The sequence below is a fragment of the Schistocerca serialis genome, chromosome 5 (genome assembly GCF_023864345.2).
Source record: "Schistocerca serialis cubense isolate TAMUIC-IGC-003099 chromosome 5, iqSchSeri2.2, whole genome shotgun sequence".
In the NCBI taxonomy this organism is placed as follows: Eukaryota; Metazoa; Arthropoda; class Insecta; order Orthoptera; family Acrididae; genus Schistocerca; species Schistocerca serialis.
The window spans coordinates 414,685,647-415,262,362 of NC_064642.1; the positions used below are offsets into that span (position 1 = coordinate 414,685,647).

General features: G+C 40.2%; 3 protein-coding genes and 1 long non-coding RNA gene across 9 annotated transcripts; 2 read left to right on the forward strand and 2 right to left on the reverse strand.

Moving 5' to 3' along the window:
- The first annotated feature begins 769 nt into the window (after positions 1–769).
- On the forward strand, positions 770–49,778 carry LOC126481153 (protein twisted gastrulation-like). Of its 2 annotated transcripts, none has more exons than XM_050104724.1 (5): positions 770–1,069; positions 21,992–22,222; positions 30,622–30,828; positions 45,608–45,791; positions 45,921–49,778. In XM_050104724.1, the coding sequence occupies exons 2-5, from the start codon at positions 22,009–22,011 to the stop codon at positions 46,027–46,029; spliced, it is 714 nt and encodes a 237-aa protein (XP_049960681.1). In that variant the 5' UTR covers positions 770–1,069; positions 21,992–22,008; the 3' UTR covers positions 46,030–49,778. The 2 variants fall into 2 exon arrangements, with proteins under 2 accessions (XP_049960681.1, XP_049960680.1); XM_050104723.1 differs by lacking the exon at positions 770–1,069 and adding an exon at positions 1,931–2,082.
- A 72,663-nt stretch (positions 49,779–122,441) lies between these two features.
- Positions 122,442–370,505, reverse strand: LOC126481152 (uncharacterized). 5 transcript variants are annotated; one of them, XM_050104719.1, is made up of 12 exons: positions 370,301–370,505; positions 361,104–361,146; positions 340,661–340,850; positions 340,504–340,588; positions 285,358–285,576; positions 284,012–284,342; positions 261,074–261,190; positions 217,002–217,182; positions 171,318–171,453; positions 138,132–138,210; positions 129,915–130,067; positions 122,596–122,714 (listed from the first exon to the last, which is right to left on the reverse strand). In XM_050104719.1, exons 3-11 carry the CDS (start codon positions 340,786–340,788, stop codon positions 129,916–129,918), a joined length of 1,428 nt encoding a protein of 475 aa, XP_049960676.1. In that variant the 5' UTR covers positions 340,789–340,850; positions 361,104–361,146; positions 370,301–370,505; the 3' UTR covers positions 122,596–122,714; position 129,915. The 5 variants fall into 5 exon arrangements, with proteins under 5 accessions (XP_049960677.1, XP_049960678.1, XP_049960676.1 ...); XM_050104718.1 differs by lacking the exon at positions 361,104–361,146 and having other exon boundaries at positions 370,301–370,504; XM_050104720.1 differs by lacking the exons at positions 129,915–130,067; positions 138,132–138,210; positions 361,104–361,146 and having other exon boundaries at positions 122,442–122,714; positions 370,301–370,503.
- On the reverse strand, positions 289,677–303,648 carry LOC126481155 (uncharacterized). The gene is made up of 2 exons (XR_007587519.1): positions 303,581–303,648; positions 289,677–290,036 (listed from the first exon to the last, which is right to left on the reverse strand). It is a non-coding gene; the product is annotated as an uncharacterized LOC126481155 (long non-coding RNA).
- Positions 370,506–433,679: 63,174 nt separating the features above from the next.
- On the forward strand, positions 433,680–566,348 carry LOC126481212 (gamma-soluble NSF attachment protein-like). Its single transcript, XM_050104813.1, has 10 exons — positions 433,680–433,911; positions 436,086–436,153; positions 436,242–436,326; positions 437,302–437,319; positions 453,732–453,939; positions 463,186–463,256; positions 483,740–483,917; positions 497,518–497,757; positions 527,331–527,455; positions 564,682–566,348. Exons 1-9 carry the CDS (start codon positions 433,853–433,855, stop codon positions 527,409–527,411), a joined length of 1,008 nt encoding a protein of 335 aa, XP_049960770.1. The 5' UTR covers positions 433,680–433,852; the 3' UTR covers positions 527,412–527,455; positions 564,682–566,348.
- Positions 566,349–576,716: the final 10,368 nt, after the last annotated feature.

Below are 576,716 nucleotides of genomic sequence, written 5' to 3' on the forward strand. Positions count from 1 at the left end.
TGGTTTGGTGATCATGTATGCAGCTGTTTGCTAAATATTGCTCAATATTTTTGTGAATAAAAACTGTAGTTGCAAGATATATTCACTTGGGATTGTCAGAATACCCCATTTTTAAATAGCTCACTGCAGTGTGCTCTTTTGTGACTCTTGCTCATTATTCTGATAGCTCGTTTCTGCAATCTGAACACATATTTCATATGTTGGGCATTTGCACTCCAGAATGTTATGCCGTAACTTATTATAGAATGTGTGTGTGCAAAGTATATCATTCTGTGGCATGAACTATTGCACACAGTGACTAATATTCGTAAGGCATAACATGCTGTGCTAATTTTTTTCCCAAGCATCCTAATATGTTCATGGTAAATATTATAGCAGAAAATAACTCCATTAGTGTAGTATTGCGTGGTACCATTGTATTAGAAAAGGTTTGATATTCAGAAATTGTAGCAACGGGCAGTTTGATGTTACTAGTGAGCAATCAGTAGCCGTCTTGTATTCCATATTGTTAAAAGATATTCGTTAGCATATCGTTGAGGTACGAATGCTGCTAAAAAATCGATTCAATAACGAACCGTATGGCTCACAGTTCGCCTGTCGTTTCATTTGCCACTGTAGTAATACCGGGATTCTGCTCTGTGGATTTTGTAAACTTAGTTACTTTTTTTTTTTTTTTTTTTTTTGTAAGTCGATAATCAGTCGGGAGTATTAGTGCGGGAGTGATTCGTCTTGTCTCCAGGAATGCATGACGACATATGAACCGAGCGAGAGCCTGTGGGTTCCATAGTGGGGAAGCGTAACTTATATGCGTACCGCGCAAATTCACGTCATTGTGATCAGGAATCGAAACGTGCACATTAATGGAAATTCCAAAACAGTCGAGTGGAGGGGATGTGTTGACAGCTGTTTACCAAATGCCTGTAAGCTTTGGTGCTCGCCCTTACCCGCTGTGTGTGTCACGTTAAAGTATCGGTAAACATTCTCGTCTATACGTCCCCATGAACGACGTCCAAGCTTCTTGGAATAGCAGTTAGGTCCACTCCTCGGTTCTGCTCACAATCTTTCTTGGGTAAGCATCCGTTCAACAATTTAATTATTCGATATTGCTTTCTTGCCACAAGAAAGTAAATTTCTGTGACTTAGAAATATTACTCATCTTCTACTGACTCGAATGATTCACGTTTATAAATTGTATATAGTGTCGCATTCAATACAATGGAATTTCCTTTCGCGTTCCTTTTTTTCCCCTGGAGTCTGTTACGTATTCGCGTTCAGCGAATGCATTTGACCAGTTGTTATCGCACTGGTCTTTAAGAAATTAACTGCCCCAATGGTACAGAAATGAACCGATAATTTGGAATTCATCTTTATCGAACCGTGAAACAAAGAAATGCCGTTTACGATGCTTGAAAACGTAGAAAGATTCATGTGAACCGCAAAAAGGCATAGGACTGCAAAAGGAGAATTATTTAATAGTATTCCTTGAGCTAAGCTTGAGAAAAGGAGATGGAACTGAAAGAACCTACAAGCGACAGTGGTTCGCCTGTGGAAAAAAACTAGTTTTATTGAGGATAAGAAGCATTTCCATTCCACACGGGTGCTGATTAAGAGATATTCGTTGTTCGCAGAATGACTAGATGCATAGCAATGTGCGAATATCGTCTCCAAAGCGAGTACTCGTCAACACCACGACGAACTTCAGACAAATTCGAAATGCACGAGTGTGCGCTCGCTTCGCCTTAATTGTAGATACGGTCAGTGAGGACAGACCATTCTTAATATTTCTAATTGGAAAAAAGCGTCTTACAGAACAACTTCAAGTCCATGCAAGAATATTTCAGATATTTTCCACTTTCCAGTAATTACAGTAATGAACGTGTTTTTTCTTCATGTTGGCAAATGGCAAGTAAAACATTCGAATAATGGACGCCTATTGTCAAACTAGAATGTTGGATGCACTGCAGTACTTGTTGTTTGTTTAATGGTGGCATGTTGAGTGTTTTCAAGTAAAATGAGTGTGTAAACGTTTAGCTGATTTCGACTAACATAAAAAGACTCGGAAGGGGTAGTGCAGAAGTTAAGGCAAGTAAAACGTGTATTAGATACGTCTGTGAAGCCATTTCACTGCAGTACTATACGATTTCTATGATGTAAATGGGCATTCTTAAAAGTAACACACAGCAGCGTATATTACTTTGTAATATTAGGTTTTCCTATTGCTCGTATTTATGAGCAGCTTATAATATCATAAAATTATGATTTAGTTTTTTTCAAAATGTGGTGGGAAATTAAATTTAGGTCTGTGAAAAGTTTGAGGTTGGTATACATTACAAGCAGGGTTCAAGTACATAGCTCGCATCTCTTTAAAATCGTATGTAATAATTTCATTGTTTTCTCGTAAATGTGGCGTACCTGTGATTGGCATATCTTTATTGTACTTTATCGTGTGTTGTGTATCCAATGGGTTCCTTGTTGCTACAGTTGTTTCACATATTTTGGTCCCCATCGCCCCTCAACCAGATTCTACACTTTTTATGTGCATGGTACGATCACGTAATTTTGCTTTTATTTAGTTGCTTGCATACTAAGTTTTTCACCTGCGAGCGCAATCGCTGGGTGCAAGGACTTCAAATGACATTTTGATTTTAGTGTCCAACAAATGCTTTCTTGTATTATGACCTGACCGCCTTGAGTTTAGTCGCCTATTTCATGAGTATACCATAGGTGATTGTGTCGTTAAGATTAAGTTTCTGATGTTTGTTGTTGTTTTCAAACACCAGAAATTAGAATTGTGTGATTTCTGCAGTTTTCCATTTTTTTTTGTTGTAGAGTCCCAGCCGATGTTAAGACAGTTTTATGGTTGTTTTGGTTTCTAAACTTGAAGGGAATACTGTAATGGCTATCTTTGAACTGTGCATGTAACATAACAAAAACAGATAAAAATGATTACTAACAAATAGAAATGGATTCATGCATTAATCACATGACATCTGTTAAACTTGACTCTTATTAAGTCTTACTTACAAGAGTATGGCAATAAATTAAACACATCTAAGTCTATACACTGCAAACCACCATTATGTGTATGGCACCTGGTACATGCCATTGTACTAGTTTGTAGGGTTTCTTCCTGTTCCACTCACAAACAGAGCATGGGAAGAAAGATTGTTTGAATGCTTCTGTGTGTGTGTGTGTGTGTGTGTGTGTGTGTGTGTGTGTGTGTGTGTGTGCAGTAATTATTCTAATCTTATCCTCATAATCCCTTTGTGAGCAAGAAATAGGGGGTTGTAGTACATACCTGTAGTAGTCATTTAAAGCCGATGCCTGAAACTTTCTTAATAGATTTTCTTGGGATATTTTACATAGCCTATATCTTCAAGAGTCTTGAAGCGGAAAGGTCGGGGAAGAAGGCCAGTGTTCACTCTGTCTGCTTGCTGGGGGGTCTCATCCGAGATGTGGAGGGGGCACTGCCGGCGGTGATAGAGAGCACTGGGTGCACCTGACTGCAAATTGTTGCTCATGTTGGCACCAATGACTCCTGCTGTCTGGGTTCAGAGGTCATCCTCAGTTCGTACAGGCGGTTGGCGGAATTGAAGGTGGAAGGCGGGGTTGAATCTGAGCTAACTATTTGTAGTATCATTCCCAGAACCGATCACTGTCCTCTGGTTTGGAGCCGAGGAGAAGGCTTAAACCAGAGGCTCAGACGATTCTGCGGAGATGTGGGGTGCAAATTTCTCGACCTCCGCTATCGGGTGGAGAAATGTAGGGTCCCCCTGAATATGGCAGGCGTGCACTACACGCTGGAAACGGCTAAAAGGTTAGCGGAGTACATGTGGAGTGCACGTGTGGGTTTTTTAGGTTAGAGAATTCCCTCCCTAGGCCCGACAAGACGCCTCCTGAGATGCGGCAAGGTAGGAGTAGGCAAAATGCAACAGGGAATAACAATATTAATGTACTAATAGTAAACTGCAGGAGCATCTATAGAAAGGTCCAGAACTGCTCTCATTAATAAACGGTCATTATGTCCATATAGTACAAGGGACAGAAAGTTGGCTGAAACCATACGTAAACAGTAATGAAATCCTAAACTCAGATCGGAATGTATACCGCAGAGACAGGCTGGACAGTGAAGGGGGAGGCGTGTTTATAGCGATAAGAAGTGCAATAGTATCGAAGGAAATTGACGGAGATCCTAAATGTGAAATAATTTGGGTCAAAGTCACGGTTAAAGCAGGCTCAGACATGGTAATTGGATGTTTCTATAGGCCCCCTGGCTCAGCAGCTGTTGTGGCTGAGCAACTGAAGGATAATTTGGAAAATATTTCGAGTAGATTTCCCCACCATGTTATAGTTCTGGGTGGAGATTTTAATTTGCCGGATATACACTGGGAGACTCAAATGTTTATAACGGGTGGCAGGGACAAAGAATCCAGTGAAACTTTTTTAAGTGCATTATCTGAAAACTACCTTGAGCAGTTAAATAGAGAACTGACTTGTGGCGATAACATATTAGACCTTCTGGTGACAAACAGTCCCGAACTATTTGAAACAGTTAATGCAGAACAGGGAATCAGTGATCATAAAGCAGTTACTGCATCGATGATTTCAGCTGTGAAAAGAAATATTAAAAAAGGTAAGAAGATTTCTCAGTTTAGCAAAAGTGACAAAAAGCAGATTACAGAGTACCTGACGGCTCAACGCAAAAGTTTTGTCCCAAGTACAGATAGTGTTGAGGATCAGTGGACAAAGGTCAAAACCATCGTACAATATGCGTTATGAGTACGTACCAAGCAAGATGATAAGAGATGGAAAAGAGCCACCATGGTACAACAACAGAGTTAGATAACTGCTGCGCAAGCAAAGGGAACTTCACAGCAAACATAAACATAGCCAAAGCCTTGCAGACAAACAAAAATTACGCAAAGCGAAATGTAGTTTGAGGTGGGCTATGCGAGAGGCGTTCAATGAATTCGAAAGTAAAGTTCTATGTACTGACTTGGCAGAAAATCCTAAGAAATTTTGGTATTATGTCAAAGCGGTAGGTGGATCAAAACAAAATGTCCAGACACTCTGTGACCAAAATGGACTGAAACAGAGGATGACAGACTAAAGGCCGAAATACTAAATGTCTGTTTCCAAAGCTGTTTAACAGAGGAAGACTGCACTGTAGTTCCTTCTCTAGATTGTCGCACAGATGACAAAATGGTAGATATCGAAATAGATGACAGAGGGATAGAGAAAGAATTAAAATCGCTCAAAAGAGGAAAGCCCGCTGGACCTGATGGGATACCAGTCCGATTTACACAGAGTACACGAAGGAACTTGCCCCCCTTCTTGCAGCGGTGTACCATAGGTCTCTAGAAGAGCGTAGCGTTCCAAAGGATTGGAAAAGGGCACAGGTCATCCCCGTTTTCAAGAAGGGACGTCGAACAGATGTGCAGAACTATAGACCTATATCTCTAACGTCGACCAGTTGTAGAATTTTGGAACACGTATTATGTTAGAGTATAATGACTTTTCTGGAGACTAGAAATCTACTCTGTAGGAATCAGCATGGGTTTCGAAAAAGACGATCATGTGAAACCCAGCTCGCACTATTCGTCCACGAGACTGAGTGGGCCATAGACAAGGGTTCCCAGGTAGATGCCGTGTTTCTTGACTTCCGCAAGGCGTTCGATGCAGTTCCCCACAGTCGTTTAAAGAACAAAGTAATAGCATATGGACTATCAGACCAATTATGTGATTGGATTGAAGAGTTCCTAGATAATAGAACGCAGCATGTCATTCCCAATGGAGAGAAGTCTTCCGAAGTAAGAGTGATTTCAGGTGTGCCGCAGGGGAGTGTCGTAGGACCGTTGCTATTCACAATATACATAAATGACCTTGTGGATGACATCGGAAGTTCACTGAGACTTTTTGCGGATGATGCTGTGGTATATCAAGAGGTTGTAACAATTTGACATTGTACTGAAATGCAGGAGGATCTGCAGCGAATTGACGCATGGTGCAGGGAATGGCAATTGAATCTCAACGTAGACAAGTGTAATGTGCTGCGAATGCATAGAAAAATAAATCCCTTTTCATTTAGCTACAAAATAGCAGGTAAGCAACTGGAAGCAGTTAATTCCATAAGTTATCTGGAAGTACGCATTAGGAGTGATTTAAAATGGAATGATCATATAAAGTTGATTGTTGGTAAAGCAGATGCCAGACTGAGATTCATTGGAAGAATCCTAAGGAAATGCAATCTGAAAACAAAGGAAGTAGGTTACAGTACGCTTGTTCGCCCACTGCTTGAATACTGCTCAGCAGTGTGGGGTCTGTACCAGACAGGGTTGATAGAAGAGATGGAGAAGATCCAATGGAAAGCAGCACGCATCGTTACAGGATCATTTAGTAATTGTGAGAGTGTTATGGGGATGATAGATAAACTCCAGTGGAGGACTCTGCAGGAGAGACGCTTAGTAGCTCAGTGCGGGCTTTTGTTGAAGTTTCGAGAACATACCTTCACCGAAGAGTCAAGCAGTATATTGCTCCCTCCTACGTATATCTTGCGAAGAGACTATGAGGATAAAATCAGAGAGATTAGAGCCCACACAGAAGCATACCGACAATCCTTCTTTCCACGAACAATACGAGACTGGAATAGAAGGGAGAACCGATGTAGGTACTCAAGGTACCCTCCGCCACATACCGTCAGGTGGCTTGCGGAGTATGGATGTAGATGTAGATGTAGATATCTTTCCGTTCAGTTCCTTCAGTATCTCTGTGACACTTTCCCACCAATTAAACAAACCTGTGACCATACATGCTGCCTTTCTCTATATACATTCAATATCCCCTGATAGTCCCATCTTTTACTGGTCCCACACACTTGAGCAGTATTCTAGAACTGGTTGCATGAGTAATTAGTAAGCAATCTCTTGTTGACTAATCACACTTCCCCAGTATTCTGCCAATAAACCATAGGCTACCACCTACTTTACCCACAACTGAACCTGTGTGATCATTCCGTTTCATATCCCTACAAAGTGCTACACCCAGGTATTTGTATGACTGGCCAATTCTGACATTGACTCATTGATATTACAGTTTTCATTTTGTGAAGTGCAAGACTTTACATTTATGAACATTTAGAGGAAATCATATCACGATCTGACTGAATATTTATGCAGCTTCTTTCAGTTAGTACTTCATTATGGATAACTGCATCATTTGAAGAAACCCTGACTTTACTATTAACATTGTCTTCAAGGTCAGTAATATAGAACATGAATAGCAAGAGTCCCAACACATTTCCCTGGGTACAACCGGAGTTAACTTCTACATCTGACAATGACTCTCCATCCAAGATAACATGTTGTGTCCTCCCCACCATTAGTCCAGTCACAAATTTCACTTGCTACGCCATATGATCTCGTATTTTAGATAGTAAACTTAGGTGCGGTACCGAGTCAAATGCTTTTCAGAAATTAAAAAATAGTGCATCTACTTGGTTACCTTGATCCAAAGTATGTCATGTGAGAAAAGTGCAAGTTCGGTTTCACACGATCGTGTTTTCGAAAACCGTGCTGGTTGGCATTGAGGAGGTCATTTTGTTCGAGGTACCTCATGTTCAAGCTTGGAATGTATTCTAAGGTTCTACAACAAATCTATGTCAAGGATATTTGACGGTATTGTTTTCTGGATCACTTCTGCTCCCCTTCTTGTAGGCAGGTGTTAACCGTGCCCTTTTCCAAGAACTGGACACGGTTTTGTGTCTGAGAGGTCTAGGATAGGTTATAGTTAGGAGAGGGGCTAACTCAGTGATCCCATTTGGCCCTGGAGCTTTGTTCAATTTAAATGATCCCAGCTGTTTCTCAATACCACTGATACAGTACTTATTTCATTCATTTTTCCAATTGTACAAGGATTAAATTGGGGCAATTCTCCTGTGTTTTCCTTCAGAAATCAAGTTAAACATTTCAGAGTTGGCTTTGCTTCCCTCAATGTCAGTTCCTGTCTCATTCGCTAGGGACTGGACACTAACTTTGATGCCACTAACAGCCTTTACATATGACATGAATTTCTTTGGGTTCTGTGAAATATCATGTGACAATATTCTGTGTAGTCATTGAAGGCATCACGCATTGTTCTCTTGACAGCCAAACACATTTCATTCAGCATCTCTCTACCTATAGCCCTACTCTTTATTTTGCACCTACTGTGCAGTAATCTCTGTTTCTTTAGAAGTTTCTTTTTAGTGTGTGTATATCATGTAGGTTCCCTCCCATTATGAACTGTTCTACTGGGTTCATATCTATCCAGTGTGTGGTCAACTATTCTTTTAAACTTGAGGCAGAATTTCCTCTGCATGCTCCTGACTTGTGCTGAAAGTTTCAAGTTTCTCATTGAGGTATGACACTAGTGATATTTTTATATACTTTAGTGAACCTATATATCTTTCTGCCTGTTTGTTATTCTTTGTACTTTGGTAATCATTGTTACCCCAACCATGTCATAGTCACTGATACCATTTTTGATGTGGATATCCTCAAAGAGGTCAGGTCTATTTGTTGCCATTAGATCCAATATATTTCCATCATGAGTGTGGTTCCTAACTATCTGCTCTAGGTATTTTTCAGAGAATATATTTAGTAAAGTTTCACAGGCTGTCTTATCACACCCACCACTTACAGACCTGTAATTTCGTCATTGATTGTTGGATAATTAAAGCCTCCAGCAACACAATCACTTAAGTGAGTAGCAGCCTCTGATGTGTAGTGCATATGTGACTTATTTAGAGGGACCCTACAATTCTCAAGCATATGGCGCAAGTCCAGGAAGTTGCAGCCTAGCTTTTCACAGAACCTTTGAGGTATCTTGTTCAGTCCTTCCACTCGACTCAGAAACAGATGGTCACTATCAGTTCAGGGGAAAATAAAGCAAATTATGAGTTTCGTTGAAACTCCATGCACAGGGCTGGTCTTCTCAACCTTCTCCACCATTCACTGGAATGGCCCAAGAATGATATCAGAGCTCAGGCGACAGGCGTAGTTTGTTTCAATGTGTGCCACACTCTCTGGTTGATTGCACCCTGTTCTCGAATGGCTGCTGGAATAGCCTCTTCAACATGCTGAATGAGGCCCCAGGCATACACACTAAGAGCAGCCATTGTCCTTTCCTGTCCTTTGTTGCCATTTCTCTAAAGGGTACCACCATTCACTGTACATTTGGAGCTTAATAGGCCCCTATCCCTTTGCATTTGCCTTCTTCTTACACTGGAAAAAAACATGTTTCCTCAAAACAGGTGAAGTGAGTCAAACTGGCTCAGTTTCAGTTTTAGTGAAAAACAGCACCTGAAACTTGTTGGTTAGGGAATCAGTACAACAGCCTGAGTCCTCCCTGTCTTCCCTAGTCCCCATCCACACTGTAAAAGATGCCTAGATCTACCATTGACACGCCACTCGCAGTCAACTAGATGGGTAATAACAGATCCTCTATTTTCTGTAGAGGAGGTAGGACCCACAGGAGAGGATAATACATGAGGTATCTTTGGTACATGTATCGCAGGTACACGACTCTTGGGAGCTGTCCCAACACACTGATTAGCAGCTGCCAATTGTTTAGCAACAGTCAGGGCAATTTCCAACTGTTTGCAAACATTAACCAACTCATCCTGTGTTTGAGAACAGCATTCACAGTGGGTCTGCATTTTGGCTGGTGCAGTGTATTACAAGGCAGTGGACAAATAACTTCAAATTAAGTCCGCTGATTATCTTTTAATCTGTTGAGCTAAAAGATGCTAATTCCCTATAATAATTGAAGCAAATACACAAAATGAGGTTTCTATTAAGGCTGTACAAAAACCTGTGGTAAAATTTACCAGTTTCCTAAAATCTTTTGATGTTAATTATAGTTGTTAGCTAACTCAAAAGAGAGTTAATTTACGATAAATTCAGATAATATTTAGGGTTACTCCTCTTCAAGGGAAAACTAGATGTAACAGAATATGTTAGTTAGAAAATCTGCTACATTAACTAAATCATGAACACCGATTTGCTACAAATTGTTCATGGATTATGCAAACAACAACAACAGTAGCTACTGAAAATTCTCAAGAATTCACGTTTATTTGCGTTGATCTACAGTGAAATTCAGGGGTGATACATTCTTTGGCAGAACTGCGAAACACAAATACTGATTTGCTACAAAATAAATTATGTATCCAAAACATTCATACTGGTAACCTGCAAAAATATAGTTTCGTAAAATTTTAAAAGAGCACAATTTGGTTTGGCATAGTCCATATCGATTCAGGCAGGCTAGGAAAAAGTCTTACCTTCATAGTCTCGGATGTTATTGAATTTAGCATATGTTAAAATAAAGTAAGGAACTCACATTTTTTTGTTATCTCCAAAAAAAATTCTGCTCCGAGATACAGCCCTCCAAAGATGACACTGGACATACCATTTTGAACATGTGAATTTTAGAAAAAATTTTAAAATGCTGTATCTCTGGACCAGTTCTAGATTTTTTTTTTTATTTTAAAGGTAATTGCTTTGTGATTACAAAGTAATCCTCGATTTGGGCTTATCTGTTAAAGTTCTTTTATTATAGCGTTCTGAATGTTTTTTATAATTTATGGAATTTTTTTTTTCTTTTTCAAAAATGCCAATCTCTCTCTCTCTCTCTCTCTCTCTCTCTCTCTCTCTTTTCCCCCCCCCCCCCCCCCCCCCCTGTTGGTTAGTACCACATAGTTCTGCATTTTGTGAAAAGGAGAGTTTCCACTTTTAGGTTGAACAGGTGATATAAACATTTGAAATTTTTGCCGTACATAAAACCTTTTTTTATTACCACATTATTACATAGCAAGCCCATAAAAATCAAAACCTAGCCTTATTTAACATACTTTTAGTTTTGAAAGATGAGTAAGAGACTCATTTTTCAAGCATTTTAAATGGTTCCAAAATGTATGTGAAAGGTCCAGAGACATCAAGGTTTCAATTTATACAACTTCTGTGCACTCTGTTTTGTAATGAAATTAGCCAGTCAGTGAACTAAAACTGTGTTCCACTGCTTCAGTACCTTCCTTTGATGTAGAGTGATGCCTTCGTGTTGAACCAATAGGAAGTAACACTAATGGCATTGTTGCTGTCCTTCAGCTGGAAACCTTTATCCAGCAGCTGCTCCATGCGGTAGTATAAAGTTCACTACAAGTTTGTTTAACTCATTACTGGTATCTATAATCTCTGCAATCCACCCGTCAGTCATACACACACGGCACAAATACCCCCTTCTCAGGTTGTGAATCTGAATATTATCCTGCTGTTTCTGAGGTATTGGCTGAACAAACGAAATTTCTTCTTTCTTGCTCTTTAAAGAGCTTGCAATGTGAGTTTGCCCATCACTTTGAGTCCAAAAATGTGTTTTCTGAATTCCTTTCACAGGAGTAGTTTGTTTGGGGCATTCTTCTTTTTCTGTTCATGGAATTCTTCGATTTCCTCCTTGGACAAAAGAATGAGGGCTGTGGATGTGTAAGATTTCACGACTCTCGTAAAATCTGCAGCATTCTGAATCACAGCTGTATTTGGTCTGGAAAGATTGTTTCATAGTGTGGTGCTTCAGCAGGCCTCCTACACCAACACAAGGCCCCTTCCTGTGAACAGCAGCACTGTATACCCAGTCAGTTGGCACAAGTGACTTACTCAATTCAAACAGCTGGTAACAGTTTTTAAAATGACTAGGAGCAACATCAGAAATAATGATGATCTTCTCTGCTCCTCTTTGCAGTTGAAGAATTTTGCGCATTGCTAGCAAAGCATGAGCTGAGACATGTCCTGTGTCATCAATGCAGCACTTGTGGTCTTGTTTTGAAATATGTCACTCCTATAAAAATTGAAACCTGGTCATTACTCCAATGATATCCTCGTAATTCTTGTGGGAGAAGTACAGACCAGTTCTCAGCATAATCACAGTGAAGCACTAAATATAGTTCTTCAGATCGTACACCCCCTTTCACTTCTGCAATGTGTTGTTGCAATTTCTTTCGATGCTGGTGTGTTATTGCTTTCACGGACCATTTACCAAGTTCATCAATGAAGCTGTCAAAGGCAACAGTTTTCTTAATTAGTTTATTTTTCTCCCATCTTGAATATGTAATTTCTGCAGAGTTGTCTGCTATGTCTTCCAGGCCGAGTGTCAGTAAGGACACTCCTCCCTTTCCAGGGCAGTCACAACATTCTAGAAACAAACAAGTCTCTCGTCTAACGGCACAGACTACTAATGACTTCACACGCCCAACCAAGGTGTCATATGTCACTTGCTCCAGTAAGTGCTTCAAAGTTACCACACAAAGTTCAAAATTAGTGCAGTACGCACAGACATATCTACGTGGGTGTGGAACTACCTATTTAGGTTATAGTACATAAAATTTTGATCTTCCAATGTGTGAAGTTGTATAGTTGCTCTTATAAATTGCAAAAGTTTCTTTAATACTTGGAGTCATGTACCTCTTCACTTTCACAACTTTTTGGCCTTCAACTGTTACAGTTCTAGTGTCTTTTTTGTTGGCACTCTGGCGAAAAAAGTACCATTTATCTTCGAAATAAAATGACTGCACTATTTGAACTTGGAGCTGCTTCTACAGGATGGCCATAATAGGGATCTGGTCTTTTTTGGACTCCTTTTACAGACCTCACATTTCTTGATTTGTCTACCATGTACTTTGATACTGACGGAAATTGGTTCAAAATTTTCTTTGAAAAGTCTCTGGAATTATAATTAAAACTTGCACCTTTTCACTGTAGGATATGCAATATTCAAAATTGATATCCGTGAAAAATTGCTGGCTAGAGGTGCAAGAGTTCTTTGGTTCATTTTCTGCTGAAGATTGAATTTCTACTTTGAAGAGTGTGGACAGTTTTGCTGTAGTCTATTCATACATAGCTTTAGTAATTTTTCTGCACTTTCTTAACACACAGAGCTTACGACTCAACTTCGCTGATCATGGTTTCTTAACAGGACTAACACCTACCTCTGTAGTTGGCTGATTCAGGATAGCCAATTCTACCTCTATTGATGCAAAATCTGCCTCATCTGCACCGTGGGAGGCTTGTTCAGATACTATCGTTATTCTGTCAAAACATTTAGAACACCAAAAGTCGTCAGTGGAAACCTCTTCACTTTGAAACAGAGTCTTCAAATGAGAACACGTATTCCCAACCTGAAAATATAATTCTTTTTTGGATATGCAAATAGTCAGCACACTTCACTCTCCTGTGGTCCCAGCCAGAAGACATGTCAAACAGTCCTTTTCACAAAACACACTGCAAATGTGTCAACTGGCAAATTCGTCACGAAAACACAGAACTCACTGGATGGTCTCAGATTTCTTAGAAGCCTCTTCAGTAAACAAATTTTCACTGAACAACTACAGTACAGAAACCTGCAATGAACAACCACGATAAAGAAACTGACAAGAAACTACAACAGAGTGTAAGAAAGACCTGCAACAATGAAAGTGAAAGAAATAACTGCAACAAAGAAAGTGATAAGAAAGAACTACAACAAAGACGGTAGAAATAAACATTGTAACAAAGAAATTAGTAAGAAACAACTTCAGTAAAGACATAATTACCCTTGGGAAAAAAAAGAAAGAAAGAAAATAAATATGTCCAACTTAAAAGTGGAAACTTGCCTCTTCAGGGAATGTAGAACTATATGGTACTAATCAACAGAAAAAAAATCGAAATTTTATGGATTGACATTTTTGAAAAAAAATTTTCCATAATATAAGAAGTTCAAATCCAAATGGGGGATTGCTTTGTAATCATAAAGCAATCATCTTTAAAAAAAAAAAAAAAACACCAACAAAATATCTAGAACTGTTCCAGAGATACAGAATTTTAAAAAATTTTCCAAAATTCGCATCTTAAATATGGTGTTTGCAGCATCTTTGGAGGCCTGTATCACATGGCAGGAATTTTTTGGAGAAAACAAAAAAATATATATTTATTACTTACTCCTGGATTTTAATATATGCTAAATTCAATAGCATCTGATACTGTGAAGGTAACCCCGCTGCCTGAAGTGATACAGATTATGCCGTTTAAGCCTACAATTGACGACAGTAGTAAGTTTATCGCAGCACTCGCAAATGTTTGAAATGTTACAATATATCACAATACAAGTGGGTACTGATACAATCAATGAAAGATTACGCAGAAGCAACACGAATAGTAAAATATGTGAATTTAAAATTGGCATACGATCTTGTGCATGCAGTGTCACACAGTAGGAAATTCCTAAGTCGGCATTTATGTATAAATAAACATGCTTCTTGCACAGATTTTTCTCTTAGCTGATTCTGTGCACACATGATAATCACCACAGGAGGTCTCTCATTAAAATAATGTAATATTACCTCTAGGCTGGTTAATGTCTTCTCTTTTTCCTTCAAAGATGAAGCTAAACATTGGTGTGATTAGATCTACTAGAGCTACCAAATTGTGTGAATGTTGATTGTTCCAAATCCCTTAGACATTTTCTATGGCAATGAGATCAGGCAATTTAAAAGGGCAGTTGAGATGCAGCAAGTTGCATAAGTGTTAATCAGACCAGGAAGGTATGCATGGAGCCCTGCGAATCTTGGAGATGGTAGTGTCCACAGTGTATTCGTCGTAAAGGTGTAGAACAAAGGGAAACACTTGGTCACTAAGAATGTTGAAATAAACATTTTGCTTCATGTCCACAGTAACCTGAATGAGTGGGTCTAAGCCATGGGATGTAAAATAGCTCCAAAACATCACAGAACCACCTCAGACCTAAACTGCACCCTCCAGATACTGCAGGTTAAATGCCTTATTGGGCTAATAGGGTATTTGACACCTTGCATCTTTTAGAAAGGGATAACAAAATAACTTTGAACCACACTACTTGCCGCCAGTAAGGTACTGTCTTGTTCGTGTGGTGTTTGGCCTATTGAAACAGTTTTATGTAGTCTGTAATAAGGTACCAGACTCTAAATTTTCATTGTGGTTCCTTTCACATTGTTTACCAGCAGACTTGTGGAGATGTACTTGCGTTCACTGACAGCAGCAATCCCTATTGAATTTGAAACTGTCATTGCAAGATGTGATATTCATTTCTGGTCATTGTAAGTTAGGACCTTTGACAACCACTAATCTTAGGCCATGTTGCATTCCTGCAAGTGGTACACCTTTCTTTGTAGACACATTAGTCACTCAGCATATTGACATAACAAGGATCTGGGCTACCACTTCACTGTGATGATTTACGTTACTTTCTGGGGAAGGCGTTACCTGACTTTCCTGATACCAGTTGTACACCACATACAGTGCTCCAAAACAATTGGTGCGTTCTTTCAAGCAGTATGATGAATACTTCATCTGGTGAGCTTGCTTACGTCTAGAATGAGGAGGTTTCATTATTATTATGAATGCAATATTTTAACCATCTTAGGTAGCATCATTTAATATAAGAATGGATTAGATTAGCGAAATTGCTATTCCAGTTTGTGGGATTTGAGGCTATATAGTTTTATAGATGCAAAGCAGTTACCTGATGTGTGTTCTGTTGAACTGATCAGATGATTGCAGTTAAGTTCAGAAAAACAGACAAAGTGAACGTCATTACACTTCTGTGTTAAAGAAAAGAAAGAAGGTTTAAGGGCAAGAATTCAGCTTTAGTTTGTTTTCGTGATCAATATCATTATCATAGCCACTGCTGGATAAAGCCACCAGAGTTCTCCCTGTATCAAGAGCTGTAGCAATTCATTTACTGCAAGTTTCCTAAAATTGAGTTGTGAACCTTGCTTAAACTGTCATGAAGCTGCAAACGTTTCCTGCAACTCCATTGTCCTACCGTGACAGGATATCTGGTCACAAATCATAGTCTATCAAATCTGTAGAGTAGAAATATCTCTAGAGACAGCATTGTGTTCTGCACATGTTGTCAGCATTAAGCTGTGATTGTTGTGTGATCTCATGGTACTGTTGTTTATGCTTTTTGCAGGGTTCAAAAATTATGTATGTTACATGTATTTGTTGCATTTTTAACTTTTGTTTTGTTGTAATAACAATGGTGAATTAGTTGTCACAGGTGCAAAGAGAAATACGTGAAAGGAAAAAGTTTGTTGTATGAGCACTTTGGCATGCTGTGCCATTTTGGTTGCATTTTGAACAAATGTGTTGTTATATTGTGTGCAAAATGTGTAGCATTGTTGAGCAAAGTCTTTGGCCATGTACTAAAGTCTATTCTAATAGCAAATTCCATCTTGGTGAACACACAGGTATAAGGCAGTCAAAATCCACAGCTTGAAAAATCTCCATTTCTTTTGATAATGGTGAACCTCATAGCAGACTATGTAGGAGTATTCTTTCTCCCTTCTGACACATTTTTGATAGTTCCCATCTGCATGACAATTAATGGTTTTAGTTTGAAACTAGAATATAGGCCTACATACACAGGTATCCTCAGATCTAGGTTGTATATTCTGCTTTGCAGATAAGTCAGTGGGAAGTAAACAGATTGAATGTGTATCATAACAATGGGGAACAGAAGGAAGAACACACACACACAGTCTTTTTTTTTAGTGCAAATTTATCTGCTTTGTTGTATTTTACCATCTTTGTATTGAATTAACCATTGATTGACAAGCATAAAATGTTAGTACATTACATGACAGCTAACTTTTTTGTGTGTGTCATACAGTTCAACTGACATGCTGGTCGGTACAACAGATTGCACTGAAGGGCTAAAAAGGGCCACTACATTAAAAGTTCATGCAAACTTTCCCCCGTTCCCCTCCCCCCCCCCCTCTCTCTCCTCCTCCCCTTCCCATCTCTATTCTCATCTCCACTCCCTCCCACTCATCCCTTCCCCCTCTCCCCCTTCCGCTCCCTCCTTCCCCCTCCCCATCCCTCCCTCCTCCCCCTCCTCCCCCTCCCTCCTTCCCTCCCCCGCCCTCCAACCCTCTCCCTCCCTCTCCTTCCCTCCCTCCTCCCCCTCCCTCCTACCCCTCCCTCCTTCCCTCCCTCCTCCCCCTCCCTCCTCCCCCTCCCTCCTTCCCTCCCCCGCCCTCCAACCCTCCCCCTTCCTCTCCTTCCCTCCCTCCTCCCCCTCCCTCCTTCCCTCCCCCGCCCTCCAACCCTCCCCCTCCCTCCCCTTCCCTCTACATGCCACCGCACCTCCCCCCCTCTCTCTCCCCTCCCCCCCCCCTCTCTCTCTCTCTCTCTCTCTCTCTCTCTCTCTCTCTCTCTCTCTCTCTCTCTCTCTCTCTCTAATATTTTTGATCCATTTACAAAGTTGTTTGAATGTTTCCACATGTTACCATTTTTGTAAAGGGCTAAGAGCTTGTGCATAAAATGTGACAATGTGACTTGTTAAGATTGCTACCAATAGGTAGAATTATGTGCTAATCTGAAAAAAAATTGAAAACAGTAGTGAAGAAGCACTTTATATAATTGCCAATGTGCAGCAAATTTAGTGTATCGGGAGATCTTTTGAAAGTCACTGTCTTATGATCAAGTCGTTTTGCAGCGCCATCACAGAAAACATACTAGAGCAAACTCAGCAGTATGATAAAGTGCTGTATAAGACTCTAAAGTAGCTGTGACTGTCCCAGGAACCAAAAATATGAACATCCGAGCTGTAACTCTTCTCACAAAGAAGCAAGATATTTGTTGATTTTTCTCTTCAGAGCTGTCTCTAGACAGCAAATGCAATATGTTGTGGCATCTACAAGATGCCTCTACAAAATCCACGGCACACATGGTGAAATCTCTCTGTAATAGCGATGTAATAACATTCAAAATTTACAGGTGGCACTATGGACAAACCTATGCCTTCCTGGCATGACATGACCAGAGTGACAGTATATGTTGTAACACATCTGTTCTCTGTAGCTGAATGCTCACTCCAGACGTATCTGTTTACTCTGTGATCAAATCCACTCACCCTCCAGTGATACAGTTGAGAATAACTGTGCGAAATGTGACTGGAGTAGAATCAGTGGCGGGTCATTCCACGTCAGTTCATCCAGAAATTTTAGGAAATGACACCCATCATCATGAAAATCCTTGAAATTTTGGGTAGTGGAAGTTTACCTAGATATATTCACATTTACAAAATGTAAATGTTGCAGGTCAATTACTTTTTCACTTACGATAAAAAGAAGATGTATAGATTCAGGAATTCAGGCTTTCATAGATAATCTCCTTTATAATTTAAAAATGCAATAGTTCCTATAGTTTTTGCAGTGGAAGCTTGAATTGTTTTAGTTAAAAAGGAAGGTTTATATTTTCTTAATCGTGCTTCTTGAAGTGAATATCCATCATCTACATCTCAGAAAATATTCTAAATAATTACTTTTAAACAAAATCCATGCATGGACATTATTTTTTAAGGTATTGCCCCATCATACCTACCTTTGAAGAACTTAAAATATTATTATAAATATTCCATTATGCCACACACAAAAAGAATCAGTTTGTAGAAATAATGGGAAGTGTGAAAAACAACGTTATTGTAAAAGAAATATTGAATCTGCTAATTCATGAGTACCATGTCGCCGCTGAATTGCTGAACAGAAGTTGGCTACACTGGATTTCCCTGGGAACAAATCATATCTGAGAACACTGTTTTATTGCCACTACATGTGTCGTATAATCCAGTTCCTTTGTTTTGAGTCATGTGTTCACTGAGGATGTAGTTCTGAGCTCTTATACTGAGTTGTACCCAGAGTCAATTATTGGTTAAAAATTCAATTGTTGCAGTTTGTAACTGTTCATTCCAAAACAAAAGTAAGTCCCCTAATGTTACAATAATAATGTGAAATACTTTTGTAATGAAATAATGAGATAGAATGATTTTTCATAATTTACACCAGTCATCTTTTGAATTATTTATGACAAATATTGGTTTTATGACTGAAGCAGTATGGAAAGTACAAGTAGGCAGTTTTTTCTTGGTCACTCTCTGCAAGATACAAGTGATAATGCCCTGGCTTGTGTGAATGAACTGACCAGTGAAGAACAAGAACTTTTATTATGGTGAAACAGCAGTCATTCATACTGTGTGTTTCATGTGTGCCTGTTAAACACAAAGACTGGTATCTGCGCAGATTCTCTCTGCATAAAAAAATTTGCTGTGATCCCTTCAAAGGCCAGAAACGATCTGTTTCATCTGAATTGTGTGAAATTAGTATAGAAAAGGCAGAGACCTTCAAAATGAGAGGCTTATATTAATGAAATACAAGCAAGTGACGACTCATCGCCACACTATATAAATGACAGTAATGCGAAGGTGCAGACTCCTGAAAAATGTGTGCTCAATACTGGCTTCACTGGCTTAGGAGTATCTCGTGCAAAGTTGCTTTCAGTTGCTCGACATAGTTGGTATGCAGCAGCCAGATGAAAATTGGAAACAGCAGCTGGGACTCTGAAAACTAAAATGTCACCTGTGTATCAAGTTGAGCAGGCTGCTGATAGAAGCACTATCCCTGACAGTGATTTAACAGAACTGGAAGAAAAGGCAAAACATCATGATGAACTCATGGACAAAATCAAACAGAAAATGGAATATGCAAATAATCGTGAAAAAAATTCAGTTATTTACTCTTGTGCTGCCAACTTGGTCTCAACAGAAAGTCAGTTCCAAATCTTATGTTTATGAATATTTGGTAAGACAAGCAAGAGCTCTTTTAATGGAGAAAGGTATTTTATTGATGGCTGAGCAGAAAAGAGGAAAGACATTGCCACATGATACAGTGCAAAAAGTAAAGAGTTTTTATTTGGATGATGAAAACACAAGAATAATACCTGGGAAAAAAGACAAAGTGAGCACCAGCAAAAATACGTATGAACAAAAGCGTCTTGTTTTGAGTAATTTAATTGAACTGTATTCTCTGTATATATAAAGTATCCTGGAGACTAAGGTAGAGTCTCAAAATTTGCTTCTCTTCAACTAAAACAGTGCATATCTGGAGGATCATCAGGAACACATACCGTATGTGTGTGCATTTACCACCAAAATGTTAAAATTGCTTCTAAATTCCATTTCTATTAAAGAAGCATACCAAGTTCTAATTAAAATAATAACTTGATATAAATAAGCGAGCCTGTATGCTTTGTCTGTGTGAAAAATGCCCCACCAGTTCATTGCTTCAAACCCACTTAGAAAATAAAAATAGAAGACTATCTTCCTGATGAGATGGTTCAGTACAATCAATGAGTATCAACAGATAGAATGACTAAGTGTTCAAATCACTTCTCTATCAGATTTCTGTGACACACTAATTAAGAAAATTGAAAAACTTACTCCACACTCTTTTATTTCTCAATCAAAATTTGGCTATTTGAAAATGAATAAGGAAACACTTGATGAAGGGTCAGTGTTAATTTTAATGTATTTCAGTGAAAATCTCAATTTTGTTGTTCAAGATGAAGTACAGGGGTACCATTGGAACAATGGTAGCTGCTCTCTTCACACTGTCCATATATATTACAAAAAGGACAAACAGTTGCATACAAGAAGTATTTGTATTGTTTCTGATGACCTAGAACATGATGTTGCCTTGGTGTACCAGACTCAGAAAAGTATTGGTGGCACTGTTAAAAGACTTTTCACAAAAACAAGTTTGCAAAGAGCTTATAAAGATCAAATACTTACAGCTTCACAGGTATTTGAATTCTGTGGCAAGAACCTGCAAGGCATTTCAGTTCTGTTTGTTTCAAAAGGTGAAATGGTACAAGTCAGACATTATCTGTCTCAGCACTTCACAAATGTAAAAACAATTCCTGGAACACGATCTATGCATCACATTGTACGAATATCACCAACCAAGATTGGAGCAAAAAGGTTGAGTTGTGATACGGATTTAAGTATGGCACATGATTTCTCAGACGCACTTCCATCATTAATGCCGTAGTGCACTGTGCAGCCCAACTGCTATGTTGCATGTGCATGTGACTCTTCTTGATATTTGGGAATTGTTGAGAAGGTGAATTGTGAAGGAGGAGATGTTACAGTAAGGTTCATGCATCCTCATGGACAATACCTGTCCTTCTGTTGGCCTGATAATGATGTTTCTTTCTCTCATATTCTGTGTAAAGTTAATATCACCAGAGCAACAGGCTGTACTTATACTCTGAGCAAAGTGTCCTCAAAGATGGTGAAAGAAAAGTGGTTCTCATACAAAAAAAATATTATCTAAGCATGAAAGTGTCTCGTCACATGTGTAATTCCAAGTCAACTCGAATGCAGACTGCAGCACCAGCATTTTGTGCATTGTTGAAAATATTGGCTTTTGACAAAATGCTTAAATATTATAAACAAAATGCTAATTTTGTTTCATGTATTGCAATTTTTATTCAGTTTGGATATTGTTATGTATACTCATGTTGTTAATGTCTCTTGGGTAGTAATTGTATTTCTCTCTAAGCATTTTGCCAAAAGCCAATATCGTCAACACTGCACAAAATGCTGGTGCTGCAATATGCATTAAAGTTGATTCGGAAGTACACATGTGACGAGACACTTTCATGCTTAGATAATATTTTTTTGTATGAGAACCACTTTTCTTTCACAAACTTTGAGGACACTCTGCTCATTTGTATATATCAGAGAATAGTTTAAGAAATTTTGTCTTGGAGTGGAAAGGGATAGTATAGCCTGATGTCTCGGTTAGGTTCAAAGGTACGGGTGTGGTTATGAGTGGCCAAACCATAAAATTTAATGTCGGAAGAAGTTGGTTGTAGTTACTGAACACTTGAAGCGGTGATTCAGAAGTAGTCACTGTGAATAGGTTACGTATGTCATGAATGTTACAATGTTTATGACCATGCTGATCAAAGCTGATGGGCTGCATTTGAAGCCTCTAGTTTTAACAAGATGTAAGTGTTCAGCATGGTTTTACAATATTCAAAATTAATTATGCATTTATTAATATTGAGAGAATTGCTGTTGTAACATGCGTTCCATTATCTTTCAGAACTGACCTGATACATCATGTTGCGTTTTGTGTTATTTGTGGTAGTTGCCACTTCAATGTTGGGGGTGTCATCATTGATAGTTGATGGTTGCAATGAAGCTGTATGTGCAAGTGTGGTGAGCAAATGTATGCTTACTCAGTCTTGCAAGTGTGATCTAAAGAATTGCTCATGCTGCAAGGAGTGCTTCAGTTGTCTTGGTGAACGGTTTGACGATTGCTGTTCTTGTGTTGGTAAGTAGTTACTAATTGTCATACTCATCTGTTTTATGTTTTTAAATAGAATATTTATGTTTATTTAAACGAGTTTTGACTAACAATATATTTTCAGTATAACATACCTGTGTTACATAACTGTGATTTCTTCTCGAAAAGTCTTTTATTTAACCATGCTGTTAAACATACGATATTATTCATATTGTTATTTGATAATGAGTATGAGTTTTTCAGTCAATAAGCAGATATAAATTTGGTCATAAGCCGTGAAATGTTGAATATTGACGCTGCAGTTGAAATGTCGTGACCAGATAGAAATATTGAAGTAGATTACAATGAACGTGTACTCCATACAGTGATAGGTCTCTGATAGTTGGCTGCATTATTGGCAATTTTCAACTGAAAAGTGTAAATACATTTGCTGGTATTATCTGACTGTTATACTCTGCCTAGAATTGTGGTAACACTGAGACATTGCCATAGAAACAGAAATAATACTATTTCACATGACTGGTTGAGATAGATAGCCTTCTTTTGCAAGTTCGTACTTGGCTACCACAGGCGCCAGCCTTTACAGCATCTTTTCCCTTCCATGCTGCATGTTTGTCCTCTTGTTATTCTTTTTTCTCGTACCTTGAGGAACATTTGCATTTCCAGTTGCTTGGCATCAGAAGAGTCCCTTCACTGTTTTTTTGTTCAGTTTTTTTCTTTCTTCATTCCCCTTCTCCTATCCTTCCTCCGCTTCGGCGTTTGAGGTTCTTCTTTCTCTTTCCTCCCGGTGGGCTCCTGAAGGCTGGCCCATGTGTCTGATGCATAACAGGTGTATGGGTAATGCGCAGTTTCCAGCCCTGGGTCAACAGATAGGGTTCGCACAGGCCAGGCCCAGGGAGGGGTGAAAAACTGGTTCAAATGGCTCTAAGCACTGTTGGACTTAACATCTGAGGTCATAAGTCCCCTAGACATAGAACTACGTGAATGTAACTAACCTAAGGACATTGCACACATCCTTGCCCGAGGCAGGATTCAAACCTGTGACCGTAGCAGCCACATGGTTCCGGACTGAAGCGACTAGAACTGTTCAGCCACAGCGGCTGTCCTGAGAGGGATGATTGTGTGAGCTATTACCTTCGCATATTGTGAATTGGTTCTTCTGCTAGGTGTTCAGGAGGTGTGACCTGAGGTGTGAAGTCATTCACCATCGGTGATGCTGGCAGTCATGGGGGATTTTCTCGCAATGAGCCAATCATCATCTTCTCAGTCTATATCTACTAAACATAATGACACTAACGATTCAAAGACACTACCAGCTACACCTCGGTTCCTCATGGTTTTGCATGCTGAAGACAGTCAGTACTTTTGCTATGGTTAATCCATTTATTATTCAGAAAGTCATTGATGCAATTGCTGGCTGTGTGAAATCCTGCTCTCCTTTATGCACTGGAACTTTTCACTTGGAGAGTTCTTGGAGACTACTTGTAATTCTCAAGCGCAACAATGGCTTGCCAATTCGCTCCCCCCACGGCTATCCTGTTCGTGTTGAGGCCCATTGAATGCTGAATTCTTCATGTGGTGTTATTTACAATAGGCTGTTGATGGTCTGATCGAGGCAGAAATCCAAACTTACCTCTCTGATCATTGCAGGCCGTTGGGTAATGAAAAAGGTAAATGCACCCTTAGTGTCCACGCGCACTCTATTTCTCACATTTGATAGAGTAGTGCTTTCATCGAAGATCAAAGCAGGCTGTGTAGTTATCACAGTCTGACCATATATTCCAAACCCGGTGTGCTGCTACCAGTGTCATCATTACAACCACAGTCAAACCTCCTGCCTTCTCTCCGCTCCATCAGTTGCAATGAGAACATGCAGTTTCCTCCCGACATTGTCCAATGTATCTCGACGGATGGGCCTTAGAGGAGATCCAGGTGAAGGAAAAAGTGCCTTACCCCATCGCTCGCAAGTTGTTGACTAGTCAGAAACCCTGTGTTTTACCATGCGCCACTTACAGTACCATTTTTGCTACTTCTCACTCCATGAAGAACATGGCCACGCGGGTATGTGACCTCAAATTCAGCACTGCAGTTGTAAAATCACCCAGTGTCAAATGGTAGCATCCCCATCTCCTTCTCCTCCAGCTGTGCAACAAGCCACCAAATTTTCACCTCACACAGTGAAATCACCTGCTTCACAACCAGCAGGCCGGAAAGGCCAGAAGGAATACTCCTGCGAAGGCTTTTTATGTGCCTCCAATCAACAATCACCTGAATCGTCATCTGACAACCGCAAAGGCTTGAAGAAATCAAACAAAGGCAAATGGTCTTCTCCTTCACCAACTCGGAGACCCTCGTCAACAGTGTCGCCGCATGATACCCTTGCTCGACCAACCTCCATGTCGCTAGTGTACAGCGCCAACTGTTTTTCTACCCTGGACTCGGCAGACCGACTGTGGGAGAATGTCGAGGCCTCTGTAGATCTCGTGTAGTAGGATCCTTCAGCCTCTGCACCCTTTAGCAGAGGTCTTCAAAGCCTGGCACCCTGCAGCCACCAAGGTGACACCCCTTCATTTTTTCCTCCACCCCTTTCCTCATCATGATTCTCCTCAAATGGAATGTTCACAGCCTTAGATCCAATGAGGAGGAATTATAGCTGCTCTTGGAATCACAGCAGCCACTTCTTCTTTTCCTCCAGGAAAGAAAATAGCATCCTCACCACCACTTTGGCCTCTCGCTGTTCTTCCCGGTCCGCTTTGACCTTCCCTCTGGGAATGGCACTTCATCTCATAGGGGAGTCATGCTAGTCATCCGGGATGTCATTCGTTGTCAAACCATCTCCCTGAACACCCATCTGCGAGCTGTTACAGTCCTCATTTTCCTTCCTTGCTTCACCTTTTCTCTTTGTACCGTTTGCATCCCTCCATCATTCGGTGTCATCAGGGCAGAATTCCACCAGCTTATTGGGCAACTGCCTCACCCCTTTCTGCTACTTGGTTACTTTAATGCACATCATCCTCTGCGGGGCTCTCCCAGAACCTGTGAGGGCGGTGCCCTCTTGGCTGACATTTTCAACCAGCTCAGACTCATCTGCCTTAACACTGGAGCACCCATGTTCTTTTCAGCTTCCTCATACACCTGTTCCCATTTGGACCCCTCATTCTGCACTACCCAGCTTGTCCAGCGTCTCAAGTGCTCGGTTCTCTCTCACATGTACTCGAGCGACCATTTCCTGTGTGCTATCCATTTTCTGATCCTACCCACCTTTTTGCAAACCCAAATGGCAGCTTTCTAAGGCCGACTGGAGGCTTTACTCCTCCCTGCTAACCTTCGACAAACAACTTTTCTCGAGGTGTGATGACCAGGGAGAATACCTTATCAACCTTATCCTTACTGCCGCAGAACGTTCCATTCCTCACACTTCATCTTTACTGCACTGTGTCCCAGTCCTTTATTGGACTGAGGCATGCCATGACACAATTCGTGCACGGAGACGTGCCCTCCACATTTTCAACCATCATCCTACGATGGCAAAATGTATTCATTTTAAACAGTTGTGTGCGGAGTGTTGATGCGTTCTTCCAGATAGCAAACAAAAACATTTTCTCCCGTTGTGTGGGCCAACATGCGATAGTGCCCTGGCACCAATTTTGAACCTGACCATAGCAGATGATGTCATAGTGGACCCTATTACTATTTCCAACACCTTGGGCTGCTATTTTTTGGAGATATCAAGCCCCAACAACTATCTCCATCGGAAGCGAGTGGAGGTGGCTCACGCGATACCCTTCTGTTCTCAGAATCGTGAGTGCTACAAAGCCACTTTTACAATGAGGGAGCTAGATCATGCTCGCACTTCATCTCGAACCTCCACCTCAGGGCCGGACAGTGTTCACATTCTGATATTGCAGCACCTTTTTCTTGTGGGCAAGCGTTTTCTCCTTCATATGTATAATTGCACCTGGACAGAGAGCATGTTGACCAGATGCTGGCTTGAAGCCACTGCCATACCCATGCCTAAGCCCAGTAAGGACAAACACCTTCCTTCTAACTTCTAGCTATTGCCCCATTTCTCTCACCAGCTGTGTTTGCAAGGTGGTGGAATGTGAGATTCATGCCTGGCTGGTAAGGTGGCTCAAGTCCCGCCTTGTACTGATCGCTGCACATTGTGGATTTCAAGCGTGCCGTTCCGCAGTTGACCATCTTGTCACTTTGTCAACAGATGTTATGAATGGTTTTCTGTAGAAATACCAGACTGTGGCTGTGTTTTTGATTTGGAGAAAGCCTACGATACCTGCTGGAGGACTGATATCCTCTGTGCTCTCTAAACATGGTTCCCCATTTCCTTCAAGAATTTAAGACAGAGTTTTCAAGGTCAGTGTGGGTTCTTTGATGTCGGACACCTTTATCCAGGAAAACAGGGTGCCTCAGAGCTCCTATCCATGTGTCGTCATCTTTGCCATCACCAGTAATCCTATTATAGCCTGTCTCCTGCCAGGCATCTCCATCTTTCTTTTTGTTGATTATTTTGCCATCTATTGCAGTTCTCCATGGACTTGTCTCATTGAGCGCCATCTTCAGCAATGCCTCGATTGTCGTTGCTCATGGAGCATCAATAATTGATTTTCCACTAACAAAACAGTTTGTATGAATTCCTGGCAGCGCAGTTGGTTTCTTCCACCGTCTTTACATCTCGGGCCTGTTGCTCTCCCGTTCGTTGAAACTACGAAATTCCTGGGTCTCCTGCTCAGTAGATTACTTTCTTGGTCCTCCCATGTGTCTTACCTGGCAGCCCTCTGTATGCGGTCCCTCAATGTCCTAGGTGCCCTCAAAGGTACTTCCTGGGGTGCAGATCCGAACCACCCTCCTCCGTTTGTGCTGGTCTTTTGTCTGTTCGAAACTAGACTATGGGTGTTTCACTTGTGCATCTGCATGACCATCACTCTTGACACCGTCTCAATACTATCCACCATCATGGCATCCATTTGGCCACTGGTGCCTTTTACGCTAGCCCGGTTTAGAGTCTGTATGCAGAAACTGCCACTACCACTGCGACTGTCTCCTCAGCAGATATGCGTGCTGTTCGTCTGCTATGCATGGCCACCTATCCTATACCTCTTTCTTTGATGACTCCTTTGACTGCCAGTATGGGGTGCGTCCCTCTTCACTGTTATCTCCTGGAGTTCGCTTTCAGCTATTGTTCCAGTAGCTTAACTTAACGCTGCCTGCCACTTTCCCGATGGGTGTGAACCCTTCGTCACCTTGTCTTCATGTGGCGGCCTGCGTTTACCTTGGACTTAATTCACTTCCTAAGGACACAACTCCAGGCTCACTCTATCGCTGGAAGTTTCTCATCCTTCACACACAGGTTTGTCGGGTGTGCCTTCATCATTGGCACTGACAATTTTCAATATCTGCTTCCAGAACACAGTATTTACAGTGGAGCTCTTCGCCCTGTATCAGGCTACACAGAACATCTGGTGACACAGGCTTTTTAATTGTCATTTGCTCTGACACTCTTTGCCCTTCAGAGCCTCTGTGTGCTGTACACCGTCCATCCCCTAGTGTAACGGGTCCAGGAAAGCTTTCACTTTCTCACTCTTGATGGAGCCACCATGATGATTGTGTGGGTCCCTGGTCATGTCGTTCTGATAGGCAGCAAGGCCGCTGACACTGCTGCCAAGGCTGCAGTTCTTGTACCTCAACCTGCTAGTTTTTCCATTCCCTCCAGTGACCTCTGTGTTGTCGTCTGTCAGCAGGTCATATACACTGGTCTTACCTTCATGGGAATGAGCTCTGTGGAATTAAACCTCTCCCAGCAGCTTGGCCGGCCTCTTCTCAGTCCTCCTGCCACAAAGAGATCATTTTAGCTAGGTTTCGTATTGGGCACTGTTGTTTTAGCCATTGCCATTTGTTAAGCAGTGATCTCCCACCACTTTGTGCTGATTGTCAACAACCTTTGACGGTTTGCCATTTCCTGACAGAATGTCCTTTTTTTAACCACTCCCATTCTAAATTATGTTTGCTCTCTGAGTTATCAGCTGTTTTAGCGAACAACACTTAGATTGTAGACTGTGTTTTACTTTTTATCTCTCTCGTCTCTGTGGCCTTTCTCCAAGAGCAAGTTACTATTTTTAGCTGTCTTTCCTTCCATCACTTTTAACTCCTTTTTCGTATTTGTGTTATAAGGTTCTGGCATGGGCTTGTATGTCTGTGAGGGATCTATCGCTGTACAGAGGGAAACATTAAATTTAGGAGTTCAGAGAAGGGGATAGTGTTAGTTGGCAAACTGCATACATTAGACAAACCATGATGTGCATGTTTTTGCTTGTGTTAAATATTATTTTCCTGAATACCCAAGGAGACAGAAGCAGGATGTTAACAATTGTTGTTGACACCCACCCATATTAGGAGTGGATAACTGGCAAGTTCTAACACCCAACCTACCAAGAGATTACTCCTTTGCATGAATGTATCAAAGATGTAATACAGAAACAAAATAACACCATCACACAATAAAATGTTAATTGTTATGAAGCAGAGGACAATGCTATATTAATATATTTTTGACTTTTCAGTTTACAAATTACTTACTATTACTTTGTTCTGCATTTTGCATGAAGGTGTCAGTTTTTTAAGATTAGTAATTCAGATCAGTATGGTACATTGGTACATGTTCAGTTGGATAGTCTAAGAGTCATTAGTGGTTAAAACAAAGTAGTTTATCAATCCAAAAATTGCTGGTAAATAGCTGTAACATGTGAGACTCACATAAGAAGAACTGAGCAAGATGATGCAGTGATTAAGAGATTGGATTAGCATTTGAGAGGACAGCAGTTGAAATTACAGCCCAGATATCCTTTTTTTTAGGTTTTTGTGATTTTGTTAGAATGGTTAAAGCAGATGCGGGGATTGTTCTTTTGAGAATGATGTGGCCAATTTCCAATCTAATGCTTCCCCAGTCAGTTTCTGCTCCATCATCATTGACAGGTTATAAAACGCTACTCTTTCTTTCTTCAAATAAAAACAAAGCAAAACAGAAAAGATGTATGTATTACATGAATTGCAGGTAATGTTTTTTGAAAAGAAAATGTAATCACAGATTTTCTGCTAGACGACTGAAAATAATGCTGTCATTTACTACCGCAGTGTATGTAAATTACTGTAATAGAAAAAAATTTCCAAGTGGCTGTGTCTTCAGATATTTTAAACTTGAAAAATATTGTGTATAACTTTATTGTTGGTCATTATGCGGTGGTTTGAGTCAACTTTGATTCTCTCTCTCATGTGATTGCCATTGTAGTTTATGTAACTGTAATCAATGTGATGTCTCAGCAGTTATTATTTTGAGCATTTTTGGTAAAACTTTACAAAGAGCCATCCACACTCTTATCTGAGCTGTACGTTGGTAATACCTGTTGCGAGCAATCATAGGTAGCTGAGATGATGGAACAGCTGTTTTGTATAGTCAATGACAATGATGTTTTATTTTCAGTTGCAGGATAAACAAGTGTTGTATTTTAACATAACATCCTTTAGCAACTACATATCGTAATGTGATGAAATTGAATTTTTGCAGACAAATGTAGCAACACACACAATAAATGATTATGATTATTATATTCTTGCAGATGTGGTCCATCTATGCAGGTAAATAAAATACTTTTTTTATGTCATAAGCAGTTCGTTTACTTTTATTTATGACATGTGATGTATTACAACCCACTGATGATCTTGAAATGAAGGGAAGCAAAATGGGTAGGGCATGAAAGCAGACTTTTATTTAGTTATATAGGTGGACCACATCTCCGTGGTGGTGGTGGTGGTGGTGGTGGTGATAAGAAGAATCACATAAAAATGATGATAATACCGCATTTTAATGAAAACGAGTGATAACGCTACTGCTTGTTCATTGTTGCTGCAGATTTCATAAAATATGTGGAATGTAATAAAAGGTGACAGTGAACCAACTTAGTCTATTTGCATGTGTGATGAGACATTTGTTGATCCAGTATCTATGCACATACACACAAACACATGCAGCCTTTGTGAGAAGTAGCAACAGTAAGGAAAATAGAGATTGCTATTCACTGTAAAGACAGCATATTGAGTGGCAGGTGGGCACAATGAAAGACTTTTACTCATTAGTGTTCGACCGAAGCCTTCTTCAGAAAAAGACACACACATTCATTCACACAACCAAGCACGTCTCACAAACAGATGACCACCATCTCCAACAAAGGCCGGAGAAGGGGAAGGAATAGCACAGTTTCCATTTATGAGAAGTAGAAGTGTTTAGATCATGACAATAGTATTCCATCCGGAATTTACAATGTTTAAATCATATTATATAAGAAATGGCCATCGTAATTAATGCCTTCAATATAAACTAAACTAATATTGTGTTTGTTAATACTTTCGTTTTTCAGATATGTGTACAAAGTCTAATTCCACTGGTAGTCCACTTACCAAAATAAGCCATGTTGAAGAGTTTACTGATCCCATACCATCGCTGTTTGAATCCTTGACCATGGATCCTGACACAGAGGGAAGATGGACATCATATACTTATCCACAGGAACTTGATATTTCTCTGTTTAGCCCAAAAATAGACAACGAGATAATAATGGCAAACAGTGAGTCAATAAGCATAATTATTTAATTCTTGTTCATATAGAAATGAATAAAATATCTCAGTATTTAGTTGTTGCTATTTTTTAGTCATTATATAGTTCTTTTATCCATTTTGGTGACCATATGCAGGGTGTTTAATAATTGTTAAAAAGATAAATAACACACAGAAATGTTTGATACAGCACTAGATGCAATATATCTTAAAGTTTTATAAATAAATATTCATTGTGACTTCCTTCAATAAAATGGCATATGTCACATCTGTAATCAGTTTCCTGCCAAATCCTATGATGTATGGTGACAACTGCCTGTGTGCCCATATCCTGTTCTACGTGAGGCGTTAGATAATGTTCAAGCATTCCCAGGTTTGATGTACTAGTTACATTTGACGTGGCAAAAAATAGGAAGAATTATCAGTTTGTTACAGCTTACAGCACAAAAACATTTACCTTAGGCAACTCCCATATAAGTTGATTATGTGACATGGTTTTTGCTCATCCCATATCCAAACATTATGCTGATTCACTGTACTGCAGGTGGCTTCATCACTGAGTACAATTTTATCAAGAAAATCATCTTCATTCTGCATTTTGTCAAACATTTCTACGCGAAACTCACCTTATTTTCCTTTGTCACTTTCTCTTAAAACTTGCAACATTTGCAATTTGTGGGAATTGAATGATAGGTGTTCCAGTAACACTTTCCACTCTGTAAAACTAATCATATTCAAATCTAAGCTGGCATGTCTCATTGATTTACGTGGACTATGAATGTAAGGCAGCCAAACTTGTTCAATCACTGTGTCAGACTGCTGTCCAATCCTGATCTGGCATCCTATGTGATACACATCCCGTTTTGGTGAAATGTTCATACCAATCAATATCAGTTTGTCTTTGAGTTCGTGGCTTGTGATTTTAAGTCCTGAATTGCCTCTGAACTGTGGTTGCAGATTTGGATTCATGAGACCATAAACAACATTGTGGTCATTCTGCATGATTTTATGACTGCATGATAACTGTTGGAATAGCTCATTTGCACGTGTCACCTAGGGGAATGTTGGGAACTAACAGTGTTACATGGGAATAAAAATGAAGATATACTCCATTCAGTGCTGTATCAAACATTTATGGAAGTTATTTATCCATTTCACAATTTAGTGTAACTGGTTTATAAATACTGTTCAAGACAATTGATGATTTTTTATTTTGTATGAATTTTGTGTATACTATACATTTGCTATTTTTGGTAGCAAAGTAACTTTCCCACATTGTAGAAGCCATGATAAAATCTTTACTTCATGACTGGGCACTGAGCTCATCACATTTAAAGAAGAGAAGTTAGGCCTACCACTAATCTTTCTAGATTTCTACCCTATGTCATTCAGAGCCAGCAACAATACTGTTACGCTGGCCCTACGTTAAAAAAAAATTCTGGGATTTTGGTGCCTCCCCATCTGTACATTCTTGAGTGACTGAGCCATCACCATGGCTTGCATGTTACAGAGACTATGAAAAACTCTGCTATTGAAGGAACAAGAATTCATAAAGGTAAACTACATCCACAGGCTCTGTTGGGTCTATCAGTAATGGTGTCTTTCTTCATCAGTGGCGATGTTGGATGCGGTATGGAGGGGGCATGGGATCAACACACCACTTTTGTGGCCACTGTTGGCTTTTGTGACCTGGAGTCGCTACTACTTGGTCAAGTAGTTTCTCAGTTGCCGTCACAAGGCTGAGTAAACCCCATTCCAGTCCTCCCACTGAGGAAATATCCTTGGCGGTACTGGGAATTGGACATGGGCCCTCCACACGGCAGTCGGTTGCAGTGATCAATCAGTTGCAGAGACTGAAAGTGAGAAATCGGAGAAATACTTTTAATTATGTAACTATTTTTGAATAGTGGACTCATTTTATTAAACAACTGAACTCATTGTACAAACATAATTTATGGTTAAACTATTCAGGATAAGATGATAGATATGTAAGTTTAAGAAAGATTAATAGGACAATAAGGCCAGCTTCCAGGTAAATCTGGGTTTTATGACTAAAATAAAAGAAGTGGGCTAAGAGTTGCACTTCATTGCCAGCCTTGCTTTCCGATTTAGACTTCATTGTGGATTATGATGCAATATTGTACATCGGGTACTTCGTAACATGAGGGTGACTGTGGCTCCAATTAGGCAGTGTAAAAGCCATCACCTACATGGACAGGAACCGGAATAAAAGCAGTGCATCATTTCAAATGTGCTTATATTCGGGAGGCACATGGCTTTCATGCCAACAGTAGGTCAGCTGCACATCGGGCATCCATCAATGTTTTCCGGAGAGGGTTGTCAGGACCTGACAAAGTGGCTGAAAGGATTTGACAGTCTCCAGATGCAAGAAGTGAGACAACATGGTGTATTTGGCAATTTGTAATGCTACATGGACAGCCCAGCAGTGCTTTGAGAACATCGAAGAGAAGAGCTCAAGGGACAAATCCCAGGTTGAACTGGTGAAAACGATCTATGGCAAATCGACTTAGCAGACGAACACTGTGAAGTGAGGGTGCTGAGAAAATGCAACAGAAAAGACTGTGATAGAAACATATGGCAGATTCCCAAATGGGGTTTCTATGGTGATTGTGGAAGATCTCGCCTCTCTCTTATGCCAGGTAGTAACAGAAGATATACAATCATTTATGGCAGCTAGAAATGTCTGACTGAGTATGTAAGAGGTAGCAAACAGGAATGTCAACTCCATACTTCAGAAGGCGATACAGAATGTTGAAGAAGAAGTGTAATATTTGGCAGCAGTCACAGCCTCCATTTCAATACACCATGAAGAATGGACACAGCCAACTCCAATTTATGCCACAGCTGTCAGACAAGAATCCCAGCATCCGACAAATGGAGGTACACCCAGCTTATTCAATTAGTATAACGCCCCGCAGAACAACATACATTTGGAGGATGGAGAACAATACACTAGTCTGTTTCCACTATGGGAAACCTGGACATGTACATTACTGTAGAGAAAGAATACTATTATGCTGCAAGCTATCAACCATTACAGCAGATGTATTCATGCCAGTCAACCACAGACAAATGTAACGAACCTGTGGGACAAAGCCCATCACCATACCCTGGACTAGTTCGCTCCCCAACATGCCATAGCTGTTCCCCATCACTGTACAGACGTACTGGCCACTTGCTTAGCTCCCAAATTTAGGAAACTAATCTATGTGACCATCTATGGAGGTGAAGCTGCCAAAAGTGGAAATCCCTAATGGACAACAGTTAACGAGATGTCAAGAAATATCCTGTACAACATCATCATCATCATCATCATCATCATCATCATCATCAGTGACGAGCCTGTACGGGCAAAAGCCTATTCTTGAGTATATTTTTCTACAATGTCGAATCTTACCCTCCAAGACTATGTTCTGTGATATGGAAGAGATTGTGATAAAGCTAGCAAATGGGAAATAAGTCCAGCCAACAGGAACACATATAGCAAGCATAACTATGAATTATGGAACCCATGGTCGTCTCAACAGAATGTAGTCACGATGGTATCTTAGATGGAACTTCTTGTAGACATAACAAGCAGTCATAGTGTTGAAGATCAGAGCACAAAACTGATGAAGCTTTTCCAACAAGCACACACAACAGATTGCTCTGGGCAGTTGTTTGTCTTTGAAAATGTTATCCAGCCATCATCAGTGAGATGAATTTGTTGTCAGTGTAAATGCTCAGTTATACAGTAAAGCATTTGTCAGTTGCAAAAAGCTATTCAGCCTCACAAGAGAAATCTACATACCAGCAACACTCATAGCATTGTGGAAGGGCAAGGAGAAATTTAGATCACTAAATGTTATGAGCAGCCACAACTCATTCATAAAGGTATATGCAGGAATAACCAAACAACTCCAGGTTGAGCAGTTCACTGCCATTGATGAAGAATTGTGCTCAGTACTGCTATACCCAATGCTATCAAGAAAGGTACTATACTACTGTCAACAAGATCTGATGTCAATGAGGAACAATGTCAATGAGGAACAATGTTGGTGAGGGTTAGCTGCTCATCAACAGCGACAGAAAATCGTGTAACAGAAATAGATTCCTCATAAACAGGCAGGTGGGGCATAGACTGAGTTACTGCAAACACTTAAGTGATAGTGTTACTGTTAATGTGGTATGTAAAGAGACATTAAAATCTAATAATTGTGCATGATTCTGACTCTGTAGTAGGGAGGGAATAGAAGTAAGAGTTACAGGATAATATGGGCTCAGTTGTAGTAATGAAAGAGGAGAGAGATCACTCGAATTCTGCAATAAATTTCAGTTGTTAATAAAGAATACTCTTTCAAAAGTCACAAGAGGAGGTGGTATACTTGGAAATGGGCCTGGGAAGATATTGGAAGATTTCATATTCACTCTAATCACACCTAATTAATGATGAATAGTGGACTGAAGTTAAAGAGAATCGCCCAGATGAATCACTTTGAAAAGAAGTGGGCAGGCCTACTGAAGTACTGAGGAATGGCAGTGTGTGTTTAAAGTTGTCAGTACTGTGATAGCAAAAACTACAGTAAGTGCTTCAGGTGAAGGCGAATAGGCATCTCTAAAAAGGGCAATTACAGAAACTAGACAGACAGACACAGATACAAAGATGGTAACTGTGAAGAAGCCATGAGTAACAGAAGAAATACTTTGATTGGTGAAAGAAGGAAGTACAAAAATCCTCAGAAAATGACAGGACTACACCAGTATGTCATTTAGGAATGGAATAAATAACAAGTGCAGGGAACCTAAATCAAAGTGGTTGCAGGAAAAAATGTGGAAAAAATTGTTGTCAGAAAGAGATTTTTCAGCATATATATAAAAATCGAAAAAACATTTGGTAAAATTAAAAACAGGGGCAACAATATCAGGGTGCAAGAGGAAAGAGCAGCTTGGTGGAAACGGAACATTGAAGACCCTCTACAAAGAGAAGTAATTAACTGGTGATATGATAGAAGAAATGGGAGTTGATACGGGAAATACAGGGAATCCAGTATTAGTCAGAGTTTAACAGAACCTTGGAAGACTTGGGATCAAATAATGTGGAAGGGATGGATAATATTCCTCAGGAAATTCTAAATCGGGGAAGTGACAACCAAATGACTGCTCAATTTGGTATGTAGAATCTGAGACTTTTGATGCACCATCAGACTTTTGGGAAAGATTGTCCATGCAGTCCTGAAGGTAGCAAGATTAGATTAGATTAGATTTACTTTCATTCCAATTGATCCTTAGTGAGGAGGTCCTCCAGGATGTAGAACATGTCAGAAAAACAATAATACAGGACAAATATTTACAACTGAAACAAATAAGCTAATGTGCCTTCCACAGGTCCAAAGTGGAATGATCGTCCCCCCCTTTTTTCTTTAGAACACTGTAAGAAAGAATCATTTTACAAACACTAATGCACTGAATTTAAAACAAAAAGTTTTTTTTTTATTTATGAGGTAATAAACATGTACTAGAACTACTACAATATTTATTTACAGTGAACACATTATTGCACTGAAATGGTGCAGAAGTTAGATTGTACTTGAGCGAGTGCGCGCCCGCCCACACACACACACACACACACACACACACACACACACACACACACACACGATTTCATGAATTGAGCTAAACGTAGTATGCCAGCTTCTTTATTTTCATAACCCCTATGTCTGACACAATTCACATTGCAAATAGAGATTTGTTAAGACGCCTCAGTAGTTCTGTGCTGTGCTCCTCTCAGTTGAATTTATTATCAAGCTGTAATCCCAAGAATTTAACACTGTCCACTTCTTCTATCTGCTTGTCATCGTATGTTAGATGTATACTCAAGGGACACCCCTTACAAGTTCTGAACTGAATCTAACGTGTTTTTTCAAAGTTTAGTGACAAAGAATTGGCTAGGAACCAGTGATTAATGTCCACAAATATTTTACTAGCCGATCTTTCTAAGACTATACTTGATTTGCTATTTATTGCAAACAAAATGAACTTGGCATCTGATAATGTTACTGATGAAAGGTCATTATATACACAAGAAAAAGTAATGGCCCTAAAATGGAACTTTGTGGGACCCCACATGTAATTAGTTCGCAGCTGGGTGATGCCTGATAGCTTAATACATGTCTCTTTCCTAATAACACCCTTTGTTTCCTGCCAGAGATATAAGATTTGAAACATTTTGCAGCATTTCCTGTTACACCATGATATTCTAATTTACTTAAAAGGATATTGTGATTTACACAGTCAAATGCCTTTGACAGATCACAAAATATACCAGTTACCTGCAATTTTTTGTTTAATGAATTAAGCACATTTTCACTGTAAGTGTAGATAGCCTTCTCAATATCAGAACCATTTAGAAATCCGAACTGCGACTTTGAAAGTATGTTATTTGAGATAAGGTGGTTATAAAGCCGATTGTACATTACTTTTTCTAAAATTTTTGAAAATGCTGGCAAAAGTGAAATTGGATGCTACTTCTTTATCTCCCTTCTTAAACAGTGGCTTTACTTCAGCATATTTCAACCATTCAGGAAATATTCCACTGACAAATGGCTGGTTACACAGATTGGTGAATATGTTACTTAACTCAGAATCACATTCTTTAATTAGCTTTGTTGATATTTCATCATACTCCCTAGACGTTTTTGATTTTAAAGATTGTATGATTGACATTATTTCTTCTGGGGTAGTGAGGGTCAAACTCATATTATGGAAGTTGAAATGTCTGGTCTGAGGTATTTCATAGCAGCATCTACAGAACCTGACAGCACCATCTTTTCCATAACAGTTATAAAATGTTTGTTGAAAATTTTTGCAACGCTATACACATCTGCCACCAATGTATCATTTACTCTTAATGCTATTTGTCCCTCTTCATGTCTGGTTCTACTGGTCTCCTCATTCACTATATCCCACATTGTCTTTATTTTCTTATCTGATATGACTATCTTTTCCTTGTAATATATTTGCTTTGATGTTCATATTACAGTCTTTGATATTTTGCAGTATTTCTTGTAATGTGATATAGCATCAACATTAGAACTGTTTCGGATTGACAATACAGTTTTCTTTTTGTTTTACAAGTTACCCCTATTCCTTGAGTAATATACTTTGCTCTAACCTTGGTTAGTTTTGGAGGAAAACAGTGTCCAAATAAGAGTAGCACTTAATTAGCAAAAGTGTTATATTTTCCATTCATGCCATGAGCACCATAGACATCAGCCCAGTGAATGTCTCTGAGGAGTGTCCAAAAATAATCAATTTTTGGCGTATTGATTACCCTCTTGAGCTCAGATTTAACAGATTTTATATCCTGTTCAGTATTAACATTTAACAGCAGGAACTGCATGTCATGGTCTGAGAGGCCATTGACTATTGGTTTTGTAATATAATTTTGTTCATTGGACTTTACTATAAAGATATTATCAATGGCTGTTTGGGAGCAATTGGCTACCCTAGTGGGGAACTTTACAGTGGGAATTAAGTTGAATGATAGTGTTACTAACTCAAATAAGTTCTTAGGAAGAGTCTTTAAGGAAATCTACATTGAAATCACCAGCAACCAATATTTCTTTGTTTTTGGTTGTTAAATGGGCCAGTACAGCTTCAAGGTGGTGTATGAACAGATTAAAGTTACCTGCAGATGCTTGATATACACTTAATATTATGAAGGACTTTTTGTGAAATTCTACTTCTGTTGCACATGCTTTCATATGCTGTTCTAGGCAAAATTTATGAATGTCTATGTTCTTAAATTTATGACAGTTCCTGATGAATGTAGCAACTCCTCCTTCTCAATTTCTGCTCTACAAAAGTGAGATGCTAACCTAAACCTTGTAACACTTGAAAGTTCCATACCAGTGGCCATATGATGTTCAGAGAGGCAGATTATATTAGCTGGGTTTGAGGACTCAATTCATTTATGCAAATAATTAATTCATTAATTTTATTTCTCAGTCCTCGAATATTTTGATGCATTTTGATGCAATAAAGATAGCTGACATTTCACATTGACTGAGTTAAAATTTGGCAGAGTTGAAATATCTGTTGATTGTTGAAAATTCTTAACCAAGAGCTGTTTATGCTGATGTAATAAGCTAGAATTATGTTTTTTGGTTTCTTTCTCAAACTGAAGGTTTGCCTCGGTCCTAACCTCTCTTAAAATTTGGTTGCTTTCTGTCCTCCCAACACTAAAAAAGGGTCTTTTCTGAGCCCTATAACCACTGGTATTTTATCACTCATGACAGTACCTCCCCCTTTAACTTTCCTGCTATTTTCCCAGACAGCTTATCCTTCCCTTTCCTGTTGAAATGAAGGCCATGCCTAGTATAATCCCACCTATTGAGAGAATCAACAGGAACCACGCCAATGTGTGACCCTGCACCCGACATAAGCAGCTGTTCCAACTCCAAATTAACTCTCTTGACAGAAGAGTTCAAATGAGGTCGGTCGTGGTGCCCAAGGACAGATACAAACTCAACACTAGTATGCTTCGATGCTGATGCAGTCATTGCCAAGTCACACTCTATACCGTACCCAGGATCTCTGTCAGTACTATTACTTGGCCCACCCACTATATCCATGGTGTCTTCCTTAGTGAAATCTTTGCAAAGTGACCCTAAATCCTCTGTCACCTGCTCCAGACCAGCACTAGGTTTAAAAAACTTGGTGACCTGATATTCTGATCCTAGTTCATCCTGCAAAAGTTAGGCAACACCTCTTCCATGGGAACTACCTAACAACAACACTTTCTCTCTTTACCGATTTCCCTACATTCATACTTTTCAATTTGCTGCTGAAAGTTTGTTGTGCCTTGTCTACACCTGCAACTGATTGAGGCTCACCAGCTTCTAACTGAAGCAACAGGTCAAATCTATTTTCCACATTCACCACAAAGCTGTCAGACAAAGTTCTAGGCCTGTTCGTCCTGTATCCTGTTGCCACTTCCCACCTCTCTATACCCTTCTCCCTCTGTAACCTGTCAAGATCTCCCCTGGCCTTGTCTAACTCAGCCTGAAGGGTGGCAATTTTCCCCTCCTGTTCTAGTATCTTCCTATCTCTACTACATATCCTACAAAACCACTGATGAGTCTCATTTACTTCCCCTATTCCCACGCCACGACAGTCACCCACATGGAAAAAAACTACAGCACCCGTCACACACACAAGATGGAGAACTATTGTTAAATCAGCTTAACAGCCGAGTTGCAGAAAAGAATTATATACAGAAGAATTAAAAAGAAACTTGGGGTTGTATTGTAGGATGTTGAAAATTAGTGGACTGAAAACAAATAAGGTGCTTATCCTCATGAGTGCTGAGAAAAGGAACTCGGGGAGAACCCTGACAAGAAAGGTAGGATGTTAGGTCATCAGGGCAAAGTTGTGTGATTCTGGAGGAAACCGTAGAGGGTAGAAACTGCAGGGTAAAATAGAGATTGGTATACACCCAACAGATAATTGAGGACATAGGGCACAAGTGCTACTCCGAGATGAAGAGAATGGCACAGGAGAATAAACTGTGAAGGGCTGCATCAAACTAGTCAAGAAAACTGATAGAAGGGACACCACTTGGGCTGTCTACACTCAAGCTATTGGTTACCCCAAAGTTACCAATGTTTTGGTTGTTCCCCATCCACCTGCCTGTGGCTATCTGTCTCTTTGCTGGATGCAGCAGAGTTCTGTGGCACTCTCACCCCTTGCTCTGCTTCCCACCACAGGTGGCTTGTCACTTTCTATAGAGAGGTGCCTGAAATAATTGTTTAGTTGTCAAAACTGATTGCCAATTTTAATTTTTTTTAACAGTACTATTGTCTGTTTTCCAAACTGCTCAAATTCAGCAGGTATGTAGCAGTGCTGAAAGAAAATCTCCAGACTGGAAAAGGACTGGTGCTACATGCAAGCTACAAAAAGAGAAAAATTTAACAACAAAACATAAAAAATTTGGGGCACCCCAGTGGTTAAGTTTTTGAAAATAGTAGCACTGAAAGTCATCTTTTAGTTTTTGAGACCTTGCGAGATGAATTTTATTGTGATGGGTCTGTTTCATCCCAGTGTCATGTAGGTGTCTCACTTCTTGACGATGTCGATGATGCAGCACCCTCAGTGACAGTGGCTACTGCATACTTCCTCACTACAGATTCTGCACATTTCAATGTATGTTTAATCTGTGCACTGGAAAGGCACTTTAAGATGAGTTTGGAGGCGGATAATAAATTAAGATAGTTGAAAGCGGATCAGGAGTAACTGTTCGTAATTTTTCAAAAATGCAGTCAATGTACAATCAACAGCTGTATTAATTCATTTAGACAATTGGCCATGGATACATTAAACAATACCTATTGAACAAGGTGTTGAAGCCAACCATGCGTAGTTCTCACAGAGTTCTTTTGTGTGTTACATGCTTCGTCCTATTGCCACATGTTACATCACAGTGTTGTGTAGCAAGCAAGTAAACACTATTCTTGCTGTGAACATTCCAAAATCTATTTTTGAAAGTGCACACAATTGGAACAGTACCCTGAACTAACCATCAAATCAAGACACACAAACTGTGTAGAATTTCTAAAAAAGTTTGTACTGAGAGGTCAATGTGCGCACACGCTTTCAGCCCAGTATAGGTGCCATCAAACATAGCTACTCTACATCTGGTGCCACATTGTGTGCCATTCTGCCAGCTTTGCCACAAAAGCTGTCTGCTGCCTGTTGGCTGTTCAATTTACACTCTCGGATTGTCTTCCACACACATTTTTTCGGTTGGTATTGTTCTAGTAATTTCCATATTTGGTCATCCTACAAATGGCACCACACATCTAGGCTTATGCAACACAACATTCCACAACAGTTCACCATTGAAAATAAATTGTGTGTGTGTGTGTGTGTGTGTGTGTGTGTGTGAATCATAATCATTTGCAGTAATGTCTACATCATCAGACATAAAAAAGAAATGTCCACGCATTTTCGTCAAATGTCTGTACCGAACATTAAAAGATAACTGTGCCTTATTTTTGATGTCAGTATTTAAAGTGAACTAATCTATGTAAAAGGATGACATGTACTTTTCTGTTATTGAAGACTAACTGTTTCACTTGCTAAAAAGTTCTTTATTTCACTCCACATTTAGTTTTGGCTTTCATAGTGAAGCTATTTTCATGTGAAATTCGGAACTAACGTTTTAAATAGAACCAAATATGGTACATAATGATATAATGAACAGGGTATTTTGACAGCCTGGAGGTGGGTGGGGGGATGCCTAACTGAGTTCGATAGTTTTCAAGATTTCATATGGTATGTAGGAAACTATTTTCTGGAAAAGAAAGAATCTATTGTGTTGAAAAAATCAATTTACTCTGTTCCGAATTAGAATTACTAACAAATTTTGGACTTTTTTACAGAAACTGTTAGCATACACATAGTATTTACGTATGATTTTTGTAGGCAGGCAATACTTATTGCAACACTGTCCCGTCTCAGACTTAAAACATCACGTACCAACTAATTTAAATTACTCATGTGTAATGCCTGACAAAAAAAGTAAAGCACCCAGAGGACATGGTTGGATGTCAGTGTAACTTTGAAAATGGACATACCATTGGCACGATGGAATGACACAGAATGTTGCACGGAATCCATTACTTGTTCTCAAATGGCAGGCAGAGACATGAAGGGGTTACGAAGTGCTGGTTCCCAGTATAGCAATACTTCATCGTGTTGGTCAGGTGTCAACCCGAACCTTGATGACAAGTATGCATGCCGTCATGTTTCCATGCAGTCCAATATCAGGCCATTTTCACATCCTAACACCCCACAAATCTGGATATTGCCAGATTCAAACAGCCAGCCAAATTTTAGTCAGGTATTGATAAAGCTGTCTTACATGAGCACATGGCATCTTCACAGTGATCACTCAATAACTAATGCCGCTCACATCACTTATACAGGTGTGGTAACAACATTATACATTCAAAACACTAGAGTGCACTTGAGTGGCCATTCAATGATTCAACCTGTCACAGAAATATACAATTTTTAATCATTTACAAAGGTATGTAAGGATCACCATATTGGGTACCAGCACATCATAACCCCTTCACATCTTGCCTGCCATCTGAGAACAAGTAATGGCTTCCCTGCAACATTATGGGTCATCCCAAATCATTGGTCAGAGACTACCAGTAGTCGGACTACATAATTACTGTCCAATGCATAGGCTGCTAACATCACAATACAGATGGCAGCATTTGGAATGTTGCTGTGGCCAAGAACCATGGACTGCTGACGAATAGCATCTCATTGTGTTCAATGATTAATAAAGATTTCGCACTACTCCAGATGACCATCAACAGTGATTATGGCTTCAGCTTGTGGAAAGGTCCCATTCTTCAAATTTTTTGGAGAGGAACAGCAGTGTTACTTCTGGCATTGTGATGATGGAAGCCATCAGGTTTGACTTTTGGTCACACCTCTTAGTGATTGAGGGAACTCGTGACAGCACAGCCACAGACATCATGCGTCCTCATGTGTTGCCTCTTGTGCAACATTATCATGGCATCATTTTCCAACAAGACAATGCTCATCCAAGTATGACGTGTGTCTACAAATTGTATGTATGATGCTGAGGCCCTCCTGTGGCCATCAAGATATCTAGATCTGTCCCTGACAGGACGTATTTGGGACCAACTCTGAAGTCAGATCCGTCCCAGTGATAGTATCCAGGATATGGAAGACCAGTTGCAACTCTTGTGGTCCAGCTTGCCTCAGGAGAGGGTATAACAGCTTTGACACTCTTACCAAGTGAATTGGTGCATGCAGCCATGTCAGAGAGGGTGCACACCATACTGACAAGTCTTTATAAATTTGAATCAATTTTGTAATCACTGAAATTTCACACACCCTCTCAACCTGTGCAGTTTTGTTTTATGCCCCCCTCCCACTCTTTGTATAAAGAACATGAAAGTGAGAAAACCACTGTTATACTTGAAATACTGTATACTTACTGTGTCAAGATTTTGGCGGAATGTTATGGGCCAATGTTTATTTCAGTACCACAATGTTGTTTCGGAATAGTAGTTCCCCGAGTCTCAGTAGCAATGTTACTTCTCCTTGTTTCAACCTGTCCACAGCAGGTCACCACTCCCTATTCTCATGATTGCAGAACTTACATAGCTGCTAAACTTGGTTCTGTTAATGTGTACTGACATGTCTACCTATGTACACATTAACTCTTCTCTTTTCCTGGTTGAAACAAGTGAGGTGTCACAGTGGCTAACACACTGGACTCACATTCAGGACGACGACTGTTCAAATCTGTGTCCGGTCATCCTCATTTTGACTTTCTGTGATTTCTTCCCTAAATTGCTCCAGGTGATTGTCAAGATTGTTCCTTTGAAAGAGCTCTGCCAATTTCCTTCCCATTCTTTGAAACAGTCAAAGCTCGTACTCCGTCTCTAGTGTCCTTGAAGTCAGCGGGATGTTAATCCCTAATCTTTCTTTTGTAATTGAAGGATTATAAGACACTTTTGCAGCAAGAAAAATACTTCCTTATATTAATTACAACTATGGTTCACTCAAAATACTTTTATTCTTCAAGTCAGGTGATAACAGAATTTCTTAGTCAGAGTTTCTCGCCTGCTGGTTTGTGAGTGTGTTCCATATCCACCAGCCCAAGTTTCCTTTCAAATTGGCAAAGGATTTTCAAATCATGGTTTTGCACCAGTCTTGTGTATTAAAGCTGTTGTCAGGCTCCTTGCCAAAAAGCAGTTGCTATACCAAATACACAAGTCATTCATATTGGCTAGACAGCTTCTTGGGAATGAGTGGCCAGCTACTGTCCATAAATTGCAGCACCCTGCTGCACTGGCAATAGCAGTTGCTTTTCAGAATCCATGTATAATGGTGATGTCTCTTTTACAGAATTGTATTTATGTATTGTTAAGCATGTTGTAGAAGTTTTGTAAACTGCTACATCCATCCATTCATTTAGGATGTGTTATTTCATACACAAGTTTATATTTCTTCTAGGAATTTCATCTTTTCACCTTTTTTAAGTTGCTTGCAAGAGCTGAGAGATATTCCCAGAGGAATGACCTTCATCAATAAAATGTATTGCAATGGTGAAAACTATATTTTTGGACCCTTAATGTAATCAGTTTTTGGAAGTTGATGCCTCACCTCCCACCTCTCCCACCCCATCCTTGGCCAATTTTGTATTTAGATTTCTAATCAAACAAGAGTGGTGGCCATAACCAAAAAGTTCTCTCTAACTCTGGCCCTAATTAAAATTTCTAAATTACTGCAAAGCGGTAGTCAACACACATTATTTTATAAAACAGGACACTTTTAGCAAACATTCCTAATGTGAAAGCTGTAATTTCATCATGGAATTTCACAAGGTGGTGTGTTTTTCCTATCAGTTATTGAAGACTGTCACTGTAATCCAACATTTATCTCATCTTCATTTCTGGCAGTCACTATCATATGCTTTGTCTCTGATATATCTTTTTTGATCAATGTGGTGAACCGATGTCTTAAACTCTGTTATAATTTGGTAGAAAAATTTTGTCTTTATCTGTACACAGATGTAAATAAATGATTTTACTATTCTCATTATTTATAGCACTGTAGTATTAGCAACAATCATTTCATTTGACTTAATGACTGCAGGCACTAATGGAAAAATATTTCTCAGTAATGCCACCCATAAAGTTGGTAAATGGATTAAGTGTGGAATTTTCATGTTGCAGCTAATGGGAAGAGTTCACTGGCTGTAGTGAACTGCACTGTAACTTACATGGCACATTGCTCACCTTGGAACAAATGCAAGGAATCTTGCCGCTCTATGGGTGCCAGCAGTTACAGGTGGTTTCATGATGGTTGTTGTGAATGTGTTGGGCACACTTGCATCAACTATGGAATCAATGAAAGCAGGTATAGTCTCTGAGTAGACTTATTAAATGTCTTTTGCCTATTTTTTCCTTATGCTCCTTACATGTTAGATTAAGGTGTCTTATGTTGAAGTTGCTTGTTTGAAGAATTGTATAACATGCTTCATTTTAGGTGTACAGAGTGTCGTCTGTCACAGGACGATGAGGAAGAAGATGATGTGCTGCAGAATGATTATGGTGATGGCAGTGTAACAGATGCAGAACAAGAACTGAAACTTTAGAATTACTGACCTTTCCCATTGAATCTTTCATACATTAATACTAAAACTGTTATGACATCTTCAGAAAATATCTGAAGGAAAAATAATGTGATATGTATCAGCTATTGATATTTGTGTATCTATATGTGCTATAGCTTTTCTTTTTTAATATTTACTTTTTGACACTATTGATAATGTAAATTCCTACAAAGTAAATTGAACATTGTTATATTTACTCCTCAGAAAGTCGGATCCTCATTACGAAAATGAAATGCTCATGGCTCTATGAAAAGTGTTATGGCAAGTAATTAGAACATTTTATCAGATAAAATACTAAGTTTTAAGAGCATTTTGCAATAGATACATCTAGCTCGGAGTGTAAATGACATTCAGATGATGTTCCTCAAAAAAGCTGACTCGGCTCTGTTATTCAAAGAAAATTGAGAAACCAGTGAAGAGTATTATAAAATACTTAAATAAACAATAGAATATGAAATAAGTAATACAGTATTAGAGAAGTGAGAAATCCTCTGGCAAGTGCATTCTACACAGGGAACTCGAATCATATACTCTCCTGTTGCCTGTAATAAAAAAAACATGACTACTGCACTAACACAAAATTGGCCCAAAATGCTAATCCCTTAACCCATATTTCAAAATGCGGGAAATGAACAGAACTGGCAGAAGGCACTGTTGACTGGCATGTCACATGGCGTGCTTCTGTTTGCTACTGCACAATTCCTCACCATCAGCCTTCGCTGAGTCACACTAATCTAGCACATAGGAATTGTTTTTATAAAGAAGAGCATTAGTTGCAGAGGATCATGCTATGGATTTTACTGCAGTCATTTACTGACAGTTCCTTCTGCAAGACTAATATTTTTCCTTTTTTCCCATTATTCTAAATTACTGATAGAATTTATATTTAGAGTATCACATTTATTCTGTATTTTAATGAAAGTGATCAATTCTTTGTAGTATAATGTTATTGCGTAGATAAAAGAAGCTACTCACAAAGTGGTTGCACGAGAACACACATATAAGAAAAGGTTTTACATATCCAAGCTTTTGGAGCCAATGGCTCCTCCTTCCAGCAGAAGGTGTGAAGGGGAAGGAAGAGGACTGAACAATCAGTCTTTCTTTCTTATCTCCTTGAATTGGGGTTCTGAGTGACTTTTCCAAACTCTAACCCTTTTCCTAAACCCCTCAAGTCCTTTCCTTCATCCCTCTTCCGTCCCCTTGAACCCTTCTGCCAGAAGAAAGAGCCACTGGCTCAGAAAGCTTGCATACGTAAAATCTTTTTTTGTGTGTGTGTTCTCATGCCACCACTTGGTGAGTAGATTTTTTTATCTATCGAATTAAAATTATATTTTGTATTTTGACATAAATGACCTGATAATGTATGAATAACAACACGGTATGTTAATGTAGAATAAGGTTCACTTCTACAAAGGGATTGTCTTTTTCCTTAACTGTTGCATTATTTTAAAAATTTTGGCTAATTTTCCTGTCTTAGTCTCACATTTTTTCTTCTCTCCTCTTTCTCATTTAATTCTTATTCATTCATTCTCTTTTAACTCCATTAATTTGTTGATCTTCCCATTTGCTCTCTGTCACTCCAAGCTGAGCTCTTTGTCCAGTCACTGTGTTCTTTCTATTGTACTTTCGGCCATCAGGTAGTGTCTTTTTCAATTTTGCTTGTAATTACTGTCTACTTATTGTCTGTGGGCTGCATTGTGCAAGTTGTTCCTTCAATCCGATTTTGTTTGTACCTTCCCAGATTGATCCAGGTGTCTTTTTTTATAATTGATGTACCACAACACAGATCTGCTGTCCTCATTACTCATATCACATGCCCAGTATCACAAAGTAATACACTATGCTACTATGTAAGTAGAGTTATGAGTGCACATTTTGTCCACTTTTCACTTACAAAAAGATCTGGCAAAGATTAGTAATAAATGTTTAACAATAATGGAAATTCCTGAATGGAACAGTACATAAAATAAAGGTAAGGTAACGATTCCCCTATAGTGGACTGATGTGTGGAGAGTAGAAACATATAACAGAAAACAGTATTCCTACTAGGTTTTGAGCTCTTTTTCTTGTAAAAGAGCACACACCCACACACACACCCAAATATTCACTGCCACAGTGAGTCTCACTGCAGCTGCAGGAATGTCCGTGTGTAGTGAGTGAGTGAGAGAGAGAGAGAGAGAGAGAGAGAGAATATGTGCGCACTTTTTACCGGGAAAAGAGGAAGAGCTCAAAACTTCATGTGAATACTGTTTTATGTTGCCAGTTTCTATGCTACACACAATGAATGTTTAGTACTTATCAGTCAATGCTGCTATCTCCACATTTCTTAATTTGTTCTTCATACCCTGCTCTTCAGTTGACATAAGTTGGAGACATTAGGTAAAAAGCTTTCTTCAACAACCACCAATCTTTCCGGTCAAACAATATTTAAGTACAGTAACAATGACGTCAGTGCCACAAACCTCATTTCTTTAATTTATCATTTGTGAAAAAAATAAAATTTACATTTTGTCAACATACACAATTGTGTACATCTGTGGATTGGAAACTTTGTGTGTTTAAAATAAGGTATTTATCATTTTTACATGTTACCTTTAAAGTTGTAATGTAGTTACCAAAAAATATTAAATTCAAAACCAATTTCTCATTTTGACCTCCATACACAAACTAGATGGAAGTGTCATTTGTTACACTCATACCTCAGCCAGGAGCTTACTTTCTCACTGCTAATAAACCTCTGTGAAAGAAAGCAAGAAAGAAAGGAGAAGTTGTGCAGGTTGTACTCACTGTAAATGCTTAATGTATGAGGTAAATCTTCACAATTGTCAGCTCTAGTATAGTGATAAAACCGAATTTGCTTAAAATTGTATATTTACTTAAAATTGTTATCACTGATTGTTTTATTGTAAATGCAAGGTTTTGTTGTGTTTTTAATTTTCAATATATTGATAGGTGAATGATGAAATTGCCTGTGGAGAGTTCTGGGTTTGTACTTTGATGGTCATCACACCATGTCATACTGTATCTATACTTGTTGGATGGTTTCATGACAGTCATGCTTTCTTCAAATTTTTCATTAATGTCTGTTATTGATAATTTCATACGGAAGCTTTTGATTTGAGGGACGAGGAGAGGAATTTCTGCTAAAGGTGCTTGCATTTATTAATGCCTTTTTGGGGCATAGATCTAAAGAAGACCAAACACATGTAATGTGTCTGCGTGTTTCCAAACATTTGTTGAAGGTATTGAAACAATAGCATAATATGTTCATAAAGTGAGATTCCTTTTTTTAATGAGCCATTGAGGATATAGTCTACTAAGGTGTTTGTTCTGAAGATTTCTGCACACTTTTGAAATGTTACCTACAAAATATTCATCAATATTGATATTTCTCTTTAATGATGGTATATATCCTCTGTGGTTGTAAGTAATGCATTGAACTAACATGTTTATATTAGTTTTTCTCGGTAGTTTGTCTAACACAGTATATATAATGGCTCTGAAGAAAGGGTAATAATTAGTACTTACAAATGAAAATACCATTCCAGCAACATGGTGTCATTAAAAGAGAACAAGCCAGAAAAATGGAATTATAATACTCATTCAGTTGGTCGAACTGTTTTCTTTTATTTTTGGCAATGCCAGCCGTTTGGTGATAGACTGATTGTATATACAACATTCTGGAGAATCTTAAATGTATACTGTTGAGAAATTATATTTTTCACTTTTTACTAACAGTGTTTTTATTTGCATGTGTTTCTTTGTGTGTATATGTGTGTGTCTGGGGGGGTGCCTGCTCATACCACAATTCAGAACAAAAGCAAAAGTAATTTATAACATTTGGAACTTCATCCACACATCCTTGAAGAGGTGAGATTATCCGTATACTCATCTTACAACCCATATGCAACAATGTATGTAATGCATGACTACTATGCAATTCATTTCAAGGGGTCTGTCTTTTCATGTCATAAAACTTCAAAATATTATCATAGGGAATGCTCTCAATCTACTCAAGTGTAATATTTTTGTGCAGTTTCTGTCCACAAGATTCTAAGTTGGGTATAACCCCGACATGGCCAGCTGCATTGGCCGAGCAGTTCTAGGCACTTCAGTCCGGAACCACGCATCTGCTACGGTCGCAGGTTCAAATCGTGCATCAGGCATGGATGTGTGTGATTTCCTTAGGTTAGTTAGGTTTAAGTAGTTCTAAGTTCTTGGGGGACTTATGACCTCCGATGTTAAGTCCCATAGTGCTCAGAGCCATTTGAAGCACAACATACTATGTATATTAATATGGTGAATTTGCATTTACATGTGTACTCTTTAAATAACTGTGGGATATGATTATGTCTTTAACAATTCCTTCTACCATAATTAATGTAAGTTACCTTCCATAGAGTTGGCCCATCTGTGGACAGCACATCTGCAATGATGAGCAATCTCTTGCTCAGTGTACTGAATGTCTTGCTAAGGCTTTCAGGCACAGGCTTTACATTTCAAACGTAATTGACAAATAGATTTCCTGTGCCATATCCACACCCATGATTCAGCTGCAAAGGGGCATCCTGCTAATTACCCAATATCCACCAGAGGAAAATGACTTAGTGGAGCTCGGACTACTTGTTGTCATGTCTGGAAATGAGGATTATCCTACCACAATCCTTTCCACCCTTCCCAAAGTGATATTTCAGTGCCCACCAAAAGTAAGAAATATCGTGGTTCATTGTTATGCCACAGCTACTCCCAGCACCTTGCCACATGGGCTCTATACCCTTGTGCTAAATAGAGGTGCGAGACCTGTCCTATGCATTCACATGGCCCATCTTATTCCATCACCATACAGTCATATCTTGTTCTGTCACAGACAGGACCACGATTTTATCAAACACCAGCTTCACTAATTTTGCAAATATTCAGTTATGTTTTATCATAAAGATAAGAAAACTTCCGTCTTTTGCAGCTGAAATTTATTTTTGATTACCAGACATTGTTTGCCCATTCATGTTAGGTACTTTCAGCAGTCTGTAATACTTATAAAATGATTGTATTATTCAAAATCTTAGTGTCTCAATTAGTGAGATATGTTGTCAGACTCAGAGAAAAAAAATTTGTAACAAAAGTATATTTATAAGATATAAGAATATTGCAAGCATTAATGCAAAATAGGCAATCAAAATTAAGAGGTACTGAAATTTCATTGCCAGCTGTATCGGAAGTTAATTTCAAGCGATTTCAAGTAAGTTTTCGAAAGGATTGAAATAGCTACTTTCAAATGAATAATAATGTAAGCTATTAGCTCAAAGGGTTTTCCCCCCTTGCTCACAATGTCGAAATTTCAATTAGTCATAACTTTTAATTATTTGAGCTAGTTCAACTAATTGTATCATTGGCATTGGGAAGATAAATATGACAAAGTGAACTACAAATTTGTCTGGAACTTAGTCTAAATAACAGTCTGGAGTATTCACAACTTACTACATGTACAACTGCATTGAAAGTAGAAGGAAAAAAAATGTATTCCTGGGAGTAGAAAATGTAACATCTGGAAAAACTTCCAACTTGCTGTGTTTCAATGGCACAGCCTACCATAACTCATCAGCCAGATGGGAGCACTTTGGGGCAAAACCTGACTGATGTATATGCGAGATTTCTTTTGGTATAACAGGCAGTCCATGGTCAACTGGATCCAAATGCTGTGCCACTTGTTCAAGGTAGAATCATCCATGTCCTGAAATCTACAAAAGAGATCTAAAAATCGTCCAATAGAATGCATAATCAGTGAGTTCTAATACAGAAATGGTGCTCCATTCAGTGATTATCATTCATCTAGTGATTTCCACAATCACAGACCTGATTCAAAAATGCCTGTGCAATATCCTTTCTTCCAGGAGTGCTAGTTCTGCTAGGTTCACAGAAAAGTTTCTGTGAAGTTTGGAAGGTAGGAGACGAGATACTGGTAGAACTGAAGGACAGGTGATGGGTCATGCTTGGGTAGCTCAGTTGGTAGAGCACTTGCCCACAAAAGGCAAAGGGCCTGAGTTTGAGTCTCGGTCTGCACACAGTTTTAATCTCCCCAGAAGTTTCATATCAGCACACATTCCACCGCAGAGTGAAAATCTCATTCTGAAAACATGATTCAAGCTTAATTCTTTGTTAGATTCTCCAGAAATAACATAATCCTAGAATACCAGAGTGAAGGGGAAAGAGGACACTGCTCTGTTGACCTAATGAACTATATTATAACAATATGTTAAAGAACTACCAGTAATGTCACTTTGCTCCACACCGCAAATGATACAAGACAATAAATTTTTGCACAAACTCAGCCATCTTGCTCAACTTCTAGTGATCTTAATTCTCATACTGGAGAATGGGGCTGCAAAACAACAGACTAAAATAATGTGGTTATTCCTTCACTAATAGAAGGTCAAGACCTCATTTAGCAATGTGAGCTTTAACCCACTGTTGTACCTTCACCTTCTCTAATAAATTCAGCTTTTGATAACTATGTGTCTATTCTTGTCTCTTATTCTGATACGTGACTCGGCAGTCATGAAAGGCTTCATGGGGTCACATCATTATCTCATTGTTATCACATTGACAACAAATTCTCCTCCTCTGCTCTGGGTAGCTGGACCAGGCAAACGGAACTGTGACAAAACCGAGTGGGAAGGTTATTCAACCGATGTAAAAGAGGAAATGAATTTCCCTCCTCCCCTTGTTGGATGTATGGTACATGATTGGTTCATGGACATGTTACAAAGAGCAGCTTCTTCAATCATTCCAAGGAAAACTGTTCACAGAACTTGCAAGAAGCAAGCTACAATATGGTGGAATCTGGGATGTTCTTATAGTATGGCTTTAAGAAGATTATTGTTGCAAGAGTTTAGATGGCAGCCTCCAGAAGAAATGTCCCTAAAATACAAATGCTTTGGTGTTGAGATAAAGCGTTCTTGTAACAGTCCATGACTAACACTTGAGACTCACTGTGTGTCTTAATGGCACACAACGCTAACATGGTGGACATATGGATAGTAAAGAGGTTATAAACAAAAATTATGCTCATGGAAGATAGTCACAGACTGGATAGATTATTTTGTGAACACAGCTGCCCCATCATCTGTCAAGTATTAAGTAATTTCATTTGCTCTCATGTTGAAGAATCACTTTCTATGCTATCTTCAGTACACTAAAGGAACTTCTGTTGATAGTCATGCAAACCTTCAACCTGCCTCTGGCACTGACATTCATTACCCTGTTGAACTACTGATGGTTGGACTGTGTTCATGTGGTGTATCGTCCTGACCAAGTCTTCTTCAGTATCTTGACTTCGAGAGGTAATATAGAAATCCCTTTGTGATGTTAAAATCCAGATCCATTATGGTATCTATGGGCTGCTTCACACCTGTTGGTCACACATTCAGTTGAGCTATGACATTTCTTGCATACACAGGATATCAAGAGGCTCTAGAGAATCGAAACTCCAGAGTACCCAGTCATTCAAAAATTAACTGACGTCCAACAAATAACAAGCACATAGCTTGCACCAATTTCAGTGACTCCAACCACATCCCTGAACTTTAAACTAAGGGCATATAGTGTGCAGAAAGAGGTATAGGAAGAAACACAACAGTAGAGAGGCTCCCAGTACTGTAATTTGCAATCTGCTGTTGCCATAAAATCGTGGTTTATGGACTGGACGTGAGGTTGATGATACCTAATGACCACCATAAGGATGTGCTTGAATCTGTGAAACTTCCCTCACATCCACAGTATAGGCAGAGGCTCCCTCCAACTTGTGAATGTGGAATTCAATGTCAGAAAGTGATTTACATCTCAAGTTATTTTCAGGCAGATGATATTGCAGTCGCAGTAATTTTATGCTTGAGAATAACCAAACTGGTTCACTAATGTCCCAATATCACCACTTCTTTACACTCATCATAAGATGCAAAAACTTAACAGGATCCACATGAGCCTTTTAAGAGATTGTAACCTGAACATATAATTGCTTATTTCACAGAGAACTGATGCACAATACCATACACAATCTGTCCGGCAGTATTATCTTACGTTTATAGTGCTTAATCTGCCATTAAGATGCCACCCTATGACCAAGAAATAAAGTTGTAATATCACTTCATAGCAAATTACTCTATTTATACTGTTATTTACCCTTTCTCCTAAAGAATGTAAAATTGTCTTTATTGCCTGTTGTGATGTATTATAAGCTTCTATATGATTTGTATGTGCGTGAACAGATTTGTTTTAATAATTACGTGTGTTGTGTATTTAGCCTGGTGCTGGCTAGATTAGTTGTTTACTGGTCATGAAAGATCTGGCAGTTTGGCAACCTAAGGAAGGTACATTATTCGTCTATTATGATAAAGTTTTTGCAGTCAGATGAGGTTGAGATCTTAGTGGACACAATCACATGTGGAGATTTATTTATTTACTTCCCAAGACTCTTGCCTTGTGCAGTTTACGAGGGATAGAGGACAAGCCGCGTACACAGAAATATAAAAATCTGACAGCAAAATGTGGTAAAGTTCAAAAATAATAAATACACTACAAGTTAGTAACACTGTAACATTCAAAGTAATAAGAGTAATTAACACCAACAGTAAGTTTAATAAAGGTTAAAGTAGAGTTATTACAAAATGGTTTTTCATTGAATGAATAAAAAGAGGGTGTAAACAAAACGATCTTAACTTTATTTTGAAAAGTCGGGCCGTTTTTACAAACTGGTAGGGGTAATTTATTATAGAGCACACTGCTCAACTAGATTCCTGGTCATTCTGTGGCTTTTAGGATGTTTACACTGGAATGTGTTATAACTGTATACAGACTTATGCGAGTTCTTGTTAACAAAGGTGTCTAGTATATAAATGCAGGGAACAGGCAATATTTTTAATTCTCTATATATTGGTTTAGTGGATGTTTGAGGAGACAGCTGTTTCATTATCTTTATGAGCCTCCTTTACATCACAAAAATTTTGCTATGTGCTGACCCCTATGATTGACTGTCATAAGTGTTACTTGAGTGTAATAATACAAAATCCAACTGTCTATAGTGTTGTGGTATCACAGGACTGACTAAGGTTTCAAAAATCATAGCACAGACTGTTCAATCTTTTGAACTTCATCACTTACTAGTATGGGATTCTTAAAAGTAAGGTGATTTTTGGCGACACCGAATAGTGTGTATGCCACTTTGCTGTTTTTTAATTTTATCCATTGCCCTTAGTGTTGTTTCCATGGCTTTATTACTACTTTCATAAAACAGAAAAAACCGCTTTGTCACAATTTGTGATTTTTATTTCAAAGCACAATACTTTTCAATCCATGGGAGGGGCCTCATTTTCAGGTGCTTGCTCAGTTATCATTTTTCTACTTGACATTAATAGCGGTACAATTAACAGTACATAGGTTATTAAAAGTTGGCACATTGTGACTACGATTTTTACAAAACTGAGACAACAGTGAAAAATTACTTACTGTTTCCAGTAGTGCTTATGTGTTTTTTAAGCACAGTATGATTGGACGTTTTAATGTCGATATTTTTGCGAATGAGTCAGGTGAGGTACTAGGAGTAAGTAGCCACAGTTATAATGTTACACAATGAGTGTGGGTAAAGGTGTAACCGAACATCAGCATATGCTAGGAAGCAGTAGAGCTTGTGTTTTTGTGGTCAGGGTAGTGCAGGCTAAGAGAAGTTTCTGGAAGGACCAGAGATCAGGATGGCGCACGATCACATGGGAGGTGCATCATGTGAGCCTTTCTAGGCAGCAACACCAGAGATTCCATACTCAGTCTCCTTCAGACATGGGACTTGCATTACTCTGACTATGGGATGGGACGGGACAGTTTCTTGTGGCACTTAGCTGCACAGGGTACATGCTGAGTCGCACAATATGTAGTCAGAGTGTTGTACCTCTTGGGATTTGAGAATAGTTTCCTGTCCCACATAGCTGTTAAGTCTCGTTGTTTTTTTTTTTTAAATCAGAGTTCCTTATCCTTTTCCAAACAAGTTCCCTTATCTGCAGATATTTCCAACATGTACTCTAGCGTTTCAAGACTGTGAGTTGGATGAGCCATTTCAAAGTGGAAATAGTGCCAGGTCCCATGCTGATTTCCTTGTAGGACACTACAGATGCCATTTATTTTGGTGCCACATATGGGATTGGCTAAAAATAGGTACCTTATTCTGTGGGGTTGACATAAATTAGGCACCGCTTTTGCCAGTTTTGGCTATCAGAAAGCCACCGCCTTACTGTCTCTCTACACAATATTGGACTGGGACAGGAAACGGATTTCATAAATTGGTGTAGGACATTGTTAACTTCTGACAGTACTCAGCCTAAAGTTAGGAAAGGACTGATGGCTTTGAGAATTAAAACTGAGACGAAGTGTGGTAAGCATTCTGAGGCAAGGACTCTGATGGGCTGAGAAGGTCTGTTATAGTGTGGGTCTGATTATGTGGGACATGGGTTAACAGCAAGGTGTGACAGCGCACTGACCCAGGGAGGAAGTGGAGCGAGATCTTCTGATGGGCCAGGAACATCTGCCACAGCGCAGGTTCAACTTAGTGGGAGGCAAGTTGACAGTGCGGCACAGGAACATGATATTCCAGAAAGGTGGTGACATCAGTTAGTTGACAGACCAGAGAAGTTTGCTAGCTGCGAGGAAGCAGATATCATAATTAAAGGTGCCAAGCTGGACTGGCAATGCGGGTCTCATGGCTGAAAGGTGACGAGAGCTGAGATAGAGTGGTGCAAGAGGCAGTGCAGACTGCAGAAATACTTAAATAAGATGAGAAAACTTGTTGGTACAGGGTACAGCATGCTGAAAAACAAGTAATTAGATGCAAACGATAGTACTGTTGCCTAATTGCCACCAATCTGCCAGGACATTAATTTAAGTAATGTGTTAAAGTTGTTGCCACAATCTTTTGACGGCAACAAAATGCAATTAAATGAGGTTTTTGGATAACTATGATAGTGCATTCAAGTTAGTGGCCCCAGAACAGCATGATGTTTTGCTCATCTTTGTTAGGGCACAAACGGTAGGAGCTACCATTAGTACATTGTTAGTCAGGGATTTGACAACCACCTTGTCTGCTGAAAGTGGTATTTTACTGAAAAATCAAGCTTGTAAATGGACATTGGACTATTAGTCTTTTAAAATTGATGCCTTACAGCATCATTTTAGAGAAGCAATTAGGCGCGTAATGACATTAGTTGGGATAGGTGGAAGAATTGCTCTGATTCTGAAATTGGGCAGAGCAGCATTCGTACAGGGCCTTTGTGACATCCGAATTAAAATTATAGTAAGGGCTAGAGGAGAGACAGTAACAGTCTCTGAAGCCATGAGTTGCCTCAGTGGAGGAGATTGCTACTGCATCGGCAAAAGAAAAGCCAATAGCAATAAATGTGGTTAGGAAGCTGCAGTCAGACAGACAGACTGACCTTAAAGCCCAGTATACTAGAATTGTAATACTCGAGGGCACATGGTAAAAGCTTGTTGTGCACGTAGACTGATACGGATGTGTGAGACAAAACTGGAAACAAAAATTGAGGAGGAAAAAGAAATGCCGGACTGGATGGCAAAATTGGAATGAGCAAAGGCAGAAAGGCTAGCAGAAACAAAACAGGGATTTAAAGAGCACCGCCGAGAAACAGAATGGTTAAAGCCAGTAAAGTGCTCCCACTGTAAGTTTTGGGCCACAGCAAACCATGTGCAGAGTCAAGCAATGCAATACATTTTAAGTGTAACCATAGGGCCACTATGCAAGACAATGTCATGAATATGTGTGGCTGGTGAAAAGAAAGAATAAAGAGTCCAGAAAACTAAAAAGAGGTGTAATGAGACTATTGCGTAGCATCTTCTGAGGCAAAATATTTACTGTTGACTATATGATTAGGAATGATATTATAAATGAGTAGAGTTGAATATAAAAGTTTATGGAATGCGTGATCTAGGTGAAAGTATTAGGATCAGAGAGATCATAAATACTATTGCCAAGACAGAAGGTTCTATAGATACTGAATTGCAGGTCACAAGGGATCTGTTAGTGAGTCATGAAGTTCATATTATTGAGGCAGAGGTATATCTGCACTCGAGGTTTTGTTAGGAAGGGATTTCGTAATAGGATGGAATGCTGTGATTGATTACAGTGCAAAAGGCATATAGATTTGTGGGAAGCGAACTGAGTTGCGAATGTTACAGGGAAGTCAGCTCCCAGAGAGAAAATTTTATGGTAAAGATGTTAGAGTGGTAGAAGCCGTGGGAAACAGTTATGTTAGGTGCAAGTGTGATAGGAGCTGCAGGACAGCTATGTGTTGGTTCGCTAGTGGTACAAGCCGCAAATCAGCGATGTGCTTGTGCTGGAGTTGCAAGACTGGGACAAATATTACTGAAGACAGAAGGGCATGTTTGATCACAGTAGGAGCCACAGAAAAGCAGGGTGTTAAAGTGGAAATGGTAGGAGTTGCGAGAAAGCAATATGGCTCTTCAGTTGTGGTTGGATTCGCGAAACTGAGAAAAGTTGTGTCAAACACGGCAGGTGCTGGTTTGTTGATGATAGGAGCTGCAAGACAGCAAGGTATAGGTTTGGTTGTGGTCAGAACCGAAGACAGATAAGTTTTATCAAATGTGTTCAGAGCCAGTTCGATGGCAGCAGAAGCGGTGGACAGAGAATCCATGTGAGAAGAGAGAAAAAAGGGCAAACATTGTAAATGGGTCCCAGAGAGGAACAAGTTTTGAGAGTGAGTGTAGACATACAGAGGTGATCATTCCTATGTAAGAAGTAAGGCCAGGAGTTTTTGTACCAGAAGCACTGGTGATGGTAAGAGATGCCACATGTATAATGAGTGTGGTAAATGTGACACAGGAAAATACATCGATGAAGTGTCTGGTACTGGTGGTTAGGAAGTGGCACCTGATGTGGTGTTTAAAGTATGGCAAGTGAGAAGAGTAAAGATAGAAATGAAGCCAAGGACCAGTAAGTTAAAAGAAAACTCCAGGTTGAACATCTGAGTAGCAAAGAAAGAACTGCCATTATGTACATATGTTTTGCATACAATGATTCACTTCCCAGGCAATCACTTCATGCATACTGATGTAATAAGACATGAAATAAAGTTAATACCAGAAGCAGAAGTTTGGGTACTATGTACAAAAACGTATTGAATAACAAGAGGTCTTGTAAGAGGAAATTAATAAAATATAAACAATATTATAGTTCGGAATACGAGTGCATTGAATTTTCACGTAATTATGATTCCAAAGAAATAGACGCTAGTGAGAAACAAAAATGGTGAGCTCCTGTGGACTGTAGATGCGTAAATAAGTAATTAAGTAATTATAGTAAACATGCACAACCTCCATATGACATGCTGAAAAAAGGAGTGGCATACAACTGACAGTTGGAACAGGAAGAGGCATTTCAACATTTGAAGGAAAAACTGTTAAGCCCTCCAGTATTGTAGCATCCAAATTTTAGCCAAGAATTGATTGTTACAACTGACACTAGTCAGATTTCAATTGGTGCAGTTCTAAGCCAAGGAAAACTGAAGAGTGACTTACAGTACCTGTTGCTCACGTATCTAGAACATGAAAGAAAGAGCAACAATCAAATAGCACTACAGAGAGGGAAATGTTAGCAATGTGTTGGACAATTAAACATTTTTCACCATATTGCTATGCATCACCTCGGTACTGAGAGTTCCAGAACCTGCACAGAAAACTGGAATAGAGCTCAACATAAACATCATTTTCACCCTTTTTATTGCTCATGAAAACCATGCATTGCATGTTGTACCATCGTACAGCGAGACCTTCAGAGGTGGTGGTCCAGGCTGCTGTGCACACGGATACCTCTAATACCTCTGGCATGCCTGCATTCGTTGTGGCACACTATCCACAAGTTCATCGAGGCACTGTTAAGTCCAGATTGTTCTACTCCTCAACAGTGATTCAGTGTAGATCCCTCAGAGCGGTTGGTGGGTCACATCGTCCATAAACAGTCCTTTTCAATATATCCCAGGCTCGATAGGGCTCATGTCTGGAGAACATGGTGGCCACTCTAGTTGAGCGATGTCATTATCCTGATAGAAGTCATTCAAAAGATGTGCACGATGGAGGCGCGAATTGTCGTCCACGAAGACGAATGCCTCACCAATATGCTGCCGATATGGTTGCACTATCAGTCAGAGGATGGCATTCACATATTGTACAGCTGTTACGGCACCTTCCATGACCACCAGCGGCATACGTCTGCCCCACATAATGCCACCCCAAAACAGCAGAAAACCTCTACCTTGTTACACCTGCTGGACAGTGTGTCTAAGGCGTTCAGCCTGACCAGGTTTCCTCCAAACACTTCTGACGATTGTCTGGTTGAAGGTATATGTGACATGCATTGGTGAAGAGAACCTGATGCCAATCTTGAGTGGTCCATTCGGCATGTTGTTGGGCCCATCTGTACTGCACTGCATGGTCTTGTGGTTGCAAAGATGGACCTCATAATGAATGTCAGGAGTGAAGTTGCGCATCATGCAGCCTATTGCACACAGTTTGAGTCGTAACACGACGTCCTGTGGCTACATGAAAAGCATTATTCAACATGGTGGCATTGCTGTCAGGGTTCGTCCGAGCCATAACCCATAGGTAGCGGTCATCCACTGTAGTAGTAGCCCTTGGGCGGCCTGAGCGAGGAATGTCATCGACAGTTCCTGTCTCTCTGTATCTCCTCCATGTCCGAACAACATTGCTTTGGTTCACTCCGAGATGCTTGGACACTTCCCATGCTGAGAGGCCTTCCTGGCACAAACTAAAAATGCGGACGCAATCGAACTGCAGTATTGACAGTCCAGGCATGGTTGAACTACAGACACCACAAGCTGTTTACCTCCTTCCTAGAGGAATGACTGGAACTGATCAGCTGTCTGACCCCCTCTGTCTAATAGGCACTGCACATGCGTGGTTGTTTACATCTTTGGGTGGGCTTAGTGACATCTCTGAACAGTCAGAGAGACTGTGTCTGTGATACAATACCCACAGTCAACATCTATCTTCCAGAGTTCTGGGAACCGGGGTAATGGTTCAAATGGCTCTGAGCACTATGGGACTCAACTGCTGTGGTCGTAAGTCCCCTAGAACTTAGAACTACGTAAACCTAACTAACCTAAGGACATCACACACATCCATGCCCGAGGCAGGATTCGAACCTGCGACCGTAGCGGTCGTGCGGTTCCAGACTGTAGCGCCTTTAACCGCTCGGCCACTCCGGCCGGCTGAACCGGGGTAATGCAAAACTTTTGTCGATGTGTGTGTATATGAATCACAAACCACCGACATGGGTAAGCAAAATTTTGGATTCATCGAGATTGTTGAAATTTAGACTGAAATCAGAATAATGTGATTATCAGATTCTCCTTTAAAGTGGTAGGTGAAATTAGGTCACAGATGCCATATCAAAAAATTTGGAAGTATGAGGATAGCTACTAATGAAACTGAAAACAATAAAAGAGACTGGATAAAAGTAACCAAGACAGCTGGCAGAGTGGAAGTTCAAAATCAGTCCCAGAGGTCGCAAGCAGCAATGCCAATAGGCCTTCTGAAGGAGGAGGAGAGATAAGTGAGACCAGTAATCTGTGCCATGTGGAAAAGGGGGATACACAGGACATAACAGCGAACACAGCTGTGCACCAGGAACCAACTGCTAGTTTGATTCCCAAAAAAATGAAAGCAATCCTGTAGTTCCATGATTCACCAATTAGTGGTTGTCAAGGAATAGGGAAAGCTTATGATAAAATAAGCAAATGCTGTGCATGGGAAGGAAAGAAACGTGATATAGAAGGAAATAACAACAATCCCTGAGTGTGTCTTTGAAAGATGCCCCTTAATCAAATAGATAAGGTCAATAAGTACATTCTTACATTTCAGGATGTGCTGACAAAATTTATAGATGAAGAAACCATCTAGAAATGGGTTGCTGAAAGAGTAGCAAGAGGTTAGTGGAAAAGATTATTCAAAAGTTTGGTATACCATCTGTACTACTGATAATATTATGAAAAGCATAGTTGCTACTCACCATAAAGTGGAGGTGCTGAGTCGCAGATAGGTACAACAAAAAAAACTGTCGGAAAGTGAACTTTGGCAACAAGGCCTTCATTGAACACACTTTGACAAAGCAAGGTGAGATATTTTTACTTCCTCTCTTGTTTTGCCATCTGCCCCCTTAAAATTCATTTTTTCATTTTTGAACTGATTACCATTAACATATGTGAGTATAATCTGCATTTTCATGAAAGAGAAAGATTGGCTCTCAATTTTAAAGAATAGAACACCAGATCTAATTTTGTGCTTATCTTTATGTATGTAATTGATTTTCTAATTTATTACAACTATTCCTAGTTAGTATCTTTTGTTATAGGATAAAACCAGTAATTGTTTCATTACTTAAAGTCTATTGTTGACGTATAAACAAATATAAATTCTGTATTAATTATAAAGATTTGGGAGACGAAACAATAGTATTCTTTAAGTATCTATTTGGCTCTATTCGAAAACATGTTAGCAAAGCCATCTCTTAATTAATCCCAAAGTTATTAACAGTTTTGTCAAAAGTGTTGTTTGTGTAACTATGTATGTTAATTTCATCATTTAAACAAATAATTCAGTCAAAAACCTTATAGTAGAAGAATCTGTTAAAAGAACCGAACTTTTTGATGTATTCAGTTAATGTAATGAGTTAAGTTTTAATTGTAATTTTTGTAAATTAAACATCGAACAATGTGAAGTTTCAGTACCTATTATTGTGAGGATATATAAGACCCCAGTTTTTGGTCCCGAGACAGTCAGTCCACAGCCGAGTTTCGGATGAAGTACCTGTATTGGTTAGATCAACAACACTGCATCCATAAAATAAATGTAAAACAATTAGGTCATGTGTTAAAACAATAACAGTGTCTGCTCCATACATACCTTTCTATTCTCCAAGAACTGTGAACTTTGTGGTTAGGGTTTTATTGCTCGTAGATGTTCAATAGTAAACTATTGTAACAGTATGTGGAGGGTTGCCTGCAAACTATTAATGAGGCTTTATTGAATGTTAGACAATAGTGTACTGGCCATATAACTGTGTATTATCAGGGGGTTTATGAACAGTGAAGGTAAACTACTGTTAAACACAACTGTGCACCTATTGGCTACATTATTTATAGTAGTTAGTGTTGTACTTCCAGACCCCATTTTTCATCCAGTATCACAATGCCGTACGTCGACACCGAGGACAATCAGCGAAGAAATTATAGTGGGCGAACTGTCACATTTGATGCCACAATGTGAGGACTATTGTATGTGGGCACAATAAATTAGGACTCACGAACTGTGACAGTGAAGTGTGAACTCGAGTGGTTTGCAGTACAGTTTTAAATGGAGGAGATGATACAGCCAATCAGCACTGGGGTTTCATGGCCACAGTAGTACATCAGCCAATAGCGAGTGGGTTCTATGGAAGCAGCCACTGAGTACAGGAGCAGCCAAGCAGCTCACAGGTGGACACAGCTGACAGAGATAAAGAAGAGGCCTCGCCGACAGAATTACAACTTGCATGTGATAGCAAGTTGAGATGACAACCGCAACAGTAGCAGCTGGAAATGAGTGATTAAAAATATAAGGTAATTTCATAGCAAAATTGTTTTGTATTAAGTGATAAATAAGAGTGGCCTTAATGAACTAGACAGTGTGATGGGAGACAAGGAACAACAGGGGCCTGGTTTGGCAGACGACAATGATTATAAATCAAACATGAATGTAACTTTGAATGTAGGGAATGAAAGTCCTATTGTAGATGGAATGATACAAGCGTCGTCTACATTGTGTGGTGATGTGAGTGAAATGGTCGAAAACAGTACTGAAGTGGGTGAGATCATTAAGGTTAAGTAGGAGGAACCTGGTAGCAAAAGTCAGCAAGAGCAACAGGTTATGGCAGATGGAAATTTGGAAGCGAAGTTAAGGCAAATTATAAGTAGTTTGAGTAATATGAGTATGAAAGAAGACATTAGTAGGGTAGAACATAGTACGAAAATAGACATTAGTAGTATGAAAGTAGACAGTAGTAGTGTTAACTCTCGAGCCGGCATGCCTGTGTGTAAAGTGCGCCAACCAAAAATAAAATGATTTTGTGCAGTTCCATTTTTGTTTCACAACTGTGTTAATGAGTCAGGATTGGCCGGGAGGGGAGAGCAGTAGGCACCCATTGAGGTGAAAAATCAAACACAGTTTTGACGGTATGAAGTTTTAATGCAGTAAAAAGGAAAGGCAGGCCTGGAGAAGCCCCTTTGACTAAATGGGCAGCCACCCAAGAGAGCAGGTGAGGAGGGCGTCTGGTCAGTTTGGAAGCTGCCAGCAGAAGAGAGCGAACGGCGTGTCCACTCCTGGCGGCTGGCTGCAGTTCCAGCCCCACTTGACCACCTCTAAGCCTCCCTGTTGGTCGGTCAGATCGTAAGACGCGTAGTTCAGTAGCATTACCTCATCAGCAACATGCGAGTTTAGCTGCTGATGGTTCAACACGTGAGTTTCAGGGTGGGTTCTATCCGGTTTTGGGCAATGTGACTGAGATGCTGCAACTTACCGCCAGGCAGAAGGCACTGACGAACATAGAGTCAAAAAATAAAAATCAATCTTTATACTAATAAATCCATTCAGTATTGGCCCCCACTGTACACCCTTGTCCCTCCGCAAGAGTGAAGCATGGGGGGATGGCAAATTGACATTTACTAAAGGGCCCCTGCAAAGGATGGCCTTACATAATTTTAATAGTATATCTTGATTATTTGTGTTTTTGTGTTAGATTTGTACTAAAAAATGACAATAATTAGGTGATGAATGCTTGTCTGATAAAATTTGGATGGCGGTGGTGGTGTGGGGGACTGTGAGTAGCGCGCTGGTTGCGGCGATCAGCTGTTGGCAGTGGCAGCGGCAGAGGTTGATGACCACGGCAGCCAGCAGTGCGCTATGACACACTGCAACTTCCGTCAGAGCGTATAAGTGGGGGGTTCCGGAAGGGTTGATGCACAGATCAAGAGGGGGGAGGGTGGAAGGAGTTAACACTGGTGGAGCGCGTCACACACATATTTTGTTGCATACGTCTAAAGGAGGGCCATGCCTTTTCTTTTGGGTAGATTTTACTTGTTTGCTATTACTTTCTACTCACTACTATCTGTTACTGACTATTGCCGTATGGTGGCAGCAAGAAACTCTCCTGCTCCCATTTCACAACTTAACATGATATTCCCCGGGAGAATATTGTTCAGGGACAGCAGAAGGGGGTGACAAAGTCGCACAAAAAGTCCTTTTTTAAACTCTACTCATAGTGGTAAACCAATAAAGATAATTTCTAAAGGAGTAATACAGAACTAGGACAAGGATGCAAACACCTCCTCAGTGGGGCTAATGAGAACACAGGGAGAACTATTAAACAGTAAACTGCTACCGTTAAGTAGTACACAGTAGGACTGGGTTGCTCAAAAGTATTCATAACATGCGATAGTGGCTGTTACTTGAAACTTGTACAAAAAAAAGACTGATAAATCACATGAAATTTAGAATTGAATACAGCAATCGAGGCGAAGAATAGGGAGAAGTGGTAGTGTTCGGGGATGTGACTGGCTTATCTCAAGGCGACAGCTGTGCCGGTTCGCGTGTTTGCACCATGCTCTGCTTATATTAAATGTTTCCTGGTAGCATAACATGCAATTTAAACGACTCCAAAACTTTGTATCAACTGGAAACTCGCTGTATGGTAAAGTGAATGAATGATGGCTAACGGTTTTGCTCTGACTTGGGGTGACAGCATAAAACAGACCGTATAGCATCACCTACAACAACACACACAGGAACTCTTGCCCGTATGCAAATCAACTTAAAGGGATAAAACAAATCAATTCTCTTCCATCATCAATAAAACTTCGCTGCCTTCTGGGGGTTAACAGCTGGAAGTCGTCATATCCTCTCTTATACACTTACGGGGGTAGAACAGATCAATTGTGATTCACAGCTTCATGCATTGAGTTAAGCAATCAAGGAACTACCTCTTATGAAAAACAGAAGGCATGGAGAGAAAAAGAATAAATAGTTGGGAAAGATTCCAAAGAATTGCAGGGGTAGACGTTAGTAGCAACAGGGTGGTGAGGGAATGAGGAGGGTATGGTCATCTAGATCAGGAAGGGTGCAACAATGAGGGGTTGCATTAATAAATGCCTGCAATCAATGTGTAGGTGGAATTCGCTGTATGTAGGGGTTTCATAAGTGACTCACTGAATCAGAAGCTTTAGTACTAGATGTTGGGATTTAGGAAGAAAAGGGATTTTACCAATGGGAAAAATAATGTCACGTTTAACGAGGAGTCTGTTCTGGGTATATTCGTGTACAGCCGTCTGCGATCGCAATGTCACGGTAGCCTGACATATTGGCCATTTATGCCAAGCGGCCCACTCACGGCGAACCGGGTGCGTGGTCAAGGTAAAGAATAAGGAATTGGGTATAATTGTGAATGAGCTCAGGTGACAGGTTTCAGAGTAAAACTTTATTCAGCAGTGATAACAGAGAAATTCTGACTGTAGTAGTCGTATTGGATTACAAAAGGCATCCTTCCCCTTCCCTCTGGGGGGAGGCAATGACGCACAGATGAAAGAGGTAGGTAGATGATCGGTTTACGAAACCGAAAACTGAAAGAATAAACCGATCAGCTTGGCGCTAACCGCAACGTGTGAGGTACACGGCCCTGGAGGATTGTAGAACAAAATATCAGAAAGGAGCCCTCAGACAAATTGGCAGATTAGTTGTTCTATCTGTAGAATGTGGCAATCTGTTCCGTCACTTTATCTGAGGTGCCCCCAGGAAAAGAAAATAACACAGGAGCTACATATCAGCATTGACAAAATATTATGAGATGAATGACAAGGGCCCAAGAATGGGTGTATAGCATAAAGGCAAGACACTAATTGAGCCTCTGATTACAATGACCTGAGAGTACAATGGTACAGGAAGAACACTGATAGACTATAGTAGTTGCATTGAGAGACAAGAGCCACTGATGCATAGACGAAAGGGACAGGTAGGTGATCGATTTAAGAAATTGAAAACTGAAAGAATAAGTCGATCAGCTGGGCACTCTGCGGGTGCTAACTGAAACGTGCAAGGTACACGACCATGGAGGAGGGAGGTAGAAAGTAATTGTTGAGGTGGGAATGAGCAACTCAAATCAACAGTCGGAACCCAGTGGAATGCATGGGCAAGGAAGACATAGGGCTAATACATATTGGGGAGGTAATAACTACAAAATTCCTAAAATCCCCGAAGTAACAGGGTGAACTATGAAAAATAAGGGCACGAGCTACCGCAATAAAGTATAATAAACTATTATAGTGTAGTAGTACAATCTTCAACAACATAGCACATTACCACTCTTGGGCAATGACGTCACGTCATGCCGCTAATCATCCACAAACAAATGCTTATTTCAGTGGGAGCTTCCGTCTTGGAACATCATGAGTGTGTTTGTTTTAATAAACAAACGGGTCTCTCTCACTTCCTAAATGCATGGCAGGGCACTGTACCCAAAAGGTAGCAGTGTCGATTGTCATGCTAGCTCGTAACAACTTTACTTCGTCAATCAATTACTTTGTAAGAAGTACGGTGAATAATAACGAAACCTAAATTCGTCTGGATGAACTCTTAAATGTGCAACATGCACATGGGGTGCTAACTACTGTTCTTCATTTGCTTGGGTAAAACTTAATCACATCTCTCCTACCACAAAATCTATCTCGCTTACCGCTCTACAGCGAGAGGTTAGCGTACTTCTTTTCAACTTTAGGGGCGTGTACAACTCATATCTATTGGGTATTTTATGTAACTGGGGTGCTTCACTCACTTCTAAACATACCAGTCTGGCTCTGGGTACGGACATGGTGCGTAATAGGATTCCAGAATCGCTAACTCACAAAGTCAAATAACCCGACTGTAGGGCTAGTCTTACAAAATGGGAGGATTGGTGTAGTGCAATATATCTAAAATCCAGGGCTGTGGTGAGCCTTTGCATACTGGGGTTAGCAATATAAAATACAAGTACATAAGGTACAACACAAATGGCATAAATTATAAAAACACATGCATGAAATAACATATGGAAAATAGCAAGGGTGTTGCTGTACAGCAAAATGATGATGAAGTGTTGAAAACTAACATAAAACCATAAGGGGAGAAAAAAAAAGAAAAATACAAGTTATTGGTACCAATTACTAACTGGAATCAACTGACAATGCATAGTGGGTCGGACACCGCTCAACACAGCTAAGCATACAAAAGGCATATAATACAGAGTGGTGAAACAATTTATCGGACTCTGTACTGGGAAAACAGGTTGCACTATGAAGCTGGCTGGAGGCAGTAACAGACAGAGGCGACAGAAGCAGGTTTCAAATTAATGCTGAGGTCACAGTGCAGTGTGTGCAGGTGGCGTGCTGAGATAGCGAGACATCTGCGAGGCACGTGTGACGCTGAGCTGGTCAGGAGCGGCGCATCTTGAGTGAGTGACGCCTTCGGCATTGTAACGAACCAGTGGTAGACATAGACCATAAAAATTAGGAAAATTAAAGCGAATTTAGTGTTTGTAGCGAACAGTATTGACACGAATAGTATTGACCAATGAAATGGTAAAGAAGGGTTGAATAGGTTGTGATGAGCATGTAATGGTGAAGCCATTTATGAATTTGATAAAAGAGTAGATAGTCGGTTATGAAGGTACGCGAGACTAGATAGAGGGTGAGAAGGTGGTACTATTCTTCGGGGGAGGTTCAGAACCACAAAGCGCCACCAAACTAAATGTCAATGTGCTGGAAGACACCTCTGTAATGGCGCACTTTGTTATTGTGGTGTGTTTCCACTTCACGATCCATCAGCTGGAGATCGCTTGCTTCTAAACTTCCCTTGGAGGTATAGCCTGATTAGCGGACATGAGACTGAGAAACTCGCAGTCATTTGTAATCTTAGGCAGCTTGAAAGAAAACAGGGAAATAAATGCTACTAAAACGACAGTAGACTCAGCACATCTGCAAAGCAGTGGGACATTAATTCCTTATGGCAGATGGAAATCTGAAATATCGCAATCTTTTGAACAGTAAAAGACAAATAGAATAGACAACACAAGGAGGAGCTCCACATTCTAGGTTTGATAACAAAACAAAATGTTCAGTGATGTAGGCTTGTAATAAGTAGCGTTGGAGAATGACTTAGGAGCGTAAACTTGATCATTCTTTCGAAAGGCAAAACAAAATCATTATCAGTAAAGGAGATCTAAAAGAGAAATACAATAAAATACAAAAATTCTGCAACAAAGCTGCATATGGCAAGTAGCTTAATATTATCAAATGACAAATATTTATACAATGGTTGAGAGAGGGTACCTTTAAACCCTTAATACACTTCGTACATGATTAGCGGACATGTTAGGGGCTTAGGAATGCAAATAAATTTACGAGGTGAAGTTACTCGGGCGGCAAGGCAGAAGGATGGAAGAAATTACGTTTAAAGTAGGTATTGCGTAAACAATGTGGTGCCTTTCTATGTTTAAGTGCTGTGCATTGTTAGCGAAGATAGTTCTAGTAAGCATATAGTAATTTAATGGCGGAAGACAGGCATGCAGAGAGAGGGGCAGGAGGGAGAGGTAAATTACTATACGCTTACTAGAACTATCTTGTAGTATGGGAGCATAAAATATAAATTGTAGGGGTAAAATGTTCACTTGCAAAGAAGAAGGAAAAAAAATAAATAAAGTGGTTGCCTGAATCTTGTTATTTTCTCCTTTGGTTGAACAATCTAGGACTCTCTTAGGCACAAAATAGCGTCTCCTTTTATAATCCCTGGACCTCAGAGCATAAGGATGTTTTGACCTGGGGCGAGGTGGGGGCGGGGGAACTTTCCGTTTTCTCCGCTTCACAGGAGGAGCAGGATCTGCTGAAGGTCCGGTGCTTGTCTCAGAAGGCAGTGGGAGGGGCGTAGTTCCTGAATAGGGTTTTAACCTGTCAAAATGGCCCTTGCAGTCAGGTAGTTATAGTTCTGCATTAACAGGGGAAGTAAGCCAAATAATTGAATATGGTCTGTCATACAGGGGGTAAGTTTCTTCACTCTTCCTTTCTTTACATTAGATTTTTTAGTAAAACCAAATCACCAGGTTTGTAGGGGGGAGGATGGCATTTTTATTGCTTCTTTCTATCTGCCTCATGGTTACCTTGCGGTTGTTCCCTTGTACCTTCTTCCAAATGGCCTTAAGGCGGTGGTATAGTCCCTTAACGGCTGTGTGATCGATCTCCCGGAGGTAATTTATTGATCTCAAAGGGAGAGTCCATAGGATGGCCAAACACTATCTTGTAAGGGGTATGTTAAGTGGCTTCTTGGAAACGGCTGTTGTACACACTTGCCACATACGGAATGTATCTTTGCCAGTCGCTGTGAGTTGAGTTAACGTAATAGGAAAGCATTCGTTTCACGATGTGATGAACACGTTCAATGCGGCCATTTGCCTGGGGGTGAAAAGAGGTGGTTCTCCATTTTTTTTAATTCTCAGCAATTTGCAAACTTGGATAAATAAGGCGGACATAAAGTTGGTTCCTTGGTTGGTTATAATGGCTTCAGGGCTTCCGAAAGGAAGGACAAGATGATCTACAAAAGCTTGTGCTATGGTTTCAGCTGACATGTCAGCGATGGGTACCGAAATAAGGTATTGGGAAAACTGATGAACAATAGATAGAATATATTTACTTCCATGTGTACTTACTGGGAGTGGCCCAACCACATCTAAAATGACAAACTGAAAAGGTTTTGATGGCTTGAGGAGAGATTGTAAGAGAATTTTGGTTCGTGGGGGTGGTGCTCTTCGGACACATGGTAGGCAATTCTTTATATACTTGGCAATATCTCGCCATCTGTTGTCCCACCAATACTTCGTGGAAATGCTGGCGTTTGTGGCTCTTTGTCCACTATGGCAAGCTTGGATGCTGTTGTGGCACTGGGTAATAATTCTTGATTGCAAGTCTTTTGGTATTACTACACGTTTACCCAGGGGGGTTCTTATGATATAGAATTCCATCCTCTGTAACAAAATCCGGATGGGAGCAATACTGACGCATTTTGCATGATTTTCCTGGGAGTCATTTAATTCATCAATTAGTACATCGCCTGTTTGAGCTACTCTCACCTTTCTGCTAAGTGTGTCAGCATTCTGGTGCAATCTTCCAGCTTTGTGTTGCACTTGGGAATCATACTCACTCAATTTCAGGGCCCAGCATGTGAGACGATTGCTAGGGTCTTTTAAATAATTGCCACTGAAGTGCTGCATGACCTGTTGTTATTGTAAATTTTCTTCCGTAAAGGTAGCATCTAAAGTAATTCTTTCTCTGTTGTATTGTAGTTGATTTCCCCCTGGTTCAGTTGACGGGATGCGTAACCAGTTGGTCTTTGTTCATCATCAATAATTTGACTCAGAACAGCTCCTACGGCAAAGTCGGATGCATCACATGAGAGAATGAATGGTTTTTCAAAATCAGGATAGATCAACGAGGGAGAACTGGTTAGATAATCTCTGAGATACTGCACAGCAACTTCGCACTCGGTGGTCCATCGATAGGGTACATTTTTTTTTCATCAGGTGGGTAAGGGGTTTAGCTACTGTGGAATAGTCCTTTACAAAACGCCTATAATAATTGCTGAATTCCAGAAAGCTTTGCAATTCTTTTACATTCTTAGAGGAAGGAAAGGTTCTAACTGCTTCAGTTAGACGGGTGTCCAGTTTTACTCCATCAGCACTAATAATGTGCCCAAGATACTGCACTTGACTCTCGTCAAGGGAACATCTTACTATTTTTAAGCTTAAATTATCACTTCTTAGTCTAGACAAAACATTTCTTAACTGGGTAACCTGCTCATCTATGGTCCTGGAAAAAACAATGATATCATCTAGACAGACTAGGCACATTGTGGGTTTCAATCTTCTAAGTAATAGGTCGACAAATCTTTGGAAAGTGGCTGGCATGTTGCACAAACCCGATTGGCATTCTCAGAAATTCATATAGACTGAAGGGAACTACAAATGCTGTTTTTGGCCTGTCCTGTGGTGCAATCGGTATTTGGTGGTACCCACTCTTCATGTCAAGGGTAGTGAAGTATTTACAATTCCCTAACCTGTCTAGTGTCTCGTCAGTATGGAGGAGAGGGTAAATATCAGGAGTGGTTACCTTATTTAATGCTCTCATATCAATGCAAAGATGGTAGGTCTTCTCTCCATTGATTGATTTCTTGGGGACCACAACGATTGGGGATGACCAGGAACTGGTGGAGGGTTGTATTATCCCTGCTTCTAGCTGCTGTTGAATAGTTTCTTCCACATCGGGCTGGAGGTGGTACGGAATTCTATACGGTTTCTGTGCAATGTGCCTTGCGTCTCCGGTGGGAATTTTATGGTAAACCAGGTCAGTAGCTGGCAGATAATGCCTTTCCTCGAATAACCGGGAGTGTTCTTCCAAGACGGACTACAATTTATTTTGGTCAGCCACAGGCAGATGAGCTAACTTATCCTTAAATTTGTCTTTGAGCACGGGAGCGATATGACATATGTTATGTCTCGGGAGCCAGTGTTTTTGGTTAGATTTTGGCTTCTCCTGTACAGTGTAGTCTTCTTCAATCTCATGGCCACTAACTATAATAGTGCCACTAGGAATCTCTACCTCCTTCATCCCAAAATTGTCCAAACAGACGGGAATGTAAAATTTCTTCCCCTACACTTCTGCTGTTGTTAATCCGCTTTTAACACGGACTTGTAATCTGTCGAGGACATCATTTTGAAGGAGAGGATCCACAAATACGGCTGTTCTCGGCAGTCTGTGGGATTTGATCCCAAGCCAGAGAATGCGTCCTGTGCCACCGCTGATTCTAACAGAGGTAGTTGTACGTAACTCCCACGTTTGTGTGGAAGGAACCTGTGGAAGCCAAATTCCTTGCGACAAAATGACGTAAGATTGTCTTTATTGCCTGTTGTGATGTATTATAAGCTTCTATATGATTTGTATGTACATGAACCAATTTGTTTTAATAATTACATGTGTTGTGTATTTAGCCTGGAGCTGGCTAGATTAGTGTATCCTTAATTTGTTTACTGGTCATGAAAGATCTGGCAGTTTGGCAACCTAAGGAAGGTACATTATTCCTCTATTATGATAAAGTTTTTGCAGTCAGATGAGGTTGAGATCTTAGAGGACACAATCACATGTGGAGATTTATTTATTTACTTCCCAAGACTCTTGCCTTGTGCAGTTTACAAGGGATAGAGGACAAGCCGTGTACACAGAATGACGTGAGTGCTGCCAAAACGGCAGGTTTCCTCACAGAGACGGACGGTTTGCGTTCTGTAATCGACTACACTCTGGTAGTGGTGAAGGAAATCACTCCACAGGATGACATCAAAATCTGGCATTCATTTCCAAATTATGTCCATGTCAAAAGGGCAGTAGTTGGCTCCGATTTTCAACTTAACTTGACGATACCCAGTGGGTATGATTATCTCATCACTCAGACCATTAATGTGATGAACACTAGTCTATCCCCATGCCCTATGAATAACGTGCTCATTTGTACTCCCATGTCAATAAGTACTCTTACCTTCTTAGCTCTAATTTTACCCTGGAGGAGGATACTCGCCACCTCATTTACGACACCGTGATGGATTGGATGCATAAATGTTACAGGGGGTGCAGTCTGGCGGTGTGACTTGCCCCTCGACCGTTTCCCGGCTGCCTTTGGGGTCAGGGTGGATTGTTGGTAAATTGTTCCCTCTGCTGGTTATACGAGGGACCCACCGTTCGCTCTCTTCCGCTGGCAGCTTCCAAACTGATCAGACGCCCTCCTCACCTGCTCTCTTGGGCGGTTGCCCATTCAGTCTCGGTGGCTTCTCCAGGCCTGCCCTTTTTTACGGCATTAAAACTTCATACAGTTTAAACTATGTTTTATTCTTCACATCAACGGGTGCCTACTGCTTTCCCCTCCTGGCCAATCCTGATTCAGAACAGCTCCTATGGCAAGGTCGGATGCTTCACATGAGAGAATAAATGGTTTTTCAAAATCGAGATAGGTCAACAAGGGGGAACTGGTTAGAACATCTCTGAGATGCTGCACAGCAACTTCACTCTCAGTGGTCCATAGAGAGGGTACATTTTTTTTCAACAGGTGGGTAAGAGGTTTAGCTATTGTGGCATAGTCCTTTACAAAACACCTATAATAATTGTTGAGTCCCAGAAAGCTTTGCAATTCTTGTACATTCTTAGGAGAAAGGAAAGGTTCTAACTGCTTCAATTAGACGGGGATCGGGTTTTACTCCATCAAAGTTCACGAGAACAGTGTTCCGTCCTCTCCGATGACAGCTGATCAGGCACCATCAGATGCGAACTGCGTCTAGCCCGCAGGTAAACCGCCAGTAAGTGGCAATCTCTGTTCAAAACTTGAGTCCTCTTTGACACTGTTTTTCCATTGTATTTTCTGAAGGAATACCAACTACTGAATTAGTATTACTTAACTGTATGAGGTGTCTCAGGATACTGCAATATACCCAAGGATAGATGGGAGTTTTAAGCAACCGGCTGGGCCCAATGAGTCCAGCATTACAGAGTCATAAGGACGGCGAATTTGGTCACACAGTAAAGTTTTTTTTTTATGTGAGAGATGTCGAGATTTAAGAAGAAGTAGGTAGCAGCTATCTTGGAATCGCAGAATTGTCTTATACACAGTTAAGTAGGTGATACCATCATGTCATCGATGCGCCATGCACTATACCTTCATAAAGGAAAAGTCCTTCAGAAATTATGCTCAGTTTAGTCATTTCTAATTAAATTCCTTACACTTTTGGTTTTCCTGTCTTTGGGGTCTGTCATCTTTCCCTCTTCTATTCCAACACTCCCTATTTCATTTCTTACTTCTTGTCAGAGTACCAAGCTAATCTTCACTCTGTCCACATGCATATGTCTCTATTGCTGAGCCCCTTTTCAATTAGCGTGTCAACACTTGTGGTTGTCGACTGAAGCGTATTATGTAGGAGGATCCGGGTAACAAGCTAGCATTTCCGCACTATTGAAGGTATTGAATTTATTTGAATATGTTTTACGTATAATGCCTAACTACGTAATTGTTGTGACGTATCTGTCACTTATGAACCAATTTACTGTGGCATAATGTAATTTTAAACAGAACCCACTGTAACAACGCATCTAGCGTGATGTCACGCGTAATCCCGCTTCTGACACCAGTTGTTAATGAGTCAGGATTGGCCAGGAGGGGAAAGCAGTAGACACCCGTTGAGGTGAAAAATCAAACATAGTTTTGACAGTATGAAGTTTTAATGCCATAAAAAGGAAAGGCGGGCCTGGAGAAGCTGCCGAGACTGAATGGACAGCCGCCCAAGAGAGCAGTGCGGAGGGCATCTGGTTGGTTTGGAAGCTGCCAGCAGAAGAGAGCGAACAGCGTTCATTTCCACTCCCGGCAGCTGGCCACAGTTCCACCCCCCTTTGACCACCTCCAAGCCTCCCTATTGGTCGGTCAGATCGTAATACGTGTAGTTTGGTAGCATTACCTCATCAGCAACATGTGAGTTTAGCTGCTGATGGTTCAACACGTGAGTTTCAGGGTGGTTCTATCCGGTTTTGGGCAACGTGACTGAGACGCTGCAACTTATTGCCAGGCAGAAGGCACTGACGAACATCAAGTGAAAAAATAAAAATTAAACTTTATACTAATGAATCAGTTCAGTATCGGCTCCCACTGTACACCTGCAAACCTATACCTATTTCTTCAGTATTGCTTCAGGTAACACAGTGATAAATTGTGTTGTCATACGTCCAAGTGAGCAGCAGTAAAATGAAATACAAAGGGATCTAGGCGAGAAAAAATTTACAATCAGTTCAAAAAAATGACCCCAGTTATGAACTAGCAACATAATCCCACATTGAGACAGTTCTCTATGAGATAATTAGTGATCGAATAACCAGCTGACAGAGATCTGATGCAACTGCACTGCTTAATGCTTCGAATGCGTCATTACTGCCCCTTTAACATCTGTCCTTGGGAACAAAGTTCTAATGAAAATTAATTTCATTATTGTTCAATAAAACAGTAGTTTAGCTCATATTATGTAAGTTTATTTTCTCCTTATTTAAATAAACTAAGATTAAACTGTGATTTTTATCATACTTGACTTACCTTGGTAACATAAGGAAACCTATTCTTTTCATGTGTACAAAATTCGCCTTGCGCTGGCCTAAGTTATGAAAAACGGTGCGCCCGCTCGAGGGTTAAAATTGACGTGACTACCCTAAAAGATGAAGTGAAGAAAGAAATTAAAAAAGAAAATCAAGGTAGTTAGCTCTAGTCTTTCAGAATTAAATAAGAAGGTTGAGGTAGTAGAGAAAGATTGTGATGAAAAGATAAAGATGATAAATTAACATGAATGAGTAGTAGATGTGTAGAAGAGAGAAAGAAGCTTCGCGAAGACTATAGTAGGAAGGTGGAGGCTTCCGAAAACCGGTGTAAGGATTAAGTCAAAGCTGCCAGGAAATTTTGTGCTGAAAACAGGGTTAAACTTGAGAAACAAATCGATCAGATTAAAAATGCTCAAACAGTGCATTGGTGTACTGCCAGTCCTTAGTGTCCAACAGGCACAATATTTCGGCGATCAGACACATCACCATCGTCAGGTGCACTGACGAACTGAGCTCCTAAGAAAGGGCAGCCGTCTTAAATCTCCCTCCCCTCGTGAGACGTTCTCTCTGTGGTCCGCGTGTCGGCAGTTGGTGAGACGTTGGCGTCAGTGTCTGTGGTGGCGTTGGTGTAATTGCCTCGTCCGCCCTAATTGCCCATTCGTTTCCTTTGCTGAGCATCTTTTTAATTAGACTCAATGCTGGTTCCCATGCCCTGCTGACATTGTAGTCGCAGTCTCGGTTGATCAATCCATCCCTGGTATGAATTTAGATAGCCTCTCTAACGACACTGTCCCAGTATTTAGATGTCTCTGCCAGGACCCTGGTATGTTGGTAGTCCATTTCGTGATTTTCGGACAAACAGTGCTCTGCGACGGCCGACTTGTTGAGGTACCCAAGTCGAGTGTATCTCTGATGTTCTCGGCAATGATCTTCGATGGTATGCACTGTCTGTCCAATATAAGTCTTCCCACATTGACACGGAATCTGGTATATGCCCGGCTTCCGCAAATCGAGATTGTCTTTGACACTTCCCAGTAATGCTCGCATTTTATTTGGTGGACAAAAGACAGTTCCTACTCAGTGTTTCCTCAATATTCGTCCTATTTCCCCCGTTAGTGTGCCAGTATATGGTATATATGCTATCTTTTTCTCCATGACTACTTCCGTGCTCCCACACACAGATTCACACCAGTAGCAGACATTGTCAGTACAGTTGAACAGGTTGCTGTGCAACTACCACTTGAAGCAGCTGAAGAAGCACACTGGGAAACCTGCTGTGCTCTGACGAGGACTAAACTGATCAAGTTGAATATTACCAGCAGGGAGAGGGCAGCCATTCGAGACCTGAGACAGAGCCCTGAGATTGTTGTCTTACCGGCTGACAAAGGCAATGCTACAGTTGTTCTTTCCCATAAGGACTACATTGAGAAGATGCAGAGCCTACTAAATGACAAATCTTACTGGAAGAACAACGCTGACCCCACAAAGGTGGTGGAGAACAAGACTAGAGCCTGTCTCTGCAGCAGGGATATTTTTTGAGAATGCACTCCACTAGTAATAACTGTAATAACAGCAAGTGTACAAGGTATACATGTTTAAGTGTTTACTGAACAGTGGTAGTGATTTGAATGGCATTTCACAGGCATTTTTTGAATCCATTAGGAACGCAGAGGGTATAGTGATAATGCATATTTCTGGAATAAAAATTATTGGTGCTACTGCTAAGACATCAAAGATGGTGAAACAAGAGGTACTATTAACTGAGGAATTGGCAGGACAGCTGTTGGAGTGCAGTTTATTGGTAATTCAAAATCTCAGTATTGATGTAATATTTGGGAATAATTTCTAGTGCAATTAGCAAGTAGGGGGTTCAGCATTCTGTGTTGGATTCATTATGTGGCGATAATGCTTACCCCAGCTGTCTGTTTCATTTTTCCTGATGTAGTCAAACTCTTCTATCCTATCCTATTTGTAGTTTAGAAGTGAATCAGAAACATTCTTCTTTGATTTTGTATAGTAGGGTACTTTTGTATAAGAGGAAGGAAGGAAGTAAATTGGTACAATGGTTAAAGAATTTCTGTCAAATGAAGAGGTAAGGTAAACAGAAAATAAAAGGTGTCAGCACATGTGGAGGAGAAGGTGCAGCTTATCTGAAAACATTACCATCTGAAGTAATCAGCTCATTCATGCAGCAGCTGAGGCAATATGCAGTAAAAACCATCTTAAATATGAGGTCTTAATATTAATTGTGATATAATAGATGTGTTTGTTGTTCCGTGCAGTCAGTATATTGAGGTAACTATCTACCTCTAGAAGTGTGTCATGGTACAGCATTTTCTAACATTAAGGAATTACAACTTTAAACATTGTTGCCTGGAGTAATGTGTGTGGGAAGAAAAAGCAAGATTTGTATGTATATCGCCCTTCAGGCTAGAATCTTAAACAATTTGATGGGAGACAGTGAAATAATAGTTTTTCTGACTGATAATTTTGTATGATCAGTAATGAGAGTTAAGTTTACCTTAGCATTAGGATCTGTTACTGTGGATTTTTTTTTCAGTAGAATGAATTGTGCATTAGATAAGCAGAGCAGGGGTTATATATTAGATAATGAAACAATAATAAAATAATGAATAATGTTAGGGTCTTGATGGTTAGGGAGCCTGTCTCTGCAGTAGGGATATTCTTTGAGAATGCACTCCACTAGTTAACTAAATGAGAAAGGTAAGTAAAATAATGGAGCTGACACACATGCTTGAGTAATGAAAAAGATAACTGTACACAAACAAATGTGGTGTAACTGTATTTATTATCTAATTATGAACTAGGCAACATTGGGTACTGCGTATATTGTGCAATTCATGACACTGCAGCTGGGAATGAGAGCTTAACACAAAGAGCAATATTTTAGTGAGGTTCAAGTAATATAATGCTGCATTATTGGATCTATAGGTTATCTGAAAACTTGTATTTGTGTTCAGAGGAATTATGAGCTTTAAGTGGTAATACTGGGATGAAGAAAAGTAATTTTTCTAATTAATTGATAACCGTGATGCTAAACTGATGTGAATATTCTGACAGGCCAACTATTTGGTAACATTTAGTGATTTTTGAGATTTAATTTTCTGATTGAATGAGAATAGTGCTCAGAGATGAGTGGAGAAGTGGGGCAATGATTTTGTACAACTTGCATCCCCTTGATTCTGATTTGAGTAGTAATTAAGTTATGTGATGGTGACTCTATTCTTTTGTTTTTTCCATAATGTAATGATTATGCTGCTGCACATCTTGAGTTTTTGCTATTTTGAAAATGGGAAAGAAACAAAAGTCTTTCCAGTTTAACCAGTTTCAGACAGAGTTATGATTTAAAGTAATGCTTTGTAATGTGTACTTGATTTTAAAAAATTTTTCTAGTCCACACCTGTCACACTATAGTCAATTTTAGTGCTAGTTAATGTAATGTTATGAGAACTGTGTAATGTATCTACTTATGAAGTAATGACTTATCATTTTAGTATGAAACATTATGTCTTAAACTAAGTTATAAGTAAAAGTAAGTGTACTAAAATAGAGTTTTTTTTAGGTACTGTGGTGGAGGAGAACCACCTCCAAGGGAACTGATAGTAGTGCGTTTCCTTGCAAGCTGCCACTTGGACCTGTTGAAGGCATGGACAACTTGGTGAGAAAGTGTGTTAAAACTCATTAAAAGAGTGTAGGTGCTTGTGAAGAATAGTAAGCATTCAACAAGTGAAATTTTCTGTCTAAACTTCTGTCTGTCTAAAGTGAACTGCAATGCACAGTGTAATTTAATTTTTTGCAACCCACGAGGATTTAATTTTTTTAAGCAAGACAGGACTTGTACAAAGGGATACGTATCTTTGAATGTAATCTTCGTTTATGCAAAAAGGACATCACTTATGATGAAGATGTCTAATTTTTATAAAAAGTATAACTTGTGGATATTTTGTGCAAATGTACAATACACTGTATGTAAATATTTTGTATGGGGATTTTTGTATCGCCAGTTCATGTAAGTATAAATTTGAAAAAGCATATGTACTGTAGTTTTGATTTCTTATGTAATATTTTTTGTGTGTAGATTTTTAACCCACTGTCTGGGGTCATTTGTGGTCAATGAAGCAAGCTGGGATATTTTTACTACCCCTCTTGTTTTGCCATTTGCCTCCTTAAAATTAATTTTTGATTTAATTACCATTAACATATGCGAGTATAATCTGCATTTTCATGAAAGAGAAAGATTGGCCCTCAGTTTTAAAGAATAGAACACCAGATCTAATTTTGTGCTTAGCTGTATGTATGTAATTGATTTTCTAATTTATTTAGACTATTCCTAGTTAGTATCTTTTGTTATAGGGTGAAATCAGTAATTGTTTCATTACTTAAAGTCTATTGTTGACGTATAAACAAATATAAATTCTGTATTAATTATAAAGATTTGGGGGACGAAACAATAGCATTCTTTAAGTATCTATTTGGCTCTATTCGAAAACATGTTAGCAAAGCCAGCTCTTAATTAATCCCAAAGTTATTAACAGTTTTGTCAAAAGTGTTGTTTGTGTAACTATGTATGTTAATTTCATCATTTAAACAAATAATTCAGCCAAAAACCTTGTAGTAGAAGAAACTGTTAAAAGGACAGAACTTTTCAATGTATTCAGTTAATGTAATGAGTTAAGTTTTAATTGTAATTTTTGTAAATTAAACATCAAACTGTGAAGTTTTAGTACCTATTATTGTGAGGATATATAAGATCCCAGTTTTTGGTCCCGAGACAGTCAGTCCACGGCCGAGTTTCAGACAAGGAACCTGTATTGGTTAGATCAACAACAATGCATCCATAAAATAAACGTAACACAATTAGGCCAAATGTTAAAACAATGACAGTGTCTGCTCCATATGTACCTTTCTATTCTTAAAGAACTGTGAACTTTGTGGTTAGGTTTTTAGTGCTCGTAGATGTTCAATAGTAAACTATTGTAGCAGTATGTGGAGGTTTGCTTGCAAACTATTAATGAGGGTTATGGAAATTTAAAACAATAGTGTGCTGGCCACATATAACTGTGTATTATTCGGGGGTTGTGTACAGTGAAAGTAAACTACTGTTAAACGCAACTGTGCACCTTTTCGACACATTATTTAAAGTAGTTAGTGTTGTACTTCCAGACCCCATTTTTCATCCAGCATCACAACGCAGTACGTTGACATGGAGGACAAGAAATGAAGAGATAAAGAAGGGTACTGCCACAACACACACTCATGACCACAGTCTCTGGCACCTGGAGCCAAACTACTGATTGATATGGGTAGTAACTTTAGCAGTGAAACAATGAGAAGAGTAGGCAAATTGCTGCATATAGAGAAAATCCGAACCAGGTACTACCATCTGCAGAGTAATGGAGTGTTAGAAAGAACACATAGAACTTTAACTGAAATACTGAAACATTATACAGATCGAGTGCAGGCTGACCAGAATACTTGGATCCTGAATGCAGTTTTTGTATCCAATACAAGACTGCATAGTGCACACTGACTACACACCACATGAGTGTTCTTCGGGAGTGTGTGTAATGTACTGGGAATTTTACAAGTGAATGCAGCTTAAGTAATTTTCAATTATGATTATTGAGTTAAAAGAGCAAATGAGAACTATGCACCAATGTGCACAAGCTTTTAATGTTAAACCTGAATTGTGGAGTAAACAACATTATGATAAAACCCAACATCCAAAAAAAAGTTCCGACCAGAAGATGAAGTTTCGTTACTTGACGAAAGTGCACACGGGGGAAGATTGATTAAATTAGACTATCAATGGTGAGGCCCATATATTGTAAACCAAATTAAAGGATAAAATGTGATCGTGCATTTAAGAGGGAGTAAGTATCTGACGGTAAACACCAGCCACCTGGAAGAGTTGTTTTAATTGCAAAGAATGTTACAAGACATATGGTAGTGGGAATTACCATGCTAGCATTCAGGTAATTTTGTCCAAACAGTGGCACATCATCTGGATCTACAACTTACAAAGTTCCAGTCATCCTCAGTATTATACTGCTACAATATGGGGAAAGTCAGTCTTTATAGTGTCATGCAGAGAACTGTAAGTTATTTTAATTTAGGAGAATTAAATAATAAATTTGAAAACATCAGAGTACTAACTACCAGAGATGTAGAATTCTGCCAGGAAAGAGTCATTCTACTTAATATGAAAGCTTTAGATTGTCAGAGTGCAAAACAGGCATTACAATGGTACGTAGGTAAAATAGGGAAATCTCGAAGTTTAATTGGACAATTAGCTCACCATGCCAGAAGAATAAGAAAAAATGGAGAACTGAATTTTGTTGGGGAAATCGTAAGATGTTATTTGGAAATCTAGATGATGATGATGATGATGATGGATCTTTATTTTAAGACAAAAATTGATGTGTTAGAAGGAGAACAAAAACATCTGTAAAGGTTAACTAGGGAGCAAGTTATAATAGTAAAAGCTACATTAACTAGTGTGAGACACAAGCAAATCATTGCACAATGAATGAAAAGGCTTAGTAAGCATATAATTCAGTTCAAGAATAGCGCTGATAGAAGGTGACAGAGATATCTGGACTTGATAAAAGATGACTTTAAAGATAAGAGATTCCCAATAGTACTTACAGGGGCAATGTTTATCAGTTGCATAAAGTAATCGATGTTGATGTCATTGCTGATAGTGTTAGTTACGTATTAAATATTCCTCCTTCAGAATGTAGTGTATTTGCTGTGTATAGAAATTGGTGACTTCGTGTTGAAGTAAATGCAAGGAAACAATTATTTACATATATAGACTCATATGAGGAAATAGTGTTAAGATTATGCTTAAGGACAGTATATAAGCTGAGTAATGAGCAGTTGTTATGTAAAAAGGTAGATCAAAGTCACAGTGTAAGCAAGCAGATGTTTGTTCTTTCATCGACATATGATCACGAGATGTGTGGGGCAAGGATGTTAAGAGTGGTTAAGTGTAGCACCAAAAGAGGGTCTTACAGTGTTATGCAGTGAAAATTAACTCCCTGATGTATTTGTTCTTGGGACAGGCAAACTGAAAATTCTTTGTAAATGTAGAGAATGAGATGCCTAACTACTGGTACAATCAGAACATATTATTAAGACAAATGTAATAAATAATGATGTACACTTAGAAAGAAAGAGAGGAAAAAAATATGTACCATGAAGGAATTATCAGAATGGGATGGGAATCGATAGATGTGATGTAGATGTACAGACAAACTAATGTATACAATTTCAGAAAAAATTTATGATTCATTCAAGAGAAAGAGATTCACAAATCCACCTCTAGCCCTTATGCAAACAGTTATTCAGCTTGGCATTGATTGACGGAGTTGTTGGATGTTCTCCTGAGGGGTATAGTGCCAGATTCCGTGCAGTTGGCAATTAGATCATCAAAATCCCAAGCTGGTTGGAGAGCACTGCCCATAATGCTCCAAATGTTCTCAGTTGGGGAGAGATCCAGTGACCCTGCTGGCCAAAGCAGGGTTCGGCTAGCATGAAGACAAACATAGAAACTCTCGCCTAGACATTCTCTCACTGAAATGTAAGCCCAGGATGGCATGCCATGCAGGGCAACAAAATGGGGTGTAGAATATCATCAATGTACCGCTATGCTGCAAGGTTGCCACGGATTACAACCAAAGGGGTCATGCTATGAAAAGAACCGTCATTCCTGGTTTTTGGGCTGTATGGCAGATGACAGTGAGATTAGTAATCCACTGCTGCCTGGGACAGCTCCAGACATGTCTTTGCTGGTCATTGGGGCTCAGTACAAAGTGGGACTCATCACTGAAGACAATTATACTCCAGTCAATGAAATTCTGGGCCAATGGCGGCCTGGAGATGCCCCAGACATCCAGGAATGATGATCTGTGGTGCTATTTCTTTTCATATCAGGACCCCTTTGGTTGTCATCTGCAATGCTCATTCAACACAACAGTATGTCAATGATTTTAAATGAAACAACAAGTTTACTGTTCCCAATCACCGTTTTATTTATTTCCACAATGCGTTTCAAAGGTTTAAACCTCCATCATTGGGTGGATTTACATTATTTAGTATGACATTTGTGTGTGTGTTGTGTTACGATTTTTGGAGGAACTAGTGGCACTGCGTAGTGGACAAACAAGACACATTTTTGGAGGAATTTGTGGCACTGCCTAGTGGAGAAACAAGACAATATTTCAGAAAATATTGTCTTGTTTCTCCACTAGGCAGTGCCACAAGTTCCTCCAAAAATCGTAACACAACACACACACAAATGTCATACTAAATAATGTAAATCCACCCGATGATGGAGGTTTAAACCGTTGAAACGTGTCGTGGAAATAAATAAAATGGTGACTGGTAACAGTAAACATGTTGTTTCATTTCATGTCAATAACAGTCACGGTAAAGTCTAACCTAAAATGTTCTCATTTAAAATATGTCGATGATATTCTATGCCCTGTTTTGGTGCTCTTCATGGCAAATCATCCTGGGCTTACATTTCACCAAGATAATGCCTGTCTACACATGGGTTGTCTTCTTGCTTGCCAAACACTAAATTGTCACCAAGGTCACAGGATCTCTACTCAATTAAGAATATTTGGAGCATTTTGGACAGGGCCCTGCAACCAGCTCGGGATTTTGAGGATCTAGCATGCCAGTTGGATAGAAATTGGCACATATCTCTTAGGAGAACATCCAACAACTTTATCATTCAATGCTAAGCCGAATAACTGCTTGCATAACAGCCAGAGGCGGACCCACACATTATAGACTTTCTCAATTTGCGAAACTCTTTCTCTTGAATAAGCCATCCCGTTTTTTTTTTTTTTTTTTTTTTTTTTTAAAAAATATGAAATCATTTATTTGTCTGTACATGTTGATCACATCTACTGATTTACAACCCCACCCCACCCACACCCCCACCCCCCACTCCCAACCCAAATTGCACAGGAGGTGGTTACTCCCTCTGTAATTCATTATTTACAAAATGTTCTCCTTGCACTTTGAATATGTGATCTTTTGAGGGGAAAGGCAATATTAAAATAATGGTAAATGGTGTTTCTGGAGCAAGCTGACCACTATTGCGGCTTCTTCTACAGCTACATCTACATCCATACTCCGCAAGCCACCTGAAGGGTGTGTGGCGGAGGGTACCTTGAGTACCTCTATCGGTTCTCCCTTCTATTCCAGTCTCGTATTGTTCGTGGAAAGAAGGATTCTCGGTATGCTTCTGTGTGGGCTCTAATCTCTCTGATTTTATCCTCATGGTCTCTTTGCAAGATATACGTAGGAGGGAGCAATATACTGCTTGACTCTTCGGTGAAGGTATGTTCTCGAAACTTCAACAAAAGCCCGCACTGAGCTACTAAGCGTCTCTCCTGCAGAGTCCTCCACTGGAGTTTATCTATCATCCCCATAACACTCTCACAATTACTAAATGATCCTGTAACGATGCGTGCTGCTTTCTGTTGGATCTTCTCCATCTCTTCTATCAACCCTGTCTGGTACAGACCCCACACTGCTGAGCAGTATTAAAGCAGTGGGCGAACAAGCATACTGTAACCTACTTCCTTTGTTTTCAGATTGCATTCCCTTAGGATTCTTCCAATGAATCTCAGTCTGGCATCTGCTTTACCAATGATCAACTTTATATGATCATTCCATTTTAAATCACTCCTAATGCGTACTCCCAGATAATTTATGGAATTAACTGCTTCCAGTTGTTGACCTGCTATATTGTTGCTAAATGATAAGGGATCTATCTTTCTGTGTATTCGCAGCACATTACACTTGTCTACATTGAGATTCAATTGCCATTCCCTGCACCATGTGTCAATTCGCTGCAGATCCTCCTGCATTTCAGTACAATTTTCCATTGTTACAACCTCTCGATACACCACAGCATCATCTGCAAAAAGCCTCAGTGAACTTCTGATGTCATCCACAAGGTCATTTATGTATATTGTGAATAGCAACGGTCCTATGACACTCCCCTGCGGCACACCTGAAATCACTCTTACTTCAGAAGACTTCTCTCCATTGAGAATGACATGCTGCGTTCTGTTATCTAGGAACTCTTCAATCCAATCACACAATTGGTCTGATAGTCCATATGCTCTTACTTTGTTCATTAAACGACTCTGGGGAACTGTATCGAACGCCTTGCGGAAGTCAAGAAGCACGGCATCTACCTGGGAACTCGTGTCTATGGCCCTCTGAGTCTCGTGGACAAAAATAGCGCGAGCTGGGATTCACACAACCGTCTTTTTCAAAACCCGTGCTGATTCCTGCAGAGTATGCAGCAGAGAGAGGCATGGCAATAATGGTGCATGCAGTAGCCCTCTTTGGCCCTCTGCGTACACACTCCAAATTGCCTTTATATGGTGGTACTCCAGAGCGACACACTGGAGTGTGCTTTGGTGTACGTCTGATATCCGTACAGGATTTTCAGATTGACATTGCCACAGCTGAAAATATATTGAGATTAAGAAAGCCACTGAATTGAAACAACATACCATTATGATGAATTGCCTTCCACTAGATGAATGTTTAGCAGCCACACTTCATTTTGGACATCATGTCCTCCCAAAAGTTAAAAACTCATGCAGTTGCTTGTGCCACATTATATATTTATTTAAACACAGAAAATGTACAAATAGGCAAGTATGGGATAAACATGGTGTGAGGACAGATATTGTTGTGGACAAATGCCTCTAGTACAGAAATCCTAGACATTTTAATAATTATTTTTGGACACAAGTGAATATATATAGAGATTAACAAAGCTGCTGATATTGAAACAATACGCTATTATGAGGAAATGCATTCCAATAGATGAATGTTCAGCAGCCACACTTCATTATTGGCAACTGGGCAGTCACTAAAAGTCCTAGAGTTGTGTACTTCAGGTTCTGAAGTATCAATTTGTTATATAATACCACAACCAAATTGAGGAAATTTACACCATACTAATTGTAAAAATTATATATCTGCAAGTAAATAATGCATATTTATTTTAAAAAAATGTTTTATTAAGTAGTGGACACAATTTTCACAAACTGACAATTTATACTTTAGAAGGCCTAAATGTTTAAGAGTGTATGCAGATTGCAAATAATTCCTTGAAGCTACAAAAGTGCATTAATCATTAAATGAAACAATTTATTCTTGGTTATTTTGTGGTTGTAATTTTTCATTCATGTTAACTGGTTGTGGAGAGCTCTGTAGTGCCCCGTGAGTTGTAGAACTGGATGTCATACCAGATTTGCAGAACTGGATGTCATACCAGATTTGCAGTTTATACTGCATGCTGGCAAGCAAAAAAATTTCTGAGTTTTCAGAAAGAACTGTGTTAGGAATGGTCTACTTTGACAACCCTTTATTCAAAATAAACTGTATTAACCTTTCAGTGTATACAGCCTGAGTGCTGCCCATCTCCTCCAACTTCCTGCATATGCTAATGCCAACAGGTTCATATTTGGCTGTTTCAGATGTAGACTTCAAAGCAGCCTGACAAATTTGCATAAATTCCATTGTTACTTTCTACTCTCTTAATTTCCTGTTTATTGTTTTAGATAAGTGAAACATTTTTGTAGTGCGTGTTGCAGATGCCTGAGATGTATGTTTTCTTGGTTTCATAGTTTAAAACAACTTCTCAACATTATCAGATGTGAGAGTCGAGTCAAGAATGCGTGCCCAACATTTGTTACATCATACATTTACATGTCTAATTTTGGACAAGAGCACACCTGCAGCTGAGAAGTGCTCGTTGAGAGCCCACTCCTCATATTTGATACATCTCACATCAACACACAGTATTGGTATGTGTATGTTCTTGGAGTGTACATTCCAAAAAGCATCAGAAAAGTTGCCCATGTAAACAGAGCTAATGACAACACAGGACACAGTGGTGCATCCAATGTTTTTGTTTCTCAATGGTATGGATGGAGCAAGTGACGTGGTGATGGCGCATATTTTTGTAATTATGGTCATATAAATTTAGTACAGTATCTGCAGATCACAATGTGCATGTTAATGTATGTCTTGGTGAATTCAATTTATTTAACTAAAAAATTACTGTAGGTTCCCAGTTGTCTTTTTTGTCAAAGTGTTGATGATTCTGTATCACTTGCTGAATTGTGCTGTAGAAACAAGTCACACTTATTGTTTTTTACCATTGTCACTGTGCCCTTTTGTGCCTACCAGTGCAATTCTGCTGGTCCTGTCACAAACACACTCATTTAAAATGATGTGTAAATCTGCTTTCTTCATCATGATAAGCCATTTTCCTTTTTCAAACAAAGATACAGTTTATACATTTGAGCCAAATTTAACAGGGAGGACAGACACTTTTGAAACAAATCTAACAAACCAAACAATGGTGAAGTGAGAAAACATATGTAATAACCATATACTGGAGGTGTTGAGTTGTACACAGGATGAAGAAAAAATGCCACACTTGGCAGTTGGCATGTGATTCCTCATCCCAATTCAAGACAAAAGTGTATCTAGCAAACCCTAGTCAGTAAGTTTAGTAGAAATGCAATTTGAAAAACACTGTGTAAAGGGTGGCTAAGATCAGGTAGCATGAACTCTGCTCTGTGCTGAAGCTGTCTCACTAGCTGAGTGAGATGAGGCAGTGCTTTGCGGAACTGATACACAAACTCGCCGACGTTCGAGTTGCGTCCAGTTAAAGCATTAAATTGTATCCAATTTACAGCTCAATAATGTTATTTGTGTATTTCTTTCTGTTACTGTTACCTTTATTTAAACATGAATGCATAATACGAACCTCTTACAGATATAAATGACCACTTCGTTTTGTCCATGACACAAATAAAGCCAATAGAAAATAATAGAGAATACAGTAATATCAATCATATGCAATGAAGTACAAAAACATGATAGGCAGGCTACACTAGATTGCATATAATGCTATGCACAAAATTCCATTCTGTATGTCTGATGACAAGGCTTATTTTCACAGAGCCAGTACATATACCTACGAGAAAAATTCACTTTAGAGAAATGACCATATAGCAGTTGTGAACACTTCACCACTTGCTGGATTGTACTTTGCTGGGCCCTACATAACACACCAGCATCCACCATTACCAAAGTGGCATGCATGTGAGCTGTTAGGTCATGTACATTCATGAATGGAGTACTATAAACTTGTTCCTTTAAGTGTACTCACAAGTAAAAGTCTAATGGATTAAGGTCTGGGGGACGTGGAGGCCAGACATTGGGTCTCCCTGTCCAATGCATTTCCCTGTAATGCTTCATTTAAACAGTTAAGCTAACATGTTGTAATGACTTAAAGTGTGAGTGTGGATCTGGGTTAGATTGGCTTATTCCCCGAAACCACATTCCACTTCTTTACGAGATGACTTATTTGGAATTTGCAGCCACTCTTTACTGAATAGCTGCCTGCTAGAAACCCTCTCGACTTCTTCTCCATCGAATAACACTAGGTACAGGAATTTTTAGACTCTTTCTACTTATGAAATATGTAGACATACAAATTTTACTTTCTGTCAACTAATGATGTATTTGACCTCCATACATAATAAAAAACTCTTACATGAATATGTAACTTCCTGCAAGTCTCTCGTACAGTCAGACATTAGAAACAAATTGATTATAGTTAAAATAAAGTTGGCTTGGATAACATAGCCTTTCTTAACATTAATCTTAAATGAGTCTTGCCTCTAACAAGGTTGTGTCAAGAGTCTACAAGAGTACTTTTTCAACTGTTCTTGTTTTAATAACAGTAGTCAATGACACAATAAGCACAGAGCTGCATATAAACTCCATAGTTCTTCATTACACATTCACTAAAACATCTAAGGACTGCTCGACAGGTACTTGGTGCCGTCCGACTGCCGGGTCTACTTTCTTCCCGCGACTGATTTTAAACCTGCACACACAAACATGTGACACGCAGTAGGTAGGATTCTACCATCCCACACTCAAATCCAGAATATTGTGTGTTTGAGACGGTAGAAGGCCGAGTGGTTCTAGACCTACACAGAAATTCTCAAATCACTACATATCCCCCCTCCCCGTCCTCATATCAAATAGGTGATATTTTATACATAATCATTATGCAAATAATATCTCTCATAACAGCATTTCATATCTTATCAGTAAACATTTCTTACGTATGTTTATACACATATCTTTTCTTTCAATAACAATTCTCTGTCACCTCTTGAACAGTCTCTCACTTATTGTTTCCCTGCTCTTTTCTTATTTTACTTTTTTATTAAGACATGAGCATTTACTTGTGGTTTTAGTCAGCTTTACTAATATTTAGGAATTTTGAGGACTCTCTTTCTTTTCTTTATTTCCTATTTATTTCAATCGTAAACTTCAGATGTTTGACACATGAGTAAGGTATTTTCTATTCTTATGTTTTGTACATACCTTTTTCCTAGTATGTACTATTTTCATTATTAGTAGCATGGAGGAACTCTGGACAAAATGAAAGTGTTCTTTTGACTCTCATTTAGTTCTACGAAACATAATAATGTTAGTTGTTCATAGAATTCACACTCCCAGAATAATCCCTATTAAATGTGTGACTTTTGTCATGATACTGTCCCCTTCTCCTAGGATCAGCACCTATTCTAGCTTGTGGGTTGACCTTATGAGAGCAGTTCCTCTTTCCATTCTGGTAGGTACACCCCTTACAAAACATCCCTATTTTTTAGGCCACAGATCGTCCTATCTCCATGTAGGCCCCTTTATACTTAGTGAATGCTGGGTATGCCCCCTTATCCTTTCTGAGTAGGCCTCACAGTTCATTACCCTAGTATGCATTTCTATCTATACCATAATTAAATATCTTCTGGTAAAGATATAAATCTACTTTAAACTTCACATTCATTCTTTAATATATCGTTTACTCCGTAGAGTCCTCCTCTACTTATCAACTTCTATATTTTCAATAAATACTATGTCTAAATATACTATTTACGCCCCACTATCCTTCAAATCATCAGAGTATTCATTACGCTGACATTTCTTAATGATCAATATGACTAATTCTACTCCTACTTTTGTTTTCTTTCTTTGCTCATGCCTCTCTCTTATTTATCATTTACTCATTACTACTTTATAGTTGTTATGTATGTGCACCTCTTATTATGTATATTCGAAGTAGAACTGTCATAGCTTCCTATATATGTCCGCATACTTCCATATGTACAAACATTTTCCCTACAACACCTGGCTATTCTCACATTGTGACAGGCTTCCTCTTACGTGATTTAATGTTTGTGTAGAAGTGTATACTTGTGTATATGTGGATGTGTGTTGGGGTAGTCTGATTCTTCGGCCTTCTTATCTAAAGATAAGATATAGGTTTTTAGTAACCACAGAAATAAGGAAGGACTTCAGTGATAGAAGTTTGTGAATATGGAAAGAGGGAAAAAATAGACAGGTCCTCAAATGAGAAGTAAGAAAGGAAAAAATATATATAGATGCTAGGATCAAAGAAGAGAAAGAAGATAGACCCAAAGACAGGAAACCCTTCCCACCCCCCTTCCAGAGGATCCCTACCTCTCAGGTACTTGAGTGAGACGCCAGAGGAGGTTTGGTGTTAAATTGTGTCTTTCAGAACAGACATGTCGCACCTTCACCCATTGAGGTCCCCGAAGAAAATCCTAGCAACCCTATCGAAATGGCAAATGATGAAAAATCAGGCACACTTGTTTGTGAGGGTTGTTTGAAAGGTGTTATGTGTGTTTTGTGTTAATCATGATTTATCTGTTCTTGTAAATCATGCTTTTAGCTACAATACCCACCCCTTTCAAAATTTGTATAAACCCTCCCATCTATATCACGTCTCATGAAAAGTATAAAATACACCATACGAAATACAAAATCTATACACTGTGGTATAACAGTTGTTCAGCTAGTCACATCTTATTATATTTTCCACAAATATAATATGTCTTCAGTTTATTTTGTCTAGATATCACTTTTTTCTGTGATTCTCTTAAGTTGGTCTCTATTTCATAGTCATATCTAGTTTTCTAAGCAATAAGATTACAGAATAGTTTTGGGTTTCAAAGGAATTCATTGCAGGAAACAATTTGGAAAAAACACTAAAAACAACTCTGGATCCAACGGTCGTTACTCCGCCCATTAACTTAGAATGTTAAGGTCCCTGGGGGATATACAATTTTACATCCTTTACATTGTATTTACCCTTCTCTAATCCAGATATAGGATCTACTAAAATTAATGTCATAGGAGGGATCACAGTTTGTACCCAGTAGGGTCCCTCATATTTTCGGAAAAACTTAAGAGTCTCTTTCTTCAGAGTTGAGCTGTGGAGATGGTTACTTTCTCTCTCTCTCTCTCTCTCTCTCTCTCTCTCTCTCCCCCCCCCCCCCCCCCCCCCCCCCCGTCTTAAATGCCATTCGAAATACGCTCCTGGAAATGGAAAAAAGAACACATTGACACCGGTGTGTCAGACCCACCATACTTGCTCCGGACACTGCGAGAGGGCTGTACAAGCAATGATCACACGCACGGCACAGCGGACACACCAGGAACCGCGGTGTTGGCCGTCGAATGGCGCTAGCTGCGCAGCATTTGTGCACCGCCGCCGTCAGTGTCAGCCAGTTTGCCGTGGCATACGGAGCTCCATCGCAGTCTTTAACTCTGGTAGCATGCCGCGACAGCGTGGACATGAACCGTATGTGCAGTTGACGGACTTTGAGCGAGGGCGTATAGTGGGCATGCGGGAGGCCGGGTGGACGTACCGCCGAATTGCTCAACACGTGGGGCGTGAGGTCTCCACAGTACATCGATGTTGTCGCCAGTGGTCGGCGGAAGGTGCACGTGCCCGTCGACCTGGGACCGGACCGCAGCGACGCACGGATGCACGCCAAGACCGTAGGATCCTACGCAGTGCCGTAGGGGACCGCACCGCCACTTCCCAGCAAATTAGGGACACTGTTGCTCCTGGGGTATCGGCGAGGACCATTCGCAACCGTCTCCATGAAGCTGGGCTACGGTCCCGCACACCGTTAGGCCGTCTTCCGCTCACGCCCCAACATCGTGCAGCCCGCCTCCAGTGGTGTCGCGACAGGCGTGAATGGAGGGACGAATGGACACGTGTCGTCTTCAGCGATGAGAGTCGCTTCTGCCTTGGTGCCAATGATGGTCGTATGCGTGTTTGGCGCCGTGCAGGTGAGCGCCACAATCAGGACTGCATACGACCGAGGCACACAGGGTCAACACCCGGCATCATGTTGTGGGGAGCGATCTCCTACACTGGCCGTACACCACTGGTGATCGTCGAGGGGACACTGAATAGTGCACGGTACATCCAAACCGTCATCGAACCCATCGTTCTACCATTCCTAGACCGGCAAGGGAACTTGCTGTTCCAACAGGACAATGCATGTCCGCATGTATCCCGTGCCACCCAACGTGCTCTAGAAGGTGTAAGTCAACTACCCTGGCCAGCAAGATCTCCGGATCTGTCCCCCATTGAGCATGTTTGGGACTGGATGAAGCGTCGTCTCACGCGGTCTGCACGTCCAGCACGAACGCTGGTCCAACTGAGGCGCCAGGTGGAAATGGCATGGCAAGCCGTTCCACAGGACTACATCCAGCATCTCTACGATCGTCTCCATGGGAGAATAGCAGCCTGCATTGCTGCAAAAGGTGGATATACACTGTACTAGTGCCGACATTGTGCATGCTCTGTTGCCTGTGTCTATGTGCCTGTGGTTCTGTCAGTGTGATCATGTGATGTATCTGACCCCAGGAATGTGTCAATAAAGTTTGCCCTTCCTGGGACAATGAATTCACGGTGTTCTTATTTCAATTTCCAGGAGTGTATTTCCTCATAGTACCCCCTGTATCCCCTGTATTATTAACTTTTCTTGAACACTTGCAAACCAGTACTCCTTGCCTCTAACAAGGTTGCGTCAAGAGTCTACAAGAGTACATTTTCAACTGTTCTTGTTTCAATAACAATAGTCAATGACACAATGAGCACAGAGCTGCATATAAACTTCATAGTTCTTCCTTATACACTCCCTAAAACATCAAAGGATTGCCAGACAGGTACTTGTCGGTGCCGTCCGATGACCGCATCTACTTTCTTCCCGCGACTGATTTTAAGCCTACACACACAAACATGTGACACGCAGTAGGTAGGAGTCTACCATCCCACACGCATATCCAGAATATCGTGTGTTCGAGATGGTAGAAGGCTGAGCGATTCTAGAATTTACACAGAAATTCTTGAATCACTACAATGCATGTTTCTTCCCAAGGGTAGTGGTGCACCTTCATGCAAAAACCATAGCTGTCACTGAACACCACATGGAACTTTTTTTAATTTATCAGCCAAAGTATGCAAAGAAACATACAATACAGGTGCATATTCAACTTGTCTGGGGATAGATAAGGGCCCAAAATCACTCCTCCCATGATTCCAGCCCACAGGCTTATGTCAAAGGGTGCCTTAAAGCCATGTTCACAGGTGGCATTTGGGTTGTGTTCCAACCAATAATGGCTGTTGCGGAGGTTTAAAATACCTTCACGATGAAGCTAGATTCATCAGTCCCTATCATGTTTGTTTATAAAATGTTCATTATCTTCCACTGCACTCATCAAATGCGGTCTTCTGGCCATTGATGTTAAGTTAATGTGTAAGGATTTCTGGAGCTACCTTGCATTACACAGGTACTCTTCAACGTGACTGGTAAATGGTTTCAAGAATCGTCTCCTATGTTTGTGGAGTGTGTCTAGTGCTTGGGTTAACTCTGTCCATTACATGTGGACGAAGATTACCTGTTCCCCAGTGACATTGCTCCAGGCAATGAAAAACATTCTTATTAGGATAGTGCCTTTGAGGGTACCATGCACCATACGGAGGAGGAGGAGCAGCAGCAGCAGAAGCAGCTTGGTTATTGGATGCACCCAGTAACAAAAGCACATTGACATATTCATCAATTGTGTATTCCATTGGGAAGCTGCCCTACATGAACTTGACAGCACCAGCTATGGTTGTGCACTGCATGATTAGTAGACACATGCCTGAAGATTAATGGATCCCACCACCATGTGACAGGCTACTGTCATGTCGCAAAATGATTTCCTGCTTCTAAACGACAAAAACTATGGAAGGGATGTCTGAAAAATAAAAAAAGGAATCTGACGAGGGTTCAAACCGTACCTCATTGTGGATGTGGGTTTGATTTCCCAGCAGTCTACTCAGTGAGCTGCAATGGCTGGTATGGTAGTCCAGAGTGATAAATGTTCCTCTGTACATTCTGATGCAATGCCAGATGTGACAGAGTTGCCAGCTCCTCATTTTCATGCACGGGTTTTCAGAAAGCACCCCTTTTCAGAAAGCACCCAATCTGATTTTGCTAGATATACTTCTGTCTTGAATCCGAATGAGGAAGCGCTGCCAATCTCCAAGTGCTTCATTTTTTCTGCACCCCGTATAGGCGCATAAACAACAAATAAACATTGTAACTCAGCTTATGTTGTTTTTAATTACTATGCGAGTGCACACACACACACACACACACACACACACACACACACACACACACACACACACCAACAAACTTATATTTAGGGATTAAACATACAAACTGGCAGTCATATTTGATTTAAAGGATGATGATTTTGTAATGTTAGTTATCCATTAGCATCGAGTTTATGATAAGAATTAGAGCACTAGTTGAAAGTCTGACCATTTGACATATTCAAAGATGTGTGGAATATATAATAATTACTTTTGCAGGTTGCCAGCAGTGCAGCATTTAGCAGAGAGCTTGTGTAACTGTTACACATTGTTTGGAACACTAAAATGCTTTCATTATATTGTAACAATTTGTGAAGCATCTAAATTTTCGATTAAAATATTGTAAAATTATTATGAACTATTCATTGGCTGCATTAGGTTAAGTTAGATGTGAGTGTCTGCTGCAGGTCTGAAGTATGCATTATAAATTCTCTGGTGCTGCATTTTTAACAGAGCTGAAGCACAGATTGGAAATCTTTATAAGCTTGTGTGTAAGGTCTGCCGTAATTTCAAACTGTTGAGAGCGAGAGAGAGAAAGGGAGAGAGAGAGAGAGAGAGAGAGAGCTGCAAATTGAAGGTTGCTCCTGTAGCTCACATTCCATATAGGACCATATTGCTGGGCTCAACAGAGATTCCATGGTTAGATGTGGCTTGCAAAGCATGTCAATACACAGCGCCTGAAGTAGTCACCAATAGGATGCATGGTAGGAAGATAAAAGGCAGTTGTGGCTGTGAGCATAAAGGGAAACTGAAAATTGCTCATCACCTCCAAAACTGGCAACAGGTTTCCTCTCCTTGCTCCGTGCCTCCATCAAGCCACAGGTAGTCAGTCTGGTTATCTTCCCCAGGCACATTCTCTATACTTCGTATCATGAAATACCTGTTGTGTATTTAGCAAATATTCCTGTTTTCATTTAAAAATCTCCTCTGGATGCATCCTCCTATATCCTAATCACTCAACATCCTGTACATTTGGCTAATAAAGATCCCACGTGCCTAGAGACAGCGTGGGTAGTATTTCATGGAGTGGAAATGTTGTGAGAATATTTTCACATTTCTTTCATTTGAGTCTAGTTGTCTGATCCCATTCCTGTTGTCGTCATCTAACATGCCTCTAAATTATACCTGTGTGTAATGGGTGCACAGAATGTCAGTCAAAGTTACACCTCTGCTCCAACAGTTTCTTTGACTAGGTGATCAACAACTTTCAATAGTGGTGATTCTACAATATTCTCTCTCCCAAGAAAAGTTTATGATTTCCTATTATAAAATTGATTCCATCACTTCAGTCATTGTGTTGGCAATAGGTCTTCCTTGTCAGAATTTTAAGAGCAGGGACTGAATCAGTGACCACGTTACAGCTATAACTTGTGGTGTCATGACGTCTTTGAATACAAATGTAATGCTTCTAGTATGACCACACATTCCACAGTCATGATGCTTGCCTTTGTTGGTAAAGCAGAATGGAGATCCTACAGATCAATGGTTTTGGAACTATCAGGAGAAAAAGTAGAGAACTTTGTTAGAGTTAAACTTTGAAATTTTTCCCTGAGTGTAAAATGTACGAAATTTCATACTTACCTAAATGAGCACGCAATTGTCCAGGAAAAGGTAAGCATAACAAGTGTTATGTTAGTAAATATGTTTCCACTTTATTTTGAAACATGTGAGCTTTTTACATTCTGATGCTTGTTAAGTCTTGAATGTCTTGATTCTACCATAAGTGTTCTTTGTGCACCATACAAGATGCTGTGGTGGCTAATGGAAATTCCACCTTTCACAAATAGTGAGCCTTCTGGGGCAATCAGTTACTGCGTGATGTTTCAAGGAAGGCCTTGATGCAGTGAGAACTGAAATTACACATTTTCACGAGCTGTCTTTAAATGACGACTCTTAGAAATTCACTACAATCCCCTATGTATCATTCACATCAGGATCATAAGGACAAGATTATAATAATTACAGCATACAGAGAGGCATTCAAACAATCTATCTTCTCATGCTCCACATGTGAATGTAACGGGAAGAAACCCTAATAACTGGTACAATGGGACATATCCCCTACCACACAATTCATGGTGGTTTGCAGAATATAGATGTAGAAGTAGATGTAGAATTTACTCTTTTATTTATCCGTACAGTGTGTTTTGTGACTCTTATCAGGAATGTTGAGAAAGGTAGTGTTTGATAGTGGCAAGGCCCACAGTTCTGGGCATAGATGATTTTGGTGTATAGGGAGGTGGCATCAACAGTGATGAGAAGGGGTCCAAGTGGTAATGAGGTGAGGATGGTAAAGGGTTGGTGAAGGAAGTGGTCTGTACCTTTGGTATGTGAGACTACACTATGAGCAATTGGTTGGAGGTGTTGGTCAACAAGAGCAGAGATTCTTTCAGTGGGAGTACCCACAGTAATTAGCTACAATTGGTTGTTCAGGGTAGTTCAGTTTATGGAATTTGGAAAGCATGCAGAAGCTCAGTGTGTGAAGGGAAGCTGGGGTGTGGACTGAGATGAATTCAAGAGACACATTCTAGGATGAACCTAAGGATTAGAGTACAGATTAGAGGGTATGCTAGACTTTTGGAAGGGGATCACTATTGCAGGGCTGGTGGGTGAAGGAAACAGACATTTTGCAGATGCCTTCTGGCAGGTAATAACTTTGTTCATCATAACAGTGGTAGAGTTTTGTCTGTAGGGAGGATGATTAGTCATTGTCTATCTTCAGCTTGCAGATGGTTATTCTTTCTTCCATTGAGAGGTTAGTGTTGCTGGGCAGAAAGAGTGAGGCTGAAATGGAGATAAGAAATTCCTCATAAGTAATCAGGGGGTGGTTGGGGGAAAGGGGAGGATCAACACAGAATGATGATATGAAGTAGAAGAGGCAAGGTTCAATATTGGGTTTAGGTTGGCCTTTGTTGAAGAGACTGGTAAAAAAAGGTGTTTTCATTATAGGTATCAGAAGGAGAAGAGTGAACCATTGACAAGTTAGGCATGATTGAACTTGGATGTGGGGCTGGAGGGCCTTTGAATAGGACTGAAATTTCTTTAGGCCTGTATTACTGTGTAAAAAAAAACTTTGTCAAATATCGTTTTATAAAAGAGTTTTGGGTGATGTGGCAGATGGAAAAGGCCAGCAAGGCAAAATTTGAGTGCTGTATTCCTGGCAGGAAATTAGTGTGTTTCAGTGTGTCTGGCTCATCCTTTTTATTCATTAAAGCTCAAATAAAATGACCTTGTGACTAACAGTTGGCTGGGGGTGGTGTTGTCCTTGGCCTTGGTATACAGAATGCAACATTCTCATGCAATTGATTATTGTGCACAGATTGTAAATGGAACAACATATGTACTTCCAGATTATTGTCATTGCTGTCTTCATCCAAGGTGAGGAAGGCATTAATGATGGTGGCATTAAGAACAGTAGTTATTGTCACCATGATGTGTAAATCAACAGCATAATCATACATTTAATGATTAATGCAGCCATAAGGCCAGTATTTCTCTTCAGACAGCAAATATTGCATTAAAAAATTTCCCAATCAACCAGAAAAATAGTTAGTTGAGAACAACTTAATTCTTGGTACAAGTTATACTACCACTAGATGGGCTTCATTTATATAGTGAATCACTTTGAAAGCCATCACCAAAATAGCTCTCACAATTCATGAAATAATAATTTACACTTTTTTTGTATTATATCTTTTTCAATCCTTTTAATCTTATTTTGAATTACTTATTCATTCTCAGACAGTTTCATTATTACTTACTTTATGTGCTTTACAAAGATAATACCATAAAATAGTTAATTTCATAATGGAAAGAACTGAGGAAGGTAGAGGAGACTAAGTGTTAATTACAGTAAGCGCTTTCAAATGGTTTCAGGTGACAGTGGTTATGAAGAGATGAGGATCTTACAGGATACACACTAGCATGGAGAACTGCATCAAATAAGTCTTCAGACTGAAGACTTGCAACAGTTTGTTTCATAACACTGTGCCTCCCCAAGGCTGATGTTGTTTTACAACATCCCTTAACAGTTTCTGTTCTTCTGCCAGCATACATTTTTCATTGTTTAATTCCTAATATTCATTAATTTAATGGTAATGACAAGATGTAACTCAGACCCTGTGGTCATAATTTTAGCCAGTTAGTATACAACATAAGGAGGTAACTGTGGCGAATCCCGAGCTACAGATAATGCCCCAAGTTCCAAAGGCAACTGTAGGTAAGAGGCATTGTCCATTAAAGTTATGGATGATGATCAAGGTGACCGGTAGGGAGCTCTCAAAGAGTGAAGGGCACGGCACGTTTATAATAATCAAAAGCAACTATATTAGTATGAAATCCACAGTGTCTGTTGTCGCATGGTTGATTTGTGACTGTCCTGATGATATTTGACTCCTAGGGGTAGAAAGGAATGCCACATAAAGTATAGCCCTGTAACACATGTATAAATTTCACTGAAACGTGGTACATATATTCTGTACTAGGAAAAAACTACTTTTGTGGAAAGGTATCTGTAACACTCTTAGAGGTAGGGTGCAGGTGACATGTAAAAATAATACAAAAGCGAATATTAGTGTCAAAACCATAGTTTCCAGAGTCAGGAAGACCAGTGATAATCCTGATATTTAACCCCTTGGGAGAAAGGAGGAGTGACACATAGAGCAATAATCTTGAACATCTGGAGCAAATTAAACTAATTTTGGGAAGAGGGTGATATGAAGCACAACACTATAATGCCTGGAGAAATTTCAATCAAACTTTATACATATGTGGCTTACTGTCTATGAACAAGTTCTGTGGGCGTAAGATATCCCCAAGCAATGGAAAGGGTGTTGTGTGGGTGACATCTATACTAATAATGAAACTGTGAAACTGACTGTTGGCCTGTTCAAATACATTAATCTCCAAAACTACTAGATAAATTTTCATGGGGGTTTTCACAGGTAATTTAGCGTAGCTTGGGGCAACATGTAGGCTTTATTTCATCAAAATTAGATCATGGAAAAAAAGATATTGTGGTGTCACCGCTAGACACCACACTTGCTAGGTGGTAGCCTTTAAATTGGCCGCGGTCCATTAGTATACGTCGGACCCACGTATCGCCACTATCAGTGATTGCAGACCGAGCGCCGCCACACGGCAGGTCTAGAGAGACTTCCTAGCACTCACCCCAGTTGTACAACCGACTTTGCTAGCGATGATTCACTGAAAAAATACGCTCTCATTTGCCAAGACGATAGTTAGCATAGCCTTCAGCTACATCATTTGCTACGACCTAGCAAGGCACCATGTTCAGTTACTATTGATATTGTGAATCATGTACAGTCAAGAGCGACGTTCACCAGTTATGGATTAAAGTTAAGTATTCCACCAGCTACGTCCGTTTTTCTGAATTCTAATTTCCTTGTCCTGTTCTAGACCTCACGCCAGCCTGCGTGAGCTAAAACGCGTGCCTTTCGGCTTCCCCTAGTAAACCGGTGTTGGCTCTCCTGCCAACCCACAACAGATATCATAAGTTGAAGTTTTATAAATATGAAAGTGTGTGTGCCTGTTACCTTTTAATGACTAAACTACTGGACTGATTTTGATGAAATGTGGTATACAGATAGCTTGAACACTGATGAAGAACATGGGCTACATTAGAAAGTGCGTAGTATGAGATTCTTTATTGACTTGAATAATCTTACATAAGTTAGGGAAAAATACTTACTCTTGGAAAGCTAATTATTCTTTGACTTTTGAATTCTATCACATTTATGAGAACACTGTTATTGATTGATATGTTCTGTATAATACGATTCATCATAATGAGTACAATACTTATACAATCCTCAGTATTAAGCCATTCTTCCATACTTATATTATAACACATGGGAAAGTAACTGTGTTATGTTTTCATGACTAAAATACCAAACCAATTCTGATGAAACTTGACTGAAGTTTTTGGTATTGAGAAAGTGGGAGGCCTGTTCTATATTTAACGTGAACAAATTTTTATAGCCAAGATTGCATTAATTCATATTTATTTTGGACAACCAGTTTTGACAATCAAAACTGTCCTCTTCTAATCTTTGAAAACTTTGTTATAAATCATTTTCTATGTTCCATTATGACTTTATCATTCATGCCATGTTGTCATTGTGGTTAAGAATATACAGCACATTATACATAAAATTGTAAAAAATAAAACCATATAAGATAAAGGTGCTTTTTGTCTGTACATGGTTTTATTTTTGACAATCCTATTTATAATCTGCTGTACACTCTCCCCTATGATGATGACATGGTACGAGTGATAAACTCATAATGGAAACAATTTACAACCAAAAATTTTTTGTAGATCAGAAGATGACGGTTTCAACTCTCAAAATTGGTTGTTAATAATATATATAAATTAATGTGATCTTGGCTATAAAGAGCCTTTGATAAAATTTGGTATGGAGATAGCTTGAACCCTGAGGAAGAACAGCTACTTTAGAAATTAAAAAAGAAGACGTTGACACCTAAAAATGTGAAGTAGGGGATGAAATACCTTCTTTATGCATAGATGCGTGCTGCTGCCCACACTCATCTGTACGCACCTCTCGGCACCAGTGCTGTGTGCGTGCCACTTCGTGTGTTGGACTATACTGCTAGCTCATGTTAAACAGTGGTGTTGTTGCAGCAGCTTTATTACAGTATTCTAGCATCTTAAATGTTGGTGAGTGGGCACTGAAGCAAACATGCTATTCAACCAAAGGCTGGTGTCTGCCAACTGAAGGCCGGAGTGAAACTTTTTAAGCTAGAGTTCTTGAAAATATTTGATGGAATATTAAGTGAAATGCAAAACTGTTTCATATATAACATACCATTTTATCTCATTTTAAACTCCTGTTAGCAGCATCTTAAATCAGAACCATGCAGCTTATTTTGGGGGGGAAAAAATGCGTCTATTTTGATGTCAGATATAGCAGAAATAAAAATATAGTTGAGCTAGTTAACACAATGGTGGTTTTGCAAATTCCATAATTCCATTAGAAAGAGATGATGAAGAACACTAACACGGTGTCCCATTTGGCTATTCTGAAGCTTTTTTTAATTAATGTATCCCCCACACCCAGGGTATGGGTTACAAGATGCTTATCCAAACATCGAAATAGCTTTGATGATATTTATGACAATTCCAGTGACTGCAGCTTCTTGTCAACACAGTTTCAATAAATTAAAGATGAAAAAAGAAACTAAAAATTGCTTAATGTCGAGTATATGTGAAGCACGTGTCAAATTCTGCTATCTTGTTGACAGACTGCGACACCGCTAGTAAATTTTACTTCAATGACATAACCAATGCATTTGCTTCACTCAAAGCAAGTAAATGTAAAGTAAAATTATAATAAAAACGCAATTCTTGGAAAGGAATATGTTCTCAACACTTCTTTGTGGGCTTTTTTTTTTTTTTTTAATTTCCAAACAATGATGTATGAGGAGTGAATCAAATTTATTATACATCATACTAAAATCAGGGCACAGTAACTTACATTATAATACACAGATTTTGCTTTACTTTCAATTTTTTTAGAATGTGTATAAAATTTGTAATTTATTTACAACTATGCTGCATTTAATTAGTTGTCTGAAATATTTTTCACATATTATTATTGTTTCTGCTGTTGCGGTCTTCAGTCCGAAGATTGGTTTGATGCAGCTTCCATGCTGAATTCCATAACTACCGCAACTTACATCTATTGAACCTGTTTACCGTATTCCAGCTGTGGTCTCACTCTACAGTTTTTACCTCCCCCCCCCCCCTCCCCTTCCTCCAATACTTACTTCCATTACTGATAATTCCTTGATGCCTCAAGATGTGTCCTACCACCTGATCCCTTCCTTTAGTCTTTTCTTGTTATTCCACCATTCTTCTATAGCAGAACATTTCAAAACTTCTTTCTTCTTCCTATACGAACTTCCTTTCATGCATATTTCACTTCCATACAAGTTATACTCCAGAGAACTACTTCTGGAAAGACTTGCTAACACATAGGTTTATATTAAATGTTAACAAATTCCACTTTTTTCAGAAAAGTTTTCATGTCATTGTCGGGCTTCACTTTATTCCTTCTATACTTCAGCTAGCTTCATGTAATATGGTGCCCTGCTCGTGACGTAATAACATACTATTTTTCTTTCCCATCGAAATACCAAAAGTTAAAGATATAATTTAACCACTGAGTCAATGAACTGCACTGCATGTCAGCGAAAATGTATGCCCAGGATAATGAGAGCAACGTAACACTATCATATGTATTTTGTTCTATATAAGAATGTGTGCTTGTCTTTTCTCTCTCTTCTTCTTTAGTCGTGCGCCTTTCCGACAGCATCTTAAATGAATGTGAGAAGTGATTCATTTATCTGTCAAGAAAGCTGAGGTGAACATTTAAGTGGAAGAAAGTTATTTTCTTTTAAATCTGATTTTATTACAAGAAGATTGATTTTTCTTCATAATTGAGTTTTTCTGAAGTTGTGAAAATTATTGCAGTTCAAAATAAATAAGTTAATGATATTTAAAGGCAAGGGCATAGATAATATCCCAAATGTCAACTTTTGAGAAGTCATAGAACTTTTATGAAACTGATCTTACACAAATATTCGAATTTTTGCCTTTCTCTACTTCCAAGTATTCAGAAAGTTAATTTCACCAATTCACTGAAGTAATTTAAATTCATTGTGGTGCCCCCTCTTGAAAAGAAGTCTTAAATGGTCAAGCCGAATTATTACATACCTGATTGAAAATTTTTGGCAATTGGGTGTTAGGTACAACATCTACTGATGATGTCTGTTTAAATAATAACCTCCTGAAAAAGGGCGGGGGGGGGGGGGGGGGTGTTGCACTTTCATCAGTTAAATTCAATATCTCGTGTGTTATTCAGGGATTTCTGCCTGTCTGATCCTCTGCTTGCTGCCTTCATTATTTCATCTCCAACACTACCCATTTATCTTCTGCCGTATTCAATTCCCTGTTTCAGTGCAACATTGTCTAATGCTCCGTTTGAAACACTCAGCAACCTCTGATTCTTTAAATTTATCCATGTCCCATGTTCTTAATTTCCTACTTTTTCACAATCCCTTCAGTTTCAATCTGCATGCCATAAGCAATATATTATGATAAGAATCGACATCTTGCCCTGGAAATGTCTTGTAGTTTAAAACTGGTTTTGAAACCACGTCTTAACATTATATGCTTATATAATCAGTCTAAATCTTCTAGTCTCCCTGGCTCTTTTCCATGCAATCAACCTTCTTACATTATTGCTAAACCAAGTACTGGCAACGATTAAATTGCATTCTGTACAAAATTCCATCAGGCGGCTTCATCTTTCATTCATTTCCCTCAGCCTGTGTTTTCCCACTATTTTTGCATCTCTTCCTTTTCCTATCAAATTCCACAACTACCTGAATAATTTCCTTTATCTCGCCACACATTCTGTTAATCTCTTCATCATCTGCAGAGCTAGTAGACATAGAAACTACTACTTCTGTTGTGGTTGTTAGCTTTGTGTCTATTTCAGCTATGGTAATGCATTCATAATGCTGTTTGTAGTAGCTTATCCACATTTCTGTTTTCCTATTCATTGTCAGACTTACTCCTGCATTTCTCCTATTTGATTTTATGTTGATAACATTGAACTGACCAGGCCAAAAAAGTCATGTGCTGCAATTCACTAATTTCCATTGCATCTAACTTCATGTTCTCCACTTTCCTTTTTAAATTCTCTAACCTACATACCTGATTAAGAGGTCTAACATATGATGCCCCAAACTGTATACCGCCAGTTTTGTTTTTCCTGATGATGACATCCTCCTGAGTAGCCCTGTCCAGAGGTGTGAATGGGGGATTACTTTACCTCTAGAATCTGTAGTTTCTTCTTGCTTTCAGTGGTTCATAATACCAACAGTGAGTCCATGTTTACTAATTTTACAAAGCTATACCAATCAATGATGCAGACTGTTGCCTCTCTTCAGGAACCACAGGTTACAGATACTCCTTAATTGTGGTTGCACCTATTGTTTCATATAAGTAATGTGTTTCATATAAGTAATGTGTTTTAATAACACTTAATTTTCATTAAAACCTTCTTTCCAAATTACAAAATTCTAATATTTATGTAAAAGAAATTGCAGGAAGGTAGTTTTCTGGGGAGGGAGCAAAACACAGCCTTAGCAGTTCTGCCCGGAATGCAGAGTCACTTCAGTACAGTTCTGACACTTACCAAAACAGGCACACACGTGAGGCCAGCTGACATCACTGCACATACAATTGCGTATTGACTTATCATAACAAAACTACTGATATGCAAGTGCAGCCTCAGAGGCTACTCAGGAGGATGTCATCATCAGGAAAAACAAAACTGGCGGTCTACAGTTTGGGGCATCATATGTTAAACCTCTTTATCAGGTATGTAGGTTAGAGAATTTAAAAAGCCTCTCAATGGAGAGAAGTCTTCCGAAGTAAGAGTGATTTCAGGTGTGTCGCAGAGGAGTGTCATAGGACCGTTGCTATTCACAATATACATAAATGACCTGGTGGATGACATCGGAAGTTCACTGAGGCTTTTTGCAGATGATGCTGTGGTGTATCAAGAGGTTGTAACAATGGAAAATTGTACTGAAATGCAGGAGGATCTGCAGCGAATTGACGCATGGTGCAGGGAATGGCAATTGAATCTCAATGTATACAAGTGTAATGTGCTGCGAATACACAGAAAGATAGATCCTTTATCATTTAGCTACAAAATAGCAGGTCAGCAACTGGAAGCAGTTAATTCCATAAATTATCTGGGAGTATGCATTAGGAGTGATTTAAAATGGAATGATCATATAATGTTGATTGTCGGTAAAGCAGATGCCAGACTGAGATTCATTGGAAGAATCCTAAGGAAATGCAATCCGAAAACAAAGGAAGTAGGGTACAGTACGCTTGTTCGCCCACTGCTTGAATACTGCTCAGCAGTGTGGGATCCGTACCAGATAGGGTTGATACAAGACAGAGAGAAGATCCAACGGAGAGCAGCGCGCATCGTTACAGGATCATTTAGTAATCACGAAAGCGTTACGGAGATGATAGATAAACTCCAGTGGAAGACTCTGCAGGAGAGACGCTCAGTAGCTCGGTACGGGCTTTTGTCAAAGTTTCGAGAACATACCTTCACCAAAGAGTCAAGCAGTATATTGCTCCCTCCTACGTATATCTTGCGAAGAGACCATGAGGATAAAATCAGAGAGATTAGAGCCCACACAGAGGCATACCGAGAATCCTTCTTTCCACGAACAATAAGAGACTGGAATAGAAGGGAGAACCGATAGAGGTACTGAAGGTACCCTCCGCCACACACCGTCAGGTGGCTTGCAGAGTATGGATGTAGATGTAGATGTAGAACAGCTAGTAACAAAATAATCAAAAAACACTGATGTCAATGTCAAATCCATGGCTTTTAGTGTCACCTTGTTGATTGATGACAGTTCCAAGACTTTTCATTTCTGGGAGAGTAAGTAGGCATGAAAGCAGAGGGACATATTAAAAAATCAAGAAAAGAATTGACATTAGTGTTAAATTTACAATTTTTGGGGCCACTTGAATACTTAGTATTTGCGGAGTGTCATATCCAAAGAATGATAAATGGTGAAGTATTTTAGACATTTAGAGACATCTGTGAGAAGGTGTTTGGAATTAAACCAGTACTTTCCCTATCCAGTACAAGACTGTAATAAATCAGCTATTCATAAAAACGTGCTCTTCAAATGTTACAATTTAAAGCAGTTAATAGTGGTGGATACTGTTAGAGCTAGAAACAGTACTTTTATGGAATGTGATTGCTTGACTGTTGAGAATGGTTGTACGAGTGGGTAATTGCTGTTGGGAGTTTGATACTCTCAGCTTGTGGCATATGGGTCTCCAGGTAGGTAGTACTAGTGAAATGACTGCAGGTTCTTGAAGCTTTGCCCCTTCTGCCACATATGTGACATTATAATGCCCACAGTTAGTGAACTGCAGAAGTCCTCCCAGTTTTGCTCCTTTTTCAGAATCCTTCAAATATCTACTTGTAATTTCTCCAAGTTGTTGTAATTTATTATGGTGTGCATAATTTGCATTTCCTCAGGCTTCCTTCCTTTTAATTATGGCTCCCTGGCAAGCACATCCCATCAAACAAGACTATCTTTATTACAATCACAAATTGACTTTATATGATGTCTGTTGGAGGATTGCCTCTGTGCCTCTTCTGCTAAACCAGGGAAAGTAAAACAATTAGTAAGTGATTGGAACTTAAAAGATCTATTTCCATTTCTCAGCTGATTACTAATGCCATCAATGGTGGTGAGAATCTGAGGTTTATTGCTATTTCAGTAATTTAAATAAGGAGCTATTCTTGTTGGAAAATAATCATTCAGTGGTACTAGATGCTTATCTTCCACAGGATAATAGATAGACATTCAGCTTCAGCTCCCCCCCCCCCCCCCCCCCCCCTCCTGTTCTCCTTACTGATCTGATACAAGAGGTGATCAACTAGCTTCTCGTATCAAAATTTTTTTGCATTTGATAGAGGCACATTATGTTCCTTGTGGATAATCAGAATGATCAGGTCAGATTATGAGGTCTGAGGTGTAACAGAAACAGTTTATTTCACAATTACAGCAACAATACCATATTCTTTGTTTCTATCACTTTATGGTATGTAATACTTTAAAATGGAAGTCTTTAGCAAGTGTGTGCCAAATTTCAGGAACAGCAGACTAAAAATTGGTGTATTTTTGCATAGTGTATAAGAGTAACCTTGTTGGATTTACATGATCTTAACAGCCATTAGCTGACAGAAAAAACAAAGTCTGACAGTACTGTCATGCAAGTATACTCTATCATAGATAGCACAATATGTTGAAAAGTCTCCTGGTATGAAGGTATGGATGTAATTGATTAACATGTCTTTCATTTGTTCACTCTTAGTTACTCACTGGAACTGTGGAGGATGAGGATTCAATGTGAGTGACGTTGCCGAGTATCTACTGGCCTATCACAAAAACTCTGCATCTCCTGATGTTTAGTGATGGGTGATATAGAAGAATGTACTTTATATGCCTGTTTTTCCAGAGGCCTCAATTGATACGTTAGTGGTGCAAACTGGAACATCAATTTGTCTGCATAATTAGCAGTACAAACATATCCCATCCGACATTTGGAGAGAAGCACTGTTACTGAATATATTGGTCAGGTATTGTACTGAAGGTAAGTGCAGTGGAGGAAATACCGTATGTCTCAGTATACTGATTGGCAGCATTACCATTGGATTTGATTCTTGGTTGTCTTAGGAATTATTTCCTTTTATACATGAGGCAAAAATTTGTAACACTGGGGAGATGTAAGACTGTACTGGACACTGTTCCCCCTGTATGTTGACAAAGTAAGGCTACTGTCGTGCTTTGAATTCACATGTGGATACTGGCAAGAGTCTGCTGTGCACATCACCTTCCATTGCCCTCTAGTAGTAACTTCTTACCAGCAGTATCAAAAGGCCACATTCAATTTCAGATATTAATTCTTCCTGTGACAGATATCTCAACATTTCAACGTACCTTCTTTTTTTATTAGGGACGTGGTGAAGCAAGTTTCTATGTTATTTAGAATTATTTCTTTACTTATATTCAGTCCTACTGCTATTGTACTGATTGTTGTTACATCTTTAATTCTGTTCCTCCCTGATCCTGTTATGTTCAGTACGTTGTTTTCTATGTTACTACCACACAACTTAATTCTTTTGTCGTGTGCCTAGTGATATTTTTATCTATAGCCTCAACAAAAACTACAGAGAGAGCACTACCACTGTATTAGTTTAGGCGCTGATGACCCAGTTGTTTAGCGCACTCCACCATAAATCATCATTGTATTAGTTGACTGGGCGCTTATCTGAAGGTGGAGTTTTGCTTTCACTGGCCACATTGTGTGCGAATACAGGCTGTCTGTCATTGGGCTGCATAGGAGTAACTGTCAGCTGTGTATTGCTTGTAAACTGACTGTATGATAAATGTGGTACTTTATCAGTCTTCTTGAGAATCTGTTGATCTTTGTCCTGTAATAGACTTCTCTCGGCTGGTGTCTGAAAGACTTCACAGATGGGTTCATCTGTATTGTTTTTGTCTGCATTCAAGGAGTGTAGTGCACTATAAACAGCATTGGAGCATAGTTTTTCCTCTTATTACAGTACTTTATTCACCCATATTGCATAAAAGTACACAATGACTACTAGTTTCAGTGAAATTAAATTGCCATCTTGAGATTATTTATATTGAAAAATTTCTTAAAGGACCAATCAATTTCATCAACTGTTGGACACAACTTATAGAAACAATATTCCATAGTACCATCTCTCTTCATACAATAAGAGAGTAGCCGTGTGAACAGTGCATAATAGTCACAAATAAAATACATAAGACGCATATAAAATTCTTTCATGTTGTGTCCTTGTTGATATCTCATAGGATATCTGAGTTTCTTATTAGATGTCAACAAGGACACAACATGAAAGGATTTTATACACGTCTTATGTATTTTATTTGTCACTATTGTGCACTGTTCACACAGCTATTCTCTTATTGTATGATGAGAGATGGTACTATCGAATATCATCTCTATAAGTTGTCCCATTAATGTTGACAACACATAAAATGGAGTGGCCCTCTAAATATTTTTTTCCGACAAATGGTTTGAAGATGGTAATTTATTTTTGGAACAACAACTATGTTTCAATTCTGAGGTCACCTCCGATGTAGCTGACATCAGGTAATCATTGTAAAATAGCATTGCACTCACCACACAGTGCTGCAGATGTATGGTTATAAGAATTCAGTGATTCTCCATCTTTCCTGCTCTGACTCTTCACTTCCAAAATAAATAAATAAAAATTATCAGACTATTTGATGTCTACAAGTCTCTCAACAATAAAGTGAGGAGTATTGAGCAGGAAATATCATCACACTAATAGACAGTGCATATAGTTTATGAACATTCTATTACTTTGACTACCAATAAAACCAGAATGTTCTCTGCTGAGTAATCCACTTCACACATTAATTCTTATCACATGTGTTTAATAAGGACACACAGGTAAGTTCTCTCTAGTGGCTGAGTGACAGCAGAGAGTGGCTATAGCACCACTGTAATAAAACATCCAGCTAAAAAGCAGAACAAATACTTGCATGCTGTATCACACTGTCTAACATAACTGGAAAAGCTAATCTGCAAAAACTAGAATCAAGAGGAAATTTAAAAAAAAGCTGAACTTTCAAATATTGTTATGGAACTTCTGGTTGAGATTGCAATGGTTTCACAACTACACATTTCGTTTAATATACAGCAACATAAAATAACAGGGTGCCACAAATAAAGTGTTGAGGTACACATTGAAAATCAACTTTATTCTTCTTCAAATTTAGGCTGCATGTATTCCATTTGCCATGACGTATATAGATTACAATTAATGGACAAGTAGACAATTTGAAAGATAGTAAGATATAATACCATATATTAGATCCACATGATCAAAAGGAATTTTGTGCTTATTTCTAGATGTCTTCACACACACATATATATATTAATTACAAAAATGAAAAATTTAACAATTATAGTTTTTGCGTCAAGAATATACTATATCATTTCAACACTTTTTACTCTTATATAATGTTACAGACGTCTCTCACTCAATTTTTGGACATTGAATCACATTTGTAAGCAATGTACATTTAAGTGTATCCACAAAAAATGTTCTAGTTGTTGGAGAGCATTACAATCAAGCATACGCACTACTAGTATACTAGTACACTCTCCCTCCCCTCCCCCTCCAAACACACACTTCATTAAATTAGTTAGAAAAATCTATTTTGATTTTGTTGACAACATTTTAAATATGGAGAAGCTAACCACTGAAATACCATGCAGTCAATGCACTAGCTGATTACACTGGGGAACCAGTTTATTACATATGATCATACTGAAGTGTCTTTCTCTGCAAAATATTTTTGGACATGGAACTTTACTCCTTTTATAGATGATACACTTGTCTTGTTTAACATTACAGCATTAGCATTTACGGAGGGAAAAAGATATCACACACATGAGCCTCAGAAGACATTTTTAAATTCTTATAGAAAATTTGAATGAGTGAAAAAGTCTTTTTAATGAAACAAAAAGAGAAAAGACGTGGCCATTTATCAGCAGTGAATGTGACAACACTACCAGCAATGAAGTGAAACACATGGTCAATTTATTATTTTTTCACACTCATGATTAATGTTTGTTGTAGAGAAATGAACTTACGAAAATAAGTAATAGAAGAGACTAATAACGCAGTCATGCGCATCTATAGAATTTCTTATGTTACAAACAATTAGGAAATTGATCATGTGATCCCAAAGTATCTTCTTTTTACACATAGGCCACACCCTAGCAATATTTATTTCAATAAACTACTGCAAAGCTTGAGGGCCATACTCCTTCACAGCAAAGAACAACATTTTAATAAACATAGAAAAATACTCCACACAAAGGAAGCACAATAACAGAAAAAAATATTAAGATAGTGTACCACTAATAGATTATACATTAGAATTTTTCAAGAAGATTAACACATTTGATATTAATGCATTCTTCCAAAAGACAACAAATAGAACAACAATTGAAACTGACTGTATTCTATCAAACAATACAGGAACTGTGCAAGATGTGATGGTTTTAAATAACACTTTAATTACCAAGTGAGATTGCACAGCAGACTAACTTTTGGGAGGATGATGGTTTCAGTCCCTGTCCAGATATAGGTTTCCAATGATTTCCCTAATTTGCTTAAGGAAAATGCTGGGATGGTTCCTTTGAATGGGCATGGCTGATTTACTTCCTGCAGAATTAAATTATGAGGTTCATTCAAATGAAACCTGGTCTGTGCGTCTACCTTTGCCTTACATGTATGGTGGTGCCATCTATTGGTAGAGAGACTGACGCATGCACACCATTTGATGTTGCATAGCACCAGTGTGGTTTCACACTGAAGAGAAGCTGGTCACACAAGTTATTGTCCACTACTGAACATGTAGGCGAGTAAGCAGGAACAACAAGAACTGATTACATTTTTGGCAGTGGAGGGAGTCGGAGGCCGTGAAATGTATTGATGGATGAAAGCTGTGTACGGTGAATACAGTCTGAGTCATTCTTCAAGTGTTGTGGAATGACACAAACGATGCCTTGAGGGACGTGAGTCACTGGCAGACGATGCTCCTCCTGGACAGGCTTATCGTGTCATCACACCGCAAATCGTTGCAGAAGTGAATGCTCGAGTCCTGGACAACCACAGTATCACTGTGGACAAGATCCATCGATTACTGGGTATTAGCATGGGCACCGCCCACATCATAATGCATCAACACTCGAACTTCTGAAAAATCTGTGCACAGTGGGATCCCCACCAACTGACCGCTGAACAGCGCAATACTCGAATGGCGCTGTCCTTGAGTCGTCCGCAATGTTATCATGAGGAGGAATAAGACTTTCTGTCATGTATTGTCTCAGGTGATGAAACACAGTGTCACCACTTTGAATTGGTAAGCGAGCATCAGAACAAGCAGTGGAAACATGCGCCTTCATCACCTCCAAAGAAATCAAAGGCTGTGCACACCAGTTCTGGTAAGGTCATGATGTCCTCCATTTTTGACCACAAGGGCCCACAGCTTGTCAAGTTCCTGGAACAAGGAACCACCATCTATGTCCAGCATTATCAAGGCACTTTACAGAACCTTAGGCGAGCCACCAAGTTGAAACACCGAGGTATGTTGTCCAATGGCATTATCCTCCTGTGTGACAATGGTCGCACACGGACAATGTGGTGAAGACGACATTGCAGCAGTTTCGGTGGGAAACGCTGGAACATCCGTTTTACAGTCCCGACCTTTCACTCTCATGTGTTTGGACCTCTAAAACAAGTTATTCGCAGACAACGATTTGCAATGGACAACGATGTGTGTGATGGGGTCCAGACCTGGATCCGATAGCAGCCTACTAGCTTCTTCAAGGATGGAATCGACAAGCTAATGTTGCAATGGGATAAATGTGCCAACAGTTTTGGCAACTATTTTTGAGTAAGTGTACTGTGTATAACTACAGTTTTGAGTTAATAAAATCGTTACTGTGTCTTTACACTAGTGACTGGGTTTCATTCGAATGCCCTTATAGATGCAGAGGGAGGAGGAAAGAAAATCATCAGACAGAGCAAAACATAGATTTTTGAGAATTTATTTACAAATTTGGGGGTATACCACATTAAATTAATCAACTAGTTCGCTGTTTTAGAAAATAATGAATATAAGTCACAGATAAAAGGGATATTTGTTTAGAAAATGTACTTATGCAGACATCCAAAGATGTTGCAGACATGAAGAAAATGAAAGATAAAATTATCTCACATAAAATAGGGCAGCTATTGAAAAGAATGTGTCGGCTTTGGGCAAACAATAACAGAAATGTGATAGAATATTCTAAAATAAGCAAACTATTCATAAAAGGCTTATAGAGTATAACGTACCCTATTTTTCATTTCATGTCATACTATGAAATAATAACTGAAAATTAGGTGTGAAGAAATCAAACTGAAAAAGTATGTTGGGTAGACACCACATTTCATTAGTAAAGATGGTAGATGACACAGTAGCTAACAACAGAGAGAATTATACAAGCACTTTAATTTCTTAATCCACACAAATGTTTAATAAGAAACACAAACAGATTAGTAATGATATTACAGAAGTGATGTCAGGTGAGATGTACAAAGCAATTTGAGATATGAAGATAGCAAAGACATCTGCAGATGGTGGAGTTTCAATAGAAATAGTTAAAGCTCAAGCAAAAGCACTAAAGATCAGAATGAAAGCGGATGAAGAGAATTCCCTGAAGCTGAAACATCTACTGCACAAGAAAGCAGATAGACAAGACACAAAAATACCACAGACCTAGTCAAAACCCTATAGTGCCAAGGTATTCACTATAGTTATCATCTCTGCAGGAAAAAAAGGCATTACAATGTAATCAGGGAAAGGTGAGCAATTGATATATCATAATGGATTATTTGCAAAATTGTGGAGCAACGAGTATCAATTACCACTTGTGTGGGATTCATACAATTTGAAGAACTTTTTGACTGAGTTTTAACAAAATCTTTGCTAACTGCCCTTAAAAACAAGCCACTGATTATGTCTATTTGGTACACTGAAGAATATTCAGTGCCCGACAAAAAAGAAAGACAAGCACCCAGAAGACATGGTCGGATGTGAACTTAACTTTGTACACGAGCACACCATCGGGTGGGTATGTAAATGATTAGAGCTGCAGTTCTGTGACAGGTAGAATGGCTACCAGAGTGCATTCATTTTATTTGTGTTTAGTGTAGCTGCCAGGCCTGGTAAGGTGTTATAAGGGATGTGAACAGCATCAGATGCTGAATGGTCCCTGTGGAGGACATGGAAATGCCACACACTTATATGAGACAGTGTTATCAGCACTTGATAAATTCTGGAATTGGCCTCATTGCAGGTCTCCATTTGGCTGGTTAATCAAATTGTGCGCTATCTAGATTTGTGGAGAGCATTCAGATGTGACAGTTGTCTGATGTTGGACTGCATGGTAAGGTGAAGGTAGCCATTTCGGCAGTGGTGGTTTGTCCTGTGGTGCAACGGAGCAGTGACCCCCCGTAGAAATATTTAGGTCGGAGAAAATTTTATAGTTCATAAAGATTTTGAGTTTAAAATCATCGATTCTCTTGCCTCTATAACAGATAATTATTCAGTAATATACATACAATCTTCCCTGACAACATCCACAGTCATGTTTGAAACTGGTGATCAGCTCTTATGTGCTCAGTTCAATGCGTGCCTTGAATCCGGTTCTGCATCTCAGAAGACAGCATACCAGCTGGTGAGTTCACTGGTGAGGATCAAAGAAGGGAGTGAGGGCAGCAGACACCTCATATACTGAGCACTAGAGCAAGGTTCTGGTCTGTATCTGCCAGGAGCCTACACTTCCCCTCCTGCTTTAGAATCTCATCAAAGTGTGGTTCCTTTTCCTTCCTAGTTGTTCTGTCAATATGAAACATAAATTGCAGATGCAGAAGGTAATTCATGTATACACTATTCTGCCACTTATAATATCTGTTGGTCATTGATTCCTGTGAGCAATTATACTTCTCAAACTGAAATAACAACAGGAGTGTAGTCAGCAATGGCTGGCAGGAGTTTTCTCTTGATTGTTGCAGTTAAGTTATCAATACTGCGTCTAGTTTTATTGTATGTCAAGCAGGAAGATACAATAAGTAGTTGTAAGTCTGAAGAAGTGAGTTCTGAGATGTCCAATGTCTACAATAAAAAGTCAATATACATGATATTTCAGTGGAGAGGTTTGAATCAAGGACTTAAGGAGAAGTCGGAAATCAAGTTAAAGTAAAGAAATTGTACTGTTTTCCGTGTTTGTTGTTTGCAAAAGAAAATACTGGGTGCAGTACAATTTGGATGCTAAGAGGCTCTGACGATCTTGGACATTTATCACAGATCATATAAAATGAGAGCAGTGAAGACCATATATGACTGCATAGCTAGATCGCAGTATTTTTGGGAAATGGGATACTAGAAAACAACTAGATAATGCTTATAGGCAGTCAGTTGAATGACACAATGATCAGATTCATAAATATCATTACGTAATCTCTAAAACTATGTACTGTATTAAAGATTGTGCTGTTTCTGAGTTTGCACTTCATGGACATTACGAATGCAGTGATTCATCAAATCCAGGAATTTTCAGAGGTTGTCTAGGATTCACTGCTGGATTTGACACAGCGCTTAGTGATCGTCTTTTGAAGGCTAGTTTACAATGGCACATGTAAACATATTAAAGATGATTTGTTTTCCTGTATGCTGGAGATTTATCATGACCAAGCAAGAAAGAAAACTGCTGTCCCTGTTTTTTAAATTAGTTATCACAGATAAGACAATAATATTTCAACAATATCACAGTTTGTCATAGTAATCAGATATGTTTTCACTGAGGGTAAACCTGCAGAAATGGTTTACATTTCCCTTACTCCTTGCGAATATGATTGAAAAATGTTAGCAGAATCGCTCAAAGAAACTTTACTGGATTTTTGGACAAAACAAAATTATTTCTCAGAGCTGCAATGGCGCAGCTGTTATGAGGGGGTCATCATTCAGGTGTACAGAATCTTCTGAATAACATTTTAGACATGCCTATTTTGCTCACTGTTTTGCCCAGAAGTTGAATCTGGTTTTAACCTGGGCAATGAGTCACAATACGGATGTTACAATTTTCTCTCTCTCTCTCTCTCTCTCTCTCTCTCTCTCTCTCTCTCTCTCTCCTTTTTTTTTTTTGGCCTTAATTAGATTCTTAGTTTTTTCCATAGTCCTCCACACCACATTACTGGTGCTTACTGACATAGTGAATAGAAAATTCACTCATGTTTCCAACATGAGATGGAATTTTAAACCAAGAACTGTGCAAACTGTGTACAAAAATAGAGTGTAGAAGGCCTGGAGCAAACGGAGCTTATGTCTCAACAAACCACAACAATTATTCAAGCAACAGGGCTCCATCTAAAATTAAGGCACCCAGCAATTCAATTTTGGCTGTCTGTATTTGATCATATTGTGCCACAAATTTCTATATTGTACGGTCAGTTATAAAAATGAGTAGATGATCTGCTGACTGTACAAGGGGTAGAAGATTTCAAAAATATGTCTGAGATAGCATCACTGACAATATTTCCACCACATGCACAGAGCTGCTGCATCCTGTGACAGAGACAGGGAAATGGATTCAAAAAACTGTTGTTGCAACAGAAGTGTGAGATAAAATTATCACTCAGATTGCTGAATGCTTCAGCTTTATAGTACAGACCTATCTCCTTGCTACAAATTTATTTAGTGCCAAAAAAGCTTATTTTGTATCCAAGTCAATTTCCACAAATATTGCTGCAGAGGTCGCACAAAATATGTCCCTTTCCTTCAGAGCAATTTGCTGAGAACATAACTTCAGACACTATATATGAGGAATGAGTTTAAAACTCTCACAAATGCTGTTCCACTTCTGTCATTCATATTTGAAAATAATTTTTGAAGCCTTTTACTCAAACAGTGAAACTTCTGAGAATCGTGATATCGAGAGCGAGCCACGACAAAACTATTCCACCTTGTACGCAAAAGGTATCAACAAATGAAATATGCATATTTAAAGAAGAATACAATAATTCCTTTTCCAAAGAAGGCAAGCCCTCGCAGATGTAAATATTACTTATCCACCAGTTTAATAAGTTGTCATTGCAAAATACTAACAAATTATTTACAGAAGAATAGAGAAACTGGCAGACACCAACTTCATAAAAGAACAGTTTCAGTTCCAGAGAAATGTAGGAATACACGAGGCAATAATGACTGCCATTATAAGAGTCAAAGGGAATGAAAGGGAAGCAGTAGCCAAGGAGGGAATGTAACAGAGTTGTAGCATTTCCCTGATGTTATTTGATCTGTGCATTAAGCAAGCAGGAGAGGAAACCAAGGAGTTACTTGGAAAGGAGTTTAAAATTCAGGAAGAAGAAGCAAAAAAATTATGGTTTGATGATGGGATTCTAAGTCTGTCAGAGGTAGCAATTGGCTTGCTAGAGCAACTGAAAAGAATGAAAGTTCTTGAAAAGAGGTTGTAAGTAAAACGATGATAATGGAATGTAGTCAAGGTAAGTCAGGCCATATTGACAGAATTGGATAAGGAAATAAGACACTAAAGGTAGCAGATAAGTTTTGCTATTTAGGCAGCAAAATAGCTGATGATAGGCAAAGTATAGAGGATATAAAATGCAAACTGGCAATAACAAGAAAATCATTTCTGAGAAAGAGGAATTTATTAATATCTCATATACACTTAAGCGTTAGGAAGTCTTTTCTGAAGGAATTTGTTTGGAACATTACCTTATACAGAAGTGAAATGTGGATGATAAGCTGATTAGAGAAGAGGAGGATAGAAGCTTTTGAAAGGTGGTGCTAAAGAATAATGCTCAAGATTAGATGAATGTACTGAATAAATAATGAGGAGGTACTGCATCAAGTTGGGAGGAAAAAAGAAATATATGGCACAATGTGACTAAAAGAAGGGAATGGTTGGTAGGACACATTGTGAGACATCAAGGAACAGTTAATTTGGTAAAGGAGGGAGATGTCAGGAGTACAAATTGCAAAGGGAAACCAAGGCTTGAATAGAGTAAGCAGGGACATGTACAAGATAGAATAGCATGAAGAACTCCATCAGACCAGTCCTTGGACTGAAGAACACGACGACAATAACAATAACAACAACACAATGTTTGTCTCTAAAGTAGGCAAACTTCCTCAATGAATGGTAGACTTTAATAGAACAGAAAAGGTTACACAACAAGCCCGAAAATAAACGATAATAAAACAAAAAAAATGATGTATAACCAACTCTTCAAAAATGAAATTAATTCAACTGAACAATTGAACCACAGGATTACCTGATGAGTTCTTGTATTATGAGCAGTTGAAGACAACAACTCAATGGATAACAAAAGAAATAAACAGAAGAATATAAATGGCATGGTGTGATGTTGGTAGACTAAACACAGTTTTCAAAACTAAGCTTCAGAGGAAGTGTGTTATACATTCTGTTAATGGCTGCCTTGCACTTTTACAATTTTAGTATTTATGGCATTATCATGCACAAGTAGTTTGGTGCCATGTCGAGGCACAATATGCGTTATAAATAACAGTAAACAAATGCATTTTTATTCCATCATCTTTTGGGTAAGCATCCGGGATGTTACTGATTCTTGTTCTGGTATTTCATCTGACAACATAACACAATACTGTGGAGCAAATGTCACCCATGGTGGCCGTGCGGTTCTGGCGCTGCAGTCCGGAACCACGGGACTGCTACGGTCGCAGGTTCGAATCCTGCCTCAGGCATGGGTGTGTGTGATGTCCTTAGGTTAGTTAGGTTTAAGTAGTTCAAAGTTCTAGGGGACTTATGACCTAAGATGTTGAGTCCCATAGTGCTCAGAGCCATTTGAACCATTTTGTGGAGCGAATGCACATGTATGACGTTTTTAAAAAATATTACAAGTGACTCACCTTGACAATGCCTGTAAGGTTGTCCACTGAAATATCAGAAAAAGAATTAATCATAAACCAGACACACACCCGAAAGATAATGGAATATTCAATCTGCTGGGAAGAATTCAAGAAACACAAATACATTTTTGGTTCAACAGGCATGAGAACTAGCATGTGTAGGGTAACTATGCTACTTATATCAGTGGTCACAGCTGTCATATTCTTTGTTGCAAAGTAGGACACAACATACATCTATGCCATATAACAGCACCAATTATTTGTGCTTGATAATGATGTAAGAACCTGAATTGCATTAAAATTACTGACTTTAATGTTTACATCCTAAGACAAAAGTCATGTTGGGTATAACACATTATACTGCAGTAGACATATTCATAATACGTAAACATTGCAAGGGTGGACTGAAATCGATAGTCAATAATAAAATAACTTTTACAGCTGTGTATTGTATAATGTATTGCTTACCATTCCTAAAAGCTGTCCCACACCAGCTATACAAAATACCTAAATGACAATAGCAAAAATAAAAAATTTGACAGCCATGAGTGGAACATGATATCCTTTTAAGAATTTGTACAGTCTGTGGACCCATTCTACAAGAATTTGTGTGTGTAAAGAAAAATTTACAAAAAGAAAAACTGACAAACAGTGTGTATTACCAGACAGGTACTTTTAATGCGAGAACCATACCGAAAATGAGGGCCAATCATCGAGCAATAGATATATGTATGTTGGAAATTACTAAAACAATAAAGGATCAAAGCCAACTATCCAGACACACTGTGATCACATGGCATCAAAATGGAGAATGACAGAACAGGCCAAAATACTAAACGTCTTATTCCGAAACTGTCTCACTGAGAAAGATCACACTGTAGTTTCTCATTTAGATCATCAGACAAATGTCAAAATGATAGGTATCAAAATGAATTTTCTATCACAAGATAGAAAACCAAATGAAACTGCTCAACAGGAGGAGGCCACTGCACCTGATGGGATACCAGTAACATTCTACTAGCTAAACTAAAGATGAGACCATCATAAAGCAGTGGGTTTCAAATGGCTGCTGCTGCTGATGATGATGTTGATCTGAATTATGAGATTCACTAGCTTTGATTACAGCATTATTTATGTGACCTATCTTTTGTATTAGTTTATTCAACACCAACAATATTAGAGAAGGAAAGTTCCTACTCACCATATAGCGGAGATGCTGAGTTGTGATAGGCACAACAAAAAGATTCACACAATTATAGCTTTCGGCCACAAAGGCCTTTGTCATGGCCGAAAGCTATAATTGTGTGAATCTTTTTGTTGTGCCTATCGCGACTCAGCATCTCCGCTATATGGTGAGTAGCAACTCCCCTTCTCTAATATGGTTACATTCCATCCTGGATTTTCCATTGTTTGATTTATTCAACACCAGTTTGATTGGCATTAATATCATATGATAATTGCAGGAATGACCAAGCCACCATTCAGATTTATTAGTTTCAATAAAAGGCTGCTGATTTGCTTTGTATACCTTGGCTTTAGGAGGATGTGTGAGGAGAGAACCCTTGCCTCTCAGTAAAAATTATGTAAATAATACTAGTCACCATTTTTCACGTAAAAGGATATGGAGGTACACAATCATAAAGAAAGTATGATGATGAAATTAGAGTATTTTTAGAATGTATAAATTACATAAACATGTTTTTCTTCAATGTTACACTTAGGAATTGTACATGAAACATGATAAAAATCTGGTACTTAACAGGTAATAACGAGTACCCTACAATACACAGCTTGCAAAGACTTTCAGATAACAAACATAGATACCTAAGTGTTTTACACTGGAAAATTAGCATTGGATGATATTGACAATTTATCAAATGGTAATCTGCTTTGTTTGTAGAGACAAAAAATTATGTCCAATTACTGCTGGTTGTAGTAAAAAGCCAGTGCAAAGATTGCTGAGGACCAAATCATCACTGACAGAGAGCTGCTCATGCAGGATACCTTATCCCACAAACCACTTTACTACACACATACATATGTACAACATTATATTTAAAATCTGCTAGTAATTATTTGAAAGGGAAACAGTTTTAAATTTTTGGGGCAGCATTAAAGAACTTAGTGTTTTCTTCTAGACTCAGAAGTTGCTCACTAAAATGGTATAAGACTATATAATAAAGGAAAAACATTTTGAAACAATCTTTCAAATAAAGCCAGTTCAAACACTCTCTCAAATATAATAGAAAAATATAGCAATAAGGAAGATCTCTTTTATTATGGGTGACATCTGCAATGGTATAGCACCACAGTTTATAAAGAAGAAATATGAACATTCATAAACTATATTAAACAATCTCATAATTTGTACCTTTAAAATCACATGCACACAACATTTATAGTTAAAAGTTTTTTTAAGTTCAATTATCAGTATGACTTGGACCATCTGGTAACTCAGCTGATTCTGGCACCCTCATGAAAGCCATATCACCACCACTCCACATTGAGTATAAATGTGCACGAACTTCCTGCAAAAAAAAATAATTTTCCATAGTAAAAGCTTCACAAACTTGCTTGTAGAATTTTGGTGGTACGTTTTCTTTCTTCTCTCTCTCTCTCTCTCTCTCTCTCTCTCTCTCTCTCTCTCTCTCTCTCTCTCTCTCCACATAATTGTCTGAAAATAACAAAGGGTTAAAATGGCACTCACTTAATTTGGAGAGACATTATACAATAATGAATTCAATTAAACATTTCTGGAACTTTAATAAAATTCTTGGATTATTTGAATTTTTTGCTTTGAGAGAAATGCAGAGAGCCATGAATACTTATATACATTATAAAAAAATAAGTGTATCAAAACAAAAAAGCTACCTGACGTTTCTGGCCAGTATTTATCTTAAGGAGAATTGTCAGTGCTGCCAACACACATATAACATATCTGCTTCTATATACCAAGTACCTTTCCAAACTAATTGTTCCTTCCTCCGCAAGGAGAGAGGGATATGTTAGGGGAAGGTTAAAAATGAATGAGAGGGGCCCATCCATCATGAGGACAACACTAAAGGCTACCTCCTTCAAGTCTGATTTACCAAATGGATTTACAGTATCTGATGTGAAGCTACATTCTGTGTTCTGGGCTCTGGAACGAATGAGCTCCAGATCTCAAGCCATATCTGATCAAGACAACAGATAGAGAAGCCCAGGCCATCAAAGACACTCATCTCTGCCTAGTAAAGCTGGGGAGAAGCTGGCAGTTAGCTGCTGGGTCCAGGGCACTTTGAGAAGTACTGGTAACAAATCAAGAGCTATGGTCTGCTTTACACACATTGAACTTCAGTATCCCACTCCCCAATGTGTTGCCATCTTACTGTCAAAATAGAGTTGGGCTCAGTGGAAAGAAATCTGGATGTAAGCAATGGACAATAAGGAATGATTGGTGACACCCCCCCCCCCCCCCTCCTTCCCCAACTGTTGGATACCTCCTTTCATAAGGAATGCCTCACACAAGTTTGCAAGCAGGTCACAGGCTGCTGATTCCTGAATTTCTGTTCTGGAGTGAGGGTCATCACTACCAGATAATGTGCACTCCATTACAATAGGTGATGAGCCAAATGTGCAACCTGTTTCATAAATTATTAGGAAGAGCATCTCGTTATTGGGAATTATAGGAAGACGTATCAAATGGAACTTCCTCAGATGTAAATATAATTGTTTAATCCAACACTGATTGCAATATGGTTGTAAATATGTACTAATACCACAAAATGTCATCTAACAAAAAGGGCTGCTGTTTATTGTGTATGTGAAATAAAACTTGAAAAGCTGTAAAATACAAATTCAATTAGTCATATTTACTCACTCACCCATTACTACTCTTATTCACCATTTTAACAATAAACATAATCTGTGTCCTAAAAATGAGCTTAACACCTGAATAAAGAAACACAAAGAAGGCTAAAACTTGAAGAAATGTGACAGGCTGATTATTTACCAAGTAACTGAATTAAACTTATCTCAGTTCTCTTGTCCAAATATAAATTTATAATGTGATGTACTGAGACTGTAGCCCACACGCATCACAAATGAGGCGTTCTACTGATAAGAATGTTAACTGCAGAAAAATAATGACAGAAATAAAGAAAAGTTACACTATTGAAAGTTAATATTCTCTGCATCAGGAATAATGTTAGAATTAGAACATGTCTGTTGCATTGAAAATGTTGACATATTGTGTGTGAGTCAAAACATTAGTTAACAATCAAAATTAGTTTTACATCCCACATGGGTCTGTTAGTGGAGCCATTATGAGTAGAAGTATAAGAAAATATACAGGTTCTGGAAATTTGTTAAAGATTCATTTACATTTGCAAAGATATTTGTAAACTTGTACTGAACTGAGCTTGGTGAAGGAAGGAAGGAAAGAAAGAGAGTTAGGTTACAATTTCCCATCTATTTTGATGTTGTTAGAGATAGAGTAGAGGCTTGAACTATAGAAAGAAATCTGCCACACCTTTTCAAAGGAACAATTTAGGGAAATCATAGAACCCCTAAAACTGGATGTCTGCACAGGAATTTGGACCACCATCTTTCCACATTCAAACCCAGTGTCTTACCACTGTGAAATTTCATCCTGATGCAGAATTTTGCTTTATAAGATAGAGAGAAGAGAATATTGTTCTTGTCAGTTTATACAGATCTCCAAGTGCAGATGGAAATAAGTGTTGGGAAAAATTTTAATCTAGGATGGCAGATTTGAAAATCTGAAATTAATGTCAACATCTGTGGTGATTTTTTTTTTTTTTAACTTTTCAGATCTTTAAGTTAGTATTTCACAAACTACTGACCAATTTGTATGAATATCTGTTGAGATAATATTATTATTACCTTCTCAAGAGTATGTACAAACTAAGTATCATGGGAGAGGGATGCTCTGCTGAACATGATAAAATACCTTCTCTCAATCTGTTTTGAACAACATTCTCATTTAGATGCAAACACGCTACTAAATATTGAGCAATGTATTGTATGGGTTAGAGGTCTGAGAGAGGACTATATTAATGTGATCATAAATTATCTAAGAGATGTAAGTTGGAGCTTTGGGTATGAAATTGAGTTTCTGATCATAAATTATCTAAGAGATGTAAGTTGGAGCTTTGGGTATGAAATTGAGTTTCATACCCAAAGCCCCAACTTACATCTCTTAGATAATTTATGATCACATTAATATAGTCCTCTCTCAGACCTCTAACCCATACAATACATTGCTCAATAACAATCTGAGGAACTTCTTTTTGATCATTTATTGTAAAAATTCATTGATTTATATCACTATTGTTAACCACTTGAGAAGATCTGCCCAAATATTCGGGTAAATTTAATTCTGATGACCTGGCTCATATTAAGAAAGAGATCCTCATATTGTATGGGTTAGAGGTCTGAGAGAGGACTATATTAATGTGATCATAAATTATCTAAGAGATGTAAGTTGGAGCTTTGGGTATGAAATTGAGTTTCTGATCATAAATTATCTAAGAGATGTAAGTTGGAGCTTTGGGTATGAAATTGAGTTTCATACCCAAAGCCCCAACTTACATCTCTTAGATAATTTATGATCACATTAATATAGTCCTCTCTCAGACCTCTAACCCATACAATACATTGCTCAATAACAATCTGAGGAACTTCTTTTTGATCATTTATTGTAAAAATTCATTGATTTATATCACTATTGTTAACCACTTGAGAAGATCTGCCCAAATATTCGGGTAAATTTAATTCTGATGACCTGGCTCATATTAAGAAAGAGATCCTCATATTGCTTAGAATTTATAAAAGCTCTTGTTGCGGTGGGACCAAGTAGAAAACACCACATGTATAGCCTATTGCTCCCTGAAGTGCAAGAAACACTACAAAGACAGACTTACTCTAGCTAAAGAGAGTATCACATGAACACATATACTCCCATCAAGTGCCAGGTAACATGGGATAACCATAAGACAAGAGTGTACTCCTATCAACATACAAGAATGTTCAAACCAAATGATTGAAATCACTCATGTCTGAACTCAGAAAGCAACAGAGATGCAAAATCAATACAACAGATCTTCTGCGTGCAGAGATCCCTTGGAAGTATGAATTTCACTAGGATATTATCACACCCACAGATGTTTCTAAATCCTCCTACTCCAAAAGTAGGAATGTCTATTTTTTGAGTCATGGGTCTCCTGACTAGTTTGATGTGGATTGCCATGAATTCCTCTCCTGTGTCAACCTTTTCATCTCAGAGTGGCAATTGTAGCCTATGTCCTCTGTCCTCCATGTCCTGATTTCCAATCTCTGTCTTGCTCTACAGTTTTTATCCTCTACATCTCCCTTTAGTATCACTGAAGTTATTTCCTGATATTGTAACAGATGTCCTATCATCCTGTCCCTTGCTCTTGTCAGTTTTTCCTATATGTTCCTTTCCTCACCGATTCTGCAAAATATTATGTGGTATTTAATCACACAATTAAAAGAAAGGAAAAAAAATGTACCTGACTTGTTGACAAATAAGCTCATGCCTTCACAAAATTACTGACCTGTTCCTATAATCCCAGTCTTCTCTAAAAAGTTAGGAGTCTTCAATACACAATCAATTGTGCAAACATTTTAAAAATTTAATACTCTCTGCACAAGTCAGTTTGGTTATCAACAGATGACTTACTGCTTTCAAAATTCGAATTTATTGGATAAGTAAATTATCTGTAGCTGTAATTCACTCCTATTTAAACAACAGCACTCTGCTGTGAAGGAAGTAATGACTGCAGGGTGCAGTCAAGGGGCTATTTTTCTTCAGAGTGGGTATTAATGATTTGTTCAGTTATATTGGGCCTCTGTCATTTATCTGGTAATGCTATAGTGTTGCACTATGCTTTGCAGGGAACCCTGGGCTGGGCAAAGAATTAGTTTGCACCTAATAAACCACTCTGCAACCCTGACAAAATGCAGAACCTTCCACTATGATCCTCTGAAGTCATAGAAGTCAAATAAGTAAAATATTTTAGAAATACAGCATGAGTGTCCTATCTACATAGAAATTGGTAGGTTTAGTCATGGATGAGTATCTAAGGATGGTTTACATTATTATTATTTTTTTTTTAGTTTCACATTTCTTTCAGTCTGTTGTTATGGTGACACTCCAGCCATATCACAGACGCTGGAAAGTTGTTGCTGACCCCTCTTTGTCAACATAAAAATACCTTCAATTACAAACCTCAATATTTGTGCTGTACTACTTTATGTTAAGTGCAAGAGAAGATATCCATCACAACACCAGAGGCAAAATAAATAGATCTAGACTTCTGGAGTTACAGCTGACAACTAGAGCACCCATTCTATGAACTGAAGGAATTCCATGATATGAGCAATAAATTGACATAAGTTATTAACAGAGACAGGGAAAAATCATTTCATTTTATGACCGACTTTGGTGTTACTTTTTTGTCAAATCAGCTTTTCTGCACTACACAGATAACTGTTATCCTTGAAGCACATCCTTTGCTCTCATAATCCTCCTGGTCTCAATCTCTGCTAACACACTGTACCCAAACCTGCATACCTTCTGACTCCCTATGAGGTGCCAGCTACTCCCCTCCCCCCCCCCCCCTCCCCCCAACCACCCTCTCTTTCCTGCTTGCAAGCTTTTTCATGCAATTCAATGCTTCTACTATTTGGTGAGTGGTCTCTGTTGCTTCTAAAGTGTTTGCAGTCTGCTAGAACTTTCTTATCCCATATATATATATATATATAAAGATGATGTGACTTACCGAACGAAAGCGCTGGCAGGTCGATAGACACACAAACAAACATAAACATACACACAAAATTCTAGCTTTCGCAACAAACGGTTGCTTCGTCAGAAAAGAGGGAAGGAGAGGGAAAGACGAAAGGAAGTGAGTTTTAAGGGAGAGGGTAAGGAGTCATTCCAATCCAGGGAGTGGAAAGACTTACCTTGGGGGAAAAAAGGATGGGTATACACTCGCACACACACACACACACACACACATATCCATCCACACATATGCTGTATGTGTGTGGATGGATATGTGTGTGTGTGCGAGTGTATACCCATCCTTTTTTCCCCCAAGGTAAGTCTTTCCGCTCCCGCGATTGGAATGACTCCTTACCCTCTCCCTTAAAACCCACTTCCTTTCGTCTTTCCCTCTCCTTCCCTCTTTCCTGACGAAGCAACCGTTTGTTGCGAAAGCTAGAATTTTGTGTGTATGTTTATGTTTGTTTGTGTGTCTATCGACCTGCCAGCGCTTCTGTTCGGTAAGTCACATCATCTTTGTTTTTAGATATATTTTTCCCACGTGGAATGGTCCTTCCTCTCTCTCTCTCTCTCTCTCTCTCTCTCTCTCTCTCTCTATATATATATATATATATATATATATATATATATATAATGGAAGGAAACATTCCACGTGGGAAAAATTATATATAAAACAAAGATGAGGTGACTTACCGAACAAAAGCGCTGGCAGGTCGATAGACACACAAACAAACACAAACACACACACAAAATTCAAGCTTTCGCAACAAACTGTTGCCTCATCAGGAAAGAGGAAAGGAGAGGGGAAGACGAAAGGAAGTGGGTTTTAAGGGAGAGGGTAAGGAGTCATTCCAATCCCGGGAGCGGAAAGACTTACCTTAGGGGGAAAAAAGGACAGGTATACACTCGCACACACGCACATATCCATCCACACATACAGACACAAGCAGACATATTTAAAGACCTCTTTAAATATGTCTGCTTGTGTCTGTATGTGTGGATGGATATGTGCGTGTGTGCGAGTGTATACCTGTCCTTTTTTCCCCCTAAGGTAAGTCTTTCCGCTCCCGGGATTGGAATGACTCCTTACCCTCTCCCTTAAAACCCACTTCCTTTCGTCTTCCCCTCTCCTTTCCTCTTTCCTGATGAGGCAACAGTTTGTTGCGAAAGCTTGAATTTTGTGTGTGTGTTTGTGTTTGTTTGTGTGTCTATCGACCTGCCAGCGCTTTTGTTCGGTAAGTCACCTCATCTTTGTTTTTTATATATATATATATATATATATATATATATATATATATATATATATATATATATATATATATATATAAAAAACAAAGATGAGGTGACTTACCGAACAAAAGCGCTGGCAGGTCGATAGACACACAAACAAACACAAACACACACACAAAATTCAAGCTTTCGCAACAAACTGTTGCCTCAACAGTTTGTTGCGAAAGCTTGAATTTTGTGTGTGTGTTTGTGTTTGTTTGTGTGTCTATCGACCTGCCAGCGCTTTTGTTCGGTAAGTCACCTCATCTTTGTTTTTTATATATAATTTTTCCCACGTGGAATGTTTCCTTCCATTATATATATATATATATATATATATATTGGTAAGCGAAAACACACTATTTAGCACATGTTATACTGTGTTACAAATATCTATTTATATTTTCACTGTTACGTTTGGAAATTTTCTGTTGCCTCTGACATCAGTTGTAAACTCATCTATAGAATTTGGCATAAAATTAGACTCTCTTACTCTCAGTGAGATAAATATATTAAACTGAAAATGGTTCACAATTGCTAGACTGAGATTTCTGATTATTTAAAAAGTTAATTTCTTTATTGTATTTTTTTTAAAGCTATTTCAAGGCCATAAATTTAGTGACATGTAATGGAAAATGTACACAATTACCTTATTTTTCCACCAATATTGGCAATGAAAGGTAGTACAATGGTTTTATGATGAATTTTTCATGACTGATCAAGTATCTCAGTATGTGAAGTTGCAAAATGTTGTCCAATTTCTCGTTTATAAGTTGGCCACTGAGAGGTACTGAGGTCACAACTGTTGAAATAACAACAGTAAAAAGATTACCATGCGCATTTACAGATCCCCAGATTGTATTTATAATTATGGTTTTTTTAAATAACTTATCATAAGCTGCTCAAAAAAAATTTTCCACTACCCTCGTGAGTTGCATAGCTTTTATTTTAGTGTAGTACACATCTTTGCCAGACTCTTTTGACCACAGGAAATCATTATGTACAGCAACTAGTATAACAGAAGTAAAAATGAACCTGCATTCTGAGTGCAGTTCATTAAAGCTTGCTACGTTCCCAATCAGCAACTCTGCACTGCAGCTCATGTACTCTGTTAAGCCTGTCAATGCTCCTCAAAAGGTGATTTAAAGTGTAAATGGTGTGTTACTTTACAGCAAGAGGGCTTGTCTGTGTAGGAAGTTGCTCACTTGATTGGTATGCACCTCAACAACACAATTCAGTCTTTCAACCAAATACTGAAAACTTGCCTCATAGTTGTTCACTTGCATTCACAACAGCAGCTGAAGACTGCTATCATAAAATACCACTTGTAACTATGCAACTATCTTCAATCAATCAATTTGGCCACTTGATGTGCATTTAAAAAAGTACAAACCTACCAGCACAACAGTGCATAAAGAATGTGGGGTAGAGAAAACGTGGAGTGGAACCTGGATCATTGGTGCCACATTTTGCTCACTTATATATGCAAGATTTGTTTGATGTCTAGTGATTGTCATAGATGAGTACTGAGGTAGCCAGGTGCCAACACACATCCCTGGCTTGCAGTAACACGGGTTCAGCAGAGAGGTGGAACAGTCATGTTTCGGGCTGTTATCTTGAATGGGTGTCATTCTTATAACTGTACGGGGATGTATAATATCAGAATATGATGCTCCAACCTATTATCCAGCCCTACAGTTGACTTTTTTGAGCTGGATCCTTCTTTGAAGATGATACTGCATGAAATTAATGTGCCCATCTCACGAACACCTTCCTCCATGCAGCAGGACTCAACTAAATGGAATTTCCTATATCTGCTGCCATGAATCCAATTAAGCACATCTGATGTCAGCTAAAGTTTGAATTGCATCATTCCAAGAACTCTTCTCACACACTGAAAGATGTCATGAGAGCAATCATCGAAGAGTGGGACAGGCTTGGGCAACAATGTCTGGACCGCATCATGTGCAGTATGCCAGGGGGATCCAAGCATTTGACAGTGCATGTGATGTGGCAACACTGTATTAAATGTTACCCAACAGCAACTTTTGATTTCACGAATGAGTGAAGATGTCCATTTTTGAACAAACTGCCTTAATTTGGTTAATGCTATGTTTTAGTTTCATAGCACATTTATTTCTTTTTAGTTTCATAAGATTTATTCTTTCATTCCTTGTTCTACTTGAATCTAATCGTACAGATGTCCATGGATATGCAGGTAATCAAAACTTTTTTTGAGCAGCTTATTTCATTTAAGAACCCTGGCAGAACAGCAGTACTTAATGGCAACTTCAACCTTTTAAGTGACAGGTGAAAAATTGTCTTAAATATCATTATATTTTATACACTCCAGCTATTATCCTATCTTTAACTAATAAAAGCCACTTTAATAAACCTAGTCTGTTTAAACAAATATGTATAAATTTCAGAAAACTTCAATATCAGCTATGATAATTATTTTTCATGCTTCCTGGTATCTGCTTCTAGCATTTCACCTAAGGGAGAGAATACACAAGCAAAGCAGCCAAGAGCAAAGATGGTTACCTTCTAATCAAGAGTACTTTCAGGACATTCTAATCAAAGGGATGTACTACAAAGGACAAAGTAGCTCATTTGGAATTTGTGATGGCAGAATGGATGATAATTGAAGCCATGTTCTCTTCACTATGAACAGGAATCTTATATCTACTGAAAGACTCAGTTTGTTTGTGAGGTTTGTCCTAGATCATTCTGCAATACGTAAAGAAAAGTTTCATATACTATTAATCACTCAGAAAAACTCCACTTATGACATCTGTTGAGATAAAGTTTGCAGTGTCATTCTTAATTCAACCTCTGAAAATTGCCTGAAATAGTTTGTTTGGAAAAAGTATAGCACATGTCTGCATAATTCAAGTTCCAAAAACATCAGACATAATAGGAGAAATGAGTTAAGGTTAGAGCCTATGTGAACATGTTTAGATATTGCTTTTCGAGTATCTACACTGAAATGATTAACAAATATGTAACTGTTGTTTCAAGTTTGTAGCTGACCTGTGTCTATCATCTGGACTTTGATTAGGCTAAAATAACCATTTACCATCTCAGTCAACCTTTAGTCCTATTTAATATTATAAATCTCCTCACCCTATCTTCATTCTATGCACTGTGAGCATATACACTTCTCTGTTGACATCCATCTTACATATTACACTTCTGATATTCACACACACACATGCTATAGTTTACCGAGAAATTCATGTTGCACCCAAAAATCAGACAGTATGTTTGCATTCAAGCTGTGAAAGTAGTTGTGTACATTCACAATGAGATATAACTGCATGATAAATTTCAAGAAAACATCATGGCAGTAAATTCTAAGTTTCAATTTCAGAACAATTACTACAATACTTACTAAATCTGTGTTCTTCAATGTTCACAAAAACATTAGCAGTATATTAATGTCTGATTTTGTAGTTATACAGTGATCAGGAACTGCCATTAATCTTAGCTCCTGCAGTAGCAACTAAGAGATGTGGCCTTTACTGAATAATCTTTACGAATCAAACTACACTAACATTTGCAAATGTTCAACACCAAGCATACATGTGACTGAAATGAACTCCATATCACAGATTTGGTATATGACAACCCACAAAAGATTAGGACTACAGAACTGAACATTATGTCTGATTTTCAAGAATTTAGTACAGTAAGAAGTCCTCCTGTGCTACAATCAGGGCCTTTAACTATTATGGCAATAAGTTAAAGAGTGTGGACATTGTCTGGAGCCACTTTCATCCACTCAGTTTTAATGTGAGTGCAAAAACATTATGAGCAGTTACTGGAGGACCACAAGAAATACCTTGCTAACCATTCATATTGCTGACCTGGTCAATGGGTGACAAGCCAGGCAAATGTGCAGACCAATATGACAATGTTACCCACCATTCTTCGAATGTGGCTCATATCCTCATTGTCCGATGTGATCACACTTTGTCCAGCTGAAATATGGCACGTGGAGTATCTCACGCAGGGCTTAATAACTCGAGTTCTACAACCTCTGTGATATGGTGGTTAGCATCCATATTGCACTGAGTTAGTTAGTTAGTCAGTCAGTCAGTTACTTACATACTCCAGAGATTATTTGAATGATTCTTTTATTGAAGTGGTGTGGAATGACTGAATTTGCAGTAATTGACTGGTTTTAACACCAATAAGCATATTTTTTAGTCCTACTTATGCAAGTACACTTACAAACAAGGGGCCCTTCTCAGGCTACCAGCTTTTAAAAATAGAAATTTGTACATGGAATAGATGGAGTCATCCAGCAGAAATGATTTCATATTGGATTTAAAACTTGCTTTGCTACCTGTCAAACATTTTATGTAATTGGGAAAATAATTAAAAATTTTTGTGCTGCATGCTGAACTTCTTTCCGAGCCACTGACAACTTTAATAATACATAATAAACATTTTTATCTCTAGTGTTGTAGGTATGGACATCACTGTTCTTCTCAGGATGTAATGGATTGTTTAGGATGAATTTTGTTAGCAAATAAATGTATTGTGATGGTGCCAGTTAAAATGCCCAACTCATTTAAGGGGTACTGATGTGAAGTACGTAGGTGAACACCACATATTATTCTTACTACTCTCTTTTGTGCAATCAGAATTGTGAATTACCCCAGAAAATTACTCCATAAAACATTACTGAATGGTAATATGTCACAAGGTTGATTTGTTTGTTTCTAAGACCAGAAATTATATGAAGAGCAGAAATAACTGAACTTTTGTACAAGAAGCTCAGAAATACTCTTCTTTCCATCAATATATACATGCAAAAATTTTGAGCATTCTGCCCCATTTATTGACTCCTGTTCATGTGCTATATCAACTGTTGGTATGATTCTAATTGTTGTACAGAACTGAATCTCAATATTTAGGGAGAGTGCATTTTCTGAGAACCACTTAATAATGCTTCGAAAAACATCATTAAAAATGTCTTTCATTGCTTTCTCTCAAATAGGATTTATTATAACACTAGTATTGTTTGCAAAAAGTACAATTTCTTGTTGTTGAATGTTAAATGGACAGTCATTCACATGCATGTAAGGAATAGGAGTGGACCTGAAATTGAACCCTATGGGACTCCCTTTGTGATTTCTTCCTAGTCACTAAACTTTTCTACCTTTCAACATTGTTTGAATTATTTGGCACAAATTTTTCATTCTGTTTGTTAAGTATGATTAAAACCATTTGTATATACAGCCCTCGATTCCATAAAACCTGAGTTCTTCTAAGAGTGTAAAATGGTCTAAATAATCACACACTTTGGAAAGATCACAAAAAATTGCAACTGGCAAAATTTTATTATTTATAGCTTTTAATATTCGCTGAGTGAATGTACAAATAGCATTCACCATTGAGCAACCCTTCTGGAATCCAAACTGTGATGTGCTAAGTAAACTGTTCCTACTTGAAATTGAGGGTACTGGTAGTAATTACTTTTTTGAATATTTTGGAAAGAGATGTCAGTAAGGAAATTGGGTGATAGTTACCTAAGTCTTTCTTGTCTCCCTTCTTATGAAGAGGTTTAACAGTTGTATAACGTAATACATGTGGAAAAATTCCCTGTGGCAGTGATGCATTATACATATCACTAAGAACATTACTTATTAAGTTAGAGCAATTTTCAAAATTCTGTTTGAAATTCTGTCAACACCATACTAGCATCTATTTTTTTTTTAGAATTTTTAAAATTCTATTAACTTCAAAAGTTTTTTGGACTGACATTTTTAATATATTCTCTTGCTTCCTCAACTGAATCATTTAATTCTGTTTTTGATGGCACATGTCGAAAGTGATTGTTACAATTATTCACAGCTTGTGAACTGTCAGCCACAACATTGTCGCTCAGTTTAATTGTCATGCTATCTTGTACACTGATTGGCTGTCATGTTTCCCATTTTACAATATCCCACATAGTTTTAATCTTATTATCAGCTTTATTAATTTCTGTCAGGATGTATATGTTGTTGTTGTTGTGGTCTTCAGTCCTGAGACTGGTTTGATGCAGCTCTCCATGCTACTCTATCCTGTGCAAGCTTCTTCATATCCCAGTACCTACTGCAACCTACATCCTTCTCAATCTGCTTAGTGTATTCATCTCTTGGTCTCCCTCTATGATTTTTACCCTCTACGCTGCACTCCAATACTAAATTGGTGATCCCTTGATGCCTCAGAACATGTCCTCCCAACCAATCCCTTCTTCTAGTCAAGTTGTGCCACAAGTTCCTCTTCTCCCCAATTCTATTCAATACCTCCTCATTAGTTACGTGATCTACCCATCTAATCTTCAGCATTCTTCTGTAGCACCACATTTCGAAAGCTTCTATTCTCTTCTTGTCCAAACTATTTATTGTCCATGTTTCACTTCCATACATGGCTACACTCCATACAAATACTTTCAGAAATGACTTCCTGACACTTAAATATATACTCGATGTAAACAAATTTCTCTTCTTCAGAAATGCTTTCCTTGCCATTGCCAGTCTACATTTTATATCCTCTCTACTTCGACCATCACCAGTTATTTTGCTCCCCAAATAGCAAATCTCGTTTACTACTTTAAGTGTCTCATTTCCTAATCTAATTCCCTCAGCATCACCCGACTTAATTCGACTACATTCCATTATCCTCATTTTGCTTTAGTTGATGTCCATCTTATATCCTCCTTTCAAGACACTGTCCATTCCATTCAACTGCTCTTCCAAGTCCTTTGCTGTCTCTGACAGAATTACAATGTCATCGGCGAATCTCAAAGTTTTTATTTCTTCTCCATGGATTTTAATACCTACTCCGAATTTTTCTTTTGTTTCCTTTACTGCTTGCTCAATATAGAGATTGAATAACATCGGGGAGAGGCTACAACCCTGTCTTACTCCCTTCCCAACCACTGCTTCCTTTTCATGTCCCTCGACTCTTATAACTCCCATCTGGTTTCTGTACAAATTGTAAATAGCCTTTCACTCCCTGTATTTTACCCCTGCCTCCTTTAGAATTTGAAAGAGAGTATTCCAGTCAACATTGTCAAAAGCTTTCTCTAAGTCTACAAATGCTAGAAACATAGGTTTGCCTTTCCTTAATCTTTCTTCTAAGATAAGTCGTAAGGTCAGTATTGCCTCACGTGTTCCAGTATTTCTAAGGAATCCACACTGATCTTTCCCAAGGTCAGCTTCTACTAGTTTTTCCATTCGTCTGTAAAGAATTCGCGTTAGTTTTTTGCAGCCGTGACTTATTAAACTGATAGTTCGGTAATTTTCACATCTGTCAACACCTGCTTTCTTTGGGATTGGGATTATTATATTCTTCTTGAAGTCTGAGGGTATTTCACCTGCCTCATACATCTTGCTCACCAGATGGTAGAGTTTTGTCAGGACTGGCTCTCCCAAGGCCGTCAGTAGTTCCAATGGAATGTTGTCTACTCCGGGGGCCTTGTTTCGACTCAGGTCTTTCAGTGCTCTGTCAAACTCTTCATGCAGTATTGTATCTTCTATTTTATGTTCATCTACATCCTCTTCTATTTCCATAATATTGTCCTCAAGTACATCGCCCTTGTATAGGCCCTCTATATACTCCTTCCACCTTTCTGCTTTCCCTTCTTTGCTTAGAACTGGGTTTCCATCTGAGCTCTTGATGTTCATGCAAGTGGTTCTCTTATCTCCAAAGGTCTCTTTAATTTTCCTGTAGGCAGTATCTATCTTACCCCTAGTGAGATAAGCCTCTACATCCTTACATTTGTCCTCTAGCCATCCCTGCTTAGCCATTTTGCACTTCCTGTCAATCTCATTTTTGAGACATTTGTATTCCTTTTTGCCTGCTTCATTTACTGCATTTTTATATTTTCTCCTTTCATCAATTAAATTCAATATTTCTTCTGTTACCCAAGGATTTCTACTAGCCCTCGTCTTTTTACCTACTTGATCCTCTGCTGCCTTCACTACTTCATCCCTCAAAGCTACCCATTCTTCTTCTACCGTATTTCTTTCCCCCATTCCTGTCAATTGTTCCCTTATGCTCTCCCTGAAACTCTGTACAACCTCTGGTTCTTTCAGTTTATCCAGGTCCCATCTCCTTAAATTCCCACCTTCTTCCCACCTACCACCGGTAGCTGAGTGGTCAGCATGGCAGGCTGTCAATCCTAAGGGCCCAGGTTTGATTCCCAGCTGGGTCAGAGATTTTCTCCGCTCAGGGATTGGGTGTTGTGTTGTCCTAATCATCATAATTTCATTCCCATCAACACGCACGTTGCTGAAGTGGCGCCAAATCGAAAGACTTGCACCCGGCGAATGGTCTACCTGACGGGAGGCCCTAGTCACTTACATTTACATTTTTATTTAGTGTCAAACACAAGGAAGATACATATTTTTCAATTAGAAGGTATAAACAAGAAATTTGAATTGTATCTTAAACATATTTATGTAGCACTCTGAATCTTGTTTAAAGGAAATCAAATGGAAGCAATGAGAAAGGCTGGGCAGATACTGGGATTAAACGTATTTTAAGTGCTAAAGTACCTTATCCCAGGAACATAAAATTCAATTTAATTCAGAAGGCTTCAATAACTACAAAAAAAAAAAATTATTAGCCACTGGGTGTAGTGATCACTTCCAAACAGTGTCAGCACATATAAAACTAATAATAAACAACCACAATGAATTGCAATAGGTTTACTCTGTTACACAGCATTAGAGATGTGCAATATGAGAACCAAGAGATTCTTGACTGCAAAATGTTCTGGATGTTCTTATCTCTTTCACTGCTGAGTTCCCATAACAAAATGCACATATATGTGTGGTTGGATGCACCACACGGCAGTGCCTACCGTGCTGAACGCTGCAGCGCCTTTTGCACTGAGTCACTGTCATCGCAGACTCTCCTGCATTTATTCTCACCAATAAGTTTGAAAATAAATTGTACTTTGAATAGTCTTTATTGCCGAAGTTCCTAAAACTAGACAACATTACAAGGAAGCACATTTCAGAAAGTCTTTTGTGTGATTTATTTCAAAACAAGGCAAACACATAGTCCCTGTTTACAACAATAAAGTGATTACTTTCATTTTTGTTCATGCTACATATAAAACATCTTCTTACAGGTTGGTGTTGTTTTACTGACAATTCAAAATTCAATGATGCTTCGAAAGTGCCTTTGTTGAAACCGTAATGGGTTTTTCTCGTCTGATCAGCAACCTCTTGAACTTTCCTTCCTTGGTGGTATGTCTTTATCTCATGAATGAGGCCCAGATGAAATTTGGTGACATAAATATTCTTTCTGGTATGAACTTTAACATGCATACACAGAAGGATTGTAAAAAGAATTTTTGTATAACATCAGTATTTTGTGAAAACATTCTGTTCAGCTAACTAGCATTTTATATCTGTCCACTGCACCCATAGAGTCATTGTTATCCAATGCACATTTTGGTTTAAATTTTTTGGTATTACTTGGTGGTCCACTTTCACAGCTGTGTGGCCTGTCATCAACATATGGAAAATCCAGGATGGACTGCAACAATATTGTGTAAAGGAAAGTTGCTACTCACCATATAGCAGAGATGCTGAGTCGCAGATAGCCACAACAAAAATATTTGAGACAGTCTTTTTGTTGTGCCTATCTGCGACTCAGCATCTCTGCTATATGGTGAGTAGCAACTTTCCTTTTCACCATACTGTCATCAATATACATACCTCTCTTTTGTCACACCACTTAAAAGCCCTCATAGTGTCTGTTAAGCTAAATTCTATCTCAGATATTTGCCGTTTGGCTTCAAATTTTGGCATAATTTCCTGTTCATGGGAAATGTATAGGTAGCTACTGCATTAGTTGTTCTTAATGCAAGTAGTGGAGGAGAGACGGACTTGTATATCAATTGTCCACATACACAACGTGTTTTATAGCATCATGTACTAATAAAACGTTGAAGTGTATATATTTGATGATAGTATTTCTGGCATGCTCAGCTCCTGTCATATATATACATTGTTAGCAATGGAGGCACAACGACTGTGCATGGATATATATGTGGCCAGCAGTTAAAGGATGAAGAACCAATGTCAAGTATTCAAATACTGCATTTGAGAATAAGGTTCCAATTTCTTGATTTTGATACACACATTTCTGTTTGTTTCATTGATATCCCTTGCCACTAAAATCAGCCAGCCTCATTCACTTGTTATTTCAGATGAAAATACTGAACACAAAATTGTTCAGTCATTGATGTAATTCTTAGAATTCACTTCTCAAAAATTTTATAACCTCCACTGCAAGACATAACAGCATATGGTTATTGATTTAAAAAAGGAAGAAATGTATTTGTTGTAAATTACAAGTCTGATGTCATTACTAACTATAATAGAGATGTCTAGGTGTCTCTCTGGTGGTGACTTACTGTCTAATGTAGTCTCTTCCTTCCAGTACACATAATTTTAAATTTATGTGTGATAGTACAGTGTTGTCAAGAGTTAGGATACATCACATTGCCAACAATAAAAGAAAACATAATTGTAAAATTGCCACAACAGTATATGTATTCTGTCTTTTCTTATGACATAAAAACAAGCATTTCTACGCTCTGCTGTGAACACTTGTGGCAGAATGTCTAGAAGGGTAAAGTGTAAGGAATGAGCAGACAAAGGAAGCAATAAAAGGAAAGAAGAATGTGTGGCATGAATGGAAAAGAGGTAAAAGGTATAAAGTAAAAGGAAATATCACAACAGCAAAAAGAAGTGTATGAAAGTGGTAACAGAAGAAACGTGGATAAAGCTGGGAGGAACTCACATGCGAGTTGGGAAAGGATGTTACTGAGGCTATCAGAATGCTGTATGGAAGTACAAGGAGTCAGAGGAACAAAAGCACTTACACAAAGCTGGCAAAAGGGGGAAAAGGAGAGCTAATAATGCAACCAGAGGAGATAAGGAAAAGATGGAAAGATTACTTTGGCAAATTACTGAAAGTGAAAAAGAAGCACAGTGCAGGGACCTGGGCCTAGAAGAAGAGAAAGACATTACAATCTTAAAAGTAGAACTAGCACTGAGAAGAAGACAGGAAAGGCACCTGGGATAGATGACATACGTGTGGAAGTGATGAAGATGGCTGGATCTACTGGGCTACAATGGTTATGTAGATAGTTAAGATGCATATGGAGTCAGAGATGTGTGCCTGGAGAATGTGGAAAGGGAACAATAATTCCAGCATTCAAGAAGGGAGACAGAAAACTATGTGATGATTATCGAGGTGTCACACTCATATCACAAATAGCAAAAATAATGGAGAAGATGTTGAAAAGAAGACTGAGGGAAAAAGTGGAATATTAGTTAGAAGAGGAGCAGTATGTCTTTTGACATGGTGGATGAATGGTGGACTCAATCTTTAGTATGGGATAGTTGAAGGAAAGGCATTGGGAGTATCAGACCTGGTGATGACATATCTTGACTTAGTGGAAGCATATCATAATGAGCCCAGAGAAAGGGCTTGGGGAAACTTTCTAGAGAAAGGGAGTTGGAAAACAAACAATTGACATCTTTCAAGTGATGTATGACAAAAGCTTCAGCTGTGTTCAGATCCAGGTTGAAGGAACTGGTGGCTTTAGGAAAGTTATAGGGTCGAGACAGAAGAGTAGTGTTACCACTATTTTGGAAGAGATAAAAGTTACTCATAAAGGAAGGGATAGGAAGTTACTGCTATTTTCCAGTAATATTCTGGTGTGGGAAACCAACACTAAGGAGGTACAAAAACAAATAAACATCTTAAATGAAAAAAACAAGAGATATAGAATAAAATGCAGTGTGGGGAAAAGCAAAACTATAGTGGTAATCGGAGGGCAGGGGGGAGGGACAGAGAAGACAGTGGACAAATTAACATTAAAGGACAGTATACTGGAAGTGTGGGTAACTTCAAATATTCAGGAAGGGTGATAATGCAAGTGCAAAATGCAAGAATGATGGCAGAAGTTAGCAAAAGGAACAACAGAGCAATGTATTTTTCCAGTGTGTGTGTGTGAGGGGGAGGGGAGGGGGGGCTTAGTCTGGGGAAGGGAGGAATCAATGAAGTGTAAGGATATGCATTGGAGACCTGGACAATAAGAAGAAGAGATGAGAGCAGATTCAAAGCCAGTAAAATGAAATTCCTAAGTAATAGGTTAGGGAAAATGAGGGGAGACAGAGTGAGAAATGAAGATGTTAGAAACATAGAAAAACTGAATGAGAGAACTGAGAAGAACAGGTCAAAATGGTTTGGACAAGCACAGTGAATGGAAGATGGAAGAACACCAGGTTTGAAGGCAAGAAGGAGACCTACAGCAAAATGGATTGATTCAATAAAGATGAGTTTAAGAAGAAGGAATCTGGAACAAAAGGAGAATAGTGGAAAGACAGAAAAAACTGGAAAAGTACCATAAATTTCCCAAACTGGCCTGAATCTAGATAAATGGGAAATGAAGACAACAATGATACAATGATTTTTAGCTTCAGGCCAAGCATCATTGAAAAGCAGTGAGTTTGGTGATACAAAATCATATTATTGTTAATCATTAATGCAAAAAGTTAGCTATGCCTGATAATAATAACCATAATAAAACTTTGTTAACAACATAAACTGCAGGTATGACTTACAAATATTGGAATGAGAAGACAATAGCAAGCTTATGGCCCATGATCTTTGCATCACTGAACTTACTGCTTCCAACTAATTTACAGACCAAGAATTACATAAAACAAACTCCGTTAGTATAGGAACAGTAGGATGTGTACTATGTTGCCAAAATAAAGAGGAAATTATTTAAACTGCATTACTATTTAACATAAGTTTCTAGTAGTGAGGCTCAGAGAAGAAGAAAGAAAAAAATATCAGTTCAATTGGTTTAATAACAAAAAGTTCGAAAATGTCATTCATAAAATAGTGAATACACAAAGGTAAAGTTGATTTTCTGAGAATTAATGTTATCTCTAACATCAAAATGTCAGTTTTAGACAGGGTATCTACATGAAATAAAATATTTTGCTACAACTAACAAGTAGAATTCCTATCAAAAAAATTAAAGAAACACTGCAGTTGCATTGATTGTTTAGAACAGACAAAAATATCAAAGTCTCTTTGAATTACATATGCACTTTCAAACAAATAAAAAAATGAACACTCATTTCTAAAAGAATTTCAGCTTTCTTTCTAGCATAACAATGGTTATTTAGCACACACTCAAACATTTATTTCCTTTTAACTCATTACTAACATGTCTCAAGTTCCAGTGTCTCATCACTTGCTCATCAGAAGCATTGTGAAAATTTCTTCACCGGGCAACCACAAAATGAACATATGAGTCGCTCAGATGCAAAACTGTCCATGTCCACTTTTTAAAAAAATTGAGTTGGCAACTTTCGATTGTAGAGCATGATGTTTTACACATGCTTGAAATGCTATTTATGCTCAAAGCTCTCCATGTCCTATGGAAAACAGCTCACGAAAAGTGTGGTTAGATTCAAAACTGTCCATGTCCATCAGTAAGTTGGGTGCAAAACTTGCCTTATCCCTTTTGACAAATCGCACTGAAGGCTGGGATCATATGACTGTAATGCAAGATGGCTACCATAAGCATGTAAACATTGTACTTGTGTGGTATCTTACAGCTGTTTATTCTGGAAGTTATACACATTCTCAGAATGCTATAAAAGTCCAAGGGGAGCCTAATTATAATTCTGAAACCAACCTACCAGTGTCCGTATGCAAATGTGGGAAACACTTAGGACACACAACAGAATGCCTAGCAGGAGACGATGAAGACATTGTTCCAAATATGATGTAATAAGTGGATTGCAGTTTGTCAGTTGTTACACCATGTACCTTCAGAAATATTAAAAGAAATTAAAACTGAATACACAGTTTTACGTTCACCCCATATCGTCTCCTCATGTACAACTAGTCAGGTTCAAAACTGTCCATGTCCATTTCAGTTGCATGCAAAAGTGGCAATCTGCAAAGTAAGATGCAAAACTGTCCAAGTCCATTTTTATTTTGCTTATATCTTACATGCATTGAGTTCCTGATTTTTTTTCAATAGCCCAAATGGTTTTGTACTAATCCATACTTATGTATACAAGATACAGTGTACGGCAGTGTGTATTTACCCAGGGAAAACAGTTTTTTCCACTTTTTCTCAATACCGGTTGTGGAAGACATGGACAGTTTTGCATCTAGGTGACTCATATAAAGAAACAGGTATTTTGTACCTGAGGACAGTGCACAATTTGGCTGTCATTGGCTGCATACTGATAATTCTCACTCGTTTTCTTTCATGAGTTCCTGTTTCAGCCGAGTTCTTAATTTCAGCATCAACAGTAGTTTAAAAGTAAAAACTATAAAGGAGCTAACAAATGTCTTAACATTACTAAAAAGCTCCAATTCTTTCGACAACAAAATCATGCAATGACTCGACAGAACTCCTTACACCAGCGAATGAGGTATATTTTCTGAAAGAGTCAAAGACACAATAGTAACACCAAACTCTTTAAATTTATTTAGGAAATTGCTTACAACAGATTACTGATTCACATTAGTTAACAAAAACTGGTTTTCATAAAGGATATCTTGTGTGGTAAGTACGAGTGGAGCTGCAGTTTTCTTATCCTCTAAGTCTAACTGGAAATGCTTGGCACGGCTTATCTAACAAGTCTATGCATTTGGTCCTTTTATACAGTGGCCATTCAGTTTCCATTTTCAAGCAAAACACCTTTTGTGAGTTGCAGTGTTGATATTTATTACCCAACCTGTATTTCATATTTTATATAAAAGGTATATCCAATGCACTTTCTGAAATAACTCTTAATAATTACACTTCTGACTCTGCTGGTGACTTTCGGACTTTCAGGGGCATTAGCAAATATATTCAAAAGTCATGTTCAACGCACTATTTTTACAAAAATAGTTCAAAGTACATACTATACTAGATCAGATACACAGATGAAAGCCTACACTTAATGGATGAGCAAGCAAAAACAATAAGCAGCATATATAAAGATTCAAATATTTAAAGACTGGAACAACAGTGACTAATGAACTAGCAAATGGAGTTTCAAATGATAGAGCACAGCAGTCGGTCATCTTTTTCTCACAAATTTTATTCGACAAATCTAGATTTTTGCTAGTGCCTAGCCATTAGCAATGCTAAAAAAATACAAGTAGAACATAGTCAGGTGATAGTATAAAAAGTTACAACTCGTGGCATAACCTATATGGCCTATACATTAGATCACACACCACTATTTCATAGTATCAACGTGTGTTCTGGTACATCAGTCCCTGTTGCTCAGGCTTCTGTCACAGTTTTTTCGAGACTACTGCATAATGAAGGTAGTTATTGTGAAGAACACATCGACTGGCTGTATTGTGCCATCTATATCAACTACATAATATATAACATTCAAATGAAAGCAGTTATCATGTCTAGTAAAAAATTTCAAAAATACATAGAAATAACACAAAATAAAATACAAGAAAAATTATTTCTGTTGCTGCCCAACCTATTTCCACATTTAACAGTAAACACACAAAACATAAAAAAATTACAGATTCACTCCTTGTGAGTCAATTGTTTTGTTATTCTTTAAAACACACATGTAACATCAGATTGGTACAAATTAAAAAAAAAAAAAAAAAAAGAGATTTACAAAACGCAAGGAGGCACATGCTACATGCTGCAACTATTAGAACTGATTTGATTTAAATGTTTTTATTTTTTGTACTATTTTTCACTTTATTTAATCATTCTGACGGGTATGTAGTTCATCTTATCTACTGAACAGTTCAAAAATGGCGCCAAATGTCAGCAAGATGGATGTTGGTATGGCTTTCCGTTCTGTTACAGAAGTAGAGCGTACTAGTCACTGTGCCGCTTCAAACAGATTTTAATTATAAATGTACATGCATCCAAACTAACGTACATGGAGAAAGTTCTGTAGACTCAATGTTATAACCATTGTACTTGTGCAGTATTATGCTACATATTGGCAAGATGGCAAGAGCTACTTCGTTCTCCCTGCGTCAAACCCTTCACTGTTCCCCAGCAAGAAGTTTTCAGACATTCCCAAAACTGCACATTTTTCATAATGACCTGATCATTTATCAGGTTGCAGTTTACATTTTTGTGATGACAAAATATCTCCAGCTCTTGTAGGAGGTCGAGGAACCTGCCCTTCTCACACTTATGTGACAACCACACATTAGATGTCAAAGTCAGCAACTTACGTTTTGTTGTAAGTAAATGATCAGCCATACTCAATTTCTCCTTGGTATCTTTTTTTCCCAATGCAACATGTTCCCCAAACCTAATTTCCAGCCTCCTTCCTGTTTGGCCAATCTAACAGGCCCCACAGTCCAGGCAATCGATTTTATAAATTCCAGAAGCATGAAATAGTTCTTTGTATCTACAGTATGCTGCAAAATACATCCTAAGTTATTTTCGGTTCAAAAAGACACTGTCACATTGTACTTTCTAAAGACAGTTGCTATCCTTGTACTCATTTTTCTGTAGTACGGTAAACTAATAAACTCAGTATTTTCTTTGAGTACATATTCTTGTAAAGCGTCATCTTTTTTTGTATTTATTAATTATGTTCTTATATATACTATCTACAAAGTCACGTTGATAGTTATTCACTATTGTAAAGTGCCTTATTGTTGCCATTTCATCAACAAGTTTGTCTTTAAACAACAGAATTTTGAACAACCAATTGATAGCAAAATTGAAAAACGTCTTTTTATGTTGAACTGAGTGGTTTGAAGTAAAATCCACAATACCCCCAGTACAAGTTTCTTTGTGATGGATACCAAATGTGTGCCTGCCATTTTCATTCTGAATTGATAGATCTAGAAAACTAATAGATCTATTTGTTTCAATCTCACATGTAAATTTAACCATTTGATGCAAGTTATTAACTGTGGCTACTATAGTGTTGATGGCATCATTGTTACCCTTTATTAACAGCAGTGTGTCATCTATGCACCTTAAATAGTATACAATTTTGTCTGCCAATGAGGCACCTTCAGTAAAGAATCTGTTTTCTAGATAATTGATGAATATGTCAGCAATCATTCCAGATATTGAGCTCCACTTACTTTCAATGTCTTGTTGGGAATAAGTCTCTCTATTAAATTTAAAGTAGTTAATTTTCAAAATTATGGTAAGTAGCCCAATGAATTCATCTATTAGCCTCATCAAAAGCTTGTTTTGTTCCATTAAATTACGCTGAATTACCTGCACAGTTTTGTCAATACCTATGTTCATGTATAAGTTGACGATATCAAGAGAAACCAACTTAATTTCATCAATTGTTGGTGTACTGATAAGTTGAAAACTATTTTTAATGGAAAATTGGTTATAGAATTTATAATGAGTTTTAAGAAACTGCAGGAATTTTCCAGCTATTTTACAGAGAGGACTACTACTACCACCATCCACCACCGGGCATATTTGATAGCCATCTTCGTGTCCCTTTACTTGTGCCCCAACCTTTCGCCTCTATACCTCCCTTGGTGATATTATTTCACTGCAGGTTTTTAAATGATCATGCAATTTCTTCTGTGCTTTGAGCATTACATCCTCATTCATTTTCTTAATATTATTATCTTCAAAGAAATTTAGAGTTTGGCATTACAGACATCTTTTGCAACGATCATCATTGTTCCCCCTTTGTCCACGCTAGTTCATATGGTGTCGCTTTCAGAAAGCTTAGAATTAATACTTTCAATGACTCTCTTCTCCTTTATATAACTGGGGACAGGTTTATTTACCTTTTTCATAATAATATTATTAATTGCTAAGCAAATCTTATTCTGAACAAGTTTTGGCAGTCTCAGTGAATCAACAGCGTACTTAGTATGGACCATCATGTCTTTCATAGCCATGCGATCCACTTTCCCATTTAGAGTATACTTCATACCCTTACTAAGCATTTCCATTTCACTCCGATCAAACACAATGACACAATGATAGTCAAATTCAATACTCTTGGGAAGATGTCGAACTTGATTTTTTTTTTTTTTTAAGCATTGGTAATGGCTAGGCACTAGCTGAAATCTAGATTTGTTGAAGAAAACCTGCAAGAAAAGGATGACTGATTGCTATACTCTATCACTTGAAAGTCATATCACAGTTGCTGAGTGCACCCACATTCCTGATGGAAGGTAAACTGATAGCAAACGGAGGACTCCTACTATACTGTTCAGGAACTTACACTATTAATTACTTTTATGCACAACATAATCTAGAACTATGTTCAAATCACACAATTTAAAATAAATTGGAATATAAAAATAAAAACTTTCTAAATATATTATGTATGTTGATGTGTCTTAATAGTTCAGCAAATTGAGGCACTGAAAATGAGTATAACACCAAACCACTCATTCGAATAAAGAATGTGATACTACGGTAAGACAGCCATGTTAGGCTTCCCATTCAATTATTTGGGATGTCATATTATCAATAATGATAATAAGGACTTGGAATCAAAATGGCATATTTCATAGTTAATGTTGTATCATTCATGACATATTATAAAACCAAACACAATAAGATACTAAAGTTCCCCAAAACTATACCATTCTTAGTAATCTCATACAGTAGCAAACCATCCACATACACTGAAGCTGTATGACACATTGCCTTGTCCTGCTGGTAGGTGCCATTGTACCAACAAGAAACAGATTACATGTAGGGGTGAACACGGTCCCCAAGGATACATGCATACTTGTATTGATCCTTTGTGCCCTCCAGAATGATGAGATCACCCAGGGAATGTCACAAAAACATTCCTCAGACAATAATACTGTAACAGAGTGTTTTCTTTCAGACGTTTTATCTGTTCACACCGAAGGCCAAATGTTCGATGGAGCACAAAACATGATTCATCTGAAAAGGTCACCTGCTGCTACTCAGTGGAAGTCCAATTGTGGTACTGGTGTGAAAATTGTAGCCTTCATTGCTGATAAACAGCAGTCAGCATGGGTACATGAACCAGGCACCTGATGCGGAGGCCATATACAGAAACATCTGATCAATGGCCATTGACAAGACAGAGCTGGTAGCCCCTTGGTTCATCTGGACTGTCAGTTGCTCAACAGCTGCATGTCTATACACCTGACGCATCTCTACAGTCCTCGTTCACCCCTGTCACCTATGGCCCATGGTGCATCACAGTTACCTTGGTGCTGATTTTGGATGGTGCCTTTTTATCATGCACAATATACTTTAACCATGGCAGCATGTGAACAGTTTTCAAACTTAGCTATTTCTGAAACGCTTCCATTTGGTCCAAAAGCCAATGATCATGCCATTTTGGACGTCAGATAAATCACTCCATTTCCACACTATGGCAATGACTGCACTGTTTTCTGTCCCCCCCAACTGTGATAGATCTTATTTTGTTCAGGCATAAAGTATGTGACACCTTAATAAGTATTGGTACACTGTGCAGGGTAAAGGTAAATATAAACATGCCCCCCATGCCAAAGAGAGATATGTACTAAAAGAAAGATGAAAATATATCTGTATTCTAATGCTTCCATAAGTCGATAACAAATTTTTCATTCTTTGGCTGTCTGTCTCTTCCCGTCCGTGATTCTGACTGGACTTATTGTGCGTATGTCAGACAATAATATATACATTTGTGTAAAAGTTTTTACAATATATCTTCTTGAAAGGGAGGCAGTTTTATTCATTTCTAAATTGCTTAATCCTCAAAATGATACCTGGACACACAATAGCCTGCAAACTTTGGAAAACATGATGACATCATTTAAGATTGTATTAAGCTGCATTCTTTATCATGGAGCTGGATGGTGCATCATTTTCTTCAAGAAAGAAGAAGTAAATATCACTCTGTTCAAAGGAGAGTTACTATATCAATCAATTTAGAATGTTATAGTGGTAATCATAGCAAGAGACTACGGAGGTGTGAACTTATTTAGACACATGAATTATTGTTGGTGAAAGTATTCACCAGCCACACACCTCAAAATAATCCACATTAATTACATCTCTTTATGGCACCAGCGCTTAAGCACCAGTAGACTGGCTACTGTAAAAAGGATGGTGCCATATACAGATAATTGAAGTAATTAAAATATATAAAATATGTTGTAAAAATTTTCCAATGTATTAATTATCATTAGTTTTCTTTGTTACATGAAACAAATAATATTGTGAAGAGAAAGAGATGGAGTATCATGGAAGAAGGATGTGCACGGAAAAGAATAAAATTTATATGGAAACTAGCAGAAAAAAATTTGAAACCCATCAAGAAAATTGGAAAACTCTAACTTATAGCTTGCGTGTCTGCACTTGGTAGTGCTTCACTCATATCTAACAGTAGTAGTACCTCTCCCCTCCCATTCTGAAAATTGTCACAGGATAATTAAGAAAATTTTCTAAGAGTGATTTAAAAATGGATAATTTTCAAATCAGTAAACCACAAGGACAGAAATGGGTACAGCAGACAAAACCATTGTTGACAATTCAGTTATTAATGTACAAGCAAAAAATGTCGCCACAACTAACACGATGACAAGAGCATGTCGGTGAGTCAGACAACAACAATGAGTATTATTTAACATGACGTCACGTACTGTAGCACAACATAAATTCGCGAATATTGCTGGTAAGCATTTTTCACATGAGGCTAGAGAAAGGCGCAGTAGTGCAGATTCTAGTAGATCTAAAATTTCCACATCAGGCGAAATGGAGCCAAATGGAATCAGATGCAACTCTGTAGACGTTCAAAATGATACCACACCACTGATACAACGTATGCAAGGGATGAGAAAAACTCTTAATGAGCAAACACAAAACTTTAATGTTCTAACACAAAAATTTAATAGGAGGATGTATGGGACAGGTCTTGCACCTATCACCACCTACTCCAGTCTGGTCACTAACATCACCTATCCCATCAAAGGCAGGGCTACCTGTGAAAGCAGTCAAGTGATTTACAAGCCAAGCTGCAACCACTGTGCTGCATTCTATGTAGGCATAATAACCAACAAGCTGTCTGTCCCCATGAACGGCCACTGACAAACTGTGGCCAAAAAACAAGTGGATCACCCTGTTGCTGAACACGATGCCAAACATGATATCCCTCAATGCAATGACTGTTTCACAGCCTGTGGCATATGGATCCTTCCCACCAACACCAGCTTTTCTGAATTGCACAGGTGGGAACTTTCCCTGCAATACATCCTACACTCCTGTAACGCTCCTGGCCTCAACCTTTGTTAGTCACTGTCCTCACCCATCCAGCCCCTTCCATGTTCCCATTCCAGCACTACACAGCCGTCATTTCACCATCACACTCAGTCTTTTAATGTCTTTTTATTTCCCTTCTTTCCGCTACTTACCCGTTCCCTCCTGACCTCCGTCTAAACTGCAGCACTTCACTGTCCGCCACTCCCACTATACTATCCTCCCCCCCTCCCATCCCCAGCCTCCTCCTTACCCCCACCCAGTCGCCACTCCCATCATACACTGGTACTACTGCTTGCAATCTTGTTTCAGTTCTCTGAGATGACTCAGCATCTCTGCTATATGGTGAGTAGCAACTTTCCTTCTCTGGTATTGTGACAAACACTAAATTCACTTAACGTAGGTTTATTCAGCACTTGCACATACAAGAGCACTGAGCAAACTGCCTCCAGCCAGAACACATGCAGTATATATATATATATATATATATATATATATATATATATATATATATATATAGACACACACACACACACACACACACACACACACACACACACTCACTCTCCTGGAAATGGAAAAAAGAACACATTCACACCGGTGTGTCAGACCCACCATACTTGCTCCGGACACTGCGAGAGGGCTGTACAAGCAATGATCACACGCACGGCACAGCGGACACACCAGGAACCGCGGTGTTGGCCGTCGAATGGCGCTAGCTGCGCAGCATTTGTGCACCGCCGCCGTCAGTGTCAGCCAGTTTGCCGTGGCATACGGAGCTCCATCGAAGTCTTTAACACTGGTAGCATGCCGCGACAGCGTGGACGTGAACCGTATGTGCAGTTGACGGACTTTGAGCGAGGGCGTATAGTGGGCATGCGGGAGGCCGGGTGGACGTACCGCCGAATTGCTCAACACGTGGGGCGTGAGGTCTCCACAGTACATCGATGTTGTCGCCAGTGGTCGGCGGAAGGTGCACGTGCCCGTCGACCTGGGACCGGACCGCAGCGACGCACGGATGCACGCCAAGACCGTAGGATCCTACGCAGTGCCGTAGGGGACCGCACCGCCACTTCCCAGCAAATTAGGGACACTGTTGCTCCTGGGGTATCGGCAAGGACCATTCGCAACCGTCTCCATGAAGCTGGGCTACGGTCCCGCACACCGTTAGGCCGTCTTCCGCTCACGCCCCAACATCGTGCAGCCCGCCTCCAGTGGTGTCGCGACAGGCGTGAATGGAGGGACGAATGGAGACGTGTCGTCTTCAGCGATGAGAGTCGCTTCTGCCTTGGTGCCAATGATGGTCGTATGCATGTTTGGCGCTGTGCAGGTGAGCGCCACAATCAGGACTGCATACGACCGAGGCACACAGGGCCAACACCCGGCATCATGGTGTGGGGAGCGATGTGATGTATCTGACCCCAGGAATGTGTCAATAAAGTTTCCCCTTCCGGGGACAATGAATTCACGGTGTTCTTATTTCAATTTCCAGGAGTGTATATATATATATATATATATATATATATATATATATATATATATATATATATATATATATATATATAATAGAGGGAAACATTCCACGTGGGAAAAATATATCTAAAAAGAAAGATGATGAAACTTACCAAACAAAAGCGCTGGCAGGTCGATAGACACACAAACAAACACAAACATACACACAAAATTCTAGCTTTCGCAACCAATGGTTGCCTCGTCAGGAAAGAGGGAAGGAGAAGGAAAGACAAAAGGATATGGGTTTTAAGGGAGAGGGTAAGGAGTCATTCCAATCCCGGGAGCGGAAAGACTTACCTTAGGGGGAAAAAAGGACAGGTATACACTCGCACACACACACATATCCATCCACACATACACAGACACAAGCAGACATTTGTAAAGGCAAAGAGTTTGGGCATTTTTTGGGCAGAGATGTCAGTCGGGGCGGATGTACAGAGGCAAAGATGAAGTTGAAAGACAGGTGAGGTATGAGCGGCGGCAAATTGAAATTAGAAATTAGCGGAGATTGAGGCCTGGCGGATAGCGAGAAGAAAGGATATGCTGAAGGGCAAGTTCCCATCTCCGGAGTTCTGACAGGTTGGTGTTAGTGGGAAGTATCCAGATAACCCGGACGGTGTAACACTGTGCCAAGATGTGCTGGCCGTGCACCAAGGCATGTTTAGCCACAGGGTGATCCTCATTACCAACAAACACTGTCTGCCTGTGTCCATTCATGCGAATGGACAGTTTGTTGCTGGTCATTCCCACATAGAACGCTTCACAGTGTAGGCAGGTCAGTTGGTAAATCACGTGGGTGCTTTCACACGTGGCTCTGCCTTTGATCGTGTACACCTTCCGGGTTACAGGACTGGAATAGGTGGTGGTGGGAGGGTGCATGGGACAGGTTTTACACCGGGGGCGGTTACAGGGGTAGGAGCCAGAGGGTAGGGAAGGTGGTTTGGGGATTTCATAGGGATGAACTAAGAGGTTGCGAAGGTTAGGTGGACGGCGGAAAGACACTCTTGGTGGAGTGGGGAGGATTTCATGAAGGATGGATCTCATTTCAGGGCAGGATTTGAGGAAGTCGTATCCCTGCTGGAGAGCCACATTCAGAATCTGATCCAGTCCCGGAAAGTATCCTGTCACAAGTGGGGCACTTTTGGGGTTCTTCTGTGGAAGGTTCCGGGTTTGAGGAGATGAGGATGTGGCTCTGGTTATTTGCTTCTGTACCAGGTCGGGAGGGTAGTTACGGGATGCAAAAGCTGTTTTCAGGTTGTTGGTGTAATGGTTCAAGGATTCCGGACTGGAGCAGATTCGTTTGCCACGAAGACCTAGGCTGTAGGGAAGGGACCGTTTGATGTGGAATGGGTGGCAGCTGTCATAATGGAGGTACTGTTGCTTGTTGGTGGGTTTAATGTGGACGGACGTGTGAAGCTGGCCATTGGACAGGTGGAGGTCAACGTCAAGGAAAGTGGCATGGGATTTGGAGTAGGACCAGGTGAATCTGATGGAACCAAAGGAGTTGAGGTTGGAGAGGAAATTCTGGAGTTCTTCTTCACTGTGAGTCCAGATCACGAAAATGTCATCAATAAATCTGTACCAAACTTTGGGTTGGCAGGCCTGGGTAACCAGGAAGGCTTCCTCTAAGCGACCCATGAATAGGTTGGCATACGAGGGGGCCATCCTGGTACCCATGGCTGTTCCCTTTAATTGTTGGTATGTCTGGCCTTCAAAAGTGAAGAAGTTGTGGGTCAGGATGAAGCTGGCTAAGGTAATGAGGAAAGAGGTTTTAGGTAGGGCGGCAGGTGATCGGCGTGAAAGGAAGTGCTCCATCGCAGCGAGGCCCTGGACATGTGGAATATTTGTGTATAAGGAAGTGGCATCAATGGTTACAAGGATGGTTTCCGGGGGTAACAGACTGGGTAGGGATTCCAGGCGTTTGAGAAAGTGGTTGGTGTCTTTGATGAAGGATGGGAGACTGCATGTAATGGGCTGAAGTGTTGATCTACGTAGGCAGAGATGCGTTCGGTGGGGGTGATCTACGTAGGCAGAGTTCTTCATCAAAGACACCAACCACTTTCTCAAACGCCTGGAATCCCTACCCAGTCTGTTACCCCCGGAAACCATCCTTGTAACCATTGATGCCACTTCCTTATACACAAATATTCCGCATGTCCAGGGCCTCACTGCGATGGAGCACTTCCTTTCACGCCGATCACCTGCCGCGCTACCTAAAACCTCTTTCCTCATTACCTTAGCCAGCTTCATCCTGACCCACAACTTCTTCACTTTTGAAGGCCAGACATACCAACAATTAAAGGGAACAGCCATGGGTACCAGGATGGCCCCCTCGTATGCCAACCTATTCATGGGTCGCTTAGAGGAAGCCTTCCTGGTTACCCAGGCCTGCCAACCCGAAGTTTGGTACAGATTTATTGACGACATTTTCGTGATCTGGACTCACAGTGAAGAAGAACTCCAGAATTTCCTCTCCAACCTCAACTCCTTTGGTTCCATCAGATTCACCTGGTCCTACTCCAAATCCCATGCCACTTTCCTTGACGTTGACCTCCACCTGTCCAATGGCCAGCTTCACACGTCCGTCCACATTAAACCCACCAACAAGCAACAGTACCTCCATTATGACAGCTGCCACCCATTCCACATCAAACGGTCCCTTCCCTACAGCCTAGGTCTTCGTGGCAAACGAATCTGCTCCAGTCCGGAATCCTTGAACCATTACACCAACAACCTGAAAACAGCTTTTGCATCCCGTAACTACCCTCCCGACCTGGTACAGAAGCAAATAACCAGAGCCACATCCTCATCTCCTCAAACCCGGAACCTTCCACAGAAGAACCCCAAAAGTGCCCCACTTGTGACAGGATACTTTCCGGGACTGGATCAGATTCTGAATGTGGCTCTCCAGCAGGGATACGACTTCCTCAAATCCTGCCCTGAAATGAGATCCATCCTTCATGAAATCCTCCCCACTCCACCAAGAGTGTCTTTCCGCCGTCCACCTAACCTTCGCAACCTCTTAGTTCATCCCTATGAAATCCCCAAACCACCTTCCCTACCCTCTGGCTCCTACCCCTGTAACCGCCCCCGGTGTAAAACCTGTCCCATGCACCCTCCCACCACCACCTATTCCAGTCCTGTAACCCGGAAGGTGTACACGATCAAAGGCAGAGCCACGTGTGAAAGCACCCACGTGATTTACCAACTGACCTGCCTACACTGTGAAGCGTTCTATGTGGGAATGACCAGCAACAAACTGTCCATTCGCATGAATGGACACAGGCAGACAGTGTTTGTTGGTAATGAGGATCACCCTGTGGCTAAACATGCCTTGGTGCACGGCCAGCACATCTTGGCACAGTGTTACACCGTCCGGGTTATCTGGATACTTCCCACTAACACCAACCTGTCAGAACTCCGGAGATGGGAACTTGCCCTTCAGCATATCCTTTCTTCTCGCTATCCGCCAGGCCTCAATCTCCGCTAATTTCTAATTTCAATTTGCCGCCGCTCATACCTCACCTGTCTTTCAACTTCATCTTTGCCTCTGTACATCCGCCCCGACTGACATCTCTGCCCAAAAAATGCCCAAACTCTTTGCCTTTACAAATGTCTGCTTGTGTCTGTGTATGTGTGGATGGATATGTGTGTGTGTGCGAGTGTATACCTGTCCTTTTTTCCCCCTAAGGTAAGTCTTTCCGCTCCCGGGATTGGAATGACTCCTTACCCTCTCCCTTAAAACCCATATCCTTTTGTCTTTCCTTCTCCTTCCCTCTTTCCTGACGAGGCAACCATTGGTTGCGAAAGCTAGAATTTTGTGTGTATGTTTGTGTTTGTTTGTGTGTCTATCGACCTGCCAGCGCTTTTGTTTGGTAAGTTTCATCATCTTTCTTTTTAGATATATATATATATATATACACACACACACACACACACACACACACAGAGAATATTCCAGTACAATGTTTCTTGACATTTGTGGCTACTTCTAGAATGTACTCGAATCAAATATAGAAATTAAAATTGTACAGTCCAGGTGAGTTTTGAACTCATGACCCTTCATGCAACAGTTCAGTATCATAACCACTATACCAAGGTGCTACTCGTCTTCTTCTGCGACAGTATAAATTACGTACGCTGAAGTATAATCATTACAGGTACTTTTGAGCAAATGACACTAATAATCTTGTATGACACAATGATGTTAGAATTTTATCAATAATACTGCAAACACCAAGTAAATAGTTTGTCGCAAAACACAAAGAAGCGTTCCCAGAGATCTCGATTATTGTGTGATGTGTAAATGATGGAATCCAGCAGGAGAGGATAAATGCTTATTTTCTTCCCTTATCACAACTCTCTCTAGATTTGCAGACCAGGACAGAGAGAGGTGTTCTCTATGCCTATCATTAGCAACCTGGAATTACAACTACTAGAGTTAAATGAGGTTTGGTAGTAGTTCATGTATATCATCAGACTGCATATATGTATATTGTTTTTCCCATCCTGACATGTAACATGGTTTGCAAATAACTCATGTAAACAAAGATTACGTCATGAGTTTAAAGGTTAAAGGGAGTACTAGCTCATCATAAAAGTTGTAAACATAAATGACTTATTAATGATGAGAATTCATATGAAATAACTTGTCACTGAAATGCTGCCTCAGGAATTTTGTAGGCAAAAACAACTCCTTAAATGTTATTCACTTGTATTTAAATACCGTTATGCAAACATTGAAAATGATGTGAGAAATTCATGAATAAACTTGCATGTAAGTAAATTGTATTAGACTTTGTGTGCTGGCTATTATTGAAATGGCATTTATGTGCAGTTATAAGGAGCAAACTTATATCATGTTTTAATTTCTTTACATAAGTCATGTAAAATTTTATGTACTTGTACAAAGACATGTACGGAAAACTGTATATGAAAAAGGTGTTTAACATATGTGAAATAAAAATGGACTTCAACAAAAACTGTTCACATTTCCTATGTTTAAAGTGTGTTGAATGAGGAATATACAATCAAGTGAAGCAGTGATCAAACTTGTGTGTGCCTACAATGATGAAAACTTGCTAAGTGCCCTTTATAGTGACATTGGACACCAAACTTTACTGCCAATGAGCAATTAAAGCAAGTAACTCATGGACTTACCTGGAAAATGGTGAGTTCTCAACATGATGCCAATGATATGGGTGGCCTTTTGGACACTGAAATATGTGATGGACAATGTGGTCCATATAACCATGGCCAGAACTATATGGCTTCTCCATTGTGGCATCAAACTTTTTAACCAAATACACATCAACATGCACTCGTCCTACGGAGTTACCCTCCAGACACTATGATGACATGCAATTCATCATTGTCAACAAAGTTACAGACATGAGGCTGAACTGTTTTCCATTGTTGCACTGATGGTACCGCAAGGCATATGCACAATGAACACTGCTTAACATGTGGAGATGTGGTCATGCACTATGGTTGGTGGTTACATCTCAATAATGGAGCAAAAGATTCTAATTGAAACATGCCCTTTGTCAAGTCATGATCTCTTAGAAACTGTAAAAGTTTAATAAATTTCTTATAAATAATTGTAATACAAATAAAGCTGACATGCAGGGGCTAAATAAGATATAAACTTGGCCACAAATAAAGGGATTTGATCTCCAGCCAGGCCAAAAAGTAGTTAAATTTGATTATTTATGTTATGTATGTTTGTACAATGCACCACTACTGTATACTGTCATTCACTACTCCTGGATAACGCTAGTTTACAGCAGGGTGGGGCAGTTGTGATAGATCTTATTTTGGTTTAGCCATAAAGTATATGACATTTAATAAGTATCAGAACACTGTGCGTAGCAATGATTCAATTTAAACATGCCCGTACCAAAAAGAGAGATGTACAAAAAGAAAGATGTATTCTAATGTTTCCTTAAGCTGATATCAAATTTTTCACTCTTCAACTATCTGTCTTTTACCTTTTGTGATTCTGGGTGGATAAATTGCATGTACATCAGACAATGATATATCTTTTGGAAATGAAGGCAGTCTGGCAGTTTCATTCATTTCTAAATTGCTTAATCCTGGAAATGATACCTGGATACACCATAACCTGCAGACTTATGACTGGATTATACTGCATTTTTTACCATGGAGCTGGGCGGTGCATCCTTTTCATCAATAAAGAAGAGATAAATATCAGTCTGTTCAAAAGGAGAGTTAATATATCAATCAATTTAGGCCTTTACATTGGTACTCATAGTGAGAGACTGTGGAGGTGCAAACTTAGACAAGTGAATTGGTGCTGTTGAAAGTATTCACCAGCTACACACCTCAAAATAATCCACATTATTTGCACCTTCTTACAGTGCCAGTGTTTAAACACCAGTATAACAGTTTTTTCTTTTTTGTGTTGATTCATTGTGGTCTCCAGAATGATATCTGCCAGGGAATGTCCAGAAAACATTCCTCAGACAATTATGCTGTTCCAGGGTGTTTTCTTTCAGACGTTTCATGATGTACACAACAACGTTCATATGTCTGACGGACCATAAAACATGATTCATCTGAAAAGCTCACCTGTTGCCACTCAGTGGATGTCTAGTTGTGGTACTGGTGTAAAAATTCTAGCCTTCATTGCCAATAAACAGCATTCAGTATGGGTGCATGAACTAAGTGCCCACTGTGGAGGCCCATATGCAGAAACGTTTGATCAATGGTTGTTGACAATATAGTGATGGTTCATATGGCCAGTCAGTTGCTCAACAGCTGCACATCTATACACTAGACCCATCTCTGCAGCCCTCATTCACTCATGTCATCTATGGTCCGTGGTGCATCACAGTCGCCTTGGTGCTATCCTAAGCCAGTGCCATTTTGTAATGCACAATATACTTTAACCACAGCAGCACACGGACAGTTTACGAAAGGCTTGTACTCTTGGCCGGACAGCCACTGACATTTTGGATGTCAGATAAATCACTTTGTTTCCACATTATGACAATGACTGAACTATTTTCTGCGTCCCCCAAGGTGCTTTAAATACCCACCACTGCTTGTGCTGCCACCTTGCCATCTGTGAGTGGTTATTGCATTGTGACGTTGAACATAGGTGGTGGTCACATTAATGTGACTGGGCCATGTAAAATAACTGAAATAAGAGTCATAGGTAGACATAATAAAATATGAAAAATTTTGTGAAGAGGAAACATACTTAACTTATGAAGTGATGATGACAATGATGAAGAATAAGGAGGAGGAGGAGGAACTACCCTGAAAGTTGGCAACACCAAACAGCACTCATACAGTATGTTTAAGTTAATTGAAATAGGCATTTGTTCATCTGTACAAAAAAAAGGTGTAGTCTGATGGCTCAATAGTCACCAATCACCTCTTCTCTGGCAATAACTTGTTAATGACGAAATGCCAAGTCACACCATGGATAGGAGCCCACATTAAAGTGTAGGTCACCTTTCACTGGATGAGTATGTCAGTTCAGTGGTTGGAGGAATGCAATGGTATACTATCTACATTAGGACCTGGCCTAACAAAGCACTGTGGAGTTCAAACCAATCTCTGGGATGTAACACAGTAACTTACTCATATATGGAAACTGCAACATGAATAATGATACTAAACTGAGCTTTAAAGCTTACATTAAGTACATAACAACATATAAATTATTAAAATTTACAGTGAAACACTGAAAGATTTGAAGGGCAGTTGTGTTTTAACCAGAAATTAGTGATTGTAGGTGGAAATAAACTCAAATTAAATTAAGTGATGCTCAGTCTGAGCAGTGAGTGACAAAGAGAGTTTGCTGACTACTGGGGAGATTCTGTGCAAGTTTGAAGATTTCAATAGTGCCTAATCACATGCTCTTTCAACAGCTTATTTCACCAGAAGATGCATATTTTGCCTATAAAAGTGACAAATTGTCTCAAGCATACAACAAAAATAACTTAAAAGAAGAAATCTTTTTCCCGATTTACTGTTAAAGAGAAACATCTCATGCAAAAGTCTATGACAAGCAGACATCTGAATACAATAAATGAAAAGGAAAATAAAATAAGGGGGGCTTTGCACCACCGGCATCAAGATAAAAGTGACATTACATCAGTTCACTGAACTACAGGTGGTTTGAATATTGCCAAGTTTAATGGAGAAAACTAGCCCACACAATCACAGATTGTACTGCTGCATCAAGCCCCCACAACTGTGATATCATCACTGCAGAACAACGACGTTCAATGGGCAGTCAATCCCATTGTGGGGGCAGATCGTAGTCCAAGCTAAGTATAAAGATGTTGCTTCGCAACAAATCCTGCAGGTAGTATACTCTTGGATAACAATGAATGTTTTTAGCTTACATGCTTTTGCACTTTTTGGTTTCCCAATTCATGCCCAAGAGAATTTAATTTCAACCATGATTACATTCAAAGAATAAATATAAGCAATAGTTTGAATCAACATTATGTTGCACAACAGTATTGCAAGCCAAAGTATTCTTAAACAATCAGCAGTACCTAATCTTTGTACAGCATTTCCAGTGGCTTTCACCATGAGTGATCAGGTTAAAGCAGAAATGCATATATTGCAAAATAAGGGAGCAATATTCCTAGTATTGTCGAGCAGTGGACAATGCCCATGGCAGTAGTTAAGATGCCAAATGGATCTTTTAGAATTTGTTCCAATTTTAAGTCTAACATTAATGCTCAGGCTAATGTACTGTAGATATGTATCCAATTACTAGGCCACAGGAATAGGAAAAATTGGCTGAGGGCCATTATTTTTCCAAGACACATTCTGTTGACAATTATTTTCAATCATCTGTAGATGATTAGACAAAGCAGTCTTTTCATTTGGCATGTATCATGATAACATATTGCTATTTGAGGTCATAAGCACCCTCACAGTATTTCAAAGACTGCTGGAGCAACTCATCCAAAGACTCTCCCATTGCATGAATTATTTAGATGACTTCCTAATTACCAGGGCAACGTGAAAGCAGCACCTGCAAAATCTACAGACATTGTTTAACACAGCCACAAGTGGTGCACCAGAACCACCTGTTGTGGCTGTCAATGGCCAAGCCAGTCAAAGTGTTCAGTGCTTCAAATGTATGGGTTGCACTATCGCAACTACAAATGTATTTTTTTTTTGAGTCAAATACAAAGTACCTAGGCTATCTATACAGTAATGAAGGGCTCATGCCCACACAGAATAATGTGGATGTATGCAGTAACTTATCAGTTCACAAGAACCAAAGAGAACTACAGTCATTCCTGAACAATGTTAATTATTATGTGAAATTCAGTCACATTTCCTACCTACTTAATCATTTGTCTTGCCACTTAAACAGAGCCTTACATTGATGCCTTGTTTAGCAACACTCAACTCATGCATCACTTAATACTAGTGGCTAATGCCTCAGATTGCAGCACTGGTACTGAACTGTCCCATACATAGACCGATGGCCCATCTCATTTGTGTCAAGAATATTAAATAGGGCACAATGAAAATACACATATATACAGAACGAGGCATTTGCTACCACATATGGATTCAATAAGTTACACATATATCTCTATGGACTAAGTTTCACCTCATCACTGATTTACAAGCCTCTGATTTCACTATTCGGTCCTCACCCAAAACTTTCTGATAATGCTGCACTGCAGCCGCACTGGTGGGCAGTAATACAGGCCCACAATGCAGCACTCAAATGCAGATGCACTTTCCCCATATGATGTGTGGCCCAGATGCAGAGTCTGAAAATCACAAAGCACTATATTTTGCCTTAGAAGCCAATCAGTAATGCACCCTCAATGAATTCCCAATTACTGTACATGAAGTAGCTACAGAAACAGCCCATAATATACTACTCTAGAGGGTGTTCACTTTTCTAAACTGTTGTGACTGGACCATCTGCCTAACTGTGCCCACCTGGTATGACATACATATTTTTTGTTACAACAGCTGCTTAATGCAACAGATGGTGACTTATTATTAGGCATGGATGAATTTGAATGCCAGGTTGTAATTTCACTGACATTCTGGCATTGCATAATGAAGTTCCTCCACAATGAATATTGGGGAATGCCCAGAATGAAGGCAATAGCAAGGCATTACGTGTACTGGCCTAGTGTTGATGCTGTCATAGACCATATGTTTCAGACCTGCCAGATCTGCGCTCATAACCAATTATCCCCAGTGCAGCATTCCAACCCTTGGCCCCAATCTGACCAGCCCTGGCAAAGAGGCAATACTGATTTCACTGGGTCATTTCAAGGAGCAATGTGGTTCCTAGTTGTTGACGCCCTCTCTGACCTTTCCATATGTGGCATGGATGACGACCACACCACACCACCACCACCACCACCACCACCACCACCACCATCACCAACTACAACAACAACTATTATTGGTGGCCTCTGCATAATTAATTGCAATACATGGGGAACCTTCCACTCTGATTTCTGATCTCAATTCACAGCACCCACATTTCAGGATTTTTTTAAACACAATGGTATTGAGTACCTTTCCATCCAGCAATTAATTCTGAATCTCAAGGCATGGTCAGGACCTTCAAAACACAGACATACAAGATAATGATGACAGCCATCTCCAGGGAAGCACTCACCAGCTTCATCACAACATACTGGTTCACCCCTGCAAATGGATGTAGTCCAGCCAAAAGTTTATACGGATGCAGACCCCATACCCTGTTTGATCTGCTGCATGCAACTGAATGAGCTTATGGCCTATGCAATGCACACAACACTATTACATGAACTTTTGGCCAGAATCCCTGGTCTACCCCAGGCATCATTGTCAGCAGTAGAGGACAACAAAGGTTTGAATTTGTAGCCTGTCAGGAGAACAAAGTAAAACAACAAAATCAGCTTCCACTACACCAAGACACTGTGCTCACCCCCCTTACCCCATAGCTGACTGGCCGAGACTCCTACAACCACGCTTGAGACAAGTGTGGCCAATGGCCTGCCTCTGCTACAACCTCTGCTCTAATTTTAGGTGTCAACAGGTAAGTTGACAATGAACAATGATGCGAGCAGATGGAGATGGAAAAATTTCCACACCCTTAGCCACTTCCAGCTCTCAGCAATGCCAGTGACCACCTCTCTGGGCAACAAGTGGGTGTTCAGCATATGCAGACTGCAGCACTCACGGAGGCCAGACTACACCTCCATCAGGACTGCAACTACTACTACCCCCCACCCCCATCCCACCCCACCCCACCCCTCCTGCAGGCAGGACTCAGATGTACTGCTGTCAGTTCAATTGAACGGCAACCCCTGAGCTAGGACTAACATCTGACCCACTGATCATGATCAAAAAGTATTATGGTGGCTTTGGTGGGGATTCCCTATGGGATGATTCAAATGTTGCTGCAGTGTAAATGTGACAAAGAGTGACTTCAATAGGAGTATAGAAGCACTAACATGTAGACAACGGATTAGTGTGACAGTTGTGTCTTTCCGACATGTGTGCAGTAAATGTGGTAATATGGACTATCACGATATTATTACGAATGGGTCCAAACAGGACCAACATGCAGTTATTCTTTTTCTTGGCCGCAGGAGGACAAACAACAGTAGACATCTGTAAGAGAATGAAGAATATGTCTGGGGCAGCATGTCTCTCAAAAACCACTATTGTGGACTGGTGTGCCAAAGTTTCGTGCTCGTTGCAATTCAACACAAGACATCAGTTGATCTGGGAGGCAGTTACGGAGTTCTTCACACAGCAGGACATGATGTTTGACAAAACAGTTATTTTCAATCTGGTGTGTCAGTGGGACGATTGCTTCAATGCTCATGGTAATTTTGCCCAATTGGTGTTCTGCTTCTGGACTGTATGGCATACAAATGTAAACTTTTTGATCACCCCTCAGAGCTACTCATGCTTAGTAGCTCAGTCACGGTTCGCTCCTGTGGAAGGCACCATCATATTATTACATAGATGTTATATCTGACAATAAAAAAAAGTGTAAGGGCAAACAAAGCACTTAAGAGCTGTAATAGGACATGAAGTGTATCAAGCTACAGTACAGTGTGTGTGTGTGTGTGTGTGTGTGTGTGTGTGTGTGTGTGTGTGTGTGTGTGTGGTGTAGTGCCACAAGCAACTGAATGTCCCATGCAAGATCATCTTTGACTCAGCCTATGATCTATATTAACTGTTTGTTTTCCTTGCTATATTATTCTGTTGTTTTGTTCGCTCTGTTACTTGAATGTCATTTTGTGTTATGGGTTATTTTAAAGCTAATAAGGTGCATTTTGATAACCTGCAACAGCTGGGGACCCCAACGTGATATGCAAGTCACAGGCATTAAATTCAACACATGCTTGCACTCCTGTACTTTACAGCATCACACAAAGTACAGCTGCATCAACCTCATTGTGCTGCTTCTGCACTCCATGCCAGCCATGCCATTCATCTGTAGCCCACTGATTCTTACAATGGTAGACCAAGTTCCTATGACAATTGCAGATGCACCTGGCTTGTGCAATGGTAAACCACATCACAGTAAAACCATCACTGTTCTGGCAGCAAAATTTCTATGCTATGCTATGCTATGTGTAGTTGGAAAGCCAGTTTGTCCTTGTACAAGGCACCATCAACCATACAAAACATAGTTATGTTGTGGCAGCACTCAGTGAAGAAATGGTACTGGAAATGCAGGATATTATATTGTTACCACCGAATGTGGACCGATATCCAGCAATTAAGAACACCCTAATCACATAACATTCACAGTCTGAGGTGAAAAGCCTGGAAAACTTCATGCTGAAGAGTTGGGTGACTGCATGCCATTGCAACTGATGAGTTGACAACATACGTTTGCAAGCAATAAAGTGACCAACAACATTATGTGAAGCATTTGGCTATCACACCTACTGCCTTACACACAAAAGATTTTAAGTGTGTGTGCTGGTGATCTAGATGCACTAGTGCAAACTGCCAACATCTTTGTGTGCTGCAGCAGTTAGCCCACAACCACAGACAGAAAGCAGCTTTGCTGCACTACAAATTTAGATCACCAAACTTACCAGACAGCTCAATGCACTGTGAATTCAGAATAACAGGTGCTATCACTCAACAGGGAAAACCAGTTGTTCATCCTTGGCTATGAAAGTATGTTGATACCACCACTGATTTGGGGCTGAGGCAAGGAAGTGTAGCTCATCTTGTAAGCAGGGAAGCAGTAGGAGCTCAGTGATGATGGCCACTGACACTCCGAATGGCAGCCATCAACTGTTTATCACAGACCAACATACAAAATTACAGTTTTCAGTAGACACAGGTGCAGATGTATCAGTCTATCTGATCGTCCATCTGCCACCTTGTAGGCTTGATGATTACTGCCTCATTGCAGCCAATGTCTCTACAATAGTTACATATGGATGAGGCACATTAGTGTTAATTAGGCCTACAACACAGGCTTGAGGGGTAGTTTGTCATGCTAGACGTAACACATCCTACATTGGGAGCAGATTTTCTATCAATTATGGACTTGTGCTCAACTTCCGTCAAGAATGCCTGATGGACACTAGCATCAACTTAGCTAGATGAGGACTAGTACGTCACGTGGATGATGCTGGTATCTGGGTGATAATAAGATTCTCTGATTATCAAACTTTCGAAATCGTTCCCCCGAGATCATGTACCAAGCTTCCATAGTGCACTATATTTTGACCTCACCTGGACCCCCTCTTCACACTCGACCACATCATTTAACATAACAGAAACTGAATGTGGTTAAAAAGGAATTTTCATCGATGCTCACATAGGGGATCTGGTGTTCATCAAGTAGTAGTTGGGCATGTGGTACCAAAACAGAAAAATGTGTGGCGTACTTGTGGAGACTATTGACAGCTAAACGCAAGAACGATATCAGACTGGTACCCTATACCAAACATCAAGGGCTTCACATCCAATGTCTATGGCAAGAGCATATTCTCTACTGAGGACCACATTTGAACTTTTCATCAGATACCCATGGCACCAGACAACGTTCCCAAGACAGCCGTATGCACATCTTTCAGATTGTGAGAATTCACCCGCATGCCTTTCGGGCTACGTAATGATGCTCAGACAATCTAAAGATGTATTGATGAGGTTGCAGTTGACTTGGATTATTGCTATGTATATATACATGGCATTTTGGTCATGTTGCACTCAGAAACTGAGCATCTGCCATACATACGACAACTCTTTATCTGTCTACGTGAGCGCAGCCTCATTATTAATCTGTCCAAATGCATCTTTGGGGCAGCAGATGTTCAACTTCTTGGCTATAGCATTAATCCTCAAGGAATCTGACCATCAAAAGAGAAGGAAGATGCAACTTTGGTTTTCCATTATCTGTGACTATCAAGGAACTACAATGCTACCTCAGTGTCACGAACTTTTATCATTGTTTTATCCGTAGCCACGCCTCCTAGCTGTGCCACTGAACAAATTCATACAAGGCAAACTGAGACCAAAGGATAAATGAGAGTGGAATCCAGAAGCTGAAATGTCATTTTCGGATTTGAAGACTGCCATGACTGAAGCAGCACTCTTGGCGCACCCAGTACCACACACGTACAACTTGCACTGGTGGTTGATGTGTCTGCTCCTGCAATTGGTGCTGAATTACAACAACGCATGGATGGATAATAGCAACCACTAGCCTTCTTCAGTAGAAAGTTGTCTCCTTTGCAGCACAACAGGTCAGTCCATCAAAAAGTTCTGACATATGCTGGAGGGACAGCAGTTTGTTTTAGTAGCAGGTCACAAGCCACTGATATATGCTTTCTGGCAGTATCCAGAGAAAGTTTCACGACGACACCTCTGACATCTTGATTTCATCAATCAATTTACTATGAACATCATCCATATTGAAGATGAACTGAACATGCCAGATAATGCACTCACACTTACAGAACATATTTCTGAAGCAACTGACTTTAAAGCTATCACAGTGGCACAACCATCAGATGATGAATTACATGATTTGTTGATGCAACCATCAAGCATGCAACTCCACCTTATCACGCTACCATTGTTAGCTGCCCAGCTATACTGTGATGATGTCAATAATACATGATGACCAACCATGACAGCCAAGTTATGCCAACAGGCAATTATCTTGCTGCACAACATGTCGCACCCAGAGGTTAGAACCATAACAAACATGGTGAAGTAAGTGTTCATCTGGTCGCATATGGATAGGGTTTACAAGCAATTTGTATGACAATGCGTGGCCAGTCAATGCAATAAAATTAGCAGACGTGTGAGGTCACCCATGGGAAGCTTCATACCTCCAAATCTATGGTTTAAACACATCCATAAAGATGTTGTAAAACCTCTCCTGCTGTCACAAGGAAACACTTACCATCTCACAGTTATCTCCTGTTATACTCACTGGCATGAATTGTTCCAGATAACTGATAAAAACATTGAAACTGTCAAGATCTGATTCTTTTGTGGGTGGATTACCTATTTTACATACTCCTGCGGATCACAATGAACCAGGGGAAACAGTTTCAATCTTATCTTTTCAAAGCACTCACTGTCCAGTGGCAAATGTTTTAATTGAATGTATGCACCAACAGCTCAAAGCATCATTGTGATGCCATGATTCACAATGGTGGACAGGGATGCCATCTAGTTCTTAGGTCTACGCATGTCCCTGAAAGAAGACCTCCAAGAAACTACAGTGGAGCTCATGTATGGTCAACCTATATGCCTTCCAGGTGAGTTCTACATCAATGTACAAAATGAATCCATTGACCCGCCTGAGTTAGTGAATAACCTATGTACACAAGTGTGACAGTTACGTCCAATGCCATTAAAGGATCAACCAAACTCTCACCTGTTCATGTTTGATTAGCTACATGACTGTCACTAGATTTTAATGTCACTTGATGCAATGCGCAAGATGCTGTAGCCACCCATGATAGACCACATCCTGTAGTTAGCAGGCATGACGAAACATTCACCATAGAAGTAATGGGCACACTGATGGCCATCAATGTCAACAGACTTTAGCCATCATTTCATGCCACCACCACAGATCATGACCCTGCTGCACTCATCAAGGACATGACAAGCACATCCGCCACCCCAACATGCAATGGGCATCAGAGCCCACCATCACGAAACCAGCAGTAACCAGGGAGTGACCTGTTGGTGCACAATCCGGATGACGCATCGAGTTCTACAAGAAGTATCAGTGACCAGTGACACTACGGGGAGGGGGGGAGGGAGTAGTGAAGTATATGCAGGGTAAGGTACAGTAAGTGTTTAAGGTGTAGCACTACTTGCAAGTGAAGGTTCCATGCAAATGAAGGTTCTGTGCAAGATCATCTTTGTTCTTCCTGATATATTATTCTGTTGTTTTGTTTGCTCTGTCACTTGAATGTCATTTTGTGTTATAGGTTATTTTAAAGCTAATAAAGTGATTTTTGCAAACCTGAAACACACACAATAATACAACATAGTAACAAATACAATTCACTTATTTTATGGTGTAAAAATAAGGTAAAGAATAATACAAAACATTACCTTGTTATGAAACAAAATTGCTTCATAACCTTCCTGTTACACAACAAAGATTTTTTTAAAAGTACGTATAGTACTATCACCTGGCAGCCCCTGTGTCATTCTTTTGATTCCCATTCTTTTTCTGTATGATGCATGTTCTCACTTTAAGTTGATAGATATTGCAGATGCATTGAAATTGGGGATAAGCAATTGCTGTTGTGTCCTTTGTGAGAGGTACAAACACGCTCTGATCTACTGGTATTATGAAGAAGTTCACTGAACCTCTATACCTTCTGTAATGTAAGTGACCTGATGAAATGGAGAGTTTATATGATAGCCACTGCCTCTGCAGGAAACAAATACGTGTTTTTAAGGGAGGGAGTATGAGATCAGAACAAAAGAAGGAACTCACTCTTAAGGCTGCCACATTTATATGGGTGTCATGAATAAGTTGTTATGTCTGATTATCAGGTTTGTGACACGGATGGATGCTTCAGGAAGAGAGCACCTGAGACTCAGAAATTTCAGTGTGCTGTCTTATCTGGTAAATTGGATAGTGAGGAAGCATTCATGTTAAGTAGTGATCACGATTCAGCACTATTGTTTTCGATCAAAAGGGAAACAATGATTTGCCTAAAAGGAGCTCCTGCAGGTCTGCTAATTTCTTACCAGACGTGGGGTCCAGAATTTGAATTCTCTGCAACATAAATCTGTTTGCCTGTTTCTGGCACTGAATATGGATATTATCAGATTGCTGGGTAGGCAGTTCATACACAACTAACAAGCAGACAATACTAGAGTCACACTGTGAAGTTGTCGCAAAAAATGAATCACTATCTGTTTTTAACTCTAAATATGATTCTCTTGGTTCCACAGACTGAGCACTGTTGCAGTAGCATGCTTTTTAAATGTTAAATGTCATGGTATGACAGTTTCCTTTCTATAATATTGCCTGCAGGTTATTTTACCTTCTACAGCTCTTCAATGTATTCGTTACAGATTTCAGCTTTCCCTTCTTTGGTAAGTACTGCCTTCCCATCTGAGCTCTTGATGTTCATGTAGCTGTTTCTATTTTCTCCAATGTCTCTTTAATTTCCTTATAGGAAGAAACTATCTTTCTTCTAGTTATGTACGCTACTACAGCCTTGGATTTGTTAAGCCATTTTACATTTTCTGTCGCCCTCATTTTTCAGGCATCTGTACTCTCTTTTGCCTGCTTCATTTGCCATTTGCTGCATTTTTATATTTTCTTCTTTTGCCAAATAAATTCAGTATCTACTGCGTTATTCAAGGATTTTTTAAGAGGCTTTGTTTTTTATCTTTTTTCTCATCAGCTGCCTTCAGTATGTTATGTCTCAAAGCTACCCATTCATCTTCTATTGTATTCCTTTCCCAGATTTCAGTCAAATGTTTCCTAATGTTCCCTCTGAAATTCCCAACAATCACTATAAATATACATAATTCTTAAACCATGTGTTATTGCCGATTAAACTGTGCTCCATGCAAAATTCTACCAGGCAGCTTCCTATCTCATCTTCCCCCCCCCCCCCCCCCCCCCCCCCCCTCACCACCACCACCAACCTGGTCAATGTTCTCCTAATACTTTTCCTTTTCTTCCTTTTCTTGCTATTCTAGTCCCTCACAACAATTAAATTTTCATCTCCCATAGATAACTGAATAATTTCTTTTACTTACTCACACATTATTTCTACATCTTCGCTATCTGCAGAGTTAGATGGCATATAAACTGGTACCACTGTGGTGGGTGTCAACTTCAGGCCTATCACACATTCTGTACCCACTAAATTAATTATTAACACTTCAATCCATTGTCTCATTGTCACAATTGTCCCTCTCCACATTACTCCAAATATCAAATCACCTACTCATCCCTAAACCTGCTTGATTATAGCAGCATTTCCATGGCTTTATCTATCTATTTAATGTTTGATTAGAGTGTCTTTGTTAATATCAAGGCTCCCACCATATTTCATCAGTGTAAAAATATAATTAAACAATGGAAAATCCAGAATTGTATGTAACAATACTATGAAAAGGAAAGTTGCTACTCACCTTATAGCAGAGATGCTGAGTCGCAGATAGGCGCAACAAAAATAAGCTTTTGGCCAACAAGGCCTTCGTCTCTCTCTCTCTCTCTCTCTCTCTCTCTCACACACACACACACACACACACACACACACACACACACAAATGCAACTCCTCACACACGTGACTGCAGTCTCTGGCAACTGAAGCCACACTCATATATTTCCCACATCAACAATTGTTCATGTGGTAAAACTGAATATTTCACTATCATCTGCGTAGAAGATGAGCAAAAATACACTTCAGCACATTCAAGGTAAATAATTTTTCTTCCTACATACAAATGCATCCAGCACTGAAGTATATGTACAGTGGTACTAAAATTTTATTTCACATATACAAAATGAAATAAAGGTTTCCTGAAGAATGTGACTCTTGATTTATACTGATCAACTGTAGCAGTAACAGAATGCCCTGGCCATTATGTAACTGGTTTGCCTAAAGACTATGGAAACACTGTTCACTATTATAGCAGTTTTGCTCCTTGTCCGAATAGGATCAAGGAGGAAATGGAAAACGCATCTTCCTTACACTCACTGTAAACAAAGTATTCAGTATTTTGACTATTACAAGAAGGTAACAACAGATTAAGCAACTCACTGCACCACCCTCGGACCCTGTTGTTGAACGACTGTGCAATGAATGACTGGAAGATGAATCTGTAGAAGAGCTGCTTTTACGGGATGCAAAATTTGCTGGGTCTAGTGCTGGAGGAAACAGCTCATGCTCTCCCCACCTGCCAAACAGAGACAAAATCATTGTTCTAAGCATATTTTGATATGAATTGAAGCAAATAAACTACATTATTATTTTTACTGTGTTACATGATTTAAAGTATCATTAAATTTTTAAACAGAATAAATATGTAAAGTATACTTTAATTATATTTACTTCATTACACCACCAGAAGTTAAGTTATATTATACAATTAATAAATGTAGAAATTTTGAAATGTGTTGATATAGAGGGTGATTATAATTAAAGATAAACTTTCAAACCGGTGTAGAAATAACATCACTGATTGGAATAATGTCAAATTGCAACAGAATATTATCAGAGAAGGGAGAAAACATATGGCAGAAGAAAAATAAATAGTTACAAAATGTAGCAATAGATGGAGCTGTAAGCATCATACTTTAATAGTGGTCAATTACAAATGACAAATGAATCATACAACACTGCTTAAAGTGTACATTTGATGTTAAACTGTACTACTCAGTGTGCATGAGTGTACAGATGTGATACTGTTAGTTACGCCAGTCCATCCACCACAGCAAGGTCATATCACACTGGATGGGAAAAATTGGTTTTCAATTCTCCTGAGCCCAAAAACCGCATAAAAAGAATCAATCACATCAGTTTTTAATTGTCCTGAGGCCAAACACCACACAATAAGCAACAATCACATCAGTTTTTATTTGCCCTGGGGCCAAAAACCGCATAAAAAGCATCAATCAAAATCAAATCGGACTTTTAATTTCTGTGAGACTGATGCAAAACATGTTCAGTATGTTGTCCACCATTTTCTGCAACATGTTGAAATCGAGAATCAGCATGTTACACAACTGATCAAAGTGTTTCTGGGGTCACATTCAGAGTGTGTAGTGCAATGAGTGCCTTCACTGCAGCTAAGATTGTATTCGGAACACTGAACACAACATCTATCAGATAGTCCCACAGCCAGAAGTCAGACGGATTAAGGTCAGTTGATTGGGACGGCCGAGCTGTAGCGAAATGGCGCCTGATAATTCTAGTATTTCTGAAGTGGCACTTCAGCAGCTGCTAAACTGCATTTTCAATGTGCGGTGGTGTGCCATCTTGCATAAAAATGATCCGATCCATACACCGATATTGTTGGAGAGCTGGAATGACGTGGTTGCACAAAAGACACTTATATTGCTTACCAGTGATGCTACACGTGACAGGACCAGAAGCACCTGTCTCTTCAAAAATAAGGCCTTATGATAAATGATGCCTTAAACCCGCACCACACAGCAATCTTTTCTGGACGAAGTCGTACTGGTTGATTTGCATGTGGATTTTCTATTGCCCACGTTCAACGATTCTGTGTTTTGTCGTATCCTGTTAGATGGAAGTAGGCTTCGTCTCTGCACAAAATCTTCCAAGGCCAATCATTGTTCATTTCCATGCGAGCAAGAAATTCTAAAGCAAAGGTGTCTCTTGCTGGCAGGTCAACAGGAAGCAACTCGTGTACATGGATAATTTTGAATGGATAGCAAAGGAGGATGTTTCATAGGATTTTATGCACCATGCTCAAGGGGATGTCCAATGTTCAGGCAATTCTCTGTGCACTACATGTTTCCACTCATCTCCTCCTGCATTGCTGTGGCCACTGCATCCAGTGACGACGTATGAATTTGTTTCATCCCTCTAGCAGGTTGCACACCAAAAGAACCCGTTGTTTCAGATTTCCAAATTATTTTCTCCAGACCCACGGCAGTCATCGGACCAACACCTTTTCCAAACTTTTCAGTGTCCAGAACTTCTGCAGAGCGATGTGTGCACAATCATCATTCTTGTAATACAGCTTTACAAGCAGAGCGTGATCCTGCATTGAGACAGTCATGGCGAACGTCACAGACGCTAAAGGAGGAAAAGCCGTATACCCAGCGTATTTGTACCAACTCCAGTGGGTCATGTGCAAGACAGGTGTTTTCATTTATGTATTATGACATATACAGTGCCATCTATTGATCAATTTTCACACTTTTTTTTTTCTTCTGCCATATGTTTTCGCCTTTCTCCAATAATATTCCATTGCAATTTGAGGTTGTAACAGAAATAACTATCCTGCAGAAAAGAATATCTTAAGAACTGCCAACAAGTAAGTTAACAGAGATGGTAATATTACAAACATTTTTGATCAATATTATTGGTGTTGGGTGAAACCTCAGGGTACCAACCAAATAAGCAATGTCGAATCTACGCCAAGACATTAATCTCTTTTAGACATAATATATCAGTGGAAAGAATTTATACAACAACTGTTATGCAACATTAAAGCATGGTTTCTCAAAGACCTCAAAATTTTAAAATTTACTAGTCACGATGCATAGGAATCAAAATTAGGATGCCTCCTCCAATTTCATGGAGTCTTTGAATAAAACCAATGAATTTTTGAATGTCACTGGCCACTTAGGATCAGTGTTATCCCACTACGTGTGTTGAGAATGGTGAGTTGCCACTTAAGCTCTCTCTGCATATCTCTTTGGTGAAATAAGCATACAAAAATTACTCTGTTCCAAATGTAGCTGCATGCCATACCATTGCTCTTCTATACTCCTAACAACTTTTCTTCAACAGTTACCAGTAAGCAATGAGTCAATTTTGGATCCTTATCAGAGGGCTACCATTTAGAAGTATGAATATGTAACAGACTAAGAGAGTTTGATGTTCCATGACAACACTTTAGCCAAGACTCACTACGACTTCTTACAGGACACAGAGTTGCTCTCAAACAGATGATTAAGAAAGAAAAGTGTCCTCAAAGAGGTGCTCTGCTCTGTATTTCCTTGCACACAAATTGAAAGTAGACAACACATGCAGATTGAAACAAGGGGCTCCCTTGGCTGTTCAGTCAATTCCTCTTACAATATACTGAAAATTTGTGTTCCTAATGAATTCACATTATTTAGTGTTATATTTTAAAGAATCCTGAATGTGCTGAGCCAGATGTGGTGTGACTATGGAAATAAATATTTCATCATCTCCAATTTTAACTCTGCCCTGCATGTGGCAAGACAGATACACCAGGTTGCTGTATATTTAAGCTGATATTGCAGCTGCAGTAGTCTGCAGGCTTGCAGTTTTGAAGAGCGTTTCATTCGCCTGCTATCTGTCATATCATTGTTAACACAAACAGTCATCCATCACTGTGAAAACAGATTGGCCACAAGTGATTAATGAAAACCTTGTAGCCTGCGAAAGTAATTTTCTACTTATGGGCTTCTAATACTTCTAGTAGCCCTAATGGGAACAGTTATCATCATGTATCTCTATATAGGGCACTGCCAACTTATACCTGTCATTTTTCACCAATATAGAAGACTAGCCACTTGTAATGCTTGTGGCATTTGGATCAATTTATGTTCTATTTCAATAATGTGTCTTCTATTCTATCAAGAGGAAAATTACAAACATAAATTGTGACCTACTCTTTATTTCATATTGCAATGGGCTGAGTGTGCTGTCCAGTTAAAGATATCTGTGTGTTGTTGGATCTTTCCCTGATCTTTCAATGGGGAAGTTTTAATATCTTTTAGAGTGGTTGCTTCATTCATGTCTACTGATCAAGACAGAGAAATCCATCATGCATCATCTTATGCAGTATTATAGGCAAGAGAAAGAGACAGAGAGAGAGAGAGAGAGAGAGAGAGAGAGAGAGAGAGAGAGAGAGAGAGAGAGAGAGGGGGGGGGGGGGGGGCTGTTATTGTATACAAGGATATGAAGAAGAGAAAGAGGAAAGAGAGTACTGTTCTACTGGTAGATTAAAAGCTACAGGTTAAAATTAAGGTGGAAGTAAAAAAGTTAAGTATAAGGAAACAGATGCTAATAGTTAGAGGGGAATGATTACCAGTGAATGGAAAAAAAATAGTGGACTACAAGAGCAGAAAAGTCTAGGACAAACTTTGAAGGAAATAAATCACACTATTTGAGAAATGACGAGGAGAGAATCTGTGACAATAAACAAAAATTTGGAAGCAGTAATGAATAGTTAAGAACACGCGCATCAATGGAAAAGATGTGTACGTATTTTGTTGTTGTTAAGGAAAGTGAAAGGTGACACAAGAAACTGACATGTGCCACAGTACTGGTGTAAATCTCTCCAGCAGCCTCCCTCCGAAAGCCTACATGCAAGATTCAGTAAGAATGGATATGGCCTATTGATAGTGCAATTTCAGGCAGTGCCTACAGACAGGCAGATGATTTGTTGCAACGTATTGGTGGATGAAGTAACTGAAAATTATGTACAAGCTCTGGGGACTGGAGCAGATAAAACAGATGAGAACGTAACAAGGATATCAATATTAAAATAGTTGTTTGTTGAATATGATATTGTCTCGTCTCATGTTGAGCTGGTGACACAAGTTGAAATGTATTTCCATGTTGCACAGAATAGCAGAAACCCTTCAGAGAGAGAAATTACTTCCATCCAGAGAATTATTGACAGTGATTAGGCAGTTTGGTATTTAATTTCTTTTGCTTATTTTTAACTGATGTTCTGCAAAGATATGCTTGTTCAGTTAAGTACATTTGGGAGTGGTAGCATAAATTCAGGAGAAGCTCTTGTAGAGTTTCTCCAAAAAGAGGGAAAAAGAAAAAAAGCTGTAATTGACCATTTAGTTGTTTCTGGTTGTCTTTTTGTTGTAAGAGTCTTTCACAGTGGCATTCATGGGAAAAAATCTTGGTTTACATGAGCTATTCATAAATGTAGTATGTAAGATGACTGCAGGTATAGTTACATAAGCATGAACTTTACACAAACTATAGTTGAACATTAGTTTTTCTGTTGCTGTTTTTGGAGAACACCAAGATGTGATTCAGAATAGCAATGAAAAATGTATTTACTAACTCTTTTGGAATGGCTGAAAGTGGGTTATGTTGCAAGATATCCTCCAAATGGAAATTATAAGAATGAAATACAAATTAATCAATTCACCCATCTACTTATCTGACAGTAATACATTTATTAACTCTTGTCTGACAAGCTCAGTATTTATTATGGCAAAACAAAAAACAAAATACAAAATCATAATGATGATGATGTATATACTGTTTAGACCAGAGTTGTAAATATACTCTCAAGTTCCACCTCTACATGGAGTTAGCCTATTTGATCTCACTTCAGTTTGCAGAGTGTGGAGGGGTTATTCACTTGAATCCAGGAGTAAGCAGACTCTGTGTTGTGTGGACATCTTTTGGCTGAGACCTCTTGCCACATTCAGATTCAATACACAGAATGGAGTGGCAGAAGTTTTTTGAGACAGCTGGAAGGAAGTACAATCTGGAATTGGAAATATTTCAAATGGGAAGTGACAGCCATTTGACCAACTGTTTTCCAGGTTTTAAACCTGAGAATATTGTTCATCCAACAGGGGTGGGGCGGGAGAGCCGGGGGTGGGGCGGGAGATCCGGGGGTGGGGCGGGAGAGCCGAGGGTGGGCGGCTGAGCCGAGGGTGAGGTGGGAGAGACAGGGGGAGAGACAGGGGGAGATGGAGGAGGGGGAAGAGTGATAGTGGAGGGAGAGAGGGGGGAGAAAGACAGGGGAGGGTGAGGAGGAGGGGTGAGCGAGAGATAGGGGAGGGTGAGGAGGAGGGTTGAGCGAGAGATAGGGAAGGGTGAGAAGGAGGGAGGGAGGGGTGAGAGAGAGACAGGGGAGGGTGAGAAGGAGGGATTTTGTGTGTGTGTGTGTGTGTGTGTGTGTGTGTGTGTGTGTGTGTGTATGTGAGAGAGAGAGAGAGAGAGAGAGAGAGAGAGAGAGAGAGAGAGAGAGGGAGAGTGGGAGGGAGGGAGGGAGGGAGGGGGAGGGAGAGAAGGGAGGGGTGAGAGAGACACAGAGGAGGGTGAGAAGGAGTGAGGGGTGAGAGACGGGAGAGGGTGAGAGACTGGAGAGGGTGAGAAGGAGTGAGGGGTGAGAGGCGGGAGAGGGTGAGAAGGAGTGAGGGGTGAGAGACAGGAGAGGGTGAGAAGGAGGGAGGGGAGAGACGGGAGAGGGAGGGAGGGGGAGAGAGACGGGGGAGGGAGGGAGGGAGAGAGACGGGGGAGGGAGGGGGAAGGAGACGGGGGAGGGAGGGAGGGAGAGAGATGGGGGAGGGAGGGAGGGAGAGAGATGGGGGAGGGAGGGAGGGAGAGAGATGGGGAGGGGGGAGAGAGATGGGGAGGAGGGAGAGAGATGGGGCAGGGAGGGAAGGAGGGTGGTGGAGAGAGACGGGGGAGGGAGGGAAGGAGGGAGGTGGAGAGAGACGGGGGGGGGAGGGAAGGAGGGAGGTGGAGAGAGACGGGGAAGGGAGGGAAGGAGGGAGGGGGAGAGAGATGGGGGAGGGAGGGAAGGAGGGAGGTGGAGTGAGGTGGGGGAGGGAGGGAAGGAGGGAGGGGGAGAGAGACGGGGGAGGGAGGGAAGGAGGGACGGGGAGAGAGACGGGGGAGGGAGGGAGGGAGGGAGGGAGGGAGGGAGGGAGGGAGGGAGGGAGGGAGGGAGGGAGGGGTAGGGAGGGAGGGAGGGAGGGAGGGAGGGGTAGGGAGGGAGGGAGGGGGAGGGAAGGGAGGATGGAGGGGGGAGATGGGGGAGGGAGGGAAGGAGGGAGGGGGACAGGTGGGGGAGGGAGGAAAGGAGGGTGGGTGAGAGAGACGAGATGGGGTGCGAGGGAAGGAGGAGGGGGAGAGAGATGGCGGGTGGGAAGGGGGGAGGGGGTGAGTGAGGGGGGGGGGGAGAGAGAGAGAGAGAGAGAGAGAGAGAGAGAGAGAGAGAGAGAGAGAGAGAGAGAGAGAGAGAGTGTGGAGGGGAGAGATTCAGTTGCAGTAGATCTGTTTGAACCCTTTGCAAATGCATCAGCAGGACTGACTTCCATTTTCATTGTACTCGAATGTTGGTCAACATAAATGTGACTGTATACATTGATAGTGGCAAATGCTAAAACTGTCTCCCATTGTTTGGAAGACAATTATTTTACTGACTTTAATGTATCCAGTGGACTTTTATTGTACAACTGTAGTCAACTGAAAATTGTGTATTTTAATCAAGTGTTACAAAAACAGAATATTGAACATATAATGATTTAAAAATGAGTCAACTGTGTTGTTCATACTTCTTGAGTAGGCACATCTGATGGATTGAAACATATCTGATGGATTGAAATTCTATGAGAATTTGAAAAATTTCTAGGCAAAATGCCTAATTTAAGTACTTGAATGGCACCATTGGAAATCGTATGAAAGAAAGTAGTTGGACTGCTGCTACCAGTACTGTTGAATGGCCTATTACACACAGAGCAGCACTGCAAATACTGCACACAACCCACAGAAATAATTTCAGAATTAATTCTGAGAACAGTTGGATAAATTATAATGAAATGACCAATGAGCCCACATTCCACATTGGACATGGTATGATAATTGAAACCCATGATCACACCTCAAAAATAAATGAAGATGTACTTCAGTTCTTTCATTTTTTTGAAGGGCATTGGAAAGTAATCTAGAGTCACCATCCTAAAGCATTATTGATGAAATGTTCTTTATAGCAAATGTAATTAAAGGATTGTATATTACCGACAATTGGATGAGGAGGTATTGAGAACTTCAGCAGAAGAACTTGGTTTGGAAAACCAGCACACTTGAACCACTAGCAGAATAATAACAACTGCATAATGTTTTTTGTACTTTTGTTGGAGACTATGTCTGCATTGCTCTTGCCATGTGAATTTTCTATGTCCTGACTAGCCACTTCACTTCTGAATTTGATATTTGGTGGAAATGAATGGTCCTCTGGTGGGATATTCCATTTCTCTGACAGAATTTTTCAAACTCAGATGATACAAACGGAGGGCCAGATTGATACAATTGTGCGGGATGCTTCCTCTACTGTGAACATATTTGCTAGGACCAAGATTGTTGCAAGAGTAATTTTGAGAACTTGCCACAAATGAGAAATTGTAGACGCTATCCTCAAGCCACTGCCACACTGCTCTTTTTAACAGTCTGGCACAAGCAACATGAACCCTCTTCTGTGGGTGCTCTAGTTTCAGCCACGAGGGGAAATGCTGCACAGGGCCCACCTGCTTCTGGGCACATGAGTGATAAGAGTGCACTGTTCTTTTGATTTTCCCATTTATGTCTGGTCATTATATGTGTCACCACACTAATGACTTCATTCAAATAATGCCCTAGTGTGACTGGTGGAGTAACCATAAAATTCTTGGCCAGAGCATGGGTGGAAGGATGAGTGGGCATTCTGTTTCTTCCATTTCCAATACAAGCACATCTTCCTTGGCATTCAGACAGTGTCAGAGAGAGAAGTAGATGTGATAAGCTAGGTCTGCTCCTTTTGATAACTGCTGTGGGTATTCACATTAACTGAAGGCAGTAGACCGTGCAGCAGCATACCTGGTCTGTGAGTTGGGACACTTCACTTCGCGGGCTGTGATGGGGAAATCATCTAATGTTCGAGCAACATATTGTTGTTAAGTTGAAAACGTAGTGCTGCTCGTGTATCAAACCATTTCTTTCAGTCCAAGGACACTGCATTTGCATTAGTGTACCAATAGGTGGGCTTGCAATGAAGGTCACATTGATTAATGCCCACCTCTGTATTCACTGCACTCTTTTTCAGGAGCTCCGATCGGGAACTAAGCAAGGAAACGAGTAGCTTATGGGGTGTGATTAAATAAAATTTGGTGCAATGTAAGTATATGTGGAATTTCTGAGACGCCAATTGTTCCTTCTCTATCTGGGAATAGTTTATTTGTGCCACTGATAATGTTTTGGTTGCCAGTCAGGGTGGAGATTGTACGTAACTTTTCAACAACATACAAGTCTTTGAGCAGACTGTAGACCACATTAAACTAATACTCTTCTGTGTAGTTGGTTTATAAAAGGTGACCTATGTATGTGAGACATGTATGGTGTGAACTTCCCAAAGTGTGTTAATTTGTCTTAGGAATGACTGTAAAGCTTTCAGATTTCTGGAGGCAAGCACATTACCTATTGCTTCCACATTCTCAATTGCTGGTTGATGTGTCCTGCTTTACTTAACATACACCCTAAATATCTGAACAGAAAAACCTCCACTTAGACAAATGACAGCATAACTCATCTGATTGAAGTCCATCACACAGTGCTTGTAGATATTGAAGACATTTGCCTCTCATGTCACTGAGGAATTCCCTGGAGAGTTGTTCGAAGTACATTAGAAATATGGTCATTGCACTCGTAACACTGAAAGGTAACCTATTATACCTACATATCATGCAACTTATTTATCATCATTATGAGTTTTTGTTGGGTTTCTACATCTAGTGGTCCTTGCACCATCTCATGCATGCAAACAGAACTGAAGGTCGTCTGCAAAACTGCAGCTGAGCTGAGGACAAACAATTTCTTATATCGTTGACACGATATTTCCATGTGGTTGGAGGGTATGGTATGAGAGGTGAGATTTACATTCTTAATAATTTGAAATTTGGGTAACAAAAAAGTGTCAAGACCAAAAATGTTAGCAACCACTGATGAAACTATTATTAAAAATATTAGTACTCTACGTACACTATGCAATCAAAAGTATCTGGACACCCCAAAAACATACATTTTTCATGTTAAGTGCATTTTGCTGCCACCTACTCCCAGGTACTTCATATTAGCAACCTCAGTAGTCATCAGACATCATGAGACAGCAGAATGGGGTGCTCTGCGGAACTCACTGACTTTGAACATGGTCAGGTGATTGGGTGTCACTTGTGTCATATTTCTGTATGTGAGATTTCCACACTCCTAAACATCCCTAGGTCCACTGTTTCTGATGTGATAGTGAAGTGGAAACGTAAAGGGATACATACAGCACAAAAGCGTACAGGTCGACCTCGTCTGTTCACTGACAAGAGACCACCAACAGTTGAATAGGGTCATAATGTGTAATAGGCAGACATCTATCCAGACCATAACACAGGAATTCCAAACTAAAACAGCATCCACTGCAAGTACTATGACAGTTAGGCGGGAGGTGAGAAAACTTGGGTTTCATGGTCGAGCAGCTGCTCATAAGCGACACATTGTGCTGGTAAATGCCAAGTGATGCCTCACTTGGTGTAAGGAGCGTAAATGTTGGACGACTGAACAGTGCAAAAACATTGTGTGGCGTGATGAATCATGGTACACAATGTGGCGATCCGATGGCAGGGTGTGGGTATGGTGAATACCCAGTGAACGTCATCTGCCAGTGTGTGTGGTGCCAACAGTAAAATTCGGAGGCGGTGTTATGATGTGGTCGTGTTTTTCATTGGGGGGGTTGCATCCCTTGTTTTTTGTGTGGCAGTATCACAGCACAGGCCTTCATTGATGTTTTAAGCACCTTCTTGCTTCCCGCAGTTGAAGAGCAATTCGGGGATGGTGGTTGCTCTCTTTCAACACGATCAAGCACCTGTTCACAATGCTCCACCTGTGGCAGAGCGGTTATACTATAGTAACAACCTTGTAATGGACTGGCCTGCACAGAGTCATGACCTGAATCTTATAGAACACCTTTGGGATGTTTTGGAGCACCGACTTTGTGCCAGGCCTCACCGACCGACATCAATACCTCTCCTCAGTGCAGCACTCTGTGAAGAATGGGCTACCATTCCCCAAGAAGCCTTCCAGCACTTGGTTGAATGTATGCCTGCGAGAGTCAAAGCTGTCATCAAGGGTAAGAGTGGGCCAAACCCATACTGAATTCCAGCATTACCGATGGAGGGCGCCATGAACTTCTAAGTCATTTTCAACCAGGTGTCTGGATACTTTTGATCACATAGTGCATGTTTTTATACCTAGCTAGCACCACAATTTTGCCTTTGAGTGGTGTTGGTTGTTTAATGTTTGAGACCACTTGCTGCTGTGCTGACTGGAGTGGTGGGGAGCCCGGACTACAGTATGAGAACTGTCTGAAAGAAGCTGCATAAATAATCTTGCAGATCTTGATAAGACTCCAAAGTGATGCAAAGATTGGGAACTTGCTTTAAATATTCAGAAATGTAACACTGTGCACTTAAAAAACAATAAATAAATAAAAAGTATTCTATGACTATAACATCAATGAGTCACTGCTGGAATCAACCAACTCTTACAAATATCTGGGAGTACAACAACGAAAACAATCAATATTTGACAAAATAATTTAATTGGATGGATACAAAATCTGCTCCCAAGTGGTGGCAGAACACACACACTGGTGTAACACTTTGTAGTGATATGAAATGGAACGCTCACATAAGCTCTGTCACTGTTGAAGCAGGTGGTAGACTTTGGCTAATTGGCAGAGCACTGGAGAAGTGTAAACAGCCTATAAAGGAAATTGCTTACAAATCACTCATGTGAACCATTCTAGAATATTGCTCAACTGTGTGGGACCTGTGCCGAATATGACTAACAGTGTATACTGAATGTATACAGGGAAGAGCAGCACGAATGGTCAGAGGTTTGTTTGATCTGTGGGAGAGAGTTACAGTGATGCCAAAGAAACTGAACTGGCAGACTCTTGAAGATAAATGTACACTATCTCAAGAAAGTATATTAACAAAGTTTCAAGTACTTGCTTTAAATGACGACTCTAGGAATATACTAAAACTCCCTATGTATCACACACATAGGGATCGTGAGGACAAGATTACAATAATAATAGCATTCACAGAAGCACTCAAACAATCATTCTTCTTGCACTTCATATGTGACTGGAATAGGAAGAAATCCTAATAACTAGTACAATGGGATGTACTCTGTATCATACACTTCATAGTTGTTTGCAGAGTATGGATGTAACTGTAGATGTGTTCACATTGGTAAGCAACACTGTAGCACCCCTGTTGACCAAGAATTCCACTTTGTTGGCATTGATGTTCGGATCCTGTATATACTATATTAGACACAGATTTGATACTGTGAACTGGTGCACGGCTGCCATGTGTCCTCTTTTATTAGAAGCAGAGCATACTGCATTCCAGTGATAGCAATATTTGTGGCTATTATTGTTATGAAAGTTGGGACATGAGACGCAGGACATTATGCTACATTTTTTACTCTGAACTTGGTCTGTTTTGATCACCATAGAGGAATGGCACTTAACTGAAGACATACCAGCTGAACAGGATTGATGGTGTATTAAAAACTCTTCAATCTGCTCACCTATCAACACTGAAGCAGTTTTGTAATGACTGGTTCTATACTAACCAAATCTCTATTAATATCACTAAACATTATTGGCTTATTGTTTCATAATGGTGTGTGTACACTGGAGGATGAATTGTAATGATTTGTTGTGCTGAAGATAAGGTTGCTGAATGCTGGCTACTTCAATGTTGTCATTGAACACTTCTTACACAAATGAACCTACCTCAAATGCCTGAGTGATTTTTAGAACATCACAATGGCTTGGATCTGATTTATTTAGTACTTTAGCATGCACTACATGATCCAATACTAAACTTACTACCACATCTCATGTGACAGATTCAGCTTACGATTCTTCACACGTCTGACATTTGAAGTTGCACTGTTGTCTAAATCCTTGTAGATCATGCCTTTTTTATGGCACTGGTTAAGTTAAAGGCAAGCAGCTACTACCTGCTTTTGGTGCCTATAGTATTTTGGCAATGAACACCATTTATCCAGAAAAGATAAACTAAAAAAGCCAGCAAACAGCTGTTGCTTTTCCACTATCTCACTACTACTAAAACAAAGATTAATGTGATCTTGAATAGCTCTTGCCTGCCACTATAGCTCAAAACAGAGGAAAACTTCCCATCTCCCCTTCAATTTATCAAAAGTTGAGAAGGGTGATGGCACTGAAGAAGGTAATGGTGACGTTGCTACTGGAACTTCGTACTGCTGCTGTTATTGTAACAGCATTACATGCCACTGCCACAGCATCAAGAATTGGGGATTCATACTGTCTTGGTTTAGTACACTAGATTTGAATCATTGCCACCACTTTTGTATCCTAGAATATACAAACACTGTCTATTACTCATGCCATAGAGAGCCTTGCAAATTGGAGCTCAGATTCAACTCCACAGTCATTAAGAACTGACTGATTAACTGGAGAATGTAAAGGTTATATATATTCACAGGAGAAGTTTGGAGACAACTGTTTCATAAGCACAACAAAGTCTATCACTGGCAAAGTTAGAGTTGTCCAAAGATAAATCCAATACAAAATCCAAATATACAGTGAGCAAATATGGCGCACTCTGAGCAGCTTCATGTAGTGGAGTGATTTGTTCTGGCACACACTGTAGCACACCTCATCAGTGGCTTGACAGCAGACAGTTTGCCCAGCATAGTTGGTGTCTGCAGAAGTCTTAGCTGCCTCACATAGCTTCTGCCTCCAAGTGAAATGTCCTAATCCTATCAAGGTCATCACCTAGTGACAGATAAACCATCCCAGCATCTTCATCACTGCCAAATGAAAATGCAATACACGGGAGGTTTTTACTGATTAACTGGTAAAAGTCAATTATGTTGAAAGCTCAATACGAGGAGATAATTTGCACAGTGGTGGACCAGAAGTAGGCCGGTAGGTGGCTATACATGCAACACACCCACGATCTGGGTGGATAGTTTTGTAGCACACCAAGCAAGTCTAAAGATGCAAGCACTGGCACAGGTCGTCACTCTTGGATGCGTGTACAGCCTCTCCGCAGTGCACTCTACTGGCCAGCCAATGGTCTAAAGAGTTGGGCCTGGTCAGCCTTGCTCTCAGTCACATGTTGATTTGACCTATGTTTATCGGACTAGTAGTGCAGCCACCTGTGGCAAGTGTCTTCTTGTACAAGTATTGTAGACATAATAAAGTATTATGTCTGTTATTATCTGTATGTTCTTGTGGTCAGAATACTTTGGCAATGAGTAGGCTTATTTTTTCATGTGGTTAGTTGTGAGGTTGCTTTGGCACTTGCATTGTTTAATTCATAAATTTCGGGCATATTATAGTATTTGAGAGTTGTAGCATCGCGTTTTAGTACCTGAATAGTGTAAATTCGCGGAGTCGTTTGTCTTCTGTTTTTGTTTTGAACGGCCAGTGTCGGTTGGCCACAGTCAGTGTGCTCCCTGCTGCCGTTGGATAAGCAGCTGCAGCAGCAAGTCGTATACTCCTAGCTCACTCATTTGTTACATAGTTTAATTCTTAATTTCTTTGCATGTTTTTGGTACTTGCATTGTTTAATTCATAAATTTCGGGCGTATTATAGTATTTGAGAGTTGTAGCATCGCGTTTTAGTACCTGAATAGTTAGTGTAAAATCGCGTAGTCTCCTTCCACCACCGAGCAGTGTGTCAGCAGTGCGCAAGTAGCAGCATTACTGCATTTACTAGGCAATCTTGTATTTTAATAACCGTTTAGATTTTGTCGATTTGTTTGCGCTCTCTGTAGATTAGTTCAGATGTTATTTGCACAACAGTTTTTAGCATGGATAGGGAATGCAACTGCTGTGTTCGGATGCAGGCTGAGTTGGCATCCCTTCGCTCCCAGCTTCAGGCAGTGTTGGCTTCGGTCACACAGCTTGAGGCTGTTGCCAATGGGCATCACTGTGGGGGTCCGGATGGGGGTTTGTCGGGGACGGCCAGCTCGTCCCACGCATCCCCCGATCGGACTACGACTGTGGTTGCCCGGGATACTGCCCGCATTGAGGCTGATCCCTCACCTGTGGTAGAGTGGGAGGTTGTCTCAAGGTGTGGCAGGGGGCGAAAGACATTCCGGAGGGCTGAACGGAAGGCCTCTCCAGTTCGTCTGACGAACCGGTTTCAGGCTCTGTCTCAGGCTGATACTGATCTTCGGCCTGACATGGCTGCTTGTCCTGTTCCAGAGGTTGCCCCTCAGTCCGCAAGATCCGGGCAGTCGCAGAGGGTGGGCTTACTGGTAGTTGGGAGCTCCAACGTCAGGTGCGTAATGGGGCCCCTTAGGGAAATGGCAGCAAGAGAGGGGAAGAAAACCAATGTGCACTCCGTGTGCATACCGGGGGGAGTTATTCCAGATGTGGAAAGGGTCCTTCCAGATGCCATGAAGGGTACAGGGTGCACCCATCTGCAGGTGGTCGCTCATGTCGGCACCAATTATGTGTGTCGCTATGGATCGGAGGAAATCCTCTCTGGCTTCCGGCGGCTATCTGATTTGGTGAAGACTGCCAGTCTCGCTAGTGGGATGAAAGCAGAGCTCACCATCTGCAGCATCGTCGACAGGACTGACTGCGGACCTTTGGTACAGAGCCGAGTGGAGGGTCTGAATCAGAGGCTGAGACGGTTCTGCGACCATGTGGGCTGCAGATTCCTCGACTTGCACCATAGGGTGGTGGGGTTTCGGATTCCGCTGGATAGGTCAGGAGTCCACTACACGCAACAAGCTGCTACACGGGTAGCACGGGTTGTGTGGCATGGGCTGGGAGGTTTTTTAGGTTAGATGGCCTTGGGCAAGTACAGAAAGGGCAACAGCCTCAACGGGTGCGGGGCAAAGTCAGGACATGCGGGGACCAAGCAGCAATTGGTATTGTAATTGTCAACTGTCGAAGCTGCATTGCTAAAGTACTGGAACTTCAAGCGCTGACAGAAAGCACCGAAGCTGAAATCGTTATAGGTACAGAAAGCTGGCTGAAGCCAGAGATAAATTCTGCCGAAATTTTTACAAAGGTACAGATGGTGTTTAGAAAGGATAGATTGCATGCAACCGGTTGTGGAGTGTTCGTCGCTGTTAGTAGTAGTTTATCCTGTAGTGAAGTAGAAGTGGATAGTTCCTGTGAATTATTATGGGTGGAGGTTACACTCAACAACCGAGCTAGGTTAATAATTGGCTCCTTTTACCGACCTCCCGACTCAGCAGCATTAGCGGCAGAACAACTGAGAGAAAATTTAGAATACATTTCACATAAATTTTCTCAGCATGTTATAGTCTTAAGTGGAGATTTCAATTTACCAGATATAGACTGGGACACTCAGATGTTTAGGACGGGTGGTAGGGACACAGCATTGAGTGACATTATACTGAGTGCACTATCCGAAAATTACCTTGAGCAATTAAACAGAGAACCGACTCGTGCAGATAACATCTTGGACCTACTGATAACAAACAGACCCGAACTTTTCGACTCTGTATGGCAGAACAGGGAATCCGTGATCATAAGGCCGTTGCAGCATCCCTGAATATGGAAGTTAATAGGAATATAAAAAAAGGGAGGAAGGTTTATCTGTTTAGCAAGGATAATAGAAGGCAGATTTCAGACTACCTAACAGATCAAAACGAAAATTTCTGTTCCGACACTGACAATGTTGAGTGTTTATGGAAAAAGTTCAAGGCAATCGTAAAATGCATTTTAGACAGGTACGTGCTGAGTAAAACTGTGAGGGACGGAAAAAACCCACCGTGGTACAACAACAAAGTTAGGAAACTACTGCGAAGGCAAAGAGAGCTTCGCTCTAAGTTTAAACGCAGCCAAAACCTCTCAGACAAACAGAAGCTAAACGATGTCAAAGTTAGCGTAAGGAGGGCTATGTGTGAAGCGTTCAGTGAATTCGAAAGTAAAATTCTATGTACCGACTTGACAGAAAATCCTAGGAAGTTCTGGCCTTACGTTAAATCAGTAAGTGGCTCGAAACAGCATATCCAGACACTCCGGGATGATGATGGCATTGAAACAGAGGATGACATGCGTAAAGCTGAAATACAAAACACCTTTTTCCAAAGCGGTTTCACAGAGGAAGACCGCACTGCAGTTCCTTCTCTAAATCCTCGCACAAACGAAAAAATGGCTGACATCGAAATAAGTGTCCAAGGAATAGAAAAGCAGCTGGAATCACTCAACAGAGGAAAGTCCACTGGACCTGACGGGATACCAATTCGATTCTACACAGAGTACGCGAAAGAACTTGCCCCCCTTCTAACAGCCGTGTACCGCAAGTCTATAGAGGAACGGAGGGTTCCAAATGATTGTAAAAGAGCACAGGTAGTCCCAGTCCTCAAGAAGGGTCGTCGAGCAGATGCGCAAAACTATAGACCTATATCTCTGACGTCGATCTCTTGTAGAATTTTAGAACATGTTTTTTGCTCGCGTATCATGTCGTTTTTGGAAACCCAGAATCTACTATGTAGGAATCAACATGGATTCCGGAAACAGTGATCGTGTGAGACCCAACTCGCTTTATTTGTTCATGAGACCCAGAAAATATTAGATACAGGCTTCCAGGTAGATGCTATTTTTCTTGACTTCCGGAAGGCGTTCGATACAGTTCCGCACTATCGCCTGATAAACAAAGTAAGAGCCTACGGAATATCAGACCAGCTGTGTGGCTGGATTGAAGAGTTTTTAGCAAACAGAACACAGCATGTTGTTATCAATGGAGAGACGTCTACAGACGTTAAAGTAACCTCTGGCATGCCACAGGGGAGTGTTATGGGACCATTCCTTTTCACAATATATATAAATGACCTAGTAGATAGTGTCGGAAGTTCCATGCGGCTTTTCGCAGATGATGCTGTAGTATACAGAGAAGTTGCAGCATTAGAAAATTGTAGCAAAAAGCAGGAAGATCTGCAGCGGATAGGCACTTGGTGCAGGGAGAGGCAACTGTCCCTTAACATAGACAAATGTAATGTATTGCGAATACATAGAAAGAAGGATCCTTTATTGTATGATTATATGATAGCGGAACAAACACTGGTAGCAGTTACTTCTGTAAAATATCTGGGAGTATGCGTGCGGAACGATTTGAAGTGGAATGATAATATAAAATTAATTGTTGGTAAGGCGGGTACCAGGTTGAGATTCATTGGGAGAGTGCTTAGAAAATGTAGTCCATCAACAAAGGAGGTGGCTTACAAAACACTCGTTTGACCTATACTTGAGTATTGCTCATCAGTGTGGGATCCGTACCAGATCGGGTTGACGGAGGAGATAGAGAAGATCCAAAGAAGAGCGGCGCGTTTCATCACAGGTTTATTTGGTAACCGTGATAGCGTTACAGAGATGTTTAATAAACTCAAGTGGCAGACTCTGTAAGAGAGACGCTCTGCATCGCGGTGTAGCTTGCTCGCCAGGTTTCGAGAGGGTGCGTTTCTGGATGAGGTATCGAATATATTGCTTCCCCCTACTTATACCTCCCGAGGAGATCACGAATGGAAAATTAGAGAGATTAGAGCGCGCACGGAGGCTTTCAGACAGTCGTTCTTCCCGCAAACCATACGCGACTGGAACAGGAAAGGGAGTTAATGACAGTGGCACGTAAAGTGCCCTCCGCCACACACCATTGGGTGGCTTGCGGAGTATAAATGTAGATGTAGATGTAGATCTTCTTGTGACATGAAGTCTCTGCTTCAAACGTTGGTGCAACAACACATGGAACTTCTTACGGTCATGTGACAAGTCATGCCAGTGTTGCTCTTTCCCCATTCATCTCCGACAATATTTCTTCCTCCAGTCCTGCCATCTGAGGAGGCAGCAGAAAACTGGGAAGCATATGAACACTGCCTACGACAACATCTCCATGCCTTCCAAGTTAGGGATGCGTAAGTATTTCATGCACTGTTTTTGCCATGGATTCCACCAGCCTTGTATCGTGTGGTGTGGTAGTTGGCCCTGCTGCAGGAACCTTCCTCATTGTCATTTTCTCAGGCCTTTGGCTTTTCAGTCACAGACTACATACAGTTTGTATCTGCCGAAGTCCCCTGTTAGTCACTGGAATCTCTGTGCTCAGAATTTCAGAATATCTTTGTGGGAGGCCTATGGTGGACCACAGATTTTCAAGCCTACATAATGTTGACACAGTCAGCTCATCCTAGGCTTTTTCAGGCTCGTGTAAAGCCTGACACTCCCAGTCAGAGGCGGAGATGGACCTCTTTGTGTTGCAATTCTCATTTTCCTCTAGTGAATGGGCCACACCCACTGGCACTGTGAGGAAACCCTCCGGTAAACTGCGACTTTTCACAGCATTATCAAGGTCACCGTGAATTCACAGTTTGTGGACAACACATACTGTTGCCTCATCCAAATCAGCTGTTCACACACTTAGCAGGGGGTCAGTTGTTCTCCAAACTTGATCTTTCTGAAGCATATTCCACGTTACCTTTGGATGTGAAGTCCAAGAGCATCATAGTTTTTAATGTGTCTTTTGGCCTGTAACAATACCAATGATTGATGTTTGGGGTGGGAAGTTCCCTGCAATTTTTCAACACTATCCGAAACAGGTCAGGTCCACTATTCTGCACTGTTTCAACTACTGGCACTGGTGTCACTGGACATTCTATGAGGGAACACCTGCAAAAACTCCTGTCCCTTTACCAAAAACTCTGAGTCGTGGGTCTAGGTTACAATCTGCAGACATCCATTTTTCCAGCCTTCTCTTGCTTATCTGGGCCATACCATATCATGGCAGGGCTCCAACCCCTAGTCTAGTCAGGGCCATTACAGACCTGCCGCATCCCTCATTCTTGCAAGAACTGCAGGCTTTCCTGAGTAAAATCCCCTATTACCTATTACCACCTGTTCATTCTTGGGGCTTCCACCATTGTATACTCTCTCTACCTCCTTTTCTTCTACAGTGCTTTCTTTGTCTTGTCTCTGGTGTGTGACCAGGCTTCCACCACACCACCATGCTGAAGGACTGCCTCAAGTCAGCACTGTGTCTAGCTACTTTCGATCCCAATAAACCACTGGTTTTGACTATGGATGCCTTGCAGTAAGGCGTAGAAGCAGTCCTCGTCCATCGGAATCCAGATGACTTGGAGCAACCTCTAGCATTTGCAACCAGAATTCTCAGTCCAGTGCAGATCCACCATTATTCTCAGGTTGATGCGGCAGCTCTGGACACTGTGTATGCAGTCACCAAATTTCATGTTTTCTTGTGTGGCACCAAATTCCAACTCCTTATTAACCATGAGACATTAGTCTTGTTATTTAGTCTGTTCGCCTGGGTTGCCAAATAAGGCTGCCCACACATTGCAGCAGTGGGCCTCATTCCTCTCCAAATACCACTATGACACACAGTTTTGCCTCACTACATGCCATGTCAACATGGATGCATTATCCCAGCTGCATGGACACCAAGTCTGATTGGGAGGAGCTCATGCGTTTTCATTGGATATTGCCTCCCACCAAGTGGCAGATGGGTTTCCATCACTAGTACCCAGGTCGTCAAGCCCTCAGCATCTGACCCTGTCCTAAAGCAGGTCGTCTGCCTCATCCATCTTATCCTCTAGGATGCACTTCCCAGTAGGCTTTGTAACTACTTTGTCTTCACGCAGCTCTCAGGGTGGTTATTCCCAGGAGTTTACTTCGGGAGGTCATACAACTGTTACATGAGGGCCTCTGGGGTGTTTCCTGCACTAAAACCTTGGCTTGCAGGCATTTACACTACTCCGGCTCTGACTGGGAGCTGGAGCATTTGGTTTCTGCATGTCCCCAGTGCAATAGTCAACAGGTGGCTTCCAAGGTTTTGTTCTCCCATGGCCTATAGCAACCCAGCCCTGGGAACACATCCATGTTGATTTTTTAGGTCTGTTTCTGAATGTGTTATAGCTGCTTGTTATTGACTTGTTTTTGTGTTTTCCTTATGTGGTCCAGTGATCCTCTAACACTAACAAAAATGCTGTTTAGGTGCTCCCAAAAATTTTTTCTGTGGAAGGTATCCCAGTTACTCTCATTTCTGACAATGGACCTCAGTTCCTGTCTCAGGCGTTTATGATTTCTGTGTGTGGTCAAGCATTTCCCATGTTCAGACCCTCTCTTTCACCCTGTATCTAACAGTGAGGCTGAGCACATGGCTCACACTTTTAAGACACAAATGAAAAAATATCTCCAAGAGTTCTGGCCGAGGAGACATTACAGTTTTTTCTGATGCACTATCATAGCCCCATCGATTTCCATGGGTGTCAGCAGCAGATGCTGCACCATCTCCTCTATCCAGAATCCCACCTGCTGTCACGTTCCGCTGTACAAGTTTTACATTAGGGACAGCAGTCTGGGCACGTGGTTTTGGTCGGCTTCCCTAGTGGTTACTGGCAATCACTGTAAGTCATAACGGCTACTGTGTTTACACTTTTAGAATGGTGACCAGGAGATCTGGTGCCATCAAAATAAACTCCGAGACTGCGTGGGCAAACAACACCCCATCTCGACCACACCACTGCCTTCGCCAGTGCCCTGGTCGCCAGTGTTCTAGCCTCCTCTTCTGCCCAATTCAGTGTCTGCCTGATAAGCACGCGACTTCACAGCCTCCAGCAAGGGCTTCAGTGCCTCTCTGGCTGATGAACATGCCCCTCACCAATTTGATGTCTCCTGTGTGGCCCCAGCCTGGGGCTCCTGAGCTGGGGACTGGTGAGTGCAACCAGTCCTCTGTATCAGTTAGCTCTGGGCTTGCTTCAGCAACCACTGAGGAACATTGTGTGTGACATAGAACAGGGACCTTGGGTTTACCATGCAGATCAGGAGGATGGTATACATCCCTAAACAAAAAGTCAGTTTCAAGGCGTGCTGCAGGCCAATGGGATGAGGATGAGGAAAAACAGCCATTAGAGGAGAAACTCTGCAGAAACTGCTGCACCTCAGGGGTATAAGGTTTAACCAGACGAGCAGACCTCTGGCTGGGTGGTTTACATAGATTTCCAGCTGTGCGTGGAAACAACATGGAATGTCACAAACACAAAAACAAATTTGCAAATGGTATGGGTGGACTGTCAGAGATCTTATCATCTGTATAACTAACAGTGCTAGACAGAGAAATTATTCCCTTTCTACATCAACAAAATGTTGGACAGTGTTGGTGGAACTCTAATCTCAATCAAAGGACTTCACAATGGAATACTATAGTTCAATTCTTTTATCTTGGCGGTTCGCGCATGCCCGCCCAGATGCGGGAGATTGCTGCGTTGCCAGTTGTACGCTCCAAGCAAACTTATGTTTAGGGGGGAGCGCGCAGTTTATGAAGTAAAGCCACCACAGCCGCATTAACCCTTTCGCTGCTACAGAGACGTGCCCCCCGCATTTCGCGATGTGCGCGGTTTTGTCATCATTGCACTGCTCGCCTGTGCAGACACATGGTGTTCCGACTGCTTTGACACACTTTATCATTCGATTTCACGAAAACTACTTAGCCCAAAAATTTGATTTTTGAGTTGCCACTAGAAATTTCAAAAAATTACATTCAAACGAATAAAATTCATGAAGTAAGACACTTTGATATTGTTTTTAAAATAAAGGAAATATTAAGCACCGATCAAGGTTTGAACTCAAAACCCTTCGCTTAGCAGCCATGCACTTTATCCATTACGCTAACGCAACTCCTCATTTGATAGTTGTCCCGGAGGACCTTAAAATATCACGCAAAATACCAACAAACACTGTTGGCATGATTATGAATTACTCACATTTCGTAGAAGTACAATAGGAAATAAACAATTACCGCTCTTCTTTATTGCGAAAAAGCGGTTAGTGAGAATGATACAAACACCTTTCCTTGCTATCACCTGAATTAGGAGGCTTATTGCTTAATTAATTGCTTAATTAATTAATACAATATGAAGGAATTGGTATAAAGCATGCTTTTTGCAAACTTTCTATAAAAGAAAGTCTGCTATCAAGACATTGCTTTTGTTCAATTACTTTATTTACGACTGAACGTTTCTAAAACTGAAGACACTCGTCTGTGCTTTGCACAGCAGTCGAGCTCTGGCAACGTTGTTTTCTGTTCATTGGCTGACATTATTTTGCGATGTCAGATGTGCAGAACGAACCTAAACTCGGCTGCCGTCATAAATGAAGCGCACTTTATGATATAATTCTATACAAATCGCTGCTTTTTTTCATAAATTCAAGACTGACTGCGAAGCACTGATCTATTCTAAATATATAAATTGTTTCATATGAAAACTTGTGTGTTCATTTTAAACTAAATTCTGTGTAACACATGTTGGTTCAGATGTAATGTATCATATACTTTCGGCCACAACACAAAATTGCTTGAAATTATCAATCCCTTTCCCTCTTAATTTTAACATTTTTTTTAGAAAAGCTTTTCGAAGTAAATGAGGTCTTTCAATTGAAGCAGGAGCTCAAAATACCTATATACTGACAATTAATTTTACTTGAAAGATGATGTCTTAATAACTGTTAATTAAGTAAAACAACACAAAGGACACATGAATAACTCTTATAACAATTTGCATAGACACAATCTGATTTCAGTTTTTTAATTCTGTGATCAAATGGAATCACATGAAATACATCACAATTACACTGTTTGATTTTTACTTTGATTTTTTCCAATGATTTTTGTTTTTGTATGGTTTCCACACCTTTCAACCTGATACAATCAATATATTAAAAATATGATTTGCATGTGATCAGAAGCAAAAATTAGTGAGATATTCCAAATGCCATTTGGATGCACTCAATAATCCATATAATTAGCCATTAATATAACTTAAATTTACACAATAACTAATTTGATTCCTAAAACACATTGTAATTCTGATGCAGGTCTTGTATAAAGCCATGGGAATAAAATCACTGACTAGAATAAAAGCAGCAGCCTTAGCGGAAGGAAGGAAGATTAGGGTTTACATCCTAGTCAACTTCAAGTTCATTGGAGATGGAGTTAACGCTCAGAGTCTTCAAGGGAAGGGAGGGTAATCGTCCATGCCCTTTTCGAAGGAATCACCCCAGCATTTTCCTGTAGTGATTTCGGGAAACCACAGAAAACATAAATCTGGATTGAACCGTTGTCCTCCCAAATGCCAGTCCAGTGTGCTAACCACGGCATCACCTCGCTTGGTGCCTCAGGTAAAGAGGGCCCTTAGGCATTTGTGGTGACAGTCTTGACGCAATATTAATGACTGTAGGTAGCAAATGCTTTGATAGATACATATGTGTGTATGTTTCCAAGATGGTGCAGTACTGTTTTTACATAGGGTGAAGGTTGCATCACTGAGGTATCATGATATTTCAGTACATTAATTTTATGTTATTGTTTATGTACAGAACAATGATAATAAACAAACATTATTCATAGTTTTTATTTGTTATTTATAAAACAATAAAGCACCTCAATCAACACATGAAGCCATTAACTTGTTAATGCCTTTTAAAATAAACTCTAGGTAGATCTCAAGCCTTTTGGTTGAAACTGAAAGATCTTGCCAAGTGACTGCCCTTCTGAACTCTAGGAATTTTGGAAAGTATGATTTAACAGAAGAAAAGCATAAATCCCTCAAATTCAGTAAGGGTATTGTAAGTTGCAGAGATACAATGTCCATTGAGAAAGCCGAACTGTAAAAATAATAGAAAGCAGAATAAAAGAGAGTGAATGGGGAGCTGCAGAAGGCTGCCACTTTCATTCTAACGTTCAAGTTTAACTGTAGTTCCCAAATGCTACAAGCATAGATTCATTTGACTGAAGATAATCAGTCCTATGCAGTGTTGAAAGTGTCAACAATATTGTCACATCACTGTAGGATAATGGCAAGGTAACAAGCAATAAATATGGGAAACACCCATGAAGCAGGATCATTGTGCTCAATGGCAGACTTCTGTTTAATCTGCTCGAGTTATCACCCTGTTTGGAGTAGGAGTTATCCAGTGCTTCTACAAGAAAATTCACGAAATTAAAGTGACAAGAAGATTCCTAATACTGAGCCAAAAAAGAATATAAGGACCTGAAGCCTCTTGTTTTCTCATCTTCCTCTGCTTACACTCTGAGAAAAGCTGTAGTAGAAGTCTGTGCTGTCACGCAAACACATATAGTAGATATTCTCACAGGCATGTTTATATGGAAATGAACAAGCATTAATAACCATGTTGCTAAACCTTCAAATAAGGCTAGCCCAGTTTCAGCAGAGGTCACTGCCAAGCTGTAAAGACAACCTACAACCACAAAGCTAGGCACACAAAGCAGTTCAACCTTATGCAAACGGACTGCATCACAACACTAGGACAAACCCATACCTGAGAAAGTCAAAATCCAAAGAAATCTAGCATGAAACCCTCAAACAGAAGGTGGTTTGTATTAACCAATGTAGATAAACCTGAAATAGAATTGGATGCATTTGTTGATGAAGCAGGTGATCACCCTACTTCTCCTGTCAATGCCCGACATGCATAACCAGAAATGAGGGGTACAAAAAAAGAAATCCCCCTCTGAGAAATGGTTTTTATACTCTAATCAAATGTGAGTTTCTTCAGAATAGATGCGGAAGGAGTAAAGCTTTTAAGATAAAAAAAGTCTATGTATACAACAGATGCATTTCAAACCTGCAGTTAACCATGTGCTCAAATGCTACGCCATCTGCCTGAAGGATGATACACAGGGCGAGGGTGGCAAGGTTGGCTACTCCTTTTCTCATCCTCAGAGTTTAATGTCTGTCACATGCAGTGGGGATCTACACACACTTGTCCCAGGGGCGGAGTCGTGGAGAGGTTTCTCTTTTCAAAAGATGTCTGTCTCCTCAACACAGGGAAAGTAACACATTTCAGCAATGCAAACAGATCATACACAGCCAATGGCCTGTCACTGATCTATCACATTAGGTGATATTGCCCTTAGGGATATGGTGGAGGATTTGTACTCTAGTAAACATTTTCCTATTTGGATCCACTTACCAAATACATCAGCACCTGTGACTGAGCCAATAATTGTTAAGCAAAGCCAACTAGATGCTTTATAGCAATCTGGCTGTAATCCAAAATAAATACAGCATCCAGGACATGGTAAAACATGTAACGCTTGTCATTCACAGGGCTTCTGCTGTCTCTATCAGAAAGTCATCCATTAAACCTGGCAGACAACCAGTCCCATTATGAGGCAAGGAATGTCATTTAGCCATCAGGGACAGGTGAGCAGCATTATGAATGTTGCAGTTTAGCACATTTGCTGACAATCTCACAGACTTTTTTGATTCCTTGGACAAAAGCTTAGTGCATTATAGAGAGTAAACAAAAGTGATGACAATAATTTTTATAGTCTACGAGGGAAGATCAGAAAGTAATGCACAATCATCTTATTACCAGAAAGTTAAATAGACTAAAAAAAATACAAATGAACTTGCATCTTTTACCTACTTTTCTACATAGTCACCAACATTTTCAACACATTTCAATATGTCCTGTTCATAAAAATCCATTCGGTTAGATTACAGCTACCTGTGGACTGCCGATTTCACTTCCACATCTGTCACAAAGCATTGGCCAGCCAGGAATTTCTTCATGGGACCAAGCAGGTGAAAGTCTGATGGTGCAAGGTCCAGACTGTATGGTAGATGCTGGAGTACCTTCCTTCCAAATTTGGCAATTCTCTCACAAACAGGAGCAGCAATACGGGGGTGAGAGTTGTCAAGAATCAGTATGACACCGTCAGAATTAATGTGTTGGCATTTGTCAGAAGGAGCACGACGCGAACTTAACTGAAGTTTTAATATAGGCTGCAGCAGTCACTGTGTTCCTGTCTGCAGCAAGTCCACAGTCAATAACACACCATGCGTATCCCAGAATACTGTCACAAGCACTTTCCTAGCAGACTGTGTCACTTTGAAATTTTTTCTTACTGGCGAACCAGCATGTTTCCACTCCTCAGAGGCCTACTTGGTTTCGGGTGTGTAGTGGTATGCCCACGATTCATCACCAATGATGATTTCTTTCAGAAAGTCATACTGTTCTGTGGTGTAACATGTTACGTGATCCAGGTTTGTCATTATTCGCTGGCCCTTGTGGTTGTCTGACAGGTTCTTAGGCATCCAAGAAGCACTAACTTTACACTAATGAACAATATCATACACTGGACCACAGAAAATGTTGAACTGCTGTGAAAAGGTTTGCAGTTGTACACATTGATTGTTCAAAATTGCTGCCTCAATGGCTCTGACATTTTGCGGGGTTGCAGCAGTTTCCGGCCGTCTAGAGCAATTCACACAGCCCTCTTGAAAGAATGATTACCACATGGAGACATTGCTATGGTAAATACAATCAACCCCATACACACCTCACATGACCATGTGAATTACACATACTTTATGCCCTTTGGCCCACAAACATTGAAGCACACTTCACTGCTCTTCACAAGTTGATGGCAGTAGTAGGCATCACATGTTTGTTTCGTACTTCAGGTTTCTCTCGCTGGAGCTGCACATGAAAACAAAATATCCTCTGTAGCATAAACTTCAAACTTTATCACTGTGAAATTTCAACATTCCAGCTGCAATATCATGGAAGAAAATAATTATTGTGTGTTACTTTCCAATCCTCCCTCATATTAATGATTTTCCATCATCAGCAATGATATGGAGGTTGATGAGAAAAATTATTGGGAAAGATAACACGCACATTGCAGTGGCCATACAGGGCAAAGGTACACTAAGCATTACAACACAACCTATAGCCTAGACAGTGGTGAAATACTAAAAAAAAGTACATCTATTGCCTATGAAGACTGCATTCCAATTCAGAAGGAAGTAGCACGTAGCTGAGAGGACATGGCTTGACTTTATCTCCAGTAATGCTTAAGAGCACAAAAATAATGCCCCTTTTGTATGGAGGAATTGCAGCACATGCTATCTGCAAGCCCACAATACAATGCAAGGACTAGACAAAGGGCACTACAACATGTTACAGTATTTGAATACTGAATCTAAGAACTGGCCTCCTATACTTTTTAAAATAAACTGGTCTGACGGACAGTGGCCAATTCTTGGAGGGAAGCAATCATGAACCTCCCTACTGAAACCCAACAAGGACTGCACCAAAGCAAGCTGTTATTTCAGTACAGCATTTATCAGCTGTACAGGGGAGTATGGTTTCTAGAAACAAGAAAACTCCTCAGACATCTTCACTGTGGCTTCCTTAGGTACAATCTATACTCCACAATCATCTAATACTTCTCAGAGCAGCAATACAAGAGTCTTCTTTGCGTAGGCAGCACCGGATAGGAATATTTTTTTATGTTGAAATGGACTATGTCTCTACAGGGAGATAAAATATTGTCTGACAACTGTATGAATGGGACTTTTAGGGTTGTTCTCTTCCCATTATAGAGAGATTCTCACTATTATGAAGGTATTTTAGTTTCAGAATTTGAAATATATTTTCAGACTGGCACACTATGGAGTATGGCATTCCTCATGGGACTGTGATACTCTTTCTGCAATAGCCACTGATAGTACAGTCTGAGGAGCCCTATCTGATACCACCTTTCCCTTGACAATTTTTAGTCTTTTGTTCATTTTCTTGTCCTGAATCTAACATTAAGAAGACTAGAACTGTGAGCCAAAAACAAAGGGTTCAATTTTTCACCAGATACATGTGTATTTGTATCAATTGTTATAGTATACGTAAAGTTTTAAATCAACCTGAATTGCAACTTGGGAATACCACTCTTAGTTTTAAGGAATCTATTACATCTCAGGGCCTCATCTTCAATGAGAAACTCCTCTCATTGCAACACCTGAAGCATCTCAAAGAAAAAACTCTGAAACTGCCTTACAAGGAGATACAAAAGGCAGCAGATACACCCATTGTTATTTCACAGAGCCATTGTTTAGCCACAGTTGGATTATGGCTAGGATCACAATTCTACACGAATTTAGGCTTTGACACAGAGCTGTATGTAATCATTAAAGCATTGGAACAGATCAGGCACACCAGATGAAACAACTGTGTACTGCTCTGATTCACTAGGTGCCCTACAGACCATTATCAAATGCACCCAGCAGACATGGTGATATGTAAGTACCAGACACACTACTGAATTAGGGGAAGAAAGTATCATTCTGCTGGGTACAGGCCATCAGGGAATACTGGAAGATGCGCAAGCTAACACAGCAGCAAGGGATGCATCAGGGTGTATACGTGGATGAGGAAAAAAAAATTCTGGATTTTTCCCGGATTTCCTGCTTAAAAATACACTTTCTCCTGGATGAAAATACACTTTTTCCATGTTAAGTAACATTACATCTTTCCCCAGAAGTGTAAAACTTATCAATCCTTTCAATGGTTGTGGTTTTATACACCAGCGTAGAATTTCATGGCACTTTAGGTAACGAAGCTCAGGGGAAAAAACACGTTTTGGAAAGATGTCTGATGTGCAGCCACGACCGACCTCATTTGAGCTCTTCTGTCAGGAGAGTTAATTTGGAGTTGGAACGGCTACTTGGATCTGGTGCAGGGTCACACATTGGTGTGGTTCCTGTTGATTCACTCTGTAGGTGGGACTATACTAGACATGGCCTACACCTCAACAAGAAAGGGAAAGGTAAACCGGCTGGGCTGATAGCAGGAAATTTAAAGGGGGGAGAAACTACATCTCATGATGGAAACTCTTTTTTAGTGTAAGATCAGTGTCCAGCGGGAAACTCACCAGGCAAGTACTAAATATGTTAAAAAAGTTCAATATACTCACAAAAGTAAAGTGAAAAATAATGTTAGTATATTTCATCAAAATATTGGGGGATTGAAGAATAAAATTGATGAGCTTCTGCTTTATTTAGAAGATATAGAAACTGAGAATGTAATAGATGTACTATGCCTGTCTGAGCATCACATTGTCACTGATATGCAAAAGGTTAGCATCAATGGGTACAAATTAGCTGCACATGTAAGTAGAGATAATATGATGAGAGGAGGAGTTGCCATATATGTCAAAAGCTTCCACAGTGTAAAAAATTTAGAAACTAAAAAATTTTGTGTAGAGCAACATATGGAAGCATGTGCCACTGAACTAAAACTAAATGATGGCACTCTCATAATTGCAACAGTGTATAGGTCCCCCTCAGGGAATTTCCAGCTATTTCTAGAAAACTTGGATGCTTTGTTGTGCTATCTGTCAGACAGGGGGATTATCATTTGTGGGGATTGCAATGTTGATTCCCTGAAAGAGTGTAATAGGAAGAATGACCTTGTAGTATTACTCAGTTCTTTCAATTTGAGCTCCGCCATTGATTTTCCTACTCGGATAACAAAGAACAGCAGGACATTGATAGATAACTTTTTTATAGACCAAGATAAGTTTAAGGACATAAATGCTTATCTTGTTGAGAATGGTCTTTCAGATCATGGTGCACAGCTAGTTACAGTACATGACATAGCTCCGTGCAGTATATCAAATCAGAATTTCAAAGCAGTGCATTCAATTAACAATATAAATATTGCAAACTTTACGGAAAGCCTAAAGCAGCTAGACTGGGATGAAGTGTATAAGGAACCTGATGCAAACTTGAAATATAACTTATTTCATGATACATTTTTAAGGGTATTTGAAAATTGTTTTCCCAAGAAAATAGCTACACATAATTCCAAGAAAACATATAAAAAACCTTGGGTAACTAAAGGAATAAGAATATCTTGCAACTGTAAAAGAGAACTGTATCTAACAGCAAGAAGGAGTACTGACCCCGAAATTGTTCAATATTATAAAAACTATTGTGCAGTACTAAGAAAAGTTATTAAAAAGTCCAGAAGCATGTGTATCATGTCTGAGATCAGAAACTCTGATTATAAAATTAAAGCAATTTGGAATATTATTGAAAGGGAAACAGGACAACCAAGAGCACAGGAAGACTTTAGTGCCATAAAACTGAATGACAAGTGTACTAACAATCAGAAATTGAAAATATTTTCAATAATCATTTTTTAAATGTTGTGGAGAAAATAGGATCTAGATCTTCACTAGAACAGGCAAGGTTTCTAATAGAAGAGGCCATGCCTGTGCAGTTTGAAACAACTGTATTTCCACCAACCTCTCCCTCTGAAATCAGTAAAATAATAAACTCACTGAAAAGTAAAAGCTCTTACGGAATTGATGGCATTTCCAGCAAGGTACTTAAAGCTTGTTCCCCACAGATAAGTAGGATTGTCAGCCACGTATGTAATAGCTCTTTGGAGCAGGGTGTTTTCCCTGATAGACTGAAATATGCTATTGTAAAACCATTGCATAAAAAGGGGGATACATCGGATATCAACAACTATCGCCCAATCTCTCTTCTGACAGCTCTATCAAAGATTTTTGAGAAAGTAATGTTTTCAAGAGTATCCTCCCATATTTGTAAAAATAAAGTACTAACAAAATGTCAGTTTGGTTTTCAGAAAGGCTTTTCAACAGAAAATGCTATATACGCATTCACTGATCAAATATTAAATGCTCTGAATAACCGGACATCACCCATTGGTATTTTTTGTGATCTCTCAAAGGCCTTTGATTGTGTAAATCATGGAATTCTTTTAGATAAGCTAAATCATTGTGGTTTGAGGGGGGCAGTGCACAAATGGTTTAATTCATACTTAACTGGAAGAATGCAGAAAGTGGAAATAAGTGGGTCATGTAATGTTAAAACAACAGCTGATTCCTCAAACTGGGGGGCTATCCCACAGGATTCGGTCTTAGGTCCTTTACTGTTCTTGATATACAGTAATAACTTACCATTCCACATTGATGAAGATGCAAAGTTAGCTCTTTTTGCTGATGATACAAGTATAGTAATAACATCCAAAAACCAAGAACTAAGTGATGTAATTGTAAATGATGTTTTTTATAAAATTATTAAGTGGTTCTCAGCAAACAGACTGTAAATGGCACAACTCCAGTAATAAATATAGACTTTGAACAGAAGTCTGTAGCTAAGGAAGAATTTTCAAAATTTTTAGGTGTGTCCATTGATGAGAGGTTAAACTGGAAGCAACACATTGATGGTCTGCTGAAACGTCTGAGTTCAGCTACGTATGCTATTAGGGTTATTGCAAATTTTGGTGATAAGAATCTCAGTAAATTAGCTTACTATGCCGACTTTCATTCACTGCTTTCGTATGGCATCATATTCTGGGGTTATTCATCATTGAGCAGAAAAGTATTCATTGCTCGAAAATGTGTAATCAGAATAATTGCTGGAGCCCACCCACGGTCATCCTGCAGACATCTATTTAAGGATCTAGGGATCATCACAGTAACCTCACAGTATATATATTCACTTATGAAATTTGTTGTTAATAATCCAACCCAGTTCAAAAGTAATAGCAGTGTGCATAGCTGTAACACCAGGAGAAAGGATGATCTTCACTATGCGGGGTTAAATCTGACTTTGGCACAGAAAGGGGTAAATTATGCTGCCACAAAAGTCTTTGGTCACCTACCAAACGGCATCAAAAGCCTGACAGATAGCCAACCAACATTTAAAAATAAATTACGGAAGGGGGGGGGGGGAGGGGGGGGGGGGAGAATAAAACCAACTTAAACATTAGTGTCATGCAATACTTTTGTGTAATGTAATATCTTGTACACACATCTTTTATTAACCTGACATGTTCCACATCATTACGAAGTGTCGTATTCATGATCTATGGAACAAATATTAATCTAATCTAATCTAATACACTGCATATTTTCGTATTACGAAAGTATAAATACGAATTACACCAAACACCACATGTTACTTTCCGAAGGATTGAAATCAAGATTGCGATGCACTTTTGTAAGCCAGTCATAGCTCATGTCAAGCCATCTCGCCAGCCGATGACAGTGGATATTCGGAGAATAGGACACGTGATGTAGTCACCCAATAGTGACATCACTGTTAAGCAGCACAAACACACAAATAGGAGAAGGTAATGGTTTAAATTAATATACATAGCGTTGCTACAAGAAAAGAAAAGCTTTCACGTATAATGTTGGATTAATAAGCTGCAAGAGAAGCTAAGATTTCACACATAATGTTGATCTTTTTTGCGTGTGTTACACTTTAAGATACGTCACACAAATGTGCCAGTAAAATTTTTAACAACAACATAAATGTCTCATCTTCTGGGCTCAAAAATATTCTAAATGGTTCTCCTCAAAGATTTGATTTTTGAATGAGAGTCAAACGCTCTGTGATTTAAGAAATTCATTGGACATATTCGCGCACAGAGTACATCTTGTGTAAAAGGAAATTTACTTTACTTGAAAGTAATACTTTTCAAACAACCATTTGGAAAATGGTTACAAGAATTTTCTGATTTCTCTACAGACAGAAGAGTTATTCATTGCAATGTGCGCAACAAAGACATAAGTAAAACGTTAACCTTTTATCCATTATGCCTGCTCAGAGAGAGTGATGCCACTGTTTTTCTTGAGTTAATTTAAACCAGGTACATGTGAATGCAAAAATATTGTTTCTAAGCCCTTAATGTAAGTTAATTTTGCTAAGTACATCACATACATAAATTCTTCCACAAAGTATTTCTCATTTCTTAATGTTTTTAGGAACGTTCTGAAAAGAGGTTGCATTTAACTCAACATATTGCAGGGATTAAACACTAGGCAAAGCTAAAAAAATCAATCAAACTTGAAACAAACATTTGTAACTAAACCAAATGCAACAAACAAAAATGAATTTTATCTTGCCCTGTGTCGAGCCACTGTTGCAGCAAACATACCATTCAATGCACTAGAAAATAGCCAATTCAAAAATTTAGAAAACAGCAAGTTCAAAAATTTTCTAGGGAAATACTGTCACCACAGCATTGCATCAGAATCCACATTGAGAAAGAACTATTTAGATACTTTATATGAAAATACATTGAGCAGGACAAGGGAAGATACAGGCGATTAAGACACGTGAATCTCTCCAGAATGAGATTTTCACTCTGCAGTGGAGTGTGCGCTGATATGAGAGTTCCTGGCAGATGAAAACTGTGTGTCAGACTGAGACTTGAACTCGGGACCTTTGTCTTTCGTGGGCAAGTGCTCTACCATCTGAGCCACCCAAGCACGACTCACGACCCGTCCACATGTGGATCTCTGTCGATGAGACAATCGACAGACAAGTTTGAAATGTGGCTAATTTTATTGTTGAAATCAAACAATGGAAAATCCAGGATGGAATGTAACAATACCAGAGAAGGAAAGTTGCTACTCACCATATAGCGGAGATGCTGAGTCGCGATAGGCACAACAAAAAGATTCACACAATTAAAGCTTTCGGCCATTAAGGCCTTTGTCAGCAGTAGACACACACAAGCGCGCGCGCGCACGCGCACACACACACACACACACACACACACACACACACACACACACACACACGTGCGTAAACACAACTTGCACACACGTCTGCAGTCTCAGAGAGCCGTGGTTTCAGCTCTCTGAGACTGCAGTCGTGTGTGTGTGTGTGTGTGTGTGTGTGTGTGTGTGTGTGTGTGTGTGTGTGTGTCTACTGCTGACAAAGGCCTTAATGGCCGAAAGCATCTCCGCTATATGGTGAGTAGCAACTTTCCTTCTCTGCCTCATCTGATCTGCAGCAAGAAGCTGAAAAAGACTAACCAGGAAACAATTGCTCACTTTGTTAATAAAGCCCTCAAATTACTTTTCCCTGAACAGTCTAGATGAAAACAAAGTACTTGTAATCTACACTGATGCTGTTAAATTGTTGAAAGTATTTTATCCAGTCTTGCTCCATATCAAATGTCTTGCCCATGCCATCAATCATGTAGCTGAGATGAAATGTCTCGAATTTCCACATGTAAATAAGCTAGTTTAAACCATCAAAAAGGTTTTTGCTAAAGCACCAACAAGAATCCAGTAATTTAGTGAGGAACTTCCCAATGTGCCACTTCCGCCAGAACCCATACTTACTCGTTGGGGGACATGGCTAGAGGCCATGGAATATTACAGCGAACATTTGGAAGACATTATGAACATGGTTCTTAAATTGCGGGAGGAGGCAGTGAGCATCACTTCAGCTAGAGATCTTGTAAAGGATTCAACAATTTGCAATGACATTGCATACATAAAAATCTCATTACGCATTTTTGGTCCGTATTATTAAATCTCTGTAGTGTTAAGGGAAACCAGTCTACACACAACTGCAACTGATAGAAAAGGTGAAAGAAAAAATCAATTTGGTCCCAGATCCTATTGGTATGAAAGTTAGTGAGAAACTTAAGACAGTGCTACAAAAAAACCCAAGACTGACCACCTCTGCACATTTGTTGACTTCTTATCACGTAAATCAACATAACATGAGTGTGTGGTCCCATTGCGCCTAACACCATCATTTAAATATGCTCCGGTGACATTTATTGACATGGAACGCTCATTCTCAACATATGCTATTAACAGACAAAAGATGCAGTTTCTCAATGGAAAATCTGGAGAAATTGTTAGTTATTTACTATGACTGTAATGATGGACATGGACAATAATATAATGTGGATTTTCGTCAACCTATTTACCTTTCTAGACAATAAAATGACCGATTTTGGTCACCTACTTTCTTATTTTTATAACCTATTTTTGTAAGTAACAGAACCTATTTTAGGCACTTAATTTAAAATTTTTAGAACCTAAATGTCTGAGGTCTAGTTATAACATTCTTAAAAGGAGCATTTTATTAAAACTGTTAGACAATAAAATTTCTAACAGTGGTCTCAAAGACCTGCATTACTTGAGCAGGGAGTGGGATACATATGCCAGTAACATTGCTTTCTTTTCAACCTGAACAACATCAGATAAATATTTATATTTTAATATTTCAGTTTATTATAATGATTACATTTCACTATCATCATACAGATATGTTCATTTCATTGCCAGATTTGGAATTAATGGTAATCATGAAAATGCGGTCTCATCTTTTTGTCTTTATCTTTGTAGTGCTGTTCACAGTGATGCAGTAGCCTATGTCCAGCGACCACAGGCAGATTACAGCTGCATTATCAAAAGCCTCCCTGCAATTTATTGTTACAATTAAGAATAACTGAAATGTTAACCATTGTAATTTAACTATATAGTACATCTAAAGAAAATATTACTTGTTATCTTCCCGCTGAAGGAATTTTTTGTCTCACTATTGTAGTGTAGAGTTCATTCTTCGAGGGCCTCGTTTGTCAATGCTGACAAATGAAGGCTAATTATTATTTGAAGTCAAAGCTACACAAGTAGTAAAAGAATTTTACACAGACTAGGTGCCTGACCTTAGGGAAACACACTGACCATCTAGTAAATTTTTTTATATCCATTTCAATCTCATGTTACTCAAACCTTGAGTAAACTGAGGTTGAAATAAAAAATTTTAAAATTATTTAAAAGAATTTTATTTTTATCAAACCTTTCTAAGCAATATACTGCAGAAGAGTCATTCTGTTATCATGCTTTCTTTGCTCTTTACCTATTAAGTCCAATGTGGTCACTGTCATTGAATCTTCAGATGTTGGTTAGAGAAAATAAATATGAATGAACAGTTCTAAATTCAGCACAAGAAAACACAGTAGTGGGTAGAACTGGGTCCCAAACACATCTTAGTTGGAAATCTCCATTCTAGCTTACCAAGTCATTAGTTGTTTTAATTTCAATGGTTTTCTTTATTATGCTATCACGGAATTCACTTATGATTCAAAATCAAATATATTGTCTTCATTGTGGTTGTATTCGATTACTCTTAATTTATCTTTCTGCTCAAAGCAAACAAATTTGGCATGTTCCGAGTAGTGCTGAAGAATGCAACATGACATCTCCCAGGTGTACATCAGCATTGTGTCTGGCAGATGTATCACAGCATATACTTACATTGAATCGTTATGATACCAGGCGTTTATAAGTCCTACAGAACCCTTGGCCAATCGAACAAGATATCTATTCCTTTACAGTTACTGGAAGACAGTTTTGATCTAATTTTTCTTCAGAATATAATACAGCAACTACTTTTAAGTTTGTGGTGAAGGGAGACTAGAGGGATTCGAGATCAGACTTTTATTTATTTATTTATTAATTTTATTTTTTATTTATTTATTTATTTATTATTATTATTATTTTTTAATCATGACAACATCTACTAGATCAGTTCAAAAGTGACTGGCTACTTAGTGCAAGCAGCTCTGAAATACTTTGAGCTCTCTTTCTACAGTTCACACTGACCATTCCTTACATGATGGGAAGATAAAATGGAATGTGTGTGTGTGTGTGTGTGTGTGTGTGTGTGTGTGTGTGTGTGTGTGTGTGTGTGTGATAAATTTTTGCAAATACCACAATATATCCATAAAAAAAGAAAATTTGATGATATAATATTATGAAAAGGATTGACTGCTACTCACTGTAAAGATTGAGTTGCAGACAGCATGATGGAAAGATTCTTAGATATAAGCCCAAAGACTTCTATAGAAAACAGAAATGTGCACACATTCACACAAACAAGCACATGCCATACACCCGTGACTGCTATCCCTGTCCATTCTGGCCTCTGGCCTACTACATCTAATCAAATAGATCAGAAAGACAGCTATTACCATCCAGAAAGCTGCTGACTCTTCAGTTATACTAAAGAACTGTTTTTTTTTTTAATGTCCTATTGGTAGTTTAACATTTACTTGATTACACTGGTATTTTCAAAAAAAATAATAATAATTACTTACCTCTTTAAACACTGAGTGCTGAACACAGTATTTTACAACTTGTTAAGCAGTTCTAGAACAAACACTGTTACTTGCAATGCAGCTAACTGAACTTTTAGGTTTTTGAATCGAGGTATTCTGATAATTTGTAGGCAGAGTAGTTCATGAGGTATGTTTTTCACTTTCTTTTGAACCGGTTAGGATTCCAAAATTCTTGCTTCATGTTAGAAGGAAGGCTGTTGAACACGACTGCATTATAGTTCGCATCTCCATTCTGGACCCAAAACAAGAGTGAAAAGGCAACATGATAATTTTGTTTGCTCCTTAAATTGTGATTGTGTACCCCTCAGTGCAGCTGAAACTGATTTTCAGAGACAGTAACAAAAACCATTTGGAATAAAATTTAGTAAGAAATGAGTGTAGGAATTTCACAGTCCGTAAAAATCCTTTTGCAAGATGTGCAGTTATCTACTTTACACAGTTTTCTCATTGATCACTTCTGTTGAATAAACAGGTTATTTATTTTAGGTGCACTCTCAAAAAGATAACTGCATATGACAACACAAATTACAAATATGGGAAGTCAATCAACATTCTTGCCTTTATGTTAACACATTGAGAGATGCTTCTAAGAGCAAAAATTCTTGGTTAGAATACGTATCTGTTGATTCATTTCTACTCATTATACAACTGGACCACACAGGGTATTTTATTTAGTGTGTGACCACTAATGTATACTTTTGGTGTTAGGAGGTTATTTTTGCTTGTTTCAAATCGTATAATATCATCCCTTCTGAGATTAAGACACCTTTCTTAGATTAAGACATCAACTATTAACTGTGAATGACTTTGAAGCCTCTTCAGCAATCATCTTGGCTGTGTCTGCTAAGGCTGCGTTCTGAAAGTTGATCAGTATGTTTGTGTCATCAGAAAACAAAGTTTTGGAACCACCCTTTGCAGTCTCTGGGAGATCATGGCGGCTGCAGTGTAACACGTGTTAAGTTCGGCTCGCAAAATTTAGTTGAATTCAAAGGTGTTCTCGCAGGTAGTGCTGTCTAGTACCAGTGGAAATTGTGTAAACAACAGTGTTCTGTGCAGTAGTGCTATCTTTTTTTTCTGTGCTCCACCAATATCTTCGAGAAAATGGTAAACAGAAGAGTCAACAGCAGTGCGTTAAGCAGCGGGGAAGCAGCAAGTGCTGCGGGCTCGCTCTTGGCGGAAGGTGTGGCCGCAGCTCGATCTGATAGCAGGCACTATATCAGATACTGTAACGGCAGCAGTATTGGCCAAAATGCATGAAACTGTTGGGGCCAATACTGCCAAAATTACAGCACTAAAAAAGTCTGTGTCTGAATACGAGAAAAAGGCACGAGAGTTGGAAGTGAAACTATTTGCCGCAACAGATTAGCTAGAACAGTACCAAAGGCGAAATAGTCTAAGACTGTTTGGAGTAGCAGAAAATAAGGAAGAAGACACAGACAACCTGCTTATACAGGTTGCACGTGAAAAATTAGGCGTTGAAGTGACCAAGGCAGACATTGACAGGAGCCATCGGGTGGGACGAAAACTACCAGGTGCTACCAAACCTCGTCCAATAATAATTAAATTTGTCTCATACCGAAAAAGGGCAAAGATCTTTACCCAGAAGAAGAAGTTAGCAAGGACAGGGCTTACAATAAAGGAAGATCTGACACACGAACGGCTAAAGATTTTAAACAGTGGTATATCCCATTTCGGTCTTCAGAATGTGTGGACTCAGGATGGCAGAGTAATCATTAAGACAGCAGCTGGAAAGAAGACAGTCACAAACATGACAGAACTGAATAGTATTAAGTGAAGCTACTCGAGCCAAAAGTGCAAACTTAACACCATTTGCAAATTGTAACAGCCCTATACTCAGATATAGTCTTCTAATTGTATTACCTTTTTAATTATACCCATATTTGTACCTTCAACTAATTGTTTTTGTAACTGTATTAACTTTTTACTATTTTTTTGTATCTGTAGCTCTAACCACTACTTAATTTTAGTTACTGCTAATACTTTTTTCCTTTTCTCAGTTTATTCTCTTCCATTCTGTAATAGTTCTATTGCAATTATTAGTCTCTCCTTTAGTTCATTAATCACCCATCTCTTCGGTTTAAATTGTTCATAACAAAAATCACTATCAGTATCACTTCAGCAAATTTCAATCTAATTGTAGCTTCCTACGATAATCACTACCAGTATCACTTTAGTAAATTCCAATTTAATTGTAGCTTCCTACGATAATCTATTAATTATTAAGCTTACTTCTCTCTGCTGGCAGCATCGGCCTCATGAATCACTCCCCTTTCCCTTATTTCCACCCTAAGCTGTTTCAAATACGCTAATTACATTTCTCCTCTTACGACATAGGATACACAGTGACACACAGCTGTCACTATTTTGGTCATATTCTCCTTGCACCGAATATCACTAATCCATTTTCTATACTCCCGCAACCTCAGGAAATCTATTGCAGTCGCCTTTCTTTTGGCACTCGCGGAGTCACAAACAGGGCGCACAAAATCTCGGACACTCCTGTGTTATGTCACTTGGCGGAAGCACCGGCCAGTGCCCCTCGCAGCAGGTAGGCCTAACAAAGGGACAAACCAGTCTGCCACCCTACTCCAGGCTGCTCAGTGGAACACGTCAGAGCTTTTAGCAGCTCACTGCAACATCCAGTATTTACCTGCACATTACGAAGAACTTAGCCTCCTTTTCAACCAACTAAACTACCATGTAATCCTCTTATCCGAAACGTGGTTGAAACCACACATATCCTCTGCATCTATTCATCTCCCAGGGTACACATTTCTTAGGGCAGACAGATCAAAAAAGCGAGGTGGCTGGGTCGGCATGTATATACGAACAGATCTCAAAGCGAAAATCTTGTGTACGTCAAACCCTGCTGAAGAAAAAGAGGCTGAATTCATGTTCATTGAAATAAATATACAAAGTCGGAAGTTCTTGACTGTCGTCGTGTACAAGCCACCAAAAATAAGCTCAATGAGTCCCTTCCAGTCGGAATTACATTCACTTCAGTGTCAATATGAACATGTCATCGTAATGGGTCACTTGAACATAGACCTGCTAAGAGACATTCCCTCCGCCATAAACCTAAGAAGACTGTTTAGTTGCAATAGCATGAACATTCTTCCATTACAACCTACACACCATACGGCGCACAGTCATACTCTTATAGACGTAATCGCAACGAAACAGACTGACAAAGTAAGAGATGTTGGTCAAACATCAGCCCCTGGCCTCTCAGCACATGATGTAATATTCCTGGCCTACTCTGTGCAGCCCCCAAGGATCAAATCGCGTTACATAACTTGTAAGAACATGAAACGTATTGACCTTGACGCTCTAACAGCCGATTGCCCAGAAATCTCATGGCATCAAATAATCAGAGAATCTACAATCGACGCCAAAATTAATGACCTTGGTGATAAACTCACTGCCCTCTATGACAAACATTCACCTGTGCACAAAATCCGTGTAAGAAAATCTCCTGCTCCATGGCTGACAGCTGAATTACGTCAAATGATGACTAATAGGGATGCTGCCCACAGGCGTTTCAAGGCAGATCCGAAACCCGAGCGTTTTGAAGAATACAGAAAGCTACGGAACAGAGTGAAACAATGCATTTGCAATGCTAAAATCAGGCACGCTCGCTCCCTTGTATGCAGCGATCTGACGCCCACAACTCTATGGAAGAATCTCCGTAGCTTGCGGGTCGGAAAGGCAAAATCGGAAACTACTCTTCATGTGTCAGCTAACGAATTAAATGAATTCTTCTCTGCACCTCTGAATACCCGCACGGCTGATAATTACCGTCCACAAGAATCCCCAAACAGGATAACTATCAACGATACCTTCCATCTAAAACATGTAACAACAAATACGGCAAGAAAAGCAATAATGAGAATCTCTTCTGATGCAATAGGCAACAACACTATTGGTATAACCATGATTAAGAATGTTGCCGATATCTTAGTACCTGCCTTAACTGACATATTTAATTTTTCCCTCATGAACGGAATATACCCCACTGCATGGAAAAGAAGCATAATTCGACCCATCCCTAAGATCGAAAACTCGCAACTGCCTAGTGATTACTGACCAATTAGCATACTGCCTGCTGTCTCCAAAGCACTTGAATATATTGTTCATGACCAAATCACTGAACACTTGCATGAATTCAGCCTATATGAGAAATTTCAATCCAGTTTCCGTAAACATCACAGCACAAACACTGCTGTAATTAAAGTAACTGATGACCTGAAATATGCCATCGACAATCGAGAGGCAACAATATTGACGCTACTGGACTTCAGCAAAACTTTTGACACTGTTAACTTTGACATATTGCTCAGAAAAATGCAACAGCTTAATTTCTCAGATAGTGCAATGAGATGGTTTGAAAGCTGCTTAAAAGACAGACAGCAATGTGTTGTCTGCGTAAATGAAAAATCTTCCTGGAAACATGTTTCCTCGGGAGTGCCACAAGGATCAGTCTTAGGACCACTTTTGTTTTCTTTATATGTCAACGATATTTCGTCGGTTCTGTCCTCCTGTAAATATCATTTCTATGCCGACGACCTCCAGCTCTACCTAAGCGTCAGACCCGAAGATCTAAACACTGCAATCGTTCAGATGAATGATGATCTGTCTTCAGTAGTGACATGGGCGAAAAACCTGGGGCTTAAACTAAATGCAAAAAAGACACAAATAATCTTAATAGCCCATCAGAAATTAATAAGTTCAGTTTTCCGCGAACGGCTACCTCCTATTCTGCTCGACGGTACTCCAATACCATATCAGAAAACTGTTAAGAACTTGGGTGTAACTTTGGATGAGCATCTCAACTGGGCGGAGAATACAGTCGCAGTGTGCCGAAAGACATCTGCTTGTCTCTATGCTCTCAAAAAGTTTTGGAACATATTTCCACAGGACTTGAAACGCCAGCTCGTGCAAGCACTCGTTCTACCGAATCTCCACTATTGTGATGTGATTCAATAAGGCATGAGTAGTGAAAACAAAAGATGGCTAGAACTAGCCACGAATGCCTGTGTTCGTTACACCTGCAACATTCGCCGATATGATCATGTTAGTGCTTCATACTCCGAGCTAGGGTGACTGCAGCCGGACAAATTGCGTGACTACCACACTCTATGTCTACTTCACCAACTCCTCGTCGCACAAGCACCCCAGTACCTTCCTTCAGAGATTAAAAACTTGTCATGCCATCATAATCAAAACATGAGGTCACTCTTATTTGGTATCCTAACTGTGCCCACTCACAAAACAAAAACTTTTGCAAACTCCTTCTCAGTTGCCACTGTCCGCCTCTGGAACAAACTGCGCCTTACCTTGCGCAAAATTCAATCTCCTGCTGTTTTTAAGAAGAAGTTGAAGCATTTCCTACTACCATCCTCGTAACGTTCTCCACAAAATTAATGTACAAGGCCAATCCTCTCATCTGTCAAATAGCAAAGCTAGCGTCTCCTATCTTGCTCCTGAGATGCATTCCTCTTCATCTATCTCTATTAGCCACGCAATCTTCTTTTCCTTTATATTTCCTTAATTATGTTTCATCATGTCTCTCTATTCTTCTCCTCCCTTCACCATGAGTCTCCCTCATACTCCCTGCTGCTAGCACTCCTATCTGAAATCTTTCTCTTCAATGATGTCTAATTATAACAGTACTTATGATCTACGAATATAAACTTATATGTATGTATTTTTCCAGGTGTACCTTTCTAATTGTTTATTTCACTTTTTGTACTAGATGTAGTTTAACATGCCTACTAAAACATATGAATGTAAAATAAGTAGAATGCCTGGTTAGATGTAGGAGACGGGGCTGATGGCCCTAATCTTGCCAGGTTAAATAAATCAATAAATAAATAAATCATTTACATAGCTTACGAATGAGAGGAGAGCACTACTGATCTGTGGAATCCACGTAATATGCTACTCCATTCTCAGGTTGGGATCATGCCTGTGACACAGTCTGTCAGAGAGCCCCTCAGCTTTCTTTTGTGAAGCTAAAACTCTAGACATGTGCCATGAAATTTCAGTTTGATTGTGATTACAAAAATCTATTTGGCAGAGGCTTCAGCTAGCTCACAAAAACAGGATGAGTTTTCTGGTTTAGCTCTTATAGTAGTTTTCACGAGGTTTTGTACTGCTCTCTCTGTAGGACATACTGAACGAAAGCCAAACTGATAGGCAGTTAACTAGTTCTGCTCAGTTAAATTATGCAATATTTCAACAAAGGCCACTTTCTAAAATATTTTTGGAAAGATTAGAAGGAATTAAATTGGTCTGCAATTATAGGTGGTTTGTTTATCCCCAGTTTTATAGATGGATGTAACTACATAATATTTAAGTTTGTCAGGAAATATAGTATATCCTTAGACATTGACAGATTACAAGAATAACTCCCGGATAATAGATCAACACAAGATTTTAATATTCTGCTAGAAACACCAGACAACTATTTCTTTTTAGTGACCTGATGAATTTTGTAGGCACCTAAGGGGCTATATTTTTGAAACTAGTGTCTGCTGGTAGTGCATTTAATACCTGCACGAGGAAATCTAAGGCATCCATATTTAGTTCTTTATAAGTGGGTGGAATGTTTACTGCCACTCTGAGGAAATAATGATTGAATTTGGAGGTCAATGATTTAAAAGCATCAAGATTTCTGACAGAGCTGTTGTCTGGGGCCCAATTCCCTTTGGGTCACAACTTTTAGTTGTTTGATAAGTTTAATGCTCTAAACCATTTTTGCCTTAGTCGTACAGCGTTTGATCTTTTTGAACACAACAATAGTGTTTAACTTGTTTCATCTTTTTGAACATAACAATAGTGTTTAACTTTACTTAATAACAGATCAGAAGATTTCTGACTATTATGGAGTTCCATCTCTTGACTTTGACTTGTTTTCTCAATTTTCCTCACTCTTTGTAGCATATTATACTTTAAACTCTGGAGTTATCAATTCCCTGTCTTTGTTCTTCTTTGTTTTATCCTTTTTGTGTTTGCTTTATAAATTTATTCATAGTGTCCTGTGTGTAATGCCTCATTAAACAAAATGATTGGGTGATTCTTTATGGCTCTTTGACATTTTCTTCTAAGATCTGAACATGACTGCTTAGACCATTTCATTGTTAACATTTTACCATCTCCGTCAAATAAACAAATCATTATTGTTTGAGGAGATTTTGGGATTGCAGCCTATCATCATAAACTTCATTCCACAATTTTTCACTGGACACCTGAAGATGACAGGCAGGTTCCACTTGAAATATCATGGAATGAAGTTTACGACGACCAGCTGCAATCCTGAAATCTCTTCGCACACTTAATTCGCTGGGAAAATTTTAAAGTTCACAATTCATTATTGGTTTTACAGCTAAATCACTGCCAGTTGTTGGGTTTAAAACCAAATGGGTGTTACACTATATCCTTCAACACTCATTGGAAATTTCATAATGGCAAAAAAATCCAAAGCTGGATATTAACAATCAGATGCCCTCAATAAGTACAGTCCAAAAAAAAAAAAAAAAAAAAAAAAAAAAAAAAAAAAAACATTATAGTCTCCAAAAACAAGAGATCTCCAGAAAATTCTACACAGCCTTATTAAAATTGTCTACAATTGCTTTATGAAGTTTAAGATGACACCTGCTGGTGCCCTGTGAACTACCAATAACTCAGAGGAAATGCAAAAAATCAAAAGCACAAATATGGGAAACAATGAAGTTAGAAGGAGATCTGAAGGAATTCACACACAGACAAGAAGAGAAAGTAACCAAAGAAAAAGACTCTCTCTCTCTCTCTCTCTCTCTCTCTCTCTCTCTCTCTCTCTCTCTCTCTCACACACACACACACACACACACACACACACACACACACACACACCAAAAAGAGGGAAGAAGGCAGTAAATATTTCATTCACTCTTAACACAGATGGGAATATAACTGTATGTAGTCAATATGAGTTTTGTGTTTGTAGGTAAAGATGAAATAAAATAAAACAAGTTTTTATCAGACAAATAGTTTATCAGCAGTCAAAAGATAAATAAAGCTCATAAGAAACAAAATGCACAAACTGTTATGACTACTGCATGACAAAAATTCCTTTAGATGAACATTACATTAAATCATCTTACGTGCAAGAATGAGGATCTGGAGCATGCCAACTAGCTCGATGAGTGCTTTGTGAAGGTTGTGGAGAGCCACTATTGTTTCTCAATGGTGCACTTGCCCGCCGCTCTTCTGAGTGTCCTTCACCCCAGCCAGTACCAGATTCAGGCAAGTTTCCATCTCCAGAGCAGTTTGTTAAGGTGACTCCTACAAAATTTTATAACAAATAATTTCTGTCTTTTAATCAGAATATCCTATTACATTAAGCACCACGTTTGTAAGGACAGCAGAAACAACATAATGTTCATCTTGATACACAATGAGGACAAGCAGAGGATAAGAAATAAGGAAAACATAAGAATGTCCACGTTACAATATGCATTCACCCATGTGTGTGTGTGCGATATATATCCATCCATGTGTGTATGACACATATTATTACAAAAGAGAAAAAGTATGGACATTGAATTATCGATGGACACATTAGAAGAGATAAGCACTGCCAGAAACTACTTTGTAAGAATTACTAACAATCAACTATAAAAAGACTGCAATATTCTACACATACTTACACAGAAAATAATTGAACATAATCAAATTAGGAGGGAAGACACTATTTAGGAAAAAATATTGTTGCTACATCAGTTACACTACATAGCTGCTGTTTATCTAGGAGTCTTACTATTTGTTTGACATTTACATGATAACATACAAAATCTTGAAGAATATTAGTTTAGTTATCTACCAGTTTAAAATTATGTGTCTCTTTACAGTGAACATTGTTGCTCATCATGCTGCTAACAATAGTTACAGTCTTTTACTCTAGAAAACCAAATTAATTACATTAGATTTCTCTTATAAGATGAAGTTTTATCATTGCATTTTTCCATTTCTGGCAGGAGTGTTGTTGGGGGTATGTGACAATATATTTCGTATGTGTAGGCAGCAGAATGTACTACATGGAATATAATAGACATCTATAGCAATGTTTTGTATAATTTGTGGTCTTACCTTGACAACACACTGTTATGAGCTATTCTGTGTGATCATGAATGCTAAAATATAGCTTGACTTATTTCTGCAATTTAGTGTTCAGAATTACTTATTTCGCTGCCCTATTTCTAAAAACTATGTTACAGATTTGCATCAAAATATTACACACACTCTCTGCATAGCCTGCACAGGGAGAATAGTAGTTCAGAGGTAATGTGCTCCACCTCTCACACCCAACGCAGGCACCAAAGCAATATTTTGTACATTGTAATAAGTATTTGCAAAAGCAGACATGAAGCATGCTTAAATATTTTGCGCAATCAAAACAAATTAAAATCATTTTTTGAAATGACCTGCTTAATAATGACATAGTGATGATAATTTCAAGTGGCTCTAAGACATGGTGCAAGTCTTTCATTGGACACCACCTTGGCAGCTTGTATGTCCCTAACCTGTCCCAGAAATTCTGCCATGGAAAGGGAGCCTACAGTTTAATGTGGGATCCAAAACATGTCATTTCTGGTGAATCTTCATACCACTGAGATGTCCACATTTGGAGGTTAAAACAACTGCTTGAGATACGCAAAGTGATACAGCTAGCATACTTTTTATCAAACAACTATCATGGAATAAGCCAGAATGATTTAGTCTATGGCAGGTATCTTTGAGACACATGGCTATGGAGTAAAGACATACAATGTGTGTCACCTAAGAACAGCCAGGTATTTTTTTCACAGCGTTTTGGCAGCACTTTCGGCTTTGCAAAGTTAAGGTGGAATCAGTCCAAACAACTACTGCTCATCATATGTTTCATGTGGTGCACAGTGTTAACAGAAAATTTTAGTTTGTTTCTCATTATAGACAAAATAACTTTTAAAGCAAAATTTTACATGCCCATTTCATACAGAATCCCAAATTAGTCTCGTGCAATATTCAGTTTAGCAGTATGTAATAACAGGGACAGTAAAACATGAGGAATAATCAGTACTCCAGTGAGATTTAGCAGCACTGCATGATGGTAGCAGATGGTGCTCGGCAGGGCAAAATGAGACAGGGCAAGTCAGGCATGGAGTGTTGCTCAAGAACCAGTTATTCTTCATGTTTTATGGTCCCTGCTAATGTATACTGATAAAATGAATATTAAAATAGGCTAACTTCAGACTGCTCGATCAAATGGGGTCTTAACATTCCACTTAATTTTTTTTTAAAAGAAAAGAAATAAACACTTTCCACTGATACTGGACACTGCATGAAAGCAGTGACGGACATTATCCATCTGGGATGACTCTAGCTAACACATTACAAAAATGAAATTGAAAATATCTGCCACAACACCAGAGAAAAAGTGCCTGCTGTCTCTTAGGAGAGGCACACAGTGTATCATTGTCATACAGTAATAGTCTAACAGTTTTTTGTGAAGAAGTATTAGTATCAGCAGTGTATGTTGTGTGTACTACTGGACTACATCAACGAAAGTAAAACAAGGGTAATGGAATACACTTAAATTAAATCAGGTATTGCTGACGTAATTGGAGTAAGAAATAAGACAAAAAGTAGTAGATGAGTTTTGCTGTGTGGGCAGCAAAACGAGAGATGGCAGCTGATGTAGAAAGGCTGTAAAATGAAGACTGGCAGGAACAAAAAACACATTTCTGAGAATGAGAAATTTGTTAAAATCAAGTATAAATTTAAATTTTGGAAATGTTTTTTTGAAGGTATTTGCCTGGAGTTTAGTCTTTTATAAATGACATAAACAATAAACAGTTCACACAAAAGAGACTGGAGAACAAAGTCTTTTGCAACGGCATTGTTGTTTAAAACATTCTTGGACTTCCTGCAGTTGTTCCTGACTAAATTGATGGAGGTAATTGTCAAAATCTTGAAGTTTTACACTGAACTGACATTGTAAGAAGTTCGAGAATATTCTATACAAATGAAGATGGAGGTTTTTGAAATGTGGTGTTACAGAAGAACTCTGAATATTAGATGGGTAAATTAAATAACTAATGAAAGATACTGGATATAAATTGGGAAAACAGAAATTTATAGCACAAACTAATTAAAAAAAGGGATTGATTGATAGGATACAATCCAAGGCATCATGGAATCATCAATTTGGTACTATAGGGAGTTGGGGGTGGAGTGGGGGGTAAAAATTGTACAGGTCGAGCAAGGCTTGAATACAGTAAGTGGGTTCCAATGATTGTAGGCTGTGGCTGTAGTAGTTATGCAGAGTAGAAGAGACTTGCACAGGATAGGCTATCATAGATAGCTGCTTCAGACCATTCTTTAGACTGATGACTACAACAACACTGGTTGCTAACCAGTACATAATCGTGTTCCAGCCTCCACTCCAGTCATTTAAAATGGAAACTGCTTGACAGTTAGAAGACTGTGGTACAATCTGGTATTGTGAGCATTTTTTCCATTTCTAAAATTCTTAACTTTTTGTCACATGCCTACCACTTTAGTGCCGCAGTTGAGTGATACACATACAGTTACTGCCAAGCATCGCTTTTGCGATGTTTCAAGAATCGCTTGACAGTAATGTCAGTGAATTTGTATTTTAGGTACTTGTTCATTTCAAAAGGAATTAATAAAAGGCAAAAAAGGTGTTAAGAATATATGAATGATAATTATCTAAAGTTCACAATTACCGTAAGGAACTCCTGCACAGAATCAAAGGAGTTTGCCACAAGGAAACCTTTCACCTTGGGAGTTAAACACTTGAGGTTCATCAGTCAATTCCTTCAGTTAATTGGAAGCCTACTGAAAATGAAACCCACTGAATAATGCACACCTTTCTGTACAGTGCCTGAGGATGTGTCATTCAACTGTAATTAAATTTTCTCTCTGGTATTCACTGAATGTATGTTTCAGTTTTTCTGAATGAGTCAGTGTTATCAACAACAAATCTCATATGGAATATGTGTGAAGAGATGGTAAAGGTAGAATTCTGCTACACTTTAGCAGCAGCCTACATGATGTTTACAAACTCATGCTGCACATCAGTCTGAATAAACTTCGCCGGGCTAAAAATATTCTTGGTGAGTACACACAGTAGCCCCAAAATAAATGATAATACGGTGAAAGCAAGCAACATAAATTAGCCTTTGTGTTTCAGTGTCACAGACAAAGGAGATCAATTTTATAGTGATGACAGCATCATTCAGTTTCTGCACAATATCCTTAACATGATGTTTCATAGAAAGCCTTTCATCTACCCTCAGCCCTGATGATGTAAAAGGGTTAATTTCACAGACTGTCTGACCACCTCGAGACAGTAAAATTTAGTTTTTACACGAGTTCTATATAGGATACTGTACATATTGCAATTTGTTACACTTATAAATTAATCTGTTCACTGAGAGCCATGTGCTGATGTTACTGGCTAACCTGTTATCTACATTACTTATACTGCACTCTATGTCTTTTGTAATATCACTTGTGTCATCCGCAGAGACTGAAATTTTTGACTTACCTGTCATGTTAAGTGGCAGATCGTCCATACACATCAAGAAAAGCGAAGGACCGGGAACAGAACCTCATGGTAACCCCCCTGTCCTTACATCACCCTAGTCAGATTCAAGCCTTCATCATAGTAGGATGTAGGGTGTGGAGGATGTGTTGCCTGGAACTACCGTGGCTCAAATGGCACTCACAGTCTGGGCAAATACAGGGTGTTGGCATTGCTGGCATCACCATATGTCCAATATGACAACTGGAATTTGGCTGTTGGTCATGAAGGTCAGCATTAGTATGCAAGGCTGAGTGCCCACAACTGCCGTTGCACTTTTATGCAAAGGTACCAATTATACTGAAGTCATAGTGATTTATGACAGTCCTCTGGATATTACAAAAGGCATGACAGGGTCCTTAATAGGACATGTTAACACCACAGACAGCAATGCATACTCTGCAATATGCACTCATACTGGCCTCAAGGTTGGTACAGAGTTTTTGTGGTAAGGCATTCCATTCCTCCACCAGCATGGCTGGCAACTGCTAGAGAGTCGTTAATGCATGTGAACAAGCTCCCCAACACATCCCACATGTATTCAATGGGACTTAAGTTGGGGAAACAGGCAAGCCAGTCCATTTGTTACATATACTCCCGTTTCAAGAGCTCCTTTACCTGCACTGTCATTCATAAAAATGGAGTCAGGGCCAGATACATCCTGAAAAGCTGCACAAAGGGGTCAGGAGTACAGTGACACAAAAACAATTACCAGTGACTGTACTATTTTCAATGATTTGGAAGTCAGTACCCCTACCAACATTACACCTTTCCTCAATGTAGCATCTGGATGACCAAAGCGATAGTATTTTACAATGGTCTGGGTGCATTACATTTTCCCATCTTTTGCCATACGATGGTTCGCCCAGAATAATTATGAGCTTGGACTGAATCTACTCTCATCCAGGAGTATGGAATCCCACTTCTCATTGGTCAAGTCCCTACGCTCTTGGCCCGGTGATACATGGTCAGAAAATTAAAGAAATAAAAGCAAAACCGAACTTCCATGTTAAACAGGCTAGTACCATCTATGAAAATCTGAAAAAAGACTCACAATATTCAAAAACTTATAATTCTTTCAAGGTCATTGCATTCATCAACGGATGCACTGTTCTGCGACATCAGACTATGAAAGTGGCCACTGAATCAATTTACTTGAGCCGTACATGATGCGTTTTCGCCAGTTTTCTCTTTTACAATACTTTTTACTACAGTTAACGGTAATTTGTGGTTGTGGATGTTTCATAATGCACAAAACAAATCTTCACATATTATTGTTCTCCTTTATTAATTATTATTTTTAATGTTATGTTCCAATATAAAGGATATGACAAATTATGAACAATAACTGGTCCATACTGCATGGATTTCCATTAAGCAAATAAGAATCAAATAACATTTTTCCAGCCTTATTTACACAACCCAATGTTTCTCCATTTCTGAATACTGTGGGTTACCCATTTTTCGAGCATGTCTTCATATGATTGAAAGTAAGCTTCTATCTGCACAGTTCTGGAGAATGGAGCTAGGTTGGAAAGTCAGAATAACCCATGTGATATACCAAGAACATCGGTCTTTTGAGTCACATTTTTTTGCACACTCAGCAAATGATGCTGTACACTCCCAAGGCAGCAAGTTGGTGTAACCATTCAGACATTCTATTAGTTTGGTGACAATTTCCATAAAGGAACTCCCATGTAATGAACATGTCAGCTGGAAAACAAATAAGAGTAGTTTCATATGTTGCTCTGCCTTTAATATTGTAAGGTATGCCAGAGGTGAGGCAGAAATATATGGTAGAGGGCAGACCATAGAGCAAATTTTACAGTATGGATGGATGGGTGAGTAAGCAGCCTAGAGATTGGGATAGTGATGTGGAAATATCATATGGTACGGCAATATAATGTAATTGGATAGATAAAAAATCTACTCACCATGCATTTTTCGTATGCAAGCTTTTGGAGCCAGTGGCTCCTTCTTCTGGCAGTAGGGTTGAAAGGAAAGGAAGAAGGGTGAAGAAAAAGGACTGGAGAGGTTTAAGAAATGGGGTAAAGTTTGGATCTGGGGTAAAGCCATGGGAACCAAGATGGCTCCACCCTATACCAACCTTCTCGTGGGTCGGAGAGGGCTTTCCTGGGATCCGTAAGACTTCAGCCACTCGTTTGGTTTAGAAACATTGATGACATCTTTTCCATATGGACTCATGGTGAAGTTGACTTGTTAAAATTCCTGGAATCTCGAAATACCTTCTTCCATCACAGTATTTCTGAAATTTACCCCATTTCCTAAACATCTCCAGTCCTTTTCCTTCGCACCTCTTCTTTCCCCTTCAACCCTTCTGCCAGAAGAAGTAGCCACTGATTCTGAAAGTTTGTATGTGAAAAACCCTTTTGATATGTACAATCTCCTGCAGCTGCTTGGTGAGTAGATTTTTTTATCTATCAAATTATATTTCAATTTATTTACTTGCTTATTTTTACTCTCCTTTAGGTGCACCCTTTTCTCCATCTCTTGTCCTTTCTTTCTATACAGATGCAAACATATGCTCTCCGTTGCATTGTGCTTCACCTTTCACCATTTCCTTGTCATACATCTTTCACCATTTCCTCATCATACAAGGTGGCTCTCCCTTAACTTTGGTTTCTGAATTGTCTCCCTTTTTCCCCTCCCTGTCTAATGTCCCCCTCCCAAGATTCTATGTGTAATATTCCGTGGCTTGTAGATGAATAAGCTGAGATGGAGCCAGCACATTGTCTTTCAAATTTAAAAATACGCATCTCTGTTTTGATTTGCAAACAGAAAGCTTCAATTCTTTTACATAATTTAATTCCTTTTTATTATGCAGAATCACGACTTGGAGTTATGTATCTACAATGAGAAAAGTATTTATTTTTCAACAGCAAGCAGTAAATAAAAAATAAATAAAGAACTGAGTTTCAATACATCCATTGTGGATGACGAACTGTGACTGCAACTTAAATTGGCAATTTATCTGGTCATAAATATGCAAACAGTCACTTTTTTATGATTTATTCAACCATTTTGCATTATAAAATGTTTCATCATTGATTACTCAATTACTGTCATTTCCACCAGCAGCGTCAGCACTACATCTAGTTACACTTGGTCCACAACATAACGTTCTTGTAAAACTTCCATCTGATAATGAGCCTGCAGTGGCTCAACAACATGTTCATGGTTGAATAAATCATCAAAAAGTGACTGGTTGCATATTTTTTACCAGATAAATTGCCAAAGAATTGAATGTTTTACAGAAGGCAATAGGCTCTAATCATTCTGTGTTATTTGGGTTACTTCAAAAAGAGGTTAAGTGAGCATAATTTGTAAACACTATTCACTGGCCCATTCCCTTCAAGTAAGAGTGCATCAGTTGGTAGCCTTGTGTTACCCATACCGAGTTTTAGTGGTGATATATCAGTTAATGAGTTCCTACTCCATCAGCATCCCACCATTTTTGGTGGGATATCGGGATGGATTGAAAATTTCAACTATTATACCAGACCTCTGCAAAAACATTGACAACACTGCAATAGTCACTGCCAGAATGCCTTCAGAATAGTAGAGGAATTGGGTGAAACACACCACATTGTCTCCCAACTGGAGTGTGTCCATTAACATCACATCATGAAATACCATAGATCAGGGGTAGACAACTTTTTTTTACTTACTGCCCGCTTCTGCATCTCTGTTGGTAGTAAAATTTTCTAACTGCTCACCAGTTCCATGGTAATTTTGATTTACTTTACATAATTTATAAAGCAGAGTTACAGACTGCAGTCTTCTGTATGTGCTGTAACTGTCATTTGCACATTTTTGACATAGTTTTGCATTTTCAGAAATACCATTTTTGAATATGTTATGATGATCTGAAATGGGTCCCAACCTAAAACTAATCATCAAGTGGATAAAAAAAAGTGAAATTTGGAACTTTGGACTGGTTTTTTCATTGTACAGATTAATGTAAGTTGCTGACCCACAGCTATTCCAGCATGCTGGAAATTCATGAAAGTAATATAATCTCAAATCAGTACCAATGAACAAGGGAAAAACTGCCTTAAAAAACAATACATACAATCAGTGTTCCAACTCAAAGTCCAGGTCAAAAACTGAGGTAGGCTTTTCAAAGCCTATTGCCTTTGGTGGGTCTTGGCATGTTAGCTTACAGCGGGGGCAGAGGTTATGCCCACATCTCACCTCAAGTGGCTACTTGGACCCTGCCAAGGTCGTGTTGGAGGACAGGGCATACATCACATAGTTATCACAGATAGAGCTTGATTTCAATCTCACACAAGATCTTCTAGTCAGGCTGCTACTTCAAATTATAGACATCCCCCACAACCAGTAACAATCCCTAAGCCTGCCACTGTTTATGGATGTAGCGAGCCCAGAATAAAGAGTTCATACAGTAGTTCAAGTGTGGCTGTGAGGACTGGGCTCAACAGGTCAGGTGCAGAAGACGGAAATGTATAGGAGATTGGAAAGAGAGTTTGCACCCATGACCATCTTACCTGGATTATGGCAATATATAGAGGTGAATTGATACACAGCAAAGAAGTCTGTAAGGGTCTCCTGAGACATCATTGAGATTATCATCATGTTTATTTTGGCCTTGAACATTCTGACGAACCACTCAGCTTCCGATTTTGAGATGGAATAACAAGGACCGATGCCACAAAGTGTTGTGCCATTCCTTTGGCAAAAGGAATTGAAGACACACTGAAGTGTGAGATATTGTCAGATAGGGTGGGTTGTGGCACTTCTTTTACTGTGAAGATAGTCGCCAGGACCTGATCTGCAGCTATTGATTTCACTGATAACATCCACAGGACATATAGGAAACTAGAGGAAGCATCCACCACAAGTAACTACACAGCTACTTTGAACAGGTCTGCAAAGTCAATATGCACATGGTACCAGGACCAGGCCATGGGAAGAAACATCACATCACATCACATCAGATGGATCCACATAAACTTTTGGTGGGTCCGTACTGCAAATTTGATATTATTGTCAATTTGCAGGCAATATACACGATTATTTTGAAGGACATAATGCTTTATCTACACGTTCATCCTCAACTATCCCCAGTGTAACTCATGTAACAGCTTGAGGAAATGAATCTGGAACATCATGGGTTCACCACCTGGTACTTTGGACTCTTCTGTAACCAGCATAAGTGCCTACTGATTGATGTGGTGTTTCATTCCACATGAAAAAACATGGAATTTTGTGATACCTTGAATCAGGCTGTTCCAACACTGCCCCTTAGGGCACAGGCAGCCACGAGTGCCCTTCAGCTAACCTGCAGGCAACACACCAGATGACTCAACTGTACACATTCTGTGCATGCATGTCCTAATTGGCTTGCAGTGGCTGCCTGGGCTCGGCCAATGAACTAAAATCGCATACTGTATGCTCCGGCTGTAAGACTACCTGTGTGGCAGCCATTTGCCCACTCCTGAACACACTGTGCCTGGCCTGCCTGTCTGTTCCTGGGTAGGTGCACAAGCTGAAACACCCTGCCATAAATGATAACCACTGAATCCTTTCCTATCTTTGCTATCTATCCTCTGTACTGCTGTAAGTGCTTCAGATGCATAAGTAATTAGTTGTCCCGTGGGGCTCCTGTAACAGAGCAGTTATCTGACCCTAATTATGCTGCATCACATAAATGTTGCCAGGCAATGAACGCTTCACAACTGGCTTAACCCAGAATTAATCCAGAATACGAAAATAAACAAATTTGTCTAGGCTGCTTACTACTGCAGGAAAAACAGCAAACAGGGTGGGGTAGCAATTTACACAAAGGAAAATGTAGATTTTATTACACTACCTGACTTAACTAGGGCAAATGTCGAAAAGGATTATGAAATTGCAGCTATAAAAATTACTCAGTTCAACCTGGTTATTGCTACAGTTTACCGATCACCGTCCGGGAATTTTGAACTTTTCTTAAACAAAATGGAGTCATTGCTAAATAAAGTAAATAAAATAGATTGTGAATTGATAATCTGTGGTGACTTCAATATTGACTTCCTCACGAATAGTGGAAATAGGGAGACCATTTTGAACCTTGCAACGTCCTACAATTTAAAGGCTGAAGTAAAAGCAGCTACCCGAGTATCAGAAACTTGTCAAACAGCTCTTGATCAGTTTCTAGTAAAGAAGAGTTTACACAACACCTCACTAAAAATTTTCAATGCAGGTTTTAGTGATCATCTTGCTCAAATATTAAGCATAAAAGTACAAGGCAGTATTATTAACAACATGTCTCTTAGAACAACATATCGAAGCTATAATCAGCATAATGTGAACTACTTCAACAACTTATTACAGAAAGAAAAATGGCTAGGAGTGTACAAAATGAATGATATAAATGAAAAATTCGACACTTTCATTGATACACTAAACCCATTTCTTTGAACTTGCATTCCCACTGAAAACATTAACCATACGGGGAAACTCTAGAACAAACAGCTGGATCACAAAGGGAATAAGGGTTTCATGCCAGAAGAAAAGACTACTTCATGAAATATGTAACTCAAAAAATTCCTCACCTGTAGTACGCGCATACTATAAAAAATACTCCAAAATATTAAGAAAAGTAATAAAAGCAGCAAAAATAATGCATAATGATGAAATCATTTATAATTCAGCTAATAAATGAAAGGCTATGTGGAGTGTTATAAAAAAAGAATGTGGAGAATACAGACAACCTTGGAAAAATATAACACTATCACATAAAAATAAAAAAGTAACAAACCCCTTAGAAGTAGCTAATACATTTAACAACTTTTTCACAGGTGTTGCTGAAAATATGTTACAATCAAACTTTAAGAGCATCCAGGCAAATGAATATAAAATAAGTACATGTAGAGGATCAATGTACATCAGTTCTGTTTCACAAGATGAAGTAGCTAAAGCAATAAAAGGACTAAAAAATTCCAAATCGGCAGGTGTTGATGGTATACCTGCAACAATGTTAAAGAAGAGCGCATCAAACCTAATTGAAGTACTCACACATTTATGCGACTGCTCACTTCAGGCAGGCACTTTCCCTGATGTGTTAAAAACATCAAAAGTTATTCCTGTATATAAAAAAGGGGATAAAGACAATGTAAATAACTACAGACCCATCACAATTTCCTCCTGCATCTCTAAAGTATTGGAAAAAGTTATGTATGAGAAACTTATGAAATTTATAAATAAAAACAGCATCCTATGTAATGAACAACATGGATTCAGAAATAAGAGGTCAACGACAACGGCTGTCTATGAGTGCATCAATTCCATCCTAAACCTGATGGACAAAAAACAGGAAACAATAGGAGTCTTTATTGACTTGTCAAAAGCATTTGACATGGTGGACCATAAAATTCTGCTATCAAAGCTAGAAAGATATGGTATTCGAGGTCTTTCCAACAAGTGGATCAGTTCCTTCCTGACAAATCGTATGCAGGCAGTGTGCGTCAAGCACACAGATATTGAACTAAAAACTGTATCTAATCACTTATCTGACTATAAACAAATAAAATGTGGTGTACCCCAAGGATCCGTATTGGGACCCCTTCTGTTTCTTCTGTACATAAATGATCTAAGCTTAAATATTGATGCACACAAACCAATCATATTTGCAGATGACACCACGATTCTATTAAAAGGAGACGACGATGAACAGTTACAGCAGACAGTAAACATGGTCACGAAACAACTTAGCAGCTGCGCACAGAGTAACCAGCTTGTAATAAACAGTAAGAAAACCGTTGCTCTAAAATTCCACAATGTTCCTAACAAGGACATGTTTATCCCATCAGTCTCTATCAATGACGAACCAGTTGGTAACAGTACTGAAACCAAATTCTTAGGACTTTGGCTGCAGAGTAACATCAGATGGAATAAGCATATTGAATGTCTCAATACAGAACTGAGCAAAACATGTTATCTTCTTTGTTCATTAAAATCATGCTGTAGTGAGAAAACAGTAATGAATGCATATCATGCGTACTTTCATTCTCGTCTTAGATATGGGGTCACCTTCTGGGGAAACTCTAAAATAGCTAATAGCAATTTTAAACTACAAAAAAGGGCCATTAGAATCTTGTTTGGGTGCAAGCCTAGAGACTCTTGTAAACCCCTGTTTAAGAAATCTGGTATTCCCCCATTACCGTGTGTATACATTATGGAAACCCTTTTGTTCTTTAAATTAAATGTAATAGGCAAGGACCAGAGGCTACAAAAAAATTGTGATGTACATGAGCACTTTACCAGACAAAACAGGAACTTACATATGACTCAAATCAGCACAGCACTGTGCCAAAAAGGTACTTTTCACATGGGAGTTAAGCTTTATAACAAACTTCCTGAAAACATAAAAGCTATCACTGAGGTCAATACATTTGGAAGATCTCTAAAGTCATATTTACAGCATCACTGCTTTTATTCCATCGAAGAATATTTAAATTTATGAAATGTGTTATATAAATACTTGTGTGTAAAGTGTATTATTGTAAGCTTAAATATGTATTATTGTAAGCTTAAATATGTATGCCTTGAAATTACTTTCAGCCTGTATATTTATAACTTGACTTCTCCAATGTCTTATGCATAAGCTGCTATGTAGACAACAGGACCAATAAAATACAATCTACAATCTACAATGGACCACTGAGATTCACCTCAATTTTTCTGAAGGTGGCTGAGGTGGTATAACTGCAACTCCTGGTTGTTGCTGTGCCACAACCACCAACCACACAGTCATGTACTGTGGGTTGCCACAACTCTGGCCTGCTAACAACACCACCTCCTCTGGAGATCTGATGAAAACAGTCTGCATCAACAGACTCATGCCAGATCATCATCAACTGAGCCTTCAGCAGCTGCCATGGTACTGTGTGGTGCCAGCCTGGTCACCGAGGCATAAGCACATCCGTAAATGAAGCTGCCATTGCACTACTGCCTCACTTCCACGAGTCATGTGCCTCCACTGGCATCCTTCTACCTGGCAGGTATTTAGGTCACTGCCTGACAGCTCTGTATCAGTTCACACTCCAGGTTTGTGCCAGCTGCACCTAGCAGCTCATCAATTGGATTTCCCTTGCCAAGCCAATGAGGAGTATTTCACTGCAGTATCCACAGATTTCAACCATCCCCAAGCTACTGCCTCACTGGACCTCATCCCAACCATCCTTGAGTTACCAATCTACTGGGCCTCATCTCACCCGTTCAAGCTCACGATCTCACTGAACCATCTTCATCTCGAGCAGCCTGCTGCTCTCCACTGTCAACAGTCTCACAAACTTTGTTTAAGTGCTTTCCAGTGCAACATAAGGGACTGACTTTCTGTGTGAACCAAACAGTGCAAACGGGTGTATCAAGGAACTGTCTCACTGTATTCTGGACCTCAGACTTAATAAATGTATAATTGTTTTTTGGTACCGGGCTTTACAATCGTAGCATGTTCTTCCCTTTAGTCATAAAAGCTACAATAATATCAGCACGGCTTTCATTGTGAATATGTCATCATAATTTATCTTGCCCAAGTACAAATGGAGCCCCTCCAAAACTTTGGGTGAAGAAAATAATTACTCACTTTGACATAGACTGACACCTCTGCTCAGTATGTGACCAAGATACTGACTACTGACACTAGGTTGGAAAAACTATATTTACTTAATTTATATCTGAGCTCAACTAACTTGATGTTTCCTAAATAGCTGATATAAATTGTTGGGGTTCACTTCCAGGCAGACTTCATGACTATAATGTCATCTAAATAGTTTGCAGTTTGTAGTAATCCTTGTACAAGTTGTTCTAAATATTTTTAAAATATTGGCAGAGCATCTGCAACACCAAAAGGTAATCTATTACACTGATATAGCTCATTAGGCATACTGATGACCATAAAATGGTTTTATACTGTATGTAACGATAATTTCAAGTAAGTGTCAGCTACATCTGTGTTAGAACAGAAGTAGGCCCCTGATAACCTAGTCAGTAGCTCCTCTGGACATGGAACTGGATTAATATCCACATTCAACAAAACATTCTTCTTCTGAGCTGTAGAGTAGACATGCGACTGTACAGCTACCTTGCGTTGGCACTGCAGTATTGGAATCAGGGCTTGCGGTGAGTGGAGTGGGGGGGGGGGGGGGGGGGGGGGGGGAGGAGAGAGAAAGCAAGCACAGAGCAGGGGGCTAATGGCTTGGAGGGGGAGGCAACAGGTGCTTGGGGTAGGGGTATCACATCGGTTAACTCACTCTGGCCACAGGTTGGGGGAGTTGTGAAGAGTGAAGGTTTGAATTTGGAGAGGGAGGTATAAGAGAGAAAGAAGGAGAGTGGACAAAAGGCTTTGATGCAGGATGCATAAGTTCAGGCTGAGGTGGGTATGGGGCAGGACCTAATGAAGATGGGGACCAGGAGGACTATGGGATCAAAAGATGTGTTGCAAGGCCACCTCCCATTTACATAATGTGAAAAAGCTGCTGTTGGGGGAAGGATCCAGATGGCACAGGGTTATGAATCAGGTCACTGAAACCAAGCATGTTGTGCTCAGTAGTGGTTTCTGCTCTTGGCCATAGTTTGGCAGTGGCTATTCTCATTCACGTGGGCAAATGGTTGGTAGTCACCCTAACATAAAATGCCGTGCTGAAATCACAGCAGAGCTAGTATATGACACGACTGGAGTAGGATATGCTGGGTGGGTATATTTCACAAATCTCATGACTGAGTCTTCCACAGGTAACAATCCACGGACTGTATACTATTGGATTGTATTGGATTGATGATGTTAAAGAGATGAAGCTAAAAGTCATCAGACCCTCCATCCTACATGTGTCAAGCCAGGAAGAGTCCTCAGAGAGGAAGAACACAGAATACAAATCCTGCACCCAATTTGAATTGAGAATCAATAAAACCAAGAAATGGAGGCAAGGAGAAGTGACAGAAGGACAAGAGAACAAAGGGGGGGGGGGGGGGGGGGGGGGGAACTGCTCTTCCCAGAAAACAGATGTAGAAGAAATAGAAGAATGAAAAAGGTAGGATGGACAGGTGTGAGGCAAGATCACCAAGCAAGGGTAGCCATGGGTCCCTTGGATCATGAAAGGCAACAGGGCACCAAGACAACCCCTCAAGCCACCTATGAGGCCAATCTGCTCTATCTCAATGAGAGGAGTGGAAATCACTTTCACGGGTAAAACCTAAAACCAGAGCAGTTGCTTTGGTGTCATCCACTAGCACCAGAGGTACGCCATCATACGGGCACCACACTGACAGTGTGCGAGAAGCATGAAGAGGAGACTGTCACACAGTTGTGGTCTCCTTCACTGTTTGCATTTTGTACAGAGAAACCAGGGCACACCAATCTGTGTTCCAAGCCCCCAATAAATGATGGCACAGAGTCGACTGAAGGTCTAATTCCAGTGCCCCAATTTCAAATGTCAGCATTCTTATAGCCTAATTGGCCAACCAGCAAGCATTTTTGTTTCCTGGGGTATCCAGACATATAACCAACTGTTCAGCTTCATGGAGATCAGAAAGGAGATCATTTATAGTCACAACCAATGCGTGTGCAGGGTAGCACTGGTCAATAGCCTGAAGACTTCTCAGGAAGTCATTGTTAATTGAGAATATCTTGCTGGTGCAAGGATGAACACGACTGAGGGGTCGAGCGATGGCCATCAATTCTGCAATTAAGACATTGCATCTGTTTGGCAGGGAGTGCAGTTCACAGCACCTTACATATATGTGGGCAAAACCCATTCATCTGTCGACTGTAGGGCCGTCAGTGTATACCCCTTCTGAACCCGGAAACCCATCAAGGACAGCCAGGAACAGGCAGTGAAACACCATGGGGTCAAAATAGTCTTTCAGTCCAAGAGATAGGTCAAGACATATCCAAGGCACACACTGTGGGGGTGTACGTTATCGTTCCCTGGTAAAAAGTGACAGCGAAGGAAGTTGGAGTTCAGAGCATAGACACTGAAGATGAATGGCAATCTTGACTCCAATACTGGACCATTGTTGCATTGTTGTGGGAGGGGGATCTCCCTTCCAGGAAACAGGACATAATAGTTTAGATGCTCAGGGGAGCAACAGTTACTGGCACCTGATCTATAGGGAAGGAATCCTAGCCTCCACAAGTAGGCTGTTCATAAGACTGGTCCGCAAGGCATCTGTCGCAAGTCGGACCCCACAATGGTGAATTGGGTCCAGCATTCACAGTGCTGAAGGCAATGATGAGCCATATGCCAGACTCCCACAGTAAAAACATAGCAGGATCAGAGCTTTGTAAAAGTGTAGAGTGGTCTTTGCCCCAGGTGATCTTACTGAGACAGCGAAGAGTATTAAAATGTGACCAGCACATTCGCTTAATCTGGTACAGATGGGGAAGTCATATCAACTGGACATCAAAGGTTAATCCGAGAAAGTGATAAGCCTCCACCACAATGAGCAATTTGTTGTCAAGGTAGAGCTCTGGTTGTGGATGGTCGGTATGATGGCAAAAAAAAATTCATGATACATCATGGCACCTGAAAACTGAAAGCTATGGGTGGGACCCCATGGCTGTGCCTTTCTATGGCACACAGCAAATGGTATTCAGCAACACCCACAGTAGACGAGCAATAGTAAATGCAAAATCAGCAGCATACAGGAAGGGTGACACTTTAGACCCCACAGTTGCAGCTAGACCATTCATAGCCACTACAAAATGGGACTCACTTGATACAAAGACCTCTGGGACACCAAAAATGGTTCAAATGGCTCTGAGCACTATGGGCCTTAACATCTGAGGTCATCAGTCTCTGGGACACCATTCTCTTGTATATGGGAGTAGGGGAGGGGAGGTGAGGGGGGGGGGGGGGGGGGGGAAGAGCCACTGTTGGAAGCACCAACATGAGTCCAGAAAGTGCGATGTGACAAGAAGTTCCCAGGAGCTGGCCATGGAGACCCCATTCTTGTAGCATAATAAGCACGTGATGATGCCATACGATGTCATAAGCTGCTTTTGAGTCAACAGTAACATATTGATACTGGACAAAAGCTGACTGGATAGCAGATTCAAAGCAGGCAAATTGCCAGCATTAAAACAGTCTTGGCAAAAACTGCCCTCGGACAGAGCCAAAGGACACCGAGACTCAAGTTACCATCATAGGTGCTGGTTTACCATACATTTGTGCAACTTGCAGAGAACATTAGTAGACTATCTGAGAGATAGCTGTCGATTTCAAGGGGGTGTTTACCAGGGTTCAGCAGCAGTATGATTATGTTTTCTTGCAACTGAGACTGGAACTCACACTTGCTCCAGATATGGTTGGAAATACATTTGAGCATTTGACAATGTATGCAGTTTTGCTCTGGAATCGTGTCAGTGCACTGAGGAATTCCACCCATTGAATGGAGCATAGTGATAGGTAAGTGAATTTGCTCCAGCTACTGTTTGAGGACATGAAATCCAGGCTGATAATCCACAAATGGAGAAGATCGAGCATAACACACAACAAAATGTTTGGTGACAGTATCTGGGTCAGTGTAGACAATATCATTGAGGGAGACACTAGGTGCACTTGTGGAGGACAGGCATCTGCAGAGGCATCACACCTTTGCCCAAATCTGCAAAGGAGGTATTTGCTGTCCATAGATAGTAGCGTACCATTCCAGGCATTCTTGTTTCTGTCATTTTACTAGGGGCCAAACCGAGGCATGTAGCCATTTAAAGGTGATGAGGTACTCCATTGATGGGTATCACTTATGGCATTAGAGAATCCATCTGTGAGCTCTAAGGGCTATGGCAATTTCTGAAGTTCACTGAGGTACTGTCTTCCAATGGGGGTATCTGTTTGCTAAGTCTGCTGTCAACAGAATGGCTGTAGTTGTGCTCTGGACAGCCACAATGATACCTCTACATGGAGGGCTGAGAAGGACATTGGTGGAGGCAAAGGAATTCCAATCAGCATTGTTGAGAGTCCATCTGTGTGGACATCCAAGTGAGTGATGCTGAAGGAGGGACAGGACAATCGCAAAATGATCACTATCACACAGGTCATTGATGACTCTACGTTGGATTGAAGGGAGAAGACCAGAGCTGCGAATGGAAAGATCAATGACCAAATAAGATGATATGCCACACTGAAGTATGTGGGGGCACCGGTATTCATGAGACATAGATCGAACTCTACAAGTGAAGTTTTGATAGCTTCACCACGGTCAATGTTTGTAGTTCAACCTCACAAGGGGTTGTTGGCATCGAAGTCACCCAAAATGAGGAAACGTGAGGGGAGCAAAGAAATCAGTGCAAACAACACATTCTGAGACACTTCACCAATATACGTCCTCGTACAAATAGCCACAGCCTCTGAAGTTGTATCAACTGGTACATGTTCACTGTAGACATATTCCAGAATGTATGTGCAAAGTCTGCCTGATAATCTGTCAAGTCAGCTCAGTTCTTAAAACGGTCCCGATAACTGCTGAGGGTAGGGGTTCACTATGCTGGGAACCACATTTCCTGGAGGACAATGCAGAAAGCATGGGAAACGCATAACAGACATAGCAGGTTGTGTGTGTGTGTGGGGGGGGGGGGGCGGGGGGGTATCTGGTGTCACAGAGGCCACCAGGAACTCTGCCTCGTGTACAGGATGTAAACAAGCAGGGTCAAATGGCACGGTGACTACTGGAATCTCCTTTGGATTGTAGATATTCTTTTTGTCCCTCTTCTCTTTGGATGATTTTGATGTTCGCAAGAGCCTGTCTGCCCTAGTTTCAGGGACAGAGGAGGAATGCAAAGCTCCTACAACTCACAACCTGTGGTTCTTTTCAGCCACTGGCTGGTACCCTGTTGCAGAGCAGCAGAATCCTGGGAGGGGAGCATCCCGAGGAACCACTTCCTGGTGCGAGTTGCTGGAGGAAGGGTGTTGCTTCTCCTGCTGGGGTTAGCAACCAGCATCTCTGGTAGGTTGGGACTTCACATTCCCAAAGGGGGTGTGGGGACCGTAGGAGGAGGGGGACCCAACCACCTGGGGAGTGCATGTGACTGAATGATCCCAAGAATGCAACATAGAAGGCGTGAACAATGAGGTTACTGTTGTGGGAAAGGATAATGATGCCAGAACCACTGCAAACATAATCGTCATATGTATAGGACGCAAATCATCATTTTTCCTTTTGGCCTCCTGAAACATGGTTCAGAGAAGACAATGTATTCTTTGTTTTCTTTCCTCTTTGGAAGAAAGTACAGTGCGGTAAACAAAGTGAATGGTGCTCCCCACAGCTGACAGAGACAGACGAAAGGGCACAATGAGCATTTGTGAGTAACTGACATCCACAATCCCTACAGATGGGGCTGATGTTACAATGCAAAGACATGTGATGAATCTCAGGCATTTGAAGCACCACACAGGAGGGGGAAAGCATATGGTTTCACATCACATCAATACACCTTCACCTTAATCTTTCCAGGCAAGAAGTTGCCTTCAAAGCCCAAGATAAGGCCTCAGTATCAACCTTAATGTCTTTTGGTCCCTGCTGGACAAGACTGAGAAAATACATACTCCACCAGTCTAAAATAGCACATAAATCATCAGCCTGTAAAAGGAGGTCATGTTTGAAGATTATATGCTGTCCCATACTGAGACTATTATAGGAAGGGAATGCCAACAGCTTGTCACTGGCAAGCAGCTCATTTGACTGAGCAGGGGACACTGTTTTAATCAGAACTGAACCACTTTTCAGTTCTGAAATTGCTGCCACTTCCCCAAACCTGTCCTCAAGGTGTTCAACAAATAATAATGGCTTTGTGGCATGCCCCATTGATCCCACAGCAAACTAACTATACTGGGGAACATGTCTCCCCTTGTCTCTTAGCTCTACTTCCCTCCCATGGTACCACCATGCAAGCAACATTGTGTAGTCCTATCTCTCCACATTGTAGTAATCCTTACCTTCAAAAGGGACTGCTAGGGCCATGCAGCCACCAGTGGAAAGAAAGTCTGAGCTGTTTTGTTTAAGATTCATCTGAATTGATGTCTTACTTCAAACACAGCTCTGTCCACAAGGTGCCACTGAGGCACAGCAAAGGCTGCCCAGCTGGGTAACAGTTGCCATAGAGTCCCCATGCCCCAGCCACGACTGGCACATACCCCTTGGCTTAATACAGGGAATTTCCAGTGCAGACACCAATAGAGCAATCCTTGAGTGCTCAGATGCCAACCACCATACAGGTACTTGATGATCCTCCACAATAGGATGACTACCGTGTTGGGTTCTGGGTGTATTACTTCCACCACAGAGGAATGGTGCAAACGTATAAAGGCACAAAAGATGAAATGCACATTGCACTGGGTGACCTCCCCTGCACAAGCCACAAGGGGAGAGGGCGAATTAAGAAAATAATAATAATAATAATAATAATAATAATAATACCCGCAGAGGCCTGGGAAAAGAATAGGCCTCCGGTATGTTCTGCCAGTCGTAAAAGGCGACGAAAAGAACAAAACACTAATAGGGCTAACTCCCATTTTAGTGTGATTAGTTGGTTCAGGACAGAACTAATTAAGCCTCGGACAAGCACTGTCATGGTCGGGGATGACGCTTGAACCCGATGGCCGTCCACAATGGTAACGACACTGCTAGCCACGCGGAAAATGATTTAAATCCAAATAGAGGTGTTTTGCAGGATATGCCTCCTGCAACCACTCTAGAAGGAAAACAATGACAGAGGATGAGATGGTCAGATGAAGTTAACCGACACCTCATGTTCTGTTATTACCAAGCAACAAACTAAGGAACCAACACAACTGGATACAGATCACAAGTATACACAACATTTATTACCAGATACCAAGAATTAAAATTTTTAACAGAACGAGGACTAGCTGATCAGATCCGTGTAATACTAAAAAATAACAGGATACCCCAGTCAGAATTAGAAAACATCAAACAAGTACAACAAATATTGGTACAAAATAATGTGCAATCAGAAGAAGAAGAAGATGAAGAAGAAGAAGAAGAAAATACATTAATGGACTCAAACATCCCAGAGCAAACAAACAAAGAACAACGCGTATCAATTAAACAATCAGAGGAAAACGAAATCTTAAGACAGCCACCAGAACAAGCACAAATAGAACATGAAGTGACACACATGTTAGATGTAGAAGAAAAATTTCAGCTGACATATATAGAATTCAAAGACACAAATACAGACATTAGACCATTCTTGCATAGACCACCAAATAACCCACAAGTCGAAACAACAATAAAAACTATCAACACAATAATACACAACAAGATAAATGAAAACACAACGATGGAAGAGTTACAGCTACTGGTTTACATAGGAGCACTCACTACACTAAATATACATACTAGGCAGAGATCAGAACCAACCAACACACAGAAGAAACCCACAAAACCAGCATGGCGACACAGGCTACAGATCAGAATAGAAAAACTGAGAAAAGACATCGAACAGCTAACACAATTTATAAGAAATGAAATATCAGACAAAAAAACGAAAAAGGTTAGGTAAAATCTCACAACAAGAAGCGATAGAGCAATTAGATGAAAAGAAGCAGAAATTACAAGCATTGGCCAAACAGCTTAGAAGATACAAAAAAAGTGAAGATAGAAGGAAACAAAACCAAACATTCAACACAAACCAAAAGAAATTTTACCAGACAATAGATAACATACACATTAAAATAGACAATCCACCAAACATAACAGACATGGAACACTTCTGGAGCAACATATGGTCAAACCCGGTACAACATAACAGGCATGCACGGTGGATACAAGCAGAAACAGACACATACAAGATGATACCACAAATGCCTGACATGATAATTTTGCAACATGAAGTCACCCGAGCAATTAATTCTACGCACAATTGGAAAGCCCCTGGAAAAGATAAAATACCAAATTTCTGGCTAAAGAAGTTCACCTCAGCACATTCGCATCTAACTAAATTATTAATCCTACTCCTAATGATCCAACTCCCCAAGACACTATCCAAATTGAACCCTGCCTGGAACAGTTCCGTCCTCCATCACAGCGGGACCCACCTCCTCTTCCTCAAAATCACCCTCTCCAAACCTTCCAGGAATTTCTCACTTCCAGCCTTGCCTCTCAATCCTTCTTAAAAAACCTTAATCCTACTCCCAACATCACCACTGCTGAAGCCCAGGCTATCCTTGATCTGAAGGCTGACGGATCCATCGTCATTCTTCCAGCGGACAAGGGTTCCATGACCGTGGTACTTGATCATCGGGAGTATGTGGCTGAGGGACTGCGTCAGCTTTCATACAACACTACATACGAAGTTTGCCAAGGTAATCCCATTCCTGATGTCCAGACGGAGCTTCAAGGAATTCTCAGAATCTTAGGCCCCCTACAAAACCTTTCACCTGACTCCATCAACCTCCTGACCCCACCGACACCCCGCACCCCTACCTTCTACCTACTTCCTAAAATTCACAAACCCATCATCCCGGCCACCCCATTGTAGCTGGTTACCAAGCCCCCACACAACGTATCTCTGCCTACGTAGATCAACACCTTCAACCCATTACATGCAGTCTCCCATCCTTCATCACAGACACCAACCACTTTCTCGAACGCCTGGAATCCTTACCCAATGTGTTACCCCCGGAAACCATCCTTGTAACCATTGATGCCACTTCCTTATACACAAATATTCCACACGTCCAGGGCCTCGCTGCGTTGGAGCACTTCCTTTCACACTGATCACCAGCCACCCTACCTAAATCCTCTTTCCTCATTACCTTAGCCAGCTTCATCCTGGCTCACAACTTCTTCACTTTCGAAGGCCAGACATACCAACAATTAAAGGGAACAGCCATGGGTACCAGGATGGCCCCCTCGTATGCCAACCTATTTATGGGTCACTTAGAGGAAGCCTTCTTGGTTACCCAGGCCTGCCAACCCAAAGTTTGGTACAGATTTATTGATGACATCTTCATGATCTGGACTCACAGTGAAGGAACTCCAGAATTTCCTCTCCAACCTCAACTCCTTTGGTTCCATCAGATTCACCTGGTCCTACTCCAAATCCCATGCCGCTTTCCTTGATGTTGATCTCCATCTGTCCAATGGCCAGCTTCACACATCCATCCACATCAAACCCACCAACAAGCAACAGTACCTCCATTATGACAGCTGCCACCCATTCCACATCAAACCGTCCCTTCCCTACAGCCTAGGTCTTCGTGGCAAATGAATCTGCTCCAGTCCGGAATCCCTGAACCATTACACCAACAACATGCAAACAGCTTTTGTAGTAACCACAACCAACAGCGGGAATGCCTTGGGCTGCGGATCGGAGCTGCCAGGCGGGGAAGCTGCGGGCGGTGGAGCACGCACCACCGGGTAAACACAGGATGAGTCGGACGACAGACCAACGACAACTGACAACAACTGACCACGACCGACTATGAGCGACACAACAAGGAAGAGATAAACAACGGAGGCTTGTGGAAACCACAACACTAAACGTAAATCCACTCAGAACCAGAGCCACACAAATGTCAACAACGAGCAACGACCAGAACGCAGTGCCGCCGAGATAGCAACGAAATCCAGAGCGAGTACCAGACTGGCTGGACTAGAGCAGAGCAGGTTCCTATATACTGTCTGCACGTGGCTTAGCGGTGGTGCCCTCGCTGCGCGAGAGCCGCTGGGCGAGAGCCACTGCGCGAAATAGCCGCTACGGAGGCGGAGCCCTTTATGGGCTGACCACGTCCATTTGTTCTGCCGCGTGTTCGACTTCTGCGGCGGAAGGTACTAGAGCTTCCGCATCCCGCAACTACCCTCCCGACCTGGTACAGAAGCAAATTACCAGAGCCACTTCCTCATCCCCTCAAACCCAGAACCTCCCACAGAAGAACCACAAAAGTGCCCCACCTGTGACAGGATACTTTCCGGGACTGGATCAGACTCTGAATGTGGCTCTCCAGCAGGGATACGACTTCCTCACATCCTGCCCTGAAATGAGATCCATCCTTCATGAAATCCTCCCCACTCCACCAAGAGTGTCTTTCCGCCGTCCACCTAACCTTCGTAACCTCTTAGTTCATCCCTATGAAATCCCCAAACCACCTTCCCTACCCTCTGGCTCCTACCCTTGTAACCGCCCCCGGTGTAAAACCTGTCCCATGCACCCTCCCACCACCACCTACTCCAGTCCTGTAACCCGGAAGGTGTACACGATCAAAGGCAGAGCCACGTGTGAAAGCACCCACATGATTTACCAACTGAGCTGCCTACACTGTGAAGCTTTCTATGTGGGAATGACCAGCAACAAACTGTCCATTCACATGAATGGACACAGGCAGACAGTGTTTGTTGGTAATAAGGATCACCCTGTGGCTAAACATGCCTTGGTGCACGGCCAGCACATCTTGGCACAGTGTTACACCGCCCGGGTTATCTGGATACTTCCCACTAACACCAACCTGTCAGAACTCCGGAGATGGGAACTTGCCCTTCAGTATATCCTCTCTTCCCGTTATCCACCAGGTCTCAACCTCCACTAATTTCAAGTTGCCGCCGCTCATACCTCACCTGTCATTCAACAACATCTGCGCCTCTGTACTTACACCTCGACTGACATCTCTGCGCAAACTCTTTGCCTTTACAAATGTCTGCTTGTGTCTGTGTACGTGCGGATGGTGTGTGTGTGTGTGTGTGTGTGTGTGTGTGTGTGTGTGTGTGTGTGTGTGTGTGTGTGTGTGTGTGTGTGTGTGTGTGCACGAGTGTATACCTGTCCTTTTTCACCCCTAAGGTAAGTCTTCCCACTCCCGGGATTGGAATGACTCCTTACCCTCTCCCTTAAAACCCACATCCTTTCGTCTTTCCCTCTCCTTCCCTCTTTCCTGATGAAGCAACCGTTGGTTGCGGAAGCTTGAATTTTGTGTGTAGGTTTGTGTTTGTTTGTGTGTCTATCAACATGCCAGCGCTTTCGTTTGGTAAGTTACATCATCTTTGTTTTTAGACATATTTTTCCAACGTGGAATGTTTCCCTCTATTATATTCATATCATTAATTGGAACCCAACAATTACATTTGTTACTGTCACTGTTGCATTTCGAAATCTTTTCTGTCATCTTACTTTCTCTTTTTGTTTTTGCAAGTAGTTTCACTTTGTATTCACGTTCTCTTTTTTACCGTAATCTACCACACAATTTTATCCCGCCTATATATACTCAATAATACGTAACCCACTTCCAAACCATAACCAAAAAATTTTTTTCCGCTTTTAACACTACCGCTGCTATAAAATCCACTGTTTCCCATTCACAAACAGTTCCTTTCACCTATTAAACAACCATTTCGGATAGTTCTAACAACTTTCGCTTTATTTCCATTTCCGTTTTTCCCACATCACTGATCATTTTTAGCCGCTTCACACAAGTTTTAACGTCATTATTTCTTCGTCAGACAATTGTTAGCCTCATTTTCATAATCTGCCACCACAGAACCACTCCTTTTAATACATTTACATGCAGTTTTTTCGAAATTTTCCCAAATTTCTCCACCCTATAACGTATTTTGGCGGCAACACAACCACCTAACCTTTGTGCACATCGTTGTTTACCAACCCAAGTTCACCACAGGATCAACATAGCTCAGCTTTAACCAACACTTTTTCAACTTTCTTCACACCAGATCTGCAGGTGCTTTCTAGTTCACCTTTATCTCTACCCATATATTTTTATTTTCATTTTCATTTCAGCCTCATGTTACACTTTCCACCTTCTAATACCATGTCACCCTCACAACATCCTCAAAATGACCCCATTAAGTTTTATTTACATTCCCTTCACAAACATGCCTTCACCCTAGCCAGATTATGCTCCCATATTTTATTTACTCAGGGTCGTCTGACATTTGGCATTACCCCCAAAGGCCTGACACTCAAAGTTCCCACCTCTGGCTGTAGCCCTTCTTTCCATCAGTCCCTACACCAATTCCAAACTGAACAATCCATTGCCCTCACCCACCTAATCCTTCACCTACACATCAACTCAGACAATGAACGCATCCGTCAACTCCTATCCTTAATAAAAGTCCTCAATCTTTCCTCTCCCACATCCACACCGCCTGTTCAGAGCATTGGAATGACTACTTACCCACTCCCTTAAAATCCACATCCTTTCGTCTTTCCCTCTCCTTCCCTCTTTCCTGATGAAGCAACCGTTGGTTGCGAAAGCTTGAATTTTGTGTGTATGTTTGTGTTTGTTTGTGTGTCTATCAACATGCCAGAACTTTCGTTTGGTAAGTTACATCATCTTTGTTTTTAGATATAAATTACTTAACAGTTACATTGCAGACCCATACACATTCCCTGATACACTTACACATGGAATAACTTATCTGAAACCTAAAGATCAAGCAGATACAGCAAACCCAGCAAAATATCGCCCCATAACATGCCTACCAACAATATACAAAATATTAACTTCAGTCATTACACAGAAATTAATGACACATACAACACAGAACAAAATTATAAATGAAGAACAAAAAGGCTGTTGCAAAGGAGCACGAGGGTGTAAAGAGCAACTGATAATAGATACAGAGGTGACATATCAGGCTAAAACTAAACCAAGGTCGCTACACTACGCATACATTGATTACCAAAAAGCTTTTGATAGTGTACCCCACTCATGGTTACTACAAATATTGGAAATATACAAAGTAGATCCTAAATTGATACAGTTCCTAAACATAGTAATGAAAAATTGGAAAACCACACTTAATATCCAAACAAATTCAAATAATATCACATCACAGCCAATACAGATTCAGCATGGAATATACCAAGGAGACTCATTAAGTCCTTACTGGTTCTGTCTTGCTCTGAACCCACTATCCAACATGCTAAATAATACAAATTATGGATACAATATTATGGGAACATACCCACACAAAATCACACATTTGCTATACATGGATGATCTAAAACTACTGGCAGCAACAAATCAACAACTCAGCCAATTACTAAAGATAAGAGAAGTATTCAGCAATGATATAAATATGGCTTTTGGAACAGACAAATGTAAGAAAAATAGCATAGTCAAGGGAAAACACACTAAACAAGAAGATTACATATTGGATAACCACAGTGACTGCATAGAAGCGATGGAAAAAACAGATGCCTATAAATATCTAGGATACAGACAAAAAATAGGAATAGATAATACAAATACTGAAAGAAAAATGTAGACAAAGACTAACAAAATTACTGAAAACAGAATTGACAGCAAGAAACAAGACAAAAGCTATAAATACTTATGCTATACCAATATTGACCTACTCATTTGGAGTAGTGAAATGGAGTAACACAGACCTAGAAGCACTCAATACACTTACACAATCACAATGCCATAAATATACATCACATACATTCAACAACAGAAAGATTCACATTAAGCAGAAAGGAAGGAGGAAGGGGATTTATCAACATAAAAAAACCTACATTATGGACAGGTAGACAATTTAAGAAAATTCTTTATAGAACGAGCAGAAACTAGCAAAATACACAAAGCAATTACTCATATAAATACATCGGCTACACCAGTGCAATTTCATAACCACTTCTACAACCCTTTAGATCACATAACGTCAACAGATACAAAGAAAGTAAGTTGGAAAAAGAAAACACTACATGGCAAGCACCCGTATCATCTAACACAGCCACACATCGATCAAGACGCATCCAACACATGGCTAAGAAAAGGCAATATATACAGTGAGACGGAAGGATTCATGATTTTAATACAGGATCAAACAATAAACACCAGATATTACAGCAAGCATATTATTAAAGATCTCAATACCACAACAGATAAATGCAGACTTTGCAAACAACAAATAGAAACAGTGGATCACATCACAAGCGGATGTACAATACTAGCAAATACAGAATACCCCAGAAGACATTACAATGTAGCAAAAATAATACATCAACAACTTGCCACACAACATAAACTAATAAAACAACATGTTCCCACATACAAGTATGCACCATAAAATGTACTGGAGAATGATGAATACAAATTATACTGGAACAGAACCATTATAACAGATAACACAACACCACATAACAAACCTGACATCATACTCACCAATAAAAAGAAGAAATTAACACAACTAATCGAAATATCCATACCCAATACAACAAATATACAGAAGAAAACAGGAGAAAAAATTGAAAAATACATCCAACTGGCTGAGGAAGTCAAGGACATGTGGCATCAGGATAAAGTTGACATTATACCAATTATACCATCAACTACAGGAGTCATACCACACAATATCCACCAGTACATCAACGCAATACAGCTACATCCAAACGTATATATACAACTACAGAAATCTGTAATTATTGATACATGTTCAATTACACGAAAGTTCCTAAATGCAATGTAACATATACCGTACAGTTAAAAGGAAGTCACACTTGATCAAGATCCGCGTCACTTTCCATTTTTAACCAGACATTACATCTGAGAAAGAAAAGAAATAACAATAATAATAGTGTGTCCAAAATCATAAACCGACTCCAAGCCTGATCTGCACCAACAAGACCAACCAACAAGAAGGAAGGGGCGGGGGGGGGGGGGGGGGGGGGGGGCGAAGAGGAATGAGAAAAGCAGAAGGACGGATCTGCAGTGCGGAAAGGGAAGTAGTGCTGCAATGGCCGGAACTCTGTGTTGGCCAAGCACGTACTCATAAAAGAGGTGCGAGACCCCCTGGCAAAGTGGAGGATGACTTACGCGACAATGGCAAACCATTTACATAGAGATGGGAAGGATTGTGGGCAGAATATTCCTCTTTTTCCAGGAACTATGTTAAGTAGGTGAAGTCCTGGAAAATTATGTGGTTAAGTTGTTCCGGTATGGGGAAATGGTGGTGAGGGGGATACTCTGTTGCAGCAAGTTTGTGAGTGCAGCTGAAGAATTAGGGGAGTTTGTGTGGACGTAACACAGAAAATCTGTTCATGGACTAGGGTTGGGTTGGGGGGCAGTAATTACTGCCTGCGAAGGCGTAGTAAGACCATATTAAGCAAGGGATTCCTTGTCAAAGCAGATGTACTGCCCATTCATGGTCAGGTTACATGGTACACATTTTTGGTTTGGGAGGGATGACACCTATCAAAATGCAGGTACTGTTGATGGCCACTAAATTTGATGGGGTCGGAGGTTTGCACAGAGCCATCAGAGAGACAGATGTCAACATCCAGGAAGGTGGCACACTAGGCTGGTGAGTAACTGGTAAAACGAGTGGCAGAAAAAGTGTTGTGTCTGTGGAGGAATGACGTTCGAGTTTCTTGGGCCTGGGTTCAGATCATGAAGACATCATCAATAAACCTGTAGCAGACAAGTGGTGTGAGAAGGTTTCTTTTACATGGCCCACAAACAATTTGACATAGGAGGGTGCATGCGGGTGCCCATAGCTGTGTCATGTATTTTTTTATGTTTGTCTTTCCCTCAAAACAGAAGTATAAGGATGTAGTTTGTTAATCTATAAGGAATGAGGTGACAGTCTGGAATCAACATGACATTGGGAGAGGTAGTATTCAATAAGGGTAAGGTCACGGATATAAGGATGTTGGTGCATAGGGAGGCAGAGTCGACAGTGCTGGAAAGGTATCCATATGGTGACATAATGGGATGGTTGAGAGTTAATGAAGGAAGTGATTCCTGTCCTTGACATGAGAAGCTAGGCCAAGGGCAATTGATTGGAGGTGTTGGTCAACAAAAGCCAACTTCTACAATGGTGTGTCCAGGACCAGGATTGTTGGTTTTATGAATTTTGAGAAGCACGAATAACTGGTGTGATTGGGGTGAGAAGGGATATGAATTTGAAGGGAGAATCTGGGATGAGTCACAAGCATTTGAGTAGGGATTCTAGATCACGCTCGACTTTTGGGATGGGAACAGTACTGTAGGGCTTGTAGGTGGAAGAGAGTCACACAGATAGATGTCTTCTGTGAGATAATCGATATTGTTCATGGAGCTTTAGTCTGCAGAGAGGAAGATTATATCGGGGGTCTGCCTCGAGGTTGTGGATGGCTTTTCATTTCTCTGTTGAGAAGTTTGTGTTTTCAGGAAGGGGATTCAGAAAGGAAGGTGAGATGAAGTTGGAGGTAAGGAACTCCTGGAAGGTAAGCAAGGGATGGTTAGGTAGGAGTAGGGGAGGGACATGGTCAGACGGAGGTATGAATTGGCAGAGGCAAGGCTGGCAAAAAAGTGCTTCCACTGTATGCGTCAGGAGAAGCATAATGGGTCTCTGATGAGTTTAAATAATTGGACTTGAATATTAGAATAAAGGTGAGACCTTTGAGTAGGACTGAAACTTGCATAGGATTGAAGTTTTTGGTAGAAAGATCAACAACAGTGCTTTGGATTTGTTTGGGTTCTGTATTTTGTAGGATGCACAAGAGAGGGAGTTTTGGAGATTATGGCAGACAAAACATAGGATCTCAGTACTGTGAGCGGTTGGAAAGTGAGTTCATGGGAGAGGGGAATAGGACAGATATTGATAAGCAGTGATACTACAATGGGGGAATATGATGTCAGTAAATTTGAATAATTTTAATTTTGGAGGTGGTGTACGGTTTCTGGAGTGTTCTTCCAGATGGTGGAGACAGAGGGTTTCAGTTTGGGGGATAGGATGTAGGTAGTTGGGGTTGCATGGTAACAGTATTTTGCCAAAGGAGCAGAGGTGTTTCAGGGATGTCTGTGCCATAAAGATTTGTTTCTCAACTATCAGGTTACTCAAGAATAGGGATTGGCAGAGTCTGAAGATATGAAAATCAATGTGGAAGGATGGGTAGCATCTTAGCTAGAATTCAGCATTATTTAGGCAGCAAATCACCTCATTTTATCTTTAAATCTATCACCTTTTTTCCAAAAATCATTCCCCTCATCATTTCAGATGATACATCATCCATCCAAAATGATCAGAGACTAATTTTATTCCTGGCATATAAGCAACATCAACACAATAACTACATGGCAGGTTGAACTAATAACTGTAAACAACAGATGTGCATTCAACTAGTTGGTTGTGAGCAGGCAGTGTTAAGTAGTGGATGTGCAGTCATAGTGTGTGAATATCACAGAGATACAAATTTCAGTGGAGCATCATCTCTAAATCAAGTGTTAAAGTCATTCTCCAGCATGTTTTGAAGAAGAGGAAAGTGTGCGCAAAGTTTGACTCGCACACCTCAACTCCTAAATAAAAACAACTATGTATGGACACTGTTGTGACTTGATGAATTTTCTGGAAAGAATCATCAGAAGTGACAAGAATTGGTGTTATCAATACAAACCTACCACAAAATGACAAAATGTAGGATCAATGTTTTAGTGACAAAGGTGACATTCAAGGCAATGTGATGTGTGAGTTGAACAAGATCTCAAAGACAGGCTTGTTTTGACAGTCTCACATTGTTTAGGAATGTTCTGAGCATTGTAGTCCAATGGAGGGAGACTATGTAGAACACATCTTAACTTTACTCAATTTTTTATTAATCCAGTCCCAAAACTTTTTGGGTTGATGGGATATTCACGAGGTAACTTCGTTTAGCCACACACAATGATTACAAACATGCAAATAAAGGGTTGGGTTGGGTTGTTTGGGAGAGGAGTCCTGAAAGTGAGGTCATCCATCTCTTCGGATTAGGGAAGGAAGTCACCATGCCCTATCAAAGGAACCATCCCGACATTTACCTGGGGCGATTCAGAGAAATCACAGAAAACATAATCAGGGTGGCCGGATGCAGGATTGAACCGTCATCCTCCCGAATGCAAGCCCAGTGAGCTAGCCACTGCGCTACCTTGCTTGGTGCAAATAGATGTCGCCGCACCACAGAACCATTGTACAGCCCACAGTACAATTTTCTCTTACATTTTCATTTCCCACAGCCTCAAGATGTTATCCACAGTTCTCTTCTCACCCATGAACACATTCACTTGTCCATAGTGTGTATCTATTTCATGTTTTTCTTTTTACCTTAGCCTACACCAATCTGTTTTACCTTCTTGATGTATTTGGGATCTACAATCTCCGCAGAGGTTTTTTTTTCTTTTTTGAACAATGTGCTCATGTATACTCTGGATGGATTTGAAAGAAAATCTGACTAATTAAATAAATACACATATACAATTTAGAGAATGTAAGCCACCATCATTCTAATTCAACACCCCCCCCCCCCCCCCCCTTCCCCTTCAAATCCAACCAGGTGATTTTGAGATCAAGCTGAGAAAGGAATAAAAGACTGTAATAGATCTCTTCAGTCTTTAAAAGCTAGCTCGAAAGCAGCCAAGGATATATATAACCAGTGAAGGTTTTCACTGAATTTACATCCTGCACTGCCAGTCAGACATATAATTTCAATATCACTTTGAAGCAAGCTAGAAAATGTAATGTATATTGACTAGTGAGAAGTGTGTACAATAGTGTTTCACCAAGAAAGTAATATATCAGTAATGATAAGCAAGTGAGTTGTAAATGTACACTGCAAAAGTTTGGAGGTTCTGTTTGCCTTTCAATAACCCTTACACACAGATTGTTTACAATTTTCTCTGTTTCAAGTGTCCATTAGGGCTTTTTGTAATATTTGTATCATTCGTAAAAAAAACTAATTCTGGTTGACATGCAACTAACAGAAGTTTGTTTACAAATATGAAAAAAACAATGGACTTGAGAGTGGACTTTGTAGAACACCATTAACGATTTCTGCACAGTCAGAAAAGACTTTCTTCTGCAGTGATTTTCAAAAAGTATATCAAGAGCCATTCATTAGGAACACTGTTAATTCCCTAAAAGGTCTGCTTTTGTAACAATATGTGATTTAAATATTCAAATGTGTTGGATAGCTCATTAAAAGGTGAACTGGTGCTATTCAATTATTTAACTTTTGTAAAAGAGGGAGAGAATATGCAAACAGCATTATTAGTTGATTAATCTTTCTGAAACTCAAATTATGATTTACTGTTTACACATTACTACTTAAACATGAAGTCATTCCAGAGTAAATTATTTTCTCAAAATATTCCAAAAATTGTATCAGCAATTAAACAGATTTTATTGAAATCTCATCTGTCTTCTTTTAACAAATGGTTTAATAATTGCCTATTTTAATCTCTCTGGAAATATGCCTTGAATTTATGATGCATTGCACATTAGTATATTATTCTATCTTGTTTATTTCTTATTTTCATAGACTACACAACTTAAAACCATTTTAGCTTAACCCATCATAAATGGACATTTTTGAAAATTACCAAAAGTTATGAGCGTCATGTATAACATGTCTCATAGCAAATTGATTCCCGCAAGTTACAGTTACTGAAGTGTATAATACAGGGTGTTACAAAAAGGTATGGCCAAACTTTCAGGAAACATTCCTCACACACAAAGAAAGAAAATATGTTATGTGGACATGTGTCTGAAAACGCTTACTTTCCACATTAGAGCTCATTTTATTACTTCTCTTCAAATCACATTAATCATGGAATGGAAACACACAGCAACAGAACGTACCAGCGTGACTTCAAACACTTTGTTACAGGAAATGTTCAAAATGTCCTCTGTTAGTGAGGATACACACATCCACCCTCCATCGCATGGAATCCCTGATGCAGCCCTGGAGAATGGCATATTGTATCACAGCCGTCCACAATACGAGCACGAAGAGTCTCTACATTTGGTACCGGGGTTGCGTAGACAAGAGCTTTCAAATGCCCCCATAAATGAAAGTCAAGAAGGTTGAGGTCAGGAGAGCGTGGAGGCCATGGAATTGTTCCGCCTCTACCAATCCATCGGTCACCGAATCTGTTGTTGAGAAGCGTACGAGCACTTCGACTGAAAAGCGCAGGAGCTCCATCGTGCATGAACCACATTTTGTGTCGTACTTGTAAAGGCACATGTTCTAGCAGCACAGGTAGAGTATCCCGTATGAAATCATGATAACGTGCTCCATTGAGCGTAGGTGGACGAAACTAAAATGAGCTCTAACATGGAAATTAAGCGTTTCCGGACACATGTCCACATAACATATTTTCTTTATTTGTGTGTGAGGAACGTTTCCTGAAAGTTTGGCCGTATCTTTTTGTAACACCCTATATAACTATCTTGTCATGCTAAAATTAGTTTTTCCTTTCAACATGTGTGTATACTGTCTGCATTAATCATACATTTTCACTATTTTCAAGTTCTTTCTTTTTACAAAGTCCCATGTAGCTTAATGGAATCAGTAAATTTTATCTCACATTTTTCTCTTGATAAAACAGAAATCTCTTTGTTGGGTAAAAGTCACTTCAATTTTTAAAGCAAACTAGTAATTCATGTAGCATACCATATCCAGAAATTAAATTAGAAGAGGAACAGCATGCTTAAAGTTATTTGCTTACTGATCTGTAAAACACTGCACCAGGCACAAAGCAGCCCCACTGTGAATGCCGATTGTGGGCTAGAGATAAGTTAACGCCTATTCATAAGCAACTGGAAATTATCCTGATTACTGTGAAGCAACTGGAAGCTGCTGCAGATGAGTATGGTGGGAGCAAGATACTAAATACAATTCAAGGACTATCCCCCCCTGTGGATATCATCTCCTCTACAGAAACTATAAGCTCTGCCACTACTCATCCATTTGGCTGTGAGAAGCATGTCAATGGTAGTGGGACTAGGGGCACTTTACAGGGAAGACATGGGTCAGGGTGAACTCGGGGTATTTACACTCACCCCCTTAACCAATATGTCCAAGGTGCCATTTTCCACTGAAATTGAAACTGAGCCTGTGAGACACACTGCACTTATTGGAAAACCTGCTACATCCCACGACAAGAGAGAGAAATATTAATGGGTAGAGCGTATTTTTTTTTTTGGTCATCAGTCTACGGACTGGTTTGATGCGGCCCGCCACGAATTCCTTTCCTGTGCTAACCTCTTCATCTCAGAATAGCACTTGCAACCTACATCCTCAATTATTTGCTTTACGTATTCCAATCTCTGTCTTCCTCTACAGTTTTTGCCCTCTACCGCTCCCTCTAGTACAATGGAAGTCATTCCCTCATGTCTTAGCAGATGTCCTATCATCCTGTCCCATCTCCTTATCAGTGTTTTCCACATATTCCTTTCCTCTCCGATTCTGCGTAGAACCTCCTCATTCCTTACTTTATCAGTCCACCTAATTTTCAACATTCGTCTGTAGCACCACATCTCAAATGCTTCGATTCTCTTCTGTTCCAGTTTTCCCACAGTCCATGTTTCACTACCATACAATGCTGTACTCCAGACGTACATCCTCAGAAATTTCTTCCTCAAATTAAGGCCGGTATTTGATATTAGTAGACTTCTCTTGGCCAGAAATGCCTTTTTTGCCATAGCGAGTCTGCTTTTGATGTCCTCCTTGCTCTGTCCATCATTGGTTATTTTACTGTCTAGATAGCAGAATTCCTTAACTTCATTGACTTCGTGACCACCAATCCTGATGTTAAGTTTCTCGCTGTTCTCATTTCTACTACTTCTCATTACCTTTGTCTTTCTCCGATTTACTCTCAAACCATACTGTGTACTCATTAGACTGTTCATTCCGTTCCGCAGACCATTTAATTCTTCTTCACTTTCGCTCAGGATAGCAATGTCATCAGCGAATCGTATCATTGATATCCTTTCACCTTGTATTTTAATTCCACTCCTGAACCTTTCTTTTATTTCCGTCATTGCTTCCTCGATGTACAGATTGAAGAGCAGGGGCAAAAGGTTACAGCCTTGTCTTACACCCTTCTTAATACAAGCACTTCGTTCTTGATCGTCCACTCTTATTATTCCCTCTTGGTTGTTGTACATATTGTATATGACCCATCTCTCCCTATAGCTTACCCCTACTTTTTTCAGAATCTCGAACAGCTTGCACCATTTTATATTGTCGAACGATTTTTCCAGGTTGACAAATCCTATGAAAGTGTCTTGATTTTTCTTTAGCCTTGCTTCCATTATTAGCCGTAACATCAGAATTGCCTCTCTCGTCCCTTTACTTTTCCTAAAGCCAAACTGATCGTCACCTAGCGCATTCTCAATTTTCTTTTCCATTCTTCTGTATATTATTCTTGTAAGCAGCTTCGATGCATGAGCTGTTAAGCTGATTGTGCGATAATTCTCGCACTTGTCAGCTCTTTCCGTCTTCGCAATTGTGTGGATGATGCTTTTCTGAAAGTCAGATGGTATATCGCCAGACTCATATATTCTACACACCAACGTGAATAGTTGTTTTGTTGCCACTTCCCCCAATGATTTTAGAAATTCTGATGGAATATTATCTATCCCTCCTGCCTTATTTGACCGTAAGTCCTCCAAAGCTCTTTTAAATTCCGATTCTAATACTGGATCCCCAGTCTCTTCTAAATCGACTCCTGTTTCTTCTTCTACCACATCAGACAAATCTTCACCCTCGTACAGGCTTTCAATGTATTCTTTCCACCTATCTGCTCTCTCCTCTGCATTTAACAGTGGAATTCCCGTTGCACTCTTAATGTTACCACCGTTGCTTTTAATGTCACAAAAGGCTGTTTTGACTTTCCTGTATGCTGAGTCTGTCCTTCCGACAATCATATCTTTTTCGATGTCTTCACATTTTTCCTGCAGCCATTTCGTCTTAGCTTCCCTGCACTTCCTATTTATTTCATTCCTCAGCGACTTGTATTTCTGTATTCCTGATTTTCCCGGAACATGTTTGTTTATCAGATGTAAAATGCTGTAAGAAAAGTAATTCACACTGCAGTTCCATGACAGATCCGCTCATCATAAGAATAAACCTGATGTAAACATTGCACTACGTATTCTTCCACTTTTGCTGGAACCTCATTGGATTTCCGTTTCATGTGGGACTGCAGACAAGCTGTCTCGAGTACTGTCAAGTACAATAATAAGGGTACGTGTTGTGCTGTGGGTCACGCACACATCGACTTAGCGATAATATGGGACAATGGCTTTACCAGTGCATTTAACTTGAACGGCACTGGCCGGTCAGCTGGTACAGCTAGCCTGCAGTGACATGGCCAGCTGCAGTTCACATGTAAAAAGAGACGAGCAGAGGAGCAATATAGCTTGGAATGTCATTTAATTTTTAAACAGAATTAAATAATACACTGCAAATCTTCAACAATATGCTCCTTAAATGACTAGATGGAAACTGCAATACATCATCATTTTGAGCTAACGTATTATTTTAATTAAAAACAAGGATGATGAAAATTCCTGACTTAACCACAGGGTAATTTTTCTGCATAAGCTGTGTGTAACACAAGAGAGTACTGAAGGATTTCACCGTATAGTTAAATACTGAAGCCACTGAAGGTATTACTTACTGCCAGCGTTAGGCAGTGACGTTTGAAATAGCTGCGTGCATTAGTTGCAGTATGATAGTTGCATTAAGCATGTGTATTTGAAATGGAAACAGGAATTTCGCACCCGATATATAATTATAAACAAGAAGACGAGCATTATTCATAGAAAATGATGACGAGTTTTATAATTACGAGATGTAGGTATTTCAAAGTGAACGAGAAAATAAATGACACTGGGGAGATTTGCATCAATACACGAAAAACCGCAATTCGTTCACATCCCACTATGCTACCGACTGGGCTGCACATGCAGTTTGTGATTATCAACTACACTATATAAAATGCTGCGTAACCTTCAAAGCCAATTACCTCCATAAATTTATGAAAAACATTAAGAACAGCCTATTTCTCAGCACTTTTTAACCGTGTTCCATGTGCGTGTTTCACTGCAGATCAGAAAGCAACCTCAGCCATTTTCATACTGCACATTAACATCATGACAATCAGAGCACAACACTGCAGAGGCTGTGATTGTACATGGTTTTTTAAATAAAAACTACGTGGATGAAGCGTGATTAAGGAAATCGCTGATGGCTGTTAATACATTTGCGTATCTTAAAGTTTCATCTAAAGTAACTTCTTATTGTGGTCTTCAGTCCAGAGACTGGTTTGATGCAGCTCTCCATGCTACTCTATCCTGTGCAAGCATCTTCATCTCCCAGTACCTACTGCAACCTACATCCTTCCGAATCTGTTTAGTGTATTCATCTCTTGGTCTCCCTCTACGATTTTTACCCTCCGTTCCACCCTCCAATACTAAATTGGTGATATCTTGATGTCTCAGAATATGTCCTACCAACTGATCCCTTCTTCTAGTCAAGTTGTGCCACAAATTTATCTTCTCCCCAATTCTATTCAATACCTCCTCATTATTTATGTGATCTACCCATCTAATTTTCAACATTCTTCTGTAGCACCACATTTCGAAAGCTTCTATTCTCTTTTAGTCTAAACTATTGATCGTCCACATTTCACTTCCATACGTGGCTACACTCCATACAAATACTTTCAGAAAAGACTTCCTGACACTTAAATCTATACTTGATGTTAACAAATTTCTCTTCTTCAGAAACGCTTTCTTTGCCATTGACAGTCTACAATTTATATCCTCTCTACTTCAACCATCATCAGTTATTTTGCTCCCCAAATAGCAAAACTCGTTTACTACTTTAAGTGTCTCATTTCCTAATCTAATTTCCTCAGCATCACACGAGTTAACTTGACTACATTCCATTATCCTCATTTTGCTTTTGTTGATGTTCATCTTATATCCTCCTTTGAAGACACTGTCCATTCCATTCAACTGCTCTTCCAGGTCCTTTGTTGTCTCTTACAGAATTACAATGTCATTGGCGAACCTTAAAGATTTTGTTTCTTCTCCATGGACTGTAATACCTACTCCTTATTTTTCTTCTGTTTCCTTTACTGCCTGCTAAATATACAAATTGAATAACATCGGGGATAGGCTACAACCCTGTCTCACTCCCTTCCCTTTCATGCCCCTCGACTGTGATAACTGGCACCTGGTTTCTGTACAAATTGTAAATAGCCTTTCGCTCCCTGTATTTAACCCCTGCCACCTTCAAGATATCTAATACATTAGTAGGACCTACTTCGAACAGCGTAACAACACCAGTGTACGTGTGCTACAGCTTCTGACCACTCATCACGTTTGTGTTTGTTTACATCAGGTTTATTCTTATGATGAATGGATTATAGCACATGTACAAAAACTGTGATGTTCCCTAACATTCCCATGGGAAAGGCCATAGCAAACAGATAGGCTCTTCAAATTATGGAAGACAGCCGTGTGAATGAAATACAGAAATTATTTATAGCTTAGATGGATTTGTAAGAACAGTACACCAACAAGAGATGTCTCTTTATACATCGTCAAGTGAGATAAGGTGCTACTTGTATGTGCAGCCTGAGCAGTGAGCAGGCATCTCCACTTGCTGTTGGAGAGTGCTATTCCATGCTGCTACCAGCTGAAGGTGTTTTGGAGGGGAAGCCGTAGAATACATAAGCAAACCACTCCAAGAATGTCAATAGTAGTAAAGACACAAAAGAGATTGGCTGATTTTGGATGAGTGTACAGATTAACAGTTATTGTTATATGGTTGTGAGTTGTAATTGTGTAAGTTTATGGGAGAAAATACAGTGCTTAAACCATAGTTGCTATTGAAATTAATTTACATAGCTAAAGATGGCAATTACCATGCTCTCTTCCAGTGAAGCACTCGCACTTCGGAAAAGAAGTTACTGAGCACAGCAAGAAAGCAAGTCGAAACTGACTAACAAGTCTAGCTCATAGCTATTATTAAAGGCAACCACTAGTAAAGAGTTAACATATTGTACATTCAACCAGACACAGAGAAGGTGGTGTTATACCTGGTGATAGCAAAGCACAGCAGCACCAGGGGTCATAATAAATGTGCTGGTGTATGCCTTAGCCAACACACTGGTCAGCACCCAAATTTTTACTTAATCATCAACACTCACTTGTCAGACATCAATCAGACAGATTTCTAACTGTATTGCCTTTTACATAGGTCCCAATAAGATTACCCTCTCATCCTATATGGGGAAGTGATGGAGTTGTAAAAATAATAATCTTCAAGGAACTAAGGATTACAGAAACAAATAGAAAAGTCTACACACTCAGTGTATTAAAGGAGGAGGAAATCACCTTATCTCTGCAATAGGAAGCAGAATCACTTACTTCAGGCAACGAACATGTCAAGAAAGTTTGGATGACGATCAAATGAATTTCTGATCAAGTTCTATCAAAATATGTACCTTGAAGAACAAGCAGGTATGTACCTGCTCCACAATAGACACAATGTGAACTAAAAAAAGGAAACTAGGCAATATTTAATAAAAATGAATCTGATTATTAGTGGGGCAATGCCTGAAACCTTTAGAAAGTACCACAGTAAAATCCCATCATAGGGCCTACCCCAAAAACATACGATATCCTTGTCACAAGTAAAGCCTTTCAGTAGCAGAACTATTAATAAACAATATTTGTTGATGGCACAGGGCACAATAGCATAACTATAACTCAAATGTTGAATTCCATTTGCAATTCTCGCACAAAGGAAAATCATGGAATACTGCCATCGTTCATCTGAAGTACAACTGCAAAGATGAGTCATATAACAATCAATGCATATAGTGTTGAAAACCTACTGACATTTCTAAAATTTAACAAGGTCACAGTGCTTAATAGTTTGTCTGGTTCAATGCAGAAATCTGAGTTAACTCCACTTTTGATCATGATTTACTGTATATCCCTTGCAAAATTATTTAATGGCCATGTTTCCATGAGAGTAAAAACCATGCAAATCTACAAACACAGCACAACTTGAGTCTAAGAATTACCATTCTGTATCACCTATTTCTATTTGTAGCCGTATTCTAGCCCATAACCTGAGCTCTGACATGGTTCTCTATGGTTATAGCACAGATTTTGTAAACAATGACCATGGGCATCTACTTGCAATGTTTATCTGTTATATTGTATGAACTGTATGGACAGGGGAAGCCAGTTGGCTTCAGTGCTTCTTGACTATCTACAAACTTTTAATTCAATACCACATCAACACCTAATAAAGAAAATAATATGTAAACAAGGATAGATCCCTACTCACCAAATACAGGAGGTGCTGAGCAGTGGAAAGGCATGTAGAAAAGACGGAAAATTGCTTAGCTTTTGGATAAAGTAAGTTATTTTTCATTGCTAATAAACACACACACACACACACACACACACACACACACACACACACACACACAGTTGTTTCACAATGCTTCCACCTGACTGGGGCGAGTAGCGATCTTGGCTAGGATTGGCAATTGGGAAATGGAAGGGGTGTTGACTGAGGAGATGGAGAAATGAAACTGGAGGGGATTAGGAGAGATTACACTATGTTGGAACTGGAGGGGATTAGGAGAGATTATGCTAAATTGGAACTGGAGGGCATTAGGAGAGGTTATGCTATGTCAGAACATGTATGGGTGTGCAGTGGCAGGTTAGGGCACTGTCAGAAGGAACACTGAGACAACAGGTGGAAAAGATAATGCCTATTTTTCTTTCAAAAGACAGGTAGGGGGGCAAGGACTATGACAATGAAGTCTGGGGGTTGTGGAAAAGGAGGATACGTTGCAAGGACAGTATCCACCTGTGCCATGGTCACAATGATAACATCAGATAAAGTCAGGCTCATACAGAAAAGTACCAATAATTTTTTCCCTCACGTACCATATGAATTTGGTATAGAAAGTGGGGGACACTATACTGGGAGGCTATGTACACTCTGCTGCAAGCAGAGCTAGCAGAGTACATCCACATGTGTCTGGCTATGTTGGAGGCACTTTTTGGTGTGGAACAGATGGTAGCTATTAATGTGGAAGTACTGATGGTGAAATGAATGAGGAAGAAATTTCTGAGATTTAGGATAAATGAAGTAAAGTGTTATCAATGAAAAAGTTGACATATGACAGTGTTATCTGGTTGATAATGGATTTGTATAGAATATTAGGCAGGTTTATGAATAAAATGAGTATTCCCTGCCAATGCAGAATCAGTCACACTATTATCAGCTAACAGTCACCCACATTAAGTGCATAAGTTAATTAATTCCATGTGTGTCCTAGGGAGAGTGATATAGCCTTCTCTGTTTATGTTGCACATTAATAACTTCTATGACCGTATTGATTTCAATCTGACTTTTTGCAGATGACAACAATCTTTGAGGAAATGCTGGATCAAATTTTGTCAATAATCAGTCAAATTTTGATAAATTTCAATCCTATACAAAGGCTAATTAATAGTTCTTAATGTAGTAAATCTAGAATTTTGTAATTCCTTATGAATAAAGATTGGCCATAAGATTACTGATTAATAATTACTACTCATACCAATATATGGAGTAAAAATGTGTGTTGGTATGAAATGCAACAATCATACACTTTCAATTGTAAGTCATTAGAAAACTCCAGTTCGTCTATGAAAAGTATTTCTTATAAAAGATATGTATGGCTTCCAGTGGAATAACACTCAAAAATGCAGAATTCATGTACAGGAGACATAAACCACATGAAAAGAAGGGCAGCACAACTGCTACAGGCTTAGTTGCCTCACAGGAGATTTGAGCACTTGACTCATGGGGGAGTGTATCGCCAATGTTGAAAATCTTAACTATCAGACAATCTACAAAAAATTTATATCTCACAACAAGTCACCTAGAACAACCCAAGAAAATTATTAAGGGTTGAATCCACAGATATTCTTCAGAACGCATCATGCCAAAACACACTACGAAAATAAAACAGGACTAATAATAGCACAGATTCCATTTATGGATGGCAGAGAAAGAAACCATAATATATGGAGCAAGACAGAGTGTCCTCTCTTTTTCTTTGCAATGACACATCAAGCAAATGTAGAGAGAATTTGATACAGATCTAATAACCATACACTGTAAGCAGACATGTTTTAATAATAACCTAACTCTTGATGATGACAACTTAAAACTGAATCAACTTTAATTCCTGAACAAATTTTCCATGTAACACTTTAAAACAGCTACTGCTAAAAACCTGAAATCCATCTATGACAAGTCTAGTAGGTAAGTCTCATCATAAATTGAATGAAAAGACAAGTGAGAACAATCTTTTCTTATTTTGTGAAGAGTATGATGCTGAACATTTAGTGCTACAATGAAATCTCAACAACAGATAGAGCAAGCTTTTAACTCAGCATACTTGAAAATGAAAGTTTATCACAAAGAAGGGCAATAGCATAGTGTATCAATATGACAAAAAAACAAATGTCCGTTGTTCCCACTTAGCACATGTCGTCCTATTTGATACCACTTTGTCAAATGGAGTATCAATGTTGCTACCCCAGAATAATCAGAGATGTTCACAAATAATCCAACAACTATGCATCAGCAGCCAACAACAATAACCACTAGATGGAGACAATCATTAAAATAATTTAGCCAAATACAGTGCAAAATTTGGCCTGTTAATATACTAACCGAAAATATGGTTTGCATCTTTTCAGGCGGTAAAACACTGAAGTTTATTACTACAGGATCAAATTATTAGAATCTTACTATACCTGGCATGTGCATACTTGGATGATGCAGTTGTGTTGCCTGTTGAGGTTGCACAGACAACAACTGTATGACCTCCTGAAGCTCATCTTGGCTTGCCAATGAGCTCCGCCACACTGAATCTGGAATACAAATTAAAAAATTGTTGCAACTGAAATGTTTTGGGGAATGTATTAAAAACACAATGCTCACTAATATAAATAATTAAAAAACAATGGCCTGTAAGAAACAATGAGTCAAGAATTATTGCTACAGGCTGCACTTCACCATGTGTTACTTACATCGCACCAATGTTGTAGTCACAGAAGGAAGTCCTGGTGAAAAAGCAAATGGGACCCTCAATGACTTTCACAGTGGGTCAAAATGTCATAACGTAACACAGACCTCAATGAAAGTAATCTCATTAACGTAGCTGAGGAACACAATTCTGTCAACTTAAATGTATATAATAATTTCCTGTATCATTTTACAGGTATAAAATTGCCAACGATGAATAATGACTATCAGTTGAATGGAATGATGAACACACTTTTTAAGAATGAGATTGTCTTCATCGTGTTTCCACAGTTACATACTATGTACTCTCAGTCTTGAGCTATAGAATTGTAGAATTGTTTTTTGGGAATCATAGCCACAAAACAGGTATTGAATTTTCAAACTACAAAGAGGACCATAAGGGGGAGGGGAAAAAAAAGGGGGGGGGGGGAGGTGACTAGGTTCACTGTAAAGTGCTGCTTACAAAGTTACTGTGTATGTACATCTGTTATACACACCAAGAAAAACATTAGTAAATATTAAAGTTACAGCTGTATCAACAATTATGGAGCAAGATATAACAAAGGAAAGTCCAGGATGGAGTACCAACAATATTATGAAAAAGGTAGATTGCTACTCTCTATATAGAAATGACATACTGAGTTTCAGACAGGCAAAGCGAAAAGACATTGAGCTTTCATCCAAACCCTTCTTCAGAAAAGAAAAAAAGGACAAGGACACACACACACACACACACACACACACACACACACACACACATTATGCATACATGACTGCTATCTCAAGATGCTGCAGCTACAATACAACTCTCATGTTGAATAACAGCAACAATAAGGAGTAGGGTGGGGAAAGAGGAGGGGTGGGGAGAGAGAAGAGCACTGTCTGACAGAGTGTGCAGGAACTACATGGCATCATGATTAGACTGCCAATTGCAGCATTGGGAAGCTGTGGGGGAGAGGGGCAGGAGGGAGAGGGTAAGGATCATTGGGCACATTGGCAGAAAGTAATGCACCATGGGGTGAGAGATCATGAACCGGAAGCAGGTGATAGGACAGAGTGAGCAGAAACTGTTGAATGGAGGGTGTGGAGACAGTACATTACAGCAGGTTGAAGCTGGTATGATTTTGAGAGCAGAGTTTGTGTAGCAACAGTAATGCCCATCTGCGCATTTCAGAAATCTGAAGATGGAGAGGAAGATCCAGATGGCCCGGACTGTGAAGCAGCCATTGAAATCAAGCATGTTATGTTCAGCTGCATGTTATGCCACAGGATGGTCCACTTTGCTCTTGGCCATAGTTTGGCAGTGGCTGTTCAACCTGGTGGACAACTAATTGGTAGTCATACCAATAAAATATGCTGTGAAATGACTGCAGTAGAACTGATATATCACATGGCTGATTTCACAGGTGGCCTGGCCTCCGTCTTCTTCTCTCCTTCCTCCCCCCCCCCCCCCCCCCCCCCCCCACTTCACAGCTTCCCAACACTGCAGCTGACAACCTTGTCTGCCTGCCATCTAGTCCCTGCACTCTCTTCCAGACAGTACTCCTCTCCCTGCCCCCCCCCCCCTCCTCCTCCCACCTGTCCCTTGCTATTCCTCCGGCTTCCCCACACCACTCTGATTTCGTTCAATGTGAGAGTTGCATTATAGCTGCACGGCCCACAGACAGCAGTCATGTGTGGATGACGTATGTGTGACTGTGTATGTGTTTTCTTCTCTGAAGAAGGCTCAATGTGTAACCATCTCTTTGTTGCACCTGTCTGTAACCCAATGTGTCATGTTTATGATGAGCAGCTATCTATTCTTTTCACAATATCATGGAACAAGAGACATAACTTAAAAATTTCATCATATAACTTTTTATTAGGGAATAAGTTTTACAGTAAATGGCACAATAAATAACTAAAACCAACAACCCTGTACTCACAAACACAGTTAAAGCTACAGTCTACTTTCACAATATTTCCCATTCATTCACACATTGTGGTCCGTAAACCCTGTAATGAAGGAGAGCCTTCATTGATGTGCAACAAGTAAAATTATATATTAATAAGCAAGATGGGCATTGCAAGATACTTCTGTAAAGTATAACAACAACCAATTACGCCTAGTGCAAATCTACTTCTACCAATAATTATGAATATAACTTTTGGATTACTTTATGCAGAGTGTTTCACAAAGGAAGATTGGGTTTAATGTAATGTCAACATTAAGGTTATCCGAGATGGAGCAGAAGCAAGAAAATCTCATGGATGAGAAAGGAAGTCCGCCATGTCATTTCAGAGGAACCATTCTGAAATTTGCCTGGAGCGATTTAGGGAAATCACAGAAACTTAAATCTGGATGGCCAGACACATGTTTGAACCACCATCCCCTGAATACGAATCCAGTGTACTAATCACTGTGTCACCTTGCTCCATTGGTTGTTTCAGGAGAACTAGTGAACATTTTGGGAGATGGTAACATAGATTAATTCATCAAAGCATTCTACCAGATGTACCGGTATGAAATCAGCATTTTTTTGTGAAAATGAAACACTAATTTTTAATTGAAAAGTAAAAACATTTTATTCAATGTACTGACCATTGCCTTCTATACATTTTGACCACCGTTCTGGCAATTTGTGGAGACCACGCCAATAGAAATGTTCATCTTCTTTGTAGGAATCGAAGTATTCCTCAGCCAATGTGTGTCCCATTGATGAAAACAAATGGTAGTCGGAAGGGGCCAAGTCTGGTGAATACGGCAGGTAGGGTAGCAGCTCCCAGCCAAGTGTTTTGATTGTATCCTTAACCAGTTTTGCTTTGTGTGCAGGTGCATTGTCGTGTAAAAAAATTACTTTGCCATGTCTTCTGGCCCATTCTGGTCTTTTTTCGATCAATGCATAGTTCAAATTGATCATTTGTTGTCTGTAGCGATTAGTATTCACAGTTTCACTGGGTTTTAGAAGCTCATGATACACCACACCTTTCTGATCCCACCAAACACACAGCATTGTCTTCTTGCCAAATCGATCTGGTTTTGCAGTCGATGTTGATGGTTGTCCAAAATTAACCCACGATTTTTCCCGTTTAGGATTCTTAAAATAAATCCATTTTTCATTGCCAGTAACAATTCGATGCAAAGTTGATTTTCTTTCATGTCTTTGAAGCAAAATTTGATAAATGGTTTTTCGGTTTTCCATCTGCCTTTCATTCAATTCATGTGGCACCCATTTTCCACACTTTTGGATCTTTCCCATGGCTTTCAAACGGTCAGAAATTGTTTGTTGTGCAACATTTAGCATTGCTGTCATTTGCTTCTGCCTCAAAGTATCATCTTCATCCAATATTGCTTGCAATTCGGCATCTTCGAACTATTTTGGTGGTCTTCCACATTCTTCATTTCTTACATCAAAATCATTATTTCTGAACCATTGAAACCATCTTTTGCATGTTGCTTCAAATAGAGCATGATCACCATATGCCTCGACAAGCATTCAATGCGACTCTGCAGCACTTTTTTTCAAATGGAAAGAAAACATTAATGCTTACCGCAAATCATCACTTTCTGGTACAAAATTCGACATTGTTAACACGATGAAAACATATGATGTTGTTTGTTCCATGACTTGATGTATACTAAATATCTTTGACAGATGTCATACCAACCAAACAAAAAAAAAAATTAAGGCTCGTTCACAACAAATGTTCCCTATCGATACATTTGTATCTTAATGCTCATTTCATACTGGTACACCTGGTATATAACATGAGTCTAATTTTTAATAGTTACAGAGATGCAACAGTGTACAGAAATGAGTTTTTCAAGTGCCAGTATTCCAGTTGCTTTGGGTGTATTTATCGGCGATCAATTTTTGTTTTTAAGTTCAAGTTGTGAGGTTGTACTTGAGATTATATAATTGAATTTCTGAACTGTTATTGTGATTTGTGGCCAATTTTACTTAATATTTAGCATGCCACGTGTATTTACAAATGCTGAGTATGCCGATATGATATTGTGTACATGTTTTGTAACGGAGATGCTGCAGCTGTATGCAGAGAACACTGTCGACAAGTACTAGATACAAGGTGTTTACTCATGTTTTCACTGAACTGCACGGGACTGGCATAGAGCCCAGAAGTCACATTTCTTCTGAATGTACATCAAACAAACACATTCAGAATTTCTACATGTACAATAATATGTTGGACATTACACATGCATGGCCTCTGCTCTGATTATTTGCCATAGATCAAATAGCTTCAAGAGGGAGATGATAGATGATTGGACTTTTGTTATTTGCTGATTGCAAATTGCTCAGTGCTCCCACTCATACTGTTTACTGATGAAGCTACTTTCACTCGTGACAGTCTCAATAACACCCGTAACTCAGACTGGTGTTCCAACAAAAACCCACATGCCTTTGTAGAATCACATTTCAAGAACTCTTCTCTGTAAATGTTTGGTGTGGTATGACTGTATAAATTGATATGTGTCTGTCGTGCTGCCACAGCATCTGTTATCTAGACTTTCTTAAAAACAAGCTTCTGCCATTACTGGATGACATTCCTCTGTCTGAAGGATGGGTATGTTCTTCCAGCAAGACACTGTAGTCATCTGGTGTCATCATCTAAACCTGACAATCTGCAGAAGATGGATTCATAGGAATGACCTCATTTCTTCGACACCAAAATCCTCAGACCTTAAATCTTCATATTTTTGCCCGAGGTGTGGCTGACAGCTTAACTCTTCAAAGAAAAAGTAAACAAAAAGTATGAGTTAATTTTTAAAATTGTGAAGAGTGCTACCCTCATAAAAGCGTGCCTGGGTGATATCAGTAGAGAAACAAATGGTTTTTTCCAAGGCAAGTCGAAAGTGCATTGAAGTCGTAAGTAAAATTTATGAAAACCAACTCTGAATTCAATCATTTGCATGTGCTTAATATCTTCTGTGGGTAGTTTGTTTTAGTTACTTTCAAACAGCTGTATCTAAGTAACCAATAAAATAGGACACATTTTAGATGTAATGTTTTATTTGAATTAGTCTGTATTAACATGCCCTGAAATATTTTGTGATCCTTCTGGAACATCTTGTATATTAAGACAAAAAAAAAAAAAAAATAATAATAATAATAATAATAAATACTAGCTACTATGAAAACAGGCAATGCACTCCCTCTAAAACTACTGAGCTGCCTACATACTGGGATATCTTCCATCCAAGATTTGTGATGGACTATATAAAAGTTTAGCAGACAGACAAATGGGATTGCACAAAGCACATAACTGAAAGCGAGAAGAATGAACATATTCCCCGTGTCCACAAAAACTGTGAGTGAGCAGTGAGCACAGCAGGTAAAATGTGTGCAGAGACTGGTGACAAGATGTGAATGAAATGGTAACCAAAGAGTTGTGGCACGATCAGATAACAGAATTTGCATGTACAATCAGTGGAAAATCCAAGATGGAATAACAACAATATTATGAACAGGATAAACTGCTACTCACCATATTGAGGTGACACTGAGCTGCAGACAGGCACAGCAAAATGATGACTATACATTTGAGCTTTCAGCCAAAACGCCTTCTTTTAAAGTAGAAAATACACACACACACACACACACACACACACACACACACACATGCGAACTGACCCTGGCTGCTGAGGCATGTGGTCAATGGTTTTACTACGGGAATTACATGGCAAAAGATCACACCTGCTGTCAGGTTTGGTCACCTACACACCCTGCTACAGTGATCCCATCCCAGAAATCCAACAGGATCTCCTCAAATCCTTGCGTCCATCCCAGAACCTCCCCCCTAAGTCTCTCTCTCCTCATCCCTACCACCCCCTGTATTCCTACCTTCTAGACGCCTCCTAAGTCCATAAACCCAACCATGCAGGATACCCCATTGTGGCTGATTACTATGCCCACTTGGAGAGAATCTATGCTCTCATGGACCAACACCTTCAGACTATTACGCAAAATGTACCCTTCTATACCAGCGACACCAACCGTTTTCTTCAACAACTCTCCACAGTTCCTGTTCCTTTACCATATAGTTCCCTGCTCGTCACTACTGATGCCACCTCCCTCATGCATTACATACCAAGAAGTCCCTTCCATACACCACAACCGCCCAAGGCTATTGCATCTGTAGTAATTAGCAGTCCCTCTTAAAATATTTCAAGAGTCTAAATAAGGCCTACAGTTTGGCCACAATAACTTGACCATTTCACTAGTGCTACCAGAAGCAGAGAAAATTGGCACTACTTGGAAGAACTCAACGTGAAGCTGCCGCTAGATGCGAAGTATTACGGAAGGCTTGGTGTCCCCATGCAACCAACATCTGTAAGCCCTTGCTGTGGTGTTTACATTAGAATAAAAACTTATTCAAGTTTACTTTTTCAAGTCATTGGGGCAAGTTTATTTCAGGAACCTGCTACAAGTACTTGTTGCAGAACTGTAGTTATTCTTAAAAACCAAGAGCAGTTGCCACTGTTGTTGCTTTATTATTAATGAATAAAAAATCATGACGACATACGAAAATAAAAAAATAAGAAAATAACAGAAAAATACATTAGATGACATACTGATGTTAATAAGAGACACTATTCAATTATCTAAAACCAGAGAACTTCATTTTAATTAAAATCTATGAGGATGTCATATGCAAATTTCAAACATCTTTTGTCTTCATGTCTTCAGCTGATACATCTCTTGTCTATCGCATAATCAAATATTTGATAACAGTAAATAAAAAATGAGGCACAGTATGTCACCAAGAGACCGTGTTTTAATTACCTTCAAGTTTTGCAAGTAGTATTTACTATTTTTACAACAAATGTAATGCATTTATGTTTACAGTAGCATTAAAAAAATCAGCTAAAATTTAAAGATGTCTGTATTATCATTCTACTTTATCTTCTTATGAAACAAATTGATTAGTAAATTCATTTCACACTTCCTTGACTGGTGCTGCCAGTTGTGTGTGTTTAGTGGCTCCACTGGTACCTTTGTTTTGGCCCATCTGTCTTTGTCCCATTCTCTTTCTCGACACTGATATTTTTGCACCAGTATTGAACACAGCCTACTTTTCTAAGTTTTAGAAAAATTCTCACAAAATGAATAATTCAGCAATTACTTGCTATAAAGTTCAAGAAACTAGAAAGAATATTCATTCTGCAGTGGGTGGGTGCTGACTTGAAACTTCCTGACAGATTAAAACTGTGTTCCAGACCAGAACTCGAACCAGGAAACCCAGTCTAGTACACACTTTTAATTTGTCAGGAAGTTTCATGCAAGAAACTGTTTTCACTAGCTTGTGAACTTCTTGAAGTTGACAAACCTAGCAGACATCGACATGAGGGTGTGGGAGGGGGATTTCAGATATGGGAGTTCCTAATATTCCACCCAGTTCTGTGATTGTATGGATGTGTGTCATGCCACAGCAGGAAGTCTGGCATAATGCCTAATAAAAATGGTGTCATGACTACGATATCAGAATGGTTTCGAGACAGGCAAATAAATTGCAACGACTCTTACGCCATGAATAAAATTATTAAGAGCAGGGGCCACAAAGTAGTCCATTAACCACCCTGCAATTGCAATCTATATATCATAGAGTTGGTACAGACCAACATAAAACACAATTTCAGGAAGGAAGAACTCAAGGTGAAGGAAAGAGTGCAGAATCCTGTTAATGCCGTTTTCCGTTCATTATTGCATATGACTGGCAAGGTTACAGCAAGAAACTGCAGCAGCTGCAGCAATAGTATTGGGCACAAAATGAAATAATGGAAACAGCCATCAAAGAAGTCATCAATATCTTGCTCTGAAGTGGTGATGATGATGATCTTGAATCAAACACAAATGACACTGATCTTTAGTGAACACCATTTTGACAATTCTTTCAGGCACAATTAATTGCCCTTTGTAAACATTATTGATATGCTGTTTTTAATTAATGCAATGTGCAAACAGATTCCAAAAATCAGTTTTTGACTTTCGATTCACAAAGCTGTACAGTCATCTGCTTTCACTTATCATGATTTTCAGTAAATGAATAATACATAACTTGCAGGTATGTCAACGAATTAAATGAATTAGGTGATTTTCGATCAGACGGAAGTGTCACTTAAGCGGGCAATATTTTCACGAGTGCCGCCTCAGATTTCATATTAGGCACAAAATGCAGGTAGTGGTGCCAGCACTGCTACAAGCAGCCGATGCTACCATTCCCTCACCACTCCTCTCCCCTCGGCAGCCATAATGTGGGGCTGTTCCCAACAGCCACTGCCCCAATCATCAACTTATCATGGACAAACTGCACACAGACCAAAATTACCTCCTAACAACATACAAAAACAGATCTCTCATGCTTTGCCCCTTCACTCATTTACCACTTTCCATATTCCCACCACCTGGCCACAACGGAGCACTACCCTTGTGACTCAATCTCAACTAGGACTGGAGCAACTGCATCATATTCTCTCCCAGGGTTTCAACTACCTCTCGCCATACCCTGAAATGAGGAATATCTTACCCACTACCTTTACCTATCCTCTCACAGTTGTATTCCTCCATCCAGCAACAATCCTTATCCATCCCAACCACAGCCCTTCTCCCAAACCCTTGGATCACAGCTTATATCCCTACAACAGACCTAGATGCAAGACCTGTACCATACATCCCATCACCACCGCCTACTTCAGTCCAATCACAGGCACCTTTTATCCAGTCAAAGGCAGGGCTACCTGTGAAAGCCGTCATGTGATCTAAGAACTAAGTCACACCTCTATGCTGCTTTCTGCGTGGAAATAAGTAAGCTCGCTCTCCGCATGAACGGCCACCGTCCAACTGAGGCCAAGAGACAACTGTATCGTTCTGATGTTGAAGTTGCTGCCCAACACAACAAGCTTCAGTTCAGTGACTGCTTGAAAACCTGCATCATCTGGATCCTTTATACCAACACCAACTTTTCTGAACTGTGCGGGTGGGAATGCTCCTTACAATATAGCCTGTGTTCCCATTACACCCTGGCCTCAATCTCTGCTAGTCCCCATCTTTCACCTACCTATCACCTTCCCTGCTCACTCTCCAGTACTACAAAGCTTTCTATTCCGTGAACACACCCCACTACTCCTTTTGATCTCCTCTACTTGTCTCCTTTCCCACTCCCTTGCACCCCCTCCCTCATCCCCCCCATCCCACCCTCTCAAACCTCCTGGCTGCACCTAGCACGCCTACCCTCTCCGCATCACATGTCTACATGCTCCTACAGGCACCACTACATGTTCATCCATCCGTACTCTGCTATACCGCTCTCACCCCATCTCAACCTCATGCTTACCCCTGCCACCCACAGATTGCTTCTTCTATCAGATGCTGTATGCAGTCTGGCCTCAGCAGCCAAAGACAGTGGTGGTCGTGCCTGTGTGTGTGTGTGTGTGGGGGGGGGGGGGGGGGGGGGGCAAGCGCATGTGTGCATTTTCTACTTTAGAAGTAGGTCTTTTGGCAGTAAGCTCAAATGTATCGCAGTGTTTTTGTTGTGCCTGCCTGTGACTCATCTTCTCCTCTATGTGGTGAGTAGCTATGTATCCTTTGCACAATACTGTCACAATTTGGAGCCCCTTCCATATGAGGGTGTACTGAAATCAATTCCTCTGATTTTTTTTCTTCAAACTTTTTAAATAAAACCAGCATCATTAATATTCTACATCTTCTTTTCTTCATGCCTACATATTTATTTCGTAGTAGCTGAGCTCATCAACAGCAGCAATAGCCATATTATAAGGATGTCTAAGTTTCCATTAAAACAGTGTAAAATATTATTCAAATAATGTCATCACTGCTTTCAAGCTTCATGTTACATAGTATTAAGAATTCAGTCTTCTAACTCATGGTATTAAAAATTCAGCAGTTAAAGCCTGGACTTAGTCTTTGGCTGCAAGTTACCATCGAAGTCTGGGGCCAAAAGAACTATGCCTGACAAAATGTTCCATCACTGTACTAACACTAAAAAGGAAGGTTTACAATTTCTATATTGATAAGATATCTGTCATTCTATGGTGTCACTAGATTTTTTCATTTAATCTAGTTCTCTTCAAGTAAACTGTTCCCATAAGGGCTACTTGTCACACTACTTGTTTGGTAGTTTAACACACGTTTGATGCGGTCCCTTAGTCACACAGGAATGAATCTTTTATAGTGATAACATCTTTCTTTTTAATATCTCTTTGATGACTTTTGCACTTTAAAACTGTTTGGCGTGTAGCTCAAAAGTTGTGACAAATCAAGGTGGTGAACAGCCAACTAAAGGAAAAAACACACAGAAAGACAAGTAGCATTTCACAGATAATTATTTAAATTAATACATAACAATTACTTTTTTCAAAATAACACAAAATAACAATGGGTATGCACCTAAATCCAAAATTACAAGCACATCAACATTTGCTTCTTACAACTATTACAAAAAACATAAAATATTGATATCAATATAATAGAAGGAAACTTTCCACGTGGGAAAAATTATATATAAAAACAAAGATGAGGTGACTTACCGAACGAAAGCGCTGGCAGGCCGATAGACACACAAACAAACACAAACATACACACAAAATTCAAGCTTTCGCAACAAACTGTTGCCTCATCAGGAAAGAGGGAAGGAGAGGGGAAGACGAAAGGAAGTGGGTTTTAAGGGAGAGGGTAAGGAGTCATTCCAATCCCGGGAGCGGAAAGACTTACCTTAGGGGGAAAAAAGGACAGGTATACACTCTCACACACGCACATATCCATCCACACATACAGACACAAGCAGACATATTTCTTGTGTCTGTATGTGTGGATGGATATGTGCGTGTGTGCGAGTGTATACCTGTCCTTTTTTCCCCCTAAGGTAAGTCTTTCCGCTCCCGGGATTGGAATGACTCCTTACCCTCTCCTTAAAACCCACTTCCTTTCGTCTTCCCCTCTCCTTCCCTCTTTCCTGATGAGGCAACAGTTTGTTGCGAAAGCTTGAATTTTGTGTGTATGTTTGTGTTTGTTTGTGTGTCTATCGACCTGCCAGCGCTTTCGTTCGGTAAGTCACCTCATCTTTGTTTTTATATATAAAATATTGATATATTGTACGAATTATATATGAACAGAAAGTAAGGATGACATTTAATAATCCTGTGAGTCACAGTCACAATTCATCATTTTTATACATAACTAGCTCACAGTTACAAATGATTTAGTCCCAGTAAATGTGTATTTTGAAGAATACTGCACATATTTCCATCACATTTTCAAACTGAAGAACAGAATACTAATAATGTGATAATGACTGTAACTGAACAATGTTTGTGGTGGTACACTTGGAACTATAGTATTCTGCTCATGTTAATTTTATGTAGCAATATACTGGAAAACAACTTTCACTGATGTAAACTTGTTGGACTATGTCAGAAGTAAATATGTCACACCAGGTTCAGTCTGAAGTACATGCCATTTTTAGTCAGGGTAGGGTGAAATGTGGTTCAGATGATTCAGAAATTTTATGAACTGGTACAGCATGTAGTAGTAGTTTTTTCTCATAAAACAGAGGTAAAGAGACACACGAGAAAAAAATAATATTTTTCCCATTTTTATACAGTTTTGTGTATCTATCACAAATTTCCTTTCACAAAACAATGATTATTGAACAGGTGATATAAATTTCTTGTTGCTTTTGAAGATGAGTGTATGGTACAGAATGATGAACCATCTAGACTGATTACAGGCATCATTGCAGGTAAATATTTAAGTGTAGACATGGAGTATACAATCAACAAGCAATTTTTTCCCCTGAGTTCAAAGATGTGTTCTTTTAACATCAATTTCTTTTTCAAAATTAGGTTGATCCACACTGCACACACATTAGGAATGGGAAAAATTGACTAGTTAAAAATCAGTGCCAGTATTTTCGTTCTGAATAACCGGCATTTTTTGGCATTTGTTTCGTCTTGGTTATAAGAGGTGCTTTCACTTCTTACTAATAACTGGGTAAGAAAACCAAAATAGCTATTACCCATAGCAGCAGTGCTAAAATTTCTCATTTTTAAGTAAATCTTTTTCAAAGAATAAATAATTTATATTCATAAAGTTTGCATTGTTTTGAAATGCTGTGTTATTACAGAAAGTGGGAAAAGTGATCAGTACCATTTTAATACCAATGCCAACAGAAATGAGCAACAAACACTTGGCATAAGAATTGATACAGCACTGCTGAGACAATAATGTTCCTGTTAGCATGTGACATGGCCTATTAGATGGTACATGTGTACAGGCAGTGTGCAAGACATGCTCTATCTGGTCTGTACGATAGTTTCTCACTGTCATTGTTGGAGATCAGTTGTATTACAGAATGGTGCCATTTCTAATCTTGAAGTTTTTATTAAGGCAATAATCAATGAAGTACAATGCTCCATTTGCTTTGAAAGATTAATGTGGCATAATGTAAGGAGACATCTTAAAACTCAATATTTCATTCACAGTTTACAATAGAAATATAGAGCAGCTAATCTGCTGCATGTGTCTACATAATCAACCTCAGTTTTCATCCTTTAGCACTGAGTATTCATAACGTCCAAACACTGGTATGATCCCCAATTAAAACATGATTTTTGAGCAGAGTTTCAAAATATTAGAATCAATAGACACTGCTAGTGAATTTTGTAGTAGTCAACCACCTATCACCTTTTGAGAAAAGCAGCGAACAGTGGATTGACTAAGTTTTCTTTTATTTACCTATTTAATTTAATATTTTGATTCTTTGTATTCTGAAACTGAAGGAATGAAAACCTTTAAATCTTTGTTCAATTTGTATGTTGATCACAGGAATAAAAAACTGAAATCAGTTATTTCAGAAATTGGTTATTTAGAGCAGTTTTAATTATGCAGTTGAAATGGTGTTGAAAAAATCTGATACAACCAAAAACCGGTTGCTTCAGTGATAATTGCCATCTCTACCGCACATCTTTCTCCTCTTCTGGTGTTATAGCCGCGTGTTGCTCTTAGTATGTTTTGCAATATGTCTCCCTTCTGATCTGTAATTTAGAGTTAGTTAGTTACTAGTTCCTTAGATCAAATTCGCTACATATGTTATGACATGGTATGTGTCAACAGAACAAACATAGAACACTTATACAGGGTGTTACAAAAAGGTACGGCCGAACTTTCAGGAAACATTCCTCACACACAAATAAAGAAAAGATGTTATGTGGACATGTGTCCGGAAACGCTTAATTTCCATGTTAGAGCTCATTTTAGTTTCGTCAGTATGTACTGTACTTCCTCGATTCACCGCCATGATTTCATACGGGATACTCTACCTGTGCTGCTAGAACATGTGCCTTTACAAGTACGACACAAAATGTGGTTCATGCACGATGGAGCTCCTGCACATTTCAGTCGAAGTGTTCATACGCTTCTCAACAACAGATTCGGTGACCGATGGATTGGTAGAGGCGGACCAATTCCATGACCTCCACGCTCTCCTGACCTCAACCCTCTTGACTTTCATTTATGGGGGCATTTGAAAGCTCTTGTCTATGCAACCCCGGTACCAAATATAGAGACTCTTCGTGCTTGTATTGTGGACGGCTGTGATACAATGCGCCATTCTCCAGGGCTGCATCAGCGCATCAGGGATTCCGTGCGACGGAGGGTGGATGCATGTATCCTCGCTAACGGGGGACATTTTGAACATTTCCTGTAACAAAGTGTTTGAAGTCACGCTGGTACGTTCTGTTGCTGTGTGTTTCCATTCCATGATTAATGCGATTTGAAGAGAAGTAATAAAATGAGCTCTAACATGGAAAGTAAGCATTTCCGGACACATGTCCACATAACATATTTTCTTTCTTTGTGTGTGAGGAATGTTTCCTGAAAGTTTGGCCGTACCTTTTTGTAACACCCTGTATACAACTAAAAAAATTTAAATAATATTTATGGCTACATGTCAGGCATTCACAGATTTTTAATTTTTTTTTAACAGTTAATTATCTCTACTCAAGAATTCCTCTGATGTATAGAAGCAATTTTCCAGGAGAAACCTCTTTAATCAATATTTGAAAATACTTCTGCTATCTGTCAGGCATTTTATTTCCATTGATAGGTCGTCAAAGAGTTTCATAGCTGCACATCTCTCTCCTTTTCCTTTCTGTGCAAAAGTTATATTCATTATAGGATAACGCAGATCATTTTTTCTCCTAGTGTTGCACTTGTGTCTATCCCTGTTATTCTCAGATATAGATGGGTTGTTAATAACAAATTTCATAACTGAACAAATGTACTGTAAGGCTGTGTTTAATATTCCCAACTGCTTAAAAAGATACCTGCAAGATGTATGTTTGTGAACTGCACACAATTCTAGTAACTTACCTCTGCACAATGAGTACTTTAAGTGAGGAGTTACTCCAGATATTGTCCCATAAAACATCCAGAAATGCTGCGAAATATGCTAACTTACTGACTTCTTTATCTCCAAAGTTGTCAATTACTCTTATAGAAAAAGTAGCCAAACCTAAATGTTTTACCAGCTTCTTCAAGTTTAGTTTTTCATCAATATGCATATGTAATAACTTACAATTTTCTACACCATGTATTATTTCTTGTTGGTATACTAGTTTAATAGAAGGTGGGATATTTTTGACAGTACAAAACTGGACAAAAGCTGGACCATTTGTGCAGAGCGGTTAAGTAACTTTAACTAAAACTTCATTTACTGTTCTCTCTGTTGCTGTTTCTTTGCTCAGCTTCACAATACTAGTGTCATTTTCATACAGGGCTAATTCTGCTTCCTGATTCAGCTAAAGCGGCAGATCAATAACATAAAACAAGAACAGTAGTGGGCCAATGGTCACCCCTTTTGGGCTCCCATTGTAATTTTTCCCCATGTAAATGATGTGGCGTCCAATTTTGTATTACTCGAACAGCCTAAGGTAGCTTTTTGCATTCTGTTTCTTAAATAAGAACTCAACCAGGCATTTGCTGACCTATAGACACCATAAAAATTTAACTTCTCTAATAGAATATTATGAGTGACACAATCCAGTGTCCCTGATAAGTCACAGACAACGGCAATTGGTGATACTTTATCATTTAAGGATTTTACTGTGTGCTCAATAAATGTATAAATAGCTGATTTAGTAGAATGGACCTTCTCAAATCCAAACAGCAACTGGCTAAATACCCCATTACTGCACAGGTGGGTGACAAGCCTGGAGTACTTTACCTTCTCAAAAATGTTTAAAAATGATGTAAGGAGTGACACTGGATGGTACTTATTTATATCTGTGGAGTCACCAATTTATATCTGTGGAGTCACTTTTTTATAGAGAGGCCTAACAATGACATATCTCAATCTTAATGAGAAAACATCATGAGTTAACGATGCATTACATAAATTACTGAGAACATTACATATTACTGCCCCACAACATTTTAGTGTCTTATTGGTGATATTACCCAGTACATATGAATTTTTGCTTTTTAGAATCATAATGATCTTCCTTATTTCAGATGGGGATGTGAGATTAATTTTTATTCCACTAAATGTCCTCTGTGTTGCTTCTTCGGTGTATTGCTTTGCTTTCGCTTAAGAACAATTTGCACCAATTTTCTAACCTATTTTTAAAAAGCACTTACTAAAATTATCTGCTACACATTAACTGTCTTTTACAATGTTCCCACTCTCTTTAACAAAAGTAGTGTCACCTTCTGTGGCTTCTTTCCTTGTCTTTCTTTTAACACTACTTCATCAGATTTTATTTTATTACGTAATCTGTCAATTTCAGACAAGATACACATATTCTTGGATTACTTCTTTCTTCCAACTTTGCTAAATATATTAAAGTATTTCTCAGCCATTACTTGCTCTGGCTATTTTGTGCAAGTTCTTTTCAGGATTCCATAGATCTATCCGTAAAAACACAACCCTTATAGGATCACTTTAATGTCCATCTGTTTGCCTATCTTTCTGTCTCTCTGCTGTTAAGACCCATTTTTCTCAAGAATGGGTAGAAGTATCTAGTTGAAATTTATTTCACGTGCTGAAGTCTGCGATTCCTTGGCTGTGTGAAAAAAATAAGTCTCTATGTCAATGCAGATAAAAGATACAGCCATTTATGTCATATATTTTGATATTGGAAACTCACTCATCAAAACCTATAGAGTACTTCCCACTGATCAAAGTTAATGAAATTTGACACAAGAAGCAAGGTTTCACAGTACAAGTAAAGAAAAAAAATTCTGAAAATTGCTGATTTGAAATTAAATCACATAAAGGAATTTTTTGCCATTTGTAGTCTGTCTGTCCATATGTTAAAAAGCCCTCTTTCTTAGGTAAGGGTTTAGGCATCAAATTGAACTTTATGTCAGTTACTAAGGTCTGCAGTTCCTTGGCAGTGTAAAAAATTTAAGCTTCTAAGTCAATGTAATCAAAAGATATGGCCATATATGTCACATATTTTAATACTCACAACTCACTCTTTGAAACCTACAGACGATCACTGTACATGCCTGTCGAGCCTGGTGGTCTAGCGGTAAACCACATACCTGGAAACCAAGAGGTCATGGGATCAAATCTCAATCAGACTACAGATTTTTCAGTCTTCGTTTTAACCTACCTAGCCTTCACCTTTCAATGCTGTGATGAGTTGCCAGAAACAACATGTGGTTCTGATTCCATGTTAAACTGTAGGTCAGGTTTCTCTGGTTGGATAACTGCTATAGGTTAGGGACACACAAGTTACCAACATGGCATCCAATAGAAAGACTTGCACCATGCCATTGCACCAAACAAAATTGTTATCACCAATGTACATAATTATGTTTGTATGGAATGCTCAAAGCACATGTACTACTCATACTTTTCTTCTTCTTCTTGTGAAGAGATTCTCTTACCTGTAGAGATAAATGTTTAAGAAAAATGTCAGAATAACATTAGGCTCATTGTAAACTTCACTCCGGTCAACATCGTTAAGCTTTCTTTAAAAATCTTCAGTAGTTCTGTCAATCAGCTTTGCTGTTTCCTAAAAGTATAATGTAATTGGATAAGATTAAAAAATCTACTCAGCAAGTGGTTGCAGGAGAACACACACGTACAAAAAGGTTTAACTTACACAATCTTTTGGAGCCAGTGGCTCCTTCTCCCAGCAGAAGAGTTGAAGGGAAATGAAGATGGGTGAAGGAAAAGACTGGACTAGTTTAGGAAAAGGGGTACAGTTCAGAAAAGTCACCCATAACTACGGGTCAGGGGAGACTTACCAGACAGGACAAAGAGAAATGATTGATTGTTGGAGACTGCACCGGACGAAACTTAACTGAGAGCTTAAAGGTGGAGGACAGGATAATATACAAGAGAGGGATTATTGCTAAAACATCATGCACAATGTAATAAGAATGAAAAGCTACGTGCATTATATGTAACAGAGGTGGGAGGGGTACAGCAAAAAATAGACAGATCAGAAAATGAAAGATGTAGAAAACTAAAATGGATTGAAGAAAGGAGCAGTTACTGTGAAGAAATGCTGAGATAGAAGGAATTAATGTAAATGGAGGCCAGGTAGGTGGCAAGAACCAAGGACACATTTTAGCAATATTTTCCACCTGTGGAGTTCTGAGAAAACTTCTATCTGGTGAAAGAATCCAGATGGTGCGTGTGTTGAAACAGGCACCAAGGTCATGACCGTTACATTGTAGAGCACGCTCTGCAACTGGATATTGGTGTGTTGCCAGTATACACCCACTGCCTACAGCTGTTCATTCTAACTGGTAACTTGGTTGCAGTCATGTCAATGTAAAATGCCAAACAGTGTTTACACAATGGGTGGCAAATAACATTGTCTCATTTCAAATGTGGGTCTCCCTCTGATAGTACATGTTTTGCCAGTTACAGGGCTGGTGCAACTGGTGATAAGAGGGTACATAGGGCAAGCCTTGGCGGGGGGTGGTCCCAGGCGTAGTAGCCATAGGGTAGGGAGGTGGGTGCAGGAGGAGCATAGAGTCTGACAAGGATACGTGGAGATTGGGAGGGCAATGAAACGCTATTCTCGGTGTGGTAGGCAAAATCTCGGACAGAATGGGTCTTATTTCAGAGCACGATTTTAGACAGTCATGGCCTTGTCAAAGTAGCTGATTAAACATTCAAGACCAGGATAATACTGAGTGACAAGTGATGTGCTCCAAAGTTGTTTTTTTGGAGAAGTAGCAGTATCAGGATTGGCTGCGATGGTCTGGAAAATCTGCTTTCGAACTAGGCTGATGGAGTAACTATGTCCAGCGAAGGCTGAGGTGAGAATGGTAGTGTATTGCTGTAAAGAGTTTGCATCCAAACAAATACGTTTGCCTTGAATGCCAAGACTGTATGGGAAGGAACTTTGACATTGGAAGGATGGCAACTGTCAAAATATAAGTCCTGTTGTTTGTTAGTAGGTTTAATGTGGACGTAAGTGTGTAGCTGGCCTTCAGTGAGGATGAGATCAACATCAAGGAAAGTGGAATGGGATTCGTAATAAGACAATGTGAAATTTAATTGGGATACAGTATTAAAGAGCTTTCTGTAATTTTAATGATTCAGCGTCACCATGAGTCCATATGGCAAAGATGTCATCGATCTATCTAAACCAAACTGGAGGTGAAGGTTTATGGAACCCAACAAAGCCCACTCCATTGACCCATAAAAAGGTTGGCACATGAAGGAGCCCTCCCGGTTCCCATGGCCGTACCCCTGATCTTTTTGTATCTCTGCTCCTCAGAGGTGAAGTAATTGTTGGTATGTAAGAAGTTGATTAAGGTAAACAGAAAGGTTGTCATAAGTCTGGAATCAGGTGGCCACTGACTGAGTAAATGTTCAGCTGCAGATAGACCATGTACATGAGGGATGTTGGTATAGAGGGAGATGGCAAAACAGTGACAAGAAAGGTGTAAGGTGGGAGTGGGACAGGCACGGGTAGATATAAATTCAGTGGGTGCATCGAAGTCAGCAGCTAAAGGACAGCCAGGATTATTGGGATTGTGGATCTTAGGAAGAAGGTAAAAGGTGTGGTGGGGGGGGGGGGGGGGGGATGTGGTTTGGGTGGGGTAAGAAGTTCACTGGATTGAGGTGTAAGTCCTTGTGAGGGGCCTGAGCTTTTTAGGAGAGACTGCAGGTCAATTTGAATCACATGGAGGGGATCTTGCCAGTATATTCTGAGTGTAGAGATGTCAGACAGCTGGCATAGATCTGTTTTTTAAGAGTGTTTCTGAACTGTACGTGGAACTAAGTTACGGTATATAATGTGGCTAACTGTGCACTGAGATCTGACAAATCTGTTTACCGCTGGATAGGCATGCGTGTCTTTAACTACTGCTTGTTGGATGAATAGATTACCTATAAGGGTACGACTATCTTGAGCAATTTGGGTATGGAAGTCTGTGATCAAACCAAATTATAAACAGCTAAAAGCACTTCACTTTTCCTGTCGGGTTCCTTCAAGAAATATGCATTAAAAACATCACAAATTAATAACCCCTTCCTTCTCTTTGACAGAGAATACAATAATTAATCAAAAGTGTTTCACAAAAATTTCCCAATTGCCCACTGAAGACCTGTATATTATAAGAATACTAAATATTACATTTCCCAGTAGCAACTCACAAGCACATGTCTTATACATCCTGATATATGCAGTATTCACACATTTCTAAATTTTCATATTTATATTCTATTTTATGAATGTGACAACTCCGCCTTATCCTTACTGACTCTACATGAATATGCAGCTAACTTATAACCACGTACACTAAGATTTTCTATCCCTATGGCTGTATGGTGCTGAGACACACAAATGACATCAATTTACTTCCAACTACTAAGATCTTCCAAAAAAAATTGACAACTCATTTACTTTAATTTTTACCTCCTAATTTTCTGATGAAGCAAGTTGATTTCACTTTTCCGTTTATTATTACGAGATGAATTGGGAGTCTCTGTCTGTTTAATTTCCTTTAATGCTGTCTGTCTGTATTTGTCCTGATGTTGGTGTCTCACCTGGTCCCCATATACACAGAAATTTGCTTTTGTATGGTGGGGTCCATCCCCCTCCTATATTTTCTGTTAATAGATCAGCTAACTTGGCCTACCTCTCCAACTAAAGTAAAGGTCATGCAAATTTGGTTGGTGCATAAGCTTACCGTTTTCCCACTAGTTTAATAAACACAGCAGACGCACATAAGAGAGACTCTAGTCATCAATAATATATTCTCCTTCACTATTTAAAACAGTTTGCCAATGCTGGAGTAACATTTTGAATCCATGGCTGCAGAAATCAAATGGTTTTGAGATGAAGAACTCATCAAACCACATTCAGAGCACATTTTCATCCAAAGTTGAAGTTCTTTGAAACTAATTTGATAGAGAGCACAACAGGCGAAAATCTGTGGGTGCAAGATCCGGTGAATAAGGTGGGTGACATCCGAACCCAACTGCTGTATAGTGTTTTTTGTCAATCTAACAGAATACAGGTGGACATTATCGTGGAGTAGCATCACTTCAGGCAGTCTTCCTGGTGGTTGTTCTTGGACTGCATCTGCAAGATGTCTCAATTACTGACAAAAATTTCAGCAGTGACAGTTACACCTCAGATAAGCAAGTCATAGTACACCACACTGTTGCTGTTTTGCCAGATGCATAACATTATCTTTTGTAGATGCACATATGTCTTTGTAGGGGAAGTTGCTACTTTGTTTGGCCTCATCTATTCCTTCTTCGGGTGTTCTTCATCTAGCATTTCTACAGGGGCATATAAATTGACAGATGTAACATCATGAAATTTTTCTCTGACTCTGAAAGTGTACAACAGGCTTGGGCATAGACCTGGACACTAGAAACCAAACTGTATATTCTCATGAGTAGAACAGTGAAAATTTTTGTTTGTTTACCTCTCCCACCTAGTCTCCTGAAGTTCTGAAATTCCCATTGCACATTTCAAATCCTCCTCATATTTACTGTACACTGTTCCAGCTTGTACTAAGGTGCATCCATCCATTTTTTAAATATATTTATTATGTCTTATTCCACAGACAACCTTACACCCCTCCTACCCTCCACCCCTGAAACAGGAAAACCTCTCCATCATCCATAATGTAAGTGCCTTCAATAACACTGTGTCCCTAGAAGAGATATTATTGATACAAGATTCACAAAAACCAGAAATATGCTTCAGCTTCTTCAGTTTCAATCACATCTTTTACTGACATATTGTTATGCTTCAAGCTTCCTCCCCAAGGAAAGAATAAACAGTTCCAAACTTCAGATGGTTTTTAATTGGAGCTGCCAGCAGGACCTGAAATGTCACCTCCTGATGGCACAGGGCACTGTTTCATAGTTATTTTGGAATTTTCTCATATTAATTTTCCAGTAACACAGGATAACATCGCTCCAATAAATTACTGCTGTGTTCTTTGAGAAAAGTTATCTATTAGATGAACATTTAATGTCACCATACTTTTTGATTCACCCATATCTCATCCACAACTTCGTTGCTCCATCTATACTATTTTACATTCAGGGGGAAAAAAAACCACTTTTTTCTTCCGACCAGACATATACATGAGGAATTATTATTACCTTTTTTTATAGCTAACTTCTAGCATATATTAACAACTAAAATTTGATGTGACTGATGTTAACTGTGAGTGAAAAAATATTTTTGTAGCTTTCAAAGTATGTCATACAGCTCCCTGTGCAGTAAATAAGCAGTGGCACAAAGTACTAATCCCACTGTGACCATGGGAAAGGTCTTAGTGAAGGTGATTAGCAACATCTAAACTGTTATGGAGTGTCAAATGCACATCAGGATTGTATGATGACCATGATAAAAGTTCCTGCAGTGTGGTTTTGAATTTCTGTTGTTATATATGAGTATGGTGTAATAGGAAGAGAGAAGGAGAAGACTAGTGGCACCACACAAGCCTTCTTCCCTACAACAGCATAGGAGCTTCAAACTTTTTCTGCTCTCACTTACCAAATCATGCTGAGAAGTTTGGAATTTAACTGAGGACTTCAGTTTACAGTCTGGTTATGAAGCCACCTCTCTTCCCCGTGTGGTCAAATACTGGAGATGCATGTTCCTTCTCCCCATTAGGATTCAAATTGTGTAAATCTTGACCAAATACCACTACACTGATATCTCTCAGAAATGTAAGCTCCGTGAACAAAATAGTACACAATTTGCTTGAACTTTCGTCATATCTTTCATGGCAGACTGGAGATCTGAACGAGATTATTTTGAGAAGGTCCTGATTCAATGCCTAGTAAGTCAGGAATTTCCTGTTACTTGTACCTCGTTTCAATGTCAAAATTTCTTTGTGTATGATAAAAATATCAAACTATATCATAATTGAGATATTACATTAATTTTGTGTGGCCTACAAATGGAAGGGTGAATGATACCACATAATGGAAGAAAGCAAGAGTGTAGCACCTACAGGAGGACCATGTCTGCTAAACGATTGTGGTGCTCAAACCAAACTTCAAGTTTGGTGGCTTATTATTATTTTTTACTGGATAAGTAAACAGATGCAGCAGATGATAATGAACATTCTGCACAGAATTATCAATTTTTAAAAACTACAAAATCAGACATGAGTTCCAATGAAAAAGCTAGTACATGCAAGTACCTGGAGTAGCAGATCGGCTTCGGTCCTGTGAAGGAACTCCAAGTTTGGCAGCTCCCCGCTGGGGTGGGCATGGGACAGACCAGCGGCGAGGAGCAGTTGCATCCCCCTCTCCCCCAAGGTCGGTAGCTGCAGCCTCTGACCATCTGCGTTGTGGCCACGGTGGCACTGGGGCATACATACGTGCCAGACTCTGCTGTAGTACACCGATGCCACAGTCAGGGTCATGGGAGGAGCTACAGCTGCACGTTGGCACAGAGCTCAAGAATTCGCTACACGAAGCACAGAACTGCTGCTGCAGCTTCACAAATGTCATGAGGCTGCCACAAACCACCTGTTCATCATAAATGAATAGTCTAATAAGTGACTGTACTAAGGGACTGAGACAGACAGACACAAATGATAGGGTGAACAGGATACAGTGACTGGCCAATAACTCATTTAGCACATGTGATATGATAATTAAGAGCACAGATGTTAACATCAGTGTGTTGATGGTCATATTGTTTCTAGTTGGCTGTACTTAAATACACCTGAAATGATTAGGAAAGTATTTTAAATAGCAGGTACAGCAATTACAACTCTAATTACTACACTGGGGACCAAATTGAATGGCCTTCACAGATTTTAATAATATTAAATTACAATACCTCTAGCCACTACAGTCAATCATATGCATTCTAGCAGTTGTAAATTCTGCTTCAATCTTATCTCCAACAGAGAATGATAATCATTACCAGAAGCAATTTAGAAAACAAGTGGTGTACAGAGCATTCATTTCCATGTTGCAAATGATAAAATTGGAAATTTGTCAGTCTCTCAAGGTTGTTTGTTAATACACACAAATTATAAAGTGGGCGAATAGTAAACTAAATATCACCGTTCAAGAAATTTCAACAGCTCACATTTTTTCTGTGCATCATCAAATAGTTACATTTAAAGGATTTGTAGCTTTGCCCCTGAGCAGATTTCTGTGAATTATATAATACTGTAATAAAAGGCATAGAAACAAGAAGTACACAAAACATGTATATATTTATTTATTTTAAACTTGTTGCCCTTAGTTAACGAATTGTCTTTACAGGAAGCCTCTATCATAGAGTACAATTACATATACAAAAAATAAACTAATATATTTGCTGAAGCTTTGAATTATCACATTTCTTCTAGCATTTAGTTTCTTGAGAAGATTAATTAATAATGTAATTAATACTATGTCACACATTTCCTTACTGAGCACACCACAAAACTGCAAGAAAACAGTAAAAAAAAAAGAAAAAAGAAAACAGCATTTTTAAGATAAACTAAAATACACAAATATGCCATTGTAGTTTGTGGGCAACTGTTACCTGACTACTTTCAGTGCTATCTTGATTATTGACGTCCTGCAAAGTCGTAGTAACCTGACTTTTTACTGCTGAAGTGGCAGCTGCAGTTGCCTTCACTAATTCTTCCCATGCAGAGTGACACTGGACTGCAATGGCATATGATGGAGAATTTGTGTCTCGTACCATGCCCCCAAGAGCCTCTGATAGTCTTGAACCAGCACTACAGAGGCCATTTAGCATCTATGCAATAAAAAATTATACCTCTTACTCCAGTACACAGAAATTTGCAACAGTAGCCTAATTCCCAAAGTCAATGTCTAACACACACACACACACACACACACACACACACACACACACACACACACAAAGAGAGAGAGAGAGAGAGAGAGAGAGAGAGAGAGAGAGAGAGAGAGAGTGTGTGACTGTGAAGTCATCCTGTTCAAAAATTTGTACCACAAAAATGGAGATCATTACATAGAAACAGATGAGACAGACACTGTGTAACACACATTAAAATATTTGATTTATGACTTATGCTGGAGTCCACACAAAACTTTGTCATCAGGTAAAATAGCAGGAAGATTTCCTATTTCAATTTATAGCTGCCTCCTTATTAGGTGGAGGAAACTGCTGGTCATGGCCTTGTCTCAGAAATATCTCCGAGGAATACTAACAATACTCCATTAAAATTGTGGAATTGTGTGATATCTAGAGGGTGAACCAGAACTCCACCGATGAGCTTTCAGAGGTGATAGTATGGGCCAAAACTAGAAAAAGTATTCAATAAATTAGGGCTCTAAAATGTAAACCTTAAGAGCTATGAGCACTTGTTCATTAGAAGAGACGTGTTTCACAGTAGTGAAGAGGGACAACTGCTAATAGCTCTTAACGTCTATGATTTCAGGGCCCATATTTACAATTTGTTATCTTGTTTTGTTCCATACTACTACTACCACCTCTTAAAGTTTGTTGGTGATTATCAGGTTCACCCTGTATATTACAAGCATTAAAAACAGGTTAGATCATTTGTCAGAATAAAAACCCATTCATAAATGGGCACAGAAGGATCAAACACCCTTTATGTTAGGATTTAACACTGCAGTCAGGAAGTGGTACACAAATACAAGGAACAACCCTGTTAAATGAAAGTCGTATTTTTCCAATTAAGCTGTTTTCAGCATGACCTCTTCTTTGTTACATCCCAAGTGAAAAATGTCATCTTAATTTAATAAATTCATTTTTGTGGTGCCCATTAGAACAACTATGCTGTGCTGGAAATAAGCGTTAACTCAAATGTACCCTTAAGGGGCTCCGGAACGCCCTATACTTGCAATGTTAAAATAACGCTTATAAATTACATCTTTCCTCACAAAGTATTTGAGGTAGGAAGTTGAACTTTTTACAGATTATTTATAGGAATATGGGCTACAACTTAACACAGGGATTTTACAAAATTTTAGTTCAGTTATTTTTTTTTTCAATTGTAATGAAAATTCACAACATTTTTTGCAATTTTTTATTTATATATTCAAAAATATACAGTTTTTTGGAAAAAGGCTGTGTTAAATTATGCAGAAGGTACTGTGTAACATTTACTGAAAGTTTGAAACAAATATGTTTGGAAGATCCTTAGAAAACATGTAATTAGTATGAGAAAATAAAAGTTTTGGGAATCGAGCGACAAAGATTAGATTAACTTTTTAGTGCATTCCAGGTCCATAGGATGGATTATCTTCATCCTCTGCAAACTCCTCCTCCAGCTTCCTCTTGTTCCTCCTCCTGTTTACTCTTGCTTGTATTTCTAGACTCTTTACAGCCCTGTCTGCAGCCCGAAGGCGTTCCTTGTCTAAAGCAAGCATCGCTTGTACCATGTTAGAACCTATCTTCATTCCCATATTTCTACATACCTTGCACCTTACAATGTTGCCATCATTGAAAGTCGCAACAGCATCATACACACCAAAGTGAAGTGTTTCTATTCCAACAAATACAGTCTTGGGGATTCTCGACCATATAACATTAATTTACACTTTCATTGGGGTTTTGAGTTTTTCCGTGAATACACTTTTTCAACAGTTCAGGTGCTGCTAAGTCTCTGAAAATAGGTTTTATCACCTCTATTATTGCATGAGGCAGACTATGCTTATGAGTGTACACTTCACCAGTTAGCAATCCTTTGTTATATTTACACTAACTGTCTTCTTCTTTGGGACACAAGCTATGTTGAGGATTTTCATCGGTTGAAGAAGTATGAAAAAAAAAGAGCCCAAACAGCCTTCTTCATTTTGTCGACACTTTGTGTATTTTGCCTAATAGCCATTCCATAATAGTTCTGTATTTTGTCAATTACACTGTCAGTTAACCTTCCCTTCCCATCCAACCCTTTACCATCACTGAGTTTTTGTTTTTTGTACGAAGCTTTCAGTCGCTGAAGTCTTGTTCCCATTCGCTTCTGTACGTGTCCAATACACTCAAATTTCTGCACTACATCATCATCACCATAGGGCTTCAGTCCTTGAACATGTTTGAAACTTTTAGAATCACCGTCACCAAGGTAATTAACATATCGCACTTTATCACACGCCTCAGAACGCTGGAATATACTGGCAACACCAGCCACTTCCATTCCTCCACTACTGCCACTATAGTTAGCTTTCCAATTATTTTCAAGTGTACCTTTATATTTTTGTGGACATCTACAATACTTTGATATTACTGCTACATCTAAAACTTTCCCTGTATACATACTGGTGGCAGATACTACACCATGAAGAAATGTGTCCCCGTTTATGCCAGGTACCATCGAACGCTGCAGTCAAATCTCTGTTACCATTATTTTCCATTACTGCCTCTTCCACAGCGTTCTTCATAGATTCTATACAGACATCTTCTACTTTAGACCCTATTAATTTATTATAGGTCGTAAACTTGGTTGGGGGATTTGGAAGATTCATGATGCCACAGAAAATTGCACCTGCAGTAGCACCATTACCAACTGAATGCAAGGAATAAACAAATCTAATGTTGTGTTCGTAGATTTTGCTACCATTTTCTTCAGTTGCAGTTACTGCAACACTGTTCCAAAAGGTGGTCATGTATGAACACTTATCACATTTCAGTTGTATTTCACTAGCAAGTCCTACGTGCTTTATTATGGAGAGTTCCAGACCAACTTCACTACAATGAATACATCTTACACAGTTTGAAAAAATTCCTTTGAGAACCGACACATCAAATATTTCATTCACATCCGATTCGCCCATATAACATTCATAGTTTTCACTCATTGAACCAAGCTTCTTCTGTGAAGTATTTTCTTTCCCACTTTGACTGCTATGGGCAGGTGTACTTGAGAGGTTAGGTTCACTCACTTGGTTATCGTCTTTATTGTTTACAGTAATAACACATACCTTTGGCTTTCCAACATTTCTCCTTTTTTTAAAAGCCTTCAGAGGATTTCTAATAACTTTACTTTTACTCATTATTATACTTCAACAAAACAGAGACTCAAGAAACAGAATTAATTATGAATATTTTCGAGATAACGACAGAGTAAATAAACATGAAACAATCGACAATCACACCAGCGATATATATTGAACCATCACAGGTTAGCCACAACACATACTTTATCTCACATCACTAAAATGTACCTGATGAACACGGACGTTAATAATAACACCATTTGACAGCAGTTTAACAGCGCCACAGTGGGTCACGCCCATGTAGAACACATTTCAAAAAAAAATTAATAATAGTTGTAGTCTTCGGAATTGAATAAATTATATATCTATTAAAAGGTAATAGTCTGCAGATTCAGAAAATGCAAAAAAGTAAAAATTGAACTTTTCATGATTTTGAGCCTTTCCGGAGCCCCTTAAGCTGTTTAAGGCTTACTGTAAAATGATAAATTTTTATTTGCGCCCCCCCCCCCCCCCCCCCCCCACACACACACACACTTACATTTCCATCAAGCTGAAGGTACTGACAAAGATTGAGGGCTGACCAAAGGGCCCCTCATTCTCTCAAACAGAATGCAATATATATCCCACATGTGTTTGGATCTTCATTTAGTCTGGACACAACCTAATTCTTCAGAATGTGAAGAGATGAACTTGTGGTCTGTGATGTACAGTTGCTTGCATCCTTTAAATCTAGTATGGATGAGACTACTTACTTTATAAGAAGTCCACTATTTTATTGCACTTTTGTTACAAGTGTGTGTGTGTGTGTGTGTGTGTGTGTGTGTGTGTGTGTGTGTACGTATGTGTTTCATGGGTAATAGTAAATATTTTATGGAGTGGTAATATTGACTAATTTGAATAAAACATCTGATGTAACATCTGCCTAATTTTTATTGGCTACAGATATACAGTTCTTAGAATGCAACTCAGACACATACTCACAGAAGGTCTTAAGCTAAAGCAAATGATTAAGTTCAAAGTAAGTTCTCATACACTCCACCTCTGACTTGAATGAACTCTCAAATTCTTTTGGCAACACCACTTGTAGCTCTTCTGATTTCATCTTGGCATTCTTCTATGAAGGCAACACAACTTATAATCCAAATGATCAACTCATCTCTTGTGTTTATTTTCACCTTCCAACTATCCCCACATGCAAAAATCTAAAGCAGTAAAGTCTGGGAACCTTGGTGGCCACGAAACACAACCTTTTCTGCCAATCCCTTTGCAGCCCTGGAAAATTCACAGTATAAGTAACTCTTTGTGAACTATGAATTAATAGAGGGAAACATTCCACATGGGAAAAATATATCTAAAAACAAAGATGATGTGACTTACCAAACGAAAGCGCTGGCACGTAGATAGACACACAAACAAACACAAACATACAAACAAAATTCAAGCTTTCGCAACAAACTGTTGCCTCATCAGGAAAGAGGGAAGGAGAGGGAAAGGCGAAAGGAAGTGGGTTTTAAGGGAGAGGGTAAGGAGTCATTCCAATCCTGGGAGCGGAAAGACTTACCTTAGGGGGAAAAAAGGACGGGTATACACACACTCGCTCGCAAAGAGTTCTGCTCCAACTCTTTGTCTTTAAATATGTCTGCTTGTGTCTGTATATGTGTGGATGGATATGTGTGTGTGTGTGCGCGCGAGTGTATACCCGTCCTTTTTTCCCCCTAAGGTAAGTCTTTCCGCTCCCGGGATTGGAATGACTCCTTACCCTCTCCCTTAAAACCCACTTCCTTTCGCCTTTCCCTCTCCTTCCCTCTTTCCTGATGAGGCAACAGTTTGTTGCGAAAGCTTGAATTTTGTGTGTATGTTTGTGTTTGTTTGTGTGTCTATCGACGTGCCAGCGCTTTCGGTTGGTAAGTCACATCATCTTTGTTTTTAGATATCTTTGTGAACTATGCATCATTTACTCTGTGTTTCAGTATATTCATCAAAGTGTTATTAAATAACACTTGTGATCTAAATTGGGGACTACAAAACAAATTCATAAGTTTACCATTGAAGTGTCATCTACTTTTCAAGTGCAACCATCTTCCAGGGAAGCACTTTTTGGACATCTGGCTAACTTCATTTGTGTTTCACATCACATGCAGAATGTGACAAAAATTGACTAATACTTCTCTATGAGAAGTAGCATCAATCGCAACATATGAATACACAACTAGCAAATTTGGCACCCATTCTGAACTGTTTTAGGGAGGAACTCTTTCACTTGACTCAAGTTATCAATCACACTGTCATGTTGTCAGCACACTCAAGTCCAAATCAGAAAGCAGGGTCATCAATGAAGTACAGCACTTAGCACTGATAGCATATTTATTACAAACATCAATGTACTGCCAGATCAGAACAGAACTCTTGGATGGAGAGTGCTGCTACAAACATAAGAAATTTCGAAAACCCTCCACAAACAATAAATACTGAATAACAAATAACTGCTAGTAGTCAGGTTTGAACTGGTGACCTGAGGCACGGCATCCACTGATGCTAACTGCTATGCCACAGTGAATACACCACAGTTCATGACACTGCTCTGTGTCTGGAGGACAACGACCCACTGTTTCAGAAGTTCTTGTTAGAGCCGACTACGGCACCTTGGATCTAGATCTCTTCAATGATTCTCTGTATGGCAGCACAGGTGGGCCCTAGTGTTCTGGTCATGTTGTCACATCCCTTTCACTAAGCTGAGCGTTGGGTATGGGCTCCTTGCACCGAAGTTTCACTATTGCCGAGCAGGTGCTCAGTTTACTTGAGCTGTAAGTCCCCATTGTCAATTTGTGCCTAAGGACTGTAGTAGGGCAAGAGTGATGTGTCTAAGCTTTTGTCTTCTTGATGAAGCATCATAATCCTCAACTTCTTACGTGATGTCTGACAAGCCATGAAAGATATACCACAGCTCAAATAAACACTTTAATAACTTTTCTGATAGTCCCACTTTCTTCACAGGCTTAAAAATCTATACAAAGATTTCCAGGCTGTAGCTTATGGGACAGTGCTTGGTGTTACAGTGCTCTTGGTCTTCTCTGAGATGCCCATGATTTGTACTAGTTTGCTGTCTTGCTTCTTCAGTCCTGGTAATGTGTTTCACTTAGTCAGTTTGAGTATCGTTCAACTGAAATGGAAACAGTGAATCCATTGTTGTTACGCCTCACAACATGGTGCAGAAAAAAAACTGTGTGAATCCTGTGTCTTGCTTTGCTGTGTTGTATACTCATGTCACAATGGGCAGTATTGTATCCCACTCTGTGTTTAAGGTCATTGTACATCAAGAGCATATTTCTCAATGTCATATTAAAGCATTCTGTGAGGCCATCCAGCTGTGTGGTAGGCAGTTTTAATCCTGTGGTTGATGTCGCAACATGAAATTACCTGACACTAGTGCCAACTAGAAAACTTTTCCACTATCAAAGATCATCAGAAGGCCTGCCCATTGATTCAAAATTATGTCTTCTACAAGGAAATTTCCAGAGCTTCAGCACATGGTACAGCTTTGGTGACACTGATACCTGCGTCTGCCACTGTTTCTGTTCCACTGGCTCATAGTTCTTCTCAAGCAATGTTACATTTATTAACTGGAATTCTCCTCTGGTCAGTTCCTCATTCTTCAAGGCTACTACAGATTTCAACAGTGTTGCTCTTCCCTTTGGTCAGCAGTAACATCATTTACTATAGCAACGACTGAGATTTCATACACACAGCTGTGTTCTGCCAAAGGATACATTGAAAGGCAGTCAGCACCCTTGTGTTTGTATTTGATTTTGCATACCACTGTGATGTTCACCTGACACCTCACTGCTATCTCACCAGTTGACCCAACATATCTTTCAGACAAGTCAGCCGCCACAGACAATAGGGGTCCGTCACAATCATGAATGGTTTGTCAAAGAAATATGGCCAGAACTCGTAGAAGGCTGGAAGCATAACATATCATATTTTCAGCACTTTCCTAATTTGTACTAGAAATGCAACTATCTCATAACCCCTATCGTCGATATGAAGTTCTGTCTCAGCATTCTTGTCATACACTGCTAAGACTAGAGAAGGTATTAGGACCCTCTTAAGGACACAGAGCTACCTTTCTGGCACATCATTTCAGGATAATTTGCTGACTCCCTGTAGTAGTTCTTGCTAGGGATGTGTATTATTACAGAAGTCCTTTACGAAAGTAGGAAGGGTACATTCCGAGAAAACTTCCCACATCATAAATCTGCCAATTAGTGGAAAGTGTAACTGCTCAAATTTCCCTGGATTAGGACAAACTCCATCACTATACACTAGGTGACACAATATTTTTATTTCTTGGGCAGTGAAGATGCACACTTTCAGATTTAGACTGAGGCCTGCCAGTCTGAACACAACTGTCAGGTCAAATGCATGTCATCCAGATAGCAAAAACACAGCATAAATTTCAGATGTTGAAGTGGGTTATTCACCATATTTTGAGGTTGGATGGAACTTTACCTAGTCCAGGCTGCATAACCTTGAGCTCACAGAAACCATTAAGTGTTATGAGGGCAGGCAGTATTTTCCCAGTCAGAGTCATCGACTCTGATTTGCCACCTGCCTGTCTGCATGTTCGTAGTTGAGAAATATTTTGCTTCTTTCCAGTGGTCTAGGATATCGTCAGTGAGTGGCAATTAGTAGACATATTTTTTCATGATTTTGTTTAGCAGTTGGTAGTAGATGCAGAAATGCCATGTACCATGTTCCTCCTTCAAAAGGACCACAGGAGAGGACCAAGTATTCTCTGAAAGCTCAATGATATCTTGCAGCATCTTCTCCACTTCTTCCCTGTTCACCCATTGTCCAGCTCGCTACACCCTACATGAGCGCTGGTTAATTAATGAATGAGCCCCAGGGTTGATACATTGTTTTATGATGGGGCGATTTAGTATGTCTTTTCTCCACTCCAGATTTAAAAGCATCTGGAAATTGGTACAGAACAGCTAACACTCACTGACGTCCTTCCTGGACTGGCTCGGCTGCCCTTAGGCGCATACCTTTATATGCTTCTATGTTGATACTATGAGGGAAGGGCAATGGTAGAAAAGAGAGGCAGTGTTGGTAGGAGGGCAGGGCAGGAGGCTAAGAAGGGAAGTTAATGTTCAGATAGAGCGAGAGAGAGAGAGAGAGAGAGAGAGAGAGAGAGAGAGAGAGACAGAGAGAGGGGGGGGGGGGGAGAGGAGGTGGCAGAGGGGGAGGATGGGGGATGGATGGAGGGAGAGGGAGGAAACATACATGAATTGCTTCTTTGATTTAAAAAAATGGCTCTGAGCACTATGGGACTTAACATCTATGGTCATCAGTCCCCTAGAACTTAGAACTACTTAAACCTAACTAACCTAAGGACATCACACAACACCCAGCCATCACGAGGCAGAGAAAATCCCTGACCCCGCCGGGAATCGAACCCAGGAACCCGGGCATGGGAAGCGAGAATGCTACCGCACGACCATGAGCTGCGGGCTTCTTTGATTTAAACTCAAATTAATGTTCATATGTTGACAAGAAGTCACAGTCCTAATCATCAGTTATTATGAGTCTATGTTATATCAGTATTTACATATTACCAACAATACTAAGATTATTTGTTTTGATTTCTTTTTTTGTTTTGGGGCCCAAAAACAACTCGGGTCATATGTGCTCATGTCAAAATTATAGAACACGGAGACAAAGAGAGGCATCCAAAACAGCTACATGTCAATCCCAATGGACAGAAGAGAAGATAGCTAAAAATAGGGGAATGGAGAAAGGTCTATAAAATATGCCGTAGAGAAACGGAGGTCCAGAAGTAAAAATTAAAAGGTCTTCATCAGATTGCTAGGACAAATAAAAAGTAAAATGCGGTCGACGGCCCACTTGTCATTTGCTAAAACGGACAATAACTCAAGACGGCAAACACAAATGGGAATGTAAGCAGTTAAAAAAGACATTCCGTCAGGAAATGGCAGAAAGTCAAAAGTTGAGCACAATGAGCACAAAGTGGTGGGAGAGCACCACTTAACAAATGGCGATGGCTAAAAACACAGTGCCCAATATGCAACTAGTTAAAATAATCTCCTCATGGCAAGAAAGCCCACAGGAGGTTGTCCAAGACACTGGGAGAGGCTTAATAACTCAGAGCTTGTTCCCATGAGGGAAGGATGAGTAGTGTTGCCAAAGTGACACCACCTGCTGACAGATGGCAACACAGAGATAATCAGAGGGAAGATAAAAACTAGCGGGCTGAGGTAAGAGGACTGCAGCCTTGGCAGCAGTGTCAGCAGCACCGTTTCCTGTCAGAGCGATATGACCAGGAACCCACAAAATTTAACAGCGACTTCATCAAGAGTGAGAAGTGGCAGCTTTCCTGCACCTGTTGCACTAAGGGACAGACGGCGTACAGCACGCAGAGGCTTTGAAGGGCGCTGAGATAGTCTGAACAGATGACACAATTGAAAAGCCTGAGTTGCGGGATGTACTGCATGGCCTGATACAGGGCAGAAAGCTCTGCTGTCAATACTGAGCAGTGTTCTGAAAGCCAATACCGAAAAACGTCGGTGCAATGACAAAGGCACACCCGACATTATGGTCAGTCCGAGAGCCATCAGTGTACACGAAGATACTATCGTGAAGTTTCATGTGAAGGTCATGGAACTGAAGGCGATAGAGTGAGGCTGCAGGAGTTCCCTTAGGAAGCAAACGAAGGCCAAGGTGAACATAGGCTGCTGCATGAAGCCAAGTTGGTGAAGGGTTCCCGCCCACTGGGAAAATTGCAGGTAGCGTGTAGTTAAGTTGCCGGAGCAAGAGCCGACAGGAGGTAACAGAGAAGACGGACGCGTACCATACTGGTGATCTAGGGAGTCATCGAAGAAGGATGCAAAGAATAGGTGGCCATGCATGGCAGACAAATGGCATACATATCTGCAGAGGAGAAAGTCGCAATGGTAGGACAGCAGCAGTTCAGCAACTTCTACATGCAGAATCTCAACCAGGCTAGTGTATAAGGCGCCAGTAGCCCAATGGATGCAACAATGGTGGATAGTATTGAGACGGCACAAGAGGGATGGATGTGCAAATGAATGAACGAAACATGCATGATATAATTTTGAATGGACGAGGGACCAGTACAAACGGAGGAGGGTGATTCGATCTGCATCCCAGCAAGTACCATTGAGGACATGTAGGACACCGAGAGACCACACTAAGTGGGCCTCCAGGTAAGACATGTGTGAGGACCAAGAAAGTTTCCTATTGAGCATGAGCCCCAGGAATTTCGTATCTTCAACGAACAGAAGAGCAGTAGACACAAGATGTAAATGTGGTGGAAGAAACCAATTGTGCTGCCAGAAAATCATACAAATGGTTTTGTCAATAGAAAAATAAAAGCCATTGTTGATGCTTCATGGTTAAAGGCGAACGAGACATTGTTGAAGATGCCACTCAATGAGACACATGTGGAGAACTGCAATAGATGACAAAATCATCAATGATAAGGGAGCCGGAGATGCCCGGCACAAGACAGGCCATTATAGGGTTAATGGCGATAGCAAAGACTACGATGCTTAGGATGGTATTCTGAGGCACACCGTTTTCCTGGATAAAGGTGTCCGACAAGGCAGAACCCACACATACCTTGAAAACTTGGTCTTTTAAAAATTCCTGATGGAAACACGGCAGACAACCACGGAAGCCCCTTGTGTAGAGAGTATGGAGTATACCAGTCCCACAGCAGGTGTTGTAGACTTTTGAAAAACACAGCCACAGTCTCAGGTTTCTGCAGAAAACCATTCATGACATGGGTGAACAAAGTGACAAGATGGTCAACCACAGCACGGCGTGCTCGATATCCACACAGTGCTGTGGTTAGTAAAATGCGAGACACAAGCCACCATAGAAGCCAGGCATGAATCATATGTTTCACCACCTTGCAAACAAAGCTGGCGAGATAAATGAGGTGGTAGCTAGACGGAAGGTGTTTGTCCTTACCGGGCTTAGGTATGGGTATGACAGTGACTTCATGTCAACATCTGGGAAACATGCCCTCTGCCCAGATGTGGTTGTGCGTGCAAGCAGAAAGTGCTTGCCCATAAGAGAAAGGTGCTGCAATATCTGAATGTGAACAGCATCTGGCACTGGGGTGGACGATCTGGATGAAGTGAGAGTATGATCTAGCTCCCTCATAGTAAAGGCGGCATTGTAGCACTCATGATTCTAAGACAAGCGTATCGCCCGAGTCTCCTCCACTCATTTCTGATGGAGGAAGACAGGGTGATAATGGGAGGAGATTGAAATCTCCACAAAATGGTGGCCCAAGGTGTTGGAAATTGCAATAGGGTCCACTATGGCATTGTGTGCTACTGTCAGGTGTAGGTCCAGGGTGTCTAGCACGCAGGAACTTTGGTTGCAAGCCCTGGACTGGCCTCCTCCTAACCAACACATTGCCATCACTGGCATCAAGGCAGAATCAGCTTTCACCAAAAAACACATCAGACCTCCACCACGCCCTGCAATGAGTTCTTGCTTGATATCACTGAAGTCGGAAATGGTGGTGGTTACAACTTTTGTTTATGTCACACAACTCCTTCTTGGTGTTATGATTTTTTGTCCATCAATGTAGTCCAATGACATTTAAGTATTTTATTCACATGCTCCACTGAAAATAATTTTCTGCATAAGTTTGTCCTACCATATAATGGTCTAAAAGTCATGGCCTAGACATGTGTTTCTCAGTCATCCCTGAAGTTTAGGGACTATTAACTCAAGTATAACGTTTAAATTTTAGGCAAAACAGTGGCATAACTTTTCTCACACATAAAAGCTTTGAAATAAAGAATGCAAGTATCTGAAATGAATTTTCTTAACATATAATAAGTATACGAAAGCCCAAAAATTATAGAACTGTACACAATCTCTACCTTCAACAATTAAAAATGGGAGAGCCATTTGTGTCCTCCAATTAGAACCTCTAAACATTGTGGCACAGAATCAAAGAGAAGCTAGATACTGTTGTAACATCAGGTTCAGGTAGGTGGCCATAACCAGCCAAGGGCTACACAACAAACCAGCCACCAGCTGGGTGCTGCAACAATGCTGGCATAGCATTCTGCAGTATGGTAGATCGTACTTATACATGCCATAGCACAAGGCTATGCTTCCACAGCTGGCTACGTGAAGGGAGCCTGATGGTTGCCACAAAACTCCCAGCCAGAGGAAGTATACAGGGTGAATCACCTAAAACTTGCACCACAAATATTACAGAAACGGAAAGTGCAATTGATGTGCAGTTTTCACAGAACGGACTGGTGGTCAGGGGCTCACACTGTTAGCCAATAAACAGTTTGTAATGAAACTCATAAAGTGTATTTTTTGTGCAAACATACACTTTTTAAATGGATCAATGCCTATTGACATTAACAAACTAAAAATAAGGTAAATCAGAATGTTGGTGGTGTTTGTTGCAGGAGTCTAGTGCAACTCATTTATGAGATATTGTATTTTGAAAAGTTTCCACACACTGACACTTGTTTGTGCCATTCTACATCTACATCTACATATACATAGGGATTCCACAACCCACCGTACTGTGCGTAGCGGAGGGTACCCTGCACCACTACTTTCCCTATTCCACTCACAAATAGAGTGAGAGAGAAACAACTGTCTACATGTTTCCACATGAGCCCTAATGTCTTTTATCTTATCTTCGTGGTCCTTACGTACAATGTATATTGGCAGCAGTATACTCATGAGGCAGTCAACTTCAAATGCCGTTTCTCTAAATTTTATCAACAGTGTTTCTCAAAAAGAACATCGAGTTCCCTCCAGGGATTCTCATTTGAGTTCCTGAAGCATCTCCATAATACTTACGTGGTGTTCAAACCTACTGCTAACAAATCTAGCAGCCCACCTCTTAATTGCTTTGATGTCTTCCTTCAATCCGACCTGGTGCCGATCCCAAACACTCAAGCTGTACTTAAGAACAGGTCACACAAGTATCCTATACATGGTCTCCTTTGCAGATGAAACACACTTTCCCAAAATTCTCCCAATAAATTGAAGTCAGCCATTCGCCTGCCCTACCACAGTTCTCATAGGCTCGTTCCATTTCATATCACTTTGCAATGTTACACCCACATATTTAAACAACTTGACTGTGTCAAGCAGAGCACTAGTAATATGTATCCAAACATTACAGGTTTGTTCTTCCTACTCATCTGCATTAACTTTCACTTTTCCACATTTAGAGCTAGCTGCCATTCATCACACCAACTGAAAATTTTGTCTAAGTTGTCTTGCATCTTCTTATAGTCACTCAACTTCGACACCTTACCATATACCACAGCATCATCATCAAACAACCACAGATTGCTGCCCGTCCTATCCACCAAATCATTTATGTATATAGAGTGCAGCAGTTGTCCTATCACACTTCCCTGAGGCACTCCTGACAATACTCTGATGAACACTTACTGTCGAGGACCACATATTGGCTTCTATTATTTAGGTTCTATTATTTAAGATGTCTTCATGCCACTCACATATCTGTGAACTTTTCCATTTGCTCATACCTTTGTTAACAGCCTGTGATGGGTCACCAAGTCAAATGCTTTTCGGAAATCTAGAAATATGGGATCAGCCTGTCGCCCTTCATCCACAGTTTGTAATATATCATGTGGGAAAAGGGCAAGCTGAGTTTCGCACAAGCGATGCTTTCTAAAACCATGCCAATTTGTGGGCATAAACTTCTCACTCTCAATAACGTTTAATATATTCAAGACTGAGAATACGTTCGAGGATTCTGCAGCAAATTGAAGTTAGGGATAGTGTTCTGTAATTTTTTGAGTCCGTTCTTTTATCAACCTACCAGTCAAACTGTATAGGTACATTGTGTTATGTTTGCTTACAGTGTGCTTCCATGTTCCTTGAGTGCATTACAACTTCCTAGTCACTTAGTGCATGACAGTCCAAAAAGTAAGTCGTGAGTGGACAATGGGATTTACCAATGTACAACATATGCTCATGGTGTACAGAGAGTGTAGGAAGAATGCAGTTTGTTCTTGTATGGAGTACTTGACAAAATATCCCAACAGACACCAACCATCTCAGCAATTATTTGTCAACCTCTTTAACGTGTTACAAGAATGTGGTAGTGTAACACCTAGACAACATGACAGAAGAAAACGACTGACAACGGAAGAGGGGAAATTAATGTTCTTGCTGCTGTTGCAGTTGATCTGCACATCAGTTACTGTACAACTGCACAAGGATGGAGCATGGGTCAGGCAAGTGTCCTACACATTCTCCATCAATTTATGTTCCATCCCTATCATATCTCCCCATCAAGAACTGCATGCAAACAATTATGAGAAGAAAGTTAACTCCTGTACATTTGCATTAAGACAGGATTCTAGAGATGTATCGTATATCTTGTTTAGTGACAAAACACTGAAAATGCACTACTGGTCTGTTTACAATCCCTGCTGGCTTCGTCAGATGAAACATTAGTGTCCATGGAGTGTAAACGTATGGTGTGGGGTGGTGAACCATTAGCTCACAGGCCTGCTTTTCACAGACGGAACAATGTATGCACACAATCATAGCCTCCTAGCAGGCCACCTTTCACGGATGCCAGAAGGCATTCCTCTGCAGACTAGGAGAAACCTGTGGTACCAACATGATGGTTGGCCAGTCCGCAGATTCGACACCTGTAGTTTTTTTTTCTGTGGGGAAAGCTGAAAGAGTCTGTCTACAAGGACATATCAACTACACCGGGTGACATCCTATGACATATTACTACAGCCTGTTCCGACATCTCTGCTGGAAAGCTAGCACTTGTGCTGCAATTGTTCCATACCAGAATGGATCTGTTTATTGCCGTTGCCAGTGGTCATTTTGAATACAGCCTGTGATGGTCAATTGTCTCATTACTGGTCTGAATACACACAACTAGTGTATGTACTTGTATTTTTGTCAGTGTATGCTAGCACAGTTATTGTACAAGTGTCTGTGTGGGAACTTTTCAAAATACGATATCTCATAAATGATTTGCACTAGAGTCCGACAACAAACACCACTGACATTCCAATTTACCCTACCTAAGTTTGTTGATGTCAACAGGCATTGTTCCATTTAAAAAATGTATGTTAGCACAAAAAATACACATTCTAAATATTATTACAAGCTCTTGATTGGCTAACAATACAAGCTGCTGACCACCAATCCATTCTGTGAAAACTGCACATCAATAGTACTTTCCAGTTCCGCAATATCTTCAGTGCAAGTATTATGTGATTCACCATGTATATGGCCCCAGCGTTGCTGTTAGCAGCATTTCTGTCAGCACTGTTCATTCATCCAACACAAACTCCGCATCACAGTGCAGATTTGCAGCTACACAGCTACAGCCTCATCGAGCAGTGCCATCAACTAGTCAAAGCTCCTTAAATATGAGTCATCAGCAAACCCCTGATAATTATGAGCTTCGAACTAGATACACAAAGGCAAAGTCACTCATTACATCTTATCGCCTGATCCTCCTGCCAGTGTCCGATAGTCCTCAGTTCAACTCTGCCAGCCGACTTTGGCTATGGGCAGTTTACACCAGTCCATCTGTCTATACTTGCTTGCTGTGGAGCATACATACAACTTGCATCAGCAAGCAACTACCATCGCCAGCTGCTGTCGTGCTGTCACAGCATTCCATTGCCTCAGTGTACTCACCCACTGCCCACTATACAGGACCAGCTCTAGGGGCGCAGTAACTGACCTGCTATATGAAAACACCAATTAATAAAGAATGATATTGTTAACTAAGTATCCTGGACTCTGCGCTTGCCACAGAATTGGAGATCCCATCTCACAGCTCACTGCACATGCCACTTTGGAGGCAGAAGTTGCCATCCTGCTCACAGTGCTGTCAGCATAGCAGTCATAGCACAATGTGACCAATATATTTTAATGTCAGAAGAACCAGTACCTATGAGTGACATCACAGAGCAATGCATTCCAACATAGCGAGTCAAAATTAACTGTTACACCCGAGAATGTAGGGAATTCCCATACTTAGCACTCAGTTGCAGGAATCTGGTGTATTCAGTGGTACAAAATGCAGTTATGATTTTGGCGTTGGTTCCTTTCCTATGGTATTTTTCCTTTTAACGTGGACACAGGCTTTGAAATGGGAAAACCAGAGGCTGAGAAAGTACAAATGTAGGGAAACAATATGCAACTGTGCAAGCAGTTGGATGTATTGAGAGAGGATAAGAGGGACCACTCCTCATGCAGTATGTCCGTACCCATCCCAGACACTCCATTTTCAGGGAAAGCAGGAGAGGACATGTCAGCATATCGTGAGGGGTTAAGAAATGCAACAACATTTCAGTTTCTGCGAGCAGGCTGGGAGCAGTGACGGAGAAGAAAAAATGTTTATCAAAAACAAGGGGAGCATACTGAAAACTTTGCAGACAGGATCAGAAAGCTAAATATCAACAAATACAAGTTTGACAGACGTGACGATATTAACAGGGTCCTTCAGTGAGAGGCAGAACAGAGAGTACTGGACACATTTTTTCAAGGATTGCCAGCAAATGTGTCAAGAAAAGTACAGGAAGAGTTCTCTAAGAACTTAACTGATGCCATAGTGACTGCAATGGCATTAAAAGAGAGAGACACAGTGATAGAAAAGGAATTTGCACCATCGATGTTAAATGTTATAAGTGTGGACAAACAGATCAAATATGGCAGGAACACAATGAACTGCATTGTAAGAAATGTATCAAAGAGGTCATCTGGAATGGGATTGCAGGCAAAATCCTAACAGGGCATGAGAATAGTAACTCCCCATTAAATTAGAAAGAGGCCTCTGAAGCCATTGTGCAGTGATCCCACTGAATACAAGCACAAGCACAACATGCAGTGGCAGAATTTTGCTGAGATGGCTTAATGGATTGACAGAAGCATAAGTTTTTATTGGACATGGATTCAAAGGTGCCCATGCCAAGCTAAAATGTACGTTAAGTGGAGAGGGTGGAAATGACAAGCATTCACTGGGCTCAGCAGGGTTGGGTTTTCAAGTTGGTGCAAAAAATTCCCAAGTTTTTGTGGAAGTTTCACCTCACAGGGGCACTTGTTACTGTGCTATCTTACTGTTAGATTTCTTGCTTAAACATAACACTAAAGTCAAGTTAGAGTAGTGCAAAGAATATCTGTATGGTACATCATTCCGTTTAGCTTCTACTGCCAAGAATACCAAACAGCCTCAAGGCACACAATGGATGTGGGGAGCAGGTCACCTAAACATCATAAACGGTCTCTTAGTATTGGCTCACAAGGCAAAATGCCGCAAGGTACAGGGAAACTACTATGGGTGAGCACAGGAACTAGTTTTATGGTAATCATATCGTGTGTAGCAGAGCTGCTGAAGGAAAATGGGGACTTAGATAAAGCATGGTGTTTCTTACACAGGAGTATTGTGTGTATACAGGAGTTAGGAAGTGAGCTGGTAGTGCCCTTCAAACTAGATAATTCTGGGACCATGGGATTGATGGTCGCCAATTTGGAGATTTTTCAAGAAGGTGAATTAAACTGAGTAAAATCGGACCCTGAGCTTAAGCAACTAGCCAGTTTAACTGCATTATAAGAGAAGATAGTGCACTTGGAAGGAGCAGAGAAAACAGTGATGGAGCAGTTGTTGTTAGAATGCAAGGAACTGTTTAATTTTTGTAAGTCTTTGCCAGTGATCCCATTGAGAGAGCATAGATTCCCATCTGGTAACGAATTATTTAACTTACATTTAGAAGTCAGTATTACTGCGGAAAGAACTAGTCCCTGGGGAGCACCAGTGATGATCGCCTGAAAGAAAAGTGCACTTGGGATGAAGCCATATCATTTTTGTTGTGACTATCAGTACCTTGACAAGCAACGGTAAAAGGTGCTTATCCAATAACTAATATAACCAAAAGTCTGGATGTGCTATGTTCAAATGATGGAACTCCGACACGTTTTCAAATTGTGCATTTAGACATTTAACATTCAACTTACAACTGATCACTTGAGCATAGGTTGATGTGGGTTAACATAAAAAGCCTCTAGATGCAGACCAACATGTAACGGTACACAGTTACACAGATACGTAGCGCCATTGTGCTGTTCATTTGACCACACGTTTCCATTATGAGCAGATGTATTTTGCATGCGTTTCTGTTACTTTTGTTTATTGGACATTTCAAATGTCACAATGAGTGAAAAATGAAGTGAGAACAATGACATCAAGCTACTGATTGACGAAGTAGAAACACAGTCAGCAATTTCAATTATAGCATCAGAATCATATCAAAACAAAATTCTGAGGCAATGAGCTTGGGAAGAATTGATTTTGATCTTCTCTGAGGGAACGAATGCAAGGAAAAAAATAAAAGAAAGAAAATCTTTATTGGTAACAAGTAAAGTTTTGTTCATATTGTACAAAGTCTGCATATTAAAATCTATCTTCATTAACGAAATAGGTGGTAAATTAGCCAGAATGTTATCCACTGATAAAATGGGTTGTCCATTGTGAGTAGCATTTACACTTGTGAGATTTCCTTTGAAGGTGTCTTCGTGTTTATATCCATCTGTCATTTCAAAATAGTTGTCAAGTACTGCAATTGCTTTTACAATGTGTTCGGGGCAATCGACACTGATATCTAATGGGCGTTGTAGTATTATCCATTTATCACACACTATACTGAAAGCACACTCAACATACCTACTTGCTAAAGTTAGATGATAGTTAAATAATAGGTCATTCATAAGTCATCTGCTTTATGCCGTAGTCTCATTAACTTTTCCATCAGCACCTACTATCATGCAAGGAAGTGCCACTTCACGGTTTTCTATAAGGAGCTTTTTTTCAGTATGTCCTAAGATTTTCATGGGATTTTTTCATATAGAATAGAATCACTGAAAATTCCCGAGTTGCTGTCTTTTTCATAAGTGTGAATGCCTACCCAGCTAAAGTAACAGAGTCCCCTACCACCGACAAGATTAGAGAAAAAAATGTTTATATGAATTAGAAGAAGAATGTTCTGCATTTTGCATTCTGAAATGTTTACCATTGAGAGATATGATGCAACGAAGAGGAAACATTGTGCACTGTTGAAATCCTTGATATATTTTAATGCATTTTTCTTCATCTAATGTTAGCATCACAATCACTTTTAATTCCATCCAGATAACATTGCATACTTGGCGAATTATTCCATGTACAAGTGATTTCATAATTTTTTTTGTGAATAGTGTAGCTCTGCCCCTGAACAACTGCTTGAGAAATATCTGAAATGAAACAGACTCTGAGAAACTGCAGTGACTAACATGCCTTACTGCTTATCATCTGAGCACTCTTGAAATGTGATCGCACGTTAGCATGCATCAGCACACATTACATCTGAACTTAGCCCGGGTAAATGCACATATTTTTTACACTATGGATCTGCAGAGTAGTTATCAGCAGTTACAGGTAGCACCAGAGGATAGGTCAAAGACGATCAAACGCTATTGAGTCAGGAAGTGGCTGGGCAGAACATTCAGCTGCACATGCCTCACAGCAACTGAATAGAGCAGAAAAGAACTACTTTATAATGGAGAAAAAGATGCTGGGTTTCACTTATCGCATAACTTATTTTCCATGTTTATATATAGCGGAGGAAGTTTAAAGTCATACTGGATCATGCAGTGATATAATGCCTATCAGGTTTGAAATACCCATTGACCAGGTTAATGTGTTTGGTATTTTGTTGACATGACAAGTCACATGGATATGTGATGACTTGAGTTGGAAAGTTTGTGCAACGCAATGATTAGGTTACACTTGCAATGCAATGATTAGGTTACACTGCTGCAGAGTGGCAGAGAATGCAAGCTGCTGATGAAGATATCAAACTATTTACAACAATAACTAAAGTTCACTGTGAATGATGGAATGGTACATATACAAACAAAATTCAGACCTCATATTGTTGTAATGTTAAATGAAGTATTACAGCAAGCACATGATCACACGTTAGCAGGGCATTGCAGCAGTGAAACAAAATGATGTGTAGTCTAACGATATTGGTGGAGAACACATAAGCAGGAGTAGAGTAGTATATGAAGAGCTGTGTGCCACGCACACAGCATGCCGAATAAAAATTAGTGTATTTCACTGTAGAGATTACCAGAAGCAAGGAAACCATTTTATATGATCAGTTTGGACTTTTAGTGTCCATCTGTGCAGATGCCAGCAGGGAACCATTATGTATTCAAGCCATGATTACAACTGCTTATTCAAGATCAAAAATTCCAGAGATATTGATTACAAATCAAGCTACTGGCTTCATGTCGGAACTGATAAAGCAATTTTGTCGTTTGCTACAAATTCATAAATTAAGAACAAGTCTGTTACACCTACAGGCAAATGGCACAAGTCAACGGGTTCACAGCATGAAACGGAGCCACTATGTCAACAGTCATCATGATGACTAGGATACATTACTAGATTACAGAGTGTATCCTCACAATTTGAGAATTCATGAAAGTAGGCATCTAACACTGTATCGACATACTGGATGGATGGAAAATATCATTACTTGAGATACTGAAACTCAGAATGAGGAGAAAACTGTGCATCAGTACACAACTTTACAAACAGCTTAAAGACAATGAAGCACCATGTGCCTAAAGTGAATACGAATCCCTGTAATGGCAGGAACAAATGCAACAATGGACTGCTAAGTTGTCTTCATGGCAATGGGCTATGTTGACAAGCCATTACAGCCTGAAGGGGGTAAAAAAAAATTAAAAAATACAAAAATGGAAGTGTTGGTAAACAAAAGCGAAAATTCTTTCAATGGGAGCACAATAATCAGCAACAATGGTATATTCAGGATTGCTGTGTTTGTGAATTTTGGGAAGCATGTAGAAGTCAGGTGTATGAATGGTCGCTGGGGTGAGGAGGGAGATGGTCTTGGGGGAACAATTCTGAGATGGGCCAAAGAATTTCTGTAGGGATTGGAGGTTATATTGGAGTTCTGGACTATGGCAGAGCTTGTGGGTGGAAGAGTCATACAGTTGGTTGAAGCCTTCTATCATGTAGTTACTGCAGTACATCAAAACAGTGGTGGAACATTTGTCTGCTGCAAGGATGATTAAATCAAGGTCTGTTTTGAGGCTTCATGGCTGTCCTTTCTTCTGTTGTATCTGTGCTTTTGGGAAGGGACATGGGGAAGGATGGTCATGCCAAGTTGGAGGTAATAAGTTCCTGGAATGTGTTCAGGGGATGGTTAGGTTGGAGGGAAACGGGGATGTCTTGCCTGGGTTTGTTTGTTTTGTTTTAGAGCACAAAAAACTCTATGGTCATACACGCCCATGTCAGAAATGTAGAACATGAAGACAAAGAAAGGAGTTAAAAATGACTACATGTTAATCCCAAGTGGTGGAAGAGAAGACAGCTAACAACAGGGATGTGTAAAAAATATGCCATAGAGAAATGGAGGTCTTGAACTAAAAATCAAATGGCTCTTGCCATATTGCTACAACGGATAAAAAGTAAAATGTGATTGACAGCACGCGCGTCGTTTGCTAGAACGGCTGATTACTCAGTTGGCAAACACAAACAAGAACATAAGTGGTTAAAAAAAAGGCCATTCTGTCAGGAAAAGGTGGACCATCAAAGGTTGAGTGCAATGAGCACAAAGTGGTGGGGGAGCACCACGTAAAAAATGGTGATGGTTAAAATACAGTGCCCAGTATGAACCTAGCTAAAATGACCACCTCATGGTAAGAGGGCTGAGAGGCGGTTGTCCAGACCAATGGGAGGCGCTTAATAATCCGGAGCTTGTTCCCATGAAGGAAGGACAAGTGGTGATGCCAAAGTGACACCACCTAATGACAGACAGCAACACAGAGATCATCGGAGGGAAGATAAGAACTAGTGGGCTGAGGTACAAGGACTGCAGCCTTTTCAGCAGTGTCAGCGGCCTTGTGTCCTCTCAGACCGATGTGAACAGGAACCCACATAAACATCACACTGGCTTCTTCAAGAGTGAGCAAGTGGCAGCTTACCTGCACTTGTTGCACTTAGGGATGGACAGTCTACAGCACACAGAGGCTTTGAAGGGCGCTGAGAGTCTGAGCAGATGATGCAATTGAAAAGGCTGAGTTGCCGGATGTACTGTATGGTCTGATACAGGGGGAAGAGCTATGCTATCAGTACTGAGCAGTGTTCCAGGAGCCGATACCAAAAAACATCAGTGCTAATGATGGAGGCACACACGACACCATGGTCAGTCCGAGAGCTATCAGTGTACACAAAGGTACTATCGCAAGGTTCTGTGTGAAGGTCGTAAAACTGAAGGAGATAGAGCGAGGCTTGAGTAGTGTCCTTAAGGAGCAAATGAAGGCCAAGGTGAACACGGGTCACTGAACGAAGCCGAGGTGGTGAAGGGTTCACCCACCGGGAAAGTTGCAGGTAGTGTGGAGTTAAGCTGCCGAAGCAAGAGCTGAAAGCTAACTGCAGAAGGTAACAGAGATGAGGGACATGCCCCATACTGACAATCAAAGGAGTCATTGAAGAAGGAGGTATAGGGTGGTTGGTCACGCAAGGCAGACAAACAGCACGCACAACTGCTGAGGCTGAAGTCATGGCGATAGGACAACTGCAGTTCCGCAGCTTCTGTGTACAAACTCTCAACCTGGCTAGTGTAAAAGGCGCCAGTGGCCAAACTGATGCCATGATGGTGGATAGTATTAAGATGGTGTAAGAGGCACAGACATGCAGATGGATAAATGAAACACCCATAGTCTAGTTTCAAATGAACAAAGGACCCATACAAACGGAGGAGAGTGGTTTGATCTGCTGCTCAGGAAGTAACACTGAGGACATGTAAGACACTGATGGACCACAACACCAGGCTGCCAGGTAACACACTTGAAAGGACCAAGAAAGTTTCATGAGACCCAGGAATTTCATAGTTTCAAAGAACAGAAGAGCAACAGTTTCAAGATACAAAGACAGAGGAAGAAACCAATCACGCGACCAGGAAGTCATATAAACAGTTTTGTCAGTGGGAAAATGAACGCCACTGTCAATGCGGCATAAGTAAAGACGGTCGGGATATCGCTGACGATGCTGTTCAATGAGGCACGTCCATGAAGAACTACAATAGATGCCAAAATCATCAACGAAAAGGGAGCCAGAGGTGCTCAGTGGGAGACAGCTCATTATACGGTTAATGGAGATAGCAAAGAGGATGACGCTCAGGACGAATCCCTGAGACATACCATTTTCTGGATAAAGGTGTCCGACAAGGCAGAACCCACACATACCTTGAAAATTCAGTAGTTTAAAAATTCCCGAAGGAAATGGGGTAGGTGACCACGGAAATCCCATGCATAGAAAGTACGGAGGATACTAGTCCTCCAGCAGGTGTCACAGGCTTTCTCCAAATCGAAAAACACTGCCACAGTCTGGGGTTTCTGCAGAAAACAATTCATGACATTGGTGGACAAAGTGAGGGGGCGGTCAACTGCACAATGGCATGCTCAAAATCCACACTGTGCTGTGGTTAGTAAATTGCGAGACACGAGCCACCATATCAGCTGGGCATGAATCGGATGTTCCATCACCTTGCAAACACAGCTAATGAGAGAAATGGGATGATAGCTAGAAGGGAGGTGTTTGTCCTAACCGGGCTTAGGTATGAGTATGACAGTGGCTTCATGCGAGCATCTGGGAAATGTGTCCTCTGCCCAGATGTGGTTGTACATGTACACAGAAAGTGCTTGCCCATAAGAGGAAGGTGCTGCAAAATCTGAATGTGGTCAGTGTGTGGCCCTGGGCCAGAGAATCTGGATGAAGCGAGTATGATCTTGCTCCCTCATAGTAGCACTCACAATTCTAAGAAGACAAGCATATTGCCCGAGCCTCCTCCACTCATTTCCGATGGAGGACAGCAGGGTGATATTGGGAGGTTCTCGAAATATCTGCAAAAAGGTGACCCAAGGTGTTGGAGATAGCAATAGGGTTCACTATGACATTGCTACTGTCGGCTGGAAATTGGGGAATGGATCTTGGTCCCAGAGAACTTTTGGAGGTTGGCCCTCATGATGGAAGAGGGATTGGAACTGTTAATAGAACCAGTGAATAAAATCCAGCTAGCTTTTTTGCTATCCCAAAGAGCGTGATGTCACCGTGCACGCAACTGTTCTTAACAAATACAGTTTGCCATCACAGGATATACGGCGAAAAACGTGGAGAGCACACATCTGAGCACAAATTACATTGTGGCATGCCTCCAGCCACCGAGGGACCAGGACATGGTATGCTAAAGTGGAAGTGTGAGGAATGGAGCATTCTGCAGCAGTATGAATAACGATTGTAAATATTCTACCTGGTCATCACCACTGGGAAAATGTTCATTGCAGGTCGCCAGGGAGGAGTAAAGTCTTCAGTCGGCCTTAGAAAGCTGCCACTTGGGTGTGCACATAGAAGTGGCAGGAGTCAGCAAACAGATAGCACATGAGAAATGGTCACTTGAGTATGTGTCTGAGAGAGAGGATCACTCGAGATGATGGTCAACCTGGGCACTGCAGAAGGATAGGTGCAAATGGGAATAAGTGTGTGTGGAGCCTTTTTTTTCCAGGGAAGGGGGAGGAGGGGGCATTCTGGGTGCAAACACCTAAAGGTCATAAGTGCACAGTATAGAACCATAGAATACTGGGACCGTGAGGGTAAAAAACCGTTGCGAGGTCCAATACATAAAGGAAGAAAAAACAAATCTAAAATGTCAAGACGTTACAGAAGAGTATCTAAAAGATGCCGACAAGACACCGGAGTCAGTCACCAGGTAGAATCAAATCTCTTTTGTCATATTACTGCTTTTTAAAAAAGTTAAAACGCGAGCCACAGCTCGCATGTCATCCACTAAAATGTCTGGCAAGGCAGGCGGCAGCACAAACCTGAGACGTAAGTGACTAAAATAGGGGCAGAGGATCAGGAAATGTCTGACTGTTAATGGCTGGCTACAGAAAGGACAGCTGGGTGTAGGGTCGCCACTCAACATGTGGCGGTGACTAAAGCAGCTGTGCCCTATTCGCAACCGAGCTAACATTACTTCATCATGGCGAGACAGCCAGGAGGAAGTTGACAAGGCTATTGGGAGAGAGTTTGTTCCCATGAAGGGAGCACCAGTGATCATGCCAAAGTAACGTGATACACTGATAGAGAAAATTACGAATATCTTGTGAGGGAACAGAGTAAGAGGCAGGCTGACCAAGATGGACTGCGTCCTTGGCTGCAGCATCAGCAGTGACATTCCCAGGCACACCAACATGGCGAGGAACCCACATGAACATCACTTGGGCTCCCCCATCTGAGAATAAATGGAGGCAGTCCTGGATCCATCGAATGATGGGGTGGACTGAATCTGGATCATCCAGACTCTGAAGGGCACAGAGAGTCACACCAGATCACACAGCGAATGAGCTGGTGCCTCTGGATGTAGTGAACAGCCTGATAGAGGTCAAAAAGCTCTGCGGTAAAAATTGTGCACTGGTCGAGAAGCTGGTATTGAAACTTATCATCCCCGACGACAAAAGCACAGCCAACACCGTGGGCAGGCTTGGAACCATCAGTGTACAAAAATATGCTATGCACGGAGTCTGAAAGGAATATGGGTGCTCCTGTGTTAAGGCAACGGAGGTTAAGTTGATTGACAACGTTAGGCAAGAGGGCACCTCTCGGACAGATTCTGGGCGAGGCCCAGAGGGGACGGTGTGCATTAAAGTCACCGAGCAGCAGAAAGGGGTGAGGTAGCAGCCCAATAAGATGGAGGAAGTCTGCCCTAGTGGCATACAATGACAGAGGGATGTAACGATACAAATGGAAAATGTCAGTTGAGAAAGGAAGAGGTGACATGCAACAGCTTGAAGGCAAGTAGGCAGGGAGACAGGTTGACTATGAAAGTCATCCCGTTTGAGCAGCAGGACTCCCCAATCAAATGGAATGCCGTCCTCGGGGGAAGGTCAAAATGGACAAGGAAGAAATGTGAGAGCTCAAAACGGTTGTGAGGATGCAATTTTGTTTCCTAGAGGCAGAGTACAAGTGGACACTGCGACTCTAAGAGTAAATCCTCTTAGTTTGATCGAAGGCCACGAACATTCCATTGAAGGAGAGGCATAATGAGAAAAGGGGAGGAAGGAAAAAATGAAAGGATGTCACCTAAGCGGCAGTCGAGTGCCAGCCTTCAAAGACCCACTGCTCCAGGGCACAGAGGCTGGAGGATCCTGCTCCATGAGATCTACAAAGGCATCAGCATTCTACCTCTGTCAATCTGTGGAGTCCAGGGCAGAAAAGCAGTTGGCGGTGTGCACTGGCGACATGGAGTTTGGCTGGGGGAGGCCATCACGTGGCAACACTGTTGAAGACGATCTCCGAGTCAGCAAAGGAGAAGACTGTTTGCCTTTGTTTGACTTCTTAGAGCCTTTGCGGTTGGCAGAGGAAGCCTCAGATGTTGGTTGGCTGGAGGAACATAGAAAGTCTTCACGAGTGTAGTCCTTCTGTCCTTTCTGGCTTGTCAATTGTATATCAAGTTGTTTCGCCGATGAGGCAAAAGTTTGCTGGCTTCTTGCACAGCTGGATGAGGAGACGGTGATGCTACCATGACACTGGGTGATTTCACAAATGCAGTGCTGAATTTGAGGTTGCACGTCTGCGTGGACATGTCCTTCGTGGATCATGATGTAGCAAGAACAGTACTGCAAGTGCCAGATGGTAGAATGCAGTGTTTGTGAGTAGCCAGTAACTTAAAAGCGACCTGGTAAGGCTCTTTTTTCCTTTACTCAGATCTCCTGGAGTGCCCTCTCATCAAGATACATGAGACAATCCCAAGAGGAGGCAGTGTGGTCACCATTGCAGTTGATACAGTGGGGATAAGGAGGTGGACAATTGTCCTCGTGAGCATCCCTTCCACAGGTTACACATTTGGCCGGGTGCCGACAGGACATTCGAGTGTGGTTGAAACGATGACACTGGTAGCAGCGCATCGGATTCGGAATGTACAGTTGAATTGTGATAACTTGACAACCTGCTTTGACCTTGGATGGAAGCACGACTATCAAAAGTGAAAAAGAGAATGTGTGTGGGCACTAAGGAGGCATCTACTTTTTTCATCACCCAATGGATGGCAATGACATCCTAATCAGAGAGGTATGTTTCAATTTATGCCTCAGACCATACCATCAAGCAGCCTAGTGTAAATTACACCACGAGAATAAATCAGAGTCCTATGGGACTCGACATGAACAGATAGATAGCCGTGGAGATGTGAAGCGGCAAGTAGTTGTGGTGCTTGAGAATCAGAAGCAAAGTGCCATTGCTTAATAAGAGCAGGATTTCACAGGGCCAGCAATTGCAACATCACCTTTCTGAATAAGAAATGGATTTACCATTCCAAAGAACTGACCGCCTTCAGTACGTGAAACCACGAGGAACCTAGGTGCAGATGGGAGGGTCTTTGTACCAGGAGTTTCATTCCGTTTATGTTTGATACACATTGACTGCAAAGATGATGATTGGCTCATTGCAAGAAAATCCTCCATGATTACCGATTACCAGTGTCTCCAATGATGCACTCTTTTCAACTGGGGGACACCCTTCAAAGGGAGGGCTCGCCCGCCTTAGGTGATTGTTCACCCATCAGATCACACCTCCCAAACACCTGACAGAAGGGCCAATTGGCGATTTGGAAAGATAGCAGCTCAGGCAATCACCCCTCCCGGAGCGTGGCCTGTACCTGGGGGTATGTGCAAACCCTACCTGTCAACCTGGGGCTGGGAATTACGTGTTACCCAGTCATCTGCTATGCATCACACATATGGGCTGGCCTTCAAGAGCACACGGGGAAGAAAAAGAAAAGGATGAACGTCAAACGCCAAAGTGGAAAAAGGATAGAAGAAGGTGAACAAATAAAGAAAAAGGAAAGAAAAGCAGTGGTGAGACTGTTCTGATGTCAGCTATGGAAAATGTGGAACACATTCTCAAAAACACCCCAAACATGTTCCCCAAGGCAGGGGGAAAGGAATATCAAGAAGATAGACATGCAGCATGGAAGGGAAAATATGCTGGAAAGGCTAAAGGCTGGGGCCCCTATCACAAGCCTGCCAAAGAGTGGAGAGCCCTCAGGGGGGGGGGGGGGGGGGGGGAGGGGGGGTGATTATCGAGAGGGGAGGAGAGGATCGGGAGGGGGAGGGGGAGGGGATCGGGAGGGGAGGGGGAGGGATCGGGAGGGGGAGAGGGGGGATCGGGAGGGGGGAGAGGGGGGATCGGGAGGGGGGAGAGAGGGGGGGATCGGGAGGGGGGGAGAGAGGGGGGGATCGGGAGGGGGGAGAGAGGGGGGGATCGGGAGGGGGGAGAGAGGGGGGGATCGGGAGGGGGGAGAGGGGGGGGACCGGGAGGGGGGAGAGGGGGGGTCGGGACGGGGGGAGAGGGGGGGTCGGGACGGGGGGAGAGGGGGGGTCGGGACGGGGGGAGAGGGGGGGTCGGGACGGGGGGAGAGGGGGGGTCGGGACGGGGGGAGGGGGGGGTCGGGACGGGGGGAGGGGGGGGGTCGGGACGGGGGGAGGGGGGGGGTCGGGACGGGGGGAGGGGGTTGGGAGGGGGGACGGGGTCGGGAGGGGGGGCGGGGTCGGGAGGGGGGCGGGGTCGGGAGGGGGGGCGGGGGGGGGGTCACGCGTGGAAGGTGGTACAAACTTGGAGAGGCAAGTTTGAGTGTTGGAACTAGGTTGGTTTTGGTTGAAAGGATTGATAGCAAGGAAGTGTTTCCATTGCAGGGATGTTCTGTCAACCCCTCCCAATTCATGCCAAGTTGATTGTGCGCTATGCTGCACTTTGCTGGTTCAGGTTTCTGTGTGTCACATGCCTAGCCTGTGCACCTGCCACCTTTCTGTCTAGCGTTCTTCCGAATTGCTAGATAGCTGTCTCCAACCCATCCTCCTGCTTCCTGCCTCTTCCTCCACTCATTTGCCCCACCTGACACAACCACCAGCCCCAGTCCACCTGCCGAAGCACAACCCAGCATTGTGTGTCTAGCCACCACTATGCAGATGCACAGGTGCACGTGAGTGTGTTTTTGCCCGTATATTTTTACTGTAGGTCATGAAAGGATTTCTCCCAAATATATCAAAGTCCTCAGTTTCTTTTGTGTGTGTTCTTGACTACTCAACACTTCTGCTATTCAGTTAGTAGGAAATATTATTCCTCAAATGACACTTGCATGTTCCTTGCCAGGTGCAGATATGTTTTGTTCTCATGAATGGCAAGTAGAGTTGCCTGAAGGAAGGGGAATACAACAGGATCTAGGACAAGCTTGATGTAGCTGTTGTTGTTCATTTCCCCTCAGTATTTTGGAATCATCATTAGTTACATCCAATGATAGTGTCTAACGTCCCGTCGACAACGAGGTCATTAGAGACGGAGCACAAGCTTGGATTAGGGAAGGATGGGGAAGGAAATCGGCCGTGCCCTTTCGAAGGAACCATCCCGGCATTTGCCTGAAGCGATCTAGGGAAATCATGGACAACCTAAATCAGGATGGCCGGATGCGGGATTGAACCGTCGTCCTCCCGAATGCATCCAATGATACTCCAAATAAATCCACCTGTTTGTTCACTACAGTGCACTATAATGCAGGCTGCTATATCGTATCTATTACAGTAGCACCTAAAATGTGTATCACCGTAGGTTAGGTGGAACTGGGACTCACCTGAAAAACTGAATTTTGCAACTCAGCTAGCTAGTGATGCTACTCATGTTACCTTTGAAATCTGATGTTTCTGTACAATGGAAGGTGGTGCAATGCAATACACGCCCTCAGCCCACTCCACAACAGACAGCACTGAAGGATCAAAGAAGACCAGTCCATATTTGTTGTCTGTTGTACGTTAAACCTCGAACACTAAGGATTGATTGTATAAAGCATTTAACCGTCGATTAAGGCAGAAAATGACCTCAGGTCAGGCTTAACCTGGAAATCTGTATCATATAAATGCTAGTCCCAGACCATATTGCCATTAAGTCGGATCATATTTGACATGCAAAAACTCACGGTTCAAAGTCAGGTTCAGCTCTGATAGTCAGTTTATAGTGTTGTGGCATTACAATTCAACACTTTTGTTTTTTGCTGATACCAATTGAAATAATTAAAAAAGTTGTTATTAACACAGAAAATGGTAAGTAAATATGAGGCTAAGCCACTCTCACCCTGCTGATGCTCGATTTTTTTTTTTTTTTTTTCGATCTGGCCAATTAGGTTAAGGTAATTACTAGCTACTGTGTGTATGCAATGATCAATCTCATAACAGCTCTTGGGAGATGACTCATAATTTATGAAATTAGTTCAAAGTCATTTTATAGACACTTAGAGGGGTAAGAAAGGAAAATTCAAAATGTTTGCAGTGAACAAAAGTATGGAAATTTTGACAGCAGCTAATAATTATTCAGCATCTCTTACATATGTTCTCTCTCAGCTCGAGTGGCAGTGACTATGCAGTTTGTATTAAATTTTTAACTACAGAACACATCATTAAACTGCTTCATTCAAATGAAACCTGGTCAGTGCATCTACCTTTGCCTTACACATAAGGTGGCACCATGTAACTGCGCGTATGGTGGCACCATCTATTGGACGAGAGACTGATACGTGTGCACTGTGTGATGTTGCGTAGCACCAGTGTGGTTTCACGCCAAAGAGAAGGTAGTCACACACGTTATCATCCACTACTGAACATGGAGGCAAGTAAGCAGGAACAACGAGGAGTGATTCGATTTTTGGCGGCAGAGGGAGTTGGAGGCCATGAAATGTATTGACAGGTGAAGGCTGTGTACGGTGAGTACAATCTGAGTCGTTCAAGTGTTGTGGAATGGCGCGAGTCACTGGAAGATGATGCTTGTCCCGCACAGGCTCATTGTGTCATCACACCAGAAATAATTGCAGAAGTCTTGTCTTGGAAAACTGCAGAATCACTGTGGACGAGATGTATCGTTTACTGGGTATTGGTGTGGGCACTGTCTACACCATAATGCATCAACATTTGAACTTTTGAAAAATCTGTGCGGAGTAGATTCCCCACCAACTGATCGTTGAACAGCGCTGTCTTTGAGGCATCTGCAACATTATCATGAGGAGGAATACTGCTTTCTGTCACGTATTATCACAGGTAACGAAACATGGTGTCACCATTTTGAACCAGAAAGCAACCATCGGAGCAATTAGTGAAAACATGCGACTTCACCACCTCCAAAGAAATCAAAGGCTGTGCACACCAGTTCTGGTAAGGTCATGATGTCCTCCTCTTTTGAACACAAGGGCCCACTCTTGTTGAGTTCCTGGAACGGGGAACCACCATCAATGCCCAGCGTTATCAGGCCACTTTACAGAACCTTAGACAAGCCATCAAGTCAAAACAGCAAGGCATGTTGTCCAATGGCAGTATCCTCCTGCATGATAATGCCTGCCCACACATGGCCAATGCAGTCAAGATGATAGTGCAGCAGTTTTGGTGGGAATTGCTGGAACACCCACTGTACAGTCCTGACCTTTCTCCATGTGACTCATGTGTTTGGACCTCTAAAATAAGCTATTCATGGACATTGATTCACAACAGATGACGTAGTGTGTGACTGGGTCCAGGCCTGGATCTGATAGCAGCCTACTAGCTTCTTCAAGGATGGAATCGACCGGCTAGTGTCGCAATAGGATAACTGCGCCAACAGTTTTGGCGACTATTTTTGAGTATGTATACTGTGTACAAGTACATTTTTAAGTTAATAAAATCGTTACCATTACTTTACACTAGTCACTGGCTTCCTTTGAATGCCCCTTATACTTTCTCCACTTCATTGGTCATACATATAATTATAACAACATTACTACGCCGTTCCATACCATACTCTCCATTTTCCAAGCGTTCTGGATCAGTGTTGGGCAAAATCCTGTGAGCAACAACCCTACGTGATGTGAATTACATTGTTTCCTTCCGGTTACTTTACAGACATCTGAGTATTTGGATATCTCCACTGAGGACGACAACGACGAGTTCCAGCAAGCTTCCCACAAGTTCCGTTAAAGGGTAAACCCACTCTTGGAGTTAAAAAACGTGTCATTTAAGCTGAGGTTTTGTTTGGATTAAGTACTGTAGAGCAGTTGGAACTAAGGCTTAGGGACTGTCTGATGAAACCAACCTAAAGAAACCAGCCACTGACTGCAGTGTGCATGTTTCTGTTAACCTTGAGACTTTATGCCACAGAAACATTTCAATTAGTGTAGTTGGTGATCAGTTTAAATTAGACATAGCAATAGCTTGCAGAGCTGTCCATAAGATATCCTGCAGTGCCTCACTGAAAATGAATTTATCAAAATGCCAAGGATGAAAATGAAGCTAGGAACACACAGAGTGATTCTGACCAAATAGCACATTTTCCTGGCATTTTAGGCTCTACTGACTAAACTTACATCCCCATCAAGTCACCTGGTGGTGACAATGCTGAGATATTTAGAAACTCACTGTTGGTTTTCTTTAAATGTATAAATGATCTCAGATGCTAAGCTGCAACGTTTAAATATCACAGCTAGAAGAACACGATCTGTTGATGACAGCAATATTTTCAGAAACACACGTGTACATCCTCAGTTGGAAACAGAAGAAATTCCAGAAGGCTTACTTCCGAGAGACAGTGGCTATCAGTGTCACATGTATTTGTTGATGCTGGTACCTCGTGAAGCAACAGCAGCTGAGCGAATCTATAATTATGTGCACAAGATGACAAGATCAGCAGTCAAGAGAATGTCTGATGTAGTAAAAAAGACAATTTCCCTGTCTGAATTTAGGACTCAGAGTGAAAGTAAATCGTGCAGCAATTATAACAGTTGTAGCATTTGTGTTGCACAATATGGGTGTCAGCACATCAGAAGAGGAGCCTGATAGTGATGACAGTGTATTTGCTGGGAGAAGAGTGTATGCAGAAATTCCAGTACCTGCATAACACGAAGTTAACAGGAGTCATAATGCAGTGAGAGTGGCATTCATTAACAATATATTTATGCAAGAAGTTAAGAAGCTGGAATAAATGTACAAAGGGTCAGTTTGAAAGCCAGATTTTCTTTTCCTTTCTTTTAGTTCTAGTTACTTCTCTGTCTCCTGGTTATTGAATTCTGTTATCAGAGCAAGAACACCACAAATTATGTTATAAACTACTACTTCCACGATGAATTCATCTCAAAACATTAATCACAATGTACTAAAATGTATAGAAAACACTGCATATAACTTTGGGACGGAAATCTGTCCACAAAGAAATTCCAGTACGCTACATACCAACAGAAAATGAAGGTAACAGCACTCACAATACAATGAGTTTCCATTCTTATCTCATGTTCTGCAAGCAAGCACTGTAATCTGATTTTATGTTCACACTTAAGGCATTCTAATCTTCTCTTTCTGTTCTTTTGTTTTTGGGATGAGATTATGATATTATAACAGAATCATGTCTGCAGGTTGCGCATTTGCCTGTAATTAGAAGTTATTTTATGTGCAAAATAAACAGTGTTGTGCTGTCACAGCGAAGGTATTACATTATTTTAGTGCATTACCATTCTTACCAGCTCAATGTAAGCATTCTCTCCTTCATTTTCATTTTCATCGTCACCACCAAGAGCAATATTTTCATTTGAAGTTGCAGCTGTCTCCTCATTTACTGATGTTGTGAATGAATTGCAACATATGTTATCTGAATCTGTATCAGACACGAACATAATGAATAACATTATGAACTACGTTTTACGCAGCAGATTGTTGAGAAGAATTTATGCAACCGCATCAAGATGTTTACAGACCATTGCACATAAATTCAGGATAAAAACTGCATCACCATCCTAGGTGTTGGAAATAAGAAAAAATGGTTGCTTCAGGGCTGCAATTAGCTTTTGCCCACTTTCTGTAACAATAGGTCTTCTGAAATTAACAGCTCCAGTTTTATGCATTTCAACTTTGAAGAGATTTGACATGGTTTTTGCTCCAGTTTACACACCAAATACATAAAAAATTAAATGCAGTAATTAGAAAGCACATCTTGAAATTATACCTTTTCATGCGCTAATGCTTTCTCGGTCTTTTTCTTAACTTTTTGTAACACATTTTCAAGCTCTTCCAAACATGATCTGTTCCAATGTTATGGGAACTTCCTCCTCCTCCTCCTCCTCCTCCTCCTCCCCCTCCTCCTCCTCCTTCTCTCAATTACATCTTTATGCAGCCCCAACGAAGTTTCCAGCAGCAAATCTTTCTCGTATTGAGAAAAGTTTGAGGACCACGCCTTATTCTCTTTACTTGCTTCAATGTTTATAGCACACCACCTTCGATAATAAATACTGTGTATCTATGATGTACAATAAATATCTGTGGTCAAAGTGCAATATTTCAGCCATATTGCCAAGCATGTTATGTGCTACTTTAGATCAAATCTGAACCTGCATCGATGGATCCAAGTTTAGCGTTATACAATAGAGCTGAGTCCTGAACATAACTCAGTTTCTGATCTAATGTCAAATTTGATCTCTAGTCAGTGATGTTTATACAATCGGACCTAAATGGGAGAAAATGTTACACCGCTACTAAACTATTGTATACAACAGTGCAGATAATTATGGCAGTCATCTTTTTCAATGGTCACAGGGTTTTTTTTTTTTTTTTTTTTTTTTTTTTTTTTTTTTTTTTTTTGTGGTTTTAGGGCGCAAAAATGGTCACAGGGTGTGACCCACTCCTGTCCACTGGTTACACACTCATTCTCTAATCACTGTCATAAACATCAAACAAAAAAAGCTGTGATTGACAAGGCAATAGCAGAGAGAGAGAGAGAGAGAGAGAGAGAGAGGGGGGGGGGAGGGGCAGAGAAGGGAATGTTGCCTGTGTGCAGCTATCCACATTTTTCAAGGCTATGTATATAACAACAAAACAGTTGGCCACTAGCTCATGACTCACTGAAATGTCCCTCACAAAGACACTTTAATCATGGTGCAGTATCAAGCCCAGTAAAAGCCAAAGTGTTAGGATGTATCAAATACATTTCCCATAGATAGAAATTCTGCCCTCTTTAGGCTCAGTCATCTACTAATACTTCCAGAAGGCATCTTGGCACTTAATTTTTTGTTGTCATATCATTTGATGGCTCGAGGCATAACACTGACCTTCCTGGGCACACACAGGAGAGGGAGCTGCTCGAACTACATGTAGTCATAATTGTTTACTGCTGGAACATTGACCTGGGCGTCTTCTAAGTTTGGATTTATCCACATTAGTCTTTTCAGATATTGCAAGTGTCACAAGTGTTAACAAACATGAAAAGCCTGAAATCTGTGAACTCCTGATGCCTTTTAGAGTTTGCTCTCGGCCTTTTAATTTTTACCTTGATGATGTCATCACCTTATCCACCTATGTACAGTATATTAGGAATTTGTTAAAGACACTGAGGCACTTAGTTTCTTATTTCACACAGATAATTTATGGATAAATTTTTAAGTATATCTGTTTGCTTAATTGCTGTGAGAAGACATTGCCTTACATAAACTGCATTACATAATTACATTGGGTAATAATGTTTGTGTTGATGAAAGCATTTGTTTTTTAAGAGACACGTTATAAAGAAAGAAATTACTACAAGTGTGGTTAAGTACTTGTGTTAAACATATAGGACAAATGAATGATATCTTTGTTATTATATTTTTATAACTGCAGTAACATCATAGCCACATGACTCATGCAAACTTAATGCATACAATGCCACAAAAGTGAAAAAGTATGTGCGACAAAGTGAAATGCTGGATGAAATTTTAAGTGCAAATCCCACCCATCATTCAAGAAGTGTTCTTTGAAATAAGCCTAAAATCATATTCAGATTACAGTGAGCAGTATGTCTGAAAAGGCCTGTGAATGTTCTAAATGTTCGCCTGGAAGAGAACTGGTTAATAATGGCAGTGTTCAGCTATCAATTCTGCCCAAAATTTTGACCACTCATTGTGGTTCAAGACACATTATATACAAGGCTAATGATCAATAGTTCTCAAATTGCAAAACAAATTTCATAAATATCAAAGGAACTGACCAGCAGACATGACGGTGAAGGCAGATGAACTGGCACGAGTAGCGCAGTAGGATAACACGGAAACCTGCCATGGAGGGTACACGCAAAACATGGTATGGGCAGTCTGCCTGGCAGATGTGCTTGCCTGCGAGTGGCAATAGGGCAGGCCAGTGCCTACTTGCTGTTCAACCAGCACAGACCTCACCTAGTGTTTCGTACCGTGTATTGTGTCAAGTGCGTAGTCGTTAGCTGTCTGAGCTGGTGGTGTGTTGAATTTTTTCTGTGGATTCGCACTCTCTGCTTCCTGTGGAAGCACAGCGGTTTCATTTTCCTCTCATGGCTGCTGTCAAAACACTGTCACTCCATGAAGTATCTGTGCTGTCCGTGTAGTGAACTGGTGTTGTCTGACTGTGCACAAACCAAAGTGGCAACAAAGAATGTTCGTAAGCATGTGAAGTTCCTATATTTTCTTTCCCCTTATCCTAGTGTTCAATTGAGAGACAATGCCCCCCCCCCATTTCTGCAATGCTGGCAGAAACAGCTGCACCTACAGAAGGGGAAGCAACAGCTGTAGCATCAGGAGCAAACGCTGGGGCTGATAACCTAGAAGGCAGACTTGCTTCATGGTGTAGCAGCTCAAACACCAACAGGCGGGACAGCAGCCAAGCATCTGAAACCATGCTGCAGTTACCAGTCAATGTCCTGCCAGCTCAACAGCATCAGCAGACACAGCTTCTGCAACCAGTGCTTCCACACGGGGGGCATCACACAGACTCCTGTCACACAAGCAATCGACATATCTATGACGCCACACCAGGCCATTGACCCTACTATAGAGTTTCAACGCAGCCTCAATAACAGGGCCTTCTGCAACTGTCAGCATTCGGAAACAGGACTTAAACATGCTGGACCAGCCCGTCAACAAGTCGTCACAGCTGGGTCACCTGATGACACACAGCTTATGTGGTTGCCGCCACATCTATGATGCTGCCATGTGTACTAACAATGGCTGCCCATGTGGCCAACCCAGTCACAGGGATTCTGCCTCGCTGACACACTGTGTGCTGGTGGCTTGGTTGCCGTTACCATCCACAGGAACGCCTGTGTCAGTATGCCCGTATAAGTGTGCTGGGGCATAAGGATCGTATTCCGGTTGCATGCAGATTGTCTGTTTCAAAAGTGCTGAACTATGTCCACTCATGTTCATCAGCAAAGTGTTCTTTCAACCAATCAGCCTGTTTCATCACCATCATTACAATATCGGTGTCAGGATATCCACCAGAGCCTGAAATGGTGATGCAACAGAGCACTAAAGAGGAAGTGCAATGGTAGTGGCCTTCAGCACAAGTTTTCAAGTACATGCTGGCAACAAGTGCTTTATTTTGTGCCTGTCTCGTGAGGGCCCTTTCCTTCCTATTTTGGGTGTACTACATGATGGTGGTAGTTCCATGCAAAACCGCTGTCCCTGAGGAACCAAAAACCCAGGAGGGAATTCAGCAGCCACTAACTTACGTAACTAAGGTTACAGCTGACAATGAAGTTTCATGTAGAGATGTGAATCATTCGAAGGGTGTAAGAAGGAAGGCACATCTTAGGGCATGTCTTCACTTATCCTTGAAGCTGGTGTGGCTTCATTGGTGACACCATTTTCTGGCACATTTGGGGAAGATATTTTTGTATTCGTGGACAGTTTACATGTGGCCACAAAATTAGGGAACTGGAGTGATGAACAACTGTTGAGTGTAGCTTGTTTGAAATTGGTAGAGGATGCCAGGACGTATGTTATGTGCAATGAGAAACTGCGGGATGCTCAGTCTTCTGTCGGTTTTCAGGAGGGGTTAGTGGGTCATTACAGGAAGACAAGGTATTATCATGAACAACTATATGGTGCAGCACAGAAACAGGGAGAATCATTAGAAGGTTTTTGTGCACTGCATCTGGTGAATCAAGTCAATACGTATGAATTATCGGATGAGGATTGTGCCAAAAACACCATTTTGCAGGAATCAGGCACCGGATGTGTTTTTGTGAGGCCTGCCTTCTGAAATGTCGCAGGGAGTGCGCATGGAATTTCCAGGAACCATGGAAGAAGAAGTGAGGGAACTGCTGTAGCTTTGACTTAAACTGATTCTGTAACTAGACCAAGGGAGAAGCTGGTAGTGTTTAATCTGGAGATTTTGTATTATAGGTATGGTGCTCTGGGCCACATTTAACATTTCTGTATGAAACCACATCAGAGATATAAGCAAGTGGTGCACTCTGTTCAAAACTGTCCACAGGCATACAGATAGTGAAACCAGTGTAATACTCATGCCCCTGTGTGAAAAAGTAGAGGGGGCTGTGTGACCACTTGTGTAGGTACATAGTGAAAGAGTGGATTAAGCTGCAAAGTACATGCCATAGAACCAACCGGAATATTCACAGAAGAGAAGTGCAAAGCTCAGGCTGTCGATCCCAGTTGTCAGCTATACTCAAAACACACACAGCTCAGTTCTGATAACAGAGTGCTTTACAAGCAAACACAATGTGGCCACCATACTGTTGCGCCAGCCTGTTTATAAGACAAAGTGTCGAGCACGCCCACAATTCCATCTTAGCTGGATACAATGGATGACTAGCCACAGATCACTGCAGTGCGGAAAATTACTTATGGCCATAGAGAAAGCAATATTTTGAGGGCTACATAAAGGCCTGGGGCTCAATGAGCTGAGCTGAGTTTGTCAGCAAATACCACTGCAAGGACTGCCTGAGGCAGAGAAACCTTTCCAATTAATTTACCTTGACCCCTTTAGCCCTTTTGCACAAACACCAATGGGAAACCAATATGTACTAATCATAAATGATCATTTTTTGCATTACTTGGCCATAATCGCCATACCAAACCAACAGACAGACAGACACAGTCGCTCATGCTGTTGTCAACTGTAGGCCATTGAAATTCAGCACACCAGAAGCAATAACAACAGACCAAGATACAAACATTATGTCTGATTGTTTAAGCAGCTACATCGACTATTGCATATTAAGAAGTTATGAATTGGCACCCTTGACCCGCAAATGAACAGTGGAACAGAGAGGGTGCACACGACACTGAGCAAAATACTAGGCTGTTACATGAAAAGTATCAACACCCTATTACAATATGTTGTGAGTTAGTATAACTCTAAAATCCATGAAAAGAAAGGTCTTTCACCAAGCGAGATTGTTTTTGGTGGAAAAATACCCTCACCTTTTGAATTACATCAACCTACTTGAGGGGAGGATATACCCTCTGTTTGGGACTTTACTAAAAGGCTAAAGGAAAATGGTGTCAGGTGAAAAAAATGGATGCATAGGCTCTAGGACGACATGAAAATGCTAAGAATAAAAAAGCAAAATTACCCAAGTATCATGCTGGGCAGTGGGTTTTGTTGTGTAACTATCACATTGCAAAGGGGAACACAAAGAGGTTCATTCCGCAGTACCAAGGACTATCAGGTAGTAGAAATGACATCCACAGTTAACTTTAAAATAAAACTCCCCACCTGATCCATGGTTTCCCATACGAGAAAATCCATCCATTTCAAAGTGAACTAGAAGCACTGCCTCAAATGCCAGGAGGTCCTTCTGAAGGGGGATGGGAATTGGGTAAAGAAAGCGAAAGAAAGGTAGAAATAAGCCAGTGACGCAGAGTGTACCTGAGATTGCTCCAACACTTTCAGACTGCAAGGTGGTCCCAGGAGTTGAATATCAGTTATCTATTACATTTATCTTGGGTTATTTTTATGAGAAAAGTTGATGGGTAATATCTGCATACAGATGGTAGGTTACAGAACTATTAATAGAACAGTACCTTGTCTAATTTTAATCATTTGTTGTTGTTTTTTTTTTTACATGTAGTTGGTATAGACACAGATAAGCAGGCAGGAACTGAGAATGAATGAGTATGTGTGTGATACACCTTGGTAAGTAACTTTAAGAATGAAGATTATTTATAACAGATTCTTTAGGTTAGTTAAGTTGTTTAACATGATGAGGGATTTGAGAAAGTACTACTCTCCACCATGGACTCATTGCAGTGCCAAGCCAAGGATAGTCAATATTTGCCCCACAAAGAAAATACATAGAGCTAGAGGGTCAGGGACTGTTAATGAATGGTGAGCACTGCGACATTTCAGGTCCCCCTTTTTGGTTACCTTCCACCATTACCAGAATCATAATTCTAAATCTACATCTTTATTCTGCAAACCTTCATGAGGTGCATGGCAGGGGACACATCCCATTGTACCATTTATTAGGGTTTCTTCCTGTTCTATTCATTTATGGACTGCAGGTAAAATGATTGTTTGAATGCCTCTGTGCATGCAGCAATTATTCTAATCCTATCCTCACAATCTCTATGTGAGCAATACATAGTGGGTTGTAGTATATCCCCAGAATAATCATTTAAAGCTTTTTTTTTTTTTTTTAAATAGACTTTCTCGGGACAGTTTACGTCTGTCTTTAAGAGTCGGCCAGCTCAGTTTCTTCAGTACCTCTGTGACACTCTCCCATAGATTAAACAAACCTGTGGCTATTCATGCTGCCCTTTTCTATATATTTTCAATATCCACTGTTAGTTCTATCTGGAAAGGGTCCCACACATTTGAGCAACATTCTACAATCAGTCGCATGAGTGATTTGGAAACTATCTTTTTGTAGACTGATTGCACTTCCCAGTACTCTACCAATAAATGGAAATCTACCACCTGCTTTACACATAACTGAACCTCTGTGATGATTCCGTTTCATATCCCTATAAAGTGTTAGACCCAGGTATTTGTACGAATTGGCCAATACGAACAGTGACTCACTGATATTATAGTCATAGGATATTACTTTTTTTTGTTTTGTGAAGTGCAAAATTTTACACTTCTGAACATTTAGAGTAAGTTGCCAATTTCTGTGCCACATTGAAATCTTACCAAGATCTGACTGAATATTTATGCAGCTTTTCTCTGACAGTTCTTCATTACAGATCACTGCATCGTCTGCAAAAAGCCTGTTTCTACTATTGTATTGTCTGCTAGGTCTTTAATATACAACATGAACAGCAAGGGTCGCAACACACTTGCCTGGGGCACACCCGAAGGTACTTCTAATCTGGCGATCACTCTCCATCTAAGATAACATGCTGTGTCCTCCCTACCAAAAAGTCCTCAATCCAGTCACAAATTTCATTTGATAACCGATATGATCGTACTTTTCACAATAAGCATAGATGTGATACTGAGTCAAATGCTTTCAGAGTCAATGAATTCTGCAGCTACCCGACTTCCTTGGTCCAAAGCTTTCAGCATGTTCATGTGAGAAAAGTGTGAGCTGGGTTCCACATAATTGAAGCTTTTGAAATTCAAGCTGGTAGGCTTTGAGGAGGTCATTCTGTTCAAGATGCCTCATTATGTTTGAGCTTAACAGCAGCTACTTGTTAATTTAACTACTGGACCCACCTTTCGAAATCCTGCCCAACAAAAACCTGACTTCTGTCAATCCCACATTAGACTCGACTCTTCTAGCTCCCTGGACCAGAAGAAAGCACCAAAAAATGGTTGTGTAATAACAGCATATCAAATCAGCCACATAAGAAAACATTGGAATGAATGGTGAAATATATTCATAACCATAGTGACTAGCACATCGGCTGTTTGTGTAATTTTTAGCATAAAAAGTACTGTGTACTGCCATCTCAGACAGCGTTGCCCAGATCCTGCCATTAACTTCCTTCATCCTGCAGGTCCACAATAGTCATACCGGTAACAGTGAACAACAATAAATTGTAAAATGATGGGAAGAAAAGCAAAGAGGGGGAGAGAAATTTAGTGCTTAAGCATCATAAGACTAAGGTACTCTATCTAGTGCAAAATAAAATTAAAAGAGGACACACCATAGTTTTATGCAAGCAATGAAGAAACACTGACAGGTGTAAATGTGTTTCTATTACAGTCAGGCCAACGAAACAGGAATCTGGAGGACCAGATTAATCTAAGGAGGGAGAAAATGTAATGGCTCCAAGACCAACAGACAAGACTACAGCCCAGCAACTAAAACCAGGTTGCAGTTGCCAGCTAATGCACTGTCAGCTCACCTGCATCAGCAGACACAGCTTCTGCAGCTGCCACATCCATGTAAGGGACGTCACGCAGACTCCCGTCACATCAGTGACTGACCTATCTATTGCGCTGCACTGGGCCATCGACACCACTCCAAATATTTCAATTCAGCCTCAATAAAGGGGGCCTTCCACAACTGTCACCTCGTGGAAACGGGATGTAGACTAGCATGACCAGCCTGTCGGGCATTTGTCACAGCTGGCTCATCTGATGATGCAGAGCCTGTGCTGGTCGTTGCCACATCTATGACACTGCCTCTGGCAGGCTGCAAACCGATGACCAGCCAAGAACCAAAGATGATTGTCTGAGTGTTATCTTGGGCACAGACACTGCCACACCACCATCCCGCAGGCATCAGCCACCATCTGCCAGCATATTGTGGTAGCCGGGCTACCCCTACCATCCATGGGAAACACCTGCATTGGCAGGTGTGCTGTGGTCTGGAAATCAATTCTTGTTGCCTCAGTGTGTCTGTTTCAGATGTGCTGAACCATGTCTGTTCATGTTCATCAATAAAGTGTTCTATAACCTGACTGGCTGCTGCCTCCAGCAGAGAACCATTTGTCCACTCCTACCTTGCAATAAAAGTTTGTTACAGTGCCCTTGCCTTGAAAGTGGGGGACCAGATGTCAGCTATTCCCTTTTCTGTGCTACCCCCAACACCATTTGCCAGTTTTGGTGATTCTGATTTGATTTGATTTTGGCAGAGAAGCTAAAACAGCTTTGATCTAACCCGCCACTGCCCGCACTGAAACCGAGTTTATTGTGTGGTATCACTCCCTGTATATCTAGTAAAGCCAACCAATGCCCTTAAATAGTGCAAGGAGTCCCTTTATCAGTTTTTTATACAATTTCTTCAGGTCTGCTTGTCCCCAAAATTCTGTGTGTCTTGCTCTCCAATGCCATGCATTCAAAGATTAGGTGTGATGGAGTTTCTCAGTTTCAGTGGCTCAACAGGTAGGTGGGAGAATTACATGCACCGGTTCTTGCTGCACTGTCAGGTAAGGCGTATCATCAATCCAGTTGATATGGCTGCCTTTTTGTTGTCTAGCAGTGTAGGTTTAAACAAAGTTGCCCTCCACTGAGTACAAGTAACTTCCCTTTGACGAGCTGTGTCATTTGCTTAAGCAGTATGTTGGACAACAAACCCATGTAGCAGTGCCATGGTTGCACGTTAGCCAGCAGTCACATGCAGCCTGGATCACCAATACACAGGACCTCTTGTGCACTTGTCATTTTGAGTGTCCTAAATGTGCTACCTCTTATGCAGACTTGCTAATTCAGGATGTGACTGTCACATTAGTTCCTGATCACAAGATTCAGACTATGGTGTTCACTTGGTTGACCCTTCTTTAGCCAGCATTGTGGAATCGCATGAGCTTACAGCGGCAGCAAGGGACATCTTTTGTGATATTTGGCAGGTGGCTTAATTGGGTGTGCAAGATAAACAGCACCTTGTGTCCAGTGGGATATCCAAGTTGGCCTCGTCTACTGGTGAGTAACTGTGTGTTGCCACCACTGACAATGCTACTGCAATGGTGCCGTGGCACTGTCCATCCTTGCCTGTGCCACACTCAGTGGGTTCCCTTGACTTGCAGCTTCATAATTCCCACTAGCAGTATTTTATGGGTCCTCAGTGTCATTCTCCTTTGGCTCATTAGGCAAACTATCGGTCCTGCCCCGACAGTCATTTGCTGCATGTTCACCATGACAGCCTGCACGTGGAGGCCTTAAATGGGCTATGTCAATGGACAGATCATTTGGCAATTGGTTGTGACTGTCCATGAGCTGTGAGTCCGTTAATGGGCAACCACGTGTTTTCAATGGACTCTTGGGCTGCCTCTGACACCCCGCACAGGTTGCTCTGGCATATTTTGCTGAGATTGGTAGAGAATGGGCCAAATTTCAGGTAGACACACGAGTGACTGTCAGCCTGATTACCTCAAGTACGTATGAGCTCTTGGGGTGCCCAGACTTACAACAGCTGCTCTCTCAAGTTGTGTCTTATAGTAGACCACACATTCCTTCATGGGGGCAATTCTCTATCTCTGCACATTATAGGAACGTGGAATGGCAACTTATCTTGTTAGTCATCAATCTACCATTGGCACCAAATATCTTGGAGCCAGAAGCATTTTCTGTGTGTGTGTGTGTGTGTGTGTGTGTGTGTGTCACAGTTACTCTGTCTCACATGCACTGTCACAGGCACTAAAACCAATTTGGAGAGAAGATAGCTAATCAAGAAATTAAAACACAGAAGAACTAAAAGAAAAGCACATGGAAATATGACTGGCTGATCACTTACAAAATACGGGGGTCCCCAGTCACTCTGTTAACAAATTAATAATGTCTCCCTAAAATCTTGTCAAAAATGTTGGACAATTCACAAAACTTTAAAACTTTAACCGCATCATTTGAATATTGTTTAAAACAGATGGCAGATCTGCGGGCAATTCCGCCACAGTCCGCTGGTCAGCAAAGAAAATGCAGTCCAATAAAATGCAGCGCACCATGATCTGCACACCACAAGCACCACACATTGGAGGGTCCTCTCACTGAAATAAGAATCCATGTGTTATAGGGCTGTGGCCTGTGTGGAGAGGAGTAAGGAGGACCTTGTGCCATTGATTTGGCTGGAAGGGAGAACTCCATGGCTGAGTTGTGGGCTTGATGACACAGAGTTTGTCGTCGGTCACTTCCAGCCACTTATCTTCCCATCGACACATGACTTTGTACCTCAACAGCGAGATGATAGCATGCAGGAGGATAGCACTCCAAAACACCTGAGCATCACAATAAGCCTTTTTGACTGCTCAATCCACCCTTTGGTTCCCCACTATTCCAATGCGCCCAGGTACCCAGCAGGGAGACACCTCCTTCCCCAGTCGTAGTAGTTGGAGGAGAGCATCCTGGATATTCTGGGTTACTTTATCTGCTTGGTAAAAATGTTGGAGAGAGTAAAGGGCACTCGGAGAATCAGAGCAGACGAGAAATCTAACACTGGGAGAATGTCTCATCTGCTCCAGTGCCCACAAGATAGTGCATAATTGCGGAGGCAGTCTGACCTTGAGGACATGATCCGGAAAAACGACAGAGCAACCAACGGAGTCGTCCTGCTTAGACACACCCACAAAAACAGCCACATGGTTGTGGTACTCAGATAAAATGTCAGAAAATATCAGTTTAAAAACAGAAGCAGGAGTGCTATCTCTCCTGTACCGCACCAAATCTAAAATAACTCTGGGCCTCTCCAGGGTGGCAGACTGTTAAAACCCTGGATTTAGGGCTGTACTGACTCCACAATGAGTGGCTCCAGCACATGCTGCAAGTGGACCGCAAATGGCATCGTGGCTCATGGACGGTTGGAAAAAAGGCACTCCAGAGGCTGATGAGCAACAGTATATGTGCGGGTGAAGTTCGAGCTGCAAGGAACTTACATGCCTGACTCAACATGAGGAGCTGGCATTGGATGGTAAGTGGCAGTTCCCCCATCTCAGCACAGAGGCTAAGTACGGGACTAGTCCGATAAGCACCAGTGGCCAGCCAAATCCTTTCATGGTGGACAGCGTCAATGATCCGCAAGTAAGAGGACCTAGCTGACCCATACACCATACACCCATTGATTGATTAGATTCTAACAGGAGAGCTAAAACAGCTTAGGTCTAACCCGCCACTGCCCACACTGAAACTAGGTTTATTGTGCGGTATCGCTCCCTGCATATCTAGTAAAGCCAAGCAGTGCCCTTAAATAGTGCAAGGAGTCCCTCTACCAGTTTTTTGTTAGACACAATTTCTTCAGGTCTAGTTGTCCCCAAGATTCTGTATCTTTTACTCTCCAGTGCTATGCATTCAAAAATTAGGTGTGATGCAGTTTCTTCACCCTCATCACAGATCCTACATTTAGGGTCCTCTTCCATTATACCCACTGTGTGTAGGTGTTTTTCGAAATTCCCATGGCCGGTCATCCGTCCAGTCATGAGTTTGATCTCTTTCCTGTTCAGTCCCATGATTACAGAGCTTCTTTTCAAACATGGCTTGGGCATCATTACCTTACCATGTTTTTGTTTATGGACCTTGGTCCAATATCCCACGTTCTGTTTCCTAAGCCAGTTCTGTAGTTCTAATTTGATCATAGCATTGGTGATTGTCAAGACAGGTTCCGGTCCAATAAATGGAGTTGTTGCCCCCATCCTAGCCAATCTATCGGCTTGTTCATTGCCACAGATCCCTGAATGGCCAGGGACCCACACTAGGTACACCCTATTGCTTCACCCTAGCTCCACCAGAGCCACCAGAGCCCTGTGGCAATCTGCAACAACCTTAGATCTTGTTGCAGGAGCTGCCAATGATTTCAGGGGTGCCTGGCTGTCTGAATAGATGTAGATGCTACAGTCATTGTAGCACCTACTCATATTCTCCTCCACACATGCCCTGATTGCAGTAATTTCGGCTTGGAATACAGAGGCCAGTTTCCCTAGAGAGATACTGCTCTCCAGTCTTGGCTGAACCCCGTACAACCCTGCCCCAACACCTTGATCTGTTTTCGACCCATCGGTGTCTAACTGGTTTCTCCCACTGCTCCCTACTTCCAATTATTATGTTGTAAGGCTTGTCGAAGCAGTTCGGAGTTATTATATAGTCAGCTGGCATTTCCCCAACCATACCTCACTATGTTAGTGCGTGATTCTGGGTATCCAAATGAGACCCAGTTTTGGCCAGTTTTAAGTCTTTATGCCCCAACTGCTGCCTCCATCTTAACCCAAAGGTGAAGTGGAGGTATATCCAGCATGGTTTCCATTCCAGCGGTTGGTGTGCTGCTAATTCAGCCCATTATGGCTAAGCAGGCCAATCTCTGCACCTTCACAAGCTCTTTAGCAGCAACCCGCTGTTCTACCTCCTTCCACCACACTACGGCCCCATAGGAAATCCTAGGTCTAACCACTGTGGTGTATATCCAGTGCATACCCCTGGGGCTTAGGCCCCAGTTTTTGCCACAAGCCCTCCTAGTACTCACTAAAGTGCTTTTTGCCTTGGAGCAGATACTCTTAATATGAGGGGTCCAAGTTAGCTTCTCATCCAAGGTTACCCCTAGATATTTCACTGTCCCCTTCACAGGTAGAGTTTCATCAAAGAGCTTTAGATTCCAACTTGCATGCTGAATATGTCTGTTCGTAAATGGCACCACAACAGTCTTCTTAGGATTAACTCTCAGATCCTGTTTAATGCACCATTTTTTCACAATGTCCAACCCTCCGTGTGCCATATTCCTGACTGTGTGAGTGAATTTGCCAAGTATTAATATGACAAGGTCATCTGCATATCCTTGGCAGAAGCATTGTCTGGAATTTAGTTCATCAATGAGTTTGTTCACCACTAGATTCCACAATAGAGGAGACAAAACTCCTCCTTGTGGGCAGCCTCTAGTGGTCTTTTCATTCATCATGGTAGCCTCTACCTTCCTTCCACTAAGCATGGCTCTGGTCCACCTACATATAGTGGTCCCCAGGTCATGCACATCTGCTGCCCTTACCATGGAATCAAAGGTCGTGTTACTAAAGGCCCCCCCTCGATATCCAGGAAGATGCAGAGGGCTATTTCTTGGAAGTGAAGTGCTTTTTCCACCTTCCCAACGAGTTGGTGGAGCACTGTCTCACATGATTTACCTGGTTGGTATGTGTGTTGGTTCAGGTGTAGAGGGACCCTATATAGCCTCCTCTCCCCAATGTATACATTAACCAGTTTTTCCAATGTTTTGAGAATGAATGAGGACAGACTGATTGGTCTCATATCCTTGGCCTTGGTATGATCAATTCTCCCTGGCTTTGGAATGAAGACAATCTTCACTGCCCTCCAAACATTAGGAATGATTCCTACTGCTAAGCTAACCCTAAGTAGCCTGCATAAGTTTCTTATAAGCTTTCCTCCTGCCTGTTGCAGGAGAGCTGGAAAAATTCCACCTGTGCCAGGTGACTTGAACAGCTGGAATGTTCCCACCGCCCACTGGATTTTGTTGAAGTTCACACACTCATTAGCCGATTCACAGTCCTCTCTTCGAGTGTCTGAGAACCGTTGTCTCTCTGGGGTCACATACTGGTCTGTGTTATCCGACAGAACATATTGAAAGTGAGTTTTGAGGAGCAATTCCAGCGTATCATGTGCTGTCTTTGTATATTCCCCATCCTCCTTCCTCAACGTACCTCCTGGATTAATTGGTACTCTAGTGAGAATCTTGTGAAGTCTGGCTTGTGCAGCCGTGCCTTTCACTTCCTCACAGAATGCCTTCCAGGATGCCTCTTTTGCTTGTCTTATTGCAAGATTGTAACTGACAAGGGCCTCACGATATTTAGCCCATTGTCCTTTGCGTCTCACAATATTAAACAGTCTCCGTACCTGTTTTCTTTGCATTTCCATGCACCCATAGTCCAGCCACGAACGCATGAAAGCCCAATAAAACTGAAGGAGATGTGCCCTGTCTGCCCGCCCCCCCCCCCCCCCCCCCCAAGACCTGTGGCTAAGGTACTTGATGATACTCAGTTACTTCAGTGTTCTGGCTTTCAGATCTCTCAGGTGTGGCGACCATGACAATTTTGAGTCAAAAATGAAGCCCAGAAACCTCACGGAGTCTCTAAAATGTAGGATAGTGCCCTCATATGCAAAGCAGGTAAATTAAAAAGATGACTGGAATGATTAAAATGAACACACACACACTTATCCGCATAAAACTGAAAACACGTCTTTGCAGCCCACTCCTCTAACCTCTGCATCGTAGGTTGTGACTGACGGCTCGCTGTTGCAACACTGTAGGAGCAACAGAAAATAGCAAAATAGTCCACAAATAAGTAACACTGTACAGGACTCCTTAACATAGATGTGATACTGTTTATGGCTATGGCAAAGGGGGTAACACTTAAAACACTGCCCTGAGGAACACCATTCTCCTGTGCAAATTTATCAGACAGCAACAGCCTTTTCTGAAGTTCAAGGGGGTGGTGGTGGGGGGGGGGGGGGGGGACTTGTATAGCTTCGCCATAATGGTTTTGATCTCCTGGATCTTCTATTCCTTAAGGGAAACCCTGCAGTCCCTGCTCCACACAGGGTGACCCCCAGAGCAGCTGACACACTTTGGAGGAGAGGAGCAACCAACTCCATCATGGGGGGCTTTACTCCATTTCCTTGTAAGTGGCTTCTCCTTTACAGCTAAGAGTGATGGCATTTAAAACACCGCATTGGATTTGGGTAATAAGGTCGTACACTTAGGCATAGGAAACCTGCCTTCTCATGCTCTGGTAGTTTGGTGCTGTTAAAAGTAAGGATAAAAGAGTCTGATTGTACAAGATCGCCATCCACTCATTTCATAATGTGTTGCATATCAACAATGGCTTCCCGTGACCATTCGGCTTTCAGTTCTTCTTGGGTAATGTCAACTAGATCCCTGCAAGTCACAACACCTTTGCTGTGGTTCAAGGTGTTGTGCAGTTCAGTGTCTATCGCATACTCCCTTACGCATTCTGAAGGTTCTTGACTTGCTGGGAGCTAGATGTTTCAACCAACAGGGTCCCATTGCACAAGTGCTTAACAGATTCTAAGGTGCCAGCAATGCCTTCTAAGCCTTTCTGTATGTAAAATGATGAAACTTTTTCAAAATTACCCTCTTTTTATTTTAACTACAAGAAACACAGTCTGAGAAACAGCATGCAGCCTGTTACTACTGACTGAATCAGAAGAACTGGCTACATGAGCCATCTTGTTAGACAGGGTGTTGGTATCTTCCAGCGGCCCACTCTTTCCACTGGAAGGGGGTAACAAAAATTTCAGAGGATCCATTTTGGTCCCATGAGCAGCTAGGGAAAGAGGGGTTCACTCAGACAGAGCCCCATGTCCCTGAGTAAGCCTTATACAATTGATGTGCGGCAGGTTACCGAGAGGTTGCCCGCTAATGACTGTACCACCTCAACAGTCATACATTCCATCAGTGTGCAGCACACCTTGAGATTGACAGGTTTTTCATAGAGGTTTATTCTGTCCTCACGATCCAGGCAGTCAAGCCAAGATCCCCATTTCCTGAGACACACAACGTTCCACTGCTGCACTGCATGGTGGTTGCTGAAGCATATCCAGAGCTAACGGTGACAGAGGACTGGCGGTGCATACCAGTCCCCAGCTCAGGAACCCCGTCGTCACCAAATAAATGCTGAGCCCCTGAAGGCAAAAGCATTTCTGTTCAGATTGTTAAAGGGTATTTAGTGTCTCAATCCATTCCTCTCCACGATATGGACTCATTACTGCAGTCCTATGGCCAGCTGTTTGAGAACACCTTGCGCTGCACAGAAAATTTAGAGGCCATGTTTCTTAAGCCTTTGGCAGCAACCAAATTTTGTCATCCCCACCCCATTCCCTTAACCATGCGTGACAAAGTGAAGACTGAGTTGCAGTGTCAGCAGGATCAGAGTGTCATTTCTCCTATTTCATTGAGTGAGTGGGCCACCACTTTGGTGGTGATGCAGAAGCCAGACAGTGATAAGTGCCTTCGTGGTGATTTCAAATGGACAGTCAACACACAATATATCACAGATTCATATCCCATTCCATGCCAGGCAGAGTTATTGGCTATATTGTCAGAGGCCAGTATTTTCCTCAGCTTGACCTGTACAATACTTACCTGCAGTTGATGTTGGACGTAGTTTCTCAGATCTTCCTGGTTCTCAATGCCCCCTTTGGGCTTTACCTGTTTAATCACTTGCTTTCTGGAATCTTGTCTGTGCTGGGAATTTAACAATGGTATTTGGAGCACTGTAGCATCAGTTACCTTGATGACATCTGGGTCACGGACCATCAGTTACCTTGATGACATCTTGTGTTTGTGTTGGAAGATGCCTTGCAACAAACCCTACTGGACGTTCCATTGATGGCATGAGAAGTCACGATCGCCATGGCTGTTGACCTCCTTTCTGGAAAATTATTTTTGTGGTTCAGTTGGATTGGCCGGAGCACATCTCTTTTGTGTATGGCTTTTGTTTTTCCTTCTATGTGATCGGCTCAACATTTTCATGGTGGTTCTCATGCTTGCCACGGAGGTGCAACACTATCATGTGATCATTCAACCTGCATTGTGACCTTGCATACTCAGTTGCTGCATGCATCACACTGGGTATGACTTGTCTGAAGGCAATGGCACCGCGATCTTGCGGAGCTCATTTTCAGAACCAGGCTGCATGACCAAGCAAATTCTCTCCTTGGTTGGCCATGGAGCATCCTTGGAACAGGGTGCTCATTAGGTCTGGCACTCCTTTTTGGGCAGCACGTGGTTGTTGGTGATCGTTGTATTGTCCAGCTTCACATACATAACCAAGCTATCCTCTAAGTTGTTGACTGCCACCGTTCACTTGTTGTAAGACATTTTTGCATTGAGGCATCCCCAGGACCCTGGTACCTGACAACGGCTGGCAATTTGTGTCACAGAAGTTTGATGACTTCTGCATTGGTAGTGGTATCCAGCATCCGATTACTACCCCATTTCGCCTGGCTTCTAATCTATACGTCGAGCACTTGATGCGTACATTTAAGACTCAAATGAAAAAGTTCATGTTAGCCACTTCCTGTGACGATGCATTGTTCAACTATTTGGCTACACACCAGGCAAAGCTTGACAGTGCATTCAGTCTTACAGAATGTTTGGATTAGTGCAAGCCTTGGAGTATCTTGGATTTGTTGCACCCTGAGTCACATCCCATGGGCTACTGCGGACTGCCGCATTTTCCTCGCCATTTGGGCCAAGTCCTTTGCCTGTCCACTGGAGTGGCTGCTGGGTGTCCTAGTGGGCCACAAGGATCGGCAGTCATTTGTGGTGGATGCTGGTAAGGTGTAGCTGATTTACCACTGGGATATCACCCCCATGATCTGTTGGATGGCAGGTTGAGTCATGATGTTTTTCCGGGTGAAGGTTCCCACTTGCAGCAGCATGCTGCCCTGTTACCATTCCCTACCCGCACTCCGCAGTCCTCCCATTGCTTGCAGCAGCGACCCCCACTGAAGTCCACACCCTGCACCTGCCAGTGTGGAGCCCATGGATTTTGATCCACCATTCTCATCCTCATCCTCCGCCACCTCCTACTCCCCACATCCTGACCCATGGACACGGCATTACCTCCATTGCTGCTGGTAGACCCCAATTGCCACAGCTTCCATGCGCTTCTGGCAGAGTCATCAGCATTGGCGTTGCTCCTCTGGCAGTTGGTCCATCATCAGGTTCTCCAGAGGCCTCTCCAGTTCTGTGCCAGAGGTCATGGCCCAAGCCTGATTATTTTTGACCCTATATAGCTTTTTCAGGGAGGAGAGATTTAGTATCTCCACCAGCAGACATCACAATGGACGCAGATGAGAGTGAGTAGTGCAGCGAAATAATACAGAAACCTGTCATAAAGTGTGCTTGTGACGCATGGTATAGGCAGACCCAGTGGCGGAGGTGTTTACCTGCAGGCGGCAGTAGGCTGGGCGGGCCAATGCCTATTCAGGGTTTGACCTTTGCGGACCTCACCTAGCATATCGTACCATCCGTTTTGCTAAGTTCTTAGCCGTTAGCCATCCATGCTGACCATGTGCTGAGTTGGTCTTGTCCTCATCTCCATGTGGGTTCAGATGTTCTGCTTCCCATGGATCATCTCACACAGCACATTCATTTCCCTCTCAAAGGGTTCTGTTCTCCAGCTAGTGTCGAGCTACCATCAGCCTGTGAATTATCTGCATTGCCTGTGTAGTGAAGTGGCATTGTCACGCCTGTGCAGATACTAAAGTTATGCTGGTAAAGGTTTTGCATTAATGCAGTCCAAATACCAAAGTAACTTGAATAAAACACTGCTTATACAGCTTTTTAAAATATTTTTTTGATGTGTGTGTTTTGCTGAAAGTGGTAAACTGGAATAATATACCACCATAAAATTCTTTGTTTTGGATGGTTTATTGTCCATATCTGAAGCTGATGAAAGTCAGGTGATTTACAAATCTGCTTCTTCATTTTCAGTTATTTCACAGCAGACAGCAAAATTTAGTCATGGCCCTACTACCCTTGAGAGCAATGCATGCCAAAAAAGTTCCAAAACTGGTACCAGAAATGAAAACTTTGAATATGGGTACAATGTGAAATTGAACAATAGATGATAATATGTGTATGAACTAGATGTCACCTTAGGTATATCACATAAAGAGTACTGCACACATCACATTACAGAAACAAGTGCCACCTTTGTTGAACAATGACCAAAATCAAATCTAAAGACAAATTTTTAAGGAATGTCTGGATCATTTTAAAAAGTATCCAACTGGTTTGGATAGCCTGTTACTGTGGGTAGAGGGATGGGTCCACTACTTCCTGAGTGAAACAGAACTGTAATCAAAGTAATAGGTGGAATGTGGCAGCCCAGCACAAAAAAAGATGAAGTATATTTCATGTTCCAGGGAGGTGTTTTCCGTGATGCAACAGAAATTCATCTTACCAATTCCCCTGTAATGGGTAAAACAATAAACAGGAAATACTGCACAGACTGCTTTAGTAATAGGAAAAAAATGAAGGATATGAAACATGATTTGTGGGATTATCTATTCTATTTACCAGATTTAGCATCCTCTTTGTCCTACCCACCATCCTTCTAAAGAAATATGAGACAAGAAATTGTTTGGAGTCCAATAAAGAGAGATCAGCAACCATTTGTTAGTATTGTGCTGAAAAAGTAAGGGACGACATGCACAGAACCCTTTGACTCAAAAGTCTATTATGTAAAAAAAAAAATCAGTACAATTTCTATCTATGAAAAAGGCACTATACTTCAGTACCAATTTGGGAAATTTTCACCCTGCCCTTCTAATTTCAGCTATTCTTGCTATCCAAAGAAACAAGCAATAAAAGAAAACCGATGATAGTCCACAAAAATACTAAACTGTAACACAAATGATTTTCCTTAGTTTAAGTACCAGTATGAGGGCTCTGTTTTATTAGGCTACTAGGAATAGCATCTCATTCTTATTTACCCCCAACATTGAATGACATATGAACTTCAATTATTACTGAGAATTGTCTTATCAGACTTAGTGAATTTAGCTGCAATTAACATTTGTGGCTTTTAAAATCATGAGCACTGACGCACAATTAAAAATCTTGTTTTGTCAATGCAGTAATTAAATGATTAAAAATTTAATGATTAGGACATTGTAGCTGTAATTTGACAAAATGGTATTCCCACAAAACTAATAAAGCAGAATAAAAATTTAAAATTGACTATCCAATAATGATACAAAATTTTACCTCCAAATGATATGGTTGGTGGAACATGTACATTATGGTATAGCAGCCTAATATATGATTAACAACTTGCCCCATACAAAAAGTCTATGTAAAATAATTTTAAATAAAAGCTTCATGGTATACATACAATAGCAGCACACAACACACCTGTAAGTAGTTAAACCAGCTGCTGAGGCACTCTGACACCTCTTTGCACACAGACACATTTGGGCTGATAGCTACCAGTTTTTCACTGAAACAGACAATTTGTCAAGAAGCTTTCTGATATGTGCAAGTTTCGAAATTAATTTGTATAGGTATTTACCTGTCCTGAGTCTGCATTGTGTGTGACAAGGATTTCAAATGATTGACATTCACCTGAGATGGACATCTGGTCAAGCTGTGAACTTTACCAGTTGGATGTTTGTTACAACATGTAAGATTCCACTCCATGTTAACAAAAGCACCAATGCTCCACGAAATGTCACAGGCCAAGAACAAAGGAACTCCAACATCTGCAACAGAATGAATAGATTTACAGTCAGATAAAGAGAAAGAAGAAAATAGGTAAATTTTTGGGAGCTAGTATAAATTAAGGGACAGAGCATTATTATTATTATTATTATTATTACAGTGTTTTAATGACTTTAAATTAAGTACTTATTCAAAGTAAACTAAAGAGAAGCTCTTCATATTTTTCATAAATGCTGAATATTTCCTGTTGTGTGTTCTAATGCCATTAGAGTTTTGTCTCAAATGGAAGGTTATTCTAGTTTATTTTTATCTTCAGATTTCTTGTCCATAAAAAAAGAGCATATCATTTAGAAATAAACGAGCTGTGTGAACAGATCATTATTGAGATAGTAACTAGATGTGTCCCTTTTCAAAGATTCATCATGGCATTCAATATGCTCACAATGTAAGATATGATGCAAATATTATATCCATGGAAATACTAGGAAGAAGGGGAAAAACACTGAGGCATGGCCTCCACATGTCTGCAGCTGATTGATGTGTGGTGTAGGAACACACAGTGTGTAAATTTATAAATTTTCCCAGCAGACTGGGTGTTCAAAGGAAATTCAGCCAGCCATCTTAACTACACTACACAACATTTTGAATGGGCATCTGTCAATCACCATCAGGGTAACTATCGAAGACTGACAAAGATATCCTCTATCCCACAGTTTATTAGTGAACTGTGACTATTCCACGCATGCATTGAGATTGTGGTGACACACTGATCACACTACCTGGTGGGCAGTGCCCTCTCTAGTGGAATTGTGGAACTCAGTTGTTCTCAGGGTTGCAGTTCAGTGCAGCCATTGGCATACTCTATTGTCTTCTATTACAGCGAATGAGACAGATACGGTTCCACACATTATCCAGCTGGTAGCCGCTATCAGACTTCATCCCATTTTCCACCATCTGTATTTCCATGTACTCTCTAATAATGGACTCCCAAATAGAAGTTGCTTTGGTCAAAGTAATTGTTTTATCATACTAAATTGAATGTCAGATGCAGGTACAATATTCAGCAATAGCTGACTTGCTTAGTTGCAAAGGCGAGTGAAGCATTGACGTTTGTTATCTTTTTTTGTGATTTCCAGCCATCCACAATATCAAATTTCTCTTCACTGATTCCATAAGAGGAAAATTTTTTGAGGACATAATATGCAATTTTCTGAGCAGTTACAATTTGAGCATGCATCAGTCAGCTCCAGACAAGTGGTTGCCTCTTCCCAACCTTCCCGCCACCCCATTCACTCTGTCTCTGCTCCCCCCTCCCCAAATCTCTCTCAAATCCTCTTCATGTATCTAAAAACAGCTGACATACCACTTTCTTTCAGTAACCTAATACATTGTAAGTTTGTAAAGTGGTGGTAGTAGGTTTCTTTTTTCTTTCTTGTACAGAATGTGCCCGAGATGCAAAATCCACATTTACGATCTCTGGAGTCCCCAGATCACTTTAGAATATCCCAAATACTGCTACGATTTCACTTTTATTTTTTTTCCTCCACATTCTGACCATGGCGTAGCATGTTTTTGACAAAACATTTTAAAACTAGATTGAATTTGCTACAATTTGAGATAAAAATGGGCTCTGAAGACCAAATAGTTTCTAAGATATACACTCCTGGAAATGGAAAAAAGAACACATTGACACCGGTGTGTCAGACCCACCATACTTGCTCCGGACACTGCGAGAGGGCTGTACAAGCAATGATCACACGCACGGTACAGTGGACACACCAGGAACCGCGGTGTTGGCCGTCGAATGGCGCTAGCTGCGCAGCATTTGTGCACCGCCGCCGTCAGTGTCAGCCAGTTTGCCATGGCATACGGAGCTCCATAGCAGTCTTTAACACTGGTAGCATGCCGCGACAGTGTGGACGTGAACCGTATGTGCAGTTGACGGACTTTGAGCGAGGGCGAATAGTAGGCATGCGGGAGGCCGGGTGGACGTACCGCCGAATTGCTCAACACGTGGGGCGTGAGGTCTCCACAGTACATCGATGTTGTCGCCAGTGGTCGGCGGAAGGTGCACGTGCCCGTCGACCTGGGACCGGACCGCAGCGACGCACGGATGCACGCCAAGACCGTAGGATCGTACGCAGTGCCGTAGGGAACCGCACCGCCACTTCCCAGCAAATTAGGGACACTGTTGCTCCTGGGGTATCGGCGAGGACCATTCGCAACCGTCTCCATGAAGCTGGGCTACGGTCCCGCACACCGTTAGGCCGTCTTCCGCTCACGCCCCAACATCGTGCAGCCCGCCTCCAGTGGTGTCGCGACAGGCGTGAATGGAGGGACGAATGGAGACGTGTCGTCTTCAGCGATGAGAGTCGCTTCTGCCTTGGTGCCAATGATGGTCGTATGCGTGTTTGGCGCCGTGCAGGTGAACGCCACAATCAGGACTGCATACGACCGAGGCACACAGGGCCAACACCCGGCATCATGGTGTGGGGAGCGATCTCCTACACTGGCCGTACACCACTGGTGATCGTCGAGGGGACACTGAATAGTGCACGGTACATCCAAACCGTCACCGAACCCATCGTTCTACCATTCCTAGACCGGCAAGGGAACTTGCTGTTCCAACAGGACAATGCATGTCTGCATGTATCCCGTGCCACCCAACGTGCTCTAGAAGGTGTAAGTCAACTACCCTGGCCAGCAAGATCTCCGGATCTGTCCCCCATTGAGCATGTTTGGGACTGGATGAAGCGTCGTCTCACGCGGTCTGCACGTCCAGCACGAACGGTGGTCCAACTGAGGCGCCAGGTGGAAATGGCATGGCAAGCCGTTCCACAGGACTACATCCAGCATCTCTACGATCGTCTCCATGGGAGAATAGCAGCCTGCATTGCTGCGAAAGGTGGATATACACTGTACTAGTGCCGACATTGTGCATGCTCTGTTGCCTGTGTCTATCTGCCTGTGGTTCTGTCAGTGTGATCATGTGATGTATCTGACCCCAGGAATGTGTCAATAAAGTTTCCCCTTTCTGGGACAATGAATTCACGGTGTTCTTATTTCAATTTCCAGGAGTGTAGCTTTTCAAAGTTAGGCAAATTCACGAAACCCGAAAATTTTAAGCTAATTTTCATGTTTAATCATAGTCTTTGCATTTTCAACAACTCTGAAATGATAAGTGAAGTACGCATTTGTTCAATGGGAGATTTTGAAGGGTGGTTGAGGTGGGTGGGGGGGGGAGGGGGGGGGGGGAGGGGGGGGGGGAGATGGGATGTTTGGTGAGAGGTCACTGTTCACAACAAGGAGACTGAATTTGACAAAAAAAGTATATAAAAAATTTATTTAACAAATGTTTACATCAAGTGTATACAAAAAGTGTAAATTAAGTGAATAATAGTGTACATGAAATGGAAATTAAAAGTGTTTCCTCCTCTTTAAAGGACGAGGTCCAACCAGATCCACCAATCTGCTTCCTTCAGTACCATTTTCATCATCCTGGACACCCTGAAGTGGAAAATAAATATTTATTTGTTAATTACCCCAAGGTAAAACCTTGTCAAAAAGTCCTAGTATAAATGAAGCAACATGTTGGTAAGTATTCATTGTAAGAAATAATGGTATCAATAATATCTGGGTAAGTATTAATTAACAGAAATGATGGTAACTTTCAACAACAATATGAGTGTAAGTATACCTGATATTGTTTCTCGATTTGTTCGAGCAGCCTATCCGTGTCATCATCAAGCTTGTCCAAATCGTGGGTGTCGAAATCAACATCTACCCCAATTTCAGGCAGGTTTTCGTAGGACTGGTCATTGCAGGCTCTGTAGACAACTGAACACTTCAAACCTGCTTTCCTGCAGCTGCTAGCATTTCCACATCCCTTCTTCCAGCTGCAAGAAATTATGTTTAGCAGGTTTGAGAGGGGCTACTTCCCTCAACATCGTCTTTGGGGAAAGGTCTTGGACTGAAGCAACCCTTCCCCATTCCAGCAGATTCTTTTTGTAATCCAGTTGCTGCTGCTTCTGCACCTGGTAGTATACGTAAAACAAATGTACCTGCTGCTTTGAAGCATCTTGCATGGGAGAAAGTCTGGCCAGGTTGAAATTGGTTTTGGCTGCAGCCCTTGTGAAGAGCAGGCAGTGCTGCTCATTGGGGGTTTGACTGAACGTTTCACCACCATACAGCTCAATAACGATTTTCTCTCTGGCTACAGCTACTTCGGCATGCATCACAACTGGATTAGGAAAAACTGCAGCTGTCTCTTTAAGGTCTACACGCTTCTGTAGTATCTGAAGCAACTTCAGTTTCCCCTGGCCAAAGAAGCATGAGGCAGAATCACAGCCACTTACGGCATAAGTGGAAGTGATGATGTGACTGTCTGCGAATATTGAAGTAGTTGAGTGGAAGACACCTGTTGTTTTGCCTCTTCCACACTTTTGAAGATTAAGGCAGCCCTTGTGGGACGTCTGGGACCAGTGAAGATGACTAACAAATCTACATCCTCCTCTGCAATAATCAAGACCTGAAAATCAGAGGCCTTTCTGATCGCTGTAGTAATGATAAGCACATCAGCATCATCATCTTTGGCCTGATAAACCTCAAAGTGTTTGGCTTCAAATTTCACCTTCAGCAGCTGTATGAATCTTAATTTGTTTTTATCATTGGATAAAAAATTTCTTGAGAAACATTGGAAGTAGTTGTTTCTTCAAATACCACATCAGGAGGAGAATTTGCCCGAGTTCGGCAATTACATTCTGAGCTCTCTGTACTGCTGTGGTCAGACCATGTTGGATAACCATCAACACTATAGCCACATTCTGACCATACCATGCCTCGAGATATTGTACATATCAGGCAGCTAACAACTCAAATGAGAAGTGCTTGCACCACACACCTTTGTGAGGGAGATGACCACCACCTACAACAACAAATTTAGTTTTTCCGTGAGACTCATCAATACTGATAGGTTGGAATGCTGCGCAAAACAAAAACTTATTGCCCTTCCTCATTTCCTCGAGTGAGAAGAGATGCCGTGAATGGTTAAAGCTCATACGTGAAGAAGTTCTTTAATTCTGCATATGATTTTTTCAAAACACATATCCTGTGAAACAGTGTGAGTGAGTTGATAACACTTGCCAGTTGCCAATAGTAACACTTTGATTTGACACTTGAATTTGACATTTTGGAAGTTTTCGCCTATAACCTCCAACACTGCTTTCTTCCCAATATCTCTGGCCATATGGCAGTTGGCCCCTTTCTCTCCTACAGCTCCAATGCTTCAGGACAATAACACACGGTTTTACGGAGTGGACAGTGCTTGAAATACCAATTGCACAGCTTCTTTGTATCAGCTTCACCTCAAATAATTCATGATGATCTCATTTTTGCTTCTACTTTTTTTTTATCAACTCACATAAGGTATTAGGTTCACAGAAATTTTATTAGGTTCCTATCTCTCACTATGTAATATCCTCCCCCTTCAAAACATTAAACTGAATAAATATTTTCTTAACTGAATTGTTTCAGACAGGTCATTGAATACATAAAGACAGTTGCATATGATGATACATGAGAATTAACTTAGAATTTTCAAGTTTAGAAAATTTGCCAAAAATTAAAAAGTGGTATCTCAGAAACTATTAGGTCTTCTGAGCCCATTGCAGCAAATTCAATCAAGTTTTAAAATGCATAGAATGGACTTCATTGAAAATGTGCTCCTCCATGGTAACAATGACTGGAAAAACTGAAAAAACTGCAAAAATGTAGCAGTTTTTGACATATTCAAAAGCAATCCAGGTGCTGCCGAGTTCAAAAACGTGTGTGTGTCACATCCCACACAAGGGAAAAAAATGAAGCGTACAACCACCAATTGATGCAGCGTAGGTACCCCTTTTCATGTGAAGGTTACTGGACTACATCCTATCTTCTAAACCAATCAAGCAGCATTTATTACAAACTATAAAATCATTACTGTTAATATGTTAATTTCAAAATGCAGTTGTAATAATCCAAACGATCTTCACAATAACATTGCTTACGATTAAGAATATATCTGGTGAGCGCATTTCATTGATATATTTGAAAAGGAGGAAAAAACTTAATGACATTCAAAAAGATTGTGGTGTAGTGTTAAACTGAGGAGTCTTCAGTCTACCAGAAACACTAAAACAGGTAAGAGCACACAAAAAATGTAGTTACCATCATCATCATCATCATCATCATCCACTAACACATAAAGGCCGCTTCTACACATCCCCATGCGTTAATCTTCAGCCACACAAGTCCAATATTCTCCCACTTTTTTTGCAATGCCATACTTCTGGTCTTTCCTTATCCCTTGCAACGAAGGCAGGAATTCCTTGGTACATTATCATTCTTTTACCTGGCTACACATTCCATCTGTACCCATTTTATTTCTGTCATAATTATGTCTTCTAATCTAGTCCCTTGCCTGATACAATGGCTTGCTTTTCTGTCTCTCCTAATATTTTTCATCTTGCTGAGCAACCCACATTTTAAGTGGTTTTTGCAAGAACTCAATAGCGCGCTGCTCTAAGTCAACATATATCACACATTTATTTTAAACTTTCAATCTCAGATTGGGAGGTGTATTTTTCAAAATGTACTTACTTCACCAAAACGAATTTTTTTACTCTTCTGTTAAGAGGGTTGGAAGCATATTTTGCAAAATTACCTGCGTGTATTAAATATGGGAAAATTTCTGTACCTCAAACATCTATAAAAGAGCAAATGTGTTTAGACAACTGTACTGTTTGTAAAAGTGCATGATCTCATGGCAATATAAAATAATAAAAGTTTCTCAAGCTTCCAGCTGCATCAATTGGTAAAATATGCAAAATAATAGTCTAATTGAGAGAAATAAAAATATTCATGTAGTCACTTAATCAATGTTATTTATATGCAAATAGTGGAAAATCTGGAATGGAATATCGGTAGCTATATGAACTGGATAGAATGGTAATCACAATATAGAGGAAGTACTGAGCAGCAGGTCCCCCCCCCCCCCCCCCCCACACACACACACACACACACACACACACACACACACACACACACACACACACAGAGAGAGAGAGAGAGAGAGAGAGAGAGAGAGAGAGAGAGAGAGAGAGAGATATAGCAATTTTGCACAAACATGGTTACTGACTACTATCACTGGGCACTGTGGCCTCACTACAATGAGTAGTAATCTTGACTGGGGTGGATAGTGGGAGTACAAAGGAGGCACGAGTCGGGGATCAGGAAGGATAGCAGAATAGGGGTGGGGAGAAAATACTCTAGAGCTCCCTCCGTAAGTGGAGGAAGATGTGGTGGCGACAGGATAGTGGGCTGCCAAGAGCAGTATCAGGATGCAGTGCTTGAGGGAAAAGGGGGGGGGGGGGGGGGTTGGCAAAGAGAATCAGAGAGGAATAGGACTAAGGACTATGCAACTGACTTAGGGTATGGAAAAACGTGTGGGGCTGGGGTGAGAGCAGGGAAGAGGACAGAGATAGCTGGGAGACAGGGACTAATAGAGATTGGGGTCAGAGGGAGTATAGAAAGGATATGTTGCCAGGAGAGTTCCGACCTGCACATTTCAAAACAACTGATGGTGATGGTGCACAGAAGCCATATGGCACAGTTTGGCAGTGGCTGTTCAGATGCAAAGAAAGATTGTTTGTGGTTGTGTTTAGATAGATTCGGATTAGATCAACTGAATTACAGTCTCTGCCAGGACTTCAACTAAATTTCATCATCCCCAAAAATTAGAAATATCCTCCTCATATACCGAGTGAGGTGGCACAGTTGTTAGCACACTGGACTTGCATTTGGAAGTACAATGGTTCAAACCCGCATCCGGCCATCCTGATTTAGGTTTTCTGTCATTTCCCTAAATCACTTCAAGTAGATGCCAGGATGGTTCCTTTGAAAGGGCACAGCCGAATTCCTTCCCTAATCCAATGGGACCTCCTCCCCCCCCCCCCCCCCCCCCCCCCCAAATCAGCCAAATCAAATCAGCCATCCCTCATCCCTCCCACAGTTGTATTCTGCCATCCAACCAACCTACACAATATCCTTGTCTGTCCCTATTCCACCCTTGCTCCCAACCACTTGGCTCATGGCTAACATTCCTGTAAAAAACATAGATGCATGATCTGCCTTCCACTGCCATCAACTCAAGTCCTGCCACACGCATTTCCTACCCCAACAAAGGCAGTGCCACTTGCGAAAGCAGCAATGTAACCCGCCAACTCAGCTGCAGCCAGTGTGACATTCTTTCTGGGCATGTCCACTAACATGCTGCATGTTTGCTTGAACAGCCACTGCCCAACAAAGGTCACAAGACTGTTGTACAGCCTAACTGACAAGTATGCTGCACAACACAATGTGGTACCTTCAGTGACTGCTTCCCAACCTACCTCTTTCCTGCTCCCATTCCAGGCCAAAACATGCCTTCTTACCAGCACAGTCCTCAATCTCTCACTGCTTGTCTTCTCCCCCTCCCCTCGCCTCCCAGTGCCCATCTGATGCTCAATGTTACAGCTAACAGTAATGATCTATCCAATTCATTGTCTTTTATATGTGTAACATTTTTGTGTGTTTTTATACTTGTTTCATATTTGGTGTTACTTTGTTTCAAGCACCCTTTGGGTTACTTGTGGAGGATAAAATTCATTACCAGAAATCCCACCACAGCAGCAGATGCCACCAGTGTGGCATGGAGTACCAAGGAGGAGCTCTTGAGTTCTCCAGTCAGGTGAACCTCCATGGACAAAAAGATAACAACACAAATAGGAAAAAGTGTCAAAAGGAAGTTGATGAACAGTATCAGTCCGAGTTTTGCTTTAGCTCATGAATGTACACTTATCTAAACTACACATCATGAAAGAAGTAGTTTGTCCTGCACAGTAGACATATAGTCTTATGATTAAAGAGTCCAGGAGGTAAAATAAAACTGCAGAAAATATTCACCCCCATTACCCTTCATTACGTTTTGGCTCCCAGCACCATCATTTGCTTCTTAATTCTTTTTCAGTTCATCTAGTTGTTCTTCAAATGCCCTTAAATACAAATATCATACTAGTTCTACAAATGCACTACTGATCTGTAGCATTTTCTCTTTGTTGTGTACACTGTAAATAATTTGTCTTAATACAGTGGATTTTCAGGCTTGCTTTCAAATTTGCTCTGTCAAGTTCCTCCATTTGTTGTTGAATTTTACCTACACTAGAGGTACGAAATATAATGTCATTGGTAAACCAAGTAAGTAAGTATATTACTAATGAACTATGAGACTGTATTTCTGATCATTACTTACCTTCTGAAGGGAAAATTAATAGTGCTACTGATAAGACATTTATAAAGGTAAAATGGACACACTATCCTGCTTTTGAAACTAATAGTTTTAATTTCTAAGGTCAATATTACAGTTTATTCAGCTTTGTGTAGTAACATTTGGGCACAAAAGTACCTTTCTGTGCCCCACAGCCTAAACCACTGCCCAAGTCCCCTCAGTTTACTTATGTAAATATTCTTTAACTTGTACTGAAATACCAACATACTTGAAGTCTTAAGTAGTACACTAGCCTGCCAGAGCTTGATGGGTGAGATACATTAACACTGCTATACATTAGCAGTGCTATGCTCACAGCCATCTCCATGCAGTATTGACTGTTTTTTAGTCTCAGAGCCTGGGGTCGATGCAACCACTACTAATTGAGAACAAGTAGGACCACAAGTCGCATAACAAAATTATCATTTCAAAGTCAGTTTGTCTTTATGTGATTCCTAAAGAGCTCAAGTCACGTGTTGCAGACATGACTCACCATTCTGTTTATAACACAGATCGGTGTGCAGACCATCCAAACTTATTCCCCATGAAGTATGGTTTACGACACTGGAATCTACTCATAATTCCTGACACACACACACACACACACACACACACACACACACACACACACACACGAAGTATGGTTTACGACACTGGAATCTACTCATAATTCCTGACACACACACACACACACACACACACACACACACACACACACATACACACACTCCTGTGCCAAAAGTAAGACTAATTATTGAGGCTTGATTTTTGAAAGCAATTGTCTGAGCTGATGGATGTGATATGAGTACAAAAAATTTAAATCTAAAAAATATTCACGAGGGCTTCCCAAACTAAAACCTAAACCTTTCTGCACACTCTAAAGGTCAATGAGTGTAGCATTTTTTTTCCCTGTTCATGTCAATTCTTCTTTCTAAGATCATTCATAGTACCATTATAACTTCCCTTTTTCCTTTTCTATATCCAAATGGATCTCTCCTAAATGTTGGTTAACATCTTGTGTGTGACTAGTGTGAAGATGGAACACTACCAGAACCAGTGAAATTAATAAAAAGTAAACGAATTACCATACCCACAAAAGGAAATGTCACTGATTATTCAAATTTTGGAACCTTGACATTACTAAACTATGCTTCAGAAATTCTAGCCAGTACTGTTAACTACTAGACGCTTGAAGGTAGACAGCAGCTATCCTGTGAAAACCAATGTCAAAGTTTCAACAGCCAGTATTAAGTGAAGAATATTTAAATATACTACAGTCCTCAATGTACCACTCCCATAAGGACTGGGAAGATATGATCAGACCAGATTAATTACAGCACACAGAGATACATTTAAGCAGTCATTCTCCCTGAGCACCTAATATTTGATATGGTCAAAAGTATCATCCACCATGCACTTTATTATGGTTTTCAGGGTATGAGCTTAGATGTAGAATGCAAGGGGCTAGGGAAGGATACAAGGAGGGGATAGAGGGGAAGAGAAAAAACCAACAAAAGCAAACACAGGAAAGATGTACTCATAAATTAGACAACTACATTTTAAATGAAGGACTCCTAACAACATAGTTAAAGATGAAAAAGGTAACATTCTATTTCATTCTGCAAATATAGTGTTGTTGTTGTGGTCTTCGGTCCTGAGACTGGTTTGATCCAGCTCTCCATGCTACTCTATCCGGTGCAAGCTCCTTCATCTCCCAGTACTTACTGCAACCTACATCCTTCTGAATCTGCTTAGTGTATTCATCTCTTGGTCTCCCTCTACAATTTTTACCCTCCATGCTGCCCTCCAATGCTAAATTTGTGATCCCCTGATGCCTCAGAACATGTCCAACCAACCGGTACCTTCTTCTTGTCAAGTTGTGCCACAAACTCCTCTTCTCCCCAATTCTATTCAATACATCCTCATTAGTTATGTGATCTACCCATCTAATCTTCAGGATTCTTCTGTAGCACCACATTTCGAAAGCTTCTATTCTCTTCTTGTCCAAACTATTTATTGTCCATGTTTCACTTCCATACATGGCTACACTCCATACAAATTCTTTCAGAAACGGCTTCCTGACACTTAAATCTATACTCTATGTTAGCAAATTTCTCTTCTTCAGAAACACTTTCCTTGCCATTGCCAGTCTACATTTTATATTCTCTCTACTTCGACCATCATCAGTTATTTTGCTCCCCAAATAGCAAAACTCCTTTACTACTTTCAGCGTCTCATTTCCTAATCTGATTCCCACAGCATCACCCGATTTAATTCGACTACATTCCATAATCCTAGTTTTGCTTTTATTGATGTTCATCTTATATCCTCCTTTCAATACACTGTCCATTCTGTTCAGCTGCTCTTCCAGGTCCTTTGCTGTCTCTGACAGAATTATAATGTCATCGGCGAACCTCAAAGCTTTTATTTCTTCTCCATGGATTTTAATACCTACTCCGAATTTTTCTTCTGTTTCCTTTACTGCTTGCTCATATATAGGTTGAATAACATCGGGGAGAGGCTACAACCCTGTCTCACTCCCTTCCCAACCACTGCTTCCCTTTCATGCCCGACGACTCTTATAACTGCCATCTGGTTTCTGTACAAATCGTAAATAGCCTTTCGCTCCCTTTTTATTACCCCTGCCGCCTTCAGAATTTGGAAGACAGTATTCCAGTCAATATTGTGAAAAGCTTTCTCTAAGTCTACAAATGCTAGAAACGTAGGCTTGCCTTTCCTTAATCTTTCTTCTAAGATAATTCGTAAGGTCAGTATTGCCTCACGTGTTCCAACATTTCTACGGAATCCAAACTGATCTTCCCCAAGGTCGGCTTCTACCAGTTTTTCCATTCGTCTGTAAAGAATTCTCGTTAGTATTTTGCAGCTATGACTTATTAATCTTAAAGTTCGGTAATTTTCACATCTGTCAACACCTGCTTTCATTGGGATTGGAATTATTATATTCTTCTTGAAGTCTGAGGGTATTTCGCCTGTCTCATACGTCTTGCTCACCAGATGGTAGAGTTTTGTCAGGACTTGCTCTCCCAAGGCTGTCAATAGTTCTAATAGAATGTTGTCTACTCCCGGGGCCTTGGTTCGACTCAGGTCTTTCAGTGCTCTGTCAAACTCTCCACTCAGCATCGTATCTCCTATTTCATCTTCATCTACATCCTCTTCCATTTCCATAATATTGTCCTCAAGTACACTGCCCTCGTATAGACCCTCTACATACTCCTTCCACCTTCTCTTCTTTACTTAGAACTGGGTTTCCATCTGAGCTCTTGATATTCGTACAAGGTGCTCTCTTTTCTCCAAAGGTCTCTCTAATTTTTCTGTAGGCAGTATCTATCTTACCCCTAGTGATATATCCCTCTACATCCTTACATTTATCCTGTAGCCATCCCTGCTTAGCCATTTTGCACTTCCTGTCGATCTCATTTTTGAGACGTTTGTATTCCTTTTTGCCTGCTTCATTTACTGCATTTTTATATTTTCTCCTTTCGTCAATTAAATTCAATATTCCTTCTGTTACCCAAGGATTTCTACTAGCCCTCATCTTTTTACCTACCTGATCCTCTGCTGCCTTCACTACTTCATCCCTCAGAGCTACCCATTCTTCTTCTACTGTACTTCTTTCCCCCATTCCTGTCAACTGTTCCCGTATGCTCTCCCTCAAACTCTGTACAACCTCTGGTTTAGTCAGTTTATCCAGGTCCCATCTCCTTTAATTCCCACCTTTTTGCAGTTTCTTATGATTCTTGAACAAAGTGTTAGCTATGATTAAGTTACGCTCTGTGCAAAAATCTACCAGACGGCTTCCTCTTTCATTTCTTACCCCCAATCCATATTCACCTATTATGTTTCTTTCTCTCCCTTTTCCTACTCTCGAATTCCAGTCACCCATGACTATTAAATTTTCGTCTCTCTTCACCACCTGAATAATTTCTTTTATCTCATCATACATTTCTTCAATTTCTTCATCCTCTGCAAAGCTAATTGGCATATAAACTTGTACTACTGTAGTAAGCACGGGCTTCGTGTCTATCTTGGCCACAATAATGCGTTCACTATGCTGTTTGTAGTAGCTTAGCTGCACTCCTATTTTTTTATTCATTATTAAACCTACTCCTGCATTACCCCTATTTGATTTTGTATTTATAAGCCTGTATTCACCTGAACAGAAGTCTTGTTCCTCCTGCCACCGAACTTCACTAATTCCCACTATATCTAGCTTTAACCTATCCATTTCCCTTTTGAAATTTTCTAACCTACCTGCCCAATTAAGGGATCTGACATTCCACGCTCCGATCCATAGAATGCCAGTTTTGTTTTTCCTGATAACGACGTCCTCTTGAGTAGTCCCCGCCCGGAGATCAGAATGGGGGACTATTTTACCTCTGGAATATTTTCCCCAAGAGGACGCCATCATCATTTAACCATACAGTAAAGCTGCATGCCCTTGGGAAAAATTACGGCTGTATTTTCCCCTTGCTTTCAGCCGTTCGCAGTACCAGAACAGCAAGGCCGTTTTGGTTAGTGTTACAAGGCCAGATCAGTCAATCATCCAGACTGTTGCCCCTGCATTTACTGAAAAGGCTGCTGCCCCTCTTCAAGAAGCACACGTTTGTCTGGCCTCTCAACAGATACCCCTCCGTTGTGGTTGCACCTACAGTATGGCCATCTGTATTGCTGAGGCACGTAACCACCAATGGCAAGGTCCATGGTTCACAGTTCACAAGGCGGAGGGGGGGGGGGGGGGGGGGGGGGGTGTTTGCAAATATAGTACATAAGTGGAAAGAATACAATGAAAAACTGTATGATTGAATAAAGGTCAGAGATGATTCAGATTACATAAATATAAAGGAAGTAGTACGGGAAAGGATTGATTTGGACCACTGGATTCTAGGTCAGTATTCAGCAATGCTTTAAACAGCTTTAGCAACAACAACAAAGTGGCTGGAACAGATAACATCTCTGCTGGGTTATTAAAAAATGCTGGAGATACAGAGAAAACATTTGCACAAATTTGCTCTCTTTACCATACATTCAAAGCTCCATTACCATCTACTAACAAGTCTTCCACACTTGATAAATATCCTAATAGGGTCACACAAATATCTTACAACCAATCTCCTTTGTAGATTGATTGTGTTTTCCAATTATCTTACTAATGCAATTAAGTCTCAGACCTGTTTTATCTACAACTGAGCACTTGTGATCATTCCATTTCAAATACCCACAAATTTTTACACTCAAGTATTTGTTTGAATTGACTGACTCCAGCTGTGGCTCACTGATGATGTACCCATTGAATCGGCGTTTCTGTGTCTTGCGTGGTGCACAATTTTACTACAAATAACAAATACAGGAGTGTTAATTTGAAATATACAGAAACTGGTCAATTTCACAAACAGTTACTTCACCAACATTGCAACAAAACTACCGCAAATCTTCCCATAATCATACACATCTAATGGCAGACGCTACTTAAACTCAACGGTGTTCTTACCTACTGCAGAGCAGGAAGTCAGAAATGTGGTAAATAGGTAAAAAAATAAAAAATAAAAAAAATAATCCTCAGGCTTAAATAAAGTTCTAATCTGTGTGTTCAAGAAATGCATAGACAACATAAAGCGACCCCTAACAGACATTATGAATGAAGTACTCACAGTTCAGGTGCCTTTCCTGAGTACTTAAAGCAAGTCTGAGTTTTGCCAGTATACAAAAAGAATGATACTGAAAACATTGACCAGCAGCACTATTATCTTCATTTTAAAAGATAATAGAGACTATCATGACATACAGACTACCGTAATAAATGTAATTTGCTAACGAAATCACAATTTGGATTCATACAAGGGAGCAGTACATAAGCAGCGATAGCAGAATTTACTTAAATCGTAACGGAGGCCCTGGATGAAGGTGATTGTGTAAAGGATTTTTTTTTATTTGTCTTGCTTTTTGGCATAGCAGATTATAAACTACTACTGTACAAACAAGAGGTGCTAGAAATAAGAGCACTAGTAAACAGGTGGTTTTAGTTATCTCTCATGAAGAGAGTAAAAGTACAAAGGAAGCAACATATGATAATTGTATTACCAAAAAATTTAACAGGTAAGAAAAGAAAAAAAAAATCACAAATGAACTTCCATCTTGTACCTACTTTTCTACACTGTCAACAAAGTTCTAACATTTTCCCCATCATGGTACCAGTTTCAACATCCCCTGTTTGTAGAAGTCCATTCAGTTGGTGTACAGCTATCTGCAGACTGCTATTTTCACTTCCACACATGTCACAAAGCATCGGCCAGCCAGGAATTTCTTCTCAGGAGCAAACAGATCTAAGTATGACAGTGCAAAGTCCGGACTGTAGAGTGGATATTGGAACACCTTCCACCAAAATTTGGTGATTTTCTCATGAACAGGAACAGCAATATGGGGATGAGCATTGTCATGAAAAAGTTTGTTGTGGCATTTGTCACAAAGGGCATGACGCAACTTAACCAAAGTTTTAATGTAGGCTGCAGCATTCACAGTGGTCCCCTGTTCAGCAACAAAAACTTTCCTAGCGGAATCAGTCACACTGATTTCCCCCCCCCCCCTCTCCCCCCCCCCCCCCCCATACTAGGAAACAGCACGTTTCCACTCCATACAGGCCAGCTTGGTTTAGGGCATGTAGTGGTACGCCCACAACACATGAAGAACAACCATTCCTTTCATAAAATTATGCCCTTCTGTGGGGTAACATGTTAAGTGAGTCAAGCTTGTCGTGATTCGCTGGTGCTTGGGGTTGTCTGTCAGGTTCTTAGGCACCCAGCAAGCACTAACTTAACAAAATTACAATGTGTCATGAACAATATCATACACCACACTATAGGAAATGATAAACTGCTGTGATAAGGTTTGCAGTTGCACAACATTCTGTGGGGCTGCAGCTGTTACAAGCTGCTCTGAGTGCAGAGAATCACTAAGATTCACATGGCCTCTTGGAAGAATGCACACCACCTGGAGACATTGCTACAGTCCACTGTCGTCCCATACACACCACGGATGTCCAGTGAATTTCACTCAGTTTATTGCTTTTGGCCCACAAATATTGAACTACACTTTGCTGCTCTTCACAATAACATGCACACCATGTTTGTTTCATAGTTCATGCTTCTCTCACTAGAACTGCATATGAAAACAAAAAATACCCACTGTAGCACAAACTTCAAACTATATTGTTGCGAAATTTCGACATTCCAGCTGAAATATGAGGGGATTCAAAAACTACTGTACATTACTTTCCGATCCTCCCTCATAAAAGTTTCACAGACCAACAGAAATCTTAGTTGCATATATAACCATCTATCAGATGATAAACATATCAACACATAAGTCTCATAGGAAAGTATATTGAGTCCATTTCTTTTCTGAACTATATTAATAACTTCCCAGAAAGTGTCATGCAGGGAGACATAAATCAGTTTGCTGGTAACAGCAACATAATAATCATGGCTATGACATGTTAAAAAGGTGTACACAAATATTCAAAGGAGAATAAAATACACGGACATTCACAGAAGGACAAATCTCACACACATGGCCACCGTTGTCTCCAGATGCTAAGACCCAACTGCAGTTGCGCCTGAGGTTACCAGCAACCTAGCCAGAGTGGGCAGCAGGACGAGGTGTGGGCTGGGCAGGGGAATGGTTACGAGGATAGTGTTGGGAGTGGGGAAAGAAGCTAGTGCTGCCAGTGAGAGAGTGCAGGGACACAATGGGGGGCAGAATATGGCTGTTAGGTGCAGCAACAGGTTTGGGGGGAGGGATTGCTGCGATGATGAGAGGATAGGGGCAAAGCATGGGGAGAAGAGATCAACAGAGAAGGGAAAGGAGTACACAACTGTGCTTGCAGCATAGAAGGCATTTGTGGTATTGCTGCAAGAGCAGGGAAGGGGATAGGCTGGTAGAGGACAGAGACAAGCAAAATTTGAGGCCAGGGAGGCTATGGGAGCAAAGTATGGGTTTCAGGGAGAGAACCCATTGGTCCAGATCAGAAGAGCTGGTTTCGGTGGGAAGAATCCAGAAGGCACATGTTGCGAAGCTGTCATTAAATGGGTGCACATCATGTTGGGCAGCAAGCTCAGCAACTAGGTAGTCCAACTGCCTCTTGGTCACAGTTTTGATGATGGCCATTCATGTGGGCAGACAGACTGTTAGTTGCCATGCCCACATAGAATGCAGCACAGAGATTGCAGCTACAATGGTAGATCACGTGGCTGGTTTCCCTGGTAGCCCTGCCTTTGTGTAGGAGATGTCTGTGCAAGAATGGAGCAGGTGGTAGTGGGAGGATATATAGGATAGGTCTTGCATCTATGTCTATTGCAAGGATATGGGCCATGAGGCAAAGGGTCAGGGCACACAAGGATACCGTGTAGGTTGAGGGGAACACCAATATGGTAGGGGTGAGGAGGCTAGTGGGAGGTGGGATTTTCCTCATTTCAGAGCAGGATGAGAGGTAGCTGAAATCCTGGCAGAGAATGTGATTTAGTTTATTCAGACATGGTACTCAGTCATGAGATTGGTGCTCCTTTGGCCCCTTTATGGCCGCACACTGTATATATGGGGTATGATCAGAGACTCGGGGTAGGGGGGAGGGGAGTGTGGAGGGATGCAGCAAGGCATAGGACACCTGTTTCTGGACAAGATTTGGTAGGGTAATTTTGGTTTGTGAAGAGCTCAGTGAGACCACTGGCATATTTGAAAAGGGACTGTTCATCACTACAAATGCAATGGCCACCAGTGCCTAGGTTGTATGGAAGAGACTTCTTGCTGTGGAAGGGGTGGGAGCTGTCGAAGTGGAAGTCTTGTTGGTGGTTGGTAGGTCTGATACGGACAAAGATTGAGGGAGCATCCTCGAGGTAGAGGTCGTTATCGAGGAAGGTAGCTTGTTGGACTGAGGAAGACCAGTTGAAGTGAGTGGTGAAGAAGTTGTTGACGTTCCGGAAGAAAGGGGTTAGTGTGTCCTCACCCTTGGTCCAGATCATAAAGATGTCATCAAATGAATCTGGACCAGATGGAGGCTTTGGGTTTCTGGGTTGTCAGGAAGGATTCTTCTAGATGGCCCATAGACACATTACCATAGAACAGTGCTACGTAGGTGCCCACTGCTGAACCACAAATCTGTTCGTAGGTGATGCCTTCAGAGGAGAATTAATAATGGGTGAGGATACAGTTGGTCATCGTGACCATGGAGGAGGTGAAGGTCTAGTCAGTTGGGCATTCAATAGCAGTATGGCCATGGGCAATGAGAATGTTAGACAGTAGAGGGAGATGGCATCAACAGTGATGAGCAGAGTGCCAGCTGGTAAAGAAAGAGGAGCTGTGGAGAGTCAGTATAGGAAATGATTGGTATACTTGATATAGGAGGGTAGCTTATGGATAACTGGCTGATGGTTTTTATTCGGTAGCAATTATAGCTTTACTGTTTGCTACTCTCACTATTTTCACAGAATTTTCACTGATGTATTTTACTACTAATTTTGTAATAACTACCAACTTGTTTCACTAATGACATCATTTTCCAAAATTTCTGAGAAAGTCATGTATTCTAGAATGGTATCCCATTTGAACAATAATAATATCCTCAGTAAATTACTGTTTAGATTTCAGTTGAGTTTACAGATTCACTTGACAAATTTTACAAGTGCTAAATAACAAAATAGCACCAGTTTGTATTTTCTGTCACCTATCTAAGACATTTGATTGTGGGTGTCACAATATTCTCCTAAATAAACTGAGGTTTTATGGGACTGATGGTATAGCAAACCAGTGGATTGTAATACCTAAGTAAAAGAATGTGGTACGTTATACTTAATAATTCAACCAATGTAAAAAGGGGAGATTCTTCTGACTGGGAAAAACTAACTTATAGGGTGTCAGAAAGCTCAATCTTAGGTCCCCTACTGTTTCTCATATGAGTAAATGTCCTTCCATCTAACATGCAACAAGCAGAATTAGTTCTTCCTATGGACTGCACTAGTACTGTAATCAATCTAAACACACACACACACACACACACACACACACAGTAATAGAAGAAATGGAAAATTATGTTCTTAAAAGTATTATTATGTGGTTTTCTGCAAACTGTAACTCTCAGTTTCAGAAAGACAGAACTTTTTCAGTTCTGCACACCAAAACATACTACACCAGTTATAAGTGTAACACATCATGAAGAAATAACGAGTCCATATTGATGAGAACGTAAACTGGAAAAAACACATTTCAGAACTCCTAAAACAATTTAGTGCAGTCAAATTTGTGCTATGAATCACTGCAAATCTTGGGGATGGCAAACCATAAAGTTGACATTTTTTTTTTTTTTTTTTTTTTTTTTTTTTTTTTTTTTTTTTTTTCAGTTAATGATATCATATGGAACAATATTCTGGGATAATTCAAGTTTAAGAAAGAAAGTGTTCTTTGATCAAAAACTTGCTTGTGAATAATGTGCAGTGGTCACCCAGGATCACCTTGTTTACACCTTTGCAAGAGTGCATTTTTACTTTATGGATGCTCAATGCTGATGTTAACAGCGTCATGGCATATTTTAGGAGGAATAAATATGAGTAAAATCACTAAAATTGTTGCACAAAGTGAGGATAAAACCTACAAAATGACACCCATGCACTCACTCCCAATCTCGCATTCACTAGCATTATCAGTCTATCTCACTTGCCGTAAGACAATGGAGAAAGCATGAAAGGTGCTATACCAAGGATTAAAACACAAATAAAATGGCAGAGGAGCCAAAAAAATTGCACAGGCACAGGTGACTACCTATAAAAAATATGGGTGATCCAGTCACCTTTCAACACATTAATGCAATCTCTCTAAAATCTTGGAAATAAATGTTGGACAAATTACAAAACTTTAAAAATCAAACAACATTCGTTAGAAAGTCACTTACAATAGACAGCAGGTCTGTCAGCAAATCTTCTGCTACCTCTGATCTGAAAATAAAACAGTCCAATAAAATGTCACACACAGTGATCTACATGCCACAAGCACCACACATTGGAGGGTCCTCTTAGTGGAGCAAGAAGCAATGCCGCCATGCACCATTCAGCTGTGGACTATATGAAGATGAATAAGAGGGACCTCATCCCGTCAACGTGGCTGGTAGGATATATGCCTTTACTAGAGGAAGCTTACTGACTCTCTCTTCCAGTCACTCATTCTCCCATCAACGTAAGACTCTCTACCTCAACAGCGAGGCAAGAACATGCAGGGAGATGGCACACCAAACTAACTGAGGATTGTGACACATCTCCTTGGCTGTCACATCTGCCCTTTCTTTCCCCACAATATCCATGTGCCCTTGCACCCAGCAGAAAGACACCTCCTTCTCTAGCTGTTGTAGTTGGAGGAAGGTGTCCTGGATTTTCTGGATTACTTTATCTGCTGGGTACAAGCATTGTAGGGAGTGAAGGGCACTCAGAGAATTGGAACAGACAAGGAATTTAGTGCTCAAATCACATCTCATCTGCTCCAGTGCCCGCAAGATCGCATCTAATTCTGCGTCAAAGACAGCAAAGTCTTGAGGCAGGCGGACCTTGAGGCCACAACAGAAAACAACAGAGCAACCAACACAGCCACCTATTTCAACCTACTCGTAAAGACAGCTGTAGAGTTGTGGTGCTCAACTAAAATGTCCTTAAATAATATATTAAAAAGGTATGCAGGAGTGCAACATCTCCTGTACTGCACTAAATCAAAAATTACACTCGGCCTCTGCAGTGACCAGGGTGGCAGATGGTTAAAACCCTGGATTTATGGTTGTACTTGCTCCACACCGACTGATTCCAGCACGTGCTGCATTTGGATCCCAAATGGCCTTGTTGCTCATGGACAATTGATGAAAAGGCATTCCAGAGGCAGATGAGCTACAGTATGGTGCACAGGTGAATTCAGTTATGGTGAGGAATTTTCATGCCTGACACACCAGGAGGAGTTGCAATTGAATTGTAAGTGGTGGTTCACCAGCCTCAGCACAGAGACTGGGTATGGGGCTGCTCCTATAAACACCTGTGGCTAGCCAACCCCCCCCCCCCCGGTGGATAGCGTCAACGATCTTCAGATACGAAGGGCTCGCTGAACTGTATACTCCCCATCCACAGTCTAGCAGCGAATGCACGAAAGACCTATAAAACTGGAGCAGACATGCCCTGTCTGCTCCCCAATACCTGTAGCTAAGGCCTTTTATGATATTCAGTGCCTAAAGAACCACTTTGAAAGGAAAGACTGTATGAAGTTGGGGAGGTGGACACGAAAGCACCATTGATGAAGTTGCTCTACAATACTATGTCTCCAAGTGTGTCATATGCCTTACTGATGTCAAAGAAAATACCAAGACAGTGATGGTGTCATAGGTATGCCTGCTGAATAGCTGCATCCTACAGAGTCAGGTTTGTCGACAATGGACCAAAATCTCCGGAATCCACACTGAGAGCAGCAAAGGAGTTGCCTGGTTTCTAAGAACCAGACCAGATTAAGGTTAACCATTCGCTCCAGGCTCTTTCTGACACAGCTAGTTAAGGTGATACTCCGGTAATTACTCGGACAGTTGTGGTTCTTTTGTGGTTTGAGGAGAAAGATCAAAAACCCCTATCTTCAAGAGTTGGAAAAGTTGCCTATCTGCCATATCAAAATATGCAAGAGGAGGATTTCCTTTGACGCTGCTGGCAAATGTCGAAGCATGCATACTGAATTTGGCTGTGACCAGGTGCAGTACCACGAGGCTCAGACAGTGCTGATTCCCACAAGGAGAAAGGGCAGTTGTAAGACTCAAAATTGTCAGACTGAAGTCCAATTTGCCCCTCTCTACAGTCACACGGTAGCAGCGAAACGCTGGAGCCTGGATGGTTTTCACAGCTATTGCCGCAAAATGCACTATTATCACCTGGGCGTTGTTTGGACACACTCCAGTTTCAGTACTGCTACTGTCACTGACTTATTTCCTGAGCAATCTATTTCCATTGTGTCTGAGGGTCTGGTGAGATCTAGGTCCTCAGCAGATGTCAGAATCTCCACCTCATCCGCAGCTGCACAGCTTGTAGGTAGCAGTGGTGTGGGTGCCACCACAATTTCCTTGGTCTTGGGGATCTTCTTTCTAGATTTCTCTTGCTGCTCCTTGGGTTTCCCTGGCTGGGAGGACTTCACTGATTCAGTCTCTGGGATTGAGGATAAGCATGAAGCCCTACAACCAGCTACTGTTGGGCTCTTCAGCCACTGGCGGGTATCATCTTTCCCACTAGGAGAAACCTGGGAAGGGAGTGACCCAAGGGACCACCTCCTATTGACAGGAGTCGAAGAAGACCTACACTTCTCCAGCACAGAAGTCGGGACTGATATCCCTGATGGTTGGAGGGGTGTTGTTCCCAAAGTAGGTAGGGCAGGAGCAACAGGGATGGAAATTCCACCCACCATCAAGAGGGCAGGTGTAGTCTTCCGGCTCTGAGGGGTGACTGGGGTTGGCGGAGCTGATGGGGCTAGAACTGTTGTAGCAGCAGAGTAAGACGATGTCATACATATAGGATGTAGGTGTTCAAATTTCCTCTTAGCCTCAGTGTAGGTCCACGACTTCCCTTTCTTTCTGGAGAATCCTACAGTCAGGTGAGCAAGGCGAATGGTGCTCTCCGCAACTGACACAGATGGGCGGCAGGGAACATGGAATATTGGGATATGATGAGCATCCGCAGTCTCGACATGTGACACTGAAAGTACAGTGTGAAGACATATGTCCGAACTTCCGGCATTTAAAGCATCACATTGGGGGAGGGATATAGGGCTTTACATCACAGTGGTAGACAACCACCTTGACCACCTCAGATAATGTATCACCCTCAAAGACAAAGATGAAGGCACCAGTGGCAACCTGATTATCCCACGGACCACAGTGGGCACGCCAAATGAAATGTACACCTCACCCCTCTAAATTGGCGAACAGCTCATCGTGAGAATGCAAAAGAAGGTCACTGTGAAATATGATATCCTGGACCATATTTAAGCTCTTACGGGGCGTGACAGTTGCAGAAACATCCCCCAGCTTGTCACGCCCGTGACTGGGCAGAGGATGCTGTTTTGATTAAGACTGACCCAGATCTCATTTTGGACAAGCCCTGCACCTAACCCAAACCTGTCCTCTAAATGTTCAACAAAAACTGAGGCTTCATCATCATGAAAGATTCCCCATCAGCTCTCAAACATACAAGACATCAGGGCAAATAAGAGCAGCTGCCATCCTTAGCCTGACTTTCCACCCATGGTGTGGCCAGGGAGGGGAACGATTTTATGGTTGTACTTCTGTGCATTGAATTGGGGCCTTGAACGCTTAGAGACTACTGGTGTTTGACCACCAGCAAGAGATGATGTACTACACTTCATCGCCTGTCATCAGCTGATGCCACCCACCCCGACAGGGGCCCTCCCCACAGTTGCCACCCAGCCGCAGCAAAGGTCACCTGGCAGGTTGGCCATTGCTGGGAGTCCCAGTGCCCCAGGGTGGACCAGACTGAGCCTTTGGAGGAGCAGGGAGTTCTGCAACAGCTACCACAGCTTTGTCTGATGTTGTGGGAGGAGGTACAGGCTTAGAAATAACTGCACCAGCACAAGTGCACTGACAAACAGAGTTATTGGTATTGAGACTAGCAACATCCATTCGTGTAGCAGCATCACTTTTCTGAACCTGGCTGTTCAGCAACCAAACCAAGGAGGTAGCAAACGTGGAGACCCGCTTGGCCTCACCAAAGGGGATCCATTTTGTTGTTTAGATCTCTTGTGTCTTCAGTTCTTCAAGTGAGACACAGCAGTCCCTACTCAAGACAGGGTGAACTCCAGAGCAGATCGCACACTTTGGGATTCCTTCACAGGCAGCTTAAGCACATTTGCTACAAGTGGTTTCTCTCTCACATCCAAGAGTGGTGTGCCCAAAGGGCTAGCATTTAAAACAGCACTTTGGGTTCAGGATACAGGGCCACGCTGTCAAATGAAGAAAACCCACCTTAATATGCTCCAGGAGTTTCACACAATTAAATGTGAGGATGAATGAGCTGGATTTGACCAGATCACCTTCCACCCGTTTAACAGTATTCTGCATGTGCCTTCTGGAACCCCCTCAACTTTCAAGTCTTCCTGGGGGATGTCCTCCGTCCTCCAGGTCCCTGCATGTCACACCACCTTTACCGTGGTTCAAGTCGGTATGGAGCTCAGTCTCAATTGCATATTCCCCAAAGATTATGGCCTTCTGCAAGTTTGTCACTTGTTATAAGCTCGAGATTTCAGCCAACAGCCTCGCATTTTGCAACTGCTTAACAGATTTTAACATACCCACAATCCACATCAAACCCTTTTAAATGCAAAAAGGTGACACTTCTTCAAAGTTTTGCTCTTTTCTTTTAACTAATAACAATACATTCTGACTACCAGTACATATTCTGTTACTATATATACTAGAATTCTGAAAAGTTCTGAGTTGGGAGAACTGGCTACAGAAGCCCACATGTTAGATTTAGTGTTGGTACCTTCCAGTGGCCACACTTTCCGCTATGAGAAGGAAGAGAAAATTTCGAAGGATCCATCTCAGTCCCATGAACAGCTAGGGAAATAAAAGTGCACTAGACAGACCCCTGCATGCCTAAGTAAGCCTTATACAACAGAGGTGTGGCAGGTGCCCCAGAGGTTGCCCACTAATGACTGTTCTAACTCAACAGCCACGCACTTCATCATCACGCAGCTCACCTCAACTTTGGGGATGTTTTTATAGAGGTTTTTACCATACTTAACAGATTTGAGGTTGGTTTCCTTGTTCAACGATGCAAGGAATGATGATGAGGCAAGGTTCAATTACTGGAAAGTTTGGGAGCAGTGGGGATGAATCACAGTTAGATGGAGGAGTAAATTGAGTCAGGTGGAGTTCAATATTAGTTTTCAATTGAGTCTGATTGGTAAGGTTGGTGGTGAAAAAGTGTTTCCACTGTAGGGACTCGAAGAAGACGAGGTCTTAAAAATGCCCAGCATGACTGAATTTGAGAGTAGGGCCTTTGGAAAAGACATACTTCTGTAGGACTGAGGCTTTTGGAGGACATGTTGATGACTTAACAACGCCTTGCACAAATACAAAGTAATCCGATTCTTTAGGTCTAGAACCATTACTAACTTAGTCTTACAGATAGGCAAGCTCAAATCACCCCTACACCTTCAGTGACATACTTCTGTTTTATGATACATAAGTCTTTACAATCTCCCAGATTGAAGCCCGGCCTTGCAACAAATAGGTCTGCATTTAAACCTTTGTAGAGATGTGACCATTCCCAAATTTCCACCTCAGTACATCTCGTGTCTCTTACACAATCTTTCACCTGAATATCTTCCTGCTCGTCCTTGAAATACACACCTTTGAGCCAATCCTCAAGAACTTACAGGCTAGTTATTTAGCTAACATAAAGGTTTCCTTGGTTTAGTAAACAATACAATCCATGGGTTTATTCTTTGAAGTGTTACATCACACGTTACGTAAATGGTGTATGCAATTTTGTGCATGTATTCAATTGAGTAGTATCAAACTGGTTTAGTTCTGTATTCAGTTTAATGCTGTGTACAGAGCAGACAAAAAAAATACACTCTACTCTGTCCCACTTGTTCCTTATCACGTGCCTGGTTACAATGGGTTATGCATCTGCCTCTGCCATGCAGAAACAGTACTCAGTCACCAAAGTAGTACTGGTTATTTTAGATGTTTTGTTATCCCCATCAACACTTCAACACTTTTAAATCAGATATGACGCTAGACCAATTTGAGCAAGATCTGTAGAATACACATGCAAAACTCCACTCAATAAAATATTTTGTTGGTAATGAGAAAAAAACTGACATTTTCCACTGACACAGGCCACAGCATTACAAGTGATGAGCAGAATTTATTTGGGGTGAGTCTATCTAAATATTACATATAGGCCTAGTCATTTCCAAATATCTGCTGAAACATCAGAAACACACTATCTGATTATTAAGAGACTTATTCAAAGTGTGTCTTTTGGATTATGCGGGAGTATGGCATGGCAAATATGATTGTAAACCAGGTGAGAAAAGTAGCGCCTGTATGTGAAAGCCTAAGAATATTGCAACAGGAATTACTTATCATTTCAGATTCATCATCCACTAGTGGCATGGCATCAGGGAGGGGAATTCCTCAAGTGAAAAGTGCAAAAGTTATCAATCTGGAAGTAATGTTGGTGTTTCGTTGGTTTAAAATAGTTTTATAGATAAAATCAGCTCACTGTACAGAAGAGGACTATGGACAATTAAAAAAAACACTTAGACAGACGGCTCTGAAATTCGACTCAAAAGAGGAGAGGGTGTCTTTGCATTGAAAGAAAGGGATTGTGGCCATTTGATCATTTAGAGATGGAACACAAGCTCAGATTATAAAAGAATGTGGAAGGAAATCAGCTGTGTTCTTTCAAAAGCAACCATCTTGGCATTTTACAAAACTTCACTCAGTCTCTTTACATGGAATCCAAATCACAAAGATGTGGTCTTTAAGAATTTAGAGTTGTAAGAAGAATTCCTTTATCAGGTTACTTTCCATTAGGAAAGTGGGAGTACTCAGCAACTGTGATGCGATTCACCACACAACAATCCATCTTGCTGACATTTGGCGCCACCTACGAACTATTCAGTAAATAAGAGGAACAACATACCTGTCATGATATTTAAATATAGAGAAAAAAATAATACAAAGATAGAAACATTTAAATCAGATCAATTCTAATAGTTACATACAGCAAGTGCCTCCTTGTGCCTTGTAAATAAATTTTTTAAAAAAGTTTTTACCCATCTGACATTGCATATGTGTTTAAAGAATAAAACAACTGACTCACAAGGAGCGAACCTGGAAATTATTTTATATTTTCAATGTTTACTGGCAAATGTGGAAATAAGTTGAACAGCAACGTAAAGAATTTTACCTAAGTTTTATTTTCTGTAATTCCAATGCAAATTTGAAGTTTTTTACTTTTCTTTAAATGTTGGTATGTAATCTAATATATATGCCACATAGGTTATTCCATGAGTTGTAACTTTTTATTGTATTGCCTGACCACGTACTTCTTGAATATTTTAGCAATGATAATGGCTAGGCACTAGCCGAAATCTGGATTTGCCAAAAAAAGACTGATTGCTGCGCTCTATAATTTACGAAAAAAAATTTCTTTATATGGCTTGTGAATAAGTAAGAGCAAGACAGCAACATATGAAAGATTATTGTTATTGTAAGCATTTTTGAAGCTCTGGCTATCAGTGTAGTAGTTTTATGAGGAAGTTGTTAACCTGTTTAATATAAAATGAGTAATTATGTTTGCAGATAACAGGACAATGGAAAGGTACAATCCGATGGCAATAAGGCTATCAGTGTGCACAAAGTTAGTGTAGGAGGAGTTGGCTTTAACAATGATAAATGGGGTGCTTTGTACTAATGATATAAACATTATGGAACAAAGGTGAATTTGATGAGGTATTTAAAAATATTGGAACATAGGCTGCAGTTATTGGGCAGCAGGTGCACTGAAATCAGAAGCGTGTTCAGTAAAATTCTTTCCCGTGGCCCCTATTATTATATTACACCATATATCCAAGCTGTAAAATATCATTGTTGATCCTTATGCCACTTCTACTTCTGAGCTCCTTACCTGAAAATCTTTGTGAAAGACCCATGTGCAAGAATAGTCTTATGCATCCTTATAATCCATGTAGACCAAGGAGACACTCAGCGAAGTGTCTGATCAAAGTGACTATAAATTGGAAATGCCTTTAAGGCCGCTCCCTTCAGCCACTGCACCAAATGTCAACTAGATTAGTGTGGATAGTAATTATTTCTGTATCCAGTATTGTGATGGTGCATTCTAACTCTTAAGAGACTATCATTTGTGAAATCAGATATGCTGTAAATCAAATTTGTTGCCACCAGTTTTTCACATGGACTTTTAACATGAATCAACTTCCTTTCAGTATGAAAGAACACTTTCAATCAGTCCTCCTCTAACACAATTTTTAAATGTGAGAATGGGATTTGTCCCTCACTACACTTACTTCTAACCTTCCTTAGGTCCCACAGATTACCTAGACTCAAGTCTATGCCTACTTCTGCCTGTTGCTAAATTGCCATCTCTTTCCATAAGCTCCCCTTCCCCTTGCCAGCCATCCTCCATTTACCACCATCCTAAAATCCGTCCAGTATTTCCCTGTTTCTTACTTTAATCATATCTTTAGCATCAATGTAAACATTTTAGCAGCCTTTTAAGTCCTCTTCCCTCATTCACAATGAACTTCCACACAGTTTTCTTAATGATTTATCCCCACTTTTCAAACCTGTAACCAATATACCAATTACCTATCTTGCACTTTTGGGTGATCTCAACATTCTGATCAGTGTGCTTAGTCATTGGGCCTACTATATTTCTGCTCTACAGTAAGTGGTTGGTCCTATTCAAAATCAGAATCGTTTGTACAATTATGAGTTTTCTTCTAGTGCCTACCACAGATACATACATCAGGTTACATGTATTGCAGCAGCATGTGTGGCATTTCCCAACTTTGTTATGTACTTTACTATTCACTGGCAGTTCTCCTTATGTATGCGAGCTCATACATTAATTTTTACATCACGTGCACTGTTATTGGTGACGTTTTTTTATTTTCGAAAAGAATTTTATTTCTGATTCTGTAGTGTAAGCACGCCTACGAAACTCAAAAATAACAAAATACAGAGCCAAATTATTATTATTATTATGTACGCTTAGGATTTTTAAAAGGAAATAGATCTCTAATAACCAAGGTATCAATTTCTGATGAAGTCAGGCTGCAAACAGGTCTTGTATTGTCACTTATGTTCGTAACGCTGATTGTGACAACTATGTGAAATATTCCACCAAATGTTCTGACGGCGCACTTCAAAGCCTGAAATATTCTACACGTTGGAACAATTACGAATTATCTAGTAATAACCCACAAACAGTTACTCCTCACCAGGCTGGGAAACAAAAAGCGGCATTTCTGTGTTAAAATCAAAACAAACTGCAGTCTTTCAGCTTTATCCGAAGCAAATCATACCTTGGCAATACAGCAACAAATTTATTTGTTATGATGGAGCAGTTTTACTTCTGAGAAATAAACTGTCAAACAATCCGTTCGTTTTCACATATTTTCTACTATTGCAGTGGCCTGGAGCTATTAATTCTTACACCTATGACATTTCACATAATGTAAACAAAGACCCAGCCTCGCAGACGATTTTGAATTTATGTTAGCAAAACCAAGCAAAGAGAACGATAGATCGAAATTGTGCTCAGATTAAGGCCCGTCCACACGCAACGATCTGTCTGCGCAAATGTCTGCGCACATCACATCTGCGCAGATAGATCGTTGCGTGCAGACAGAAGATTTGCACCAACCTGAGGTGTGTGCATACCTGGAAGTTGGAGTTGGAGGTATGAGCGAAATATCTCAAATCTGTGGGTTCAAACCACATCTGTGCAGACAAGTTGGTGCGTGTGGACAGGAGATTGCCGCAAATCTGGCGCGAAACAACTGTTTGTTCAGTCTAGTGTTTGTATTTGTGCGCACAGGGCATTAAAATGACTGATACTCGTTAGTGTTCTCGAGAGTTTGTAAGTGAGTTCATTGAAATATATAGAAACCACCCATGTTTCTGGAAGATTAAAGTAAAGAATATAGTGACTGAGACAAAAAGACAGCAGCATACAATGCTCTAATTGAAAAATTGCGGGTATTATTTCACTCAACTCTTGTTTCGATATTGCAGCTGAAAATTCCAAATCCTTGTAGCTCCTTCCTGTTGCTAGGAATCTTAATGTTACCGCCAGCCGTTCATGAGGAGAAATTGCCCTTCTCTATACAAGTATTTTTTCTCATAATATGAGGGGCTACAAGCTTTAAGAGATAATTATAAGTTTTGACATCCATCCGAAAATAATTTCGCCAGTCGTTAGTTTCGCCCTGCAACCCCCGCAGTAAATTTACGTGAGAAAACTGCTTTCGCTTTAGCAGCCACTGTCTACACCGTTTTGACCGCTTTCTCTGTTTCCTGCGGTTGGTCTGGATGTTTTTTGCAACACAAGTTGCGAACACAGACCACAACAGAACTTCCTCCATCTCTATATTTCAAAATAAGTGAATTAAATTTTTGACGTTTACGGGGAGCGTAGTCGCTTGTTACTGATTTCTTTTCTACACCGACAGATGGCAGGCGAGTACTAGATTGGGGTTTGTGTCGTGTGAACACACCTCATTTGCAGCGATCTTTTGCATGTACAGACATCTGCGCCGATGTCTACGCAGACAGATCGTTGCGTGTGGACCGGGCTTTAGATCAGGTCGTCTCCAACAGGCCACAAAAACTTGCACACGCATCCTGCCATCAATGCTTCTGGTTTCTGCCAGTCAACCGGCCTGTGAAAATACCCTACTGCGGTACGGCCACAGCCGACTTTTTACAAGACAAAGTCACGACAAGTAGCAAAGCCGAGAAGGCGGCCTACTATCAGGGAATACAAATTACGACTGTTTCGATTCGATCGTTCTACGATGTGCAACGTCTGGGAATGCCCTAGACATATCTACTGAAGTAACAATTGGTATCCCCATTGTACGCACTCACTACCCTTGTACACCAGTCATCACAATAATAACACCTCCCTGCGATTCATCACAATATGGATTAGTAATGAATAAATTGAAATAAAAATAAATTTCCTCGAAAAACTTTAAAAAATGTCAGATCTTCCTCTTTTAGCAGTACCTCTTCATATCATGTGCAGTCTACTTAAATTTCCTTTCCACAGAACTCCCTGTATTAGAGAACGTCTATCTTCTACACCAATTTTTTTTTGTCACTATCACTATAGCTATTATTGGAACCCTTACTGTTATTATTATTATCAACGTTAGTGCTATTAGTGGCAGTAGCTGCAACAGTACAAGTATGGCCAGCATTAAATTTATTAGTTCATAGCCAGTATTATTTACTCACATTACCACTTTAGAAACTCAAACGATTTTGTTACTATTTGAAATTTTAAAATTGTTATTTCTAATGAACCTATAATGAAAAAAAGGTACTGTTTTGTGAAAATTTAGTCTGATATAAGAGAAGGACGTGAGATCAGATCAGGTTCGATTAAATAAATAAATAGACGTCGAAAGGCCATAGATCTGTATGTAAGAGCAAGTTTTCTTAATCATTTGTTATTATACAAATGACATTTAAAGATAGAGAGAGTGTATGAAACCACATTAAACTGCATAGACATATCGCATTCGTAAAATACTGTGTTTATCATAGAAAATGTGTGCTTGTTTTTAATTAAATATCGTAACATATTTCGACAGTCTCATAAACACTACGTTCCAGAATGTGCAGGCAATCATCATTACAGTAACATGAAAATCTGCACTATGGTACACCAGTTCCCAAGAGACACAGACACCCACAGAGCCATTAGAAGTAAATGCTGGATTCTTCCCAAGAGATGACACAAAATGACATAATAGAAACATACATTTATAAAGCTTTTCAATGAAATTTATTTCTATTTTTATTTATGTATTCCCAATTTTGTGATTCCATAATGTGATGAATCAGTAAGATATGGAATGAGTCAGATTTACATCACCATAAGGATATAAAATCAAATGTATAACAACAAAAGTGGAGTAAATTAGTGAGTATCTAAGTGAAGGTTCAGAAAAAATAATATTAATACAATCACTATCTTAAAAAATGAAGACGAATTAAATGGCTAACACATTATAAAAACGAAGTCTCAAAAGATAATTACAAATAACATCACAAATTTATAAAAACATTCATTGATTAATCTGCAGGTACTCATCAAGCAAGTAGAAAGACATATGCACAAGATATTTTCTTAATTTAGATATAAATGTGGGTGGGACATTAGCAGTAGGGAAAAGTGCATCGATGTCATATTCTTTGTGTGTGTTGCATGTATTCAGGGGCAAACTTCATTGATTTATGAATCCCTCCCCCTCGACTTAAACTAATGTTCTGTTAATTTATTTATGGCACCTTGTGAGGGTTGACTTATTACCTCCTGGAAATAATGACCTTCTCAGAAATCATCACACGTCACTCCCTCGTCCTCTTCCTCCCCCACCCCTTTGAAAAATACCTTCGCCGATACAAGCACACTTTTAATATCAAATAAATTGTCTAACTAATTAAATCGATAAATTAATTAACCTCCAGGCCTCCTTCCCACACAGCACTCCCCGTCCCTTCCCCATCTGCAAATTGGCGGGAAAAGGACTCAGTCTGTGCTGGGGAGGAAGGATCTCATGACAGGAAATTCAAATCGATGCCAATTATGTAGCAAAAGATATACTGTTTATATCGAAAATTCAATTCACATGGGTTGGATCTCTCTCTGGTGGGGAAAGCTCATCTTTCTCTGGTGTTTTGGGAAGACTCAGGTCTTGTAAGATACAGCGAAAACAAGTAATTAAATAGAGAGCTTTTTTAAGATATACTCCCGCGAACACTCACACACTGTCACAGATCGCGCTAAAAATCTGGTGAAAAAAATTCCCGATCATATCGCTGACTGCCCGGACATTCGCACCATATCATGCTAACCACCAGTCAGTATCGCCACACTGTGGGACCATTCTAATCCTCCACAAACAAAGACTCGGGTAATGGCATCCGTTTGAAATTTGATACCAGGCTCACTTCCTGGTTATCTGTCTACCTCTCTTCCTCTTTTCCTCCCTCTGTCTCAAGTGGTTGCTTCTTGTTTGTGTGAACCAATATATGTAAACACACACAGACCAAGATGTCTTCCCCACCCCTCCTCCCTTCCATGCATTTCCCTGCCCCCTCAACGCTTATACATACCTGGTGTTGGAGGTCAGTACATCCCTTTGTTCTCACACTTCCACTGTCATGGAAATCTGTAACAGATAGAACAAAGACGTTCGAGAACAAACAGGCAGCGTACATCATGTGCCACACTGACCCCACCTTTACACTGAATAAAGTAGTGGATACCTGGTAACCTCCAGCTGTCGACTTTTTGAAAATATTCCCTCATTCCATCAGACTGATTGACTGATTAATTAAATCGATACACTTTGTGTGTGGCCAGTTTTTCGTAGCATCTTATTGGTCGATACTAGGACTGGTGTATTTGGTTGGATTCGATTTCTCAGCTGCCCAGTCTCCAAACCCTACTCGTCCCCATTCTGGATTTTTTTCTCTTGTCTCCTAGTGATGGATAATGGCACAGTTAGGTAGGAAGTCCATTAAGTTCAAGGTAGATTAAAATTTCAAATTTCAGCTCATTTGCATGCTGTACCCTTAAGCAATCTGCAGAGGGGTTGGATTGGTGTGTGAGTGCTTGCAATACCACTAAGATGGACGCTGCCTGCCTATTCTCAAACGTCTTTGTTCTATCCGCTATGCGTTTCTGTAGCATTGGAAGTGTGAGAACAAAGGGATGCACCAACCTCCTACACCAGATATGCATAAGTGGCGAGGGGGCAGGAAAGTGGGATGAGAGGGAAGAGGAGTGGGGAGGTAATCTTAGTTTTGCATAGATTGTTCACACAAACAGGAAGCAACCACTTGAGACAGAGAGATGGCAAGATGAGCGAGGGAAAGAGATAGGCAGAAAGTAAGCCTGGTATCACATTTTGAAGGGATGCCGCTACCTGATGCTTTGTTTGTGGAGGATTAGCACGGGACCGCAGTTGCAGTGATTCCTGACCGGTGGCGTACATGGTGCGATGCACTTGACCTAGCAGTCAGCGACGTGATCGGGAGGGATTTTGCTCGCCAGATACATTTAGCGCGATCTGTGACAGTACAATTACGTGTGATGAGTGCTTCATGACAGTATGCGCAATCTCTACAGAGCACTCTGTTTAATTTGTTGTGTTCATGGTATTTTACAAGAGCTGTGTCTTCCAAAACACTAGAGAAAGATGAGCTTTTCCCACCAAATAAAAGAGAGATCCAACCGCTGCGAATTGAATATTATAAATAAGTATTGTATTCTTTGCCATGTAATTGACGTCCACACCCAAAGGGCCATAAATCAATTAACAGAACAATAGGTTAAGGGAAGGGGGAAGGATTCATAAATCAATCAAATTTGTCCCTGAACATATGCCACCCATATTAAATGTACTGGTACACACTTTGCCCTACTACTAACAATAATGTGGGCTTTAATATCTACAGGAAGAGTATTGAAAAGTTTTTTGACAGAATTGTGAATAACTTGTTGTACCAACTTGACTATTTTAGATCCACAGGAAAATCATTTGAGTCCTTGTATTGTAATAATTGTATCCACAATTAGATGTAAAAAGAGAATGGTTGTTAGAGAGCAAAATCATCAAAGAAATAGGTACTGAGATATGGTGGTTGATATTTGGAGCCTAAAGAACATGTTTCTCCAGGAATATCTTGTATGAATGTGACTAACTGCTCTCTTTTGTACAATAAAAATTTGTATGGAGAAAGACTGATTGTCTCAAAAAATTATACCATAAGAGATGATAGAATGACAGTAGCCAAAATAAGCAGCTTTGTTAGCATTCATATAACCAAAACGTTTAATTACACATAGGCTATGTATTGCCACACTGAGTCTTATTTGAATGTCTAGAATATATCCAGGCCAATTTAACTTGTCATCAGCTAGAATGTCCAGGGACTTAGAAGGTTCACAGTGTGCCATTTTTTAGTTATTACAGTTCAAATCGATTGCATCAATTACTTGCTGAGATACATAAATTGCATGTATTGTGTTTCTTCAATATTTGGTTTCAATCCACTAGACTTAAACTAAATATAAGATGACTACAGGCATAGCATTTAATTTGTTTTCTAGTTTACTGATTGTTCGTCTTGCAAGCAGAATAGTATGGATGTCAGCAAAAACAGTAAATTTGTTCTCATTGTTTGCCAAAATGGAAGATTGTTGATGAAGATAAGAAACAGTAAAGGCCACAAAATGGATCCGTGTGCACTCCACGCCCGTAATGTGCTCCAGTCAGATGAAACAGGACAGCCAACAGTAACCATTAATTATCATCTTCTGCTTCCAATTGTAAGGGTATTAGGTTGATGCACAAGTCTGTAGCGCTTTGTTTTGTATATTGGTGCTCTGATTGCTATGGGTTTATTTATCGATTGTCTTTTTCATTTCTAGCTCATTGTTGCTATTAGAGTTTACATATTGTCATTTTGTCATTTGGAGATAGTGAGTGGAGTTGCAGAAGGTAGAAAATGGAGTGCCAAGTGGATAAATCGGAAACATTTCCGGCATTCTTCTGTTTCATTTCAGTAGAGGGGTGTCAGCAGTGGAGGTAGCCAGAAACGTTTGCGCTATGTATAAGGATAATGTCATTGGACAGAGCATAGGAAGAAAACTGTTTTCTCGTTTTAAGGAGGATGGTTTTGACATTAGTGACTCTCCACATTCAGAAAGACGTTTGGGGTTAAATTAAGATTGTTCAAAAGCATTAATCCACGATGATCCAAGAAATGGAAAATGTGATAAACTGTGATCATTCCATCATCGTGCGAAATTTGCATGCAATGATGAAGGGTCAAGAATCGGGTGTACAGGCACCTCATGCTCTTAAGCCTAAATCACAGAAATTAGCAGGCGGCCGTATGTGCATTTCTGCTTGCTGATCATCAACTGGCTTATGAACAACAACAAACATTTTTATCCACTGTCGTTACAGGCGACGAGCAATGGTGTCTTTATGCTAATGTAAGGAAAAGAAAGGAATGGCTGAGCCCAAACAAAGTGACAACTCCCCATACAAAGACCTGAGTGCATCCACAGAGGATAATGTTACATATCTGGTGGATCACCTGGAGTGTGATGTACTATGAACTGCTTCGCCGAGGTGTAACCATCCCTGCTGACATTTATTGATAAAGACTTAGACATTTTACAGATGCTCTCCAAGAACAACGACCTAGAAGACTGAATGAAGTGATGCTACTTCATGAAAACACTCGCCTGTATTCTGCTAGACTGACAAGAAACACTTTGCAGGATTTGAGTTGGGTAGTCATTCCACACCGCCTTGTTCACCTGAACTTGCACCCTCAGATTTTCAACCTCCCACTCTCCATCGAACAACCATCGAGGAACTTCCTCCCTAGATGCAAATGAGCTCCGAACGTGGCTCGACGAGTTCTTCGCTTCAAAACCACGTGATTTCTAGAGCCACGGAATAGAAAAGTTACCGTATCGTTGGCAGACTCTTGTAAATTTTAAAGAACATGCTATGGATGACTAAAGTATCTGTTATGTGTATCTTTTGTAACACTTATGGAAAACACTACGAACTTACACACCCACATAATACAACTGAATGCACCTACACATACTACCAATAAAACCAAAAAAATTGGCTGTCCTTAAGAGAATGTTGTGGTCTACACATTTAACAGCCTCTGACAACTTACAAAAGATTCCATTTTGTTATTTATAGACTCAAAAATTTAATTTGTGAGAGAGAAAATAACCTGCTCTATTGATCTGTGTTTTGGAAAGCAAATCGACTTTGGTGAGGGTGTTGTGAATCTGAGGTGTTGTGTAGTTCTCTTGTAAATGCGTTTCTCTAATATTATCGAGGAGCAATGTAGCAGAGGTATGGGATGTTAGTTGAATAAATTAGTTTCGCCACACTTCTTAAAAAGTGAACCTGCCACGATAGCCAAGAGCGCTAACGTGCTGCTTCCAGGACTTGGGTAGGCGCGACGGACCCGGAGCGAATCCGCCCGGCAGATTAACGACTACGGCTGGTGTGCCGGCCAGCCTGGATGTGGTTTTTAGGCGGTTTTCTACATCCTACTTGGTGAATACTGGGCTGGTCCCCACGTCCCGCCTCAGTTCCACGACTCGTAGCCATTTGAAACTCGTTCATACTATTTCACGATTTACACTAGACGCAGACAGCTGGGGTACACTAATTACGTCCCAGGGGGGTATGGGGTGGTGGCAGGAAGAGCAGCTGGCCACCCCTTAAAATTCACCATGCCAAATCCGTCCTTAACCCTGCCAACCCTGCACACAATGTGGGATGAAGGCAGTAGCAAAAGAAGGAATGAAAGAAGACTTCTTAAAAAGTGGTTCCACAATATCAATCCTTAATCTCTCTGGGAGAGTACTTTGCCACAAAGATTCGTTGAAAATATGACACTGCACTTGATATATACAATCACTACAGCACTTTACAACTTTAGATGAAATGTTTACAATACCTGTGGTAGTTTGGGTTTCAGTCCCTTGATTATATTTTAACTTCATTAATTGTGGCTGGAGCTATATTAATGTGGTCCTAAATGTTGTGGTCAGCTCATTGTAACACATTCATGGCCGTATTTAATGAGACCTTACAGCCTACATGTTCTGCTGCAGAATTACTTCCAATCTTATCATTACAGTTTATCTTTACCATACCGTATTCCTATTACTCTTGCCACGGTCTCTCTTAATGGTGTTCCAAATTGATTTTGTTTTGTTCTTCGAGTAATCAATTTCGGATTTAACATCTAAGCTCCTGGATTTGACCATCACCATTTTCAAAACTTCAAGGTACAGTTTACTATAATGTCTTGCAAAGGTATCATTTGATACTATTTTAAAAGACATGAAATCCCCCATTAGCCCTGAAAGAAATTTTAATTCCTTCTGTAAACAATGATTTACTGGAAGAAATGTTCTTCCTGACAGTTCTTTTTGGAAAAGTCATTTCAAATAGAGACACATATTAATTTAAGAAAATTTTAAATATATCGTTTACATAAGTTATCCTCTACACTGTCTGGAGGTACTCATGAAGTGGGAGAATTTCCCCCAATTGGGGAAAATTCTTGCAAAAGCACAGTCACCTAATTCTACTGAAAGCTGTGATTTACAGAATTGTAGGTTGTGAGGATAAACAGAATCCTACATCATTCCCCTCTCAGTATGTAAATCAATTACCTATTCTTTCTAGGGAATTTCACAACTCAACCAAATCGAATAACTTTCTTTGGCGAGACCCTTGGAGTCGTGGGTAACTCATTCACAGGTGAAATGCTCTGTAGGTTGTTCTTTAGACCACTGGTGTTTGAGTTCACAAGGGTGTAGGCAGTCTTTCACGTAAGATTTTAATTGGCATAGCTTTTATTTTTAAAATGAAATATTTTGTTTTCCTCCCTAGGTCTTTATAGAGGCATTTGTATAGAGGCACAAGTTTGGCTTTGAATTTTCATTTCTCACAGATACATGAATCGTATCACGTGGAACTTTGCTAATGAATTGTTTCTCCTTTACCTTGTGGGAACATTCTGATGGGCTTAGTTTATCCATATGTTGGCGTAATAAAGAAGTGAAAGCTGGTAGATCTACTTCCTGGCCCTACAATGAAATCACCAGACAATGTTAGAGTTGTACCACACAGCATCTCAGCAGCTTTTGAGTTACTTTCTTGCTTCACGCAGCGACGCAGTCCTAGGAGAACTGTAGAAACAATGTCATGCCATTTATTTTTACCATGTGTTCTGATGGCTGCTTTCAGTTCTCGATTGAGACCTTCTACTTTCCCATCTGACTGTGAGTGGTATGCCACAGTTTGTGTTAATTTATGGATCTGCAGCACTGTTTAAAAAACCAGCTTTCTTCATGAACTCACCAAACCTTTGTTCCAGCAACCGATAAAGACTCTTTTTTAAGAAACACACTCGACCTGTACTACTTCGAAACCTTCTGGTTGTTCCATATATACTTCATCTTCAAGTATTCCATTCAAAAAAGCTGTCTTTACATCGAATTGTTCTAGCAGCATTTTCTTTGAAGCAGCTACAGCTAACAGAGTTCGTATGGTGTCGTAACGTGCCACAGGACTAAAGGCGTCGTCATAATCAACTCCTACTTTCTGAATACAGCCTTTTGCAACCAATCTGGCTTTAAAACGAGTACCTCCATTGCCTGCGACCTTTCGCTGTAGAACCCAGCGGTTTTGCAATACTTAGGACAGTCAACCAGCACCCAGGTATTGATTTTTTTTAGTGATTGAAGTTCTTCACTGATAGCTTGCATCCATTCTTCCTTCTCGTTTGACTGCAATATTTCTGAAAAACAGTTTGGATCTTTGCATTCAAGTGCATCAAGTTTTGCTACCGTACAAAATTCACCACTTTCCATCCAGGTTGGTTTTCTTCGTTGTCTTTTATTCTTCTGTTTCTCTTCATTAGAAGATTCAGCGGCTTCCGCTTTTAGAAATTCTGTTAATTCTTTATTTTTATCAGATTCACTCGACTCTTGACTTTCTCTAGAATCGAGAGTGCCAATTTTTTCTTGAGATTGACTTCTTCCAGAAGTCTAAAACCTAGGAGATTTACATTGGTCATCTTTAGATGAATTCGGATCATTAAATTCTTCCTGAGGGACTTCAAGTTAAACATGATCCCTATGTAAATCACAAACAATTTCTGACTTAAATTTCACATCGTGACTCAACACCACTTTTCTTTTAGATGGAATCCTAACTCTAAACCTAACCTTGTCATTAACATATCCAACAAGTCGTCCAAAAACTGCCTTATCATCAAACTTGGAACGGAATTGCTTGTTAATGTGAACATAGCAGCCTGTGGCAAAAATTCTGAGATGATCAAGTCGTCCTACTGGTCGATTAAACCATAGTTCATAAGGGGTTTTATTTTCAACTGAAGATTTTCCAGTATGATTTATTAGGTAGACTGCTGTGTTACATGCCTCTGCCCACAACCCTTTAGGTAAGCTTCAATAATGATCCTATTTTCCCGTTCAGCCACACCATTTTGTTCAGGAGTGTAAGGAGGACGAATCAGAAGCTCTATTCCCCTGTCTGCAAGCAGTTCACTAAAATTCTTATTGTTAAATTCTTTGCCTCCATCACATCTAAATTGTTTGATAACATGTACATTAGTTCGTGCTTCATTTAAAAACTGCTTAAGCACAGTACACACTTCACTTTTGTGTCTTAAAAAGAAAATTCGACGAAATTTACTAAAATCGTCTTTGAAACATACATAATAATGCTTAACATCCGCATGGATTAATTCACCAGTACTGGTAGAGCGTATTGTTCGTGTTTTGAATGGCAGCCTATGCATCTTTCCAACCACACAGCCGTCACGAAATTCGCTCTTGGCATTTTGCAAATTAATGTTCATTCCTTTTAAAATATTCTTCACATGTTGTTTATTTTTTTATGATCAGACCTTTCATGGTACACTTGCAATGTTTCGCATGAAGTCATCAGGTTCACATGATTCATTTTTGCATTTCTAACAACATGTGTGTTCAACACATGAAGTCAATTTTTCACATAACCTGTCATAACAATATTGCCATTGACTTGTTTTCGAACACAGACGTTATTATGACTAAAATTAGTACTGTAGCCTCTGCAGGCAATGGCTCTCACAGAGAACAGATTAGCACTTGCATCAGGGACATACAAAACATTGTCCATTCTAGCATTGTACCATTTAGTGTTTCGTCGAATTTGGATGTAAACTGTTCCTTGACCGTACGGACACATTTTGACATCTTGTTTTCCCATTGAAATTACTAGAGGAGCATCAAATTCACTATACGAAACAAAATACTGTTCATTGGGAGTTACATGATTTGTAGCGCCACTGTCGCATTACCATTTATTTGGGTCACTGTGATTACTGGTACACACACCCATATCATATGAAGTAAATGCAGTGTGTTCACTTTCTCGCTTCTTCTCTTTTTTTTCTTGCTGTCACGAGTGTTCTATGGACACTCTGCTGCCTAGTGACCTAATTGTTTGCATATATACACGGAAACGTCTGTTTTAATTGTGACATTGTCATCTTTACTTGCTGATTAGTTGTTTGCCATTTTCTTGTTTTAGAAACGACGAAAGCTGCACTTCCATTAATGTCTTGTTCACGCAGTTCAATAGTACAGAATTTTTCAATTAATAAATTCAAGCTTTGCTTTTCTGTCGGTATCGTATCCCAGAGATCCTTAAAATTGTCATAGTCTTTTCCCAGTGTAGACAAAATTCGACCATTTAAGATTCTTTCAGATAGCGTATTTTCTTCATGTTTTGCTAATTCATCGTTCAGGTCCACAAATAACTTTTGCCGTTTGGCAATATGTGCACTAATATCTTCCGTTGCAGTTTGGCAATATGTGCACTAATATCTTCCGTTTCATCGCGTTTAACACGGGAAAATGTTCCAACCAACATATTAAAACGCTGAGTACTACTACGTTCAAATCAGGCGCGTAATTTGTCCCAGATTTCTTTAGCATTCTTGCACGTTAAGACGAGTTCTGCAACAGGTTTACTTAGCGCACGTGCTATAAGACTTGCTGCCTTTGCGTCGTCCTTGTGCCATTCCACATACGCTTCTTTTTGTGCACTTGTCGCATCTTGCGGCAACTCTACACGTTCACGCGTACCGTTAATAATATCTTCTAGTCCATATGAACGCAGCACCATAGAAATACGCAATTTCCATTTGGCCCTTGTCCTCAGGTCCTTCAAGCTTATCAATTCTGACATTATAATCGCCGCTAGCTATCATGTTTCTTTACAGACATAGCCTCATTTCAAATATTGTTTTAATTATACTATGCTGTTTGCCTTTACACGTGTACTGGGCCCATAACCTGATCAAAAATATTATTTTAAAGGCAAGAAAACGTATTTTTAACTTTATAATTACACACTGGATACGAAAAAAACATTTACTCAAAAAAACACAGCAGTTACACAAAGGCAAAAAATAAATATATTGACAGCAGAGTCATGGAGCAGCACATAAACATAGACCTCAAGGAATTTTTTTCTTTTCTTTTAACAGTTTAGTCAAATTTAGTTAATGTGGATCTAACCTGCAGGTTTTTGAGTACACTCCAGGGCCACTGCTGGCTCCAACATAATGATTAAAAATGCGTGTAGTATCTCCTGCCATGAAGGTGAGCGTCGAGATGACTGGGGGTTTGTGTTGTCCTCATCATTTCACCATCATTCACGAATGTGGCAGATTGGACTGAGCAAAGGTTGAAAATCTGTAAAGGTGCTTATAACAGCGCAGTTGAGCATGCCACAAACCAAACATCATCATCATCATCATAAGAGTGAGTTTTGACAGTTCATGAAATTTTTAAAGTACAGTTAGCTCAGAGTATTTACAGTTAGCAAGGGGCGAACTCACAGAATCACACAGATCGAATGTACACTGGAGTGCAGCCGTATATAACTGAGTAGTACTGTAAACTTATAATTCTCTTTTCAGGTCTGTTAATAAACAAATTGATGAAGAAAGTCTCCATCCATTACACCTTTTATTGGGTTGGCTACAATGAAAGGCTTCTCAGAACTGCCCATGAAACCTAAATCAAGATTCGATAAGTTTGATCTGTAATTTTTAAACCCAGATCTATTTGTGGTTTGAAATTCGTTGTCTATCTATTTAACTTTACCCTTGGAACATGCTGGTATAATGGAAACATCAGCCCAACTGTCAACTGGGAATTGTAATCCTGAAGTTGTACCTCCAACAAACAATCGATGTAAGAAGCCTGTTATAAACTTTGTGACAGAACACTCAGCTACTAAGGTGTCTGCTGATTAGAGTTTCCCACACTTTTCCATTGGGCGGTTGTACAAACTTCTCCAGTCTGCAGTTTGAGCCCTAAAGAAAATGAAATTAGCAGTACTTGCGTGAAGAATTGTATCTTGGCCTGATGCTCTCTCTGTTATGAGAATATAATCACGATTGGAACTGTTGCTCCCTAGACTGGATCTTTGGACTTCATTTTCAAGCTCTTCGATTCTTGCAGAAGATCTTTCACTGATACAGAGGAATCACAGACCATGTGGGACACTTCCATTGAAGTTTGATGAGTTCCCTGAGTGATTCACGTTGCCATTTCTGATCAGCCAGTTGCATTCATTTGTCCACATTTTCTTCAGAAAATATTAAAATATTTCGGACGTCTAGTCAGGAAATCTTTAGAATTTTATCTGAAACGTTCATTCCCCCATAATCTTTCATTTTCTGAAGCAAGTTACTGTATTTCATATCACCAATTTCTAACTAGTTTCTTAATTTGATGTTCTTGAATTTTTTTAAGGTCAGTAACTGTATTTCTTTAGTTAATGAATATTTGTTGCTTTCACCATTGTTCATAAAATCCCATATGTCTTTGACAAATTGGGGCTCTAACTGTACTAACTTGCAGTTGTGCTTCAGCCTGTCAGAAAAATGTCAGGCTTTTCAGTCTGGAATAGAGGTAATTTCACACTAACTTTGTACACTTCAATTTTAGTGTCACTGTTTGGGATATTACTGTTCACTTTATCTTCCATCATATTTGTTTGCTGTCTAAATCATGTTGGGATCTCCAATTGTCGATCCTGATGTACAGTTAAACAAGAAACACAGCATTTTAAATTAAAAAATATTATCTGGAAATTTCCATTTGTTACAAAGTAAACTATCACATACTCTAAAATGAACAATTGTGTATCTAAACTACCTCTTATGCTGTACGTTTCAGATGTCACTTGTTTTCAAAGAAAAATTAAGTCAACCCAAAGAAGAACTATTTACTGACTTGTAGATTACGAAATTAAACACAATCATGCATATCTCTATGTGTCTTATTGTTTGCACTGTGGAAAATGACAATGAAATGCCTTTTACTTAAGTGATTGATAACACAATTACAAGCCAGTTGATGCACCTGACATGTAATAAATGATGGCAATTTTTCATCTTCTCTTGCAGTTTTTGGAATGGAAATTCTGTTTTTAATCTGTTATGTGTGAGCATGTACATATTTTTAATACTTTATAGCTGTAACAACGTTTAATTTTCGTGTATCTTATTTTCTGAGACTTACTAAAATTCTTTTTTTGTCTATTTAAATGGGAACACACCCCTGATTTGTTCCTGTGAGCACTAGCTGAATGTACAAATGCACGTATTAGAGAGTAAGATGGCTTTGTTTTTATTACTAACATACTGCTAGATGTCTGATCTGGAAGTTCAGGCATCTATTTTGTGATCATGGCATTATAATGAAGCTTGAAAATGTCTATACAGAATTTATTTCAATATACAATAGCATACAACTCAGTGGAAGACAACAATAACACCCACAGAGGCTAAGAAACAAAAATTTCCAAAAATGGAAGTTAAACTAAACAAAAAAACAGTTTTACTATCTTAAAACAACATTATTTTATAACAATTACAAAAACTAAATGACAAGAAAAAAGTTTTCAATGGAGTTGAGCCACAATCATCCAATACTTTTTAAAAGAGTAAACCACCTATTATTATATTTATCATTTGTACTATCCAAATTTTCACTTCCATGCACTCTAAAGTATAATACTAAAAGTTGTTACATCATTATTAAGTCATATCTGTTAAGGCAGTCCATAGCTTTGTACTCTTATAATGGCATACAAGCCGAAGTCTGGATAATACAAAAGATAAATATAAAAATACACAGTCAAATGGGGGTTTACTCATTTAAAAATTATTATAAGATTTAAATAAGTAACACAGTATCATAAATGTAGAACTAAACCTATGATTAAATTTCTTTACATTTATGAGACTAACTTGTTCATATATAAAGTCTACCATCTCCTTTTCACTCTCCTGTACATTGTCTTTCAGTACTCCTAGGCTGTCTTTCACTATCTCTACAATACTATCTATAGACGTTTCTGAGTGCCCACAATCTGTGCCTGGAAACTCCTGCAGTGCACTGACAATTTCGTGGATATTGGTTACAATTACAGGAAAAGATCTTTTTCCTAATGTCTTAATTTGTACATCTTTCTTAAACAATGAAACATTTAAATTACTATCTATAACGACAGAATGTGTGATTAATGGTGCTCGATTTCTTATTATCTTTAAAAAACGAACAAAATCACTGTGTTTTTCGATCACACTCCACTCGTAGGGCAAATCCACTTCCTTCGTACGCAACATCAACTCTTCTAAAGAACTGAAACTGAAAGTGTTTTCATAGTCCTTCTGTGATGCTAAACTATATTGTAACGCTGCAGCTAACTGCTCATTTTCAAGCCTTTGCTTTTTCTCCTCTGGCCCTTCACATCTACTTTCTTCCTTTGAAAGGTAGGAAGGACAGTTTGGGAGTAGTGATGGAACTGCATCTGGTCTCAAACGTGGTTTGAGAAGGGGGCTCTTAATAACTGACCAGTCCTTTCATCCACAATTTGTGTTTCCCAAATAACATCATCCTTGTAGAAGTGAACATGACATACCTGTAATTAAAAATGAATAAAAAATGAGAAAAGCTGCTTACAACTGAATGTGATGACAATATTAATAGTGTGAAAACAATTTATGAATATAAAGTTAGTTTCTAGTTCTAAAATACAAATAGACTCCCAACTAAAATGCAGAAGAATACTCAAGTGATAAATGTGGCCATGGCATAGTAACTCTATAAAACAGTAACACTACAATATCAAAACACATGCAGTTACATGTCATGGCAACAAGCTCTTAAAGAGATGGTGAAATGAAGAAAGTACTTGCCCCATCAATAATTACAAACATTGACTAATATTTGTAGCATAATTCAATGACAGTGATAATTTTTTTTATAATTTAGCCTTGAAGCTCATATATTCACAAGAGGGGTGGGATTTTTGCTTAATGTCTTGCTCTATTTCCCCCTCCCCCCACCCCCCACACACACACACCTCGGACACAAGAAAGCATGATGACACCAAACTCACACAAGTGTAATCCATAGAAGCAACTGTGACACAGTAACAGAATAATACAAAGTAATTGTCACACTGTGTAACCTTTAGAACTATGAAATACTTAAAGGTAGTGCTTTTTATCAGATAGACACTGTTTTGCTTTTGTGTTTCAGCTGCTATTTCCTAATCAATATATCATTTCATAACCTACATAAAAACTGACAGTACGATGAACTAATACATTGCCACTTATGTGCTACCTGTTAGGCTAAACATGAGCACACAATTGCTTTCAAGTACTTTAGCTGTGTATCTATAAGACAGCTGTGTAGGCCACTGGCATGTATCTGAAATTCCAGACCCAGAAAGTAAGAATTTGTAAAATCCACAAGTATTTTTATTTTTTACATGTTTTCACAGTTTCTCCCTTTGCATTTTGTGATGGTCTGTTAATCCATTCATGTACTCATTCATTTTTCCTGTCTATGGTTCACTGTTAAGTCTAAAGCCTACTGTATTCCCTAATAGTAGCATTCCTTGCATTGACTTCAAATTCCCACCAATAATTTATTAAAAACAAGCGACTGAGACACTGTTTTTACTTCATTTTCAATTTCTGGGTACACCACACTTTTACAGCAAAAATAAACACTAAATACAGAAACAGAATACATCGAAAGTCGTCTGTATCTTAAGTGCACGTACTTAATTATAAACCGACTTTTATTCCTAACAACAGGCAGCATAAACAGTAAGTATAAAGATATACTGAGATATTTAACTACGGAAGTATGACTGTGCTTAGGCTTTACTGGTTGAATTTGCAGAATACAGAATTCATATAACCTATACCAGCTAAACTGTAGAATTGCCAGGGCAAGAAAACGAAACGCTATTTTCTTCGGCACTTATGCAGTTAAGATCTGGTATATTAGTCAAAATGTCGCTGACCTTCCTTAATGCAAAAGTGCCTATTCTTTGTTAGCACACTTAACCTCTTTTAAGAAATAAACAAAACAAATACTCACTCTTGAACTTGAAAAAGGAGTGAAGTTATCTCTGCGAATACTTGACAACCATTTCTTCCTCATTGCTTCATCCTCCGGAAATTTAAACACTGTTACTTTTGGTCCACCGTCGCAATTTCCTCTACAATTCGGCACACAACAACGATACGGCATTTTGCAGGCAACGAAATTTTCACAGGCAAGAAAAGCAGATCACCAGTTTAGTGCACAGAAACTAAACAACCAAATCACGTACTCTAACGCAGGAACACCTTTCACTATAACAGTAAACTGACGCGAAGCTCGCCGAACGACTATTCACAAGCACTGTTCCGTGAAACTGTTGAAGATGGGACTATGTGTGTAGCCATCTTGTGACGTCACGCTCTACATAGACAGGGTTTCTTTTACAGGGGGTGCTGGGTGTATACATGGTGCGATTTCCACTCATAACTGTATCTTAATCAGTATTAATAAACTCCATTATCCCTCCTTAGAACTTTTCTAGTTGTTTCTCTCTCAGCTTTTGCAATAAAATTCTTGATGAAACCTGTGACCTCATTCTTTTGTTTCATAAAGAATACTTTGCTATAAACTCAGTAGTCATCCTTCAAAACCAAAAACTAACTCGCTCCTCCAAGCGAAGGCAGCCCCACAGATCCATAGATGTCTGAATTAACAAATTCAAGTTGGACATTAGCTCTTGTCGAACTGATGAGGATAGGTAGTTGATGTTGTTTACTCACCAAACTCTCTTTGCAAGAGACAAAGTCATCAATGCAATCCACTCCTTTACACTACAATAACTCCCTCAGATGCATCATGATCTGATGGCACAACTTTTTAATGCCAAACACTCATGTTTTCAAGACGCCTAGACCAATTTCACAGACCAAAGATCGTTAACTCACACTCAGTTACAATATTGACCAATAAAAAGTCTCTAGTGTCATTATCATCACTCATAGAGTGCGTTTGATCTTTCTATGTCAATGTAACAATTGTCATTTTTCATTGCATTCCCTTTAAGGAAAACAACATTCGATACATTTTATTGACATGTTTGGATAATGAACGAAATTCTCCTTTATCGTTCATGAATTCACATTGTTCCGCATTTGACACTAAACACAAGCATCTGATCAACACTGTTGCTATCAAAAAGCACTCCTCAAGTACTAGTTTGATAAACTTCACTCCATCGCATGTATATAGTTCACAAAACTGCGCCCAGTCACATCAAGAAGTTTACCATCGACATCAGTAACTTTCATTGAGCTTCACACACTATCCAGTTTCTTAAACAATTCTCTCTTACACCACATATGTTCACTAGCATCTGTATCTATGAACAAATAATCTTCTAGGTCAACTCTTTAACTAATACACATTTAGGCAATTACAACCTGAGCATTTTAGCCTTCCTTGGACTTTAACAATCTGCAATCTGACTTCAAATGGCCTTTTTTCTTACAATAATCGCAGCTTCTCGGTTCTCTGATCGCTTCTTTTTTACAGTTTTTTGTAAAATGGTCCCCTTTATCACAAGCATAACAAGTAAATTTTTGTTGCCTGCTTACACTGGCCAAAGCTATCTTTGGATGATCGGACTGATTGTTTCTCGGTTCTTCAATGAGAAATTTTGAAATTAGCTCGTTAAGCGTTTGCTTGTTGAATGGGATTGACTCCCATGCTGAACGGAAGTGTTAATGTCTCTCTGACAAAGACATCAACAACTTGCTTATTATCATTTTTTCTGAAAATGGCTCACCCACTTGCTTCAGTTTGGTGTTCATTTTTTTCTATTCTCGATATAACTAACCACTGAGTCATCACCAAACTGGAGTGAGAAAAACTTTTGTTGAAGGAGCTGAATACTTACCATGGTCTCTTTCTCATTCACGATCTTCAGTTTAGCCCACACGCCAGCTTGCGTCATACATGACAGTTGGTGAGGGAATGGCACAACCTTCATCAATGTCACAATAAATTCTTGTGGTTTCATTTCCTTTTCCAGGGATGCTATTTTCCCAGGTTGTTTGTTATTTAGAGGCTTAATATCTATACCACTGACAATATCTAAAGAGACTTTTCCTCTGAATATCACATCCACTTGAAATTTCCTCACAACTGAATTGTCCCCTCTAGAAAACTTCAAGCACTGGTGCAGAGACGGTTCCATCACGCTAAGCCAACACCACGTCAGTAACATTAAATGTGCAGTTACTAGTGGTATCACCAAAGAACTCTGCCACTACCTGAAAAAAAAGTAATGCACCTAGGCCCACGATCTATATTTGAGGTAGTAAATATAGTAAAAAACACGTAGACAAGAAACAAAACAGCGCACCACGAAAGAATTATCTGAGTGGAGTGGAAATCGGTAGTTGTGATCTACATGTACATACAAACAAATGATTATAATTTCAGAAAAATGAATGTTTTATTCAACACAAAAAGCTTCACAAATTGAGCAAGTCAATAACACGCTGGTTCGCCTCTGGCCTGAATGTAAGCAGTTATTAGACTTCACATTGATTGAAAGAGTTGTTGTATGTTCTCCTGCGGGATATCATGTCAAATTCTGTCCAATTGGGGTGTTGTGTGCTCAAAATTCTGAGCTGGCTGGAGGGCCCTGCCCATAATTCTACAGACATTATCAGTTGGGGAAAGATTTGTCTGCCTTGCTTTACTTTACTTTACTTTACTATATCTTCGTCATTTACCAGCCATGGCTGGACAGACTGCGTCACAAATACAATGTTTATCAACTAACATTTATACAACACCATATACAAAATTTATATTACAAATAAAAGAAAATATTTATGCAGTGCACAAAAACACATAGAACATAGTGGGAATGAAATATAACTAAACAGGAAAGTAAAACTTCATAGCAGCAAATGAAAATACCATAAAGCAAAATGTCACACACACAAAGTTTCATTTTGGCAAAATATGTACTTTAAGTAAAACACAAAATTAAATGTGTAGTTAACATAAGAAGAAGATTAAATTTAGGCAAAATTATATATAAAACATAACAATATTTATTATTTTGTCCATTCAGTAGACCCGCTGTTGAAAAACTCTTCCAATGAATATAGTGGATGCTGTTTCAAGTCCTGAGCAATTTTTTCCGAAATAATTCAGGTGGCAGGGATTTCACTTCTGGAGGCAGTTGATTGTACATTTTTAGGGCGACTGTTGGATAGCTGTCTTGTGTACTTGATAGGCGACACCTTGGCACTTCAATGTTCCTCTTACAGCGAGTGTCATGATTATGTATTTCTTGTCTTATGCTAAAATTCCCTTGATTTTCTTTTATATACATGAGGCAGAAATACACATACTGGCTAAAGACAGTCATTATGCCTAGCCTGGTGAAAATAGGCTTACAGTGGTCCAGTCTTTTGCTAGAGGATATGATCCTGATAGCTTTTTTTTGTAATAGCAACACATCTTTGCTGCCTGAGGAGTGTCCCCACAACAACAGTCCATAGCTAATGTGGCTGTGGAAGTGTGAATGGTAGACTATTGTGAGAAACTGGTCAGTTATTACCCTCTTCAGCTTCCTCAGGACGTATATCACACGAGAAAGTTTGGTGCATACATATGCAGTGTGATCATTCATGGAGAGTTTGCTGTCAATCTTGAAGCCCAGTAGTCTGATAGTCTCCATGTTTTCTCGGTCTTCAATGTTGGTTAGACTGCATATCAAATGTTGGGCTTTTTCTTCATTGGTCTTCATTTTGTTTATTACGAACCATTCTCTTATTTCTTCAAACATCAAATTTGATGCACCAAGAGCTTCTGTGGCTGTATGTCCTTTGGCAATAACGGTAGTGTCATCTGCAAACTGCAACATTTGACTATTACAGCTCATATCATTGACATATATGAGGAATAGGAGAGGTCCTAAGACTGATCCTTGGGGCACTCCATGTTCCAGTTTTTGTTCAAGAGAAGTTGCTCCATGCACTGATACTACCTGCTTTCGGTTTTCCAAATAAGATTGGAGTGTTGATAGAACAACACCTCCTACACCATAGCATCTTAACTTGGCTGTTAGTGTTGTGTGTGAGATGCAGTCAAAGGCTTTGCTGAGGTCACAGAGTGTCAGTGCCACACTCTCTCTCTCTTCAAAACTGTGTCGAATTGTTTTTATAAGTCCAGTGCGGCTGTCACTGTTGATCTCCCTTTGCGGAATCCGTGCTGTGTGTTTTGGAATAAGTTGTTTTTCTCAAAGTAATTCAGCACCTGGCGGTGCATCACAGACTCAGTAACTTTGGCTAGTACTAATACCACTGAGATTGGTCTGAAGCTGGACACCTCACAAGGATCCCCCTTGTTATATATTGGTACTGTGTGCGCCAGTTTAAGGGAGTCTGGGAAGACACCAGAAGATAGACATTTGTTTATTGCTATGGCTAGTAGCTGAGCTAATTCTGCAATAATTTTCTTTAGCAGTGTGCAGGACATGCCATAAATGTCTACACTTTCTGAGTGTTTGTAGGAGTTCACAATTTTTATCATGTCTTTCAGGGTGTACTTCCTTCCAGTTTTGAATACTGCAACTGTCTGCATTTCTTATGTTTGCAGTTGGATCTAGGTCAGAGTGTGGAATTTCACTCACTGTCTTTTCCATTATTCTGACAAAAGTCATCAGGGCTACACGAATTTAAGCAGGAGGTAGTCCTCTTGCTGGCCAAGGTAGGGTCAGAAAGCATGAAGACAGACAGTAGAAACTCTCAGCATGTGCATGTGGGCATTATCTTGCTGAAATGAAAGCCTAGTATAGCTTGCCACGAATGGCAACAGGCCCCAATATGTTGTCTTTCAAGACAAGCCATCCTCGGTGTACATTTCAGCAAAATAATGCTTGATCACATGGCGAGAGCTTCTACTGCTTGTCTTCATACTTGTCAAACCCTACCTTGGACAGCAAGGAAGCCAGATCTCTCCCCAACTGAGAACGTTTGGAGCATTGTGGGCAGGACCCTCCAACCTGCTCAGCATTTTGACTGTTTAACGCACAAACTGGACAGAATGTGCCAGTTGCACAGAATCTGGCATGATATTCATCCATAGGACATCCAACAACTCTATCAACCAATGCCAAGCCCAATAACAGCTCGAATAAGGCTCAGAGGTCGACCAATGCATTGTTGACTAGCTCTACTTGTGAATCTCTTTCTCCTGAGAAAATCATACAGTTTTTATGAAATTATTATCATTTGTTTGTCTGTACATGAACATCAAATATGCCAGTTTCCGTCCCATTCGGATAACTCATTCATAGTGCGTGGTTTCTTTTTTTGTTTTGACTTTGAATGTATATAGTAGTGTACAACACAGTGGTGGACGCCAATGACTGACACAGAGCCTAAAAATAACAAAATCACTGGAAAATGGTAGTTAATATAGACCAAAAACAGTGTTGCCACCTTAAAGCAACATTAACGTTACACCATTAACATATTTGACTGCTGTACAATGTTGTCATACTGAAGGCTGTGGCTTGTGTAGAGTAGGCTATGCTCTTGTCGTGACCTACTCTTAAGTCGGTTGTGCTGCTGGCATTTGGCATGACAGCGGTGTCTTTGATCCTGAAAAATTAATTCCAAGTGAAATATACTTTCTCATCCTCTATTTGGGTGCATTACTTTCATTTAGATTAAAATTTATGTCAGTTCATGAGATAAAATTTTAATTCCTTCACATACATTTATACAAACTGCTTTAGCTGAGACCATCTTTAAAACTGCGATAGAAGAATTTCGTTGTTGTGTAGACACTTTCTGACTTCTGCAAGCGTTCATGGAGGGATCAACGTGCAAATATTTGTTGCTTGTTGGAGTGTCATTAACAGATACTGAATAATAAGATACATGTGATTATAATACAAAGATAAAATCAGTATTTACAAGTCAAATGGACCTTTTTCGGATTTGTGAGAAGGACAGCCTTGAAACTTTTTTACTTCCTCTTGTGTTTGAAGTTAATTTGGTTTAGCATTTTTGCTGATAATCGAAAGGAGACATAGTAGTTTACTTCGAGAGAAAATAATGGCTCCAGATGCCGCCTCTTCTGCTGAAGTGAATGGCCACTCCGCTGTTCAGCTCGACACATGCCTAGTGTTACCTCACCCTTCTGTCACCTGCTGCGGGACCTCCCATTGCCGCGTTTTTATAACCGATTCGGCGATGTTTTCAGCGTTCACTGAATTGCCCAGCCTGTTGTCACACTCTCGCTTCTTGCTGCAAGCAGGACGCCTTTCAGTCTCCAGCCTCCAGCTGATACTGCTCAGTATTGTGTTTAAAAAAAAAAAAAACTTACTCTTGGAGAATTTTCGATACAGCTGTTGGAGTATTAATGACATAGCAGTATTCCATACAGTTTTCCGGCAACACAGTACATCACTTTGAAACATTTCATTTGCTACCTCTCATATTTGAAATTAATTTCGATTAGCCTTTCAATTGGTAATTTGAACAAACACATTGGTTTTCATCTAGAGAAAATAACAGCCCAAAACCTAACCAACAAAACCAACAATGTATTGTGCAATGAATGATCTGCCTGTACCAGGAGGCCGAAGCATAACTGGGGTGGGCGACTCAATTGAATTGCTGACCTACCTGCTCATACTGTATCTTCAAAGTCCAGCTGCACATCCTTGACCTATTAAACTTAATGTGGTTTACCTGCAGTGTAGCTACCCGTACATTGCCCTCCATCATATGAAAATCGACAACAGAGTACTCTAAGACAACAGAACTCTGCGAAAGGCTGGTACACGTGTAACTGCACCTCAGAATGATATTCCAGTCACACATTTTTAAAAATGTTAAAATTCTTCCTTGGAAACATCAGATGCCAAGCAGAGTGGGTCAACATCCAGTCAGAAAGCTAGCAAGGGAGAAATGCTGATGGAGTTGCTGCAGACACAGTCGTTATTGCAGTAATTTGTACAATCTGAGTTCTCAAGCAAGCAAACATAGAAAATTGACATCGCGGTGACAGAGGGATAATGTCATAAAGTTGATTGCACAAAGTGTGGCAATAAAGTAACTGTGGTCAACAGAAGAACTGTTCCTCCTCCTCCCAGATTCAATGATTTTTTTACTGTCAGGACTGAAGAGGAAAAAGCCACCACCCAGTCAGCTGCAGCATGTAAGGTAGAACCAAAAATCTCTCAGCAGTGTTCAATAATTTCTGACTCTTGCAATCAGCAAATTTACTTCCACAATGTACAAGGACTCAGAAACAAACTTAGTGAAATAGAAATTTTATTAAATAGTAACAGTGAATTATCAGATATGCAAAAACTATGTATTACTGAGCACTTCATGAGCTGTTCTGAAACTGAATGTGTTATGATACTACAGTTCACACTGATAAATCATTTCTCAAGGAAAAAATTCAGGGGTGGAGGGAGCTCCATGTTTGTAAAAAGCAATACTATTGCTATACTACTGGATATTGCCACTCCGATAGCACTGAAAAACACATAGAATTATCGGGCATAGAACTCACTGAACATAGTATTTAGTTAATATCAGTATACCGATCACCCTCAGGCAAGCAACCTAAGCTGTGTCTATAAGAACTTGGCCTTGGTATTAGAAAAACTGACAAAACGAAAACCCTACAGAATTGTAATCTGTGGTGATTTTAACATAGATTTGCTAGTAGAAGATAGCGATCATGTAAACTTCAAAAACTTTATCAATCTCTACAATCTGGAACTAAAGGTTAAATCCCCAACCAGAATAACCAACCACAGTGAATCTTGTCTTAACCAAGTAGCTACTGACACAGAATACACAGTATACTCTGTAAAGTTAGGATTCTCTGACCACAATGCCCTAATTATACAGATGCCAGTAAGTAAGCCCCCTCAAAAAACGATTACAACACAAACTAGAATTTTCTGTCAAAGCAATATCCACACCTTTCTGTTCCACATGCAAACAGAAAACTGGCAGGATTTATATCAGTCTCAAATTCTAGATAACAAATTTGAGACTTTTCTAAATACTTTTAGTAATTATTTCAACAACCACTTCCCCTTAAAAACAAAAAAATATTTCCAATAACAATAAACCCCTGAAGTGGATAACCCCACATATTATCACCTCAGGAAAAATAAAAAGAAAACTCTTTAACCTCACCAAGCCCAAATTCGGCAATACTGAAGAATTTGAGAATTACTTTACCAAATACAAAAAAAACTTTACAAATGTAGTTAATGCAGCCAAAAAATGCAGAATGATAACCTGTTCAAATTATCAGCTAACAAAAGTAAATGCATGTGGAAAGTCATTAATACCCACCGTGGCACAAATCAACAGCTGACAAGTAATATGAACCTAAAAATAAAGGGGAAATCAATCACAAACGAAAAAGAAATAACAGATAAATTTAACTTATATTTTATTTAAAATGTTGAATGCCTCACAGACCACCATAAAAATAATCACCTACCAAACTTAGAACAACACAACTGCACCAACACGCTGCTCTTATTACCAACAACAGAGGCAGAAATAGAAAAAATTATTCATACAAAATAAAAAAAAATTCTCTACAGGACAAGATCAGATCCCCTGCTTTCTTCTCTATAACTGCAGCAGCCTCATAAGTAAACCATTGTCCCACATAATAAACTCTTCATTCCTCAACAGTATAGTTCCTAATAAACTCAAGACCGCAAAAATCATACCCATTCATAAAAAAGGAAGTATAGATGATACCAGAAATTACAGGCCAATAGCAGTACTCTCAGTATTCAGCAAAATATTTGAATACACTATGGCAGACACACTAAATTCATTTCTGAGAAGAAGAAATGTCATATCACCTGCTCAGTTTGGTTTCCAAGGAGAAAAAACCACATCTGATGCAATACAGCAACTTCTAGATTACACCTTAACACTAGTTGACAAGAAGCTTCCAGCCATAGGCATTTTACTTGACATAACAAAGACATTCTATATGGTCAATCACATTACAGTGCTGCAAAAATGTATTCCTATGGAATAAGGGGCATTGGCCATGACTAATTTAAAAGCTACCTCAAAGACAGAAACCAATACGTCCAAATAAATGTAACTAATCGACCAGGAATCGATAATACTGTAGAGTCATCTACCCGAATCACAGAACATGGAGTTCCCCATGGCTCAGTGTTTGGACCCTTAATATTATTACTTTATGTAAATGACCTCCCCTTAAATGTACACAATAACAAAACCTTCCTCTTTGCTGATGATGCCACAATTATGATAACCGATTCAAATGAACATCTTCAAGATGCAATAACCAGGAGCACAGCACAACTAAACTAAGGGCTTAGTTTAAACAGATATAAAAACAGATATAAAAAAGACAGCTGGTATTACTCTCCACACAGTCCAAAATAAAAACCCACCAGTACGAAATGTATTACTGAGTGATGATTAAATCAACTATGTAAAGGAAACCACATTTCTGGGGGGTTACCAATCCCAAAGAAAGCAGGTGTTGACAGATGTGAAAATTACCGAACTATCAGTTTAATAAGTCACAGCTGCAAAATACTAACGCGAATTCTTTACAGACGAATGGAAAAACTGGTAGAAGCTGACCTCGGCGAAGATCAGTTTGGATTCCATAGAAATGTTGGAACACGTGAGGCAATACTGACCTTACGACTTATCTTAGAAAATAGATTAAGGAAAGGCAAACCTACGTTTCTAGCATTTATAGACTTAGAGAAAGCTTTTGACAATGTTGACTGGAATACTCTCTTTCAAATTCGAAAGGTGGCAGGGGTAAAATACAGGGAGCGAAAGGCTATTTACATTTTGTACAGAAACCAGATGGCAGTTATAAGAGTCAAGGGACATGAAAGGGAAGCAGTGGGGTGTAAGTGAGTGAGACAGGGCTGTAGCCTGTCACCGATGTTATTCAATCTGTATATTGAGCAAGCAGGAAAGGAAACAAAAGAAAAGTTCGAAGTACGTATTAAAATCCATGGAGAAGAAATAAAAACTTTGAGGTTCGCCGATGACAGTGTAATTGTGTCAGAAACAGCAAAGGACTTGGAAGAGCAGTTGAACGGAATGGACAGTGTCTTGAAAGGAGGGTATAAGATGAACATCAACAAAAACAAAACGAGGATAATGGAATGTAGTCGAATTAAGTTGGGTGATGCTGAGGGAATTAGATTAGAAAATGAGACACTTAAAGTAGTAAAGGAGTTTTGCTATTTGGGGAGCAAAATAACTGATGATGGTCGAAGTAGAGGGGATATAAAATGTAGACTGGCAATGGCAAGGAAAGCGTTTCTGAAGAAGAGAAATTTGTTAACATCGAGTATAGATTTAAGTGTCAGGAAGTCGATTATGAAAGTATTTATATGGAGTGTAGCCATGTATGGAAGTGAAACATCGACGATAAATAGTTTACACAAGAAGGGAATAGAAGCTTTCGAAATGTGGTGCTACAGAAGAATGCTGAAGATTAGATGGGTAGAACACGCAAATAATGAGGAGGTATTCAACAGAATGGGGGAGAAGAGGAGTTTGTGTCACAACTTGGCTAGAAGAAGGGATCGGTTGGTGGGAGATGTTCTGAGGCATGAAGGGATCACCAATTTAGTACTGGAGGGAAGTGTGGAGGGTAAAAATCGTAGAAGGAGACAAAGAGATGAGTACAGTAAGCAGATTCAGAAGGATGTAGGCTGCAGTAGGTACTGGGAGATGAAGAAGCTTGCACAGGATGGAGAGCTGCATCAAACCAGTCTCAGGATTGAAGACCACCACAACAACAACAACAACAACAACAACCATTACTGACACACTTACATGGAAAAGTCATATTGATATAATCTTCACCAAATTGAGTAACGTATGTTTCATGATTAGACAAATAAGAAATATTGTTATTACCAGCACCCTCACATCAATGCACTATGCTCTTTTCCACTATATACTATCTATGGTATTAACTTGCAGTGCAGAAGCAGTGAGGCTGTTTAAGCTTAAAAAAAAGGCAGTTAAAATAATATTATTCAAATAGCAAGAAGAAGAATCCTGTAAACTACTGCTCCAGAATCTGAACATATTACTCCTCCCATGTCAGTATATACTGGACCTACTATGTTTCACCAAGAAAAATATTAGCAACTTAGATATAAACTCAAACTGGCAGCAACATGATACAAGGTCAAAGAATTCTATATGAGTAATTCCACATTCAACAAAACTATACAGTAAAGGTGTCAAATATATGGGAATAAAACTCTACAATCATCTCCCAATAGCAATGAAGAACATTACGCAAGTGAAGGATTTTGAAGTAAAATTACAGTCACTCATAATTAAACACTGCCTCTACAGCATACAGGAATTCCTAGAAAACAACCTGCTATAAGGAACTGTTCAGCAAAAACATCAGATAATGGATCCCAAACTATTGACCTTATGTAACATAACTGATTGTAAGTTTTATTGGTACAAATACTAAATTCTGGTACAGAATAAATATAAGACCTAAGTACATTGCATATGTGATATAAATATGTAATCATTTTATGGATTCATAGATATGTACCTCTTGTTTTAAATGCCTAATATGTATCAAATGACCTGTCCTATGCCATGATGTGCATTTCTGTACAATGTATGATTCAGAGGGTCAAAATAAATAAATAAATAAAATGAAAATAAATAAAAAAGCTCACATATAACATGAGAGTACCTATTCAGTTACTGACACAGCGTAAAAGTGTGTCTGAAAGGTGGAGCTGCAACATCCTGAAGTACCTATAGTATTGACAAGCTCAGAAAACTAGGGCACATTCCATCATCCCCACCAAAGAATAACAATATCAACATCGATCAACTAATACTTACTGATTTCCACTGTTTAGCATCGAACGAGGTGGCACAGTGGTTAGCACACTTGACTCGCATTTGGGAGGATGATGGTTCAAACCTACATCCAGCCATCCAGATTTTAGATTTCCTTGATTTCCTGAATCGCTCCAGCGAATGCAAGGATGGTTCCTTGAAATTGTATGGTCGATTTCCTTCCCCATGCTTGACACAATCTGAGATTGTTCTCCATCTCTAATGACCTCAATGTCGATTCTTTCCTTCCACAGCTTAGCTCTCAATTGTTCTCAGTTATGTTTCTGTGTTTCCAGCAACCAGGTCTGAGGTGGAATCTGTGATGCTTCATCTGCAGCCTACTGAGATGAATACAAGCTACAATGTATCGCCAATTGGATCGGCGAATTCCACTGCTGAGAGATGTTGCTGCCTCATGCTTGCAGTGGCTGATAGGAACACATTGGCCCCTTACAATACCAGGGCTTCTACAGGCCTCAATTGGATTATGTGCCTTGATGAGATGATCAACCACCATCATGTTGGGGGAGCACAGTAATTGCTGCCTCCCAACTCACAGCTATGAACAACTCCAGCACTAAAGGCTGGTCTCTCTCAGAGATACAGTGATGTAATTCTCCACAACTCTATCTTGTGCAGAGCTACAAGCTGCCTTTCCGAGGTGCAGCTTGCAATATAAATGACAGTGCCCTTGGAATCCAGTGAGAAGTGCTGCTTCTCACTGAGCAGCGCTGGCTGTGTTTGTGGTACTGCTGGGATGACGACCATCCCTGACATAGCAGCCACTGCATGAGCTGCTCCACTGTTATGGCAACAAAGGAACATGTCAACGCCAGCAAATACCATCTGCTGAACGCTCTGCTGGCTGACCTGGCTGCCAGTGATCTAAAGAAGACAGTGCTATACTTGTTAATAAATGTATAAACCAATATTAATGTTTCCCTAATGCTTTTGGGCGTTGGACAGATCCTCAGTACTTCAGGCTGGGTGATGCTATACTGATGACTGTAGAGGCCAAGGTTACAGTCCTCTATAATAACAAATAACTCTAGCAAAATCTAATTATGTTGTTGAGGCGCAGCGTCCTCTAATTTTGTAGGTGTACATTTGTAAGACCAGTTGCACAAAGTTACAAGTACGTTTACCATAATACAGGGAGCACACCTGACCATAAATATTTTCGATCAGTTTCATGCATGCCAAGCAGGACGTAAAACCAGACAGGCAGAATAGTTTAGGATCTACTGGCAATTAAGAACTCGATGTTCTCCGAGAGACAAAAATAATCTAAGCTCACCATCGCGACCATGTGATCGTCAGTGATGATATATACACAACACTGATGCAGAAACACTGGGATAGGCAGAGCATCACGATATGTGTTGGAGTGATGGCGTATAGCATGACATCAGTGTTGTTCATTAAAACCACCTTATTAGTCTGCTTAGATTATCACAAATCAAAATATACTTTATCATCATCAATTGAATTCATTGCCTACACGATTATAGTTGATTAGGTATTGTTAACTCAACATGAGCAAAAAAAAAAAGCTTCCCATGCCAAAGAGATGGAGCTAACATTCACTGCATGTCCGACCTCTTGCAACAACAACAGCATTCTCTCTGAACAATGGTTTGACGCCCACACTGCTAATCTTTCTGGGCTGCCATGACGTCAGACCATTCACTACTGGAATACAGTACACTCTCGACTATTTGGCATAATGAGATGGAAGTGTTAAAAGAAAAGAAAAAAATCCTTGACGTCTATATTTATGTGCTGCTCCATGACTCTGCTGTCAATATCTTTATTCTTGGCTTGTGTGTCACTTCTGTGTTTTTTTTTACAGTAAATGTTCTTTTTTTTCGTATCCAGGTTGTAATTACAAAGCTAATACAATGTTTGCTTGCCTTTAAATAATATTTTTCATCAGGTTATGGGCCCAGTACATGTGTAAAGGCAAACAACACGGTTTAATTAAAACAATATTTGAAATGAGCGTATGTCTGTAAAGAAACATGATAGCTAGCGGCGATTATAAGGTCAGCATTGATAAGCTTGAAGGACCTGACGACTGAGCCAAATGGAAATGGCATATATCTATGGTGCTACGTTCATATGGACTAGAAGATATTATTAACGGTACACGTGAACGTGTAGAATTGCCGCAAGATGCGACAAGTGAACAAAAAGAAGCGTATGTGGAATGGCACAAGGACGACGCAAAGGCAGCAAGTCTTATAGCAAGTGCGCTAAGTAAACCTGTTGCAGAACTCGTCTTAACGTGCAAGAATGCTAAAGAAATCTGGGACAAATTACGCGCCCGATTTGAACGTAGTAGTACTCAGCGTTTGAATATGTTGATTGAAACATTTTTCCGTGTTAAACGTGATGAATCGGAAGATATTAGTGCACATGTGGCCAAACTGCAAAAGTTATTTGTGGACCTGAACGATGAATTATCAAAACATGAAGAAAATACGCTATCTGAAAGAATCTTAAATGGTCGAATTTTGTCTACACTGGGAAAACAAGATGTGAAAATGTGTGCGTACAGTCGAGGAACAGCTTACATCCAAATCCGACGAAACAATAAATGGTACAATGCTAGAATGGACAAAGTTATATACGTCCCTGATGCAAGTGCTAATCTGTTCTCTGTGAGAGCCATTGCCTGCAGAGGCTACAATACTAATTTTAGTTTGGAGGCAAGCATTATTATGTATGTTTCAAAGACGATTTTAGTAAATTTCGTCGAATTTTCTTTTTAAGACACAAAAGTGAAGTGTGTACTGTGCTTAAGCAGTTTTTAAATGAAGCACGAACTAATGGACATGTTGTCAAACAATTTAGATGTGATGGTGGCAAAGAATTTAACAATAAGAATGTCAGTGAACTGCTTGCAGACAGGTAAATAGAGCTACTGATTCCTCCTCCTTACACTCCTGAACAAAATGGTGTGGCTGAACGGGAAAATAGGACCATTGTTGAAGCTGCCCCGTCAATGCTAAATCCGAGTAAATTACCTAAAGGGTTGTGGGCAGATGCATGTAACACAGCAGTCTACCTAATAAATCGTACTGGAAAATCTTCAGTTGAAAATAAAACCCCTAATGAACTATGGTTAATCGACCAGTAGGACGACTTGATCATCTCAGAATTTTTGGTACAGGCTGCTATGTTCACATTAACAAACAACTCCGTTCCAAGTTTGATGATAAGGCAGTGTTTGGACGACTTGTTGGATATGTTAATGACAAAGATGGGTTCAGAGTTTGGATTCCATCTAAAAGAAAAGTGGTGTTGAGTCACGATGTAAAATTTAAGCCAGAAATTGTTTGTGATTTACATAGTGATCATGTTGAATTTGAAGTCCCTCGGGAAGAATTTAATGATCCGAATTCATCTAAAGATGACCAATGTAAATCTCCTAGGCTATACACTTCTGGAGGAAGCCAAACTCAAGAAAAAATTGGCACTCTCGATTCTAGAGAAAGTTAAGAGTCGAGTGAATCTGAAGAAAATAAAGAATTAACAGAATTTCTAAAAGCAGAAGCTGCTGAATCTTCTAATGAAGAGAAACAGAAGAATAAAAGACAATGAAGAAAACCAACCTGGATGGAAAGTGGTGAATTTTGTATGGCAACAAAAGTTGATGCACTTGGATACAAAGATCCAAACTGTTTTTCAGAAATATTGCAGTCAAACGAAAAGGAAGAATGGATGCAAGCTATTAGTGAAGAACTTCAATCACTTAAGGAAAACAATACCTGGGTGCTGGTTGACCGTCCGAAGAATGCCAAAGTATTGCAAAACCGCTGGGTTCTACGGCGAAAGGTCGCAGTCAATGGAGATACTCGCTTTAAAGCCAGATTGGTTGCAAAAGGCTGTATTCAGAAAGCAGGAATTGATTATGACGACGCCTTTAGCCCTGTAGCACGTTATGACACCATACGAACTCTGTTGGCTGTAGCTGCTTCAAAGAAAATGCTGCTAGAACAATTCGATGTAAAGACAGCTTTTTTGAATGGAATACTTGAAGATGAAGTATATATGGAACAACCAGAAGGTTTCGAAGATGGTACAGGCCGAGTATGTTTCTTAAAAAAAGGTCTTTATGGGTTGAAGCAAGCGCCACGTTGCTGGAACAAACGTTTTGTTGAGTTCATGAAGAAAGCTGGTTTTTCAAACAGTGATGCAGACCCATGCCTATTTTATCGTAGACAAAATGGAAATAGCCTTTATGTGGCAATCTACGTTGATGATGGCCTGACTGTCGGCAGTAACAAGAAAGAAATTGCTGTTTTTATGGATGTTTTACAACGTGAATTCGAAATAACAACTGGCAGTCTTGACAATTTTCTTGGCATAAAAATAAAGCAATATGAAGATGGAGCAATAATGATAAGTCAAGAGAAATACACAGAAGAAATTCTGCAAAGATTTCGAATGGCAGAATGCAATACAATCTCAACTCCTATTGGACGTGAGGACAATAATCAAAACAAAGAAGTTTCGTCATCTGTACCCTACCGTGAAGCAATTGGTTGTCTCATGTACCTTTCAACAGTAACTCGTCCAGACATCACTTTTGCAGTCAATAAAGCTGCTCGAGCTATGGAGAAACCAACCACTGCAGACTGGAATAGAGTAAAGCGCATTTTCCGGTATTTGAAAGGGACCTTAAATTTTGGGATTGTATATAATAAAAAAGAAGAGTTAAAAATTTACGCTGATGCAGATTTCGCAGGTGATAACCGGACAAGGCGCTCAACAACTGGAATTCTTGCAAAGTACTCAGGTGGTGCAGTGTCATGGACAAGTCAGTTGCAGAAAGTAGTGGCCACATCCACAACCGAGGCGGAAATAATTGCAGCTAGTGAAGGAGCAAAAGAGTTAGTTTGGTTACGTCGTCTGCTATCAGAATTAGTGGAAATGTCGGGGCAGCCTCTAGTTCTTTACATTGACAATGCTAGTGCATTGAAGTTGGCAAAAAATCCAGAATATCATCGACGTTCTAAACATATAGAGGTCCGACATTTCTATGTTCGTGAAAGATATCTGAACGGTGAGATTTTCTTGGAACACATTGATGGACACAACCAGTTGGCAGATATTTTGACGAAACCTCTTGAACGAGTTCGATTTAATTTTCTATGTTCAGAAATTGGCATTCAAGAGACAAAGCAATAATTTCATGATTTTTTTCTTTTGGAGGAAGTGTTAAAAGAAAAGAAAAATTCCTTGACGTCTATATTTATGTGCTGCTCCATGACTCTGCTGTCAATATCTTTATTCTTGGCTTGTGTGTAACTTCTGCGTTTTTTTCTTACAGTAAATGTTCTTTTTTTTCGTATCCAGGGTGTAATTACAAAGCTAATAAAATGTTTTCTTGCCTTTAAATAATATTTTTCATCAGGAAGGACAACCCAAGTTAACAAAAAAGGCGGATCAACCAGTGTTCGATAAATTCTCTCTCCTGTCCCCAGCTGTGCCATTCAAAACGCCTTTTTTTATAGCAGAACCCAATTTTATTAACATTTTCTGACGTCTTATGTAATACAAGCCTAGTTATATGTGTTTGTTATATGGATATTTCCCAAATTATTATGAGGAACATACAACGATCTGCATTGTAAGGTATGAACTATGGATGAAATTTTATAAACGCATTTGGTAGATGACTATTTTTCTCCTTTAGGCCTCCTCCTTTGCGCAGTATCCCTCCACTTACATGTATAAACAGATGATATCACCTGGCTTGCTTCCTCCTGCTCGCCAATATACTTCAGAGCTGCCTCAGTCGTCTTGAACCCCTCTGACTGTGGATGAGATTTCTTCTGTCGTCTAAGTTTGTCGTGAATGTTATTTGGAAAGTTGTGGTAAGTTCCTATGGGACCAAACTGCTGAGGTCATCGGTCCTTAGGCTTACAAACTACTTAATCTAACTTAAACTAACTTTCGCTAAGGACAACACACACACCCATGCCCGAGGGAGGACTCGAACCTCCCTGCACACCATTTCTATAATATCATAGTCAGTTTGTTCATCAACTTTATCATTTGCCGTCCATTCTGCGGCGTCCTCTGCATATACGTCCTCACAGCCTCGTACATTTCTGAGGGATAAAACGACCTCACTGTTTCCATCTTTGACTTGGATTCAAAGTTAAAATGTACACTTTCAGGATTTCACTTGTGGTATGCTCGAAATCTCGTCTCACACTTCATCCAACCACCTTATGACATTAAGCAAGTCAATCCTCTTCCGAATGATTACACAGTCTTCATTATTATGAACAGCTGAATCAACAAACTGAGAAGACGGCGACATTTCTTCTCCTATAGCATTCAAGGATGTCCTGGTCCATTGGCTGGCAGAGGGGAGTCACATTTGGTAGTAAAAGTAATGCTTTGATATCTCCATTTGTGGGTTAATCTGTGACAGGATGCAAAGGCGTGTTGTGAAAAGCAGAAGACTTTGCTCAGTAAACTGTCAAATATTTGTCTACAACCCGTATGAATTGATTTTGGAACCAGGTTTTGAGGGGTTCTGAATTCATCCATGGTTTCCTTTCAGGAGTGTAACGTAGGGACTGTGGTTCCTGATTTTTCAGCTTTTTGAAAGTTCCAGTTTTCCGTGATTTCCCTATTAATCTAAGCCCAAGTTTGTAGTTATCAATTGCATTACTGCAAACCAGTATGGTAACTCGTTCCTCACATTTCTTGTATGTGGATGACGCACTCCTTTCGCTGGAGCAAACGTTTTCTTTGGTATTATCTTGTAATTAAAGTCACTCTCATCACAATTGTGCAACTGTTCTCCACAAATTCTCTCCCCATTAATTAACTTCGAAAGCTAGTCTTTCAGTGGTGGTGCAGCCTCTTTGTCAGTGGATAAACCGTCTCCACTAATGGTAATCTGGTGTCTACTAAATCGTTTTAGCGCTGATCCACGCACCTGTCTTCTTGCTCCATCTGCCGCTGAAATTGTAATTATTTTTCCTGCACTATTGGCCCAGTAACAGGCAAACCTTTTCCCATTAGATGTTCATGCCACAAAAGCTCCCTCAGCTTATTTATGCTTTTCTTTCAGCATCGTCTTCCTTATTTTTCTCCTCTTTCAGTAGCTTTGGAAGCACATCAGTTTTCAATTAATTTCTCCTCGATTTTTCTTCCAGTCCCCAACAGCAATTTTCCTCTAACCCAAACTCCGAAGAATTAATTTTGGGTGCTATACCAGAAACCAGTGGCATTACAGCACTTTGTTTGTGACCCACAGTCACTACAAGTTCTTTTCGCTTATCACCAATTTCGGACTCCTTAATTAAATCACAAAACACCACCCAAAACAACAATTTAACAACAATTTTGGACACCTTATATGCTACTGAACGAACATAGAGCACAGAGTTGCTAACAGAGCTGCTCTCAGCATGTGTTTATTGTTGTTTCTGAACACTGGATGAGGGCTTCCAAGCATAGTTTCTTGAAGTGTGGTATTGGTAATTTATTCAGTATCAAAATACATTATGTTCCTTGTAACTGCGAGTCCAGATGCGCTAGAAGCACAATAGACGCCTAATGCGTTTTGAAAGACCTCACAGCATTGAAGCCGGCACCCACTTCCTGAAGCTTTGGAAAAGTACAGTACACACAATAAATTAATTATCATTTTATCATGGAGAAGTATTACTATGATGTGATTTAAGTGGGCCAGATTAGGTAGGCTGGATAGTATGGAGTCCAGACAGCTGTGAGCCGATTAGTCAATAGTCCACTGATTTATCGCTCCTCATATTATAAAGGTAAATTGAGGTCTCCAGTGGAGAGACTCTCGGAATGACATAATTTCTCCTACCTCCTAACACTGAGAATCTGTAATTTTATGAGGTCCTTGTTCCCCCTTTTTCCTTCCCTTTGATTGTTTCACCTGGTCATAGTGGGCGGTGTTCATCCCTGAAAACCATGCCACATTTTTATTTTTGGTCACTATTAGTGTCCTTATACCACCTTCCCCATTTCCAGATGCAACAGTATGAATTCCTACCATGGTGACGTTTTTTTGTAAGCATCATTGCCTTCCTGTTCGACAATTGCTGTCTGCATCTGCCACTGGCTATCCTGAATTCGAATCATTAGGCTCAATAAAAATCATAATATCTCATGATTTGTAGGTCTGATCATGATACACTTTTCACCAATCTGACTTTAATGGAATTTTGCATCCATTTGCATAAATTTCCTATTGATTTCTTCTATGCATAGTTGTTTTAACATACCAGTTTATTACCTCTGATATGGGCAAATGCTGTGAGATGACATAGCACTGCCACACCTCTGACTGGTAATCCACTCTTGCTTCTATGGATGATGAGGTCATTACAAAGGGATCACAGGCTCAGATTGAGGAAGAAGAGGCAAGAGAATCAGTTGTGCCCTCTGTTAGGTGCCATCCCAGCACTTGTTTTCTGCAATTAGGAGAAATAATGTAATACTCAAGTTAGGATTGCTAGACAGGGACTTGAATCGATGTCCTCCAGAATACGAGTCCATCTCTTTCCAATGCACAATCTTGCCCTGTGTGTCATCAGAGAATATTTACAGTGTTGAACATGATTTATATCAGCACATACGTAGATCAAATATAGCATGTGTAAGATGCCACCAGTAAGATTTATAGATGTGACTATCAACATAACTAAATTGCAACATTAAAACTGAGAAGGTCAACAAAAACTCAATTGTGGTGTAAGCATGCAATTCAGCAATTACATTCGTTTTCAAGAACAAAGAAACTCCCAGTACAGCTTTCCACACCCCTACTTAGCCAAAACAGATCTTTGTGTTTTGAGACACAGTTATTTCTTCATCATGTTCTGCAGATATGAGTTTGTAGGACGATTCCCTTTCCAGGATTAATGAAAATTGTGTCATCTGCATAACACACATATTTACATTACATGTACTGGGCAGGGTAATTTACAAATATTTTAAACAGTATTGTTTCAAGCACCAATTCTTGATGAACGTTGGTTGGGTTTGAGAAGTAATTCGAAACAGACACATGAATGTGTAGAACAAAAATTGCATTTGAACAATGCTACTGACTACTTCCATTAAATCCAGACCAACAGTAAGTTGTTCAAGCAGCGACTCAAAACTGCTCAAGGATGGTTACCAACTGTCAGAACTTGTCACAGGATTTTGCTTCAGTGACACAAAATTGTTCTTCTTGCACACACCTATAGATGAAATTTCGTCTCAAGCTTTATGCTTGTTTGCAGAGACTCATTTATATTTACATTGATTCATGTATCTCAGCCAAAATAATTATGCCCTTTTTACACAGCAGTCATAGAAATTGGGGCAATGGGAGGTGTTACATTTGTTGCAAGAAGAAAATCGTCATTTAAAAATTATGATGTTTCATATATTTAAATTGATTATCTCTGTTACTGTAGAATGTATCAATAATACAGTACATTTTTCATGTGATTTAGAAATTTCGTAGCCTATAAGCCGTTATTTAGCTACATACATTAAATTCACATTTTATAATTTTTTTGACAAATTTGTGAAATCACATTCTTTATTTATAATTTGGCAGCCATTCAATCTTAATGAGGTTGGCTCCTTTCGAGGGCATTGTCTGCGTTGTTAAAAAGGGAGTTAATTTATATGTGAGTATAGTGCATGGTATTTACTGTTGTCTTACATTGTATTACATTAGTCATATTCAATGGATTCTATGGTGAGTGGACTCTGTATGAAAGGAATTTATAGATGTGCATTTTATGTAATTCAGACGCAATGCAATAGAACTACATAATATTATGGAAGACTGTTGTATAATAGTTCTAATCTGAACTATAAAAAACGTGAAACATATTTAAAATTGACATATATGTTTTCTGCATATCATGCGACATCATAGTGTAAAAAAATTGTCACTGAATAAAAACAACATTTTGACCACATTTTCAGTGGCGTATTCCAGTGTTTAGGGTTGACTGTATTTCGCTACTACTCCTCTTCTATGAATTATATGTTACATGAGAATTTAAAAAAATTTGTTATTTGTCGCATACCACAGAAGGCCAATAACATCACTGATATCAGATTATTTTCATGAATTGCTTGCTAAAATATCAATATTCACATATTCAGTTGTTAAAAATTGCATATTGATTCAATTATAATCCTACAAAGAATCTTACATGAAAGTCTTAGAGGTGGGATGCTGAAATATAACCAGTTCAACTAGGGACTAATATAAAGTATAATATTTTGGGCTATTGAAATACATAACTTCATGAGAGTGCAGGCTTTCTCGGCGAATTTCATACATGAAATCTTCACGGGTTGTCAGCTTAGTAGTGTCGTTGTCTCATAGCAAAGTTTCGATTAAATGTTTCCATCATCTTCAGGCGAAGCTACGAGACGACAATGCTACTCGGCTGCCACCCCCTGAAGACTTCATATTTGATAACTACATATTTCACAATCAAAATTTGTCTGTTCGAAAGTTCGATACTTCAATGTGTGGTAGGCAGTTGGATAAAATTTTTGGATATAAATTCTATGACTTTTTGCATTTCCTTCGAGTAAATGGGCAAGTTAATAATGTGGGGTAAAAATGTGCAAGTATTGCACATTTCATAGTTCAGTAGTATGTAAGAGAATGCATAATACATTAAATCAAGCTTATCTGAAGAAGAGTAGATTGTACACAATAGAATGTAACAGAAAGTAAATGAATATGGGAGAACTAGCGGAAAATTTTTATTCACAAGTAAATTTTCCATTTCAGAGATGGGCATCTGCCTCTAATATAATTTTTATGGAGATCCAATTTATTGTTTCATATACACACTGTAAACATTTTTCAGAACCTTTTAAACTTAAGTTAGCTTTACCCACAAGAAACACTTTCAAAAACCTGCTATCAATATTACTTCACATTACATGTTTCAGTGTGATTGTTTAAAATTAAGATTGGGAGCATGCTGCGTGTCCATTGTTGATTGGAAAATAGCAACAGAAGTCTGTTTTTGGAGCAAACATGTTTAGAGTGTTTTATACGCAGATGAACATTATCATACAATTTGATCATTACTGCTAAATTACAATTACAAGGGCTGATAACAAAATGTTATACTTCATACAGAATGCACGCTCTTAATAATACAAATAAATGTAGCTAAATTTGTTATTAGGTTTTAATGAATAGGCATAAATAATAATACATAAAATGGAAGTTAGTTTCATGTGCAATGTAAAATTATTCAAGAGGTGTCTCCATAAAATCAAACTTGAAAACTACAGAACAATTGAAAAAATAGGTTTAATTTTTAACAATTAATTAATAATTAATTGCAATTGCCACACTTTCCACTTGGTCAGGATGTTTGCGTACAGTATTTTTGTCATAAATGCCTTGACCATAAATAATCAACTGCATCAATTGGAAAAGTGCCCAATATAACAATAGTGTCAACCCAACCATCATCATTTTGAAGGTAAGTAATACTTCTGTGTGTCTGATTTAATGTAATGTGTGCTCAAATATGCATGTGTTTGAACTATCATTTCGGGATTGCAGGGTAATAAATGCTGAATAACTATAACTTTATTTATCAGAAATTAAGCTTGTCTGTAGTTGGCAGCATGCAAATATTGAAAATATGTCATGTTGCATAGGTCGACAACACACAATTTTTGAACTATTGATACCTGGCTACACATGCTCCGATTTGCGGGGGGTTGCCCTGTTGCCAGAACCGACAACCACAGTGCTGCCTGTCAAATGACGAATGGGAACAGGGCATTCCCACAACCAATCGGAGAGCGTGGCACCAGGCTTCAGTAGTTTAAAAATGGTGCGTTGTCGACCTACACAACATTAGTAATTTTGATTCCTACTGGCTTCAGCTATCCAGGGCTAAAATTTCGTGATACAACTTTTCTCCACCCTCTGTATACATACACGAGGGTCGTCCACTGCATTTTTTTCTCAGCCGAAAACAATACTATCGATGCAAAACGTTACATATGTATTAATTGAAGTTTCCTGAGTGAGCGCGCCAACCAGGTAGTGTAGCTGCCAAACAGTTTCGAAATGGCTTCTGTAGGTGTGATGGACGTTACAAGCAATGTGCTGTCATTGAATTTCTTACTGCAGGGAAAGAAACTGTGGGAAATATTCACAAACACTTGTGCAAAGTCTGTGGAGCATCAGCTGTCGCTAGAAGTAAAGGTAGTCGCTGGGCACGGGGGGTGAGGACATTAGAAGGTGGTTTGACAGAGCTCCACGATTTGCAGCAGTTGGGGAGACCATCCACGGCTGTCGCTCTTGACATGTTGAAACAAGGTGTTGTTTGGGCCATTCAAGGATGCCATTCGTGGAAGGCAGGGCATACACACACTTGTTTCACGTTGGAGGAAGGCCATAGAACGGGATGAAGATTACCTGGAAAAATAGGGTGTGTAGGTAAAACGCCTTTCCTTTGTGTGTAAAATTCTTATTATGTTCAATAAAGAATTGTTGAAGAAAAAAATGTGGTGCATTACTTTCTGGGCAACCCTCGTAGTTGCCTAACAGAGTATATCACTTATTATTAATTTTATTGCTGGACTAGTATCAGGCATATGCCTGTCTGCAATGGATCTATATCTGCTGGAACTAGGGCAGTGGAACAAGTAATTCTGAATATGAAAAATGCAGGATTAAGGCAAGCTATATTTTAATATCCTAATTAATTACAGAACAGTGTGTTACAGTCTGTACTTAAGGTAACACCACAGATTATGCAAAGCAAAGACACAGGTCTATTAGTACAATTTGCTGCACACACATCCACATATGGAATATATTGTTCATGCATCTCAAACAAACCCTTTTGAACAGATTTTCAGATGCCACTTTCATAAGCCGAATCACATTGTTTCACTACCTTCCGAAATTTCTCCTTGTTCAAACATTTGGTTGGTAGATCAGACAACATCTGATCTGAGGGTAAAGAGTTCACTTCAGTATTCCCTTGTTCTGGGTGATCCCTCATAAAATGATGCTTTATATCAACGTGTTTGACGCTGGCACTAGTAACAATATTTTGGACTAAGTTTATAACTCCCTTGTTTTCACAGTATATCTTGGTGGGTTTCATGTTGATATTAGGCCTTATATCACTTATTACATTCCTGATTCATAGTGATTCTTGAGTTTTGAGTGACAGAGCCGTATACTCAGTTTCTATAGTGCTCAAGGCCTCTGTTTTTAGTCTTTTACAGGACTAAGATATAAATCGTCCCATTAACGTAAAACAACAGCCAGTAATGGAATGTCTGCTCTCCAGCTCGCTACCTCAGTCTGAATCACTATAGCTCTCGACTTTCATATTTCCCTTTTCTATGATATCTTAGATTACAGTTTGTTTTTCTCTGCAAATATCTAAATATCCTTTTAACGGCTCTCCAGTGTTTCTCACTTGGGCTTTTGCAGAATATGCTTACAATATTTGTGGTGAAAGCACTATCAGGCCTTGATGTTTGTGACCAATTCAAAAGGCTTCCTACTACCTCTAAATATGGTACATATTCGTTGCACTGAACATCTGCTTCACTGCTAGCTAACTTGGCTTCTAGTTCCATTGGTGTAAAAATGGGTTTACAGTTACTCATACCAAACTTTTTCAAAATTTTCTTCGTGTATGATGATTGGTCTATGTACAAATATTTTGTCTTCTTATTTCTAAAAATCTTTATACACAAGAATTGCTATACCTCTCCCAAGTCATGCATGTTAAACTTTGTTTTTTAATTGTCTTTCAAAACTTTTCATCTGTTCTTCATTCTTAGTTAGATCGAAGAAATCCTCCATTCATACAGCCATTATTGTAACCTCCTCTTTACTAGTTCTTTAATAGAGGCCAGGATCTGCCTTAGATTGTTTCATATCCATCTTTAGCACAGTTTCGTGCAGACATCTGTTCCAACAATTGGCCACTTTGTTTTAGTCCATAATTACTTTTCTTCACTTAACAGATCTTCCCTTTTCTATTAAACGTCTCTCTGCAGTCTATCCTTTCTTTTTGTTAACATCCTTTGGCTACAAGTAGTGCTTTATATTTGTTGTTGCACTCTCATGATTGTTTGTGTTAAATACCCATTGCGATTGTAACGGTTTTTTCATTTATAACTTTCCAACTCATTCAGAAGGTTCATTTTGATAAAATGACTCTAATTCTCTTTCCATAGTTCCTCTCCAGGGTTGAGAATTCTGACCTCTGATAGACTCTTTAACTGTTGCACGTTCATAATTAAAAGTTTAGTATACTGTCGAAGCAGAAGCTGATTAGCACCATGATGTAGTGGATATGATACAAAACTGTTACATGGAGGGTCGTGTGTTCAAATCTCCCGCAGACTGTACAATTTTAATTTATACCGTCTAAAAGTATTCACAAATGTCAAGAATCACTGTACTGGAATCCTCAGTAGCTGTGTATATACTGTATGTGTTCTAGCCACAAGCAGTTCACTCCGCGCTCTTGTATGTGCAAGTGCTGAACAAACCTTCGTTAAGTGAAGTTAGTGTTCGTCATTCATCTAATTATTCGTTCTCCTACGTGACGTTATGTTGGTGAAGGCGCCGGGTATTGGAACTTGTAGTAGCGCACATTATCGACGACACATTGGCTCCCATGAGGTCACGACAGAACCGCCGTTTACGTGGCGAGAAACCTGAGTTCGAGCCATATTCAACAGATCGCAATCTATCGGAGACAGAAGAAGACGAGGACGATACGATGACAGCAACTGTTTGCCACCACATGAGACATCCTTCTGGGTTCTCTGGTGACGATGGCCAAGATCCAAACAAGTGGCTGAAGGTATACGAGCGTATAGCCAAATTTAACAAATAGGATGACACTGTGTGTTTGGCTAACGTATTTTCCTATTCGGAGGCCACTGTCAAGCAATGCTATGAGGACCACAAGGACAAGTTCGCAAGCTGGGAAGTATTGCAGGCCGAACTGCGCAAGTATTTCAGCGACAAACAACGACAGAGGAGCAAGGTTGGAGATAAATTAAAGTGCAGGGCACAGCGTCCAGGAGAAACTACAGCCTCCTACATTCAAGACGTCTTGGAGCTGTGTAAAATAGTGGATCCTAGAATGAAGGAGGAAGATAAGGTTGCACAAATCATTAAGGGTGTTGCTGAGGACATGTATCAAACCTACAACTGAAGGAGGTTTCGACAGCAGACGACTCCATAAAATGGTGCCAGTATATCGAGGCAATACATCAAAAAAGAATTACACGCAGGAAGTTTGAACGGCTTCCAAGCGTCGTATTGATGTATGTGATGGAGGAAGCAACTGATTTGACAAGTGGTCTTCATCAGATAGTGAGAGAGGAAGTTCAGAAGGCACTTGGATTGCACGGCGAGCAAAAAACGGAGACGCATGAGGAACCTGTTTGGGCACCAAGGAAGACTGGCGACTGGAGGATCCAGGGTAACCAAAGAGTATATTTCCACTGTGGCAATCCCAGCCTGTGTTGTCTAGTTTAAGGCGGCGAATATTTGCTGACGCCCGCACCAGAAGACAGCAGACCGATCTTAGCTGACGCCAACTCTGAGACGACGAAGATGACCAAGAAAATGTGGGTGCAGGACGACGTAGATCACCATCGCCGCAAGCTAGCCGCTGGAGAGGACGCTCCACAACCGGCCGATCAAGGTCTCCATCGCCGTTTAGAAGCCCCAGCCATCTTTGCTGAAGGTGGCTAATGAGAAATATGTAAAAGCTACCGGAAGATGTACCATTCCTGTGGGTATAAGTGGCCATACACAGCCCTTAGAATTCATCACCTTATAAGAGTGTAGTCAATACGTCGTTCTCGGATGGGACTTTTTGAAAGCTTCTCAGGCCATTATAGACTGTGTTCACTTGAAGATTATGCTAGACGAGATGAGATACTATGAACAGGAAGATGCGCATCCGAGCGTGTGGAGACTATATGTGCTGGATGAGGTGATCATTCCTGCAGTCGGCACTAGAAAGGTAACTCTCATGTGTCATGCCATGCACCAAACCGTGGATCTTGTAGTGGAATGTAAGAGAATCATGTCACTGAAGAATAATTTAGCCACCCCAGCCCCTGTCGTCTAGTTTAAGAACGGATTCGGTGAATTGTGGATAGTTAACTGTCACCGAGAACTGCAGATCTTTCCAAGACGCATGTGTGTATCAAACGCTGAGCCGTTAATTGCAGAACGGCTGAGCATCATAGAAACCTCCCATGCCGAGTCTGTGGTCGAAATTAGCACAACTACTACGAGACAAGATCTTCTAGCTCAACTATCACCAGATCTCACTAACGAGGAACAGAAGAAGCTACTTGCCATTCTTCAAGAATTCCACAGGTGAAAATCAAATTGGACAAATCAAAGGTGAAGCACCGGATTAGCACTGGAGACCATCAACCAACAGCCCAGAGAGCATACCGTGTGTCAGCAACGGAACGTCTAATAATTCGCGACGAGGTAGAGAAAATGATGAAGAATGACATCATTCAGCCTTTGCAGAGCCTATGGTCGTCATCAGTGGTCCTTGTGAGGAAGAAGAATGGCAGTTGGCCCTTTGTGTTGATTACAGGAAGCTTAACAAGATAACTAAAGAGGACGTTTAGCCTCTTCCACGAATTGACGATACACTAGATTGTCTGAAGGGGGCTAAGTTTTTTTCAACCATGGACATGTACTCGGGATACTGGCAAATTTAACTAGATTAGGTTAATCGTGAGAAAATTTCATTCATCACCCCTGAGGGCCTGTATGAGTTTAAGGTGATGGCGTTTGGTTTGTGTAATGCACCAGCAACTTTTGAACGGATGATGGATAATCTTCTCAGGCACCTGAAGTGCACGATGTGTCTTTGTTATTTAGATGACATTATAGTGTTCTCAGAGACATTTGATGAACGTATAAGAAGACTGAGGGCCGTTCTTAAGTGTCTCCAACAAGGCGGACTGAAACATAATCCAAGAAAGTGTCGTTTTGGAGCAAAAGAAATCAAAATCCTTGGACAACTTGTGTCAAACAAAGGTGTGCGGCCAGACCCAGAAAAAGTGAGACCTATAACGGAATTTCCTAATCCTAAAAGTATTAAAGATGTGAGAATCTTCCACAGATTATGTTCTTATTACCGTCGTTATATCAAAGACTTTATTATCAAAGCCAGGAAACTCCAGGAGTTGTTAAAAGCTGATACTAAATTTAACTGGGGTGGTGCTCAACAAGATACTTTTGATGTGCTGCGAAAAGCTCTGACGACTGACCCTGTAGTTGGTCTGTATGATGAGAGAGCACCTACAGAACTACACACAGATGCCAGTGGGTATGGGATCGGTGCTGTTCTGCTGCAAATTTCGGATGGAAAAGAGAAGGTTACAGCCTATGCTTCTAGGACACTACCAAACCCGAGAGAAACTACTCAACTACAGAAAGAGAATGTCTTGCTGTGATCTGGGCCATGTGCAAATTTCGACAGTATCTCTATGGAAGGCCATTCAAGTTGTTACAGACCGTCATTCGCTTTGTTATTTGACAGGTCTTAAGGTTCCAACAGGACGACTCGCCAGGTGGGCACTACGTCTTCAAGAGTATGACACTACCATAGTGTACAAAAGTGGGAGAAAACACCAAGATGCCGACGGTCTCTCAAGAAACCCTGTGCCAGACCATCAAGAGTTTGATGAAGATAGTGACTGTCTCGCTGGACTCCAGGATCTCTTTGCTGAGCAGAAGGACGCCAAGATATCTTAAATTATGCTTGCCTTAAATCGGTTGGAGGATGTGGAAGGACAATTTAAGGTAGTTAATGGATTACTTTGCAAGAAAAACTTTGATCCGTTTGCAAAGAGGTGGCTACCAGTGATTCCTAAACACATGCACGTTGATGTTCTACAGAAATTCCATGACGCACCTGAGACTGGACATTTAGGATTTATTAAGAATCCGCAAGAGATTTTTCTGGCCAGGTTTATTTAAGAGTGTCTGTCGCTATTTGTCGCACTGTCGAGAGTGCCAGACGAGAAAGGCAGTTCCTCAGAAGCCACCTGGCCAACTCATACCAATTCCACCAGCCGAAACGCTTTTCCAGCGTGATGGGATTGACCTCCCCTGACGATTTCCAACGTCTGCTAGTGGCAATAGATGGATTTTTGTTTTCGCTGACCATCTGTCACGCTATGCTATTACAAAAGCCGTGAAAACAACCGAAGCATAAGAGGAAGCCAAATTCATCGTGTAGGACATTATATTAAAACATAGTGCCCCAAGGTCGCTAATTACGGATCGAGAGAAAGTTTTTCAGTCGAATCTTGTGACAGAGATAAACTGTCAGTGCTTCATTACTCATCACATGATCACATGACGACTGCCTACCATCCGCAAACTGAAGGGCTTACTGAATGCCTTAGTAAGACCTCGGCAGACATGCTATCAATGTTCGTCAATGTTGAGCAGAGCAACTGGGATAAGGTGCTACCTTTCGTGACTTTTGCCTATAACACCGCCAAACAAGACACCACAGGATTTACGTCATTTTTCCTGGTGCATGGTTTGTGAGGTGACTACGACGATGGACACTGTGTTTCCGTTACATCCTGATGACGTGGATGGCGACTACATCGGCCAGGTGTTAAGCAGAGCTGAGGAAGCTCGGCAGTTAGCTCGACTCCGCACACTGCAGGCTCAAGAAAACGATCGCCGAAGGTATGACACGAGCCACCGCCCAGTTGTCTACCAGCCTGGTGACCTCGTCTGGATCTTCACTCCTGTTCGGAAGGTTGGTCTCTCTGAGAAGCTCCTCAGGCGCTACTGTGGACCTTACAAGGTTGTAAGACAGTTGTCTGATGTTATTTAAGAAGTTTAAGATTTCGACTCCGACACCAGACGGCGAAGGACCAGAGATTCGGTCCACGTACTTCGAATGAAGCCCTATAAGGATCCTGCAACCCAGGATAAATTCGAAGCTCCACTGACAGGCAACAAGCGGAAAGGTGACGAAGAGCGTAGCGACAAAAGAAGTTCCAAGAAAATCACCGCCAGGACGAGAATCCGTCATCAGGACCAATGACTCGTTTCCGGACTAGGACGACGTAACACCAAGACACTAGTCTCTTAAGGAGGGGGCAATGTCGCAGCAGAACTTGATTAGCACTGTGGTGTAATGGATATGGTACAAAACTATTGCCTGGAGGGCTGTGTGTTCAAAACTTACCTGGGCTTCCCAATTTTAATGTCTACATTCGGTTCGAGTACATTCTATAAGTATCCACAAATGTCAAGAATAACTGTACTGGAATGTTCTGAAGCTGTATATATACTGTTTGTGTTCTGGTTGGCCGGCCGCAGTGGTCTAGCGGTTCTAGGCGCTCAGTCCAGAGCCGCGCGACTGCTACGGTCGCAGGTTCGAATCCTACCTCGGGCGTGGATGTGTGTGATGTCCTTAGGTTAGTTAGGTTTAAGTAGTTCTAAGTTCTAGGGGACTGATGACCACAGATGTTAAGTCCCATAGTGCTCAGAGCTATTTGAACCATTTTTTTGTTCTGGTTGGAGACAGTTTGCTCTGCGCTCTTGCATGTGCAAGTGCTGAATAAACCTTCGTTAAGTGAAGTTAGTGTTCGTCATTCATGTAATACATCTTCTTCTATGTGGCATTTCATAATCAGGGTATTTTTTAGGTTCAGGAGCACAAGAAGAACGTTTGAAAATATTTTTGTTCTCGAACTTCATCTTCATAGAACATATTTATGATTTATGTGTTCCTTGCCATCTTCTACTATTTCTTCTTGTTCTTCATTTTACGTTTCATTTCCAGAGTCAGTATTTCTTGAACTTTATGACATTAATGAAGCGGTTGTACTCTCTTGATGATCGTCATTTATTTCGTTTTTATTATTCTCAAGGAGTACATCTCTACTAGTCTTTATCTTCTTCTTTGTATGATTCATGAGTTGGTAACCCTTTGAGTCTTCACAATAACCTTCTAAAATATATTTCTTATACTTTGGGTCCTGTTTTCGCCTCAGTTGTTTCAGGATATGTACCTCAGCCTTGCATGCAAAAACTTTTAAGTTGCTCGGATTTGGCTTCTTCCATGACCAGACTTCATAGAGGCTACTATTTTTTACCGTATTGCTAGGCGATCGATTGATCAAATACACAGCTGTCGACACCACCTCTGCCCAAAACATTTTTGTAACCCAACATCAGTTTACACACTTCTTGCTTTTTCAACAACAATCCCATTTGCTCTCTCTGCTATTTAATTCTGGAATGGACTGTATCTGATGGTGGTTTAGTGTCTAATGACTACTTCCTTCAAACGTTCCTCGAATTTTTGATTGGTATGCGCTGTCCCATTATCATATCTGATAATTTTAATCTTCTTTCCCATTTCTTTTTCTACCATATCATGAAAGTTCTCAAAAATATCACTCACTTGATCTTTAGAACTAAAAAAAAAGTTGTTATATGTTGAATAGTCGGTTGTAAAGGTAACAAAATAATGGCTTCCTCCTAAATAATGGCTCCTCCATTGACTCACATACGTCAATTTGTATTAACTGCAAGACGTTTGTATTGCCGCTTTTGCTAGGCTTAAAGGATAATCTAGTGTGGTTCCCTTGCATACATATTTCACAAGTTTCTGTATACACACATAAAAAAGTTTTACATCACCCCTATTCCCAGAACTCCTGAAGATAGTTGTTGACGGTGGATATTGTATTACGGACACAGTCCCTTGGACTGTTCAGAGATGTCAGTAAACCCACCTAAAGATATAAACAACCATGCATGAGCAGCGACTATTACACAGAGGGAGTCCGACAGCCGATAAGCTCCAGTCATTCCACCAGGAAGGAGGTACACGGCTCGTGTTGTCTGTAGTTCAGCGATGCTTAGAAAGTCAATACCGCGGTTCGATGGCGTCCGCATTGCCACTATGTGCCAGGAAGTGTTCTCAACAAGGGAAGTATCCAGGCGTCTTGGAGTGAACCAAAGCGATGTTGTTCAGACATGGAGGAGATACAGACAGACAGGAGCTGTCGATGACATGCTTCGCTCAGCCCACCCAAGGGCTACAACTGCAGTGGATAACCGCCACCTACGAATTATGGCTTGGAGGAGCCCTGACAGCAACGCCACCATGTTGAATAATGATTTTTGTACAGCCACAGGACGTCGTGTTATTACGCAAACTGTGCTCAATAGTTTGCTTGATGCGCGACTTCACTCCTGGCGTCCATGGCGAGGACCATCTATGCAACTACAACACCATGCAGCAAGGAACAGATGGGCCCAATGGACCGCTCTGGACTGGCAGCATATTCTCTTCACCGATGAGTGTCGCATATGCCTTCAACCAGACAATCGTCGGAGGCATGTTTGGAGGCAACGCAGCAGCCAGTGCAGCAAGGTTGAGATTCCTTGCTGTTTTGGGATGGCATTATGTGGGGCGACGTAGGCCGCTGGTGGTCAAGGAAGGCGCCATAACGGCTGTACAATACGTGAATGCCATCCCCCGAACGACAGAGTAACCATGTTGGCAGCCTATTGCCGAGGCATTTTTCTTCATGGATGACAATTCTCGATCCCATCATCTTGTGAATGACTTCCTTCAGGATAACGACATCGCTCGACTAGAGTGGCTAGCATGTTCTCCAGACTTGAACCCTATCGAACATGCTGAGGATAGATTGAAAAGGGCTGTTTATGGACGATGTCACCCACCAATCACTCTGAGGTATCTGTGCCGAATCGCCATGGAGGAGTGAGACAATATGGCCGACAGGGCCTTGATGAACTTGTGGATAGTATGCCACGAAGAATACAGGCATGCATCAATGCAAGGGGACATGCTACTCGGTATTAGAGGTATCGGTGTGCACAGTAGTCTGGACCACCACGTTTGAAGGTCTCGCTGTATGGTGGTACAACATGCAGTGTGTGGTTTTCATGAGCAATAAAAATGGTGGAAATGATGTTTGTTTTGATCTCTTTCCCAATTTTCTGTACAGATTCCGGAACTCACAGAGCCCAGGTAATGCAAAACTTTTTTTGATGTGTTTATTTACGGCATTCCTGTCACCATATATAACGACATGCCTTTTCTGTTTGGGTGCCCAAGTCTTCTATGCTACCTTTTGCAGAATACACAGAATGGTTTATATCTTCACTTACATCTTTAACATGAAAGCCCTTTCAGTTGTTGACTAGCTATAACTTCCCTGTATTGTTTAACTATTTTTACTTCATTTATATCGAAAGTTACTCTGTTTCCCTTCTGACTATTTCACTCACAAATAACAAATTAGTTGCGACACCATTTACACAGTAAACACCACGTGCCATAATATTTTCTTGTTCTCATTTTACAGTTATCGTAAAATCAACTTCCCCAGCAAGCTCATACTGAAACTTGGAACCATCCACCTTAGATATACCTACATGCATTTTACTAGTAGCATCATAAAGAGCTGTTTTGTCTGTAATAGTATACACTAACGACCTGAATCTAATACCCATTCTGGTTCTCTATTACTCGACACTGTAAAAGAGTAGTAAATGAAGAGTGTCTTACAATTATCACCAGTCCTCCTTTCTGGACGATTGGCATTTAACGTTTTTCCGTTTGTACTTGGCCTTCGACGACAATTGGATGCAGTGTGACCCCTCTTCTGGCTGTTGTAGCAATTGAGTGCTTTCTTTCTTTTCTTCTTAGAAAAAAGTGCTGCAACTGTTTTCTTCTCTGAATTAAGGCACATTGACATACTTTTCACGTCCTGCAGGATCTTCACTTTTACACTGTCTCCCATAATCAGTATACCTGAGCTTTTTAACCTCACAATCATGCTTGCATATTTTTTGGACAATCCTTCTAGCAATAATGTACCTTCCCATTCATTGGCAATCTCGAACTCTATGTCCCTTAGTCGATCTGATGTGAATATTATCTTTCTGACATACTTGTACTCGTTCTTGCAGTTATACAGTCGCGTGGCTATAAGTTCATGGAGTAATCCGACTTTTCTGGTACGGCCACCATCCTCAAATGTGCTGCATAACTTGTTCCAAACTTATTTTGCCGTCACGCCTTTCTCTGTGTGTGCATAGTTCACTGGATCAATCAATAATATCAGCTTTGACCTAGCATTCCAGTCCTTATTTGCCTAATTTTGCTGAGTGGGCTTCAGCGTACCATTCACTATGTCCCCTAAATCGTAATTACACGGCAATCAGGTCATTCTGAAAGCTTTCGCTCCACACTTCGAAGACTATTCCGATTATATTTCCTTCTATATGTAAGAACCTGTTGGAACTAGAAGAGCGAAATAAGTAATTCTGAATACCAAAAATTCAGGAATAAGACAAGCTATGTATATTTTAACATCCTTAATTACACAGAACAGTCCGCATTGCCTGCCCCCCCCCCCCCCCCCACACACACACAAAATTTATTGTTCATATATCTGTAACAATATCAGAGAACACAAAACAGCTTTACCAGTATGTTTATTTCTAGCATGATGTAAAGTGAGTGCTATTTCTTCACATATAATTTTTTTAAATTGGCTAATATGTGGTAATTTTTTAGCAGATGCCAAAGACTTCTGCCAATACTGTTATTGTGATTACCCAGTTATATGATCATGATAACCAGCATATAAAACAGAATGTTACACACTTGGCAATCATGATGCGCTTTAGATCTGTAGTTTATGAATGAACTGTTTATACCATAGATTGCTGTGTAATTACCTTTCTAATACGTTTTATTTGTGTTATCACAATAAGAGAAACAAACGAATGTGCTTAATGGCAAAATGCTTGCAAGAATACCAGTGAGATATATCACAGTTTTTTTTTACTTTTTTTAAAGTTGATCCATTCCTTCAGATAATATCAGGTTGTATCATCACATATGTGAAAATTTCTATTACATCTCAAATATTTCAATGGTGTGTGCGCTTGACAGCCATTGTATTATGTCACTTGCTGTGGGTTTTTGTTCTTCTAGCTGTGAACTAAAGGACCATTGGCTCATGTAAGTGGAACTGAAATGTTCTCTGAATCTTTTTTTGAAATTTCTTCATGTCTGTCCTATGTATATGGTCACATAGTTTAAATTTTAAACACCTGAATGGACAAACTTACTGAATCTTTTACAGAATTACTTATATTTGATTGAGTTGCGTTGTGTGTTCTGAAACTTATCCTCAGGTTGATGTCTTGAACTGTAACTCTAATGTTACCTGATATTTTTCCTCAGTGTGGTATGACAGAGTGCTGAACATTTATTATCGTATGTCTTCACTGTGATATGTCTCCACAAGGACAATGCTCTCTTTTATTTTGTTTTCATTGATGTTTATCTTTTTAGTATTCATTTTGTCGACTAATGCAGGTTTGTTGTCATATGCAAACATTCTTTTTAGCTGTTTTTCTGAGGTTTGTAGTGTGAATGTTATGTTTCATTTAGGTATGGTAGTGAATATTGTACTAGTCTCGCTATGCAGTTCAGGAAATATGGTTCTTTAAATGCTTTTATATGGTAAGAACAAGTGTGAATTATGCAATCTTCTTTTTTTAGAATTGCTGCATGTGTTCATCAGTCCATTTTTTATGATTAGCTCACATGAAACACTGTGTACTAGAGATAAAATTCTTTGTAAAAAGTATTTTATCTTTGTAATACAGAAACTACTGAACGTAGATATGCATTTGACACTAATCCAGCAATAAAACAAATATATAAAAATACAGATACAGTTTATCACCATAAATTAAATAGTTTTAGTCAAATGTAATCTCACAAAGTATTATAGGGATCAAATATCTGCATGCACAGAAATAAGGAAATTATAACAAATAATTGCAGAATATGAAAGTTTGCCACTGTAGTGCAATATTCCAGAGACAACTTATAGTTAAAATGAAACTGTGAGCTGGATCACGCTTTTGCCTTTCATGAGCTAGTACTCTACTGACTAGGCTCTCCAAGTACAACTGATGACCAATATCCATAACTTTACTTCTCTTCTAACTATGTAACTTCCCAGAAGTTCTACCAACCAGAAAAATGATATACTGAAGGAATGTATTATTTAAACACTTGGAGATCGTTGTGAGAGTGAGTATTCATCTAGTTCCTTAGTAGTGTTTAGATAGCTCAGTTGGTGGAGCACTTGCCCAGAAAAGACAAAGAGCCTCAGATTAGAGCGCTGACAAAACACAATTCTAATCCGCTATGATATTTTAAATCACTGTTTAGTCTGATCTAGGGTGAAGATACATTTTGACAACAGAGTATTTGAGTATATAAAAAATTATAATTAGATTTCCATATATTATTTAACAGAACTGAAACAGTGTTAAACTAGAAAGGTTTTAAATACGATTTATTCCTTTTATGTGACTTTTGTGATTTTATTTCTCATGAAATATTATATATTACACCTTATTTTGTATGTTTCCTTATATATAAAAGCCAATGGCCTTGCTGCAGTGGTTACATCATTCCCCATCAGATCACTGAAGTTAAGCTCTATCGGGCTTGCCTAGCACTTGGATAGATGACCATTTGGGTCTACCAAGCACTGTTGGCAAATGGGATGCACTCAGCTCTTGTGGGGCCACTTGAGGAGCTAGTTGACTGAGAAGTAGCGGCTCCAAGCACGAAAGCTGACAACGACCGAGAGAGCCCCTTCATACTTGAAACCAATCACACCTTTTGGCTGATGATGACATGGTGGTTGACCTTCAGAGGCCTGTTTAGATGGAGAGCTAAGTGAACCTGCAAATCAACACATGATATGTCTGTACAACATACATGTATCAGTGAAAGAGATCATGGTAACGAATAAGATTTTCTGATTGTAGTGACATATGGAAAAATCTTAATATGAATATTGAGAAAGTTTTGAGATTTTTGGAAACTACAGTTCTGTTTCCAGAAGTACGCAATGCAAGAGAGACAAAGGCTTAAAACCAGTTTTCTCAATTTATGTCGTATTTTGCTTCAATGTTTGGTTGTATTTGACGTTTTGAGTGTTATCTGCATTAGCTTCAGAAGCTTGTTCAGATTCGTGACTCCATAACTGAATGAAGCACAGTACAATGACAGTTTAGATCCAAACAACTCAGCAGAAAATTCCAAATTGAGGAAACATGTCCTGTAACTCCTTGGTCTAGTAAATTCTTGTATGGCTCTCAACTTTATAGAGATTGGAACTTCACCTTTCTCACCACTCAGGCGATCATGGAAATGAATTTCTTTCGCGCCATCTTCAATGTTAATTAATTTAAATATCAGGCTACCAGTTACCATGGTGATCAGGACTTCATTCAACAACAGACAAGGCTCCAGCCAATGATACATAGGAAATAGTATGTCATCAACATAAACAGTTAATTGGTGTATGAATTCACAGTTAAATGTCAATCCATATCCAGTGGTTCAGTAAGCAGCCAGGAGGCTGCTGCGTCTATATAAGTTATAAGAGCAAGCAAAGAAATATGCAGTATGTCACTATCAGGAACTGCATAGACAGAATAATCGCAGAAGTTTACCCAACATGAATAATTCAGAGTTCCAAATTAGTGTGTGTTCATTGAAAGTCTTCACATACTTTTACAAACATGAATAATTCCCTAACCCTCCATGTAATATAATAATATTACTATATATAATATATATAATATAATAAATGCAGCAGCCCATTACAAACAGTATTGTAAGGTGCTTCAAAATGTTATTAGTAAGGCAAAAAGTATGTGGTATGCAGAGAGAATAGCTAAGTCCCAGAATAAAATTAAAACCATATGATCAGTCGTAAAGGAAGTGGCTGGTCTGCAGAGACAGGTCGAGGATATAGAATCAGTGCATAGTGGGATTGTCCGTGTTACTGATAAGTCGCATATATGTACAGTATTTAATAATCACTTTCTGAATATAGCAGGTGAACTAAATAGAAACCTAGTCCCAACAGGGAATCATATAGCGCTCTTAGAAAAAAGTGTTCTGAGACTGTTACCTGAAATTCTCCTCCATGATACTGACAGGAGGGAGATTGAGTTAATAATTAAATCACTAAAGACCAAGAACTCTCATGGATATGACGGGGTATCTAGCAGAATACTGAAGTATTGTTCTATGTATGTTAGCCCAGTACATAGCCATATCTGTAACTTTTCCTTTAGGAGTGGTCGGTTTCCTTACCGATTAAAGTACTCGGTAGTGAAGCCACTTTATAAAAAGGGAGACATTGATAATGTTGACAATTTTAGACCTACTTCTATGCCATCGGTGTTTGCTAAAATTATCGAGAAGGTTGTATATACAAGGTTACTGGAGCATTTAAATTCACATAATTTGCTGTCAAATGTTCAGTTTGGTTTTAGAAATGGTTTAACAACTGAAAATGCTATATTCTCTTTTCTCGGTGAGGTTTTGGACGGTTTAAATAAAAGGTTGCGAACGATAGGTGTTTTCTTTGATTTAAAGAAGGCGTTCAACTGTGTTGACCACAAAATATTACCGCAGAAGTTGGACCATTATGGAGTAATGGGAGTAGCTTACAATTGGTTCGCCTCTTACTTTAAGAACAGAAAGCAGAAGGTAATTCTCCGCAATATTGAGAGTGGTAGTGATGTTCAGTCCCAGTGGGGCACTGATAAGTGGGGCGTTCCCCAAGGGTCGGTGCTGCGGCCACTGCTGTTTCTTATTTATATGAATGATATGCCTTCTAGTATTACAGGTGATTCAAAAATATTTATGTTTGCTGATGACACCAGCTTGATAGTGAAGGATCTTGTGTGTAATATTGAAACAGTATCAAATAATGTAGTTCATGAAATAAGTTCGTGGCTTGTGGAAAATAATTTGATGTTAAATCACAGTGAGACTCAGTTTTTACAGTTTCTAACTCACAATTCAACAAGAACCGATATTTTGATCAGACAGAATGGGCATATTATAAGCGAGACGGAACAGTACAAGTTCCTAGGCGTTCGGATAAATAGTAAGCTGTTGTGGAAAGCCCATGTCCAGGATCTTGTTCAGAAACTAAATGCTGATTTACTTACCGTTGGAACAGTATCTGAAATAAGTGACACTTCAACACGAAAAGTAGTCTACTTCGCATATTTTCATATGCTTATGTCATATGGTATTATTTTTTGGGGTAATTCTTCTGATTCAAAAAGGGTATTTTTGGCTCAAAAACGGGCTGTTTGAGCTATATGTGGTGTAAGTTCGAGAACCTCTTGTCGACCCCTATTCAATAGTCTGGGAATTCTGACATTGCCCTCACAGTATATATTTTCTTTAATGTCGTTTATTGCTAGCAATATTAGCCTATTCCCAAGAGTTAGCAGCTTTCACTCAGTTAATACTAGACAGAAATCCAATCTGCATGTGGAATGCACATCCTTGACTCTTGTGCAGAAAGGAGTGCAGGATTCTGCTGCATCCAGTTTCAATAAGCTACCACAAGAATTCAAAAATCTTAGCAGTAGCCCAAACTCTTTTAAGTCTAAACTGAAGAGTTTCCTCGTGGCTCACTTCTTCTATTCTGTCGAGGAGCACCTGGAAGAGCAAAAAATTAAGTAAATTCCAGTGTTACATTGTTGATTTTCTTTATTTAAACTTATGACTTGTCACCTGAATATGTTTTTTTTATATTTCATTTTATCTGTTTCTAATATCGTGTTATAATTTCATGTATTGACTCGTTCCATAACCATGGAGACTTCTCCTTAATTTGGTCCCACAGAACAATGAATAAATAAATAAATAAATAAATAATAAAATATAACAATGCAGTTGCTGGTAATGATAAAATACAAAGTTCCAATTGACTAGCACAAACAGTCTTCCAAATACTATCACAATTCTTTTAATAGCTTGACAACTACACAGCGAAAAACTTTGAGTTCAAATTAATGTTTAGCCAGAATATTATAATACTGCAGCCTTTATGGTGAAAAGAATTATAAGTCTGTAAACGTTTACACTGAGACACATCTTAAACCACCACAGGTTCTGCTCTTTTTAATGTCGAAAATAATACTACGAAATTCGCTCACTCACTGGGTTATATGTTGGCCAGCATTTTCTACTTTACAGGGTCATTCCCATGAATTACCGATAACTGATTCTCAAATGCCTAATTGCAGTACTTTTTGAAGCTATGTTGTTCATCAATACATGGAAATGTGCATAAATTTGCTCCCTTTACACTCAAGCTTAATGGGATACACAATGTGTACTCATAAAGTGTTAATTATTAAACAGAAAAAATAAAATTATGGCATTATTTTTCTTTGTTTGTTTGCCAATTCAAGTCTTCAGTGCCATAGCACGCAACAGTATCACAAGAATGCACTAGAGAAGCCAAAATAAAATGTAGAGGTCCATTGATAAAGTTGATTATTATGTAGTAATTCGTTGTCTGTATTTGAAGGGGAACAACATTGCAAAATTCCATGTTGAACTGGTGAAAGTATACACAACAGTGCGACATCACATGATGTAGTGGTTAGTTGGCACTAATGCTCCCAGTAAAGTCAGCTAAGTCTGAATGATGATGAACAAAGTGACTGGGAAGAACGCATAATGCCAATAGAAGTGGATACCCTGATGCTCACCATGCTCACCATGGCGTACCACATACAATGTGAAGTAAAAAACGGTTTTCGATATGCTGCTTGATATTTTCAACATGTGAAAGTTGTCACTCACTAGTTTCTGCGACTGCAGACATCCATTCAAAACGAACACCAAACTGAGGTAGCAGCAGCTGTGTCAGGCCAGTCCAAAGTGCTGAATGTGTCACTACATCCCTGAGACAAAGGAATGATGCAAACTTTGAAAACATATAGATTCACCACTTCCGAAAGAAGCAATGCCTAACCATTATCAGACAAGGAGATACTGGAGTATTTTCTGGGACTGCCATAGTCTGATGCTAACAGATTATTCTTGTGAGGAGCAGATCACCACAGGAGCATACTTCAGAAAGCATCTGATAACGTTAAGGTAGTCTGTCAATATGAAGCATTGCAGGAAGCTGTCTAACGGGCTGTTTTTACTCCATATGACACAGTTACAGATGCTGTTCGTCTGGAGTACCAGATTTTGCTTCATCGCCATTACTATTCTGATATGTCACCTACAGTCTTCTTCCTGTTTCCTCATTTGAACTAATCACTGCACGATAGTCATTTCCAAAATGATGGCAGTATGACTTTCAGCAAGGAACTACTCACTAACAGCAAAATGCAGACTGTTGCAACCCAGGTCTGTGTGGAGTCATTCACAGTCACCAATATTGGTGACCTTAACCTGATATTTTCAAGGCGATAATTAAAAGTTAATGACCAGTTCCTGAATATAGTGATTGGGTAGTACTTTGTGATCTAAACAAATGGTACAAAGAAAACTTTATTATGTATAATGGCCATACAAAATATCACTATTCAAATAATTTTCAACCTATGTTGTAATGTGCACCACACTGTACTGTCAGACATCATTTGCCAGTTTTTGTGTTATTTAGATTCCTTAGTTAAAAAAACTCTATCCTTAATGGTTTTTTACCATATGATATTGAATAATTATGTCAATTGGCTGGTAGTGGAAGCCTATACAATTATATTATCCTTCATAACTTACAGAAGGAACACAATGCAGAAAAAAAACTTAGGAAGTAGCAGATATTCAGAGGAGGCATTTATGTCAGTAGCTATAGTGTTAAATTACCCTTTCAACGATGTATGTGTAACACATAGCTTTTATGTAACTGAAGAATAATTGAATTTCAAAAAGAAAAATTATTTACATGTACTGATAAAATGCGATTGTATTTACACATAAGTTTGTAAACAACCAAAATATAAGAAATTTTATTGGAACTAGCTCTGGATATGAATTGACACATCCCTACAGTGTGTATTATTAATGGATGAGTAAGTAAGTAAGTAATAGATGAGTAAAGAGATTTAATTGAATTGGACTGAGTCTGGATTTTGTCTACTGCTATTGGTTCTGTAGTTTCTTAGACATGTATTTCTGGCAATTTTCGGCATCTGTGGCTGCTCAACTATGTCACCATTACCTACTTGCAGTGTGCTACGTAGGCGGATTTTTTTTTTTTACAGTGGTGTACATTTATGCCCTGCTAACTTTCTCACAGCATCTGCCCACTGGATAGCTGTCCAACTCCACAGCTCACCCCACCAACATCGAGACTCGTGTCTGTAGATATATCCACCAGGTGCATCCAGTACAGACACAACATTACATATTCTACGTTGTATTTCATAAATTACATACGCATGTATCATAAAAACTCACACTGACCACTGACACTTCCCCAATCTAGACAGAATTCCAACAGAAATCTTAATTATATAAACATGAATAAATACTTCAATAACAGTGCAGCTGGAAAATATTGTGATCTGTGAAATGGTAATGTAGATGACCACCTTATCAGGAGCACTTAACAGCATATTGAGATGAATGCAATATCGAGCAGAATGGAAGTTGTTGCCATTCCCATAGCAGGGATGGGCCAATTGCCACTTCCTTTTAATGACCCATAAGGTTTCTTCTGGCTTAATCAAGAGTCTTCGAATGAGCCTGTCTCTTACGTCTGCAGTGCCACATTAAAGAGAAACACTTCCTATCTAATATACAATTCAGCTTTTAAGATAGTCTATGCTATGAAACGTCAGCTTTTATACCGAATGGAATAGAGGCCATTGAGGTACACTTAACCGCCCTCCAAGATCGCCAGACCTTACGTCATGGGTTTGGATGAAATCTGAATTACATGATGGACGCTGCTGCCCTCATTAGGGAACATGCAGAGACTCTCAGATAAGCAATTTAACATATTATCTCAAGAGGGCAGATATATAGTAAAGTTGATTTTGGGATATCCAAATACTTATTGTGCACTGTACAACAGCTGTAATGTGATGTGTACGGTAACGCTTAGAGGTAAATGTGACGATACATATTTTACAGTTACCATCTTGTAAAATACTTGTTGTAACATTTACTTACTATTATACACGTGTAAAACTGACAATGTATCAAATCATACAGAAAATAAACAAAAATATTCATTGAATGTATTCCATCTTGGATATCATTCAGAAAAGGGAGTATGTTCAAATGAAATTTCTCGCTTCAACTGATCGTTCGTGTCAGGTCTCTGAATATTGACCATTCCTCCTGGGACACTCTGCGTAAACTCTGTCTGAATGAAATTTATAGCACTATCAGAAACTTCGTTATTGGATACTCTTAGGTGTATCTCAGGTGAACAGAATGCAACTTATTCTCGAAGACTGGCGTATCACTAGCAAGGTGAAAGCGAAAAAAGTAAAAAACGGTTTTTGACATGCTGCTTGACATTTTGAAGATGTGAAAAATCGTCATTTGCTAGTTTCCGCGACTACAGACAGTCATTCAAAAAGGACACCGAATTAAGGTAGCAACAGCTGTGTTAGACCAGTCCAGAGTGCTGGATGCGTCACTACATTATGAAACAAAGGAATGAAAGAAGTTTTGAAAACATATGGATTCACCACTGCCGAAAGAAGCAAAAACTAAACCATCATCAGACAAGGGGATACTAAGCGTTTCCTGGGACTGTCATAGTCTGATGCTAACAGATTATTCTTGTGAGGAGCAGTATACTTCAGAAATCACCTGATAACGTTAAGGAAGGCTGTCAATATGAAGCATTGTGTTATATAATATACTCGTATACACACACACACACACACACACACACACACACACACACACATTGCTATCACCTTTCAGGCATGCAACCAAGACATTACTTCTTCTTCTTCAGTATTTGGGCTGACAAATGCACAGCCATCTTCAAGCTGACTCAGTGACATAATCGAAACCACATGACACGGTAGTGTGGTGCAAATATGCATGCGTTTACACCATATGTGTCATACGATTTTTATTATGTCACCAATTCACTTTGAATATGGCTGTATAGTTGTCAGCCGAAATATCGGAAGAAAGAGTCATTGTCCCTTTATCCCGAAAGTATGTTCGAAAGGGAATGCAATAAAATATATGTTATTTGTCACATAAAATGTTGGTTGCGCTGGTAGGCTGATCTGTAACGAAGTCTAACATCTAACTTAGGTTGAAAGGTGATGATCTAGTTACGAATTTGGATAATCGATGAATGTTTATGCCAAATAATTGTTGTGATAACAGATTGACTATAGCGTAGCCTAATATTTATTTTCGATTCTTATTTAAACTCACTATAGGCTAGCACATTTAATGGTTATTTCAGGATAATAAGTAAAACTGCAAGATAGATTCAGACAACATATATTAGAGAATGTGCACGTCTCTGACAAGTGTTCTGACGCATACTTTTAACATTTAGAGCACATAAGCTACGAAAAATACAAGCTGGATCCATTGAGTAACTTTTACCAAAACTACTAATGTGAATAAGGTTTGAAAATGAGGATTAAGGTCTGTAATGATAATAAAAGGTATTGATAGAAATTACTAAAATAGTTATCGATCACAATCTACTTCCTGTGGAAAGTCATAGGAAAATCTTTGTGCGAGTATGCTTGACAGGCAATTGTCACTGCTTCACAGTTGTCAGTGTCGTCTGCATTGAATTGGATATTATTTATGTTTATAGTTGTGCGACTTAATATTAAGAAAGAATTTGATTTTGTTGTCTTCCCGGCTCTACGTAACTTTTCTTCTTAATTCGTCAGTTTGTTTCTTGCCGGCTGTCATACTACAGCAATGACAAGCAGCAAGAAAATAGAGGAAGGCTTGGATCATATTAAATGTGCGGAAAAAAGGTCAGTTAAACAACCGTTAGCAATGTAATTTAAACAGGTATCAAGAAATACGAAATAGTGAAACGGCACGTAATTCTAATTGAATTTTTTATTTCGGGTTGTATAGTAGCGGATTGCTAGGTGGGCAATGAATTTGTGCGTGCTGTGTAATGCTACACTGTATTTCATGCAGTGTGCAACGCAGAATTGCATCTAGTACGATTTATATTGAATATAAACTGCAGAAAAAAGTTGTGTGGTTATATTTACCATAGTTTGCCACAACGTTCTTATACTATTAAGCAGTTCTTATGAATACCACATTAGATTATAAGCAAGGCGAAGGAGATAGTATTCGCTTTTACGATTTCCATTCTTGCAGTAGTTTATTCATCCAGAGACAATTTACATAGCATTTCGTTAAAAAAATACATGATGTACAAAAATAACAGTATATACACATCCACACATTCACATATAAGGGTGTACAGTATCCTACAAATACGAGGGTGCACAGTAACGTGTTGTTGGATAGCTTAAAGGATAATACGTAGATGTTCAAATAATTCTCCAAAGTACGGGTAATCTGGTGCATTTATTTTTGTTTCTTGTCCAATAATAACAGAGTAACTGTATAGTGACAGGTAGCAAGAGACGACTGTAATGGTATTTCTTCAATTATCAAACCCACAATAATCGCATTCGTGGTATAGTGCTCATCAAACTGAATGATGTTCCCGATCGTAGATGTCGATTTTTGTGGCCAGTTAAGATTTGTCAGTAGCAGAATGGTTTAGGGTAGCGCCTAACTTACCAGTTTCTTCCATAGGTAACGAGTGTGTACTTTAGTCGGGATGAAAGCTTCCCTTGCCCTCTAGAGTTCCCAAAGAATTGTCGATTGTTAAGATATTTATGCACTAAAAGCAAAATCACTTGCTGTATACTGTTTCATTACCTTTTTTACGCGTTATTTATTCCAAGCGTTATTTACTGACGAACTTCTATGAACATATGTCACATTAACTTGTGCAGTTCACTTCCCATGCTGCTAACAATTACCAGCAAAATGTTAAAGTGATATGGCCTCTTTACTCTCTTAAGAGTTCATCTGGTAAAGTGTTTTTTTTTTTTTTTTTTTTTTCGGACGAGATTGTATTCTTTGTGAAGTATTTAGGTATGTACGATAGTTTCGGTGCTCTGTCATTACGATTTTGTTTGGCTACCTTTTTTAATTTTGTTCTGTGATACCGTTTCAGTTTCACGTGTAGTGAACATACTGCATTACATCTGTCAATATGTACCGCTAAAATATTTTTATATCAAATGGGTAGAGTTAAATTCTTTTAATTATCCTGCAAATTGCTTATGCATTCATAAATTTTTATGTTTGTGTTCCCATCTTCCTTTCCATGTAGTTTGATAAACTACAAATACATGTCATTTCATTCTCAAAATCTGTGCTTATCATAATTAGTTGGCCACTTTGTTAGAAAGTGCCACAACTACAAGCATATGTACAGGTACTGTTAAAGTTTACAGCAGCTAAGACTGTTTTTAGTCAGGTGATAAATTGTTTTTCAGTCTGAATATTAGTTTTGGGTGATCTGACAATCTCCATGACATTAAGTCAAACTTTTCTGATCACTATTAAGTGATTAAGTAATTTACATGTCACTGATCTGTTGTAGAAAGTGACCTCTTTCTGTTCTGCAGGGTTGGCAACCTTTGTTTACACAAAGCTAATGTGAAATATGACTAACTTAATTGATTAAAGTGTTCTATTCATGGCTTATAGGCTACTGATCTTGAGTTGTAGTGATGCACTGAGTTGAATCCATAAAATAGTTGATTTGCTGCAGGTGTCATTGTTATGAAATTGTTCAGTCACTCCCTGAGCAAAGTGACAATGGACTAACATTTAGAGGATAGTGCCTGAAGTCCTCATCTGACTATCTAGTTTTGTGGTTTTTACAAATCACTTAACACAAGTATGAGGCTGCTTGCCTGGTTTCTCTGAAGTGACCATGGCTGGTTTATTTCTCATTCCTTTGACAGTTTGTGCACTGCCTCTAATGACTTCACTGTAGATAGTACATTTCCTTCTTCCAGTCTCTGAATAATGATCATAGCTGTCACTATCAAACAAGAATAAACAAAGTTATCTGACTGGCTGCTAATCTTTAATCTATTTTCAGTCTGAAAACATCACTATTGAAGTGGAGACCAGATTATGATTCAGCAGCAGATGAATACCAAAAAGCAGGTTAATAAAAATATTTTTTCAGTTACCGTAGTGTTCGTCTCATTGTAAAAGTTCTGAGAGTTGTGAATTAATGACCTTTTTTTTCCAGCAACGTGTTTCAAAAATGCTAAATCATATGAGCAATGCAAGGATTGTTTAATGAAGGCTGCAGACTGTCATCGGCAAAATAGAGCGTATCCTTTAAATGCCTTTCACTTTTCTTACTGCAGTGAAACATACAATGTAATGTAATGTAGTAATAAAGTTATCCTAAGTGTTTTAGTTGAGGTGCAATCTGTAACAAATAATTTTGTGTAATAAAACTTTATTCCAAAATAAATTATGATTCCTTTAAAAAGTTTAATGTTAATGCAGAGATTGCACATCATTAAATTTAGCTGTGCAGTATTAAAAACATTAGTGGAATAAAATGTAATTATTCTATTAGAAGGTAATTAAGACAAGTTAACTGCAATATTTTATCAGTACCATTATGTGATAAAATTAATAGTACCATGTTTAGAAAAATCCACTTTAAATTAAAAAGCAGTACACTAATATTAAAATTTGATGATAGTTCTGATAACTGCATTATGAAACTCTGCAGAGGAATTTTTCTGATAAAAATAGACGCTGAAGTACGGAATAGTATTCAAACTATACGTATGCATCAACGTGAATTATGTTAACAGATATTGCAAATTACCATATACTTAATTGTTAATGCATATGCAGCTGGTAAATATTTATTCTGAGACTCTCAGTGAGAAGGGCTGTTAATTTACTGTGTTAATGATTACAAAAGGAATGCAGAACAGTATTTCTCCTTCCCATGTGTTTCATGAGTTTCAAACATATAATTTTTTTAAATATATATATTCTTGTATTTCGTTTGTAAATTTGGATATTCTCGTTGAATTGATTTTCATATAGAGAATTGTTATTTATGGTGAAATTGTGAGGTTATGGGTAAATTTCAGGATTATCATTATTCAATTGTGCATTCAACACAAATGATGAAATCAATTTTTTAAATTTTCTTAGTGCTTTTGTTGTGTCTGATAACATTATGAATCCATTACTATTCACGAAATATCAGTATTACACAAAATAGTACATTTCTTTGTATTCTGTGTCGTAAGCTGATAATTTCCTTAACTTCAGATAAGGCTTTTCCATTCTGCCAAGTAAGTATGATCTTACTTCTACTTTATGTAATTCTAAATAGGCTTACTATGTAATGGTTAAGTTCGTATGGCTTCAATAAGTGAAATGTTAATCTAGCTTTCTTTATTAGGCCATTGGAAAATATAATCTAATGTGATTACCAATGGAAAGTGTCAAATATTACTTGTTGAGGAAATAATGAATTGTTTGTTTATTCTGTTTACTGTAATACTCACTTCCTACAGCTGTATGTAATGTTGTTTATTAATTGCTATAAGATTTCTGAGTGCTCAAGGTTTCATCAGTAAGAACACGTGGTGACCAACTACATACAGTGTAGCTGCAAGGTATTTAGATTCCATGGTTGTGGATTATTATTAAGTGTGCCTGTACCATAACTGGAAACAGCAGCTAAAATGTCAATTCAAACACCATTTGTGCCTCATGAAGGCTTGAACACGTAAAAATCAGTAGTGATTAATATACAATATTGAAGACAAAATAGTCCATGGGTGTACGGCTTAATGGCAGTGTCTAACAGGCATAATATTTGGTCAAGTGACCATGTTGCCTTCATCAGATGTACTGATGAGCAGTTTGCTCTGAAGCTGGAGCATATCTCTTCTGCCACCCACCAACCTAGTATTCGGTGTGTGGTACACGTACAGTCCCAGTGATACCATTATCAAACAAATTCTCAGCACTAGTAGTGGATTGTGGTAACACAACAGACATAAACGAACCAGAAAGTAATCACAAAACTCCCACTAAAGAACCAAAAAAGAACTTACCAACCTTAAGATGCACCGAAGGGCTCTTTCTGTATGCTGACAGTCATGGAAAAGATCTATGCAAACGTATGCCTTCAAAGCATTCAGTTTTCGCGAAAATCAAGCCTGGTGCAACGTTATATGCAGTGGTGGAGAGTATTCGAACAGAAACAAGCCAATTGAACAAAGATGCTCATGTTGTGATTATTGGCGGCGGCAACGACGTATACAAAAACGAAAGCAAGACAGCCCTGTGATGTTTCCATAACATATTACCAAAACTATTTCAAATGAACATTGTCATCACAAACGTGCCAGTGCGACATGATTTACCACTGTGGTCATGTGTAAACAAAGAGATTTGACACTAAAATTCCGAGCTAAAGAAACTGTGTGATAAATTTAGCCATGTACATTTGATAGACTTAAGTAAGATGAGTCGTGATGAACACACAAAACATGGATTCTACTTAAACAGGAAAGGGAAGGCCAAGCTAGTTTCCCACATAAGCAAACTGTGTGAGAAAGACAGTATGGAGAAAGCTCAAATTACTCTGGGCTACAACCACAGGACTTTTTTAGAATAAAGGACAATAATAATAGTTTTCAGGGATGTATTTTGGATATGACTGAGTCCCGTTCATGCAAAGAAAAGCCAGGCTGTGAAATAAGTGATCAGTCATTGCAGGTCAGTTCTTAAAAGCCAGTGTATGCAAAATGTCATAAAAAGTGTAACTCAAACAGTTTTGATTCATGTGAGATGGTAAATAAACAAGATGGGATAACACCCTTAAAGTTACTGCACTTAAATGTGCAATATCTCGGAAACAAACTAGGCATTCTACAAATATTCATAGAGGAACACTTGCCACATGTACTAGTAATAACGGAACATGGGCTAAAATGCAGTGAAATAATATATTATAGATTAGAAGGTTACATGCTAGCAAATAGTTACTGTAGGCAAAACCATAAAGGTGGTGGTGTGGCAGTTTATGTTAATAAGGATATCGAAGAATGAAATTTTCACTCTACAGCGGAGTGTGGGCTGATGTGAAACTTCCTGGTAGATTAAAACTGTGTGCCGGACTGAGACCAGGAAGTTTCGTATCAGCGCACACTCCACTGTAGAGTGAAAATTTCATTCTAGAAACATCCCCCAGGCTGTGGCTAAGCCATGTCTCCACAATATCCTTTCTTTCAGGAGTGCTAGTTCTGCAAGGTTCGCAGGAGAGCTTCTGTAAAGTTTGGAGGGTAGGAGACGAGGTACTGGCAGAAGTAAAGTTGTGAGGACGGGGCGTGAGTCGTGCTTAGGTAGCTCAGTTGATAGAGCACTTGCCCGCGAAATGCAAAGATCCCGAGTTCGAGTCTCGGCCCGGCACACAGTTTTAATCTGCCAGGAAATTTCAAGGATATAGAAGCTAAAAAAAATTGTCTTTCTTGAACACCACACCAATTGAAATGACAGGTATGGATAAACTTAGTAGTGTTGTTGGTCAGGCCGGTTCTAATGACCTTACTATATTAGGTGACTTTAATATAGATGCAAACTCAAATAGTATAGTAAACTTGAAACTCAGTGATGTGCTGACCTCATACAATCTTGTAAATATAGTGAACTCTGACACCAGAGTGATGGACACATGTTCCACTAGAATAGATTATGCTATAATCAACAAAGATGTTATAGATAAGGTAAATTACAGTAACTTAAATTTTCTTTATTCTGACCACTTCTGTCAGGTGATGGAATACAAAAATTCAGTTGTGCCTAAAATAACAAAAATTGTGCCACAGAAACGAATGTTGAATATCTCAAATATTGATGCTCTTAGAGACAAACTAGCAAATGAGAAATGGGATTCTGTGTACCGGGTAAAAGGGTCGGATGAGAAATGGAATGAATTCTACTCAACCCTACTGCATCATTATGAATATAGTTGTCCAGTCAGAGAAATCCAGACGGTAGTTAAACACTGTCAAAATGGAAGTAATCTTACCCAATACTCCCAACAAATCTGATTAGGCTCAGGCAGCAAGTACATGATCTAAACCAGCTTTATAAAGCTACTACTATGCAGGTTTTCAAGGAAAAATACAATAGGGCCAAGCAAACTTTTAAAACTGAAATTGTTAACCTAAGGAAGCAGATTAACAGCAAAACAATAGAACAGTCTGACAACATAAGCAAAGCATCTAGGAAGCTGATTGACAAATACCGAAAAGGTTCCAACAAGATGAACATGGAACCACTCAGCATGCGACATGATGGTAACATTATAAAAAACCTATAAACTCTATGTAATATTTTTAATAATTACTACATTTCTGGTGAACAATCAACCCATATTATAGATTCACAGGTAGAGACCTGATGCCATCTCACCCAGTGTACCAAATTTGAATTTGTGGAAGTGAATAAGCAGGAGGTTTGCAGGGCAATATACATGCTAAAGAAAAAAAATTTCATCTAGATGGGATGGCGTATCCAGTGCTATTACTAAAGCGTGCTTAAATGAAATCTCTAAATCTCTTACTCACCTGATTAATTGCAGCATTAGAGAAAACATGTATCCAATGGTTCTAAAAATGAGTGTAGTGAAACCAGTGTATAAAAAGGGAAGTAAGGAAGATGTCTCCAACTATAGACCAATATCATTAATTCCCACTTTTAGTAAGATATTCGAAAGCATTATCCTTTCTCAGCTAAGTGCCTTTTTCGCAAAACATAAACTGTTTGTAGATTCGCAGCGTGGCTTCAGAAAAGAGCTAAGTACAACCACAGCAGTTACACAGTTCATCCATGAAGTTTATTGTCTTTTGGACCAGAAGATGCAGACTGCAGGTATATTTTTGGACCTGACAAAAGCATTTGATACAGTAAACCATAGGGTACTTCTTAAAAGGCTAAAATCTTACAGTATTGGGGATCAAGCCATGGATCTTCTACCCACATACCTGCTGAATTGTAAGCAAAGCACTAAATTGTCATACAAACTTCATAATAAAATCATGAACGCCCAGTCCACCAGTGAACCTGTATTACAAGGTGTGCCACAGGGCTCAATCCTTCTACCCTTTCTCTTCCTTATATACAGGGTTATTACAAATGATTGAAGCGATTTCACAGTTCTACAATAACTTTATTATTTGAGATATTTTCACAATGCTTTGCACACACATACAAAAACTCAAAAAGTTTTTTTAGACATTCACAAATGTTCGATATGTGCCCCTTTAGTGATTCGGCAGACATCAAGCCGATAATCAAGTTCCTCCCACACTCGGCACAGCATGTCCCCATCAATGAGTTCGAAACCATCGTTGATGCAAGCTCGCAGTTCTGGCACGTTTCTTGGTAGAGGAGGTTTAAACACTGAATCTTTCACATAACCCCACAGAAAGAAATCGCATGGGGTTAAGTCGGGAGAGCGTGGAGGCCATGACATGAATTGCTGATCTTGATCTCCACCACGACCGATCCATCGGTTTTCCAATCTCCTGTTTAAGAAATGCGGAACATCATGATGGAAGTGCGGTGGAGCACCATCCTGTTGAAAGATGAAGTCGGTGCTGTCGGTCTCCAGTTGTGGCACGAGCCAATTTTCCAGCATGTCCAGATACACGTGTTCAACCGTTTCTTCGCTCACTGCAGGCCGACCCGTTGATTTCCACTTACAGAGGCATCCAGAAGCTTTAAACTGCGCATACAATCACCGAATGGAGTTAGCAGTTGGTGGATCTTTGTTGAACTTCGTCCTGAAATGTCGTTGCGCTGTTATGACTGACTGATGTGAGTGCATTTCAAGCACGACATACGCTCTCTCGGCCCATGTCGCCATTTTGTCTCACTGCGCTCTCGAGCGCTCTGGCGGCAGAAACCTGAAGTGCGGCTTCAGCCGAACAAAACTTTATGAGTTTTTCTGCGTATCTGTAGTGTGTCGTGACCGTACGTCAATGAATGGAGCTACAGTGAATTTATGAAATCACTTCAATCATATGTAATAGCCCTGTATATTAACGACATTGCACAACCCATTAATGCCGATATTGTAAGCTATGCAGATGACACATCAATCTTAGTCTATGGGAGTGAATCTAATGAGCTAGAATCTCTTGCTGCTAGTGGTGTAACAGAAGTAATAAAATACTTCAACAATCAGGGACTCAAGGTGAATGTCACCAAATCTCAACTACTGACATTTGAAATAGGCAGTTCTCACCACAACAATATGAATAGTGTGTGTAATATCTCTGCAACAGAAAATGGTAACTGTAAATTCCTGGGTGTGTATGTTGAGGAAAATTTGCAGTGGATGTACCACATTAATTTCGTATGCGGAAAAGTCAGTAGTGCCATATATCTCCTCAGCCAGCTCGCAAAGATAGTTCTTAGCCAACCACTGAAATTAGTATATTATGGAACACTTTACCTCTTTCTCAATTACGGAATTGAACTATGGGGCTGTGCAGCTGATGTACATTTAAAAAGACTACTACTGCTACTACAGAAAAGAGCAATAAGACATATACACGGGATGGAACATAGAGATTCATGTCGTGAAGTGTTTGTGCAGCACAAATATCTGACAATATATTCTCTGTACATCTTCAAAATAGTTGTCTTTTTTATAAGTCAACTGACTATCAAGGGCAGTGATGTACATGATCACAACACTAGAACAAAGTGTACCTATTTCCGTAACGAAACGACGTTAAAAATGACTGATAGAAGTCCATATATCAGTGGTTTGATGTGGTATAACAAGCGACCAAACTCTCTTAAGAACGTACACGGGAAATGTTTTTAAAACAAAATTAAAAATCTTTTCTAATAGAAAAATGTTATATTATTTCAACGAATTTTAAGATAGTGTTTGTTATATGAGGCATTAGCATATCAGTTGTAATGTGATAAATGTAAAAAAAAGACAAGAAGCAACAGCTACAGAACATAGTGTATTTTATAAATGTAAATATAACCGTAGTATTAAGTAAGATATTTGCAAAATCCATCATTACGATGGCTCCACCCAAAGAAAATGTAAATAAATAAAAAGGTATAGGCGTACATCCAGCAGGTCATCCTTTTGAGCATCAGCGTTGTCTCTCTTTACACCAGAGTGCCTTTACAAAATTATTTGAAACTTATTGGCCAGAAATTTGACATTGATGCCACCAATCTTTTCAGGCATGACCTGACATAGATTATTTTATTTGCTTGGTGATTACTGTGGGCAGATGTCCAGAGTAGCCCTGGGGAGTACACTTTCATCAGTTTCCGCCAACTTGTATACGGAACATTTTGAGGAGGAAGCCCTGAATCATCTGAATGGAAACATACTTGTTTCTTCCAGATTGTTGATGACACCTTCATTATATGGCCACATGGAAGAGACAAGTGGATGGATAACCTCTTACATCTGAATTTCATACACTAGAATGTTGATTTTATCATGGAAGTTGAAGCAGATGCAGTGGTTGCCTTTCTGGATATCCTGGTAAAACAAGAAGCAGCAGCATGTTGGGCCACAGCATGTAGTATAGGAAGGTGCACACTGTCCTACATTTATGTGTGGACAGCTAGTACCAACTACCACCCAGTGCAGATGAATGGCATGTGCAAAATATTGGTACATAGGGCTCACACCCTCTCCAACAATGGTGGGCTTAACCAAGAACTTGAACATCAGTGTTCTGGAAAAACGGCTGCACAGAGTGGCAGATCTGGAGAGCTCTGCATCCTACACTGACTGTCGAAGTGGTGCAAACAGAACAGGAGCCTCAGTAGAATGGGGTCGTTGCATGTATTCCATTTTGTGGTATGTTACAGGGAAAGATAGCTCAAATTCTTTTGAAAAATCTAACAAAGACTGTCTTCTGACCACCAGTCAAAACACAGGAATTGTTTGGTAGTGCCAAGGATGTCAGACTACGGAAATCTAGGGTCTGTCTGATTCCCTGCCAATATGGTACTACCTATATGGGTCAGACTGTACATACTGTTGAAGATCATCAAGATTGCAGCAGCCTAATAAGGCAGCACTTGTAGAATGTCTACGTCTAAATTCGTACTGTGCAAGTCCTCCAGGGATTTGTACACTCCTGGAAATTGAAATAAGAACACCGTGAATTCATTGTCCCAGGAAGGGGAAACTTTATTGACACATTCCTGGGGTCAGATACATCACATGATCACACTGACAGAACCACAGGCACATAGACACAGGCAACAGAGCATGCACAATGTCGGCACTAGTACAGTGTATATCCACCTTTCGCAGCAATGCAGGCTGCTATTCTCCCATGGAGACGATCGTAGAGATGCTGGATGTAGTCCTGTGGAATGCCTTGCCATGCCATTTCCACCTGGCGCCTCAGTTGGACCAGCGTTCGTGCTGGACGTGCAGACCGCGTGAGACGACGCTTCATCCAGTCCCAAACATGCTCAATGGGGGACAGATCCGGACATCTTGCTGGCCAGGGTAGTTGACTTACACCTTCTAGAGCACGTTGGGTGGCACGGGATACATGCGGACGTGCATTGTCCTGTTGGAACAGCAAGTTCCCTTGCCGGTCTAGGAATGGTAGAACGATGGGTTCGATGACGGTTTGGATGTACCTTGCACTATTCAGTGTCCCCTCGACGATCACCAGTGGTGTACGGCCAGTGTAGAAGATCGCTCCCCACACCATGATGCCGGGTGTTGGCCCTGTGTGCCTCGGTCGTATGCAGTCCTGATTGTGGCGCTCACCTGCACGATGCCAAACACGCATACGACCATCATTGGCACCAAGGCAGAAGCGACTCTCATCGCTGAAGACGACACGTCTCCATTCGTCCCTCCATTCACGCCTGTCGCGACACCACTGGAGACGGGCTGCACGATGTTGGGGCGTGAGCGGAAGACGGCCTAACGGTGTGCGGGAGCGTAGCCCAGCTTCATGGAGACGGTTGCGAATGGTCCTCGCCGATACCCCAGGAGCAACAGTGTCCCTAATTTGCTGGGAAGTGGCGGTGCGGTCCCCTACAGCACTGCGTAGGATCCTACGGTCTTGGCGTGCATCCGTGCGTCACTGCGGTCCGGTCCCAGGTCGACGGGCACGTGCACCTTCCGCCGACCACTAGCGACAATATCGATGTACTGTGGAGACCTCACGCCCCACGTGTTGAGCAATTCGGCGGTACGTCCACCCGGCCTCCCGCATGCCCACTATACGCCCTCGCTCAAAGTCCGTCAACTGCACATACGGTTCACGTCTACGCTGTCGCGGCATGCTACCAGTGTTAAAGACTGCGATGGAGCTCCGTATGCCACGGCAAACTGGCTGACACTGACGGCGGCGGTGCACAAATGCTGCGCAGCTAGCGCCATTCGACGGCCAACACCGCGATTCCTGGTGTGTCTGCTGTGCCGTGCGTGTGATCATTGCTTGTACAGCCCTCTCGCAGTGTCCGGAGCAAGTATGGTGGGTCTGACACACCGGTGTCAATGTGTTCTTTTTTCCATTTCCAGGAGTGTATTTGATTCCCAAAGTGTTCCCGTAATACTTGTGAGCTGTTTGAACGTACCAGAAACAAGTCTAGCCCGCTTCAATTGCTTTAATATCTTCCTTTAATTTGACATTGCCTATCAGAATTATACAGAATGGGTTACAGCCATACTAAGGTCCTGATACAGACATCTAACTTCTAGGACAGTGTTGTTAAATAATCTGTCAAGATTCACGTAAGGGAAGTTCTGATCAGTCCTGGTAGTAGTTATGTCCTTGGTAAAGGGAAGGAAATAACACACAACTGTTTTCAGGGGCAAGCAGAACAGCAGAGAGGCTGCACGTGCAAATGTCAGATGGAACTACTTGGTAGCAGGAGGAGGGAGGGAGGGAGGGATAAGATACATGACCTGCACTGACAGTCCTGCTAGGCATTCAGTTCATCAATGCATCCGATAATGGCAGTGTGGTCACTGGGTGAAATATTGTGCCCATTGGACACTGATATCTGACCATTCGTCTATAAACTGTTTCATCATGAATTATGCTAGGAGAAGTTGAAGAATCATAACATTAAATACAGTTGTTTGAAGTGGGTATCATAATTAAGAGAATAAATATTTCTTTATTCCCCACAAGTAGTGTATGTCAGATGTCATTCCTGATTTTCCAGCTTGATGAAAGGTGTAATATTTTTAAATGCCGCCGCTGCTGCTCGTTCTAATGAAGTAAATAGTTCATGTGCATGTGAAGAGACAGAACATGTTACAGATTTCTTTCCACTCTCCTCAACATTTTCAGTAACCTATGGCACCTCTTAGAACTATAATAACTGCAAGAACCCTAATTAACTAGAATGTGGATCAGGGCCAATGACACACATCAGTGTTTCTGTACTGCTCATAGGTAGGCAATGTGTCAGTTTTGTGCAGCCAATGGGATAGTACTTTTACCTGACCAATGAGAGGAGAGAAAAGATGCAACAAAGATCTAGTGCCAAAACAGAAACAATTTTCTTCTTCACTGTTGTCACAAATATCTGACAAATTTTTCTCGGAATATGTCACATATTACAATGTTGTGGTTAGTTTAGGATCTAAGAGCAGTGCTTAAATTGAATTAATAATATCGTTCATCAAAATGCTCATCTATTTCTTCCGAATGTGTGATATTATAATTGCACAGGCTTCTGTAACAAGAGTCAGTTGACGTAAATGTTTTCTGAGTATCGTACTGCATCATAATGTAGAAAATTATGCTGGAGAAACAATTTTGGCCACAACTGCAGTGGCCTTCTTGTAGGTTTACTGTGCGCTTTAGCTGTGTGGAATCACTTATATTTTGCCGTTGGTGCTCACAGAGCTTAACTTCATCATAATTTTAAAAGGCCATTGGTATGATTGATCACTTGAAGTGGTAGGAGCAGCAACTTTATTACAATAGGTTCTAATGGTGGAAGGAGTGGGGATCATTTGGGGGAGCACAGCAAGTCTGCAGTGGCCATGCACTGGCTAGACTGCGGCAAGAAAATCAAATTTAATGAAAGCTGCATACTGGCTATTCCTCGTCATCTTCATGCGCTGGGAAATCTGAACCACGTCCCACTCCAGGATTTTGATTCTCTCTCATCATGCCTTGCATTGAGGAATTCCTGCATTGAAAGTTTTTCCTACCCCTACCAAAGTGGTTTTCTATTCCAAATATCAACTTTCCCGGATGTGCTATATGTGTGAATACCCTGGAGTTGCAAAGTTCAATATGGAATGGTGTTAGAACGGTGTTACATGTATGGTAGCTGATGGATACTGTTCGTTGCATACTCGAGTCGTGTCTGGCAGCTGATGTGTGGAGGGTTAGTGGTTGTATTTGAATAATGAAGAAGTGGATTTAAGTTTTTCCTGGATTAACTGCACAATCTACAGGCATGAAAGTCCCCTAAGGGAATGTGGTACTAAGGAGTCAGATATGAGAAATTAGCAACTGCTTGTTGAATAAAACTGTGCAGTAATGTGACCCACTGACAAAGTACAACTGTAGGTATCTTGGGGTTAAAGATAGCAGGCACTTCTGCTATAGATGAGATATACTTGAGGAGTCTGTTTGAACTCCCTTTTCCATCCTGTACAGTACTGCAATAATCTGTCAGGTGCACCTGACTATTAGAGGACTGATAGAATGAGTGTAGAGAAGAGATTTCAGTTTCTCAGCTGAGAAGTCTGTGTATGTCGTCCTTAACTGTTCTCGATTTGTTTTTAACTTTCTTGAGGTGATGGAAACTGCTCTTTATTTTAAGGAAATAGAAAGGTTTCTGGGCCTCACATTTGACTTTAAGGTTAACATGTTGCCATACCGTAAGGATCTAGAAGCACTTGATACTTTAAACTGTATTAGCTACAGCTCATGGGGAGCAGATCAAATCTGTATGCTCCAGTTTTACTTAGCCTTCGTGCAATTTTGGTTTGCGTAGGGATGAGTGGTTTATGGGTATGAAGACCATCCTATTAAAAAATGCTGGGTGTGGTGCACCAGGAAGGAATTAGGCTGACCATGGCCCCATACTAAGCATCTACACTGGGGCTGGTGTGATGCAGTGTAACATTAGGCAGCAACTCCTCGTGGTGTGGCAGACATGGAAGGCAATTCAAACAAATTTGTTTGAACAGTCAATTCGCCGGGAAAATTTTAAAATTCACATGGAAGACAATATCCACACCATAAACGCTTGTATAAAATAATGTTGCTTTGCCTGAGCTGCTTTTAGTGCATGTTTCATATCCATGTAGTGCTACACTCCCTATAATTACCTTAATAAAATACTTTCTGACACTTTGATTTGTTTCAGATATTAAGAAATTATTCTTTCTCAGAAATGGATTTCTTGGTGTTGCCAGTCTGTATCTTACATCATCTCAGCTTTGGCCATCATCAATTATTTTACTGCCCAAATATCAGAACTCATCTACTAGTTTCAGTGTTTCATTTCCAAATCTAATTCTCTCAGTAATGCCTGATTTAATTAGACTACATTCAGTTACCCTTGTTTTTCTTTTTTGAATGTTCACGTTATATCCTTCTTTAAAGACACTGCATTTCAAAGTCCTTTGCTGCCTCTGTCAATTGCAGTGTCATCAACAAGCCACAAAGTTTTTAATTCTTCTCCCCAAACTTTAATTCCCTTTCCAAATTTCTCCTTTGTTTCCTGATCTGCTTGCTCAGCATGTGCTTTTTAGTATAAAATCCATGTTTGTTCATGAATCTTAGATGCTGAAATTATGTCATCAAGTAATTCCTCCTGACTTACTTCTGTCTTATGTAAGACTTTAAAGGAAATGCTGCGCAGCAGCAATGCTCTGCATAGTTCTGGCCTGTATCGCGCACAGCACCATGTGCAGTGTTTCTGCTTCAGCACTCGGGCACTTCCCTGCTCCGACTGATAACCTAGTTCCCTAATATTAGCCAGGCAATGTCACATCAAGCACACAATCACAATATGGATGAGTGCTCTCTGGTGGGTATGGTAGACACACGTGAGTTCAGCCATGTTGTAGATGAACAGCTGTGATCTCTCCATTGCCATTGTGGGGTGAGTGATCTCATTACAAGAAAATCTGCCAACTACCATAACAGTTATGCTGGTGATAATCCCAAGAAACAGCTTTGTTTCTCTAAAACAAGAAGTTGCTTCTAACTGGTTAACTGGAGAAAATTGGACTGAGAAATTAAATGGAGCTTTTGTAGATTAATTGTGCAGTTGTATTGAATCTTTCATCAGTTTAATAGGTGCTTAGTGTTTTTTTAAGAAAGTAATTATAAAGATGAAGATCAAAGAAGTTATTATTCCTCCACATGTACCCGAAGTTAAGAAGTTAGGATTGGTTGGTTGCTTGATTTGAGAGAGGGGACCAAACAGCAAGGTCATTGGTCCCATCGAATTAGGGAAGGAAGTCGGCTGTGCCCTTTTAAAAGAACCACCCCAGCGTGTGCCTGAAGCGATTTAGGCAAATCATGGAAAACCTACATCAGGATGGCTGGACGCGGGAAGAAGTTAGGAGCTGTTGGATTGTTCCCTCTGGTATTCTATTACAGTAGTGTAACAGATTTAAAATCAGGTCCATAAAAAGCCAGTACTAAGCAAAGAAGCGAAAAATGAAACTTGGAGGGACTTTGCAAGGGAAATGAACTTGAAGGCATTATTATAGAAAGGTAAGAGGAAGTAGATGAAGATGGGATGGGAGATATAATTGATGATGGTGGTGGTTGAGGTGGTGGTGGTAATAATAATAATAATAATAATAATAATAATAATAATAATAATAATAATCCATACCCAATACAACAAATATACAAAAGAAAACAGGAGAAAAAATTGAAAAATACATCCAACTGGCTGAGGAAGTCAAGGACATGTGGCATCAGGATAAAGTTGACATTATACCAATTATACTATCAACTACAGGAGTCATACCACACAATATCCACCAGTACATCAATGCAATACAGCTACATCCAAACTTATATGTACAACTACAGAAATCCGTAATTATTGATACATGTTCAATCACCCGAAAGTTCCTAAATGCAATATAACATATACCGTACAGTTAAAAGGAAGTCACGCTTGATCAAGGTCCGCGTCACTTTCCATGTTTGACCAGACATAACGTCTGGGAAAAGAAAGAAAGAATAATAATAATATTAATAATAATAATAATAATAATAATGGTAATGATGATAATTAGTAACTGTTTGACAGTTACACACACTTTTGAAAAATAAATGAAATATGTAAATAATTTACAAATTTACAGACATATCTATGTAATTAATCACATCTGTTGCTGTGTCCATGAATTCCGAGGGATTTCCAGGGTACGAATTTTGAGGGCACTCTTCATCACTACCTGACAGCCCTTCTTGGAAAGCTACAGGTGCTGTACACAGTGGTAGTTTTTCCCCATCTGTATAGTACCTCACCACATCATTTACATCTGCTAACACTCTCTATGTTACTCCGTAAAATTGTAGTAGTGGTTCCAAAATATCTAGGTCTTTGGTCCTTAAAAGAACAGTTGTTGATATTAGTAGCCATAATGGTGTGTTGCGCTGCAAGATCACAAGGATTGTTTAGCAGCTTGCTTAGCACCACCCAGGGATCATAGGTAGGGTATTATAATGTAAGACATACCGACATGAAGCAACAGAGACCGCCATTGAGGATACGATACTGGGTGAAGAATTCAACAGAGTACTGGAAGTCAAATCCAGATAGATAGTATTATCTCAGAACTGCTGGTGTCCTTTGATAGCTAGCCATGACAAAACTGTTTCACCTCATGCACAAGAGGAATGAGGCAGGCAAAATGCCCTCAGACTCCAAGAAGAATGTAATAATTCCAATTCCAAAGAATGAGGTGTGAATATTACTGAAGTATTAGTTCAATAAGTCATAATTGCAAAATACGAATGTGGATTATTTACACAAGAGTGGAAAACTGGTAGATGCTGACATTGCAGAAGATCATTCTGGATTCCGGGGAAATGTAGGAACATATGAGGTAACACTGACACTACAACTTGTTTTAGCGGACGGGCTAAAGAAAGGCACATGTATTTTTATAACATTTGTAGACTTAGAGAAAGCTTTTGACAATGTTGACTGGTGTACTCTCTTCAGCATTCTGAAGGTAGCATAGATAAAATACAGGGAGTGACAGGGTGTAGGCTACAACCCTGTCTCGCACTTTTCAACATTATAGCTTCCCTTTCATCTCCTTCAACTCGTATAACTGCCATTTGGTTTCTGTACAAGTTGTGTGACTTGTGCAGAAACCAGGTGGCAGTTACGTGGGTCGAAGGACATGAAGGGGAAGCTATAATGTTGAAGTGTGAGTGATAAATATTGTAGAGGGAAACCAAGAGGTGAATACAGTAAGCAGGTTCAAATAGATGTAGCTTGCATTAGTCATTTGGAGATGTAGAGGCTTGCATAGGATAGAGTAGCTCAGAGAACTGAATCAAAGCGGTCTTCAGACTGAAGATGACAATATATTTCCACAAGTCAAACTTCATTTCCTTGCTTGAATTTTTACTTGGCAAATAAGCTCAAATTTCTATCTTTCCCACTATATACGAGGGTCACTCCAAAAGAAATGCACACTATTTATATAAAAATACAGTTTTCATTGTGCATTTGTGAAAGTTTTACGGTGTGTAGATACATACTTCCTGCTTGTTTTGAAACTTAGTTCATCTTGTTCCCGTGAGTGGCGCCGTCACAGCATGTCTTCAAGATGGCTGCTACACTTGACGTTCTGATGTGCTGTCATAGAATTCCTGTGCTGTGAAAACGAGACACTGGGAAAATCCGCAAGAGGTTGAAAAAAGTGTATGGAGATGCTGCTGTTGATCACAGTACAGTTAGTCAGTGGGCAAGCGGGTTACGTGATGAAAGTGGGCACGGCAATATTGAGGATGGTCCTCGCAGCGGAAGGCCTTGTACTGCACACACTCCAGACAATGTGCAGAGAGTTAACGAATTGGAGACTGCTGACAGACGCATCAGAGTGAACGAATTGTCACGCTACGTTGGCATAGGGGAAGGACGTGTTTGCAGAATACTGAAAATGTTGGTGTTAAAAAAGGTTTGTGCCAGGTGGTTCCCAGGATGTTGACAGTGGTTCTCAAAGAAACAAGAAAAACGGTATGCAGCGAACTTTTGGAACAGTACGAGAATGGTGGAGATGAATTTCTTGGAAGAATTGTGACAGGTGATGAAACGTGGCTCCATCATTTTTCACCAGACGAAGAGGCAATCAATGGACTGGCATCATGCAAATTCACCCAAGAAAAAAAAATTCAGAACCACACCTTCTACTGGGTACGGTGTTTTTTGATTCCGAAGGACTCTTGCTTATGGACATCATGCCAAGTGGGACCACCATAAATTCTGAAGCATATGTGACAACACTGAAGAATCTTCAATCTCGACTGAGTCTTGTTTGACCACATCAGCTAAAGCAGGATGTTTTGCTGTTGCACAACAATGCACGGCCACATGTCAGTCAAAAAACCATGGAAGCGATCACAAAACTCAGGTGGACAACACTGAAACGCCCACCTTAAAGTCCTGACCTGGCTCAATGTGACTATCATCTCTTTGGGAATCTGAAAGACACTCTTCGTGGAACAAGGTTTGAAGATGATGACTCCATTGTGCACACTGCCAAACAGTGGCTCCAACAGGTTGGTCCAGAATTTTACCGTGCGGGTATACAGGCACTGGTTCCAAGATGGCGTAAGGCAGTTGAGAGGGATGGAAATTATGCGGAGAAATTAAAATATTGTTTCTAAAGGATGTATCTACACACTGTGAAACTTTCAAACATGTAGAAAAAAGATGGATTTAAAAAAAATAAAAAATAGTGTGCATTGTTTTTGGAGTGACCCTCGTATATATAGTGCAGAATTGCTAACAAACCACCAGTAATGATTAATAATGACTATCACCTACAGATACACACAAAGATTCACATAGGAATGTTGGAATTCAAAGATGTGACTGCTGTTCACACTGAATGTGTGTACAAATGGCGTGTTTTTGCATTATTCATGCAGATAGTTTGTGAAGTAGTTGTGGGATGGTAATGAAAAAACAGTTAAGAAGCATCTATTACAAACACTTGAGGGTGACGCCCAAATATTAAGCACTAGCCAACTTAGCACAATGCATCCCACAAGTGCTTCGAGATTTGTGCAGGATGCTCAGAGTTGTCAGCACCCTGTTTTGTTTATCAGTAATCTCCACAATTAGAAAAGTGCATTACATGCTGTGAATTTTATTGAGACAGAACCAGTTTCATATGCATTTTGTCATATATCTTGTACTAGACTGTAGTCAATATTAAAATCACATGTTTGGTATGTCATTGTAGCTGCTAACTATTTCATGCTCACTTATATTTTGCGAACTTTCTCGTTTGTTTCATTTCATAAAAAAATTTTGGATTTGCATATTGATCTCAGATTTGTATTTGTACTATGCATAGAAAATTTCTATTGCTGTATGAGTTGGTTACAAAACTAATGAACATGATCTCAAAAATTATGAAAATTGATGTAACATAAGCACAGATGGAATGTATTATTGAATAATTTTATTTTATAAATAGATGCATGGAACAAGCAATCCTCATCTGCAAAGAACTGGGAGATTTGCGAGAAGTGTCACAGCTGGCACAACGTGCCTGCAGTCTTTACCAGCAGCACGGGTCACCTGATTCTGGGGCTGCTGCCCTTGATAAGGCTGCAAAGATGTTAGAAGCAACTCAGCCAGATCAGGCACTGCGTTTGTATCAGCAAGCAGCAGATGTTGTGATGGTATGGAATATTTTTGTGCAATAATTGTTTTCTTACTTGCACTGAAAATTCATTTCTTGGCTGCCTCTCACTGCATAGAAGAGTCCTCTGTTTTCATTAATTTGGTAACTTCTATTAAGAACTTTACGTGTTCTGATCAAAGGACACCACCAGTTTCTTTATAAACTTGCAGTCACTGATAAATCAATTATGATTGTGAAATGTAGATTTCCAGCTTGTGGTTAAAATCTTATATTCATTATTGTTTTGTTAATGATTTTGAGATTAGATGTTATCATTCTCAGGCCTCATGCTGTGTTATTAATGGGTGAAGTCCAACAGTGACAGGTCACATTACATTATAATACAATATTTAATTAAGTGATCAATATCATACAATTTGTATTGCATCAAAATAGTATATCAATTCAACATTTCTGTACCTTATTGTCCCAGGTGCCACAACATTTGTTTATGTGACTGACTTATGTGGGCTTCAGAATTGTTTTCTGCTGATCCTACATTGAAGGAGAAAAATAATTACTGTCATTAAACACTTTCCATTATAGAGGCCAAGTCATGCCAAGGAAGAATCAGAAGTTGCAAATATTGTGCTTTGAAGAATTTGGTGATGGTTCCACTAATTGTATGACAAAATATGGCATAATTAGGACTGTATGCATTTGCTTGGTATGCAGCTACATAGTTATGATTTGGAAAGAATTTATTAAATGAGTGATTTTTTTATTTATTTGCTGTCCATATACGTCAATTTTCAAAAATTGTCTTAGTTTTAGTTCACATATATATTGAGTACAAGGTTGTACTAATTGTACTTATCTTACCACTGAAAGATATATGTATATATTGATATAAATAGTGAAGATCAGAAATTGTCAGTTTTCTGTTACAAAAATGAGGTTATGGCTGTATAAACTAACAGTTCTACAAGGAGACACAACAATTTGAAATACGACAAGTGGCTATAAAATAACAACACTATTGCAACTCTTCAGACTTTACCGACAATCTAATGACACTTTGGGTTGTCGGGTGTTCTGCCGAATATCAGCGTCATATCCCCCTGCGGGTCCAGGGGTTAGAATAGACCCAAGGTATCCCTGCCTGTCATAAGAGGTGATCAAAAGGAGTCTCACACTTGTTGGCCCTATAAGCTCAGGTCCCATTTTATGGTTTGACCTGCCACTTTCCAAATTCTACAGAAATGTGGACCAAATGCGGGAGGACACCTTACTTGGTGCATGAGTTATCCATACTGCCCTTAGATTTGATCTCGTAAACCTTGTCATGGCTTTGTATCTCCACTTGCAATTCAACTATTTGGGCGAGGACACTTTCTGGGGTATGTCAATTCTTCCCTTGTCTCCTGTCCTCTTTCACCCCATGACAGTATTGGATTTCTCTGCGCCCAATATCCAGCACGGTACCCAGTCCGTTGTGGTGGGGCTGTCATGAACCCATGTGGTGGTAGCCCCTTGACAACACAGGGATCGCGTTGATGATGCCTGAGTTGTAAACTCCCCACATATGCCAAGGAGTAGATGCCTGTCTTCCTGGGGCATCAGGACTCCCTGCAATGGCCATCATGCCAGGTGGCCTTTGCTGAGGCTGGGTGGCGCCCCCATGGGGAGAGCCCCTGATCGGAGTGGGTGGCATCAGGGCAGATGACCCGCAATGAAGTGGACTAAGTCATTTCTTGCTGGTGACTGTATGGTGCCAGCAGTCTCTAAGAAGGGCAAGATCGAGTACAGTGCTGACAGAGATGACTCTAAATCATTTCCTTCCCGTGCTACACCATGGGAATAACGTAGGGATACGGAAAGAAGAGAACCAATTCACCTCGGTATTTAGTCTGTAGCGGAATGGATGGGGGCTCCTTTCTACCTATGAAACCTCAATTTTTTGTTGAACATCTTGAGGATATGTTTGGGGAAGTGACATGTTGCCCAAGATGAGAAGCGGTGCAGTCTTGATTCAGACAGCATTCCCAGCCCAATCTCGGGAGTTACTCACTTGTGACCGGCTGGGTGATATTCCTGTTTTCGTCACTCCTCATTAAAGCCTCAACATGGTCCAGGGGATTATTTTCGATTGTGACCTCCTCTTGAAGTCTGATGGCGAGCTCTGCACCAATCTGGAATGGTGCGGCATTCATTTCATCTGGTGCGTTTATGGGGGACCCAAAGACAACAGGTTTGCGACCGGTGCCTTCATCTTGGCCTTAGAGAGTGATTCATTGCCTGAAAAGGTTATGGTGATGATTCACTGCTGTGACATTAAACCATACATGCCTACCCCTATGTGGTGCTTTATGTGCTGGAAATTTGGGCACATTTCTTCCCGCTGCACTTCCAAAGCCACATGTCGAGACTTCGGACGTCCACTGCATCCAGATACTCCCTGTGTGCCTTCTCCCACTTGTATCAACTGCAGAGAGCAGCACTTCCCCTGCTTGCCAGACTGCACAGTACTCCAAAAGGAGTGGAAATCGTGGAGTACAAGACCCTGGACCAGTTGACTTACTATGAGGCTAAACGTAAATTTGAATGATTATATCCTGTTCAGTTGATGTCCACATATGCTGCAGCTACATTACCATCGCCATCATAAGTACCACTCGTACCACATTCTGTGCCACTAAGAGTGGGTCCTGTCGGCCTCCAGAATACATCCGCTCCCTTGGTGGTAGGGGAAAAATTTCCTTCCTTTGCTCTCAAAGTACCTACTTCAGGAGCAAGACCGCCCCTCCCCCAAACGCAGGGGACATCGGTCCCCTCCCCCCAACCAGAGAAACAACAGTCTCCTCCGGCTCCTCTCGTGCAGAAGGGGTGTCTTGGGAGCCTCTCTCCCAAGGTCTCCACTAATGCCACAGCGGACAGTCGCCAGTGGCTAAAGGAGCCAAAAGCTGCTGGACGAAGAGCTTCACACTCTTCCTCCATACCTGAAGCTACTTCAGAGAAGTCCTCCTAGCAAGCTCCTAAAGAGAAGTGAGAGGGCAAGTAAACAAAGACGTGTGCTAAGTAAAAGAACCCTCCGGTGGCCCCAACGCCACCACTCCCTACCAATTCTGCACCTGTGGATGAGGTGGAGATCTTAGTGTCTCCTGAGAGCCTGGATCTCACTGCTTCCTCATCCAGAATAGGAATGGATACAAATATTCAATCAGTGGTAGCAGGTGACCCTGAGGTGTAATCTGCCTCCTTGCATGCTTCATGCCTTCCCAGCCTCACAATAATGTCATCCCCAGTGGAATTGCTGCATTTTTTTTTTTTTCCACCACCTGACTGAGCTATGGCAACTGTTAAGCTTTACACCTGCTTTCTGCAGTGCCCTCCAGGAAACCTGGTTCCTGGCAATGCGGATCACTGACATTTGTGAGTATCAGGGATATTACAAGAACCATAGCGACTATACTAGAGTTTCAGGTGGAGTTTGTGTCTATGTCCTGAACTCAGTATGCAGTGAACCCATGCCCCTTCAAACCCCTCTTGAAGCTGTGACTGTCAGGATAAGGATGATGTAGGAAATAACTGTGTGCAACGTATATCTTCCTCCAGATGGTGCAGTACCTCTGAACGCATTAGCTGCACTTATTCATCAATGCCCTAAACCTTTCCTACTTTTGGGGGATTTTAACGCCCCTAACCCCCATAACCCCCTGTGGATAGTGACCACCGTTTGCTGGTAATGTACCTGAGAGGGACTAAGGATAAAAAAGGGACAGAAAACCAGGAAAGACGTGTAAGGGTATGGAAGTTGAAGGAGGAAGAAAGCAGGCTACAGTACCTACAAGTAGTAAAGGGAAGCATCCCAAAGGATGAACCAAAAACAGTAGAAGAAGAATGGGGTAGAATCAAGGGAATATTAGTAAGTGTGGTGGAAGCAATTTGTGGGAGGACAAGCAACAAAAAGAGATGGAAAGTATCACTCTGGTGGAATGATAAAATAAAGGATATAGTACAGAATAAGAATAGAGCCTTTAGGGTATGTTTCCAGAAGAGAACAGTAGAGACAAGAGAAAAGTATCAGGCAAGAAAGAAAGAAGCAAAAAGAGTGGTGGCGGAGCAAAGAAGAAAGTGGATTGAACAGTGGACCATAATGGTGGAGGAGTATAGTGAAGGTTCAAAAAAAGTTTTATATGGGATGATTAAAAGTAAGAGGAAGAATGGTACGACAGATTATGCTCGAATGGTGAACAAAAGTCAACAACATGTAGAGAATAAGGAGGAACTCAAGAATATGTGGAAGGAGTATTTTGAAGAACTCCTGAACCTGAATGGAGAACTGGATGAGGAGGAACAAACGGAGAAGAAAAAAGAGGAGGAACAGCAAATAGAAAAAGGCCTTGCATAGGGAGAAGTGGAAGAGGCATTGGGCAAGATGAAGGGAGGGAAGTCACCAGGTCTGGATGAGCTAAGCATAGAGATGGTGAGAGCAGCAGGAGAGGTGAGGATACAATGGCTATATCAAGTAATGAAAATTGTTTGGAGACAGAAGGTGATCCCAGAAGACTGGAAGAAGGGAATAATTGTCCCGATCTTTAAGAAGGAAAATAGAAAAGAGTGCAAGAACTATCAGGGGATAGCATTGATGAGTCATTGTGCAAAGATTTTTGAGAACATTTTGGAAGCACAAATTCAGGCAAAATTAAAAGGAAGAATGAGAGAAGAGCAACATGGCTTCAGAACAGGAAGGTCCACAGTGGATCTAGTTTTTGCTGTAAGACAACTGCAGGAACAGCACTATGAATATGGAATAGATCTACTAATGACCTTCCTGGGCATTGAAAAAGCATATGATAGTGTATGTAGAAGCAAAGTGTGGAAAGTCTTGGAGAACAGAGTAGTAGCAAAACAGATTATTTGGAGGATAAGGGAAATGTGCCATGGAAGTGTGAGCTGTGTAAAAGTCGGAGGGGAGAGATCAGCTTGGATTGAAAAGAAGAATGGCTTGAGGCAGTGAAGTGCACTTTCACCATTAGTCTTCATTGTAGTGATGGATGATATAATGAGTACAGTAGCACAAGTAATTGGTGAAAGGAAGATGAAAGCTATGGTGTTTGCAGATGATCTGATGATTTAGGGGAATAAGGAGGAGGAATTACAAGAGCAGTTGGATGTATGGGAATGTACAGTACAAGAATATGGGATGGAATTTAGTATAAGTAGGAGTGAGATTATTATCACAACAAGAAAGAAGGAGAGAGGAACAACTGGAATAACAATTGGTGGGGAACGATTAAGGAGAGTGGAGAGTTTCTAGTATCTAGGAAGCCTGATACAGGAAGACCGAAAAAACAATATAGAAATAAACGAGCAGGGGAGAAAAGCAGAAGCATTTCGGAAGAGTGTCAGAAGCCTGGTATGGAGCAAAGATGTACCGCAAATCAGCAAAAAGGTTATATACCGGTCATACTGTGTCCCAATCCTGACATATGCATCAGAAACCTGGGTTACAAACGGAAGAGAGAAAAGCAAAGTACAATCTAGTGAGATGAAATTCTTGAGAAACAGTATTGGGGTGACAAAGGTAGACACGTTAAGAAATGAAAGGATCAGAGAGTTAATGAAGGTGGAACCATTATAGGAGGAGATAGAGAAATCAAGGCTGAGATGGTTTAGAAACGTTAAAAGAATGGAGGAGAAGAGGATACCCAGGAGGATACACGAGATGAAACTGGAAGGAAAGAGACCAAGAGGAAGACTGAGAGACAGATGGCTGAAAGGAGTAGAGGAATGGTTCCAGAAGAAAGGAGAAGACCGGGCCAAAGTGAAGACAGAGAGATGGTGGCAAGACAGAAGATGATGGAGAGACCTATGTTCCATACAGACCTGGTCAGAGGCTGGAAACTGTCCTAGATGATGATGATGATGATGATGATGATGATGAACCCCTTGTGCGGTGGCACTGTGCTTATTGGCGGAGGTAGAGATGTCGCAACTTTCCTGTCTCAACTTGACCTGTGCCTCTTAAATACTGGGGCCCCTACACATTCAGTGTAGCTCATGGCACTTAATTGGCCATTAATTTATCGCTATGCAGCCCAGGACTTTTCCAATCTTTCCACTGGAGTGCCCACGATGGCAGTGACCACTTTCCCATCTTCTTGTCACTCCCCCAGTGCCATTCCCTTGGACGTCTACCGAGATGGGCTTTAAACAAGGCAGACTGGGAAGCTTTCACCTCTGCTTTCACCGTTGAATCTCCCCCACATAGTACCATCGCTATGGTAGTTGAGCAGGCCACAAGAACGACTGTTTCTGTGGCGGAAAACACAATCCCTTGTTCTTTAGGGTGCCCCTGGCCAAAGTCAATACCTTGGTGGTCGCCGGAAATTGCTGAGGTCATTAAAGAGCGTCTGCGAGCTCTACAGCGACATAAGTGGCACCCTTCCCTAGAGCACCTAATAGCTTTTAAACAGCTCAGTGCCTTCATTCGCCAGCTTGTAAAAAAAGAAGAAGGAGAGAGAGAGAGAATAAAAAAAATGGAGACAGGCATGTTGGGAGAGGTACGTCTCGACTATTGGGTGCCATTCGTCACCTTCGCAAGTCTAGACAAAGATCAGACGTGTTTGTGGCTACCAGACCCTAACAAGTGTTAAGTGTTACTGGCATTAAAATTGATGACGTGTTATCTATGGATGCAAATGCAATTGCTGAGCACTATGCTCGAGCCTCCCTGTCAGAGCATTATCCCCCAACATTTTGCAATCATCACTTTGAATCTCGATGTGCTGGTTTGAGCTTTTTTCGCTCTTGGTGAAATCATACCCTTCCATTACATTAATTGGCATTTAGTTTCTGATGCATAAGTGAAAAAACATAATTCATCACACATTATTACTCTTTCCAAGACATTAGTATCATTTTCAGTGGTATTCAAAGTGTCAATACATAAATTTTCATGAGCTTCTTTTTGTTTGATTGTGAAAATTTTTGGCACCAATTTTTCTCACACTTTACTGGTGTTAAACTGGTTGTGTAAAATTTGTCTTGTGCATTCTTTGTCAATTCCTACAGTTTCAGCAATCGATCAAATACTCATCCGATTATCAGATTACCTACTTTTTCAACATGTTTTGAAGGATGTCCCATGTGTGTCATCTTCAGTGTCTTCTCAGTGCTCTTGGAAATGCTTGAATCATTCATAAACTCGCATATATGATAAACAGTCTTTGTCATAAACTTCTTTCAGTAAAAGCATATCCATTCATTACCCAATTCTTACACTAATCATTTTTCCATCAAAGCAAAATAGCAGCTCTTACACATATGGAGGCCACGACCACACTAATTTGTAAACAGACTCCAGAGATGCTGCATTCGACTGAGAAAGCTTAACAGCTATTGGTTGTTCATCTTTGATGCATGTGTACTTACTCTGTGACATGGTCAGTCCCATTATTTTATAGTCACACCTCGTAGTAAGTTGAATAACAGTGTTTCTATCTTAAAAAATGCTACAGTTTATTCTTTAAGGTGTGTAAATTATGTCTTAAAATCAAATAGTAGTCTGTTGTAAAAAATGTCCATATTTTATGTTACTGCAGTCTGCAGCTTTTTTATTACTTGTGTTTCTGTCAAAGTTTTCTCTTCCCCTGTATGTTGTAGTTATGTACATTACTATTCATTACATTATGTTCTGAATAGTTCATGAGATTGTAAGACTAGTTTCAAGCCGTGTCCTGTAGATTGTCAATGTTAATTTGGCCTCTCTGAACAGGTCTGCAGTGACAGTCTTGCCATGGTGCAGAATGTGGTGACCATGACAAGAAACGTAGAATGGCAGGGCTCCCGCGTAGTGAAGTCTCATTTTGGCTCTAGTTTAGTGAAGTCTCATTTATCACTCTTGAACATTACTGTTCAGCATCTGAAGGCATTTTGTAAGACACTGCCTAACCAGTAACAATTTACTGAAATTTGGTGGATTTTCCTGATCAGAGGACTGTATTCTAAAAATTGATATCTTTTCTTCTAATTTCAAGAGAAAAAGGCCTAGTACAGCACTTTTTCTTCTTCTCATGTAGGATGCTTAAGTATAATATTTCTCAAATTCTGATAGCATCTATGGATCTTTTTACACTTCCCCACAGTTTTTTCTGGCATAAATTTCTCTCTAATAAAAATATTCCAACCATCTTCTAAGGATTGTGGATACTCAACCAATATACACTCCATTCAATTTATATTTTGGATAACATCAGCCCTTTCAAGCTGTCATAAACAGAAAAGTTAAAACTGCAGTAAAATGCAGGAAGGTATGTAGAGGATCAACAGTTTGCACAGAGATTGGCAGCTGACATGGAACGTGGCTAAATGTAACACACTGTGCTTAAATGGAATAGTAGACTCATTACTGTTCAACTACACTATAGACAGTAAATCGCTGGAGATTGTAACAGACATGGAATATGTGGGAGTAACTATATTTTGTAACTTAAAGTAGGATGACCAAATAAAAGGAGATGGCGTACAGATTCATTAGAAGAATCCAAAGGAAATGTAATTCAACCATCTTATTCTTGAGTATTGGGTATCAGTCTGGGACTCATTCAGGCATGATTAGTGGGGTGTGGGGGAAGGGGGGGGGGTGAGACAGAGAGAGAGAGAGAGAGAGAGAGAGAGAGAGAGAGAGAGAGAGAGAGAACAGCCCATTTCATCATTGGTTCATTTAGTAAGCACAGGTGTTGAAGATGTCCATCAAATTCTAGTTGCAGATGCTAAAAGAGAACATTGTGCAGCATTGAGGTTTCCCGAATGTTTATTTCACGAGTTGGGCAACGCATTACTTCCTCCTATGTACATCTTGCAAAAGGACCTTAATGGGAAAACTGGAGAAATTTGAGCTCATTCAGGGGCTTACCAACGTTGTTCTCATCCACCATTATTGATTGGAGCAGAAAGGGGTGTAAGTCATATTGACATCAGAAGTACTCTGCACCACTTGCCTTTTGGAGTACTCACTTACATGTAGATGTGAATATGTGCAATTATTCTTTACATTTGTAGTCTTAACTAAAAAAAGCAATCTTCTCTAAAGCTAATATTAAGACATTAAATTCATACAACAAGATTTACTGTTGAATTCCACCAGACAGCCACTCTATTAGTGCTTGGTCTAGATTTACATACATTCCTTGAAAAAGGAAGACAATAATTTGTGGAAAGTCTTGTGTAAGACAAGAATGCTGTCAGTTTTTATAACCAAGTATTAATAATTTTTCATACAATGTTATGAAATTTCCAGTTAGAAGATAGTCCCAGGCAAGGCGCTGAATTTGTCAGCAAAGTGGCTCGCATCATGGTGAAACTTCAGATGTAAGTAGAAAGAATAATTCTGCTGAAGCATTATTGAGTGATAATTTGAGAAAATGTCTTTTGATAGACAGCAAATGAAAATTACTAGCATAATTATCTATCAATCACTGACAGGAATCGAGTAAAAAAAATACTTGGTAGTAAATTTTTTTACCACTTGCATGTTAAATTCTTTTAGTAAATGTGATGCCAAGATTGTTACTATCCTTGATGTGTAATTCACATGTGCTACATAACACTAATGCTTACTTTATAATACATTTGACAGAATCTTGTTGATAGAATTGTAGAATTTATGGCATTCAACTAAATTCAGCTCATGATTATGTATGGGTTTTGACCCCTTTAGAACAAGTATATTTTGTTTACATTAGGCAGCTGATTCATTCCATAAATGGTCAGGAATGACACGTTCCAAATGGAAACTCTCAGAAATATTATGTTTGTTACAAGAAGGTGTCGGGGGCTATAATTAAAGTGCAGCTACTCACAGAGGACTGATGTGGGCTGTTATTATCAGATGGCAGTGACACTTGGTGTGTAAATGTGTTAATGTGGAACTGTTTTATACTGGTTTAGATTTTGGCAAACAGGTGTAAATCTGGGATTGTACAGCATCTCATAAATGTCTTCAGTGCTCATATTGAACAAGTTGTGTAAGCAGCTGTTGATATGAGGGTTGTCCAGAAAGTAAGTCCCAATCGGTCGCGAAATGGAAACCACTGGGAAAATCCGGTAAAGCTTTACACAGATGTGTTGGGCAGTGTCTCTAGTATGCCTGTCGATGGTGTCGCGTCGCGCTTTTCAGTTTTGAGTGAACAGTGGGCATGTAAAGATGCATAGGGAATAGTCTCCCGCCAAGTATGAGGGCCTGGTTAGAGATTTCGCCTGTGTCATGCAGCCCACATAACACAACTGTCCAGAAGTTCCTTCTTCATGCCAATTCTCGGCCGCACACTGCAGGGGCAATGAAGACACTCCTGCAGTGTTTCCGATGAGAAGTGTTTGATCACCCACAATACAGTCTGTAATTGTCTTCCCCTGAGTGTCATCTCTGCTCACAAGAACCGCTGGCTATGCAGACAGAATTTTTCCACAGACAACGAGCTGCAGACCAGTGCAGATAACTGGCCGAAAGCACAGGTGGTTGCTTTCTATGACAAGGATATTGGAAAGTTGGTACAACACTACAAAAACACTTGAAGTGGTGACTATGTAGAGAAGTAGGTAGAAGGTGTACCTAACTGTTGCAAATAAAATGTTTCTGGTTTTCACTGTGGTTTCCATTTCACAACCGACTGGAACTTACTTTCTGGACAACCGTCGTATTATCAACATTATGCTCTTCTCACTTGTTTGATCTTTTCTGCTTATGTCCTGTTCCTAATCAAATACATATGGGAACATTTCTGTACCTCGTTCTTGCATTCACAGCACCAGATTTCCATCTTGGAACTAATTTTTTCCAGTGTAAATTGGTTCTGCAGTAATGCATTAGAACATCTACAAACTTTTGCTCCCATACAATAATTATAGCCCACACTGGACCTCAGTGAATAACTGCACTTTAGTTATGACCACTCAGAATTAACTGCACAAAACAGAGAATGCCCTTGTTTCCATGAAAGAAGTCTTCGTTATCACACACAGATGTGCTAAGAGATGTTAGATTTTGCTGGAAATAACATTCCATAAGTTCATGGTCATTCAGCAGAGTACTTAATGAAATTGATAAGTTCATGTTTTAGCAAAGAGCCCTGGATCCATAATGCTTGGCTGGTATACTGCAGTCTAGATGTCAATTTTTACAATGTGAAACTGGAACTGACACATCAGAGAAATCAAATCATTCATCACTGGAGTACTATGTCCTTACAAATGTCCACTATTGATGTCACTGAGTTGTTGGAACTATTCAAAGTATTTTTCTGCATTATTGGTTTCAGAGGTGCTGTTGTGTAATTCCTTTGTGTGTAGCTCACTGTCTGGTGCAAGCTTTTTCTGGTGGGCACCATTTCAGTTATTTGCTTCTCTGATGTGCGGATGTGTAGTGTCAATGTCTGTCACATATGCTTGTTTTGTGTATGGTAGTGTAATGTTGTAATTGTGGTAAAGGTGATGGAGATGACAGAGAAGGAAGAGTGGAAACCTGGTGCCATCACATAGGTTACTCCTCTTCAATATCACCAAGGCGGCTGCTGAGCTTTACACCTTCATCCGATGGACAGATTGTCAACAGTGTCAGAGGGAGTATGATCTCCTACTCTCCTGTACAGGAAGGTTCATCAGTTTTGTCGGGTGATAGTTCCAAATGTCATTACATATCCCAGACAGCCTATGCTGCCGTTGAGGCCTGAATTTAAAGGAGACTCGCAGAAACACTGTGCTTCCACTTAAACACTCTGACATAATTTAAACTGCAGTATGGTTGCATACTTACAATACCCTTACCACTTGTAGTCAGTTCTAGGATATAAGAGAAATTTTGTTTTGAAATCTTCATTATCATATCTGATTAAGAAATTAAGAAAAAAAGGAGTAAAGGGGCAGACTCACCAAACAGCAGCAGCAGCAGCAGCAGCAGCAGCATTGAGTTGTTAATAGGCATACCCAAAAGACAAAAAAAACCTTCAGTGAGCTTATGTGGACACTGTGTGTGTGTGTGTGTGTGTGTGTGAAGTTATTCTGAAAGCCAGCAAGTTTTATTTCTCTTTTGTATGTGCCTATCAATGACTCAGTACTACTGCTGTTTGGTGAGTAGTAACTCTGATTTACAGGGAGGCTTTTATCATGTCTTTAATTTCAAAATGTAATCAGAAGTTAGTTGTCTAGCTACAACTCATTTGAACAAACTCCAAACTTCTGGAAAATAAAGTTTCAGTATATAAGCTTTAACACTCCTGGGACAGCATGGAGCCCACATGCAGTGCCTCAGACAAATAATATGAAACAAGATCTGTTCCGTGATATATCCTCTTACATAATAATTAAACCTTTGAAGTTCTCGGTAATTTTTTAGGATAACAAATGAACAGATCTGCTAATAAAACTTGTTCATTTATATTCAAAATTAGTAAAAGATTTCATCATCAGTCGATGAAATGATTTATTTCCAAAACTTTGGCTACTAAACATCTGGAAAATCTCATACCTCACACCTGCCACCTCCTTGTAAATAAACAAGTGTTTGATTGCTGAACAACTTCCACTGTGAAAATAGTGTTCATTAATTATATTATACTCTATAAATTGCTCTTCAGCGTGTGTCTTATCCTTTTCCTTTTCAGACCAATCAAAAGTCTGTCTTCAGCATATACAAAATCATGTACAACTGTAAGTGGTTTTATTATTGTCTAGCACAACCAAATGAAACAGGTAAATCACTAATGCAACAGTGACAAACATGTAGTCTCTTTTGTCCAGTGTACTGTAGTAGTTCCATACTATATCAGAAGACATGTTACCACATATGGTCTTGAAAGTTTCACTATTACTATTCCTCTTCCTCAAAAGAGAAGTCAGTTTGGCCAGTGTTGTACAAATAAGAACAAGGTACTAAACTTTCCACTATAAAGTGTTTTCAAATTAAAATTACCTCTGCGTAGAAGAAATTCAAACACTTCTCACGTGTTCAAGAAAGAATAAAACAAACTCTTTCAATTACAGTTTTATTAACTAAAATGTTACAAAAGAATTTATCTTTTCTGATGACCCATTGTAGGTCTAGCATAACATCTGGCCATTTAGGGCAAGACCTCCATAGATAAGAGACTGTGTAAAGATTGAAGTTTCATCCATTTTCATTGTTCACAGTTCTTAAGGGTGCTCTGGTATTTCTTGTTACCAGTGTTCTTTATTGTCTACATCTCCACTCCACACCACTATCCGCACCTATAGTATTCTTCACACAAGTATAGACATTTTCAACACCACATACAGCCTCTTTCCTAAGTGTTGCTTTCTCCCTGTACAATCAGCATATATCCAATCATTACTTTTTGGGTACACCAACTTTTTAAAACTGAGCTGCAAAGTAAACTCGATTAGTTGACTCTCCAAAAGAAAGTAAGAATCGAAAGTTGCCTACAAACAAATACATTATCACCTCTAATCCTATAAGCATACACCAAATGCCATACCTTTCCCACGGCCTCCTTTCGTAACATACTCCTTCACAGCCCTAAAACAGTAACGATATTACAGATTGTCTCATCTGTATGGCTATCTTTCCTCTTATACTTCCATACTGTACAACATGAGAATATTTATAATCTCACATAATCTTATGACTTGGCTGAATAGTAAATAATTCTCCCATAATTAATAAATTTCTTAGGTTTTGCGATGTACTGATTTACTAGACAGTTTGAAACACTGTGGATTATTATTGCTAATCTCTTATTCACTAATGCATGATCTTTAGTCTTGAATGCTATACATACTTTTATCTTTTCCTGCCTCCTGTTCAGTTAATACAACTACAACTGGCCTCTTAGTTAATTAAGAATTACCCCTCATATAAACTGTGAGTCATTTACGATTTTTTCACTCTTTTTATTACTCTTAATTAAAACTAAATCCCCTACCTTGTACTGTACAGGTGAATCTTTCTCCTATCTCGTTTTCATTCTCTCAGCCCATCTCATTAGCAAATCATTCACATCATTGATGAGTAATTTATGTGCACCAGCATCCCACCGTAGCCATTCAACCCACTTCAGCAGTGATTCTCCTTCAGTTCGCTCTCCTATTTCCATTGAGAAAACCTTCGTAACTGAATGAAGCATCACATTTAATACCTCTTCAAATTCTATCACCGCATCTGTTCATTTTGAATGCCTGCCTGTGCAATTGTCTGACAAAACATGACCAATTTGCGCATGACTCATTCTACTGGATTCCTTTGGGAATAAAATTTAGAAATTAAGATATTGTTCACACCTTCCCATGTCAAAAATTCTTTAAACTCTTTGTCTAGAAATTGTGTCCCATTATCCTACAACAAATTTTTCGGTTTACGCACATTTTAAAAATGTTAATTTCGTTATAACATTGTGAGAAGTTGCCTTCCTTAAAGGGTATAACTTTACTAGTTTGGCCCAGTATTCAAATACCATAAGTTACACATCATTCCTCCCCAGCTTAAGAGACAGTGGACTGTAAGAGTCCATGGCTGATACACCCGACAAATTACATGGAGCTATGGGATACAATGTAGTGTGAACACCAATAGTTTGTACCTAAACTTTCTGACACATCTAACAGGTTCTCTGGATTTTTCTGACTAGGTGATTCATATTCTTAATGTCGTAAAATTTGCAATTTCGAATTTTCAGTAGTATCAGTATGACTTTGGTGCAAGGCATCTCTGTTTAAATATAAGTGACTGTCTTTGTTTTGTTCATGTTCTAAGTTTCTACAAAAATTATTTGTCATTTCTGTACATATTTACCTTCAGAAAATAAGTAGCAGATTTGGTCCTCTTTTTTTTATATTTGGTTCAATTGAAAATCTACAGGTATTTGAGACAGTGCATTGGGTTTGTATTATCTTGCTGCTTTATATAGTAATAGTAAAGCACAATTTCTGTAGAAAGAGAGCTCACTGTGTTAGCCTGATGTGTTGGAAAAGTTTGTTCTTTAATAGAAATGTCAATGCACTATTGTCTGCATATACTATCGTCTCATATCTCGCTAGTTGGTATTTAAATTTCTTGAAACCCACACTACTGATAATGTTTCCTTTTCTGTAATCACCCCAAATCGCCCCAAGGGACCCACTGCTCTTTTGTGGTATGTTTGTGGTGCGCAAGGATCCCGAGGTATTGCAGCCTTTCTTCTCCCTGGGCTGCATTCCCTTCCCCACCACATCCACTCCTTCCCCCCCCCCCCCCCCCCCCCCTCCCAACCCCTTTCTCCTTCTCCCTCGGTGCTTCCATTTATGACAACCCAGGTGTTCCCTTGGTTCTGCTTTTCCTTTTTGGTCATGTCTCATGTTGTCACTCACTCCGCCCCGCTTGGGATGTAACCGTTATGAAATTGTTTTGACAGTGTTAACCACGTGGGGAAGAACTCTCTCCCTGGTATCTCTGGTGTGGGTTCCTCTCACTACCCTCCTCCTCCCTTCCTTCCCCACCATAGTGCCAACCCCTTGTTAGGTCACCAGAGGTCACCAGTACACATAGCCAGTCCATGGGTCACATAACACATTGACGTTTCCTGTTTTGTAACTGCCAGGCTGAGCCTCCTGACAACACAGGGGTCACACTTATGGTACGTAAGCTGCCACTGCCTCATGTATGCCTAAGAGTGGTTGTTCATCTTTTCAGGGAATTGGAACTGCTGGCAATGACCGCTATGCCAAGCAGCTTTTGCCATGACTGGGTGGGGCCCACAGGGTGAGCCCCTAATCAGAATGGGTGGCAGGGTGGACACTCTGCTCATGAAGCTCTGTACTTTAGGCTGCTCTTCTGCAGCCGTCTCTTCAGACAGGAATAGTTCTCTCTCTGCTCCTACTTTTGATTCCTCTACTTTCCCCTCCCTGCCCAGCCTGTGGGAGGAGGGCTAGGCCAGCCAGGTTGGAGTGAAATCCTTTTCCCATTATTGGGTTTGTTCGGTGACAGATAAGGATACTTTCACTGCTGCCAAATTGCTCTTTTTTGTAGAACATATTGGAGATAACTTAGTTGAATTTGACTCACTTGATAAGATGCGCTCTGGTTCCCTGCTGATTAGAACCTCTTCTACCAGTCAGTTAGCTTCCCTCTGAGCTTGTGACCACTTAGAAGACATCCCATTGAGCATCAATCTCCACCAGTCCTCAAATATTACCTAGAACATTATCTTCCACAGCCCCCCCCCCCCCACCCCCCCCACCCCCTTTTAAATACGAGGAACTCAGGACTAATTTGGCAGGCCATGGGGTTCTATTTTGTCCAACGAGTCCCAATAGGTCTTAAGGACAATTGCAGTGATACCAGTGCTTTCATCCTGGCTTTTGAGGGGGATACTCTACTGGAAAAAGACAGTTATGGTTAACTGTAGCAATGTGAAGCCCTGTATCCCACCCCCAGTGTGCTATTTTTGATGTCTCTGTTTTGGTAACATGTCTTAGCAATGTGAGGCGAATCCTATTTGCTGCACCACTCACTAACTCTTTCCATGTGGGGAGTTCTTGCACTCCACCGCCCAAAATGTGTGAATTGTTCCTGACCAAATTCTCCTTGCTCAATGGATTGCCTGATCTATAAAAAGGAAAAACTCTAGATCAATCCTACTGTGAGGACAGACAGAAATTCAACCATCTCCACCCATTAACATCTAGCCTTGCTTCTGCTGCAGCCTTTCCTCCTCCTCCTCATCATCCTTCCTCCTTAGCTCCTTCTTGTCTCTCATCCCTTTCCTCATTTCTGGTGGTTTCCATTCCATCCCTCATGGAACCACTCCTTCTCCTTGGCCAGAGAAGAAACCCTCTTCTCTGACACCCGCTGAGGATGGGACTCCCTATAAGAACTCTCCTGTCCCGTGAATTGAGGACCAGAAGCCTGTTTCTTTGAGTCACACACAGGACCCCTGCTCGGTGGGCCTCAGGGCTAATTGTTCTCTTTCAGTTCCTGATATTGCAGTGACTTGGTCTCATCCCAACCACACCTCTTACCCTCCAGAGGAGGAGGAGGAGGAGGAGGAGTAGGAGGAGGAGGAGGAGGAGGAGATGCATAAGTCTTCCGAGAGGAGCACTCTTCTCCACCACCCGCACCCCTGCCCTCCTCCCTCCTCCCTCCTCCTCTTTTGTGACATACCTGGGGGTGTTGCCCACTTCCTCTCAATCAGGGTCTGATATTACATTCGTGGATGTCACTCCATCCTTACTGGTGATGGACACTGACTCGCCTCAATGACAGAGTTCAATGTCAATCCAGTCTCTTTCACTGGCACTATAATGGTTATTATCATCACCTCCTGGAGTTGCAATCTTGTCTTTCTCTTTACACTGTAGCTTGTCTTGTATTGCAGGAACATTGCCAAAACAGCGTCCGCCCTTTGCAAGCCTGTGGTGGTGTTTGTATGTTGGTCCACACGGACATTGGTAGTTTCTAGGTTTCTCTTCATACGGCGCTGGAAGTGATGGCCATTTTGATCTATTTGGACTCTGAAATCCACAATCTTTATCTCCTCCCAGATCAGCCTCTTACACTTCTTGCTCTCCTTTGACAGCTCCATGCTCTCCTTCCTCCTCCACCCTCTGGGGGGTGGTACTGCAACCACTGACTGGGGTGACCTACTGGCAGGGCTTGATCTCTGCCTCCTCAACACTGTAGCCCCACACACTGTAGTGCAGCATACAACACTTTTTCAGCCATCGCTCTTTCCATTTGTAGCCCTGGATTCCTCTCCTCAATTCAATGGGGAGTTCATGACAATTTGTGTGACAGTGACCATTTTCTGACTGTCTTATCTTTTCTCCATCACTCGCCTGGTTGCCCTTACAGGTGGACAATTACTAATGCAGATTGGGATGTGTTTTCCTCGGCTGCTGTCCCAACTGTTCCACTACACGATGACACTGAAGATTCTGTGTGGAGTTTGGGTGATGCTGCCCTTTCAGCAGCCTCTTTGGCGATTCTGTTATTATCTGGTTGCCCGCCCGACGGAAGACTGTCCATTGGTGGACCCCTGAAATTGCTGCGGCTATTAAATATTGCTGTCATGCTCTCCAATGCTTAAAATGGCATCCATCTCTTGGCCACCTCCTAGCTTTTAGACAGCTTTGTGCTCAGGTCTGTTATCTTCTTAAAGGCCCGAGATGGATTTGTTGGGAATAATATGTCGCTGCCACAGGAGTGCGTACTCCCCCTTCCTAGGTATGGGCAAAGATCAGGCTTACTTTTGCTCGCCATTCTTAGATAGGCGTCCTGGGAATGTCCATGAATGGTATTATCCTTACCAGCCCGGACTCTATTGCTGAGCATTTTGTTCGGCATTTCGCCATGGCCTTAGTGTTGGTCCACTACCTGCCTGCATTCCATCTTCTCAAACACCATCTGGAAAGACTCCCTTTGTCTTTTGTTCTTCATGACCTCAATCCTTATAACATCCTGTTTATCAGGTGGGAATTTGCCAGCACCCTTGCTCTCTGTGCTGATACGGCTCTTGGACCAGAATGGGTGCACAAGCAAATGCTTCAACACCTGTCTGTGACCAGCCAGCGTCTTGTACGTGCCCTTTTTAACTACCTCTGGAGTGATCGGGAATTCCCTTCACAATGATGAGGAAGTGCCATTATACCAATTTTGAAATTAGGTAAATCACCGCCTTAGATGGACAACTATTGTCTGTCACTTTAACCAGTGTCCACTGCAAGTTACTTGAATGTATGTTGAGTCAATCGCTGGTTGGAGCCTTGATTTTAGGGATTTCTTGGCTTCAACCAAGGTGGTTTTCACTGAGTCTGTTATCTGAATGGTGTTTGTCTGACATCAACACCTTGTTGCAGATTTCTTTGATCTACATAAAGCTTATGACACTACATGATGCCACCAAATCCTTGCCACCTTATACAAGTGGGGCATCTGTGGCTCACTCCCTCTTTGTATGCTTATGATTTTTGCACTTATTTTTGTTCATCCACAATGGGCATTGCGGAACACAGACTGCAGAGAGCAACACACTGAGCATAATCTAACAGTTGGTTGCTTTTGCATTGTGCACCCGTTGTGCCCCAGATCACCCAACTACCATCTCCTCTTTCCAGATACCTCCTGCAGTGGCGGCCGAGGTCTGGGGTTATGATTGCCATCCGCATCCAGTCCCTCTTTTTTTTCTGAACACAAGCTGTCCCTTCCACCACCTCTTCTCCAGGCCTGCTCATTTACGTCCGTGATGCATCCCTCATCCACAACACTGTTGTGATCTATCACAAGGTCCAAAACATTCAGCTCATCCTGAAGCCCTCCCCCACCAATTCATCTTCATTCTCAGTGCATTTCGGGCTTCAGAAGTAGTCCGTATTATTGGCGCGGTGGTTGCCGGTCACACTGGCTTTGCTTATGTTCGTGTAGAATGTAATGAACTCTGCTACTTGCTCGATGGCTGCACTGTTTTCAATGCAGAGTTGTTAGTCATTTCTCACGCTCTCAAGGATATCCGTCCATACACCAGTGAGTGCTTCATCTGTAGTGACTCTTAGACCAGTTTACAAGCTCTTGACCAGTGCTACCCTTGCTGTACCTTGGTCCTGACTATCCAGGATTCACTTTTTGCCCCGAACAGTGTGGATGCTCATGGGCTTTGTATGGATCCTGTATCACACAACTTAAAGGCTGACAAAATTGGCTACTGACAAGCTACCTTTTAAGATTGGTATTCCAGAATTGGACCTTTGATCAATAGTATGCCATCATGTTGCAAGGGTGTGGAATATGGAATGGTATACTCTGACTTTGCCAAACAAACTATGACCGATAAAGAAGGCCACGAATCTGTGGAGGCCCACCATCCTGGCCTCTTGCAAGGATTGCATCTTTTGTCAGCTCTGCATTGTCCATACTTAGCTGACTCATGGTCATTCCCTCTATCATGAGGATCTGTCATTGTGGTGCCCATTTGACAGTGGTCCACATTTTGCTGGACTGTCATAACCTAGCAGCCCTACAGCATACACTTAATCTTCCTGTCTCGTTACCCATGGTGTTAGCGGATGATGCCTCAGTGGCTGACTTGGTTTTATGCTTATTTGTGAAGCGGGTTTTTGTCATTCTCTTTAAGGGAGGGTTTCCACCCGTAGTGTAGGCGTAGTGTCTTTGAATCATAATCAAAACGTCTTTGGTCCCAGGTTTGAATCCTGCTGCTGCTTAAATTTTGATTAATAATCAGCATTGGCGACCGAAGACATCCGGCATAAGAAGTCGCCCATCTTTCTGCCAACAGTCTTGTCAAAGAGGGCAGAGGAGCGGACAGAGGTTCAGGGCACTCTCTTGTACTTGGGGTAGGAAACTGTCCCTAAGGATGGAAGAATCAGCAATGATCAATGGCATGAGGATGCAGAAGGCAATGGAAACCACTGCATTAAAGACATGTAATGTGTATTCACAGCACATGTGGCCTGTAATTGAAGAAGTGTCTTGATGTTCGTTTCTTTTGCAAAAGATTCCGGAATAGTCCCCCATTCAGATCTCCGAGAGGGCACTGCCAAGGGGAGGTTAGCCATGAGAAAGAGATTGAATACTCAATGGAAGAATAACATTCTACAAGTCAGGGCATGGAATGTTAGAAGCTTGAACATGGTAAGGAAACTGGAAAATCTGAAAAGGGAAATGCAAAGGTTCAATCTAGATGTAGTTGGGCTCAGTGAAGTGAAGTGGAAAGAAGACAAGGAACTCTGGTCAGATGAGTTTAGGGTAATATCAACAGCAGTAGAAAATGGAATAATGTGAGTAGGATTCTTTATGAACAGGAAGGTACGGCAGAGAGTGTTACTGTGAACATTCAGCAATAGGGTTGTTCTTATCAGAATCGACAATAAACCAACACTGACACTGATAGTTCAGGTATACATGCCGACATTGCAAGCTGAAGGTGAACAGATAGAGGAAGTGTATGAGGATATTGAAAGGGTAATACAGTATGTAAAGGGAGATGGAAATCTAATAGTCATGGGAGACTGGAATGCAGTTGTAGGGGAAGGAGTAGAAGAAAAGGTTACAGGAGAATATGAGCTTGGGACAAGGAATGAGAGAGGAGAAAGGCTAATTGAGTTCTGTTTCAAATTTCAGCTAGTAATAGCAAATACTCTGTTCAAGAATCACAAGAGGAGGAGGTATTCTTGGAAAAGGCCAAGTGATACGGGAAGATTTCAGTTAGATTAAATCACGGTCAGACAGAGATTCCGAAATTAGAGACTGGATTGTAAGGCGTACCCAAGAGCAGACATGGACTCAAATCACAATATAGTAGTGATGAAGAGTAGGCTGAAGTTTAAGACATTAGGCAGGAAGAATCAATACACAAAGAAGTGGGTTATGGAAGTACAAAGGAATGTCGAGATACGGTTGAAATTCTCTGGGGCTATAGATACAGCAATAAGGAATAGCTCAGTAGGCAGTACAGTTGAAGAGGAATGGACATCTCTGAAAAGGGCCATCACAGAAGTTGGGAAGGAAAACATAGGTATAAAGAAGATAACTGTGAAGAAACCATGGGTAACACGTGAAATACTTCAATTGATTGATGAAAGGAGGAAGTACAAAAATGTTCCGGGAAACTCAGGAATAGAGAAATACAAGTCGCTCAGGAATGAAATAAATGGGAAGGGCAAGGAAACTAAGACGAAATGGGTGCAGGAAAAATGTGAAGACATCGAAAAAGAAATGATTGTCAGGAGGACAGTCTCAGGATACAGGAAAGTCAAAACAACTTTCGGTGACATTAAAAGCAAGTGTGGTAACATTAAGAGTGCAATGGGAATTCCAGTGTTAAATGCAGAGGAGAGAGCTGATAGGTGGAAAGAATACATTGAAAGTCTCTGTGAGGGGGAAGACTTGTCCGATGTGATAGAAGAAGAAACAGGAGTCGATTTAGAAGAGATAGGGGATCCAGTACTAGAATCAGAATGTAACAGAGCTTTCGAGGGCTTAAGATCAAATAAAGCAGTAGGGATAGATAACATTCCATCACAATTTTGAAAATCATTGGGGGAAGTGGCAACAAAACGACTATTCATGTTGGTGTGCAGAATGTATGACTCTGGCGACATACTGTCCAACTTTTGGAAAAGTATCACCCACACAATTCCAAAGATGGCAAGAGCTGACAGGTGGGAGAACTACCGCACAATCAACTTAACAGCTCACCCATCCAAGTTGCTGATAAGACTAATATACCAAAGAATGGAAAAGAAAATTTAGGATGTGCTAGATGATGATCAGTTTGGCTTTAGGAAAGGTAAAGGCACAAGAGAGGCAATACTGACATTGCGGTTAATAATGGAAGCAAGACTAAAGAAAAATTAAGACATGTTCATAGGATTTGTCAACCTGGAAAAAGCATTTGACAGTGTAAAATGGTGCAAGATGTTCGAAATTCTGCAAAAAGTAGTAAGCTATAGGGAGAGACAGGTCATATACAATCTGTACAACAGCCAAGAGGGAATAATAAGAGTGGACAACCAAGAATGAAGTGAAGTGCTCGTATTAAAAAGGGGGTAAGACAAGGATGTAGTCTTTCGCCCCTCCTATTCAATCTGTACATCAAGGAAGCAATGATGGAAATAAAAGAAAGGTTCAGGAATGGAATTAAAATTCAAGGTGAAAGGATGTCAGTGATAAGATTTGCTGATGACATTGCTATGCTGAGTGAAAGTGAAGAAGAATTGAATGATCTGCTGAATGGAATGAACAGTCTGATGAGTACGGAATATGGATTGAGAGTAAACTGAAGAAAGATGAAGGTAATGAGAAGTAGTAGAAATGAGAACAGTGAGAAACTTAACATCAGGATTGATGATCACAAAGTAGATGAAGTTAAGGAATTCTGCTACGTAGGTAGTAAAGTAACCATTGATGGACAGAGCGAGGATGACATCAAAAGCAGACCAGAATTGGCAAAAAGGGCATTCCTGCCTAAGAGAAGTCTTCTAATATCAAATATCAGCATTAATTTGAGGAAGAAATTTGTGAAAATGTGCATCTGGAATACAGCATTATATGGCAGTGAAACATGGACTGTGGGAAAACCAGAACAGAAGGGAATTTAAGCATTATAGATGTGGTGCTACAGACAATGTTTAAAATTAGATGGACTGATAAGGTAAGGAATGAAGAGGTTATGCGCAGAATTAGGGAGGAAAGGAGTATGTGGAAAACACTGATAAGGAGAAGCGGCACGATAATAGGACATCTGTTAAGACATGAGGGAATGACTTCCATGGTACTAGAGGGAGCTGTGGAGGGCAAAAACTGTAGAGGAAGACAAAGATTGGAATACATCCAGTGAATAATGGAGACGTAGGTTGCAAGTGCTACTCCGAGATGAAGAGGATAGCACAGGAGAGGAATTCGTGGCGGGCTGCAGCAAACCAGTCACAAGACTGAAATACTGATGAAAAAAATAGAGGGCGCTTTAGCTTTGTCGGCCAATTAAGGGGTTGACTGGGTGCCCTGTTGCCTCCTCTGCACTGAATGGGCAGCAGCTCTCTGGGCTTGGTGTGTGATGCACCTCAACCCTTGCCCTTCCCACTCGTTTGCTCTTCTTCCTCCTTGTTGACTCAGTGTTCTTCATGTGTTTCTCTTGCCCTGTCCGTGTTGCTATTCTGTGCTGGGAATTGTTGGGTGGGGTACCTCTGGTATGTGGCGTGGGGTATGTCCTCTGTTGCACTTTCTGCCTTTGGGAGCTTCTGGGTGCTCACTGTATGGGGCACCTAGCCCACCTTTCTTCCTTTCCTCCCTTTGCTTCATTGTTTCTTTTTCTAGGCTTTGCTGACCTTCAGTAAATCTTGGGGTTTCCTTTCCTTCAGTTTTGCACATTAGGCCCTTCCTTGGTGTACAAGACTTGTCTGTTCGTAGGAGGGACTGATAACATCGTAGTTGGGTTCCTTTTATCATTAAACTAACTAATCAACAAATCTTTTCCGTAATGCTCCAATTTTGTTCATGTTGCATGTGCATTCCGCTAGAGAAAGCTATTGGCTTTTTCTCTGATGTGTGATCATCACATACTTCTGGAATATGTATCAGCCTCACTCATAATTCAATGCACCCACTGCCACATGGAAAGGAATAGCAAAATTCAGGTGAACCATTAGTTGGCATGCTGCCAGTGCTTCTTTTTAGTTTTGAAAATTCTTCATGAAAGTTTATATCCCAGCTCCATACTGTGCTTTGTTTTAGTAACCTCATCAAACATGGTGAATTAAACACTGAATTGACAAGAAATTTCCCGTAGAATCCCACCATCCTGAAAAATAATTTGTTTATTGTTAGAAGGATGCGTGCACTGCATGATAGCATTCAGTCTGTGTGGACCAGGCTAAATGTCCAAAGTACTTAACCTTATTTCTCCCAAATTGTGATTTTGACAATTTAATGATGACGTTTTGTGAACATAATCTGATGAAATATTCACCCAATGTTTGCAGGTCTTCTCCCACATTGTGGATATTACTGCTGTATTGTCAGTGTATAGCAACACTTTACTTCTAAGCTTTTTGCCTACTGTTTTATCCAACATTCTTAAGAAAACAAAGACTGATATGTTTAGGCTGAATGGTAGCACTTGGCATTGATATGACCTTCCTTCAAACAAGAATGCCATATACTCGTGTGAATTTTCATTAGGGCAATCTGCCATTAACCTTCTTCAGATCCATTGTGCTGATATAATGCACCCCTTCAAATTTCATGTGCAATTCTTCTATAACAGGGGGCCTATCCCTCTTTGGCTCTTGTATCCTGTTTGCAGTTAATGCATCCAGCACTATATGTACATTGCCTTCCAGTTTTCTAACAACTACTAATGGGTTATTATAACAGCTATTGGATGTTTCTATAATATTCCATTGTAACATTATTGTGATTTATTTTTGTGCTAATGGCTTCATTGATACTGATGCGGTGTAGAGTCTGACATGAAATGGATTGTGTGGTTTAATTTTCAATCCACAAACAAAGTCTTTAATAATGTCTGGGCATGTTGAAAATACTTTTACATATCTACATAATAAGGAAATCATCTTCTCCTTTTCATTAATGCCTAGGTTCTTTGATCTGTTAATGTTATCAGTTATGTCTGTTTCATTCTCTTGTACCATGTCTGCACCTAATTTGTGCCTGTCATTCTATTCGAGCATTGCTTCTTTCATTAAAGTGTAACCTACTCTGGCTGGGTTGCTTTGCACAAATGTACACCAGCAAAGTACTCTTGTTGTCCATATGTGAATGTTGCTTTTCCGTCTTGGAAGTTAAATGATACAACAACCAAACTATGCCTAAAATCATAGATACACTTAAACCTTCCACTACAAACATTATTTTTTGAAATGTGTGTCTTTAATGTAAATTTAATGAACAATTCTGCATGCACTGATTTACCTATTGCACCTGTGACTCCTTTTATCTTATTCCTGTGCCAGGCAACTGAGCAAATGATATCCAGTGAATTATTTTGCTGTAGGGATCTCCTTATGTCACAACCAAAATCAAAAACAACTACCACAGTTAAGTTACTTGCAATGCATGTCAGTTTTGGTTTCATATATTCTTCTGTTTGTGTGTTATCTTTATGCAGTAAGAGAGCTTTTAAACTGTGGTTGTAATCATTGCTAATTAAACTAGAAGAGATTTGTTAACAGTACTGTTAAATGTGTTGTGATAATTTCTGTTACTGTTCCCATTTCTGTATCTATTCTGTGAATGATTATAATAATGTTCATTGTGTACCCTGTTTCCAGCATTTGTAGCATCCTCTCTAGTAGGGCGAGATCCTTTCTTAACATTACTCTGTTGGTCATTGTTATTGGTAGTGTTGCCTGTGTGCCGTCTTTCTGCTTGCCTTTCCACTGTGTCCACCTGTTCCAGATATTCCAATAAGTTGTTCACTTTTTCCCAGTCCTTTCCTAACAATTTGTCCCTTACATACCATGATAATTGGCTAATGATAACTTCCACTAAATGTTCTCTTAAACGCAATTTCAAAAGCAATGTAAGTTGTGAATTATTCTAGCTGTAATAAACCCAACTGTGCAGCATTGATTGTTTATAGCCAGTTGCATCTTATTAGAATGTAACCAGTTATTGTGCAATGTGCCTTTTAAATGACTTGAGAAATAATAATAGGTGGAATGTCGCCTGAAGGTGAAAATTTGGGGAATTTCTGATTTATTCCTTTGGTTAGTGTTGTGATAAAGTCATTGCAGTTATTAGGTACTATCCTGTTGTTTAATTATGGGTCTTCTCTTTTCTTAATTCTTTCATTGTCTCCTGTAAGCTCGGTGTTATTTTGTGTTAATGAGTGACGTTCGCCTGCTTTATTTCTTCCTTGGTAGTCCTCGGTGTCGATATACTGCATTGTTATACTGGCTGAAAAATGGGTTTGGAAGTTCAACACTGACTACTGTAAATGATGAAGCCGACATATGCACAATTGTGTTTCACAGTTCTTTACTTTCACTGTTCACAACCTCATTAAAAGGGTGCAGACAACAGCAGCATACTGCTACAATAGTTTGCTGTTGAACGTCTATGAGCAGTAAAAAGCTAACTACACATTTCACAGTTTTTGCAGAATAACACGGTACATGTGACACCATTTCCCAAATAAATTGAACAGACATTGTCATTAATTGTCCTAACACACGGCCTATTTGTGTTACACTTATTCCATTTTTAAGTTGATGCATTGTTGTTAATTTAACCAATACACAATTCCCGTCTGAAAATTGGCCATGGATTGACTGCCTTGGGACCAAAAATCGGTCCTTTATATATCCTCACTATAATAGGCACTAAAACTAGACATTGTTTGATGCTTAAATTAAAGAAATTAGAATTAAAACGTAACTCATTCAATTTTTCTGAATACATAGAAAAATTCCTCCTATTTAACAGTTCATTCTATCACAAAAGTTAGGCGAATCATTTGTTTAAATAATGAAATTAACAGCTATAGTTATACAAACAATACTTTTGACAAACCTGGTAATTATTTTGAAATTAATTAAGGGCTGGCTTTGCTAATATGTTTTCAAGTAGAGACAAATAAATGCTTTAAGAATCTTAATAGTTCTTTTTCCAAATGTTTGTAATTAGTACAGAATTTATATTTGTTTATAAGCCAACAATAGCATTTAAGTCACGAAACATTTACTGATTTCACCCTATAGCAAAAGATATTGAGTAGGAATAGTCAAAATAAATTAGGAAATTAATTACATACACAAAACCAAGCACAAAATTAGACGTGTTGCTATTATTCCTTAAGACTGAGGGCCAACCTTTCTCTTTTATGGAAATGCAGATTGGAGATTCCAGCTTGCTTCATCACAAGTGCTTTTGTATTTGCACTAAAACTAATGCTACTGTGCACTGTTGGTGTTCCTGACAATGCACATGTTGTCATTGTAGATGTAGATTTGTTGTCTACGAATTCTGTAGTTTTTGTATGTACTCCTGTACAATGTACATATTTAGTAAATTCAAGTTTTTTGTAATCTTGGTTCCAGTTCATTAATTATTACTGAGAAAACATCGATTTTTTTGTTAGTGTAAGTTAGCAACACTGCTCTCATATCTGTTGATTCTTTTCCTAACATCTCATTTTTCTGTACTAATTTGCAACTTTCTGTCTTGATAAAATGTATGTACTCTAAGGTACCATCTTGTTTAGTTTCCGATATCTCTAATCACATATCTATTTTGGAAACATGACAGGCCCATGTACAATCTTGTTTCCAATGTATCTATTTTGTCATTAAGTTGGATAGTGAATTCATTAAGCAATGTTTCTAAATTCATGAGTCTAGTCTCAATTTGTCACTCTGTTTTCAACTTGCATGAACTTGTTGTACATATGCATAATTGCATTGTGTAAGTGAGCCAACTGCTGTAAAACTGACTGCATTAACTCTTCCATGGTCATGCTGTGGTCTCTGCTAGCCACTTATTATTCCCAAACTAAAATTTATATCTACATATCATAGTAGTGTAGCTGCAGTGAACTGTATTCAATGTCAGTTGTCATAATAGTGGCATGGATTTAGTTGTATTTGTTGTAATGGTGTAGTTGTAATTTACTATATGTGACAGCATTCGCTGTAATAAAAGAACATTTAAATGTCACAGTGACCTGATCTTACTCAGCTATACTTCACTTTAATCTTTGCATTCATGTGATCACCAGACTGCACTGAAGAAGAAAAAATCTGAACTCACTGAGGTAAAACATTTTGCTTCTCATGTTGAATGACTGCAAAGCTGCTTGCTGTCAGCGTTGTCTGCTGTTGTTGGTACTGATGCTGCATTCTGTCTCATCGTGGTTCATCAAACTGCAACCTCGCAGACAGCTGCCAACCTTCTATACTCTGAACGAGACATAGGGCTGTTTGTTGCATATGTTTTGGTTGTCTGTATCTTGGTAGATGTATCAGAAATTCTTCATTGTTGCTTGGTAACTTGTTTGAAATTATCAATATAACCACTCCAAAAATGTATTACTTGTTGCAGTTCAAATCCTGTCTTCACATTTGATAAATTATCACTGGTTGTACAGTGTATTCTTGTATATCCGTGATCATTTAACTGCTTAGTAACTGAATTCCAATCATGTTGCTATAAGCAGCTTTATTAATGAATTTATTTATTCATTCATTATTCATTCCAGTATATGAAAAAGTCAGCGTGAAAGCATGTATTATTCAGATCTGTTGTATTTCACTTTTTGTGGCTTTGTCTGCTCTGCTTTGTGGTATTACAGCATTGTGCAGTCTTTTGTCTTCGACAGTAGATAGTAATGTCAGTTTTGCCAGTTACCCTTTAAGATAATTATTTCTGGAAAGAACAATGCATACCTCAGGTATTTCAGTCTTACCCAGTTAATGGGTGCTTGTTATAACAGTACTGTTCCTTTCATTCCAAATTCTTCCTTATTGATGCTGAATCTTGCTATTTGATTTTCAGTTTTATGTACCAGTATAGCTTAATCATCCTCCAGTTTGTCTCACACTAGGGCCGCCACATGCAATAGTTCAGTTAATTTATAAATTACCTTGTAGCTGCTCTTCAGATCTGAGAAGATTGATAATTCTTATGTCTGTAGGAGAGCTCAACTTCTGCCAAAGCTAGGACTCATTAACTCTTATTTATAGGAGGACTTTTGTTGTGTCTTTAATTACAAAATGCGATCAGAGGTTAATAGTCTAGCTACAATTCGTTTGAACAAATTCCAAACTTCGAGAAAAAATGTTTCAATACATCAGTATACACATTATTGTTATAATCTTTTGTGTAGAAGACTTTAGATTACTTTGCATGTCATGACATCAAGTAAAGCTTTAATGCTCCTGGAACAGCATGGAGCCCATATGGAATATCTCAAACAAATAATAGAACATATGAAACAAGACTTACTGTGTAATAAATCCTCTTACATAATAATTCAATAACAAAGATTTTGTACATGTACTTCAGTGTCCTGCAATATTCCACAACTCACTGACATGTAGCTTTCAAAAAACAAATACGAGATAAAGAGTGTGCTTTAGTTGCCAGTATGAGTTTTGTGTGTGAGATTGCTCTGTAAACATCCACATAAAATGAGTTAGTCTCCTATGACATCACTGACAGTCTTTCACCATAGAAGTAGTTTGTAATTCATAGTTCTGCATTGTGCAGGTTTCATTTTTTAATTTTGTGCTTAATAATAAAATGAGAAAACTGTAGTTAAGAACTATCATATATTGTTTCTTAAATAACTTCAGTTGTTGTTTCATGATTAAAGGTTTGATCAGGCAGCAGATGCTATTCGCCGAGAAATCGGCTTGCACCAGCAGTCGGACAACATTCCAGCAATTGGAAGGCTTGCTGTTGCACTTGTACTTGTTCAGCTAGCTCGAGGAGACACAGTAGCAGCAGAAAAAGCATTTAAGGAGTGGGGAAATTGCTGTGATCCAGCAGAGGTAAATTCATTGCTGAAGCATTTAAGGTATTGCTAATAAAGAAAATGAGCTTCATTGTGGTTGTGGAACTTGGGAGATAGTGTTTATGGGAAAGTAAGAGCTGAACTGAAATTGGAATTTTATTTGTTGTTACCACCACATTCCTTGAATTTACTTTAAATTAAATCTGAGCCTTATGTATGACTGCATAAAAATAATCAGTGTATAGAATTACATATCATATCTCTGTTTATATGAAATTTGTACTTGAATATTTAATTAGAAATAATCAGTATATTAATATTTTGTCACTTTTTTGCACTTAAATTATGCTCTGATCATTTCCCTTAAGTGTCATTAACCTCAAATATCAAATTGGATGCATGTTAATTAACAAATCATTGTGTCTTCTTACACCTTTGTGTGACTGTAATAAAAATACAAAATTAACAAACAGCACATCCTTGTTTCTGGCTACTCTTGTCAGTAAATGCACATTTTTAGCTGTCAGTGTTTGAAATCTGTGTAAGACCGACTTGAAGAAAAGAGCAGCTATATGATTTCTGGAGTTGTGTTTGGTTGATATAATTTTTACAGAGATGTTAAGTAAGCTGCAATGAGTTGTTATGAATGAATGGAAGAAGAAGAAGATAATACTCTCTTGTGTGGAAAAGATTGCTTAGAGATCTAAGGTAATAAAATACAAAGGCTCGGAATATACATGGAAGTGAAAATGCCATTTTTCTATTGCAACTTCTGCAAAGACCTGTGGAAGTGCACAATGCACATATTACAGAGATCATAAAATGTGAAGATACAGACCTGGATTGCAAATTGCATAAAGGTAATGAAAAACAAAAGATAAATGTAATGAAACTGATACACAACAGACCGATAAATGTGTAACAGGAATATATTGTACAGAATTTCATACCACCCCTTATGAACATACAAAAAAGTTTTCATGTGCCAGTTCCAAAATAGTTATACTAAAACAGAGTATATTACATTTATGTAAATAAAACAATGTTTGTCTTTCTTAAGTCATTGTGTTCCAGAAATGCAAGCTGAATACTTCTTATGTGTTTGACCCATTAGTGTCTTGGGATAGTCTTGCCATCATATCAGGCTCAGTAGGGAAAAAAAAAATCAGGTTTGTGAGTTGTGCATTTGACAGATTTATAAGGAATGATATCTTCCTGTAGTCTTATTTCTGGCCACAGCATGAATACTCATTGCTATATATTAGTGTCTAACCTACAGGATTTCTCCACCACATTGTCACCCTCAAAATCCCCTTTCTGATTGCAAACCTTTCTTCCACAATTATGTCTGGGTTTCAGAAGTCCTGGACCTTTACTTGCCTAGTCCAACAAATGACACCGTCAAAGTACATCTCTTGTCTGTTTGTAATACACACCAGCTCTGCGGTCTTAAATTTCTATCCTCTAGTCCAGAATCCTTGCCCTGCAACTAGATGAACACCCTCAGTGCTACATCAAAAAACTGTCCAACCTATTAAGTTTGTTCCAGCTTGCAATGCCACAGTTTACTGTGACCAAATAGTCTCTATGAAATCTGCCTGTTGATGACTTGTAACCAGCAAACCTGTCTTGCTGATCTACAGTCATCACACTGCCTGACAGAACCCAGAAAACAGGTGTCAGCATGTCAATAACAACAAAATTTTGAATGATGCTCATTCATGCATTGCTTAATAGGATGTTACAGCTGTGTCATGTGGGAAGGCACTTCCACGCATAGAGGTGGTGCAATAGGGAAGCATCGAGGGGGTGAAGATTTTGTAAGCATTGAAGCATAGTGTGGGCAAAAAAAGCTATGTTGCTGAACAGTGTTGCTGCGGCCAACAATCAGTTTAATTTGCTTACAGTACATTGGAATAAATTTTAAAAATGAGTTTGATCAACCGTCTGTGTGTGAGAAATCTTACCTCAGTATTGACGATGCTGAGTCAACTTATACACAGCTTAAGATTGCAGTCACAGTGTCACCAACTTCAGTAAATTTTGAAGACGACAGACATCACTGAAGAGGACCAAGGGTTTCAAATCAATATGACAGTACATGTGCGGTCAAAATGCAGCAGACCTCACCATTCAAATGTACAGACTTTGGAATACAATTGGTGAAATTCAAAGGAGTTTGTTTTCTTTTGTAGAATCAACTGACATTCCCACAGATAAAATATGGACTGTGAGAAACAGAGAAGTTTAATTCAAAAGAGAAGCAGTGGAATCCTGAGGATGAAAAGCAGCATAATAGAGATATAGATTGGACTCTTTGGACTGAAATCGCGCTGTTAATGGAAACCACAAGTAGGCACAACCTTCATCAGAAATTTTAGATGGCAATTGTAACCTACAAAAATTAATATTTTACCGTGAGAAGCATGGTGTACAAAGTTACTTTAGTGGATCTTTTTGGGTTGTGGTAAGTGGACATTAGCTGTCTACAAATTGCTACCACTACCACCACCACTACCACCACCACCACCAACTGGTGTTTTTATGCCAGTAGGGTAGAGTTTCTGTTATATTAGGAGGTTTGCAAATGTATCTTTTTTCCCCTTTTCAGTACTGTGTGTTCAGAATATCTCATTCTATAATTTGTTTGCCCTTTAGGCTTATGCTGAATGACAGTCTTTGAAGGTTAGTTGACTTGTCTGTTTTGCTGCATTTATTTGAAGTTGTGGAGTGTGTTTGTAATCTTGCTTTTCAATTTCATCGCGAACCATCTCAAATATGTATGTGTAATATAACATCTCTTCTTTCACCTCATTTGTTCTTAAAACTGTCTGGTTATCCCAGTAAATGAGGAAAGAGTGTATGGTACGTGTCATGTTCTTTTGGGGACAAATATAGCTCATTCACTTGCATTCAGCATCTTTTTAATAACAAAAGCTGTGATGCAACACTTCTGTCGAAGCATAGAGGTGTCGTGTATCCATCCCACCCTAGGAGGTTAAAGTCTAAACTACTTCATACATAGAGTTGTTTCTAACCTAACCTAACCTCTTTGACACTGCTTAAAACTAACAGATATGGGATGCACTATGACAAAGCTGTCGGCAATGTTATCAGGCAACCTCTTGTGACGGCATCTGATGACCATTATCAGTGCCACTGTGAGAGTAGCCTCAGTCCATATCGTGTCGGGCACAGCTTTGTGAAAGCATCGAGTACGGTTTTTATTAAAAAGGAGGACTGTCTAAAGATAAAGCCATTGAAACCGGTTACCATATTTGTATTATGGTGTGATTTGGACTTTATTGTAAGTAAAAATGTAATACACAATTGCCTATTAATAAGAACATGTGTTGGAATTCATTTTTAAAGATCTGAGCATCTAATTCTACATCTTTTGCATTATGGTTAACAACAGACTTTGTAGATGAAAATGTCAACAAGCTGACTTACTTTTTCTGCTTTTGTCTGCTAATTTGTTATGGCATCATATTCTTTGTTTTCTTAGAGGCAGAAAATGTTTGTTACACAGAAGTATGTAATAAAGATAATACGTTATGTCCACTGTAGAATCTTGTGAAGACAGCTCCTTAAACATCGAGATGTAATGTCAACAGCCTCACTGTTTGCAACATGTTTGTATGTAATTTGTTTTCGGTGACCAATAGCAATTCAAAAACAACATGAACATTCATCATTACATTAATAGGTAGAGAAATTCTTAAGACTGATCATCAGTCATCCACAGCTGGGCACAGTAATGGCTGAGATATTCAGCCACAATCATTAAGTGTGTGTGTGTGTGTGTGTGTGTGTGTGTGTGTGTAGTTAAATATAAATCACATCTCATATGTAAGAAAGTGTTACTGCTAGCAAAGATCAATGCAAAAGACTGCTGTGTAAATAGTCAAAATGTCATATTGTTTGCTGACAAAGAGCACTAAGAGTGTAAACTGACACATTCCATATTACAGTGAGAGAATACATTTATTATAAGTGGAACAAGCCAACAACTTATCATAGTTTTTAAATAACTCAAGAGAATGCTAATGGTAAGTACAGGGTGATTATTATAAATTTTTGCTACTTGAGAGGGCCCTCCCATGAAAAACCAGTGATCATAGACAATGAAACTTTGTGGAAACATTTGTAAGGATTTGAGGAAGAACAATAATGAATAAACTGTTCAAAGAGATACATTTTAATTTCCACATGAGAGGGTAATATTTCTTAATTGCATACCATGCTTACATTCTTGGTTACAAATGTTGCTCAAAGTGATAACTGTCTGCAAGCATGACAGCCTGCAACCACACTAGAGGTTGCTCTACTACTGCCCAAAATTATAGTGAAGTATGGAATGGTCAGCTGTGGTGACACAGCTTATAGACTGCTTCAAGATAACACATTGTGTCCAGCATTCTCAGCCATGGTAGCAGTAACTACTTCAACAATTGTTTGGTGCAGTTGGCTGTTGGCCTCTCCCAGGAGCAATTCACTACTCGGCAGTGAACTTCCAGATCATGTTCACCAGCCTCAGTGCATATTGCCTTGAAGTGTCAATTCTCATGAAGAGCAGCAGCACTATTGTTGTTGTTTCAATCAAACAGTTTTACGAGTAAATCCCTGCTCTCCTTGTCTAGGCCTGTGTATAATGTCTGCAGCTGTAATGCACATTTATGTTCGTGCTTCAAAACTGTGTTGTCATATCAGGATTGGTGCCTAATGGCAAGTCTTAACACTAACACTACTAACAATGCAAATCCTGCAGTGCACAGGCTGAAAATCATTCCTATAAAGCTGGATATCTGTTAAGTATACAGTTATCTATCTGTGCTGGCTCAAGTAGTGAAAGTTAAACTATAACCACCCTGTACATCGAAAACCATTGATACTTCAACAGGTACCCCTCCCTGCCATTTTAAGACTTTTCCAGTTCATACCTTGAAAATGACTGGTTGTTACCTGTCAGAATATTGGAGTTCTCGACAAATTTATCTGGCCGCATTCTCGCAATTTATTAGAGCATAGTAAACGGTGGCAAAAGCTTAAAGTTCAAAACTAACTAGCTGCTTCTCCTTGAACAATAAATCACAAATTATAATCATGTCACTCATAACAATTGAATGCCTGCATACTACTTAGGATACAAATTCCCATTCAATAAAGGGTACGACGTTTTCATAGAAGTTACTGTATATGCAATTGATATTCTGGCAAACAAAAACATTTTTTTAAGTAAAGCATCTTTAAAACTAAGAACTATTATCACTCTACTTCGCTCCATGGTCTACATTGTAGTATCACAGTCACTGGTATCTGAGACTTTGTCCAAACAATCTGATTGTAAATTTATCACTATAGGTCAGATGCTTGTATCCAGCTTCACCTCTCTATCAAAGTCCTCTTCCAGAAACTTTTCATTGTGCAAGACACAGTTTGCCCATTTTGAATAGGAGATGTTGTCTAGTGCCTCATACACAAGGCGATCCAGTGTCTGCTATCTTGAACATTTCGTTCTTTTATAATCCAATTGGATTATAAGACAGTGATATGGTGGTGAACACACAACTGTGTGACCACACTCAAATGCAGATAAATCAAGTTCATACGTCTTCTCACATGACTTGTTTAAATTAATGAGCTGCGTGAGTTCAGCAGGAGCCTGGCTTACACTGTGTGGGGTCTTGTTATTTTTAAGCCGGAGCACAATATCCGCTTTCCTTTTGTTGGTACTCAGTGTTTTCTCTGTAACAGCTGAATGATAACTGGTATTATCCATTTACAATGACTGACTTTAAAGCAAAACAAGGCATGGCAAAAACAGCACTGTGAACTACTTCTTGAAAGTGACAGCATTCATTTCCAAATGGTAGTCACTGCAGTTCTTCTTACATCTAAATACAAGTTTTTCTCATGCATAACTTTAACAAGTGTAAGTGAGGTTGGATATTCACTGTTTAAAACATCCACATCCGAACCTCCATTGGTGTTATAGGCTTCTTGCAATTTTGATGCTTTCCATGTGACACAAAATAAACTCTTCTTGATGTTTCTATAGGTCTGACACTTTCAATTGGAACTGGCTGCACAGATTTCTTGCTGACAATGCAGGGTTGTGCAGTATGTTCTTCTGTCTTCAAAATGTCAACAATAAGTGTCCCGTTTTCATTTCACGTTTGAAGAAGATGTGAACATGGCAAACAATCCCCATTGGTTACTTGTGAAGTACTTCCTTTATTGCAGTCAATTGACGTATTTATTTGGAAACCGCAGTAACACATTTACAGGTATACGTTCATAGCTATACTGCAGCAAGAAAATAATGTTGACAATTGAATGAATAATTTTATCACTCTGGGAATGAAATTGCTTTGTCACAAAATGTGGCAAGAGTGCAGCCTGCAGGAGAGAGATTTTCATAATTCATGGCTAGCCACTTGAAAAGAGAATGAATCTTATTGACTGCCAGAGGTTAATAGAGGGGAATGTGCAGAATGGCTGGATATTCGGGCATCTTCCTTCATGAGGTGGATTGTAATACACTTGTTGTTTTCCTTCAGTCTGAAGACTGGTTTGAAGCAGCTGTCCATGCAAGTCTGTATTGTGTAAGCCTTTTTAACCTTGCATAACTACCCAGTGTACGTGCATTTGGACTAGCTTACTGTATTCAAACCTTGGTTTCCCTGTACAGTTTTTTAGCCCCACACTTCCTTTCATTATCAAACTGATACACCTCAAGGTGTGTGTATCAACCAATCCCTTCTTTCAGTTAAATAGCATCATAATTTTTTTTCACCAATGGATTTCAATACTTCCTATTTGTTATTCTATCTACCTGTCTAATCTTCAACATTATTGTATAGCATCACATTTCAAGGCTTCTGTTGTCTTGTTGTTTGAGCTGCATATTGTCCACATCTCACTTCCATACAAGGCTACTTTCAGAAAAGACATCCTAACTTGTAAATTTGTATCAAATGTTAACAAATTCCTCTTCTTCATTTTCATTTTTTTCTGTTGTCAGTCTGCATTTTATATCAACTCAACATTGGCCATCACAAGATACTTTGCTTCCCAAATAACAACTTCCATCTACGACTTTTAGTGTCTCATTTCCTAATCTAATTCCTTCAGCCTGGTTTACTTCAACTACATTCCGTTACCCTTGTTTTGCTATTGTTGTTCATCTTGTAATATCTTGAAGGCACTATCTGTTCCATTGAACTGCTTTTCCAAGTCCTTTCCCATCTCTGACAGAATTAAAATTTCACATTCAAACTGCAAATATTTTATTTCTTATCCAATAACTTTAATTCCATTTCCAGATTTCTCCTTGGTACAGCCTAATAACATCAGTGATAGGGTACAACTGTGTCTCACTCATATCAACAACTGTTTCCCTTTCATTTGCTTCGACTCCTAACTACAATTTTGTTTCTGCACAAGTTGTAAATAACATTTTGCTTCCTGTATTTTATCACGGCTGCTTTCAAATTTCATAGAGTGTAGTCCAGTCAGTATTGTTAAAGGCTTTACCTGCATCTACAAATGCTGTAAATGTAGGTGTGTGATTCTTCAAGCTATCTTCTTAGACAAGTCATAGGATCAATATTACCTGCCAACATTTCTCCAGACTCCAAACCCATCTTTCCCAAGGTCAACCTCTACCTGGTCTTCCATTATTCTGTAAATAATTTGGGTCAGTATTTTGCAAACTTGATTTATTAAACTGATGGTTTGGCAGTATTCACAACTTTTGGCACCTTCCTTCTTTGCAGTTGTAATTCTTGCTGTTTCCCAAAGTTGGAGAGTATTTCACGTGTTTCACATACAGGGTGAAACAGAACTCCACCAATAAAAACGGAAATGGGTCGGGAGGCCCCTATTCGGGAAAGTTCAGCCACCAAGTGAAAGCCTTATTTCATTTTACACCACATTGGGCAACTTGCGCGTCGATGATGACGAAATGATGATAACTTAACACCCAGTCCCTGGGCGGAGAAAATCTCCAACTCAGCCGAGAATTGAACCCGGACCCACTTGCATGGGAAGCGAGCATGTTACCATCCACCTAAGCAGGTGGACACTCCACCAGCAAACTTTCAGAGGCTGTTCAGTAATACTTGAACAACCTCAAGAGGTAACTAATGGTTTGGTAGCATTCACACCTTCAGGATCTGCCTTCTTTAGTACTGGGATTATTACATTCTTCCTGAAGCCTAAGGGTTTTTGCCTCATATATCTTGCACCCCAGGTGAGATAGTTTTGCCACGACTAGCTCTCCCAAAGATCTCAGTAATTCTGTGGGGAAAGTCATGTACTCCAGGGATCTTGTTTTCACTTATGTCTTTTGGTGCTCTATCAAATTCTGCCTGTAGTATCGTATCTCCATCTCATCTTCACTCCCACCTGTATATTCCTTCCACATTTCAGTTTTCCCTTCTTTGTTTAGTACTGGCTTGTTATCTGAGCTCTTGATTTTCATAGAGCTGCTTCTCTCTCCAAAGGTGTCTTTAATTTTCCTATAGACAGCAGCTATCATAATCCTAGTTACACATGCCTCTACAGCCTTGCATTCATCCTTCATCGTTTTCTGCGTAACCATTTTCCACTTTGTGTCGACCTCATTTTTTACAGGTCTGTATTCCCTTTTGCGAGCTTCTTTTGTCACATTTTCATATTTTTCTCCATTTGTCAATGAAATTCAATGTCTTCTGTGTTATCTAGGGATTTCTACTAGGCCTTGACTTCTGAGCTATTTGATTTTCTGTGTTCCCTGTTTCATCTCTCAAAGCTACCCATATGTTTCCTGTTGTATTCCTTTTCCCTGTTGCCTAATGATACCTCTGAAACTATCATGACCCTGGTTCCTTCAATTTATCCAGGCTCCATCTCTTTATTTTCCTACCTTTTTGCAATTTTTTAATTTGTTGTGTGCTGTGGAAAACCAATAAATTATATTCATTTCATATTTGCCCCCCTGGAAATGGCTTACAGTTTAAAATCTGGTTTTGATATCTGTCATACCATTACATAATGTGTCTGAAACATTCCAGCATCTTCAGCTCTCTTGCATGTGTATAACTGCCTTTCATGATGCTTAAACCAAGTATTAAGAACGATGAAAGTATCCGCTGCATAATTTTGCCAGATGGCTTCCTCTCTCATTCCTTTCCACCAGCCCATGTTTTCCTACTTTTTTTATGTTATTTTTTCCCCACTAGCCAATTTCATAGTCTCGTCACAATTAGATTTTCATCGTCTATAACTGTCTCAATACTTTCCTTTATCTTATCATACATTCTTTTAATCTATTCACTGAGCGAAGTGTGCAGTGGTTAGCACACTGGCGTTGCATTCGGGAGGACCATGGTTCAAACCTGCATCCAACCATCCTGATTCAAATTTTCTGTGATTTCCCTAAATCACTCCAGACAAATGGCGGGATGGTTCCTTTAAAAGGGCATGGCTGATTTCCTTCCCCAACCTTCCCTAATCCGATGGGTCCAATGACCTCGCTGTTTGGTCCCCTCCCCCAAACCAACCAACCTTTTAATCTCTTCATCTGCAGAGGTAGTTGGCAAATAATTTTTACTACTGTGGTGGGTGTCCATTTCACATCCATCTTGGCTATGACAGTGTGTTCACTGTGCAGTTAATAGTTTACCCGCATTTCTGTTTTCTTATTCATTGTTAGGCCTACTCCTGCTTTACTATTATCAAATTTTGTGTTGGTAAACCTGTACTGACATGACCAAAAGTCTTGTTCTTCCTGTCACCACACTTCGCTAATTCCCACTATTTCTCACTTCAGCCTATCCATTACTGTTTTTAAATTCTTTACCACATCTACCCAATTAAGGGGCCTAACACTACATGCTCTGACCTGTAGAATGCCACTCTTGTTTTTCCTGACGGCAATATCATCCTTAGTAGTGTCCTGCTTGGAGATCTGAAAGGGGAACTATTTTATCCCTGGGATATTTTACTCGAGAGGATGTGAACATCATTAAGTCATTCTGCTTGCTGTACTAGAACAGCAGAGTCATGTTGGCTGTTCTTACGAGGCCAGATGATCCAACCATCCAGATTGATGCACCTGCAGCTGCTGAAAAGGCTGCAGCTCCTCTTAAGGAATCATGAATTAGTCTGGCCTCCACACAAATACCCCTCTGCTATAGTTGCAGCTAAGATTCATACACTAGGAAACAATTTGTGCTTGTTTCTGTCATATATTCACAGCATTCAGTGGATATCGTATTTCAGTTGTTATGTCAGCCAGATGTAAATCACACCTTCAGCTCTATTGGACACAGGGCAGATATCTGTCTCACTTAATCATGTAATTTGACTGTAGCTGCCTCAGAGATGGTCACACTTGAAAAATATAAACAGATGAATTAATTTATCATTTCATGTGGGGCAGAAACATATGTTCTGGAAACATAACAAACAGTCCCTCCATTAATTGTGTTTTTTTTTCTGAGTCAGTAGTAGCTCGGATACCATTCATTCCTCACACCTTGCTAATTTCAAATATGTAACAGTTGTCATAGCTCTAATTATAAACATAGCCTAACACATAAAATTATAGATGTTTGCATGATTTTTTTCATACTCATTATTATTATTACTAAACTTGATTGGCCACATTTGACCCCTTGAGTCAGTCCATGTTCATTTTCTCTTTAAAGATTGGACTGCTTGCTTCTTGCGCTCAGCCCAGTACTTTTTCATTTGTTCTGAACGCAATTTTCCTAACTCGTCTGAAATCTCTACCGGTATTCTGTGCATCATTTTTGCTGAAAATTCATGATTCATAAGGAGAGTGTTAATTTTGATTTTGTTCTCTGCATCATTAATTCTAAGTCCGACTGCTTCAAGAGCTTGCTGAATTTCTTTGACCCACTGTCCAGTCTTCTTTCCAAGACTTCATATCACTAGTTGTTTTAAAATCCTGTTGTCAGGCAGTCGTAAGACATGAAAGAAATACGAGATTCTTTTATTCTTCATTGTTCTGGTCTTACAATAGACAGTTTGATTAAGGAGGATTCTCCAGACTCCATCAAACTGGTATTTTTTTATTGATGCATGTCCTGATAATTCTTCGTTCAGTCTTAAGGAGTTGATCGGTTCTTCTTTCATTTTTAATTTGGAACAGAGTTTCACAAGCATAAGTTGCTTTTGGGAGGGTTACAGTTTTATAATGTTGGATCTTAGTGTCTATTGACTGGCATTTCTTATTATATGTTGACCAGGTTACACCCCAAGTTGTGCTTTTTTCATTTTGTTGGTTCTATTTATCATGTTGCTTTCTCACCCAAGTTGTGCAAAATAATTTCTCCAAGATATTTAAATTGTAGAACTGTGTTAATTGCTTGATCATTTAAGATTTTTATCTATGCAAAGAGGTTTCATGGGCATGATTTCAGTTTTCTCAAAAGATATTTGTAATCCCATTTTTGAAGCAATTTTCTGGAGGCTTGTGATCTGAGCACAAATTTCTTCCATGTCAAGGGCTAAGAGAGCTAAATTGTCAGAAAACCCAAGGAAATTTGTGCTCATTGCTGGTTTTCCTCCAATTTTGATTTTACATGGATTTTCTTTTTGCCAGATTGTCATGGTGTCATGGAGGGCCATCATGCATCTTGCATGATGTCCGTGGCGAGCACGGGTCCCCAAGCTGGGTCTGGTGTTGCTTCCACTTACTTGTGCCCGGCCCCTCACTTTCATCTGTCTTATCTGACCTCTCTTGGTCAGCCCTTGTTCTTTACTGACCCCGATTGTATTACATATGGAGGTCTAGGGTGTCTTTCATTTTCATGCCTTTAATGGCCCTTGTCTTTGTTCAGCCAATTTCTTCAATTCTCGAAGTGTCAGACCCCTTGTATTTTTTCCGTCTTCACAATTTCATGTTGTTGTCTTTCATCCTTCATCATAGAATTGTAATTCGAGGATTTACCCTCACAGCTAGGTGACACCTTAGACAGCCGACCATACTCATATTAGTATAACTACATCCGAACATCACATATAAGAACCAGAAGATTGGGAGAATTTGACTTTTTGCTTGAACGTATGACCAAATACTATTAGAATTATTTCCATGGGACCAGGGAAAGATTGTGAAGTGTAACGTACTTAGACGTGCTGGATATATTGCACATGCAAATAATTGCTGTTTTGAAGCAAATTCAACATGACTTCAATCAAAAAATGTCAATTGAAAAAATTATTAAATTCACAGAGACAGACGGGGTGGCAGCTACTGCATTTAACAGGGACAATTGACCATACTCCTGGAAAAAAAAGTTCAATGTTTTTGAGTACTATCACCTCGTCATTCTTGCAGAATCTTCCAATCTGATGTGTTGATATTCTTATCCACGTATTCTACTAAATACTCATTACACATTGCCAGTTGTCAGATGAAGGCTGATTCTTTGGATTGAAAGGTTCTGCAAGAATGATGCTAAACTAATACTAAAGGACTTTTAATATCACTGACAGTGGCCACAAAAGCTTACGTCCTTAAGACAACACTCTTAGCTTAGGTTACAAAGATTAATTGGTTGGAGGTGGAGATGATGGGGCAAGGAAGATATGGTGGAGAATTGGCTAAGAGGGCTCACCATGTATCGAAAGGGGAGAAACAATGGTGAAGGAAAAGGAGTGGGAAAGATTAGTAAGCATTGTGCCAGTATTCTTCAGTTATGACAGAAAAGAGAAGTAGAGTGAGAAGTACATGGGAAAAAGGGGGGGGGAGGGGAAGGGGGGGAGGGGAAGGCATAGTGAGCATTTATGCAGGTGAAGAATAAATTTAAAAAAATTGGCAAGCACAGTGAATATCTGGAAGGGGTGTGGGGTTATATTAACATGTTTTTTTAACTGCATTATTCTCTCCACTTCCCACTTGCTCTTTTAAGTTTTATGTTTACTGCTATCTCTTCTGTTATCTCCACATTGAACCTGAGACAAGTGTATTATCTTTGATAGCCTACTCTCACATCTTCTCTTTAATCATTATTTTCCCTTGTCCCCACAATGGGTGTGTACCTTTAACCTGTTGTCTGTGTGACCTATCTCACCTTTGCCACCAATCCCTCTTTCCTCCCTGAAGAAGGCACATAAGTTTCAAAAGCTGAGATAGTATTTTCTGGTTCAAGTATGATGACTTTTGTCTCCAGAAGGACAGCAATTGCCAGCTTTGCTGTTCCCAGTAGCTTAGCTTTTTTCTGAATCACTGTAGTAAATAATGTACTTTAAATTTGATAAAAATTGTCAGTAAAGTTAAATTGTGTACGGGTCATTTGTGCTATTTATATAAGGGGGGAGGGTGGGCTCCTGAATATTTGGCCTACACCTTATCCCCCTTCCCTTTTGTATGCTAATATTGTCCTTGTCTTTTTGTTTCCATCAGTAAAGGAAAATTATGAAAATCTGTAATGTTCGCATCAGTTCTCTATTTTGTAAACATAAAGAATAAAAAGGAAGATTTGTAATGGTCATATTACATAGGCTTTCTAGAGCTATCTTCATAGTTAAGATGTTTTAAAAAACTCTAAAAATCAAATGCTGTTGCATTATAAATTAAATAATTATTCATGACTTCCCTCTACCATTTCTTGCTATAGGTTCAGACGTTGGAGATGTTGTTACAAGCCTATGATGAAGAAGATGCTGAAAATGCCCGTGCAGCACTCAACAGTCCTTTCATTAAACACATGGATGTGGAATACTCGAGGCTTGCACGTGATTTGCGTCTCCCAGAGGGTGTTGCTGTTCCCCGTGCTGCTGTTCGTGAAAATGCTGCCCCATCATATGTTTCTCCCAATGCTCCTCCTCCTGCTGCCACAACTGCTGGTGCTCCTGAGGTACATGTTACTTCATGTCATTTAAACAGTTTGAATAGAGATGCATCTATATATCTAATGGTGTCACAGCTAACTGAAACAGTATTACATGTGTGAAAAACAGTGACTTGATAATGCAGTTCTTTTAGCTGTAATTTGCATTTGTTAGACATGCCATTTTCATGAACTGAATGAACATTATGTACTGGTCTTATATTTTCTATACCTCAAGCTCATCATAAAGCCATGTATAAATTGATTGGCATATATATTAATTCTGTTTTTACTTATTGGGTGTATGGGTACTGCACACTATAGCGAGTGGATGGCACAGGACGGATGTAACCAATTTGGCTCAAAGTGTTTGAGTAGAAGCAAGTGTATGACCCTTTGAAGTTTGTGAAATATTTTGTCTGAGTGGGCCTTGGAAAACAGAAAACACTCTTGAAAGTTATTCGATTACTTTGTGAGCAAAGTTTGAATAACAATTGTACAGTTAGTGGTGTGGCACAGTTGGTAAGTGTAAGAGCTATGATTCGGCAGCTTTAGTTAGATTCACACTGTTACTTTTTATTTTATTTTATTTATTTTCAATATTATACTTCATGGAATGGCACAGCAGTTTTGACGGTGTATTGTGAGACATTCAGCAATGAGGAAGGCAAACTAACATTTACTGTGAAGATTGTTCTACCCAAATTTACTCCTTTTACTAATCCTGTGATGACTATTCTTATCACCAAGTCAAAAATGTAATTAAAAGATTACAAAGTGCCCTTGATTTGCTGCAACAACAGTGAGAATTATTGTCAAGAGAAGATGCAATTAAAATACACTACTGGCCATTAAAATTGCTACACCAAGAAGAAACGCAGATGATAAACAGGTATTCATTGCACAAATATATTATACTAGAACTGACATGTGATTACATTTTCACGCAGTTTGGATGCATAGATCCTGAGAAATCAGTACCCAGAACAACCACCTCTGGCTGTAATAACGGCCTTGATAAGCCTGGACATTGAGTCAAACAGAGCTTGGATGGCGTGTACAGGTACAGCTGCCCATGCAGCTTCAACACGATGCCACAGTTCATCAAGAGTAGTGACTGGCATATTGTGATGAGCCAGTTGCCCGGCCACCATTGACCAGACGTTTTCAGTTGGTGAGAGATCTGGAGAATGTGCTGGCCAGGGCAGCAGTTGAACATTTTCTGTATCCAGAAAGGCCTGTACAGGTCCTGCAATATGCGGTCGTGCATTATCCTGCAGAAATGTAGGGTTTTGCAGGGATCGAATGAAGGGTAGAACCATGGGTCGTAACACATCTGAAATGTAACTTCCACTGTTCAAAGTGCTGTCAATGCAAACAAGAGGTGACCGAGACGTGTAACCAATGGCACCCCATACCATAACGCCAGGTGATACGCCAGTATGGCGATGACGAATACACGTTTCCAATGTGCATTCACCGTGATGTCGCCAAACACGGATACGACCATCATGATGCTGTAAACAGAACCTGTATTCATCCGAAAAAGTGACGTTTTGCCATTCGTGCACCCGGGTTCATCGTTGAGTACACCATCACAGGCGCTCCTGTCTGTGATGCAGCATCAAGGGTAACCGCAGCCATGGTCTCTGAGCTGATACTCCATGCTGCTGCAAATGTCGTCGAACTGTTCATGCAGATGGTTGTTGTCTTGCAAATGTCCCCATCTGTTGACTCAGGGATCGAGACGTGACTGCACGATCCATTACAGCCATGCGAATAAGATACCTGTCATCTCGACTGCTACTGATACGAGGCCATTGGGATCCAGCACGGCATTCCCTATTACCCTCCTGAACCCACCGATTCCATATTCTGCTGTTCTGCTAACAGTCATTGGATCTCGACCAACGCGAGCAGCAATGTCGTGATACGATAAACCGCAATCGCGATAACTACAATCTGACCTTTATCAAAGTTGGATACGTGATGATATGGATTTCTCCTCCTTACAAGAGGCATCACAACAATGTTTCACCAGGCAACGCCAGTCAACTGCTGTTTGAGTATGAGAAATGGGTTGGAAACTTTCCTCATGTTAGCATGTTGTAGGTGTCGCCACTGGCGCCAACCTTGTGTGAATGCTATGAAAAGTTAATCATTTGCATATCACAGCATCTTCTTCCTGTCGGTTAAATTTCACGTCTGCAGCGTGTCATCTTCATGGTGTAGCAATTTTAATGGCCAGTAGTGTACATTTGATCATGCAGTATCAATTCAGTGCTCCCATTTTCACCCATGTGATTAGATCTGCTCGGTACGCATCAAAATTGACAGAGGAAAGACTCCCATAAACGTGAATGAAGTATGCTTTCCACTCAAGCATATTTTGAAAAAAAATGGTCTCACCCAAAAAATGCACTCACAAAATGTGCTTGGTGTGAGCAATATTTATGTTTTAAATGTTTCTTTGACTCCTGTCACCCAAAAAATTTAGTGTTATGCTCTGTAACATTACTTTTCTTGGGTGATAATTGTCAAAGAAACATTTAAAACGTGTGTATTGTTCACAACCTGTAATAAACAGAATGCAGATAATTCCTTACTAGAATTTTTGAAAATATTGCTTTTATTCAAAACTTCATCTAGTTATGAAAATGAACAGTTTAACTATATTCATCACTCAGATCAAAATAATCTTAACAAATTGTAAATTGTATATATTAATTTTGTGTATATAAATTGGGCTATTAAACTATATTTAAATTTTATAATTGATAGTTTAACATTGCGAGGAATAAAATACAACGAATAAAAGATATGGATAGCAGTGGGAATTGAACTCAAGCTGCTGAATTATCGCTCCTTATGATTCCCGACTGTGACACGCTACTAACTGCACAGTTGTTATTCAAACTCTGCTTACATCATAATCAGAAAACTACAACCATAATTTGGTCCAGTTTACTGAAAGGAGTTGGTTATATACAGCCTGTCACTGTATCCAGTCTTTTTTGAAACTGTATCAACCTGTTTGGCATGTGTAGAATTCTCCCAGATCGTTGCAGGATATTCTGATGGGGTGAATCATAGTGCCAGATGTCCAAAGCACTTTTTGTTGAGCACCACAGGCTATTTCTGTAGGTTTGTGGATTGTTTCTGTTCCTTGCAAGTACTTTAAGATTTATTTTTTTGATTTGAATGTAAGGGAATGGTCCACCTTGATGCCAAAGTATTTGGGAGTATTGCATCGAAATAGTTGTTCTCCTCTCCAGCTGATATTCAGTTTCCTTTCAGCTTCCGTATTTCTTAGATGAAATGTTTAAACTTGTCACTCCAGAACATGGTTTCAAATGTTTATCATCAGGTCCTTGACAGCTCTTTCCAGCTTCAATTTTACTTCTGCAAAGACTTTACCTTTGGCACCAATCACTGTACAACCAGCATAATGAAATGTTTTAACTCTAGACATAGTTTTTTGCTGTTCATATAGACATTATACACACAGTTCCATGAGAGAGGCCATTTTTCTGAACCCTCCATTGACTCTTTTTTGGTACTACTGGGTGGCAAAGTAGCTCCTATTTTGCAGCAAATATTGGATGAATTGTGTTAAGTGGTAATCCTTTGTGACTGAACACATTTCTAACCAGCTTTCTGTGGCTAGCCAAATCATACGCTGCTGTAAGGTCAATGAAAGCAACACCTATAAGTTGACCTCTTTAACATCCATCCTCAATATGATGGGCCAAACTAACCGTATTGCTGTTTTTGTGTGGTGTGTGTGTGTGTGTGTCTCCGTCTCCTACTACGCCATACCGCAGGTGTTGTAGATGTGTGCACGGGTGCCACTTGGGCTTCCCTACAATGCTGTGGATGTCTGAATGAATCCTCAGCCACTGACCTCTCATTGCTGCATATGAGTTACTTCTATATCTTGGCGAATATATATATATATATATATAAAAAAAGAGTATTTATCATGCAACATATATGCCTCATTGTGTACTATCACTTGCTAAAAACCTCTTTTCGGTATCTTGAATCATTCCTGACATGATGACATTTTTATGACCATGATTTGTGATGGACAAGGACGTATCATTACCAAGATAGACACGAAGCCCACACCCACCACATCTGGCTCTACAGATGAAGAAATTGAAGAAGTGTATGATGAGATAAAAGAAATTATTCAGATTGTTAAGGGAGATGAAAATTTATGGTGATGGACTGGAATTCGATTATAGAAAAAGAAGGAAAAGTAGTAGGAGAGTATGGAATGAGGGGAAAGGAATGGAAGAGGAAGCAGCATGGTAGCATTCTGCACAGAGTATAATTTAATGATCGTTAACACTTGGCCTAAGAATCATGAAAGAAAGTTACATGTGTGGAAGAGACTTGGAAACATATAAAGGTTTCAGATTCATTATATAATGGTAAGACAGAGCTCAGAACCAGATTTTAAATTGTAGGACCTTTCCTGGGCAGATGTAGACTCTGATCAAATTTTATTCGTTGTGAACTGTAGATTTAAACTGAAGAAATTTCAAAAAGATAGGAAATATAGAAGATGGAACCTGTATAAGTTGAGAGAACCAGAGGTGGTTAAGAGTTTGAGGGAGCATAAGGCAACAGTTAGTTAGAAGAGGGGAAAGGAATACAGTAGAAGGCGGATTGGTATCTTTGAGAGATGAAGTAGTGAAGGCAGCAGAGGATCAAATAGGGGAAAAAGACAAGGCCTAGTAGAAATTATTGGATAACACAAGAGATATTGAATTTAATTGATCACAGAAAAAATATAAAAATGCAGCAAATGAAGTAGGTGAAAGGGAATACAAATGTCTAAACAATGAAATTTATAAGAAGTGCAAACTGACTAAGCATGAGTTGCTGGAGGACAAATGTAAGGGTGTATAAGCATATATCACTAGGGGAAAGATAAATACTGCCTACAGAAAAATTAAAGAGGTCTTTGGAGAAAAGACAAGCAACTGTGTGAATATCAAAAGCGCAGATGAAAAGTCCAAAGCAAAGAATGGAAAGCTGAAAGATGGAAGGCCTATATAAAGAGTCTATAAAAAGGAGATGAAGTTGAAGGCAGTATTATAGAAGTGGAAGAGGACATAAATGAAGGGAGACATGATGCTGCAAGAATGATTTGACAGAGCTCTGAAGGGCTGTCTGTGTAGAGGCCAGGTAAAATTCCCTCAGACTTCAAGCAGAATATAATAATTCCAATTCCAAAGCAAACAGATGCTGACAGATGTGAATATTACTGAACTACCAGTTTAATAAGTCAGGATTGCAAAATACTAACATAAATTCTTTACAGAAGAATGGGAAAACTGGTAGAAGCTGACATCAGAGATCAGTTGGGATTTTGGGACATATAGGAACACGTAGGCAACACTGACCCTACAACTGGACTTAGAAGATAGGTTAAGAAAAGCCAAACCTGTGTCCTGTGTTTATAGCATTCATAAACTTGGAGAAAGCTTTTGACAATGTTGACTGGCATACACTCTTTGGAATCCTGAAGATAGCAAGGGTAAAATACAGGGGGAAAAAGGGTATTTACAACTTGTACAGAGACCAGACGGCAGTTGTAAGAGTTGAGGGACGAAAGGGAAGCAGTGGTTGAGAAGGGAGTGAGACAAGGTTTTAGTCTATCACTGATATTATTCAATCTGTATATTGAGGAAGCAGTAAAGGAAACAAAAGAAAAATTTGGAGTAGGAATTAAAGTCCAACGAGAAGAAATGAAAATTTTAAGGTTTGCTGATGACATTGTAATTATCAGAGAGAGCGAAAGACTTGGAAATTCATTTGAATGGAATGGGCAATGTTTTGAACTAAGGATATAAGAGAACATTAACAAAATAAGAACAAGTGTTTTGGAATATAGTAGATTTAATTAAGGTGATGGGGAGGGAATTGTTATAGGAAATGAGACATGAAAAGTAGTAGATGAGTTTTGCTATTTGGGCGGTAAAACAACTGACGATGGTTGAGGTAGAGAGGATATGTGGAGGAGGATCGCAAAGTCACACAGAATATTTATTTTCCTCCCATGGTATTGTAGCTGGAATGTTGAAATTTCATTATTATATTGTTTGAAGTTTGCGCTACAGAAGGTATTTTGTATTTATGTGCAGTTCTAGCGAGAGAAGCCTGAATTACGAAACAACCAAAACAAACTGTCATCAACTTGTGAAGAGCAACAAAGTTTTGTTTGATAATTTTAGGCCAAAGGGCATAAGCCAAGTGAAATTCACAGGGACATGCATGACGTGTATGGGGACGACTGTACAGACTGTAGCAATGTCTCCAGGTGGTGTGCATTCTTCCAAGAGAGCCATGTGAACCTTAGTGATTTGCCACACTCTGGGTGGCCGGTAACAGCACAACCTGTGGAAAGTTGGAGCCATTTAGGCAGCAATTTTGAATGATCGGCACATGCAACTGTGGTCCTTACTGCAACAGTTAAACATTTCCTGTGGTGCAATGTACAATGTTGTTTATGACTCATTGAAATTTAATAAAGTTGGTGCTTACTGGACGCCTAAGAACCTGACGGACAACTGCAAGGGCCAGTGAATGATGACGGGCTTGGATCATTTAATGTGTTACGCTGCAGACGGGAATGACTTTCTGAAACCAAACGTCACTGATGATGAGTCGTGCGTATCACTGCGTGCCTGAAGCCAGGCAGGCCACTATGGAGTGGACACCTGCTGGTTCCGCTGTACGAAAAAAATTAAGTGACTACATCTGTTAAGAAAGTTCTTGTGACAGTGTTCTGGGATATGCGTGATGTGTTATTGATGGGCTTTGCTGAACATTGGTCCACTGTGAATGCTGTAGCCTACATTAAAAACTTCATGACAAATGTCACAATATTAGTGCTGGCAGTGTCAAACTTCATGACAGTGCTCAACCCCAAGTTACTGCTCTTGTTCGTGAGAAAATCACCAAATTTGAGTGTGAGGTGCTCCAGCATTTACCATACAGTCTGGACCTTGCACTGTCGGACTTTCATCTATTTGTTCCTTTGAAAAAATTCCTGGCTAGCCAACACCTTGCAACAGATGTGGAAGTGAAATCAGCAGACCGAAGTTGGCTATACTCTAACCAAATGGGCATATTGAAACTGGTATCACAGTGAGGGAAATGTGCTGTGAATGTTGGTGACTATGTAGAAAAGTAGCTAATAGATAAAAGTTCATTTGTGAGTTTTTTTGTTTTATTACATATTAAACTTCTTGGTAATAAAATTATTGTGCATTAGTTTCTGATCTTTCCGTATAAAATGTAGACAGGTAGTAGCAAGAAAAGTGTTTTTGAAGAAGAGAAATTTGTCAACATTAAATATAGACTTGAGTGTTGGGAAGTCTTTTCGGAAAGTATTTATGTGGAGCGTAGCCATGCATGGGAATGAAACATGGACGATAAACAGTTTGGACAAGAAGAGAATAGAATTTTTTGAGATGTGGTGCTACAGAAGACAGCTGAAGATAAAATGGATAGATGGCATAACTGATGAGGAGGTACTGAATAGAACTGGGGAGAAAAGGAATTTGTGGCACAATGTGTTTAGAAGAAGGGATTGGATGGTAGGACACATTCTGATACATCAAATGATCACCAGTTTATTACTGGTGGGAAATGTTGGGGGGTAAAAATTGTGGAGGGAGACCAGGAGATGAATACGTGTTGGTGATTTTTCTTGAAAGTGTGGAATTCTCAGGGGATTACATTTTACTTGGAGTGAGGGAGGGGAGGGGGGGGGGGGGGGAAGGAAAATATTGGGGGAATTTCGTAAAATCTCAGAATTCTGCATTTTTAATCTTTCCTTGAAATTGAATTTTATTAAGTTCATAAATCACAAATTTTAAAATATTTAAGATTTCAAAGTGTGTTATTTATATCAATATTATTCCACATAAATTATCAATGTTTAAAAACTGTGTTTAAATTACTGCTTATTGTTGGTATGTAGTTTAGCTGAAAGGAAAGAAAATTCATTATTGTGATGTGCTGCCACTCCTCACTCACCATTAACTTATCAGGAGCTTCTTGACACCATCTTGCCCCTCATGCTTGCATCTGCATTTCTCAGGGAATTTTTTTTCCAATCTTGAATAGCCACCCTGGAATTTAATAAACAGATTCATGAGGATGTAAGTTGCAGTAGTTATTCAGAAATGAAGAGGATTGTGCAGGATAGAGTAGCATGGAGTGCTGTATCAAACTAATCTTTGGACTGAAGACCAGAACAAAAGCAACAACAACTCCATATCAGTTGGAACACTGTCTCTCAGCACAGGCACCAGCATTTGGCAAGTAGTACAGCCTTAACAAAAGGCACCTCAGCATGAAATGCAAAGAACATGTCTGTAGCAGTGAAAGAGTTCAGGACCCGTCAACAGGAAGACCTTACTGAGCAAAAGCTCGATTGCTGTTTTATAAGACGTTTGTCTGTAGTCAGATACTGTATTTCCATCACATACAAATGATGAAGAAGTAAAACTGGATGGAACTCCTCCCCCCCAAGACTTTATAAGTCCTATTGCTTTGGCTTTCTGATAAAATTTGGGAATTTGCAGTTTTAAAAAGCAAGTGTTCATAATTTTTAATGGCCACTGCTTTGTAGCAGATCGAACATTTTCATTTGTTAATCTAGACCAGCAACCATCAAACTGTGGCTCACAGGCCACATGCAGCGCTAATCAGCTCTTCGTTGGCCCTTGGTTCTCAGCTGTATTGTATAATATATGAATCTAACAAGTCACAGTTGAATCCAAAACCATCAACTAATGTTAATAACGTCTTAGTGTGTAGGGTTCCTTCTCAGTAACAAACAAAATCGCTTATAGAGGTAGTAATTTTTTAAGATTTTGCTTAATTTTAATTGTCTGTAAATTCGGATAGCCACTGTGGGAGTACAGGATATGAGAGGAGGAACGTTTTATTTTTTGCCTCTTGGGCATGTTCGCATCATACCGATCAGCTGCTATGGTATAAGTGTCAAACGAAAGTAACATGGATTAATGAATGAGCATGTGTTATGTATTTGTAGCTATAAATGTGAAATTAAATTAAGGCTATTGTAATACAACACAATGAGCAGATGAAAAATGACATGCAAAACATTTAGTAAACATTAACGGTTATTCACATCTTCAACTTTTGTGGTCCTGTCCTCCTCAGTTGCTCGTAATACTACGGTATGTTGATGATTTTCACTTATGGACCGTCTGACAGCAACTGAATAAAACACAATTTTAGTGCCATACACGTTTCGCCTTTATTTTCTGCAAGGCATCATCAGTGGCAGGTTGCGTAGACAGTTTCTTACATATTACGCTCCTGTTGCATTTTTGGTCTTGTTCTTCTCCCTATGAGCGCCAATTTGCTGTTTTTTCCGCATTCCACAGCACTATGCACTGAACGCTTGTTTTAATGCAATGCACTGAACGCTTGTTTTAATGCAATGCATTGCATTAAAACAAGCGTTCAGTGCGTAGTGCTGTGAAATGCGGAAAAAACAGCAAATTGGCGCTCATAGGAAGAAGAACAAGACCAAAAATGCAACTGGAGCGTAATGTGTAAGAAACTGTCTACGCAACCTGCCACTGATGATGCCTTGCAGAAAATAAAGGCGAAACGCGTATGGCACTAAAATTGTGTTTTATTCAGTTGCTGTCAGACGGTCCATAAGTGAAAATCATCAACATACCGTAGTATTAACGGTTATGTCTCATGTTGCATAATACATTTAAATATAAATACCATTACTGTTATTGTTCAATTAATCATCCGCTCACACAAAAACACAACACTTCATCAGGCAATCACAATGTCACAACCTTGTGGGTCATTGAGGATGGCCGATCTGGAACAGAACAGTAGACATAAAGTATTATGAATGGTGCCTACATATTAAAATGTTGGTGTTGTTGTGGGGTGGTGGCCAACTTATCACACCCTTACTATAGCTAGTCTACTGGGGGCCCGTAACATACTAATTTGTGTAGGATACTAATTAATGGTAAGAACAGGGCATATGCAGTCCGAGGTACCATAGCACAATGTCAGTACTGGCTTGTGAGCAAAAAAGTTTGATGACCACAAATGTAGACCCTGCATCTGCATTGTTCTTGATATATTTGAAAACTATATCCAGTTCTTTTAAGGTGAAAGAGGTTCCAAGGTAGTCCTTCTCAGTAGGAGTTTTCAAATCTTGCTTTAGTCTTACCATTCAGAAATAATTTGATCTGGAGAAACAGTGGCTGGGTCATTGTTCCAGGGTGAGTTCCCACCTGCACAATTCAGAAACACTGGTGTTGGTAGGAAGGATCCAGATGGCACAGGCTGTGAAGCAGTCACTGAAGTGAAGCATATTCTGTTTGACAGCACATTTAGCATCTAGATGGAAACAGACCACTATCTGCCAACTCTACAACAGCTTCCAAGTCTCCCCCACATCTCTTCATAGCCAAACTCTGCCTTGCAGACCTACTACATTTACCACACCCACAGAAAGTTCCTTCCACCACTATACAGAGTCCAGAACCTAAACAGATCAGAAAAACAGTGATGAACATTTCCTCCAAAAGCCTTAGTCCAACAGAAGTGTCAGTGCTTTCCAAGGGGTTGCCTTCCCCCTTATTCAATTGTGCTCAACTTGTCAAAGGCCTTGTCGTCTTCTCTTGATCGATACACTGGAAATACTTTTTCACCACCAACCCTACCAATCACACTCGACCTAAAGCCTATGTTGAACCCTGCCTGACAAGGTTCACTCCTCCATCCAGCCTTTATCCACCCCCACGGCCCCCAAATCACCCTCTGTTAATGTTTTGGAATTTCTTAACTTCAAATCTTGCCTCACAATCATTCCTCAAATCCCTCAAATGGAAACTAACCTTATACCCCAGAAAGAACCACTATCCACCACCTACAAACTGATTCTGACCTTATGATCCTACATACCAAGAAATGCTCCACTACTGTGGTTTTGAACAGCAGCTGTCAGATTTGTCAACCTACAGACCCTGTCACAATGAACCCATTCCAGAAATCCAACATGATCTCCAGTCTCTCCTCAAATCTGTAGGCCCATCCCATAACTTCTCCCCAGAATTAATCTCTCTCCTCACCCCTACAACTCCCCACACTCCTGTCTTTTACACGTGTCCATAAGTCCATAAGCCCTCTCACCCAGGATGCCCCATTTTTGCCAGTTACTGTGTCCCCACTGAGAGAATCTCTGCTCTCGTGGACCATCACCTTTGACCTATTAACAGTAATGTACCCTCTTATATAAGACACCAACCATTTCCTCCTCGGGCTCTCCACAGTTCTTGCACCTTTATCACATGGTTCCCTGCTTGCCACTGTTGATGCCACTTCCCTCTCCACTGACATCCCTAGTGCCGACGGCCTTGTTGCTATTGAACACTAGCTGTACCAATGCCTGACTGACTGCAAACTAAAACCTCGTCCTGGTCACCATGGCCAATTATATCCTCACTTGTAATCACTTCCCCTTTGTAGGCATCACCTACAAACAAATCCATGGCACAGAAATGAGCACCCACGTGGCATAATCCTATGCCTACCTATTCAAGGACCATCTAGAGAAATCCTAGCTTACCATCCAGAATCCCAAACCTCTCACCTGGTTGAGGTTCATTTTTGACATCTTTGTGATCTGAACTGAGGATGAGGACATCCTATCCACATTCCTCCAGAACCTCACATCTTCTCCCCCATTCATTTCACATGGTCATTCTCAGGCCAACAAGCCACCTTCCTCAATGTTGACCTCCATCTCAAATACAGCTATATCAGGAGCTCTGTCCATCTCAGGCATACCAACCATCTGCAATACGTCCACTTCAACTGCCACCCATTTCATACCAAGAATAACTTACATATAGCCTAGCTGCCCATGGCCGTCACTTCTGCAGTGACGAGCAGTCTACCTTCAAATACACCAAGGGTTCCCAGACCACAATTACCCTCCCAAATTTGAACAGAAACAGATCTCTACAGTCACCTACCACCTCACACATTTCCACCATCCAGCCACACAGGAACACAACCCTAGTGGCTCAGAACCACCCAGAGCTGGAACAGCTGAATCTCATTCTCCACCATGATTTCGACTATCTTTCGTTGTGCCCTGAAATGAATAATATTCTATCCACTATCCTCTCCACCTCTCTCAGTGGTATTCCGCCACCCACTGAACCTACACAACATACTCATCCATCCCTACTCCAACCCCGCTCCCAACCATTTGCTCAAGGCTCATATCCCTGCAACAGACCTAGATGCAATACCTGCTCCATATATCTTCCCACCACCATCACCTACTCCAGTCTGCTCACATGCGTGCTATAAGTGCTGCCCGATACTGTGTGTTTCACATCAATGACTGCTTCAAAGCCTGTGCTATCTTGTTCCTTCCTACAATCTTTTCTCAATTACACAGGTAGGAACTCACCCTGCAACATAGCCTACATTTCTGTAACCTCTGGGGCTGCAACCTTCACTAGTGGCTGTCTTCTACCCACCTGTTGCCTTCTCTGCTCCCACTCCGGCATTACACAGCCTTTTATTTCACCAACACATCCACTAGTGTCTTTCCCCTCTACTTCTCTCCCTATCCACTCCATTCCCTAAACCTCTTGATTGCACCTAGCAGCCCTACGCTGTCCCGCCACATCCCTGCATATTCCCACAAGCAGCACTACACCTCCATCCACCCCTACCCTGCTATCCCTTTCCCTCCAGCCCCAGCCTTCTACCTACTCCCACCTTCACCCCTTGCTCCCCAACCCCACCCACACTCCTGTCCATAGATTGCTTCTCCCATCAGGTGCAGTTCCTCAAGTCTGCCTTCATGGCCAGACACAGTGCTCATGTATGTGTGAGTTTTGAATGCATGTGTGTGTGCTTTATACTTTAAAAGAATGCCATTGGGCCAAAGGCTTTAATGTACAGCAGTCTTTTTGTTGTACCTCTCTGCGGCTCAGCATCTTGTCTATATAATGACTAGCAGTTTATCCTTTCCATAATAATATCATTATGCCACCTTGTATTTTCCTCTTTTCACATTAATTTTAAAAAAGGGGACTGGTAATGATGGCAGTGTATTTACTGAATTTAGAATTTTCTTAAAAATTCTCATCATAGTTTTCATGACGTCACCTATATTTCCTTGGCGTCTTTCATGTTCTTCTTCTTTCATGCAATCCTATGTATGTATTTTTCACAACATTTAGTTAGATTTAAATATTCATTTACACAGTTTGTATATATTTGGGTAAACATTTTTTTTTACCAATACAGTTTTCTCTCATGACCACCTCCGTAACCAAATGGTTTGTGTTACTGCTTTTGGTGTAGAAGTTCTCTGATTCACGATACTTCCTTGGATTTTTTCTGAGGTGGGGAGGTCTGGTATAGGGTGAGACCACATGAGGAGCTGCAGGGATGTAGCATTATCTGTTAGTTAGTTGGTTGGTTGGTTGCGTGTTCCATTGATCAGTCGCATGGTACGGTAGCCGTTATGATGTGAAACGACTCAAGTGCACAAGAAATGCGTACACACACACACACACACACACACACACACACACACACACAAAGAGACATTTACATATGTCTGCTTGTGTGTGTGTGTGTGTGTGTGTGTGTGTGTGTGTGTGTGTGTGTGCGCGTGCGTGTGCGCGTGCGAGTGTATACCTGTCCTTTTTTCCCACTAAGGTAAGTCTTTCCATTCCTGGGATTGGGATGACTCCTTACCCTCTCCCTTAAAACCCACATCCTTTCGTCTTTCCCTCTCCTTCCCTCTTTCCTGATGAGGCAACAGTTTGTTGCGAAAGCTTGAATTTTCTGTGTATGTTTGTGTGTCTATCGACGTGCCAGCGCTTTCGTTTGGTAAGTCACATCATCTTTGTTTTTAGGTATATTTTTCCCATGTGGAATGTTTCCCTCTATATATATATATATATATATATATATATATATATATATATATATATATAAAAATAAAGATGATGTGACTTACCAAATGAAAGTGCTGGCAGGTCGACACACACACAAACATACACACAAAATTCAAGCTTTCGCAACAAACTGTTGCCTCATCAGGAAAGAGGGAAGGAGAGGGAAAGACGAAAGGATGTGGGTTTTAAGGGAGAGGGTAAGGAGTCATTCCAATTCCTGGAGCAGAAAGACTTACCTTAGGGGGAGAAAAGGACAGGTATACACTCGCACACAGACACATATCCATCCACACATATACAGACACAAGCAGACATATTTAAAGACAAAGAGTTTGGGCAGAGCTGTCAGTCGAGGCAGAAGTGCAGAGGCAAAGATGTTGTTGAATGACAGGTGAGGTATGAGTGGCGGCAACTTGAAATTAGCGGAGATTGAGGCCTGGTGGATAACGGGAAGAGAGGATATATTGAAGAGCAAGTTCCCATCTCCGGAGTTCGGATAGGTTGGTGTTACTGGGAAGTATCCGGATAACCCGGACGGTGTAACACTGTGCCAAGATATGCTGGCCGTGCACCAAGGCATGTTTAGCCACAGGGTGATCCTCATTACCAACAAACACTGTCTGCCTGTGTCCATTCATGCGAATGGACAGTTTGTTGCTGGTCATTCCCACATAGAATGTGTCACAGTGTAGGCAGGTCAGTTGGTAGATCACGTGGGTGCTTCCACACATGGCTCTGCCTTTGATCGTGTACACCTTCCGGGTTACAGGACTGGAGTAGGTGGTGGTGGGAGGGTGCATGGGACAGGTTTTACACCGGGGGCGGTTACAAGGGTAGGAGCCAGAGGGTAGGGAAGGTGGTTTGGGGATTTCATAGGGATGAACTAAGAGGTTACGAAGGTTAGGTGGATGGCGGAAAGACACTCTTGGTGGAGTGGGGAGGATTTCATGAAGGATGGATCTCATTTCTGGGCAGGATTTTAGGAAGTCGTATCCCTGCTGGAGAGCTACATTCAGAATCTGATCCAGTCCCAGAAAGTATCCTGTCACAAGTGGGGCACTTGTGTGGTTCTTCTGTGGGAGGTTCTGGGTTTGAGAGGATGAGGAAGTGGCTCTGGTTATTTGCTTCTGTACCAGGTCGGGAGGGTAGTTGCGGGATGCAAAAGCTGTTGTCAGGTTGTTGGTGAAATGCTTCAGGGATTCCGGACTGGAGCAGATTCGTTTGCCATGAAGACCTAGGCTGTAGGGAAGGGACGGTTTGATGTGGAATGGGTGGCAGCTGTCGTAATGGAGGTACTGTTGCTTGTTGGTGGGTTTGATGTGGACGGACGTGTGAAGCTGGCCATTGGACAGGTGGAGGTCAACATCAAGGAAAGTGGCATGGGATTTGGAGTAGGACCAGGTGAATCTGATGGAACCAAAGGAGTTGAGGTTGGAGAGGAAATTCTGGAGTTCTTCTTCACTGTGAGTCCAGATCATGAAGATGTCATCAATAAATCTGTACCAAACTTTGGGTTGGCAGGCCTGGGTAACCAAGAAGGCTTCCTCTAAGCAACCCATGAATAGGTTGGTGTACGAAGGGGCCATCCTGGTACCCATGGCTGTTTCCTTTAATTGTTGGTATGTCTGGCCTTCAAAAGTGAAGAAGTTGTGGGTCAGGATGAAGCTGGCTAAGGTAATGAGGAAAGAGGTTTTAGGTAGGGTGGCAGGTGATCGGCGTGATAGGAAGTGCTCCATCGCAGTGAGGCCCTGGACGTGCGGGATATTTGTGTATAAGGAAGTGGCATCAATGGTTACAAGGATGGTTTCTGGGGGTAATGGATTGGGTAAGGATTCCAGGCGTTCGAGAAAGTGGTTGGTGTCTTTGATGAAGGATGGGAGACTGCACGTAATGGGTTGAAGGTGTTGATCTATGTAGGCAGAGATACGTTCTGTGGGGGCTTGGTAACCAGCTACAATGGGACGGCCAGGATGATTGGGTTTGTGAATTTTAGGAAGAAGGTAGAAGGTAGGGGTGCGGGGTGTCGGTGGGGTCAGGAGGATGATGGAGTCAGGTGAAAGGTTTTGTAGGGGGCCTAAGGTTCTGAGGATTCCCTGAAGCTCCGCCTGGACATCAGGAATGGGATTACCTTGGCAAACTTTGTATGTGGTGTTGTCTGAAAGTTGACGCAGTTCCTCAGCCACATACTCCCGACGATCAAGTACCACGGTCGTGGAACCCTTGTCCGCCGGAAGAATGATGATGGACCGGTCAGCCTTCAGATCACGGATAGCCTGGGCTTCAGCAGTGGTGATGTTGGGAGTAGGATTAAGGTTTTTTAAGAAGGATTGAGAGGCAAGGCTGGAAGTCAGAAATTCCTGGAAGGTTTGGAGAGGGTGATTTTGAGGAAGAGGAGGTGGGTCCCGCTGTGACGGAGGACGGAACTGTTCCAGGCAGGGTTCAATTTGGATAGTGTCTTGGGGAGTTGGATCATTAGGGGTAGGATTAGGATCATTTTTCTTTATGGCAAAGTGATACTTCCAGCAGAGAGTACGAGTGTAGGACAGTAAATCTTTGACGAGGGCTGTTTGGTTGAATCTGGGAGTGGGGCTGAAGGTGAGGCCTTTGGATAGGACAGAGGTTTCAGATTGGGAGAGAGGTTTGGAGGAAAGGTTAACTACTGAATTAGGGTGTTGTGGTGCCAGATTGTGTTGCTTGGAATTTTGAGGTTTTGGAGGGAGTGGAGCTGGAAGTGGGAGACTGAGTAGATGGGAGAGACTGGGTTTGTGTGCAATGAGAGGTGGTTGAGGTTTGCTGGAAAGGTTGTGAAGGGTGAGTGAGTTGCCTTTCCGGAGGTGGGAAACCAGGAGATTGGATAGTTTTTTGAGGTGAAGGGTGGCATGCTGCTCTAATTTGCGGTTGGCCTGTAGGAGGATGCTCTGAATAGCCAGTGTGGATGTGGGAGAGGAAAGATTGAGGACTTTTATTAAGGATAGGAGTTGACAGGTGTGTTCATTGGCTGAGTTGATGTGTAGGTGAAGGATTAGGTGGGTGAGGGCAATGGATTGTTCAGTTTGGAACTGGTATAGGGACTGATGGAAAGAAGGGTTGCAGCCAGAGATGGGAACTTTAAGTGTGAGGCCTTTGGGGGTAATGCCAAATGTCAGACAAGCCTGAGAAAATAAAATATGCGAACGTAATCTGGCTAGGGTGAAGGCATGTTTGCGGAGGGAATGTAAATAAAACTTAATGGGGTCATTGTGGGGGTGTTGTGAGGGTGACATGGTATTAGAAGGTGGAAAGTGTAACATGAGGTTGAAATGAAAATGAAAGATAAAAATATATGGGGAGAGATAAGGGTGAACTAGAAAATAACTGGAGATCTGTTATGAAAAAATGCGAAAAAGTGTTGGTTAAGTTGATCCTGTGGTGAACTTGGGTTGGTAGACAGCGATGTGCATGAAGGTTAGGTGGTTGTGTTGCCGCTAAAACACGTTAAAGCACGGAGAAATTCGGGAAAATTTCGAAAAAACGTGTAAATGTATTAAAAGGCTCGGTGTTGTGGTGAAAGATTACGAAAATGGGGTTAACAATTGTAAATAATGACGTTAAAACCTGTGGAGAGCGGCTAAAAATGATCAGTGATGTACGAAAAACGGAAGTGGAAATAAAGTAAAAGTTATTAGAACTACCCGAAATGGTTGTTTAATACGTGAAGGCAGCTGTTATTGAACTAGAAACAGTGGATTTTATAGCAGCGGTATTGTTGAAAGCGCAAAATAAAAAATTTTTGGTTATGGTTTGGAAGTGGGTTACGTATTATAGAGTATATATAGGCGGGATAAAATTGTATTACGGTAAAAAGGGAAGGTGAATAGAAAGTGAGACTACTGGTAAAATCAGAAAGAGAAAATAAAGAGAAAATAAGACGACAGGAAAGATTTCGAGATGCAACAGCGACAATAACAAACGTAATTGTTGGGTTCAAATTAATGATATGGTTATAATAGAGGGAAACATTCCACGTAGGAAATATATATCTAAAAACAAAGATGATGTGACTTACCAAATGAAAGTGCTGGCAGGTGACAGACACACAAACAAACAGTCCGGAATCCTGAAGCATTACACCAACAACCTGACAACAGCTTTCGCATCCCGCGTTTCTATCGACCTGCCAGCGCTTTCGTATGGTAAGTCACATCATCTTTGTTTTGAAATATATATATATATATATATATATATATATATATATATATATATATATATAGACACACACACACACACACACACACAAAACTCCAGCTTTCGCAACCCATGGTTGCTTTATCAGGAAAGAGGGAAGGAGAGGGAAAGACGAAAGGATGTGGGTTTTAAGGGAGAGGGTAAGGAGTCATTCCAATCCCGGGAGCAGAAAGACTTACCTTAGGGGGAAAAAAGGACGGGTATACACTCGCGCACACACACACACATATCCATCCGCACATATACAGACACAAGCAGACATATGTAAAGGCAAAGTGTTTTGACAGAGATGTCAGTCGAGGCGGAAGTACAGAGGCAAAGATGTTGAATGACACGTGAGGTATGAGCGGCGGCAACTTGAAATTAGCGGAGGTTGAGGCCTGGTGGGTAATGGGAATAATTTCAAGTTGCCGCCACTCATACCTCACCTGTCATTCAACAACATCTTTGCCTCTGTACTTCCACCTCGACTGACATCTCTGCCAAAACTCTTTGCCTTTACATATGTCTGCTTGTGTCTGTATATGTGCGGATGGATATGTGTGTGTGCGCACGAGTGTATACATGTCCTTTTTTCCCCCTAAGGTAAGTCTTCCCGCTCCCGGGATTGGAATGACTCCTTACCCTCTCCCTTAAAACCCACATCCTTTCGTCTTTCCCTCTCCTTCCCTCTTTCCTGATGAAGCAACCGTGGGTTGCAAAAGCTTGAATTTTGTGTGTGTGTTTGTGTTTGATTTCAAGCTTTCGCAACTCACAGTTGCTTCATCAGGAAAGAGGGAAGGAGAGGGAAATATGAAAGGATGTGGATTTTAAGGGAGAGGGTAAGGATAAGGAGTCATTCCAATCCCGGGAGTGGGAAGACTTACCTTAGGAGGAAAAAGGGACAGGTATAGACTCGCGCGCGCGCGCACACACACACATATCCATCCGCACATATACAGACATATGTAACGACAAAGAGTTTGGGTGTTAAAGATTGATATTTATGCATATACTATATTTATAGATTTATTTATTCCTATTCAAGAATTCATCTATGGTATAGAAGGAGTTGTCAAGGAGATATGATTTCATTTTATTTTTGTAGCTATTACTGCTGTTGGTCAGACATTTTATTTCCTCTGGCAATTTGTCAAAAATTTTTATAGCGGCATATTTTACCCCTTTCTGTGCCAAATATGGGTTGAGTAAAGGATAAGGTAAGTCTTTCTTTTTTCTGGTATTATGATCATGAAATTCACTGTTGTTTTTTAAACTGGTCCATGTTGTTGAGAACAAATTTCATCAGTGAGTAAATGTACTGTGAGGCTGTTGTACGAATTCTCAATCTTTTGAAAAGATGTCTAAAAGATGTGCAGCTATGAACCCCACACATTGTTCCTACTGCTTTCTTTTGAGCAGTGAATACTTTTTGTCTAAGTGTTGAGTTACCCCAAAATATTATTCCGTATGACATCAGAGAGTGAAAGTATGCAAAGTATGTTATCTTACTAATATCTATATTCTCAAAATTGGCAGTAATTCTGATTCAAAAAGTTGCTGAACCTAGTCGCTTTAGAAGGTCCAAAATATGACTTTTCCAGTTGAGATTCTCATCTATGTGTACACCCAAAAACTTAGTCTCCTCTACCAAGTCTACTGACTTCTGTTGATGTGTTATATTTATTGAAGGGACTGCACTTTTTGCAGCAGAAAATTGGGTGCACTGTGTTTTTTTCCAAGTTTAGACCAAGCCCATTTTCAGAAAACCAATTAATGACTTTTCCAAAGACCTTATTTGTATCATTTTCAATTGGAGTTTCTTTTACTGGATTAATAATGATGCCTGTATCATCAGCAAACAGTGTCAGTTCAACTTCTTGTTTCAGATAAGAAGGGAGGTTGTTCACATATATCAAGAACAGAAGGGGACCCATGATTGAACCCTGTGGAACACCTAATGTAATTTCATCCCAGTTAGATGAAGTGGCAACCTTATTTTAATCGCTTGACAAGTCACAGAAAATTCCTATTGGTGACATATTACTATTTAAAGACTCTATTATGTGGACAGTGAATTGTATATTGCTGTCTCAGGGGAACAGCATTTTTGAAATCCGAACCGTGATTTACTAAGTATCCCATTACTGTTGAGATGGCTAACCACTCTTGAATACATTATTTTCTCAAAGATTTTTGAAAATGCTGTAAGCAAGGATACTGGCCAATAATTACTGACATCTGTGGTGTCCCCCATTTTGTAGAGCGGCCTGACCATGACGTATTTTAACCTGTCTGGGAAAATACCTTGAGTTAGTGATGCATTACGTATGTGACTTGGAAAATCAGTTGTAATTGCTCCACATTTTTTAATATCTTATTAGAGATGTGCTCTACTCCAACAGAACATTTATTTTTCAAAGATTTAATAATTTTAATTATTTCACAAGAGGTTGTTAGGTGAAACTTAATCTGACTAAAATTTTTGAAAACTGACTCTTCAATATACTGCCTGGCTTTTTCTTTTAAACTATTCTCACTAATTTTTTCTCCTACACTTAATAAATTGTTGTTAAATACATCAGCTACTTCTGTACTGTTGGTTTGGCCATTCTCTTTAATAGTAATACTGCCTACGTCAGTCATTACTTTTCCCGTCTCCCTTCTAACAACATTCCATATTGTTTTGATTTTACTGCTGGAGTTGTTAATTTCTTCTCTAACATATATATTTCTTGATTTCCTTACAACTTTTCTCATTATGTTAATATAATTTTTATAGTGTAAAATTACTTCTGGATCTTTACTAGTTCTTGCCATCTCACACAGTTTTTTTTTTTTCCTTTCTGAAGACAGTTTAATAGCCCCCTGCGGGTCCAGGGGTTAGAATAGGCCCAAGGTATTCCTGCCTGTCACATGAGGTGACTAAAAGGAGTTTCACATGTTTCGGCCTTTATGTGATGGTCCCCTGTAGGGTTTGACCTCCATTCTTCAAAAATTTCCCAAAGAGTGAGCTAATTGGGGAAGGGCGCCTTACAAGGTGCATCGTGTCCATCGTGCATTGAGATCTTTAGCCCACTTTCTCATCGTCGCATTTCAGTCCTGCCCATTCTTCATTTCTTGGGCGAGGACACCTACCTACGTGCATTTCCCACCATGCACTATGCGGTGTCGATTTCTGCGTTGGCGATGACCATGGACTTCTTTACACCTGATATCCAGCACAGTAGCCAGTCCATTGTGGTGCGTGGTGGGGCCGCGATGTACCCTGTTGGTTGTAGCCCCCTGACCACACAGGGATCGCTCTGCTGATGCCTGCGCTGTTAACTCCCCACGTATTCCATGGGGTAGATGCCCATCCCTCTGGAGCATCGGATGGCCTTTGCTGCGGCTGGGTGGCGCCCATGGGGAGGTCCCCTGGTCAGAGTGGGTGGCATCAGGGCACGTGACAGGCGATGAAGCATAGTCCATCATCTCTTGCTGGTGTTGAAATGCCAGCAGTCTCAAAGTGATCACGAGCTCAATTCAACACACAGAAGTACGACCCCAAATCGTTCCCCTCCCTGGCCACACCATGGGAGGAATGTCAGGCTAAGGATGGCAGCGGATTTTATTCGCCCCGGTACCTTGTATGTTCAAGAGCTGACGGGGAATCTTTCATGACGATGAAGCCTCAGTTTTTGGTTGAGCATTTAGAGGACAAGTTCGGGGAGGTGCAGGGCTTGTCCAAATTGAGATCTGGGTTAGTCTTGATCAAAACAGCTTCCTCTGCCCAGTCACAGGAGTTACTTGCTTGTGACAAGCTGGGGCATGTTTCTGTAACTATCACGCCCCATAAGAGCTTAAATATGGTCCAGGGTATCATATTTCACAGAGACCTTCTTTTGCAGTCTGACGATGAGCTGCCAATTTACAGCGGCAAGGTGTACATTTCATCCGGTGTGTCCACTGTGGTCCGAGGGATAATCAGGTTGCCACCAGTGCCTACATATTGGCCTTTGAGGGTGATACATTGCCCGAGAAGGTCAAGGTGATGGTCTACTGGTGTGATGTAAAGCCCTAATCTCTCCCCTGATGCGGTGCTTTAAGTGTTGGAAGTTAGGGCATATGTCTTCCCACTGTACTTCCAGCGTCACATGCCGAGATTGCAGATGCCCATCACATCCCAATGCTCCATGTGCCCCACCTCCCGTCTCTGTCAACTGCGGTGAGCACCATTTGCCTTGCTCGCCTGACTGCAGGATTCTCCAGAAAGAAAGGAAAATCATGGAGTAAAAGACCCTGGACAGACTGACCTACACTGAACCTAAGAGAAAATTTGAACGCCTGCATCCTTTGCGTATGACATTGTCCTATGCCGCCACTACAACAGTTGTAGCACCATCAGCTCCACCAACCCAGGTCACCTCTCAGAGCCAGAAGACTACACCTGCCCCCTTGATGGTGGGGGCACTCCCCTCCCTGTTACTCTTGCACCACCTACTTCGGGAGCAACAGCCCCCCCCCTCCCCCCTCCCCAGTCATTGGGGACATCCGTCCCCACTGCTAAGCCAGAGAAGCGTAAATTGTCTTCGGTTTCTCTAGCTAGGAGAGGGTCCCTTAGGTCACTCCCTTCCCAGGTTTCTTCTAGTGGGAAAGATGACACCCATCAGTGGCTGAAGAGCCCAAAAGCAGCTGATCGTAGGGCTTCATGCTCGTCCTCAGTCACGGAGACTGAGTCAGTGAAGTCTGCCCAGCCAGGGAAACCCAAGGAACAGCGACAGAAATCCAAAAAGAAATCCCGTAAGACCAAGGAAATTGTGGTGGCACCTACACCACCGCTACTTACAAACTCTTCGGCTGAGGATGGGGTGGAGATTTTGCCGTCCGCTGAGGACCTAGATCTCGCCAGACCCTCAGACACAATGTATATAGACTGCTCAGGCAATAAATCAGTGGTAGCAGGTGACTCTGAGGTGTAAACTGCCTCATTAAATATTGTATGCCTTCCCATTCTCACGATGTCATCCTCCAGTGGAATTGCGGCAGTTTTTCCTCTGGCTGAGCTACGGCAACTGTTAAGCTTTATATCTGCTTTCTGCATTGCCCTCCACAGCTATAAGGGATATTACAAGAACCATAGTGACTCTAATCGAGTGTCAGGTGGAGTTTGTGAACATGTGCCCCTTCAAACTCCTCTTGAAGCTGTGGCTGTTAGAATAAGGACAACACAGGAAATAACTGTCTGCAATGTATATCTTCCTCCAGAGGGTTCAGTACCCCTGAATTTATTAGCTGAACTGATTGCTCAGCTTCCTAAACCTTTTCTACTTCTGTGAGATTTTAATGCCCATAACCCCTTGTGGGGCAGAAATGTCAAAACTTTACTGTCACAACTCGACCTCTGCCTCTTAAATACTGGGGCTGCCACTCATTTCAGTGTGGCTCATGGTAGTTACTTGGCCATTAATTTATCAACTTGCAGCCGAGGACTTCTCCCATCTATCCACTGGAAAGCAGATGACAACCTGTGTGATAGTGGCCACTTCCCCATCTTCCTTTTGCTGCCCCAGCGTGTCAGACACACGGATGCCTGCTCAGATGGGCTTTGAACAAGGCGGGCTGGGGAACTTTCACCTCTGCTGTCACCACTAAAGCTCCTCCACGTGGGAACATCGATGTGATAGCTGAGCGGGATGACTAGCACAATTGTTTCAGCGGCAGAAAATGCGATCCCTCGCTCTTTAGTGTGCACGAGGGGTAAGGCTGTCCCTTGGTGGTTGCCGGAAGTCACTGAAGCAATTAAGGAGCATCAGCGTGCTCTACAGTGGCATAAGTGGCACACTTCCCTGGAGCACCTCATAGCCTTTAAACAGCTCTGTGCCCGTGTTCACTACCTTATCAATCAACTGAAGAAGGAGTGTTGGGAGAGATACGTCTCCACCATTGGGTGCCACACATAACCTTCCCAAGTCTGGGCAAAGATCAACATCTTTTCGGGTACCAGGCCCCAGTGTTACCATAAATGGCAAGTTATGTACCAACGCAAACGCGATTGCCAAGCACTTTGCTCGAGCCTCTGCATCAGAGAATTACCCCCCAGCCTTTCGCACACTCAAATGGCGGCTGAAAGGGAACGTCCTCTCATTCACTACACACTGCAGTGAATCCTGTAATGCCCCATGTACAGAGTGGGGGCTCCTCAGTGCCCTTGCACATTGCCATGACACAGCTCCTTGTCCTGATAACATCCACAGCCAGATGATAAACATCTCTCATCTGACTACAAGTGACATCTTCTTGTCATCTTCAACTGGATCTGGTGCGATGGCATCTTTCCATCGCAATGGCGGGAGAGCACCATCATTTCGGTGCTCAAACCCAGTAAAAACCTGCTTGATGTGGATAGCTATCGGCCCATCAGCCCCACCAACATTCTGTGTAAACTGCTCAAACGTATGGTATGTTGACGGTTGGGTTGGGTACTGGAGTCACGTGGCTTGCTGGCTTCATGTCAGGGTGGCTTCCACCTGGGTCGCTCTACCACTGATAATCTTGTGTCCATCAAGTCTGCCATTTGAACAGCCTTTTCCAGACAGCAACACCTGATTGCTGTCTTTTTTGACTTGCGCAAAGCATACGACACGACCTGGCGATATCATATCCTTGCCACATTGTATGAGTGGGGTCCCTGGGGACCACTCCTGATTTTTACCCAAAACTTCCTGTTGCCAATACTTTCCGTGTCCAAGTTGGTGACTCACATAGTTACATTCATATCCAGGAGAATGGAGTCCAGCAGGGCTCTGTATTGAGTGTGTCTCTGTTTTTAGTGGCCATTAACGGTCTAGCAGCAGCAGTCGGGCCCTCTGTGTCACCTTCTCTGTATGCAGATGACTTCTGCATTTCGTATTGCTGCTCCAGTACTATTGTTGCTGAGCGGAACCTCCAGGGAGCCATCCACAAGGCGCAGTCAAGGGCTGTAGCCCACGGCTTCCAGTTTTCAGCTGCAAAGTCATGTGTCATGCACTTCTGTCGGCGTTGTACTGTTCATCTGGAACCCACACTTTACCTTAATGACAATCCACTCACTGTAGTGGAGACATATCAATTCCTGGGACTGGTTTTCGACGCTTGATTTATTTGGCTCCCTCATCTTCGTCAGCTTAAGCGGAAGTGCTGGCAGCACCCCAATGCCCTCCATTGCATTAGCAACACAAATTGGGGTGCAGATCGCTGTACACTGCTGCAGCTCTACAGAGCCCTTGTCCAATCCCGAATTGACTATGGGAGTGTGGTTTATGGTTCGGCAGCACCTTCAGCATTGCATTTACTCGACAATGTGCACCATTGTGGGGTTCGATTAGTGACAGGAGCTTTTAGGACGAGTCCGGTGACCAGTGTACTGGTGGAGGCTGGTGTCCCTCCACTGCAGATCAGACATGTGCAACTGCTTGGCAGTTACGCAGCACATAGGCTTCGCATATGTTCATGGACGACATATTGAGCAGCATTCCTTGTCAGTTGGCTGCAGTGTTTTCACTGCAGAGCTGGCGGCCATATCTTGTGCTCTTGAGTACATCTGCTCATGCCCTGGTGAGTCATTTCTCCTTTGTACTGACTCACTGAGCAGCCTACAAGCTATTGACCAGTGCTACCCTCGCCACACTGTGGTAGCATCCTTTCAGGAGTCCATCTGTGCCCTGGAACAGTCCCGCCGTTCCGTGGTGTTTGTGTGGACCCCAGGACACATCAGAATCCCCCGCAACGAACTTGCCAACAGGCTGGTCAAACAGGCAACGCGGAAACCGCTTCTGGAGAGAGGCACCTCCGAAGCTGATCTGCGTTCTGTCTTACACCGCAGGGTTTTCTGGATTTGGGAGTCGGAATGGCATAACAGGACGCATGTCATTAAGGAGACTATGAATGTGTGGAAGTCTTCCATGCAGGCCTCTCGCAGGGAATCATTTGTCCTCTGCCGGCTCCGCATTGGCCTTACTTGGCTAATGCACGGTTACGTACCGTATTTACTCGAATTTTCCAGTTTTTGTAATTCAAAATACCACCTGCGGCTTAGAATCGAGTGCAAAGCAAGCAGAAGTTCTGAAAAATGTTGGTGGGTGGCGCCACAACTTACTTCTGCCGTCGAATATATGTAGCACTATACAGGCATGCTTTGTAGGCACAAACATAAATACTGGCCCCAGAACCTCTGCGTCAGTAAATAAATTCTATATATAAAAAAAGATGGAAGACGAGCTTTTTTCTCCGCCCCGAGTTTCGCCCACTGCATTTTCATACATTATCCAACGAAGTAAATACAAATTCCGTATTGTTCGTCTTCGAATGTAGCAGCATTTCAATGTGCTACGAAAACCTGACTGGCAAGACTGTTTGGGATGTTTGTCAATATGGCCAACTTTACGTTCTGGATTTTTTCCTACTTGTGAGAAGAGATGGTTGCTAACAGGAACTTTTATTAATTGTGAATCAGATGCAGTATTCTCGTCACCATAAGAATAATACGAATATAAACATTTTGCCATGTATTGTTTCGTGTTTGCTGCTATCTCATTTAAATCCTGTCTGCCTAATAAACCACAAAACTAGAGTGAGACAACAGCAAACGCGGAAGAATATACATATCATATCATGTCATGTTTATATTCGTATTATTCTTATGCTTAACAGTGATACAGTCAGAAATGAAGCACGGCAATTGACTAGATTTTTAAATCTGAGATGACTCTAATTTCTGTGCAGAACGTAATGTACTAAAGAGGCGCCTGCGAAGATTTTCAAACGGAGAAAAATTTTCGCAAAACTCTCGTTCAGAACATCTTCTATCATACGGTCTATTATTTGGTTCTTGTTGATCATTATCAAAGAAAGTAGCAGTGTAAGTAACAACGAATAGAAGTCTATTGCCCTTGTTTCGCTAATGAGACGACTCCTCTCTCTCTCTCTCTCTCTCTCTCTCTCTCTCTCTCTTTCTTTTAATTTTTAAAAGCGGCGGTCGCGCTCTCAAAAGCAAGCCATGCTGCGAGCGGCGACAGACCGTAAACACGCACTATCAGAATGCGACAAACAATGCATGACACAGTACAGTAATGCATTTTCAGCTTAAAGTGACGTAAACACCTATAACAAAGAAAACTGCACTTATCAGATCAAAGAAAAATAAGCAATCAATTCAAAGCAGACAAAGCACGTGAAAAAGGAGAGGTACCCGTATAAATACGGGCGGAGCGCCTGACGCATAGCAATGGCTACCTGGTAAAGCTTAACTGCTAAGCTTACGACTCGAACCAAACTACTGTAGCTGTATCGTCATTCATTCAACCTAAATTGTGTCTCGTATTACAATGGACCAACTTTGTTTCGATTTGGAGATGCGGCCTAAAACTTTTCTCTCCCCTTGAATTTCGAGTCTCAAATTTCAGGTGTGGCTTAGATTCGGGAAATTTTTTTTTCCTTGATTTCGAGTCTCATTTTTCAGGTGCGGCTTAGATTTGAGTGCGGCTTAGATTCTAGTAAATACAGTACTCTGTCGCCAGGACCCAACTCAGTGTTGCTGTGGCTCCCAAACGACAGTCGTCCACCTCTTGCTGGACTGCCCACTTTTAGCCACTCTGCAGCGGACTTTTAACTTTCTCAGTACACTGCCTTCGGTGTTGGGCGACAATGCCTCCACTGCAGCTTTAGTTTTACATTTTATCTGTGAGAGTGGGTTTTACACTTCTATGTAAGTTTTAGCACATGTCCTTTGTCCCTCTGTGTCCTCCACCCTAGTGATTTTAGGATGGTGGTTTTAATGTGTTGCAGAGTGCCTGGCTTTCCCTTTTTATTCTCATGGTTGGCCAGCCACTGTAATCTGCTTTCACATTTTACTTGCTTCTGTTTCTAGCGTCTCTCTGTTGTTTTCTTGTCCTCTTTTGTTCCTTTTAGTGTTCATTGCCTTCCCTTTGTTCTTGTGGCTTTTCCTTTCTTTCTGTTTTGTGTTATATGTTTCGTCCGTTTTATTCTCACACTTGTGGCATTGTTTTATTAGGAACAAGGGACCGATGACCCCGTAGTTTGGTCCCTCCTCCCACCTTTAAACCAACCAACCAACCAACAGTTTAATACCTGTAGTAATCCAAGGTTTCTTTGAAAAGTGTTTGGTGTTACATTTAGTAATTTTCTTTGGGAAACAATGTTGCATTTATTATTAGCATTTGGCTCATTATATACGTCTCCCAAATTAACATTTCTTAACTTTCTTTGAAGTACTCTACAGATTAAGGGTTGAGCAACCTCACACTTTTACTTGATGGTTTCTGAAGTGTACACCCTGTTAGGTTTTGTAAGTTAATCAGTTGTGCATCATGGTCTGACAATCCATTTACCACAGGGAAAGCACGTGTTTGTTTTATATCCTCTTTCTGTACAAATACATTATCTGTGAGAGTACTACTGTCTTGAGTTATATGTGTAAGGAAATTGACCACTGATTCTAAGTTATATGTTGTTAATAACACTTCTAGTTCACTTTTCCTATCAGAATTAGTTAGAAAGTTTACATTGAAATTACCACAGATTAATAATTACTTCTTTTTGTCTGACAGACAGCATAATAGGGAGTCAAACTTTTTTATGAATAGCTCCCAGTCCCCTAATGGAGACCTGTACACTCTCGCTAATATCAATACTACATAATCTAGCTGAAGTTCACATGCACCGACCTCAAAGTGCTGATCAACACAAAATTTACTTACTTCTACAGTTTTGTATTTATACCCCTGTTTTGTGAAAATGGCAACTCATCCTTTATCCATCCTGGATCTAAAAGTGTAAGATGCTAAATTATACCCATTTATACTGACACTATCCATCCCCACATTTACATGGTGTTCAGAAAGACACAGTATATAAATCTCATTCTTATTTTTGAGATCATCTAAACACACTAATACCTCATGTACTCTATCTTTTATTCCACTGCTATTTTGATGAAGTAAGTTAATACTGCACTTAGCTTTGCCCCTATTTACTGTACATGAAGTTTCTTTTATTCTATTTATCTTGATTGTTGTGTGTCTGGACTTTGGCTTTAACCAAAAAAACCAGTAGATGAATCATGATTCATTTAGTGCCAATAACAGCTGGAGGGGTTGGCGACACATCAATCACATGTCCCGCAATCATAGATCACTTGTACTGCTTTGTAGGCAGCAGTCACCAGTCTATGAGTGGTGTTTGCTTTACAGTTTGAGAAACAACAGTTTATTCAAAGTAGCTGTCTCTGTACCTCTTCATGGGTAAATGTAGAATATTTGTGTGAAAGGTATTCATTTATTTATTTGTTGTTGACACATCAGAATTTTTGATTACATCACAGATTGTTTCTTCCAGGCATCACCTGCTGGAAAACCAGTTTCTGGTAGTGGAGACAAAGAGGATGAGGATGATGAATATGCAGGTGGTCTTTGCTGAATTAGGCAAAAGAAAATAATTCACCTTGCACTGCAGAAGATATTGTAAGTTATGCAGAGTTTGATAAGCAAATAACAAATTATCATCAGTTTTGTGTTACTGCAATCAAAACAGAGAATTTAAGAATTTGCATTAGCTTCAAGAACAAAGACTTTCCTTAACTGAACATGCCATTAAGAACAAAAAAGAGAAACATTTTTTTAATTGTGAAAAAAAATTAGTTTACTTACAAATGCGTTTTTTGCTTCTTAGGCCATTATCAGATGATTATGATTGTGAATTTGAAGTGGCACAGGTGTTGTTTTAGTATTATATGTTCCGCTCCGTGAACGATCTGTTACCAATTTGATGTGTATACCAACTTTTGCATTACAAGTGCTGTGTAGTCGTCATTCTTGGAGTTATTCACTCTAGTGGACCTGCTGTGCAGTCACCAGAATTATTCACTCTTTGCAGTGGGCAGATGCTGAAAGAGAGCTCCCATCTATTGAAGCTACTACAATGATGTAGTCACTTTTGCAGTAACTCATCTGTGTTATATGCATAATTTTTCCAATGTAAAACTTCATTTACAGGTGAGTGTTAAACAGATCTCTAAACTGGCAGGTCAACATAGATCACAACGTGTGTTCATGTACTGATTTGACATTAGAGAAGGACAGCTTTTATATCTTCAAAATTCTGGTGTTGACATGGTAGCCCACACCCTTTGCTCTGTGTCTTCCAAGGTACTGCCAAGCTGCGATGCCAAACCATAAGTGCAGGCATTCAGAGCAGGGCGAGAGGTGCACTCGCATTCCTGTTGTACCTTGTCAGTGTTTCGAGCTGACATCTTTTGCACCCAGTCTGCACATATGGCAACCAGAGTGCACACAGTGGAGTGTTCCACACTTAACAATACCTAAACAATGTTTAAGGTTTCCATGAACATCTTTTTTCATTTCAAACTAAGTTAGCATTCTGTATCTTACAACACATAAATTTTGTTTTGGAATTACATTATTACCTGTATATGCTCCAAGTTACTTTAGATAAAGTTACCACATTAGGCCCTTACTTGATGAGGGCATGAGAAACAAAACAGTTTGGGTAGTAAGTTAATAAAAATTGTTTTCACAATATTGGAAAAGTGTTTCTTTTCTGTTTGATATTGCCCCACTGTCATATCTCCCCATTCTTTATGTTCCCACAGTAGTTGTTTTTCCAGTCTTCTCATCTGGAAGAAAAATTCCCAAGCATTTATTGAGACATTAGTGACAAATCCAATGTTTACATGTTGTACTAATCTTTGTTATATTGTGTGTCATACATGCATCTGGAATCATTATATGGAACAATATATTTGGTATTTCACAGTATACATCTTTTTACAGTGCTTTCCCCCTTCAGATTAATTTTCCAACCCTGACAATAACAATTCTTAACCCACCCCTTGCAATGGCTACCTTCTTAATTATTGAACACTTTAAACAGTTTGTTTCCTTATACATTAATCTGTTCTTAATTATCGAACATTTTAAACAGTTGATTCCCATATACATTCATCAGTTCATTGCCTGGCATTGGGATGCAATGAAAAAAAAACATATTTCACGAATGAAATAAAATGTGGTGCATGAACCATAAAATGTTTTTGTAATAGTTTGAATTTACTTATGGAAAATACCCCAAGAAGTGAATGTTTTCAATTGCTAAATTCTTGTTGCAGTTTCTAAATTCCTCCTGTAGTGTGGGAAGACAAGTGTGAGTTTGTTTTGATAAGACTGTCATTGTGTTCGAACAGCCTTATTGTCATTTTTAAATGCAGTCATTTTAGAGTTGATATGCATTGTGCAGTGTGTCATGTTCCTTATTGTTGGGGGTTCTGGATTCCGATTCTGCACCGAGCGAGGTGGCGCAGTGGTTAGCACACTGGACTCGCATTCGGGAGGACGACGGTTCAATCCCGTCTCCGGTCATCCTGATTTAGGTTTTCCGTGATTTCCCTAAATTGTTTTAGGCAAATGCTGGGATGGTTCCTTTGAAAGGGCACGGCCGATTTCCTTCCCTAACCCGAGCTTGCGCTCCGTCTCTAATGACCTCATTGTCGACGGGACGTTAAACACTAACCACCACCACCACCATCCTATTCTGCCTGAAGACAATCAGACTTTGATGGAAATTAGATTAAAGTTTCACTGCTTGTCTCATTCCCATCACTTTCTTCGTGACAGAAAACGTCTAGTCAAAATGTCTGGTCAGGCTCTGCTATTTGGTGGTGCTAAATCTTTAGAACTACAGAATTCCAATGAGGTGATGGTGTGTATTTGTAATTAATAAATAAAACTTTTATACAGTCGCCTCCTATGAAGCACAGGAAGTGCTTCTTAATAATAATAATAATTATTATTATTATTATTATAATACAATAATAATAGTCATCTAGCACTAGTATGTCCACCAGAATGCCAGAGGAGTGATATTAGTCTGTAAAAATCTTCATTTGTTGAAAATAATAAAAAATGTGAGAAATTTACACACAGTGTTGAAAATTATTAATAGAATATTAATAAATATAACAAATTATTAATTATATAGGACTGCTTCACTCATGTATTTGCTTAAGATCACTGTTTGCCACATGGGGATGTTACACTGACCCCAGCAGCGGTGGGACAAAATTTTCTTTTGTCAGCCAGCACTTCTGTGTTACTGCTTATAAGTGTTTAAGCTGGTGATAGTTGTTATGGTAGGTGACTGGTTATCCAATCCCAAAATTCTTCCTTCTCGATTGTGCTGCTAAGTGCTGGAAAAGGACCGGATGGGAAAACTAGCACCAGTAAGATATAAACCCCATAGTTCACAGCACTTTATCACAGGACAGAGTCAGCCGATGGTAGTGTATTGGTAGAGCTCATGGTGTTGGTAGTGATTGTGATGTTAAGTTGTGGAGATGGCAACACACGCTCTTTCACCATATAGTCATCAGCAGCAACTGCTCAATTAAATCATCAAACATAATCCACAAGTGTATGAATATTCTACTAATACACTTAATGTAGTTTCCTGTGATGAAAATGATTAGTGATTCACATGGTAAAGCAAAAATTATTTTTAAATCCTCTGTGTTACATCACACATCTTACAGCTGCCTAATAAGTATGTAAATAAATAACTTTACAATAGAGGGAAACATTCCACGCGGGAAAAATATATTTAAAAACAAAGATGATGCGACCCACCACACGAAAGTGCCGGCAGGTCGACAGAAACACAGACAGACACATACACACACACAAAACTCAAGCTTACGCAACAAACTGTTGCCTCATCAGGAAAGAGGGAAGGAGAGGGAAAGACGAAAGGATGTGGGTTTTAAGGGAGAGGGTAAGGAGTCATTCCAATCCCGGGAGCGGAAAGACTTACCTTAGGGGGAAAAAAGGACGGGTATACACTCGCACGCACACACACACACATATCCATCCACACATATACAGACACGCCTCCCCTCCCCTCCCCTCGCCTCCCCACCCCTCGCCTCCCCTCCCCTCCCCTCCCCTCCCCTTCACTCGCCACCCCTCCCCTTCACTCGCCTCCCCTCCCCTTCACTCGCCTCCCCTCCCCTTCTCTCGCCTCCCCTCGCCTCCCCGCCCCTCCCCTTTTGTGGGTATGTGTGTGGCGCGCACAGATCCCTGAGCTATTGCAACCTTTATTCTTTTCCTGGATGCTTACCCTTCCCTTCCTTCTCCATCCCTGTCCTTCGTTTCCCTGTGCTCCTTCCTATCCTTTTCATGGGCTTCTTTGTTATGTTAGTCTGGCTATCCTCATGACTTTGTTTCATCTTGTGGTTTTGGTTGGTTACCTTTCAACCTCCTTTTTGCCTTTCTCTTTTTCAGTCCCCGTCACAGGTTTGACCTCTACCGCAAAATTTGAAATCTGTAACATAAGGCAGATGGGGAAGAACTCCCTCCGTAGCATCTTTGGTGTGGATTCCCCCTCCTCCCTTTCCTCCTCCTCTTCGTCCTCCCTTCCTTTACCCCCCCTCCTCCCTCTCGTCCTCCTCTTCATCCCCCCTCCTCCCTCTCGTCCTCCTCTTCATCCCCCCTCCTCCCTCTCGTCCTCCTCTTCATCCCCCCTCCTCCCTCTCGTCCTCCACTTCATCCCCCCTCCTCCCTCTCGTCCTCCACTTCATCCCCCCTCCTCCCTCTCGTCCTCCACTTCATCCCCCCTCCTCCCTCTCGTCCTCCACTTCATCCCCCCTCCTCCCTCTTGTCCTCCACTTCATCCCCCCTCCTCCCTCTTGTCCTCCACTTCATCCCCCCTCCTTTACCACCTCCACCACACCCTCCTCCCTCTCCCACTACCTTCGCCAACTTCCCTTCCCTTCCCTACCCTCCCCTCGACTCCCCTCCCCTCGACTCCCCTCCCCTCGACTCCCCTCCCCTCGACTCCCCTCCCCTCGACTCCCCTCCCCTCGACTCCCCTCCCCTCGACTCCCCTCCCCTCGACTCCCCTCCCCTCGACTCCCCTCCCCTCGACTCCCCTCCCCTCGACTCCCCTCCCCTCGACTCCCCTCCCCTCGACTCCCCTCCCCTCGACTCCCCTCCCCTCGACTCCCCTCCCCTCGACTCCCCTCCCCTCGACTCGACTCCCCTCCCCTCGACTCGACTCCCCTCCCCTCGACTCGACTCCCCTCCCCTCGACTCGACTCCCCTCCCCTCGACTCGACTCCCCTCCCCTCGACTCGACTCCCCTCCCCTCGACTCGACTCCCCTCCCCTCGACTCGACTCCCCTCCCCTCGACTCGACTCCCCTCCCCTCGACTCGACTCCCCTCCCCTCGACTCGACTCCCCTCCCCTCGACTCGACTCGACTCCCCTCCCCTCGACTCGACTCGACTCCCCTCCCCTCGACTCGACTCGACTCCCCTCCCCTCGACTCGACTCGACTCCCCTCCCCTCGACTCGACTCGACTCCCCTCCCCTCGACTCGACTCCCCTCCCCTCGACTCGACTCCCCTCCCCTCCCCTTGACTCGACTCCCCTCCCCTCGACTCGACTCCCCTCCCCTCGACTCGACTCCCCTCCCCTCAACTCGACTCCCCTCCCCTCGACTCGACTCGACTCCCCTCCCCTCGACTCGACTCCCCTCCCCTCGACTCGACTCCCCTCCCCTCGACTCGACTCCCCTCCCCTCGACTCGACTCGACTCCCCTCCCCTCGACTCGACTCCCCTCCCCTCGACTCGACTCCCCTCCCCTCGACTCGACTCCCCTCCCCTCGACTCGACTCCCCTCCCCTCGACTCGACTCCCCTCCCCTCGACTCGACTCCCCTCCCCTCGACTCGACTCCCCTCCCCTCGACTCGACTCCCCTCCCCTCGACTCGACTCCCCTCCCCTCGACTCGACTCCCCTCCCCTCGACTCGACTCCCCTCCCCTCGACTCGACTCCCCTCCCCTCGACTCCACTCCACTCGAATCCACTCCACTCGAATCCACACTCCACACTCCAGACCCGGCAGATCTGGGAAAAACCCCTGGATTTTTTTTAGAAAACCGGGAATTTTTCATTGTTTTTGTTTTCAGTTAAAAAGGATATTACTGTATCCCCCTACTGCTGAATAATACTTCAAAAATAAAACATAAGCAAGAGAAAATACGAAAATAACTTAAATTGCAAAGGAAATGTGCCATATACAACGTAGACACACAGTGCTCTTACAAGTGTCTGCCAACTGGAAAATGTGCCAAAGGCTTTAGGAAGACCAAGCAATGCTTCATAACAACAAATTGCCTCCGATGAGCATGAAGTCACAACTGTTTACATTAGATTAGTTTCAGCCGTTACGATCGGGCTTATGCGCATGCGCAGTTGAGTCGTGTTTGAGCAGTAGATTCTCCCGCTTCTGGCTACAGGAATGTGGCTGTTAGCTGTGCAAGCAGTCGCAGCAAGCAGCTAGATGCTACTGAGAAAAGGGGGCACCAAATTCATATTCTGGAGGAAAAAAAACTTGTTTCACAAAGCTCCTACCATCCAGCGCATGTTTGTCTATTGATTATTCATATGATTTTGAAACTCATCCCTGTTGGTTTTTGAACATTTTAAGTTGATTTCTGAACGAATCAGAAGTTTATTTTGAATGCATGCGTAGTGTACGTGATGTCTCTGTCAGGAGAATTTTCCGCAAACAAAAGGGGACAGGGCTATACGAGCTGAGCAGAGTAAAACCGAATGGATGAATGCCAATTGCTGTCTGATTGTCGTTGATTGGGTTTGCGAATGATCAGCAAAATCGATAGATTCAGACTACCAAATAAATTACTGACAGGAATAACAGGTGAGAAAGATTATGTATTACCTTCTCGGTGTATCCAAGAAAATGAAATTTTGACAGAACATATTTTGGCCAGATCACTACACTGTTAAGAACCAGTAGTACAGTCTCCAGCTAGCCGCCACTTAAGTTCTATTCTGGAAGGAACGCGGAAAACGTGTTGTATGAATACGTAATAATGCGTAACTGGAAAATAATGGTGGGATAACTAAACTTGTGATACTGGCAGGGTTAGTGAAGTTAATCGACAAATAAATTTTGACAATGGCAGGAATAGCTATAGAATTGGTGATGACAAGATTGTTTGTTAGAACGAGGAAGGAGAAGAAATGGGGACATCACACAAATTATGGAAGTATAAGAAAATACCGAATTTATATAAAAGTTTCATAATGCTACTTTTCGATCTCATGCTTGAGAAACTGGTGCGTATGAATGAAATGTGAACCTATTTCCTAACACAAAGCTTTTGTTGTTAGTAGGCCTAATAGACATTTGATATTGGTATGAGGGTCACTCCAAAAGAAATGCACACTATTTTTGTAAAAATTCAGTTTTCATTCTGCATGTGTGAAAGTTTTACAGTGTGTAAATACATCCTTCCTGATTGTTTTCAAACTTAGTTCAACCTGTTCCCATGAGTGGCACTGTCACAGCATGTCTTCAAGATTGCTGCTACACTTTACGTTCATCAGAAGCAACATGCTGTCATAGAATTCCTGCTCTGTGAAAACGAGACAGTGGGAAACATCCACAAGAGGTTTAAAAAGGTGTATGGAGATGTCGGTGGGCAAGCAGGTTATGTGATGAAAGCGGTCACGGCAATATTGAGGATTGTCCTCGCAGCGGCAGGCCTCGTACTGCACACTCTCCAGACAATGTGCAGAGAGTTAATGAATTGGTGACTGCTGACAGACACATCACAGTGAACGAATTGTCATGCTACGTTGGCATAGGGGAAGGAAGTGTTTGCAGAATACTGAAAGTGTTGGCGTTAAAAAAGGTTTTTGCCGATTGGGTTACCAGGATGTTGACAGTGGCTCACAAAAAAACAAGAAAAACGGGATGCAGCGAACTTTTGGAGCAGTACGAGAATGTTCTTGGAAGAATTGTGACAGGTGATGAAACATGGCTCCATCATTTTTCACCAAAGATGAAAAGGCAATCAATGGAGTGGCATCATGCAAATTCACTCAATAAAAAAAATTCAAAACCACACCTTCTGCTGGAAAAGTTGTGGCTACGGTATTTTTCGATTCCGAAGGACTCTTGCTTGTGGACATGATGCCAAGTGGAACCACCATAAATTCTGACGCATATGTGATGACACTGAAGAAACTTCAAGCTCGACTGAGTCATGTTTGACCACATTGGCAAAAGCAGGATGTTTTGCTGTTTCACGACAATGCACGGCCACATGTCAGTCAAAAAACCATGGAAGCGATCACAAAACTCGGATGTACAACGCTGAAACACCCACCTTACATTCCTGACCTAGCTCCATGTAACTATCATCTCTTTGTGAAACTGAAAGACTCTCTTCATGGAACAAGGTTTGTAGATGATGACTCCCTTGCGCACGCTGCCAAACAGTGGCTCCAACAGATTGGTCCAGAATTTTACCGTGCGAGTATACAGGCGCTGGTTCCAAGATGGCGTAAGGCAGTTGAAAGGGATGGAAATTATGTGGAGAAATGAAAATATTGTTCCTAAAGTATGTATCTACACACTGTAAAACTTTCAAACATGTAGAATAAAAAAAGGGTTTTTTAAAAAAATAGTGTGCATTTCTTCTGGAATGACCCTCGTACTTCGTGAGTTATATGCTTCGTGTTATGAAAATGGGCATTTGTGCCAAAACAGTCTCGTTTATTTGGTGTGTGTTACAAAATTGCTGCCATATTAAAAAGGCCTATTTTGGTTTATCTAGCAGACAGTGACAAAATAGGAGGAATCAGATCGAGAAACCACACCAGTCTTGGGTATTGGTTGCGTTAACAGCTTTTTCAGTATTAGATAAGGACGTTCAGATTTTTTGCATAGCAAAACGTTTGGAGAACTTTGATGACGTAATAGATGCTTTCGCAGAAAGGACAGCATGCCATGTGAAGCTGTAGCAAGATTAGAGAGAAAAAAAATGCTAGGAGCTAAGGATCAAAGAAATGTGTAATTTCTTGCTTATCTCTTGTCTTTATGGGTTTTATGTAACTTATATATGATTTTATGTCACACAAAATAGCAAGTTATTATCTAATAGGCAATAAAGAGTTCAAAGGTTTCAATTCCACAGAGCGAAATACAGTGACGTGCGGTAGAAGAATGCTTTATGAATAGGCGTGTCCCTGCGCTTTGGCATACTTAAGACCAAATGGTATGTCTTACGTTTCCTCAAACACACGTTTTATGTTTCAGACTTTTCAGAAAGATGTGCGCTACAAGATGAACATGTTTTTGAAAATTCGATGTTTTTTAGTATTGACCTGGTTCACAAATATCGTAGATCAGGGGCTGACGAGCAGAGCAGTCGGAGTTATAGTGGATAGTCTCCACATGATCTCTGTTTACGTTTAGTGATTTTGCTGTTTGCCCTTCGTTTACTCTCACATCAATTGAAAACAAAATGGATATCTGTGGCCGGGAGCTATCAAGTGAATTAAAATACATTCACATAATTATGGAAGGCTAAAATATTCATTAGTTTCAGATTTTATTTTATTTCCACCTTTCTGACAGTCAAGCATTAATCGCCTTGCGGAACAATGAACTTATTTTTGTGTGTTTTCGAAAGAAATTTGACTTTCATTAACCTTTTCCGCAGAGGCAGTCAATGTATTTGAAACGAAATGTTTAATTCCACAATACTGGCTAGTTTCAACTGTTCTCTGCATTTCAAGTGCATGTTTTCATTTTTTAACACGTATGGCATTATGCCATAATAAAGAACCAAACATGATATAATACAATACTGGTGCTCCAAGAAAATTTTCATCCCTAAACCACACTGAAGCTTAATATCAGGTCGAGGTCTACTTCATTGGGAATCTTTACATACAAATGTGCACTTTCAATGTGCACATTTTAATATGGTTCACGAAATACTGATGCCCTTGGAGTATCCTTTGATGTCTTGTTTCTTTTATGACATAATGTATCATCTTTAAATGTTTTACACATACTTATATAAGGCCTTCCTACATCGAGATAGCTCGAGAGCACGGTGTCGCCTGATATCTGCGCTCTCTGGCAACTGCTGAAAACGAACTTATTTCTAACAGGTTGCAGGAAAAATTGCGAGTATTGGTTTGAAAAGCGTTACCTACAAAGTAAATATCCTTTTATATAAGTTGAACTATGTGCAAGAATGTACCATGAATTTATTAAATCACAGAGTGTTTGACTCTCGTTTAAAAATCAACTCTTTGATGACGAGCCATTTCCCCTCCTCCTTCTCTTCCTCCCCATCATCCTCTTCCTCCCCATCACCCTCCCCTTCTTTCTTACCCTCTTTCCCCCCCTTCCCCACTTGCAACTTCCCCTTCCCCCTTCCCTTTTTCCTCGTCCCTCTCCCTCTTTCTCCCATTGTCCTCCCCATCAAGGCCTCCTCCTCCTCCTCCTCTTCCCTCTTCTCCTCTTCACCATCGTCCTCCCCTCCTGTCACCCCTCCTCCCTCCTCTTCCCACTCCTCTCACCCCCCTCCCTCCTCTTCCCACTCCTCTTACCCCTCCCTCCTCTTCCCACTCCTCTCACCCCCCTCCCTCCTCTTCCCACTCCTCTCACCCCCCCACCCTCCTCTTCCCACTCCTCTCTCTTCCATCCTCCTCCCCCCCTCCCTCCTCCATCCTCTTCCCACCTCCCTCCTGTTCCCCCTCCTCCCTCGTCTTCCCCCCCCTCCCTCGTCTTCCCCCCCTCCCTCGTCTTCCCCCCTCCCTCGTCTTCCCCCCCCCTCCCTCGTCTTCCCCCCCTCCCTCGTCTTCCCCCCCTCCCTCGTCTTCCCCCCCCTCCCTCGTCTTCCCCCCCTCCCTCGTCTTCCCCCCCCTCCCTCGTCTTCCCCCCCTCCCTCGTCTTCCCCCCCCTCCCTCGTCTTCCCCCCCTCCCTCGTCTTCCCCCCCTCCCTCGTCTTCCCCCCCCTCCCTCGTCTTCCCCCCCCTCCCTCGTCTTCCCCCCCCTCCCTCGTCTTCCCCCCCCTCCCTCGTCTTCCCCCTCCTCCCTCGTCTTCCCCCTCCTCCCTCGTCTTCCCCCTCCTCCCTCGTCTGCCCCCTCCTCCCTCGTCTTCCCCCTCCTCCCTCGTCTTCCCCCTCCTCCCTCGTCTTCCCCCTCCTCCCTCGTCTTCCCCCTCCTCCCTCGTCTTCCCCCTCCTCCCTCGTCTTACCCCTCCTCCCTCGTCTTACCCCTCCTCCCTCGTCTTACCCCTCCTCCCTCGTCTTACCCCTCCTCCCTCGTCTTACCCCTCCTCCCTCGTCTTACCCCTCCTCCCTCGTCTTACCCCTCCTCCCTCGTCTTACCCCTCCTCCCTCGTCTTACCCCTCCTCCCTCGTCTTACCCCTCCTCCCTCGTCTTACCCCTCCTCCCTCGTCTTACCCCTCCTCCCTCGTCTTACCCCTCCACCCTCGTCTTACCCCTCCACCCTCGTCTTACCCCTCCACCCTCGTCTTACCCCTCCACCCTTCTCCTCCCTTCTCTTCCCCCTCCACCCCCTCCACCCCTCCTCTTCTCCCTCTTCCCCCCTCCCTTCTCTTCACCCTCCAACCTCCTCTTTCCCCTCCTTCCCTTCCCCCCTCCTCCCTCCTCTTTCTCTTTCCCCTCCTTCCCTTCCCCCCTCCTCCCTCCTCTTACTCTTTCCCCTCCTTCCCTTCCCGCTCCTCTTTCCCTCTCCCTCTCCTTCCCTTCCCGCTCCTCCCTCCTCTTCCCTTCCCCCTCTTCCCTCCCCCCTCTTCCCTCCCCCCTCTTCCCTCCCCCCTCTTCCCTCCCCCCTCTTCCCTCCCCCCTCTTCCCTCCCCCCTCTTCCCTCCACCCTCCTTCCCTCCACCCTCCTTCCCTCCACCCTCCTTCCCTCCACCCTCCTTCCCTCCACCCTCCTTCCCGTCCCCCTCTTCACCGACTCCCGCCACCCTCTCCTGCCCCCATGTTTCTTTCTCTGCCCCCCCCCTCTTTCCCTCTCCCACCCCCCTCTTTCCCTCTCCCACCCCCCTCTTTCCCTCTCCCACCCCCCTCTTTCCCTCTCCCACCCCCCTCTTTCCCTCTCCCACCCCCCTCTTTCCCTCTCCCACCCCCCTCTTTCCCTCCTCTATCCACCAAAGCCCTTTCACTTTCTTGATAGTCACCAACTCTGTAGCCAGCCAGTGTGATGGGGCTGTTATGTGCTCATCTGGCTTAGCCCCCTGATACCAGAGGGATGACTCTGGTGTGAATGCTGTGTGCAAGCCTAGAAGTGGTCAGCCATCTTTTTGGGCCATTGGTACTCCCGGCAACAACCGTCCTGCCAGGCGGACATTGCTGTGGCTGGGTGGTGCCCACGAGGTGAGCCCCTGTTCGGAGTGGGTTGTACCAGGGTGGATGTTTGGCGCGTGGAATGTGTTAAACACTCTGGCCGCTCTACTATGGCCGCGTCTCTTCCTTGACATAGTTCTGTCTCAGTTCCTGTTTCTGGCTTTCCAGCCTTACTCTCCTTGGATATACTCTGGGAGGAGGGCCAGACATGCCGCCTTGGGCAAAACCCTTTACACGGTTCTTGGTCTGTAACAGGACCGACAGGATGACTTTTACTGCCATCAAAACTGTTTTCTTTGTGTAACATACCGAGGACAATTTCAGTGAAGTTGAACTATTAAGCACGATGAGATCTGGCTCTCTCCTTCTAAAGACAACTTCTGCCAGTCAGCCAGCTTCCATCTGTGCATGCAACCACTTAGGAGACAACCCCTTGGCTATCGCTCCTCACAAGTCACTCTGTATGGCACAGGAGGTAATTTTCCATAGGGATCTTCTCCTCGAGTTCGATGATGAACTTAATGCTAATCTGGAATGACATGGCGTTCATTTCATCCAGCGCATCTAGAAAGGCCCTAACAGCCATCATGTAGACACAGGCACTTTCACCGTGGTGTTTGAGGGGGATACCCTGCCAGAGAAGGTCAAGGTAATGCTTCCATTGCCTCAAGTTCGGGCACATATCCTTGCAATGCGATGCCAATCCCATCTGTTGTGACTGGTGGCCACCCTCTTCATGTGGGGAACCCTTGCACCCCACTGCCTAACTGTGTTAACTGCTCTGGTTGCCATTCTCCCCACTAACTGGAAGTCCAGTGTACGTGAAGGAAAAATGTATTCAGGAAATAAAGACTCTTGACCGTCTCAGCTACTTTGAGGCCCAGAAGAAATGTGACAGACTTCACACTGTAAATCTCTCCCCCTACCTATGCCTCAGTTATGCCTTCCCGTCCTCATCCATCCCCCTTATCCCCGTCCTGCTGTCCTTCTCTTTCCTCAGTCTCAGTGGCTCCCATCCCTTCCCATTCAGGAACTCCTCCTCCTCCTCCTCCTCACCACCAGGGAAAACGTTCTCTTCTCTGGTTCCTGTTGGGGTGGGGGGTCTGTCTTGGAACATCCCTCCCTGGTGTTCTCAGGACAGGAAGCTTGCATCCTTGGGTTGGAGGAGGGACACACACTCTGAGGGCCCCAAATCCACTTGCTTTCTGTCTGATCCTGACATCACTGCCACCTATTCCCTTACTGATAACACCTCTTCCTTCCTCTGAGGTAGAAGGAGAAGCAGTGCAAGTCAAAGGACGAGGCTTCCCCATCTTCCCAGAGGCCTTCGCCCTCCATGTCCCCCTGAATTGGACCCAATTTTTATGGATGTCACCACTTCCTCATTGGTGACGACCACCGACCAAGTGACGTGATCTCCCCTCAGCTTCTTTGTCTCACCTGGACCCTCACCACATGATAATCCAGTGGAACTGCAGTGGATATTGCTCCACCTCCTAGAAATACAAAATGTTGTTTCCTCTTATTCTTCAGTCTGTCTTGCTCTTCAAGAAACTTACTTTCGTGATGACCACTCTCTAACGTTTCATGTTATTGGGCATTCAGTTGGAACCATGCAGGCTCTGGGATAGCACCTGTAGGGGTATGCACTTTAGTTTGCTCCAATTTCATTAGTGACTGGATCCCCCTTCATAGCAATGTGGAAGCGATGGTGGCTAGAGTGCAGATGGCTCTGGAAATCACCATTTGCAATGTTTATCTCCCTCCAGGTAGGCCACTTCCTAATGTTGAACTGTCTACCTTAACACAGCATCTCCTGCTCCTGTATTTCGTCCAGGGACTTCAGTGCACACCACCCCATGTGGGGGAGTGCCACTTCATTGGGTAGGGGTCCCCTACTTGACCAACTTACTGCAGACATTGATTTGTCTCCTCAATGACGGTCCTGCTACCCATTTCAGTGCCACTCATAGTACCTTTACTGCTATCGATCTCACAGTCTCCTCTCCTGCTCTCATGGCTTGCCTACATTGGTCACCTTGTAATGATAATTAATTGATGGTCTCGTGCAGTACATTTCTGCCACTATTCTTCATGCTGCTGGCACTGCTGTCACTCTATCCACAGGTCTCCCCCATCATCAACCAGTACCGTGGTGGACGAAGGATGTAGCAGTTGCTTTCCAGGACTGCCGACAGACGCTGCAGTCATTTGAACACCACCCTTCACAGACCAACTTTCTCACTTTTAAGCATCTTCTTGCTAAGGCTCGTTACCTTATTAAGAGGTGTAAAAAGGGATGCTGGGAGTGCTATGTTCCCTCCCTGGGGATGTATAGTTCTTCATCGCAGGTTTGGTCCAAGCTCTGTAGCCATCTGGGCTGCCAGCGACAGTCAACCGCCCTGTCACTTATTCTCCAAAGTGCTCTGTCTGCTGATGATCCATTGGCCCTTGCAGAACACCTTGTGTCATGCTTTGCGACAGCATCAATGTCCTATTCCTATTCTGCAATCTTTCTCCAGCAGAAACACAACCATAACCAAGCTGAAAACTTCACTGAATAGGAATCCTTGCAGGCTCTTACCTCTTCACATGACACGGTCCCAGGCCCAGATTCCATCCACAACCAGATGATCAAACACTTGGACGTTACGCAGAGGCAGTATCTACTCAGGGTCTTCAACCACGTTTGGCTCACGGATGCCTTGCCCTCACAATGGTGAGACAGTACAGTTATCCCCGCCCTTAAGCCTATGGGAAGAACCCAATTAGCCTGACGAATGTAGTTTGTAAACTGCTTGAAAGGATGGTTAGCTTCCAATTATGTTGGGTACTCGAATCTCAGACTCTTTTGTCCCTATAGCAGTGTGGCTTCCGGGGAGGACTGTCTCTAACTTACCATTTACTCACACTGGAAACTGCAATCCAACAGGCTTTTACTAACTGTTAGCTTCTCACGGTCTTCTTTGACCTACATAAGGTGTACAACACGGCTTGCCAACATCACATTTTAGTTACCCTCCATGACTGGGGCTTTCATGGCCCCCTTCCAATTTTTATTCACGAATTTTTATCCCACCGGCTCTTCCGGTTGCAGTTGGCACTTCACTTAGCACCCCTCGGATTCAGGAGAACAGTGTCCCACACGGTTCTGTATTGTGACACTCTTTCTCATAGCCATCAATGGGCTTGTAACCTCTGTTGGCCCTCAGGTTACCCTGGCGTTGTATGTCTATGATTTTTGCATCTGGCGCAGCTCCCACTTCTGCTGAGTGCTGTCTTCCATGGCTTCCAATTTTCTCCCTCCAAAATGCGAGTTTTGCATTTTGCTCATCAATTCATAGTACATCCTGATCCAGAACTTTATTTAGGTGACCAGCTCCTAGATGTTGCAGCACAGTACCGTTTCATGGGCCCTTATTTTAATTATTATTATTATTTTTTATTTATTTATTTTTTTTTTTTTTTAATGAAAAGCTGACGTGGTAGCCCCATATTCGCCACCTGAGGACTACATGCATGCAGAAGCTTAGTGCTTTCTGTCTCCTGGCCCACACATGTTGGGGTGCAGACCATGCTATTCTTCTGTCTTTACTGTGCTCTGGTCTTGTCCAGACTAGATTATGGAAGTCAGGTTTATAGCTCAGCAGCTCCTTCCACTCTGAAAATACTTGATCCTGTTCACCATTGTGGGGAGTGTCTGGCTATTGGTGCCTTTTGCACTAGTCCCATTAACATTCCTCTCACAGAAGTGGGGATTCCTCCTCTACAGATACGATGAAGCAAACTCCTGGTTTGTTACGCAATCACCATTTGCAGATTCCCTGACCATCCCATGTACTCTGTCCTCTTTGCAAGTGAGGGACATCTCCCTCCTGATCACCACCCATCATTGGGATTGCTGGTTGGAATGCGTCTCACATCCCTCTGTCAGGATCTCCATCTCCGTTCACTGAAATGCGCCCTGTGTATTTCCCCTCATAACCCCCCCCCCCCCCCCCCCCCTCCTGGATGGTGCCTAGACTGTGGATTAGGACTGACCTATTCCAGGGTCCTGAGGTCTCTGTCACCCTTAGGTCTTCTGGCATCTTGTACATTCCATCCTTGCAGAGTTCCAGGGTGCTACCATCTTCTACACTGATGGTTCTAAGACGATAGATAAAGAAGGGATATGCTTTCATGTCTTACTACTTGCTGAAAACACCATTTATTGTCAGAATCACTTAGTGTGTTCACGGTATAGCTGCTAGCCATTACCAAGGCCCTCCATTTTGTTCCTCATGCGTCTCTCCACAGTGTTTTAATATATACTGACTCATTGAGCAGCCTGCTACTTTTGTCATCCTTTGGTCTCTGCTATCCATGACCTTCTCTCCTCCCTTGGGTGTGCCACCTGCTCAGTTGTCTTTCTCTGGGTCCCAACTCATGTGGGTATCAGGGAATGAACTGGCTGACTGGTTGGTTAGATAAGCTGATACTCAACCTCCATTTCCTTTCATGACTCCAGCTGTGGATATGCAGATCTATGTCAAATCTCTCTTTGCCCAAAAGTGGAATGACATCTCGTGCACCACTGCTCTCAGTAATAAACTCCACACAATCATGGAGACTACTATGCTTTGGTGCTCTTTCTTCGGTTCCTCTTGGAAGGAGTCCAAGGCTTTATGCTGTCTATGCATTGGTCCTACCAGGCTCATCCATTGTTTTCTCTTGTGTAACATACCACCACCACCACAGTATGGTTGTGGAGTCAGACTGACAGTATCCCACATATTGGTGCAATGTTTCACTCTTTTGGTCCTTTGTGCTAAGTATAGTCTTTCTTAATTTTTATATTAGCAGATAATTCATGGATAGTTGAACTGGTCCTCAGTTTCCTCTGTGAAAGTGGTTATTTCCAGATATAAGGTTTTCCTTTACTCATGGAGCAGAGGCAATGTGGTTGTGGTTGTGGTTGTGGTCTCTCTCCACGTTTTCTCGGCCTGGGATCCTATGACCACTCCCCCGCAGAAAGACCATTCCTTTTTTCCAGTTTTTAGATTCAGTCTAACCTCTTATGCCTTTTACTGTGTGTGTGTGTGTGTGTGTGTGTGCGCTTCAACTTTCTTCTTTTATAGTTTGACTCCGCTGACTGGATCCTCTTTCTTCTGTGAGTAACTTTGGAATCACAGGACTGATGAGCTCGCCATTTGGTCCCATAAACCCTCTCAATCAATCAATCAATCAATCAGTCTCAAAATTTGTCAGGGATAAACTCTAAAACTTGTCTGAAAATCAGGGAAATATCGGGGAATTTCACGGAGGGAAACTTGTGACAACCCAGATAATGCTTCTGCTGTTTAAAGTCTGTATTCAGTCTAATTCTGTTTTTATGTTGTTTTTGTTGTACAGAATATATGATTTACAAAATGCCATATCAAATATGTAAAAAAGATTTTTCTGTACTCTTTCAAATATTTCCTCAAACAGAGAAACCCATGAATATGTAATCCTGGGAGTCAATACCTGTCATTCATCCATTCTGATCAAAAGTATATTGTTAGTTTGAAAGTACAGTTTTGCTGACTTCCATTATATTCAGTCATTTCTACACTTTCATGCATTGTGGAAATAATGTGGACATTGCATTTATCCTTCCACTTTTTGAACAGAATATCCCATTGTATTTTCTTCTGTTAAAACGTAATGTCCCAACATCATCTGTTCTGTTTTCAACTAAAGTTAGAAACAGTTTATGTGAAGAATGCCAATTATCCATATACAAAGTGTGTACTTTTATTTAATACTGACTTTGAAGAATCTATCACAACAGTTTCAGATGCATTGTAATCAAGATCTGTTTTATTATTTCCTGAATCGATTTTAAAATTATAGCAATAGCCTAATGTTGACCCGCATGGTTTATAATGTTTTATCCCAAGTGTCACCAACTTTAAGGGATTAAATTGTTTAAAAGATGTGTGTCCCTTAAATTTTATTACTGATCATCAGTCATTATGTTCTCTTGCTTTATATGTACTACTTTGAATTTTTTATTGAAATATTGTATCACAGGTGTGACTTCACTCAGTTTATCCATTTTGTCAGTCATATCATGTAAATGTATCTAAAACAAAGATGCTGTAACTTACCAAACAAAAGCGTTGGTATGTTGATAGAGACAATAACAAACACAAACACAGACACAAATTTCAAGCTTTCGCAACCCAAGGTTGCTTCATCAGGAAAGAGGGAAGGAGAGGGAAAGATGAAAGGATATGGGTTTTAAGGGAGAGGGTAAGGAGTCATTCCAATCCCGGGAGCAGAAAGACTTACCTTAGGGGGGAAAAAAGGACAGGTATACACTCACGCGCGCGCGCGCGCACACACACACATACACATATCCATCCGCACATAAAAAGGTTTAAGTTTCTGAGGTGAGTGGATTTTTTTATCTATCCATTAACATTATGTTGTCAATAATTGCTTATTTTCATCGTCAGTCATATCATTATTTGCAAAATGTAAAAGCCTAATGATTTGCAAAATCTTTTCAAAGGCACAGTTTTTTTTTTGGTTTCTTTACTTGGACCATTATTGTGCATAATGTAGAGTATATTGTAATTTCATTGCAATTGAGAGGGATCCATGTCACATCAGTTTTCTTTCTTGTATTTTCATTGATCATTGTTCTGCACACCAATTCATTTCCGTGGGACTATCCCAGAACACATTGTCAAACATTATACAGTTTAAAAAAAGGCTAACTTTCTTGTACTTTCACATAACTGTTCTAAAATTGGTGCCTTTATGCCAGGAGTCTGCGTATACTCCCAGATTTTTGGCCTGTTGTGTTCTTCTTTCCAAATCTACTGTTTTCATCATCAATGTCACATTCAGTGATTGAACTTCTTCACCACTAGTGTACAGAAAACACAATACTATTACCATCACTATCATTATTGGCTGGATCAACCAAATCACTGTCCACAAATGGGTGGTTTAATTCTTTTAGGGAATTACAGCCAACACATGTGAATGAAATAAAGGACTATGCATAACTGAAGGAAGAGATTATGGACGACTGTTGAATCAGAAGTCTGACTCGTGTCACACGATGTACCACCGTCCAAGCTTATCACGTTCACACATAGCCCATAGGAAGTACCACGAGGCAGGCTCATGCTTATTGTTTATGGCCTAACTCTCTTTCCACAAGTCTCACTCATGGTTCGAGACCAAGGTGTTAAGTAAGTTATTCTGCAGCACCCTATATTGGAGATTGAAATAATGTTAGCTATGGTTGTGTCTGCGAACGAATAAATTCGAACCTCTTTGTTGTGGAGTGATGCCTGGACATGTATCCATTGAAAATGGTTGCTTTTTACTGTGCCATTCACTCTACTTTCTAGTTAATCTATTTCACTTTGTGCAGGTAGTGTTCATTTCTTCCATGGAATTTGATATAGTCTTCCCTTTACAATCCATACCTCAACTCTTCTTTTTCAGTTTACAGGAAATGTATTTGCAGTTGTGAATATGAACCACCATCTGTATATTGCAATGATGATGACTACAATTTTTTTCTAGACTGGGTCTCGGACCTGGATTTCTCGCTTTACTGGAATGGTCACCTTAACCGCTTTGGCTATCCATGCATGAATCATTAGCAGACCCAAACTTCCATGTGTCGTCATCGAAGTGTCACAGCTTGCACTCACACGTTATGTATATTCCCATGCAGGAAGGACTTATTTATTGGGAGCAGAGAGCCTGGTGTTGGCAAATAAATATGAAATAACAGTACCCGTGTTATTAAAAAGTATGATGCAATGTTTCTACAGACGTGTACACACCACCACAAGAAGAAGAACACCAAGAGTTTTGGCTTGTCTTTGTTGGAGCAGCAACAGAGAAGACAAACACCAGAGTGAGAGAGAAAATGATACCATGATGGAACAAGAGGGTAAAGGATGAAATACATCTGAAAAACCAAAGCAAGAAACTATTAGATAAAGAGAAATAAAGACCAGAGACTCTAAAAATGAAGAATACATCAAAACACTGACCCAAGAGTAGATACAGTGAAAACTAATGGAAAACAAGTAATACATAAGGAGAAAAACAAATGTTGGAAGGAACTTACAAACTCATAGTAGACTGCAATGGTAACAAGAAACTAAGAAAGTAATAAAAAGAAGAGGAAACAGCAAGGCACCATAAAACAAATGGAAGGTAAAGATGGAAGTCTAGTCTGACACATGACAGATATTCAATCAGTAATGCAGGAATGCAGTAAATTGCAAAATGTGGTTTATTTATCTCATAATGTAAATAATCTGATTCAGGTACAGGAGACACGATAAATTTCTAATAAAATTTCATCATAAATGTAGAACAGCTGGTGTTAAACAGAATAATAATAATAATAATAATAATAATAATAACAATAATAATAATAATAATTCACTCCACGAAAGTACAATCCCAAGAAATTGCACCTGCAGAGATTCGACATAAACAGTCTCCACAAAACAAACATAAAGGACAAATGGGAGAAAGAGGAAGCAAACACATGAGAAGAGTTCAGAAACAAGATTATATGTAAAGCACTGGAACTACTACAAGTGAGAAAAAAGAAAAAACATGCATAGTGAAATGACAGTTGTGAAAATGCCCTTAAAGCATGCAAATTGGCCTTCCAGAAATACAACAGTAAAAAAAAAAAAAAAAAAAAAAAAAAAAAAAAAAAAAAAAAAAAAAGGGCCACAAAAACAACAAAATTTCTTCAAAGTACAGAAAGAAACAGCCAGAACCATCAAACAAACCAAGAGAAGATACCTAAATGAACAACGGGAACAACTGGTGAGTGACTTTCAGAATTAGGATATGAGAGATTTCTACAGGACATTTGCAAATAGAATTTGAGGAAACACACCACAGAATCTCTGCTTTAAAAAACAAAATGGAAAAGTAGCACTTACTAATGAAGATAACTGCAAAGAACTCACAGTTTACATAGGCAATTTACTAAATTGTCCAGAACCCACAGAAAGATTCCCACTTATAGAATCTGCACACACCAACCAATACTCAATACCACTCTCAAAAGAAGAAATCCTTAAGCACATATACCATCTTCAAAACAACAAAGCGGCTGGTGAAGACAACATAGTAGCAGAACTACTGAAAAATTTAGCAGCTAAATCACTTGAGGAGCTCACGGAATTTATCAAAGAAATTTGGACAGTAGAAGAATTACCTGACAATTGGAAGTGTGCACTTATCCACCCCCTGCGCAAAAAAGGACAGAACTGATGTCAACAATTACTGAGGCATTTCGCTACTACCAGTCACCTACAAGATCTTCTCTTCATGCCTATTGCAGAGAATACAGGAACAAATTGAACACAAGATTGGGGAGTGGGTTTCCGACCCAGACATTCCTGCCCTGCACAGATTTTTAATCTAAAAACAACGTTGAAATACAGAGCTATTAGACATAAGCCCACCATATGCATATTCATTGACTTCAAGAAGGCGTATGACTCAGTCGTCCATAAAGCCCTTGTCAACACTCTAATAGAACTTGGACTTGACCAGAAAACACGTAAGCTTATTGAACAGACACACTCCAATGCAACCAAAGTAAAATTCATGGGGGAAATCTCAGAATGTTTTGAGATCAGAACTGGAGTAAGACAAAGAGACGGACTATCTCCAATTCTTTTCAATATAGTTTTGGACAAGGTCATAAGGGAATGGGGGAGTGAGATTAGAAAACATTGCCTATGGAAACCAATGAAGATTGGAAGGAAAACTGAAGTCACCTGCCTAGCTTTTTTCGATGACCTTGCAATTTTGGCAGACAATGAACAAAATGCAATACATCAAATAGAAATACTCAAGGAATCCGCCGAGAAAGTTGACTTGCAAATTTATTTTGAGAAAATGGAATGTATGTGTACACTCTTAAAAATACAGAATCTCACCACAAAATATGGACGGATAAACAGAGTTCCACATTTTAAATACCTGGAACCCACTGGACTAGGAAAAAAATCTCAAGAAACTCTAGCAAAGAAAATAAAGAGAGCCTATGGTTGAACGCATCTCCATGCATACAAAAATCAGGCACTACAGCACTGTCATTAAACCCGAGGTGCTGTATGCAGCAGAAACCTTGTCACTCCATAACAAGGTGCTACTACAAAATCTACTAAAATAAGAACAAAAGATCATTAGGAAAATCCTTGGCCCACGAAAAACTGAAGCTGAATATAAACTGCAAACCAACAAAACTACAGAGGAAATTTCAAATATTGGTGCTGACATTAGAAAAAAGACGCCTTAAATTCTATGGACACATACACAGACTCTCTGAGTATAGACTCACATGCCAGATACTCACAGCCACTGAAAACCTTAAAGGTATGACATGGGCCGAACAAGTACGAAGAGAGCTTACTGATGCTCAACTCACCATTCAGGACACTGCAGACCTTAACATCTACAGAAGCAAAATAGACAAGAGGGAAGTTCAGCCATAGACAAGAGCCGAAAAGACCAGTACAAAGTGGATGGATGAAAGAAAGAAATCTAGAGCGAGAAAATGAAGGTCTCCTGAAAAAACTGCAGGAAGAACTGTAGAAGCTTCATGTGATCCACAAAGGATCTACTGTGTGTATAATAATAATAATAATAATAATAATAATAATAATAATAAAACAATTTTGTTATATATACCTACAATAAAATTCAACACTTAATTACCCCTTGCTCAAACTATCTTTTCTCTTCCTCTATGAATTCTTTTATTGAATAGTAGCGTTTCTCCCACGGAATTCTGACCTCTTATTAAATGTGTTTTTGCCCATTAACTTGTTATATTTTGTCATCCCCATATACTGTGGAGTCCATGCTTATAATTTCAACTGGTGTGAGAGTAGCATAAAATTATTTTTATTTCTTGTGTTATATGTGTGGTTAAAATGATTCTGCTCAAATAATTTTTGCCTGCGTGTAGGAAGATTGTAATTTCATAAATGTATGAACCATGGACCTTGTCGTTGATGGGGAGGCTTGTGTGTCTTAGTGATACGGATAGCTGTACCGTAGGTGCAGCCACAACTGAGGGGAATCTGTTGAGAGGCCAGACAAATGTGTGATTCCTGAAGAGGGGCAACAGTCTGGATGATTGACTGATTTGGCCTTGTAACGTTAACCAAAATGGCCTTGCTGTGCTGGTACTGCGAACAGCCATAATTTGTCCCAGGGGCACGCGGCTTTATTGTATTGGTAAATGATGATGGCGTCCTCTTGGGTAAAATATTCTGGAGGTAAAATATCACCCAACAGATCTCCAGGTGGTGACTGCTCAGGAGGATGTTGTTATCAGGAGAAACAAAACTGGCTTTCTACGAATTAGAGCATGGAATGTCGGATGCCTTAATCGGGCAGGTAGGTTAGAAAACTTAAAAAGGGAAATGGTTTGGTTAAAATTAGATATTTGTGGGAATTAGTGAAGTTCGGTGGCAGGAGGAACAAGACTTCTGGTCAGGTGAATACAGGGTTAAAAATACAAAATCAAATAGGGATAGTGAAGCGTAGGTTTAACAGTTAATGAAAAAAAAATTGGAGCGCAAATAAGCTACTGCAAACAGCATAGTGAATGCACTATTGTCGCCAGGATAGACACAAAGCCCACGCCTACCACAGTAGTACAAGTTTATATGCCAACTAGCTCTGAAGATGATGAAGAGATTGAAAAAATGTATGATGTGATAAAAGAAATTATTCAGATAGTTAAGGGAGACAAAAATTTAATAGTCAGAGGGACTGGAATTCGATACTAGGAAAAGTAAGAGAAGGAAAAATAGTAGGTGAATATGGATTGGCAGTAAGGAATGAAAGAGGAAGCCGCCTGCTAGAATTTGGCACATAGTATAACATACACATAACTAATACTTGGTTTAAGAATGATGAAAGAAGGTTGTATGTTTGGAAGAGGCCTTAGAGACACAGGAAGGTTTCAGATAGATTGTATATTAGTAATTCAGAGGTTTAGGAACCAGGTTTTAAATTGTAAGACATTTCTAGGGACAGATGTAGACTCTGACCACAATTTATTTGTTATAAACTGTAGATTAAAACTGAAGAAACTACAAAAAGGTAGGAATTTAAGGAGATGGGACCTGACTAAACTGAAAGAACCAGAGGTTGTAGAGGGTTTCAGAGAGAGCATTAGGGAATGAACGACAAGAACAGGGGAAAGAAATGCAGTAGAAGAAGAATGGGTAACTTTGGGAGGTGAAATAGTGAAGGCAGCAGAAGATCAAGTAGGTAAAAAGGCGAGGGCTAGTAGAAATCCTTGCATAACAGAAGAGATATTGAATTTAATTGATGAAAGGGGAACATATAAAAATGCAGTAAATGAAGCAGGTGAAAAGTAGTACAAATGTATAAAAAATGAGATTGACAGGAAGTGCAAAATGAGAAAGCAGGGATGACTAAGAGGACAAATGTAAGTATATAGAGGCATATATCACTAGAGGTAAGATAGATACTGCCTACAGGAAGATTAGAGAGACCTTTGGAGAAAAGGGAAGCACCTGCATGAATATCAAGAGCTCAGATGGGAAACCAGTTGTAAGCAAAGAAGGGAAAGCAGAAAGAGGGAAAAAGTATATAGAGGGTCTGTACAAGGGCAGTGTACTTTAGGGAAATATTATGGTAATGAAAGAGGACTTAGCTGAAGATGAAATTGGAGGTATGATACTGCGTGAAGAATTTGACAGAGCACTGAAAGACCTAATTCAATACAAGGCCCCGGGAGTAGACAACATTCCATTAGAACTACTGATAGCCTTGGGAGAGCCAGCAATGACAAAACTCTACCATCTGATGAGCAATGTGTATGAGACACGTGAAATATCCTCATAATTCAAGAAGAATATCGTAATTCCAATCCCAAAGAAAGCCGGTGTTGACAGGTGTGAAAATTACTGAACTACCAGTTTAATAAGTCATGGCTTTAAAATATGAGGGTGGTTTGAAAAGTTCTCAGAATCACCATGAGAGGTCAGTGATAGTGCAATGAGTTGTTCATGTGATATTCATTAGACTGTTACCTGTAAACACAAGCCATGTCAGTGGTCTTGGAAGAGAGCTGTGGCGGTGACGCAGCTCTGTTGCTGTTCCTGCGTAGTGATTTGTGAAGATGGGAAAAATCGAGATTTGAGCAGTGAGTAAGTACTTCATAAAGAGGGGTATGAAAGCACTGGGGCAGGGCTTCCCAACCTTTTCAGCTGGCGGACCCTTCCGTCAGTTGAAAATCCATGGCGGACCACTAGTCAGTCAAGAGCACAGTAAGTTTAAATTTCAGAGCGAAGAGCGAAACCCATGGGAACTGAAAGTTTCTTAATGCAAGTGCCCCATTTCCAATGGACCCCCCCCCCCCCCCCCCCAGAAGTATCAATAGTCTTTGGTTTAGAGATGAATGAAAACAACTTGAAATTAATGATCCAGTTTGAATTCCCACTGTATCCAGACACTTACTAGTGGATTTACTCCCTTTGTTCAACACACTATAGCCTATTAAAATTACTTGGTAATTGACATCTCACACGTTGGAGCTGCCTTCCTCCAAGAGCAATCAAAGTCACGTCCAAACTGTTCGTTTTTGACAAGCTGCCGCTTGTGGTCTATTCACTTCCACTGTCGTGTAAGGAGCATGCATATTTCATAGCAGTCGTGTGTGTGTGTGTGTATGGGGGGGGGGGGGGGGGGGTGTTCGTGAAAGCCGAAGAAAAATGTTCAAATGTATGTAAAGTCAATGGGACTTAACTGCTGAGGTCATCAGTCGCTAGTCTTACACACTATTAACCTAAGTTTAACTTCCGCTAACGACAACACACACACACACACACACACACACACACACACACACACACACACACAAGGGAGGTCTCGAACCTCCGGCAGGAGCAGGTGTGCGTCAGTTCTTGACAACTGGAGACGGATGTCTGGTTCCGCATCTAGACAGCTTTGGTACTTAGTTTTGTGGGCAGCATAGATCGAGAATCCAGATTCACACATGTATGTTTTGGCAAATGGAAGTAGTACATGTTTTGCCTTTTCAACAAAGTGGTAGTTTTTCTTGTTATCCAAATGGATCCAAAAGTGTGAGCAACCGTCAATGTCAAAACTAGATTTCAAGGTAGAGTCTGTGGCAATTTCTGTCAACAACTCATATTCATTTGATGATAGAATGTGTTGCTTTTTGGATATAGTGAATGGGTTGACCACCCATTCATATTTCTGCAGCTTCTCATCTTCAGCTGTTGGGAAATAATGCTCCAACAATGACATCAAGCTTCGGAGATGTTCCAGGATTTGATGAAACAAATTCTTCCCAGGTGCCAATGTTTTGTTTTCCAAAAACTCGTTGAGAAGAGGAAAACACTCGACCTCCCCCTCCTCGACACTCTCTGCCCAAAAATTTATTTTACTCTTGAATGCTCGAACTTTGTCGATAGCAGTGACATTTGTTTCACGTTGCCCTTGGAATGAAATATTGATTTTCTTCATTTCGGAGAAAATATCTGACAAATAGGCAAGTATACACTGCCAATTTTTGTGATTAATAAGGTCTGCTAATTTGTTGTTACACTCCAAAAGGAAAGCTAAGACTTCCAATCTTAATTCGTACAACCGAGAGAGTGCATTCCCACGTGAGAGCCACCTCACTTCTGTGTGGAGAAGCAGCAAACGATGAAGGATTCCCATATCTTCACACAGTATTGTGAAAAGTCTTGACTTCAACAGCCTTGATTTTATGTAGTTAATGATTTGAATGGATTTGTCTAAAACTTTCTTGAACGAAACAGGCATTTGTTTCGTAGCTAAAGCGTATCTGTGGAGAGCACAATGACTACTGTTGCAATTCTTACACTCCTGGAAATGGAAAAAAGAACACATTGACACCGGTGTGTCAGACCCACCATACTTGCTCCGGACACTGCGAGAGGGCTGTACAAGCAATGATTACACGCACGGCACAGCGGACACACCAGGAACCGCGGTGTTGGCCGTCGAATGGCGCTAGCTGCGCAGCATTTGTGCACCGCCGCCGTCAGTGTCAGCCAGTTTGCCGTGGCATACGGAGCTCAATCGCAGTCTTTAACACTGGTAGCATGCCGCGACAGCGTGGACGTGAACCGTATGTGCAGTTGACGGACTTTGAGCGAGGGCGTATAGTGGGCATGCGGGAGGCCGGGTGGACGTACCGCCGAATTGCTCAACACGTGGGGCGTGAGGTCTCCACAGTACATCGATGTTGTCACCAGTGGTCGGCGGAAGGTGCACGTGCCCGTCGACCTGGGACCGGACCGCAGCGACGCACGGATGCACGCCAAGACCGTAGGATCCTACGCAGTGCCGTAGGGGACTGCACCGCCACTTCCCAGCAAATTAGGGACACTGTTGTTCCTGGGGTATCGGCGAGGACCATTCGCAACCGTCTCCATGAAGCTGGGCTACGCTCCCGCACACCGCTAGGCCGTCTTCCGCTCACGCCCCAACATCGTGCAGCCCGCCTCCAGTGGTGTCGCGACAGGCGTGAATGGAGGGACGAATGGAGACGTGTCGTCTTCAGCGATGAGAGTCGCTTCTGCCTTGGTGCCAATGATGGTCGTATGCGTGTTTGGCGCCGTGCAGGTGAGCGCCACAATCAGGACTGCATACGACCGAGGCACACAGGGCCAACACCCGGCATCATGGTGTGGGGAGCGAGCTCCTACACTGGCCGTACACCACTGGTGATCGTCGAGGGGACACTGAATAGTGCACGGTACATCCAAACCGTCATCGAACCCATCGTTCTACCATTCCTAGACCGGCAAGGGAACTTGCTGTTCCAACAGGACAATGCACGTCCGCATGTATCCCGTACCACCCAACGTGCTCTAGAAGGTGTAAGTCAACTACCCTGGCCAGCAAGATCTCCGGATCTGTCCCCCATTGAGCATGTTTGGGACTGGATGAAGTGTCGTCTCACGCGGTCTGCACGTCCAGCACGAACGCTGGTCCAACTGAGGCGCCAGGTGGAAATGGCATGGCAAGCCGTTCCACAGGACTACATCCAGCATCTCTACGATCGTCTCCATGGGAGAGTAGCAGCCTGCATTGCTGCGAAAGGTGGATATACACTGTACTAGTGCCGACATTGTGCATGCTCTGTTGCTTGTGTCTATGTGCCTGTGGTTCTGTCAGTGTGATCATGTGATGTATCTGACCCCAGGAATGTGTCAATAAAGTTTCCCCTTCCTGGGACAATGAATTCACGGTGTTCTTATTTCAATTTCCAGGAGTGTATTTTCTTTTATTTTCATTATTGCTCCGACTGTAGGACCCATCATAGCTTTTTGCACCATCTGTGCACACATCTATGCAATTAGACCATGAAACTTCGTTAGTCCTTAAAAAATCATCCAATAGATGTAATATTTCAGCACCTGTTGTGTTGGCAGGTAGTGGTCTGCACATTAAGAGGTCCTCCTCAAAACATCCAGAATATTCATAACGGACAAAAGCCAATAAAGTCGCTAATCCTGCAACATCAGTGGATTCATCTACCTGTAGAGAAAATGAATTGTGTTGGATGCGAGAAACAAGAGTGTCTTTCACATCATTTGACATGTCAACAATGTATCTCTTGACAGTATTGTTTGATAATGGCACCGAAGATACAAGCTTTACTGCCTTTTCGTCTAGCATGCAAGAAACAATATCATTAACACAGATTTATAAGATTTTCTACAGTGGTATGACCTTTGCCTGTTTTTGCCACTCAATAACTAACCAAGAAAGAAGCTTTTAATGAATTTTCATTAATTGTTTTTGCATGGGTTTTCATGCAATGCTGAGAAGCAGCTAGTTCAGCACTCTTCCTTTTGAAAAAAATGATGTCTTTATCCTGGAAATCTGGGTGAGTACCTTCAAAATGATGGCGCAATTTAAGTGGAACCATTGAACTGTTCGGAAGGACTCGCGCACAAATTACACACTGACCTTTACCCTCCTTTGTCTCTATAAAGCCCATTTCTAAATAGCTTTCGTTGTACTTACGCTTCTTGGTTATTCCACTTCCACAGGATATTGCAACCAGTGGAGGACTTACAGCATTTTCACATGATAAATCCGGCTGTGGAGCTTCTTGTGATTGTTCTTCCTTTGGTCGTCCTCCCTCCTCATTCATTTCAACTGGAAACTTCCTTTGTTGTGAAGGCGATGGAGAAACTGCACCCTTCTTCAGTGATCCTGACTTCAGCCACCAATACATGTTAGAAGTAATAAACTGGTCAAAAATTGACTTATGAAATAGGTAGTGCACTGACAAAGCAAGTTTAGCATTTAATGATGCCTGGGGCCGCATAGTTGCCAGTGAGCGCTGTAATTGGTCGACAAAGCTCGCTCCGTGCATGCATAAAAGGTTTCAGCGCATCTAGCGCCGTGAGCCAGCGCACAAACGACCCCCGTATTGTTGCGAAACAGTCGATCAGAGAAGCCGCATTCTCCGGCACTAAACTGTGTATGCATTCTCACTTAGGAACCACAAAGGCTGAAGTAAAAGTACACATGTTTTTCACACGAAAAAAAATAGTGATGTATTTGATTTTCACATTTTTATTCAATAATTTTACTCATTATTTTACACGATTTGTTGAAAGATGGCCGCGGACGCCCTAGAAAGAGCCGGCGGACCACACGTTGGGAAGCCCTGCACTGGGGGATTCTGCTTTTTCATATTCAATTGTGTGAGTTAGATTGAAAGACAACATTACTAACTGCAGTAAATGTTTACTGGAAGATTGCATTAGAAAATCTGTATTAAAGTCACCAGCAATCAAAATTTCTTTGTTTCTTCCTGTTAAATAGCCCAAAAGAGCTTCTAGATGATTTATGAATAGATTATAATTTCCCACAGGTGCTCGGTAAATAGTTACTATTATATAGGATCTGTTATGGATCTCTACTTCTGTTGCACATGCTTCTAGATGCTGCTCTACACAGAATTTATTAATGTCAATGTTCTTGAATTTATGGCAGTTTTTAATAAATGTGGCAACTCCTCTTCCATCCATACTTACTCTGCAGAAGTAGGAAGCTAGCTTCAATCCTGAAATGTCAAACATATCTATACCAGTGGTCACTTGATGTTCAGAGAGGCAGATTATGTCAATTTAGTTAGATGAATTCATTTTATCAATACAAATGAGTAGTTCATCGACTTTATTTCTGAGTCCCGGAATGTTCTGGTGTAATAAAGATAACTGATACTGCATACTAATGGGATTATAACTACTTTGGCGAAGATGAACTGGCAGTTTCTGATTACTTTCTGTTAAACATTGTTTAAATGGAGGCTGTATGCTAAAATCTGACTCCTGTTCATCTGTTTTCTCAAACTGAGTGTGTCTTCCAATCTCTCTTAAAACTCGTCTTCTTTCCCCCTTCCCTATCCTAAAAAAAGGCATCCCTCTGACACCTGTGACCACTGGTATTTTACCACTTGTGGCAGTGTACCCCCTTAAGTTTTCTGCAATCAACCCAGACAGTTTTCCCTTCCCTTTCCTATTGAGGTGAAGGCCATCCCTAGTGTAGCCCATCCTATCGATAGCATCCACAGGAATCAAACCAATATGGGACCCTATATCTGTCCTAAGTAGCCACTCCAACTCCAAGTTCACCCTCCCTACAGAAGAGTTCAAATGAGGCCAATCATGGTGTCTCAACACAGTCACAAATCCCACACTCGTATGCTTTGTTGCTGATGCTATCTTCACCAGGTCACTCTCTATGGAATATTTAGAGTCCTTGTCAATGCTATTTCCCAGACCACCCACTATAACCACGGCATCCTCCTTTGTGAAATCCTTGCATAAAGAACCTACATCCTCTGTTACCTGACCCAGATCTGCGCTAGGCTTGAAAAAGTTTGTGTCCTGGTACTCTGGACCTAGATTTTCCTGCAGTAGTTGGCCAACACCTCTACCGTGGGAGCTACCTAACAACAGAACTTTCTTTCTCCTCACAAATTTCCCTGCCTTTTTCAAGTCCTTGAAAGCTTATTGTGCCCTTTCCACAGCTTCAGCTACATGAGGCTCATCCGATACTGACTGAGGCAACAGGTCAAATCTATTTTCAAGATTTATGACAAAGCTGTCTGATACTCTCCTTTGCGTGTTCCCCCTATTACCTGTTGCCACTTCCCACCTCTGTTCACCCTTCTCCCTCTTTAACGTCTCCAGATCCTCCCTTGCCTTGTTTAAGTCAGCTTGAAGAGCTGCAATTTTCCCTTCCTGTTCCAGTATTTTCCTATCTCTACTGCAGACCCTACAATACCACTGGTGAGCCTCATTTATGTCCCCATTTCCCACTCCACTACATTCGCCCCAATGGAAGAAACTACAGCACCCATCACACTACACCCTAGAACTAACGATCCTATGGCATGTCACACCGGAAGGACGACTGTTCAATCCCGCGTCCGCCCATCCTGATTTAGGTTTTCCGCGTTTTACCTAAATCACTCCAGGCAAATGCCGGGATGGTTTCTCTGAAAGGGCACGGCCGACTTCCTTCCCCATCCTTCCCTAATCTGATGAGACCGATGACCATGCTGTCTGGTCTCCTTCCCCAAACCAACCAACCAACCAACCAACCAACCATGTCACACTTCTCACTCATGGTAAAAACAGAAATCATATAAACTGATTTAAGTACTGACTAAAACGTAAACAAAGGGCCCTATAAACTATTCAGGCAGATATAAATAAATTAAGAGTACTGAATAAAAAAACTTTTACATATAAGTTTAAGTCACTGTTTACTTCTGATAGGCGCGTGTGAAATTAAGCCTAAAATCCGTGCTATAGGCAAGAGAAGGAAAATAAACTTCTTCCCTGTGTAATCTTCTTTAACACTTCACTAACACTTCCACTAATGTAACAACACCTATATTATATTTATACTAACTGGAAACGTTTGCCTATAAGTTTAATTCATTGCTTACTTACGATTCGCGTGCGTGAAATTAGGCCTAGGATTCATGCTACAGGCGCGAGAAGAAAAATACGCTTCTTACCCCGTTTAATCTTATTTTATACTTCACTAACACTTTCACTAATTTATCAACACTTAGATTATATTTATAACAACTGTAAACATTTAAAAATAGCTTAATAACAACGCTTTTTATAATTATTTATTGCAGCAAATACTCGGAGTCCGCGTCGGTGCAGTGTTGCCAACCAAGATACCTGCAACTTTACTTCTTTGATCCAATGTTTTTTGCTTATCTGTCCAAGAAAGTTATTCACTTCATCCAGAATGTTTTTTTCCTGGTTGAAATTCAAATTGGTTACATATAGTAATGTCATTCTACTTTCTGTAACACCTTTGATAGGACTGGAAGAATAGAAATAGGGTGATAGTTTCCATTGTATTCCCTTGACCCATTCTTGGATGGAGGTCTCATTTTGGCATATTTCAAAACATCGGAAAAGCATCCCTGTAATAAGTCTACACCTAACTCTGAACTCCAGTTATTTGGATGACTTGGAACTGGACCCAATATGGACACTCTAGTATCTGGGTAACTGGAAGAATCATTAAAATGGATCATTTCTTTAAAAACTAAATCTGTGCATACATACTACTGTAATATTAATTTTATGACTGCAAAACAATGTCTTTCAAATTTTGTGCAGTACTGTACTTATAAACAGTGTTAGTTCTTGAATGTATGTCAGATTCAGTTGTTTTGTTGTCTTCAATCTTTTTCTTGCAGCCATGTCTCGCATATGCTCACAGTGAGCAGCTGTGTATTGTGAAACTCAAGCTGCAGCTCCATCCATGTTAACACAGTATCAAGACATGCAAATTCCCCACCAGGTGGCAGTCCTGCATCTGGTGCAATGACAATGTCATCCTCCTGGCTATAAGTTTCTTCCCCTACACTTTGAATGATTTCATTATCACTGAGAATATGGAATCCAGGGTCCAAAGAATTGTGAACAAGCCACTTGCCTATATCTTCTGCTCTGCAGTCGGAATGTCCAGGAATTTTCAGAAGGATTTTCGTATGTCCTCAAGTGTTATTTCTTCCTCTTCCTTTTCACACTACTTCTTCTCATCTTTGTCTTTCCATACCTCATCTTTGACTGAAATCCCTTTCAATTTATTCCGATCTCTTTTTAATGTAGTTGTCTTCACCAAATTTCATGTTTCTACCACCATGTAAGAGCAGTCTTTTAAATTCATTTTTTGTTGATGAGCTACAAAACCTTCATCATTTTCATGTTCTGTCAAAAGCTTTCAAAAAGTTGTCTTCTGTAATGTTTCTTCATAGCTTCGATAACTGTCTGGTCCATTGGCTGCTGCAAACTCGTTACATTCTTTGGCAGGAAGTGTGTTTTAAAGTGTCCATCTTTTCTACCAGGAAGGCGGCTTTCTGCAGGGGAACTGCCCAGAATTAACATCACTTTACTGCTTTCTTTCCCTGTTGCCTTTTGGTATATTTTACTTCAATTATAAAAATTTACTCCTACCATTCACAAAATAAAGTAGCAGTCATCCAGGTCTTTGGCTGATTCTTGTAAAAGATGGGAGGTTTCACATTTTTGAAAAACCGGGGCTTTCAGAGTTTGATATCAACAGAAGGGGTATTTTGTGGTTTCCCGTAAAGTTAGCACGGTAACATGGCCGTAACCAACCATATGGCCAGGAGCACTAGTTTCAGTTTTAAACACTAAAGTTGTTTCAGGCTGTCTTCCAAATAAGGCCCATCTTATCTGCATTTAATAAAAATTCAAGGTCATTAGCTTCTGATTCAATTTTAAATTTTCAGTAGCATTCTCTGCTGATTTTTGATCTGACGATACTTTTACACCATTTAACCCTTTTGTGGGCAAAATTATTGAGCAGTTTTTTTTTTTAATGAATGGAGAGCAGATAGTAGTTAACAGATATGTATATTTATCATACAGAATATCAAATTTGCTCCAACTGTGAAAGTGAGGTCACACAACAAGGTGGGAATTATTCTTCCCACTGCCCTTCCTTGGAGTTAAATGACAAAAACAACTTTTTCAATATATGTCATATTTATTTGATAAATTTACTTCTCTTGTTACAATGATTGTTCACAATTACTTGCCATGAAATTTTCTGAAACATGGATCTATTCAAAGTGATATTTGACAATATGTACAAACACAGCGAGTGCTCTTTTCCGCAGCTTTGATACTACAATGACAGCACGTCCAGTAGGTTTCTCCTAAAATGGGTTGATGCTCCCCTACAGCCACATGACGAAAATCTTCAGGTACTTTACCCCTTTTTGCCAGAAAGACAGGTTTTTGTCCAAGCCTTTTTTGGGATGAGAAGCCAGCGCTCAATTATCTGGCTAGATGGATCCTGTATGTGAGCTGATCGTGCTGTCCACTTTCTCTTTTACTTATTTTCCACAAGATAAAACTGTTCACTGCAGCAACGTCCACCAGGAAATAAAATATTCTGTGCCACCATTTTACAGAATGTCTGCCAATAGCATACCTTTCTTCGTAATTGATCAAACTTATCGACACCACCCATTATTTTGTTGTATTCTGCCACAACTTCAGGACAAGAAATCTCTGTACTAGTACCATCCTTGTTTTTCCTTTTCACTGTGGCTGTTTCTCATGGGTCATGAACTGAGGACAGGAAAGTGACTGGACGGTTATCAATCCATTTTACTGCAGAAATGGCTCCTTTTATTTCAAACTGGAATTCTCCTCATTCCAATTTTATGTTTTCCTTCATAAATTTGGGTAAATCAAAAGTATTTACCTTATACTATAGCTTCGAGGAAAAAAAATCACAAAATGTCACGCGAACAGCACTGAAAGGCTCCTCTACAGAGCAAACACTTAGCTATGCAATGCCTCTGCGTGAAGGTACAGCAAAAACAGCGGGAAATTCCGATTGGAAGTAGTACCCTATACTGTTCACTAGGTGGTAGCACAGTACAGAGGTGGGAACTGTGAATCCCATGGGACTAGGAGCGAGTTCATTGTAGTGGGAAGCATGTTTCCCATGGCTCACGAAAGGGTTAAGTGCAACTCACGACACTGTGCCTTGCCTTGAAATTCTGTGTTGCTCACTTTAAATGAAGACAAACTGTCAATTTTCTCAGCTAAAAGTTTGCCTTTTTGCAAATAATTGGCCCTGAAAGAGTGTTTCTTAATGCTGGCTGCTGCAAAAACCTCTTCAATATGACCTGTTTGTTTTTTGCTTATTTTCACAATTTTTCTCAGCAAATGCCCATCTTCATTCACATGGACAGACGCAAAATTTAAAATTGATGGCTTTTTTTTCTGAAATTGTTGATGCTCTCACACCAAACATCTCAGCTAACTGCTTACCACTCACCGTCTTTGTAGCCATACAGAACAAACTTCTTTTACCTCAAAGTGATCCAGACAATTGGTGATCCGGATAGTTGGAGTTTCAAAAATTGGAGTTCTACTGTATTTAACCAACTCAAGAATAGAGATGTGAAAAACAACATGAATGATATAGAAATGCAGAGTGGGTGTTTGAGAAGAAAGGAAGTGACAAAGAAGAACCACCACTATTTTGGTTGGAAGTAGTGCAAGGTTTGAAAACTGTGAGCAGAGAAAATCTAGTGGGGCTGCTGAATCAAATACAGATATATGAAGGTGGCTTGAACATATGGAATCCATTGGCTGTACCGTACGTTACATGTAATTGGGAGAGAGAACAAGATTCCTGATGACGGGATGAAACGTGTATTTATACCACTATTCAAAAAAGGTAATAGGTAACTTACAGAGATGTAACATTGCTTTCACATGGATTAATATTTTTGGAGAACATAGAAAAGGGGATTCAAGGTATAATTCAACTGCTCCTGGAAGAAGAAATGTATGAGTTTAGGAAAAACGGTACAACTGATCTGATCTTCACAAGATGAATACTACTTGGAAAATGTATCGAAAAGGATAAAAGCACCACACTTGACTTCCTAGACATAGAAGAAACATATGACAGAGTATGAATGTCCAAATTTGCAACACCTTTAGAGAAGTGTACCCAAGACACTGACTGAGAAGGTGAAGATGCTCAACAGATGATGTTAGCTGTGTTTGGGAAGATCGGTTGACCAAAGACAACCATATGTTTATTGCATTTGTAGATTCAGAGAGAGCTTTTGACAATTTGACTGGAACATTCTCTGTGAAAGTATGAAGATAGCAGGAATAAAACATGGGAAGCATAAGGTTTCCATGACTTGTACAGAAACCAGACTGCAATAATGGGAGATGAAAAAGATGAAAGATAAGCCATAGTTGGAAAGAATAACACAGTGTTGTAGCCTATCCCAGATGGTGTTTAATCTGTGCATTGAGCTAGCTATGAAGGAAAAAGAGGAGAAATTGGGAAAGGGAATTGAAGTTTATGGACAAGAAATTAAAACTTTGAGGTCTATCAGTGACATAGTAATTCTGTCAGACACTGGAGAATTTGGAAGAGCAATTTAAGGCAGTAAATAGTGTCTTGAAAAGAGGTTATAAGATGAACAACAACGAAAGTAAAACAAGGATAATGGCATGTAATTAAATTAAATCAGCTGAATAGGAAATGAGACACTGAAAATAAAGGAGTTTTGTTATTTGGGCAGTAAAATAACTCACAGTGCCTGAAGTTGAGGGTATTAAATGCAGACTAGCAATATCAAGGAAAGAATTTCTAAAAAAAAAAGTTGTTATTTACTATGGATTTAAGTACTAGGAAGTATTTTCTTTCCTGAAGGTATTTTTCTGGAGTGTAGCCTTATGTGGAAGTGAAGCATGGGTGTTTAATAGTTCAGACAAAAAGAGAATAGAAGCTTTTGAAATGTGGTGCTATAGGAGAATTCTGAAGATGGAAGTGTCAACTAATGAGGTTCCGAATTAAATTAAAGAGAAGAGAAATGAATGGCATAACTTGGGTAAAAGGAATGATTGGTTCGTAGAACATATTGTGATCATGAAAGAATAATCAATTTTGTTATGGAAGTAAGTGTGAGGGGTAAAAATTGTAGAGGGAGACCAACACCTGACTACAATAAGCAACCTCAAATGCATGTGTATTGCAGAAGCTATGCAAGGACTAAGAGACTTGTCAAGCCTGCTGAAGTTTAAAATGTAACATTACTTAATGTTATCATACAGAAGCAATAAAAAGTAATTTTAGTGTAATAAAAGATTTCTAGTATCTGAGTAATGAATGTTCCATAGCTCTAAAAATATTTTATCTTGTAATTTATCAGTTAATAAATTACAAACATATTGAGACCCTATACCTAATACCAGCACTGTGTTCATCTGTGAATGTAACATAGTTAATTTGTGAAATTATTAATTGCAGCTTTCTTTGTTCAGTTTCAGATGCAAGACTGACAAAGTCCATGCAGAATACTGCTGTTTGGCAGAGAGAACATATTTGCATTTATTCATATTGTGCAGAAAGTGGAAGAGATGAGTTAAGGAAAAAAAAAAGAGGATAAAATAGTAACAGTGACTTATGATACCAGAATCTTCCTGGTGTTTAAAGAACATAGTGTAAATGGTCTTAAAATGTGCAATGACTGAAAATAATGTTAAAGTAATATATAAATTGTTTTCAATTATATTTGCTGATTGAATAAAGTGAAGGACTGCTGAAGTGTTAATCAGTGCATTTTTAATTATAGAATGATTTACTTTGTAAATAATTCTTACATTATTTTAAATGCAGGTTGCTATTATTAGCAAATAAATTTTAGGTTTAATAGAATTCAGAAGAAATTTTAAAAAACTGACATAATAACAATATTGCTATGGTGCTTCAGTTTGTTCTTATGAATTGTTCATTTTTTAGAAGTAATATTTTTTCTACTCAAATTTTCCAAGAAGTGCTGACATGCCAAAGATAGTAGCAGATTATTTGATAAGGTCAATTTTTTTAGCTGTGAGTTGGGATTGAGTTAAATTTCTTCAGCAGTCCACATCAAGGAGTTGTGAGCTTCAGTAATGATTCTATCAGATATATATAATCTCAGATGTATTGGTCACATTTTTTACCTTCCTTCTCTGTATGTGGAAATCATTTACTCAAATGTGTAACTGAACATATAGGCAATACTCAAAAACTTCACTTGACTCTTTGTGTGAAAAGAGTAGTTAATTAATGGTTTTAGATTGTCTGTAGCAAGAAGTTTTGACATCTCTGTCCTCACAAAAAGCTTCTTGTTCTCCTATTTTAACAGTCTTATGGGAAAAAACTTTCCTATTAGGTGTTAAGGAAGCATGAGTGTTTTTGTTAGACTTTTTTCTCTGTGACTGGAAGTTATGAGAAGTTTGCTTGCACATTAAAAAATTACTGAAGCTATTTATTACCTGTTCAAAAGCATTCCACATTATCTATTAATGCCTTAATGGCTAATTTTCTTTGAACAGTGCAGTTCCATTTTATCAGCCTTTAAATTTAGACTTTTAAATGATAAATATTTTCTTGTCCATATTTTTGGTCTACAAAGAGAAAGTAAACCTGCAGTGGAAATACACTCTCTGAGTATCTCATAAATTTACTCAAAAGCACAGTTAACTGCAACTTTACTTCAGCAAAATAAAATGTTGCTTATGTAAAACTTTTAGCTCTTAACTAGAGCATCATTATAATAGCTAAGTGTTTTGTCAACATTCAGTATACTAATATGTATGCTATGTCCAAAATACAGCGTCAGCACGTTTTGGAATAGTGATAAGGCAGACATTTTGAAAGGCAGTCACCACGAAAACTTGGTTTATGTATTATTTGCTGTTTCATCTTTTCTTTTTCTCTTGTAAATAAGGAAGGGTAATCAAATCCCTTCAGCTCGGCAGTGCATTACTGCTGCTTGTTTGTATGATTTCTGATTGTGAGAAATGGAGCATTTTACAGATGCTACATTTGGAAGAGGCCCATGTTAATTATTATAATACATTGTTATATGTTGTAAATTGTTGCTATTTACTTATTGTAACAGTGGAAAACTTATATGTACATTATTACATGCATTATAAAGTAATATGTGGCATTTTCATTTGAGTTCCTGTAATCCCCTGAAAACATTTCACATTTGCACAAATCTGTATTGTACAATACATATCTCTTGAGCTTTACCATATCAACTATATTACACTTAAAAATAGAAATTATTTTTGTTTTTTGTAACTTTGGCCTGTTTTGATACAGGGAAATTTTAAGGTTTGGTAGAAGAAGACTACATATGTTCCAGAGACAGTTGTGGCTCGTGAGTATACATTCTGGGTGTTCCCAAATTTTTAGATTCAGTAAAATATGAGAGAGTGAAATAGTGTCTGCTGTGTAATAGTTTATACAACTACAGTCACTTCCAATAACAACTACAACAGGAATAATAATAATAACAATAATAATAATAAACCCCGTGGAGGCTCGGGAAAAGAATAGGCCTTCGGTATGTTCTCCCAGTCATAAAAGGCGATGAAAAGAACAAACCAGTAATAGGGCTAACCCCCCCCTTTTAGTGTGATTAGTTGGTTCAGGACAGAACTAATGAAGCCTCGGACAAGCGCTGTCATGGTTGGGGACGACGCTTGAACCCTATGCCCATCCACAATGGTAACGACACTGCTAGCCACATGGAAAATGATTTAAATCCAAATAGAGGTGTTTTGCAGGACATGCTTCCTGCAACCACTCTAGAAGGAAAACAAAGATAGAGGATGAGATGGTCAGATGAAGCTAACCGACACCTCATGTTCTGTTATTACCAAGCAATAAACTTAGGAACCAACACAACTGGATACAGATCACAAGTATACACAACATTTATTACCAAATACCCAGAATTAAAATTTTTAACAGAACAATGACTAGCTGATCAGATCCGTGTAATAATCAGAAATAACAGTATACCCCAGCCAGAATTAGAAAACATCAAACAACAAGTACAACAAATACTGGAACAAAATAATGTGCAATCAGAAGAAGAAGAAAATACAGTAATGGACTCAAACATCCCAGAGCAAACAAACAAAGAACAACACGCATCAATTAAACAATCAGAGGAAAACGAAATCTTAAGACAGCCACCAGAACAAGCACAAATAGAACATGAAGTGACACGCTCGTTAGATATAGAAGAAAAATTTCAGTTGACATATATAGAATACAAAGACACAAATACAGACATTAGACCATTCTTGCATAGACCACCAAATAACCGACAAGTCGAAACAACAATAACAACTATCAACACAATCATACACAACAAAATAAATGAAAATACAACTATGGAAGAGTTACAACTACTGGTTTATGTAGGAGCACTCACTACACTAAATGTACAGACTAGACAGAGATCAGAACCAACCAACACACAGAAGAAACCCACAAAACAAGCATGGCAACACAGGCTACAGATCAGAATAGTAAAATGAGAAAAGACATCGGACAGCTAACACAATTTATAAGAAATGAAATATCAGATAAAAAACGAAAAAGGTTAGGTAAAATCTCACAACAAGAAGCGATAGAGCAATTAGATGAAAAGAAGCATAAATTACAACCATTGGCCAAACGACTTGAGAGATACAAAAAAAGTGAAAATAGAACGAAGCAAAACCAAACATTCAACACAAACCAAAAGAAATTGTACCAGACAATAGATAACACACACATTAAAATAGACAATCCACCAAACATAACAGACATGGAACACTTGTGGAGCAACATATGGTCAAACCCGGTACAACATAACAGACATGCACGGTGGATGCAAGCAGAAACAGACTCATACAATATGATACCACAAATGCCTGAAGTGATAATTTTGCAACATGAAGTCACCCGAGCAATTAATTCTACGCACAGTTGGAAAGCCCCTGGAAATGATGAAATAGCAAATTTCTGGCTAAAGAAGTTCACCTCAACACATTCACATCTAACTAAATTATTTAACAATTACACTGCAGACCCATACACAGTCCCTGATACACTAACACAAGGAATAACTTATCTGAAACCTAAAGATCAAGCAGAGACAGCAAACCCAGCAAAATATTGCCCCATAACATGCCTACCAACAATATACAAAATATTAACTTTGGTCATTACACAGAAATTAATGACACATACAACACAGAACAAAATTATAAATGAAGAACAAAAAGGCTGCTGCAAAGGAGCACGAGGCTGTAAAGAGCAACTGATAATAGATACAGAGGTGACATATCAAGCTAAAACTAAACAAAGGTCGCTGCATTACGCATACGTTGATTACCAAAAAGTTTTTGATAGTGTACCCCACTCATGGTTACTACAGATATTGGAAATATACAAAGTAGATCCTAAATTAATACAGTTCCTAAACATAGTAATGAAAAATTGGAAAACCACACTTAATATCCAAACAAATTCAAATAATATCACATTACAGCCAATACAGATTAAGCATGGAATATACCAAGGAGACTCATTAAGTCCTTTCTGGTTCTGCCTTGCTCTGAACCCACTATCCAACATACTAAATAATACAAATTATGGATACAATATTATGGGAACATACCCACACAAAATCACACATTTGCTATACATGGATGATCTAAAACTACTGCCAGCAACAACTCAACCAATTACTAAAGATAACAGAAGTATTCATCAATGATATAAATATGGCTTTTGGAACAGACAAATGTAAGAAAAATAGCATAATCAAGGGAAAACACACTAAACAAGAAGATTACATATTGGATAACCACAGCGACTGCATAGAAGCGATGGAAAAAACAGATGCCTATAAATATCTAGGACACAGACATAAAATAGGAATAGATAACACAAATATTAAAGAAGAACTAAAAGAAAAATATAGACAAAGACTAACAAAAATACCGAAAACAGAATTGACAGCAAGAAACAAAACAAAAGCTATAAATACTTATGCCATACCAATATTGACCTACTCATTTGGAGTAGTGAAATGGAGTAACACAGACCTAGAAGCACTCAATACACTTACACGATCACAATGCCACAAATATAGAATACATCACATACATTCAGCAACAGAAAGATTCACATTAAGCAGAAAGGAAAGAGGAAGGGGATTTATCAACATAAAAAACCTACATTATGGACAGGTAGACAATTTAAGAAAATTCTTTATAGAACGAGCAGAAACTAGCAAAATACGCAAAGCAATCACTCATATAAATACTTCAGCTACACCATTGCAATTTCATAACCACTTCTACAACCCTTTAGATCACATAACATCAACAGATACGAAGAAAGTTAATTGGAAAAAGAAAACACTACATGGCAAGCACCCGTATCATCTAACACAGCCACACATCGATCAAGACGCATCCAACACATGGCTAAGAAAAGGCAATATATACAGTGAGATGGAATGATTCATGATTTTAATACAGGATCAAACAATAAACACCAGATATTACAGCAAGCATATTATTAAAGATTCCAATACCACAACAGATAATGCCGACTTTGCAAACAACAAATAGAAACAGTAGATCACATCACAAGTGGATGTACAATACTAGCAAATACAGAATACCCCAGAAGACATGACAATGTAGCAAAAATAATACATCAACAACTTGCCATACAACATAAACTAATAAAACAACACGTTTCCACATACAAGTATGCACCACAAAACGTACTGGAGAATGATGAATACAAATTATACTGGAACAGATCCATTATAACAGATAAAACACCTCCACATAACAAACCTGACATCATACTCACCAATAAAAAGAAGAAATTAACACAACTAATCGAAATATCCATACCCAATACAACAAATATACAGAAGAAAACAGGAGAAAAAATTGAAAAATACATCCAACTGGCTGAGGAAGTCAAGGACATGTGGCATCAGGATAAAGTTGACATTATACCAATTATACTATCAACTACAGGAGTCATACCACACAATATCCACCAGTACATCAACGCAATACAGCTACATCCAAACATATATATACAACTACAGAAATCTGTAATTATTGATACATGTTCAATTACCCAAAAGTTCCTAAATGCAATGTAACATATACCGTGCAGTTAAAAGGAAGTCACGCTTGATCAAGGTCCGCATCACTTTCCATTTTTAACTAGACATAACATTTGAGAAAGGAAAGAATAATAATAATAATGTGCATAACTTATCTGACACAAAAAAAATGTTTTTTTTTTTTCGTGGAATTTTGTTGCTTTGTTCACAATTAAGCACAATAATAAAATATTGTGTAAGCTTTTGCAACTATCTATTTTACATTTTTGTTAGTGGGAGTTTTCGGACAGATGCACAAGATCTCTTACGGATGTATTAGTTCACGAATTTACTCCTAGGTGTTCTTACGCTGCATCAATGCAATAACTTGGCTAACTGTACACTTACTTGTTAAATGTTCGCTTATAGTCACGCTTATTTGATTTTGTCACTTGCTCAGTCAAAGGGAGGCCCTAGTTTCTTTGCAGCTAACTTTTCCTGCTAACTTTCTTTCCTGTTCCCAGAATGAGATTTTCACTCTGCAGTGGAGTGTGCGCTGATACGAAACTTCCTGGCAGATTAAATCTGTGTCTCCCACAGAGACTCAAACTTGGAACCTTCGCCTTTCATGGGCAAGTGCACCACAAACTGTACTAGCCAAGCACGACTCATAACCCATCCTCACAGCTTTACTTTTCAGTTAGCATTTAAAATAGATTCAACATAGTTCATGTTTACACTGTACATGAAAGCCGGTTGGCACACAGTAAAAACCAACTCCAAACGTAAAGTGGCATTTGTGGAAATTATTAAACTCGAGTAGTAATGTCTAGCAACATGCTCACTTGAGTAGAGTACAAATGGGGCACTGAGATCCATAATGGCTTAAAGCACAGCACCGTCGATCCCACATTTAAGTGAATATCAGAGAAACCAGTGATACAGCATTTCATGAATTTTCGTATATACAATGTGGACCTACAGCACAGATAAACCTGACTCACCATAAGATTAACAGATTTCAGGAGCATGAATAAATGTTACAATCTTGCAATTGACCGTTATGTGCTTTAGGCCCTTATCATTCTCATGAGGGAAACTCCCTATTGGATCCTCCTCAGATTTAGCGGTAAGAGGACCCAGTGGACAGCCCGTCAAAAACTGAGCACAGATCAGGCATGAAAACAGGAAGATGATGTACTCAACTCTGAATAAAAAAAGCAAAATAGAAACAGTGAACAGTCCAATCTCAAGAAGTACAACACCAAGGACCGATGAAGAGCCACAGCATCATGGTTAAGCGGTGACGGTGTTGGACTACAAAGCAAATGTATTCTAATTTGTGTCTGTGTTGTGGTGTAATGTCCATTTGCAACGGGGAGATATAAGGAAGAAAAACTGCCAATGTTTGATGACAAGGCGACAAGTCAACTGAATCCTCCACCAGAAAACACATCTGGTGTGTCATACATGACATTAGTGACAGTATGCGTGTCACATGATAGAAATCTCTTATCAACACACCTAACTTGTATGCCTGATGAGCAAGTGTGATACGCCTCCTTGCCCAGTGTAGGTTTTCATATGAATGTAATTGTGATCAGTCTCAAAGAAATGATGAAAATATAATAGTCTGTCACATAAACTGCAACAAATCGACATAACAGCTTCACAATCGCACAGTTTTCCCTGTGCTCTATCAAAACATATGTTTTATATCTAAAAACAAAGAGGATGTGACTTTCCAAACGAAAGCGCTGGCACGTCGATAGACACACAAACAAACACAAACATACACACAAAATACTAGCTTTCGCAACCAACGGTTGCTTCGTCAGGAAAGAGGGAAGGAGAGGGAAAGACGAAAGGATTTGGGTTTTAAGGGAGAGGGTAAGGAGTCATTCCAATCCCGGGAGCGGAAAGACTTACCTTAGGGGGAAAAAAGGACAGGTAGACACTCGCACACACACACATATCCATCCACACATATACAGATACAAGCAGACATATACAGAGGCCTTTGCAAAGACTACAGAAAGAGAACAAACATTTCAATGACCAGAAGGACAGTTGATACTTTTGTTTGAAAAATAAATAAAAAAATTGGCACAAGGAATTTTGAACATTGTTCATCTGCTTTACAGTCCAACACTGTGACCACTTAACCACAATGCCTTGGACCTCCAAGTATGCTCAACTAGTCTTAGTAATCAGCTATCATGGAAGGTCTGTTAAGATACTTGATGTATAGACATTTTTGTCACTACATATGCTCACTAAGTGATATTCGCAGTAAACAACATAATTCTCATTCATGTAAGTTATAGTATGTGCAGTCATGATATTGTTAATTTTTTACTATCCTAACGAAAGTTCTATTGTAGTCTATGGAATGAAATTTTGAAAGAAAGTTCCAACTGCCCAAAACAGGGGACCACTCACACACAAGTTAGCAAGCAGGAAAATGGATTGGGGACGAATAGCTAGTGGCTTAAGAGGCAGGCGGCAGCTATGCTGGCTAGGAATGTGGGAGGGATGAGTAGCAGCTGCCCGGGCAGGTGTGTGATACACGAATACCAGAGCAGATGAACTTATCACTTTGGTGGGTGATGTGTTGCACAAGGATATTTTGAACTGACAAATGATATAGCCACTATAGAAAGGTTATTTTTATAATGAATTAGATATCCACTGTTTGGATGTACATTTTATTAATGCGCTTGTACTATGAAATGGATGGACGCAGCATTTCTGCAAGCCTGGACTTTGTACCACGTACACTGTTCACGCTGTTCAGGCGGTTTACTCCATGTTGTCGGGTGGAGACACAATGTGAGCCATAGATTAGATTAGATTCAGTTTTCATTCAATAGACCCCAAAAATGAGATGGTTCTCGTGGGTGTGGAACATGTCAGAAAGTATAACACAAAAAACATAAAACATTTGAATAATACTCACATAAAGGAAGAGCGGCTGTGACAATGACTGTGATGTCACAGGGACAGGAGAAAACTTGTTATACATTTACTAAATTGGAATGTGTTAAATAAAATTGACTGTTTTTGGGCTTAGTTACATAATTATAATTGTGATGTTCTGAATGAAAAAGTACTTTTGTATTTAGTGGTTGTTGTAAGCATGAGTACAATATACGGTACAATTAATTATTTTAAAAAATGTTGAAATTTTACTCTTAACTTTAAGCAGCACTTTGAGAAACGAAGTTTGATCAGAAGAGGTTGGTGAGTATGCTGAAGTAGTAACATAATCTAGATTGATTAATAGGAAGTCTTAGCTCCTGATCAGACTTTAATTTTCCACCTGATGTGACGGTAAAGAACCAGTGGACCATCACATAAGTTGATTGTGAAAGAACCCAGAAAAAATAAAGCTGGTAGTAAGTAAAATTTACAAAGAGCAAGAATAGTAAACAAAAATTTGAAATTTTCAGGAGAGTTGGTGAATTTTGAGTACACACAGGTTTTCAGGAGTTCATATCTGTAGTCAGTAGTTGCAAAGATCAACAGCCAATATTATAATGCAATGCAAAATCAATTTCATGCACTGCAAATCAAAGATTCTGAAAAAGTCTGGGTAGCCAATGAATAGTTATTAAAAACTTAGACTATGGTTAAGATGGAGAAGAAAATAACTAGTCCACAAGTCATAAGATTGACTACAACATCAGAGGGCTTTGACTGTAATAATTCCACAACCAAACCGCAACAGCAGTCACAGGTCACAGTTGCAGTTTGACAACCTACAGTGGTGACTAGCATTAACGACACAATCATTTTCAATGATGTCCTATGATCTGTACATTTATCAAGTTTCCTGTCGGCATCTACATGCGGCAAGATTCTGGTGAGCTGTATAAAAGCTGAGTTAGTTAGTTGCTAATAGTTTCTTTCTTTTGCTGCTCATGTTTATGATGTGGGGAGATTGCAAATGATTTTGCAACCAGAGCTTGTTGGTGTACTATAGCAGCTTAGCTAGCCTTGTTACAGTATTAATCTGAGGCCTATTAAACACACATTACTGTAGACATTGTATGCCCGTGGAGACAAGAAAAACGGGCAAGGGTGCCCCAGCACAGTTTAGGACATTTAGCACACATTAAGTACTGACCGAAAGGAGATAACTGATAGTATATAAACAACAAACATGAAACTTGGACAAACAAATACATCACTAGAGAATACTGAAACTGTATTAAATAATTAAATAAAATATCAAACACCACACTATAATAGCATATCAATGAGGCACATGGGGAAAGCAAGAAATACAAAATAGCATATCACAGTTACAGGTAAAACTTTTGACAATTCCAGAGGAGATAAATAAATAAATATTTAAACTGCAATTTAGTGTGAAATGAAGTGAAAGATCAATTTAAAGTTGTGAATGAGTACTACAAACAGTTGAAAGAATTAACTGAGCAGGAATTTAATATAATACATAATGAAACTGCATGCTCTCAAGCTTTGTAACAAAGCAAAGATTCAGATCTAGCCACTATTTCAGGCTCTGCACTTGCTAGTTTGGAGGAGCATGTAGTTGACCCAGTCAATAATAAAATACAAGAAAAAACTGAACTGTCTCTAGATACATGTCATTACAATATGGAAACAGGTAGAATAGAGTGTGAACTCCAAGCTGATTAAGGAATTACACCTGGGAAGTGGAATTAGTCTATCCAGACAGTTCCCAAGATTTAAGCCAGATGGGGAGTTTTATCCCATGTATTTCTTAAGGGTATTTACTAAATATTCAAGGAAATTTTTTCAATGACAGCCACATTAGGGCATTGAAATTAATCAATGATGCAAGTTGAAAATTTGTACCAGACCAGGACTCAAACCTGAATGTTCTGCTTCTCTAGAACTGTTGCTTTAACTACCATGGCCATCGAGACACACTTGTCAGCTAACCCAAATTCCCAACTTTTCATACACCAGCACAGTGTCCCTGTCCATGTACTCACTCACAGTGCAAGCTGTATTCTCTCAAGAGGAAACTAAACTTGGTGTGCATCCGCACTAGAGGAATCATGTTTGGCTGTCAAGCCTATAGAAAAGTTACTTCTACATGAACAGGGGCACCGCATTGATGTATGAAAAGTTGGGAATTTGGGACACTCAAGAAGTGTATCTGAATGGCCAAAGTGGTTAAGGCAACTGTTCTACAAATTTAGAGCATCCAGGTTCAAGTCCCGGTCTGACACAAATTTTCAGTTTGTATCATTGATTAATTTCAGTGCCCTTATGTGCCCACTATTGGAAAAAAATTCCCTGACTATTGATATCCATGGCCAGTGGCTCATAATAGTGTGTGGTGTTAGTTCTGCCAGACATGTCCAACAGAAGAGACACTACACACATATTTATGTAATTTTACTAAATCTGTACCCAAGAGATGGGATGATTGATGTCACATTAAGTTATTTAGACAGTGATGCTCCAAGATGGAGAACAGCTCATGCTGAAGAATTCATGTCATAATAAAAATTTTCAGGAAAAATTTAAAAAGAAGTTTGGTCTCCTAGTACTAAAGAAAAATTGCCACTTGACCTTCTTGATTCACAGGATGATAGAAATAGTTGGGGAACTTATAAGAAATACTTAGTGTGGCACTTAACAAGGTCTAAATATTTAGATGATCCAATAAATTGGATTACTTTTTTATGCAAGGTAAAAGATTTGCTGTAGAGTATGATTAATTGTTAATGACTTGATGACATTTATCGAAGGTTTGCGTATGTCAGACAAGAAATGTGAGGATTATACATGAAGGGAAAATCATCAAACAGATAACAATGAAGGGAATCATTATCCAGCACAATTCCAACGAAAGAAAATATTGTAAAGAAGCATAATACTGACAGGCGAAGCAATCTAGGGTGTAACTAGACCCAGCGTTGTCCATAAATACACCAATGGGAAAAATCATAACACCAAAAAATAATTAATGTAGGATTATCATATTTCGCTAATACATTTGTCTAGGTAAAATATTTAAGTGATCAAAATTGCAAGATCACAGATTAATGTAAGCTCAAGATAATCACTACAAATGTGAAATGCTGTTTTATTAACAACCAGTGTAACCACCAGAATGTTGAATGCAAGCATGCAAACGTGCATGCATCGCGTTGTACAGATGCCAAATGTCAGTTTGTTGGATGGAATTCCAGCCTATTGGATTTGGTGAGTCAATAGAGGAATGGTGAATGCTATCTGTGGATGCTGCTGGAATGGTTGCCTGATGATGTCCCACACGTGCTAGACTGGAACAGGTCTGCTGATGCAGCAAGCCAAGACAATACATTGACTTTCTCTAGAGCTTCTTGTATTACAAAACGGTTTGCAGGCAAGTGTTATCCT

Coding starts and splice junctions, on each gene's coding strand:
- LOC126481212 (XM_050104813.1), top strand. CDS start 433,853: ATGACAAGCAGCAAGAAAATAGAGGAAGGCTTGGATCATATTAAATGT. Junction 453,940..463,185: donor AAGCAGCAGATGTTGTGATG/GTATGGAATATT, acceptor TGAAATTTCCAG/TTAGAAGATAGTCCCAGGCA. Junction 497,758..527,330: donor CAACTGCTGGTGCTCCTGAG/GTACATGTTACT, acceptor TGTTTCTTCCAG/GCATCACCTGCTGGAAAACC.
- LOC126481153 (XM_050104724.1), top strand. CDS start 22,009: ATGTTGCGTTTTGTGTTATTTGTGGTAGTTGCCACTTCAATGTTGGGG. Junction 22,223..30,621: donor CGATTGCTGTTCTTGTGTTG/GTAAGTAGTTAC, acceptor TTCGTTTTTCAG/ATATGTGTACAAAGTCTAAT. Junction 30,829..45,607: donor CGAGATAATAATGGCAAACA/GTGAGTCAATAA, acceptor TTCATGTTGCAG/CTAATGGGAAGAGTTCACTG.
- LOC126481152 (XM_050104719.1), bottom strand. CDS start 340,788: ATGGAGTGGAATCTTACATGTTGTAACAAACATCCAACTGGTAAAGTT. Junction 285,577..340,503: donor GCTGGTTTAACTACTTACAG/GTGTGTTGTGTG, acceptor TTTATTGCATAG/ATGCTAAATGGCCTCTGTAG. Junction 284,343..285,357: donor ATAGCACTGAAAGTAGTCAG/GTAACAGTTGCC, acceptor TATGATGAACAG/GTGGTTTGTGGCAGCCTCAT.